Here is a 576,716-nt window from a genome sequence, read left to right as displayed (position 1 = left end):
TCATGACAATAAAGCCATACCATGTGCATAGATAACTCTATAAACTGTACCTTTTTTCTACTTATTCTAGTAAAGGAGCATTCATGCATGGGGTAAATGAAAGTGATCCAGAGTAGTTAAAATAAGTGAAAAAAGCAAAACCCTGTTTTGCCCTTCTGGCACAACTGCCTGAACTCTGTATGAAAGTATTGTTTTTCTTGAGCTTGAACTTCAAAAAGCATTCTTTTTTTTTTTTTTTAAGATTTTATTTATTTATTTGACAGAGATCACAAGTAGGGAGAGAGGCAGGCAGAGAGAGAGGAGGAAGCAGGCTCCCTGCTGAGCAGAGAGCCTGATGTGGGGCTCGATCCCAGGACCCTGGGATCATGACCTGAGCCAAAGGCAGAGGCTTTAACCCACTGAGCCACCCAGGCGCCCCTTCAAAAAGCGTTCTGTATAAGCACTAATAAACATCATTCTATAAGCTCGTGAATTTTAACCTTCAGGTGGTTACCATCTCAGGAAAAGGCTGAAGAAAGATCATTTAGAATAACCAAATGCTACATGTTTTTTTAAAATTTTATTTTTTTTCAGTATTCCAAGATTCATTGTTTATGAACCACACACAGTGCTCCATGCAATATGTGCCCTCCTTAATACCCACCACCAACCCCTCCCAACCCCCGACCCCTCTCCCTTCCCAAACCCTCAGTTTGTTTCTCAGAGCCACAGTCTCTCATGGTTCATCTCCCCCTCCGATTTCCCCAAATTCCCTTCTCCTCTCCTTCACCCAATGTCCTCCGTGTTATTCCTTATGCTCCACAAGTAAGTGAAACCATATCATAATTAACTCTCTCTGCTTGACTTATTTCACTCAGCATAACTTCCTCCAGTCCTATCCATGGAAAACAGTATAGAGATTCCTTAAGAAACTAAATGCTATATTTTATTTGAATAAGGTGATAAGGAATCTAGCTAAAGAGCTACCACCGAAATGAAAACATTATGAAGTTGAAAATCACCTTAAGCCCACTCCCACATATGTATAGTCTTGCTAGTCAGGAGTGCCAGAGAAAGGAAAGGAAACATCATAAACCTAGGAGAAGTTTCTACTTAAAAGATAGCAACCTAAAGATGCCAGTAAGTGTGATACTCCTTTTACGGTGGCCTGATAAACTGTATGATGTTCAGTGTCAACCCACAAAAGACAAAACTTCAAGCTGCAGGACAAAATGTATGTGTTTCTTGAAATCTTAGTGATTGCAATCCAGGAGACCCAGAGTCGAAGGAAATCCAAAGTGTGTTCTGGAGAGATGGGTTTTCTTTTATTTGGTGGTGTGGTGTGGGTCGAGGGGGAGGGGGTTAAGTTTATTTAAATAGGACAGGGGAAATTTCCATAAGTTGTTTTGAATGAAATGTGATTGGTGCTGTTATGTCAATAGTTACACTGGTCTATACACGATTGGTTTCTGGGGCTAGTGCTAAGCAGAGGGTCCATTTCTGTCAGTTCTAACATGTGGCAGATGCCTTGGCTTTCATCTGAGTTCAGCAACAATGCCAGCAATTTGAGAAAGAAGACATGCCTAAGACCCATTTGCTTTCTGGTCCCCTGAATCCATTTTAAAACGACTCTCTCAGCCATACTTATTCCATCTGAATCTTCTAACACACAAATTGCCTTTTAATTTCAGAAAAACAAAAACTTTTCCAATATAAGTATATCCTTATGGGGCCTACTTATGTTAAATAATTTTTGTTAATATTTATCTGAAATTAAAATGCAACTGGGTATCCTGTATATTTTATATTTATTCATTACATGGGACATCCCTATCCCCTCTTTCTTGGGATCCTTTATAAAATTTCAGAGAACAGCATAAAAAGGTATAAATGCACAGTGGCAAAAAGTATGTGTTGGCTGGATGGCTGATGGAGGCATCGGGAAAGGAAGAAAGTTAAACAAAATTCTGTTTGAAAGGAAATGGATGAGATAATATTGGCAAAGTCAGTTGTAGAGAGTTGTAGCCTAGCATGCTTGAGAAGGAGCTGTAATAAAGAAGGCAACCAGCCAGCCAGCCTGGCAATGCCCAGGGAAGGTCTGGACTAAGGGGTGTAGAGGGAATTAATAGAGAAAGTCTGAGGAGCTGATGTTCCATCACCCCCAACGCCGCTTGAAGAACGGCAGACAGCAAAACTTGTTCATCTGGCAATATAGCAAAAATCACCAGAAAGAGCTTTTTCCAAAGACACTGAAAGGACTGTGTGGCAGGTATAAGACAGCCATGAGGGAGAGGTTTCTTTGGAAACAGAGTTTTCAAATCTCCCCCTAAAGCAAGGCCTTTGAAGAATCACATCCTCTGAGATCCGACTCAACTTTTCTCCCTGGCACACAGTAAGAGCTCAGAAAAAGTTAGTTAGTCAGGAAAAGTTCCTCTTACGATGAGGAAGAGATTTCTTAATACTGGAAGAGTGACTCAGGCCAAGTGGAGAAAATACTCTATGAGTATTTCTAGGTAGGTGGTCACTCCATGGAGAAAAATGAAGGTGGCTCAGACCCAGCTTCTCCGGAAGGAAAAAAGCAAGTCAGGATTCAAGGTAGAGGTTATACTGAAGAAGGTGTATGCCTTTGGCTGGAATGATTTCAGTGGTTTAATCTCTTAAGAAATTAAGATTCTGGGGCAGGGAGGGGCGAAGGGAGAGAAGCAGGAGAGTCTAACATACATCGCTGCTGTTTTTATAGTTATCCACCACGGTACAGGATTATTGCCTCATAAAAGAGCAAGAGCCCTTTACCACTTAAGGGAAATTCAGAAGTGAGGGTTTTTTTAAGATTAAGAGCTTTTATCAAAAATATTCCCATTGGTTAACCGAATCCATCTAGCGCATTCATAATTAATCAACACTAAAGAAAAGCCCAGAGGAGCCAGTGGCCCTTTACAAGCTATTAACAAAAATGCATTGTAATTAAACTAAGTCTTTTCCTGCAGTTTTTTTTTGCATAAATATTTGAAAATGAGACTTTAGTAACTAAAAGTATATTTTTAAAAAAAGACACATAGAAAGAGGAGAAGGCAAAGAAAGGCTTTATGCACTGTTTGTATATCCCTTAGGTGAGATTTATAATCTTGTTACATAACAATCCCTTGCTCTCCAGCCTATGGGGGGCTTCACTGAAAGGAGCTGTTTTTTTCTCCTAAGAGACCAAAGGCAGGTTTCTGGAAAATGAGTGTGCAAAGGCTATGCAGACTTGTTGGCTCCTTAAGAAACTGTTCATTTGAAAATTACACAGAAAGTCATGGAAAGCCTATGGGGGCTAGAGACAGAACCTGGAGCCTGACAGACCCAGGCTGATGTCCTCATTAGGAAAAGACGCCCTGAGATAGCAAAGGAAAAGTGCACATCTGAGGTCTCTGACAAGAAAAATCATATTCATTTAAAAGGAACAATGGCAATTTTATTCTGAAACATGAAGAAATTGCTGAGTTCCAGAGGGGAGATATTCTAGGTGCTATCATGTCTCTTGGCCCTGAAGGTAGAAAATCATCCATGATTCTTCTTACAAAATGTTCTTGCTTTTTAAATTGAAGCAGCTTGGTTACTTCATGAGGTGATGGAACTTTCCCTCCAGAATAGACTGCAGATCAAAGAACTAATAATAAGAATAGTAACAGTTAATGTTATTAGAAAGCCCATTGATGAAACCAAGCAAGGAACAAACTTCTTTGCTAGTTTACAGAACCAGAGTTTTGGGGGGTTAACCCCTTAACCAGTGGGTTAAGGGTTCAACTCTTGATTTTGGCTCAGGTCATGACCACAGGGTTGTGAGTCTGAGCTCCACATCAGGCTCTATTCTGGGCCTTGAGCCTGCTTAAGATTCTCTTTCTCCATCTCCCCCTGCCCCTGCCCCCTCCCCCCCCCCGACAGTCTCTCTCTCTATCTCTCTCTCATAAAAAAGGAAGAGACAGAGGTATTAATAGTTTTTCTTTTTAATTTTTTTTAACGATTTTATTTATTTATTTGACACAGACTGATCACACGTAGGCAGAGAGGCAGGCAGAGAGAGAGGAGGAGGCAGGCTCCCTACTGAGCAGAGAGCCTGATGTGGGGCTTGATCCTAGGACCTTGGAATCATGACCTGAGCCAAAGGTAGAAACTTTAACCCACTGAGCCACCCAGGTGCCCCAGTTTTTCTTTTTTAATCTATTTTAAGTAAAAGGTGCTGCTGCAGCAAAGGTATGTTCTGATAAACTTGAAGTATTAGAATCTACATATCAGATTTCTTTTATTGATTATTCTATCTACTTGGGGACAGCTGATCCACTATGTTTGGGGAAAAATCTGAGCAGCAAGAATTAAGTGATAAACCATGTTTCCAAAGATTTGTATCTGGATTGCTAAAGCCATTGAAATTCAACCTTTGAAGCTAGAGTCCTGGTTTAGGAAAAGTTTCTTTGTTAAAACAGCAACAGGGCACCAACTAGCTTTCCACGTAAGGTGCTGTGCCAATTTAATTGTAAAAGTATTGCCAGTGCTTTAACCCTCCCTTAGAGACACCATCAGTTCCTCCCATCAAGAGGTGGAATGGATTTCCTCTGCCTTGTGTTGGCCAAGAGAATGCAGTTAAAATAAGGATGTGCCAGGTCCAAGCTGGATTTCATTGGTCTGATGTACTTCCACTTTCTCTTGGAACTCTGCCCCTGCCATGTGAGCAAACCCAGCCTAGCCAGATGGACTGAGAAATCATGTGGAAGAGGTTCCAGTTAGCTGAAGTCATTTTAAACCTGTCTGCATCCAGTTGATGCTGTAACATGAGAGAGAGCTCAGCCAAGCAGAACTGCTGATTCCCCACTGACCGCTGACCATGAATGTGTACCTGAGCCCAGTGCAGGCCAGAAGAACCATTCAGGTGGATCTTTAGATCCATAAGCAATGGTAAATGCTTTTGGTTTTAAGCTTACTGAAATTAGGTTGGTTTGTTACACCGCAGTAGCTCACTGACGTAGAGAACCAGCGGTACATTCAGACACAAAACTATTGGAATAAGATTTTTTCATTACCTTTATTTTTATGCAGTCAAACCCACTGAAAGTGTCCCAAGTTATAAATATATATATATATATATATATATATATATATATATATATATGTCAGTGCAAATTCATCCTTGGTAATCATGCAGATAAGACAGAGCCATTCTGTGACAAAGATGCATCTCTTCCAGGGAACCAATGTATCTACTATTACCCTGGTGGTTACCTATTAGAGGAGAAAAGAACAAGTTAAAAGTGCAAGGGTGAACTGCTTCAAAAATCACAGTCCTCTAAGGCATAACTCTGTGGCAAGGGACAGTGATTTTGCATAAGGAAAGTAAAGAAAAGGAGTTGTCTTAACCCTTTTTTTTTTTTTAAGATTTTATTTTTATTTATTTAACAGGCAGAGATCACAAGTAGGCAGAGAGGCAGGCAGAGAGAGAGGGAGAGAGGGAAGCAGGCTCCCTGCTGAGCAGAGAGCCTGATGCGGGGCTCCATCCCAGGACCCTTAGATCGTGACCGGAGCTGAAGGCAGAGGCTTAACCCACTGAGCTACCCAGGCACCCCTTATCTTTTTTATTTAAACAAAATTCCATGATCAAGTTCCTCATTTTTATCAACATGTCTCTATCTTAATCTGTATATAGGGAAGAAAGGCTATGTTTTCTGTGACTCCAGATTCCTTTTCTAGGGTCTTAAAAATAATTTATCTTCGGTTTCTGTGTGTTAGTTTGTGTATCCAATTTCTTCCTATAAGAAGTTACTTATCAGAAAGAGTAAAAAATGACAAAAACTCATTTACCGTAAGTTACCTCTTTTTTTACAGACTTATCTCTTAAGGGAAAGCAAAATAGGACACTAAGAAAATCAATCAAAAGGAGAGCGCAGACACAGGATTGTACAGTGGAAAATGGAAGTACTTAGGCTAACCCACTTGGATTCTAACCAGTCAGTCTGCATGACAGCGAGGGCTCTGAATGTCGCCTCCTGGTGGAGAAGATGTAGTACTTCTTGTCCTGTCCTGAGGCTGGTGACATCAGGGTTTAATCTCTGATAGTATTTCCTTGACCTGTCTCAATTCCCTGCCTTGAGATAAGAGGAATTATTTCTCTTCACATGAAAATATGACAATCCATGACATTCAACACTGGTAGAGTTTCTCTGGAAAACAAAAGTAAGGCTTCCACCTGCTTTCTAGAGGAAAGCCCATTACTTCTTGGAAATGACCGAATCGTGCTTACCAACATCACTCTCCCCAGAAGATCAAGAACACAGGTGTTTTGTTTCTCTCATTCTTTCCTTAAAGCAATGCTGGAGGGTATTTACACAATTTAAGACTTAACTACACTTGACTTTGAAGTAGCTATTTCTACAGAAATTCATCCTATTTACAAGTAGCAATGAAGTTTGCCTTTTTCCCTTAAAATGTCTCATCAGCTTATTGTACCTTTTTATTATGGTTTTGTTTCTATCTGGCTCCTTCCTGCCTTGTTTGCTCCTCACTTCCTCCACCCTTTCCTTCCTTCTTTCCCTCTTTCTCTCCCTCCTTTCCTTCCGTCCATGACCCCCCACCCCATCCTTCCTTCCTTCCCATACTTTCTCCCTTTTGCATTGAAAAAGCAGTGGAACAAAGATGTTTTCCATTTTCTAACACAGTTTCTGAGTAGGGACTCATAGAGCAGGTACCTAACAGTGAAGCAATGAGAAACTGTCATGGACATTGTATCAGTTTGACAGAAAATTATATATTAGTTTTCTATTGCTACTATAATAATTTATCACAATTTTGTGGCTTAAAGCAAAGAAGGTTTTTTAAATAGTTCTTTAGTTCATAATCCGAAATGGGTCTAAAATCAAGGTGCCAGCAAGGAATTTCTAGGGGAGAAGTGGTTTTCTCTCTCTCTCTTTTTTTAGAATGTAACTTTCTTCTTCTTCTTCTTTTTTTTTTTTTAATTTAAATTCAATTAGCCAACATATAACACATCCTTAGTTTTTGGTGTTTTCAGTGATTCACTAGTTATGTATTAATACCCAGTGGTCGCCTTTTCCAGTTTCTAGAGTCTAGAAGTTTCCTGGCTTCTTTGGCTCATGGCCCCTTCCGATATCTTCGAAGCCAGTGATAGAGTGTCTTTCCTCTTTGACTCTGCTTCTGTCTTCTTTGTCACTATGTTGATTTGTTTCTGATTCTCATCAACCTTTCTCCCTCTTGTATTGCATTGGGCCCACCTTGACAATCCAGGATAGTTTCTTCTTCAAAAGATCTTTAACTTAATCTTATCTGCACAATCTCTTCTGTGACATAAGATAACATTTGAAAATTCCAGGAATTAGGTTGTGGACCTCTTACAGGTCATTAGTTTGCTGATTTTAGAGGAGTAATCAGCATGATATATTTGAATAATTTTTTGAGCATGAACTATGTATTAGGCAAAATTTAAGTGCTTTTTCATCATTATTCAAGTCTTAGTATATCAGTGAGAAATAGATTACTTTCCCCTTTATATAAAATTAAATAAATTATTACCATAATCTATTTGGCAGAACTAACACTCTTATAAGACTGCCTCTTGGGGCGCCTGGGTGGCTCAGTGGTTTAAGCCTCTGCCTTCAGCTCAGGTCATGATCTCAGGGTCTTGGGATCGAGCCCCACATCGGGCTCTCTGCTCAGCAGGGAGCCTGCTTCCCCCTCTCTCTCTGCCTGCCTCTCTGCCTACTTGTGATCTCTCTCTATCAAATAAATAAATAAAAATCTTAAAAAAAAAAAGACTGCCTCTATACTTGTATAAATGTTTCAATTAAAAATTAATCATTCAGCTATGTCTATTTTAGGAAATTTCTTATTTTAGGAAACTTCAAAAAAATCTTATAAAATTTCAATATGATTTGAGGAGTCATTAATATAATAACACTTTTTGCTACTAGTGTTTTGACTGGGGTTGACCCACAACTTAATAGTAAATTGTCTTGACTATCAACCCAAGATGAATATCTGTGGCTTGTCATAACATTTACACAGAAGGGCATAAATCTGAACAATATTTTTGACTTCCTGTGTATAAATTGGTATATAATATCTTTTGGAATTTTAGCCTTTGGAAAATGTCAATTCTACAATTAATATGTCATCAATCTATTGCTCCTTAAGAACAAAATTATTATATCCATAAGCCATCTGAAGAAAAGATATTCCTTAAAAACATTCATTCAGAAATTATTACCTCTTGTTTAAGGGAAACATATCATGGATTTTAAATATCAACTTCTAAGACTTCCCGACCTTTGGGTTTCTTTTATATCCAAGGGACAGCGAGTGTGTTTTTTGTTTTTTGTTTTTTTTTTCCTAACCTGGTCAGAACTGAGGAAGTGAGATGATGAGAGAATTAAGTTAAAGAAACATAATGCTTAAAGAGCTTTGCTCATATTTAAATTCAAGAGTCTTCCTAGGAAGATTTAGGCACCCGAGCTGAAGGAATAGCCTGCCAATACTGTTCATTTTTAAATTCCATTTATATGGAAATGTTAACTCAAACTATCTTGCCCTCAATTTTTACATCCTGATATTATTTGAAAGGATCACCAGTACACATTTTGATGTAAAAGGCCTGAGGACGAGCAGGTTCTAAGAGATGGAGCCGGGAAGAGAGTTGACTCTAAGAAGTGTCATTGGCCTTGGTGTTTGAAGATGGTAATATCTGTCAATAGCGATGATGTTACCCAACAGCTTCAACTTACAGGATATGACAGCAAACCTGAGTCAGGAATCTATTACCAGATTGTACTCTGCTGCTAGATAACATTGTGGGAAATGCTTGTTTCCTTTACATCTCAGCAACTATATGCTTTCCCTTACAGGAAAAGTTCAGGTTTTTTTGTATCTCACATATAACCTGGCCTCAATATTCTTTATTCTGTTTGTTTACCGATCCATACTCTCAGGATAAGCGAAGCTCCTTATCTTCCACACATCAAGAACATAGATTTCAGCTTCCCAGATTAAGTGACCAGGGAGTTTACCCCTTGTCAGTTATGTCGTACAGGTGACTTACTTATTCCATCTTAACATGGTAAGTTTTTGAGAGGGAGAAGTCTAAAAGGTGACAAGAACAAGTCTTCTCTGAAGACTATTTAAAATACCAGGGTTGTATATTTCATAGTAAAGAGTACTTTAGTTTAGATAAAGATGTTTTCATGATAATTTTAGACCATAAAATACTAAAATGTGGTCTCACTAGAAAAATAAATAAGCAGCCTCTTTCATTTTTCCAACCTAGACGCACCACTAAGCTTGGTGCTCCAGCACTACTCTCCAGCCTCTTTCATTTACACAGTCTTCAACAAGCCTCTGAGAACCTACAATGAACCTGGCACTGTGCTGAACACAGAATAGACACATAGAGAAGGACTTATTCCCATCCTTTGAGAACGGTATCCAGAGCCCTAATATCCATCAGAATCTTAAGATGCAGAAATATACAAATGGCCTATAAAAAATATTAAGAAGGGGAAGGGCAGGTAAAAAGAGTCAAGAAGGAAAGGGAAGGACAAGGAAAATAATGCCCTGAGCTTCAGAGGTTGAAGATGTAATTGGTGAGATAAGGCATAAATTAAAGCAAACAAAGAAGTCACAGCAATATAGTACAAACAAAGTGAGGTAGAATGAAGTATAGTAAGGCTGATGGAAGTTTGGAATAGTGGACAAGTCAGTGAAGAGGCCAAGTGTCTCTGGTCCACCAGACATATTAGATGAATGACATACACCATTTAGAAGTCAGATTGTCAAATTGCACTGCTTGAAGCTTATCCACTGTTTTCTTTCTATTCCTCATGGTCAATATTGTATCCACTCAACAAATGATCAGCCCACTCTCTCTTATTTACAGAACATCCATTTTGTTCAACAACCCAACATCTTCCATATGACCATGTGCTTCTTTGGAAAGCTGGGATGATCTCCTTTTGCTTGTCAATACTCAGCTTAAGAATGAGAACATGAGCAAGTCTGGTCAGTAGAGACATTGACAAGAATTCTGGAGGCTTCTGGGGAAAATATCTGCTTCCCCCTTCAACTCTTTTAAAAGGAGACTGGTAGGGAAATACAAATCAAAAACACAATAAGATACCAGCTCACACCAGTCAGAGTGGCTAAAATTAACAAGACAGGCAATGACATATGATGATGAGGATGTGGAGAAAGGGGAACCCTCCTACACTGTTGGTGGGAATGCAAGCTGGTGCAGCCACTCTGGAAAACAGTATGGAGGTTCCTCAAAAAGCTGAAAATAGAGCTACTCTATGAGCCAGCAATCGCACTACTGGGTATTTACCCTAAAGATACAAATATAGTGATCCGAAGGGGCACGTGCCCCTGAATGTTTATAGCAGCAATGTCTACAATAGCCAAACTGTGGAAAGAACCTAGGTGTCCATCAAAAGATGAATGAATAAAGAATATGTGAGATACACACACACACACACACACACACACACACACACACATAGACAGAGAGAGAGAGAGACATATATAAACATACGTTCAATGGAATACTATGCAGCCATCAAAAATGAAATCTTGCCATTTGCAAAACGTGGATGGAACTGGAGGGTATAATGCTGAATAAAATAAGTCAACCAGAGAAACATAATTATCATATGATCTCTCTGAATTTGAGAGGCAGGGCGGGGGTTTGTGGAGGGTAGGGAAGGAGAAAATGAAAGAAGATGGGATCGGGAAGAAGACAAACCATAAGAGACCTTTAATCTCACAAAACAAACTGAGGGTTGCTGGGGGATGAGGGGGTAGGACTAGAGTGGCTAGGTTATGGACATTGGGGAGGGTATGTGGTATGGTGAGTGCTGTGAAATGTGTAAGCCTGATGATTCACAGACTTGTACCCCTGGGGTAAATAATACATTATATGTTAATAAAATTAAAAAAATAAAAAATAAAATAAATAAAAGGGAGGCTAGATAAAGTCATCCCTTTTCTTCTCATGGAATTTGTCAGGTCTCCATGGAACTACAGATGAAACCCACAAGGAGACCTGTCTTGAAAATAAAGTCAATCCAAAAAATATGCCAGAGGATAAGGATAGAAAGAACTTGAATCATTGTTGAAGTCATTGAACCACTAAATTCACCCACCTGGGAAGTGATGACTTTTGATAGACCTTCCAATGTGCAGGAATAGATTTTTTTTTCATAATATAAAATACTTTGAGTTGAGTTTTTTATTGCATGCATCCAAACACATCCAAATTAGTATATCCTCTAACTTGTCATTTGGCAATTTCATGCTTCATTAAGGTTGTTATATGGTGACACACGGGAAATGAAACACCTTGGAAATTAAGTTAATACATTTAACTATTTATTTGAGTGTAGATAGACTAGAAGGAGGACATTATAGACCAAAAATAATTTTAGAGATTATATATGACTGCAAATAGGCATAATACATCTCTCTCATGTGTTATTTTTTTAATTTATTTTCAGCATAACAGTATTCATTATTTTTGCACCACACCCAGTGCTCCATGCAATCCATGCCCTCTCTAGATGAAAGACACCACCTGGTTCCCCCAACCTCCCACCCCCCGCCACTTCAAACCCCTCAGATTGTTTTTCAGAGTCCATAGTCTCTCATTGTTCACCTCCCCTTCCAATTTCCCTCAACTCCCTTCTTCTGTGTTATTTTATAAATTGACAAAATATCTTCAATTAGAATCTTATCAGACAATGTAAATGTAGCATTTGGCATTTCCCTTACAAGTTACCTAAATCAGATACATACATTTGATTCTAAAACCTTGGAACATATAAATAAAGTTTTTATAATTTGTAAGGAAAAAGAAGACTGAGATTTGTTAAGTGCATAAATAATCTCACATTATATTTTTTAGAGGGGATATTTTGTAAGTTTAACCTTGAAAAAGAATCATGTTTCTGTGGCATAAGTGTTATTTTTAGTCTTTGAACATTTCAATGAAACAGTAAGCACATTATTCACTTGATGTTATGTAGATCAACTTTCTGATATTCAATATGCCTTTACAAATTGACTTAGTGTCAAATAGCCATACTATCAAGGATTGGGAGTTTGTCTGCATTTCCTAATTCCTTGAACAGTTCCATGTGCTAGATGACACTGCCTCTTAGCTTCTTAATTTCAATATGCATATTTATTCACATGGCTGTATGCATATCTTGGACAGAAACTAATTAATAAATGAATCCATTTATAATTTGTCAGCTGTTAATTTTCCATTGGCTTCACTTTTTTTTTTTTTCATTTGTATCTATTTGGAAAGAGCATGTTTGTCATTTTCCAAAGGAGGAAAGCAAAACCTAATCTATTAGATCACCATGTAATAAATTTGTGGATGAATGCAAAAACAAAGCAAAATAATAACTACCTAAAAGTGATTCAATTTGCTGGGGCTGTATTACAGCCTTTGTAGTCCCTATTGTTTCCAGAAATATAATGATAGTTTTGCCTTTTTATTTTTATAGAAAGACAATAAAACTGCTTTTCTATCCCAAAATGCCTGAGAAATGGCATATGCTATGACCCTTGGAGTTCCTATGTAAAATTTAAGCCCATAAATTGATTAATTTATGGGGAAAATAGAGAAAAAAACATGTCAGAGTCATGAGGAGAGTGACTTTTAATTGGGAATTTGCACTTACAGCATACAATTTTAGTTTCCCAAGGTTGATATGTTCTGAGTGGATAAAGGGAAATAGAGTAATTTAAAAAAATATATAGCTAGTTTTTTGTCAGTTTTCTGGCCATGTAGCACTGTCCAGTTAATAGAATTGTTGAAATTCACCAGATGAACTAAAGGACCTCTATAGTCTGATATAAGCATCACACAAATGAGTTGATCTGATGGCTTTTTATTCCCTCATCATTTCCAAAGTACACAATAATGCTAACATTTTATTCTTGCCTGCTGTTTGAGAAAGTTGTATTATATCCAATTCCAGCTAGGTTTTGGCAAAAATTATTTTAATAACTACCTTATAGTGTAGTATAGTGTATATTGTAGTGTATGTAATTTGACATCTTTGTAAATCTCAAATGAATTGCTTATTTAAGGGTAATAAAAAAGGAAAAGAAGCTAAATATATTTGTGGGAAATATAAAGAAGTTGATTTTTTTTGTTTTGATATTTAAACATTTCTTTTTTACATACATATTTTCATGTTTCAATATTTCTGAAATTAGGAAGTATCTTATAACTAATGTTGTGACATATTGTAATTGACAGCTCTTCCCTTAATGAAATATAAAATAATGGTGCCAATTACTAATAGCATCTCATTTTAGATAAAATGCAGTTACTTTACTATGATAAATGGCTGATATAATAAGGATATCTCTAAACTTAAATTGTATATATTTTTTTATTTAACTGTCCAATTCACTTGGACTTTGAGGCATGAATTTCTCTTTTTCTGTCTTTTTCTACAGTCCTGCTTTGAAGTTCATTCTCATTGGTCACCCAGCTTTCTCAACATTCTATTCAATAGATTTCAACTGTTACAACTTCCTGAAAGCTCTCCTTGGTTATTCCAGCCAAAAATGTCATCTGTGGTCTGTAAACTGTGACTTTTTTTTTTCTGAATTACAATGATAGCACTTTTCATATGAAAAGCACTATTTCATATTGAACGTATGTGTGGATTTTTATACCTTTTCAAGTAGAACGTATGGTTTTCCATTTCAGAGATAATGTCTGTGATATCCAGATTCTTCATCCTGTACTCAAGGCTTTGAATGTTCTGGTTCCCAAATAACTGCACTCTCACCTTTCACTAGTCCATTGAGATTTTTTGTGGTGCAGTTGTCACAGTGAACTAGTTGATGTTCTTTTAACACTCAACACCTCAGTATTTCCATGATTAGTTCACAATGCTTCCTCAGGCTGTAATAACTTTTCCCAATTCCCTTATCACAATCTTTTTTTTTTTTAAGAGCCTTCTCAAAGCTATAGATTAAAAATATCCTACAAAACTGTCAGAATTACTTATTTCTTCTGTGCACATAGTATTACACTACATTTAGCTTTCTATAACATTAGCCAGCCTTGTTTGAGATATTTTTTTCTTTCTTTCCTAGAGGATTATAAGCAATTTTAGGACCTAACACATATTTTTGTTACTTTCAAAAAATCTTAAGCATAAAAGGTATTGATAGTCTTTTTTTATGTAACCACTAATAAGAATCCCTACTCTTTATCATGTCTATAAAATCAAAGTGAAAACTTCCTCTGTGAAGTAAAGAAGTAATGTCTTATGCCTTGATGAGCAATATAAAGTATTTAAGTTGAGCATCAAAAATCAGTTGTCTCATTTTCTGCCAATTGAGATGTCACTGGAGTCCATTCTAAACAGAACCTTATATGAAAATTTAATTTAGTACTTATTCATCGGTCTGTTTTATGATTTCTTCAAATCATCCAAGATCTGAATCAAAGTGTCTTTTTTTCCAGTTAAAGAGAGGCCCAGAAAAACAAACCCCTGCATCTAAGAAAGTGACTCTCAGAGGGCATTACTGACTTTTTCTTCAACAGCAATTTCTCTCTTAATTCTTATTGTTAAGTTTACTCTCATATTTTATAGAATATGAGATCCATAAATACAAAAGTATTTATGGAAGTCATGATCACCTTCTAAACCCAAGCAAGAGCCATTATTGGTTAAGAGAGGGACATGTGACCAAACTCTTGTCAACTACAAGTAAAAAGTAGACTACTGGAGCTACTTACTTGGTTGAAATAAATGTTAATTTCATTTCTGGCATTGCCAATTGAGCTCCTTCTCCATCAGCCCTCCAACAGTTAGCAACTATTAACCCCAGACATAATACCAAAAGCAACTACCTGAAGCCACTGAAAAGTAAATAGATCAGAAAGAATCTGGAGAGGAGTGGACACAACGAAGAAGAAAATGACATTGTATGAGCTTCCAATTTTAGCCTTTTAACCTGCAGGCAAGCCACAGTTAGTGCTGCCTGGGGTGATTAAAAGTCTGATAGAAAATTTAGTCTTCCTGGCCCAAAGAACTAGAGGACAGGCCTCAGGGCAACCACAACTGTTAGAATGCAAGGAGGAAATCTAAGTTAGGATAAAGTGTGAAAAGAGGTTCACCTAAGTTCTAACTATGAACTCTGCTCAAATAATCCACACATGCATGGCTCATATTCAAAGAAGCTCAACATGGAGTGTCTGGTTGGCTCAATCAGTAGAACATGAGACCCTTGATCTCAGCATTGTAAACTCAAGCCCCATGTTGTGTGTAGAGATTACTTACAGATAGATTCTCAAAAAGTTCAGCTAAAACTAAAATAACTGAACTGAAACTTTAGTTGTTGCTGGAAAGACAGAGTTTGTAGTTGGCGTTCAACCAAAAATGAACAAAAAAACAACAGTAACAAAAACTCCAGCAACAAAAACATTTTCTGGCGTAATAAAACAAGATTACAGAGCCTTCACAACAAAAGTCACAAATTCATGCTATGATCCAAAAGTATAGAATATACAAAGAATTCATAAAATGTGTGCTTCCACAAAAGAAAGAAAACAATAAATAAGAACAATTCAATACATTTTGAATTAGCACAGAAAAATGTTAAAGAAGCTAGTCTAAAATAAAAAGATAAAGGAAAATATGTTTGCAAACAATAAAATAATAGTAAAACAAAGAAATTGAAAGCATAAAAAAGAACTAAGTAAAAATTTCAGAAATAAAATCATGTCTTAAGAAAAGACATTTCTTGTATCAAAAAGAAAAAAATCTAATATTAATGAAGAGTACTTCTTAAGAAAATAGAAAAGTAAATTCAGAGTAAGTGGAAGGTAGAAAAATGATAAAGCAGAAATTAATACAATGGCAAAAAATGTTAAAAGAGAATTATAAAAAAAGAAAAACCTTGTTTTTGTTGTAAGATTGACAAAATTGATTAACCTCTAGCTATACTAATTTTCAAAATGAAAAAAAAAATGGACATCACCAATACTGTTGTTGAAAGAGAGGTAATTACTACAGATCTTTTCTACAAAATGGATTTAAATACAATATTAGGTACAACATTGTACCAACAAATTCATTACCTATAAGTGAATTGAAAGGGTTTTGAAAACAAAAAATAAAGATAAAACAAAGAATGTGAATAGCTCTCTCTCTCTACCAAATAAAATGTTTTTTAAAAAAAAAAATCTTTCCACAAAGAGAACTCCAGGACCAGATGTTCCACTCTTTCTTTTTTTTTTTTTTCAAGTGCTAAATGAAGAAATCACAATAATCTTACACTAACACTTTCAGTAAATAAATTTAAAAGTCATATAAAAACATTTCTTTACTTCCATGTCTCTTTTCTTAGGCTTTGAACAGATTTAAGTGCCGTTTGGTGTTAAATCAGCCATCTTGCATGTAAGAGGGGAAATCTCAAAGTCTAGCAGAGGAAGCTGACCCTAAATCCTACATCATTAAATTACTGAATTATCCCATTCTGAAATTGCTTGTTTATTCTCCTCTTATTTGAAAGGCATTAATAAATCACAACTCTTCAAGGCAAATTGGTACTTTGAAGGAAAAAAAAAACCTCATTTTATTAAATATTATATAAGTTAAAAAAAAAAAACCTCAGTAAAAAATGTGCAGCTTAATGATTATTATGCAGTAATGGCTATTACTAGAATCACTCATGACATAAAAAATTTCAAGTTATTCCCTCATCTAACTATAATCTTCTGAATCACAAAGATTAACCAGTATTCTGACTTTTATAGTTACTACTTCCCTTCTTATTGGTTTATACGCACATGACATACCCCAGTCAGACACAATAGTCTTTTTTCTCATTTCTTTTTCATTTTTTAAGAGATTTTATTTATTTCTTTGAGAGAGAGAGAGAGAGAGAGAACAAGCAGGGGAGTGGCAGAGCGAGAGGGAGAAGCAGGCTCCCTGCTCAATACCCTGAGATCATGACCTGAGTTGAAGTTAGGCGCTTAACCCACTGAGATAGCCAGAATACCCTCTTTGTCATTTTTTTAAATGATTATTTTTGTTGTTGCTGCTGCTGTTTATGTACCTTTTCTTTTAAAACTGGGACTCCCTTTCAGTATATGCATCTAGATATAAATATTTTACTTCACACACAGTCTTAGAATAAGGACTATATAGATTTACCTATTTAACACATGCCCTTAAATAAGATGATTAGAGTTTCAGGTAGTAAGAGTACCAATATTGAGATTTTTCTTTTTTCAGATTTTCTTTTAATCTCTACTTTCTCACAAAATTTATTTGTTAATGAATCTGGATCTAAAGACTCTAAACCTGGATATTTGCATTCTCACAGTGTATTTCACCATGTTCTTCTGTTCTCAGCATTGCCTACAAACTGGAGCTCGAACTAGAGGCCAAGTCAGAATCAGAATCAAGCTCTTTTTTTTGGGTGGGGGGCAAGAATTTTCAAAAATCATGAGGCAATACTATCTTTTCACATCATAGCTTTTAATACTCCAAACTCCTTAGAACTTTCTAAGACTGAATGTGAAACTCCAAGTTTGTATTATACCAGATCCACTCATGGGCTATATATAGTTCATGGCTTAAGAAGTTGAGCACAGGTTATGGAAAAATGCATGTGAAATTGTAAAATAACCATCTGTGGCTTATATTCATACTTTTGAATGAATTTTGCATGACTGTAATGGAATTAGTAATAAACACAAGAAGTAGAACATTAAGTCATTCATGCTATAAGCATTTTTTTTTCCCCAGTTACTCCTCTACTTTATTAATGCATATATGAGAAAAATGAGTTAATATAAGATCCTTGTTGGGGCGCCTGGGCGGCTCAGTGGGTTAAGCCTTTGCCTTCAGCTCAGGTCATGATCTCAGGGTCCTGGGATCAACCCCCACATGAGGCTTTTTGCTCAGCATGGAGCCTGCTTCCCCATCTCTCTCTGCCTGCCTCTCTGCCTACCTGTGATCTCCCTCTCTCTATGTCACCTGTGATCTCCCTCTCTCTATGTCAAATAAATTTTAAAAAATCTTAAAAAAGAAAAAAAAAATATATATATATATATGAAATCCTCATTATTGACCTTCCTAGTAAAAAGTTTGGGGGATATTTGCATTACACAGTTAAATGAAAAAAGTATCAGGTAAGTTCACCAGTTTCTATTTTTATATTTCAAACACTGAATACTATAAGAGATATTAGCCTAAGTCAATTAAGTAATTTTGATTTACCAAGTAAAAAAATAACACAATTATAGAAAATCATATTATCAGTTGTGAAGCTATTTTTATGAAAAAGAATGTACTTAATATGGGAACAGTAGTATCAAGAACTCATTTCTTTTCTCACATTATATTTCCAGTTAAAATATTTAGCCAATTGAAAAAACATTTTCATAAATTATTATTTAAAAACCTAGTAGTCAGGCGCTTGGGTGGCTCAGTGGGTTAAAGCCTCTGTTTTCGGCTCAGGTCATGATCCCAGGGTCCTGGGATCGAGCCCCACATCAGGCTCTCTGCTCAGCGGGGAGCCTGCTTCCTCCTCTCTCTCTCTCTGCCTGCCTCTCTGCCTACTTGGGATCTCTGTCTGTCAAGTAAGTAAATAAAATATTTAAAAAAAAAAAAAAACTAGTAGTCTAGGGACGCCTGGGTGGCTCAGTAGGTTAAGCATCCAACTCTATTTTGACTCAGATCATGATCTCAGAGTCCTTAGATCAAGCCCAGAGTGGGGTTCCACACTCAATGCAGAGTCTGCTTAACCCCCTCTCCCTCCCAGGCTGGCATGTTCTATGTCTCAAATAAATAAATAAATAAATAAATCTTACAAGGAAACCTAGTAATCTAGTTGTGTTTTTTGTTTGTTTGTGTTGGTTTTGTGTTTTAATGTTGGGAAGAAATGGGACAGCTTTCATTTGAAATACATAGAAACAAGTTTAACATTTTGCTGAAGAACTGTCATGCTCACTGGTGATTTACAAGAACTCTTAACCAAAAGAATGGTGATTAATGGTTTTCCAAGGAGGAGCAAAGTTTAAATCAGTAAGTTCAGCTGTTAAGTAGAAATGCTGCTGATTGAAAACAATCTTGTATGTATGTTCATATACATGTGGCATAGGACAAAATATCTGGTAGTACAGTAGGTCCAGGAATTAGAACAAAAGCTTGTCTCTGGTAACCTAAAACAGTCATAAAATTTTCTTTTCTTTTCTTTTTCCTTTTCTTTTCCTTTTTCTTTTTTTTTTTTTTTAAGATTGTCTTTATTTGAGGGAGAGGGTGAGTGAGAGAAAGGGAGCCCAAGAGGTGGGGGGGGGGGCAGAGGGAGAAGGAGACTAACCACTGAGTAGGAAGCCCAATGAGGGCTCAATCCCAGGACCCTGGGATCATGACCTGGCCAAAGGCAGATGCTTAACTGACTGAGCCACCCTGGCACCTTAGTCATAAAATTTTCTGATGATAGCTGGATAGTGAAAAAGCAAGAAACCTCTACCACGAAGGATTCTGAAATACATTCTGGCATTTTCTGAAAAACTAGGAATAGCAACATGGGCTCCTGAGTTAAGATACTTGAATCAGGCATAGTTTGATATTTAGATTTTCTCAAATTATTTTAGCTTAATGAATTGACATTTGTTTAAAGTTATATGGAAAATTGAAAAATTCATGTAATACTACATAGTTCTTACAAGAAAAAATAAAAATTACTAAGTAACCAATTTTCTTTATGTTTAGAGTATAAATTGAGAAACAAATTTCTGGAATTTTCTGTGGCTCTATTCATTTGACATCAATTCTGGGGATTCATTAAAATTTCATAAAACTATAGTTCTTTAAATATGATGTTCTTCTTACTTCACTCTAGTTATATCTATTGTGGTTTGGCCACTCTGTTCATTTTCCCATGCGTACTGACCAACTATTCATTTTCTGGAATTCCTGCATTTATATTCACAAAGAAAGCCTTTACTTGGTTTTAGCAGTTATCAGCCATTGTAGAATGCCCTAGAAAGCTTTAGCTCAAAGCCACAACATAGATCATTGGGTTGAGTCAATTACCCATTGCTCGTCCAATTGGCTATTACCTTCATGGTGGAACTATGTAGCAGAGAGTATGGTGTTCTGGGAAAAGAGACCACCACTTGGCTGCTTTTCTCAGCAGAAGGCTATCTGAATGGTGGGCTCCCAGAGAGCACAGGTAAATTTTTCATCTTCATAGATAGGTTTTCATCCAGTTGGGAAAACCTAGGTTGCTTAAAATGGAGATTAATAACCAACATAAATACTAAAGCCATATATTTCAAAATATATTTTTACTAGAATTTGTATCCAAATGGTAACCTTTTTAAAAAGCACAGGAGATTTAAAAAATCCATCATCTATTAAAATTTATTGATATTTTATTAATTTTATAGCATGTAACAATAAAGACAACTACCATTTATATAACAAAGATTTTTATTCAAGTACTATTTCTGTATTTTAAAGAACCATCTCTTGGTTTTCACAGATGTGTTCTATTGTTTTTGTTTTTGCGGTTTTTTGTTTGTGTTTCTGTATCATTTATTTCTGCTCTGTATTTCTTCTGGCTTTAGGCTTCATTTGTTATTCTTTGTCCAGTTTCTTTTGGTTGGAGATACATAATTAAAGGCTGTTAGTAAATAGATATTTTACCTTATAGGTCTGAATAATATTACTTAAGGAGATTGTGTAAACAGAGGGTAAAATTGTGGGCTGACATCTCAGTACATTTAAAGGTTTGGAAAAGGACAATCATGAATTTTGAGGATTGGAAGAAGTGAATGTTAAATGAATGAATTTACAAATCCTTGAATAGTGTCTGACACATAGTAAACAATATATCAGCATTTGTTAAATAAAATAAATTCAACTAAAAAATTTTAAAAAGAACTAATAAATTATTATTCAATTAATAATTAATAAATTGATGGGTAAATGAATAATTATGGCTTTTTCATATTTATTATCTTATTCATCCCAGTAATCATTTATTTATTCACTGAATATCTTCAGAGTAACTATTATGTGCCAGGCACTTTGCAGTAGATATTACTATTGCTAATTTGTTTTTGTTGTGATTGCTGTTGTTATTGTTATTATCGTTTTTATCTCCATTTGCAAAGGAAATTAGGGATCAGAGAAATAAAACATGCAATTGGAAATTGTGAAATTTTATTCCACAAACTTTTAATCAAACTCCAGAATTTAAAACTGACTCTAGTGTAAAGGTAGGCTAATGTCTCTTTCTGCACCAGGACTTTCACATGCTCTTCTTTCTAAAGTAGCACAGTTCCCCCACATACTTGACTATCTTAATTAATTATTATTCATTATTGGGATTTCAACTCAGAAAACACTTCAGGAAAGTTGGTGCTACTCAAACTAATTCAGATTCCCATGTAGGACACTTTCATTGTATCCTGAAGAAACTCTTCTTTGAGTACTTATCATTGATGTTATTAATTCATTAAATTATTTTTATTTTTTTCCAGTTCTCCTAGTGTTATATAGGTTCTGTGAACACAAAGCCTATGTCTATCTTACTTACTGTTAAAATATAACCTTAGAACAGTACGTGGGAAATACTAAGTACTTGAGAAATGGGTATTCATTGGATGAATGAATGTGCCAAAAAGATCATAAATTTTAAAGTCAAATAAATGAATTCAAAAGTGATCTTAACTCCATAAGGGCCTCATTTTCCCCATCTATAAAATGGAAATAATGAAAACCACCCAATTATAAGAAAAAAATTTTTGGCTCTGAGTAGAACATTGTAGTTACCATTTTATAGAAACGAAGGACAAGAATTGTGCTCAAGCACATTAGAACTTTCAGAGGCCAAGACGTAACACCAGTGGGATTTCCTTCTTGCTCTAGACCCATTGATTTTACAGTCTGAATAGTTAAATACAAAGACTCAGGCAAAGACTGCTTGAGTAATACTTAGATTCATTTTATTGCTGTATGCTAAACCAAAAAAAGGTACATGACATTTTCAGTGGGGTTGTTTTGTTCATTAGAAAGAGAATCAAAAAGTCTTTGAACGCATTCTAGCCACAAGGAAAAATAACTTATTCCAGGTTATTATATCATTTTAAGTTCCTGCTATACTCAAAATATATCTTTTCTTTTTTTCAAAGGAGGAGAGAGTGTTTTGTTTTAGGATTTCTTTTTGTATTAGAGGAATATTATCCTGTCTCAAAACATAAGATTTTATAGTAGGTTAATCATTTAGAAGCTATAGTAGCTTCTCTTTATCCTTCTTACCTTGAGCTCACTATCCTTGCCTTTTTCAAAGTTATTTTGTCCTTGTATACTTAAAGCAATGGATTTTTCCTCATCGGTGTCTTTCAGTGGCCTACATCAAAGAATCTTTCTATTAGAAGAATAAATGAAACAAGATGGTATTGGGAGGGAGATAAACCATAAGTGACTCTTAATCTCACAAAACAAACTGAGGGTTGCTGGGGGGAGGGGGGCTGGGAGAAGAGGGGTGAGGTTATGGACATTGGGGAGGGTATGTGCTATGGTGAGTGCTGTGAAGTGTGTAAACCTGGTGATTCACAGACCTGTACCCCTGGGGATAAAAATATATGTTTATAAAAAATTTTAAAAAAGGAAATTATGCTGGCAACATATGGTTATTTTGGAGAATAAGTTAGGTAGTCTATATAGAGTTCCTTATGGATGGTAAATTCTGTATAAATATCAGCTTCTTCCACCCCCTTTTCAGAACTTTGAGAGGTGAACTTGGAGCTCAACACATTCCTAAATACCTTGACTGACACTGTGGGTAATCCCCTCAGAAAGCATTGAAGCTAATATAAAGAATTTCCTGTAATTTTGTTCATTAGATGTCTGGTAGAGATTATACCCTCATGCTTTGATCACCTAATTTTATCTTAATGCACACTAGTTTGTTAGATTTTTGTAGGAAGAATTGAATCTTAAAGTGAGAATTAGCTTTCAACTAGCTTACTAGTGAAATAAAAAAGATTAAGCTGGACTGGGTTGTGATGATCAACCAATTCTCTCATTTTATAGATGAAAAAAAGTAAAAGTCTTTGGGAGTTAGCATCTGTATTAAATATATTAATGATCAGTTTCTTCAAAATATATTCAATTTAAAAATGTGTTTTTATTTTTTTAACAATCAAGTGTCATTCCATAATTTTGTGATTATTCCCATAGAAAGTGACTATATAGTCTATTTAAAAATACATGCAAAAAATACTTGCAATATATAAAAAAGGAAACTTTTGAGAATGCTGTAGCTACAAAGTATGTTCAAGGGTGATTCAGATATTAGATCCTTAGGTAATTAGCAATGACATTAAATGAGCCATGTTTAATAACAAAGTTGAATGTTACTTTAAAAGCATTTTCTCTTTCATTTCCACACAGCAATTTTTGCCTCTGAAAAACATAAGTGAAGGAGGCTCATCAATTCAGTGGCATGGTTTGCTGATTGCTCTTCCTTTTCTTGAAGGATGGAATCAATACTAAAGTAATGATCCTAAATGTCACCATTTGCCTGTTTCATAATTTGGGATATCATTTTACTTCTCATATTTTTAGATAAATATTTGGAATAAATTACTAAAAAATGACAGACAGTTTGGAAGTTATGATCTATAATATTTTTGTTCAGATATTTTTACTTTAAAACACATTTTTGCATTCACATACTTGCTTTTTTTTTTTTTCACAGTTTGACTGGACCCCTTCCAATTCTAATATGTGACATAAAAGTACCACATGAAGTGATTTCACTTACTTTCAGGAAGGGAGTACCTAAATAACTATGCCTCGGGTAAGTGAAACCCAATTTTATAGGTTTGTAATTTTTATTTTTGCCTTGATGCTCTTGTGACATCTTTAATTTGTTCAGTGGAGAGAACATGGTGCCCTCTAAAGAAACTCTAGCCAGCTGGGTGTTGTAAGTAAGGCCATCTGCTCAAACAAGATGCACTTTTAAACTTCAGAATGTTGTTAACTGTCATTTATGTCTTTACTTACATAATATTGATGGGAACATGATATAAATCCTGACATTTTCCCCTTGCTAATTAGTGAACTAACTCCTTTTCATTCATAACACCATCCCAGCCACATGGAAAATGAAATGTGTCTTAGAACCAGTTGGGATTTTTTAATTACAAGTAATGAGAAAAACAACAAAAAAAGAAATTTACTAAATTCTAAATCAAGAAGTTCAGAGATGGAATGACTCTGGGGTTAGTTATATCATTGGCTTCACACATGACTAAGTCTTAAGGTTCTTTCTGTATTTTAAGCTCTCCATTCTTTCCATGATGGTGTCCTCATAGCCTAATTTATCCCATAGTTAGAAGAGGGCTCCCACAGTTGAAGATGTCACATACAGTTGGGACAAAATCCAAAAATGAGGGCTTCCTCTGCCAATGAGTCTTTCTAGGAACAAGGAGACCTTTCCCAGAAAACTCTAAATCCAGGTCTTTATATCTCACTGTAAGTGAGATAGTCACAATAAGTCAAATTAACTTAGACTAGCAGTCTACAATATGTAGTCTATGGACCCTTGGCTATTCCCCAAATTATTTCAGGATATTGACACAATAAAATAAGTATCAGAGTAGTACTATGGTATTATTTACCTTTCTGCTTTGTTTAGATTCCCAGTGATAATGCAAAGGCAATGGTGGGTCAAGCAGTTAGGTCCTTAGCACTGTTCCGGCAGTGGTACCAAACTGTACTAGCAGTCACTATATCATTCACCACCACAAGTTCATGAAAAGCTTAATTAAGTAAGTAAGTCACAAAGAGTGTACTTGAAAAAAAAATTAAAATTTTTAAAAAAAGAATGTACTTGATAAGGGAGTAAAAATCGTTAATTTATTAAATTTTGACTCTTGGGTATATGCCTTCTCATTATTTTGTGTGACAAAAGGAAAGGTATTCTAACACATGTCTGTTATACTCTACATTAGGATGGTTAATGTTTAGGAGAAGTTCTCATGCAATTGTTAGAGTTATGAGATGAATCATCCACTATTTTCATAGACCACCATTTTTCCTTGAATGAAATCTGATGGACAAATTACAGTTATTCATACTTGGGCGTTTGGCAGACGTCATCTCCAAAAAGAACAATGTGCGTCTGTGACCAAGGAAAACAACTGATGCTGTTTTTCACCAATAATAAAATATGAGCTTCTAAGCAAAAGTCAGAAATTGAGAGAACTTTATTCTGTCTCCATGAGCTGGACAGCCACCTAACGTTCCTGATGAAATTGATGATAATATTAATAAATGTTATATTCTTATATTGTAAAATTAAATGTGTCAAAACTTGAAGGGTCAGCCTACTCACTGAACCAAGATTTTCTAAATGACCAATGCATTTTCATATAAAACTATTCATGGGTGGCGTGCCTGGCTGGCTTGGTCAGTTAAGCATCTGCCTTTGGCTTGGGTCATGATCCCAGGGTCCTGGGATGCTGGGCTCTCTGCTCAGCTGGGAGTCTGCTGCTTCTTCTCCCTCTTTACCTTCCCCACCCCGGCTTATGCTCTCTCTGTCTCTCTCTCTCTCAAATAAATAAAGTCTTAAAGAAAACTATACATAGGTAAAGCACCTATTTGTGCAATATAGGTCAAAGATTTTAATTTAACCAAAACCAAAACACTTATCAATGTATTTTCAAATTTCACAACACCACTGTTATAAGATGACCACTTGTTACATTTTAGTGTTCCATCAGAGAAGAATATCCACAATTGTATGAAAAGCCCACTGAAATACTTTCCCCTCTTCAAACAACCTAACTGTATAAGCTCCAGGGGTTTTTGTTTGTTTGTTTTTCATTTTTTCAATTAAAATAGCATGATTCAACAAATCAAATACAAGGTAGATATGAGAATCTAGCTATTTTCTCTAAAGGAAGACATTATAGAGATTTGCAACACTATAAAACAATACTACTTTTTAAACTGTTTTTGCTTCAAAAGTATAGCATTTTTTCATAAAGTCTTATTTATGTTAATGAAGTAATAATGGAATTATTTTTGTTTTTAATAAATATTTAGTGAATATTTTTGACATTTCTTAGTCTTAATTTCTAACATGTTAAATTTAATAAATATAACCAAAACACTCTGCAGTTCTCAATTTCTGTGAGTGTAATGGAGTTCTGAGACAAACACTTGAGAACGTACGGTTTGGTCTAATCAGGACTTAACCCTTTGGGACTAGAGATAGAGTGGCTTCTCTGGAAACCATGAATGAGACGGGAGGAGTGCAGAACTGAACACTAGTCTCTGTTAGAAAGCTGGAAGATGACAGAATGGATGTTGAGAAGGCAAACAGCAATGTTTGCTCAGATCCTCTACAGTCTCTCTGCGTTTCTACTGCGGTGTCTTAAATTGTTAATGAAATCACTTGCTTTCAAACTGTGCTTTTCGGGCTTATTTCAAATGGAGGATGTTAACAAGTGAGAGAATCAGATAGTTTCAGCTCCCATGGCTCCAATTGGGACCACTATAAATGTATCTCTTTTACATATTGGGCTTTAAGATTTTATTTAGGAAATAATTCTGAGAAATAAAAATTTTCAGACGGCACTGACTTGGCATACCTATAGTGGAGGTGGAAACTTTTGATTCCTTACAAACTAGGTTTTAAACTCCTTGAAGATCAGATAACAGTATTATTCAGTATACAGTTTTGGGGTTTTTTTGCCAAACATCAGAACACAGTGATTTCTGCTGAATGACTACAAAATTGATTACGTTTAAATAAGTTTTTCAAGTGGCTGTTTTCCCCTGTTTTTGCAAGTCATACCCACACATTGAAAAATTGTATCATGGAGATAGCTATGTCCCAAAGATAGGAAAGAACGCCATCTGGCCTATAGGTGTTTGAGGGTCATGTGTTTTATAACTAGTGATTGTGAGTCTGGTAATTTTAGGAAAATATTTTGAGGATGTCTTATAACACTATGCAATTTGGGAAAACAACCTTCAAAGATATTTGCAAAAGCAGGAGGTGATTTATCTCCACAAATCTTTGAACTGGGCAGTTATCTGTATTCTGATTCTCTGGAGAAACTACTGAGATTTTCCAAAGATCAATAAGAAAAGGTCAATGTCACAATGACTTAAAATGTCTTCAGGATGTTCTTAGGGGAGATGATTACAGCACTAGTCTATAGGGCAGGGTGCATTCCAGGGCAAAAAGCTTATGCTAAGTAAAGTGGGCAGGAGTAGTGCATTAGTTCAGACAACAGCACCCTAATGATGTCAAATCATCCACTTCTGTGTTAAATTGTTTTGTTGACTTTGCTTGACAAGGTTTGATAGGACTTAGAGGTTTACTAAGACAGTAACTTTGAGTCTGTTCTCTATCCCCTGCCAGTACTCTTTTTCTGCCACTACAGATAGCATCTTACCAGGTAATAAAATAGTCAACTTTTTGCTATACACATGTTCACTATCACTGTATGCTGACTACTCATTTTCAAGAAGTGAATGACGTTTATTCGGTTTATCATCCATAATATGACTCCAAAGTCTGCACTCCTCACCATTAACAGAGACGTGAGTTAAGCTTGGAATGAGAAACATGCCCTGTGATAGTAAAAGGAAAAGATGACTCTGGTTTCTTTGGTTGGTTATTATACAATATAGACCCACTGAATGAATGAAGGTTCTTTTTCTCCCCTCATCTCGAAGGAATCATGAGGGCCATCCACTGAATGAGCATCTAGCCACTGGGATCCATTTCTGTGTTCCAAGGCATCCTTAATTCATACTAAGATTCAACCTGAGCTTTGTAAAAAAATAAATAAATAAATAATAATCAATATGCATATTAGTATCCAAAGATCACTGTGCACCAAGCCTTTCTTCACTGATTTATGTAAACACTTGTTTTCCTAGTGTACTCTTCAAAATGGCTGCAGATTACACATGTTGATGTCAGAATGGCATACTTTTGAATGCTTTGCTTTATCACTGTGTTACTGCTCTCTGTCACATTGATTTTTTTAAAATCACGTTTCAGCAATTTGGAGAATCATGACTTGCGTAGTGCTGAGTGGAGGGGATAAAGATATTCAGCAATCATGTAATTTCCATGAAATAACTACTATCACCACCACCACCACAAATAAGTTGAGACAACTTGAAGGATATTTCTTCCTAACCATTTTGTATCCAAATTTATGTGTTTATGGCAGCATGTGAGCAATTTCTAAAGATTTTACCCTTACCATTATGGGAATGATGACATGGAGTGCCAAAAATAAAACATGCAGGCAATTTGCAAAGTTTCAAAATAATATTGAATTAGAATTTGGTTCACCAATACCTTGAAGTAAGCAAGGACCTCAGGTCACAAGCATGAGACTGTTGTTAGAGCAGACTATGTTCATATCTCTATTCTCTTGCACCTTCCCTTTATGACCTTATGCAACAGACTTACTATTCCTTCCTCTCAGTTTCTTGACTGTCAAATGAAGATCATATTACTTACCTCTCAAGATGAGGTAAGGATTTAATGAGAACAAGAACATGAAGTATCTAGAATACAGTTGGTTTGGTTCATGCTATTTTATTTCTGAATTAAGAGTTTAAACTTATCAAAGACCTTTTCCCCTTCTGAATAGTTTATAAAATCTATTCTCCTTTGACACCATGCTCTACAATGCTTAGTCTCAAAGTCATGGGAGATGATAGATGTGAATTAACTAAATCCTTCTCCACTGCTGTTTTTCAAGAGTCAATTGTCATCATTATAATTAGATCAGCTACTATCTCATTTATCTGCTGCTCACTGGAGAAGATCTCATCTTATTCTGATCTCAAACCTGGGTCTTTATCATCGTCTTCTAAGAAATGTTTAAAAAAATCCAGACTCATCAAGAACTACTCACTTGGACCATGTGACATAGGGCCCAGATATCTGTATTGTCATTTTTTCCCCACCAATTATAATATAGCCAGGCCTTTTCCATCCCCGGGCTCTGTTTGGAAACTGCCATAGATCTTTGCTACTCCATGTTGTTCAAGGATGAATACGTCCAACACCAGCTGGGAGCTTATAAGAAATGCAGAATCTCTGGTCACCCCATCCCAGACCAACTCCATCAGAATCTGCTTTGAACAAGATCCCCCAAAATTTGTGTGTGTGGAGGTCTGCAGTGACTTCTCACCTTTCTCTCTACTACCCTTGCCCTGTATCCTTCTCTTGAGGCATTTCTTCTAAGAAGTACTTAGCCACTGACCTCAAGAAGTTGCTGAATTCTGACAGCAAGCTTCAGTTCTAGAAAGGTCTTTATTTTTTCTATATCTATCTACCCATTCATCTTTCCAGGTATTTATCTATCACCTGTCTATTTTGTATCCCCTGGTGTGGTACCCTCTTTCAAGTAGAAGGTCTTACTATTGTAGATTTGCCAACATGGGTTTTTACTCCTTCTTGGTTGCTCCTTTTAATATCTGCTATTCTGGAGGAAGAATTTATTGATGTTCCTTTTGGGGCTAATATTCTAGTATAACAGAACAGAGGTGGGCGAGAAGGATGTGTTTTGATAGCTTAGAGAACTGAGTCAGGCAGCAATAAAAATGATATTTCAAAACAGTTAAGCTGTCACCTTAAGAAACTCTAAATGGTGTGTCAAAGAAGAAAGCACTTTACAAAAGTAATTCAATATTGAATGCATATGTGCGTGATTTGATTTGTGGCAAGCAAAGAATAAAATGTTACGGAAAGATTGTTTGTCTATACTTTGTAATTATTGCTAGTACATTGGTATTGACAACATTGGAGTCCTCAGTGAGTGAAGGATTTGCCTATATCATTTGTCTAATTACTGCAGTTTTTCAAGACTTTCTGGAGTTCTCCTATAACTATATATAAGAGAGTTAAACCAACTCTAATATGAAAAAACGAAATTCTTTAAGCTCTGAGATGTTTCCAGTCTGATGAGACTGGAACTGTTTGTGTACACTACATTCTCCTGGCTGGTGCATGTTACTAATCTGGAGGTATTCATCTTTCCAAGTGTAGAGCAATATTTTTCCCCAGTGGTGAATTTCGTGTTGATGACAAAAAGGGTAGCTACTTCACCGCACAATAACCGAATCCATGGTATGTGTATGTCAGTGAAAGCCGTGGCTAGAGTACTGGGAGACAATTTCTTCTTTTGTTTTGTAAGAAGGGCTGCCTTCTGGAATCTTTCGTCATCACGGACCCAGCTAAGTACATATCTAAATTGAAATCGTCTCACATTTCCCATTTCGCACACCCCTTCTATAACCTCCTAAACTGTCCTTATTAAATTTGTCCTTGAAGGGAATGGCTTCCTGTAAACATAAACAACTGAGAAATTAAATGGAGGGGCAGGTTTCAGTTGATTATGCATGGCTAAATTGCATTTTATTCATCTGCAAATAGAATATGCATATGTTTTCATTCAAAATGATGGGAGAGACTTTAGATCTCTCAGATTAGCAAAGCACCTTAATGTAGTGTCTCCTATTTGGAAAAAGGAAAAAAACAAAAAACAACCTGCTTGTGTTTGACAGATGTCATGTTTTGAATTTGAATGAGAGGTAATTGGTTGTGGTGTCTGACTCTCTACAAGAAGAACTTGCCCTTCTCCATAAAGACTTGTCATGTCAACTTGTGATGCGTTATCTCAGACTGATAACCTTTAACACTCAAATTAACCTTGTCCCCCAGAAACTTATTCCTGCAGGCTTGTACCCTACCCCATTATTATTATTATTATTATTATTATTATTATTATTTTTCTAGCACAACACTGACATCAGATGGCAAGTAAACAGCCTCAAAGACTACTCTCATAAATTGTACTGGAACTTGAAGACATAGAGATAATCTTAAATTTCCATTTAGCCTCGAGTAGTGTCCATACATTTTTTTTTCCTTTTTTTTTTTTTTTTTTTTAGGGAAGGATATAGGAGATTTAAAAAAATAATCAATAAAGAGCAGTGTTTTCATTGAATCAGAGCACACACATACACATAGATGTGCACCCACTGACCCAGATGCCTCTGAGGTTATTTTTCCTTGTCATTAATTAATTTCAGAAATGGTTACTGTATTAAAAACTGCCTCCAAAGATATAGAGATTTGAAAATGTACATCTGATTGTCATCTACTTCCAGGTATTTGTCAAATAAACCAAGTATTCAGGAGGAGTGGGATGAATGCCATTTGTGTTTTCAACAGCTGGAAATTCAGTATCTGCACACTTTATAATTGCCTTTTGCATTGGGCTTAATGCACAGAATTTGCCAACATACAATAGCAGGGTGATCAGCTACCAAGGAGACCATTTTGGTTCTTTCTACCCCTCCAGATGCTGCGAGGAAAACTCAAATGGGAAGCACAGATAACTAACAAATAACAGATGTCAAACAGGTCTTTAGGATTCTAAGAAATAAAGTGTGTGGTAAAGAAAATATGTTCCCTTTCCTCACATTTTTCCTACATTTAAAAAAAAGGATAAGTCAAAATTATGTGTAAAGTGATCGTGTTCCTTATTATTTTTTTTTTCTATTTAGGAATTGATACAAAGACATGTAAATTAATAAAAGTATCAATTCCATTGCCCCAAAGGGATATTGAGTTAAAAAAAAAAATTAGCAAAGATTAAACTTCCAAATGCAACCTATCAAATTATAATGATTTAAACTCAGTCAGGCATGAATAACTTTTATCTTTCATTAATTGTTTCTATTTAGAAGAATCCTCTTTATTAAAATAATAGCTAATTTTTTGAGAGCTACCAATGGTAGTAATTAAAACAATTGTTTTAGAAAGGCACTATCCAACGACTGTGGACCAAGATAACAATGAAATAAAATTTAAAAGAACTTTAAACAATATCTAATAAACAAAACCTGGAAATTGAATTGGCTTTGCATGATTATCATGCTGAGATTATGATACTGCCCTTTTGCCCCCTGCTGGTTAAAGAGTTATCAAACAGTTGTTGATTCTAGTGTTACTCAGATTGATTCAAAATTCAGGAAAAGAGTCTGCCATCATGACTTGTCTGGTTCTTTGGGTAGCACAGAAAAGCTATGGTAGTAATTCTGAGTTTTGTCACCCAACGATGCTTGGAAGAAGCATCTTTCTTCTGATGGTGAATCCTGGTGATCTTGAACTCGGCAATGACCTTTTCTAAAGATGTTTCTCATGTTGGATCTCTTGCCAGGCAAGACAGGAAAAATTCCCATAAAGTCAGAATGAGGCACAGAGATTCCAGAATGTCTGAATAGTGTCTCTCATCCCCTCTCTACTCATCCTGCCACTCACTTCTCACACCAGTCTAACCTTGTAAAAAAGACAATGTTAGTGGTCTTTAAATGGATTAAGGTCTGCTTAGATACTTTCCAGGGGTAGCAATATGCTGTGATTTAAAAATTAATAACAATGAGTTCATTTCTTTATGGGTCTACTGCCATCTTAATGTCAGCAAAGCAAATATTTCTTACCTGCTTATTATAACTCAGGTATTGTTTTTTATAATATCTTTATCTGTAATTATATCAGACACTTATTTGAACTTATTTTTTAGCTCTATTTAAAGAAGGCTAGGAAGAAGGAGGAGGAGGAAGGGGGGGGGAGAAAAAGAGAGAAGACTTTACCTGTTCCTTTTAGTTTGGGAGTAACTAAATATCATTCATATTTGATTAATACAGAATATTTAAGTTTTTCCAAGTGTCTTGCCTCCTTTTTAGGAGTCATGTTTACATATCCAAAGCCTTCCCTAGGAAGGCAAGTAAAATTGGGATATAATATTGGGATATCTCAGTCTCTTTATTTTCTTATACGCAGAACATATAAGTCTTCATGTTTTATAATATCTTGATTATTTTTGCATGTATATATGTATCATCTTGTTTTAGTAGAGGATTTTGGGATAAATCTGTCCTATAATCCAATGTGGTCAACAACGGAGTAAATGGGAAACCAGAAAAAGAAAGCCATTTGAGTGCCCTCTCGTGGCATAAAGCCGCACTGCAGCAATTGAAATTGGGATGGTGACTAGTTTTCTAGCTAGAAGTATCATATAGGAAAGTAAAGAAAGCGGAGGCACAAGAAACATGGGGAAAAATGAAGATGAAGAATATTTATTTTAGGCGACTGTTGAAAAATAACAAAAAATTCTTTAAACATCTATAATGGACAACTTAAAGAATAAAAAAAAAAATCCTGGTTTATCATAAAAACTGTCATCCATATTATTTGTACTTGAAGATTCTGATGTCATATAACCCTTCAGCTATTTGTTCAAAAATTAGTTTACCCTTAGTTAACTTATGTCCATAAGAAATATTCCTGGGGAGTATCCTCTTTTGTAAATTAGTGGTAATAGATATTTCTACTAAAATGAAAGAATAATGAAGATCTTCCTACAGTGTGAATTGTAGAGTGTACTTTTTGAAATGTAATTTGCATTGAAAAACATAACTGCTAATGAAGAGGACAAGAATATGAATTTAAAAGAGAACTGAGTGTTTTATTTCCAATAAGATCATGCCATTGATGGGTACTACAGGAAAGGTAAGGTTGGCTGGTATCCAATCAATGGACAATGGAGAATGGAGAAAAGGAGAAACTAAAGTTTTGTTGACTGTCACTGTAGAAATATGTATAGTTTCAAACGCCACCTCAACTTGACTATCCAACTAAGTGAGGTGAATGTGGTGAAGCAAAGGAAAAAAAAAAAAAAAAAATATATATATATATATATATATATGTATATATGTATGAACTAAAGGTGAGAGAAAAGCTAAGTTAATATTTTTCTTTATTTTGAAATAATTCAAAATTAAGAGAAAAGTTGCATAAAGAGTATAGAGAAAATGCTTCTAGAATGGCTGAATAAGGACCTCTGAAAACTCATTGCATAAAAATAACACTGATCAAATCAACTTCAGAACTTTTGAAATTATCCAAATGTTTGCAACAATATGAGATGTTTTAATAAAGAAAACAGCAAAATATTATAAATAACGGCTTTGTGTTTTTTTTTTTTTTTTCCCTTTGTGGGGGAAAAAAAAAAAAAACCCTTTGTGGGTTTTTTTTTTTTTTTCTTTTTTACTTGTTTTATTCCCACCTGCTTTCCTTTGAAAACCAGAAGACCTATAGTGGTGGTAGCTGTGAAAAATAGTGGTCTAGGAGTGACCAAATGGGGGGACTAGAATGGACTCAAAGCTCCTAAAAACTCTTTTCCCAGAGAATTGTCACAATTTGGAAGCTTCCTGCAAAGATCCTATTCACAGAGCTTGCCTTTGTTTGAACTAAGAACTCATTCAGTGAATCCCTGTCAGGGAGCATTTGGAAAACAAAACAAAACAAAACAAAACAAAAAAACAAAACAAAACCAGCAACAATTGTCTAATGTTGGACAGCCTAATGCAATGATGCCAGTTGGGCCAACCAGAGACTGGGCAAAATACTTAAAAGGAAGAACAAGATGCTTATAGGGGATTTTGAATTTTGATTTTATACATTCAAGGAAATCTAGAAGGCCATGTACATGTGCAGTGTTATGCATATGCCCAAGTAATACTGAACAAGCTCTAATCACTTACCTCTGGCTGATCTTGAGGTATTGCACAAATAGGAAGCAAAGATTAGGGTAGAGTTGAAAAATGAAGAAGCTTTGAAAAGTTGTTCAAACACCTTCAGCACGTGGGTGCTTCAGCAAAGCGTAGAAAACATATTGGTTCAAGGCATTTATGGGATGTCTTTCCAGTCATCTGACCACTATGCAGAGCATGACTGCACATGATAAGACAGATGGACTTTGCAGAATTAGTCCAAGAAAGTGACTAAGCAAAAAAACAGTAAAAATAACCTTGGTTGGGAAGGAGAATCTGGTTTCTAGGGTACCACTTTATACTATTAAAACAGTCTGGCTTTCAACAAAAATTTTAAGACTCACAAAGAAATGGGAAGATAAGGTCCACACATGGGTTAAAAAAGTAGTCAGTGGAAACTGTACTGAGGAAGTCCAGATTTTGGAATTAAGAAACAAGGTCTTTAAATCAGTTATTATAAATATGTCCAAAAACCTAAATAAAAGAATACCTAAAGAATAGAAAATATGAGTATAATGTCCACCAAAGAATGACTATCAATGAACAAACATATAAAAAGTGCTAAATAGAAATTCTTGAGTTGAAAAGTAAAATAATAAAAATGAAAAATTTATTAGAGGGACTCAGTATCATATTGGAACTGACAGAAGTAAGAATCAGATGATGGATAAATTAAAATAGTCCAGAGGGAGACATAGAAAGAAAAAGAACAAAAGACAAATGAAGGGATCCTTAAAAACCTGTAGGATATGCCAAATTTTACCAAAATATGCATAATGGAAGTCTCCTAAGAGGAGGAGAGATTGAAAGGGGCAAAACAGAAATTTGACGACACAGTGATCTAAAACTTCCTGGATTTTATGAAAAACATTAATCTGCAATTCCTAGAAGTTCAGCAAATGTCAGTTAGGTTAAATTCAAATCCACACCTAGATATATCGTAGTCACATTGATGAAAAACAGAATTTTGAAAGAATCTAGACAAAGTAACTCATCACATATAAGGGATCTTAATATGATTAGTAGCTCATCTCATGAGAAACTATGGAGGCCAGGAGACAATGAAATGATGTATCGAAAAATGCTGAAAACAGGGGCACCTGGGTGGCTCAGTGGGATAAAGCCTCTGTCTTCGGCTCAGGTCATGATCCCAGAGTCCTGGGATGGAGCCCTGCATCAGGCTCTCTGCTCAGCAGGGAGCCTGCTTCCTCCTCTCTCTCTGCCTGCCTCTCTGCCTATTTGTGATCTCTGTCTGTCAAATAAATAAATAAAATCCTTTAAAAAAAAAAAGAAAGAAAGAAAGAAAATGCTGAAAACAAACAAATGAACAAAAACCCTCTCAACTATATCCACCAAAAGTATCCTTCAAAAATGAAGGAAAAATTAAGACATTTCAACAAAAACAAAAAACTGGAAATCTGTTTCTAGAAAACCTATCCTATAAAAAATATTTAAAAAGTCTTTCGGGATGAAATGAAAGGATACTAGATAGCAACTTTAACCCATATAAAGAAATAAATCACATTAATATAAATAAATATAAAAGTAAATATAGAAGAGCATATAAGGGTATGTTTATTATAGGGAAATCGTTAAGAAAATAACTCAAAATATAATAAGATAAAGTAATTTAAAAATAATTCTGGGTGCGCCTGGGTGGCTCAGTGGGTTAAGCCTCTGCCTTCAGCTCAGGTCATGATCCTAGGGTCCTGGGGTCGAGCCCCACATCAGGCTCTCAGCAGGGAACCTGCTTCCTCCTCTCTCTCTCTCAGCCTGCCTCTCAGCCTACTTGCAATCTCTGTCTGTCAAATAAATTAAAAAAATAAAATCTTAAAAAAAATAATTCTGGAAAATATTTCCTAAGCACAAAGAAGGACGTAATGAAGGACTAAAAGAATATAAAGTGACTTAGGACGCATAGATATGAAATAGCAATATGACAGGTGTAAATCCCATTTTATCAATATTGACATTAACTGTGAGTGGATTGAATATTTGGATGCTAAAGCAGAGATTAGAAGAACATACTGAGAAAGCAAGACCAAACTATAGTATGGGAAGTGAAAGAATCGTATCCCTCACTGTGTTGTTAGTTTTTGTTATGCCATCTGTTTCCCTTGATCACCAACAACTATTTATTCATTATTATTGGGTGTCATTGACGGTGGAGGTGGGCTCTGAGTCTTTCTTTTCACCTACACATCTGCTGTAGCCAATCTTCCCATAATGAGTAAAGTGATAACAAGAGTGCTAAAACATTTTTGACACAAGAATGAAGTTGGATTCTTACCTCACACCATTACTAAATTTAGCTCAAAAATGATCATAAAGCTGGACATGAGAGCTAAAACTACACCATTCTTGAAAAGTAACAGGAGTAAATCTTTCTGACCTTGGAGTATGGAATGGTTTCTTTTTTTTTTTTTTTTTAAGATTTTATTTATTTATTTGAGAGAGAGACAGTGAGAGAGAGCATGAGTGAGGAGAAGGTCAGAGAGCGAAGCAGACTCCCCATGGAGCTGGGAGCCTGATATGGGACTCGATCCCGGGACTCCGGGATCATGACCTGAGCCGAAGGCAGTCGTCCAACCAACTGAGCCACCCAGGCATCCCTGGAATGGTTTCTTATATATGATACAAAACTGCAGGTTACAGTGGCAAATTGTAATTCATCAAAATTAAAAGCATTGTGCTTCAAAAGATAATCAAGAAGGAAGATAACTCACAGAATTGAAAGAAAATATCTGCAAAAGATATAACTGATAAGAAATTTGTATCTAGCATTTAGAAAGAACCCTTACAACTCGGCAATAAAGAGACAACTCAAAAAATGAACATATTTAATTATTATTTATTTCTATACATATTGAAAATCATTAGCTCACACTGATTAATTCAAAATCAGTTACAAAGGATCATTCTAATTTTGCTTTTTTTCATACGTTTACATATACTTCTCTCAACTGATTTTAAATTGCCAACTCATTCCATGAATCACCTTTGTATGCAACCACTTTACCATTAGTCTATCATGCCCTCCACCCTTAACTGATGCCCTCCAGTCCTTGCTCACATTCTGATATCTTGCTAACAACCACCAGTAGCTCCCTAATCAGATACCTCCCTTTACCCTGCCTAGGCCCAATACCCTGTGTCCAAGATTCCACCTATGACTGCATCTCCCCAACAGAGACTTCCTCATGCTACTCTTCTTGTGCTAACCTGCCACTGGTACCCCTATTCAATGTTCTTCTTTTTTTAATTTAATTTTATTTTTTCAGTGTTCCAAGATTCATTTTTTATGCATCACACCTAGTGCTCCATACAATATGTGTCTTCCTTAACACCCATCACCAGGCTCTCCTAACTCCCCACCCCCCTTCCAAAGCCCTCAGTTTGTTTCTTAGAGTCCAAAGTCTCTCATGGTTCATCTGTCCTTCTGATTTCCCCCAACTCCCTTCTCCTTTCCTTCATCCAATGTCCTCCTTGTTATTCCTTATGCTCCACAAGAAAGTGAAACCATATGATAATTGACTCTCTCTACTTGACTTATTTCACTCAGTGTAATTTCCTCCAGTCCTGTCCATGTTGATACAAAAGTTGGGTATTCATCCTTTTTGATGGAGGCATAATAGTCTATTGTATATATGGACCATATCTTCTTTATCCATTCGTCTGCTGAAGGGTATCTTGGCTCATTCCACATTTTGGCCACTGTGGCCATTGCTGCTATGAATATTGGGGTACGGATGGCTTTTCTGTTCACTACATCTGTATCTTTGGAGTAGATACCCAGTAGTGCAATTGCAGGGTCATAGGGAAGCTCTATTTTTAATTTCTTAAGGAATCTCCCCACTGTTTTCCAAGGTGGCTGCACCAACTTTCATTCCTACCAACAGTATAAGAGGGTTCCCCTTTCTTCACATCCTCTCTAACACTAGTTGTTTACTCTCTTGTTAATTCTGGCCATTCTAACTAGTGTATCTCAATGTGGTTTCCATTTGAATCTCTCTGATGGTTTCTTATCACATTGAACTCAAACAACCCTGAGAGAATGATTGCTACCCCTCTGTGCACATGCTCTCCTCAAACTTCTTTGGTTGCTCACCCTACTCTGGGCCACAGCCACCCATGCTCTTGCCTTTCCATAGATGCTCTCTTTCTTCCACACAGACTCACTTGGCCACTGCCATTATTCCCATGTTGCACCGCAACTTTGTGAAGATGCCCTTTTTGTCATAATCACATCTTGATTACTGGAGCCCTGCACCTGTTCAGATGCTTATTTTTCATATTCCCATGCAATGGTTTTTGTACTGAAATATTAGAGAATAAATGATGAAGAAAGAGAGAAATCAATCAAGGGGAAAAAATAAAAGAAAAGACAGAGGACAAAGGAAAAAAAAATAAAGAAGAGTGAGGAGATCATTTGTAATTAATAGCCATTTATAATAGGACCTAACCAACCTGCCTTTCTTTTTTTACCTTGTGACAGGAAAGGACTCTATCTCTGCCTGTTGGGACTATGACTCTTCTAAACTGAGATTTTATTATCAACCTAAAAATAAAGAATTTTTTTTTATAAATTAAATAAGGATGTCTCAGCATATTGAGGGGAAACGTATCAATTAAAAATTAGACTATCTGCAGTATATGGAAAACTGAAAATCAGACAATCTGAAAATTACATTATCCTTGCTAAAAAAGAATATATTAACTACTTCAAAGAAAAGAATTTATGCTATCAGCTTTGAACTGTAAATTTGGTTACAGGTTGTTAATTTTTTTTTTGTTTGTTTCATGGTACAATTCCTAATTCTATAAACAGTGCACTTCCTCAGTCTTCTAAGTATCAGAGGGATGCAGATGTGTACATCCATGTTATGCACACATGACAAGTAGATATCAGCTAACACTCCCAAATCACATTTGGGAGTGGGTGAACAGGTACAAGAAGAAGATTCTGAATTATGTTCAACTGTTACCAAAAAAAAAGGAAGAAAAACTTTCAATTTTACCAATAAATTCATTCAGTGATATTTATTGTCCCGCTTCCCTCACTAGCATCTCTCAGTCCAGTGTTCTTGTGTCTTTGATCTTTTTATGAGTTAACCCAAGATAATTGGCACCTTTTTGTCCACATAAGAGAATTGCCAGAAGTAACTTTTAATTTCCTTTTGACCAAAGGAGAGTAAATTAATGAAACACAGGGTGAATTTCACATGGGAAGGTTATTTATGTGAAACACTAGAAAAAGATTTGGATACTTCACAGCTCAAATCAAAGTAAGCAACAAGACATTAAAATGCTGAATTGAATTAGGAAGTTGTTTATGAAAATAAATTTCAGTCTGTGATTTATTAAATCAGCCATTCTGCTACACTCCATGGAAAAACAAGCTCCATTTGTCAATTATTCTATATTTGCCAGATTTTGGAAAGCCACCAAAAGCTTTCCTGGACATAATAGATCTTTAATTCTGCTCATTTTAAAGTGTTCTTTTTCCAAGTAAGATAAAGTATTTTGGCATCTCTCATACTTTCCAATCTAGTCATACAAATTCATCATGTGGTCTTGGTCTTAGAATTTAATTTAAATAAAAATTAAAATAGATTAATTGTAGATGATAGGTAGATGGATGGATAGTGATAGATGATAGATTAGAAGATAGATAGATAGATAGATAGATAGAGGATGTCAATTGGATGTCCTAAGAACAAGCAGATTAAATGATATGAAAAGATCTGAGTAGCTGCCAATAAGGTGGTGACCCATCTCATTTTGCTTTAGAGCAGGTGCGGTTCCCAAACCTGGTTTCACCTACACTGTTAGTGATCTACATTGAAGATAAAATTAAGAAGTTGTTTCCATTTCTTAACTTCTCAGACATTCATAACTGTAATATTCTAGCAACTGAGATGCCATGTCAATTTTATTACAAGTTTCAACTAACAAGTTCAAAAATCTAAGATACAGTGGTAGAACTATAACTGTTTCCTGTCCTCATCATACACTTCTATATTTTCTTCCTTACTCTTTCACCCTGTTACTTATAAAGCATCATGTGTATAACGGAAAAGAAAGTTATATCCACCTACAGAGAATAAAAAATACTCCAAAAAGTTCTTAAAATGTATTCTGTCAGTTATTAAGCCTCTAGTCAAAACAGATTGACCCAGAATCTCAAGGCTGCTGGGAGAGTCTGAAGGAGATCCAGGAAGAGAAAGTGGTCCAAATGACTGCTAGCAGTGACAATAGCTAATGAAAATAGTGAATGAAAAGAGGTAATAAAAAGACATTTGCACAGTTCTGGGTACAACTGGAACTTTACGAATGTCTGAATTCCTTTAATTTGAAGATCTACCATGATGCCAAGTAGCTACAAGACTCTGAAGAAGATTAGAGATGTCTGGCACCTGCAAAATATTGGAGGTATTTGGGTTATGGGGAGTTTCCTTTATTTCTTTTGTTTGCTTTGATGATGATGCACAATATGTAAATGATACTGGGTGGTACAAAGAATTAAATTAAAGGTACGCAAACTATGGCCCATGGGCCAAATGTGGTCCACAAACCTGTTTTTATTGAGGCAGAGGCATGCTCATTTGTTTACATATTGTCTATGACAACTTCTGTGCCACTCAAGCAGAGCTCAGGTAGTTGTGACAAAAACTATGGGTATGGCCCACTAAACCTAAAATATTTACTCTCTGACTCTTTATAGAAAAACTCTCTGACTTAAATGAAGATTATCAACGTGTCAATATTATTAAAAACTCTCCTTTAGATATTTTTCTCCCCTAATAATGAGAGGGAATGATATTTTATATTTCTTACATTGTCTTCTTCTTGTGGTTAAATATTAATAATAAGGAATGTACATGTAATATACTGTGATTTTTAACAGGCTACACAGTTGTGATAATGTTCTTATGGCAGAGAAAATATCCCAAGTGAGGGACTGAAGCAATGTTGACTGAGTTGGAAGTTATCTTGGTCATGAGTACTTCTGTGAATTAGTTGCATGCCAGTGGCCCTTAGTAATCCAACCAACCAACCAACCAACAAAAACAACTCACACATTTTAAGAAATTGTGAGGGAATAAGCATTTGTGCACAGAGTAGACAGTAGGAAGCAAAAGGACCTTTGGTTTTTTTTGCAACTGCTATTTACCCCATTGCCTATAAGAGATACTTGCTGTATTGAAATTTATTTCTGACACCCTGGAGATTTGTATTCAATTTGATAGTTATTGGTTGCTATTGTTTTTTTATAGACTATTTTTAGAGCACTCACAGCTTCACAACAAAATGAAGCCAAAAGTACAGAGATTTCCCATATACCTTCTCCTCCCCAGACCCATGCACATCTTTCCTGAGCCTCAACATCCCACGCCAGAGTAATAATTTGTTACAATCAGTGAATCTACATGGACACATCATTATCACCTGACATCCATAGTTTACATTAGGTTTGACACTTGGAGTTGTACATTCTATGGGTTTGAACAAATGTATAATGACAAGTATCCACTAAGTGATGGCTCTTGTTTTCCCTTATTTTACCTGGCATACCACATAAAGCTTAGAATTTTAAGGCAGTTTAATCTAGCTGAGTTTTCACATTTTTCTTTTTTCTTTTTTCATTTTGTTTTCTTTCCTGAGGCAATTCAAGTAAGGCTGCTTCTTCTTCTTCTTCTTCTTCTTCTTCTTCTTCTTCTTTTTCCTTCTTTCAAAGATTTCATTTATTTATTTGACACACAGAGAGAGATATTGAAAGAGAGCAAGCACAAGCAGGGGGAGTGGCAGGCAGGCAGAGGGAGATGGAGAAGCAGGCTCCCCACCAAGCAAGGAGACCGATGTGGGGCTCAATCCTGGGACCCTAGGATCATGACCTGAGCCAAAGGCAGCCACTGAACTGACTGAGCCACCTAAGTGTCCCCAAGCAAGGCTTTTAATGAAGGGAACTGGAATTTGTTGGGTCCCTACAAGGCACCAGATATTTTGTGCATGTGAAAGTTAACTTTATGTTTCAACTTGAGTGGGTCATAGGGTGCCCAGATATTTGGCCAGACATTATCTGGGTGTATCTTGAGGTTGTCCCTGGATGAGATTAACTTTTGATTTGGTAGACTGAATGAAACAGATAATTATCCTCAATGGTCTGAGGTTCTTGAGAAGAGTATATTTCTTTGCTTTCTTATTCAGCTGCCAAATATTCCTCTGCATCCCTCTTATAAAGACACTTGTGATTAGTTTAAGGGGCTACATGGATAATCCAGGATTATCTCCCATCAAGATTCTTAACTTAATCACATATGTAAATTCTCTTTTGCTATGTAAGATAATACCCACAGGTTCCAGGGATTCAGGCATGGACATCGTTCATGAGGTCCATATTCAAGCACAGCCATCGAGGAGATGGAGAACAGTTGAGCAAAGCTCCCTTTTTGAGTACAAGCTCCTTGGCACTTACCTCTATAGTCACATCTACCAGCTCCGGGCCATCCTAAGAGGATGCTACAGAGCAGATGACCTCTATCCTCAAATATGCTGACCACACTGTCTAATTCCTTGATAATGGTCACCTTTCTCAGTATCTCCACATGGTTTTCCATCTGAGTTGGAAGACTAAATGTCATACTTTATATTCTGAGGGAACATCTTAACTCCCAGTCAGAATCAAGAATTCCCTGATAGTCATCTAAGAGAGACAACACAGAATGAATGATTGAGATGGATACTAGAGTGAGAAGATTCTCAGGAAGGAAGAAGGTAAACTAGTAGGTGGTAAAGTCAATCTTGGCCCAACTCACAATTTTAGTTGAGGCTGACAGTAGGATGAAAGACCCCCACATCTACTGAAGACAGCCAAGGGCTGGGCTCCAGAACACACAGGGGCATGCCTGCTTCAAAGGATATGCAGTGGAACTGATGTCACATGTTCAAGCCGGAAAGGATAATTGAGAAAACATGTGAGAAGTTATTGCACTGTGAGGCACATGCAATAAATAAATAAAATATGAAAATGTGAATGTGAATATGAAATATGAATATGAAAATGAAAAATAAAATGTGAAAAAAGAACAAGAAAGCTGAAGGAAAAGCACCAAGTCCAGTCAGTGGAGCTATTTCCCTAAGTGATTCTGTGACAATGATGAAGACAGCCCTATGAGGGAATAAGAAGCTAGCTTGGCAGCCTGTCCTGCTCAACATGCAGTAAATACATTCCATTTTCTTAAACAACACAGGCAATAGATACACAATGCACTGGTGGGGTTTGGTGGTTGGACCATGGTACAGGCTCTACAAATGAGGGTGATGCTTTGAGACTACACAGCAGATGCTGGTGAGTAAAATTTAATTATTCTTGTCAAACAGATGTGTTACCTAAATGGACAGAGTACTGAGAGAAAAAAAAGGTGACTGCTCTGTGCACGGAGGCTCCATTTTCCAAGCATTGAGCAGATAATCTAAAATAGCACTTCTCAAACTTTAAGACATATACAAATCATCAAGAGAGCTTACTAAATCCTGGATTCCTGGTTGGTCCCCAGAGCCTCAGATTCACTATATTTGGTGTAAGATGATCAGAAATATCGTTTGCCTAGAACTACAGGAATTTCCAGGATGCAGGACTCTTAGATCAAAAACTGAGATAGGTTTGATGAAGCCAGGACAAATTGTCACCCTATGACTGGGGCATACTAAACTGCATGGCTCCCCGGCTCCCAGGTGATTCTGCTGCTGGCACAAACGTCCTATGACTAGAAATGATTTAAAGTGAGGGAGGATCTAATGTGCGCACAGTAATTCAGAAAGAAAATAGAACTTCATTTAATGAGACATTTCCTCTCTAATTTAGAATTTGGAGTGAGTCTGTTGGAAGAAGTAAGACAAATTCTAACTGTGGAACATGGGCTTGAAGTCCAGTGAGGTCAATAATTTAAAGACGATAGAGAAATCACTGTTAGGATCTTTTTACTATCTGTGTGTTAACTTTGTCCCTGAAACATAAATGCTGGGTCGCTTACACTTTTTAGATTGATTTCAGAAATGAATGTAGGATAGACTCAGTTGAACTTTTTCACAAAAGAATGCTGAAACCACTTTTCTTTTATTTCTTAGACTGCATTTCCCCCTTTATGCTCACATTATTTTTCTTTTCCCACAAAGGAATTCTGAAGTATCACCCATGTTCAAAGTAAGACTGGAAATATCTAAGGCATTCCCTCTACGGAAAATTCAATGGGATTATCTAGAGACCATGGCTTCTTCTGATCTCCCTTCTCTAAACGTGTTCCCACCAGACGACCTTCAGGAAACACAGAGCAGATGATTACCAGGGGTTCCATGAGTGCTAATGCTTCTTTAATAGAGTGTGATATTCAAGCTAGGGGGAAAAAATGGACCACTCCTTTGTTTTTGCAAATATTGTAGGACACTTTGCACCAAGCACTGTCCTTAATGGTTTACGAAATACTAACTCATTTAATTAACCCTCATGATAACCCTGTCACCCCCGTTTATAGATAAAGAAACAGAGACATAGAAAGCAAGGTAAAATTCATGTAGCTGGTTGGTTGTGGGGACAAGATCCAAACCCAGACGGTCTGACCCCAGGGTTAGTGTAGTTTTAATAGGGTCATTGTACCCTTTGCGGGAATTCACTATGGCAATCCCATTATTCAGTTAGGTTGCAGGCAGCATGTTAAGAGTTGGAATTAAGTCTGCCAGTCTAGCACAAAGTAACTCATTTCTCAACCTGGTCCAGTAACACTTTCCTCTGTTTGCCTAAAGGTAGAACACCTTGAGTCCTTACTTCCTGTGCTTTTAGGTAAAACCTATTATCCACATGCTCAGTTTCAGAAAGTGGAGAAAGTGGGGACCAGCAGAATAAGAAATGGGTAAATATCCACATAGAAATGTGTTGGTATTCATTGGGACTTTCTTTAACTGCAGGTGATAAAGTCCCATTCATATAAGCTTGAGGAAAAAAAAAAACAAAACCGAAACAAAACAAAACAAATCACTAAATTACTGGCCCACACCTAAGAAAAGAATGCCAGAGGGATAAGGAGCTATAGGAATGTGTACCTCAAGGATTCACCAGCACTCTCTTTTATCTCTGCTTGAACTGTTCCCAATTATTTGGTTCTTTGTTTGTTTGTTTGTTTGTTTTTTCTCTTCCACTGCCAATAGGCCCTCTCCACAAAATGAAAAAAATATCATTACAGGGAAAGGCCTCATCTCCAAACCCCAGTGGAGAAAGGATATCAGTCTCAGGGAAGACCTCTGATTGGCTCTGCTTGAGCCATAGGATCACCAAATGGCTCAAACACTGTTGCCAGGATGCTGTGTGAATACAGTGTGAAGAGGAATGAGGGCTGGTTCCCTTCTGCCCCAAACCCACAATGAGTGGTCAGAGGCTAGAACCAGGGAACTTAGTATGAGTTTGCATGCTGGTCAGGAAGAAAAATAAGAAAAATAATCAAAATTATTGTCACAAGGAGCATTATATATATCACCCTGTGGGATGTGGGTGAGGAAGGAATATTTTTACCTTGTATATATGTGTGTCTGTGTATACACACACACCCATAGACACACACACACACACACACATACAGAGAGGGGAGGGGGATGGAAGGAATTGGAGAAGGGGAGAAAAGAAAAAAAAGAAGAGGGGGAAAAGAGATTCGGCAAAAGAAAATTTTGGAGGTTTAATTCCATCCACCCCCCAACACTCAGAATTTAAGATATTTTTAGGCTGATTAATCATACTTTTTTCATTAGATAATTTTAGAGGCAGAAAAACAGTGCTAAGGCAGGAAAAGTTAAATAATCTTTTTAGGAAGGAGAAAATTCAGATTCTGGTTCAGTAGGTCTTGGCTATGGCCAGAGAATCTGGATTTGTAATGAACTTCCAAGGAATGTTGTGCTCTGGTCTCCAGGCCATACTTTGGGTAGCCAAGCTTTAAATGGTTTCAGAAATTCAAGGGATTTTGCAACTAGTTTTGGAGCTCTCTCTCCAATGTCCCAAGCACGTTTGCATCATAATTAAACACTACATCAAAATGAACTTATTATTGACATCCAAAGTCATGTGAGGACATTCAAGTTTATTTTGAAGCAGCATTTGGTTGAGACTGAAGAAGTTTTTAGGAATTGAAAAGATGACCCTCAAATTAAGTAAGAAAGTCAGCTTACATTAACATCACATCAACACAGGAAAGTTCTTAGATTAACTTTGCAGGAAGAAACCATAAAAAAGCTAGAGAAATCAGTGCTGCAAATGAACAGAGATGCCTGAACCACCCATGTTCAGCCTCTTCTGGACATTAAAATCCCCTGGGCATCTTAGAAACATCAAAGCCTGGACCCCACTCCAGGCATACTGATGCAACTGCTCTCGAGTTTGGCCGGGGCATCCACCTCCCCGTGCATGTATTTTCTGTATTCTATGGTTTGACTTCTTGAGGCCTTGTTTACTCTGGAAAGACTGCCATTCCCGGGGCTAGTTAATTCCTTCTTAGTGGACACAATCTGGGCCACTATCTACCTGCGCTAATCACCCCAGGGCCAGGCATAAGGATGACCCCTATGTCCAGAACAGGCTGAAATTATTCAAATTATGCTCACCATGCCTCACTCATTGCTTCCCTTGGAAACTACCATAAAGTCTTTTCTTGCATTCTCCTTCTCCCTCTGCCTCCTGACCAACACTTCTGCTTCCTCACATGGCTCTCCATGACATGGCCTGACAGCTTTCCCTTGAATCTGTGAGTATAACAAACTTCATTTTCAATGGCAGACATCTCCTGGTCTGTTGGCCTTGCTGTAACTTATTACTAATAAAACCTATATTTTAAAATGGTGTCAGCATTTGTCACTTATAATCAGGTTTCAGCCAAGATTGAGAATCCTTGCTACGAAACAGAACAAGCCCAGCTTCAAAAGTTTTCTTCAAGTTACATTAACAAATTTTTCTTACAGAAGGTCAACTTTCAAAAAAACAAAAGCAGATGGAAAAAAACAAACAAACATGGTTGAACACCTTTTTCTTCCCTCCATTATAGGGTTGCTGGTAGGTGAGTAGATTTGGGGGACTATTTTCTGTTTCTTTGTTTGTTTGTTTGTTGTTTGACTGGGCATTTAGGATAGCAAAGGTGATTGTGAGTAGGAAAGAAGATGAAAATCAGTTTCCCAGAGCAAGAAAGCTGTAATGGCTTCTTCAATCAATTTTGAATAAAAAAAAGTTACCCTGAAAATATCAGATTGCTACAGGGACAGCAGAGAAAGTTTGAGGCAATAGGTCTCATTTTTTCAACCTGCCTTTGACTTTTTTCTACTCACCACCATTTGTGACAAGTACCCTTCTGATTCAGAGTGATAAAAGATGGAAATATAATTATTGGGATTTTATGTATGGAAATTATAAAATTTAAAGTGAGGTTCTGGCTTTAGTAAGAATATATATCATCTTATGAAATCTAATAAACTAGCAGAGAAGGGCTAATACTCTTACATATAATCTGGGAGCTCAGATTGTCCAAAATAACAATGACCACTAGAAGGTAAGCTCTTATTATGTTCTTGTCTTGTTTGTTTGTTTGTTTTTAAAGATTTACTTATTTTAGAGAGAGAGAACAGTGCAGGGGGAGGCGGAGAGGCAGAAAGAGTCTTAAGCAAACTCTCCACCGAGCGCAGCGCCCTATGCAGGCCTCGATCCCAGGACCCCGAGATCATGATCTGAACCAAAATCAAGAGTCTGACACTTAACCCACTAAACCACCCTGGTGCCCCAAGACAGGTGTTTTTGTTTTTATTCACTACAAGGCCTCTAGCACCTAGAATTCTACCTAGCAACTACCAGCTGCTTAAAAAATACCTTATTAAGTGTGGAGTAAATCATAAATAGGAAACATCTGTCAAGACAACAGACCATAGTATGAAGAAAATATAAACAGATAGAGAATAGGTTCTGGCAATCTGGATTACTAGCCCAGAGGCCTGATTGTGTGGTACAGCTGCCAGTAGGCACACATGGTTTTTGAGTAATTGAAATGGGTCTATTCTGAATTGAGAGGTGTTGGAGTGTAGAATATACACTGGATTTTGAAGATTTAGTACAAAAAGAGAGTGTAAAATATTTCATATGCTTTAAATATATTGATCTGTTCTGAATAATATTTTGAATTTATTGAGTTAAATAAAATATAACCTTAAAATTAATTCTACCTCTTCTTCTTGCTTTGTTCTAATGTAGGTATAGGAAAATGTAATATTCCATATGTGTCTCACCTTCAGGGCTCACATTTTATTTCTGTTGTGTCATGCTGATCTAGCCTTCTCTTTGCTTCCTCCAATAGAGGCAGAAATCTTTGACCAAATCACAAATTCCTTTCACCTCACAATTTTGAAATCATGTTATAATAAATTAGTTACATATGCATTTTCTCTACACATTTGTCTACATGTATATTTTCTACATGCATATGTTTATCTATATACATGCTTTCTGTCTCCACTATTTTGCAAGTCTCAGAAAGGCAAAGATATATTTGTGTACTACTGTTACCCCTAGTATCTAGAACACAGCCTGACCTCTGGTCAGCAGTCAATAAACCTTTCTGGAATGGCATGTGAATAGATACTCATCCTTACTCTTCACTCATCTACCAAGGAAATCTACTGGGACTTATCAAACCATCATTACACTACTCTAGGAAAGGTCTTGTGTCAGCCCAAATCCACACCTTCTCCATCCTGAATACATATCTTTTTGGTGAATAGAGACAGAGGAATACAAAACTTAAAAAAAGAAAGAAAGAAAGAAAGAAATCCACTGATCCCTTTTCTTCCTAGGTAGACTTGGAATAAAAGTTTTGGTTACAAAAGAAACAATAAAAAACAAAAACAACAACAAAAAAACCTTAATTAGTTTTTTTGAAATGCAAGTTCACCATAATTAAAAGTTGGAAACTGTTTCAAAATGTCATTTGTAATATAAGAAGTTATACAAATTTGATTATCAGCATTTCTCCAAATTAGACCAATTAGCTTTCTCTCTAATTAATGGTACATTTAACCTTAAAATCAGCACACTGATAATCAAGTTGGAACATAACAAAACATAACAGACATGTTTCCGAAATGCATGAGACTTGAAAGGTAATGTTTGTGTGTGGATAAAATTTAGCTATTAGCATGGAATGGTCTAGGTGCCTTCCTGCTTTACCATGTGCACAAACAGCAGAAATTCTTACACATGTTGAGGTCAGACCACGGTGGCATTTGATTTTCAGTTAAGGGACAGGATCCTTTGTGTCCTGCACTCCTGAATCAAGAGGCTATCTAGAGTTAAAATTAGAGTTTCATTATAACCAAACTTTAAAATTTTCCAAATTGGAAGGTACTTAAAATTTCAGTTGACTCTTAAGGATTTCAGTGCTAGGGACAAACCAGAGTAAGCTTTTGCAGACAGAGTCAAAATGGTTAATAAATTAGGAAGAAAAGACAGGGTCTGCAGCGCGGGATTTCTCCGCTGGCTTTGCTTCAGAGAAAACGGCAAATCAGCTGTGGAACTTTGTTCAGATCACAGTCAGAATTTCCAATTTCAGCTTCAAAGATATGGATGGACTCAAGAAGATAAGCTTCCAGCTTCCAGAATGAAATTATGAATTGTGGAAAATGCTGTAATCAGACCAAAGAAGAACTATTGCCTGAAATGTTTAAACAAACAACTGGGAGGTGACTGTAAATTATTTTAATATTTCCATCCCTACTTTGGGCTTTTTCTGGATCCTGACTTCCATATTAATAGCTCCTCTGTATCATGTGCTTTCAAGGTCCTGTCAGTTGACAGCTAGCTTAGGTTAATCTGTATTAAGATCTTATCTCACTAGTAACAGGAAAATATTTTAATTGATGCCTTCTAGAGACATGGCCGTAGCTGCCCTATGCTTGCACAGATACAGAGGGTTAGAACCACAGGTCTGACAATCCACAAAGTAAACATAGTACATCTCTCTGGAGCATGAACCTTACTTGAATATTGTATTTCCTCAACAGAAGTGTCTTCTCTGACCCAGGCACTGGTTTAGGTACTTCGGATGTCTCAAACACTAGAAAGTACCCTTTCCTATATGGGACTTATGTCTAATTAGGAGTGGAGAGATAACACTAAGAATACTAAACACATATATGTGAGGAAACACTTCCATATAAAAATTATTCAGTACAATGTAAATTTAGATTTATCAAAAAGAATCATTTGAAATGAGTTTATTTTATGCAAAGATCGCAGTCCATACTGCTGGTGGGTGGGGGGTATGTGTGAAGAGGTTTGTGACACAGACCCCCTTCTCTGCTTTTAGAAGTGCTTCATTGAGAATGTTCTAGAAGATTGAATCTCAGTTCAGAGGAATACAATATTGGTCGAAATTCCCAGCTGGGTCAGTGAGTTGGTGTCACTTTCTACAATTGTATCAAGTGGCTTTGAATCACTACTTAGCTATGCAGTAGACACCTGGCCTCTGGGAGTTGGTATTTGGAATCATGCCTTGGCTTCAAGGAGTTGTTTCCAAGAGAAATGGGCAAAGGGAAATAGACACAGGTCTAATAGGTTAATTTTTTTATAATAAAAAATTAGGAGCATTTATCCTTTTCCTAGAATCTGGGTTGTTTGGTTTTGTTTCCCTGTTGCCCCATTCCTCCACTCCCTTGCACTGAATGTGAGGACGTGTAAAATTTGTTCATTTACAACAGGCTCTTGTAAGGGCAAGAGGGACCCAGGACACCCACTTCATGTTAGTGTGATTAAAAAGGTCTTGAAAGAATTGCTGCTTTGACTGAGGACTTGGAAACCCCTGTGACTAAAACTTCCTTGGTATTTCTTACAAGAGCTGTCAGTACAGAGTCCTCAGATCTGTGTGGTTAGAACTGGTCCACCTTGGTTCATGAGGCATTATTTAATGTTTCTACTCAGATGGAAGCTGAAAACAGAAGCTGAAAGAATTTTGAGCAGAGGCAGATACACCATGAAGCCAGTGAAGCTTCAGCTGCAGGACCCTTGCTTATACTAATACTAGCCAGGTCCTGCAGAGGCCCTAGCACTGTGCTCCTTTGGTCACCAGTCTTTGTCTAATTTGAAAAAGTAAGCTATTAACTACCTTCCCTTAAACCTGCTAGATTTTTCCATTCCAACTCTGCTCTAGCATGCTTGCCCTGTGTTTGGTGACATTAGAATAGCAACCTGTGTTTTTATAGTTAGTCGACAAAGGGACATTCATTTGGGAATATATTTAGTTTGGGTTACTGGGATATATTTTTGTGGTGTGCAGCCACATATGTAGAGTGAAGCCATTGCCGGTGAACCCAGAGTAGGAATGGTTTCTGCATAAATTCCTGTCACTCAGTACTGATTCTCCTGGTTTCCCTTCGTAAAGATCAGAGCCATGAATTCTTTTGTGATATTAATATATCCTATGACACACACCACGGAAAGTATGTGGGTAGTGGAGGAGAAACAAAATTCTGAAATGCACAGAGCCAGAAGGCAGTCTGTAGACAATTCTTACACAACAAACGTATAAAAATTATAGGGGTAGGATTTGTTTCTCATTGGTATCTAGTCAAAATAGAACGTCCCTCCTATAAGAAATAGTCCCAACAGACACTGTAGTGTGTGCAATTATAAATGTACCATACTTTGTTTTTCCTTTTCAAACAGAAATACATAGCTAACATTTGTCAGAATCTCTGTGTTGGTAAGTCACAAACTTATGGAATACCAAAACAAACAAACAAACAAACAAAAAAAAAACATACAAACAAACAAAAAAAAACCAACAACAAAGCAAAACAAAACAAAAACCCCACAACATGCCTGTAAATAAAGTCACATTTTATACATCTTAAGAATTCTGAATTGTGTTTTAGAATCTCTGATGCATCTTGTCCTGATAGTCAGGTGGTTCCCAGTGGAACAGCATATCAGTTTGCCACTGATACAATAAAACTGGCTAAAGAAGCAAGTTTGAGAGTAACAGAACGCCTACCTACTTAAATAATAAGCAGTGTGAGTTGTGGAAGAGTGATATGAGTATACAACTATCCCAAGACAATAGAGCGACAACTTAGAGTAATTTAAATTGCTCTTGGGTATGTTTTCACTTCCACTTAATTATTGTATTTTTTCAGAATTACTGATTTTTTTAATCCAAATTCAATTATGTCAGGAAGAAAATGCCCTTGTGGAAGCCAAAAACATAACTTAGAAGAAAAAAGAATGAAAATTTTACATATCAAAAACCCTTACTTCATAAGTACTTAAAGTAAAACCTGGCAAAAAAATCATGAGGACAAGAAGTAGAATCATAGTAGTCTAGAAAATATAAATTATGAAAATGACAAGAAGAGATAAGGAAGATCAGGAGAATCAGGGAAACAAATAGCAGAAGATGAAATTGCTATAAAGTCAGTTTATATGGACATCAGCCATCCATTGACGTAATGAATCCATGGACTTAAATAAGCACCATGATTTTTTATCTTGGCCTGTCACGATGAGAAATGATGTCATTCAACCCTGTTTAAAGGACATTAGATGTTTTTCTAAAACTAGATCCCACTAATATTTACAGTGCATCACAGAATTTATTGTATTCAAATGAGATGTTTCTCAAACAAAAAATTAAGAAAACTGGGAGTAGCCGAACTTGTATGTGATCCTGGTTATCCAATGCAAGACTGGAGAGAGGTCGTATATAACATTTTATTTGTAAAGAACTCTTAACAAGATCAATGCTACTTAATAACTCAGATTTTCTTGCCGAATATGTTAAAATCCTTCAAGAATATGCCACAAAAATTAAGCACCTGTTTATTTGGTTCATGCAAGTAAATTAAAATGCACCAGGACAATGTCTTAAATGCAAGAAAGAACAGTATCTCTCTTCTAAGTAATTAGTTGCAGTTACTGTGTTTTTAAGTTAAAGTGATCTGTCCTTCAGAAATTACAAGCAAAGGTGCAATCTTTAAATAACGAAAACTTCATGAATGACTTCAAGTTAATTGCTGAATTGATTTATTTTTGCACAAGGACTGGGAAAATGTCAAAATGGACAAGATGCAACTTTGTATCCAAAAAAATTGATCAAAATAATTGGAGATCCTTTTGAAGTAGCAGATCAAATAAATATACAAGACATCAAATGTCACTGCATTGTGGTAGAGGCCACAGATGTTACAAACACAGATTATTGGTAATTATTGGATATTTCTGTTATAGCAGAAAGCCCTTTATGTGATTTTAACCTTTTCACCAACTTAAGACTGTATCTCTGCAATGTTACTCAACAAAATGAAACTAGTCCTGGACAATTACACTCTGTCATTGGACAACATTTTAAAGTCACAGGACCTAATCTTTGGGGAAAGATCTGTTCCCACAACATCCTATGTTATTTACTACTTCATCGTTTTGCAACCTTTAAGTGATGAATCTATCAGTCTGTCTTGTTGATGGAACATTTGTAAAAATCTTTGTCAGCTTTTAGGAGTTTTATTTTTTGTCTGTTTTAAGAGTCAAAATATGACAGGATGGCCTGTTGTAAAGTATAAATAGGCCTTATTGAAGATGTTGTAAAATATAGATAGGACTCTAAATATGGTTTGAATCCTTGAAAGCAGATTTTCAACACACCAACATGCTAACGTTCATTTAAGAGTGGATAAAGCTCAGGGGATGCCTTAAATGTCTGCCTTTGGCTCAAGTCATGATCCCAGAGTCCTGGGATCGATTCCCACATTGGCTTCTTACTTAGCAATGAGTCTGCTTCTCCCTCTTCCTCTGCTGCTCCCCCTGCTTGCATCTGCATGCTCTTTCTCTCTCAAAAATAACTAACTAAATAAATAAAATTGTTTAAAAATGTGAGAGAGAGAGAAAGAGAGAGAGAATGGTTAACACCTCCACAGATGGCCCAATTAGTGATGTGGAAACTGGACAAGGATACTGTAATAAGTTTATTTAATTATATCACTCACATTAGCTCTTTCATCTCATATTTGACTAATTTTATGTGAGTTTTTCCCAATGCTTTGATAATCAAGTTTAAAGAAGCCAAAAGAATGTATTCTTCATATGAGTCCAAACCAGGGCACTGTGATCTCTCACTTATTATATCAAAATATTCTAAAATTATTTTCCTCATGTAAATAATCATTGAGTGCGAGACATTCTTTTTTTATTTTTAGGTTTTTATTTATTTAGTAAAGTCAATGGATTCATCAAAATGAAGGAGCCATAAATGCTCTTAAATGCTCTGATGTCTGATGTCTGATGTCCATACAACCTGACTTTATAACAATTTTATCTTTCTTCTGCTTCTAATTCACAGATCACCCACTCCTTAATTTTATCCTCCCCTAGGCGCAACCATGGCTCCTGATGGCCACTTCTCCACAACAGGTCAGGAGAGGACATATGTTCCTTTAATAGGAAGTTTGTGATATTCTCGTCTGCATAAATAGTACTATCTTTAATCTCTATGGTCCGCTGAATCTCCGCCCCAATTATGAAATACTTGACTCTTCCTTTCTTCTTTCATCGTGCAACACTGAAGGGCTCCTGAGCTCCTCACCTCAAGGGCAAGTGGCTATTACCAGTGCAGGATGCAGAAAAAGTATGAACATGAAATTAAAAGGCAAGAAGAGGGAATTGAAAAACAAATCCTTGGTTATCTACACTTTCATTCATTTCAGATAGTCAACATACAAGTGTGTGTGCGTGTGTGCACATGTATGTGCACATGTGCACTGAGAAACTCTTAAGCTCAAAACAGTTATGAGAAAACCAAAAATAGTATTTTCAAGCCTTAGTACTAGGAACTAATGACTGGATTGTGAACAAGTGCCCTAGTGTGACTAGGGAAAGATGTTTGGTTCTTCCGGTTTTCTCTTTTCATCCACCTGCCCCTTCATTCCTCTAGAAACCACTATGGCCAATGAATCAGATCAACGTGACAGATTGTACTAAAGTCAACTTGGCTAATCCTGAAATGATACTTCCAACTGTTGCTTCTTTCTCTTCTATTCTGCTTTCAGATATTTGTCTCAACTGCTGTCCCAGCTGAATAACAGCAATCCTGGGGATCACTATGAAATTTTTGGCTAAAAACACAGGCAGTAATCACACAGATGCAACAGATTCCCATGGATTCCCACATGAGTTTCCTCTTTGCGGTTTCACTTTGGTCATGGCATATCCTGGTGGTTTGGCATTTGTTCCAATTTGTCTCATATCCAGAGCTTTGGGAGGAATGGCTAGTGGCTTTTTTCTCTGTTTCTGCTAATTCCCTTTCTGAACTTTCACTTACCTGCTCTTTCACAATTACAAAAGGTCTAATTCATATAATAAATCCCATAACACTGATAATGGTGTTAATATCCTTATTGAATTCTAACCAATACTATGATTGGTTCCAGGAGAATAGAATCTTAAAGATGGGAACCTGTAGTTGGTTTTCTCACCTGACTACAGATAAAGATATTTATTTCTTTATTGTGATAAATAGTAAACTGGTAGTCCATGGCGTGCAGTGTCAAATAATATGTGAATTATCAACATTAATCACTTATGATCAAGTGTCTTTAGAAGGCAAGTCTCTGTATGACAAATCAGCTGCTTCTATAGAGTATCTTAGAGGGGTTAAAGAGTATAAAAACATTGGGTTTGGTTGGTTGCTTTTAAATATGCTGGAGACCTAAAAAAAAAAGATAATGATGAGCTCAGGGCTTTAATTGCCCAGATAAAAGTCCAATGATAAATCATAAAGCTTCTGTGACTACCTTAAAAGAAACCCTTATTCCCTGGAACTCTAAGGTTAAAATTTTTAAAAACATTTTTTTTTTAAATCTCATAGTATGTCTTATGTTAAATTTAGGGCATTAAAGGTGTAGGGCCATTGAAGAAAATTAAATGGGGTCATACAGACAGTTTCTGATGAGATTGAAGACCTTAACCTCGATTTGGTAAAGCCTCTTTTCCAGTGGAAGCAGGCTTTTCTTCCCTATTGGATGAGATTGTATCCCCTTGTCTGAAAAACCTATAATCACCTCCAATGAGGTTAATTTCCTGGTCGAGAATCTTCTTCATTAGACCCACCCTTACTACCTGGTTTGCTTATAGCTTAATTGAGGCACAACCCAATTACCATACAATTCCCTCAAAGTATGTGTACTTTAATAACCTTTAGTATATTCACAGAGTTGTGCCACAATTACCACAATAGAATTTTAAATATTGTCATGACCCCAGAATGAAACCCCAGCTTCTTAGCTACCACCCCGCCCATTCCTCCATCCCTCTCTCCCTCTTTCCAAGCACTAGGAAGCCAATAGTCCACTGTCTATCTCTAAAGATTTACCTATTTTGGACATTTCATATAAATGGAACCATAGAACTACATGATCCTTTGTGACTGGATTCTTTCACTTAGTATATTGTTCCCAAAGCTCTTCCATGTTGTAGCATGCATCAGGTCTTCATTACTGTCTGTTGCTGAGTAATATTCCCTTGTGTGGATTTAGCACATTTTATTTATGCACTCATCAATTAACAGACATTTGGATTATTTCAATTTACTGGTTGTTATGAATAATGCTATATACATGTGTGTACCACTTTTTCTGTGAATGTGTATCTCCATTTCCTTTGGGTATGTACATAAGAGTGAAATTGTTAGATCATATGATATCCACAGGCTTAGGGAAATGAGAATGCTGAAGTTGGTTTATTGTGGGATCTACTCACTCATCCTTTAACTATGTTTTGTAAGAGTTTCCAGAGAACACTATCTTTACTATGGCTTTGAGAAAAACACTGGTGAGCCTCCTTGAAAGCTTCTGTAGTAGTTATTCTCTTCTTCTCGAGATTGAGAGAATAAGTTGCTACTACTGAACCAAGTTCTCTAAATTCAATGGAGATAATGTGTCTTGGAGTAGTACAGGCCAAGTGTTGGCATTCGGTTATCAGGGAAAAGGCAGGCATAGTTATTGTATTGAACATCAGAGAAAAATCAGTAATCAGAATGGCTTGACCTGCAGAGAATATTGACATTAGTTAATTGGTCATTGTGTCCTTAAGAATTAAATAGGAGGGCAGCTATTTAAAGTCTTATTTGATTTGTGTAAGTGGAAAAGCTCTAAGTCTGAGGAACAGAAGATTGATTTAAATCAACACAATAGGGAGTCACATGCCATCAAACAATTCTGTCCTGAATTACCTCATAGTTCCAGAGTCCCTTGAATAAAGGAGAAACTGAGTCACCCCACGGAAGGGCACCACTATACTTCTGAAATGTAATGCTACAAATACTTTTCCTAGCATCTCCCCAAAAGAACATCAGACATTTAGCAGTGCAACAGGGAAAGAGAAGAGAACTAGGATTTCAGTGATTAGTGGGCACTGGCTTTGATTCAACTAACATCTAGAGATCTAAAATGTCATTGTGGTCTGCTGATTAGAATGGAACTAATTGGAAGTAAGTTGGTTAGTGGAGTTTGGGTTTGGTTATATCAGTAAGCTAAAGGGGTTCCCAAACAAAGTCCATGGTTATTTTCTAGTTCTGGATTACATTGTTGAAGTAGATGTACTGAGCAACTGGTAGAATGCCTACATTGGTTTCTTGACCTGTAGAATGAGGGGTATTATAATTGGAAAATCCAGGTGGAAGCCCCTGGGACTGCTTCTACCTACCAAGACAGTAAACTGAAAGCTATACTGCTTTTCCAATATTAAGTCCCCCATCAAGAACTTGGAAGATTCAGGGATGATACATACTACCATATCTCTATTTAACTTTCCTAACTGACCTGCAGAGAAGACAGATCTTGAAGAATAAAATATATTAGTGTAAATTTTATCAGATTGTGATTCCAATGCAGCTGCTGTTCCCAATATGTGTTGTTGTTAATGGACCAAATGAACACATCCCCAGCACCGGATAGGAATCCATTGATTGGTTAAATGATTTTTCTTAACAATAAATCATCAGAACCAGTTGACATTCTCCTAGCAGGACTAGAAATATAATATTTACAATCCCACCTCAAGGTTCTATCAACTTTCCAGTCTTCTGTTATAGTCTAGTGTGCAGGGAACTTATTGCCTTTCTCTTCTACAGGACATCACTCTAGACCATCATGTTGGCCATGCTGATTGGAGCTAATGAAAAGGAAGTAACCATTTTACTGGACAATTTGGCATCCCTAATTGTCTAGATCTCCTCTTTAGTTTGGCAGTGGCTACATTCCTTCAGCTAAAACCTTAGCTCCTGTCAGGCAACCCTCTTTTAGCCTATTGGTTTGACTAGGTTCTATTAACTATTCCTACTTCGTTCTTGCTCTTCAGATTTCTGGTTATGGTGGTTTCTCATATTTGCTTGGCATGAGATATCTTACCCTTTCTAATTATTTCCTTTAACACTGCTATATATTAGAAACATTTTACATAGGTGAAATTCTTAAAATAAAAAATGGGCATCAATTAATCGGTAATCTAGGCTTTACCTTCCCATCCCCCCAAATCCTAAAGAAAATGTGTTATTTTCCCTTATAGGCAAGAATGTCCATTTAATTTTACTTTCCTCTGAGGGTGAGTATGCCCCTGTAACGTTATGAATAAAATATCTTAACTAAAGAACAAATTCCCTTTTGATTTTAATTATAAGCTCTGTTTCCTATATTATTTTATTACCATAATATTTTACATTTGCAAAATCTTCCCTTCTATTATGATTCCTTTACTATTCCTGTAGCAGAAAATCTAGCTCAAACTACATTCAGTAATGCAACCAACTTTTTGATACATCCATATGAAGTATTGGTAGATATATTCAGTATACCTAGAAGTATGCTAGATTCAAATTAATCTTGACCTAGGGGAGTTACTAATTTTGCCATGATCCTGGTATCAGAGTTTATGTAGTTAGTTCCTAGGTTGAATTAAATGTTTCTGAATACAATTTTTAAAACACATACTTCATTAATGTTTATCAGGGCTTATTACATTAGAGGATCACGGAAGGCTTGACTTTGGTCAAGTCTTTACTCTTAGGTTCACTTTTAGTCTCAACAGTCAAAAGTTTGAAGATTTGGATGCTTATTTCAATGCCATTCTGCCTACCTGGTCTGATTTTTGCATGAGTAATGATCCATGATAGCATATGTGATCACAAAATCTTAGTCAGAGAAAGCATTAGGAATGTGAACAAGGTATTTAATTTAGATTTGTTAGTAATATCTGACTCTTCCCATATAAATTTGTTAAATATTCTAGTTATGATCTGACCTAAAAAATCTTATTTTTTAAATATTTCAAGTATCTTGTTATATGTAACATATAATAGATATATATTATATATAACATATAATAGCATGTTATTATATATAATAGCATGTTATTATATATAATAACAGCATTATATATATCATAGATATAATTATATATATAATAGTAGCATGTTATTAGTTATATATAATAATAATAACATGCTACTATTATATATATAATTATATCTATAATATATATAATATATATGTTACATATAAAACATTTATATATGTATTATATATATAACATATAATAGCATGTTATATATATAATAACAGCATTATATATAATATAATATATATAATTATAGATATAATTATTATATATAATAGTAGCATGTTATTATATATAACATATAATATATTATATGTATAATATATTATAATATATTATATATAATATATATTATATAATTATATTAATTATATATATAATTATTATAATTATATTAATATATAATATAATATATTAATATATTGTATATTATATTATATACAATGTATATTATATATATAATAATAGCATGTTATTATTATATGTTATATATATAATATATATATTATATGTAACACCCTGCTCACTCATGCTCTTGCTCTATCAAATAAACATTTAAAAAATAATAATAAAGAAAAATAAAATTTCTAATAGTTTAAAACCTTGAAGGCCAAATATTTAAACAGTAAGCTTGACAAAATTATTGCTACCAACTGTCAACAATTCAGTAATTGAAAAATGAAAGCTATTATTTTTACATGTTCCTAAGTTAATAATTATAGGTATAATGTTCCTTCAGAAAAAAAGTATGTCACTCTGCAATGAACTTATTCAAAGTTTTCAAGCATTTCAGATTAGCTCCTTTCCTCTAAGATATGGAATTTAGCCACCCAAGTAGCAAGTGGTGACTAAGTAAACATAGTTATCTGCAATAAATCCTGAAAGTTGTAGGTCGAGTCCATTGTGTCAGCTTTCCTTCTCCTGAGGACACACATCACAAATGTGTGCACTGCTGGAAGTGCTGCTTTGAATAGAATCTGACCCCATATGTCTATGGCTATGAATGCAGATTTTGATAGCCCTTTACAGCTCATGCTGGGAAGATAATCTCTTCTCCACAAAGTCCAGCATCAAGACTTGCTGCCATGTCAGAAAAGCCTTTTTCTCTTTTCGTTATTTTCCTTGTCACTATTTAAATCTCTATAGTTACATCTTTTGGTGCTAAAAGTAGTCTGTTTGCAAGCAAAACAACAACCAAACAAACAAACAAAAAAGTTCACCATGACTTTGACTTTAATTTTTGTATGCATAATCAAGGTTTTCATCTTCATATTTACTTTCATTCATTAATAAATTTCTTGAACATGTATTATATGCCAAGCACCTCCTCATTTTCTCCAAGACAGATTTGCCTTCCCCCTTGTCACAGATAAAGGAACTGAGAGTAAAAAAATATACTAATATTCTTTATAGAGCACAGACTAGAATCCAAATTAGAATCCTGGGTTTCTATCCAGCTAAATGATCTGTGCCTTTAATTGGAGTATCTAATACATTTGCACTTAATATAATTATTGACATAGTTGAAGTCTACCAGACTGCTATTTGTTTTATGTTTATAGCCTTGGTTTTTCATTCATGAGGCTTCTGTTTATGGATTTTTTAAAGAAAAATGATTGTTCTAGGGACTTCAATATACACCTTATTTTACCCTAGTTTGCCTTACATCCTTTCTCATAATATCAGAATATCAGAATCTTAGAAGTGTGTAATTTTATCCTCCCATTTGTTGTTCTTAATGATTTTATAATGATAAAACCCCACAGTATATGTTTAACTGCTAGTTGTCCTTTCAAGATACTAAGAGAATTAAATCAGCTATATTCACCCACATAATTAACATTTTCAATTTTCTAATTCAATCCTGTAGATTGGAGTTCAAATTGGGTATAACTTTTATTCAGCTTGAAGTAGTTCATTTAGCATTTTTTTGTAGTAAAGGTATGCTATCATTTTTGAAAAATTTTTCTTTGGAACTGAACTCTGTGATAAAAACTTTTCCTTTCTCTTTCTACTTCTAAGTCCATTGTCTTTCAGTTTCCATAATCTCTAATGAGACATCAATAATTCTTCTTGTAGTTGTTTTATTGTTTGTTTTTCTTCATCCTTTCAGGCTATTTTTAAGATAGTCTATTTATTTGTTTATTTTAGAAGTTTAACTACAATGTTCCTATATGCAGTTTTACTTGTATTTATTCTGATTGGTAACTGAGATCTTTCAATAGCTATGGGTTAACTTTTTGCCAAATATAGAAAATTTTGACCATAATTTCTTTACATATTTTTTATCCTTTTACCTCTTTTTAAATTTTTTGACCCCCAATTGCATACATATTCACCCACTTAATATAGAATCACAGATCACTGATACTGTGATCATTTTTTTGGTTAGTCTTATATATCTCTTTCTGCTTCTGTTTGAAGCATTTATATTGATCTGTCTTCAAATTCTTATCTAGGATTCAATTTTCTGATTAGCTTGTCAGTGAATATCTTTTATTTCATTTATAATATTTTTCAATTCCAGTATTTCCACCTAGTTATTTTCACATCTCCAATTTCCATTTTGAAACCCTCATTTCTTCTCTTGTTATATGCATATTTTCCTGTTAGTTCTTTAGCATATTTCTGGTGGCTGTTTTAAATTTCTGGTCACATACTTCTAAACTATGTATCATATGTGGGTTTGTCTCTATCGAGGCTTTTAACTCTTGAATATCAGTGCATCTTTCTGCTTATTCATATGCTCAAGCTTTACTATATTTCAGATGTTGTATATAGAACAGTGGAGAGAAAATATATTTGGTTTGGTTTCATTTGTTTTTATTCTTTTCCCAGGGAATGCATATACATTGGGTAAGGTGAGGTGACAGTCATTCATATTTCTCCTAGATATGACTAGAAATAGTATCCTAGCTGCAAATTTCAGTACATGAATTTCATTTCTTTGCCACCGTTTTATTTAGATTAAGTTCTTCTCATTGATGCCACTGAGGGATGGAACACTTTGGTTATTTATTTATTTATTTTTGTTTTGTTGTTGTTGTTGTTGTTGTTTTAAGGACCTAAAATCTAAGCACTCTGGCTCTGAATTGTCTGCTTTCAGTTTTTTTTTTGAATTACTGTTTTGACAAAATCCTGCAGTGGTATGGAGCTGGGAAGAGAATTCCAAGACTAAGAGATTTATTTTTTATTTAGAGTTTTTCTAGAGCCAAATATATCCTGCTAGGGTATTCTATGATCAAAAACTTGGCCAGTTTTTCTGCATCCCTGTAAAATATCTTAGTTGAAGACAGGCTGGCTTCCCCCCTTAACTGTTTCCAGAAACAGAAGCTTTCATGACTCTCCATATATCTATCGAGAGTTTGTCTTTCTCTGGAATTCAGTCTCCCAAAGTGTCTTTGGATCTATCCTTCTTCTCTCATCCCATAAAAAATTAAAATATTTATTTTAATCCTTTATTGCTCTTGTTGATACCTTGGGATCTCAAGGTATTTCATGTCCCTCTACATCCCAATTTGAAAAAGAAAGGAAATAGTCTATTTTTCCAAGTTGAACAGACTAACTGTAAACTCAGTATTGTGATAATTATGTTTTTGTTTTCTTTTACATATAATTCTGCTTTTAAATGTGGAGTCACTCCTTTTAAATCCTGGATTACTTATTTTACTTTTCTAAATACTTTTGCATTTGAGTCTTCATTTGATACTATGTATATTTTTAAAAATTTGCTTTATCTATCAAAGGGGAACTAAAATTTCCATCTATAGTGTCATCTCTAAAACAAAAAAAATTCCAAAACACACACAGATGGATAAAAATCATTCCTAAAATTTCCAGAAACTCATTATATTTACTCATGTGCTGATGGAAATGATGACTGAACATACCAAATAAAAATAATTTTAAGGCAAGAGAAAGGGAAAAGTTTAATTAATTAAAATGAAACAAGATAATCATAAATAAAATAATGTAGTATAAACAGAATTAATTTCATAAAAATATCTAACCAATAGGGATATTTGCATGGCTCAGTCAGTTAAGTGTCTGACTTTTGGTTTTGGCTCAGGTTGTGATCTCAGGGTCCTGAGATAGAGCCTCATGTCAGGCTCCTCACTCAATGGGGAATCTGTTTGTCTCCCTCTCCCTCTGCTCCTCCCCATGCTTGTGCATGATCTCTCTCTCAATCTCTCTCTCTAATAAATAAAGAAATCTTTTAAAAAATATCTTACTCAATAAGGTAGATATACATGAAAATTTGTTGTATTTATTTTGATAATAACTCCTCCAGAATGCAGTTAAATGAGGGAAAAGTACAAATAAAGAGCTAACATATGTTGAAACGTATATGGATCATTGGGGTGCCTGGGTGGCTCAGTCAGTTAGGTGTCTGCCTTTGGTTTAGGTCATGATCCCAGGTTCCTGGCATTGAGCCCCATGTAGAGCTCTCTGCTCATGGGGAGCCTGCTTCTCCTTTTCCTTCTGCTTGTTGCTCCCCTTCTTGTACTCTCTCTCTCTGCCAAATAAATAAATAAATAAAATCTTAAAGAAAAAAAAAAACTTATATGGATCATTAAATTTTAGGGAAAGAACCTTAAGATACACAGAGGAGACATGAGGCTTGAATTTTTCACGAAGGTGGATGTGTTGGCCCACTCATTAGAGAAACAAATTCTGACCTGAACATCCTGGTTATGTATGTATACATATTTGTCCTGATTCAAAACCAGATTACCTATGAATGATAGTCATCACTTTGTTTGAAATCATCAAAAAAACGGGTAAATAAATGGAAGCCCAGGATGTAATATTTATAGATTGCTTTTTCAAGATGTATCATAATAGATGCTATTATTTGTCAATAGAGTAAAATATCAAACATTCACATATGCCTTACTAATAGTGAATCCAACAAATCCTTAGCTTTTATTAATTAGATTTTTATCCTAGAAGGGGTTGACTTTAGAAGAAATCCTTCAGAATAATTATGTCCAGGATATAGTCTATCACTTGTTTTAAGTCAAGATACATATGTTGATAAATAGCAAAAATACAGAAGGATATAGTAACCAGGTTATTCTAAGGACCTAAACTCAAGAATCTAACAAATTCAGATTGTATTATTTAAAAACTGTGCAATCTTGATCATGTTATTTTACCGATTTTTCAATTTCCTTATCTGTAAAGTGGAGATTGTAATAGTATCAATCTCATATAATTATTGTGAAGATCAAATAAGTTAATATAGTATATTAAAAACATCTGAAAGAGTGCTTAGAAGATAGTAAGTACTACATGTTGTTTATAATAATAATAATTATTATTATTATTTTGAAGTGTATCCAGATCCTGAAAATCTCAAAAGACATTATTTAGAAAAGTTTTATTGCTTGTATTTTCAGTAAGTTCTAAATTTCTTTCTTCCATGGAAAAAAGAACTGTCATAGTTAGTCTAGTCAGGAATCCAGAACAAATAAAATCTCTGATTAACTGTTAAGGTACTTTAAGTAAGAGTTGTGTAATATTTTAGGTTCTCCACATAGGCATCAAACTTCCAGATTTAATTTCACTCCAGGATCAGTGAATGAGAAAATTTCATAGACCATATTTCATTAGCAATTAAAGAAGCGAAGCAGTGACAAATATTCTTTGCTTTGAATTATTTATATCTTTCTAAGTGGATAAAAACTGCATCCTTCAGTGGTTATATGCAGGCAACTGCAAGATGCCCAGTGTTGAAGAAGCTAGAAGCTTTTCTCTGGAGACGAAGGATTATGTGACTAGGGCAAGCTGATTGACCCCATGTGTTCTGATGAATTTCTTTCACCACTGTTCTGATGAGGGCAAAAATAGAATTTTTACAATCTTTGCAATCATTTATCCCTCCCTCAAAATATTCTCTTCTGGAGCAATTTTTTTTTTTTTTTTTTGGTGTGTACAATCTGGTTTTCTATTCTTTTTCTTAAAATAAATGACTCTTCTGGAGCAATTTTAAGACACCTCCTTGTCTTCTATGTGGCTCTTTATGTAAGTCTACAATCAATTTTTCCCAAGTTACCAAAATCTAACTTGGTCTTGATAGTTAAAAATTATTCCAATATATCATTCCGACGTCTATGCTCCCAGGGCAGGTCTTGGCAAGTGGGAAGCAAATTTCTGACAAAATTAACAATTACTGTCATTCTTTTCCTTTAAAAGAAACTATGAGAAACCCACTACTGGTGACCTAGTCAATAAGCACGCTAGTTTAAAATAAGATGTATATTCTCTCATTATTTTTATTATATAGTGAGGAAACTACATGAAATATTGGGAACCTATAGACCTCAAATAGGGATAATTTATAGAAGAAAAATAGTATTAGTTTATGGTCCTTCACTTGGGATGTTAAGAAGCAAAGCATCTTTACAATCCATGCACCTTCCGCATTTGGGCTTAACAAGTGGATTGGTTAATAATAGAAGACTCTATATGGGGTGCCTGGGTAGCTCAGTGGGTTAAAGCCTCTGCCTTAGGCTCAGGTCATGATCGCAGTGTCCTGGGATCAAGCCCCATATCAGGCTCTCTGCTCAGCGAGAAGCCTGCTTCCTCCTCTCTCTGTCTGCCTCTCTGCCTACTTGTGATCTCTGTCTGTCAAATAAATAAATAAAATCTTTTAAAAAAATAATAGAAGACTATGCATTTGAAGTAAACAAATACAGTACAAATTGAGCCAGTCCCACAGAGATTACCTATTTGGATCGTTCATATTTGGAAAGGAAAAAAAGAAACCAATAAAACAATGTAAACCAAAAGCCTTTGTGAAATAAAACTTAAGAATGCAGTTTAATATAATGGCCATTGGCACACATTGTCTTTTTTTTTTTTTTTTTTTTTTTTTGGCTGATTAGCGTAAATTGCATACTGTCTGTCAATATGTGTTAGATATTTTCCAGAGAATTTTAATTCCATGTCTAATATTGTCTAGAGGTTCAGGAGGGATGAATGAATGATCAGTAAGTCATCTGTGGGAGAAGCAGGTCCTAGAATTTCTTGTTTTCTTGCTCCTGGAAGGTTACAGGTATATATATTGCTTTCATTTTGAAATTACCAGTGCCTGGGAGAACCAGTGATGAGGAAGAAAGCAGGTCTCAAAGTAGACACAGATACATATCATGTATGATGCCAGTTAGAGAAACAGTTACAAATTCAACAGACTAATATTTAACTTTTTTTGCTGTCCCTTTGCTAAATGCTTTAAGGTTTCCCTTATCTGAATGTCATAAGGTCTCACAGCCCTTGAGTGTCACAAATTTCCCTTTCCCTGTTGGCCACAGACTATTGGAAAGGGACTTAAATTTTTATTCCCGTATAAGAGGAAAACTGTATTTTTGATATGTTAAGGAACTAAAGAACGGGTAACGGTCTGCTTTCAAGTTGTGTTTCCTTTCTTCCCAAAGGCAGTTCTTAGTAAATAATCAAGTCATTTTAAAACTCTGAGTCAATATTTTCCACAACAGCTCAAAACATTTAGAACCCTTTACTGATGTATTCACATGTCAGTTTGAGACAGAAAAATTGTGCTTTGTATGTTTATTTGATTTTCAGCGTTTAATTACACAGGTAGGTTTTAAATTAAGTTTATTTTTTATGAGCTAAATATTGGTAACGTTTAAGTCTGCAAATATTTCTTATTTTGTACAATGGTAATTTTTGAGAGTGATTTTCTTGCGAAGTAAATTGAGTCAACAATCAGGACATTAGCATAGATAAAGTGTTCATGCTGGCTTCTGTTTGTGTCAAGGACTCTCCCACTGAAGGGGATACCAGTCCTGTTTGACAGTTCAATCTAGAAATAAATCAATTCTAAGTGCTCATATTTTGCTGGATCCCCTGAACAGAAAGAAATTTAATTTGGAGGAAACTCCTGCCTAAAAAACATCTCCCTCTTGACATTTGAGGTCAGCGGAACTGTCACTTTCCCTTCTCTCCATTCCCTTCTCTTCTGAATACTAAGAACTGAAATTATAATTAATTTTGTGTTTCTTTAAAGCCATGGAGAACCCTGAGAACTCCTAATATTTATTGGCAGTGGGTTACAGGCAGGAACTCACAAAAGGGCCTTTTGATCAACACACACCACAGCAGAGATGAGGGGACTGTCTCTACACCACACAGACAGGGGTCAGCTTCTTTTCAGGTAGCCCTGGACATGTACCTGGAATATGTACCTCTTTTCAGGTAATTATTATCAAAAAGAATTCTCATTTGCAGAGACCTCTATTTATCTGGTTTAGAGCATTCTAAACTAGAGGCTATGCACATCTGCTTCAGAAGCTCTGCTAGGGTATCTTCTGGTGAAAAAAATCTATACAGAAAATACAGGATTCCAGTAGAGTGGAAATGTGGCAAGAGAGTGGTCGGAAAAGATATGTTTAACTGTTAAGAAGAAAGTTAGAAGGCATAAAATACACCCTTCACTGCTTAGATATAAAATAATAGTACTTACATTGAATACGTCACAAAAAGCTCTGAGGTATATAATGGCTCGTGATATTGGTACAAGTGATCATGGCTGCCTGTTCTCTTTAACTTATTTCTGGGTTTGACATGCCATTTTGTAGAGGAATGTTTCCACAGAATGCAGCAGTGGTTGATTAATCAGAGCTCAGTCCAGAGGTAGACATTTTGGTGAGTGACCTTGGGCAAGTAATTCATCTCTCTGACCCTCTGTTCCCCTTTCCTGGGGCTGTTATCAGAGCAAATCAATCAGTATGTATAAATCCTTTAGGAAAGTATCTGGCATATAACAAATACTTAAAAATAACCCCTGATAGTGTACTAAACTGCGCCTATAAAATTGTCCTTCGCACTTCTGTAACTCATTTTTATGATTTTTCTCCTAGCTTCTTTTTCTCCTAGCTTCTAGAAACTTTTTCAATTTCTCCCCATAGTAAATAAACTTAATCTCTGATCTTGCTATGTATGGATTCCAACAATCTCAACTGCAGAGCTGTGGCAGACCTCTGCAAATGCTCCTTGTCCAGCCTTCCACCACATCCTTCCCTGGTCTCTATTTATTTCCAGCCTTAGCTTGCTTGAATGACCTTTTTCACGTCAATGTTCTGAAAAAATTTTTTGAATTAGCTTTATTTTATTTTCTCAGTGTTCCAAGATTCATTGTTTATGCACCACACCCAGTGCTCCGTGGAATATGTGCCCTCCTGAATACCCACCACCAGGCTCGTGTCTGCATATTAAACTCACTTTTGATGAGCATTTCTGTGTCACAGGCTAGGATATTTTAGCAAACAGGAACACCACATGAATTTCACTATTTGGAATTTTAAGCTTATTTACAGCATCATATATATAATATATGATAGATAATGAAGATGATAGTAGATAGATAGATAGATAGATAGATGATAAATTGATAGATATCTGTGCCAAGTTATTAATTCTATGGAATGAAAGGAGAACTCCTTTTTCAGGTTTAGACTCTATTTAGAAATTGTTGTGGATTTGGCTTTTTGGATCAAACCTGAACTAATTGATTTGTATGAACACAGCCGTTAGTAAATTTCACTTTCAATTAAGTTTAAATGATTTGCTTTCAAGAAATTTCTAGCCTCAAAGAACTTTTTTTTTTAAATTGGTTATTAAAGTCCTTCAAAACCCTATGCACTGCCTGTGAACAAAGTGTCCATGATTGCTCTAACAAGAAATACTTAATGAAGTGCGTTTTGGATTTTAGAATGAACTTCTGACATCCATGGAGTTTGATCCCTGACAGATGCACTTGTAGCAGGATTTGCCAACTCTGATTTAAAAACATCTCATCCTCAAAGAAGTAATCAGAGTTTAATCTTGTCTGTTTCCAGCTCTTCATATCAGAACTGATTTGCTTCCACAGGGGAGGAGACGCTGACCTTCCAGCTCTAATCCAATTGCATGTAACTGCTCTAAAGGAAAGGGAAGCGTTTTCCCCCTCTCGTGATTTGTTGTGTAATAAATACAGTCCTTATAATTTGTTGTATCTTATGTTCGATTTTATAACAATCTATAAAAGAACCTGCTTGCTATTGATTATTTTCTAAAATAGTCTATATCAATCAAACCTATAAACCATTGTGTTTCCAGTACTTAAATGAGAGAGATAAATTATATTTTTCTCTATACTCCTTTCTTTGCTTATTATGGCACATTTGGGACAGAAGAAGAGGAGGAAAGAAAGGGGGAAGAGAGAAGGACAGTCTCAAGATATACCAAATGTTTCTTTTTGTTCCACACCCTTATTATTTTTTATTGTCTTTACTGTTCATTCCTACTGACTACCTCACAGGAGAGGTTTGTGGGACACTTTGAAATGAGAACAAACAAACAAACAAACAGAAAAATGGTAAAAGGTAATCTTAAAATAGATTGCATAGATTTGTGAAAGCAAAATATTCTTAAATGCCTCACAAATAGGTCCATTATTATCAGAAAAGACCAGCCCAGAAATATAGCCTTAAAACTCTCTGGAGAATTTTATTCACTTTCGTACTTTGCACGTGGTAAGTTCTGATTTTTTTTTTAACAGGGTTGAGAATTATTGGTTATTTTTTATTGCACACTTTTTATGCTTTTAGCAAAGCTACTCAGTGTTTTTATGTTATTGCCTTATCTGAGATTTTGTAAAAGATCACAGACTCTTTGTGAACATCAAGATACTGTTTCTTGAAATCAGTGCTCAACTGAGAGAAAACAATAATGTTCCTACAGAATATTGCTTTGAAGCCCAGTATTCATATCTCAATAGATTTCTCAGCTGCAGTCAAGCGTGATGGAGATTTGGTGGTGTGAGAATATAGTTCTCTGTGGTCTATTTCACCCAAGTCCACATGCACGTGCATATGTGTATATGTGGGAAGAGAATGGATGTTGATTATTTTATTGATCTTGGTTGGTTTACATGGGCCTTTCATTTTGGTATTTTGTTCTGTTTTTATTGTATCATAGCAAATATTCACTGTTAACTACCCGCACGATTGCGCAATTAAATCAAAATACTAGGTATTAGTATATATGTGCCTGGAAAATGCTCTGACATATATGCCCACTTGATGGTAATCCTTCGAAAGTACGGACGTTATCTTAGTGCCACAATTTCTAGTAGCAAGCACAATGCCTGATGCATAGAAAATATTCCATATATATTTGTTAAATGTGCAAAAAAATGAGTTCAGTAGGGATATGAGTAAGAGTTTGCATACACCCTTTGGCTGAAGGAAATTCATACTATATTTTAAAATCTTGAACCAACTTCTAAAACTCAGGAGATTTTACATTAAAAATCAGTTTTCCAATTTATTTATTAAATCTGATTTCTGTTTATTTGTTTTATTTTTGATAGGAAGATCTGGCAACATATTGCCCTGTATCTGGAACCAGGGAATGGGTGCTCCCTTGGACGGGGATGGCACCTGCCATAGGTCACATTGGATTTTCAACCACTTGTATAATTGCATGAAAAGATACCTGACCACAGCATGATTAGCTAAGTACACAGAGCATTGTGGGCTAAACTATTTTTAGGTGATCCAATAATATGGACTAGATTTCAGATATTAGAGACAAAAGAGTAGACATGGAAATGCTTTGATAAAGTTAAGTTTGCCTCAAGCTGGCTCTTTATACTACCTAGGGCTGGAAGAGAATTATATGTGGAAACATTTCCAGACTTGAGAAATGCCATAAATAAATACATAGTATCTAGACAAATATTATTCAATAAACATTTGATTGGGGATGCATATTTGTTTAGAGATGTCACAGAAAAAAGGAATAACCCTTACCTTAATTCAGATTGGAGAGTCCATAACTGTCCATTTTAGGAATTGGGAAAATGGGAAATTAAAACTTATTTATTGAAGCAGCTATAAAAATTTAAAAATAGTAGAAGGCATTTTAAAAATAGTTTTTAAAATAAATTCATGGTTAAAAAATTCAGATATAGATACAAGGAGGCAGTTTGACGATCAAAAGGAGAGAATTGTGACAGATACTCAAAAAAATTATGTTAAACCATTGAGCCACAATTTGTTCTCATTGTTCATTAATAATTAATATGAGAGACATCTCTGCTTTCTTCTTGTAAGGGGAGAAATATTGTAGAAGTCCTAATAATGCGTTCTGAGAACAGTATTATAAGTTTTCAGTATAAATAAAAACAAAAAAAGTAAAAATAAATCGACATAATCAGCATTTAACGTTATTTAAAATCTAATGAGTTAGTGCTAATATACAGATCTATTCTCCACCCATAAAATGGGGGGGGGGGGTGCGTGGGAGTTGCCAAGTATAACATTGGTGTGAGTTCCTTAATGTCCACGTGGGATAAAATGACTGCCACATTTGTCTCTTTCTACCTGTTTGGTTTTCTACATTAACAAAAATGATGACACTTATTTTGATGGCACTCAAAGGCCTTTAAGTGCCAAGTATAAATGGTTTCATATTCTGTCCCTTTCCGTATATTTATGATCATGCTGAATGAAAAGGGTATGTGGTCAGATAACACTAGATGCAGTCTGACTTGGAGATATTACTAATATACAGGTCCAACCTTCTTCCAGAGAAAGTGTTGATCTTAGGTAATAGTAAATGTGTGTTTCAGTAAAACTAAAATCTGAGGGGAGGATGTGGGGAATGGGGAACCTTCTTACACTGTTGATAGGAATACAAGCTGGTACAGCCCTTCTGGAAAACAGTATAGACATTCCTCAAAAAGTTAAAAATATGGCTAATCCATGACCCAGCAATTACAAAATTAGGTTTTTACTGAAATGATACAAATGTATGTGTCCAAAGGGGTACCCACGCCCCAGTGTTTTTAGCAGCAATCTCTATAATAGCCAAACTATGGGAAGAGCCCAGATTTCTGTCAATAGATGAATGGATAAAGAAGATGTGTTATATATATATATATATATATATATATATATATATATATATATATATATACACACACACACAATGGACTATTATTCATCCTCAAAAAAACAAAAACAAAAACAAAAATCCTGAAATCTTAATGTATAATGTGTAATGATATGGATGAAACTCAGGGGTATTATGCTAAGCAAAAGAAGTCAATCAGAGAAAGGCCATTATATGACTTCACTTATACATGGAATTTAAGGAACAAGACAGAGGATCATAGGGGAAGAGAAGGAAAAAATAAAACAAGATGAAAACAGAGAGGGAGATGAACCATAAGAGACTCTTAGTCATAGGAAACACACTGAGGATTGCTGGAGGGGGTAGGGGTGGGGGCTGGGATAACTGGGTAACGGGCATTAAGGAGGGGACGTGATGTAATGAGCCACTGTTGAATCACTAAACTGTACCTCTGAAACTAATAATACACTATACGCTAATTAATTAAATTTAAATGAATAAATAAAATCTGAAGGGAAAAACAGAAGTGCATTGGTATCTTAGATGTATCCTTATGACAAATCACTCAGTGTACATTTCATTTAATGACATAATATGTTGGTAAAAGATTTGTATCTCTCTGTTGTGGTCTGAACACAGTTTCCCATGCTAAAGTCAAGTCCGTAAGCTTCAAAACCCATATCCCTGCACCATCATGCTGCTATCACACAGTATTACTATCATCATCACATCTTCATTCTCTCTTCTTTCCAGATCCTTCTCCTGTTTAATCTTTTAATCTTCTTTTTTTAATTTGCTTCCATCTGCAATTTCCTGTAATTCCAAAATAAGCCTAAGTAGACAATTTTATTCAAAAGAGACTTAGGAAATTACTTTGGATAAAGTTGCTTAAAAGAAAAAAAGTAAAACAAATTATTTAAGAAAATTATTCCATACTTTTCATTTTAGAGTATCTTAACTATAAGAGAAAACAAGTGAAAATCAATCAATCAACGTCTAATTTTATAGGAAATATTAGACAATTAAAACAGGAAATACTTATTAAGTTAAAATAATTAAAATCAATGTGATTTAGACCAGTGCATTATGTAATCTATTAATCTACTTTGAAGTAACCATTTTGTAACATATGGCTTTAGTAATATCCAGAGACGTTCCCTTTTACAAAACTAGCTGACAAAACTTGAAAAATGCACTTTTATTATTTACTAAAGGAAAGTCAATTTGTGTTCCCTGTACCAGAATTTGAGATTTGTACCACTTGGAGGATATCTTTACCACATCAGATAAAAGTGTTTAACAAAGATTTTACAAAGATTCCACTGACAGAGTGACGAAGTCTATTAGAAAATAACATATTAAGAGGCACCTGGGTGGCACAATTGGTTAAGTGTTCAGCTCAGGTCATGCCGTGATCTCAAGGCCATGACTTCCAGCCCCTCATCAGGCTCTGTGCTCAGCAGGAAGTCTGCTTGAGATTCTCTCCCTCTCCCTCTGCCCCACCAGCTCATGCTCTCTCTCTCAAATAAATAATTTAAATAAATAATATATAAATATATGACCTTTATATATTAGTTACCCAAGTTTAAACGTAGAAAAAGTTTAAAATCCAATTCTTGTCTAGACCAATAAACTGCTGTGTTGAAAAGCAGGCAATTCTTCAATGCTTTTCATGTTTTGATTCGTTTTTTAAACTGTGTCACATTATATGCTTCTTGGAAGACTGGAGAAGAGTAGGATGGTAACATGGTTACTTTTCACCAACTTTAAAATAAGCTCAGAGGGTACTCTGATAAAATGGATTCCTATGTGAGAGCATTTCATAAAAAGTGGTCTTAAATTTGCTGGAATTAGCTTCAGGTAATGTGTATGAAGCAAAACCAATTTGATTTATTCAGTTAAAAGCCTATCCAAATTGAAGGGAAGCATTAGCTAAAGAAAACATCTTAAAAACATATACAAAAACAAAACAAAACAAAAACATAAGCAGAAAAGGGGAAAATGAATTGATTTCTATAAATCAATAAACTATTTCTGACATATTTATAAACTTTTTGAACTATAGTATCATATTATCTTAATCTATATCAACATGTAAGAATAAGGTGAAGAAATAAAAAAACATACTACATTGTTCTCAAAATTATAGCTTTTTTTGCTTTTATAAATTAATGTAGAAAAAGAATCATTTTAATTTTCTAGTTTTGGTTAGGTGACTTTGATTTCTTTTTGTCATAACTACCCCCCCGCCTTAAAATAAACTTCAGAGATCTTTCTCCATACGTTAGAGAAAAATATCTCCAAGATAAAAATCTGAAGCTTGAATAGCAGATTTCCATCCCTCACTTTTTTAATATACAATTTGCTAAACATTTATCAAATTTCTCATGAGTGCTTATAAGAAAAAAAATGTCATTCAAGGCAAAGGGGATTGTTTATGTGTTTTCTTTCCACAGGTGAAAAGGTGTAAAAGATTAAAGAAATCACAACAAGGCACTTGTGATGAGACCCAGTGTTTGTATGGAAGTGATGAATCACTAAACTCTACACCTGAAACTAATATTACACTGTATTTAAATAAAAACTTGGAAAGAAAAAAGATAAAAGAAATCGAATGTAAATTCACTGATAATAAATGAAATTATTGCAAACATTAGCATTTATTAGGAACTGCTCTTTTAAAAGAATTATTGCTGGGTGCCTGGGTGGCCCAGTAGGTTAAGCCTCTGCCTTCAGCTCAGGTCATGATCTCAGGGTCCTGGGATCGAGCCCCGCATCGGGGCTCTCTGCTCAGAGGGGAGCCTGCTTCCTCCTCTCTCTCTGCCTGCCTCTCTGCCTACTTGTGATCTCTGTCTGCCAAATAAATAAATAAAATCTGTTTTAAAAAAAAGAATTGTTGCAGAGCTGTCAGCAAATATATTCGATGGGGTGCAAAAGGATAAATAAAAATAAAGAACAGGATCAAGGAAGAGGAAATAGGATAGATTTCTATTAGAAGAGAGGAAAATAATAAACAGTAAGCTAAGAAAGACAGAGGATTAAAAGTGAGAGAGAAGAGAGAGAAGAAAGAAACCCTACACCCTGCCCAAAATAAATGAGAATGAGTCACTGAGAAACAGAAATTAGGTCACTTTTGAATGTCTAAAATCTAGTATCTAAAATATCTAAAATATAAAACGAGGATGGCAGCGAATAAAAACAGAACAGCAATTACAGAAATACTAGGAGCAAAAGAGAAAAGTAAGCAATATATGATTTGGCCAAAATAAAAATCATGAGCGTGTGCAGCGCTGATAAAAGGTGAAGAAGAGTCTGGGTGTCCCGGACAACCACAGCAGGGGTGTGAACAAAACTCATGGCAGGTGTGGCAGAGTGTTGGCGGGAAAATACAAGTGAGAGAGTGAAGACAAGCACCAGGAAGTAGATTTGACAGGGCAGCCAAAGCAGAGTCAAATCCTGCCAGCAAACTGAGACTGGAAGTTTTATAAAACAACCACAACAAAGAGTATAAGGAAAGGAAAGCGGATGGGGAGAATATGCATGCCACAGAGATCTCCTGAGACTGGCACTGCTTCACGAATTTATAACCTGGGTCTTTTCAGAAAATGTTGGCCAATCTTTGCACTAGGAGATTTAAAAAAAAAAAAAAAAAAAAAAAGGTGTTATATGTAATCAAGAAATTAAAAAAAAACGGTGTTATATGTGATCAAAAAAAAAGTGAGGTTTTCACAATCTTAAGGTGGTTTATGAGTGGTCAGATCATGATTACATGTCTGTTTTTTAATTTTTTATTTCCTTGTTGGAGAACATTGCACCAGATCAGTTTCACCGTTTTAAAAGACAACAGAAAATGGTGACTGTATAGTATGCAGAGCAGAAAGCAACGTTTTTGCTTGTGAGCAAGACTGCTCAAAAATTTCCATTAGAGAAACACACAAGGCCATGGAACTTAACGTTTTTATAAATTCAGTAAATCCTAATTAAATTACCGCCCCTCCTTCCATAATTGCCTGGACATTAGTAAGGAGATTCTTTAATATTCCTTCCTTTAATTTTAATTTTTATTTTTTTAAAAATTTTTATTTATTTATTTGACAGAGATCACAAGTAGGCAGAAAGGCAGGCAGAGGTGGGGGGAGGGGGAAGCAGGCTCCCTGCTGAGCAGAGAGCCTGATGCAGGCTCAATCCCAGGACCCAGGATCATGACCTGAGCTGAAGGCAGAGGCTTTAACCCACTGAGCAACCCAAGTACCCCTAATTTTTAAATTTTAACTGCAGAAATCAATTACATGACCCATTCTACTGAAAAATCAGTGAACACTGCCATGATATACATGGCACTTAACCATTCTGAAATATACAAATCTATATATAAAATCCATTCTCCAATCGCCACATGGACAAGTGCATGATAAATCTCCCAAACCGAAGAACTGATTCTCTGTGATCACACATCGTTTCTTTTTATAGGGTTGGTTGTAACTGCTTTGCATAATCCACCACTTATAAATTCTCTCTGTTTGTCATGAATGGTCCAACTTTGAAAACCGGCCTAAGCCATTTGGATGAGGGCAGTGGTGTGCTTATGTTTTTACAAGCCCTGATCTGTAATGTTTCTGAGTTCAATGTTCCCACGTGACTGATTTCAAGCTACCGACAGTACGGCTAAACATGGACTTGAGAGATGTACACAATTGCTCTTATGTACCAATAGAAACCAGCCCAGCACAGAACTCATTAGTGCCTTAATACTTTTTAAGTGTTTATTTTTAAAAATCTGATCTTGCAAAACAAACAAACAAAAAACTCTGATCTTGCTCCCGGAAATAATGGCCTGGTCTTCCATTTTTGGAAAGACAGAGTGATTTCTACAGAGTCTATTTGCTCCACCATGACACAGGCTTGGGGCTAACTACAGTACCTGCAAAAGTCAGGTGAAAATGTATAGTAATAGTTTCCAAAAGAAATTACAGTTTTCTGAGATTCTTGATGGAGAGTTGACCTTTGAACATGAATAGCAACCCTACCTCTGGTCCTTCAGATCCTGACAAGTGTGATCACTGTACCTTGTTATTCAACTCTCACAAAGCTGCTCTTTGACCTAGATGAATATGTTAACCATAAATATAAGTTTGTGTGCCTTACAAATTTTAATATTAAATCAAGTACTTTATAATATTTAGGCTCAATTTCACATGTAACAGGAAAAATTTGAGAGTGACAAAAGTTGCAATGAGTCTGCTATGTTCTCTTAAAATATAAAAATAAATTACAGGCACTATATTACAAAACAATACATTACTGAAGTTTGGATGTGTAAATTAGCCTGTGTTGATATAACAAAAAAAATGAGAGTGACAAAGATACTGATATACACATCAGGTAACTTTTTGGAAATCAAAATCATAAGAGAAAAATGAATAAAGTCTTAACTCTAGATAGCTGAGAAGGCTGTTCTTTTAGTTTAGGGAACATGAGATCTCTTATGTAAAGACCACGTAATATGAAATTTCTATACTCAAATAAATCATAATATTAAAAACAAATAATTGGATAACACATATAATAGTAATTTCAAACTATTTAAATAAAATGTGAAATTTTAATCAATATTACATCATTATGCCTGTCATAAAATTCTGCATCCAATGGGACAAATTAAAGGTATAATTTATGTCCAGTGATGAAAAATATATTTGACAAAGGACTATTACAGTTGTGCGGAACAACAAAAGTACAAAGAAAACACTGCATATTGCTGATATCCAAACATCAGCTCTACCACTCTGGAGTACATAGCATAATCCAAGCATACTGGGAAATAGTACAAATAGGGCAACTTTCCACTGCAAAGATGACCAGTGTTCATTGTCATCCCATGTGTCGCAACTATGATGCTTTCAGGAGAAAGAAAACTGAAGGCATGTCAGGTCTAACTGATTCTTAGCACCAAGGACAAAACAAGTTGGGCTATCCACGGGGGGCACCTGATGAAGTACAGAACAATTAGACCAAGTGGTTTTATATACTAATTTGTAAATTCTTCCTATCATGCAAATATTTGCACTGATGTCAACAACTACAGAATTACCATTAATTAATCCTGATCCTAATGCTGATTTCAATGACATTGGTGGTCTCCATTCATCATCATGTTTCTCAAAAGCTATGTTCTCTCCAAAGAGTCATATTAGGAGATAAATTACAATTATAAAATGGGGTGATGCTCTAAAGATTGTTTTAAAAGCAAGCGCTTTAAACTAAAAAAAAAAAAACGAAGCTGAATGGATTGTGGAGCCATCTCATTAAATTCACAAGTGTCCTGAGCAGCACATTCTGGAAGAGTCAAAGAAACAATACCTCAAAGAAGTGACTCATTCTTTTTATCAGATTATGGATCTACACTGGGAAAATGAGCACTGATTTCAACAATGTTAAAATGATTGTTTTAGCTTTCATATTATGTGCTCAACTGGAAAGCATAAATGTTTGAAGCTTAGCATTTTAAATCTTTTCCCTATTATTGAAAGTTTACTGCATTCTTAATTAAAAGGAGCAAACATGAATTTGACGGTCAACCCGCCAGGCCTGTCAGTGGTTTCAGTTGACCAATTTAAAGGTTAACTTCATGCAAAAAGACCCTCAACAGAAACATCCAGAATAATGTTCAACCAAATGTCTGAATACCTCCTGGCTCAGTCAAGGCGACACACGAAATTAACCCTCACAGGTCTTATTCTCTTTGTGTATGGTTAGATTTAATTTGTTAAAATTTTGCTGAGAACTTTCATATGTATGTTCATTAGGAATTGGTCTGTTTTTGTCTGTTTTTGGTAAGAAGGTAACAATGACCTTACACAATAAGTTGGGAATCATTCTTTCCTCTTATGAGTAGAGTCAGTACTATTTATGATTTAGGTATTTGGTAGAATTCACTACTGAATTCATCTGTGTCCATGTTTTTCTTTGAAAATTTTCAACGGTGATTATAATTTCTTTAATTCCTCTAAGGTCATGCAAAGCATCTATATCTTACACGTGCTTTGTGTATTTCAAGGACTATGTCCATTTTAAAGAAGTTGTTGAATTTATCCGTATAAAGTCTGTATGGACCTGGGCCTTCCTACGGCAGAGGCTACGACACGATGAGACAGTACCTGCAAGACAGTATGAGGGCAAATGTCTGCAAGAGAAAATGTAGAAGGAACTGGAAAAGCATGGTGGCTTCTGCATCCTGCCTTTGAGAATCCAGAAGCTATGTAAAAAGTGAGCATCATGACAGAGCCATGTTCAGAGAGGCTCAAGTCACATGGAGAGTCCTTAGAAGAAGGGATGTCATGCAGATAAAGGGAATCCAAGGAGCCCAAGGCACTGGATAGGAGAGGGAATGGTGCAGCCTTGAACGTGGGTCCTCTAGCCCCGGACACTCCAACTGACACCATGAAAATGACAGAACTGTCAAGCTGAGCCCTTCTTGAATTTCCTTACCCATAAAACTACAGCACAATGAAGTCATTCTTTTGGAAAAGCTCATTAAGCAGCAATAAATAACTGAAGGCAGAGAGGGGAAGAGAGAGAGTAGTTTCTAGTCATCCACCTAGAAGCCAAGCACATCCAACCATCAAAACTGGAATGTAAAGGGGATGCTGGTAGAGAATTCAATGAGAAGCTGCTATCTCGCTGGATCCACATTAAGCAACTAGTGATGGGGCCAACACCACATCTGGTTGCCAGGGCTACCAGGCACCCGCCCCCCCCCAAAAAAGGAGCTGGACACAAAGTATAGGAGAAAAAGGACAAGCACTTTTGTCTTTGTCTACTGCCACGTCTAATCATGGTGCATCAGAAAGCAGTGACTTTTGCTTTATTTTTGCTTCTCAAATTTTTCACAAGCTCCTCTTTGAAAGATGAGACACCATGCAGATAAAGAGAAGTCAAGGAGCCCAAGGCACTGGTTAGGTGAGGGAATGACCTTGAATGTAGGTCACTTAAGTGAACCCTCCATGGAAGGAAGTACACAATGAAACATCATTCCCAGTGTAAACATGTTAATAATGGGATGATTCAGCACACATGGAATTTTTAGAATCCTCAAGTCCCATAAAAATTCTTGCTGGGATTGTATTTGGAAATATATTAAATTGAAAGATGTATTTGGGGATAATGCCTATTTTTGTTATTTTAAGTCTTCTGATCTATGGACACGGTAATATACTTCTTTTCTGTCCTGCTCCATATGCATAGTGACTCATCTGAGCGTTCAAGTACTTCTGTATTTCATTTTTTTTATTTAATTTAATTTTTTTGTGCGTGTGTTCCAAAAGTATTGTCTATACACCTTACCCAGTGTTCCATGCAATATGTGCCCTCCTCTATACCCACCACAAACTGCCCTTTTATTTTCAAGCCTGGCCTCTTGACCCTTTCCTCTGTACTCTGTTTCTGGAACTTTTCTCAGTACATCTTAGAAATTCTAAATTTATTTTCTATGCTTTTTCAATTGTTCAATAAGTCTGTTTTATTTTGTTGACAACTCAAAATTAATTCTTTTTTATCTTAAAACGTATTTGTTTCATTCATCCCTATCTTTTGTTCATCTTTTTCTTGTTCACTTACCACACACATTTTTCCTTCATTGAGTATCCAGATACACTTAAAGTCAATGTCAAACTGTTCCTAGAAAATCAATTTTAACGCAAGTAAATTCATGTTTTGATTCTTCATTCTGTTAGATGCCATTCTTATCGATAGATTTTTCTTTCTTTGGCTTTCAAGATCATTTGGAGGTCGAAGATTGTTTCCCTTTGCTTTGGACTCTTCCTGACTTCCTGTTTTGCCTCCAGCTGTATGGTATCACTGGGAGAAGGCAAATCAAGTCCATGGGGATGCTCTTTGTTCTCCCACTTACCTAAGCCAGCAGAATTCTCTAAACTGTGTGTCCAGACACAGGATGCCTCCTTTTTGTTTTTTAAGCCTCTTCTCAGAGGTAGATGAACAATTTCTAGAACCTAATATCAGGTAGTAATCTTGTGTAGGGTCTCTGTCCCGCATGGAATTCTTGTAGGAATCCCTACTGCAGAAGACTAAGGAACACTAACTGCTAACTTCATTCTCAACCACTCCTATCTGTCCCTGATCCTGGAGCACACCAAGCCTGTAGATGCATCCCAGCTCCTATTCCCACACATCTGCATGAAGATATCAAACCATGCCCTTCCTCTCATTACCCAGTGTTTTCACTGATCTGCTGCATTGTTTCTTGGGCTTCCATTTCGGTTTATAAGCATTTTGGTTCAGTTTTTTTTTTTTTTTTTTTTTTAACATTTTCACTAATTATCAAGCCAAGGGGAGATTTATTTATACCAATGTTTGTCAATAAGTAGAATGTGTGGTTTCCACTCTTTCTCTACTTAAAATGAATCTGTAGTCATGCTTCCCACTGTCTACTCAGTTTATATCTAATATGAATCCATTTGGTTGAACTGGTCTCTGACATAAGAATTTGTAGAACTACAATCTTCAGAATGCATTGTTGATACCACTTTTTCTATCCCATTCCCAACAACAAGCCTTAGTTTTCAGATTATGAACCTTCTCTTCTCTTACAGACATCCCTTCCCACTAACATCTAATCCTTATTTCTGGCACAGATGATTACTGGAACATGGTCTCTCTGTGTGTGAAGAAAGGTGCTGTGGTGTGAAGACAGGAGAAATATTCTGGTTCACTAGCAACATAGTAGCTCTATACTGATGGCAGCCTGTCCAAATTCCTTTATTTTTTTTTTAATTTTATTTAAGTTCAATTAGCCAATGTATAGTACATTGTTAGTTTCAGATGCAGCGTCCAATAATTCACTGGTTGCATATAACATCCAGTGCTCATCACATCATGTGCCCTTTTTAATGTCCGTCACCCAGTTGCCTCACGCCTCCATCCACTGTCCAATTTTCTTAACCCAAAGGACAGACTGGGAGAAGTGCAGAGTGGGTACGGGCCACTCTTGTGTTTTGCATTCACTTCTATCACTTTTACTTGAGTAATCCATTACGGTTAAAGTTATGTGAAATTCTTCCCAAATTCTGGCAATGGGTTAATTTATTACTCTAATTTATGGTGTTTCGCAAGCAAGGAAAACTCACTTATGAGGAAGTTAGGATAGAATATGCCAGTCATCCTTAGTCATTTAAAAATGAAACATCCCACAGGTCTAAAGTAGTAACACACAAGGCCTGATGCACAGAGCTTCATGGTGTAAACAAAGTTTTCTGAGGAGGGCATCTGCATAAAATACTATGGGAACAGTAAACCAATTGCCCTGAAGAAAAGAGAGGCTTCACTGAGCACTGCTGTATGCATTCTCATTTTTCTGCTTCTCTGAGAGTCATTGGTTCTTTTCTTACTTAATTGCATTTCTATTTACTTCAACTGGTTCTTCTGCTATTTTGTTACATATCCTTCTATGCAAGTACTGGAAAAAATTTACATCTATCCTACAAGAATCTCAGCTTTGTGTATTTTTCATGCTTTGGTCTTACATAGAAACTTGGTTTAACTGCTTGATCTTTCTCATTAATTTAATCAATATGTTTTATGTTACCTTAATGAAAGCCTGGGATGAATTTGGTAATGTCTATAAAATAGTCAATGGAGCTCTGTAAGTGTACATCTTGAGCTTATTTGTTCCGTTCCTCTCTCTGCCCTTCCAATTAAACTGGAAATTTTGTATTCTGCCTCAGAATTCAACTGCCTCCCCCCAGTACATTTTAAGAAATGTTATCTCCATTCCTGACACAGTGAAAAGCAAGCAATGCACCCAATTTCATAGAGAGCTGACATAACTTAAAGCCCTCCAAATGCTGTCTTTATTTTGGCATTGGTTTCCGACAGGGTCTGCAGGGGCTGAAACATGAAATGCAAGTCTGCTGTCTTTTACGTCGCTTAAGAAACTGCTTTCCAAGTTTTGAAACTCAATTTCTCCTATTGTCTTTGGCTCATGTGCAGTTTTGTTCATTCAAAGTTTGTACAGAAGAATGGAGCATTAGCATTCATGGCAATGATGGAATCATAGTGAGCTAACAGAGGTTGTAATTTAGCTGGCAAACAAACTGCAAGACAGGGATAGAAGAAAAGTACCAATCTTTTTGGTTGTATTCTTTCTTGGCTCTTGTAGTAATTTTAGAAAAATCTTAGTCCCTACAAACCCCTGCCTAGGGAAACATTTTACACATAGACATCTGGGTTGGCTTTTAGTAGTAAGAGCTTATTTTTGTTGTTGTTAATTGAAGTCATTAAAAAGAAATATTTTTCTTGAAATATTTTCCATACGCTCGAACTAGGTGAAAAGTAACGCAGTTGATGTGATATATATCCAGTGAATAAAAAATAGAAACCAATGGCATATAGGAGGAGAAGGCAAGTCACCACCCAGAAAGGAAGAATTAAAATGTAGGAATGTGTATAAAATACTGTGGTATCTTATCTTACCCATACAATGACATACCTTGTATGCTGATTGGAGAAATATAGTATTCATTAACCCCAAGTGAGTGAACACTGATCTTTCATTATTTCCGTCTTGCTTCCTATGTCATGTCCCAACTGTGCCAAGAATTAGCATCGAAGCACCTTTTGAGAAGCTCAAACTTACATATGCCTTAGTGACGTACCTTCCTCCCCATGAATGGTATTGAGGGACACCAGCTGTGGACAGACACAGATGCCTCCGTACTCCCTGTTCTCACTGCTTTTACTTCCCTTTCCCCACAGGACCTGCTCCCTGTCTGTCCTTGCTAGGACCATCAAGAGATCCTAAGCTACCCCTCTGTTCCAGGAAGTGGAGGGAAAAACGGGTCTGGGCAGGGAGCAGAGCGTCTCTCTTCTGCTCTCCTCAGGGCCCTATTTTCTGAGAGGTTGTCCTTTTCCTCAAGGCCCAGAAGCAGCCCCACTTACCCTGACTAAATATAGGCATCCTGCCCACCTTTCCTCAGCCCACTAAAAAGTTTTTATTTAAAGTAACCAAGAGGGGCATCTGGGTGGCTCAGTTGGTTAAGCAGCTGACTCTGGATTTTGGCTCAGGTCATGATTTCAGGGTCCTTGCTCATGATGGGGCTCCTTGCTCCGTGGTGAGTCTGCTTGAGGAGTCTCTCTGTCCTTCTTTCTCTACCCTCCCCCGACCCCTGCTCACTTCTCTCTCTCTCTCTTTTTAAAATAAATAAATCAATCTTTAAAAAAGAAAAAGAAAAAAGGAGTGTGAGTCAGGGAACACACAGAGAAGATGCCTAGAATCTTTTATTTCTGCTACAACATAAGTAAAATATAATCAGAATACCCACGATCAGTCATGATAACCTGTACTGCCTCAGTTTTTCCAAAGGCTTTGTGAAGAAAGAGAGAGGGGAAGAAAGAGAAAGAAAAAAAAAAGCAGACAAGAGGGCGAGATTCTTTTTTTGTCCTATTTATCTTTTTGTAGTAGTAGTGATAGTAGTTAATACCCTTATAAATCCTCAAGTGACCCGTTGTGCTTGCTTCAGGGTCTTGAATGTAGAAAAATCTATGAGACTGTCTGGTCCATAATAAGCTAAGCAAAGAAGGAACAGATAGGTCACTGGGTCTGATATTGGGAGCCTTCAGAAGTTCAAGTAAAGGAAGAAGAGAGAGACAGAGGGAGAGTAGACAATAAAGCAAAAGGATTTCTGGATTATGCAAGCAAAGGGCTGAATTGCCCAATGCTTCCAAACCCACCTCTGTCTCTCTGAGATGAGGGTTGCCAGATAAAACAGAGAATACTCATTAAATTTAAATTTTAGCTAAAGAGTATTTTTTTTCCCTTTAAATGTGTCTCGGATATTTTGGGGAGGGAGATAGTTACATCAAATAATCATGGGTTATTTATCCAAAATTCAACTTTAGTTAGACATCCTATTTTTATTTGCTATGACTGCCGCCCCTACTGGTTGCTGTCTTCTGTAGATCCAATCCAGAGAGCTTAGTGTTCTGAGGTGTTTTGATATCTCAGGTCCTGTCCTTCCAGTTATTGTACTGCTAAAAGTTTATAAGGATATAGAGTGGTGTAATATTACATATATACTATGGTCTTAGTGTTTTTTTTTTTTTTTCCCCTGCACATGTCTTCTTTCTACTTCTGTGTCCTTTCCTCCCTGTAAAATATATTATCTTGAGTTATAAAAAAGATATGGGAGATTAAAATAGTCAAATCTTGACTTCGGAAACCCTAATGAGCTGATGGGTGAAACAATTATTTTGAGAAGAATACAGACACATACGCAAAATTGCCTGACTGAAGCAGCTGGAGAACAGAATCACAGGGAAAGCAACATTTCTGTCCTGGCAGCCTTGGAAGGTATCTCAACACCCTCACACCATATCAGCAAACTGCAGATATGAATCTCAAGGCACAAATGGATGCAAAGGGATAACTTTGTGGTATAACTAAGTTTAATTTCATTTGAGGGGCGCCGGTCCACTGGGTTGGTTAATATTGTAAGCTCATCTAGTTCACAATAATTCATATGCATTTTAGGGCACTGGATTTAATTTATTTTATTTTTTTTTAAGATTTTGTTTATTTATTTGTCAGAGAGAGAGAGAGCAAGAGCGAGCACAGGCAGAGTGGCAGGCAGAGTCAGAGGGAGAAGCAAGCTCCCTGCGGAGGAAGGAGCCCGATTTGGGACTCGATCCCAGGACGCTGGGATCATGACCTGAGCCGAAGGCAGCTGCTTAACCAACTGAGCCACCCAGTCGTCCCTGGATTTAATTTATTTTATGAATAGTATGTAGTATATCAGCTATGTAACAGCAGAATGAATGGAAACTTGTCCTAATCATCAGTACCTATTGCTATTGGCATCTCAGGTCTCTACTGATCCCTGTTTGCCCATCTTCCCCCAGCACAAAACTCCCAGTCTCGGCATCTGTTTACATATTCTGAGAGTCCAGGTGCTTTTCTTTTCAATGCAATGCTGAAGCGCTGAGGGATCCTGAGGCTGCTTTGAACCCTTGACTCAGAACGTGCCTGGGCATTTTTGATCTGTTCCTCCAGAACCACACTGAATCAGGGCTCACTATGAAATTTGCTGTCTTCCCAGTTACCAACCCAAATGCAAGTCAGGGGTATTTTCTGTCCCTGGAATCTCAACCTTATCTGAGGGTTCTGCTGGGTTCTGTCTCTGGGGAGTAGACATGTACAACATGTTTTCTCAGGGATCTGCCATCCTTCAGCAATCTTAATTCCAGGATTGACTTTGAGCCCTGGGGAACATTTTGCAATGTCTGGAGATACTTTCAGTCATCAAAAGTGAACAAATGTACTAGTTTCTAGTGTGCCAATGCCCACAATATTCTTAAACATCCTATGATGCTCAGGATGGTTCCCACCTCCTTACCGCTATCTCAAAAAAAGAGTGACTCATCCCAAAATTTCAGTAGTGCTGAGGTTGAAATATACTGCTTTAAAACTGTGTGAAATGATCACACAAAGCTGATGAATTCTGTGACTCCTGTAATACACCACTCACTGCTGAAGTTTACAATTGTAAACCTCAGATGTGAGATATGATGCTACGGGCCAGATACGTGATACTGTTGCCAGTCAGAATCTAAAGGAAATAAATCCTTCTTCAAGGCACTTTACAATTGCTATTTTGGTTGCAATCAAAGTTCACAAATGCTCCACAGGCTACAACTGTTATTTTGTTATGTAAAGAAGGTTATTACTGAACTGAAAGTAAGAAAATATGACTGGTAGATAAAAGTTATTTTAATGGATGTGAGTAAGCTTATGTTTGTCTTTAATGTATGGTACTGATTAGGTAGTTTTCTACTAACATCTCAGTAATGATAGTATTAGAAACCTCTACCTCCTTACTTCAAACTAAAGTAATTGAAGTGTACAAAGCAGACAGAAGTACTCTGATGCTACGGTCCAGTGATAACCGGCCATCTCCCAGACCTTCCCCTAAATGTAATACAAATCCTTCAGCCCTCAATAAAGGAAAGTGCCAAAAAAGAAAAAGAAAACTTACCTTGAGGAAATCTTAATGAGAACTTCCTAATGATAAGATCTGTTACCAACATACATGTCCTCATAATAAAAATAAATTTTCTGTGCACAGTTGAAGATTTTATTACTTTGTTGAATAACATTTAAATATTTTAGACTTTGTCAAGTTCCCTTCATAGTCATTTATAATAATAAGAGCTGCTGTTCATATTTGGGAGAGTAATAAAAATGCATAGTTTCTATAAAATCGTTTTAAGTTTTTCATATATATAAATCATATATATAAATAAATGATAAATGTATACTTCTTTTAAAAATCCCTCTGGAGGATATATATATATATATATATATATATATATATATATATATTTTACTCCAAGAAATGTATCAATGCAATTTAGTAGACTCAATTGTAAGTTTGTGAGTTTTAGTTCTTTGGACAAAACACTTTTTTTCTCCACGCCTCAGTTTCCTGACTGGCTAAATAAAAGTAATGGCAACTGACTTTCTCTCACGGATATTTCAAAGAGCACTAAAATATTTCCAAAGGATTCAACACCACAAATTGCCATATATCCTGTTATTTAGTGACACAAGAGCCAAGATGCAAATTAGAATCAGCGGGAATTCGGAGCTACTCCACAAAAACTTCTGACCTTGAGGTGCAAAGAAGAGGTGCTGCTCATTCTGTGGCATTGCCAAGGGCAAGCCTGGATGGCAGTATGGAACTGGCAGTTCCATACAGCCTACCCTGCTGAGACATGCATTCTAAACAAATTCTTGTGTTTGATCTGTAGATTTGGCTTCCTGATAGAACCTCCAACATACACCATCCAACCACCAAAGGCAACTCCAAATGAGCATAAATTGAGTAAAAATTGGATGCAACTTCCTGTCATGCTTTTATTAGTTACTTCTCAAAACCAGATTGTCATGCCTAAATTTTCCCTACATAGAAGTTCTAGAACCTTCTACAGATCCTCCAGCAATACCATTATCTCATTGCCACCATTATCTCTTTTGTATCCCTTACTGAAGGGATACAAAAGAGTTGTGTGTTTGTTAGAGTATCTGTAAACTGGTTGGTTGGCCAAGCTATGTCGCGCCCCGTAAATAATACATGTTATCCCCCTGCAAGACAGTAGAATGACACATAGCATCCCGTTCATGCCTGTGTTGGAATCAAAGGGGAATTCTCCAGCTGTGGTCTAACCTTACACTCCTCATTGCCTTTGTCAATGAGAACTTAAGGCAGCTGGATCTTTGTCATTTCCCCACCCTTACCAACTCTATCCCAGCAAGGACAGAAGAGAGTCAAGTTCATTACAGAGTTTTCATAGCTGCCTCTCCTTTTGAGGGAGGATGATTTTGTCATTTTCTGAGGTCAAAGGAATTACAGAATTTCAGAGTGAGAGAACGAATCATTTTTGTTCTTTCTTGGCTGAAGGACAAAGCTTATGACTGTTGTTTAAAATTCTGTTGTAACCAATATATACAGCAATCTGTTTGCTACAAAAGTGCTCATTTTTCAGTTGATGGCCCATATGGTTACAGACCCCGATAAAAATAAGGGGCTAAATTGGGATTCAAATATTTTACCTTAATATTCATTAAGCTGCTCATTAGGTATTCCTATGGGTTGCCTAAAAATATAAACACCCTTACAGATAAAATTATTCCAATCCTGACGAATCCATTCACCGTACTGCATGTGGGAAAAATCTCCAAAACTGGGGAAATAAAAGGAGCTTTATAATAAAAATACTGTTTTCGAGGCCAGAATAGTCATATTAATTATGCAACCAGCACTACTTTGCTTAAATTACCTCAGCCTCTGCATTTGAAGAGCCTTATTAAATAGTTATGTCCCTGTATATTTAAAGAAAGAGAGTTTTATTCATTTGATTAAACTATTTTTATTGTGTAGGATTGCAGGATTATAATCCTAGGTATTAAATATCTCCTTCCACCTACCTTCTTCTTTTCTACCTCCCTAGCAAGGAAGAAAAAGAAGAAAATGAGTATTACTTTAGCTACACAATCTTACCAAGCAAAGTAAACACAAGAAATTTCTAGAGGTTCTTCTTAAAAAAAAGCAGAGAGAAGAATCAATATAAAATTGCCAACAGCTTCCTGACAAAAGTTCCTCATAAGCACTTCGGCCTCTGTGTATTTGTTTAAAGTCATTCTGAATACCATCCATATGCTTTACTTGCAGTATGAATTCGTTTTAGCTGACAAAGGGAAGGTCTCCACTCCTCCCCCGTTCTCATCAGACAAGCAAGTTATACCTTCCAGAGGAAGAAACTGAGGTTGCCGTTCACTCTCTTTCGCTATTTTGGCGGCTCTAAGAAATTAGTTCTCTTGCCTTGGAACAAGTTCTTTTCAAGAGAAAAGCCCCTTCAAGTCCCTATAAAGATGGTCACTCTAAAATGCATTACTTGTATTAAAAGCCAAGAATGTTAGAGACATATACAAAGCTTAGCTAACATTTGGCTTTTTATGAATCCCTTCTTTTCTGTGGGTGTTTTGAAGCTTATTTATTACAATGTCACCAATTCCTTTCAGGAGCTTCTTGAGATGGGAGTGTGAAACCCTTCCTGGCCTTTGGAGCAGGAAAGAGCTCATTAAAATGGGAGAGGAAGATGGCAGATCCTCCTTGGACCTTCCTTGATATGATCTGACAAAACAAACCATGGAATTACATTACAATGTGATGCCTCCTACAGAGAGGCCAACGATATGATCTTGACTACTCCATATTGGGACACATCAGCTTGAGGCTAATGAAACTCAAAGCAACGGGCCTATTTCTATTGAGCATTGGATAATCATAAGGTCATGTCAAAAATAATATTAATTAACCTCAGGGATAAATATTCAGGCGTTGTACAGGAGGTGCAAAAATGAACTCGGTGTATTTTTCTCTAGTGATTAAAATGTCCTGAGTCAATTCAACTCCCTCTTTTTGATAAGTTACTCAAGAGACAAAGGAGTAATTTCTTTTTTTTTTAAGAAAGAAAATCATAAATAAGTAGGAGGGAAATTTTAACTTAATGTTCTACTGGGGACTGACGGAGATTTAGACAACGCCAATATTATAGAATATTAAAAATAATACTTAATATTTAGGTATGAAATACATTAGATAATTGGTTTTTTTTTTCAGAAAAGTGTCTTTCAGGTTGTTTTGAAAGTTTAAAATGCTAATTTTATAATCAATTGATTTAGCTTTTCTGGAGTATATGGAATGCAAACTAATTCAGCATGGGAGGAAGGCTTAAAGCAGGAGTATCATGTCCATATACACTATGAAGTATTATGCCTCCATCAGAAAGGATGAATACCCAACTTTTGTAGCAACTGAAGGGGTGGGGGGTGGGAGGTTGGGGTACCAGGTGGTGAGTATTATAGAGGGCACGATTGCATGGAGTACTGGGTGTGGTGTAAAAATAATGAATACTGTTATGCTGAAAATAAATAAATTTAATTAAAAAAAAAAAAGAGGTAATGGGCCGACCCACTGGTTCGGAAGGAAAATTATATGACAGAAAATAAAGTTAGCAAATTTAGCTATTCTGGAATATTTTCTGCAAAAAAAGGTCCAAAGAACTTATAATGAACTTACGTCTTTTGGGTGAAATAACCCACTGCCATATCCTTTGTCCTGTTTTTAGTGTGAGCTGTGGGAGAGACAGGATTTAGTGGAAATGGCCAGTACCTAAAGCCTCAACTCATTTTTAAAAGGATTGGTACACTTCAGAAGTGTTAGGAGCTCACAGAGATGTCAAAGGATTAAAAAATTACATGATATGGAATACTGGGATAGTAACCGATTATGGTTTAAACCATTGAGACTATCCAAAGCTTCTTTTCTTTTTCAAGGGAAAAAAAGAAGATTCAGCACCTAATCTCTTTTACCATTTACACTTGGGTTGATAGGTAATGGCCTTCTATTTGTGTGAAAATATAAATTTAAGTTTTTAAAGTTCACATGACATGCAACTTTGTTTCCTGTACGTCTGGTATTTAAAAAGTTCATAGCTTTCTCTTCAGCCAACAGTTTAGAATATCTGTACTAAAAGCTCTCTTCAGAATATTCAATTATTAATTAATTACAATCTAGCTTTTCTCACAGGTTCATTTAAGAAATTAGATATTTAAGAGTCAGTCTAATGGCTGTATTAGCTATGTATTCAACTCCGTTAGTGAATTAGAGGAGACAAGTAGAAATCAAATTGTTCCTGAACCAGGTTTTCTCAACTGCTACAAAAATGCTTGTCCTTATTATAAAAATGTTTCATACATGCATTATTTATTTGAACAGCAGTCGTGTCTTTGTGAAAATCAGAATTGAAGACATTAGCCATTGTGTTATCAAAGGTCTCTCAGATAACCACCACCCTCCTTACTTTGGTTAGTTTTTTGGGGAAAAAACAGCTGTATCTTGGTAAATCAAATTCTGTGATAAAGTCCAATGTGTTCTCTTTTAACTTTGGCTTCCAAAAGAGTTACAAGCTAATTTAGTGTTAATCTGCTCATGCTCAGCACACATTTCCATCCATCTTTGTTCCTTTTAACGTGTCCTTTAGGGGCACCTGGGTGGCTCAGCTGGTTAAGCCTCTGCCTTTCATCAGGTCTTGGGATGGAGCCCAGAGCTCACATAGGGTTTCCTGCTTAGCAGAGAGTCTGTTCATCCCTCTCTCTCTGTCCTTCCCCCACTGGTAATCTCTCTTTCTCTCAAAAAGTAAATAAATTCTTTTTTTAAAAGATTTTATTTATTTATTTGACAGAAGGAGACACAGCTAGAGAGGGAATACAAGCAAGGAGAGAGAGAGAAGGAAAAGCAGACTTCCCGTAGTGCAGGGATCCCGATGCAGGGCTCCATCCCAGGACCCTGGGATCACGACCTGAGCCAAAGGCAGATGCTTAATGACTGAGCCACCTGGGTGCCCCTCAAATAAATAAATAAAATCTTAAAAAAAGAAAACAACAACAACAACAGAACACATGACCTGTTTTTTAAAACCATTTGTTTATTTTTGTTGTTGTTGTTGTTGTTTAAAGATTTTATTTATTTTATTTGACAGAGAGATCACAAGTAGGCAGAGAGGCAGGCAGAGAGAGAAGAGGAAGCAGGCTCCCTGCCAAGCAGAGAGCCTGACTCGGGGCTCGATCCGAGGACCCTGGGATCATGACCTGAGCCGAAGGCAGAGGCTTTAACCCACTGAGCCACCCAGGCGCCCCTTGAAAACCCTTTATTAAGAAATAGTTTAAATACAAGAAAATGTACTCACTTTTTAATTGTGCACTTTGATATTTTTGACAAATATATACAATCCTATGATCACAACTAAGACGTAGAACATCAAAATTTCCTCAAAAATTTGATTTGTGCACAAAAATTTGATTTGTGCACCTTTATTTTTCAATTGCCCTACCCCAGGGTCAAACAGTCTGTTTCCTGTCACTCAAATTTACTTTGCCCATTTTAGAATTTTCATGTATTTAGAAATAAACAGGTATTTCTTTGGATCAGGCTTCTTTTGCTTAGAAACATATTTGAATAATTTCAACCATACTCCAAGTGAAATGTCTCAGCAAGTAAAGAATCTTCAGTAGGTAAAGAGTCCATTTTTTGGAGGGGGGGCTGGATTTTATGATTTTTTTTTTCTTATCATTACTTTTCAGAACTCTGATATGCTAGACACTGGTGTGTGGTTTTGTCTTTATTCTGCCTAGGTCACTGATCTTTGTTTTTTGAGTGTATAGCTTTCTTTTTAAAGGAAACTTCTGGTTATTATTTATTTAAAGATTTGTTTTTTTGTTTTATTTTGTTTTGTTTTGTTTTGCTGGTTTTTGTTTTGTTTTGTTTTGTTTTTTGTTTTTTGTTTTCTTTTTTTACTTTATGCTGTGAGACTCCTATTTTCTGTGTGTTATTTATCATAGCTTACTTTACAAAAGCTCTATTAAAAATTTAAAAAAAAAAATTTCTCTCTCTCTGCTTGAATTTTGCTGGGTTTTATTGTTATAGTTAAAAGTTTTCCTGTCTTTTCATTGCACTCTCTAATCTGCTATTAATCCTATCCAGAAAAATATCTTCATTTCAGATATTATAACTTTCTCCTTTAGAAAATTCATTTGCTCTGTCCCTTACTACCCCAAACAATCTACCTTGCTGTACCTTGTGTTCATGTCTTTCTTTAAATTCTTGGCAAGTTGTTTGTTTTTACACAGTAGTTTCAGCCTCCCTGCATTTCTAGGGAAGTTTCAAGAGACTGATTTTTTCTCCTGGTTGTGAGTTATACTTTCCTTTTTTTAAAGTAGATCTGGCAATTTGTATTCAATTCTGAACATCATATATGTTAAGGTGATAAATGTCTCCATATTGTTTTCTTCCTTCAAAGAATATTGAATTTCATTTTATCTATTAAACTGCTTGAAGTTCATCTTGATTATTTTAAAATGTGTTTTTAAAATTTGTTAGGATGGAATTAAACTATACTGTAAAGCCAAGTGTTGCTACCACTATATTACATTTCTGGGATCTCTACTGAATAAAGTTGATCGTCAAGGTCATGCCACTGGGTCTGGTCAGAACTCACACAGCACTCAGTCCTAATGAAGTCTGGAATTTGTTCTGCCTACAGTTCGTGGTAGTTTATCTTGTCTCATGGAGCTTCCCTACATGTATGTGAATTAATATTCAGCAACAGACTCAAGGAGATCATGCAGATTTCTGGGGTGCCATTTCTGTGTAGCTCCCTCTACCATCTACCAGACATTCCTACTGTATCAACCCCCGACACACTGATTTCTATCTTGTTGTTTGTTTATTTCCAAAACATGCTTCCAGGCATAGAGTCGCCATGTTTGTAGGGCCCGTCTAGGCTGTTACTCTTTTCTCAGGGGCCAACGTTTGCTGCCCATTGATGAGTATCTGAAAAACAGTTGTTGCATACATTGTCCAATTTTCTAGTTGTTTTTCAGCAAGAGGGCAAGAGGGCAACTGGGCTACCAATTAGTCTGTCATGATAGAAGTGGAAGTCAGCAGTCTGTTTTATTATTAGAATTTCTTTAGTTAAGCTAACTAACCATTTAAGCCACATCATATAGTTTTGGGATACAACTATATAAAGTCTATATAAAATATTCTGAGGAAATGGAAAGACACATTTTTGACCCAGAGACCTAAAAGTGTTTAATTATCCCTTCACTTTCATCAACTTTTTGGTGACTACTTGTGTTTTAATTCCCTTAAGAGCCCAACAGACAGACAGAAAAGGAGATTCAGACTTGACAAAAAGACAATTTCTTATTTTTCAGATGAGGAAATATTAAAGGTGTATTCCATGGAACTTTTAGAGTCAGCTTCCCTTGGACCTCTTAAGCAGGAAATAGACATCAGATGCTTTAGACACTCATTTACCCCAAAACAGGAGGGGCTTTCCAGTGCTGTGATTCTTTAATTGCAAAATATTCAACCAATGTTAAACTTTCCTGTGGTTTTAGTACCACAGAAATGGTAAAATGTTATTATTGTCAAACTTAATAAGATAAGGCATCTTTTCAAAGAAAAGTCATGAACAATATTTTGATTATGTAAGTCTAAGATAATTGGAATTTGCTTTCGTAAAATAATTGGATCACCTATGCTTGCGTACTCACACCCTTTCTCATACCTCTAAATAAGTCAGATATGGCCTAAAGGCAACAGGACTAAGAAGAGGGAGAGTGGCCAGAGTCTGGAAGTAGGTACTTTTGCCGAAAAAACCCTAAGGGTCACTTCTACAAATAGAGTTTTAAGTGATATTGTTTAAAGAGTACCATCAATAGGTATACATTTTCTTTTTTTGATGGACTTATTTCTCACATTATTTCAGTTGTACATGATGTCCTAGACAAATAACATTACCCAATCTGGCAGAACAACTTGCTCAGGGTCAAGAAGGAGGTAGGTTTGGTGACATCTTCCATGGAATTCCCACAGGAAATTTCCTTTTCACAGATATTTTATACAACACTGAAGAGGCCTACTCAGACCTCTCTGTCAACTTGCTAAATCTCTTGATAAAAATCTGGTTGAACATATGGCATTGAGGTGTCTGTGATGTTTATACACTTGGCTTCTTTTTGTCATTCAGAAATCAGCTTAATTCTGACTGCTCCAAAGAGCTTTTTCAAACTGCCAAGGTAAAGTTCTCATTCTGTATAACATCTCTTCATTCTAACCCTTTCCCTGGAACTTACCATTATCCAATATTTTAGTTTGTTTGGTTACATCCTTCCTTCCTTATTTAGTTACGTATAGTCACCCGTCCTCGGGCCTGTCCTATACTCAAAAGAAATGTTCAACACTTGAAGGCAGCATCTTGTTTTGTTGTTCACTTTTGTATCTGTGACATTTATAACAGTCCCTGATAAGAATAAAGGACTCAATGACTATTTGCTCAATTGTGAAATGGATAAAACATGGCTATCAGGGAGGTAATCGTGACGGTGAGTTCATCTCATAGACAAGAACAAAGAGGACTAGAACATGGCAGTAATCATGGTTTTTCTTTTGTTTAATTGCTAGCACATGTTTTTCAGTATTCATTTTATGATTGGACATGAAAATCATAACTGAAAATTAGAGTTGTTCTCATGGGTTGTTATAATATTTAACTTTAAAATTAAAAAAATTAAATTAGAATGATTGGAGTAGGGAAGATTGAGTATGGGTCTTAGAAATAAGTCTATCTGGGGAATCAGGAAACAGTGTTTAGGTGATGTTTTCAAGAAATAAATTGTAAGTGCACAAAGCATGTGCTACTATGCCGTTCTTATACAAAGCAATGAGCAAATTGAAAACATCAAGGGAATTACGTGAGAGACATCAACATGCCCTGAGAGGCAGGCAAGGAGATCAAGATAGCAACAAAACAAAACAAGGTTTTGGAGGAAGACAAAAGAACTAGACAAGTCCTACTTCTCAAGAACTGGGACAACTAAGTACTTCCATTTGGCTGCAAGCCCATAGCAGCTGACTCCCCCAAAGTTGAGGGAGAGCTAATAAAGTTGAATTAGATTTTTTAAGAATAGGTTCTGGAATGAAATAAGGGTTTGCATGTTTACTTGCAAGATAATTTTGACCCACTACTTTAGTTTTCCAAACCTGAGTTTACTCATTGTTAAAATGGAATGACATCTACTTCTTTAGGCTGTTAGAAGAATTAAGTATCCTTAATTATCCTTAAAGGATTATTAATTGTTAATTATCCTCAAAGGACTCAGCCCACAACGAGTGGACTGGTGACTACTACACAAAATGTTACTCTAGTGATTATCAAGTCTCTTTCAGGCTACAGTCAGCCTCAAGGACTGAAGTAGGTTGGAGGCAGCCTATTTGTATCCTATTGGGTACCAGTGCGGAGATACCAGTGCATCCTTATTTAAGGACTCTAGGATGATTTTGGCTAAGACCTCCATGCTTCAGGGAGAAAAGGTCCAATGCAGAGTGGGAACTCATACATTAAGCTATTTAATTTTTTAATTATTGATCACTATAAAAGTTGCAAAGGGACATGACTGAAGATCAGAATGTAAACACTATCCATTAAAATAATTTGACATAGAACTGTATTTCTACAGGTTCATTTGAAGCCAAGAATTTTAGGCATTGGCAGACCTTGGAAAGAAATCTTTTACCTATTAAGAGACATCATATAGTGGATTTTGGGCTGTTTTGGTTTAGCACCAAGATTTCATTACTCTTGGATGTGGAATACAAATAATTATCATCTTTCAAACTATTGCATAGCATTATTTCTTCTTCAGTGACTACCGCGGAATAAAAGATAGCTCTATATAACGAAAAAAATAAATTTAAACCAAAACCAGAGATAATTGAATTCTGATCAAAAGTTACTTTTTAAACAATAAGGTAGTACTCAATATTTTCCTCAGGGAATTTACGGAAACACAATTCCATATGGTGATTCAAGAAAGAATTTCAAGTTTCTTGAGCATGTTCTGAGCATCACAATTTTTCACTTCAAGTAAGAAAGAGAAAGAATTACTCAGTTTTAAATAATTCTATAATTTAAAGGAGAAAAAGAATAGTAATTATCAAAATCATCTGAACATTACTTTAAAATGTCATAATAAATATATTTCTTGATAACATACTATCAACAGGGCATTTCCTACTTCGAAACAAAAAACCATAAGGAAATGATGTACTCATTAAAAGTGATAGAATAAGACTTTCCTTTTTTGTTTTGAATATGTTTCATGGCATGAATTAAGGATTCTAGATATCAGGGTTCGGGGCAAACTTTTGTGTGTGCAAAAGATAACATACTAATGCTGATTATCTACTTTCTCAGCTTTCAGATCATGTTATTATCATTAAATTGCAGTATGGGAGCTGTTCATTAGCAAATGACTGATTTTGTTATTGTAACGATTCAGACACAATCCAAGACATTTCTTAGAGGATGTGTCAAAGTTTTCTTTTAGAATGATTAAGAATGATTGGGACACCTGAAGTCCCCTGGCCTCGAAGCCCTGCACAGTGACCTATATTTGTGAAAGGGAAGCACAGTTAGAGACACTAGTGTCTTCTCCGTGAAGACATTTTCAGTATTTCTCCAAGTGGGTGTTTCAGCAGCTGCTGATGGAAACATGAAATTTCAGACACATTCAGCAGAGAGAAATGAGATATTTTGACTAAGATATATTATCCTGTCCTGCTTTGTAGCAAAAAGGCAGTAAAGTGTTTCTGCAGGGTCAAGTAACTGAGAAGTCATCAGCTAGTGGAAGGCAAGGCATTCATGCAGCAACATAATAGAGTGGACAGAATGTGAATTAGGCAGAAGTCAAGGATTACAAAGGGGAAAAAGAAAAGCAACAGTCCACAAAACAGAAGGCCTAGGGCTCTGTGCACATGGCTCATGTTACAAAGGAAGATTTTACTAACATAGATTCAGAACCAGTCAAAGTATACAGCTATAAAGGTGTCCTGCTGAAAGAAGGCGCTATCGCTTAATTTGCTCTCCTTAGGGAGGACCTGGTGATTTCTAAATGAATTTGCAAAATGAGAAGAATGTCCTTTGGGATGGCCTTCAGTACTTGCAAAAATAAATAAATAAATAAATAAATAAATAATTAGAATCTATGTTGCTTCAAGGAGAGATCCTCTCTGAGACAGATACAGCTTGTCAATACATAGCTACTGGTATAAAGCACAGATCACCAGGGCAACACCCAGAAACCTGACCTGTGGGAATGCTAGTGTTCACTACAACGCAAACTCCTTCATTGGCTGTGATTTTTGTTGCCCTTTTATTCTCCCTGGTTTCTCATTTACACAGTGAACATTTATGAGCATTTAATATATGCCAAGACCTATGCTGGGGATTCAGATTTGAAAGACACCTCTCCCTATAGGAAATTTCGAAGAGAATTGTAGAAAATGAAGCCATATTACTGTTCTCTTGTGGAAAGTGCATTGGTAAATTGTGACATAAGGTGTTAAAAAAAATAAAAAAGAAAGAGGAAAAAGGAATAATGCTACTCATGGCACAATTGTGATTCTACTGCTGATCCTGTTGCTTATGTTACTGCTCCGGTCTTAGATTATAATTTTATAGAAGGGAGCAAAATAAAGACAGGATCGTTTTTCTTTATTTTCTAAACCTTTAACACAATAAATGAGGTAGTCTGCTCTTTCTTGTGGAGAAACTCAAATCTTTGTTAAAGCCCCCTTTAAAAAGAATAGCATGTATATAGCTTTTAACTAGATTTTGGTAGCATGGATCTAATTCACAAGAATATTACGAAAGTGCACAGGGAATAAACTATAGTGTTCTTTTTAGCTTTTAAAAAGACATTGCCAAGGTGATTTACATAATTGAAATTCTGTATTTATAACTACAGATGTGCCACAAAATTCAGGCGAGCAGCCAGACTGTCAAAACTCTGCAGTTTCATGAAAAGGAAGGTTTGTCCAAATCTTCACTGGCTCCCACATAAATAAAGCTGTTTTGGGAAACAGAAAAATAGATGGGAGCTCTTTACATCTTAAAGCACCTGCAAAGAAACAAATGGCTATAAAAAGATAAATAAAAAGATGGTCAAATAGAATATGTGAAGACCAAAATAATTAAATAATTTACTGCTACAAGCCTTTAATATTTAGAAAGGTTGGAAGATTTTTGTGAGATATTTTGGATTGCTTTATTTAGAAATCAATTGAAGGTTTCATTAAGAAATATAAGCTCGTTAACCTGTAATAATTGGAGTTTTATTTGTGGTCTTGGCAACTTTAATGCCTACACATTATGGATAAGGTTCCACACATGCAATCTTTTTAGAAAGCATATTGAAGTTCTTTCATTCGCCAAGTACAAATTGATTGTGGTGTCTAAGTTTCTTTCTTTCTTTCTTCCTTTCTTTCTTTCTTTCTTTCTTTCTTTCTTTCTTTCTTTCTTTCTTTTCATAGTCCATTCAGTCTTCAATGCCATTTCTTAAAAAAATTAAGAAAGCTTTAAGATACAGAGTTCACTGAATTGACAGTAAAAACAATCTCTTCGAATTCTGACACACTTTTACTTTAATCTTAAATAAAAATAAGAGGAGTTTAACGTTCAGTTATATATTTTAACGATCATTTTCAATGTGCTAAGGGGTCAAATTTTTTAGTTCTTCTTTAGTATATTGAAAAGAAGAATGAAAAATAGACCAATCTTTGTAAAGTATTATTTTTCATTTGGGAAAAATAAGTCCCTATCATATGTGATATGGGTTAAGTTTTGTCTCTGATAAAAAGACATGTTGGTGTCCTAACCCCCAAATAACTCAGAATGTGACCTTACTTGGAAAAAGAGTTATTGCAGATGTAATTAGTTGATTTAAGATGAGGTTGTATTAGAGTAGGATGGAATTTTAATCTACTATGACTGGTGTCTATAGAAGAGAGAAGATGGCTTTATTAGAACAGAGAAACCTCTGTGAAGACACAGGACACGCAGACACCAGGATAAGATGGTCACATGATGATGGAGGCAGGGAATGGAGCTATGCTTCCACAAGTCAAGGAATGCGTGGAATTACCAGAAGCTGGGAAATGCAAAGAAGTTTCCTCTCCTAGGGACTTTGGGGAGAATACACACTGCCGATACCTTCATTTTGGTCTCCAGAGCTGTGTGACAATATATTTTCAATGTTTTAAGCCACCCAGTTTGAAGTCATTTTTTACAGTAACCTAGGAAACTAATACAGTGAACATGACAGGCTTTCAAATTTTATTAATATGGCCATTCAAGAAGATATTCCTTGGAGATCTGACATAACAGCCCAAGAACACACAGACAACAAGAGTTTTCTCCTCAGTCATCCTGAGCAATTATGTGGCTGGGATCCCCATTAATCAAATAAGTAACTGTTTATCTTTCTTTCTTTCTTTCTTTCTTTTTTCTTTTAGAGCTAACCATACACATCTTTTCCTATTTTTTCTTCTTTTATCTTTCTCCATATTTTTTTTCCTTATTTGCCAGTATCATTATCATCTTCATTGTCACAAGATTTGATTGAGCCTTATCTTTGTCAACACTGTGTTAATTGATAGTTCCAAAATCATATGGTTATCATGATCTTAAATAAGATGTATAACCAAATAGTCGGATGTTAATTTCCCATCCCTACCACCAAAGTATATGTAGGTGAATTCTTAAGCATGCAAATGAGGTAAGTATAATCATTTCACTTGCTCATATTACGTTACTCTCAAATCGACAAAATTTTTCATTTTGGTAGGAAAGAAAAAAAAATGCAATGCTATTTTCTTAAGCGTCTGCTACCAAAAGTTTAATATTGTACTTAATAAGCTGTTCCAATATGCCTAAACCGAAAGCCTTCATTAATCAGCTCTACGCTTGTTGACCTCTTTTGCCTGGTAAGGAGAATAAAGTTTCTCTGAGATAATTGGTGTAGTTCCAAGGGATAAAACAGCCTTACCTATTGAGGAATGCATTTGTTGCTATGCAACTAAATTGCTTTAACAAAGACACCCCCAAATGAAAGTTTTTGGAAAAGCATTTTATTTTGGGGTGCCTGAGTGGCTTAGCTGGTTGAGCATCTGACTCTTGATTTTGGCTCAGGTCGTGATCTCAGGGTCCTGAGATCAAGCTCTGCTTTGGGCTCCATGCTCAGCAGGGAGTCTGCTTAAGATTCTCTCCTTCTCCTTCTGTCCCTCCCCCCACTTGCATATGCTTGCTTTCTCTCCCTTTCTCTCTTTCTATGAAATAAATAAGTAAATCTTTTTAAAAAAAAAACAGTTTGTTTCTCACTCATATCACTTTTGCAGTAAGTTGTATAGATTGGCAGGAAACTGTGGTCATGCAGTCAATGAGGACTCAAGTTCTTCGCATATATTTTGTTTTCCACCTTCTAGTGCATTGTCCTCATGAGAATGTCCAAAGCTATATTCCTTACAACAGACAGAGGAAGAGATGTGGAGGAACATTGGTCCAATTTTCTAACATTCAGAACCAGAATTAAAACTCCTCTCTTATGCTCACATTTCCCTGCCAAAAATTTATTTATATGACTCCTATAACCCACATAACTAAATTAGCTTCAAGCAGTTCTAAGATATATAGTCTTTCCCTGGGCATATGTCTAGGGCATATATACTTGCTACAAAGGTTACCATCAAACTTCGCAAATTTTAGCCCTTATTATTTTTGTTGCATTTTATTAGATGAATCACTTCCTAAGAAGTGTTTCATGCAATGTTTACATTTTGAAAATCAAATTAAATTTATATTGATTCAGGATTTTGTTAGTTTTTTTTTTTTTTTTTTTTTTTAAAGATTTTATTTATTTATTTGACAGAGAGAAATCACAAGTAGTCGGAGAGGCAGGCAGAGAGAGAGAGACGGAAGCAGGCTCCCTGCTGAGCAGAGAGCCCGATGCGGGACTCGATCCCAGGACCCTGAGATCATGACCTGAGCCGAAGGCAGCGGCTTAACCCACTGAGCCACCCAGGCGCCCATTGTTAGTTGTTTTTTTATTTCTTTTTTTCCCCAAGTAATTTATGATATTCCTGAGTGCTCTGGTGTGTCACAAAAATAGGTTTGGAAATCATTGCTCTGAAAGAATTACAATTACAGTTATGATAGACACATTCTTTCACATTGAGGCAGGAAAAGCTAACAGCCATCATCCAGGCTCCTAAATCCCTCCACTGTATTTGCAGAGATCTCTTCATGAAGTATTTCTCTGAGGCATCAGGCTATATGAAACCATTTTTCAGGTAAGATGAAATCACCCAAACTTTGGTCATATTAACAGCACTGAGCTACGGCAAGAAACTTAATCATCGAAGAGATTCAATTGTGTTATTTACACTCTATTTACCAAGACAAGAATGAAGATTGTACTGTTTCGGAAAATAAAATTTAGTCTACCAGGAAGAACGAATAAACAAACAAACAACTATTTCAAGGTAACTCAACCTGAAACTTAAGTTTGTTAGCATTTCCCCTGTGGAAAATGTCCAAGCATATTCGCTTGCCCTTATTCCTTCAAGTATGAGCAGGTCAGACTTTCTCCATGGCTAGCATCTGCATTTCTTTGTTTGGGTACTTTGTCTGGTTTCTTAAACCCATTCTGTCTTTAGCCCATAGGGCATCATTCACAAATGAGTGTCCCAGCAGCCTTCCTCTGGAATAGTATAATTTCCTTGTGTTCTACATTTTCCTCAGAGTTCCCCCACAGAAATTAACCAACTTGCTTGACAACACACCGTTCCTCTTTCCCCTCTCTCTAGACCCTTTACTGAGTGGTTATATCCTGGGATGACTTCCCAAATGACTTACACGCTAATCCTTGATTCAGGGTGGGGTTCTTAGGAATACGATGCAAGACCAGCCCACTCTTGAGCATTCCAGTAAATTAATGTTTATCATTACATTCCATACAGAGATGGATCTTCCTCAGCCCTGTGTTGGCCAAGAATACCCACCATACACTATGACTTAACTGTTGAGATGGCAAAATCCTGAAGGACCATGGGTCTCACCCTGCATTCTCTCTGTAGAACAGGAGACTGAAGCAGAGAGAGAATGTGCTTCTCTTGGGTGTGGAAGCATGTGATGAAGGACACGGGATCCAGTAATTTAGATTTCTTTGTTTGAATCTTGGCTCTACCTCTGTAGTACCCCTTATTTTTGGCATGTCTGTTAGCATTAGATGAATGTGGAAGTAGGAAACGTAATCCAAGGATACAAAATAAGAATGCAAATGCTCCTGGACCTCAAGTAAAATAAAACTGGTTTAACAAAAGACTCACAATTATAGAGAAATATTTGCTCTAGAGAGAGTATAGATGTCATCAATAGTAGTGTTCAAACAGAAACCTAGAAACTAGAGCATTGCATTCTGAAGAGCACAGACTCATGAGTTAGACTACATGATCTGAATCCTGGCTTCGTATCTCATTGGCTAAGTGATCTGGGGTAATTTGCTTAAACTTTCTGTGCTTTTACACCCTCATCTGAAAAATGTGAACGATAAGACCCAGCTCAGAGTACTTTTGTGAGGATTAAAAATGATAACGCATAGGAAGTAATCAGGATGAACTAAGCCCAACAAACATTCATTTCCATTATTATTCTTGGCAATGTGGCAGTAGGGGAATAAATTTCAGGTCCCAAACTCTCCCTATCCTGCATCACACACCATCAGTAGTGATGGAAACTCACATTTAAATCCATATCTAAGGCATAATTACTACAACAAATTAAAAATCCCCTTCTGTCTATCAGCATGGTAACAAATTAGCTCTCCTCAAACATGGTTTTTTCTTCGTTAGTATGTGACACAATACAGCATTTTCCCCCCTTTCTGACACAGAGTAGAACAACTGTTTTATGTGCGTTTCCTCTGCTTAATAAACTGGGCACCTTAATCTTAAATTTATACTTAATTAGGAGAATCAAAATCACAAAACCTGACATGCAATAGTAATTCACAGCCACAGTTTAAATACACTGTGTAGATTTACAATATGCTCATGATAAAACATTTTTTCCTTAATAAAAAATGTCGATAAGCCGACAAGCAGCAGTGAATACAGAATGAATTGGTGTAGGTATATCTTTCATTCTTTAAGTGCTATCCCTGATTTCTGGATTCTCTATTGCTTAGTCAATGTTCTCAGTTCCCCACATTCCTATTAGTTTTGAAAATATCGGGTTTTTTTTTTTAAATTCAACTTAATGTTGTGAACATCCTTCCCAAGCAAAAGACTGCAATTGAGAATAGGGAAGTACAGAAGACTTCCACAAATTTATCTTCCATACTCTTTTAATTAGAACAGGCTCAGGAGAGAAATAAAAATAAAATTATTGACTCATCTGAAATTAAAAGATCCTCATTGTGTTGTCTTCGAGAAATGTAGCATGACTCTTGTTAAATAATGATTTTCCTATTTTAATTACATTAAATTCTATCTTCCTAAATTCCCGCTGCCATTCTAATTAAAGGGAAATTTCTTATTTTCTGTGCAGAAGGCCTGCTTTGGTGCAGTTCAACCGTTTCTACATTATCTTCCAGAGGTGTTTTGTACTTTAAGATCTGTGAAGTTCTTCTTTGCTGAAAGATGAATAAAACACTTAAAAATCTCTGCAGGTGGTATATAAGATAAGGCATATGTACTACTTACAGCACTTAATCCAATGGAAAAAAAGAAAACTTCAAATGTATACATTACTAAAAAGTGAACATGCAGTTTAGTGCAACCAAGTGTTGAAATGTTGAGAATTCCTTGTGAATTTTGAGAATTTTTTGTGAATATGCAAGATCTTAAACATTTTCTTGAAAATATACAGTGTGCTATGGGGATAAACACTATCAGTGGTCTGTCCAATAGCTTTTGCTCCTTTTTTCCTCACTTAGGTATAATAAATTTTGTTCAATTACTTATGGGCACCCAATTTTCAAACTTGGGGATGACATTCTGCAAATGGCAGGCTGGATATCCTGCATGGCTTCATTCAATAAATATAGTTTTAGCAATTAGCATTAACAAAATAGGTAAGTAGGAAATAGAATGAAAGGGTACAAACCAGGAAAAGAAATGGTCCTTGTTCTCAAGCAAAAGGAAGCTGAGTGAACACAACACACGAACAATCAGAATCAGAGGTGATCTATACAGAGAGATAATATAGATCGTGTATAGTACCCAGACACAAACCTGAGCACTCAACCAGGAACTCCTTCATTTATAATCAAGTATACTCAAAAAAATACTTTTTGAACACATGACATAATCAAATCATAAAATGGATGCTGATTATACAGAAACTATTAAATTTTGATTAACATAGCAGGGATACAATACACATGGAATTACCTTAATATGGTGTAGCATGTGATAAGTGAGAGTTAAAAAACAGAGGTGGGGCACCTGGGTGGCTCAGTGGGTGAAGCCTCTGCCTTCGGCTCAGGTCAGGATCTCAGGGTTCTGGGATCAAGTCCCTCATCGGGCTCTCGGCTGGGCAGGGAGCCTGCTTCCTCCTCTCTCTCTCTGCCTGCCTCTCTACCTACTTGTGATCTCTGTCTGTCAAATAAATAAATAAATAAATAATCTTTGGTAGGGGGAAACAGAGGTAAAAGTAATTTGTTTTGGGACCTTACATGGGAGAGGTTTTTAAACCTGGGAAATCCAGGAAAATTTCATGAGAAGCGTATAGTTTGAAAAATGATCAGCTAATGCTTAAATATAATTGACCTTTTTCAATAAATAATTACATATTTCCTACCCAATAAAAATTTAACCTAAGAATTAGCATTCCATAAAACAAAACAAAACAAAATAAAAAAGCACTAACCATGTCCCTGACGGGCTCAACTTCAAATAGAAGAACAGAGGAGAGTGATACATACTGAATAAGGATATGACATGCTTCACAACAAAATTGAGATGTAAGTGTGACAGAATGCACTAAACACCAAGACCAACACTGCCTCCTTAAGTCCACGTGTAAGTGAATAAAAGATGGAAAGTTTGGTAGTAGGGGAAAACAAAGAGGGTTTTTTTTGTTTTTGTTTTTTATGGGAGACAAGAAAATCATTAGAAATTATTATAAGAAAAGAAGATATATTTAGTGATAATTTATAAATTTTTAAAAATTTTTTAAAAGATTTTATTTATTTATTTGACAGGCAGAGATCACAAGTAGGCAGAGAGGCAGGCAGAGAGAGAGAGGGAGAAGCAGGCTCCCTGCTGAGCAGAGAGCCCGATGCGGGGCTCAATCCCAGGACCCTGAGATCATAACCTGAGCCAAAGGCAGAGGCTTTAACCCACTGAGCCACCCAGGCGCCCCGGGGGATAATTTTTTTGAAAAATATTTTATTTGTTTATTTATTTGACAGAGAGAGATCAAAAGTAAGCAGAGAGGCAGGTAGAGAGAGAGAGGGAAACAGGTCCCCACTGAGCAGAGAGCCCAATGCAGGGCTCAATCCCAGGACCCTGAGACCATGACCTGAGCCAAAGGCAGAGGGTTAACCCACTGAGCCCCCCAGGTGCTCCTTAAGGACGATTTTTAAGAAGTGTTAATATGTGTTATACAATATGTGACTCCATTCCCCCATCCCTCCAATGAAACTTCCAAAAAAAATCTACACTGCTTTTCAAAATTATTATTAGATTTGAATTTTCTCCAGATATCATGACATGTGATGTCACGATAGACTTTAGATATGTGGTGGGTGAAGTTGTAGACTTATGTGTACAGTCACAGTAAGACGACAATGTCCCAGAGAGATTTCAAATCACCACATCCAAACTTTTAGCTCTGCTTCCCATAGCTCATGCTCTTGCTGTGTTCCCCATCTCAGGGAAAGGCATCGGTGCTGAACAGATTACCCAAACTAGAAGCCTGAGCATTATTCTTGACATCTCCTTCCTCCGCACTTAAACAAATCTAAATTAGGAAAGCTGCTTCTGGATAGCTTAACTCAATTCTCCTCTGTCTGTCCCCATCCTGAGCTCATACCCCCCAACCACTTACTAAAACATGACTACATTCGCCTCCTGCCTTTACCACCTTCAACCCCATACAACTCTCCAAGCTGTTTCCACATTGTGAGCATAGTGACGTTACTAAAACACAAATTCAAGTGAGCACCACACATTTGATTACGTCAGATTCTGAGGAACTGATGAGGAGAATGAGGAAACGTCCAGGTAGAAGAAACTGGAGACTGGAGAGAAAATGGGAAACAGAAGGTTCTTAAAGAACATTGGTTCCATCTGCTTCATTCAACAGTGGAGGAGCCTGAGGGCCAATAGGTCAACAAAAGCAATTTGCCCAGCCGATAAACAGCCACAGGACAAAGGTGTTTCATTTCATATTCAGTTTTTCCCTCTCTGTATTCTATACCCCTTGATTTCTAGAACTGTGCTGTCACTCTTCTTACCTGAACCTTGAAAACAAAATTGCCACGTATTTCATTATTTTATTTTCAAATTAACAAAGGACATATAAATTTGGCTTGGGAAAAGTAAAAGCATAAGCTTGATTCAAATATTAAGTCCAGCAAATGCGCTTTTGGTACCCAGAGAGGGGAACCATGTTACACATTTTGAAAATAGTGTCAACACAAAACAATCTACTTAGTTTTGATTACATACGGATATGAACCAGCTGATGGACTTTAAGCATAATGTAACAGAAGTGGCTGCAATTGAGAATAGGTTATATTAATTCTGTACAAACAATGCTGACTCTGCCTTTCCTAGAGAATGAGTTTATAGATGCTAAGGTTGTGTTTTCTGCTACCCTTTGGGTATATTATTAGAAAAGTTACAGGCAATGAGGCAGTAAACCTTGTGAAACACTGAATTTACTTATGCCCACTGCTAACATCACCAGCATCCTTCTCTGGGAAGGTGGACCACAAAGTACATGCTCAGTCATGGTCAGAACATGAAATAGTCTTTTAGTCACCCACCTTATGATCAGAAAAAAAAGAGAAAAAAATCACATTTCATGATGTTGGAGAAGAAATGCTGCAGGTCCGTTTTCCCAGGCATAGAGAAATCCAGAAAAGGAGAAATCCAGAAAAGGTGCAAAGAGGAATGTGATTTCCCAAAAGGCAAAATGAGCTTTTTGTAAACTTTGTGTTCAAAACTCTTCTCTCAAAGGACTTGAGTCAATGTCTTATTTTATCCAAATTGGCTTTCACTTCTGCAACTATTATTAGAGTTGTTGAGTTTTGCTTGTAAGTGTTGTGGATCCTGTGGTTCCCACGTTTTGTCAAAAACAGAATCACCTGAAATATTTCTGCGGTCGAGATGTGCAATGAATTTAGCTGGCTGTTTGAACACTTCCATGAGTCTGCTAGCTTTTTGTTCTCTCTTCCTGCTGGTTCTTGTCACTCTTCTCTCCAATTCTGAACATAGTTAAGGAAAGAAAGACAAAATAAAAGTCTATTCTAAGCCAATAACACCAACCGTGACTAACTATGTATTGTATTTGTGACTTTGGACAATTTTGTCATTGCCAATTCGGGGACCCACAAATTGCTGCTGCAAAAAACAAATAAACAAACAAACAAAAAAAAACCTTCTATTTTATATGTTTATGGCCTAAATTCACACATTATATAAGTATATATAATACTTATCTTTTACTGAATGTTTAGATCTCTATTTCTTATTTATTGATTTATCTGAGAGAAAGTATGAGCAAGAGATAGAAAGCATGAGTGGACAGGAGGGGCAAAGGGAAAGAGGCAACAGACTCCCCATTTAGTGGGGAGCCCAACACGGGACTCAATCCCAGGACCTTGAGGTCAAGACCTGAACTGAAGTCAGATGTTAAACTGACTGAGCCACCCAGGCGCCCCATGGATCTCTCTCTCTCTTTCTTTCTCTCTTTTCCTTTCTTCTAATAGGAAAAGGTGAAGAAGACTAGTAAGTAAATATCAGCAATATCTTTAAAAAGATGCTGTGTCTTCCTAAATCCAACCTAGATCATTAGTATGAGTAGAATGGTTATGACTTGGGAACCAAACATGAATAAGACAAGCAAGAAGATCTGAAACTGTTCCCCAGGAAGTGGTTTCAAGAATGAGACAGAGAGAGGGGCACCTAGGTGGCTCAGTGGGTTAAGCTTCTGCTTTCAGCTCAGGTCATGATCTCAGCATCCTGGGATCGAGTCCAGTTTGGGCTCTCTGCTCAGTGGAAAGCCTGCCTCCCCCTCTCTCTCTGCCTGCCTCTCTGCCTACCTGTGATCTCTGTCCATCAAATAAATAAATACAATCTTTAAAAAAAAGAATGAGACATAGAGAGAAAAAGGAAAGAAAGATTGCACTGCCAAGAAGACTGACTTCATTGTTATTTTTTATTTTACTTTGAAATAATATAGGTATTTAATGCAAACAGTTTCTGACCACACATTTTGGTTCTTTTCTGAATCATATGCATCCTCTCAATTTCCCAGAAGAGATAGTCTTCATATCTTGTTCAGAATAGAATAAGCATTGGCAAATCAATGGATTGATGAATAAAACTGTAATTCGTGAAGAGACACAATGTAGTTGGGGGGTAATAGGCAGGGGAAACCTACTTTGTGATTTAGAACAAAAATATTGAAGTCTCTTCATGACTTCTTTTCCTCTCACATACCTTGGAAGAATATAGTCTATTTTAAAATTTGTTTTAAATGATGGTTAAGGATTGAGGTGGTACTACCTTGATTTTTTAAAAATTTTTATTTATTTTTTAAATTTCTTTTCAGTGATCCAGAATTCATTGTTTATGCACCACACCCTGTGCTCCATGCAATAATGTGCCCTCCAAAATACCTACTACCAGGCTCACCCAACCTCCCACCCCCAACTCCTCCAAAACCCTCAGTTTGTTTCTCAAAGTCCATAGTCTCTCATGGTTCATCTCCCCCCTCCAATATCCCCCAATTCCCTTCTCCTCTCCATCTCCCCATGTCTCCCATGTTATTCCTTATGCTCCACAAATAAGTGAAACCATATGATAATTGACTCTCTCTGCTTGACTTATTTCACTCAGCATCATCTCTTCCAGTCCCATCCATGTTGTACAAAAGTTGGGTATTCATCCTTTCTGATGGAGGCATAATACTCCATAGTATATATGGACCACATCTTCCTTACCTTGATTTTAGATCACTTAAGTAGGACTGAGCAGAAGGATAAAGCCACAAGCATCTCATTTCAATCTTTTGGCTCTCATCACTGACTTGGCTGTAGAAGATGATAAATAACTCCCCTGATTCTGTGGGCTTGAGCAAAGATGTAAGTAGCAATATCAAGGTGACTCCAGAAGAGAGGAGCAAACCCACAGTGTGTCCTCACTAGACTCCTTCCCCAACATCCTGGGGAGATTCCAGTCTCTCCTGCTGGCTGTGGTGCAGCAACATGTCATGGAGGATTTTCTGGGCTGTTGAGAAAGACTCTGTAAACCATATTCTGACATTCTCTACTTTTTCATGGTGTGCACCAGACAGGAACATATGGTTCCAAATGTCTGTGGCAGTTGTGTAGAGGACACAACAGAAAGAGTTGTTTATGTTGAGAGTATTAAAAGAAGGGGGAGGGATATACAGGATGCAATGAATTGGCCACTGGAGAGCAGAGCCCTTCAATACTTGAAATCGTCTATTATGGTCCTTAGAGAAGAAAAACCGAGAGAGTTAAAACATTGATAATATCTACTTCTGTGAGAGAAAAAATATTCCCATTGATTATTGTAGAACTATTCAATGACAAAAATCAATACTACTCTAAGATTTTCAGTTGCTTGTCTAAGTAATTTTATAGAATGCAGGTATTTTGTAGTAGTAATTTACAAAGGGCTTTCACTTTGAGGATTTTAAAGGATAAACAGAGAATCAGTTCATAAACTGATACGGTTTCCTGTATGAATTTGCAGCTCAATAATTTGCTGTGGTAAGAGGACATTTGTTTACCTTGCCCTGGGATAAATATCCATCGAACTGGGCTTTTATCTGTTCTTTTCTCATTATGTAGCAAGCTTTTAGAGATCATTTCATCTGCCCCAAATATAGGAGTTGCACAGAAGTAATGCATTTCTGTTTTCACTCATTTGGGATTTAGTGGCTTTTCATGACTGAGGTCACCCTACTCTCACCTTGCTATTATGCTACAGATGATTCAAGGCAATTAGTACACAGACTTGGGGATGCTTCCAAAATTGACTGGCCCTGGATAAACTCAGGACACTTGAATCAAGTGATGTCTTACAACATGCATGACTTCCTGAATAAGGAGATACATTACCTTCCTGAGGTAGGAAAGCACTCACCATAAACAGACTCTCAAATAATGTTCTTGTGACTGGTCTAAGTTGCAGTGACCAGAACACTAAAGATAAGATTAATAACCCAACTCTCAGAAATTATAATTATCTGAAAGTTATGGACCAACTTTAAAAAAAAAAATAGCAGGGTAGGTCAAACATCTAACTAGGTTGGAAAATAGCTAGAGAAATATACTTTCATGTTCCCACAGAAGCAAGCAGAAACAATAATTTAATTGTTATTAGTTAATTTGGGAAGTGATTCCAGGAAAGATCAGTATAGGGCTGGTGGTATGAGACAGGAGGGAGAAGATAAAATATGCATTACCTAGCATGTTATCACTGCAGGCACTTGGAATGGAATCCCTTTGGAAATCTTGGGGAGAAAATGTAGAAAACACCTCAGAGTTCTCCCAGTTGAGGGGGCCGCTTCCAAGGGCATTGGCTGGTATTGAGCACAGGCCAATCTTCCAAAGTCAAAAAGGAAAAAACTGCCCATCGGAAGATTCGCAGCTGTTTTCAGGAAGCCCCTCTACTCACATGTAGAGGTTACCACAGAGAATGTATGGGTGGGGTATTGAGAGCATCTGTTCCTGCAATGTACACTAAAAATTATAAAATAAGTGCTTCTGGATAAAGGTGAAGGATGGAACACAGTTCCTCCAGAAATCTCATTAAAACTGTATTACCAAGGCTGGGAGAAAATGTAGCCATTGAGGAGTGGAAACCTAACAGGACACCTCGAGAATGCTAAGTCAGAACTGCCAGAAAGGAAGTACCAGCCTGCTCTTCAGGACAGAGAAGTCCCATGGCTCCGAGTGAATAGCCTGGTGTCTCGCTGCCCGCAGGGACCTAGGGAAAATGCAGGGCTAATGGAAACAAGATTGTTGAAACCCTCTTCCAAGAAACAGTTCCATCCATACCACAGGATAGGTTCCGATCCCCACCACCCTCACGTAAAACTGAAGGCATATTCTCTGGAGAGGGTAAGACAGAGATTCTCTAGATAGATGGATGCCAGATTGTCTAGATGGATGGATGCCAGAAAGTAATGAAAATGGTCTGGTTTGGGGAATTAAGTAAACATAGATGCAAACAGAGGTTAAAGCAGCCAGCTCTTCCATCAGTGGCCATCCAGTTCATAGACAGCCAGACTCTTACTCTTAAGAGAGGGCACCAGAAGGAGAGGCACATTGGTACAGCCACTGTGGACAATGGTATGGAAGTTTCTCAAAAAATTACATATAGAATTACCATGTAACCCAGTAATTCCACTACTGGGTATTTACCCAAAGAATATGAAACACTAATCTGAAAAGATACATACACCCCTATGTTTATGGCAGCATTATTTACAATAGTCAAGTTATGCAAGTAACCCAAGTGTCCATTTGTAGATAAATGGATAAAGAAGTTAGAAGTAATGGAATATTACTCAGCCGCAGAAAGAATGGAATCTTTCCACTTGCAACAATATGATGGATCTACAGGGTATAATGCTGACTGAAATAGGTCAGTCAGAGAAAGACAAATACCATATTATTTCACTCATATGTGGAATTTAAGAAACAAAACAAAGAAAAAAGAGTGAAACAAAACAAAACAAAAAACCCAGACTCCTAAGTAATAGAAGACAAACAGATGTTTACCATAGAGAAGGTGGGTGGTGGGAATGAGTAAAATAGATGAAGGAGATTAAGAATATACTTATCATGATGCCCACTGAGTAATAAATAGAATTATTGAATCACCATATTGTACATCTGAAACTAATAGGACACTGTGCATTAATTATATTGAAATTTTTAAAATTTAATTTAATTTAAAGAAAAGTCTACCAGAAACAGCCTTCTCTTGGGAATGTAACCAATCCATGAGAAAACTCTTAAATATACTCCTAGATTCTTAAATATACTGACAGCTTCTGATGTCATGCTGTGTTTTTCTTTAGCAAAGTTTAGAATCCATAAGCCTTGCCTAGTTTTACTCAGAGGTTGCAACCAGCATTCTGTTCCCCTACCTAAAATATGAACAGACAATAAAGGGTCATAGGAACTTTGAGAAAGTTTCCACCATGGACTAAAAAACACAGAAAAAAAAGTATCTTGAAAGTAAGAGAGACTATTTAGGGGAGATAATTTTCCAAGAATACCCTCAAGGGGTTAAAAAAGATAGTGCACCTATGAAACAAAACTCTTTTTAAAAAAAATTCAGAGTAAAATATCACTTATAATATAAAAACATAATAGTATAAATAAAAAATCATAAAAGGATTAAAAATCAAGTTGAGAAAATGTCCCAGAAGGATGTACAAATTGACAAAGAGCTGCACTAATATAACAGGTACAATATCTGAATAAATTGAATTTTAGAAATAAAGATCTTACAAGTACTTCTACTAAAAGCTACTTGAGTATGTACTGAGGAAAATGAATAAAGAAGAGAAATAGAAACAGAGACAGAGAGATATAAAAAGGGATAAGAAGAAAAGGAGGAGGAGCAGGAATAGATGGTATTCAAAGTTAAACTAAAGCAAAAACACCAGAGATGAAATATAGAAAAAGGGAAAAGAATTTCCAAGATGAGGATGAAAGTGGTAGTCCAACCAGGAGGGACACTGACCTGCACATTGATGGCTACCAGTCCTGATGAAAGTAGTGTTAATTCAAAAAACGGACATGTAGAGGCCTGTCCCTACCATCTTTTTTGATATTCTGTCGTTCTTTTTATTTCACATAAAAGAGCTCCCTGACCACTATTCTACCAAAATGAGAGAATAAACCAAGGACCACATGTATGTAGTGAAGAACTTGGCCTTGCCTAAAGAGAGGCCTGGCCTTTGCCCTGGGCTTGGAGAGGGAGTCTATGTTATTATGACGAGCATGTCTCTAGTTAGGGAAGAAACTGTCCATATCTGATAATTTTAGGATCAAGGCTGGCCGTGGCAGAAAGACCAACCATCTGATTCAGGGTAAAGAGTTTGGCTTACATGGTATCCCTTGATCTGGGGAGTAATCAACCATGTGGATAATCAACGAATCCAACAATCATGCCTGTGTAATAAAGTCTCCACAAAAACTCCAGAGCTCAAGAGAGTTTTCTTGATTGGCAATATTCCATGCATATTGTCACATGATGATCCCAGGAGAAAAACACATCCTGACTCCATGGGGAGAGGACAGCAGAAGCGATGCGTTTGGAACCCTCCCAGACTCTGCCCTATGCGTCTCTTTTTTGTCTGATTTTAATCTATATCCTTTTCCTATAATACTCATAACCATGAGTAGAATAACTTTTAGTCAAGTTCTGTGAGTCTTTCTAACAAGTACTTGAGCTCAGGGGTGATTTGGGGAATCCCTCAAATCTACAGTTGGTGTCAGAAGTGAGGAATGTCTTGGGGACTATATCCTTAAACCTAACAATTTGGCTAAGTCCAAGCGCATGAACTCCAGAGAACAGAGAATGCATCCCAGGAAAGGAAAAACAGGCGTAACTTAGATTTCCTTCCGAGACAGGGAGGAAAACTGCCAAAATGACAGCCGCACTGAAGGCCAAGATAGCCCAGAACAAAGAGCAGGAAAATGGAGGTTTCCATGGGAGATGTCTTCAAGGGAATATAAAGAAGTAGAAGAAGATTTGTGAAGATTGGATAGGGAGGCTCTTGGGATCTCTGTAAAGGAGATAATACAAAGAAATCAAGACTATTAAAAAACAACAACAATAACAAGACAAATAGAAAAAACAAAGAGTAAGAGGAAAATGTAATCACAGCTCACTATAGTGCTCAACTGTGCAGAGTTGAATATAAACCCCAAATTGAATCTAAAATCTTAGTACAATAAGAAGAGGAGAAGGGGAAGCCAGTGGGATGATGGTATAAAAGAGTGAATATTTTATACACTATGACAGGATGATAGATCACACTTCAAACTGTTGAAGCCAGCGAGAACTAGGTGTGTATAATAGGTAGAAATATGGGATGAACAAATGTTGGACAAAACAACTGAACAAGTTGGAGAGGAGGAGCTTGAAAAGCTGTTGTATTGTTTTTACTTAGTGCTATCTAGCTTTTCAAAATATATATGTGTATTTATTTGATAAATAAAAATAATAGTCTAAAAATACATGACACTTGTAGGAGGATATTATGAGGAAAGAAATTAAGCCAAGATGTAGTAATAAGAAACTTGGTTTAATTTATATGATTTAAATATAAAGAAGCTTAGTGTGTTTTGTTGGCAGGAGACATGAACTGGAAATCTGTTTAGAAAGGGTGGGCTGAATAAAAGTTGGAATGTTATAATAGTTATGAGCCAATTCAACTTTTTAAAAGCAATCGCTAGCTCTCTAACCTAGGTTCTTAAGATTTCTGTGCAAGTATTCAATCATTTCAAAACTGAGATAATTTGAGTCTATAAGATTACTGAAAATAATGATTATTAAAACACAATGCAGGATGCCTGGGTGTCTCAGTCAGTTAAGCACCCGACTCTTGATTTTGGCTCAGGTCATGATCTCGGGGTCCCAAGATCCAGCCCCATATTGGGCTCCATGCTCACCAGGGAGTCTCCCCCTACTCACTCTTTCTGTCTCTCTCAAATAACTAAATAAATCTTTTTAAAAAAACATAATACAAAACCAAACTTCAAGCAAATTTTGCACACATGAGTTATATGCATAAGATATGACTTTTTTTAAGATATGACATTTTAAAAAAGATTTTATTTATTTATTAGACAGACAGAGATCACAGGTAGGCAGAGAGGCAGGCGGGGGTGGTGGGGGAAGCAGGGTCCACACTGAGCAGAGAGCCCGATGTGGGGGTCGATCCCAGGACCCTGAGATCATGACCTGAGCTGATGGCAGAGGCCTTACCCACTGAGCCACCCAGGCACCCCAAGATACAATATTTTTATACTTCCTTTCCTGAACTGAGATTTCTTGTCATGTCTTATAGACCTCTTGACCTCCCCAGCAGTCAAAACGAATCTATAAACATTAAATGAGCTTTAATTATGTATCAAGAATTGGGGAAGGTTCTGAATGTATCCAGAACCCCAACACTGTAGGCATAGATCCTGCACTTCTGGTGCTTATAATCTGTAAGAGGAGGGAAACATAAACAGATGAGTAATAGTTAAAATGTGTGACAAATGCTGAGAAGGAGAAATACAGGACACAAAAGAGTCATGGATGCATATACTTTTCATTGTGGACCCCAAAAAAGTAAAGAGATGTGAGGCATGAATAATCCCTCGTTAGGAAAAGTGTGATGAAAAGAGAGTTCCAGGTGGTGAGAGAAGTTTGGGAAAATGTCCTGTGACCTGAAGATGTGGATATGAGTGAGAACCAACAGAGGACCAGTGCAATAGTATCTAAGTGAGAAAGTTCTACATAATGTGCCTGGAAATGCAGAATGGGGAGGATCACCAGAAGCAAATACACGGAGAAGGTAATACACAGCCTGGGTGCTTAGGACTCTGTCTTACAAAGCACATAACTGACTAAGTAAATAATAACAAAGGAGTTTAGGTAAGAGAGAGGAAGCCAGAACCAAAGGTTTCCTATCAACTTTAGAATAAATTCTCAAATCTTTGAGAAGCTGGTAGGGATTCCAGAGGATCTGGGCTCTGCTTACATCCCCCATTTCATTGGTGCCACCCTCTCTCCAGCTCACATCTGTCCACCCACACCTTATTTCAAACATTTTTATGGTTAGGAGCTTCCCACAACCTTCTCTCTACCTGGATTGTTCTCCTCCTTCAGTGATGCAGCTACTCTTACAAGGCAAACTATAAAGTTTACTTCCTTAAAACTTTCTTAAGGTCCAAGGCAAGTTCCTCTTTTCAAGTCTATTATATCCTTTCACTTTCCTATATGGGAACTGCATTCTGTCTCTATGGATCAGTGTCCTTGTCTGTAAAATGAGGGTATTACTATCAGTTACCAGCTCAAAGTGTCATAGTGACTGAACTGTAAACCACTAAAACTAGTGCTGAGCATGTAATAAGGGCTTAGTAAATGTTAGTTATCATTTGAAAGAAGCCAGGCACAAAAGAACATATATTGTATTTACATGAAGTCTCAAAGACAAGGTAGAGGTGATTTGGGGGCAAGAATGGAAAGTGGCTGAGAGACGCCATAAATGTTTAGATAGTGATTTGTTTCTTATTTGGATTATTGATTACATGAGGATGTTTGCTTTGTGATAATTCATTCTGGAGCTCTGAACTTAAGATTTGTACCCGTTGTACAAAAGTCAGCTATCATCACCATCATCAATAACATTCACCACTGACATGATTTGTTGTTCTGTATTTATTTGCAGAACTGTTTACTTGACTAGAGGCTCCATGAAGGAAAGAACCAAACCTATTCACGGTGTCTCTAATACTTATATAGTACCTGAAACAGAACGTAACATAAGCCTTCCATGTCACTCTTCTATTCAAAGCCTTAAGTGACTTCCCATTTCACTAAGACTAAAATCAAAGCCCTCACAAAAGCCCACAATTTCTTGGCAGATCTAAATACCCACTATCTCTCTGAGTTAATCTTTATTGCTTCTGTCTCACTCAGGACTTAACAGACACATTGGAACTAGGTAGAGTTGGTAGTTGTGTGACACTGTGGAGGTATTAAATACTAGTGTCCCTTTGAAGTAGTTAATTTATGTAAATTTCACCACAACTTTAAAAAAAAAAAAGTGAGTACTCTAGAACTAGACTGGGCTCAAATTCTGGCTCGTCACTTCGTTGTATAATTTCTGACATATTGCTCCACATTTCTGTATCTCAAGTTCCTCACCAGTAACATTTGCAGGAGAGGAGTACTTACCTTCCAAAGTTACTCTCAGTATTAAGTATATTAATATGACAAACAGAGCCTAGAATATTGAATAAACACAAACTCAGTAGAAACAATAAATATTATTATTATTTTAATTTTTATTTATTTATTTGACAGAGATCATAAATAGGCAGAGAGGCAGGCAGAGAGAGAGAGAAAGGAGGAAGCAGGCTCCATGCTTGAGCAGAGAGCCTGATTCGGGGCTCGATCTCAGGACCCTGAGATCATGACCTGAGTGGCTTTAACCCACTGAGCCACCCAGGTGTCCCAGAAAAAATAAATATTATTTTAAGAAAAACTTATCTTCTTTATAACCAAAAGGGAACAGAGATGAGTTGTGAGCCCTCCCTTTTTTTTTTTTACTTTTTTAAATTTATTTTCAGCGTAACAGTATTCATTGTTTTTTGCACCACACCCAGTGCTCCATGAAATCTGTGCCCTCTCCAATACCCACCACCTGGTTCCCCCAACCTCCCACCACCCGCCCCTTCAAAACCCTCAGATTGTTTTTCAGAGTCCATAGTCTCTCATGGTTCACCTCCCCTTCCAATTTCCCTCAACTCCCTTCTCCTCTCTAACTCCCCTTGTCCTCCATGCTATTTGTTCTGCTCCACAAATAAGTGAAACCATATGATAACTGAATCTCTCTGCTTGACTTATTTCACTCAGCATAATCTCTTCCAGTCCCGTCCATGTTGCTACAAAAGTTGGGTATTCATCCTTTCTGATGGAGGCATAATACTCCATAGTGTATATGGACCACATCTTCCTTATTCATTCGTCCATTGAAGGGCATCTTGGTTCTTTCCACAGTTTGGCAACCGTGGCCATTGCTGCTATAAACGTTGGGGTACAGATGGCCCTTCTTTTCACTACATCTGTATCTTTGGGGTAAATACCCAGGTAGTGCAATTGCAGGGTCATAAGGAAGCTCTATTTTTCATTTCTTAAGGAATCTCCACACTTTTCTCCAAAGTTGTGAGCCCTTCTTTTTGAGAAATGGCTTTCAGAACTGGAAAGAGAAATGGAGAACATTAGTCCCCGTTGACTTTTAGGCATTAGTCTAACTACTCCCAGTTATGGTTGAGGTCTAAAGAAGTTCCGCAACTTGACCAAGAGCAAGTGAGCCACGGTTGGTGATCAAGCCAGGTTTGAGATGCAAGTCTTACGACATCTGAGTGCTCAGCCTGGATCTTTTCTTTACTCATGGAGGAACTCACTTATGTGTGGAGACAGCCAAACACCAGCTTGGTTTTAAGTCTCCACCTGACCGAATTTCTTTACACTCTTAGGTTGTTATAATAGGATATAAAGATAGGAATAAATAAGATATTTTTGTTTTCCTTTCAAAGATTTCACTGCAATTGTTTTCCACAGTGCTTTCACAGATGGACCAGTGTTACTATAAAAACTGTAGTAAAATTGTTAAACTGTGTGTAATGATAGCCACGGTGTTGAAGAATGAAATGGTCAAAGAAAGCCCTACTCCATCTCACATTTTACTGACATTTGAAGAAACATATGTGAGATTATACTCCAGTTTTGTTCAACACAGTGTACTAGATTAATGTCCTGGGGATAACACTAAGCAAAAACCGATCCATGTAGGAGATCTGAATAAAACCAAAAGAGGAATTTAGATTATTATTCAGTTCAATCTTACAAATGTGCACTTATGAATTGCAGGTTGTATGGCTTATGAGATATCATTCATTCATTCATTCATTCATTCAACAAACATTTATCAAGTTCCCCCTAAATGCTAGGCAAGTGAGTAAAAAGAGTAGTCTGCCATCATTGAGTTTATACTAAAGTAAGTAAATAATTAGTTAGTTGATCATGACCATGAGGGAAGTAAAACAGCCATTGTGAGGAGAAATTAATGGGAGCAGTTGATTAAGATGCAGATGGGAAGAATGGATAGAAAGAGGTCAATGTGGGGAGATGGACAGTGAAGAGTGTACTATAAGAGACCTGAGGGAGTACTGTGGTGATTTGGATAAGAGCAGTGGTTCTCAACCTGGGATGGCTTTGTACTTCAGAGGACATTTGGCAATGTCTGCAGATATTTTTTGTTTGTTACAATTTGGGAGCAAGGTACTACTGACATCTAGTGGATAGAGTCCAGGGAAGTTGGTAAACATCCTACATTGCTCAGGACAGCCTCCCCAAGGAATGATTTTCTCGCCCAAATATCACAAGTTTTGAGGCTGAGGAACCCCACACTAGTAGTCATGGATCTACAGAGAAAAAGAATAAAGGGATATTTTGAAGTTAAAACCAATACTGTTTGAAAACGGACTGAATATAGGAGGAAAAGTAAAGGAAAAATCAGGGATGGTATCCTGAGTTTCCAGTTTTAACAGCTGGATGGAAGGGGCTATGCATATGGAAATGAGAATATTGGGAAGGGGATTTGGGGAGGGGGCAATGCTGTGGCACAGAATCAAGAGTTTGACATGTTGTGTCAGAAATAGTCATTAGAATCAGCTGTGTGAATCTAGAGTTCAGAGGCAAAATCTGAGCATGAGATAAAATTTGGGAATTCTTGGCTTCAAGGCATTTAACATCGTAGACATATATGACATTGCCTAGGAAAAAACGAATAGACAAAGAAGTAGCCCTAAATGAGGATTTTATCCTGAATCAGTGATGCATTCCTACCACGCTCTAAAAGCCACTTGATCTTTTGCTCTCGGTGCCCTGGGTAACATTCTAAGTATACTCAAGTATACTCACCACTTTCTGAAACCCAGTTTTCATCTGGATTCCTTAGTTTATTTTAAGCTGTTTTTCTCTATATCTAGTTATTTTTTTTTGTATCTAATTATCTTCTAAAAATTAAGCAATTTTAAATGGATTAGTATCTAAGTATGTCATCAGCTCTCATAGGGAGCTCAATGCCGCATGCTCTTCTACTACTTTCTTATTAACCACACTAGCAGCTTGAGCTTGAGGTCTGGGGCCTGGGGGAAAGATGGTATGTATTCAATTGGACATTTTTATTTTTAAGAGGACACTATAAAAATGTGAATCAAAAGTGATTATCCCATAGTCATTTTGGGCAAAAAAATAACTAAATGCATATATACACAAAATACAGTCCTTCTAGAAAGCACAAAACAAATGAACAGCAGCTGCTGATCACTCATGAGTAACTCAACACCATGAGCCTGTGTACATGAGCAATGAAGGGAAGCATTCTAACAAGAAAATAAATTTCAGGTTTAAGCTTTATAGAATTTTACAAATGATACAGAAAAGTAAGTTAGGTGTGATGGTATCCTTAAAAACAAAAACTAAAACAAAACCTGCTTTAGGAAATGCAATCTTTCTAAGATCTCTACCAATCAAAAAGGAACTGTAATAAAAATAATAAAAGTAACAAAATTTCCTGAAATTGTATTGAATCAAGTACTATGACTACACAATTAATTAAATCAATATTAACTAATTTCCCATTGGACAATGTATTCTAACCTCTACTATATGAGACATATTTAAACTAGAAATACATGCATAGATTCATTTAACCAAAAGAGTAATTACCACAGATGAACTAATTATACTGAGTAACAAGATCCTTGGAAAAAACATTATATGTAGTAGTTAATGTCATCCTCCAATGGCCCCATTGTGTTATTATTATTCTTTGTTTTCCAGATGAGGATATCAAATCTTAGAGAGTGTGTTAGTCAGTGTGAAATAGGTCATCTTAAGTAACAAACAGACGTCAAAACACATTGATACTGTTACTCGTTTGTTGTTGCTCTGACAGCTATTCAGAGCAGCCCCTTTCCATAAAGTGACTCTGGGATCCAGGCTGATTTCATTTTGTCCTCTAGAAACTCTGACTTCCAGAGTTACTCTGTCAGGAGAAGACTATGCTGAAGGGCCATATGAGATCTCCCAGTGCCTTCCTTTTCAACCCAAAATAGCACATATCACTTCCCCTCATATTTTGTTAGCTACCAATTGTCACCTGATTACACCTAACTGAAAAGGTACAGACTTTAATGTGCCTGGGAAGAAAAAAAAATGGATATAGACAAGCACTGGCAAGCTCTATCCCCAGGAAATTACATAATTTAACCAAGGCTACAAATCTAGAATTAGGTAAAAACCAGGATTCAAACACTATTAGTTCAAAAGCTGACCTAATTCTAGACTTTAGCTTCTCAAGATCTAGGGATGCAGTCTTCACTATCTACTGACCCTGGATGTAGCAAGAAAACAACAACAACAAAGTCCTCTATCTTTATATTTATTTTCACACTAAGTAATCACAAATAAATACCCATTTTTCAGCTTTAAAGCATCAGTCCTTCATCAAGTCCTTCCTAAAGTCCTATAATGAGCTTAAATTTCTCCTTTTATTCATGCACAAAGTACCATTTTCTTTTCTTGTAACTCATCACATTTCCTCACTATCTTTGAGTTTCATCATAGTAGCAGTTGTATTCGGGCTGTTGTCTCCAAGGGCTTGGCACAATGCCTCCCACAAAGTAGGTGCTTAATATGCACTGAATGAACCAGTAAATGATTGAGTGAATGGAGTGTCTGACTCCTTTCTGAAGCACACATACCATTGTTTGACACTTTCCTGGCTTAGCAATGCTCCCACCCACACACACAAAAACTGGGTGAAATATACTCATCTTACAACTTCCATCCAATCTTCTTATTTTTCTTATTTCTTTTCACTTAACTAAGACTACTTTCTTTTAACATAAGAACTCTTCAAATTTCTGAAGATAACCAGCATATGTTCCTAATTCTTCTTGGTTTTATAAATCCATGCATAAGATGATATCCTAAATCTAGACCAATCCTTCTTCTTCTCTATGAATGTGTTCTGCTTTGGCAACTCTCATCCCATAGTATCCGGAAATAGGCCCACCACTTGAGGTATGAACTGACCACCTTCCAGTGGTGGGGTTATAATCTCCCTTGGAAGACAGGTGGTGCATTTTTGTCCAGAGAGGGTCTTCAGTAAAAAGTAGTTTCTGGCACCACATAGAAGGTACTCAGGTATTTGGTGAATGAATGAATGAATGAATGAATCTTAAGATACAATAGATTTGTTTTGTACTTCCTTTTTACTCTAGGCTGGTATGTCTGCAGACATGTTCTTCTAATAGATTGACTCAGTTTAGGTCAGTTTTCCAAAATCCATACTTAGGGGGAAAAAATAATCTATGAATATTAGTGCACAGCTAGCAACCATTTATATAGAACATTTCCCAGGAAGCTCTAAGGAAATTAAACCAAAATGATCTAAAGCTGATGATTTCCCCACGGAACTGTCCTTGTCCTTCTACTGAGAAATAGTCTCCAAACCTACATAGCTAAAATAGCCTGTCTTCCAGCGTTCAAACGTGACAGTCAACAGAAATCAAGAAAAAAAGTGGCGCTGGAAGCTGCCCCTTTCCCAGTTCTGCATCTGTAAATGGAAGCAATTTTACAAGAGAATATCTCGGGATCTGACTAGAAAAGAAGCTACTCTAATATTAGAGTACTGGAGGTTTCTCCTTCTCCTCTTCCTCTTCCTCCTAGTCAGAGTTAAAAACAGGAGCTCTGCTATTCTCCGAAGTGCTGGCGTCCAAGAAGGCGATTCTCCATCTAGTGATGAGGAGAGTAGTAGTTGGTCATCTCCACGACTCCCTAACAGGGACACAGGGACATAACCAATGAGGCCCCTTGTCACTCACAGTCCACAGCGGAGACTGCCTCCGTTCTGACCAGTAGATAAGATTTTCTCGGTCTCGAGTCTGCAACACTCCATCGACTTTCCAGCAGCGCAGCGCAAAGTTGAGGGAAAGGGGGAATGTGCGTGCCTGTGTGCGTGTGTGAGGGTCTGGATCAGTGGTGTTGGGGCGGGCAGTAAATCAAGGGTGGGGCCAGCGAAGGAGGGGTGGTTTGGAAAGCAAGGATAGAGAGAGGCGAGAGCGTGGCTCCGCTCCCACTTAACCTGCAGGCGCCCATCCTGCTCGCTCAGAGCCCCTGCACCAACTCACCCAGTACCCTTTCTCCTTCCTCCTCCGCCTTTCCCCTCCCCCCCCTTCTCTCACTGACCCCTCCACCTGCCCCCCACTTTCCATCTGACCAGAGGACGAATGAGCAAGACGTGCCCGCAAATTGGGGCAGCAACTTTCCTCAGCTGGTCTCTTGGCTCCGGGAGCCGGAGCGCGCTGATCCTCCGCGGTCTGCGGCCCATGGAGGAGGAGGAGGGCGAGCAGTGATGGGCTAGCGGCAGAAGCGAGGAGCCCGGAGCCAGCCCAGCGCTGCCAGCCAGCTCCTTGTTCCCACGCCCGCTCCCTCGATCTCTCTCCGCGGGGAGCGTGCAGGGTGCCGACGCCGAGCCTCCCGGGGAGGATGAGGCAGGGAGCCGGCCCGAGCGGGCTGCATCTCGCGGGCGAGCGGCCGCGGCTGGGTCTCGGCAGGAATTAAGAAGCTGGGAAGATGGAGCGCCGCGCACTCGTCGCCCAGCCCGGGCTCTGGACCAGAGACGCCAGCTGGGCACTCGTCTATTTCCTCTGCTACGTCCTCCCGCAGACCGCCCCGCAAGTACTCAGGATCGGTGAGTGAGCCCGGGGAGAGCGCTCCGGGCTGCCGGCTCGCGGGACCTGGCCGCTCCCCGCAGCCGGCGCGAAGGCGGCGGGTCCCGGGGAGGCAGCGCGCGCCGGCGCAAGGGCAGAGCCAGGGGGTGGCGAGGGCAGCGCGCACAGGAGGCTCCGAGAAAGGGAAGCCGCGTCACCGCTGCCCTCCTGGCGAGTGCCGGGCTTCCCCGAGAGGGATGGTTGGCGGGTTTTTCAATCCGGGCTCTAAGAACGCGGGCAGGAGTGCAGGGGGCCAAGCTCGCCCGCGCGGACACCCTACTCCAGGCGCGGGGTCGCGCGGCTGCAGCCAGTCGCTTTGGGCGCGGAAATGCGCTCTCTGGGCGTCTGGATGGACGTCGGAAGTCCAGATGCGCAGCCCAGGTCCCAGGCACCCCGGGTTCCTGGTACTCGCAGGCATGTCCAGATGTCAAGAGTAAAATTCGGGAACTACAGGGATTTCCTAGAACCTGGTAACCCCAGCCTCCAAGTTTTCATCCCCAAGTTGGGTTCTTCTACATGGAGCCTCCGAAATCTGGAAGGTTCCTCCAGAGTGGGGCAGAGGCCGGCTCTGACTCTGGCTGAGAGTTTAAGGAGTGGAGTGGATAGTCAGTCCGTACCAAGAGCAGGTACCTAAGTGTCCCACTTGATCCTTGATCTACCACGCCTGCCTGCCACTAAGAATGACCCAGTATCCATCAAGATAATTCCCTGGAAGGCTCTGGACTTCTTTTTCAGGTGGGAAAAAAAGGACTGGAAGCCTGGGTGTAGGAACTCTGGGGCAGCCTAAAGAGAGCAAAAAGCAGGGCAATAGAAGAGTTGGGGAAGGGGGTACTTTGCTAGTGTGTGGTCATAAACCTACACGCACAGCACCCACCACCATGGTTTAGTGGAGGCACTAGGCTGAATTTCTAGGCTGTTGGGGGAGGGGTGTGTTCAAAAAGCTCTTTGCCTTCTTTAATATTCTTCCTTCCATACTAAACCCAATTTCTATTCCCTTGGTCTCAGTTTCTCCTCTCCCTTCCCCAACCAACTATGCTTCTTAGGGACACAAAAAGAGAGAGACACAGGTGAGGCTCAGATACCCCATGGGTCTCCCAGCTTCTCTAGTCTCCCACTTGAGGTAGCAGGAGTGAGGTCCTGAGCTCTAAGGTCTTCTAATTCACACCCTTTCCTGGACGCCACAGAAAGTGCCCAGAGCATTGCAATCACTCACCAAGTGATTCCCCTGAGCAGCTGAAATTTTTCACTTTACTGATTCTGACCCGCAGTTAGCAAACCTCTTTCCAAAGATTCAGAAACTAGTTCTTGTCACTCAACATCACTATTAAAGAAAAAAAAAAAAGTTACTACTTTGAAATGCATTTTCTCTAGGCATGTGGGATCTAATTTTCAAGAAAAGAAAAGATACTGAATGCTAATTTTTACTGCAGATATGTTTTTCTAGATTATGGATAATGATAATGTGCATTTTTGGATAATTCAGACTGTCCATTAAAAGAGTTCCAAAGTATTCCTTTCACACACACACACACACACACACACACACACAAATACCACTCAAAACCAAAATATCCTTCACCTTAGATATGTTCTAACCTTAACATCTTGATTTTTTTTTCCTGGATGCAGTGAGCCCTCCATGATCCAATAACAAATTCCTTTGAACAATACTAAATAAGTGATGAACGTTTGTTACAATTTCCAACACTTTTTAACTTAATAGGTGTTTTGCTTATACCTTATATATTTTAAAAGAGACAAATCTAGATGTACTAGAACAGGTTATGTCAGTCAATAACCCTCTTTCCTGTATAACTTAAGATAGCATTTTCCTCCCCTGCATTCCCCAAATCTAAAGGGATTTCCAGAAGGAGCGGAAGAGGATGTTTTAAAACATACTTGTTCACAGATATGAGTATTTATCCAAGCAATTATACTCATCCATTTAAATGTGGTTTTCAAAGTGAAAACATCCCAACATGATTCACTGACCTTAAAATATATGGTACAAGATAATGAGATTTCTTTTTTCTAAATGGGAGCTGAAATGCATAAAGTAAAATTGCATGGCCTGATGCTGTTTATGTGCAATACAGATGGATGTCCTAACTCTTTCTGGCTCAGAGTGACCTGTGTTGGTATGAGCCCTACCCTGTATGTACCTCAGGATGATACTTACTTTTAAACGGACATTTCAGCACCATGGAAACCAGCCTTAACTCAGAGGAAACCTGCCTTTTTACAGGGAGTTTCTTATGTCAGCCAAGTCCAGTACTGAATACAAAATATCAAAGGAGTTAGGGAGTGTGTGAAGTCTGTGTGTCTATGAGTGTGTGCACATGTGTATGTGTGTGTGTAGGGAAGGAAAGAGAAAAATTGAAATGCATTCTTTTTCATCTCTCATCTTTTTTTTTCCCTTTCCCACAAACCATGAACTCTCCAGCCAACCAACCAGAAATAGGGGCTTTTGATTATTGACTCCCATGTTTTCCAGTAACTTAAAATATCTAAAGCATAGCATTAATCTTAGGCACTTTGCACTATGTTTATATGAAATGACACTTGAATGCTTGAATGAATTATTTAGCGGTCTACTTGCTTGTGAGCGTCTGCTTAAACTTGAGCTATTGAGGGACGTGAATGAAAGGTAAACAATTTAAGATAACTCCATGTGTGCTAGTATTGGAGAGGTCATTTAGTATGTACATTTGCCTGGTTCTCACACATATTGTGCATATCTGTTGAAAAGTTTAATCAACCTCACACAACAGTTTAGGGACATGAAGGGAGTCCCGTAGGATGGAGATGCTCTAAATGTTACCACTGCACTCCAGAGGTTTCCCAGCACCGTGCATAGAAGAGAAATATGGCTAGCTGCTGGGAATTCCCTAGGGAGTGCTGGGTCTTCCCTTCTTCTCTGTATACTCCAGAGTATTCTAAAAACCAGCTAATCTCCACTCTTCTAACACCACCACCCCACACACACATTTTAGCTTCAGAGTCACATGGCCAGCCAACCTATAACTAATAGTCACAGCAGGGTCTAGGTGACCTGAGTAGATAATAACACACCTCCATTAGTAGAAATAAGAAAAGAAATGGAAAAAAAAAAAAAAAGAAAGGAAAGGAGAAAAGAAAAAAGAAAAGAAGAAAAGAAAAGAAAAAGGGAAAAAGAAAAAGAGAAAAGAAAAATAACACCATGTGCATATGTAATTTCTGAGACAGATTTATCCTATTTCTAATAATAATCATAACAGAAAGATATATTTACATCCTACATTTTTACATATCATCTTAATATACACAGTCATAGAGGTGTTGGTAAAAGAATAGAGTTAAGAAGTAAGTGGTGGGCGCCAGACTTTCTGACACATGATTTGTTGTCACAAAGCAAGGGTTGGGTCCCCTTTCTAAGACTTACGAGATAGGTCAGCGAGAGTTATTCAGTTTCACCGAGCCTTCATTTTGCATCTGAAAAATCCAACTAAAACAACTGCAACCTCACAGTGACATTGGTAAAAGTACATGAAATAGAATATGAAAGTACTTGGAGCAGTATTTGGATACATTAGTTGCATTGTAATCGTTTTATTGTTTTGTTTTCACTTTTTTTATTATTTACATTTTATTCCTGAACAGAGACTCAGTAGTAAATGTGGGATATTTCTGTTACACATTTAATATTTCAGAGCCCAAATCTCTTCTGCTGTGAATTAGCTGTAATGATATCTACCTTTACTCTTTCACCGGGGGAGGATCAAATAAACAATTTTTAGGACTTGCAAACAAACCTTTAAAAAATGTATTACTACTATGCAATTAAATATAGCATATAAAGAGAAATATTGTGGAAATTTATATGGATGTTGTGGAAAGTTAAATGACAATATAGTTGTCCAAATGCTCTTATTTCCTTAAGAGAGATCCAAATGAATTTTATTTTAATTATCAAGTTGGTCATAACATCATCTTTTAATATTTGATGCCAAAGATCCCCAAAGTTCCAAAATATGTTGCCTACATATGTGTTTGTATTTTTGCTTCCATGTACAAAAACTCAGAACTTTATTCTTTAGAAACCATGTTCTTTCATCATTTTAATATTAATTCTTCACTCAACAGCTTTTTACTACATGCTTACTTCCCTACTATGAGACAGAAATAATTCTAGATGCAAGGCATACAACAATGGGGGTGCCTGGGTGGCTCAGTGGGTTAGGCCTCTGCCTTAGGCTCAGATCATGATCTCAGGGTCCTGGGATTGAGCCCTGCATCAGGCTCTCTGCTCCAAGGGGAGCCTGCTTCCCCCTCTCTCTCTGCCTGCCTCTCTGCCTACTTGTGATCTCTCTCTGTCAAATAAATAAATAAAAATCTTAAAAAAAAAAAAAAGACATACAACAATGAATGAAACAGGCAAACACATCTGACCCCTTAGGCTTATATTCTGGTGGTGTGCACTGTATATAATCACTGAAGTGTTTCATCAGGCCCAATACAGACATTTGATTTTTTTCATTCCAAATGTTATACTCAGAGAGTTTTCAGTTCATTTCTGCCATTGACTTATGACATCAGTGGCATAGTCTACATAGAATAAGTTCAAGTCCCCAAATGCACAGAAGACAGAGAGAGTGGGTTCATTCTGCCATACCTGGAGCAGAAACTCTTACCTTTGTTTGGGCAGATCTGTTCGGCCTCAGGTAGATTTTACTCAGACAGAGCAGGGTGGTGTTGGTGTTAATATCAACTTGAGAACGCCATTAGTCCTTGAAAAATCTGAGAGAAACTGTCTTTTAGCATGATGGAAAGAGAGTGCCTGGATAATGGGAACATATTTCTGCAAATGAGCAGCTCTTTTACTATATTACCTTCCCTGCATAATTCATCTTTTCTTTTATATTAATTTTACAAGCCCAATGTTCATACTACGTTAAACGTCAACTGAGGCTACATTTCCTATAGGAAATGGTTTCTAATTTCCAGTTTTCAGTGAAAACACCATGACTTGGTAGCTTTGCCTAAGTTCGAGTGCTGGTTAGTAGAAATGCCAGAACTTGAAACTAGTTTTCTGCTCTCAAGTTTCAAGCTACTTGCATTAAAGTATGTGATATTGTGTATGGATTTAGCAATGCAGTTACATAACTATTTAAGCTGAAATCAAATATAAGAGAGATGAAATGTTGCTCTTAGGGATTCAGGGATAACCACATAAATCAAAGTTAAAGTAATTTATATTTGAGTATATTTTAGGCAATTAGCAAAAAGGAGATACGGTATTATTATTTGATTCTCCGTAATTTCACTTTATGAGGGGATTAAGGAAGGCAATCCAGTTGGAGGGGAAAGCTTGCTCCTGAATGCCGAGCAAACACACCATTTTTAATGAAATCCTACACTTCATGGACCAGTTTTGAGGGAGAATTGATGGAGATAGTCTGGTAGTGGTAATTTTCCATAGCCTCTCTTCCATTGTTCCACTGATAATTAACTGTATAATCTAGGAAATGTCATCTATGTCCTAAAATTTTCCAGAAGTTATGGCTCCTAGAAGAAGGAGTAAAGAACTCCAGTTAGAAGAGCATTCTCTTTTCTACCTGACTTTTCCTAATTGGCTGACCTTGAAAAGATTGCTAACATGTGTTTTTTGGGGGAGTGTGTGTGTGTGTGTGTGTGTGTGTGTGTGTGTGTTGTTAGCTAGAGAAGAAGTAGTCACAAACTCATGGGTTTGTTGCAAAGATGAAATGTGGTATCATATGTCAAATGAGGGTCATGTGATAGAGTTGACCAGGGTACCTCCCTCTCTCTCTCCCTCCCTGTGAATGAACAGGGCAGTTTTGTGCTCTAGAATAATTTATTTGTGTGGCTAACTAAGTGTGGAGAAATGCTGTCACTTAGAGATTCATGAGGTGGGTTTGTGTATTAAAGGCTCTTTGTGATTCTGCACGAAGAAACCTGTTTCTTTTTCTAAATCCAGTATTTCCTACATTTCGTTATCAGAGGACTCTTACTTGAATCACAACGACTAATGTCTCACCAACTCTTACTCCTTAGAACATATCTCAGGAAACACTGGCTAATAAAATCACTGAAATTTAAAACTTCCACATATCAGAACTCACATGACCACACATCCTACTACTTCTTCAGTCTAACCAAAATTCGGTCCACTTTACCTCAGAACTTTTTAATAAAGCTTTAGGAGTACAGTTGATCTTTGAACAACACAGCGATTAGGGGCACCAACCCCTGTGAAGTTGAAATTCCTCATGTAACTTTTGACTCCCCCCAAAATTTCACTGCTACTTGCCTACTGTCCACTGGAAGCCTTATTAATAACACAAACTGTTGATGAGCTTAGATTTTATAGCTGTATGTATTATATACTGTATCCATATAATAAAGAAAGCTAGCAAAAAGAAGATGTTAAGAAAATCATAAGGAAGAGAAAGTACATTTAGGGTACTGTACTGTATTTATAAAAAAAAATAAATCTGCATGTAAGTGGACCCATGCAGTTTTCAAACCCCTGTTGTTCAAGGATCAATTGCACATTTAAATGTTTGGATACTTGTTGTTCTCTGTTATGTTAAAAACATTTTAAATACCACATTACCTATGCTGAAAGGTATATCATTTTTATTATTGTGAAATGTGATATGGGGATATTTTCCTAATTTTATTCTCTAGACTTGCTTTTTAACATGATTTTTTAAATTAACATATAATGTATTATTTGTTTCAAGGATACAGGCTTACATATTTCACAGCACTCCCCTCCCCTATTACATAGCACATACCCTCCCCAATGTCCATAACCCAATCATTCTCTCCCTACCCCCTCCACTCCCAGCAACCCTCAGCTCGTTTTATGAGATTAAGAGTCTCTTGTGGTTTGTCTCCCTCCGGATCCCATCTTGTTTCATTTATTCCTCTCTGCTCCCCACAACCCCTCTCCCTGCCTCTCAAATTCCTCATATCAGAGAGATCATGTGATAATTGTGTTTCTCTGGTTGACTGCTATAAACATTCAGGTGCATGTGCCCCTTCGGATCACTATATTTGTATCTTTAGGGTAAATACTGGTGCAGTTGCTGGCTCATAGGGTAGCTCTATTTTCAGCTTTTTGAGGAACCTCCATGCTGTTTCCCAGAGTGGCTGCACCAGCTCGCATTCCCACCAACAGTGTAGGAGGGTTCCCCTTTATCAACATCTGTCATTGTTAATTAATTTTAGCCACTCTGACTGGTGTGAGGTGGTATCTTATTGTAGTTTTGATTTGTATTTTCCTATTAGTCTCCCTTTTAAAAGAGTTGAAGGGGGGACAGATATTATCCCCAGAAAACTCCAGAATTCTTGTCAATGTCTCTACTGACCAGACTTGCTCATGTTCTCATTCTTAAGCTGAGTATTGACAAGCAAGAGGAGATCATCCCAGTTTTCCAAAGAAGCACATGGTCATATGGAAGATGTTGGGTTGTTGAACAAAAGGATGTTCTGTAAATAAGAGAGAGTGGGCTGATCATTTGTTGAGTGGATACAATATTGACCATGAGGAATAGAAAGAAAACAGGGGATAAGCTTCAAGCAGTGCACTTTGACGATCTGACTGCTAAACGGTGTATGTCATTCACCTAATATGTCTGGTGGACCAGAGACACTTGGCATCCTTACTGACTTGTCCACTATTCCAAACTTCCATCAGCCTTACTATACTTCATTCTACTTCACTTTGTTTGTACTATATTGCTGTGACTTCTTTGTTTGCTTTAATTTATGCCTTATCTCACCAATTACATCTTCAGCATCTTAAGCTCAGGGCATTATTTTCCTTGTCTTTCCCTTTTCCTTCCTATATTTCTTATAGGCCATTTGTTTATTTCTATATCTTAAGATTCTGGTGGATATTACGGCTCTGGATACCGTTCTCAAAGGATGGGAGTAAGTCCTTCCCTATGTGCCTATTCTGTGTTCAGCACAGTGCCAGGTTCGTTGTAGGTTCTCAGATGTTTGTTGAAGACTGTTTAAATGAAAGAAGCTGGAGAGTAGTGTTGGAGCATCAAGCTTAGTGGTGCGCCTAGGATGCAACAATGAAAGAGGCTGCTTATTTACTTTTCTAGTGAGCCCACATTTTAGGGGTTTTTTTGTTTGTTTTTTGTTTTATTTTTTATAAACATATATTTTTATCCCCAGGGGTACAGGTCTGTGAATCGCCAGGTTTACACACTTCACAGCACTCACCAAAGCACATACCCTCCCCAATGTCCATAACCCCACCCCCCTTCTCCCAACCCCCCTCCCCCCCAGCAACCCTCAGTTTGTTTTGTGAGATTAAGAGTCACTTATGGTTTGTCTCCCTCCCAATCCCATCTTCTTTCATTTATTCTTCTCCTACCCACTTAAGCCCCCATGTTGCATCACCACTTCCTCATATCAGGGAGATCATATGATAGTTTTCTTTCTCTGCTTGACTTATTTCGCTAAGCATGATATGCTCTAGTTCCATCCATGTTGTCGCAAATGGCAAGATTTCGTTTCTTTTGATGGCTGCATAGTATTTCATTGTGTATATATACCACATCTTCTTGATCCATTCATCTGTTGATGGACATCTAGGTTCTTTCCATAGTTTGGCTATTGTGGACATTGCTGCTATAAACATTAAGGTGCATGTGCCTCTTCGGATCACTACGTTTGTATCTTTAGGGTAAATACCCAGTAGTGCAATTGCTAGGGTCATAGGGAAGTTCTATTTTCAACATTTTGAGGAACCTCCATACTGTTTTCCAGAGTGGTTGCACCAGCTTGCATTCCCACCAACAGTGTAGGAGGGTTCCCCTTTCTCCACATCCTCGCCAGCATCTGTCATTTCCTGACTTGTTGATTTTAGCCATTCTGACTGGTGTGAGGTGATATTGCATTGTGGTTTTGATTTGTATTTCCCTGATGCCGAGTGATATGGAGCACTTTTTCATGTGTCTGTTGGCCATCTGGATGTCTTCTTTGCAGAAATGTCTGTTCATGTCCTCTGCCCATTTCTTGATTGGATTATTTGTTCTTTGGGTGTTGAGTTTGCTAAGTTCTTTATAGATTCTGGACACTAGTCCTTTATCTGATATGTCGTTTGCAAATATCTTCTCCCATTCTGTCAGTTGTCTTTTGATTATGTTAACTGTTTCCTTTGCTGTGCAAAAGCTTTTGATCTTGATGAAATCCCAATAGTTCATTTTTGCCCTTGCTTCCATTGCCTTTGGAGTTGTTCCTAGGCAGATATTGCTGCGGCTGAGGTCGAAGAGGTTGCTGCCTGTGTTCTCCTCAAGGATTTTGATGGATTCCTTTCTCTCCTTGAGGTCCTTCATCCATTTTGAGTCTATTTTTGTGTGTGGTGTAAGGAAATGGTCCAATTTCATTTTTCTGCACGTGGCTGTCCAATTTTCTCAACACCATTTATTAAAGAGGCTGTCTTTTTTCCATTGGACATTCTTTACTGCTTTGTCAAAGATTAGTTGACCATAGAGCTGAGGGTCTATTTCTGGGCTCTCTATTCTGTTCCATTGATCTATGTGTCTGTTTTTGTGCCAGTACCATACTGTCTTGATTATTACCTCATTGTAATAGAGCTTGAAGTCTGAAATTATGATGCCTCCAACTTTGTTTTTTTTTTTTTTTTTTTTTCAACATTCTTCTGGCTGTTCAGGGTCTTTTCTGGTTCCATATAAATTTTAAGATTATTTGTCCCATTTCTTTGAAAAAAAATTGATGGTTATTTTGATAGGGAATATGTTAAATGTGTAGATTTCTTTAGGTAGCGTAGACATTTTCACAATATTTGTTCTTCCAGTCCATGAGCATGGAATGTTTTTCCATTTCTTTGTGTCTTCCTCAATTTCTTTCATGAGTAATTTATAGTTTTCTGAGTACAGATTCTTTGCCTCTTTAGGTTTATTCCTAGGTATCTTAAGGTTTGGGGTGCAATTGTAAATGGGATTGACTCCTTAATTTCTTTCTTCTCTCTTGCTTTTAGTGTATAGAAATGAAACTGATTTCTATGCATTGATTTTATGTTCTGACACTACTGAATTCTTCTGTGAGTTCTAGCAGTTTTGGATTGGAGTCTTTTGGTTTTCCACATAAAGTATCATATCATCTGCAAAGAGTGAGAGTTTGTCGTCTTCTTTGCCTATTAGGATGCCTTTTATTTCTTTTTGTTGTCTGATTGCTGAGGCTAGGACTTCTAGTACTATGTTGAATAACAGTGGTGAGAGTGGAGATCCTGCCATGCTCCTGTCCTTACGGGAAAAGCTCTTAGTTTTTTTTTCCCATTGAGAATGATATTCCCTGTGGGTTTTCATAGATGGTTTTGATGATATTGAGGTATGTACCCTATATCCCTACACTCTGAAGAGTTTTGATCTAGAAAGGATGCTGTACTTTGTCAAATGTTTTTTCAGTATCTATTGAGAGTATCATATGGTTCTTGTTCTGTCTTTTATTAATGTATTGTATTACATTGATTGATTTGCAGGTGTTGAACCAACCTTGTAGCCCAGTAATAAATCCCACTTGCTCATGGTGTATAATCCTTCCAGTGTACTGTTGGATCCTCTCAGCTAGTATTTTGGTGAGAATTTTGCATCCATGTTCATCAAGGACATGATCATCAATTCTCCTTTTTGATAGGGTCTTTGCCTAGTTTTGGGTTTGGGGATCAAGGTAATGCTGACCTCATAAAATGAGTTTGGAAGTTTTCCTTCCATTTCTATTTTTTGGGAACAGTTTCAGGAGAACAGGTATTCTTCTTTAAATGTTTGATAGAATTCCCCTGGGAAGCCATCTGGCCCTGGGCTCTTGTTTGTTTGGAGATTTTTGATGACGACTTCCATCTCCTTACTGACTATGGGTCTTTTCAGGTTTCCTATTTCTTCCTGGTTCAGTTTTGGTAGTTTATGTGTTTGTAGGATTGCATCATTTCTTCTAGATTGTCAACTTTGCTGACATATAGTTGCTGATGATATGTTCTTATAATTGTTTGTATTTCTTTGGTGTTGGTTGTGATCTCTCCTCTTTCATTCATGATTTATTAATTTGGGTTCTTTCTCTTTGGTTTTTCATAAGTCTGGCTAGAGGTTTATTAATATTATTAATTCTTTCAAAGAACCAACTCCTAGCTTCTTTGATTTGTTCTACTATTCTTTTTGTTTCTATTTCTTTGATTTCTGCTCTGATCTTTATTATTTCTTTTCACCTGCTGGGTTTAGGCTTTCTTTGCTGTTCTTTCTCCAGATCTTTTAGGTGTAGGTTAGGTTGTGTACTTGAGACCTTTCTTGTTTTTTGAGGAAGTCTTGTATTCCTATTTACTTTCCTCTCAGGAACGCCTTTGTTGTGTCCCAAAGATTTTAAACAGCTGGATGTGTTTTCTTTGCATTTGTTTCCATGACTTTTTTTTAATTCTTCTTTAATTTCCTGGTTGACCCATTCATTCTTTAGTAGGATGATCTTAATCTCCTTGTATTTGAGTTCTTTCCAACTTTCCTCTTGTGATTGAGCTCTAGTTTCAGTGCATTGAGGTCTGAATATATGCAGAGAATGATCCCAATCTTTTGGTACCTGTTAAGACCTAATTTGTGACAGAGGATGTGATCTATTTTGGAAAATATTCCATGTCGACTACAGAAAAATGTGTATTTTGTTGCTTTAGGATAGAATGTTTTGAGTATATCTGTGATATCCATCTGGTCCAGTGGGTCATCTAAAGCCTTTATTTCCTTGTTGAGCTTTTGCTTAGATGATTGTTCCATTTCAGTGAGGGATATAATAAAGTCCCCTACTATTATTGTATTATTGCCAGTGTGTTTCTTTGAATTTGTTATTAATTGGTTTGTAGTTGGCTGCTCCCATGTTAGGGGCATAGATATTTAAAATTGTTAGATCTTCTTGTTGGACAGACCCTTTGAGTATGATATACTGTCCTTCCTCATCTTTTATTATAGTCTTTGGCTTTAAATCTAGTTTATCTAAGGATTGCCACCCCAGCTTTCTTTTGATGTCCATTAGCATGGTAAATTGTTTTCCAAGCCCTCACTTTAAATCTGAAGGTGTTTTTGGATCTAAAATGAGTTTATTATAGACTGCATATTGATGGGTCTTGTTTTTTTATCCATTCTGATACCCTGTGTCTTTTGATTGGGGCATTTAGCCCATTGACATTCAGGTAACTATTGAAAGATATGAATTGAGTACCATTGTATCCCCTGGAAGGTGACTGTTACTGTATATTGTCTCTGTTCTTTTCTGATCTGTTACTTTTAGGTTCTCTCTTTGCTTAAAGGAGCCCTTTCAATATTTCCGGTAGGGCCGGTTTTGGTGTTTGCAAATTCTTTTAATTTTTGCTTGTCCTGGAAGCTTTTGATCTCTCCTTCTATTCTCAATGAGAGCCTAACTGGATGTAGTATTCTTGTCTGCATATTTTTTTCTTGTTTAGTGCTCTGAATATATCATGCCAGTCCTTTCTGGCCTGCCAGGTCTCTGTGGCTAGGTCTGCTACCAATCTTTCTACCATTGTGTGTTACAGACTTCTTGTCCAGAGCTGCTTTCAGGATTTTCTTTTTGTTATTAAGACTTGTAAGTTTTACTATTAAATGATGGAGTGTAGACCTATTTTTATTAATTTTGAGGGGGTTCTCTGTGCCTCCTGGATTTTGATGCTTGTTCCCTTCACCAAGGTAGGACAATTATCTACTATAATTTGCTCCAATATACCTTCTGCCCCCCTCTCTCTTTCTTTGTCTTCTGGGATTCCAATTGTTCTAACATTGTTTTGTCTTATGGTATCACTTATCTCTTGAATTCCCCCGTGATCGTGATCCAGTAGTTGTTTGTCTTCTTTTGCTCAGCTTTTTTATTCTCTGTCATTTGGCCTTCTATATCACAAATTCTTTCTTCTGCCTCATTTATTCTAGCAGTATTATCCATTTTTTATTGCACTTCATCATTATTAATAGTCAAATTTTATTGCACCTCATTAATAGTTTTTTTTTTATTTCAATTTGGTTAGATTTTAGTTCTTTTATTTCTACAGAAAGGGATTTTATTTCTCCAGAAAGCTGGAGAAATAAAATCCCTTTCTGTAGAAATAAAGTCCAGCTAGCACCTTGATAATCATCATTCTGAACTCTAGTTCTGATATATTACCAATGTCCATATTGATTAGGTCCCTAGCTTCGGTACTGCCTCTTGGTGTTTTGTTTTGGTGAGTTTTTCTGCCTTGTCCTTTTATCCAGATAGAATAAATGAATGAGAGAACAAAATACTAAAAGGGTGGCAAAGACCCCAGAAAAGTATATGCTAACAAAATCAGAAGAAACCCAAAACTGGGGGAGAAGAAAGGGCTAAATAAAATAAATAAATAAATAATAAAAATACGTATTAGACTGGTGGCTAGAACAGAGCCATCTACTTAATTTTGAGTGTATTCTAGTGTCTTAGAAGAAACTACCTCTCAATATTTTAAGAAACAAACTTCTATATATTCAAACATAAGGGTAAGCATGATGGAGGGATGGAATATGACTGTAAAGATGAAAACTTGAAAAAATTCTAAAATAGGAATTGATGAGGTAGGAAGTTGGTTGGAAAAAAGAAAGAAAAAAAAAAAGAGGAGAAAATGTGATCACTAGAACTAAGGCATGCACTAATTTAGGGTATATTTTGATCTATTAGAAGAAATTTTATCCCAAATTTTAAAGAAAAAAAAAACTATATGTATACCAAAAATAAGGTTAAATACAATGAAGGGATAAAATATGACTTTAAGAATAAAACTTTAAAAAGATTTTTTTTTAAAGGTATTGATAAGGGGCGTCTGAGTGGCTCAGTGGGTTAAGCCTCTGCCTTCAGCTCAGGTCAATATCCTAGTGTCCTGGGATTGAGCCCTATATTAGGCTCCCTGATTGGCGGGAAGCCTGCTTCTTCCTCTCACACTCTCACTGCTTGTATTCCCTCTCTTGCTTTGTCTCTCTCTGTCAAAAAAAGAAATAAAATCTTTAAATAAATAAATAAATATACAAAAAGGTATTGATAAGATAAAGTAGTCTAAAGATGTTAAAACATAAAAATAGGAAAGAGGAAAAGTTAAAATAATAGATAAGGAAAAAAATTTTAAAATTTATCTTTGAAAGACTAAAGGATCATGGGAAAAAAGCCAAGAATTCTATGTGTTGCTTTCCCCTAGTTCTGGAGTTCTGCAGTTCTCATTGATCGGTGAACTCGGTCTTGGCTGAATGTTCTTGCTGATCTTCTGGGGGAGGGGCCTCTTGCAGTGATTCTTAAATGACTTTGTCTGAGGCAGAATTACACCACCCTTGCCAGGGGCCAGGTTAAGTAATTTTCTGGGTGTGCTCTTGGTAGCTTTTTTCCCCTAAATGTTTTCTGTAGAACTTTGGAGGATGGAAATGAGGGTGGTGGCCTCCAAATATCCAGCTGGAGTTTCTGAGAGCTCAGAGCCCCACTCCTCAGTGCACTCTCAGAGAAAGCAGTCAATCCCTCCCCTCTCTCTGCTCTCCCACCAGACTCTGTGCTCACCTGGCCTGTGACTGAGTGTTTCTATATCTGGCACACGGCCCCATTTGGAGTTTCCAAACCCAGAAGATTCCTACAGTGCACTCCTGCATCTCTCCTGCTGGAGGAAGGAGAGGGTCTCTCTGGATCTGCTACTTGTGGGGTCCCTGCTCAAAAAGCAGTAGCCTGACTGTGCCTCAGATCCCATTTTAAGGTAACCGTGTGCTGAGAGCCCACTGCTCAATTGTATCTCTGCTGCTGGCTTCCCCACTCTGATACCTGGGAGCTCTGCCACACTCAGACATCACTAGTCTTTCTGTGACCCTGCCAGTCCTGAGACCACATTGTCTCCGTGAGGGCTCCACCCCCAGCTTAGCCTCTGGAGTGATGTCCTTCAGTAGAACAGACTTCTAAAATTTCTGATTTTGTGTATCACTGCTCTCTGACTTACCAGGAGGTGGCCCCTCCCCCCACGGTCCATCTTCTCCTGGCTTCGGAAACATTTCTCCACATGTCCTACCTTCTGGAAAGTGGTCTATTTTCTAGAATTGCTAGAATTGCTAGAATTGCTGCTCTTCTTCTCTTCTATCTCCTGTTGAGTTTGTTGGGGTTCAGAATGGTTTGATAACTATCTAGCGGAACACCTGGGACCTGATGATATTTCTATCTCCTACTCCTCTGCCATCTTGCTTCTTCACATGATTTTAAATGGAAAAATCATATTATATTTATAATATATTTTCCAAGAATATAATCTGTAATAAGCTATAATAAGGCTATCTATATTTAAAGTTCAACCTCCTTATTTCTTTTTAAAGGAACATCTGATTTTTTCAAAGATCAATTTTCATGGAGAAATGAAAGCATTTAAAATAAAAAGAAATGTATACAAGCTACATAAATTTCATGTGTTTGTCTTGATTTGCTGCTGAGATCAAGCTGTCACATCAAATTGGAAAAACCTATAATCTTATTACATCAACATTATAGTATTAGTAATAATAAGCCAAATGTAAAAACTGGTTTATCCTGGAGGAGAAAACAAGAAAAGAAAAAACAATAAAGAGGTAAAAATATTTATTTTGTATTCATGTTGTTTGTGAACTACTAAAAAAATAAAAATAAAAATCTATAGATAACTTCTTCAAGTCACTTAAATGATACTTCATTCTTTTTGTTCATATCAAAAGTTTAATATTTTTTAAGCATGTAATTTTGTTTAATGCTGTGTTAACATGTTCATTAAATACAAGGTAAGATTAATTACAAAGTGAAATTAAGAAGCAAGGACATTGACTAATTGAAGAGTAAACTCTACTGACCACAAATCAATTTCACAGAAGCACCCTACAATTCTGAAAACACTTTCATTTTGCTCTCTAAATCCTTTCAGAATATTCCTTGGTGAATACATTTGAAAAATAATCCTATTTTATGTCTTCTGCTGAATTACTAGTTTAATGCTACCCTCACTTAGGAAAACAAAACACAAAATACAACAACACACAAAAGTCTATCAATGCTCTTTAAAATTTCTGCTGAAGGATGTTCCAAAAAGAGCTCAACAACACAGATTTTTATACAAGAACTGTATACATCTTTTTATTTCATATAAATCTATAATGATTCCTATTATCATCAGTTATCATTTTGGAGACTTGAAATTCATTACTACTTACTTTTTTCTTTTAAAAAGCACAAAAGGGGACGCCTGGGTGGCTCAGTTGGTTAGGCAGCTGCCTTCAGCTCAGGTCATGATCCTAGCGTCCTGGGATCGAGTCCCACATCGGGCTCCTTGCTCAGCAGGGAGCCTGCTTCTCCCTCTGCCTCTGCCTACCATTCTGTCTGCCTGTGCTTGCTCTCTCCCCCTCTCTCTCTGATAAATAAATAAAATCTTAAAAAAAATTAAAAAATAAAAAGCACAAAGGAATTTAACAAAATGCATTACTTATTACACTGAACAGGTCCAAGATTATAGACTATGCTGAGACTTATTTGATTGATTGAAACAAACCATAAATGTGTTACTGTACACATAATGTACATGTCCCAGCTTAGAAGCCCTAGAAACAGTGATATCTCCATAGCAATGAGCACACCTGTCCCCCAGGTACACCTGGAGAAATAGACAATTTGGGGACTTTAGAAGAAATACACAAGATGATCCTGGACCATCTTGTACTACCAGAAAATTAAGGGAGTGCTCCAAAATAATCTCATTGATGGAAATATGCTAAAGAGACACAGACACCAGGTATCAGGCTCCCAATGGCCAAAACTGCTTTAATTTGAACAGTAAAATTTTAAAAAAAGTAGTGCTGGATTATAACCCAAAGTATAAAATAAATACACATGAGTCCATACTGGTGTGGATAAATGATTAATACATACATAAATAAGTAAATACATAAATAAGTAAGAAAGCAAATGGGCAAGAAGAGACATAACTCCCAAGAAGAAAAGCTGGATGACCAAGGTCAGCATCACCAGTGATAAATCATGTTGACAGCATCTACCTTTTAAGTGATGGGATGCAAATGCACTTAATCTACCTGGTTTTTCCCCACTCTAATCGTGAGAAGAAATCAGACAAAAAACAGTAGAGGAGCATTCTACCAAATACCTGCCCAATACTTGTCAATGGCCAAGGTCATAAATAACAAAGAAAGTCTCAGAAACTGTCACAGCCTAAAGAAACCTATGGAGACCGAAAAATAACTATAATGGAGTATTCTGAGTGGGATCCTGAAATGGGAAAATAAAGGACTTTAGGTTAAAAGTAAGGGCATTTGAGTAAATATGGATATTACTTATAATAGTGTATCAATTTTGCTTCATTAATTTTAGCACATGCACCATACTTATATAAAGGTATTAACAGGGGAAATTGGAAGTGGAGTGGATGAGAATTCTGTAAAACCCTCACAAGTTTATGTAAATCTAAAACTGTTTTAAAAAATAAAGAAAAATCTATTACATGGGGCTTCTGGGTGGCTTAGTGGGTTAAGCCTCTGTTTTTGGCTCAGGTCACGAACTCAGAGTCCTGGGATGGAGCCCTGCAACTGGCTCTCTGCTCAGTAGGGAGCCTGCTCCCCCCCACCAGCCCCACTGCCTGCCTCTCTGCCTACCTGTGTTCTCTCTCTCTCTGTGTCGAATAAATAAAATCTTTAAAAGAAAGAAAGTCTATTACAAAAAAAAAAAAAAAACCCAAACTCAATCCATACCAAGGTTTCTTCTGCTACTGTTCCTACCTATTCTGCAGTACATAAAGATCTGTAACTAATTGTATTGGGGCAAACAGAAAAACTATTATCAATTCCATATAACATCTACATAAAGATTTTTCTAGAGTATCTTTAAAATAAAGACAATGGCATGTAATGTTGGAAAAATCATGAAAGAAATAAACTGTATGTAAAAATTGTTATTGATAAAATATAGTGAGTTTATAGAAAATCAGACATTAGCTGTTTCTATCTATTAGCATCTAGGTTTTCAACTTCTCTACGCCTTTTGTACTTAATTAAACATAATTTAATTTTGAATATTGATTCAAGCATTGTAACATACTCTGTTAGAGGCATTAAATGCTAATGTTTCTGAGTTAATACTCATAGCAAACTATTTGTGCGGATTACTTTTCCTAGCAAAATTGCCTAAATATGCCCTTAAAAAATCAATACTTAATTCCCAGAACCAATAAAATACTTCATAATTCAAATTGTAGAAAGGATGGTGAAAACCAAGATTTTTTTTTTTTTTTTTTTCTGTTATGATGACTCAATGGCAACTTTTAAGGGCTTTGGTTTTGTCTTGTTTTTGTTTTTGTTTCTGTTTGAATTAAAACTTCTAAAAACTTCTAAGATGTTGGATTACCTACTTCGGCAATCCATAAACAGAAGTTGAATTCTGGTGGCCTGCCTATGTTTATAATGTACAAGATGTTATTGTACTTCATCTTCTAAAAATGAATTAGTCAGATAGAGCCATCTTTTGAGTCTAAAGGCAATATTTGCCTTTTGAATTCTGGGTAGCGTGTGTTTCTTTTGTTCTCGGTATATACGTGAACCCTAAGGCTGTTTCTATACATGTTCAGTGAATTGGCAAGAGCTGTTATTAGCAATTGTGAATCATTTAGATGTTCAACAGAAGGGAATGGTTAAGAAAAGAAAAGAATAAACTCAAGAAAGAAAGATCTATTAAATAGAATTTTATAATGAAATTCCTGTGTTAAAACCAGAAAATGCTTAGGAAATTGTAAAGATCATAGTTCATAGTTTTCTGTACTTTGGATTGAGAATGTATATAATTCATTCTTGTTTATAGATCAGAACTACAAGAGGATAAATGTGGAAAAGGGAAGTCCATTTATTATGCTAAGATGATGATTTTTTTCTTTCACTTTGATTCCTATTAGTGTTCTTTGCCCAATTTAAAAATGATTGGTGAAAGTTACCACTCTGTAGTTTCTAGATTAATCTAGCTGTCATTTGCATGCAGTTTGGCGCAGTAAAAAGTGCACTGAAATGAGAATGTTTCTAGCCCCGGTGATTCTTAGCATGGCCATGCCACATAATCTTTTAGTAAATTTGTTGACCTTGTCTGTCAGAGGGGAGTTGGTGGTGAATAGGTGTCTGGGTGCACAGACTAACCTTTTCTAGATCCGCATTCCTTCTCCAGTGTTGGATCTGCATATCGCCCTTGGTTTGAACTGAGATGCTGCATGAAGACGTACAACCCCATGATGCTTAGCATTTACAGCCACAGCATCACCTGTGTACAAATGTAAATTTGCTTATTTCCCTGAAATTAAATTTAACTATGCCCACAAGCCCCCTTTTCCAATGGGACTACATCAAAGTCCTCACTTGTAATTTAAAATGTAAATTTTTAGGAATCTATTTTCTTCCTTCCCCCTACAGTGATCAAAGATTCCTCCCTTGAAGGGAGAGGCACTTGCTGTCATTCCTCCAGGACATCCACTGTGGCGTAGCTTGTCCTGTCTGATCCTGGGTATTTGCTTCCAACTCCATGGCATCTGTTGCTTACACCCAACTGGGGAGCCCCCACTTCGATTAGTTCGGGGCTGATGACCCTTTAAGACTGGTCTCTCAAGTAGGCTATTTTCCTAGATGTCATCAAGGAGGAATCCCCCACAACAGCAAGTTACCTTCCAGACTATTGTCACCTTGGACCCTTTCTTTCAAGCTCATAAAGCCTTTTCTTAGTTCTTCTTCATGCACCTTCAGGAAACACTAGGTACCGCGGTGCTGTCCTCTTCCATAGTATACCATGGTACATGCAAAAGTCCTCCTCAGATCAAAGGAGCTCTACTGGCCTCCCACTCCCAGACTGCAGGAAGGAGAAACAGAGAGCTGGCTTCTCACAGTGTCTCAGGTTTACCTGAACTCTGAGCTTCAGCTTGTAAACACAATGATGGTGTTAAAATGAAGCTTTTAAAATTAGGAGAAAATTTCTTTTAAAATTAAGAAGCAACTTTAAAAACAAATATATGTTTATAAAAAATAAAAAAAATTATAAAAAAAAAACAAAAAAAAAAAAACTTCTGAAATTTCAGTTTTCTGGCTTTTGCAGTGGAAAACCTAGGTTTTTAAGACCCATATCTCCCCCCCCATATATAATTATTATGTATTAGAGTATAATTATATAATTAGTGTATATATATTGTATATGTGTGTTATTAAATATACACGTCATAATATATAATGCTATTATAAAATAGATATGCTACTTAATATAGATATATTCATATATAAATATATATATTAAAAGTCAATTTGTTTTTGTTTTTCCCATTCATTCTACATAGGAAAAAAAAGGTCACATGTAAAGATATCACTGCATTTTTTTATTAAAGATTTTTATTTATTTATTTGATAGAGAGAGATCACAAGTAGGCAGAGAGGCAGGCAGAGAGAGAGGGGGAAGCAGGCTCCCCCTCTGAACAGAGAGCCCGATGTGGGGCTCGATCCCAGGACCCTGAGATCATGACCTGAGCTGAAGGCAGAGGCTTAAACCACTGAGCCACCCAGGCGCCCCGATATCACTGCATTTTTAATAACTAGGGAAGAGCAATGTGGATAAATACTCTGTCAGTGACTGTGGTTGTGGGAGGTGGGGGAAGGGTAGAAGGGAGGAAGAAGTGACACAGGACTGCCTAGATCATGACAATGTTATGTCTCCAAAACGTTCTCAGGCTACAATGTATTTTGAAATGGCCACTCTGTGGCTATTGGAAATACCTCTGTTGGTCACATTGAACAGCAAGGTACACACTCCATAATATAGGACCCAATTAACATGAAAGGGTTTATCATATTTTAGCTACACCTGTAGAGCATTTTATCAGAAAATTTATCAAAAATTTGGTAGTATTAAGCTACCAAATAAATATCTTAAGGGGAAATCATAGTTTAACAGAATATACCAAAAAATGTGCTGTAAATTATTGTGCATTATTAGTTTAATATATGCAGCATACTTTTCTAGAAATTATAACTAAGTGGTGAGGAGAGAGAAATGAAACCAAAAGTCCCTTTGAACAAGCTACAGAATGCATATCAATACAAAAAATAGAGACATAATTTTCATGTAGCTTATATACAAATAAAAAATATCAATAAATACATAAATATTTTAAATGTTGTTTAAGAGTAGGTAGGACATTCAAAGACCTTAACATCCAACTTTCTCATGGATAAATAAGAACACTGAGGGACTAGTAGCTGGGCCACAATTCCTTTTTTTAAAGATTTGTTTATTTATTTCAGAAAAAATGAGTGGCAGCAGGAGGGGCAGAGAGAGAGAGGGAATCTCAAGCCGTTTCTCTAAGGAACATGAACCCTGAATCAGGGCTGGATCTCATCCCACTGAGATTGTGACCTGAACTGAAATCAAGAGTTGGACGCTCAACTACCTGAGCCACCCAGAAGCCCCTGAGCCACAATTCTTAATTTACATCTCAGTGTTATTTCCTTACAAATTTTTTCTCATACAACTCATTTGAGGATTCTTAAAAATCCATATTTGAATGAATAAGAGGTTGTAATCAAGTAATAAAATCCATACCAGTGTCAGAATACAAAGATCACAGAATTAATCAGTGTGGTTACTTTCAATCTGGATGCTCTTTTTAGAGAAGGTTTGAGTATGTCTTTAAAAAGAGTAGACAGAATAAATGGAGATGAAGTACAGTCTAAGTGGTGATAATTATTGAAATATTAAAATCCAAGTAGAGTCTGACTTCTGGTGAAAATTCCAAAAAATGTGTTAAACTGCACATATTTTGAAATTGTTTTTGAGCTTCAGGTTATGTAGGCATTTTTGGTCAACTCGTCTTCCAGTTACTTGAGTGTGTAGAAATTTCTTCATCTGCAAGGACTCTTAGAAAAATAATTAAAATAGCAATTACAAATGAGTGGGCTATAGCCTAGCAATTTAGAATGATTAGTGTGTACTAACATTAGATTTTTTATTACCTTAATTTAATTACACTGAGTGTTAGCCTTCAGTTAGGCTAAATGCATTTACATGCAAGGGAAAACCCTCAGGAATAACAACACTCACTCACTTTTTACGAATGTCATAAAAAATCAGAATGGCAGTCCACAGTAGACAACTTCTGAGAGTCATCTTCCTACCTCTATATCAGATAGAGCAAAGTGAGGCAGATTGAATAATTAATGTGATGCTTATAAAAAAAACAAATCAGTAAACAATTCCTGGAGAGCACGCCAAATTAAGTTTGCTGCACTGTTCCTAAAGTCTATACTGCTGCTTGTTTCACATGAAGTCATCTTTCAGTCTGACGGCTGGGTTTTGAATGTCACATTTGACCTTCCCTTTTCCCTTCGGAGAATGAGGTTTTAATTTAGGTTTTCACACACTCTTCATCATTTGCTTATTCATTATTTTATTTATAGCTTGTCTGATTATAAAAATATCCCAAACAAATGCATATATTATTGCCTGATACAAATGCATTGATGAAAATGAACATGAAGGTAACATAAGAGAAAAGCAAAGGTGCTGTCCCAGAAAAGAGGCCAAAAGTGGGCCAGATTATTGTATCAGAACTTTCTAGCAGCTGAAGTCAGATGAGAAATAAGACAAATCACAAATTTCAGAGAGTCTAGTTGCCTAGATGAATTACAGGCATTTTAGATGAAAAAAAAAAATGAAAGAAAGAAATTTCATCATGTGATCTTGATGAAGAGAAATAATGTGATGTTGTAGACTGAAATAAATAAATAGGATGATGCATAACTATATGATGATGAAATAAATAGTATGATGCATATATTTGTTTCTGAAAGTGCCCAATATAACTCCACAAGACACCAAATAATAATTAAAGCAATTCTGCGGAACAGCCTAGTATGGAGCTCTGAAGTCATTTGGTTCAATCCCAAATCGCTAATTTCTAGGGGAGTGAAAGAACTGTATATCATTTCATAATTGTTCATCATCAATGCTCCTTGAATCTGAGCTTTACTGGGAGGTTAACTGAAGGAAGTTAAACAGGTACAGGATTGTAGTGAAGTGCACATTTCTGGTTCAAGGCAAATCAAAACCACCAGAGGATAAGGATGAGGTCCTCCTATGAAATTAAGAAACCCAAACAAGAGATCTCCTTGAATAAAAGACCACCTCATTTTTGTGTGGATGAAACACCAAGAAGCATAGTCAAAGGTTTGCTCAGAAAATCCCTCTGAGTTTATCACATCAAATACATGAATAGATGATACACATTTGTCTGCACTAGAGAGCAAGACTAGGCATATCAAATATTGACCATGGCCATCAAAAGGGAAAAGTAAGAATAAGGAGGAAAAAATAAATCTCTTCAAGATATCAGGTTTAAATAATGTGTCTTACAGGTAAACGCTAAGACAGATAAATTGAGAAGTGTGCATACATCAACCTCCTATAGCGTCATCTATAAGCCAATAATGGATTCAGTGTAGTCTGTCCACCATGATATTTGGGTTTCAGAGCTGTTGGTTTTAAATCCTTTTTTCTTACAGCAAACATAGAATAAAACTTACTGCCTCGTGGTCAGTACCTCATACTGTATATATGCCCACTGCTCAGAAAATAATTTGCTATTTGTTGTACTATCTTGTTTTCTTAGATTTTGTGTTTTATATTTGCTTAACTGCACCATTTGTTGGCTTTTTTTTTAAGATTTATTTATTTATTTTAGAGAGATAGAGTGAGCATGAGCACAAGTGTATGTTGGGGGTGTGTGGGCATGGACAGAAGGAGAGGGAGAGGGGAATTTTAAGCAGATTCCCTGCTAAGCATAGAGCCCAACGTGGGGCTAGATCCCAGGACCCTGAGATCATGATTGGAGCTGAAATCAAAAGTCAGATATTTATGCCAGTACCATGCTGTCTTGATGATGACAGCTTTGTAATAGAGCTTGAAGTCCGGAATTGTGATGCCTCCTACACTGTTGGTGGGAATGCAAGCTGGTGCAGCCACTCTGGAAAACAGCATGGAGGTTCCTCAAAATGTTGAAAATAGAACTGCCCTATGACCCAGCAATTGCACTATTGGGTATTTACCCTAAAGGTACAAATGTAGTGATCCAAAGGGACACATGCACCCGAATGTTTATAGCAGCAATGTCCACAATAGCCAAACTATGGAAAGAACCTAGATGTCCATCAACAGATGAATGGATCAAGAAGATGTGATATATATACACAATGGAATACTATGCAGCCATCAAAAGAAATGAAATCTTGCCATTTGCAACAACATAGATGGAACTAGAGCGTATCATGCTTAGCGAAATAAGTCAAGCAGAGAAAGACAACTATCATATGATCTCCCTGATATGAGGAAGTGGTGATGCAACATGGAGGCTTAAGTGGGTAGAAGAATAAATGAAACAAGATGGGATTGGGAGGGAGACAAACCATAAGTGACTCTTAATCTCACAAAACAAACTGAGGGTTGCGGGGGGGAGGGGGTTTGGGAGAAGGGGGTGGGATTATGGACATTGGGGAGGGTATGTGATTTGGTGTGTGCTGTGAAGTGTGTAAACCTGGTGATTCACAGACCTGTACCCCTGGGGATAAAAATATATGTTTATAAAAAATAAAAATTAAAAAAAAAATAAAAAAAAAAATAAAAGAGAAAGTCAAAAAAAAAAAAAAAAGTCAGATATTTAACCATCTGAGCCACCCACATGCCCTTTATTGTTTTTGTTTTTAGTTAGAATCTCATTTACATATAATGGTGAGTAATGAAGCTTACATCTTTCCACTCTGAACCTCCCAAAAACTCTACCATAATCCCAATCATCTTTTTCTAGAAAAGTCTATTTCATTAAATAGGATCATTGATTGTATAAGGGTGAAGGGGAGCAACTTTAAATTTGGTTTTTATGTCTATACCCTGAAAGCCAAAGATCTCTGGATTCCATATTTTAGAACAGTACAATTGTTTTCAGACTTAAACAAGCAAACAAAACCTGAAGCATTGTTTTAGTTTCAGGTTTTGATCTTTCTCTGTCGATTCTGAAGAACAATTTTAAGTTTTATAGAATTTCTTGCCTTTTTTCTGGGAGAAAGGAAGCATTCATTAAAGCTTCATGATATATTTTGTTTCCAAACCCACACTTCTATACTTTGAGCCAAAAAATAATTTGATAAAGATTCTTATCACATCTGTAAAATGACAAGGTGAACTGTAAATTGAGTTAATGATAGCTTACTTCTATTTCACGTATTTATCACTGCAAAAAAATTTACAATCATTATCTAGTTTCCTCTCTATCAAACATTAATATGAATGTAGTGCATAAGAAATTAGGCAGAAATAGAACTTTCCCATTACAGCTGCCTGAGAAAGGTTTGAAATTGACAGTTCTACTGAAAAGAAATAAGCAGGATAGAGAAAATAAACAAACAAAAACAAACTTCTTCAGGGCCTTTGAAAGAGGGAAAATGTCATATTGCAAATCAATTCATGACCGTCCAAATATGCATTCTATTTTATAAATCTATAGACAGCATAAGTCATAGTTAAAAGGAATTGTAAAATTCCTTGTGGAAAAACCCATTTACTCCCATGCATAAACACACCTAAACGGCACAGAATCACAAAAATCTCAGGAGCTGAGAAGTCAATTTAGGGAGTCAAAAAGTGATCACCTTCTGGTTAATACATATTTGAAAAAAGTATTTTATTTCAGCTGTCTGCTCTTATATACCTAACACTAATATTTAAGGTTTTTTGGTCAAAAAAAAAATAAATAAATAAAGCCTGCAATGCTTTCAACATATTATTCCCAAAAGCTGTGCAAGAAAGCGATTTGTTTAGGGAAATGCAAATGCAGGACCCAATAATGAAAATTAAATAAAGAAGGAATGAGGAATATAACAGCAGAGGTTATGGGGTTGTACCTAGGGTTTTTAAACAGAGACCTGTTCCTATTTATTTTTTTAAGGAATTATTCAAGTAATATAATTTTTAACATGTAGGCAATGAAGAAAATTGGTTAAAAAGGAGAGAAAATGAAAATGAGTGTATTTGGGTTGCTCCTAATACATATTGTAAATCCTTTCTCTAAGATTACTTTTCCTGAGATTCATAATATCCATTCAACATTGTTAAAGATATAATTTATTGTTTCCACAATATTATTGAGGAAATAAACAAATATGTAGGGACCTTATTTCGAAATTAAAACATACTAGTGGTTTTTTTGACTCACCTTAAAATTCAAATATTATTTCTTGGACACGGATCATGTGATAGCCATGTTTATATTCCAAATCTTTATTGTTACCCCAAAGTAGAAGGTAGTTATTCCCTATGTAACCATTTTGGTAATGTGAAAATTGAGGCCAGCTTTCAAACACAAAAATCAAGTCAATAGAGAACAGTATTGTGTTTAACTCAGCTAGGGAAAATATATTCTGTGAACTCACTGTCCAAGTTAATTGCCAGCATGGTCTATATTTGTATAAATGCCAACCCTTCTTTTGTTTGCTTTTATGTACAGAAAATAGCATCACCCAGCAATTTACAATTTTAGTGTGTCATCAAAAGAAAAGGTAAATCCACTTAAACTTTAAAATCCATCATATTCCTTTAGGGTAATATGCAGCCAGTACCTAAAGGAATACAAGAACTGTGTTGTGAGTAGTAGTTTTGAAATTAAAATTCTCAGTTTACTATATTTCTTTTTTTTTTTTTAATTTTTTATTTTTTATAAACATATATTTTTTATATACATATATTTTTATCCCCAGGTCTGTGAATCACCAGGTTTACACACTTCACAGCACTCACCAAATCACATACCCTCCCCAATGTCCATAATCCCACCCCCTTCTCCCCAACCCCCTCCCCCCGGCAACCCTCAGTTTGTTTTGTGAGATTAAGAGTCACTTATGGTTTGTCTCCCTCCCAATCCCATCTTGTTTCATTTATTCTTCTACCCACTTAAGCCTCCATGTTGCATCACCACTTCCTCATATCAGGGAGATCATATGATAGTTGTCTTTCTCTGCTTGACTTATTTCGCTAAGCATGATACGCTCTAGTTCCATCCATGTTGTTGCAAATGGCAAGATTTCATTTCTTTTGATGGCTGCATAGTATTCCATTGTGTATATATACCACATCTTCTTGATCCATTCATCTGTTGATGGACATCTAGGTTCTTTCCATAGTTTGGCTATTGTGGACATTGCTGCTATAAACATTCGGGTGCATGTGTCCCTTTGGATCACTACATTTGTATCTTTAGGGTAAATACCCAATAGTGCAATTGCTGGGTCATAGGGCAGTTCTATTTTCAACATTTTGAGGAACCTCCATGCTGTTTTCCAGAGTGGCTGCACCAGCTTGCATTCCCACCAACAGTGTAGGAGGGTTCCCCTTTCTCCGCATCCTCGCCAGCATCTGTCATTTCCTGACTTGTTGATTTTAGCCATTCTGACTGGTGTGAGGTGATATCTCATTGTGGTTTTGATTTGTATTTCCCTGATGCCGAGTGATATGGAGCACTTTTTCATGTGTCTGTTCGCCATCTGGATGTCTTCTTTGCAGAAATGTCTGTTCATGTCTTCTGCCCATTTCTTGATTGGATTATTTGTTCTTTGGGTGTTGAGTTTGCTAAGTTCTTTATAGATTCTGGACACTAGTCCTTTATCTGATATGTCGTTTGCAAATATCTTCTCCCATTCTGTCAGTTGTCTTTTGATTTTGTTAACTGTTTCCTTTGCTGTGCAAAAGCTTTTGATCTTGATGAAATCCCAGTAGTTCATTTTTTCCCTTGCTTCCCTTGCCTTTTGCGTTGTTCCTAGGAAGATGTTGCTGCGGCAGAGGTCGAAGAGGTTGCTGCCCGTGTTCTCCTCAAGGATTTTGATGGATTCCTTTCGTACATTGAGGTCCTTCATCCATTTTGAGTCTATTTTTGTGTGTGGTGTAAGGAAATGGTCCAATTTCATTTTTCTGCATGTGGCTGTCCAATTTTCCCAGCACCATTTATTGAAAAGGCTGTCTTTTTTCCATTGGACATTCTTTCCTGCTTTGTCGAAGATTAGTTGACCATAGAGTTGAGGGTCTATTTCTGGGCTCTCTATTCTGTTCCATTGATCTATGTGTCTGTTTTTGTGCCAGTACCATGCTGTCTTGATGATGACAGCTTTGTAATAGAGCTTGAAGTCCGGAATTGTGATGCCACCAACGTTGGCTTTCTTTTTCAATATCCCTTTGGCTATTCGAGGTCTTTTCTGGTTCCATATAAATTTTAGAATTATTTGTTCCATTTCTTTGAAAAAGATGGATGGTACTTTGATAGGAATTGCATTAAATGTGTAGATTGCTTTAGGTAGCATAGACATTTTCACAATATTTATTCTTCCAATCCAGGAGCATGGAACATTTTTCCATTTCTTTGTGTCTTCCTCAATTTCTTTCATGAGTACTTTATAGTTTTCTGAGTATAGATTCTGTGTCTCTTTGGTTAGGTTTATTCCTAGGTATCTTATGGTTTTGGATGCAATTGTAAATGGGATTGACTCCTTAATATCTCTTTCTTCTGTCTTGCTGTTGGTGTAGAGAAATGCAACTGATTTCTGTGCATTGATTTTATATCCTGACACTTTACTGAATTCCTGTATAAGTTCTAGCAGTTTTGGAGTGGAGTCTTTTGGGTTTTCCACATATAGTATCATATCATCTGCGAAGAGTGATAATTTGACTTCTTCTTTGCCGATTTGGATGCCTTTAATTTCCTTTTGTTGTCTGATTGCTGAGGCTAGGACCTCTAGTACGATGTTGAATAGCAGTGGTGATAATGGACATCCCTGCCGTGTTCCTGACCTTAGCAGAAAAGCTTTCAGTTTTTCTCCATTGAGAATGATATTTGCGGTGGGTTTTTCATAGATGGCTTTGATGATATTGAGGTATGTGCCCTCTATCCCTACACTTTGAAGAGTTTTGATCAGGAAGGGATGTTGTACTTTGTCAAATGCTTTTTCAGCATCTATTGAGAGTGTCAAAAGACACAGGGTATCAGAATGGATAAAAAAACAAAACCCATCTATATGTTGCCTCCAAGAAACACATTTTAAGCCCGAAGACACCTCCAGATTTAAAGTGAGGGGGTGGAAAAGAATTTACCATGCTAATGGACATCAGAAGAAAGCAGGAGTGGCAATCCTTATATCAGATCAATTAGATTTTAAGCCAAAGACTGTAATAAGAGATGAGGAAGGACACTATATCATACTCAAAGGGTCTGTCCAACAAGAAGATTTAACAATTTTAAATATCTATGCCCCCAACGTGGGAGCAGCCAACTATATAAACCAATTAATAACAAAATCAAAGAAACACATAAACAACAATACAATAATAGTAGGGGACTTTAATATTCCCCTCACTGAAATGGACAGGTCATCCAAGCAAAAGATCAGCAAGGAAATAAAGGCCTTAAATGACACACTGGACCAGATGGACATCACAGATATATTCAGAATATTTCATCCCAAAGCAACAGAATACACATTCTTCTCTAGTGCACATGGAACATTCTCCAGAATAGATCACATCCTCGGTCCTAAATCAGGACTCAACCGGTATCAAAAGATTGGGATCATTCCCTGCATATTTTCAGACCACAATGCTCTAAAGCTAGAACTCAACCACAAAAGGAAGTTTGGAAAGAACCCAAATACATGGAGACTAAACAGTATCCTTCTAAAGAATGAATGGGTCAACCGGGAAATTAAAGAAGAATTGAAAAAAATCATGGAAACAAATGATAATGAAAATACAACGGTTCAAAATCTGTGGGACACAACAAAGGCAGTCCTGAGAGGAAAATATATAGCGGTACAAGCCTTTCTCAAGAAACAAGAAAGGTCTCAGGTACACAACCTAACCCTACACCTAAAGGAGCTGGAGAAAGAACAAGAAAGAAACCCTAAGCCCAGCAGGAGAAGAGAAATCATAAAGATCAGAGCAGAAATCAATGAAATAGAAACCAAAAAAACAATAGAACAAATCAACGAAACTAGGAGCTGGTTCTTTGAAAGAATTAATAAAATTGATAAACCCCTGGCCCGACTTATCAAAAAGAAAAGAGAAAGGACCCAAATAAATAAAATCATGAATGAAAGAGGAGAGATCACAACTAACACCAAGGAAATACAAACTATTATAAGAACATACTATGAGCAACTCTACGGCAATAAATTTGACAATCTGGAAGAAATGGATGCATTCCTAGAAACATATAAACTACCACAACTGAACCATGAAGAAATAGAAAGCCTGAACAGACCCATAACCAGTAAGGAGATTGAAACAGTCATTAAAAATCTCCAAACAAACAAAAGCCCAGGGCCAGACGGCTTCCCGGGGGAATTCTACCAAACATTTAAAGAAGAACTAATTCCTATTCTCCTGAAACTGTTCCAAAAAATAGAAATGGAAGGAAAACTTCCAAACTCATTTTATGAGGCCAGCATCACCTTGATCCCAAAACCAGACAAGGATCCCACCAAAAAAGAGAGCTATAGACCGATATCCTTGATGAACACAGATGCGAAAATACTCAACAAAATACTAGCCAATTGGATTCAACAGTACATTAAAAAGATTATTCACCACGACCAAGTGGGATTTATTCCAGGGCTGCAAGGTTGGTTCAACATCCGCAAATCAGTCAATGTGATACAACACACCAATAAAAGTAAGAACAAGAACCATATGATACTCAGTTTACTATATTTCTTTTAGAACTTTCCCTAATTCTATTCTTCAGGCTCTCAGTGTACATTAATTTGCATAGCTATATTAAAGTGAGCCTATGTGCTGGGAAACAAAACCAAATTCAAAAGTCTTAATTAAAGGCTTAGGGAACCTGAGTGAAATTTTAGATATTAGAAGTCTAACCTATGCTGGCCTATTATTTTTTGATTTACTTGATTTATAAGACTCAATTTTTACTTGAAAACCCCTAGGGAATGATTACAGATTAAGATATTTTGAATCAGTGAAATGAAACCATTAAGAATAGCAGCAATCTGAATTAATAATGCCCTTAGTGGACCACACAATGAAGACTAACACTCCTCTTATTGTGAAGTATATTGGAAAAACTTTCCACCAGCATTTCCCATTTCTTGTATATATTTATTTAAGTCTGTCAGGTTTTCCCTCTAGAGCGGTGACACCAAACCAGGAATAATTTTTTTTCCTCCAGAGAACATTCAACAATGTCTGGAGACATTTTTGTTTGTTTCTACTTAGGAGTAAGGGAGCTGTTACTTGCTTCTATTGGGTAGAGATCAGGACTGTTGCTAAACGTCCTACCATGATCAGGACAGCTCCCCATAACAAAAACTAACCAGCCCAGGATATTAATAGTTCTCAGATCGACCAGTTCTAAAATAGAGATTATTTACACAAATCTCGTGTAGATTTAGTGTAGCTGCTTTGGAAATCTCCAAATAAATAAATAAGTCAATCATATATTCTCAAGACATAGACAATGAACCGTGATAATAATTTGCTGTCAGTCAGGAATGCAGCTTTCAGTAACTCTTCCCTTGCCCAGGATTTTCCTGAGATCATGTCCATCTGAAACACAAGCAGACACTTCAGTAAGTTACCAAATTGTGCATTTGAATGTCCCTGACTCAGGGACTCTCCAGTGAGGGCCACTGAGTATTTACATTAATGCTCACAGTAGACAGTCGGTCTTCACAGAACTCACCATGTAGACAAGACAAATGGGCCTGAGTTAAATGATCACACAAATACATACTTAATTGCAAACTGTAAAAAATATGAATGAGATGATCACTGTGTTATGAGCTCATTTAAAGGGAGAAAATGACAAGGTTCAAGAAGGTTCAAGAACTTTCTCTGATTAAAAAAGTCATTAAGTTTTGATCTGTAAGAGAAGTGTGAATCGACTCAGGAAAAAGAAAGGGATTTCAAGTAGGAGAACAGCATACGTGCAAGTTTAGAGGTGGAAAGGAGTGTATTTTTACCAAAATTTTATCTTTTTATTAATACTTTTTGTTTTGCTGTGTGTGCAATAATCTTTTTCTGATCATTTTTTCTAGGTAATGGGGAAAATAAATCATTTCTTAGCTTAAATTGCAATGCATAAACAGTTATGTAACCAATAGATATCTCTCCCAAGATAAAATTTAAATCTTATTTTTGATGACATACAGAAATGACATAGAATGTTCTAAATCCAGAGGAGCTGTGAACAAAGGAGCAGAATAGGGAATTTCTACCCCCTCTCCCCAAATTATTAAATAAAAATATTTCTCTTTGCCTAAATCTTTATTGACTCATCCTATTCTGCTTCTGGGAAAGTCCTCTCTCATCTCTGTAATATTTTTCTTCTACTTTTCACTTCCATCCTTGGCCAAAGAACATAGGAAATTAGAGAATGTCAGATTCAGGAAGGATTCCCATTTTGATACAAATTAAGTAAAGTGAGGCACAGAAGGATCCTCATTATTTGATAAATCTCGTCAAAATATATACTGCCGTGAAGCATGTTCGTCCTGCTGAAGGGTAACTGTTTTTAGCACACTAAACCTTTTCAAAACACTATATATAACCTGATATTTTGTAGGAGTTCAGAAGCCATTTAAGAATATGGTTTAAGAATGAGTCAAGTAAGAGTTTCTCAAATGTAATCTGCTCAGTGAAATTAGGTAGAAAGAAAACACCATGTTCTGATGAATAGTTGATTATCCTGAAAGTTTTTTTAGAGAATGCTGCCTTTGCTCAGTGAAGAATTAAGATGACGAGGGCCCAGAGTATCTATCCTACATTTCCAAGCCCAAGAATTTGTAGAGTATCCTGATCGTGTTGTCTACATGTGTATTTATGGAATACTTGGCGATATATGCTTCATTTACAGATTGTTGTAATACTTCTTGTGGAGAATCTGGATTATAGCCTCTACGTATGTACATATTAATCCACCAAGATCACTGGAACCACATTTCTCCAAAAGGAGACCCTTCCCTCCAAGACCATGATGGATATTCTGTGCTTGCTCCTCCAGATCCACTCTCCTTTGACCTTCAGGAGTTATATCAAAAGTTTCTCTTGCGTGCTCTGTGTTGCTTTGGGTCAATGGAAAACTCTATCAGACAGAAAGACAGGAACAGAATGTGGTTTAATTATTTGTCTCCTCCATTCCCTATCTGCTGATTCCTGTGAGTTGTCAGTGCCTGAGTTCCTCCTCCACAGGTCTTAGCTCATTTGTGGTATCTTTCCCGTAAAGTTCTAAGTGTCTTATGGTACCCCAGATCACCCCTTCCACCTCAAGGTATATAAGTTGATGGTGACTACAGATCTTGCAACACCGAGGAGTCACCTTACGATCTGTTACCTTCCTCTTACTCTGCCACAGGCTTTTAAAAAGCATCTTCATCAAACACTCTCTGTCACGTCTTGTGAGTGTGCCATCTGCTTTCTGCTAGGACACCAACCTAGACAGTTTAATGCAACTGGGCGGAAACATCTCTTGATAGCACAGTGGAACCATAAAGATAAAGTAAATGTGCCATTTAGTAATGCATTTCAGACATTTTCCATTTACACAAAATCATTCCACCTAGCTTTTCCTTAAAATGTCATTTTAATAATGTGATATATCTGTTGTTTTTTGACATTTATTTGCTTATTTTTCAGTTGGCTACCAGAACAGGTGCACTATAATGAATGTATTTGATAAATAAATACTGATACCCCTCCCCTGCATGATTCTATACTATGAAAGATGCCAGAAAAATGTAAGTCTTGCCTTACAAGGCTTTCAGCTCAAATAAAAGAGACATATATTGATGAATATGGAGTTATTAATTGAGCATTAATTGCTTAAGAAATTTAACTGTCATTATTGTTGCTAGTACTTCATTGTGCATAATTATTTGTGGCTTATAAAGGAATCTGTATTATTCCATCTTCTTAATGTCTTAGTCTGCTCAGGGCGTTATAATAAAACACCACAGACTGAATGGCTTAAGTAATAAACTTATTTTTCACAATTCTCGGAACTGGAAATTCTAAGATCAAGGTGCCAGCAGATTGTGTCTGGTGAGAACCTGTTTCATGGCTTGGAGATGGCTGCCTTCTTATCTCTTCACAGGAGAGAGAGAGCTGGCTCTGGTCTCTTCCTCTTCTTAGGAGAGCACTCATGGCATTATGAGGGCTCCATCCTCCTAACTTCATCTAGACATAATTTCTTCTCAAAGAGCACATCTTCAAATACCATCATATTGAGGATTAGGGTTTCAACATACGAGATTTAGAAGATAGAAACATTCAGTCCATAACACTTAGCAATTCTAAGAAGCAGCTACTATCAACATTGTGCCCATTTTAGGGATGAGACAATATTAAGATGAGAGAAAATAAATGATATTCTCAGGTTCCTATCATAACAAGCCAAGATCATTGACTTTTTGTGGCAGTTTTTATTCTACAATAGACTAAATTTCTCAAAAATGTTGCAAAATTCATATTATAAATGTAAATTCTAAGAAAGTTATTCATTAATAGGATTAAAGTCTCTGAATATCTGAAGTTCAGAAAAAACTATATATATATTTATATTTTTATATATACACATATATATGTGTGTGTATATACATATATATATCTGAATGATCTCGACTTAGCTCCATTAAATCAATTTGAGGCAACAAATTCATAGAAAACCCTTGCTATACTAAATAAAATCATGTTTAAAAGGTAAATGTACAGCAAGAAAGATATGATTCATTTGAAATGGATACTAAATTCCTGTCAGAGAGGTTCTATTCGTTATATACTGTAAGTGTTCTTTTTGTTTTGTATAACCTAAAGAGGCTCTTCACAGCTCAGAAATGGGAACTCCATTTTAGAAAGTGTTTCATTTTCACAAAAGCTAATTTAAGGGGAAAAGTTGTGAAGCCATTTGGGAATAAAATAACTTTGAATAAGAAAGTTTAATCCTAGCTTCTTGGAAGTTTCACTGATATGATGTATTAGGATAATAAATGTCATCCAAGGAATAGATGCTGTTTATTTAATCAGTTAAAAAGTTTTCAAGTTGTGAATCATTTTCTTATTTTAGTCCCCGAATCACTCATGTGTTCAAGAAACACATATTGTGCCCCTGTTCTGTGGCAGGCTCTGCTATAGGTTCTTAGATAGAGATGTTGGTTTACTTCAGCAAGAGAAAGTTCAGGAAGACATGGATCAACCCGTAGAACTATGTTAACAAAAGAAACCAACATATTTTAATACTTTTTTAAAGATTATTTTTTTATTTGACCGAGAGATACAGTGAGAGAGGGAACACAAGCAGGGAGAGTGGGAGAGGGAGAAGCAGGCTGCTTGTGGAACAGGAAGCCCAATGCAGGGCTTGATCCCAGACCCTGGGAGCATGACCTGAGCCAAAGGCAGATGCTTAATGACTGAGCTACCCAGCCACCCTTTAAAATTTTTTTAAAAAAATGTTTCATCTGGATCAATATGAAAAATCTGAAATTGATAAAAGAAATGAGTTCAGATCATTAAATCCTTTGTCTCACGTTCTGGTTCCATATTCAAAATAAGAAAAAATCTACACCCATGAGGTTATTATACTAGCATAATATACAGTAATTTAATAAAAAGTTTTCCTCATTATCAATTAGTTTCTTCTTTTTTGAAGATTTTTTTATTTAGTTTAGAGAGAGAGAGCACAAAAAGGGGGATGGCCAAGGGGAGAAGCAGATTCCTCACTGAGCTAGGAGCCTGATGTGGGGCTTGATCCTGGGACTCCTGGACATGAGCCAAAGGCAGACGCTTAACTGACTGAGCCACACAGGCATCCCTCAATTAACTTCTAAACTCAATAACTTATTGTGACTATAAGCACCTTAGTAAAATCTTGCAACATAGTGGTAAGACCTCTTTTTTTTTTTTTTTTTTAATTTATTTATTTGAGAGAGAGTGCTCATGAGCAGGGAGACAGAGGAAGAGAGAGAGAAAGAAAATTCCAAGTGAACTCCCCTCTGAGTGTAAAGCCCCATGTGGGGTTCAATCCCAAGACCCTGAAATTATGACCTGAGCTGAAACCGACTCAGATACTTAACCAACTGAGACACCCAGTTGACCCCGAGAACTTCTTTAAAATCATAGTGAAATAAGTCAAGCAGAGAAAGTCAACTATCAAATGGTTTCACTAACTTGTGGAGCATAAGGAATAACATGGAGGGCATTGGAAGATGGAGAGGAGAAGTGAGTTGGGAGGAATCAGAGAGGGAGACAAACCATGAGAGACTGTGGACTCTGAGAAACAAACTGAGGCTTTTGGAGGGCAGAAGGTGGGAGGTTGGGTGAGCCTGGTGGTGGGTATTAAGGAGGGCATGTATAGCATGGAACACTGGGTGTGGTACATAAACAATGAATTCTGAAAAATTGAAAAACAGTGAGCACTGGAAAGAAATAAATAAAATAAAATAAATATATTAAAAAAGAAAGATGAATGGTGAGTATGAAATTTTGTTAGAAATTATAGTCAATATATAAAATGACAGTTGTCTTTTTAATATAAATTTTTAGAAATTATCAATTGTATATTTAAGCTCTATGTCCTCTAAGGGGAAAAAAAAAAGTTAAAATAAAGCTCAATCCAAAGGTGAACAAAAAAATCATATCAGCAAATTCAATATTCAGGGCTTATGTCTTCCTCTTTTTATCCTTAGTGTTCACTTCCTGATCATTATTTTAGTTGGGTTGTATACTATCCAGATTTACTCTTAAAATATTAAATAGATAGGGATATTTTTAATATTTTTACCTGTAGATTTTAAGCATCTTCTGGTGATTTTTAGTTGCCTCCAGCCATGTTCTTCTCATGTGCTAAGTTTTGTTTTCATCTTCTCCTATCTCATTACCTCCATCCTTTCTGCTGTTACTTCTATGTTTTATTACCTGGTAATCAAATACTCACCCTCTCAATATTCCACCACTCACAGTATTTTGAATAGACAAAATCTGAATATTTATGCATAGTTAACCTCTTATAGCAGGTAAGGATTGATTTTGTATATAACCTTACAAAGTTTTATTATATATTTAGATTTACTCAAAAGAATTCTGGACTATATTTCAAAGCCAATACACAGTAAAAATTTAATTGACTAATATAATGAAAATATGGCAGGACCAAAGTAGCTTTATAGTCTCAATCAATGAAAAGTTAATTCCTGCTGCTTTCTACATTTTCTTATGCTTTGAGGGCTTTTCATTGGTCTATTTAAGTTACAGTGTCCAGACACTGAGCCAGGCCTTGGGGCTACCCTGGTACAAAAGTCGACATGATTCCTGACTCTAAGGACGGTGGTGGATAATGCTACATGGGAGTGAAAAGAAAAAAAAAACACATAAATATGAAGAGTTAATGTTATGAAGGAAACAAATTCATAGAAACTGGGCAAGTAAATTATTGAGGGGGAGATATTAATATAGATATTACGTGGCCAAAGAGTACAACTCAAGGTGGCACCCTATGGGAGGCCATGAGTCAGATGTGAAGGGAAGAAGAAAGAACCCTCTGGAAAGGGCTAGGCCCCAGGGCAAGGAAATGCTCTTGGCTTATTTGAACACCTGAAGGAAGGCCAGTGTGGCAGGAGAGAGGTCTGAGGTCAGCAAGGACCTACTTATGCTAACGTGAACCACTCCAACAAGTTTGTGTGTCTCTAGAGGTCCATGAAGACTTCCCAAGGGGCATCACTAGAAATAAAGGAATCTCTTTCAGATTTTCCACTTGTATTCTTTACTCTTTCCTAAACTAGATCCCACTGAGAATGCCCCTGTGCTCTTCAAGTTCTCCTTTCCCACCTCTCCCATACTTGTCCTTTTCCGACTTAGTGAAAGAAATATATCTGCCACCCATTTTGACTCTTGGAGCAGTGCCCCAGGGCACGAGTTAATGCCCTGAGAGAGAGCCCTGAAAGAGCAGAACCACCAAAACCAAAGGCAGCGAGATATTTATGACCATGTCCCCCCATCACCCCTTCTCACATCTACCCATCTATCATCTTCTGTCTATCCATCCATCCCATCCATCCAGTCATTATTCCATCTTTATCTAATTTAGATCCAGAACTCAGAAGTCATCTCTTAGTTAGGGAGACCGCATTGTGTCTGTGTTTTAAGTAAATCATACCTTTTTTTTTTTTAACAGAAATTATTTTTGGCTGATTGGTCTGACAAGTAAGACAAGTGTTAAAAATTAGTGGTAACATAGACATGTTCCGAAAAGTGAAAAAAAAAAATGTCTTAAGTTCCAATGATTTGATGAAAATAGATAACGCACAAATACAATAATAATAAACAATAAATTCCATGTTTTAAGACTGTTTTTACTTACATTCAAGATTTTTAAAACTGACTTAAAATATTTGAGAAGAGGACCTAGTTTTCTACATTATTTTAGGGACAAGTCAGGAAAAAGTGCTGAAAGATGATTGTCCTCAGAGCAAGGAGATGGGGTTTTATACTAATAACACAAAACCTATATGTGTTTACATGTGTGTATAAATGTATAAATACTACATTTTTAAGCTGACATTATATATGACACAGTTCTTCCCAGAAAAAGTAATGATATTTATTTTCCTCCAAACCACATACATTTGACATTTTTCTCATTATATTCAACACAATTAAGAAAGCAGTTAAAGAGTTTTAGAGAAGAGAATGTTACAATATAAGTGCTTGACACACAGTAGGATTACAGCAGATCGCTGTGCTATTAGACTGTGTTCTCTCCCATTCCTTCTTCTGACTCCTGAACAAAAATAAAACCACAGCATAGATCGCCATTATTTTTTAAAATGTCAGTGGTGCAAAAATCAGCATCTCATTTTCCTGAACAATGCCATAAAATGGCAACAGAAAATGTAAATAACAATATGCAAGCTTGACCAGTATATTAGATATGATTAATCATTCATTTTTTCTCAATTTCCACCACAGACCCAAACACCTCACTGAATTGGGATGGAAACATGCTTTAATGTTGGTCTGCTTTTGGGTGTGTTGGCTTCTGTGAAAAATGAACAGCAGAAGCACCCAGAAGAACACTCTTGGCTACCCTACATTAAAATCAAATCTTCATTGTTGAAGCATCTAAGTGTTTAGGTGTGTACACGAAAACATGCCAAATGATATAATGAAAACAAGATGTCTAAAATCTTAATTATGTTGAATATAATGAGAAAAATGTCAAATGTATGTGGTTTGGAGGAAAATAAATATCATTACTTTTTCTGGGAAGAACTGTGTCATATATAATGTCAGCTTAAAAATGTAGTATTTATACATTTATACACACATGTAAACACATATAGGTTTTGTGTTATTAGTAAGCCATTTTCTGTGAACATATAAGTGCTACCCTCCTTTTATTATGCCACTGACTGCTATTATGTCTATTTATTTACAAGGCTGCAAACCAGGAACACTGGGTTTACAAATATTAAACTCAGTGATATTTAAGACTTGAAATTTTAATCAACTTTGGCCTTCTTATTGAAAAGTGCAAACAGGGCTTTACAAGTGATTTAGTCCCAATAAGATGAATTACTATCCAAAGAAGTGTTTATTCCTTTGCCTCCACACAGTTGCAATTGCTATCCTACTGCTTTTGTTATTAACTAGTTCTTTCCTTTCAGATTCTTTCTGTTCCTCCCTCCCTCCTTCCCTCTCTCAGTATTTGTGGATAGACGCTTAGGGGGTGTTAGCCTCTATTTTTTGAATAAACATAAGGATACTAACAGACTCCTTATATGAGTTACCTGTTGCATTAAATTAGGTATTAAGTCTATATAGACATTGATGTATTTCTTTCTTTTTTTTTTTGTAAACATGGTTCTCTCGAGCTCTCAGTTGGAGTTGTTAATGGCAAAAATAATAAGCTAGCACTTTCTAAGTGTATATTCTGTGCCCAGGACTGTACTAGACTGCTTGTGTGTTTGCTTCACAAAGCTAACGTTGACTAGATTTGTAGTCCACGGGGGCCTTTTACAGAGGTGGCAGTAATATTTCATTTCATCAAAATTATTTTTCAGTCGGTTCTGGGGTCTACAAGTGTTGATTTGGGTACGTCATGATCTTTTTTTTTTTTTTTTTTGGTCATGGATTTTTAAGGGACAGACTGAGTTAAACTCACACAGGTCCAGCTTCCAAGCCTATGGTGGTGGCGTTCATTTTTACTGCTTTTGTGCACTTTACATGATGTTGACAGTCAACAGTACCCTAAGATAGCAGTACTGAGACATGAACTAGCCATCTTGTTCTCCAGAGAATCTGCTAACGTTCTGTAGGAGGAGTTAATGTTAACAACTAGACAGGCTGGTTGGTGGACATAAAAATGTACTGTTGCACAGTGCGTATGACATAGTGAGCATTCAAGAATTGTTGAGTGACTGGATGAATGAAGGCATGATTTCATTATATGAAGTTTAAATTTGGTCACTAAAGAGTTTGCACTTAAACATTTACAATGACTGTGAATCTTACTCACAAGCGAATGACTTATTCCAATATTTAAATAGACCCTGTTCCCTGTGCACTGGAGAAAAACGGACTCTTCCTAAATAGTTGCACATTATTATCCTACATTTCCAGCAGACAGGAAGATGTGCACATGTGTGCCATTAATTACCTCAACTCAAATTCTTACATGACAGTGTACCAAGGAAGAAGGAAAAGAAGGAATTTCTCTTCACATTTCTTGCGTTAGAAGCTTTCCAGAAGTACCAGCAGATATCCCCCTGTGTTTTGTTGGTCAACACTGGTCCTATAGCACTCCCTAGAAAAATTATTTCTCATGTGGGGATGAAGCCACCACGATTGGCTTAAACAGAGGTTTTCCAGTTGGGAACAATTTTGCATATGCTTTCCCAGGACATTTGGAAATGTGTAGAGACATTTTTGGATGTCATACAAATGGGGGATGGGAGCTACAGGTATCTAGTGAGCAGAGCCCAGAGATGCTGGTAAATGCCTGTCATACAAAAGACAACCCCACAGAATAAGGAATTATCCTGTCTAAAATGTCAATATCCAAGGTTGAGAAATCCTATTTTAAATCAAACAATATTCATCCCTTGAGCCTGGACACACTGAGTCAGAACAAAATTTGAGTTCTTTCAGCAAAAGGGAAAGGAGAAATGCCAATTAGGAGTGCAATCAATAGTGTCTCCCAGTACTCATGAGTACTGACTACATATTTTCACTTGAAAAATAGCCATCCCCTGTAAATTCTGTGTATGTGTAACTTAGAAAACATAAACAAAGAATAAATTAATGAGAAAAAGCACAATTTTTTCCCAATATTCAGATTACCAAAAGATTTAACTGTGTTCAGTGATGCTTTAGTTAGAAAGCAGGGCAATTACACCAATAAATGCCTCCTCTCCAATCATTTCAAGGTTTCATTCATTTAAATCGACTATTTTCTAATGACAGTTTGAATTCTATATATTTTGCTTTTCCTAAGTTGTCCTAAGGACACTTATATCTCTTTCCAAGTCTTTCAAAAAATAGTCGTGTATCATGCTTAAGCACAAAGAATGTACTTTAAGTTAAATATTATTAAGAGAGTATATGTGCTATGATGAGTGCTGTGAAGTGTGTAAACTTGGCGATTCACAAACCTGAACCCGTGGGGCTAATAATACATTATATGTTTATTTAAAAAATTTAAAAATTTTAAAAAACCTAAAAAAAAGAAAAAAATAAATATTATTAAGGTTTATTAAACATGGGGCTAGCTCTAACAAAACCATGAAGTAGTAGATATTTTGCCTACCCTACATACTCTGCCAAAACTCTTCCTTCGTTTAACTGCCATAGATATTATTATATGAATTTCTTTCATCAGTGTTTTATAGTTTTCTGAGTGTACATCTTTCATCTCTGTGGTTAGGTTTATTCCTAGGTAAATTATTATTAAATTAATATATTATAAATATATATTAAAGTTAAAATTGAATATACATAATTTTAAAAACTGAAACATATTATGCTTTTAATATATGGCAAGTGCTTTAGACTTTCACAAGAGCACAGCAAGGTAGATTTTCATTACTCCCATTCATAGATGTGCTCATAGAAACTCAGAGTGAAGGCAGTTTCCATAGTCATATCTCAAGTTGTGCAGAGCTAGGGCTTAACCCAGTCCTTTTCTCAAGTCAGAAGTCTTGCCAAACTGCCAGTGACACACAGGTGCTTTGGAATGGCATTCAAAGTGGAAAGAACAGGAAAAATTACTTTCATAACATCATCTCCATAAAGGCTGGCTAGCTTGCTGGCATAAAAATGTTTTATTAAACACATAACGTCTACAATTATAGACAATGAGAATGTTTTTTACTTGGCACTTGAGCCAGGGGCTGCATGGAATCATATTAAACATCCTAAACAAAAAAAATATCTTTTAAATTATCTTCCTGAATACTTACTGTTTTAGAATACTTACTATAGTTTCACTAGCATAGACTCTGGTGGCTAATACTCGATTTTGCCTAAAATAAAACTTTTGGTGGGGGGTACCTGGCTGCCTCCATTGTTGGGTGTCTGCCTTCAGCTTGGGTCATGATCCCAGCCCCACGTCGGGGTCCTTGCTTGGTGAGAAGCCTGCTTCTCCCTCTTCCACTCCCCCTGCTTGTGTTCCCTCTCTCACTGTGTCTCTCTCTGTAAAATAAATAAAATCTTTAAAAAAAAAAAAAACACAACTTTAGGGAGGGCTTCTTTACACATCTTTCTAAAGGACAGTATGCCATCAACATGTCTCCTTTTGTCTAATGGTTTTGCGGACAGACATCAACCATGGTATAACTTCACCCTCATAGTCCACAATGTAAAAATGTGTTGCAAATATTAAAATCCTGGATAAATCATTTCTATCAGTCTCTCCATATCTTGGGCTTCACAATAAATACTACGTATAGGAAAACATTGCATGCATAGTGCTATATAGCCATATACCTTTTACTCAGATTCACTAGTTACATTTTGCCACATTCAATGTATTGTTTATTCTCCGTGTGTATATCATGCCTCTTTAATCCCAAATATTATACTGTTATTTATTAAAGAGCAAAGATATTCACTTAATCATAATACATTTTAAAAATCAGATACTTTAATGTTGATATAATGTTATCCGATCTGCAGACCTTATTTGAATTTCCCTAATTATCCCAATAATAACATTTACAGTGATATTTCTTTAGTCTATGGTCTCAATGAGGACCTTCCTTGCAGAGGGCCACCACATCTCTTAGTCTTCCTAAATCTATAATGGTGCCTCAGCCTTTTGGATCATTCATCCCAGTTATAGTCTTAAACACTATAATCAGCTATTTTGGAGAATATTCTTCTACATGTTATATAATAAATTTTTTGAGTCGGTGTTTAGTAGCCAATAGTTGTTAATGCAATAGATTTCAAAATCCTATTACCTCATTTGAATCTTGACTTTACCACTTCCTAGCTTTGTCAATTTGAACGGGTTACTCAATCTCTCTAGGCTTTAGGTATTCCTCATACATAAAATAGCAATAATAATCATAGTAACTACCACGTAGGATTACTGGAAGGATTTAATAAGTGAGGATATGCCAACCATTTAAAACAATATTTAACTCTCGGAAAGTCCTACGTGTGTTTATTATTGTTGGTGGTACTATTATTGATGCCTCGTGTCACTTGATATAGAGCTTCTAAGTGATAACTGAAATAATGCAAAAGCCATCCATATTTGGGATAGAAGGTGTCTGGGTTCTGCCAATACAGATTTCTAATAATGCCTACTTCCAACCAATGAAATCACTCTTATAGAAAGAAAATTAGCTGGTTTCTTTATTTATGATTTCATAGTAGGCATCAGAAAAACAGTATTCTCTAGCTACATGTCATTGGAATAAATAGAGCTAGTAGTTATTATTTTTGCTACCTAAAATTACTACGCCCAGATTAAAAGCTTCGTGTGAAAATGGATATAATATATAATACAACATGCCTTGTAATGACTAGTTGCAAAGAGCCTACTATGTGCCTGAATTTACACATAGAAAAAAAATCTAATTCTCATTGAACTGAATATTTTGCAATATCCAATCTTTGTTTCCTTTATCTATTTAGAGATAAACTTTCTATAATTCCAATTCAATTTTCTGTATCATGCAGTACACAAGGTCAAGGATAAATCTATAAGGAAAGAATATTAGCCTTCACTTTCTTTTAGTTTAGAGAAATTTGCACATAGGTCATTTCTGTCCTCCTCAGACCTCCCCAAATGACCAAAGTCAACTGAAGATTATTTTCATCTCAGGGAGTATGAGTTTCTTGGAGTGGTAAGTTAGAGCAAGTGTAGATACTAAGGATGCCTGTACATTTCAGCAAGCCTAAAGGGATAAAAACAAGTTTATTACATGTCATCAAAATTCATCATAATTCTCAATAATCCTTCTCTAAATCTTCTTAAGCACTGAGTTTGAGAAGTCATCTTTTATTGAAAAGGTCTGTTGAAGGCCAACATGTTTCTTTGGGGTGTTTTGGACAGGTGTTCAGTCTGCTACTTTATAGTACTATTTCCTCCAAGTGCCTACAAATTAAATGACTTTTTAAAATGATTCATCGCTGCATCTTTTGGGAGATAACAGCTATGCTAGTAGGTCTGTGGTTCCCAATTATTTCAATAAAGATGTCAAAAAGATGGCTCCATATTGCTTTTCCTCAATACTTTGGAATCTCCCCACTTTCCAACAATATTCCTTAAAAGAATTTTTAACAGAATAATTATTTAACAAAATAAATATTTAACAGAATAATTCCTTAACAGAATTTTTTAGGAAGCAGTTTCTTGAACACCTTACCAATTGTTCAAGATTTTTAGGCTTAAAGAATTCAACTCCATCTAATTTCACAAAGTAACCATTAGTTTATTTTTTCTAATTATTATTGCTTAGCTTAGATTTCAACTAATTAGATGAGAGCTATTTTAGTTTGAATGTATTAGTTTGAATGTGTTAGAATGGGTTGACTTTGGTCACTACATAAACATTTGCCAGTGTCGTGAGTATAGTTTTATCATCTTATTTGCAGTCATGTTTGGTAACATAATCATACACATTAATGACAATAGAGATCTGTGAGAAAATTTTCTTATGTTTCTGTTGCAATAACCATTATAAAACCTCATAAAAAACTGATAATTGACTTAATATTTTATGGAGTAATAAAAATGAGATGAACCAGCCAATAAAATTATTTTTCATTTCAAAAATATCTAAATATCTTTAGAATGCTTAAAGATCACTACTAAATATTATATTTGCCATCTTAAGAAAAAAACCCTTTCAAATATCTGTGGCTTAGTTGACTAGAAAAGACAATTCCTTTTTAAGTTGGATTTTCTATCAAAAAAGTATGTGTTTCAAAATGGGTACAGAATGTGAAATAAACTCAGATGAAGGGTTTTTTTTTTCCAAATGAAATTTAATTTTATAAAAAAATTTAAGTGTTTTGAAAATATTTTTATTATGGAGGACATGTATTGCATGGAGCACTGGGTGTGGTGCATAAACAATGAATTCTGGAACACTGAAAAGAAATAAAATAAAATGAAAAAATATATTCTTATGTCTTCTGTGCTCCAAATTAAAAGTTTATGTAATTTGTGCATCTAGAAAGAAAATCCACCCCCCAAACCATTTTGTAGAGGCAAATCTTGAGAGGTTTTTAGCACTTCATTGAATAATTTATGAGCAGAGGCCACATCTGCATTAGTCAAATGAAATAAAGTGTCACTGTTAATGAAGAAATCTTATTCAGTGATGAAAGTTCTATATTATTTTTTGCTTAAATAAATGAGTAAATAATATCAGTTACTTGTTTATTTGTAATATACTAGAAAGGTATCATTTAATTTTCTATTATAATGATTCACATTGAATGGACATTATAAAATACAGATGCACCCTTTGCAACTTTGCTCAATCAGTGAGGCACCATTTGATTTAAAAAAAAAAAAAAAAAACCACATTTTAGAGACTTAAAAAATATATACCTTAGTTTCTAATTTGCCTCTCTTGTGGAAAGAGTAGGTAGAAAGTTCCTGAAGCTACCCTCTGCGGTTCAGCTTCTTTACCACAATATTGCAGATTTGGCCAGCCCTGAGAAAAACACCAGCAAAAAATATAGACAAGATAGATTGGGCCAATATGACACCAGAGGAGATGGAAACTGGTGATTGAAGATGAGGTGGGAAGGAGGAAAGAAATAGCTCACAGTAGAAAGTGGAAGATGGTGGAAAGGCAGGCTGGCATCTAGGAAATGTAGTTATTTGAAAATTAGGGAAATAATATGTGATTATTTTTATTCAGTTTCTATGCGAATAAAATTAGAAATGAGTACAATCTTCATAAATCTATGAAACAGTCTTTTTCCTTTGGAGGAGGGCGAATAAAATTAGAAATGAGTACAATCTTCATAAATCTATGAAACAGTCTTTTTTTCCTTTGGGGGAGGGCATGATTAATAAATGTTAATGCTCTCTCTCTCTCTCTCTCTCTCTATATATATATATATATATATATAAAACTCTTAGAGCAGTCTGGGGTATTATAAGTGCCTAATAAATGTTAACCATTATTATATTTTACAGGAACAAAGGTATCATTTGCTTGGATTTGTTTAATTTATAAATGAAGATTCTGTATCACCAATATATTTTCTTAAATGAACAGAAGTCAGTTTTCAACAAAAGAATAATAAAATCTACATATAATTGTATATTCATGTTAGTTATAACTATAACTTATTGGTTTTTAACATAGAATGGAATGTAAAGTAAGAATTTAAAAATTACCACCCTTAAATATTAAATTGCTCTTCTCTTTTGAACTTGTTTTTTTTTTCTAATAAATGATATGTTTTGGTTTTTTTTTATTTTTTTAAATGTTTTTAAAGTTCTTTTTACATTGGTTTTTTTTAATTTATTTTTTATTTTCAGCATAACAGTATTCATTATTTTTGCACCACACCCAGTGCTCCGTGCAATCCGAACCTGTGTTTTTTGAATTTAAATTCAATTAGCCAACATATAGTACATCATTAGTTCTGATGTAGTGTTCAATGATTCATTAGTTGTGTAGAAAAAACCCAGTGCTCATCACATTGCATGCCCTCCTAAATGCCCATCACCCGGCTATCCCATCCACCCACCAGCCTCCTTTTCTGTAACCCTCACTTTGTGTTTTGGATCTGGAGTCTCTCATGGGTTTTTTCCCTCTTTGATTTCTTCCCATTCAGTTTTCCCTCCCTTCCCCTGTGATCCTCTGTGCTATTTCTTATATTCTACATGTGAGTGAAACCATATAATTGTCTTTCTCTGATTGACTTATTAGCATAATTCCCTTCAGTTCAATCCACATTGATGTAATTTGTAGATATTCATCATTTCTGATGGCTGAGTAATATTCCATTGTATATATGGACCACATCTTCTTTATACATTCATCTGTTGAAAGACATCTTGGCTCCTTCCATAGTTGGGCTATTGTGGACATTACTACTATGAACATTGGGGTGCATATGCCTCTTCTTTTCACTGTATCTATGCCTTTGGGGTAAATATCCAGTAGTGCAAATGAACTAGGTCATGAACCCTGTGATTTTTAATTCAAGAGCAGGTAATGGACAAAGTGAAAGTCTTTGGCATGCCAAAGCAACTGTGGGAATGATCTTCTCCTTCAGCTCCTGTCTTTTACCATTTTAATTCTCATTTTCATACATGTAGATTTTTATTATTTTTCATAATACATAATAAGTTTTAAAAAATTTAAAAACTCATAACTGTTTAATTGATTTAAAATGTATGAGGTGAATTTAAATTCTCCTCAATCGATTTTCTTTGCAATATTATTTATATATTATATATTATATCTATATAATGTAATATATATTATATTTATATAATGCAATGTAATTATATATAAAAGCAATGACTATAAAATACATTGAATGAATCTGCCTTTCATTATGATTTATGACACATATCTGCTACCTCTTTAACATAAGCATCCAATTATCATGTAACAACTTGAATACTGTTGTAAATTCTAGAACATAGATTCTATTATAAAAATCTAGAAATTTTACTTCATATTTTCTCAGGGTGGCACACACCTCAGTTCTCAAGATTTATGTAGTTAACCAAAAAAGATAAAAACAGATACAAACAATGAAATTTTTATGGAACTCTGAAATTATTTTTGACTCCTATTCCTCCATTCAGGTGAATTATATTGAATTTTTTTTATGTAAAAATAGTCAAAAGTCCCAGAAGTTATCACATTTTATTGATGCAAACTTATAGCAGGTAGATTGCTGAAACATTCATGTTATGTCCTTTGCAGGAAACCCAAGATACTATTTATTTGTCTGACTTTGTTGTGTTTTTGTTTTTGCTTTCATTTTCATTCTTGACTCTTCTGTAAAGGGGAAATAAAGGATTTTCAGGCCTATACTACGTTACTTTTTATAAGTACACCAAATCTCATTCTTTGATCAATTTACGCTGCAGTAAACACCATACATGCTGACTGTCTCAAAATTGTTTCACATGGTTAGCAGTCCTAAGGAATTTTTCATCAGAAATAACAGCTACTCAGGGGTACCTGGGTGGCTCATTTGGTTAAGTGGCTTTGATTTTGGTTTAGGTCATGATCTCAGGGTTGTGAGATCAAGCCCAGTGTCAGGCTCCATGCGGCCATGGAGCCTGCTTTAGATTTTCTGTCTCCCTCTTCCTCTGCCCACACCTTTTTCCTTTAAAAAAAAAAAGTAACAGCTACTCAAATGGAGTATATATATCCATTTATAATATATATAGTTATAGTTATATATTATATGTAATTAAGTTATATATTAAATATGTTATATATTTTATATATGACACTATTATATAATCAATATAATTATATTATATATAAAATACATATATTATATATAAAAGAAGACTGTATATCTTCCAAATAATTTCAGAAGACTATTAAGCATGACAGTCAAAGATAAATTAATTGGTAAAAGTGTAATTTCATCTAAATATTGCGCTAACCCTTCTGTCTTTAATTTTAAGCATTTGCCTTTTCATTTTCCCTCTTAACTCACCTCTGTTTTCATCTTCACCCATTACCTATAACCATTTATAAACCTCTTAAGCCTATAACTTGGAGTCTATGTAAAATTGAAAACAAAAATGAAATAAAAGTAAACAAGGAATTGAATATCATTTAGTCAACAGAGAAAGTGACAAGTGACAATCTAGTTAAAATAAATAAATAACGTATATCATGAAAGGCAACTTAAAAAATGTTGAAATAAAACATTTTTATTACTTAAGTTATATTTTCCCTGAAACATTGTCACATGCATTGTACCCTAAAAATAATTTGTGTAGTTGCTTTGAACATTTAATAGGATTTGTACATGTATTCAGTATAAAATATATAGCTTCCTCAGTTATTGCTCATAGCCACCTGAGGATTATATTTCATTAGAACAAAGCCTGACATTGTAGTGCTCTGCAATAAATTGTAGCTTGCAAAGAACCTGAAATATATAGGATGAGCTAAAATTATTTTCCCTTTCTTACATCTTTCTAACAATATTCCATAGATGGATGAAAAATAATTTATTTTGTATCTAGTATATTTTTCAGTTGATATTCATCTAAATTGTTTTGTTTCTTAGAGGATCTGATTTTTTAATCCCTGTAAGAATGCATACACATCCCCACATAAGATATATTTCTTAAAAATTAGACTCGAAAGCCCTTTGCTTAAGCCATCATGCCATCTGTCTGTTCTATGGACCTTTGGGGACCCCGTTCTTTTCATCCTTAGTGAATCTGAGATAAGATGATGTAATTTAACTTAACCTGCTCTTTAATTCCCGGGTGGAAACTCTGGTATGTGGTAATGGATGATTTGGGGTTTGAGCTCCCAAATATTTTGTACCGATCAAGTAAGGAAAGAGACGAAAGTTAGTTGCACTCAGTAAGCAAATAATCGAGTTCTTTTTTTTTTTTTAAATATTTTATTTATTTATTTGACAGAGAGAGATCACAAGTAGGCAGAGAGGCAGGCAGAGAGAGAGGAGGAAGCAGGCTCCCTGCTGAGCAGAGAGCCCGATGCGGGACTCGATCCCAGGACTCTGAGATCATGACCTGAGCCGAAGGCAGCGGCTCAACCCACTGAGCCACCCAGGCGCCCCACAAATAATCGAGTTCTAAATGACCTGGGCCATTGGCGTTGATGCACGTTTAAAATGGGTTGGTTTAAAACATGGCACTATGATCTTCTGATTCTGAATTTCCAATAGGTCTCACACCTCCGAGGGTTGTAAGGCTTCTGTGATGACGGAGAGGACCTCCAACAGCCTGACAATTGCAGCAGCATTTGTCCATAGTGACCCTGGGAACTCCAGAGTTGCTCTATGTCAGTTAGCTGGGGTGTAGCCAAGTGAGTGCCACCAGCAGAAGGGTCTGGAGAAGCAGAGTCCTAACACAGAGGACCCAAGGGAGAAGTATTAGTCTGTTAGAACAGAACTCTGGACATCCCAGTCTTCTGGCTCAGGTCAACTTTTCCTGGTTCTGGGAACTCTGTAGAGAGCCTCTTATGCTCTACCACGTGCTTTGTGCTTGGAGGAGTTCAGAAAGGCCCTCACATGTCCCCACACAGAAAGCATAGGACTCTATCAGTGCATCGAATTGATGAGAGAATAGCACACATAAAATAATGCCAGTCCCACATAAGTGGATTGTAGTAGTTCTAAGAAGTACAGATTGGTGAGGTCTGAACAGTCAAAGAACAAGGGGATCAATCAATCAATTCTCTCCATAAACACGGAACTACTTCATAGTCTGTGCTGGATTGTGTTAAACTCGGAACAGAAAAATGAGCAAAGATTCTCAGTATCTGCTCTTGCCAGTATTGCAAACAGTATTCTTTCACCTACTGTGTGCTCAAAGTAGTTCTAATTTCGGTTAAAAATAAATAAATAAATAAAATAAAAAAGACAACCTTAGGTTTTTACCTGAGTCCTATTTCTTTTTTAATAAAATTAGTGTCCACAATGCTGTGAGCTGTCTTAGGTGGGGAATGTGTCCTAATAATCTTTGTGTCCCCAGCAACCAGTGGAATGCCTAATATGCATTAAGTAGTAAAAGAATATTTGCTAAGTAAATGAATCCATGTATTCTTGCACTGAGCACAGGATATGCATTTAATTAGGCATGTGATTTGGAGATAAGGGGAGACAGTTCTTCCTTAACATGCCGTGCCAATAGCTCTCCAGCTTCAGTCCAACTGAGCAAGCCTGTCTTAGCATTTCCCTCTACTCCAGACTGGGGCAGCTTTGGCACAGGAGCAAGCAGTATATACTATCCAGATGTCCTTAAATAGCCCCCTGGATTAGGCACAAATGTGACACATCTGTAATCAGCCTTTTGAAGTTGTCTCAAATTTTGTCCTGAGGTATTAAAAACTGGAGTAGGTTTACGGGCTCAAGCCTAGGGTATATAAACAGGATAACTAAATACCAGCAAAAAAAAAAAAAAAAAAGAAAAAAAAAAAAAAAAGAAAAGAAAAGAAAGAAAGAAAAGAAAAAGAAAGAAAGAAACAGTGTGCCTCTGCACCTTAATTGATACTATGCTTCCTCAAATCACTGTTGCGTGCTACTTACTATGTATCAGGATGGCAGAGCGAGAATGAAAATATGCATGGAAAACTTTGAGGATGGGATTTATTTAAAAAATAAATTAAGCCAGTTAGACAAACCTGCATTAAACATAGAAAGCTGCTGTAATAGCCAGTCTTAGAAAGGATTTTTGTGCAGAAAATGTTTCGGGAAATCCTAGGTATTAGAGAACTGTATACTAAATTGAAGCTAAACTTGAGTAGGTTAAAAAAAATCAGAAATATCCAAAACATGATTTACCCGACTGACTTAATCATGAATTTAGGTATTGTTAATGTCTAGGACTCTTCAGAATCATTTCAGGACATTTTGAGAAATATTCCATTTATTCAGCTGATTTTCAAATTTTAATTCTTATTTCGATTTGGTAAGTCATTTTAAAGAAGACAGCTGGAAATTGCCTTTGAGAGGGCCCAAACATGCTATCTTTTAGTCAGAATATGCAGAAACTATTCAATTGTATGAATGCTTCACTATGTGTGAAAATATTTTTCTTATTGTCAACCATTAATTCAAATATATAAATTCCTTCAATTACCTGCATCCCTATGAGTTTTGTCTGCTAATGTACATTTCACATACTTATTTCTCATAGAACCCCATAAGAAAAAGTATGTCATCATCTTAATCTGCTCTGGTGGCTATAATAAATTACCATAGTCTATGTGGCTTAAACAACAGACATTTATTTATCATAGTTTTAGAAGTTTCGGAAATCTGAGATGAGGGTCCTGGTCAATTTAGCTTCTGGTGAGAACCTGCTTCCTGGTGTAGCCAACTCCCTTCTTGCTGTGTGTTCACATGGCCTTTCCTTGGTGCATGCTCTTGGAGACGCCTGTCTTCCTTTTCTTATAAAGGCACTAGTACCCTCATGAGAATCCCATCCTCATCTAAAGCTCCCAAAGTCCCACCTCCAAGTGCCATCACAATGGGGGTTAAGTCCTCCATATGTGAATTTTGAGGGGACACAAACATTTGGTTTATTAACAATAATACATCAATCTACCAGCATGACTTCTGTATCCACTATAAAATCATACTATGTAAAAGGAGAATTAATTCCCTTTGCATCCAGAAACCCAATTATTTCAGAAAACTCACATGGCTTCATAACCCAGCAGGTATGCCATCCTCTAGGTATTAAACCAAACACACTAAATTTCGAGGCTAGGGGGAGGTCTTTCTCCAGGTGGAACCTTGCTCATTGGTTTCAGATAAATTGATTACCTTTTCACACTCTAAGATTAAGCCCATCCATCAGTATCCCTGGGAAATCTCTCTGGACATACTAAAGCTGACCTAAGCCCCTCGCCCTTCATATCTGAGTCTGCTGAGTTCTGAACCTGACACATCTTCATTCAGCCTTTCCTGGTATGTCTCCTCACCCACGATGTCAGGACAAGGACCTGTTAAATATTTAGTTCCTAGACGGTGTCTAAGATATGACAGTATTCAATGAAAGTTCACTGGATTAATCAGTTCCACCACAACTTCATGGAGCATACACCTCTGTTCTACTCTTGCATGCTAGCAGAATAGTATGTTGTACATAGCAGCAGCTTCTAAAATATCTGCTGATCAAATAGGTCATTAAATGTACGGCTAGGCCTTTGTCGGGGGGAGGGGGGAATCCTACTAAGATACTTAACCAGCTTCATCCGAGAACAGGCTACTTGAATACCTAGACATAGTTGAGTTAAGAGGAACAGGAGGCCAAGAATCAGAAGATTATAAATCTTAACCCCCGCTTGGTGTCCAGGGCAAGCTACTTAACCCATCAGAACATGTTTCTTCATCAATAAAATATAACTGCAAACATTTCTTCTCCTGGCTTTACACAATTTTCAACCCCATAAGATACATGACAGTTTTATTCAAACATATGTCAAAATGAATTTTACCAGTCTTCTTATATGTGCCTGTTCCAATAACATATCTTTTTTTTTTTTTTTTTAATGTTTCAGAGCAGTGACAATAGAGTGGGAATTATCATGCTCATGTTTCACAGCTTAAGAACTTAAAAGGCAGAGATTAAATATCTTGCCTATGGTTCAGGGCTCTCTGACGCAGTCTAGATTCACATCCAGCACTTTCAAGGTGTCCTATCAATTCAATCTAAGTTCTGAACTAGAGTTCTTTTTGCAACCTGGATTCATATTGCTTCTGTAGCTTTTTCGATTTGTTTTGGCTTTAACATGAATTCAAAACTTTCTAATTATTAAACTAAATCATTATTGAAATTGATTAACTAAAGAAGTGAGAAACCAGGATAACTAATTATGTGTAAAAGTGAACTTGACCTAAACAGAAAAATCCATGTTTGAAGGAAAGATCACTACCAATTTATTCGTTTTCTCCCAATACCCTTTGGTTATATAATTGAATTCTCCATCATGTTTTTTCAAGATTTTAAGATAATATTTCAATGTCAGATTCGTTCCATGTCAGTTTCATTTTCAGGCATGCTTTACTGTCAGGATCAATAGTTCTTTGTAATTCAAACTCGGAAGTTCACTCTGCCTCTTGGTACTGCCTGCCACCAGACTACCTAAGCTTAGTTTTGACAGACCCACTTCCCACTTTCTAAGTCATTAATAACACTTTGGAAATATCTTCACACTTGCCAGAAATCACTGAGACAAAGGCATGAAAAGGAGATTAGAAGTTCTTTGGTCAAGAATGTGTGTGTGTGTGTGCGCGCGCGCATGTGTGTGTGCATGCAAAAGATGTACAATCTGATTGATTTAAATCTATGTCTCATTTACCAAGAAGGAAATTTTATTTTCAAAGAAAGTTAAAGAGGTAAAAGTGTTTGCCTTTTGCCTCAGCTTTTGGGACTCACAGACTCAGAGACTGTGAGAGAAGCAGTCATAATAACCTAGCCATTAGAAGTGTTGAGGGGGGTAAGGTGTAAGTGTTGGGTGGGGTAAGGTGGGGATTTACTCAGGCGAACAGAACTCTCTGCTAAACCCACTCCTTTTCCAAGCCTTTCTCCAGCCCTGGAGGGTTGATTTGGTGGCAACAATACATCTCCAATCATGACACAAGGAGCGAACCTATACATTTGATTGTGTAATTCATTCATTCACTTATCCATTGATTATTTAGGTAGTAGAAGTAATAAGGTAATGAATACAGTATATTTCATGATTTCTAAAAATCTTGTAGAATATTAGCAAAATTCAGACAGCAGCCACCACTTCATGAATACGTGGTACATGCCAGAAACTTTGCTAAGCAATTTACATATGTAATTGATTGATTCATTCATTCAAAATACAGTTGGACCATGGGGTTGGGGCATCGACCCACATCATAGTTAAAAATCTGTATGTAATTTTCAACTCCTAAAATATTTAGCTTCTAACAGCTCCTGTTAACCAGAAGCCTTACTGATAACATAAATAACACACATTTCTATGTTATCTGTATTATATACTTTACTCATATGATAAAATATGCTAGAGGAAAGAGAATTTTATTAAGAAAATCATAAGAAACACTTTTATAATACTGTACTCTCTTTAGTAAAGAGAGTACCCTGCATATAAGTGGACTAACACAGTTCAAACCCATATTGTTTGAGGGTCAACTGTATATTTTCTGAGTGCTTACTATGTGCCAGGTCCTACTCTATGTACTAGAGATTTAACAGTCAATGAGACAGACCAAAACAACAACAACAACAACAAAAAAAAAAAAAAAAAAAAACATAAAACCTCCATCTTCAAGAAGCTTAGTTTCCTATTTGGTATACACATATAAGTATATAAGTAATTTTACTTTACTTTACAATAAGTAAAGTAATTACAATTAGATTGTAATGAATGCTAAAGAGAAAAAAAGCTAAACCAGAGATGAGAGATAGAAAGTATTGCGGTATAGAACTGAAATTTTACATAAGATACCAGGGAACATCTCACCGGGAGATTGAACTTTTAATTGCATTTCAAATGTCAAAACTACATCAAAGGCTATAATGCATAAGGGGAACATTTTACACATAATTTTCCTCCTTGATACAATTTCCTTTAGAAAAATTTCCTTCCGGCCTTTGTCAATATGCATGCATGTTTCATATTAGACTTAGCAGAGTTTTCATCCCTATTACAGCCCTATGACAAAAGAGGATTTTGTGAAACTGTTTGCAAAAAGGGAAGGAGCCAGCCATGTGGACAGTTGGGGGACAAGCACTCGAGGGGAAGAGAGCATGCCTGGGTTATCACAGGGCAGAGAAGGCATCAATGTGGTGGGACCAGAGGTAAGAGCCTCATGCTGAGTAGGATGGAAAGCCTGTGGAGTGTTTCAACTTTTCATTGGTAGGTGTTGCCTTTGAATTTTACATATGAGAAAAACTGAGGATAAGGGCAGGCAAACCGCTTTTCCTAGATCACTCACATGCCAGGTGATGCAGCTGAGATTTTAAGACCTTATCTGTCTGATTCCAAAACTTATGATATTAATAATCATTCTGTCTTGTATATATTAAAGGAAGGTGAATACAGATACTTGAATGCATTCGTACAAATGCTCAAGACAAAGTAAAATCATATGCTATGCGTGTGTTCATTGTATCTGGAAGGGTGTGACAAGGCTTCCTGAAAGACTTGTTGTTCACTGTGGATGGCTGTCATTTCCAGAAACAAAGATAGGTTAAGGACATTCAAGGCAGTCAAGAAAAAATTATTTTCTTTGATTTTATAACTATCAAAAATCATTATGCACAAATGGTTTTAACATTCTACTAGTTATTGGTTTGTTTGGTTTTTTAAATGCCTTCTACAGATGAAAGAAGACTTGTTCTTCCTTCATCTGATCCACAGTTTCCTTAGATTAGACCTGTCGAGAAGTACACTCCACACTTGTAAACCTACCCATGGATATTCACTCCTGGTGAATATTACCATCATTCACTGAGTTGACCAAACCCTAAATCTGAAGATCATAGCTAAGTTCTTTTTCTTGCCTTCAGTTCAAGCAGTCTCTAGCTCCAACCCTTACCAATTTTCTTACTCAAATATCACTTGAACCTGTCCCCTTTCTGTGTCTCCTGCCACCAACACCTTTAGATCCTCACTCAGTCACATAAATTAAGCAGAAAAAAAGCCTTTTAAGTGAATTTTCACTTTGTCTTTTCCATTCAGCCATCTATTCAATATCAGGTACTTACTTCTTCCAGGCATCATGACAGATGTCGGAAATAGAAAGCCAGATCACTTCCCTCAAGGGACTTATCACCTGGTGGGGAAGGGAAAACAATTGGACAAAAGGTAATGGTGTTAGAGCATCTTTATATACAAGACAGAATGGGTCCAGAGGGCATCCATCAGTATTTGACAAAGAGATCTTAATCAGGCCATCCTTCTAATTAAAATCCTTCCACTGTACCTCACCACCTTTAAGATAAAGTGCAGAGCACTTAGCAGTGCACTGAACAAGGCTCTTCCTCATGAAGCCTCAGTGGAATTCTTCATTCCCTCCTCCCCCTACTCCTCATGTGGAAACTACCAATAAGCATACAAATGATCACCAACCTTCAGGTTTCCTCTGTCTCTGAGTGCATGCTTTCTATCTCACCGACCTACCCTCTATTTCCCAGGCTCCCAACACACACAAACTCTTCCTTCACCTCTTTCCAAGGTCTACTAACAACTATCATCTTTCAAGATTCAACCCAAATGACTCACCAACAAAAACCTGTTTCTGATTCACCGACACCTCTTTGAGCTTTAGGAAGGACAGAGGAGAAATTTTATGGTAGTACTGATCACACTGGATTGTAGTTATAGTGACTGTAATGCACCTTGGGAAAAGGAGCTGTGTCTTTCCCTTCTGTACATTCTATATCTAATGCCATGCCCAACACATAGTGTTAACCAAACAATGACAGTGAGAACAGTAATGACCATAGCCATAGTAGCTAGCATTTAATCAGAGCCATTAGCTTGAGGTGAATTCTGGTGAAATATATATGTTGTCTTTTCTCTTTTAATACTATATAAATACATATCACACTTTACAGACGTGGGAACTGAGGCACAGGGAGATTAGGCAGCTGGTCCAAGTTTCTGTTGCTTATGAGTGGTTGAGTTGAAGATTAAACCCAAGCAGTCTCACTTCAGAGCATATCTCATTAACCACCATACTTTTGTGCCTTGGAAAAATAATTTTTTTCCAGATTATGATTATTGCACAATATTTATCATTATTTTATAGGTGAAGAAACTGAGAAAATAAAATTTTTTTTTCTAAAGTTTCCCAGATAAAAAAATGGAAAGACATAATGCAAATTATTGAATATGACTTCAGAGTTTGTGGTAAATTAATACATTAAAAAAAGAAAAAAAAACCCTTTCTAAGTTCCAATTTCTTTGTTTGGAAAAGAAAATGAAATGGCTAGACCAGATAATCTTTAAATTTCCATCCAAGTCTAAAAATTATATTATTTTTACTTTTCAAATCACCTCTGATTCTTTTTTGCTTGCTTTAGAACTGCTTGGACGACAAAACAGATGAAAATCTTCTGTTTTAGTTCATGTACAACTGTGATGCGCATAGAGATACTGAAAAGATTATGTTTTAAAGGAAAAAACAAAATGAAGAGCTTCGCCACTTATCAAGGCTTTTGAAGGGCATAGGAGACTGTGGCTCAAATTCATAGATTCTACCTCAGTAGTATTTCCCAGTCTTGGCTCAATCCTGAGCCATCAGATACTGGGCTGGACTGGGCTGGACTGGGCTGGGTACGGCTGGGCCAGCCCTCCAGGCAGCCAGGAGCCCCACACCTGCCAATATACTCTCACTCAGCAACAGCACTCATCTGCCACTCTTGTTTTAATCACATCAATCACTTCCCCAATTCTGTTTTGTATCAAATCCAAGCTCCTAATTGTAGGTTTCAAACCTCTCTACCAATTATTCCTGCCTTCACATAAATAGAAATATCTCTTCTCACTGCATGCTTGTGGCACTGCTGTAGTGAACATAGAAGTCACGTGACCTCCTTTGCTTACTCCTAGCTTTTCAAACCATATTGCTTCTGCTTTCGAAACTACTCAAAATTCACTTCCTCTGGCTAACTTTTCCAAACCAATACTACCTGTTGGGTAGTTCTAGTCTTTCTAGTATCTAGAGAAAAGTTACTAGTAGAGGAAATACATTTGAGACTGAGTTAATCACGCTGTCTAATGGAAAATCACATAGATAGAAGCAGAAGACATTGAGTCAAAGTTCTGCAAATTATGTTAGCCTCAGTTTTACTTATCTATAAAATGGGAATACTAATACAAATCCCACTGCCTTATTAAAATTAAACACACGTTTCTTTATTAAGCGTATGCATATCAAGTACCCACTGTGCATTGACACTGCTCTAGGGACAAGATAGTTATTCAGTAAATGATACTAACAATATCTTCATGTGTAGGTGATAAAAAATTTATCTGCATACCTTCCGCCATTTATCTATGGATGTTTTGATATTAATCAGTTTTCAATGCTTAGTACAGTAACTCTTTTCTAAAAGTAGAAGAAGAATAACCATCAACTGAAAAAATTACTTCATTTATCTGATATATCCCAATTCTAAGAAAAAAAAAAAATGTGAAACCTTACCTTCCCTGTGCCGAACTTCTCACCCACACTCAAGCATCTGAAGGGTCTGATTTGGTAAAGATCAAACAGGTGTTCTAACGTTTGGACAAGCTCAATGTTCAAAAATGCTGCCAAAATCTACTGTTTTATAATAAGAACAGATGGTCACAGATGAGCATTGCTTCAGCTATTGATGATGTGGAAAACAAATCTTTATCACAGAAAGGGGAGGGGATGGAATTTTTAGACATAACCATTTTGTAGATGTGGAATGCATTGTGCACACCATGCAGACCATCAGTGTGATTATAATAGAATGAAGTCCAAATTTTAAAAGATGTTGATAAAGCACTTGGCTGCCTTCCTACACAGAGTAAAGACCCATTCCCTCCTCCATGCTGGACTCATAAAATGAAAATATTTTATGTATGATATTTTTCTGGGATTTTGGATGATACTGAGTGGTTTGATTCATACTAGAGATATTTCCATTTTTATAATTTAAGTGCTAAGCAATTTTTTTGTTTTTTTCTAAAAGGGATGATCGAAGAGAATGAAAGTAAAATCATCGTTATCAAAATGATCTAAAAATGATTAGTTTCATTCTGACAGAAGTTATTAATGCATCACAGTCCACCGAGGCATGAACTTTTAGCTAGTTTTAGAATTAAATGTCAAGAAGGATGTTATATTAGAAACTTTGTGTGGATCAGCTTAAGATATTATAGTCACCTGATAGTAATGAATAGTTTCCTGATACAGATAGGCACTTTACAGATGATGGTGGTATATGTGTTACAGATAGGAAGAAAGGAACAGATCAACTGAGCCCTTTTGTGTTATTTTTTTCTGACAATTATATATATAAGCTCTCTTTATCTCCAACTTTTTCCTGCCAACTTGTGTAGCAAAGACACCTTCCTATAGTTTTATATTTTTATGCATGTGTTTGTGGTATTTTTTTAAAAGATTATTTATTTATTTGACAGAGATCACAAGTAGGCTGAGAGGCAGGCAGAGAGAGAGAGGAGGAAGCAGGCTCCCTGCTGAGCAGAGAGCCCGATGCGGGACTTGATCCCAGGACCCTGAGATCATGACCTGAGCTGAAGGCAGAGGCTTAACCTACTGAGCCACCCAGGCATCCCATGTTTGTAGTATTTATATTATATTGGGTGCCTGCCAATTACAATATTGGCTATGGATTTCTACAGAACCTAATAAATAAGACCAGATTGGCAAAATCAAGGCTACTTCCTGTTAGAACATCTTAACTCTGAAGAATTTCAGAAATATTTCATCTTGTACTTAAGTTTTACTAGTATCACACAATACGCATTATCTTTTTTCTCTGGAGGAAACACAGATCTACAGCTGTACTTATAATTTCGCAGACATTAAGAAATGTGGGCCTGATTTCCATTGGTTGGGGTAGTAATTATTGGCTGGCTTCTTGATTCTTTGAGACTGAGTATTGATGAAGTGAATGCACAATGAGCTGCGGGCAGGAAATTCGAAAACTTAAAATCTCAGCAGAAAGTAAAACTTAAGAGCAAGAAAGGGAGTTCATGGTGAAAATCCTTTAAGGAAGGGAGTTAAAGATTGATTTACATTAGATATTATATTAGGTAACTTTCAAATGCACCAAAAAGTATTGTCATTTTTAAAAGAGAAATCTGTACCATTTAATTTTGTAATGGTTCGTAATCAATCAAAAGCCTATGGGGGTACATGGGGCACTGAGGAAAATTAGAATATTTTATGAGTTTTGGAGTCTAATTGGAGCTAAGGAATACCTGAAAATATTTATGATATTAGAAATTATAACTCAGACAAGACATATCACATGGTTAATTGTCAAATGAAAGGCAAATATTAAATTTAAAAGTAAATATAATTATTCTGGTCCAAAAGGCTTACAGATTTTCATAGATGGGATAAAGCTTGTGTTGGTATTTAAAAACAAAAGCAACAAATAAACTTTAAAAAGGACGTAGTTATTCAGAATATATACTATTAAATTTTATAATGATGACTTACATGTATTATGGACTTATAGTGAAATTTTATCTTCCTTCTTTGGTGATAATTCTATGTAACTACATTTAGAAGTTTTCTAAAATACAGGTCATGAAAATGTAAAGTAAATAGATCTCTAACTCTCTTATCTGCTCTTTGACAAAACAATTTCAAGTAGATGGCACAAGCCATGGAAATTAGAGGTTTCAACAATGAGGGATGACCTTCCTTATTCAGCCATAATTTCGATCATGTATGTTCCATAATTTTTGCTAACTTATTACGAGATTTATAGAGTGGTACAATGTCATTAGATAACCCATTGTGAAATGCTTATTATATAGAAGGATATTTACTGGAATAGGAGAAAAAGAAAGAGGAAAATAAGGGGGAGGAAGAGGAAAGGGAAAAATTGAGGGGGAAAAAAGAAAAAAGGCAAGATTTCAGAAATCAGGAAAATTCTACAGAAAGATGCAGATTTTGCTTATAATTCTGGATTTATCCTAATTGGAGTGTGTCACAGTGGAGTAAGCAATCAAAAAAGGTTTCTTCTGTCCTCCAAGAGAACCTTTAAAGTGAATAAAATGTGAAGATCTTTTCTATCTTTTTAAAGTTCAAAATGCATATGAACACATTCTTAAAAGTGTTTCAAATAAAGAAAATCAGTCTCAATGTATCATAACATTTCCTTTGTTTATTACCTTGTGCACACTTCTTTATTCAGTCCAATCGTCCTCTGAAGTTTAGTTTGTATTCTGTAGTCAACAAATTCTAATATATTTTTAAAGAGCTGGTCTACTCTTGATTCAAATGACATTTTAGAAGTCTGTTTGTTTCATTTGAAGAGGTCCTTAAAGAGTTCTGTCCTTGAGAAGTCAATTTCCTCAGAGCTGCTTTGAGAAGGAGAAGCAGAAATTTGAACAGATTTGGGACATTTCTGTGAAGAATTTAGGAGAGAGTTACAAAAAAAAAAAAAAAATAGCATGGGACAATTTGAGTTGCCATTTATAAAGAGGGAAACCTCTCTATAATGGAAGGTCAGAACAATAACCTGTTCTTCAAAGGATATTGGAGAATAAACTCCTGTAATCTAAAACACCAGCACAGCAGTAACCCGTTGGTGGATGTCTTTGGTGAGTACTATGTCCAGCCTCTGAATCCCGCTTCTTTGTGCTTATAGGTATATGTGAAAAGACTCCAGGCTGTTCAATGCTGCTCATCAGTTGTCAATCACTGAATAGTTCTGTTTGGGATTTTAGGGATTCTTTCAGGATTTCTTAGTGTGGGACAACAGTTACCTAGAAATACACAACTAGACTGTAAATGAACCTTAAGAAGGGAAGTACTATAAAATGGGAACAATGTGAGAGGCTCTAATCTTTTGCAAAGCCCCACTTCTACCTCTGAGGAGTTGGTTTATACCACAGCTCACCTGGCACTCCTAGTTGTCTCTCTAGTCCCATTTCCTCTTCTTCCCTGCAGACAGAATCCTGATTTTGTTCAGGAAAGTGCTACACCTAGCCCTAAGGATATGCTTATTTCTCCAGTCTTCCCTGGACTGACCATATTACACAGAATGGGACATTTTCTGGAAATTGTTTTCACTCCTGCTTCCTTCCTCCTGCCATTACCATAGTGTGTGATGGCAGGAAATGCTCTAGTGATCTCATAACATGAGATAATTAGCGGTAATGGAAAATGCGAACACACTGAGGCAACAAGAAGAGAATGATAAGAACTTGGGTTCAGGCTGGCTTGATTGAGCAGGTCAGCCCATGCAAGTAATCCCTTAACTCTGAAATGGTTATGTGAAAAGAATGACCCCAAATATGTTAAGTCACTGTTGGTTATGTATTTGGTTGCTGGAAGTCTGGCATAGTCCTAACTGCTACCCTTGGAATAGCAAAAATTGCTGTTAATTTGATGATCTAATATCTTGGTCTACCAATATCTAAGTTCCCCAGCTAACTACTTGATGAAGTTGAAGATTTGGATGAAATCCCTTAGGAAATCTCATTTGTTTCAGATAATTAAAAATGCGGTTGAATATGGGTCATAGTGATGTGAGTGACTTGGATTTTTGAGTTAGAACTTCTGAATGTCCAAACTTCCCAAGAAGTTTGGTTGAAGTGTTAGTAAGACTTGGTGAAGAATTAGTAAAATTCACTTCTTGAGACTTCTTGAGAAGCAAACTGAAACATGCTTGAAGTTTTGGGGAAGCAACAATATGAATGGATAGTGGAAGCAATGGCCCCATGGTCTGAGAATTCATAATCTTCTGTCTCTTTCAATATCATGAAAGAGTTAATGTAACCTCAAAGTTGTCCAATTTAGAATCAAAGTACTTTTGACAATTTAGCCAGAAAATCTTGCTCAATATTTATAAAACTACCATATAACTAACATAAGTTCACATGCTTATGGTGAAAAAAATAAATGAGAAGAAAGATTAAAGGAATTTTAATGAGCTCTGCCTTAGTCATCCCCCAAAATAAGTCTAATAAAGTATTTCTCTTCAACTTTCTTTTGATGTATTTCCTCCCTGTAACTGCTGCAGGTACACCTATTCTCAGATACACACACTTATCCTAGAAATGGGCTTTGTTATTATCTCATAACTCACAGATCTTTCTCTTTGTTTCTGAGTATCCACGCATATACAGGGAATTATGTTTATGCACACACACCCATATTTGACTGTCAGCCTTGCCTAGACTTCTGTTAACCTGGTGGTAAAGGTGAATGTGTTAAGCCAGGGAGATGGGTTAAGAGGATTGTTTTTAAGTAGGAAAAAGGAAGTAATTAGAGATATTTTAAGTCTTTTAAATTTACCCTGAAGTTGTTGTGCACAAAAAGGATATATTTTTAGTACTAAGCGATAGTTCCCTACAGTGGCCTGTACGTAGTAGACATTTAATAGAAAAAAATATATATATCTGCCCCACTCCTGTCCCTTTGCAATCAGTACATTGCTGGTTGGATTCTACTGTCAGCCTCTGCAATGAACATACCGGGGTATTAGCCTGATTCCATGTCTTCAGAACTGTGCCAGTGTTGGTTTCCATGGCAAATATCCACAAACACACAGAACAAAGTCAACGTGAAGAAGAGGTGAAGGGGTTGAGCCAAAAGAAACACCTTTTTTTTTTAAATTTTTCTCTCTCAAACTAGATTTTATGAATTATGACCCTTTGGAACTTGCAAGCATCTCCTATTTGAGTTCACATTCTGTTCAATTAATCTCATGTTATAATTGGAATTTTTAAAAATTGTACACAGCATACGTTTGACTCATGCCATTAGGGAAGAAATTGCATTGTTTACTGAGCATTTTTGCAGGTCATTCTGAAACTGTGGCAATAACACATTCTACATCTATAGGAAGAGTGTTTGACAAAATGAACGTTTTAACATGAAATAGGCCATGAGGGATTCATACATTGATCTTCCACTGACGTTTTCTCTGAATTAGTTAAGACTGCTAGACTAACAATGATTCTAATGGGAAAGATAAGACCAAATAGTGGGGAGGCAGCAATTCAAACGTTTAATTCAGGTTTTCCTACTTATATCACTTATAAATTTAGACAATTATTGGTGTTCAAACTGATGATAATTTTGAATGCTGGTGATGGATTATAGAAATTCATTTACTTCCTAAGTATTAGTGCTTAATAAGAGATAGCACATAGTCCCCCCAAAAAGAAAGGTTACTGACAATGATAGAGTATTTACAGAAGGCCACCAACAGTACAGTAGTTCATGAATTCACTCATGTCAAGATAGAATGTTGGCCATATTGATCCTTCACATTACCTTTTCATTAATATCTTCAAATGTTAGAATCTGCCCTTGTTTAAAAGCATGCATGTTTGAAAACTCATTCATCTGTCTGTTCTTCCAACTTGCATTAGAAATAATGTGTTTTATTCACAGCAGCTTATAGAACAGTGAAATGGATAGAAAATTGAACCATATTATAAAGAAAAATTCCTATTTAATACTAGACAATTGCTTCTCTGTCCAAATTGAAGCAGTATGTGGAAATCAATACGATGTTTGTCTGTCTCATTTCTTATCAGTAGATTGCATAAAGCGTTCCCCGTTTTAGGAAGAATCAGGCCTGAAGGAAGCCTGTTGAAGCCCGTAGGAGCTGTTTTGATTGGCTGTGGCTTAGGTATTTTCTTTGTAATTATTCTGTGGTTTCCCGGGTATTCACTGCAGAGTATAGCTATCCCAAGTTGAGGGCCTTTGAAATATGTCTGTTCTAATTTTCTTGTAATGAGGACAGTGGTAGGATGGAAGAAGTATGCTTTGGGAAGAAATACACAAATATTATAAGTTGTTTAAATTGTTGTGAACCAACCTTTCTCTTTCCATTCACTATCCCACAGAATTATACCCTGATTTTTTTTTTTTTCCTAACCTGATATCTATTTATACTAATACCTTCCTGGGGGTCTTGTGTGTAACTAAACAATATCCAGTATTAGATGGCCAAAGGAGCTTTTTTGTGTTATTTTTCTTCCTTCCAATTGAAGAAAAATGTGCACCACTTGCTTTTGTGGAAAGCCTGGGACCTTGGAGGCTGGTATGAAGAACCCGTTTGTTAGTTACGACTTTCTTTTCCTGAAACAACCATTAGTCAACGCATCACTGAGTCAACCTAATGAAATAGAACCACTGCAAGTTTATCTACTTGAGAATTCTTTATTTACTAAAGGTCAAGTGTGAAGCTATTATTTTTATTTGACTTACCAGGCTTCTATTTCACTTATTAAGGGTTCTCATAATGTTTCATGGAACCTCAGGGGTTTATGAGGTAAATAAAAATGGTTACTGAACTTAGCTAACTGGAACCACTTCCAGAATATACTAACACATAGTTCTACATTCCTCAATATTTGAAAACTACTTGTGATCTCACTCTCTGTCAAGTAAATAAATAAAATCTTTAAAAAATGATATTAAAAACAGAATGTATATAAACTGCAGTAGAGAATATTTCATGGAGAGGCCTAATTTTAATTAAGCCTTAAAGGATGAGTAAGAATATCATGAATGGAAGAATGGAAAGAAATTTTCCAGGTTCAGTCAGTGACTCATGCCCCTTTATCTAGTATCCATAACTGGCTAGAAAATACACATGTAAGATAATTCTCTGTCTTCAAGAAAACTCGTTTTTGTTCCATGAACATGACCTCTTTCCCTTCACATCTTCTTTATACACATGCTTCCTGTTTTACCTGTTTTTAGTTATCACTGTATATCGAATCACTCCCCTACTCAGTAGCTTGAAAAAATCATTATCTTTCCTGACTCTGTGGGTTTGCTGAGATCAGTTGGGTGGTTCCTCTTCACATAGTACTGTTGGGACTGTAGTCATCTGACAGCTCAAATGGGCTGGAATTTCCAAGATGGCAGTCAAAGCAAATCACAGGCCAAAAGCTAAGACCAAAGGCAAGGAATTTGTGGCACCTTCAACCCATGACACAGCCTAAGGTACTTTTTTGTAACTTCTCCAAGGAGCCAAACCTTAAATTAGAGTTATCATGACAGCACAGAACTGGGAAGGAAATATCAAAAACAGCCCTCTTTTCTTTCATCATCTTTCTCAATCATGATACAATTCTATCACTGAAGCATTCCCTCAGTGATGATGGAGCAGTGGAATGAGCAAAGAAGGAAATAGCTCATGAAAGTTTTGTTGTTGGTGGATGTTTGGAAATATATTACAGATGGGCCACACTTTTTTAAAAGTCAAAAAGTGTACCTTGAAATAATATGCTAGACATCAGAAAACCATGGAATTGAGTGTCAAAGACAAGAATGAAACCAAGAAAGTGAAACTTGTGCCAGGTTTGCGTAACAGTTAATCTAGCTTTCTGAGTATCTGTCTCAAAATATCTTCCAATGATAGTTACACATAATTCCATCTTTCTCCAAATAGTAAAACCACCTAAATGTCCTATCTTTTCCTAGACTACCTAAAAATCCCTGTTAAAGCTTGTTTCTTATTTCATTATATATCATCACTTTTGTTTAACTTATCTCTAGTCTAATCTTTAGAGGCTTTCCCTCAAACATTCTTATCCCAACAATTTGTTCTCTTTTTTCTATACATCCCATGAGACCAAGGACTAAATTTAATTTTTAAACCCTCCCCTCCACCCATGACCTAGCAAGGTGTGTGTGTGTGACTTATCATGGGGGCTTAGTAAGTGAATGAAACAACAAAATGAATGGACAGTGGTCCAAAGAATATGGAAATGCTTTTTTTTTTCCTAAATTAAAAATTACATAGTTTTTTGAATACCATATTGGGTTACACTTGTCTACAAAAGCTAATAAATATATGTAGTTCTTTATGCTAAGAGATGATTTCTACTTGTAAAAGAGGATTGATTTCCCACTCTAACCAAGGGGTTCATGGGTGCAGTAAAAAAGAATAGGACAGGAAATCTTGTGATCTTGATTTATATTCCAGTTTTTCCTCCCATGAACCAGGCAACCTTTTTACTGGTCTTTTACCCTGGCTGGACATTGATTTCCTAGTCTATAAAGTGAGGGACCTAGAAATTGTTAAGCAAGATTTTCGCATGTAAACATTTCCAGCAGAGTTTCAGAGAAATGTGTTAGATGAATCTAAGCCTCACATGGAAAAAGATACTCATCTGCTCTGTGGTCCACAGCAAGCCATTTGGCCTCTCTGATTCTTAATTCTTTTTTTTTTAATTTTTTATTTTTTATAAACATATATTTTTATCCCCAGGGGTACAGGTCTGCTTAATTCTTTTTTTGAATCCTAAGGAGCTCCAGAGGCTGGATCCCACTATCTTTTAACAACCTCTCCTTGTGATTGAAACCTTAGGAAAATAGATCACCATTTTTAATCTGATTAATGTATTTCTCTTAATAAGGACAAATAAACATATACCCAATAGCATTTTAGTACCAGTTGGAAGGTACGTAGCACTCAGAGCAAATATATGGAGTGTTAACTAGAGGCAGAATAAGACAAAGCCATCATAAAAGGCTCAATGTTAGCCAAAGGTACAGATAGCTTAGAGTACTCAAAATCATTTAAATTCATTTCCATTCTACAAACACTTACTGATAGTTACATATATAAGAATCCATGCCAGATTATAAAATCAAAACAGTCTTACACTTTTCTACAAAATTCAAGTCTTAGAATTGTTGTCCACCTGGTGCTTCTCAAAACAGATCACGCTGCTCTCATTCAGTAGTCTCACTGCGGGGCACTACCAGTCCCAAAGTTCTCAAGCCTATCATTTACCTATCCTGGACTTCCATCTGCTCATTTATAAGAATGAAGGTCTCTTCCAGCTGAAGTGCTTTAACAGTTACAGTGAGTAACATTTGGTGTGCTGTGTCACAAGCTCATGCATAAGTCTGAGCCCACCCGCTGCCCTGGATCTACTATCAAGACATCTCCGAGCCCAAAGTGCCTGCAGCATTGTCCTGATTGCCACAAATCAGCCTTAAATTAGGCATTTATCATATTTGAAAAGACACCATCTGCAGATCTCCACCATTGTGCAAAGTTGTGATGAACAATATGCTACTTTGCAATCTGCACATTTAAAAACAAATGGGAAAATTCAACAGCAACGAGAAATGAACTTGGGCTTTGGAATTGCATTTCTTAGATGCAGTTATTGCTGGGCCAGTCCCCAGAACATCACCTTCCACTTAGGAGAATGTAAAGCTAAGCAAATTCAAACTGAAAAACATCTTTTAACTTTCTATGTGAATAGGAAGGAAGGAGCGGATAAAGGTAATAAGATTCTCTGATCATAGGAAATTGGAATTTGCTATCTTGCTAGACCATTATTCTTAATGCACAGCTGAAGTTGGCTACATTTCCTTGGCAGAGAAATAAAATCATTCTGATTCAAAGTAACATAAAATGATTTGGTAAAGATTTTTTTTTTCTAATAATGGTTGCATGTGTGCGTGTTTAATTTGCTGACAAATAAAAGGTGAATATCTCCTTCTTGTCCATGTTTATGGAATGTAGATGGTACATTCAATAATATAGAATCAAAGTTTATAATTGTATTTAACACCTCCATATTTGATTACAGTAGAGGAGAAAGAGTGCCATTTTAAAATACAGTGAAGCAAGAGTAATTTTGTTTCCTGATTAGGGTTATTATAAAAATGGTATTTTGGAAATCTCTAGCCCCACAGTAACACAAGGGTCCCTGAGGGCTTCAGGAAATCATTATTGTAACAACTGCCCATGCAAATTCTTTTCACCACAAAATATTAAGAGGTTAAATGCTAATAGGCCTTTGAGACTGTTTGAAGTTTCCTTCATATCCTGTTTGATTTCAAACATTTATTTAAAAAAGAAAATTCAAACCAATAGGTCTGTAGGAAGAAGTTATTACATTGTATCTAAGGGAACTGAGTTAAAGACAATCACAGAATTGTTTGACCTTATTATCCTGTTTCTTTTGAATAAAATAACTCTCTAATGAGCTACTGTTTATCCTAAAATGTCTCCAGATGGAAGCTTGTGGCTGCTAATTGTTCTACTAGTTAAACTTAAGGGGGAAAACATCAGGACTAGCAGAAGAATCATGAATCAACATTATAATCATCAGTTTTTAAAAAGATGAATCAACTCAGGAACCAATTCTACATACACCTAATTAAAAGAAAAATAGAAAAAAAAAGAATAGAAAATATTGTCATAAAGTTGCCGGATATGCCTAGATCCATCCAAACAAACACCCAGCTATCTGAAAATTTTCTATGATGTGACATGTGTAACCACACGGCCAAGGCCAGCGAGTGCTTTCCCAATGGCTTGTACTAGCTCTGCTTCCTCCTTAGCAGCTTGCTTTACTCCTAAGCTTCTCCTAGATACAATCATTTTAGTGATCTTTCTGTGTTGATGACTCCCAGGGAGACATCACTTTATCTGAGTTCCCCAGGAACTCTAGACCACCAATTCCTACTATGTTTTGAGAACTTTAGTTTTTTTGTCAAATGTTTTAAATCCATGTCCACATCTGAGCTCTCTGTTATCCACTCCAAGTTGTTCCTTCTGTGTTTCTAATTCTGTTCGTGGCAGTAATAAATGTTCAGCCTCAGATCAAGAACGTCACGCAGCTTCATCCCTGACACTTCCCTTTCCTGTTCTTCCTTCAAGCATTTAGTGGCTCAAGTCTGCTGCTTCACCTTTGAAGTCTCCTAATTCCATTCTTTTCTCTTATAGCTTCCATTTCACTTCGACTTCTTGTTTCGACTCCCTTCCAGGTGACATTCTCCTACCAAATGTTTCTGTGGAACCCTATTCTCACGTCCATCATGGTGCCATCCTCACTGCAGCATAACATCCTTGACCTTCCTGTCCCTACCTCCCTGTATACAAGAGATGCCCAGTAAGTACTTGAGCACACTTTCCCAGTCATTTCCTTATTGGTTCCTGCTGAGGCTACAGCTGACCTCCTGCCTCCTGTCCCATTCCCACAGTCCAAACAAACATGGATATTAAACACTCGTCAGACTACTTTTTGCATTCTTGTATAGTTCTATTCCCTAATTTACACTTTCTTACCTCTCTGCTATCACCTGTTCCAAGGATAAATATCCTTATTTCTGCATGCCTTTTTTTTTTTTTAATGGAAGTGCTTTCTATGCTTAAGATTATTGTTCAAATTTTTTCTCCCAAAAGCCTTCCCAGGGCATGTTCTAGACAGAATCTCACAGCATCCAACCTACATTCAAAAGCATTTTTTCTACTTCTTTTATTACATCTTTAATTATTATTTTGTCCAAGATGTCTTGCCAGGCTTGATTGTCTTATTTGAATGTGGAAAGTAAAGAAGGTGACTTGCTTAGCTCTAGGTCTACCATATACCATATACCCAAAGTACTCTGGGTTCTGTTATACTACTCTTAAAATTTGATGCTTCTCACCTAACTTAGACAGAACCACAGAAAAACAAGCTTTCAGTTGGACTGAGTTTTGTTTATTTCAATAACCATGTTATGGATAATATCTTGACAAGCAAAACAACACTAACCACAAGAATACTAATAGGAGGCATATCTGCCAGCACATATCTCTAATAAAATTCATTGTGAAGCTGTGAAGAGATCAAATCCAGAATCTGCAATACAGCATGAGATATCATTTTGTGAACTGGGTGTCATTTAGTACTAATAATCCAAATCTTCGTGATTTATATATTTTATCCAATAAAAGTTAGTTAGGGAATTGCTTGATACTTCTGCTTTCTTGTTATGAATAATAGTAATATAATCCTTCTCATTTTATCTAGTGCCTATTATCCAAGATTTTGAGAATTAACAAGAATATGCTTTGAAATATTTTCTTGTTAATCCTCAAAAGCCCCCTCTGTAATAGATTTGCAAAAATGATTAATTAAGGATTAAAATTCTTTCACAAAGAGGAACACATCTCTACACTATTCTGCAACTAGTGTCAGTGAAACTTTAAAGTTAAAAAACATAAAGAGGTTATATACAGTATTTTATTTCTGCAGGCTTCAGAGGAGAAAGACAACACCGCTTTTATTGTAAATGCATAAATAAATATTGATCTTTGTCATGACATACAGAGATACAGATTTCTAAAAGATACACTTTAGGGATAGTTTAGCAATTTTTATTCTAAATATAACGGAAAATAAATCTTTTACAATGCACCTTCTGGGAAGTTCTCAAACGAAACTATTTTTAGAGCCTATTTATTTACATTCCTTTGAACTAAGCATTCTTAATTTGCAGTTTATTAAATAGTTGTAATTTACCATGTAGTGCATATCCTTGGTTCAGTGGTTCCTCTAGGAAGCATGGTTGATGCACCATAATTATTTTCCAAAAAACTACAGGAATGATCAAACCTTAGTTACTAAATTCATGCATGTGATAAAAGTAAAGAATTTTCCAAAATGTTATAGATTTTAAAAAAAAAAAAAAAGCATGCTTACATGAGTTTCTAACTCTGATTCCAGAATGAACTCCAAAGAAGGCATTGGCTGTAACTGCAAGGAAGCACAGCTACATCATTTAATAACACTGGGAAAACATTGGTGTAGCTCCGACAGATAACCCTTCCAGGGAAATGCAAGCATCACAAGATGAGAACACCAGCAGTTATAGAAAAGGCAGCATAAAATCATGCATGTTGAATATAATTTACAAAAAAAAAAAAAAAGAGAATAAAGTGATGAAAAATGCACACTGGTAGGGGGTAGATTTCGGTATCATCAAAGCATCTGTGGAATTAAGATAATTACAGCATTCAGAACTTGGGACAATAAGATATAAATATATTGCTATGTTTTTTTTTTTTGCGGGGGGGGGAATAATTTATTTGATATAAAGAAAAAGGGAAAGTAAAGAGAAATTATTACCAGCTACTGATTACTTAGTCCTACCAGGTATCACATTAAACAGTTCCAATAAGCTATTTCATAGAACTGTTCAGTAGTTACATGGGGTAAGTATTATTAGCAACATTTTTATATATAACAATGTTCAACTGTCCGGACAAAATATCTATGCACATAGTATGTACCTAGTAATTAACAGCTGTCAGTATGTGTGTGTGTGTGTGTGTGTGTGTCCCCATAAATATGGAATCACATATGTAAAATCACACATGTATATCCTGTATAAAATATATATATATATATATACCAGTGTATACACACACACACCTATATTACGATTGATTTTATGTGTCAAATCCTCCTTAAGCCTCAGACTGAATTATACCACTGACTTTCCTGGATCTCCAGATTGCAAGAAGCAGACTGTAGGACCACTTCAAGGGTGACCATGTGCCAATTGACAAAGGTGCCCTTAAGGGAGGTTCTCATCATTTCATGGATAGTGGCAGCTCAGGTGGGAACCTACCCTTGAGTGGCTGTCCAGGACACCCCTGCTCTCTAAATGACTGAGAGGCCAGATAGACATTCCAGGTTTCCCAACAGTGACTATCAAAAATCCTCCTGAGGATAGCCATCATAGGTCATGACAGGGAACCTTGAATATGAGTTGTCTCCACTGTCCTCAGGAGTCAGCATATGAACTTTGGAGTCAGGCATCTTCAGAATCCCAGTGGATATTCCTGAGATTTTATTTACCCATCTCCAAAATGGAAGTAATAATTGCTGTCTCAAAAGATTGTAAGTGGATTCGATTATGATAAATATATGAAGGGCCCAGGGTGGTATTTGGATCATAATGGGCTCTAAGTGTATAGTGGCTTAAAAAAAAATGAAGGAAGAGAAAGAAAAAAGGGTAAGGAAGAGGAGGAACAGGGAAGACTAGGAGATGTGGAAAAGGGTGGGGGGGACAGGAAAGAAGAGGGATGGCTGGGAGCCATTGTTTCTAGAAGCTTCCCTAAGTGGAAGCACCCAATGAGATCTGATGGAAACCATTATGGTGGCTGTGAGCCATTGGAGGTGCCACTGGAGCTGAATGCAAAGGGTACTTGGGATCTACCAATGTGGTTGACAATTAATAGAAATGGCACCACTGAGCACAGCAGAAATTTAAACCAAAGCCATGCTGGAACCAAATCCAGCTCCCCCCTCTCTCCTAGGGTGAGAATCTCTTGACATCTGGGAAACGTGTAGTGATTATTGATTTCAATGCATCACTGACTGAGGAAAGAGAGTAAAAATTTCGACCAGGAAACCTGGTGGAAATGATGGCCCAGAAACTCAAAGTGTTTTCTTGAGCCAATTACAGAAGCACTTAACAGTAATCTGATCCTCAGATGTCCAGGGAAAATAGGCTATAATTAGCAAGGAGTATTGATGAAGCAGGGCTGAGGTAAAAATAAATTTATTCTTTGCAAGCTTAATGATTTTGAAGGAAACAATAAGAGAAAATTGACAAAATAAACTATGTTTACACACACTTTTCTTTTAAAAACTGGAACTATTCTATGTGAACTCTGATATATACCCAGAAAAGCAGCAGAATCAATAGCATCCCTGTTCTTAACAAACAATAGTTTGGAAAAAATGAGAACTTTGAAATAGCAGACTTCCGCTATGTAATCATGAATCACAAATCTGTTGTGTTTACAAAGTATGGAAGCTGGACAACCTATGGATGATCAGATGCCAAGTTCTCTCCATCTTACCACCCCACCTTACCACCAGTCGCTCCACCCCAGTGTGGCTCCTCTCCCCATAAAAGGAACTATTGCATTTACCTGCCAATTGCTTGCTATACTCCATTTCTATACACTTTCCTCAAACACACCTTCAACACATCATCCCCCTGGTCAGTTGGAAATGTTCCATTTTTTATAGGATAAAATCTAAATCTTCGTTTAGACATTCAAGGCTCTTGAAAACTGGTCCTAAAATTTCTTATGGGCAATGCTGAACTAGAACAACAGTTCAACAGTAGGTTTCACCATAAAATGGGGCTTCCTGATCAACTAAGCTAGAAGATGCTGAATAACATGACTGTCAAATACCTACTGTTTATTAGGGATTTCATTTGTGCCAGACACTAGGAGCACCATGTGGTTTATACTACTTGATCCTCACAACTCTGCGTAGTTAATTAGTAGATCAGAAAGCAAACCAAGGCTTAGAAAGGTAAGGAAGCTATCTAGTAAGTATCAGAACAGGGATGTGAACCGTGGTCTCTCAGACTTTGGGCCCTGAACTCTAAGACAGAGGCATGTGTTAGCTAGCCCTTCCCTGTGGTGTCTTAGGGAAATTTAGCATATTAAAACCCTGAGAAGTCTCCTGATCCCCTGACATGCACAACTCTATGCGGTTTTGTTTAAACCAGTGAAACTTACTTTACTATTGGAAACGATTTCATGAAATGCCTCTTATCCCCCATAAAAGTGGATCCCAATACCCTTTTTTAGGAGATGTTGAACTAGTGACTGTTAATGCCCTTTCTCACTCAAACATTCCTTTTTACCAGGACTTGCCTTCCAATTCTTTATGCAATGACTTTTATTTTATTTTATTTAGTTTAAAGTTTATATGTCTGTAAATGTGGTTTAGGACCAACCTCCCTCCTTATCTCTAGAACTCCTTGCATCTACTCTAATATGAATCTTACTGGTAACCCCCTGAAATCCTACCTACCTCCTCTCTGAAGCCTTTATCCAACTTCCCAAAAATATGTTGGGTTTAGTTGTCCTCATTTTTTTTGTCGCACTGGGCTAAGGGGATCCTAAGTATACACATATGCCAAACAGATGCTGTACAGATGTGTTAAGAGATGTGTTAAGATTTGGCTTTTTCTAGTAATCACATCCCCTCATCTATTCGTATATTCAGATCTTGAATAAACAACAAGAGCCACTTTCAAAATTCTGAGTCATGGTCCTTCTTTTTCTCCATACATCATGCATTGCCTTGGACCACTAGCATATCACCATAAACATATGTGCATATAAGAAATGAGCTAATACAGATACAGGGAGATTTGTAGAGCACTTCACATTTTATAAGTGTTCCAAACACGTTAGATTTATTTTTGTTATTATGGCAAATTGGTTATCTACCATGTTCTAGGAGTTGCACAAGATCATGATACAAACTAAACATGGCGTAATTCCTGCCATCAGAAAGCTCTCTGGTAAGGTCTGCTTCCGAAAAAGAAAAGGTACAAGCAAGATGGATGAAGGATGTCAGTTCTAGTCCAGTAAAGCAAAAGAAGGCTCATAGAAAAGGTGGCAATCCAGCTAAGAGTTGAAGGTTGGGCTGGAGGCAGATCATTGCTGGCATTGAGAGAGCATTTGCAGGAGACCTGGATATGTCCCATGGTTTGGGAAACTGCAAGGCAGTCCATGTGACTGAAGCCCGATCTGTGATGGGTAGGTTGTGAACTGCAAAACTAGGTGGGTCAGATATTGAAAACCTTAAGTCTCCAAGGCACTCAAACCTAACCCCATTCATAATGGGATGAGAGGAAGTGGGTCAATGATGCATTTAAAGCATAGAGAAATAGGATCAAGGTTATATTATAAATGCAATTCTGGCTATGTTCTAGAGATTGGTAGAAGGCAAGACGGAATTTAGGGAAGAGATAAGTGAAATAGGAACAGGCTGAATTGGAATGTGGCAGTCTGTTAAATACGAAATTACATATTGAGAAGAAGCACAGATCTGAGTGGCTAAATAGAAATTTACTGTTTTAAAAATGTAAATAATGAAACAGTATATTTTAAAAGAAAATCATACATTAACTATGTCTTATTTAGTGTAAAAAGTGTGCTATTGTTCATCTAAATTGGTTAAGATTATAAAAAGTAATTATAATGCTGGCAAAGGAAAGATGAAAGCAAGTATAATTTGGCAATTGTTATCATGAATTGAAGGCTTGCTTTTGCCCTTGAGCCTAATAATTTCATTTTGAGGCATCTCTATTGGGAAATAATGTAAAATGTAACAATACTTATCAGAATTAAAAATTTGGAAATATGTATTTCCAACAAAGAGGGAATGGATAAGCATTCAATTATGATAAATCAATGTAATCTAATATTCTGAGGACATTTAAAATTATAATCACTATGTGTTTTAAATAAAGTTGCCAGATAAAACACAGGATGTTCAGCTGCATTTGAATTACAGATTAAAAAAATGAATAATTTGTTTAGCATAAGTGAGTCCTAATATCGCATGAAACATACTTAACCTTAAACATTATTGTCTATCTGAGACTTAAATGGATCTGAGTGTTTCATATTTTTATTCACTGAATCTGGCAACATTCACTTTAAAGAATCTGCAAAAAAGTATAGTTTACACCATTTAGAAGTGTAAGATAAAAAATATATTAAGTGCACTCATTTTTGGTGGTTGGGGGTGAAGATATGCCTTGATAAAAGATAGTACGGAAATACTTTGAAATGAGATTAGTGGTCGGGTTTAATTACAGATTTGTTTTTAGATTTAATATGCTTTTTATCTTTATATTTTTCTCCAACAAGCATGAATTAATGTTTAAAAGCAGAAGGAAATGTGTATGTTTTTTATAGGTCCAACACTTTTAACATTGGCAGCAGCCACTGTTTATGAGCAATGTAAGTTAGGATACTCACTGATTTCCAAATTAACATCAGACACAAAGCTCTTTCAAGTAACCCTTAGCTCCATGGCCTAAAACCAGGACTATGAATAGAACACAGCTTAAGTATCACCAACTAACAAATTCTTTTGCATCCACCCTGTCTCAGTACTCCTCCACCACCATGCCACCAATCAATCACAAGTGCCTTCCCATTATTCTAGAACAAACCATTTGCTTTCCTCCACACCACTTAACAGGGCTTCCCTATGCATTTGTTGAAAAACAGAGTCAATGAATAAAAAACAGAAATAAGATCAGAAGTATTAGATGGTATTTCTTATTAGGCTTAACCTTGTATATATGCAGGTCCCAGTTCCATAACTTTAATGGCTTCCCAGGATTGCTTTTGCAAATACCACAGTAGAAATATATGCTCCATAAAAATAGATATAAAGAAAAATAAAGATCAGTAAAAAAATATGTTTGTAGAGAAACTTTATAGGGCTCAGGAGTCCTCAAAGATCTTTGAAAACAACAAAACTGAAAGAAAAGATTCCAAAGCATCTTACAGCTTCCAGATTTCTTCCCCCACTGGACTTTAGCATTTTCCCTCTAAAAGCGATTTTTGTGGGATCTTACCAGTCACACAGAGGATGACAGCTCTAACCCAGACTGCCTTGTTTAACGCAGATTTACTTTTCATTCCACTAGACAGTTGACCCTTGAACAACTTGGGTTTGAACTGCACAGGTCCCCTTACACATGGACTTTTTCCATAAATACAGGAAAGCACTGTCAATGTATTTTCTCTTCCTTATGAGTTTCTTACCATTTTCTTTTTGCTAGCTTGCTTTAAGAATACAGTACAGAATCCATATGATGTACAAAATATGTGTTAAATGACTATGTTATCCAGAAGGTTTCTGGCCCACAGTAGGCTATTAGTAGTCAAGCTTGAGAAAATCAAAGTTATATGTGGGTTTTTGATGGTTGGGGTCAGCTCCCCTCACCCTCCATTGTTCAAGGGTCAACAGTATTTTCAGTTTTTGTATCTGTTTTCCTTTGAAATAAGAGTTACACAAGCAGCAAACAACCCAAGCACCGTCTTTTCAGATCGGACTTTGAGAGAGGAGCTGTTGAAAAGCAGACGGAAGGTGGAGGATCTCTCGGGCATTTCTTTCCCTACACCCGCTTGTCTTAAAGCATCTCAGCCTCTGGACTTTTTTGAAGTTTTGATAATTGAATAATGCCCCTATAGGAGCACTTCTAAAAGGATATATCAGGTGCATCATAGGAGTTTCTGGCCCTTTCTCCTCTCTCGGGTGCCCTCTGGTCTCCTGCAGGCTCCATCTCATTTTCCCTCTCTTTTATTTTTCTTCAATTTGTCCTATTTTCTTAAGCTTAGCTTATGTCTCGCTTCTTCATCTTGAGCATTGCCTCTTGTCCTTTTATTGTGAGAAACAGCTTTAGAGCCTTTGTCCCCAAGACTCCTTTATTCTAACTCACTAAGGCAGCTCCACACTAAGAAGCAGAAAAGTGGTCCTCAAAGCTTCTATATTCCAACAGATTTAAAAGTCACTCCTGGCACTGGAAACAAGAGACTGGGGGTATTTAATGAAGAGTTATTGAACATGTGCTGAGAATGCCATTATCCCTTTTGTTCTCACGTGCTTTGTTTGCACTTATTAATCATATAAAAACAAAATACAAATCTGTTGACCATTCACTGGGTTCAAACAGTTGCAGGAGGCCCACGCATTGAATGAATTCGACACTTGAAAGAATGGCAGTAAACACAGAACTTAAAAGGACATGTAGATATTCAAGTGTACTCTGCTTGAAGAACTTTCTGTTTTTCTCCACTCTAGATACCCCTTGACTTTTTGCAACAGGAAACAGCAGACCTGATTTTGAAGACTGAGCTCAAATTTGTTTTCTTTTTTAAGGCCAATACTTCGAAATGCCATTTCAGTCACATGTGACCGACTCTCATTTTAATATTCTTTTTAATGATTTGCCATAATTTTTCACATCTTCATTCCTTTGTACATATTCTGTTCACCTAAAGTGTCTTGCCTGGGTGATGCTGTCAGTTAAGTGTTGGACTATTGGTTTCAGATCCAGAGCTCAGAGTCCTGAGATCGAGTCCCTCCTGGGGCTCTGCATTCAGTATGGAGTCTGCGCAAGACTCTATCTCCCTCTGTCAACTTTTCTAAAATAAATAAATAAAATCTTTAAAGTGTCTTCCCTACTGATTTTATTTCCACTCCCAAACTTTAGACTCATAAGTCGCTATGACTTCCCTACCCCCAGCATAGCCAAGCACCTGGGCTGTGATTTTCCTTGTTAGTAATAAAACAGAACATTCATTGTGAAAATTTCAAACAGTCCTTAAGGATAAATTTTGTATCCTCCTAATTCCCAATCCCATACCTCAGAGATAAAAGCAGGTAAGTTTCACGAACTTCCTTTCAACAAAATTTCTGTGCAACTAAAATCAATTCGAAGTGTAAAAAACTCTTCTGACCCTTAAGACAAACATGGAATGTGCTTCCTTACCAGCACACCTTGATTTCCCTTGCACTAAAGGACTGTAGTGTAAGTCACTTCGTGCAAATAGCATGCTTTGTGTCTTATGTAAACAGTCACCTACTAATGCACATTTTGGCTATTTCCAGGTTTTGCCATCCATCAGAAAAAATAGTGAATAACTTTATACACATATATTTGCATATTGGGGGAGGGGAAATGCCCACACTATAAATTTGTAAATGTGGAAGATCTGGGTCAAAGGTTATATGTATATTTGATTTGAAAATTGTTGCCAAGGGCACCTGAGTGATTCCCTCATTAAGCATCTGCCTTGGGTCATGATCCCATGGTCCTGGGATAAAGTCTCTGCATCATGCTCCCCACTCAGCTCCCCTGCTCTTGTGCTCTCCCTTGCTCCTTGTCTTTCTCTCTCTGTCTCCCTCTCAAATAAATAAATAAATAAAATATTTTTAAAAATTGGTGCCAAAATATTTTTTCAAAATTAGTTTGCAATTGTCAGTGAATATCATAGCACATATTTCCTATGTCATTAATTAAGAACAGTCCATTGTTAATGGCTGAATAACATCATCTCACACATATGCCCAGTAATTTGTGCAACAAAAGTCTTATGTGATTTTTGAGGTTCTCAACATTTGCAAAGTATCCTTGCTGAAATATGCTTCTCTTCACTGTGTTCACTGTCATAGAACCAACAGGACTGATTATCACCTCTCAATTGGAACCAGAATATTACATATTTACTTTGGAAAATAGCATGAAAGTGTTCTCATGAGAAAGGTCAAATTTAATGAATTTATAAATATTTTTAGGACACATAGAATAGTAGATGAAGAGAGGCCCAGAGAATTGTTATTGTTATTGTTATGTGTGTGGGAAGGTAGAGGAGAGAAAACTAAACTAAACCATTATATTTGAAATGAATTACAGTATATAAAAGTTTTTAATACTTTTTGGAAATTGTATCACTATAATAGCCTTCCTAAAGTATCATTCTACTCCTTAAGGTAGGCAAGAGTTTGGAGAATTCTTCATAAGAAATTGACTGGCACAAGGAAAATAAAATAGTATGTACAAGAACTCAATGGAATAATTGACACCTTGTCCCCTCATCACCCTACATTAGGGTTTATGAATAGTGGTTGCACCACTGACACTGGTGGAAATTAATTCTCTGTGGGGGAACTGTCTTGTGGGCTATAGGATGTGTACCAGCATCTCTGGTCTCTACCCACCAGACACCAGGAGAACAACCTACCCAACCACAATAATCAAAAATGTCTTCAAATACAGCCAGATGTCCCCTGTGGACACATCCCCTTGAGCAGAGAAACACTCCCCAACAGTAACATCCGTCAAGCCCCAGTTAGGCTCACAGAGTTTAAGGATAATAATGCACAACAAAAGATCACTTACAGAAAATTCTGCATTAAAGACAAAGAGCAAAATAAGCAAAGAAGGGTGAAAGCCAGAGAAAACAAAAGCAATATAAGGAGCAGAAGAAAAGTTCAAGCTATACTATGATTAATACCTTCAGGGAGATTGGGTTAGACAGAACATCCGTGAGATAAATATAAGCTCTTATTTAAAAGTACAAGAATAACACATCTTGGTTATTACAATTATGATGCTTAAAATAAAATTTAATAAAAGGACTAAAAGGTGGAGTTGAGAGTTCTTTCAGAAAGTCACACAGAAGAGAAAATAAGTGGAAAATGAAGTAAAAAAGGCAAAATTGGGGGATCTATTTAGAAAGTCAAAATTCAGAGAAAGTATAGGAAAAATAAGTGGAAAATGAAGTAAAAAAGGCAAAATTGGGGGATCTATTTAGAAAGTCAAAATTCAGAGAAAGTAGAGGAAGTTATCAAAAAATAACATGGGAAAAGTTCTGCATGAAATGCTTGGGAATCAGAATAATATCTAGCTTTTGTAGCAAAGGAAAATAGGAGAAATAATGAAATCCTATCCCTTAAAATTTTGACAGAAAATAATATTTAACTAGACATTTCTAATAAGCCTAGCTATCAATCAAGCATGATGGCAAAATGAAGACATTATCACAAATACATGTATCAAAATTATACCTTAAATGCACCCTGTCTTAGAAAACTTCCACTGAATAAACTTCACCCAAATGAGGGGAGATCAAATAACAGAAAATGGCAAAAAGAATACTCAAAATCATGTGTTTGTTTTTGAATATTGATTTATTTATTTGAAAGTGTGAGCAAGAGAGAAAGACAGAGGAGAAGGAGCAGGGGAGGGCCAGTGAGAAAAGCAAGACTCCGTGCTGAGCAGGGATTCCAACATGGGGCCAGATCTCAGGACTCCAGGATTATTACCTGAGACAACGCTTAATCAACTGAGCCATCCATGTACCGCTTCAAAAATACTGAGATATACTGAAAAATCCTAATACTGAAAACTTAGGGAGCCACTTGTTCACACTGGAAGTGGGATGAGAGGACACAGGCATAACACAGCCAAGGGAAAACAATGGAGCCAGTCAGACTATTTCATGTGCTTGACCTTGGTGAGAAAGCTTGTGCAAGTTTGTGAGACAGATGGGAAAGAAAACGTGATCGCTATCTGCACAAAGCTAAACAAATGAATAAAACATGATTACCTGCAGGAAAAAAAAACCAACAGCAACACAAAGAGCTGTGGGAGAAATGAAATTGTTCATTACATGTCTTAGCTGTGAGCAGTATTTAAATAAGCATGGTAGTGGAAACACTGACTCCTGATTTTTTTTTTTTTTAATTCTGACAAGCAACATTAGAAGAATGGCAGGACAGACGCCTGGGTGGCTCAGTTGGTTGAGCAGCTGCCTTCGGCTCAGGTCATGATCCCAGCGTCCTGGGATCGAGTCCCACATCGGGCTCCTTGCTCAGCGGGGAGCCTGCTTCTCCCTCTGCCTCTGCCTGCCATTCTGTCTGCCTGTGCTCGCTCTCTCCCCCTCTCTCTCTGATAAATAAATAAAGAATGGCAGGACATAAGAAAAAATATGCCCATTGTTTCTAAGTGAGTTATAGCCTCCTCTCTAATAGCAATATCAAAGAAGGAATCAAGATACTAATATAAAAGCCATATTTAAGAATGTGCATAACTGCCAAATGAAATAGCTAGGTGCTAAAAGCAGGTGATATATGAGTCTGAATCTAGGATTCTGGAGAGTATATGGGAAATTCCTCTTTTGCAAAATAAACTTTTGGTATTTCTTTAGTTAACTCATAAAACACAAATTGATATTACACAATTCTGGGCAACAACACACAAAAAGTCCGGTTGCTAGTGAAGCTTGATGTGTGGCTTTGGACCTCCAAACCCAGACTTATTGAATTAGAATTGCTAGCAATTGAGTCCAAGAATCAGCATTTTTTATAAAGGCTCCTCCACTGATGCTTCTGTAGATAAATGTGTGGGAAAATCATGTATGATATTTGGGTGTTAAAGTCTCAGTATATAGGGACACCTGGGTGGCTCAGTCGGTTAACCATTTGCCTCTTGATTTCAGCTCAGGTCAGGATCTCAGGGTCATGAGATTGAGCCCTGTGTAGAACTCTGTGTATAGCACTGTGCCTGCTCCATGCAGAGCATGGAGCCTGCTTAAAAGCCTCTCTCTCCCTCTCCTCTTCTTCCTCTGCCCCTCCCCCACTCCCACTTGCTTGTGTTCTCTCTCTCAAAAACAAACAAACAAAAAATAAAGTCTCAGCATATGAGTCACAAAAACAACATCAAAAGAATGTTATGGTTCAAAATGTGTGGAATATTTCAATACATGGATTCATATATATATTCAAATCTATATCTATATCATCTATATCTGGATCTATCTATCTATCTATATAGCTCATCACCCCTGGAATACTGCTAGCAGATCAAATGTTAAGGTCTATGTTGCCATAAAAAATTCACCTGCTGGGTACTTAGTCTTAACCTATGCTTAGCATAGCACATAAATCTTCAATTCCAGACCCTGGATAATTCTATCATAAGTATGAACACTCTGCCTGGGTGCATATAAAGACTGATCTGTCTTTACAAATAGGGGATCACTAAAAGCATAAGACCCACATTCCATGAATGTTTGCCTTTTGCCTTCTCTCTAATAGTAAGCTCTTTTTTCTTACAATTAACAAAGGAATATAAGCATCTGTATGAAGCAGATGATGTGAAGTCCAGCTGATGTGGTAAATGAGGAAAGTTGTGGAAGGATGAGCCACACCACACAGCTGTGGGGAACTAGGGTAATCCTTATATACCATGAATTTTGATCTTCAGATTCACTTAGGTCATGGGGAGCTAATTAACTCTATTTTACGGTTTAATGGTAAACAATAGATTAGATAATAAATTAAACACTGCTAGAATGTTTTTTTCTTTAATTCCTGTAAAAAGACTGGAATTAAAAGGAAAAAAAAATAAAATGAAGGGTACACCATCATCTAAAACCAGGATTTGGGAGGGAAAAAAATCCTGAAGAAAATATTTTCATATCAAAAATCAATAATTATAATGTATTACCCAGACAACAAAACCAAAGACAATAAAAATGTAAACTAAAAAAAAAAAAAAAACAATAATGTAAACTGCAGAACAATGTCTCTCAAAGACTTCAGTGCAAAAATCCTCAATACAACCTTAGAGTGAATTGAACAAAGTGTAAAAAGAAGAATACAACATCACCAAATGAGATTTGTTCCAGTTATGCACAGTTGGTTCAATATTCACAAAGAAATTGATGTAACCCACCATATCAACAGGTCAAATAAGAAAAAACATATAATCAAATCAATTAATGCAGAAAAAGCATTTGATAAAATCTACTACTCATTCATAATAAAAATGACTCTCATTAAGTCAGAAAAAGAGAGGAGTCAACTTACCTTGATAAAGAACAAGTATAGAAAACATACGCTGACATCTTAATGACGAAAAACTGAATGTTTTCCCTTTAAGACTGGGAACAGGGAAGACCATCAACTTCTCTCTATGATTGTTCAGCATATGACTGAGAGTATGCCAGTGCCACACAGTCAAGAAGAGAAACAAGAAGACTCTAGATTGGAAAGGAAATAATAAAACTCTTGTCACTGTAGAAAATTCCAAAAAGGAATCTACACCTAAAGGTGAAAAAAAAAAAAAAAAAAAGACTTCCTGTGACTAATAAGTGAGCAAAGCCACAGGTGCAAACACCCACAAATATCTACCCCATTTCAATATAGTACTAACAATGGACATACAGGACTCAAATTAAAAATAATACCATTTATAATTGCTTCAAAGAAATAAAATACTTAAGTATACACTCTGGAAAAACATATACAGAATCTATGCAAGTGATGACAAGAAAGCTGAGGACACCTAGTAAAGACTGGTCTCATGTGTCCATGTCAATGTCCTGGTTGTGATAGTACACTGCAGATTTGCAAAATGTTAACATTGTAGGGAATTGCACAAAATGTACGAGAGATCTTTACATTATTTCTTGCCACTGAATGTGTAACTCTAATTAGTTCAATGAATTTTTTCAATTAAAAAAAAAAGAAAACAAAAACAACACAAATTTTTCCATTAAAAATCAGTGAGTTTGAAGTTATGGATAAAAGATAAAGGATAAATATAAATTTTAATACAAGTGTCTTGTAACTTATCAGATAGTTGAAGGCGTCATTTTACATACTTCTCATCCAAAACATAACAATTTCAAGCACAACAGAATACACACATATAAATGAAAGGTAATCGTGAAAACATCTACTATGAAAACTTAACTAGTTTACATTACACAGGTGGTGGTCATGTAGCCTGGCAGAACATTTGTAAAACACTGTATATGATTCCAGATATCACCCCTCTGAGCTGAAGTCTCCTCTTCAATAAAATAAAGACTTGTTTCCAGCGCAGCATTGTTCAACTCAGGGTAAAGCACAAAATTAAATGACATATTTTAAATTTTCTAGCAGCTGTCTTGAAAGAAGTTAATAGAAACAAGTGAGAAAAATTTTATTATATATTTATTAACCTATTATATCCAAAATATTATTATTTTCAACGTGTAATGTTAAAAATCATTATTTTTCCATTTCTTCCTATTAAGACTTCAAAACGCTTATCTTCCACTTACACCACACTCAGTTCAGACTAGCTGTATTTCAAGTGCTCAACAGCCACATGAGGCTTGTGGTTACCATACCGGATAGTCCCACTTTAAAACTTTAAAATTCTAAAAGATATATATATATAGATAGATAGATAGATAGATATCTTATTCATATATATATATATGAATCTACATTGTAATAGTTACCTACTCCCCTCCTCTAGATCACACTCATGTCCCATCTACGAGCTTTACATTTAAAGCAATCAAAACCATCAAAGTTTTGTCAAAGAGTCACTTCAATACCAGCATCAGTGCTGAACATAATATCTTTGACATATTTGTTGACATAAATTGTCCTTTGTGGTTTGTAGAGTGCACAGGTGGAAAGGTAGTAGATCAAAGGCGGGAGCAGGGCTGGTAACAAGGGCATAGTTGTTTCCTACGAGCCAGATACTTTGTCGTCTTGGTGTTGCGTCCATGCAGGTGGACATTCTCTTCTCTCATCTTGAGCCAAAAGACAGCAAGAGAGGGATTCAATTGTGTGGCTACTTCCCCAGGTTGGCAATGACAGCAGCGGCCTGTTTCTGTGCTCGAGGCTCTCTAGTGGCAGCTGGCAGGTTTCCAGCAATCAAGGAACTGGAGTACAGAGCCTTTTATCTTCCCTGGGGTCTCTGTGCTGACTGGAAGGACCATTTAGACACCAACACATCTCATGTGTATGCTATTGGTCTCTTAACAAACCCTGGGCCGCAGCAAATATTAGAAGTCCTTGATTCTTATTGATTGCCAGCATGTCTTCATGAGACATCATGTGACTTTCCTTTATGCACCTCACCTTCTTCCTTTGTGAATGAAGAGCAATACACGATCATCACTGCTATCTATTGATTACCTGCTGTTGCCGGGATGAGCGACCAGGCTTTGTAAATGGTATCTCATTTATTTCTCACAACAACCCCATGGGTTAGGTATCATTATTTTTTTTAAATATTTTATTTATTTATTTGTCAGAGAGAGAGAACGAGAGCAAACACAGGCAGGCAGAGAGGCGGGCTGAGGCAGAGGGAGAAGCAGGCTCCCCACCGAGCAAGGAACCCGACGTGGGACTCGATCCCAGGATGCTGGGATTATGACCTGAGCTGAAGGCAGCCGCTTAACCAACTGAGCCACCCAGGCCTCGGTATCATTATTTTTCATAATGTAAAATAGTACCAAGATATCCAGAAATGACAATAACGGTCTGAGCTCTTCTAGTCAGAGAAGAGCAGAAGCAGAATTCAAATTCTGATCTCTGATGAGAAATTTCAAAACATTATGAAAAAGCACAGTAAGGACTGATGAGACAATAAGATGTTGTCATCACAGAGTCAGGATCTCCAGTGATGCTCCCTTAATGCTTATGAGTAAAAACCATCCTCTGCCTCAATGTCAGTTAGCCAAGAGCATCACTGTTGGACTTGAAGGATGTTTTCCTTTCCACCTTCACAATGTGAGGGAATAGGATTACCTTCTACACTCAGCACCTCCTTGGAAGACTTCTATCTTTTTACTATAACCCCCTGAGGGGAGAAGAGGGCAGTGGGACTCTGTGGGATACGGTCCTTGATCCTTTTAGGATTTAGTACATCTCACTCTCCTGAGCCAGTTTGGAATTGCCAAAGCTGTGGCTTGGGCCCCTTGATCCCGTGGGAAGGGATACAAAGAGCTTGTGGGTTTGTTCCTTGATGACATGGGTTCTGATATTATCAGAATGGAATAAAGGGCTTTTCTATACTGTCAAATATCCTTTAAGGAAAATGGGATTTGGCACCAACCAAGGGCCAGCCTCTACTTCTGGGCAGACCTGCAGGTAGGATTTGCCATGATGTGGTGTTTCATGAGGCTGGCTGCTTCTCTCATGTAGCCCCATGATTTCTTAAACAAGATCCTTGGAAGAATTTCATGTTGCAAACTTCCCTAACAGCTCAGAACTGAACAGTCTAGGCATTACCCAGAGACCTGAGTATTTTTCTAGCAGAAATAAGAAATATGTGGGACCCCATGGGAGTAGCCCCTGGGAAGTCACTTCCTTCAGGAAGCAGAGCTCACATGGACAACTACTAGGTGTTACTATTAAGAGGCACCCAGAAGACACCATGAGCCCCTGGCTGCCCCAGGAGATGGTTCTGCAAACAAGATGTGGCAGAAGGGGACCATGGACAAAGCACCATGAACAGAGGATCCCATTCTTGTAGAAAGTTGCCTTTTCTGGGTCAAGAGGGGGTCATTCTCCATTCTCTGCCTCCTGGGGAAAATAGGGATGATCATTCAGTTGTCTTTCTTTTCTTGGAGAATTGGGGAATTGGTGTCTTCACAGGACACCAGACCATAATGGACATTAAGCAATTTGGGTTTGTGGTTAGTCTTGACACAGTGACTCAAATCCTAGGTCTATAAGCAACCAGGTTGATCCAACAAAAGAAATATGTTGCAATATATAATTGTAGGATTATTATTTTTTGATTTATAATTGAAATAGACTATTAATTTTTACTATTTTTTACTATGAAAATTAGTCCTTTTAAGTTTTCAATACAAAATATGCCCTTCTAATATCACAGAAATAATTTATTGTCGGAATAGAGGTCTTCTGGAAATAGCCAATATCTAATAATGAAAGGTCTGATAAACACCTGCTAAAGCATTAAGTTGTTATTATTTGTGTTTTATCTCACTGTTTTTATTGTTATTTCCCAGATAGATAAACTTAGACAAATGCCAAGCTTGTCACATTTATGTATTGTTGTAAGAGAAATTTCTTGGTGATTTGGCAGGCATCTGCAGAACTGACTCCTGAATTATCGCCAAATTGCTGTGGATCACTGGTTTCAGAGGTAGTGTAGAATAATGAGAAAGAATAGAGTTTTGAAGTCAGGCGCATTGTGGGAGTCCCAGCTCTGCTGTTTACCACCTTGCTCATTTCTCTCACCCTACGTCAAGCCGCCATCTTTTTTTGCCTGAGTACTACAGTAACATTCGAATTGATCTCTCTGTTTCCACGTTACTACTCAGCCTTTATAGTCCGTTATCTCATAAATAGTGTTACCTTTCTGAAACGGACACAAGATTATGTACATCTAACCACCAGGTCCTCTGATGACTTCCAATTATACTTGGAATGACAAAATAGTCCTTCCCATAGGTCACATCATCTTTCGTCCACTGAGCTCTCAGCTCATCTTGTAACAGTCATCTCCTTGTTCATCCATCCCATCAAACACACTAAATTTTTTTTCCAACCACAGCCCTTAAACTTTATTTTGTTCTGCCCAGAACACTCCCCTCGAGGTTCCATAGCTGCCTTGGCCTCATCCTTTAAGGCCTACATTCTTCTGAGATTTCTGTAAGCTCCTCTTTTCATTCAGGAACTCTCCATTAAATTCCCTCTACCCTATTTTCATCTTTGCATGTATCATTATGTGAAAACACCTTGTCCCTTGATTACTGTCTAAATTTCTTCACTTGAAAGTAAGCTCCAGAGGGGCAAGCATTGCGTCTGGATCTTCTACTTCCCCAACACCATGCTTACACGGTGTCTGGCACTTGGGATGGGACATGTAAATATTTCAGAATAGAATGATTTTCAGGATGAATGATTTTCAAGCCACCAAAAATGCATCAGTATGATCAGCCTTTATTATGTGTGTCTTTTTAATTTATTTTACAAGCATTCACTGTGTGTCTACAGCATACCTGGGTCACTGCAAACATTTGAGAGGTCGCCTAACTGTCATGTAGTCCTACCAAATGCCACTTCTCCCTGTTGCCATTTCCCTGGACCCTCAAAGTTCTCAACATAATTGGCTACCCCATTCTCTTGGACTCTCTGACACTGCATGCTAATAAGTGTCCTCCTAAATCAGTATCTGCACTTTTTAGTCTCCTTTGCTGGCTCATTTTCTTCCATACATTCTCTTGGATGTAGACCAGGTGCGAGGATGAGGATCTCCTCTCTAGCTGTGTAGTCTCTCTGAAGGACGTTCCCAGGCTCATTGTATTAAAGACCAGTCATTGCGGCTGACTTTTACTCTGCAACCCAGACGTGACCTCTCCCAAGAAATCCAGACTTATATAGCCAATGGCCAACTAGACATCTCTACTTATTGTTCACATCTGAATCAGAAACTTAACATTTCCAAGATTGATCTCTTGCTTTTCTTGCTAATGTGTTTCCCCACCCCTATTCTTCCACGTTTCACTAAATATATCCCAAACCACCCAGTTGTTCAAGTTAAAACTTTAGGAATTTGTATTCATTCTTTTTGTCTAGAATCCCTCATATCTAATCCATCAAAAATTCCTATTGATTTTTTTTTAAGATTTTATTTATTTATTTGACAGACAGAGAGGCAGGCAGAGGCAGAGGAGGAAGCAGACTCCTCTCTGAGCAGAGAACCCGAAGCAGGGCTTGATCCCAGGACCCTGAGATCATGACCTGAGCCAAAGGCAAAGGCTTTTAACCCACTGAGCCATCCAGGCATCCCATTCCTATTGAATCTGTGTGCAAAAATTATTCCTAGTCTCTCCACTTTTCTTTACCTGCAATACCATTCTCGTCTCTTACTGGTCTCAGTATTTCAAGTTTTTCCAATATCTGCTCCCCCAGATGATCTATTCTTAACCCCTAACCATGATCTTTTAAGTACACAGATTAGAGCATCTCATTTCACTTCTGAAAACCCTCCTTTGTTTTCCCATTACAGATGGGGGGGGAAAAATATACTTTATAAAGGCATCCTGGCCCCTGCCTACTTTTTTGACTACATGTCTCTATTACCTACATAATTTACTTGGCCTGAAACACTGGGCTTCTTCTCAGGTAAAACTTATCGTTACCTTTGGTCTAGTTACTTCCTCTCCTGGAATGCTCTTCCTCCTGCTCCTACCATCATTTACAGCTCAGCTTAAATACCACTCCTTTGTAAAGGTTTTTCTTAGCAGCCCATCTGAAGTTATAAGCAGACTGCCTGGGACATCTTTGTATGTTAACAGTCTCAATAGTGCTTATCAGTAACTGATCTCATTTTCTTTTATTTCACTACTTTATTTTGTGTCTCTTTCACTCTATAGGAAAATAATTTGATGAAAGCTGGAACTTATCTTTCTCATCACTACCTCTCCAGCCTTAAAAACAATAAGTGGTACATCAGAGGATTTCAGTTCATATTTGTTTAGTTGGTAACATAAGATGACGGTCTATGACCTTAGGCCCAGAACACAAGTCCAAGTCTTAAAAAGGCTCACTGTGCCTTAAGTAGTTCATTCTCTGGTTTATTAAGGAGACTATGGTTTTGAGTTAATGATCTATTTTTTTTAACATTCAAAAATCAATTTTAAAAGTAAATTCTCGGGGTGCCTGGGTGGCTCAGTGGGTTAAAGCCTCTGCCTTTGGCTCGGGTCATGATCCCAGGGATCGAGCCCCATATCAAGCTCTCTGCTCAGCAGGAAGCCTGCTTCCTCCTCTCTCTCTCTCTGCCTTTCTTTCTCTCTGCCTACTTGTGATCTCTGTCTGTCAAATAAATAAATAAATATAATCTTAAAAAAAAAAAAGTAAATTCTCTAGGAAGCCTTCCTCTGAGATGCAAATATCTTTGGGTAACGAATTATTATTTATTTTATTTTATTTATTTACTTAAGAGAGAGTGGAAGACAGAGAAAGAAAGAGAGCACAGGAAGGGGGAGGATCCGAAGGAGAATCAGACTCCCCTGAGAGGGGAGCCCAAAGCCCGGTGGTACTCCATCTTAGGACCCCAAGATCACAGCCTGAGTCTAAGGTAGATGCTTAACCAACAGAGCCACACATATGCCCTGGGTAAAGCATTATTAAACCATAAATACCTTCATGTGCATTTCTACATCATTTAAGTGAGACAGTTTCTCAGCAAGATTTTAAAGGATTGGCCTCCTAGATTTTTTTTTTTCATAATTTCTAGTTTTTATTTTAATTCTAGTTAATTAACATATAGTGCAATATTAATTTCAGGTGGAGAATTAAATGATTCATCGTTTACATATAACACTAGGACTCATCCCAAATGCCCTCCTTAAACCCATCACTCATTTAGCCCATCGCCCTGCCCATCTCCCCTCCAGAAACCCTCATTTGTTCTCTACAGTTAAGAGTCTGTTTTATGGCTTGCCTCTCTTTTTTAATGCCATATATTCATCTCTTTCTTTTTTTCTTTTTTTTCCATCTGTTTCACTTTTTAAATTCCACATATGACAGAAGGAGGTTGTTTAATTTTGATCAAAGAAGAGGGAAGTGAAAGATCAGGAGTGTGGGCATTGTTAAGAGAGGTTAACCAGAGAGACATCACTCCTGGAGTCCTTGTATCATTATGTACAGGATTCTGAGTGCAATTTAGCAATAGAAAACATTTTTGCTTTCAATATTTTTATATATGACCTCACCTGACAACCATTCCTTCCTCTTTGACAATAACCTACAGAATATTATGGGATCTTCACATATGCCTCCATTCTCCAGAATAGAGAATACTTCCTATTTCTCTCTCCACTCCGAGAACCCCAAATTTCCTGTTATCCCTAAACATGGCTGGGATGCTGTCTCTTCTGGGCCTCTGTCCTTGTTCCCTTTGGCTGGAAATCTATTCTGCCAAGTGTCCTAGGGCTCACTTCCTTACCTCCACTAGGTTTTTGTTCAGAAATCACTTTCACAATGAGACTAGCTCTCAACACTCTATATAAGATTATAACCCCAGCCTCAATCCCCCGCCCCCACAGGCACCCATTGCTACTACATACAGCACTGCCTATTCCTTTCACTGCTTCTTTAATTTTTGCCTCCTATTAACATTATTTGATACGTTTTAGTTTTTATTTATTTGTTGTCTTGCTTCTCCCATTAGAAAATAAGTTTCAGAAATGTTGCTTTACTTTATTATATCTATTGTTTCAGTGCCTAGAAGAAGTCAGAGTGTATAGTAGATACTCAATACATATTTATTCAATGAACACTCCCTGAATACTTACTATCAGCTCTCTAACAGATGGGGAGAATCAGACATTTCCATGAATCATACAGAGTTGACTAAGGGACAAGCATTATGGGGTTATTTTTTTTTCTCCCAAACCCGAGTTGGACAGACGAAATAATAAAAACGCAAATAAAAACTAGTAAGTAGTTCTACTACTATAATAGTTCCCAAGTGGGCGGATTTTTCTCCCCAGGGATAGGTAGTGATATCTGAAGAAATTTGTAGTTGTCACAGTAGGAGTGGGTAGAGGCCAACGGTGTTGTTGAGTACCCTACAACACATAGAATAGCCCATATAGCAAAACTAAGACTAAGCAAACCCAAAGATGCCAGTCATGTGGAGTTTGAGAAATCCTGTACCACTAGGTATATGTTAAGGCTTTTTTTGTTCTAAATATTGGGCTTTTACTTGAAAGAAAGATATTATGGCACAAATTTTATAGTCATTTCCTTTGAACTGTTAGGGTTTTTAAAGATAATATAAACTATTTTGCCAGTGGAAGGATGAGGAAAAGTGGTTTACTTAAACGGTTCAATGAGGCTAGAATTCCTTTTATATTAAAAAAAATCATTTTACTACTTTTAAAATAGCACAAAATAGTACTTTAAGAGTGAGAAGAGATGTTGATTTTATGCAAATCGTGAGGCTTTAAGATATATGATCAGCATGAATTATATTACCAAGAGTTTTTTATCTAGACACTCTACATAGTTTATTGATAAATATGCCATATTTATCAGAGAAGCTTTATAAATTAAGAAGCACTAAGATAAATATATATTCCTACTGCAATCTCAAATCTACAGTTGAAATACAGTAATTTGACACAAGTGCTAAGACTTAAAAAATAGTTCTCAAGCTGACTTAAGAAAATATTCTCTTCTATCATAAAGAAATGACATAACACTTTATATAAAGCATTCACCAGCTAAGAAACATTTTGACAAATGTAAAAGTAAAGTTTCCTAAATTACTTCCATATTTATGTGAATGTTCCTTTATTCACTTTAACTTCCAGACCACGTTTATTAAGTGCCTACTATGTGCCATGTAAAGTAAATATGGGCTATGCTCTCTAGTACACAATCTACAATCCAGTAACAGAAATAAGATGAAACCACAGAGAATTAAAATACAAAATGGAAGTGATAAAGGGTAAAAGAGGTATAGCAAGGGGTAGCAGGAGGATAGAAGTCTGCATAGGGCATGTGGTTTTTAATCCAAGCTTTGGGGAATGAATCAAAGGAGAGGGCCTTCCTAGTAGGAGTTAACAGTGACCAAAGCCTTAGTGGATGGAGGTGCCCAAAGCATGGGGATGGTTCTGTACCTGACTATTTGCTTTTGTTTTGATAAATGCTTTTGTTTTCATAAATGAAAGTTGTTTTGTGGGAGATAATGGGTTATTTAAATAAAATAGGGTCGGATTCTTGAAGACTTTAAATGTCAAAGCTATTGGCATGCAGATGCAGACAGAAGTACTTACATGATAAGAGGCATTAAGGGAAATCCTTGAAGAAGAAATGTAAAGATGAGATGTTGTGAGTGGAGGCTACAGTCAGTAAGAATGGTTGGAAACCCAACAAAAGAGTTCGCAAAAGAGGTAACCAAGGTCTGAACTGGGATATTGATAATGAGAACAGATATATGAAGTTTTGTGGAAGAAGAAATAGTTGGATTTAACAACACTTCCACGAAGGTCGGGGGTTAAGGAGAGAGGTCAAAGATGGCTAGGATATGCCACATGTAAGCAAGGATGAGGGATGATGGTACCTTTAAGAGAAACCAAGGACACTAGGAATCGGGGCAGATTTGGGGAAACAGAAAATATGTTTGATTTTTTTAACATGTTGAATTTAAAGACAGGACATTTCACCCAAATGAAGATGTCAAGATTGCAATAGAGGCCTGCTGTTCAGAAGAGGGTCCAGTCAGCATAAAGATGCTGTTTAGAAACGTGCCGGTTGCTAAGATTGCTGAAGCCACAGGGTGGGTTAGTAAGCCTGACCTGCATTAGGTGCTGTATTAATGGTTTCCTTAGTTAAGTTCATAGCTCAGTAAGTTACTTATTAGATCCTTGCTTTGCAAAAGAGAAAATGTTTCCCAGGGACATTGATTAATGTGCTTGGTCACAAATGCATAATCACACAGCTGGTAAGAGGCAGAACCAGGATTTAAGCTAAGGTCAGCCTGACTCCTATGTTTCCCCTGGGTTATATGGTTAAAGGAGGAGCAAAGGCAAAGAACAGGCTGAGGTGTGATCCCAGAAGATGCCAATATATAGAAAGAAGATGCTGTTCACATTTATTAATTTGTTTCCCTTCTGTATTATCGCATCTGTAACCAAGCTGCATGACACAAGGAGTATCACTGTCATGTCTCAGAAAATCATTTGTCGTGGGCCATTATGATAGGCATAGATTCATTTTTTTATTGATCTTAAAATAAGCTATGGGTTTGTACAAACTGGAAGTTATAAAAAGCAGGAAGTTTCTTATTGGCATCTTCTGAATTAGCTTGAATTGGGAGGATAAGTCAAACTTTGCTTCCACTCTATTAAAATAACAAATGTCATTTTGGGATACTCCCTGGCTTTGAGACAAATATTGTTACTTGATAGTTACTGTGTAACATTTACCACTTCCCTTCTAATTCCACTTTGGAATGAGCGGAGGATATGACTGATGAGTTTATACAAAATGAGAACAGTGATTCCAATTCTTTTTTTTTTTTTTTTTTTTTTTTTTTTTTTTTTTTTTTTTTTTAAAGATTTTATTTATTTATTTGACAGACAGAGATCACAAGCAGGCAGAGAGGCAGGCAGAGAGAGAGGGGAGGAAGCAGGCTCTCTGCGGAGCAGAGAGCCCGATGCGGGGCTCGATCCCAGGACCCTGGGATCATGGCCTGAGCCGAAGGCAGAGGCTTTAACCCACTGAGCCACCCAGGCGCCCCAGTGATTCCAATTCTTAATGAGCAGGATTTATGTGCCCAGTACATTGTAAGATTGAAGCATCCTCAGAGCCCAGATAGAGAACAAGAACACGGGATATTGTAAGCACAAAGTAGGGACTCAAAAATTACTTTCATCAATAACCTTCTGGTGCCTGAGATCAATTATTCACTCCTGGTTTTTGTGTGTTGTTGTGGTGGTTGTCATTGTTATGCTTGTTATTGTTGCTTTGAACAGGCGTAGGCAGGAGAGAGGATGCCAGAGATTGGGTCCAGGATGTGTATGTGATTAGAACATTAAACCTATGGCAGCATTATCTTTAAACTTGAACACCTTAAAAGGAGTTAACATACATAGCCATATATATATATATATATATATATATATATATATATATATATTTAAAAACCTACAAGCTGTTTAATTTTTATCCCTAAAGAAAAATTTTACATCTGTTGAATTATGTTTATGTCTGTAGGAATTAACAAGCCTTACTCAAGATCCACATACATATTCAACTCTAAGACAAATGGAAGATTATTTTTATGGGGAAAGAGCTTATTTAAATATTTGATATAGTTTTTGAACATTTTCTATTGGCAAAAGTTAATGAAATGAGGAAAATATTTAGATCCTTCTAAAGGTCAGTTATTGAAAGAAAACCAAAAATGAAATTGCATGAAAATAAAAAGCTTCTGCAGAGCAAAATAAACCAGCAACAAAATGAAGAGGTAACCTACCAAATTGGAGAAGATATTTGCAAGTGACATATCCAAGAAGGGATTAATATAAAAATATATATAAAGAACTTAAACAACTCAGCACACACACACATACACACACCACAAATAATCTGATTTTTAAATGGCACAGGACCTGAATATACATCTTTCCAAATAGCCAACAGACACATGAAGAATTCTCAACATCACTAATCATTAGGAAAATGCAGATCAAAAGACAATAAGATATCACTTTGCACCAATCAGAATGGCTAGTATCAAAAAGGCAAGGAATAACAAGTGTTGCCAAGGATATGGAGAAGATGGAGCCCTGTGGAGAGTTGGTTGGAATGCGAACTGACGCAGCCACTCTGAAAAACAGTATGAAGATTCCTCAAAAAATTGGAAGTGGAAACACCATATGATCCAGTAATATCACAACTGTTATTTACCCAAAGAAAACAAAGCACTAATTCAGAAAATATATCCATGCCATGTTTATCACAGCATTGTTTACAATAGCCAAGATATGGAAGCACTCCAAGTGTCTATCGCTAGATGAATGGATAAAGTAGATACACACACACACACACCACGCATGCACAATGGAACACTACTCAGTTATAAAAAAGATTGAGATCGTGCCTTTGAGACAACATGGATGGACCTAGAAGAAATTATGCTAAGTGAAATAAGTCAAACAAAGAAAGACAAACACCATATGATTTCACTCATATGTGAAACAAAAAAAAATCAAACAAAAAATAATCAGACCCATAAATACAGAGAACTGGTGGTTGCCAGAAGAAAGGGATTCGGGGAATGGGTAAAAGGAATGAGGGAGAGTAGGAAGAACAGGCTTCCAGCTATGGAATGAATAAGTCATGGGGATAAAGGCCCAGCATAAAGAATATAGTAAATGGTATTATAATAGCCTTGCATGGTTACAGACAGTAGTTACACTTGCAGTGAGCATAGCATAACATATAGAGGTGTTGAATCACTACACTGTACAACCTGAAACTAATATAATATTGTGTGTCAACTATAATAAAAAAAGGAACTAAAAAGAGCAGGCATAAGCTTCATGGGCATACACTCTTTTATGATTTATACATATTTCTACATACTAAAAATGTTTCTGCTGGAGCCAGCTGTTGTTTCAGTTCACTCAAGTACACCACTTAATAAAGAGCATCTGCAAAGGACAGGGCAATCTGCTGTTTGGTTTGGTCCAGTATTTCTCCCTTCCAGGCACTAGAGGGCACTAGAAGGTGTGGAGACCAGAGGAACAAGTCCCTTCACATTTTCCATCTTTATTATAGATCTATCATAATGAACACCTGCAGAACACTCGGGTAGCTTTCTCAACATGTGCTTGAAATGCACAAGCTTTTAAGAGCCCTCCTTGTTACTGACCTTGAATTTAACGCACACTATCTCGTTAGAAGTAGGTTGAGAAATTGAAATCAGTGAGATAAGTAAGGAGAAGGGAGCAAAAGCCACATAGACACATAGTCTTTGGTCAAGGAAAAACATTGCCCCAAACAAACAGCTTATTTTTAATGGCCTTACTCCTTCCTTCCGTTCCTCCACACCTATCCTCTTCACAATGACACATAGAGCAATGCTGAACACTCTAAGGAAGAATGGGCACATGAAACCAAGAATTTTGATATGACAAATGAGGCAACAGTACAGTGACTTTAGAACAGAGGATTTTGTATTTAGGAGCTTTACCCATATTGATAGATGCTTGACTGATTTTATCTCATCATCAACCTTGGAAGCTATTAGCAAAGGAGACTGCCATTTACCATCTGTGATGTCCTGGCAATAACTTAATATTGTTCTGAATGTTTAATTCAAATTGATTTAATTCTGCAAACATTTATTAATCTCATAAATGCTTGGTCCCATTCTAGAGTTCGGAGATACCAAGATGAATAATACGAAGTTGGTTTGTTTTTGTTTATGTTTTTGGTTTTTGGTTTTACTTCAAAGGACTTAAAGCCTTATAAAAATGGTAAAAACAGGTATATTAGAGAGTATAATATGAACATGATGCAAGAAAATTTACAAACCAAGTGCTCATTCATTCATTCACTTATTCAGTAAATGTGCATACACTAGTTAAAGCAATAGATTTGGGTCTTGTTCTATCCTCATAGAATTGTTGGTCATTTGGGGAAAAGACAACAGACTAATAAGATAAATAATCCTTTGCTATACAAGGAGGTTCTAAAATTCTGTTCTAAAAGGGTCGGGGGAGAAAATTTTTCTAGGTTCTGACAATATAAGAGCACATTGTAATGAGAAGGGAAAGAACATTTTAGGTATATTAAAGAGCTAACGTGAAGATCCTGAAAGAGGAAAGAGCTCAGTGTATTAAAGGAACCCAGAGAAGATCAGCAGGCTGGAGGATAATAAATGGTATGCAAAGAACCAGGTTATATGGATCCTTGCAGATGACAGCAGGGGCTGAAAAACAGAGCACATCTAGCCACAGGGAACTAAAAGCCTTACTAAAGAAGATTCTCATTTGAGAAAGATGAATATGATTTTGATAAGCATGAGAGTGGAAACCAGAACTTCTGAATAAATGCAACTCTATGAGCTTTGTGTCTGTTTTGGACCCTAACAAGTGGAGGATAGAGCTCTGGCAGTTGGGTAGTAGGCTGGGAGCACAGGTTGGAGCCCATTATAGAGAATGTGGAAAAATTAATTGCTCATTAGGATAATGATGGGATCACAGACAGTATTATTGCTGAGGAGTGATACTGTGTAGTTTTGGTTCAGGAAGTCTAATTTGGCAGCAGCATGTGTTATATAGTGAGAGCGATGGAAAAAGAATTTAGAGTGAGTCCCTAAAATCTACAATAGTAGATTGTAGTAGGATAGTTAGTGAACAGGGAATTAGGGTCTTAGGGTGGTAGCAGTGGAATGAGAAACAGGGACAGAGATGATCACTGCCAAGGAAAATACTGGAATCTAATTGGTTGTGAGAATCAAGATAGAAGGAAAAGACAAAGAAAACTCAAATTTAATCTTGAGTAACTGAGAGAATATTAATGTTCCTACTGGTTAGTTATGGGTAAGTGGTATTCTAGTTAATTCTATGTGTGAGAGAATGTGAGAAGAGAAAAAAGAGAGAGAGAGAGAGAATTAAAAATTGAATAAAGAAAACCAAGTAATTGGGAAGGATCATGTCAATACTATAGGGATGGTCATACAGCTCCTGAAGCCATTATCCACTGTCCAGATTGCACTGATAGAAACATGGAAGTTCAGCCAAAGAGCAAATATAGAGGATAAGGGTGCCTGGGTGGCTCAGTGGGTTAAGCCGCTGCCTTCGGCTCAGGTCATGATCTCAGGGTCCTGGGATCGAGTCCCGCATCGGGCTCTCTGCTCAGCAGGGAGCCTGCTTCCTCCTCTCTCTCTGCCTGCCTCTTTGCCTACTTGTGATCTCTCTCTGTCAAATAAATAAATAAAACCTTTAAAAATATATATATAGAGAGAGAGAGGATAAGATGCTATGTTGTTTCTGAAGTAGTTTGATTGGAGCTAATAATAGAAAGACAAGAAGCCATTACAATGTAGACAGAAAGCTTCAGAAAGACCAAGCCCAGAAATAAGAAAAATTTGAGTATTTTGTATAGAAGCAATAGTTGAAATAGAGAGATCATATGTAGAAGAGGGAGAAGATGACATGAGAGATGAAGAAAAGGAAAAAGGGAGAAATCATGGGAAGAGTAACAAAAAGGACAATGAGAGTTAAGAGCAGAGTAGAAGGCTAAGAATTACACCTTTTGAAATTCCTAAGATTATGAAGAATTTTTAAACAGGGAGTTATTTAAAAAGAGACAGAAGGAGAAAATAGAAAGTAAAATAAAGTAAATAAAAAATAGAAAAATAGAAAGTATGATAAAAAAAAAGTATTAAAGAGAAAGTAGGACCTCGATTACACAAAGTCACACCTTTATGCCACATTTTTATTCAAAAATTTTTCAAAAAGTATTTAAATATATGTAATTTAAATATAGATATATGTATATAGAAAAAAATGGATGATAAAAAATTTCATTCTGAAGGAAACAAGAAAATACAAGGAAATAGTTACAACTGCAATCCAGAAACTATAAATACCCTCAAATCAGAACCAAAATGAAGGAGAATGGCAAGAAGAAAAGCATACTTCTTCAGTCTTTAGGCAGGACACGGATTTCTCTGTAAATAAAATGTGTGCCACATTCTTACAAAGTCCTGCTCTGGTTTCAAGTAAAGCAAGAATATATAAGATAGGTCGCAGAAAAGTGCGCCTGGGTGGCTCAGTTAGTTAAGCATCTGCCTTTGGCCCAGGTCATGTTCCTGGGGGTCCTGAGATCTGGGATGAACCCAGCACTGCTCAGGGGCAAGTCCGCTTTTCCCTCTGTCCCTCCTCCAACACCCCAGCTCATGCTCATTCCCTCTCTCTCTCTCTCCCAAATAAATAAATAAATAAAACCTCTCTTTAAAAAAAAAAAAAAAGTTGCCAAAAAACAAAATGGGGAACGTCCTCAGTGAACCTTGGCCCCACTCTGAGAAAGAGGACAAATGTGCAAAGGAAGTCACTTCAGCTAAGAGGGAGGAGGGGACCCAGGGACAAAGAAAATTGAAGGAAGAAAAGGAAAGCAGTGAGTGGGTCTTAAAAATTATAAACCAAGAGCCTATGAATCAAGGAACTTTATTCTAAGCCACACCTTTTTGAAAGAAAAAGAGAGATGCTGCCCTGAGACAAGGCATGGAACAGTGCTAGAGAGAAGGTTTTCAGGCTACACCTGGGAGCAAGACTGCAGTGTGCTCACTCACTTCCTGTCTTGCTGCCCCTTCCCACACAATTCCTCAACAAACTACTAATCCTGTGGAAAAAAGGAAAAATAATCTGAAAGGACCCAACATGGAACATAGGTCCACACAATGCAGAGAAATAAAAAGAGAAAGATAAAAATCAGCAAAAGACAACGAAGAACAAATACATCAAGAAAAAAAAAATCAAAAGTGATTTTAGACAACTCTTTATTTTCTCCAGTAAATTGCAGACAGGATGATTTCCTGAGGAAAGGGGCAAGGATGATGTAAAGAGGAGACAAAACATGCCAATCAGAGATTGTAAAAAGGAGGTCGGGGTGAGTTAATATAACTAACAAAGGAATGAAAGAGTAGCATGAATGTTTTATAGAAAAAAAAAGCCACATTAGAGTAACCAAGCAGAATTAACAGAAATGAGAACCATAGAAACATGGTGGACAGGCTTAAGAAACCTCACAAAACAAAAAGGAAAAGAAAGGGGACTTTTTAAATGATCACAAAAAAAGATGATAGATACAGAAGACAGAAAAAGATATTCAACATATGTTTTGCTTCATTAGTATTCCTCGAAAAGAGATCACAACAAGTACAGGAGGGAAAAATCCTGAGACTATAAAGGGAAATGTTTTCCTGAAATAAAGCAACAATCATTCTAGGCAAGCATCCTAAGTCCCTGGAAAAAAAAAAAAATTAGAAGAGTACAATCAACTTTAAAATATCCTAGTAAAGTTACTTTATCTTTTTTTTTAACTTAATCTTTTTGTGTGTGTATTTAAGATTTTATTCATTTATTTGAGAGAGAGAGAGACAGGGAGCGTGAGGAAGCCAGCATGAGTGGGGGAGGAGAGGGGGACAGAGGGTGAGGGAGAAGCAGGCCCATGGCTAAGCAAGAAGCCTGATGCAGGGCTTGATCCCAAGACCCTGGCTTCATGACCTGAGCCAAAGATAGACACAACTGACTGAGCCACCCAGGCACCCCATCTCTTTTTAAGACTTTATTTTAAAGTGATCTCTAGGGGTGCCTGAGGGGCTCAGTCAGTTAACTGTCTGCCTTTGGCTCAGGTCATGATCCTAGTGTCCTGGTATTGAGCCCCTCAGCAGGCTTTCTGGTCACTGGGGAGTCTGTTTCTCCTTCTGCCTGCTGCAACCCCTGCTTGCGCTCTCTCTCTCTCTCCCACTCCTATTCTATCTCAAACAAATAAATAAAATCTTTTAAAAAATAAGAAAATAAAGTGATCTCTACATCCAACATGGGACTCAAACTTCTAACCCCCAGATCAAGTCTTATGCTTTACCAACTAAACCAGCCAATCACCCTGCAGTTATTTAATCTTAAAGATAAAGAGAATCTTTACATGAGCATAAGGAAGGAATAACATGAGTGTCCTTTGACTTCTCAGTCCTAACACTCTATGTCTGAAGAAGTGGATAATTTTGAAAGTAAGAGAAAAACTAGTATTGCCTTCTTTGTTCATCAGCAATAGATATGCATTCTGGACCACCCAACAACTCAGCCTCTCCCTAGAAAAATTTGCTTGATATGTTGGGTCACCCAATAATGGGTCCATGGTCAAAGGAGCGAGACTGATACAAAGCAAAGGTCAAGCAAACCTTTATTTCACGCCAAGCATTGAGAATCAAACTGACTGGCCAGGGATGTCCCTTGCAAAGAGGCGACCCCTTCCTGCCTCCCAGACTAACTTTTATAGAGCAGAGGCCATGTGGTTGGGTCTGGCCATGCACAGGTGGCCAATGAGATTGTAACACACAGAGAAAGCTGCATAGTCATGCTAGGTCCCACATGGGTGGCCAATTGAATTACAATTCACCCCATGGTAGCTATTTGAATTAGCCTATTACCTTGGTCAGAACTGGTGCCCAAAAGGCAGGTCCTACACTCCTTGGTAGTAGGGAGACAGTATGCACGCTCTACTGATTGGATGTCTCCACCTGACCCGACTCATCCCTTGTATTTGGGCTTTGTTACCTGGGATTGGTTTTCTGGACTTGCTTTTAAGTAAGTTCCCCTGGAGGGGGACAGGGTCAATTTAAGTTTTACTGCATAAACAAAATGGCTGTACAACCGAGGTAAATCCGCTCTGGCTAAATAGGCCCTTACAGATTAAAAACAGTCAAGCCAAGAATAGGTAAATCAAACTAAAGACCTAGGGAATTGAAAAATTGTAATAAAAAGACTAGTTATCAGCATCAAATATTTAATATTAGCACAAAGATCAATCAACCTGTAATTAAAAAAAAAAAGTAATTTGAGGGAATACTATGCAAATGTTACAAACTTCACTAATGTGAAAGTAATGATGTAATTCACCAACACAGGCAGGCGGCAAAATAAAGAAGTGGGAATGTGAAAGTACATTCATGGCTCCTTCTGTGCAATAACAAGGGACACCGTGTTAATGATTCCTCTGGATAGCATCACGAGATATGGTCTGAAGTTGAAATCTGTAGTTAAAAATCCATAATGACCCCAATATTCATGTTTCTCATTACATTTTCCTTAAATCTAGGGGGATTTTCAGGAATTCGCTTGTTTTGAAAATAGTTTCTTTAGTTTCCCTTCAGCATCTTTCCCTTAAAAGCATTGAAATTTAAACTTAATAGATGTTTAAAGAAGAAGAGTATGTGCCAAATCACCATTCTAGAGTAGGAAGTTCCTCCTCACTGCATGCAGACCCCAGCTGAGGGGTTAATGTTGACCATCAGGTTCCAGCACTACTGGGTGTGAGCTGATTTCAGGTGATTGGTAGCATTGACTAAATAGTTCGAGAACTGTAAGAATACATTACATTCCAAAGTAAAACAAATTAGAGTTCTAGATCTTTCAAGTTTAAAAAAATCCATATTTATAGGAAATAAAGTGAAATGAAACAGAAGAAAGAAACAGAATGACAGAAATGTCTATTAGAGCAAACATCAAATTAAGGCCAATAAACTACTGAGTGTTTACTCCTGAGATGCTGTGCATCTCAAAATGGCATAATGACAACTCCCATTGTCACTCCGCTGTCAGAAAGTGACAGTTGCCTGTATCGGCTCTACTCCCAATGCACGGACTATCATGGAACGAAAACTTGGATGTGACATAACCAACTTCCTGCCCTACAATCAGGAGTCTGTGGGGACTGAAGCAGTCAAAAGGAAGAATCATCACTCCAGAAGGAGTGAGAATATAAATTTAAATCAGTAGGAAAGCAGAGCTCTGTTAATGAAGGAAGAAGAGCCGGTTCCAAATTATCTCCCTTAGTTGGTCACCTTCCCCAACCCCGACAAATGAATTAATTTGTAGGTCTATTCCTGCTAAATTAAAATCCATCTATCTTCTCTTGGGATTTTCTTCTTCTACAGAAATAGAGGCTTCTCTTTCCCAGCTGTCCTCTGAAGCTTTCAGCAGGAACCAGAATTCTAAAATAAGAAATCCTTTAAAACATCGGGTCCATATCTTACACATAAGAAAAATATCTAATGTTTTTCACACACACACAAAAATCTTACTTTCAACAGATTTCAAAATATTAGCACAATTATATTTACATAAGCCTCAAACCTTAGGACCCTATGGATATGTTGTTTCGTATTTTTCAAAACACTCATTTGGTCTTCACTACAGATACTAATAGATCTAGATTTTGAAAATAATCAAAGAAAAAAAAGTAACTAAGTCCTTCAAAGGTCAAATTACAGTGGAAACAGAACTAGATTGGACTCAGGGGTCCTGATTCAGATTCTGAGTGTGTGTAACTTGTTTGAGCAGCAAACATCATTACCTTGGATGTCTAGAGAGCTTTAGTGTTCCCTCTCATGAACCAACCCAACAAATCCTTTAAATGTGACACTTTGACAACATGAAGGTACTCAGAAGAAACTGTTCAATGATTCATTCTTATATTCTCTGGGTATTTATTGTGCCCTATTACATATATGACACTCATAAATCTAGAGAGCTCAAGAACTGGGGATACAGATGAAAAGAAGGAAATAAATAAACAATTAGAATGTAAGGTCAGAAACACATAAATAGAAATAAATAATTAGAATGTAAGGTCAGAAACACTCTTAAATCTCCTTTGATATACCATCTCCGTACATTATTGTTCTAAAATCAATCATTTAAATGAGATACAGGATCTCCAGAGAAAGGGTCACCCAAGAAGTGAATTTAAGAAGGTCTTATATTGTGAGTAAAATTTCATAAGAGTGAGAAATCATTAAGCATTCCTGTTGTATTCAATACCACAATATTAAGATTCTTACCAGGTATTAAGCTACATAGCAAAGATAAAAAAAATTTTAATATAAGAATGATATAAAAAGCTAACTTTGGGGTGCCTAGGTGGCTCATTTGGTTAAGTGTCTGACTCTCGATTTCAGCTCAGGTCATGTACTCCAGGTGGTGAGACTGAGCCCCAAGTCAGGATCCATGCTCAGTGGGGAGCCTGCCAAAGATTCTCTCCCTCCCTTTCCCCTTACCCCTCCCCACTGCTCATGCTCACTCTCTAAGTTATTAAATAAAATAAGATAAGAAAATAAAAAGTTAATATTGACTTGTCCATCACATACTTTTGAGATATTACTACCCAATCTTTGCCCTCCTCCTCTTGATTATAATGTTCGGAGCTAATCAACATTTACCATTGGGAATGATTCTCCTAACATGATCAAAACTATACATATTTAAAATCTAAGTACTGCTTTGCTAAATATCAAATACGAGATCTTTTTTTTGAAATTAACAGTTTTGCATAGACTCCCTGAAAATGTGCACCAAAACTTCTGAAAACTTCTAATAAGCTATCAGAATTTGACATATACTCACTTGTAGCTAACAGAAAAATCTTCCTTCTCTTTATTTCACTATTTCTCACTTCAGTCTATGCTCCTAAGAAGATGGAACATAAGTATCCTTTGCAACACATACTTCATTTTCTCGTTTTTAACACACTTTCAAATCACTGAGAAAATAAACAGAAATAGAAAGGTAAACTGTATTACATTTCTGGTTATGTCCTCTCTGGGCCATCAACCAAAACCAAAAGATACATAATCTCTTGAATATTCACTTTGGAAAGCAGATCATGGTTGGGATACTCCAAAAGAGTGGGTTTATCAAGATTATTTGTCATTGGCTTTGTAATGCATTACATGTTTTTGGCAGATCAGACTGTTACTTTTGCTAAGGCAAAGCACACAGAAAAAAAGGATTGACTGGAGGTTTAGGACATTATATGGTAATTCACCCAGAAATAATAAAAAATTGATCATATGAGACAGAGTCAACCATTACTAGGAAGCAGTGAGTCTGAGAATCAGTGAAAGGTATTTATATGGGATTGAGTGTTGCTCATTTTGTAGCAGGAGTCAAAGTGGGTATTTGAGATTCGGCAGCCGATCCAAGAAAGTATCAACTTTATTTCTAAGAAAATCTTCAGAAAGAAAAGGGTCGTAAAACAAACAAACAAACAACAACAACAAACAAGTAATGTTAGGATAAACAGAAGTTTGTTCAGACTATAGATAGAGATCAGTGTATAACGTGTCCATCTTGTTGTGGTAATGATGGCATACTCCAATGCAGAGAATGGCATGGAGGAAGACCTGATTTCTCAGAGGTGAGATTCATCCAATAATGGCTTATTTTGGCTTCACTTGTGAATGATTTCTATCCCTTTGTCATGGATCCTTGTCATGTGTGGACCTATTAACCCTATCATGGCCAAGATGGAATCATTGTTCTATTTCAAAGAAGGTAGGGCAAAAGAATGAACAGGCACTTGCATTTATTATCTCTATCGGAAGAATAACAACTTCGCTCCTGAGAAGTTTTTGAAATACTGTCCTCAAATCAGAAGCAGTGTGCCATCTTCAGATGGAAATTAAAATAATTATGAAGCATTCAAAAATCCCTGCCACAGAATCTAAAATCATAGCATTTATCACAAACAGAAAGAAGGAATGCACAAGCTTATATAATTTTGATGTACGCTGTGAAATTTGGAAGTATTCCATTGGTTAACAGTTTATTTCTGCTGAATTTGGGAAGGACACGTTAATTTTAAATTGACAGTGGAAAGTTACTATCGGTATCATCACTGAGTTAAATATAACTCCTTGTCCCATTTGCGCTAGGATATGTACTAAACAATTTCAAAAAAAGTAATATGTACTTGATATGACTTTCTTATTTGCTTATATAATAAAAGAAATGAGAAGCCAAATACTGTATATGTTTTCACTACATAGCTAAACAATGCCAAACCACCCAGATGTAAAGTTAAGTTCCGTCAACCAATATAATCAGCCACTTGCTAAGTCATATCTCTTCCCATTTATTTGCCAAGCCAAATCTCCCATCTATGTTTTTCCAGCTGGTGTGTGTATTTTATAAAATTGTGGCTATCAAGGTGGCTGTGTTTGGGAGCTGTTTTCTGTAATGCCTTATTTTTAGACTCAGCCTTAAGCTTTCTTGTTCTACATTGAGAGTCATCTTGGTATTTCAGCAAAAGAATACTAGGAAATGTCATTAAGTGTTCAAATACAGTGTAAAGCATATTATTTTGAGCCAAAACAATCCCTGAATTTATTTTGGATGTAATCGTTGTTTCACCACTGTTACTCCCTTGTCAAACCTGATCCGTCCTCTTCATGACTGTTTTGAAATGATGGTTTCTATAGGCTAGGTAGAGATTCCTCAAGCCAATTGCAAGCATCTCCTTAGAAAGTGAAACTCAGGAATTCCAGTTGGTTAAATAGCTATGATTGTCCCTTATCCACCTGCTGTTTCAAAGAGTCTCAATGACAATGTAATAGGACAAAAAAAAGTCATACACAAAAGAAAAGGGTATTTATAGACTTGAAACTCACCCTCCCTTCTGATGTCTTTCTGGAAGGTGAAATGGCAAGGGGTGATTTCTTTGAGAAGTATCTAACTGTCAAAAGTATTAATATTCCTTTTATAAGATTTTATTTATTTATTTGACAGACAGAGATCACAAGTAGGCAGAGAGGCAGGCAGAGAGAGGGGGAAGGAAGCAGGCTCCCTACTAATAAGCAGAGAGCCCCATGCAGGGCTCGATCCCAGCACCCTGGGATCACGACCCGAGCCGAAGGCAGAGGTTTTAACCCACTGAGACACCCAGGTGCCCAAAAGTATTAATATTCTTGAACACTTTGAGGCTTCACCTCCCCTTTCCTAAAAGTCATGTTTGCATTGCTGGTGAGGTATATCTTCTGATCTCTTTTTTTTTTTTCTTTTCTTTTCTTAAATGGTGAGTTACATATTGGATAGAGATGAAAGCATATTCCCCCAAATCACAGAATCATCTAATCTCAAGGCTGAAAGGGCCATCGACTCCTGAAGTCTAATGTTACATTCTTATTCTCCAGTTCCATTCCACAGCATCTGGAAGTCTAGCTGGTACTTGAAGGAAAGCAAGGCCCCCACTTAAGGGTTTCTTGATAATGTCAAAATCTGCCTTCTCTAAGGTTCTACCAATTCATCTTAATTTGAGCCTTTGGGACTACATAGAATAGTCTAACTTCTCTTCCACGTGAAGACTTTTCTTGTAAGTGAGGCCCAATATAACCTGCCTTGCCACTAGTAAGATTCGTTTTCTTCATACCAATATTCCCAGTTTCACTAACTATTCCTCATAAGATGTGGTATATAGAGTTCTATCCTAGTACCCTTCCCTACAAAGTTACTCTCAATTCTTCTTGAAATGAAAGGCACAGAGTATAAACTTATTCCAGATAAAGTTCCCATGTAATAGACTGGGATCTTTGCATTGGTTTCCAGAACATCTCAGTGGTAAGTCATACTAAATTTATGCCCCACCCAAATCTGCAAGGCATACAATGTTGCCAGCAAGCCTCATCTTTTCCCTTCTCTAATTGTCTTCTTTCTTTTTTAACCCAAGAATAACATCTTACAATTATCATTCAGATTCAGACTACTCATACCGTCTACCAAAAATTTTTGGATACAGATTCTTTTATCTCATCTTATTTGCAAGCTTTACAATTATTTTTGGTTAACTTCATGGACAATCTTGAATCACAGACACTACTATGTATTTACCAAAAGAAAACAAAAACACTAATTCAAGAAGATATATATATATATAAATATATATATATATAGGCTTATATATATATATAAGCAATATATAATATATATAAATATATATTTCTATATAATTTTAATAATTTTAATAAATTTTAATAATTTACTAATTTTAATAAATTTGATCATTTTAATTTTATATAATTAAATATATATAAGCAATATACTATATATTTATATATAAATATATAAAAATAGGGATATATAAATATATATAATATATAATAGAATATATATATATAATATATATATAAATATATAAATATAGGGATATATATATCCCTATTTTTATTGCAGCATTGTTTACAACAGTCAAGATATGGAAGCTGCCCAAATGCCCATCAATAGATGAGTGGATAAAGAAGATGTGGTGTGTATATGTACATATAAATACACACATTTATATGTACATATAAATACACACATATGTACACACACATGTGTGTGTATATATATGATGGAATATTACTCAGCCATAAAAAGGATGTGGCCTTGCCATTTGCGCCAACATGGTTGGATTTAGAAGTTATTAGCTAAGTGAAAGAGGCAAGACAAAGACAAATACCCTGTGATTTCACTTATATGTGGACTCTAAAAAAAAATAGGTTAAGGAAACAAAAAGCAGAATCAGATCTGTAAATATAAAGAACAAACTGATCATTGCCAGAGGGGAGAGGGGCTAAGGGGTGGGCAAAATGGATGAAGGGGAGTGGGAGGTAGAGGCTTGCAGTTAAGGAATGAATAAATCATGGGAATAAAAGGCCCAGCATGGGGAAAGAGTCAATGATGGTATAATAGCATTGCATGGTGGTAGGTGACAGATAGACTTATGGTGAGCTTAGTATAATGTATGGACTTGCTGAATCACTAGACTGTATAACTGAAATTGATGTAGCATCATGTGTCAACCATATTAAAATTTTTACAGTGGCTTTACCACTCCTAAATACAATAAACAAAAGCACAACCAGAAAATTCTCTGTAGTACGATATTGATTTATTAATTTGTGTTCTCCATGTACAGTGGCTTCACATTAATTTGTGTTCTCATGTACAGTGGCCTCGGTTGTTTAAGGATTTGCCTAAACTCATTTTTATCATCTTATTCACATCATAGGGAAAAAGTATGCCATGTTCCTTTATATAATTTAAATTCTGTCAAGTCTTTGTGATCTTTGTGCTTCATACTTCTGACAAGAAGATAAGCCTCATTTTCATGTTTTTTTTTTAATCAGGCAAACCATGTCAGAACTTCGTAAAAATTATCTCATCTTAATATATCATGGGACACTTCCTTAATAATCAATTCTTAGAATCTTTGCTGTCCTCAAGCTCAAATTCAGCGTTCTGTTTTGTAAAATCCACACTGTGCTGTTGAAACGAGGGAGCGATTTGCCTTTCCCCAGCCTTCTGATACCTCTCACATTTGCTGTGTTTCTCGAGAATTCTGTAGTTCTGAAGGTCTTCCAGTACCCTGGGATTTCACTACAATAAGCCAGCAGCCAGAACTCCTTGAGAGCTGCTCAGGGGTGTATGTGTGTGTTGGGGTCCAGAATCCACTTAGAACTTTAGAACCTATCTTGGATTTGAGTTCCCACTTAAAAATAACCATTTTCCGTTGATTCTGTTTTCAACACAAACAAAAGAGAAGCTAAATGGCTGTGAGGGATCTTTTTCCTTTGTGATATCTATGTTCATTGCACCACCACCAAGTTCTTCTGAGAGCCATGCTGCTATCCAGTTTTTGAAACCCAAAACTATATCTGGGTTATCCAACCCAGTTTTTGCATCCCCCAGTTGTTAGAACTTTGACTTTCTGACACCCTTCCATGAACCTCTACATTCTAATTCGCCCTTAGATCCTAGGACTTCTCTTTCCCATGCATAGGATGAGCTCTCAGTGTCTGAGTTCGTTGACTAGATCTTTGCAAACATGCTTTTTACTTCATGAAGTTCTCCCTTTTCTTCTTCATTTGGGAACATAGAAATTTCACTTTTTATCTTGTTGAACCATCTTCCTTTCCAGAATCCATAGCATGTAATCAAACACATTCTTCTGAAAATTCTGAATTTGCTTTCCTAAGCAGAATAGTGAAAGGTAGATATTAGTTTCCCCAGAATTATGAGGTTCTTTAGGGTAAAGTACAGAATATTGGTTTTTTCCCTATACTCAAGGCATCAGAGTCTATGTCTCTGTCTCTGTCTATGTCTATGGATACTGTATTTTTTTTTCTTCCAGTTACCACTGATGTGGATCAGTTGTACTGTGTACACATACTCTTTGCTGCTTTGCTATTCTAAATCTTATTCCCATGGTGAGTTTGCCTTTAGGTTTAGCTTAATGATAAGGTAATTTCCTTTTTGTTCATTCTTGACAGATTCTGAAATATTTAGATTTAAACATATGAGGGGAGCCTGGGTGGCTCTGTGTGTCAAAGCCTCTACCTTCAGCTCAGGTCATGATCCCAGGGTTCTGGGATCAAGCCTCACATCTGGCACTTTGCTCAGCAGGGAGCCTGCTTCCTCCTCTCTCTCTGCCTGCTTCTCTGCCTGCTTGAGAGCTCTGTCTGTCAAATAAATAAATAAAATCTTTAAAAAATAGATTTAAATATATGTCCAGGAGTAAGGCTGACTCAGAAAAAAGATAAAGTACAAGTCAGGAAATGACAGATGCTGGCGAGGATGCGGAGAAAGGGGAACCCTCCTACACTGTTGGTGGGAAAGCAAGCTGGTGCAACCACTCTGGAAAACAGCATGAAGGTTTCTCAAAATGTTGAAAATAGAACTGCCCTATGACCCAGCAATTGCACTACTGGGTATTTACCCTAAAGGTACAAACGTAGTGATCCGAAGGGGCATGTGTACCCGAATGTTTATAGCAGCAATGTCCACAATAGCCAAACTATGGAAAGAACCTAGATGTCCATCAACAGATGAATGGATAAAGAAGATGTGGTATATATACACAATGGAATACTATGCAGCCATCAAAAGAAATGAAATCTTGCCATTTGCGACAACGTGGATGGAACTAGAGCGTATCATGCTTAGCGAAATAAGTCAAGCAGAGAAAGACAACTATCATATGATCTCCCTGATATGAGGAAGTGGTGATGCAACATGGGGGCTTATGTGGGTAGAAGAATAAATGAAACAAGATGGGATTGGGAGGGAGACAAACCATAAGTGACTCTTAATCTCACAAAACAAACTGAGGGTTGCTGGGGGGAGGGGGTTTGGGAGAAGGGGGTGGGATTATGGACATTGGGGAGGGTATGTGCTATGGTGAGTGCTGTGAAGTATGTAAACCTGGCGATTCACAGACTGTACCCCTGGGGATAAAAATATATGTTTATAAAAAATAAAAAATTTAAAAAAAAATTAAAAAAAAAAAGATAGAGTACAAAGGGAAAGTTGTCCATTTTCCCAGGTCTCCCCATGCTGTCTCTTACGCCCCCTCAGTGGAAGACTAGCTATCCTGTTTTCCAGTTTCTCAGTTCTCTCATAGTTCTGTTTCCTGTGACTCTAACAAAATATATTTATTTATTTATTGATAATGAGGTAGGTGTAAATATCCAATAGTTACTCTCCCTTAGAAATACCTATGTTAGCAAGCATCAGGTGTTATGAAACATTGCTGACTAGTGGGAGACAAGCTCAACCTTGTCAAGACAGGTTCAACCTCAATCACTCATGTTTTCCTTCACCCTGCAACTAAGTACTGAGCTCTTTCTATGTGCCAGGCCTGGGCCAGGCACAGGTATATGAGGTTATCCCCTAACCTTCTAGAGATTTCCTTGTAGGAAGGAAGGAAGATACGAGGAAATATGAGATGTACATATCAGGGATTTTTAAAGTCAGAAGGGTAATTTTGAGTTACAGTTCCAAGTTAGCCAGCCAAACAATTAGAAAGAGAGCATCCCATGTATAAAAACATGTAGGAAGAGTATGAAATAACATTTTAGGTTTGGAAGATTGCAGGTTTTAGGGTGTGCTGACAGCAAAGGGTCCCCTTTTGCCAAAGTGAGTAGAGACCAAATGGGTGCTAGATCATGAGGAAACTTACATCTAAGGTAAATTTATCTTTAAAATTATGAGCAAATTTGAGAGTAAAATTTTCTGAGGTCCTTAAAAGAAAAATATATTAAGTTTATTTTCTTTTCTATGCTCCCATCTGTCACACTCTCCCAATGATCATCCTGCCCTAGGTGAATTCCAAAAGAAGATAACTAAACTTCATGTCTTCTCTATGACCAATACAACTACTACTTTTTGAAGCATAGGAAAAAGGTATGCGCACATGACTAGGGGGTTAGCATAACATTTGTCTTATTGCTCATATTATAAGATTTAGTGAGTGTCTACTAACATCTGTGTAAAGATCTCTATATGGATGCAGACATGGATATATATTCATTATTTAGCTATTTACATATCCTTATCAGAGTTCCATGTTTATAAACCATGCAACCATGGTAATTCAAAGAAAATCTTATTTTTAATCCAAATCTAGCAGAGACTTTATGATTTAATATATCTTACTATAATTATCATCGTAATCATTCCACTGTACATAGGGACTTTTCATAAAGCAGATTAAATTGGCCAGGAAAAAAATAGAAGCTGTACTGCATAGAAACAACCTGAAATTAACATCTGCAAATAAACCAGGGGACACATGTCTGTCTGCATGTGTCACAATCATTCCTAGAGATGGATCATCTGACTTCGTACTTTTACCCAGGCATCTTTTCCCTGCCTGGCCCCGAAAGCATGTTATTTATTGTGACTGGTTCTTTCATTGTATTAAAAAACAAAGAAATATCACAATTCTCTCTTAAGTTTCCCAGTGCTTCAGTTCAATTTCCTGCTGGTTGGCTTCTGCTTCCTGCTTTTATTTGTAAGAAATTATACTCTACAAAGGGCAGTGCATTAAAAGCCTGACATGATTTTGCATGGCAACAGAACAGTGGGCAGCAGCTTGCCAGGGCTGTGAAGGGTGAGACATGCAAGTGTTTTCAATGAGACCAGTCTCTCCTACAGATTTCTTTCACCACACATGCCAGTAGCCATCAAGTGTGGCAAGAACAAATACTCACGTGCTTTGGAGAAAACCATCTGCAGTTAAGGAACAGGTTACTGAGTCAGAATTATGTAACCAAATGGGACCCAAGCCACCAGATAATTGCTAGCTCTGGATGGAGCTTTTTAGAGATGAGGGTAAGACCAGTGAAGAAGTGAACAGAAAGGGGGGAAAAAATCGATCTTCCATGTCAGGCTATTCGTAAGTCATATTTAAATATTTAAGTAAATGTGACTTAATTTCTAAGGAAAAGGAATATTATCTATATTGAGGGTCCAGGACCAAGCATATTTATATAGTATAAAATATAGTTTCAAAGCTCCTGAGAAGACCTGAATCCAAAATTTCTCTCTGGCTGTTTTTATACTCCAAAATATTCTCATCAAGTGATCAGTTGTTTGGAGATATGTATTATCCTCATCCAGTTTTCTGATTATGGGATTCAGAGACTCTAGAGAACTCTCAAAACATAATTGTGTTCTCAACAAGGTTTTGATGAATGAGATGCTTGGATTTGATGGATTGTCTTAGAGCAGGAGGACAGCATGTGGAAATAAAGAGAAAAGGTCAAAGATGAAGCGGAAAGACCTGGTGTTTCAGGATTTTACCCTGCAGCCAGCCTCCCTGGGGTCACTCCTCTGGAAAGACTCTCACCTGGCCTGGAGAAAGGATTCACCCGCAAGTGTACCAAGCAAGTTCAGCACAGGCAGAAACTTCTAGGGGCTGCAACTTAACAGATAAAAATACAAAAATACAGCAACAGAGTAAGGTAAAAGTGAGGCAAGGAAAGAAGGAAATACTGTTAGGGGAGGATCTAAAACAAAAGAATCCTAAAAATAGCATGCTACCATGTGCGGCATATTACCTAGAACATAGTGATAAGAAAGAGCATAGGGGCGCCTGGATGGCTCAGTGGGCTGAAGCCTCTGCCTTTGGCTCAGGTCATGATCTCAGGGTCCTAGGATCAAGCCCTGCATTGGGCTCTCTGCTCTGCAGGGAGCCTGCTTCCCCCTCTCTTTCTCTGCCTGCCTCTCTGCCTACTTGTGATCTCTGTCTGTCAAATAAATAAATAAAATCTTAAAAAAAAAAAAAAAAGAAAGAAAGAAAGAGCATAGAAACATCATGCCCATAGGAAGATTGAGTATGAAAATCAGAAAAGCCAAACCTGCAGCCAAGACCAGAAGAACAGAAATGAAGACAAGTGTAAGAATAATAATACAGAAAAACCTACTATTTATGAATCCTAACTTGCGCCAGAAAAGTGCTAAGCAATTTGCATACATTACCTCATTAAACATTCACAAAAACTGTAAAGCAGAGGTTTTATTCCTATTTTATGTATTAGGAAACTGAGAAGTAGACAAGTTATAGGGTAGACTATACTAGGAAAACCATCATTCAAACCTGGGTCTGTCCCAGTCTAAGCTCATGTTCCTAAACACTCCTAAGGTCCAGTAGAAGGCAAGAAGCCAAGTAAGCACAGGAATCAACCAAGGAATGAAGAGTGAAGTGGGGGTGGGGCGAAAGCAGGCCTCCTTGCACATTTTCCCCAATTGTTATTTTCATTGACCATTGCTAGTGATAACAGATTATGCTGTATGAGGATGTTCTTTCATGATCTCAGTGACTATCACATATATAGCCTTTAGAATATCTTTGTTTCTGCTAAATCGTTTCCAAAAATATAAATTTCCCTCAAAATGTCTGCTTATATTTTGGTAGAAATTAATACAGTTGCCTCTTAACAAGATAACAAAAATTATCCAATCATTGTTCTAAGAACTATTAAAACTGCAAAAATCCTCAAAATTTACAGTAACAGTCTCAGGTACTGCTAATGCTTTTTTCTTCCCATTCATTTTTAAATTTAATAAACATATATCAAGAATCTACAACATGGGGAGCCTGGGTGGCTCAATCAGTTGAGCATCTAACTCTTGGTTTCAGCTCCGGTCATGATCTTGGGTTCCTGGCATGGAGCCCTGGGCTCTGTGCTCAGAGGGGAGTCTGCTTGTCTCCTTCTCCCTCAGCCCCTCCCTTCCACTCATGCTCACTCTCTCTAATAAATGAATAAAACTTTAAAAATGGAATTGACAATGTGACAGATCTGTAGTAAATCTTGTGTAGTGGGAGAGACCTATATTAATATGTAGGTAAAACTACAAGTAAAATTATACATGCAATTAATTTATGTATTGACTGTATTTATACATCTAATATTAAGGCTGCCATAAATACAATGGGGAAGTTCATGGGCTTTTAGAGGACACAGTGGAGATTCTCCATAGCCATGGCAATTAAGGAAGGGCTTCTAGCTGAAATTGTTTGTGACATGAGACCTAAAAGTTAATTGGAAAGGTTGTTGAGAGGAAAGTACAAAGTATATTTCTGCAAGGGGGCATATCATTTGCAAGCGCCCTTTGGTGGTTGGTAGCATGAAGCAATAAGGAAGTGGAAGAAGAGGCCGAGGGCTGGATCAGTGGGAGGTGAAGCTGGGGAACCCCAGGACCCTGAGCAGGCAGTACTGGACAGGTTGGCCAAACATTCCTGCCATTCCCCCTTTGCATATGTTAAGCACAAAACATATGCCTGTATGTTTCATAATCACTTCAATATCCAATATATTTACTTTATGTGATAAATTGTGGTAATAATGTATATAGTACACACCTTATAGGAGAGTTTCACCATAAACATTTACGAATTAAAAAAAAAAAAAAAACAGCTAACTGCCCATAGAGACCGATCTGTGGGAGCTTGCTTTTCTCCTTGTGTTACAACATATCCCCTCCCAACCAAATGCATATGATTCTGTGACTTATCTTCATCTTAATATCATAAATATCTTTGCACCACTGTTGCATTATTACATTTTTTTTGGAATCTCTATGATCCTTGGACACATCATATGATAGCATCAATAATCTTGTTTTAATAAGCATTTACAAACTTTTATTATCTAAATTTTATGAGCTGAAATTACTTCTATGGCATTAAGTTTTCTGAATTTCCTTTTACTCATTCAATGTAAATTTATACTTGCAGTTGTTGTGTAAAAGATTGCAGCACTTTTTAGAACTCTATAAAAACTAAATTATAAGAAGGACACCTTGGTAGCTCAGTGGGTTGAGTGTCTGCCTTCAGCTCAGGTCATGGTCTCAGGGTCTTAGGATGGAACCCTACATTGGGCTCGCTACTCATGGGGAGGCTGCTTCTCGTTCGGTGTCTGTCCCACCATCAATAACTAACTAAATAAATAAATGAATAAAAAAGAGCCTTATTAGGTTAAGTACAGGCTGTCATCACAGAGACTCTAAGCTTCATGCAACAGGCACTGTATCTGGTTGTTCATCACTCCATTCCTGGTCAACTCATAATATGTATGACACATAGTACTTCACTTTTTGTGTGTAAACAGAGAAGAAATTAAAAGAAGAGGTAGAATGTGTCTAAGTTTTCTTTAAATTCAGCCTCATGTCGGATTCACTTTGATTTGCTTGCTTTTGCTTTCTTTATGTAAACATGTCTGTGTTCATATGCGTAGGGATCTGTCTAATGCAACAGTCATGGTTTATTTCTCATGGGAAAGACTAAAGAAAGTAAGCACACACATGCACACACACATGCACATGCAGTGATAATTAATTCATAATGGTATTAATTCACACATTTTCATGGTTGGAATGATTCTGTTTACATTTTCCAAACCAGTGTTTTCCAGTCATTGCCAACAAAATACCCTATTTGGAACATGTAGTATAAAATTTTACAAATTGACTCATATTTCTTATACCTTTTGAAAATATGGGTTTCTATTTTTGAATCAATTCTTAAACAATGAATATTTTGACAAAAAGCAACACACTTTTTCTTTCTTCCAGCACTTCTCTTGCTTAGTTGGAAACTGGAGAACCAATTACCAGTGTGGCTCTCCTAAGCACATTCTTACATGTTTTTCTTCTCTGTGAAAATGTTTCCAGTCTTTCTGATTATAAATGTTACAGAGTATGATGTGTGAATCAATCCTATCTGTGCAGACACAGCAGAATGAAAGGTATAATGATGTAGGAGTGAACTGTCAATGAATAATTCATATCTGACAGTGTGAGGTATTGAGTTCTATCAGGCAACATTCCATGGCAGAAAGGTCCTCAAAGGGCTTCTTAAATTCATCTGCATCAGCTCATTGTGTTTCTGCTTCGGTGGCAGAATCGATCATTTAGAATGAATGAAATGACATTCAGTGGCACTGCTTACTAACACAGATAGAAAAATATGTAGGTATTTGTCACAATCAAACATTCATTCAACAAATGTTGATTGAGTTCCTACTTGGTTCCTGCAGGGTTCTCAATGCTGGAGGTTTGGGGGGAAAAAAAAAAAACTGTAACACAGCCACTGATTGCACAAAACTTAGCACTATTGGTAAAGATATATAAGATAATCATATCTCACTATGGTCCATGTTGTAAAGAGACCACAGGTTGGCCAAGATACATTGCCTACACTACAAGCAGGATTTGAAGAAGGTAATATATGGAGAATACACCACCAAACTGATCCAGAAATAGGTTCTTCTTGAAATTAGTGAATAGAATGGCCAGGCTTATCTTTTAACAGAATTTCAGCAAGTTCATCGGAACACATGGTAAAATATAAATCTTCCTTAACTTACAATGAGGTTGTGTTCTGATAAATCCACTATAAATTGAAAATCTCATAAATTAAAAATGTATTTAATATATATAACCTGCTGAACACCATAGCTTAAATTTAGCCTACCTTCAGTGTGCTCAGAACCATTACATGAGCCTACAGTTGGGCAAAATCATCTAACAAAAATATTATTTTATAATAAAGTGTTAAATATCTCATGTATTATTGAATATCATACAAAGAGTGAAAAGTAGAAAGGTTGCCTTGGTACCGAATGCTTGCTACGTGTCTCAGATGTTACCCCCGTGATTAAGTCCATTTCCATTTACAGAATAGGGCTAATAATGAAAACCTATCTCACTAGGTGGTATAATAAAGAAATAAATTATATAAGATACTTTGCTCTATCCCTGCCCTTTATAAAGTGTTGAACATGTCAGGGTTTATAGGAAAGTATATATTTATAATGTTAAATTTAATTCAGCTGTATTTAAATCCACTTAAAACATAGGCTGATATGTACCCAAATCACCTCCTAAAATTTTCAGACATAAATGGCTTTGAGTTTGTGACAGTCTGTTATATTGGTGACCTTTGGTGAACCACGAGTCCTGGTAGGGATGCCCAGTGTAATGACTTTGAACCAACTCCTTGGTTCTAAGAGAAGGTGGCAGAAGAGACACTGCGTCCATTCCAGAGACTAGTGTCTTCTGCTCTTGCTCTCTTGAAAGACCCACACCACCATGTGAGAAATCCTGTTGTCTTATGGGCACAGTGTAGATCAAGAGAAGTCCTGAGACTATATTATAGAAAGAGACAGGCTTGGTCATTCTGGTGTCCCATGATTCAAGCCCCCAACAGACCCCCCAGCTGAACACAGCCATATAAGTAACTGCTGACAAAGAACAGTAGAAGAACCGTCCAGCGGAGTCCAGCCCAAAGTAGAAACAGTGGACGAATGAAATAGTTTTTATTTTAAAACACTAAGTCTTGGGTTATTTCAGCTATAGGTAACTGGAATAGGGCTATTCCCTTTTCCTCAATCCCTTCCCCCACCACACACACTTTTTAGACTTCTTCCCATATGTTTCCATTTTACTGATAACCCGTTGGTAAATCTGTAAAAGCTCCTGTAAGTTGAGCTAAAATATCATTCTTGAGTCATTTGCAGGATTTAGAACACATGTTAATTATAAAATAATAGGATTCAAGGAAACTTGAGTGTCCAACTTGGCTGTAGTTGCTGAGCATTTATCAAATAAAGACTTACGAGTCTGTAAGATCAGTTTCACGAACATTGTCACCTAAATCTTCTTATGCTTCTGTAACGCTATAACCCACTGTTGACTCATCATGATTTGGGCATTGTAAAATATTATGATACATATTTGTATTCATAAAATGCCCATTGTCCATTAATCTCTATTTCTGTTAGGGTTGGATTCTCTTTAAAGAGGCAAAAAATAATTTTCACCTAGAGGTTGAGTCCAAAATGCTGTCTGCTTTAAAATGTGTGGTGTGTTCTGAATTAAAATAGCAACTTCAAGCCTCAAATGTAAGAATTTCAGAAGTGAAATTTTAGAGCATCTCTTCAACTTAATTCTTACTGCATTTCTTTATTAAGCATGCTTTTCTGATTATACCAAACCACCTAAGTTACCCTAAAGTATTGCCAAATTTTTATTGAAGCTGAGTTTAACAATTGAAAGTTTTATCAAAGGGGATAATTCATTAGCCCCGTGATCTCACTGAATCACTTTAGCTCAGCAGCATGATCTTGGCAAAGACTGCTTAATTTGCCCTTGAAATGAAGGTATCAGTTCCCATGAGAATATCTCTACTTTCAAATCTGTTAGTACCATGTAGAAGACTTCAGAAATTATTACTCGGGTTTATAATATAAGCAATTAAGGAGTACCTGGGTGGCTCAGTTGGTAAAGCATCCAACTCTTGATTTCTGCTTGGGTCATGATCTCAGGGTGCTGAGACTGACCCCCAAAACAGGCTCAGTGCTGGGCATGGAGCCTGCTGGGGGTTCTCTCTCTCCCTTTCCCTCTGTACTTCACTCACTCTCCACTCACATTCTCTCTCACTCTCTGTCTCTAAAAATAATAATAATGGTAATATAAGCAATTGATTCTTCTATTGGTATTTTGAAAATAATATGTGTTGGAATTTAAGGAGTAATAGTTATTTATAATTGAGAAGTAATCATTATTCAAGTCCCTTTATCAGTATTCAGGGTAATATTTAGGGTTCTCCAGAGAATGAATATATAATAAATACATATATATACATGTATATATATACACACATATAATGATATTTTATATAATTACTGGAAATAGTTATATGATGATATGTTACATATAATATGTATTATGCATATATATATATATATATATATACATATATATATATAATTTTAAAGAATTAGCTCAGCAATTATAGAATCCAAAATCTTCAGAGTGAACCAGCAAGTTGATGCTTGATGGTCAAGGCCAAAGACCATCAAGGAAGAGACTCAGGGGAGAGAAAATGTTTCAGTTCAAGTATGAAACACTTCTGCTACAGAATTCCCTCTTGCCTGGGGGAGGTCAGCCTTTGCTCGATTCATATTTTCAACTGATTTATCAGTGGATTTGGTAAAGACTCACCCACATTAAGGATAGCAATCTGCTTTACTCAAAGTCTACTGATTAAACATTAATCTCTTTCAAAACTCTCTCATAGAAGCATCAGTATAATATTTGGCCACATTTCTGGGTACAATGGACCAACTGGGTAGACACACAAAATTAACTACCACACTTACCTTGAGATCTGAGCCAACTAAGAGATGGTCTCGGGTATCACACAGATGGAGATGAACAGTAGCAGTGCTTGAGTAGTTGGTGGGAATGCAAGCTGGTGCAGCCACTCTGGAAAACAGCATGGAGGTTCCTCAAAATGTTGAAAATAGAACTGCCCTATGACCCAGCAATTGCACTATTGGGTATTTACCCTAAAGATACAAATGTAGTGATCCAAAGGGGCACGTGCACCCGAATGTTTATAGCAGCAATGTCCACAATAGCCAAACTATGGAAAGAACCTAGATGTCCATCAACAGATGAATGGATCAAGAAGATGTGGTATATATACACAATGGAATACTATGCAGCCATCAAAAGAAATGAAATCTTGCCATTTGCAACAACATGGATGGAACTAGAGCGTATCATGCTTAGCGAAATAAGTCAAGCAGAGAAAGACAACTATCATATGATCTCCCTGATATGAGGAAGTGGTGATACAACATGGAGGCTTAAGTGGGTAGAAGAAGAATAAATGAAACAAGATGGGATTGGGAGGGAGACAAACCATAAGTGACTCTTAATCTCACAAAACAAACTGAGGGTTGCCGGGGGGAGGGGGTTTGGGAGAAGGGGTTGGGATTATGGACATTGGGGAGGGCATGTGATTTGGTGAGTGCTGTGAAGTGTGTAAACCTGGTGATTCACAGACCTGTACCCCTGGGGATAAAAATATATGTTTATAAAAAATTTAAAAAAAAAATAAAAAAATTTAAAAATAAAAAAAAAAATAAAATAAAAAAAAAAGAAGTCATGACTTAGAGAAATGGCGAGATGGGCTTGCAACTCAAACCTCCCACATTAGTGATAGATGACCTCTAACCAGGTATCCATCCATAAGGAAGGAAAAGAGTATGCAGAGTGTGAGAGGAAAGTTCAAATCATGTGTATCATGCTTTTCTCTGTCTTACTACCTGATATCACTACCATTCCTTGAAGAGAAATGACTGTGAAGACAAAGAGGAGGCTGTAAGTTATGGGTTGAAATGATTCTGAAGGATTGTAAATTAGTACTACAGAAGATCATACAGGTTTGAGTGAAGAGGGACAGGACTATTCCTTCAAATGGCATTCAAATAAGATGTTTCAGAACAATTCTGGCTTCAAATCTAAACACACATCATCCCAAATATGGTTGCATGTGCATTACAAACTAAAAAATTATGTGAAGGGTTGTTTTTGGAGGTAATTTAGAAAATCTAAAAATATTCTTCAAGTTTTCTTCTTTAGGCTAACACTCCTTTTCTCTAAGAACAATGTAGGATTTGGGTCATCTTTACAGCTTTCATATTTCCCTTTTATGTGATCTCTCAATATGATTCACAGAAATTTAAAGGTCCACTAGCAAAATAGCCCATCATAATTACACTTAGCTACGTTATCCTTTCTCAGCAGAAAGTCAGGAAAATATCATTTATCATAATTTTGCATAATATTAACATATTCATATGTTATCCAAAGATATGCCATCTAAAAAGTTATGCAAATGCTCAGAATATTTTTTCTCAAAACCTACAGATAGAAATTTCATAAACATTTTTGATTGTTTCTTGTTCATCTAAGATATGTCTTGGGCTGTGTGAAGCAAAAATATTTTTGCTTTCTTAACAGGACTGACTGACTTATATCTAAGGATACTCTCAATACATAATGCACTATTGTTTTAAAAGTTGGAAATAGACACTGAAGTCTTCCTTCCATGATTGTTAAAGCTTTTGCTTTTGCAGCACAAACTTAAACATTTCCCAAAAGATTTACAACTTTTTCACAGGGATCCAAGGAACACATAAAATCATTTTTTCTTCTTCTTCTTTTTTTTTTTTTTAATTTCTCTTTCCTTTTTTTAACCTTAACTCCAGACTTTCTTTTTTAAGATCGTATTTGTTTATTTGAGAGAGAGAGAGAGAGCATATATGGTGGGAGGAGCAGCAAAGGGAGAGGGAGAAGCAGACTCCCCACTGAGCCGGGAGCCTGACATGGGACTCGATCCCAGGACCCTGAGATCATGACCTGAGCTGAAGGCAGACGTTTAACTGACGGAGCGACCCAGGTGCCCTCATTTTTTCTTCTTTGGTGACTGTCCATTTAGGAATTGAAACTGAATTCACAGTTGACTCTTGAACAACATCAGGGTGGGGTGTGGAGCACTGAAACTCCTGCATAGTAAAAAATCTGTGTATAATTTCTGAGTCCTCACAAATTTAATTACTAATAGCCTACGTAGATCAAAGCATTACCAATAACCTAAACAGTCCATTAACACATTATTTTTCATATTCTATGTATTATATACTATATTCTACAACAAATTAAGCTAAAAGAAAAAAGGTTAAGAAAAATCCAAGAGAAATTATTTACTGTGCTGTACTGTAAAAAATAGCCAACACAGTGCAAACCTGTGTTGTTCAAGGGTTAACTGTGTTTCTGTAATGAGTACAGCGCCTGTATTCATTTAAATTCATTTAAATATTAAGTCTCTCTAACTCTAATCTTGAATCATTTATTTTAGTAACTCATCCTTCCCACTAAATTTATTAAATATTTGCTCTGTGGTTGGAGATACTAAGTTTCTGTTGACTTCAAAACATATCCAGTTTCAAACCACTTCTCACCACTCTACCCAGACCACCATCACCCCTTCCCTGACCAACTGTACCCTCCTCCCTGGTCAGTGCTTCTCACCTTGTCCCCATGTGATCTATTCTCGGCAGATAAGTCAGTGGGATCCTGGTAAGCAGACTGGTTGTTACTTGCCTTCTCAAAACCTTTCATAGACTACAAATAAAAGTTGAATAGGTCCTACGGTCTTGGTCATTTTCCTCTAAGCACATGTGCAATAACCCCTCCACATTCACTTTGCTCCATCTGCACTGGCTTTTTTGCAATCCTTTCAGCATGTTCCTGCCTCAGGGTCTTGGGTCACCTGCAAAGCTCTCCCCTTGCTTTACTGAGTTCTCTGTGCAAGTGAGATCTCATCAGAGATGTATTTTCTGAATAATGGAAAAGCAACCCCTGGCTGACTTTCCATGTGCTAATCATGCTTTGGGGGCTTATCACCATTTGATATTTTATATATTCAGCTTTTCGGGGTTTGACTGCCCCAGCGAAGTGGAAGCTTCATTAATGAAGAAAGTGTGCTTGTCTATTTGTACACTATGGTAACTCTTGAATGTAAACAGTGCCTGAGGAGGGCACCTGGGTGGCTCAGTCGGTTAAGCCTCTGACTCTTGATTTTGGCTCCCATCATGATCTCAGGGTCGTGAGATTGAGCCCAGTGTTGGGCTTGGTGCTGGATGCGCATAGAGCCTGCTTAAGATCTTTCTTTTTTTTTTTTTTCCCTCCACGCTCCCCCTTGTTTGCACACATGAACACTCTCTTTAAAAAAAAAGAAACAGGGGCGCCTGGGTGGCTCAGTGGTTTGGGTTGCTGCCTTCGGCTCGGGTCATGATCTCAGGGTCCTGGGATCGAGCCCCGCATCGGGCTCCCTGCTCTGCAGGAAGCCTGCTTCCCTCTCTCTCTCTCTCTCTCTGCCTGCCTCTCTGCCTACTTGTGATCTCTGTCTGTCAAATAAATAAATAAAATCTTTAAAAAATAAAAATAAAAAAAAAGAAACAAAAAATCAGAAAACAAACAAAAAAAAACCACTTTCTGATGTGTGAAAGACACTCAAAAACATGTTTTGAGTGAATGAATGAAAGTGAAAGATGTCTTAGAAGCTCCATTCCAGTTTGGAATGAGAGTGAAGAATTGTGAAATGCTACAGTACAGTACACATGCTCGTGGTGCAGGAGAGAACTGCAGGTAGAAATATATTCTGCTTGGGAGAGCTGGAAAAGACTTTAGAAAGAAAAAATGATTTTACAGATGAGCAAAAGTTTATTAAACAGCGAGTGGCATGCATGTTAGAAGGACCCACAGAGGTCCTTGTACAAGGAGCTAAAAGTCGCCTAACACAATTAGACACCTTGAATCATGCAGCATGGCTGGCATACGGTTAGGTCAGCCTTGCTTGGAAGAATACCCCTTATTGGTTCCCTAACATTTCCTACCTACTTCATCTCTTCCAGGTAATATTATGCATGCACATCTATTTATACACATATTTATATACATATATGTATGCATGGGTAGATATATATTTTAATATGTTATATATATGTACATACATATATCTTACAAATATTGAGTAAATATTGTCCCATCGTGTTTACATATTTTATTTCGTTTTGGCCTCACAAAAACCCCTGTGAATTAGTTGTAGCCAACTCTATTTTACAAATGAGGAAGCTGGCAGTGATGTTAAGACAATTTGCCCAGAATCACACAGTAGTGATGGATCCAGGTTTTGGCTGCAAGTGAAGTTCTCTTCCTTTATGTCAAGTCACCTTCCCATCCTGTCCTTTCCTCAGTACTATGGAACAAGTGTACTTTCCTGATAGAGTTAAAGATATGTGATCATTGCATCATGTAGAATTAGGGTAAGCTTCGTGTGATGGAAAACCCAAATAGCAAGTTTAATCAAGAAAGAGACTTATTTCTTTCATGTAGAGGAGGTCAGGATATAGGATGCCTTGTTGCCCCAAGATTTGGAGAATTTCAGTTTCTTCTATCGTTCTGTTTCATCATGTATAGTTCCATCCTGACGGTGATCCCCTAGGCCAAAATAACTGCTGGAACTCCATATGTCCCATCCAAATACCAGCCCATGAGAAAAAGGAGATTCCCTCCTTCTGCATATATTTCCTGGAAGATGGGTAGACAACATTTGCATACTTTCCATTGGCCAGAACTTGTCACATGGTCAGAGATGAGGGACGGAGTGACTTCCATTCTGGACAGACATATGTCCACCTTGGAAAAAAATACAAATACTACTTTCAAAACAACAACAACAAAAAATGGTGATGATAGATATGACAGGATAACATTCTCTCTAATAGTCATAAAATGATAAGGACACTTCTCTTTAAACAGAATATTCAGGGGTCTGGAAAGTATGGCCCATGGGCCAAATCCAGTCTACTGCCAGTTTTTGTAAATGAAGTTTTACTGAAACACCGTCATGCCCATTTGTGTATATAGTGTCCATGGCTGCCTCAGCTGAGATGAGTAGTTGGAATGGAGATGATGTGGCACACAAACCCTACAATATTTACTATGTGACCATTTACGGAAAAGGTTTCCTGATTCCTGTTCGAGGTCAATAGGTTCACGTTTCTAAAATAGAGTTGAATTATTTTAAAGATTTTATTTATTGGGGTGTCTGGGTGGCTCAGTAAGTTAAAGCCTCTGCCTTTGGCTCAGGTCATGATCCCAAGGTCCTGGGATTGAGCCCTATGTCAGGCTCTCTGCAAGGCAGGGAGCCTGCTTCCTCCTTTCTCTCTGTCTTCCTCTCTGCCTACTTGTGATCTCTTTCTGTCAAATAAATAAATAATCTTTAAAAAAAAAAGATTTTATTTATTGACAAGAAAAAAATGGAGAGAGAGAGAGCAAGCTAAAGAGAGAAAGAGCATGAGCAGGGAGGAGGGGCAGAGGGAGAGGGAGAAGCAGACTCCCCACTGAGCCGGGCAACCAACACAGGGCTGGAGCCCAACACAGGGCTCAATCCCAGGACCCAGGCATAGTGACCTGAGCTGAAAGCAGACATGCTTCACCAACTGAGTCACCCAGGTGCCCCAATTAGACTCAAGATTTTTTAATTACTAACACTGTTAGTATAAAAAGAAAGCCCCCACCAAAAAGAGCCCCAACACCTGTATGCTTTTTAGTTTATAAGTTATATACATGCAAGGCGGTAATAAAATAGGATATATCTCAGTTTCGACCTACCTCTGCACTAACTAGCTATGAGAACTGGGGCAAATCATTAATCCCTTACTGTCCTTGTTTGTAAAATGGAGATTATAATTATACACAGACACACACACGTGCATGTGCATGCGCACACACACCTTATAAGGTTGTGAGGGTTAGGCTGGCACATTTGAAGCCCTTAGAAAAGTGCCTGGTATGTTTCCAATATAATGCAGTGACCAGTACAGCAAAAAAAAAAACCAAAACATGATTTGAATGCATTCATGGTTTCCAAAGGTATAGGATGTTTATTAGAGTCTCCCAGGTAAATGGCTAAACTGGTGGTTGCAAAAGCTATGTTCAAATCCTGGCACATTCACTTAGTAGGTGGATAAACTTTGAGACTTCTCAGGACCTCAGTTTGTTATCTGTAAAATCAGGATAAGAATCCTGATTGCCTGGGTGTAAACCTACGTCTGTAATCCCTTAAATTCATGCTCTGCAGATAACAAACATTTAATGATCTTACCTATTAATTTCCCCCCACTCTAAAATGTTTACAGCTGTGGGGCTGCTTGAGTACCTTCCCGGACTGAGCCTCCAACTCTTGGTTTCAGCTCAGGTCATGATCTCAGGGTCATGAGATCAAATCTGGCAGGGGCAGCATGTTCAGCGCAGATTCTACTGCAGATTCTCTGTCCCTCTCCCTCTGGCTCCTCCCCCTGCTCGGCCGCTCGCTCTCTCTCTCTCTCTCTCTCAAATAAATAAATATCTTTTTAAAAACTGTTTACAGCTTTAGGGGCACCTGAGTGGCTCAGTGGGTTAAAGCCTCTGCCCTCGGCTCAGGTCATGATCCCAGCATTCTAGGATTGAGTCCCCCCATCGGGCTCTCTGCTCAGCAGGGAGCTTGCTTCCTCCTCTCTCTGTGCCTGCCTCTTTGCCTACTTGTGATCTCTGTCGAATAAATAAATAAAATCTTTTAAAAAATGGTTACAGCAGGGCGCCTGCGTGGCTCAGTGGGTTAAGCCGCTGCCTTCGGCTCAGGTCATGATCTCAGAGTCCTGGGATCGAGTCCCACATCGGACTCTCTGCTCAGCGGAGAGCCTGCTTCCCTCTCTCTCTCTCTCTGCCTGCCTCTCCATCTACTTGTGATTTCTCTCTGTCAAATAAATAAACAAAATCTTAAAAAAAAAAAAATGGTTACAGCATTAATTGGTTTGGGGGGGGGGGACATACAGCCCACAGAGTGCATGATTTTCTGACAAGTGAAGGAGGTACACGAATACAACAACACTCACTGAAGTCTTGCTGTGATTTTCCCACGGGCATCCTTCAGCCCCACGGCATCTGTGTCAGATCCTCTCTCCCCTCCATCCCATCACTGGCTCTGCTAGCCTATCTTCTCTATTTTTCCCATAAAGGGGATTCTAATTAGAATTTCTCAAAGGAAACTTTTGCTTAGGCTCCCACTCCGTTCTTCATTATCGTTACAAGAAGTAGAACATCACCTGCTACCGATAGATCCAGAAAGATCCATACTGAGAAAGAACCATTGGATGGGCGATGATGGATGCCACGATAAAAACAATGCAGAGGGGCACCTGGGTGGCTCAGAGGGTTAAGCCTCTGCCTTGGGCTTGGGTCATGATCCCAAGGTCCTGGGATCGAGCCCCACGTCGGACTCTCTGCTCAAAGGGGAGCCTGCTTCCTCCTCTCTCTCTGCCTGCTTCTCTGCCTACTTGTGATCTCTGTCTGTCAAATAAATAAATAAAATCTTTAAAAAAATAAAAAACAACGCAGAGTGAAATGACAGAGGGGAAGATCTTTTTGGATGCGCAGTGAGAACGAGAGACAAAAAATTGGAAGCAGTGAGTTTAGGCAACTTTTTCCAAGAACTAGCTGAATAATAAATGCTGCGGCCCACAGGGCACTCCACATCTGTGTGCCACTGATTTTTACACACCCCATGTTCTTGTCTGTATCTGGGATGGTGTGCTGAAAGCTCCACATCAGCATCTTTCATTTGATAAGCACTCTGCATGGCAAGTTGCATCTGGTTTCGACTTTAAAGAAAACTCAAGAAAAAGACAACTTTCTTTAGTCACATCATGTTTCAGTCTCGTGTATCTAATATTTTTTTAAAAATGACTGGTCTCTCTTTCAAGCTCATCCCAGCCTCACTGTGTAAGCTACTATTTGGGAAAAATCAACAGCTGACAACTTGCTAAGGTAAAGGTCCAGTGGGTAGGAGGGGGTTGAAGGGTTATCCTCGTTATTGGTCTCAGGGTCTCCTACAGAAACGGGATCTCTTGACCTTGCTTGCTAGCTTCAAAAGCTTTAATTCTTCTCCTGGCTTTTATTTCAAGTACTGTCAGCTGCTCCCTTCGAATCTCAATCCTCAAAGATACTGCCAGATTTTCTCGGGAGGAGGACAAATCATGTTAACCTTTCAGACATTAGTTTTATATTCTCCATTTAAACCTACAGAATGTGTGGCTCGTAATCCACTAGCACCCATGCTGACAACTGTACGTTGTTCCAGAGTTGAATGCAGTTTGATTGGCCATAAGCTCAACAGTGAACTCCAAATGTCATCCCATAAACCAAACACGAGAAGAAAAAGAAAACTCTCATACACACAAAGCATGTGCACAGCCCTAGAATTTGTCTTTTCTGATTTTTAATTTGGCTCTGTTTTTGAAGTAAACAAATACCTACCATAAATACGGTGACCCTGATGGGAGTATTTTCCTCCCCTGGAGCTCCAGCCACAAGTGCATCTAAATAGCCAGTCTTTATGCATAACCTGCCTTGTGTGAGAGCTTCAGGCTCATTCAAAATGGAAGTGGTGATGAGATGGGAAGAAGGGGTGAATTTTAACCGAATAAATAATCACCATCCGTGCCTACTTGGAAAATAGCTTTCTTGTTGAATAATATTTCAATATGTAATATCTTGAAATGAAACTGCCATTACTAATTTAAGTGTAGCTTGCTCTGTAAATCCTGCAAATATGGACATACATGATGCCTAAATTACTCTCAAGGGTCGCCTTTTCCTGCGTAAATTACTTTAAGGGGAAACCCATTTGGGTGATGTTGGGGCCAGTCAAGAAGAAGGATAATGACCACAGGAGAGCAGGAAGGCTTTGCGCTTAGTGACCTCCCCCTAAGGCCAAGCTCAGAGAACGTTCCCGGGTATATTTCATGTTCATAGGTCAGTTTTCTGAGTGACTGGTGAAGACCCAGAATTAAGACGGCGTCAGATTCATCCTGACTGTGACCTGTGCCACATAAGAGGCTCCTCGACTAATCTACTGTGCACTGTATCTGAATTTCAATCAGGAGGAACAAATCTCTCAGAATCCTTGTATATGCCAGTGGTGTTATGCTGACCTTTGAATTACAAATAGATACTGAGAAAGAAATCCCTGAAGCAGGCAATATCCATTAAATAACAATTATGAAAAGCTGTTTGCCTTTTGGAATGGCTTTTCCCATAATGAGGATATGACCAAGTTGGGAAGCTGAGGCGTGGTGGGACGCATGTTGTTTCTAACTCTGAATTATTCGTTTCTCAAATGGAGAGAAATCCTCAAAGCTGAGCTGGGGAGAGAAAGTCCAGGAGGCCCAGGGGTCTTTCCTAAGGCCAGGGTTTATACAGAAAGGGCCACGGAGACTGTGCTAAGAATCGAAAAGAATTAAACTAAAAACCCAGCTTCTTTTCTCCATGAGAATTCAAGTCCTTTGAGTACAATTCAGTGTGGTTTGGGTTGTGTCTGAATCACCTAAGGAAATCTAGTTTCAGAAAAGGTTTAGTCCTGGAAAATGTTGATTGTTTCTCAATTTTTATTACTTACTGCAGATATGTTAAAAAAATACTGTGTGCATTGTTTTTCCTGCAGATATATACATATATAAAGAATTCTTAGGTTGAGCTGGATGGAATGGCTGGAATTTGGACATGTTTCACCCTGAATACCATCCGTTTTATAGAGAGAGCTGTTTGTTTTTTGGTTTTGTTTTTTCTAATAGTTTCCATCCTTAGGATGCATTATACACATATAAGTGTCTAAGACTTCAGTCTTTGGAGTTAGATGGTCCTGAGTTGACTCTCATTTTGGTTCATGATAAGTTGTATAGCAAATTATTCAACATTTACTCTGTTTTGCATCTGCTAAGTAGGTATAATAATGTCTAGCTCATAGAGATTAGGAAGAAGATAAAATGAGACCGTACATTTAATGCTTACCTAAACATTGGGCATACAGTAAGTCCTCTGTAAATGGTTCTATATTTATTATTCAGCTGTTGCTGGAGCAACCAACAACTCTTAAATTTTAAGGAGTTACAAAAGAAATGTTTTATGCATTATTTAATTTCACGATGGATACAGGTCTGCTGTCCTTTTGTCAGGTTCAGTCGGCTTGGCTCCCCTGGGCTGTAGATGACTTCTCTAGGAAGTGCTGTTGGCATGGTGGAGAGCAGAAACTCAAGACAGTGGCACGAATCCCAGATGTTTGTTAACCCATTTGTTTAGAAACAGTACAGGAATATCTTAGAGATACTGCAGATTCCGTTTCAGACCACTGCAATAAAGTGAATATTGCAATAAAGTGAGTCAAATGAACGTTTTGGTTTCCCAGGGCATATAAAAGTTATACTACTGGCAGATCTCATTTTATTGCACTTTACTGCAATTCACAGATTGTGGGTTTTGTTTTGTTTTGTTTTGTTTTTACAAATTGAAGGCTTGTGGCATCCCTGCAAGGACCAAGTCTATAGGTACCATTTTCCGATAGCATGTGCTCACTTTATGTCTCTGTGTCACATTTTGGTAATTCTACAAATATTTCAAACTTTATTATTATTATTATTATTTGTTATGATGATCTCTGATCAGTGATTATGACTGACTGAAAGCACAGATAATGACTAACATTTTTTAGCAATAAAGTACTTTATTGCAATATTCGCTTTATCTGGAACTGAACCCATAATATCTCCAAAGTATACCTGCCTGTTGTCACCCCCATCTATTTTCCATCAATCAAAAAAGACAGATGGCCAAACCCAAAGTCACAAAAGAGGAAAGTGGGCTCTGCCTCTTAGGAGGCAATGAGTAGTTGGGAACAATGTATACCCATTCAGCTTATTATTTTTAGGTGATAACCATGAAGTCATAAAATTTCAATTTCTTTTCAATTTTGCTGAGAATTATGAGTTAAGAGACATTGTGCTTTAATCAATTTTAATATCTATTATTTCCATTCTATAAGTACTGGCCAGCAATAATTGTTGGGTATTGTTAATTGTTCTCATACCAATGATAATCATCTAACATGGTCTATGATATAGTGATACATTATTTTTTATACACCCAATTTTTTACATGTGTTTTTTTTTTAAAGATTTTATTTATTCATTTGACAGAGAGAGATCACAAGTAAGCAGAAAGAGAGGTGGGGGGGAGCAGGCTCCCCGCTGAGCAGAGAGCCTGATGCGGGACCAATCCCAGGACTCTGGGATCATGACCTGAGCCGAAGGCAGTGGTTAACCCACTGAGCCACCCAGGTGCCCTACATGTGTTATTTTTATCATAGTTTTTATGAGGAGAGGGGAAGAATCATGGGTTACATTTCTTTAGTCAGTGGGACTCTTACTGTAGATGTAAAAGGATACTGCAGGCAGAACTCTGAGTCATATTATACACAGTGCTAGGGTGCTACCACTAGCCCACCCCTGTTATCCCACCCCTGTTGCTGGTATCCTGCCACCTTACTAATCATAACTTCCTTAAATAATAAGAACAGCTCACACCAACTGAGTGCTTAATTTATTCCTAGTTCTTCTAAAAGAACATTACAAAATACCTACTATAAATATCTTCATTTTACAGATGAGAAAGTTGAGGTTTGGAGAGGTTAAGTGGCCAAAAAAATACATATGGGAAAGGAATGAATAAGAACTGAAACCCAGACGAGCCTTCAGGATACTCATGCACTATACTATCTCCTGTGAAAGTGTGGGATAAGCATGACAATGAAAATGCATCAATCACTTATTATAGTGTAGAAATGTGTTCTGTGCATTAATGCATTTAACACTCAAAGCATGCTTATAAAATGAATACCATCATCCATCCCCATTATACAGATCCGGAAAGTTAAAGTAACTAAGCTAATATGGCACAGCTGGTTAAGTAATGGAGACTCACTGTGAAACAAGACATTCTGGTGTTAGGGTTGACTCTCTTAGGCACCATGTGCTATTGCCTTGTCAAAAAAAAAAAGCTTTATTATCCACAAAATGCCCACACTCGTCCTATATCCTGTAGCCCAACTAATCATCCCACAGGATACCCAGTATTCCAGACCTGTCTTACATGCAAAGATTTCAGACACGAGCTCCTGTCCAACCTATTTCTTCCTTTACCTCCCAAGTTATTCCCCCTCCTGTCGCCATAACAACACACAACCCACAATACACAGTTGGAATCGTTATCGAGAGAGGCAGAAGGGAGAAGAAGCTTTTGATGTGTCTCTTCAGGGGTCCTCTCTGACATCTTTATCTCCTCTCGGTGAACTTTGGGTATCCTGTGATCTGCAGCTCTGCCAATTAGGTTGTAAATGGTGCAGCTGCCTCTGTGCACTCCTGGCTCACGGGACTCTGGTAGGATATCTTGTATCCATATGTGGGCTTTCCCAACACCCAGCATCCCCAAATCAGAACAAGAGGAGCATCTCAGTTACATAAAACATTACATAGAGTAAATAAGAGAAAAAAGAAAAGAAAAGAAAACATGGATTGCATGTGCCTGTCTCTCCTTTGTCACAAAGGGGCCACAAACTACTGCAAGCGAATGAGGGAAAGAGAATGCTTCCAGCCTCCTTCTCCTTAGTTAAAAAAGTGAGGAAACCAGAGATCAGTCTGCTGCCCAGAATGGGAAAAATAAAATACCACTTAGCAAATGCATTTTGGCCTTAAGAGTTCTTGTTCCTTAATCTCATGGATCAAACTAAGATTTTCCCCTATTGAGCACCCTCCTATATATTAATATGTGGGACTAGAAAATTTTCCCATGACTAAGGGATTCATGTTCACTCCTTTGTTTTCTATTAATAAGTGTATCGAAAAAGTATACCACAGACACCAGGTAGAAACTTGTCAGCATCTTTCCTGTGACATTACCCATTTATGTATCAAGTCTCAGGCTCTAACGTGATCTCAAGGTTTACTATGTGATGGATAGGGAAGCCACTTCCCTGGGTCTCCGCTTCTTCATTTAGAATCAGTACTAACAGGATTCTGGTTCTCATTACAATATTGTGTGAGGAGAACAAATCCAATAATATTAAACGAATATCTAAATATAAACCTTATGCTCCAGGAAGGAATTATTAGCTTGCAATAGATGGGTTATATTAATATACAGACTACATTGACTGTTCCATTCTTTAGACACAGATGTTTTGGACCAACCCATCATTGGGTAACGCCGCACACCCTTATTTATCATAAAGTCCATAATACTCAGCAATACCGGATACAGACATTAAATTTTAGGACCCCAAAATATGTATAGAACCTAGTTCCTTGACAAAACACACAAGTGTTTTATCATCCACTGTGATGACGACTGGATTTTTCCAAAATTTCGCAGACTCTACACTCTTGTGCTCCTCAGCCGATAGGACCCACCTTTTCAGGCAGCGATTTCCCTTAAATTCTGATGATGCAAAGATATGAGTAAACCGATGCATCAGTAAAAATGCAGAATGCTGCTTTTATGGCAAGAATTAATTCTCGGGGCTCTACTTCACACTGTTTAGTAGTCCCTCAGTCTAAGTTATTCTTAGGCAAATTCTTCTCCTGCTTCAGGTGGTGATACCAGCAATCCATGGTGCTTATTTTTTTTTAAGATTTTATTTATCTGAGAAAGAGAGAGAATTAGCAAGGGGAGGGGCAAATGGAGGTGGAGAAGCAGACTCCTCACTGAGCAGGGAACCGCATGTGGGACTTGATCCCAGGATCCTGGGATCATGACCTGAGCCAAAGGCAGATGCTTAATTGACTGAGCCACCCAGGGGCCCCTGCATGGTGCTTACTGTCACCAAACCTTGGGAACATGCCTTTCAATCATTGCAAATGTTTATATACACATGTCAGGCATGTAATAAGAGAAAATACTGTATGCTTCTGAAATAGGTGTCTGGAGAGACTACAGACCACCCTGTCCTAATAAACCAAGTGCTAGATTCACTCTGTGAACACATATGCATGGAAAATGTGGTGATGTATCCTCCACCCAGAATATCTGGCCTCTCCCTGTGTATAACTCTTTTTCTTAGAGTTTTTAAAATCCTATCCATTATTTCTATGTACTCATTCACAAAGTATGAACTGCATGAAGAGGTCACACACATCAATGAAAATATTGCTGCAGGCTTCCCACCTTTGGAAATGTTCACATGCTGATCTGAGCAGACCCCTCAGTGCGATCCAAGGGGACTGAGGGCATCGCTTCCAAGCAGCCCTGGCCGGCATGCTTCAGAAACAGAGGAGCATAGTCACTCATCTGTGTGGCTCCTAGCAGCTTCACAAATGAGCTGGCACCGAATGCTAGATGCTGATTATTTTATTTGTGAGACTCCAAAAGTAATTAAAGTGTTCACAGAGGAGGAGAATACGAGCATGTCACCCTGATCTAGTCACAATTGTCTTCACACCATGAGGTCTTTAAGACAGATGTTGGAACATGCTGTTGTCATGACTGGAAGCAAATCATTACCAATGAAACTTAAAAAATAAAATTGGAGATCAAGGTGGTTGTTTTTGTTTTATAAATAAATTACAGAAGATACAAGGACATTCTTCCATTCCTGTCATTCATGGACTGCTTTGACTTCTTACAGAAGAGGGTGGAAGACAGAGTTCAAGGTCTTTGGCTGGGAATTTGATGAGCATCATTTTAGTTTCCTATAACAGTGCCATGTCTCTTTCCCTTATTTATTCATTGATCTGTCAAATAAAGAACCCTACTATGTGCCACATGTTATCCCAGAAACTGGGGTTATATTCCAGAGAGCCTGTTTTCTGTTGGAAGACATAGGAAATAATATATATATATATATATATATATATATATATATATATGTATGTAATTGAAATGGTAGATATTGTTGCCCATGGAGGTAAGTGACAGGTAGAAAATAAAGTAGATGGGAATGTAAAGAATAACTGAGGGTTGATGATCCATTTTAAATGGAACTGTTTCAGAAGGCATCTCTGGAGGAGGACCTTTCAACAGAGACCTGAGGTAGGAAGAGAGTAAGAGAGTGAGACATGCAGGGCTACAAAAAAAAAAAAAAAAAAAAAAAAAAAAACAACAACAACAACAACAACAAAAAAAAAACAAAAAAAGTTTCCAGGTAGAGAGGAATGCCTGGAATTGTGAACATGCTCGAGATTTAGGAATCCTCATTGGACACACTCAGAATAGAAAGGAGGAGCTGGTAGGCAGAAGGAAATGTTTTCTTTGGCCTCATTTGGTATTTGCTAGGCTGTATTTAAAATCTACTTATAGTTCAAGTAAAGAGAATAAAGCAATTCACCAACGAGCACTGTCTGTGTACATCTGCAATTGCACAATTTAATGGAAATGTGCTCTCTAAAAGTAAACAGACATGGTGTAAATATCAATATGCCTATTAACTAGTTATTATAGACAGTGCACACATGAGTGAAAATATGAATTTTGGTTTCCTGACCTTGTCTAATGCCTTGAAAGCTACGGATAATTCAACCAATTTCATATTACTTTCCTCTTGTCCAGCTTCCCCTCCTTGAAACTAAGGCTTGATTTAGTTTCCAAAGAATCTAATTTCACCAAGATTGCTGTGGAATGCCTCTAATGATGCCCTTCACTCTCAGTTCCACTCAGTGCCCGCAGCAGTGTGCACCACCAAATTATTGTGAAGCTGAATGAAATAGAGCCATTCATCGGAGCTAAGTAAAAATAAACAGTTGAAATTGCCTGTCAGTCTCAGGGGGGAAATGAAGGGCCGGTTAAAGATATCTTCCCTTTTAATAAGAAATTTCATTACTTCGGGGGCGTGTTGTGCTCCCATTCCCAGAGTCAGCCAGCTGCCATATCACCTTTGCTGTTGTCTGAGCCTGTAACTCCCGCCGTGTGGGGTGTCCTCCTAAGCAGGAATGGTAATGGGTGTTTAATGAGCATTTCAAGCCGGTGGGGCTGGAACCAAGGAGCATGGCAGAATTTTGAGTCTGTTATTGCTACTTCTCGATTTTTGACTTGCTCGGTAAGCTCTTCTGATATCATATGGATACTGTGTTAAATTCCTGAGATTACTGACTTCATGTGTTTCTCTCTTTTGGATTCAATAAGTGGAAGAGGGCTGCACAAATTTAAAATGAGTCAGATGCTTGTATTCCCAAAGATCTAGCAAAACAAGATCAATTGACTTTGAAGAAGGAAAATGGGAACTGTGTTAGCTAATCACATCTGACTACACTAGCCCCTACCTATCACAAAATTGCTGGTTTTAAATATTCAAATAAAATTACAATTCATTTCATCATGTTTCTTTCCACTTTCCCTTATGCTTTTATAAAGTGCATCGAAAGGGAAATACTTAACGAAAGAAAATACATTTGCTAAGTTAAGAATCAGTAAGAAAAATGGGGGTTGAGGAAAAAGGTGGTCTGAGAGGAGGAAAAGAAGCTAATTATTTAAATGGAAACACAAATGAGAATACAGTCTTCTTCAGTTGACCCTGTGAAATTCAAGGGGTGCATCTGTCTCCTTGAAGTTGAAGGATCCTTCACTTTCTTCGTGTGTTTCAAGGAAATTGTTTTCCCACATTTTTGTTCTAATTCATCCAACATTTTACGGGGTCAGGAGAATGAGGGGTTGAGGAAAATTACAAATCTCACCTTGAACAACAGGGGGCATTGCAGATGCTGGCTAACTCTGAAAGCCGAACATTGGAAAGATGCATTTTCAAAAGGAATTATGGATAAGCAGCTTGTATTACAAGCACACAATTCCCTTTAGTGCTTCTGGAAGAAGCCAAAGCATGAATGAGGAACACTGGTATTGAATGATACCAGAAGTTCAAAAAGAAATTGGCCATGCTTTATGTGACTTCTATTCATCTGCTAATATAAAAACAACCCATCTTCTCTTCATAGGTTCTTCCTTTGAATGTCCCAGTCATTACTCTAATACACATAACATATCAGAATGGTGGTAGAAAAATCTCCTGTAAGGGTGGCCCATGGTGGCAAGTTCCATTCTTGATGCTACCACTCGAAATGTATTCAGAAATTGTATATTGTACTTGTGAGCCAGAGACGTGCCCACTCACATTTCAGCTTTTGCCAGCTTTTGATTCATTTCTAGCTATTCACTGTGGGAACAGATCATTGGAACTCGCCAATGAGTTCTGCTCTTCTATCTGAGAGCCAAAAGCGTAAGTGTTGGAGAGTGAAATTAATCCATCTCTGGCTTTCTGTGGGGGTCTCACAAATTGTTACCAGGCACCTCAGCTCTGACTTAAAAATAAAACTTCCCTTCTTTATTCTGGAAATTTCTGTGACAACAGGAATCCATTCTCTTCTGCCTTTTCATTCTCATTTCTCATTCCTAGTAGGACAAAGTGAAATCCAGTGGGAAAGAGACCATTCTGAATGCACAATGAACCTTTCCTTTCTTCATCCTAAGACTTTAACATATTCCTTTTGCAAAGTCACAAGTTCTTGTGAGCTGCAACAAGCCCTTCAGTGAGAAGATCCCAGGTGTGCCCAGTGCTTATCACTGTGGAAACTGGCTGGGCCCTCAGATGGAGGCAGCCCATTTGAACAGACCAGGCTGTCAAGAATCGATAACTCAACCTAGACATTCACTGTGGTGATTAAGTTCCAGATTCATCTTGAGAAGTAAAAATGACTGTTAATGTTCTCACCTATTCCAAATCCATGAGAGAAAAATGGTGGATGGGCCTGGTCCTGGAAAACACTGAAGATCTTCTGTAATAACAGACTACTTGCTTTGTTGGGTAATAAGTGTATATCAACAAATTGGTTCTTGAATTCTCTGCTTTGTTGCTATGGTTTGTTGTAATTATAGATTTTAAAATATGTTTTTAAGAAGACAATTTTTAAAGAGAACATCTCCACTTGAAAGTCAATCTATTGCCTTGGTATTTATTCTTTAGATTTTGATAATTAAAGGTACTGAGTGTATCAGTTAAGGTTATGCTTGGCTGTTGTAACAAATCCCAGCTCCCAGATGTTCAAAGCAGATGATCTTGACCCCAACTTCTCCTCCAAATAGTGATTTCAAGATCCAGGTTCCTTTTGTTGTGTATCTCTTACCATTGCCATCATTGTCTGCCTCAAGCTTATAGATCATGAGTGGAAAGATCTTAGTTGTTATGGATGGAAATGGTATATACCACTTCTGAACACACTACGTTTCCTAAAACTCAATTATATGGACACACTTATTTAGAGAAGCAGGGAAATATAGCTAGCTCTATGCCCTGAGAGAAAAGGAAATGAAATTAGTTAATATATAGCCAGTGTCTGACACACGAAATCTATTAATAATTCCATTTTTACATATATTATGTGCTTTTTAATTTCCTTAAAAAAGGTACATTCTCTATCAAGCTTCTAAGTACCAAGATATGTATGAAACTATATTTTATGGATAGAAAGATAAAAATACCTAACTCAGTTGTGAAAGAAAAAAGAGAGAGAAGAAAAAGGGGAAGAAGAAGAAAGGGAAGGAGGAAGGAAAGAGAGAGGTAGAGGAAGGAAGAATTAATTAGTCCCTGACCACTTTCTTCAGAGAGTACTCAAATTTTGAGCTCAATTTAGTTTAATCAAAACTGAGGTTAAAAATATGTCACCAAAAAAAAAAAAAAAAAAAAGTTACCATCGGGGAACCTGAGTGATGCAGTTGGTTAAGCATCTGACTCTTGTTTTCAACTCAGGTCATGATCTCAGGGTCATGGGATTAACCCCCACATTGGGCTCTGCACTCAATACAGAAAGAAGGATCTATTGCCTGAGCAAGAAAGAGACACTAGCAACCCAACTCTACAGAAACAACTCAAGAGGAACAATGCCACATTTAAACTTGAGGGTCCCCACCCGACCATACTCCCATGCCTTCCCAGTTCATCCCAACCAAAAGTACAGCTACTTAGAAGGATGGGGGAATCAGATCAAAGTTGTGCTGTCATTGGAAGTTTGTACACATGGTTATTACATATCTCTCCTACCCCACAGTTGCCACAGAGACATGACACTGGACTGGTAGGCTGTCATAATACTTCATACATCACTGGATCTCCATTACCAGGTCATTACCAGGTCATGAGCAAGATTTCTAAAAGAATTCTCAGTTCACATCTTGAACTGTGGAGTGAGGAGTAAGATGTCAGGCTGACTGAGGAAAAACTGTTGCTCTGCTATGTCCAAACCCTGCCAACAGGTCCTGAAAGCCAGAAGGCCTACAGGAATTGTGCTGTGCATCTTAATCAAGTAGCATTGAAAAGGGAAAGACAGAACCTCTCAATGAGAAAAAGGCAAGGAATACCTGAAATATGGTTTGGGGTATTAAAATACATTTGTTTTCACTGGTCACATCCAACAGTAACTGCAATTTTTTTTGTAATATCTTTAAAACATTCAGATTAAGGATAGACATAATTATGCATGTTGGTCATTGTTGACTTTTATTTCATTGAACAAATATCACGCTAAATCCCATACAGGCAGGAAGTATGTGGGTTCTGTTCATTGCTACATGTCCCAAGTGCCTTAAACAGCACTCAGCCCAAGGTAGATACTCACATATAAATTAATGTTTCACTTCTATAATAACTTACTGAAGTTATGGGATCCCATTTCGGGATGGTTCCCAAAATAGTTTAAAAGACGTGTGAGTAGTGATTTCTGACATGGGTGTTACCATGGGATTGATTGGTGTGGATTGATACTTGAATGGTATGGAATAGTTACATCTTTAGTCAAGACTGATACTTAAATGATAAGGAATAGTGTAGGGTTGATACTTAGGATCAATATTTAGGATTATTCTTTGGATTGATACTTGAATGATATGGAATAGCTACATCAATAGTTAACAGGATAGGAGAGGGTGGAAAGAAATGTTTCAGAATTATTAGTGAGAAAAAGTGCCACAACCATTAACATAAACCTAATCTGAGATTTACTGTAATATCAGAGGAATGATTCCAGGTTTGTCTACTCTCTGTACTCTTTTTATTAAGGAAAAAAAAAAGCTCTCCGATTTAATTGGATAATTGGTTTGTTATTGGCTGACTGATTAGTTGTTTTTTAAGTGACCTGGGCTAGGAATCCTGGGTGGCTCAGTCAATTAAGCATCTGCTTTCTGCTCAGGTCATGATCCTGGGATCCTGGGATCAAGTTCCACATTGGGCTCCTTGCTTGGCTGGGAACCTGCTGCTCCCCCGGCTTGTGCTCTCTGTTTCTCTCTCTCTGATAAATATAAAAATAAAATATTTTTTAAAAAATTTAAATGACCTGGGCCATCCAATCACATCAAAAATGCCTATGTAAATTAAAATATCAATGTTAATTAAAAGTTCAACTAATATACGTATCACAGATTCATTTTATTTTATCTTTTTATTTATTTATTTATTTATCAGAGAGAGATCACAAGTAGGGCAGAGAGGCAGGCAGAGAGAGAGGAGGAAGCAGGCTCCTTGCTGAGCAGAGAGCCTTATGCAGGGCTTGATCCCAGGACCCTGAGATCATGACCTGAGCCAAAGGTAGAGGCTTAACCCACTGAGCTACCCAGGCGCTCCTTAGATTCATTTTATGTAAAATTTATGATGTGACAAAATTATGATTTTATAAGCTATGTCATTCACAGTATTTTGGGATGCCTTACAAAAAATGCATACAATAAATTTAGGTCTTTTTTAACAGCTTCCGGAGTATGATTTTATTATTTATTTTAAATTACTATAAAGGTTTGTAGGGGAGTTGTGTGTTCCTCTCACATTTTCCATGATCCACTTTGCTTCTTAGATAACAATGCAAGTCCTAATTATAATAGTGTTCATACAGCGAAATGCTGATTTACAATGAAGTGTTTTTGCAAAATCGCCACATTTATATTGTAGTAAAATCAGTGATTACCTATATCAGTGATCACAAATTTCGTTTGCAAACTCTGATATCTTGATTGTACCTCAAGCATGATGACAAGAAGGAACGCTCAACAGAAGTGTTGTCATGGCCAATGAGCAATGTCGCTACGGGTATCAGAATGAGGAGAGCTCGCACACTATGTATTTGCCATCTCCGAACTACATCAACAAACATTTGTAAAGTAAAAACATACGTTGCTGACTGCTCTTTTGACCTAAATTAATGCCACTTTCTAAAGGATCTGGTTCTGATTCCACTCCCTCTAGCAGGGCAGTTTATCCACTAGACGGACACTGCTAATTTCTTTTTAGATCTCAACATGTAAAAAGCAGGTGGATTATACTCTGTGGTCTGCTCAGACTAGCTTTAACATCAGAAGGGGATTCATTGGCTCATGTACGGGCAGTTCATGGGAGGTCCAACTTCAGGGTCAGTTTGATCTGTGGTTCAATGACGTTGTGAGGGCTTCTGTCGCTTTCCACCAGCGAGCTTCATGCAGACCAGTTCCCTCATGGTGGTCGGGTGGCTGCAGTGGTTTCAGGATTCTTAGCCATATGCCACACCATGGGGGATTGGGAAAGTGAGGGCCTGCTCTAGCATGGTAGCAAGAAGGTGGGGATTTGTCCCTGTGGTTCTCTTGGGTCCCAAAACTGCTCCTGAATGAAATGTTCTCGCTGGGGGATGGTGTTATGCTAACTGGCCTTTGCATCCAGGCTCCATTCCAATAGCTCTGAGTACACGGAGCTTCTCATAAAGTTCACGGACTACACATCCTCATGAAATCTAGGAAATTGTGGGGGAGGAGGAAATAAGGAGGAAACAAAGTTTGGGTAGGCAACTGAAGGTGTCTACTCCATGACCTGACAGCCTGTCATTGAGAAGTACAATCAGTTAGGATCACAGGCTCCGGAGCAAGAATCCCTGCATCTGAACACCACCTCTTCCTCTTACTAGCAGCGTAATTTTGGCCAAGCTAAACTCCCCAGCTCAGCACCTCAGTTTTCTAATCTGCAAAATGGGGATACTAATAACTGATAAACCTGGTAGAATAAAGTGAAATTATAAATGTGGAAAACTTAGAATAATACCTGGTATTTAGTAAATACCATACAATTCTTAGATGTTATTATTTTTTATAGTTTTGCTATGTAATTAACTTCTCTCAGACGCCTTTATCTTTAGACATACAAAATGGGATTTGCAAGCTAGGATCAGAGCATTGGAAAGTTCCCAAACTATGAGCTGTTCATATTCTTAGAACTTAGTAGTAGCAATTGATAATGTAAAATGGGATTTTTTTTCTTTAGAGAGAGTCAGAATTAAGTGGCAAATAACTTGCCGTACGATCACACAGTGCTCTCAACACATTCCTCTCAATAACCTGATGCCACCATTGGGTGACTTCATAATTAGAGCCAGATTCTATATCCATTCCATTCAAAGAATATTGTTCCTACTGAGGAAACTTTTGTGTTCCGTTTTTATTTTTGAATCACAGTTGAAAATGTACCATACTTGGTTGTCTAATTAAAGAACTATCCTTCACATGAAGGATAGTTTCTTTCTTTTCTTTTTTTTTTTTTTTCTCATGAAGCACTTTGGTGCATTTTCTGGTGTGATGTGGAAACTGGACATGCTGTTGGAAAAGGATAAATAACAAGCCCTTAGAATCTCCTTTTCTCGGATTAAAATATAGCTTAAAAACTTTCTTACAGGATTTGGCTGATATTTTAGAAAGTTTTCTTTGACTATGCATGATATAGGTTAAGGAGGGAATGGGTGTAGGGGGGAGTTGTTACTGGATAAAGAGGTACATTCCAAAAGGAAGCTGAGTTGCCAACCTTTGGAGAGACTGAAATGATGGGCAACATGGTCTCTGATGCCAACACAACCATCTGTCCTTCTTCTAGCCATTTGCCTTTCTGTATCAGAGCCAGATACATACTGAAGTGGCTACCCAGAAGAAGGGTCATCAGGATCCCTCTTACCAGTTTATATCCCCCATTGCCTTCAGGGGTGATAGAGCAGCCCAGTCTCAGAAAAATCTCTCAACGGAACACAGAGCATTCTCTTGCAATTTGTTGACACTTTTCTTCATTCTATTCTGAGGACAGGAGCCAGAAAATGGAAAGCCTATGGTTCCGAGATGTTCATTTGCTTCTGAGGTGCATATAATTGCTGATTAGTTTGGCACTTAGATGTATGCCTTAACATTTAGCTTGTGAAAGATGAATACATTAGCCCCACAGGAACCATAACTATGGCATTTTCTGACTTGTCAAAATGCCCTTTATGCATTTCATAAAATCACTTTTTTAAATAAATAAAGATGGAGTTATGGGTCAAATCTCACCTAGAAGACTAGAGCTGAAGGATAAAGTTATGATTTCCTTACAAGGTGGGGCCTTAGATTCCTCTAGCATTATCTTATGACTGACTGCAACACTGCCTATAAAGGGATGGTTACCATTCATCTGGCCTAGATGGCAAACATCCACATCTCATTTGGGCTTTAGGGTCTGAATTAAACTAGAGTATCATGGGGTGAAATTGTATCATATGTCTGATGTCTTTGTTAATAAATTAATAAGCAGCCTTCATATCCATAAGATTACACTGAACACTAAAATAATACAGACCTCCTAAAGGAACATGCAACTCCTTGTGAGTCACATAAAAACATTAAAGGAAGATCAGGGACAAAATTTTAAGTTTTAACTGAGAAAACAAGTTCATATATACTTTTGGGGGGTTATATTGGTCCAGATCGATTTCTTGGAAGCACAGGGTTTCAAACAAGTCTCAGGTGATGGACAGGAAAAAGGGTAGTCTTTCAGTCTCTATTTTTATGATTGGTATAGATATGTACTGTTGAAATTGCATTTCAGACAGTGGGAATAGCCTGAACCAAACCACAAAGGTGATCTTAGAAGCTCCTGTGGAGTGCAGAGAGTATGATGCCCAGTAAATCATGTTGGAGGGTGAGTGGCGGATGATGAAAGCTGGACAAAAAGATTTTCACTTGCTGAGCAGGGAACTCATGAAAGCAATTTTTTTTTTGAAACATAAGTCATTCCCGTATGTGTGTGAATGTGAGTGCATGCACACATGTGTGTATGAAAGAGAAAGCGGGAAATCAGGGTGAGGAAGTGTCAAGTCAATTATCGGAAGGCAGAAGTAGCAAGCTTATCGAAGGCAGGTAGTAATAAAGTCTGAAGTTAAGATGACGACAGAGACATAATGACTAGAGGTCATAAAGATATTTTCTAAGACAGGAATGGCTGAACTTGACAGCATTGAAACACAAAAAGGAGAGGCTCCACAGCTTTTGGATTCGGAGACCATTGTTATTTATGTTGGGTGATCTAGTTCCTTCCAAGTGGCCAGCAGTTGAAGGGAATTGTTTCTGGTCATTATTCGTGTGACTGGGAAAAAAATGTCAGCTTCTGAGTGGATCTACTCATTGTTCCATCAAAGAGAAAGGAATACTAAGATATAAGTGAGGAACCCTTGCACCTTTGGATTTCCATGCCCAGACTTGCTTGATTACAGTTTGTGTTCTCTCACAAAGACGGATTCAGTTGGACTTGAAGGAAAGCTTACCTCTAGGGAAGAAAAGATAAGTGAAATAAATCCTCAGTGAAATAAAGTTGGTAGAAGTCTGGGGTATAAACATTGCTGGGTTATTATTTGTGGAAGAACATTAGTTTCCTTTAACAAATAATTTCCAAATTCAGAATTATTTCTGAAAAAGCATTTGCATCTTTTTCTACATATGCATGGTTAACCTTTGAATAATATGGGATATACAGGCGTCAACTCCCCTGTGCCATCAAAAACCCACATATACTTTTTAACTCCCCACTGAATTTAACAATAGCCTACTGTTGACTGGAAGCCTTACTGATACATAGTCAACACATATCTTGTATGTTATATATATTATATGCTGTTTTCTTAAAATAAACTAGGCTAGAGAAAATGCAATTAATTATAATGAGAAAACACACTGACAGTACGTACTGCATCTGTTGGAAAAACTTGTATATAAGTAGACCCCTGCAATTTGAACCCATGTTGTTGGAGGGTCTACTGTATAGTTGTAAATATCTGTAGAAGTGTATATATCAAAATCAATTCCAAACACATCCAAGAGTTGCAAAACACATCCCTATATCTTCATGCAGTCTTATAAAAAGTAGTTAATCATAATTTTATTGAAAATACAGCCAATTAGTACACATCAGTAGTGAAGCAAATAGAATCCAGCACTAGAATCCAGGTACCACCAACTATGAGTTTGTTCCATTTAAGGCTTCAGCAAATTAGTGAAGTCTGAATTCAATTTGGCTGCCTACTTCAAGCCCCTGATCAATACAGACTAAAAAGAATTGACGGAGTTTTCCACTCTTCAAACCAGATCACCTAAATTTAAAGAGAGAAGTACCGCTTGGAGGAGCAAGTAACAGTAGCACCTGGCTTGAGGTGTGGTGTGGAGGAAATGGTACACTGAAAAACATAAGAGTCACTACCCCCGGGTTCCCGAGTCCATCTCTGTCATAAATCAGCTATGTGATCGTGAATGAGGACTTCACATCTCTCTGCCTCAGTTTCCTCACTTGTAAAATGGGAGAGTTAAAAATGATCATCTCCATGGGTAGAAATCTGATAGCATTTTTAGTGAGATCATGATTCTCCTGCAAACCAGTAGTTAGCCTAAGAGTCATGACATAAAACACCAAAGCAAGTACTGCCCTTTGTCTGGGCACAGTGTCCTGACCCTTCAGCAAACATTAAACACATGCTCTGGTTCCTCCCTGCTCCCTCTGTGCATGGACCTTGCTTTCCCCAGGGCTACCATCATGACTTCCCTTTTAGACTCCAAACTCTGCCCTCCTCTGTCCATGTATGCACATGTCTTATATTTTCCCCCATTACATTGGTATCCTTTTATCTCCCAATACACTATAAGGTCTTTGCAGTTGAGACCATGCCTTGTATTTTCTTGTATTCTCTACACTATCTGATGTAGCATCAAACATACAGCAGGTGTTGGGCCAAACCCTGTGAGCAGGTGGGTCTGGTTAAATAACGGACAATTTTCACTCAAAGAACTTTTGGTCTAATAGACCAACAGAAATCCCAACAAGAAATCATCAAATATGATATATGAAAAAGTAATGCCTGGGTAATTATGAGAACATATATTTCTTTTTTAAAGTTTCAAGACCTTAGTATGTACTCTTGAAACAGCCCATTCTATCATATATAAGAGAATACAGTAGCACTGACTTTCAATGTTGGCATGAGAAAGGTCCCTTCTTTTTAAAATCCTTTAAGCTGGAGTGAGGAACAAAGATAAACGGGCAGGGGGCATATGCAAGCACACACATGTGGGAAAAACATTGTCTTCCTTTCTATTTGTAAAATCACTTTCTACTGTTCTCCTAGATAAACTCTGACACCTAAGAAAGGAAACAACTGCTACAATTGAATTACTGCATGTCTAAAGGGAAAAGCAGAAGAGTCAGTGCCTTTGGCTATGTGGACTTTAAGAAAGCCAGATTCCGTATTTCCTTACACTTGATAACTTAAAAGGGATTTGGGATTTGCTTTCACATACCTGCATAAAAAGGAATCGTCTAAGTTCTCATGTCATGGCAAAAGAATGACTTACAGTTGGCAGGGACCTATGAGATGCTCCAGCACAATGACCTTGAAAGACCCTCGATCCGCACCCAAGAAGCAGACACCAAGCCTCCACTGGATGCAAGTTGCAAGAGGTTTATTGGTTACACAGGCACCTGCGGACGCATCAGCCTTTGTGGGCTGAGCGCCCCGGGCTAGGTTGGGGAGCAGATTATATAGGGCAGGGTTGGGGTGGCGGGAAGCGAGCTTACAGAAGCAGAAGCTTGGTTACAGGAATCTGATTGGTAAATTTAAATCAAGCATTGTCAGGCACTGGGTTTAAGGCAAGGACACAACGGTTTGTTCTGGTGGGCCTTGGCTCAGCACTCTGGAAAGTCCCAGGTACACTCTATTCCTCATTTGTCTTTTCTCTTGACAGACCGGGTGATCATAGACAATAGACATCCTGGTATGTGTTGCCATCCGGCTATGGGGACAATCAAGCCTTCAGCAAGGGGAGAGGGGGTCTGTGGGGACATCAGGTTACTTAAACAAGCCTTTAGCAAGGGGAGAGGGGTCTTTCAACCTCATCTGTGGAAGAAGTTATGAGGACCTTCTTAGGTTTATATACATTTTATCATTTCCTACTTAACAAAATTCTTCCATGGTTTATTGTAGAGAAACTATTTAAAATGACCTGCTCATTAATGCCATAAAAGGGACTTCTATCCAAATATTATCATATTAACTGTCATATTAACTGTGTAAAAAAAAAATAAAAAAGAATGGGAACACTGAAACTTAAGCTCTAGACTCACACACACCTGTGTTCTAATCCCAGGAAGACCCTTACTAGGAGCCTGGACCACTGACCTGAAGTCTTTATACATTTGTTCACTTTCCCTATTAAATGAGAGATGTTCTAGTTTCTACCTTAAATGATACCACACATACAACCCAAAACAGTGCCATACACGTTGTCAGTGCCCATTTCAGTTTCAATCTTAAGACAGTTATGGTTTATTTTTCCATTCTTACTATTAAAAAAATGTAAGATAGATTCTTAAATCTGGTAGTTTGATAGCACATTCATGTACAATACAGGACAGGAAAAAAAGTGAATATATCTATGGAATACAATAAATGTGGGGAAAATGTTGATAACTTTTATTGAACATGATGACATTTTCCCCAAGATTATTCTCAGAATAACGTAATTCCAGGCCACATTCTTAACACCCATATTTTCAAAGATAACGTTCTCTGAAGATAATCACTTATTGTCAGAAATGGATAAGTGGAACTGACCGGTCCTTTTCAGCCCTTCCCCAGCCCTCTTCTGTCTCCCATCAAACATACAGCATCCAACTAAACCAACCATCAAACAAAGCAAACCACTCGTATAATGACTTTAGACCGAATGGTGACATTTTCAGCTAATAAATGTTTAACGCAAATAAATATGCATATTCTCTAGAATGTGTAAAATCGTTCCAAGCACCAAAGAGGCTTTGCGATGCCAACCGACGTGTATTAGGGCATTGGAATTGAGAGGAAAAGGGGCCTTAGAAATATTTCTGTGAATTGCTCATTGAAGTCACTCTAAAGTTTCTTTCAGCAATGCAAGTGATGGATGAGGAATTTTAAGATTTATTGAGATTACTGAGGTGCCTGGGTGGTTCAGTCACCTAAGTGTCTGACTCTTGTTTTCATTCAGGTCATGATCTCGGGGTCCTGATATCTAGCCCCCCACTGAACCTAGAGCCTCCTCAAGATTCTCTCTCTCTCCCTCTGCCTTCCCTGCTACGTGTGCATGCATGCTCTCTAAAAAATGAAGTACTAAAATAAAATAATATTTTTAACCCTGTTTTTTTTTAATTTTTTATTTTTTATAAACATATATTTTTATCCCCAGGGGTATAGGTCTGTGAATCACCAGGTTTACACACTTCACAGCACTCACCAAAGCACATACCCTCCCCAATGTCCATAATCCCACCCCCTTCTTCCAAACCCCCTCCCCCTAGCAACCCTCAGTTTGTTTTGTGAATAAAATAAGATTTATTGTGATTACTGCCCTGCTTTACTTTCAAATTAGTGTGATACAACATTAAGATTGGGTCACTTGGAAACCTCATCTATCTACTCAAGTTGCAGAATTTAAGGAAAGAAATGAAAACTAAATATATAAATTGCTTTATAGTTCTAAGCTATATAGTTATAAGAAAAAGAACTAGCATATTTAAAGTTAAACTATTTGGTATCACTTATATTCAGAGAATGGAAGATAACCTTGAAACACATAATAGAGTTCAATTTTATCAATGCTGCTGTTAACTTTTTCTATACAGACATCCAGAAAACCTGAATGAAGAATTAAGTCATTTCTTTCTGAACTTATAATCACTTTTAGCAATCGTATTCTTGGATTTTCTAAGAAGAGACCCAATAAAGCTTATTATCAAGTGAGATCAATGCATGACAAAGAGCCAAATATATATATAAAAGGCAGTGAATAAAAAGAATATGTAGTAGTGTAGTAAATTTCTAACAGTCTGTCTTCAGAACTCATTATGGTGCATAGACGTCATTTACTCTCTCTAATTTGTTTTAAAAATACTTTGGGAATTCATTTGGCCTTTAACAGACCTGAAAACAGGCTTTGAGTCACACTGAAGAAAGATCGGGATTTCACAAAGATTACAAGAGTTTAGATATACTCAGAGAAGGACGGTTGAACATAGAAAGAATGAACTTCTTCCAATGGGAGAAAACCTCATGCTTTGTTTTGACTAAAAGCAGGGAATTGTTAAAAAGACAAACTCAGGTAGAGTGTTGGCCTTCACTTAAAATTCTGTAACTTCTACATGGAACCGTTCTTTTCAATCAGATTAAAAAAAAAAAAAAAAGATCAATGATGAATTTAACCTACCAACATTGCAAATTCAACCATCTACTTTATTATATTGACAAATGTTAACTAACTGTACATATATCATAGATTAACTAAAAAAAGTTCTGAGACCACATGAAGACATTTGCCCAGGCAGAAATTTATCAGTGAGTGAAAAGCAAAGGTGTGACCATGGAACCCTCCACCTCCTTGTGTATGGAGCTCCAATGTCACTCTATCTCTATACTCCAGGAAGAGATTCAACAGGTGACAGAAAACAAGAATGTAATCAACAGGTGACAGAAGGCAAATAGCACTGCTCCTGGCAGTCTGTCAAATCAGAAATTCATTTATATGTGTGACAAGTCCTCCACCTCAGAACTCTTGGCGGGAATGATTTGATTGGCACCAATTATTCTACGGCCATGGATGCCTTCTATGTGGCTTCCCCGGGGCCTCCTCCCTTGGACAGAGACAAAGTCTACCAGTTGCATTTCTCCCACAAGCTTAGGAAAACAATGGCTGCCTTTCCCCACACAGCACAGAGAGTTCAAATACCTCTGAGACATACTCCACTTTGCTTTGTAGGTAAGAGCACAGTCTTGCTGGCAGTTTAATGGTAGGCTACCTGACTTCCTGATGATTGGAAACATTCACTTTCTACCCTGGCTACTGAAAAACTTTCCTTTTGTACTCGTACATAAGAAACTAACTAAATCCTGTTTTAGCACTGGCTTACATGTAGTCTTATTAGCTGTATGTAATAAAACAGACCAAACAGCTAACATGTATTCATTTCAGGAATCAAGTGAATTGCTGAGTGTCTGAAACTATAAAATAGCTTAAATAATATTTTATAGGTTATATAACAGAGTATGTATTATCTTATATCATCTATTTTCATCCTCTCAAGGATGAAAATTGATGATTACAAGGATTAAAGTTGATCTGTATCTATTATCATTAAATTGATTGGAGAGACTTTTCAAAAGTCTTTTCGAAAGCTTACTTGGTCTCCATGTATGAAACACACAGGGGCCTGCAGTGATCCAAGAACCACACGAGGCCTTGGGAATATAACAAAGACTAGAAAATGGCATTCACCCTCAAGTTTTCCTAGATTCTTTAACCCACTGAATCACATACTTCTAAATTTTTGAAATTCATAAATGTGTGAGCGTGTGTTTGCATAAAATTCCTTAATAAGTAGGATTACAATTATAAAATGCACACAAAGTTTAGAGTAGGAAAAAGAAGGAAGTATCCTTTATTTTAAGAGACAAATCTAAAATTGGAAATATATATATACGAACAAGTTACCTCCATCGTAAGTGTGACGCAGTGTACAAATTCGGCTATTCCCAATCAACAAGAAATAGATTAATTAAAGGAAGAATGATTCTGGAGACCCTAGACAGAATTATCAGCTTACTTCCAAACATACTTCCAAGTATAAGGAAATTTAGGCAAATATTCGAAGGCATTTTATCCAACTTCCCAAAAAGTAGGTCCCTCCCATCGGTTAATTCATGAATCCACAAAGGACTTGGTGCATTTTGGTTCCACTTACATTTTTTTCCCCACTTACTTTTAACAGTGATGACAAGGTTTCAGAGCCTGACAATTTCAAAATGACTTCTTCAGATAGTATTTCAAGTTTGTGAAAACACTGACTTTAAAAAATTAGGGGCACTTGGGTGGCTCAGTTGGTTAAGCAGCTCCCTTCTGCTCAGATCATGATCCCAGAGTCCTGAGATTGAGTCCCCCATTGGGCTCTCAGTTCAGCAGAAAGCTTGCTTCTCCCTCTCTCTCTGCCTAGTTGTACTCTCTCTCTATCTCTCTGTCAAATAAATAAGTAAAATCTTTAAAAAATAATAAAAAAATAAAAAATTAGATAATGATTCTCAAATGTAATAGCGTCTACAGATCTGAATTTTATTGTGACATGCTGTTGAGTCAGATTTTTTAAATTGATCTTTAAATATACAAGAGTTCCTTTAATTTAATAATTATGATTTCTATGCACTAAAATCTGATATTTACAGGTTGTTTTTAAAGAAATCATTTTCATACATAACATTGGAGTCTTATGAAACCTGTGGAATGTTAAACCTAAAGCAGGTATAATTATATCTGTTTTATCAAAGAAAACCCTATGTTTCTAAAAATTAAATGATTAATCATCATCAAAACAATGTTTTATGGTTTTCACACTATAAAAAATCCTATTTCTCATCAGTTCTTTCTTACTACGTCATATGTAAAAGTATATTTCATTAACTGTCATAATTTGGACAAAGCCATGCTAAAATGGACTATGTGTTTTTCATAAGGACAAAATTTATGAAGACTGACAAAGTCTGTAAGATGTTTCAATTTCCTAAAACGCATCAGTCTAACAGAGAAATGATCACATGTGAATTATATATATATCATGAAAGCAAATCGTCTGAGGATAGCTACAGGCAAAATTTCCTAAGCTTCCATTTTTTGTAAAACTACTGCTTTCAAATAAGTACAACTCTTTTTTTTTTTTTTTTTTTTTTTTAATTGAGCTCATTCGCTGGTGTTCCCTTAACTCTTTCTAGTTGATCTGATTTATCCATCTGGTGAACATCTACATTATTAAAATATTTTCCTTCCAGTATGAGAAAGTGAAGCAAGTTTGTCTGTTTGTTTTCCTCTGTCATCTTCCATTTTTAGTAGAGGGGGAGAACAAGTGTGGGAAGAGGAAGAGGACCCAGGGGAAAAGTGGAAGAATGAGAAAGGAGAAAGAGACAAAGAAGAGTGATCCCCCCTGGAGACAGCAGCACTAGTGTGTCTGGCTCCAAGCTGTGAGCTGTGGAAACTCATCCACCACCATTCACGTGGTCACTACTGTGACTGGTTGCCCCTGAGGTGGTCCAAGGCAATGGCCCTAAATGGTAATAAAATTGTAACCCATATTACACACACACACACACACACACACACACACTGTGCCTATCAGGGATATCCACAAGCAACAGCCTAGTGTTCCTGTCATCTGGTCGAATTTTATCCATCCCCTACGTTGCACTGCATGCTTGATCCAAGTAAAGTGAGGTGGTATATGCGTACACAAAGGAGAATTGCCCCCAAATCCGCGTTTGTGTGTTGCTTTTCTGGACCGTTTACGTAGACCAGGTTTCATTTACAATCTGAGTGTGAGGGAGAAATGGCTGTGCTAACATGTCACGGAGGTACATTAATTGACATAAGACAATAAGAAACAGTGACATTAAATAGTGCAATCACACCTAAGGGCTCCTGAGACAAAAGGGGAAATTACTCCATCCATATCTTGAGGAAACGTATTAAGAATAAAAAAGTACATATTCCCCAGTAAAACAAGGACTCTATGCTATAAATTCAAATTTAGTAACTGCTGCTAATGATGTTGTTTACATTTGTACTGTCACTTTGATATCAAGACACATCACGGAAAGGAACAGATCTGTTTGTAATGTGTGATACAACCTTAGCAGCAACTCTCCATGGTGCTCTTGGAGGTCCACACATCCAAGTGTGCACTGAGCCACATAAAGGGGATATTTCAGAGAAGCCAGATTTAATCAGCCTTAATGGACGTTTTGGTTATAGTTAAATCATAATCATCACCACCAGCTGCTCAAATTGTGTCCATCCAGCATACATTTATGGAATGCCTACTGTGTACTTCAGACAAAACTTGCTTTTAGTAATGCTCTAGAATCACATGTTGAGAGGAGTGTTCCTTTTAGGAAATTACTTCATAATGATATGGAATGACAAACCAGTACCCTTAAAGAGTAAATGGACCTTTAGGAAGTAATTTTGTCATCTTGTCCAGAAGAAATTTCAAATAATGGTGGCCATGGGCACTTACCTGACACCGACTTCACAACTCTACCATATTTCATATACTCATGACAACCCTAGGGATCATTTCTTTCTTTCACAGATGGAACAAAGGGAAGTGCCTCATATTTTAATCATCTCAAAAGTTGTGGCTACCCAAGCCAAATATATGAATATAAATATGTTTTTATATATACATTTATAATACATGCATGTGTTTTAGAATTTATGATAAATATATATATATGTTGTTATATATATAAAACACATATATAAATATATATATTTATATATATATAAAACACATATAAAAGTTGGTTCACAATTTATAAATTGAGTCAAATTATACAATTTATATGTAAATTATTTTATTAAAACCTCTTTTTCTTATCAACAGTGTTATGACAGTTTCAACTTATAAGGATCACATATTTAAATCAGAATTAAAGTGACAGTTATAGTCAACTGAAAAAAATTCCATAGAAGATCATAAAATACCCAATATATATGGTTTTTCAATGTATTATCTAGTCTATTAATATATGTATGAACATACGTATAGTATTATGAATATATAGTTCCCTGGGGAGAGCTCATATTCAGAAATCATTTAAGAGGTTTTCTATTTTCAACTTGTTCATTCTTATTTATAATCATCCTCATCCTCTTCTGTACTGTGCTTTATCAGGCCTCCAACCCTTCATTAGTCAATACTTCTCTAGGGCTTTCAACTGCTTTACTGGACTACTACAAAGCCATCACTAATCAATTACCTGGAGAATGAATTTCTCTTCTTTGCCAAGCTGAGAATTCATTAAAATTCTTGTCTTTTTTTTTCATAAATTTTAAAATCATGCATGGACTCTTTCAAGCTCATTAAGTTCCCCAGACTATGCTGCAGGAACTGTTTCTTCTCCCTCTCCCTTGCCTTCCGCCCTTTTTCTCTCTTGTGTGTGTACAGCTGCATCTGAGGGGTTGATGCTGGAACCTAATAGGAGTCCCTGAACTATACCACAGTAACAACTCCATTTATATAAAGTGGTGGGTTTCTGTTTGGTTTGGTCTGGGTTGGGTTGGGTTTTTTGTTTGTTTATTTGTCTTTTGTTTTCTTAAAGCATTCTTTCTCGAGTCATTGATATGAAGAAAGACTCCCTTTCCTTTTTATTTTTTCTTTTTCAGTCTGTTAGCAGATAGAGGCAGGGAAAATTCTAGGCAGAGGGGCCTTTGACACCAGTGTCCCACAGAATCTTCTGGCTTTCCATCACACTTATAATAAATTCCAATTCATTGTCATGTCCCTGAAGGTCCCACAGGCTCTGTGCATTGAAGGAAGCTCACACCAAGCATCTCCTCCAAATCCAGCCACAGTGACCTACTTTCTACTCCTGGATTGGCCCAATTCTTGGCCCTTCAAATCTTTACACTAACTGTTCCCATCACTTCTTAGATCCAGGGTCACCTCCTCAGAGAGGATTTCCCAGACCATCCATTGTAAACTTGACTCCCATACTCCTCAGGCATTATCCTATAACCCCATTCACTGTCTTCTTACCATAACCTGTACTGCTTTTAAACTGATTATTTAGAATGCATATCCATCCCCCAGTTAGAATGCAAATCCCCAAAGCCATATGTGTCCTTCAACTGCAGCATCCTAGAATCTGGAATATTATCTATAAAAGTGGCACAGAATAAATAGGAGTTGAGTGAATAAATTGGCTAATAAGATGAATGTTCTCAAATGGACATTCATCATGATTTATGTCTTAAATCACTTAAATCACTTCCTAGGCCCTCCCACTAATAAGATCTACCTCAGATATGGCAAAAAGAGACTTGCATGAGCATGTCACCCAGCTCATATGCTTTTCCCATCAATCTCCATCTTCATCTACCCAAATCTTCATCTTCCCAATCTTCATCTACCCAAAGACTGGATTTTCAAGGACCAATTTAGCCTGTGTCCAAGACCAAGTTTTACCGAACTATGAGATTTTATGACAACCTCTCAAAGTTCATTGGCATATAAATAAATACTAATTTCCTCACTGCCTCCCTTGTTCCTCTGTATATTTCTGCATGCTGTTCTTCACTTAACACCCAGAAAAAGCCTTTTATTCATGACTCTCCAGTCCATGTTTTTCCTCTTTTCAAATAATAAGAATAAACACACACACACACACACACACACACACACACCCAAAAACAAAAACAAAAAACAAACAAACAAACAAACCAAATATGGATTTAAAGAGAGACTATTCAAAAAGATTGTAGCAATAATAGAAGGGAGCTACTGAAATGGGAAGAAATCTCAGGCTGTAAAGTCTGCAAACAAATACAGAGCTCAAGCTAAAAGGGGATTGTCTTTTATGGAAAGGAGTGAACAAGACTAGAAAGAAACAGGTGTGGATGAGCCCCTGGTTTGACTGGACAAGTTGAGCCCAGAGGTCATTAGGGAGGAGATATTCTAAATCCCAATGTTTAACCTTAGGGGTAAGTCAAGGTCAGCATCCTGGCAAGAAGAGTGACACTTAACTAAAATTTGATCAAGTTAAATTAACAGGCATTTTGTTTTCATTGGTCAGTGGGATAAACAGTTCAGCTGATCATTTGAGACAAAGAATGGGAAATGGAGAGGAGGGTCAGTGCCTGGCTTTACCCTGAGTAAACAAGGACATCTTCCCCAGGTCTTATCTACGTCATGAGGGAAGGGTAGTTCTTCGCAGTAAGCTGTAAAAGTGGGTGGATTTGTTTTTAACCATCACTGATTCCCAGGATCACAGGGCTCAGATAAAGTTTATCTGGTTACTCCCTGTGGGTTTCTAATTCAAAGTAAAACTTAGTATCTTCTGTGATCTACAAGGCCCTATGTGATCTGACTTCCACCAGTTCTGAGTTATGTCCAACGCATCTCACCTATGCCCATTGGCCTCATAAGTAAGTTTCCATGCTAGGCATGCTCCTGCTCCAAGCCTTCTGGACTTGTTCGACCTCTGGCTGAATATCTTGGAGAATAATGACACGTCTTTCCCTCTCATTGCCTTCACGTGTCTACCCAAATGTCATCTTTTTACAAAGCCTCTCTTGACCACCTTACATAACAAAATAACTCTTCTCATAATAAACCATCCTTCAAACTCCTGATCCTGTTACATTTTACCCCAAGGCTCTTATCAAAATTGTATCAGCTTTGGCTGTTTTTGTGTTGGTCTCTCTTCACTGAAATATAAGCTCAAGAGGGCAGGTACTCTACTCCTTCTACTCACTGCTATATCATTACTATCTACAATTATTTGTTAATGACTGAATGTGCGAGCAAAGGATTAAATGAACGAATGAACAAACAAATGGATAAAAATAATTATATTGTCTCGGACTGGGAAATTTTGTTGAAAAAATCATTAGTGTTTAAGAAATGATTTCTCTTGGGAGCCTAGGGGAAAGGAGGACCAAAATGAGGGACCCTAAAATGAAGAGGGTCATAAAACTCTGCATTCAATTCCTAGCATTAGAAACCACTAAAGAAATGTATAACTTATTACAATTTAAATGAAACCAGTGGTAAAATTGATACAAGTTCCTGGTGCTCTATCCATCAGTCTATAATATCACATTGGCATGGACCCAGTCTTCAGAGAGAGATATGGCACCTATAGGCTATAGATGGAAATGTTAAGGGAATCTCTAAATATATTGAAAACCAGAAAGGGAGAATAGTAATTAATTATGTTGTTAGAATAAATACATGATTTGTGTTCCAAATATAAACAGACTGGATTAATCAAATGTCATACTGACATTTCTAATAATGATTGAACTGTGCAAATTCCATTAGTGAGCTATACCTGCCAATAGAAAAGTTACAGAGGATCAATTAAACAAACAAGAAATTATCTCTCCCCCACCCCCAACAGTCTATGTATCTTCCTGTTTGCAGTGGTGCCTGGATCCTTTGAAAATTAAATAGACATTTGCATAAGATTAATAACTCCTCCCCTTCTTCCTTATACCCCCAAATCACTCTGTCGCTTAATACCCTAGAGTTATCTAATATCTTTGAAAAAGAGAGGCTTTTAATGAAAACAGCAAATCAAAAATGGCTTAATATGTCAGAAAAGATCACAGCATTCTAACACAAAGACCTCTGTATTAATAAACACACCTGCAATGTTTCCAAGATTAATGAGAAATATCTTGGCAGAACTCCTTTCAGCAGTGAATTTGTCTGGTTTATACTTATAGATCATCTTAAAATCGCCTGCTTGAGCATAGACAATGATACCATAAATATGTATTTGAAAAGAAATTTAAATTTGAGGGAGGCAATATCCATTCATTAAAGTGGAGGAAACAAATGCATTACAATGAATCTCAGGTAAATGAAAAGAGCTGAATATAGAGCTATGAAAGAGTCTCTTATATTTGTGAGTTTGAGGATATTATTATTCGAAGCTAGGCTATACTTCAGTTGTTTTCTTCAGAGGTACCCTTATCTGAGGGTTTAATGGGAGTCAGTTCAATTCCCATAAACTAATACTCTTACAGCTGAGGAACCTCAAGTTAAAATTGCTGGATCAAATGTGGGATTTTGCTATAGCATGGGAAGGCTGAGCTGGCAAGGCCATCAAGCAAGCTCCTAGATTTTATCAGCCATGGGTAGTCATTTTTGTTCTGCTCAGGCCCTTCTGGTCTTACAGGGAACTAAATTAAGTACAGAGATGCTCCAGAAACCTTTTCTGGGAAGATTCCTTTTAATAAGCACAACAATATCAAAATTCCACCAGTATTCTTCAAAGAGCTGGAGCAAATAATCCAAAAATTTATATGGAATCAGAAGAGACTCCAAATCGCTAAGAAAATGTTGAAAAACAAAAATAAAACTGGGGGCATCACATTACCTGATTTTGAGCTTTATTACAAAGCTGTGATCACCAAGACAGCATGGTACTGGAATAAAAACAGACACATAGACCAGTGGAAGAGAGTAGAGAGCCCAGATATGGACCCTCAACTCTATGGTCAATTAATCTTCGACAGAACAGGAAAAAATATACAGTGGAAAAAAGACAGTCTCTTCAATAAATGGTGCTGGGAAAACTGGAGAGCTATATGTAGAAGAATGAAACTCGACCATTCTCTTACACCGTACACAAAGATAAACTCAAAATGGATAAAAGACCTCAACGTGAGACAGGAATCCATCAGAGTCCTAGAGGAGAACATAGGCAGTAATCACTTCGATATCCGCCACAGCAACTTCTTTCAAGATATGTCTCCAAAGGCAAAGGAAACAAAAGTGAAAATAAACTTTTGGGACCTCATCAAAATCAAAAGCTTCTGCACAGCAAAGGAAACAGTCAAAAAAACAAAGAGGCAACCCATGGAATGGGAGAAGATATTTGCAAATGACAGTACAGACAAAAGGTTGATATCCAGGATCTATAATGAACTCCTCAAACTCAACACACACGAAACAGGCAAACATATCAAAAAATGGACAGAAGATACGAACAGACACTTCTCCAATGAAGACATACAAATGGCTATCAGACACATGAAAAAATGTTCATCATCACTAGCCCTCAGGGAGATTCAAATTAAAACCACATTGAGATATCACCATACACCAGTTAGAATGGCCAAAATTAACAAAACAGGAGACAACATGTGTTGGAGAGGATGTGGAGAAAGGGGAACCCTCTTACACTGTTGGTGGGAATGCAAGTTGGTGCAGCCTCTTTGGAGAACAGGGTGGAGATTCCTCAAGAAATTAAAAATAGAACTTCCCTATGACCCTGCAATTGCACTCCTGGGTATTTACCCCAAAGATACAGATGTCGTGAAAAGAAGGGCCATCTGTACCCCAATGTTTATAGCAGCAATGGTCACGGTCGCCAAACTATGAAAAGAACCAAGATGCCCTTCAATGGACGAATGGATAAGAAAGATGTGGTCCATATATACTATGGAGTATTATGCCACCATCAGAAAGGATGAATACCCAACTTTTGTAGCAACATGGACGGGACTGGAAGAGATTATGCTGAGTGAAATAAGTCAAGCAGAGAGAGTCAATTATATGGTTTCACTTATTTGTGAAGCATAACAAATATTATGGAGGACAAGGGATGTTAGAGAGGAGAAGGGAGTTGGGGTAAATTGGAAGGGGAGGTGAATCATGAGAGACTATGGACTCTGAAAAACAATCTGAGGGATTTGAAGTGGCGGGGAGGTGGGCGGTTGGGGTAGCAGGTGGTGGGTATTATAGAGGGCACGGATTGCATGGAGCACTGGGTGTGGTGAAAAAATAATGAATACTGTTTTTCTGAAAATAAATAAATAAATTTAATTAAAAAAAATAAGCACAACAATAAAGGAATGCAGACACTGAGAAGGACATTGTTACAATGCCATTTATATGAAGTTCAAGAACAGGCAAAACTTAACTATGGTGATGTAATTCAGAGCAGAGGTAAAATAAGTTTGAAGGTAACCGCAGCACATGTGCGCGCACGCACACACACATGGACGCACACGCACACAATGTCCACATCTTCACCTCTAGAACCTGTGAATGTGAACTTCTTTGGAAAAAGAGTCTTTACATATGTAATTAAAGCTCTTGAGATGAGATTCATCCTGGATTATCCAACAGGGCTCTACATCCAATGACGAGGGTCAAAGACACACAGAGGAAAGACAGAGGAGAAGACGGTCATGGGAGATGGAGGTAGAGAATGGACTGAGGCAGCCACAAACCAAGAAATGCCCGCAGCCACCGGAAACTGGAAGAGGCAAGGGAGGATCCTCCCCTAGAGCGTTCGGAAGGAGTACACTCCTGTTGATGTCTTAATTTCGGCCTTCTGACCTCTAAAACCATAAAAGAATACATTCCTGTTACTTGAAACCCCCAAGTTTGAGGTCATTTGTTACAGAAGCCATCAAGTCCATTACACATTACACAGTAAACAAAAGCAGGGGGTCACTTCTGGGATGGGGAGGTATAAACTGGAAAGGTGTGCGAACAGGCAGACACTAAGGAGTGTAGAAATATTCTAGTCTTGACCGGGAGGTGGCTGCACGAGATATAGAGAGCCAAAACTTAAGGAGACTACTTTATATACTTTGCTAGGTGTAGGATACCCCTTGATACTCAAGTTAAACAACATAAAAGGAGGTGATTTTTAAAAACTGAAAATAAATGCTCTAAGTTTATTCTTTGCTTTTTAATAGATTAAAATACTCATAATAGTGAGTCATTAACAACATTTCAAACAATTAAGATGCTATCAAAAATAATACATTGGGAATGTGCATATTAAACAATGGACAGTCTATATTTAATCTTTAGGTCCATGAATCTTACATTAAAATCAGGTAAAAACAACTACAGATATTAAAATGAGGGCACATTTAAATATAAAATGAAAAAACAAGAGATTTTCTACGTCTAGCATGTTTCATTAAACAGAAGTATCTCAGGGCATCTGCGTTTCTCAGGGGTGAAGCAACTAACTCTTGGTTTCAGCTCAGGTCATGATTTCAGGGTCATGAGATAGAGCCCTATGTCAGGCTACATGCTGAATATGGAGCCTGCTTGAGATTCTCTCTCCTTCTCCTGCTGCTCTTCCCTTCTCACTCTTTTTTTCTTTCTCAAATAAATAAATAAATAAATAAAATTCTCATAGCCCATGAATTTCTGAATAAAATAGGCTGCTATTTAATTATTTAATGGGAGTTAAAAATATCCTAAGTAAAAGATTGAATACTACTAAAAAACACACTGCCCATGCCTCTGTGGAGGAAGATTAGACATCTCATTCATTATTAGTAGAAAAAAAATTAGTACAGCCTTTAGGGAGGGCAATTTGTCAATATCTGTCAGAAATATAAAAATGCATTACTCCTTGATGTAGGAATTGCATTTTTAAGAAATATACCTCACATATATTCACACATGCAAAAAGAAGTTTGTACAGGTTATTGATTTCAATATTGTTGTAACAGCCAAAGTTTAGAAAACCTAAATATCCATAAGCATGAAACTGTTTGAATATATAACATTCCATCATGCAATGAAATGATTGAAGAAGCTCCTTTTATACTGGCATAGCAGGATTTACTATTAAGCTAAAAAAGGTAGAATACAAAACAATCCCTGTAATATACTTTTTTTTAATATAGATTTCATGTATTTACTTGACAGAGAGATAGTGAGAGAGAGAGAGACAGAGAGTACAAGAAGGGGGAGTGACATGCAGAGGGAGAGGAGGAAGCAGACCCCTCACTGAGCAGGGACCCTGATGAAGGGCCCCATCCCAGGACCCTGGTATCATGACCTGAGCCAAAGGCAGATGCATAACCAGCTGAGCCGCCCACACACCCCAAAAGACTACTTTTTTAAAAGGATGCTCAGAGACCCAGTTGTTTGCTTGTAGGGCTTGACTGGTAGAGTAATGTACAGAAGAAACATTTTGCAAAATATTCTGGTATCTTCTGAATTTGAACATTATGTATTCAAAGTAAATAAAGTAAAAAAAAAAATTATGAGCCATATAGCCTATAAGTAACCTTCTTTTAAGTAACAAATTAGTGAAGTGAGCAGAAAATTCTTCATTGGACCTAAGTATACATAGGAATCCAGTATAAGATAAATGCGTCACCATATGTAAAAGACAGACTAGTCAATAAAAGTGGTTGGAAAATGTAAACCAAGACCCCTATTTTACTAATCTCATCAAGGGCATTACACATGGATTGGAAAAAATTAATGATAAAAAATAAAGCCATAAAAGTACTATAATAAAATAGGTATCAAGAAGACTAAGAATATATGGTAGCCAAAAATCGAGGAAAAATGATAGGTAAATTGATATACACATATGAGGCAAAAATAAAATTTAAAAGCAAACAACAAAAACTACAAAATACAAAAGAAAAAATATTAATGTTTACCCAACAAACATTTATCAAGCAGCTACTAAGTGCTAGAAAATGGGAAATTGAGGTCAATGAAACTGAAACAGCTTTTGCCCTCATGGAGATCTTATAAATAATATGAATATAAATTATACTGAAAGAATTATTTGCAAAGGACACAAATTTATAGAAAGGTCAATAATATATTTAAAATACTCATCTTCACTCAAATCAAAGAATAACTATAAAAGCTATATAAAATCATATTATTAGAAATTGATAAATTCATCATTAAGAATGGAGAAAATGGAGTCCTTCATACATTGTGTGGGAGACTGTATAAAAATATGTATCCTTTTTACAGGAAAATCTGACAATGCAAAAAGTAAAATGTGTATGGCTTTTACTGGAGCACTTCCGCATCCAGAATCTTACATTAAGGAGAAAAACAATCAAGTGCAGAAGAATTTGTATGAGTGAGGATGTTCACTCCAGCATTGTTTATAAGAGTGAAAAAACTAAATTAATCCTCAATGTGTACCACTAAACAGCTGATAAAATGAAATAGGGGGAAATGCAAGGGAATTTTCTGGAGCCATCATAACGGAAACAAGTTAGTTACAGTTGTTAACTAAGAAAGCTACCTATGCCATCATGAGAAAAAAAAAAATAGTATTTCAAATCTATGACTTTACCTGTAAGGAAATCTTTCACCATTTTTGAGAAACAACCCAGTCCAATCTTCAATACAAATGGGTTACCCAGGCTGCTGCTCTCTCTTAGCCTAGGACAGGCATGCAATGATCCAGTTAGAGTAACTTGTCTATAGTCAAGGACATCACAGAGGGTGACGCTCCATCTCAGACGGCTGACCACCTCCTGACCTTTGGAGAAGAGAGAATCCTGTATAGCAAGGCCAGAGTTTTTATCAACATCGGAATTAGTAACGTTGATGGAGAGTAACTGACATATTCAGTCAAATTCACTATAAACTCTGTCCATGACTCAGCAATTCTGTTCCTGATCTACACCCCAAAGAAGTTTTCTCACAAACCCATAAAGGAACATCTAAGACAGTATTTGCTGCATTACTGTACAAGGATCAATAAACTGATAGTAACCAAATGCCCATTCCTATGGAATGGGTAGATGACATCACATGGCCCGAAAGGCAGCTAGAAACAACAGATTAACTACACACATATAAGAGCAAAGGTAGTGCTGAACAAAAAAAAAAAAAAGAAGAAGAAGAAACAAAAGGATATCTGCAAAACAAAACACTATCCTCCATGCAAGTTAAAAGTACAAGCAAACAGAGCCACTATAGACATTTTCCAGATATTAACAAGATGCGTATTAATCCTATCGCATGGTCACCTGTCTGGGGTAGGAAGACAGTCATGAGAATGGGGAGTAGGAATACAATGGCACACACATATATATAACTTATAAAGAGGGATATTGTATGGACTAAGGATAATAATATGCCATGGAAGAGGTATACAATTATACGCTATCTGAACAGAGAAGGAAGGTAGGGAAGGAAAGAAGGAAGGAAGGAAGAGGGGGAGGAGGAGGGAGGAAGGGGGGAGGGGAGGAAGGAAGAGAGGGAGGAAGGGAAAGAGAGAGAGAAAGAAAAAGGAAGGAAGGGAGGGAGGGAGGAAGGAATATACAGAGGGAGGGAGGAAAAGAGAAAGGAAGGGAAAAGGGAAAATGTTACAAAGCAGCACATATAGTATCAATCTATTCGTGTGCAATGATGTGTATATACTGTATACATGTATGTGTTTCCAGATGTGCGTGCACATGTGTACATATAAAGAGAGATCTGAAAGAATGCTCACCAAAAATGTTCATCAGTGTCACCCCTGGAGTGAGATCTTGTATTTTTCTTTTTTAAAATATTTCTTCTGTATTGCTTGGCTATTCCATGAGGGTGTGTTATACCTCTAATCTGAAGTGATAGGTAGCATAATTTCAGGTATAGGAAGAAATAATACATGCAGACACAGCAGATCCCCTCTCCTGGTTTTACTTGCATATAAACGTGGTCTCTAATCATTTCCCTCACTCTCCAGTGTGTCAAACATGAGGCAGAGGTGAGAGAAGCAATAGTGATTTCATTTACAAAATATTGAAATGCACTATTAAGATGGATAGAAAAATCTATAAGCTGTTTCTTCTATAATTAAAAACAATATCTAACCATCAGAAGTAAGTTTCTGAGCTTGAAACCAAGCAACAGAAGGAGCCTGAGCCCACAAGGGCCATGCACAGAAATTCCCCTGAGCCATTCACTCTCCTGACTGCTTTGATTGAATTGCTTCTGTTTCTACTGCTGCAGTCAGGGTACTCTAGAAAAGCGGCTAATATTTCAGACATGTGTACCCTAGCAAAGTGAAATGAAGACTTTGGTAACCTTTGAAGCATTTGGCTGTGTGAACATTTAAGGCAATATCACCCACTTTCTTTACAGAATGCTTGTTTTCCTAACTTGTCTAATGCCCTGAATTTTTCTATTTTGCTATGTTTGTGAGTATGCCAATAACATTATTACAAAATAATGGCTAAGCAAGCATATATAATATGGATAAATTTAGCTTAAGCCCAAAACATGTAAATCTTAAATGAAGGTCCCTCATGATTGTATGTACATGGTTGGAGATAGTAGTGTTGCTAAATATGGTATTCCCTACAAGTAAGTTTCAGAGATTCCAGCTACCATTTACTAATTTCAGAGTAAACAGATACCAGCTAGCACCTAACAAACTGCCTACATATTCTATTTCATTGATCCCTCCTAATTAAAGGTAATATCTACTTATAAGATAGGTATAATTAGTCCAGTTTTACAGATGAGTAAATCTGAGGTCATTGAAGTTAGGGAGTTTGAGTAAGACCATAAAGGAAACGGATACCAGAGCTGATACACAATTCAGCTATTTTACAGTATAGAAAATCCAAGCATGAGCTTTTCTTTTTCTTGGCACTTACACTGTGCAGGTCATAGCCATATAAACTACAAATCCTCACAAATTAGAGTGCTTACACCCATAAGCTAGATCCCTCCAGCAAAAATTATTCTACTTTTTATGAGGTCACATCTCTAAAAAGATTATCATAGCAAGTTAGAATTTTAAGAGCAGGCATGTAGTCCCTAAGTTGTTTGAGAGAAAAGATTTTGAGTAGAAAATATTCACTTGGGCTTGCCTTATATATTTCTGAAAGTCAAGTCTTCCCTTGTGTAGTTTCTTGCATGCCTCTTGAAACAGCCTAAAGTTCACTTTTTATGGGTAGTAAAAGGAAACATACATACACATGTACAAATAGCATGAAAGAGGAAAATATAGAATGAGTGTCTAATTATAATAGAAATAAATAATATCACTGATAATCATAAGCCCTTAACACATAGAATGCCCTGACACTCCCCTTTCCAATCTCCCCAATAATACTAAATCATAACAAAGGAGAAAACAATTTTCTATCACATGCATTTCATGTGACATCTTTTTTTGAGCATAAATAAAGTGTAAAAATGGCTATTGCTGTGGGGATTGAAAACAAATATGTCACATTTGTAACGATAATTTTCAATGAATTCGGAAAATAGAACATTTCCGTTTCTTTTTAGGAACTTATCCTAAACTCAGGTTGCCCTGTGCTCAATCAGTTGCCCTGTGATACTACCAGGTGCTCAGGCCAAACAAATTTTTTTCTTGGGGATATTATCTCATAATTCAATATGGAATATTGCAAGGAATATCTTAAAATATTTTCCCAAATAATTTTGAATAATTCTAATTCCCTTTCCCCTCAAAAGCCCTCTTTCTTAATAAGAAATAAAGGTGTTAGAGGAGCAAATCACAAAGCACAGGGTCAATAATTCCTCAGAAATGGTCAATCCAGCAAGTATTTCACTGAAGTTGAGGGTCTAAGTCAAGATTTCTACCTGGGAAGCCATCTCTGTTTCAAGACAACACATTCACTTACCAGCAATGAACCTGAAAACCAGGAGTTCAATTTTCATCATGTTTTAGTTGAGAAACAAAACAAGCCAAAACAACAGTCAACAGATTGCATTGTTGATAGGACATGTATAGGGTAAAACCCTACTAAAACATCTTTGATTATTGGATGGATTTGTTCTATCCTAGGTCAAGTAATTTCCTCTGAAGCTTAAGTACACAGAGAAAAGTCCTGATAAGAGTCAGCATATGAAGCAGACATTAGTCTTGTCCATCAAATATCTTTCAAAAAGGGATCTCAGTATACACACAAAACAATAAACTGCTATTATGAAGCAATGAAGCATTGTTGCAAATAATCCTCAGAAATCGATTTTGACATTTTAATTTTGTAAAAATTGTCGAAATGAGAAAATAAAGAATTGTCCTAACCCTGTGTCTCAGTCTAGCAGGGTAATAGCACCACCTTGGTTTTCTGTCATCTTACTGGGGTTAACAGCATATATACTTTGGAGTGGAAGAGTGGAACACTACCATAGACCACTAGGAACCCACAAAATTATGTGCTTTAAGATCTGCCCTTTTCCTTAGTTAGGACAAAGAATTGTCATTAAATTGGGAAGTCAGGAGGTAAGAGAATTTATATACTAGATTCCATGTTAAATATTTTTCTCATAGTCTCATTTAATCCTCATAATGGCCCCATGATTTAGATGTTTATTCCTCTTTCACACACAAGGACCCTGAAATTCACATAGCTTGTTTTCCACTGACTCAGTTTCTTTGCTCCACATCATGAAAGGCTTTACCCTCTACCTAGCTTTCCAAGTCCAAAGAGAAGTCACCTTTGACTTCTCCATCACCTATCACCGGTTAGTCTTAAAGTTCTATGGAATCATTCTTGAGTCTGTTTACTTCTTTTTATCCACTCTGCCACCAGCATAAATGCAATAGCCTCTAGTCTGACTATGCAATCTGAATTAACTTCCCAAATTGAGGATCAGAGTGTATCATTCCCTACTTAAAGTCCTTCAGTAGGCTACCATGGGCTGTAGAGTAAGGTACAAACTCCTTAATATGGTTTACAATGTCACTCAAGATGTTCCCTGCTTGCCACTTCAACTATGTATAACTCTAAACATATTTCACGTTGCTTTCTGTGTTCCAAGCATAATGTAGACTTTTTTTCAATCTCTCAAGTGCTCTTTCTTGACCTAGGCCTTCTCACAAGCGATTTTTTTTATGCCCAGAGCCCTCTCCAGTGACCTGCTTTCTCTTTGTCCATGTGTCCTTCTAGTCCTGGGTGAAATAGTACATCCTTGGGATGACTTCTTGGCATTTATAGAACACTGTTTCTGAAAAGGTGGTCCCTTAACTAACAGCCTCAGCACACCTAGGAACTTGTTAATGACAAATTCTAGGCCCTACCCACGACCTACTAAATCAGAATCTCTGGAGCTGGGGCTCCACAATGTGTCGTTTAATGCTCCAGGTTGGAGTGCCTGGGTCGCTCAGTGTCTGCCTTCAGCTTGCAGGGTCCTGGGATTGAGCCCCACATTTGGCTCTCTGCTCAGCAGGGAGCCTGCTTCTCCCTCTCCTTCTCCCCCAGCTTGTGTTTCCTCTCTTGCATTGTCTCTCTTTGTCAAATAAATAAATAAAATTTTAAAACAACAACAACAACAAATACTCCAGATGATTCTGATGCTGCTGGAAGTTTGAGACCACTGCCCTGTAGGTGAACCCTGATGCATGAGAATTACCTGGAGAACTTGTAAAAGTACTGATGCTTCAAGCTGTCCTCCAAATTTTTTGACATTCCTGGTCTAGAATGGGGCTTGAGAAATGGACTATTTTTTTTTTTTTTTTTTGGCTTTTGTTTTTAAGGTTCTCAAAACAATTCTAAAGTATAGTCAGGGATGATGTCTTCTTCCTTAGGCTAATTTGGGTTCAATCTTATTGTTCCCTGTCTTGATACTTGACCCCTTATTTTCTTCTTTCATTGTCTGGCATCCTTATTAAGAGGGTAGGAATTGAATCTGATCAGTTCAAGAAAAATTCCAGCATAAAATCCCAGATTCTTTATTAGTCATTCAACTAAAATGTCTTGAAAAATTGAATGGTGAATGGATGTTCACCTAAGATCCTTGGCCAATGATTAATGGTTAAAGTGCCCTCAATCACCCCCATAAAGAAAAAGTCTATGTCATTGAAAAAGCTGAATTTGCTTATTTAGATCGTCTATGACAACGTCTTTTAAACTTCAGGTTCATCTAGTACTATCAACAGGAATTTAAAAGGTTAAAAATAGACTGTCACTATTTAGAAAATATCATCTACCTGTTCCACACTAGGGAATAAAAGTGGTTTCTATTTCTCCAGTTTTTTTTTTTTTTTTCCCTGTCTTAAGAGGAGTGATACCTAGCTATGCAGGTTTAAATTTCAATCCCATAAATAAAATTTGAAAAATATCCTTTCTTTTAGATATTATTCTCTAGTAAGCTCTTCATTTCATGTCTTAACTTTATAGCAAATCAAACTATATGCCAAGCACTTCAGTGTGTTATTAATACAAATTATGTTAATACCCATTTTTTTTTTAAGATTTTATTTATTTATTTGTCAGAGAGAGAGAGAGAGGAGCGAGAGTGAGCACAAGCAGACAGAGTGGCAGGCAGAGGCAGAGGGAGAAGAAGGCTCCCTGCTGAGCAAAGAGCCCGATGTGGGACTGGATCCCAGGATGCTGGGATCATGACCTGAGCCGAAGGCAGCCGCTTAACCAGCTGAGCCACCCAGGCGTCCCTATGTTAATACCCATTTTATGCAGTCCAAATATTTGACCACACTATGCTGAACTTTAAGGTGCAGTTTCTTTTTTTTTTTTTTTTTTTTTTTGTAGTTAGTACAACTAGTATTTATTTATTTTTTAATTTTTTTATTTTTTATAAACATATATTTTTATCCCCAGGGGTACAGGTCTGTGAATCACCAGGTTTACACACTTCACAGCACTCACCAAATCACATGCCCTCCCCAATGTCCATAATCCCAACCCCTTCTCCCAAACCCCCTCCCCCCGGCAACCCTCAGTTTGTTTTGTGAGATTAAGAGTCACTTATGGTTTGTCTCCCTCCCAATCCCATCTTGTTTCATTTATTCTTCTTCTACCCACTTAAGCCTCCATGTTGCATCACCACTTCCTCATATCAGGGAGATCATATGATAGTTCTCTTTCTCTGCTTGACTTATTTCGCTAAGCATGATACACTCTAGTTCCATCCATGTTGTTGCAAATGGCAAGATTTCATTTCTTTTGATGGCTGCATAGTATTCCATTGTGTATATATACCACATCTTCTTGATCCATTCATCTGTTGATGGACATCTAGGTTCTTTCCATAGTTTGGCTATTGTGGACATTGCTGCTATAAACATTCGGGTGCATGTGCCCCTTTGGATCACTACATTTGTATCTTTAGGGTAAATACCCAATAGTGCAATTGCTGGGTCATAGGGCAGTTCTATTTTCAACATTTTGAGGAACCTCCATGCCGTTTTCCAGAGTGGCTGCACCAGCTTGCATTCCCACCAACAGTGTAGGAGGGTTCCCCTTTCTCCGCATCCTCGCCAGCATCTGTCATTTCCTGACTTGTTGATTTTAGCCATTCTGACTGGTGTGAGGTGATATCTCATTGTGGTTTTGATTTGTATTTCCCTGATGCCGAGTGATATGGAGCACTTTTTCATGTGTCTGTTCGCCATCTGGATGTCTTCTTTGCAGAAATGTCTGTTCATGTCCTCTGCCCATTTCTTGATTGGATTATTTGTTCTTTGGGTGTTGAGTTTGCTAAGTTCTTTATAGATTCTGGACACTAGTCCTTTATCTGATATGTCGTTTGCAAATATCTTCTCCCATTCTGTCAGTTGTCTTTTGATTTTGTTAACTGTTTCCTTTGCTGTGCAAAAGCTTTTGATCTTGATGAAATCCCAATAGTTCATTTTTTCCCTTGCTTCCCTTGCCTTTTGCGTTGTTCCTAGGAAGATGTTGCTGCGGCTGAGGTCGAAGAGGTTGCTGCCTGTGTTCTCCTCAAGGATTTTGATGGATTCCTTTCGTACATTGAGGTCCTTCATCCATTTTGAGTCTATTTTTGTGTGTGGTGTAAGGAAATGGTCCAATTTCATTTTTCTGCATGTGGCTGTCCAATTTTCCCAGCACCATTTATTGAAAAGGCTGTCTTTTTTCCATTGGACATTCTTTCCTGCTTTGTCGAAGATTAGTTGACCATAGAGTTGAGGGTCTATTTCTGGGCTCTCTATTCTGTTCCATTGATCTATGTGTCTGTTTTTGTGCCAGTACCATGCTGTCTTGATGATGACAGCTTTGTAATAGAGCTTGAAGTCCGGAATTGTGATGCCACCAACGTTGGCTTTCTTTTTCAATATCCCTTTGGCTATTCGAGGTCTTTTCTGGTTCCATATAAATTTTAGCATTATTTGTTCCATTTCTTTGAAAAAGATGGATGGTACTTTGATAGGAATTGCATTAAATGTGTAGATTGCTTTAGGTAGCATAGACATTTTCACAATATTTATTCTTCCAATCCAGGAGCATGGAACATTTTTCCATTTCTTTGTGTCTTCCTCAATTTCTTTCATGAGTACTTTATAGTTTTCTGAGTATAGATTCTGTGTCTCTTTGGTTAGGTTTATTCCTAGGTATCTTATGGTTTTGGATGCAATTGTAAATGGGATTGACTCCTTAATATCTCTTTCTTCTGTCTTGCTGTTGGTGTAGAGAAATGCAACTGATTTCTGTGCATTGATTTTATATCCTGACACTTTACTGAATTCCTGTATAAGTTCTAGCAGTTTTGGAGTGGAGTCTTTTGGGTTTTCCACATATAGTATCATATCATCTGCGAAGAGTGATAATTTGACTTCTTCTTTGCCGATTTGGATGCCTTTAATTTCCTTTTGTTGTCTGATTGCTGAGGCTAGGACCTCTAGTACGATGTTGAATAGCAGTGGTGATAATGGACATCCCTGCCGTGTTCCTGACCTTAGCGGAAAAGCTTTCAGTTTTTCTCCATTGAGAATGATATTTGCGGTGGGTTTTTCATAGATGGCTTTGATGATATTGAGGTATGTGCCCTCTATCCCTACACTTTGAAGAGTTTTGATCAGGAAGGGATGTTGTACTTTGTCAAATGCTTTTTCAGCATCTATTGAGAGTATCATATGGTTCTTGTTCTTTCTTTTATTGATGTGTTGTATCACATTGACTGATTTGCGGATGTTGAACCAACCTTGCAGCCCTGGAATAAATCCCACTTGGTCGTGGTGAATAATCTTTTTAATGTACTGTTGAATCCTATTGGCTAGTATTTTGTTGAGTATTTTCGCATCTGTGTTCATCAAGGATATCGGTCTATAGCTCTCTTTTTTGGTGGGATCCTTGTCTGGTTTTGGGATCAAGGTGATGCTGGCTTCATAAAATGAGTTTGGAAGTTTTCCTTCCATTTCTATTTTTTGGAACAGTTTCAGGAGAATAGGAATTAGTTCTTCTTTAAATGTTTGGTAGAATTCCCCCGGGAAGCCGTCTGGCCCTGGGCTTTTGTTTGTTTGGAGATTTTTAATGACTGTTTCAATCTCCTTACTGGTTATGGGTCTGTTCAGGCTTTCTATTTCTTCCTGGTTCAGTTGTGGTAGTTTATATGTTTCTAGGAATGCATCCATTTCTTCTAGATTGTCAAATTTATTGCCATAGAGTTGCTCATAGTATGTTCTTATAATAGTTTGTATTTCTTTGGTGTTAGTTGTGATCTCTCCTCTTTCATTCATGATTTTATTTATTTGGGTCCTTTCTCTTTTCTTTTTGATAAGTCGGGCCAGGGGTTTATCAATTTTATTAATTCTTTCAAAGAACCAGCTCCTAGTTTCGTTGATTTGTTCTATTGTTTTTTTGGTTTCTATTTCATTGATTTCTGCTCTGATCTTTATGATTTCTCTTCTCCTGCTGGGCTTAGGGTTTCTTTCTTGTTCTTTCTCCAGCTCCAGCCAACTATATAAACCAATTAATAACAAAATCAAAGAAACACATCAACAATAATACAATAATAGTAGGGGACTTTAACACTCCCCTCACTGAAATAGACAGGTCATCCAAGCAAAAGATCAGCAAGGAAATAAAGGCCTTAAACGACACACTGGACCAGATGGACATCACAGATATATTCAGAGCATTTCATCCCAAAGCAACAGAATACACATTCTTCTCTAGTGCACATGGAACATTCTCCAGAATAGATCACATCCTCGGTCCTAAATCAGGACTCAACCGGTATCAAAAGATTGGGATCATTCCCTGCATATTTTCAGACCACAATGCTCTAAAGCTAGAACTCAACCACAAAAGGAAGTTTGGAAAGAACCCAAATACATGGAGACTAAACAGTATCCTTCTAAAGAATGAATGGGTCAACCGGGAAATTAAAGAAGAATTGAAAAAAAATCATGGAAACAAATGATAATGAAAATACAACGGTTCAAAATCTGTGGGACACAACAAAGGCAGTCCTGAGAGGAAAATATATAGCGGTACAAGCCTTTCTCAAGAAACAAGAAAGGTCTCAGGTACACAACCTAACCCTACACCTAAGGTGCAGTTTCTTATAAAGATAAAGAGAAACATTAAATCATACACAAAATAAGTGTAAAACTATTCTAAGCAGGCTTCATTTCTTTAAATTTAAGAAAAGGATGTGTGTTCTTCCAGGGAGAGAAGTAGAGTTGGGATGTTAAGAACAGGCTTAAAGGAAAAGTTATAAAATGCAAATTTCCTATTGAAGAAAAGGAAAGGTAAAAATGACTTTAGAGTAGAGAGCAACTGATCACCATGGTAACAGGAGTAAACTTGGGACATATTTGGGAGTAAAATAGCACACAGCAGGACAGAGCTCACTGCAGAGCAGAGAGGCTGGAGACCTCATCTGTTTTGTTTTGTTTTGTTTTGTTTTGTTTTGTTTTCCCTTTCTATGTGTGTTCTGATTTGGAAGGAGGAAAGTTCAAAGGATGAGGGCTCAGGACTAATAGAGAAATACCACCCAAAGGTGAGTTTTTATGCTGGGATTCTTCTTGAACCAATCAAATTCAGTTCCTACCCTCCTAACAAGGATGATAGACAATTAAAAAAATAATAATAATAAGAGGGTCAAGTATCAAGACAGGGAACAATAGGATGGGACCCAAATTAGCCTAAGGAAGGAGATCTCATCCCTGATTATATACCACCCAATGGTGAAAGTTTCCCTGGACCTTGCCAGGAGTAAGAATGCAGTCCCCTGTAAGCATATTGGCTGCTGTTCCTGTCACCTCAGCTTACTGATTGATTTGGTTAATGGCTGGAGAGAGAAGACAGGGAAATGTGCCTCTCAGATGAGCTGCAGTAGATTTTTGGTCCTGCAGTACCAGGATTCCAAACTCCTCAGTTCCTCGATAGTTTAAGGGGATATGTTATCAAAGCAACTACAAGTTTCAGCGGACTGTTCAGCAGGAAGGCAAAGAATGAGCTAACCCCAGAGCAGCATGCCAAGGACAGAACCTACTATATAATTCACAGGACCAGTGACAATGTGGACCCACTGCCCAAAAATTATTAAGATATTTAAGATCGTAATAGAAGAACATGAAACGAAGCCTGAGTTCCTTCTCAGGGTAGGATCCTGTGAATACGCAGGTCTCTTGTCCATCAAGGCAGCCCTGGTCAAGAGTTCCAGCTTTGAAAAATTGGAGGTCAAGAAATAGTACATGATTCTCCACAGCCAATACTGACACCCAAAAGATGTCTGGTTTCCATACTTTCTGCTCCAATTGTGATATCCTGTATCTATATCTAGATTTTATAATAAGTCTGCATCTAGAATTTATAAGCTCTATTTTACTTACAGAGTTTATGTTGTTAAGATGTTGAATAATATGTTAAAATTGTATTAATATATTTAGAAGAAGAGAAGCAGTCCACTTGTTTTGTAAGCCAAGAGGACAAAAATGCTTTTCGTTGATAAACCAAGAAACCAGCGGGTATAAATATATTATAATTCCCAGCAGAAGACAAACAGAGTTGGAGGGAGAGCAAGAAAGAAAAATGGATGTCCTGCTGGTAGAGCTTATATTCAGAAATATGTAAATCCACTAAGTAGCAGAAAATGTGGCATTCTTACTTTTGTATGTCTAATCTAGCATAGAGGCATACAGTCTGGCTATATATAACCTCACAATACAAGTTGGATTGAATGAATGAATAATTTTTCAGATGGAAAAGAAGATGGACAAGACTTGAGGAAGCATATTGCTTTGCTTTTATTACAAGTAGAAGGAAGGCAGTCCAGGGGCATTAGTATGTGATAGAATTCCCCCCCAGGAGCATGCATACCCCCGATTATGTTGCAAATGTGCTGAGATAATCACCCCCTCTGCCCTTACCCTTTTGTCCCTGTGTGTGCTGTACGCACTTTTTTTTTTTTTTTAATCACTTTCTAGATGGGTGATGGTGTTTAGAGGTTGGAAAGCAACAGTTATAACTTATAGAGATACACAGGAACCCCAGTGGCATTACCTAGTTCCTGGCTGTGTTTGATGAAGCAGTGTGTGCTCTATGGAGAGTGTGATAAAGACAGTGAAAGGAAACACTTCATGACTCTACCTTGGCAAAAGGACAGGTAGCTAAAAATCGAAAAGAATTGCCAGTGCAGGGGTGCCTGGGTGGCTCAGTGGGTTAAAGCCTCTGCCTTTGGCTCAGGTCATGATCTCAGGGTCCTGGGATCGAGCCCTGCGTGGAGCTCTGCATCCGGTTCCCTCTCAGCAGGGAGTCTGCTTCCCCCTCCTCTCTCTGCCTGCCTCTCTGCCTACTTGTGATCTCTGTCTGTCAAATAAATAAATAAAACCTTTAAAAAAAAAAATTGCCAGCGCAGTTCCAGTAGACAAAAAGGGAAACCTGGGAATACCTAATGCTAATTACCTAACATAGGTGAAGAAAAGCCAGCCCTGTCACATGAATATCTTTCAGTGCTCCTTTTGAAATATTTCTAGGATACACCGGCATGGGTTAAAATGAGTTGAAACCTAGAAGAAACAGGGCCTCTGTGTCCTGGACATTTAACTTTTGCCTGTTCCCTTGCATGCAGAATATTCAAAAGTGGAAGAGATACTGATGCAGAGAGGACAGTAGCCCTGTTCCTTCCTGCTCTGTCTAAATATAACTAATGCAATGAGTTTGGAAGTTTTCCTTCCATTTATATTTTTTGGAACAGTTTCAGGAGAATAGGAATTAGTTCTTCTTTAAATGTTTGGTAGAATTCCCCCGGGAAGCCGTCTGGCCCTGGGCTTTTGTTTGTTTGGAGATTTTTAATGACTGTTTCAATCTCCTTACTGGTTATGGGTCTGTTCAGGCTTTCTATTTCTTCCTGGTTCAGTTGTGGTAGTTTATATGTTTCTAGGAATGCATCCATTTCTTCCATATTGTCAAATTTATTGCCGTAGAGTTGCTCATAGTATGTTCTTATAATAGTTTGTATTTCTTTGGTGTTAGTTGTGATCTCTCCTCTTTCATTCATGATTTTATTTATTTGGGTCCTTTCTCTTTTCTTTTTGATAAGTTGGGCCAGGGGTTTATCAATTTTATTAATTCTTTCAAAGAACCAACTCCTACTTTCGTTGATTTGTTCTATTGTTTTTTTGGTTTCTATTTCATTGATTTCTGCTCTGATCTTTATGATTTCTCTTCTCCTGCTGGGCTTAGGGTTTCTTTCTTGTTCTTTCTCCAGCTCCTTTAGGTGTAGGGTTGGGTTGTGTAACTGAGACCTCTCTTGTTTCTTGAGAAAGGCTTGTACCGCTATATATTTTCCTCTCAGGACTGCCTTTGTTGTGTCCCACAGATTTTGAACCGTTGTATTTTCATTATCATTTGTTTCCATGATTTTTTTCAATTCTTCTTTAATTTCCCGGTTGACCCATTCATTCTTTAGAAGGATGCTGTTTGGTTCTTTTCAAACTTCCTTTTGTGGTTGAGTTCTAGCTTTAGAGCATTGTGGTCTGAAAATATGCAGGGAATGATCCCAATCTTTTGATACCGGTTGAGTCCTGATTTAGGACCGAGGATGTGATCTATTCTGGAGAATGTTCCATGTGCACTAGAGAAGAATGTGTATTCTGTTGCTTTGGGATGAAATGTTCTGAATATATCTGTGATGTCCATCTGGTCCAGTGTGTCGTTTAAGGCCTTTATTTCCTTGCTGATCTTTTGCTTGGATGATCTGTCCATTTCAGTGAGGGGAGTGTTAAAGTCCCCTACTATTATTGTATTATTGTTGATGTGTTTCTTTGATTTTGTTATTAATTGGTTTATATAGTTGGCTACTCCCACGTTGGGGGCATAGATATTTAAAATTGTTAAATCTTCTTGTTGGACACACCCTTTGAGTATGATATAGTGTCTTCCTCATCTCTTATTACAGTCTTTGGCTTAAAATCTAATTGATCTGATATAAGGATTGCCACTCCTGCTTTCTTCTGATGTCCATTAGCATGGTAAATTCTTTTCCACCCCCTCACTTTAAATCTGGAGGTGTCTTCGGGCTTAAAATGAGTTTCTTGGAGGCAACATATAGATGGGTTTTGTTTTTTTATCCATTCTGATACCCTGTGTCTTTTGACAGGGGCATTTAGCCCTTTAACATTCAGGGTAACTATTGAGAGATATGAATTTAGGGCCATTGTATTGCCTGTAAGGTGACTGTTACTGTATATGGTCTCTGTTCCTTTCTGATCTACCACTTGTAGGTTCTCTCTTTGCTTAGAGGACTCCTTTCAAGATAAATATAACTAATGCAAAAAGACGTTTTTTGAAAAAGTTTATAAAGAATTCGTTGCCCAAACTTCTTAATGAGAAATTTAACTAAATATTCACATCCGTCTATATTTATGTGTACTTTTCTTTTTTTTTTTTTAAGATTTTATTTATTTATTTGAGAGAGAGACAGTGAGAGAGAACATGAGCGAGGAGAAGGTCAGAGGGAGAAGCAGACTCCCCATGGAGCTGGGAGCCTGATGTGGGACTCGATCCCGGGACTCCAGGATCATGACCTGAGCCGAAGGCAGTCGTCCAACCAGCTGAGCCACCCAGGCGCCCTATGTGTACTTTTCTTTCTCTACTGTCATCAGCCTCCCCTTCTTCAACATCATTGCCCTTGTCCTTGTTAATAATATTTGTTAGTTGCCTCTGTACTCCTAAATGAAGAAATATAGGTTTCAACAAAAGAACAAGGAATATAATCATTGGCCTCCAAGAAATTTAAATCTAGGATACAACTTTTGACAAAGAAGAATATATGAAATATAGAGTGGCAAAATTCATGTAAACTGACAAATAATCCCAGACCATAATATTTATACCTGTGTAATTAACAGTGTAGATAGACCTCTACAATAGTAAGGCAAATGACCCACCTGGTGGGTGAGCTTCTTAATTTGTTTATAGCTCTTCACACACTTTTAGTACTTTAATCTTTGAAGAATCTTTTCCTTGGGTTTCAAAGATGAAAACTTACAGCCTAGTTTTACCCAGTGCTCTTTTTTAATGGGAAAAATTTTGTGCCTGCAGTCAGTTTTTACTAAAAAAAAGGGGGGGAATGACAAATAGTTCATTGTGTTCCTCTCCAAAAAGATATGAAACATAAAGCTTTGCCCTTGGTTACATGACAGACCACACCTTTGTAGCTTGAAACATTTTACCATTGATTTTTGACTCTGTTAAAACAGTATGTAAAAAGTTACGTACACCAGCTTATTAGGAATTTATTAGTAAGCTCCAAGATGGTGCCCGCAAAGATTCGTTTCCAAGAGTGTTAATGCTATTCTGGACTAATAGTATACTGCTCAAAACTAGTTTTAACTAAAGTCTTTCTTTTTTCATAATTTAAATGAAAAAGGGAAGCAAACACTTTTAAAATATGGCTTAAGACATTTTTCAGTAATGAACAAAATTGTATTAGATTGATTTCTTACCTTATGGACCAAGACCTACATTTTAATAAAAAAAAAACAAACTTCCAGAGTGTTTAAATGTTCCTATTTAGAAGGATTCTTTGGAGTGAAAGAAATATGCCTGTAAAAAGAAACAGGTCTTACAAAATGAATTATTTTTTTTTTTAAGCCACAAGATGCACTGACCTTTTGAGAATAAGTGAATTTCAACTAACAAACTATGAGGCTGATATTATGATTCCAGGGGTGTTATTCGAAATAATTAACCACTGGGAGCTATGGCATCAACTAGGGAGAATGGATCTGTGTCCCAGAGCTAAAGCAGGAGGCTCCATACTAAGCAAGTGTTAATGTTCAACTTGCTAGAATTCAAGAAATATCAGTGACCCCAGAGTTCCCCAGGAATGCTAGAGTAGCATGGGAGGGGTGGGAGGGAGCTCCCAGGGGCTCAAGGCAACAGCCGTTCACCAACTAGTATGGAAGTATTTTGATGTATTAACTACTGTAGAGCCAAAAGCTGCTTACTGATTGATGTCATATGGTATGATTCTCATCAAGGAGATGTTGTTTACTACTCAATGAAGTCTTACCTATTCTGGCTTGGATTTGTATAGCCCAGCAGATCAGCATTCTCACAGCAGTGTGACTCCAGGTTGTACGCATACCTTTCCCAGTGAGTCAGGTACCAACCATGACTAGAGTTCATTTGTTATAGAAGGAAAAATCAGGGGCGCCTGGGCGGCTCAGTGGGTTAAGCCTCTGCCTTCGGCTCATATCATGATCTCAGGGTCCTGGGATCGAGCCCCACATCAGGCTCTCTGCTCGGCAGGGAGCCTGCTTCCCTTCCTCTCTCTCTGCCTGCCTCTCTGCCTACTTGTGATCAAAGCTCAGTAATGACGCTTCACTGGACAGTATGCCCTCTGCTTTAACCAAGATCTCAGATGGTCCTAAATTCAAGAGTATGGGGACAACACACCTGGCTAATCTTGCAACAAAAGTCAACCACCAACAAATGAAATAATAGTAAATATAATCAGCCCCTTAATAGACTCATTTTCCTCCCACAAATCTTGTGTTTTATATCTTCCATTCTATGAGATATGAGAGTCCTTATATTTATGTAGAATAAGAATAGGTCTCTACCAGATATTTGTATGAAATTCTCTGGGAGAAAACTGAATGAGTGGCTGTTTTGAGAGAATGAAATAGTATGAGTTTTGGGTTTTTTAAACACTACAGGGGCTATGCTAATTCAAGTAAAAGAAAATGTTGGCATTGTTTTTAATTTAAACACTTTGCTGAAATAAATCTCAAATGATTAAAAACAGCATGATCATATGCTTATTTTTATAGTTACACATGAAAACATGTTAATAAAATATCAGAACAAATTATAATATGAAACCATTTTTAATTAAATTTTTCTAATGCGTCCATATTCATTAAATCTTTTTTACCCTTTGGTGTCAGTAATTCCCTCCTGGCCCATCCCACTTACTAATTTAGAAGGCTTATTAAAAAGAAAATAACTGTTTTCTGTTTTATGCTGGATTACAATGATATTAATTGCTCAGTTTTTCATCAACCGCTATGAGGACTTGGGTCTGTAAGTATTTTGCCTTCACGAATTTCTCATGAGAGCATTTTGAAACAATTGTGCCAAAAACTGTGTGCATGAGCCATGAAAAAATATCAAAATAAGACATTTTTGTTAGTTGTCCTTAAATGAAGCAAGTTGGGACAAGAAGGCAACAAAGGTACTAAATAGTACTAACCTGCATGCACAATAGCTATAAAAAAATTAGATTTGAGTCAAGTTGTTTAAAGAAATCATTTTGTGGGCTATGAGAGTATGTGACTGAGTGATAGGTATGTCTCCCTGCGGGCCAGCTGCCCCTGTGGTCAGTATGATGACTTGTGCACGTTTCATGTAAGTTGTAAATACATGTTAGTAATCATTTGTTCCAATCCCACAAGTACTAGAAGGGTTATTATTAGAGGCATCAGCACCCTGGAGCTCTTTCGTTTCATCACGCTGATGTCGGAAACGCTATGCAAGAGATCAGAACCTGACTCCGACCCGAACACCATTAAAGAAGCAGATTTGGGCATTAATTCACACTCAGAACATTTAGTAAGTCCCCTAGATGAAGCTTAGCACTGTGGGTAACACAGCACGTTTCCAATTCAGGACAAAGACTTATATACTTGAACCATAAATTTTAAAAGATGAGTTACCAAGCCATTCAAGAGAATCACAAAGTAGTGTCTGTATCAAGTTAAAGAAGAAAGAAACACACATGTTGTGATGAGCACTGGGTGTTATGGACAACTAATGAGTCATTAAACACTATACCAAAAACTAATGATGTACTACACAGTGACCAACTGAACATAACAAAAAGTAAATTAAAAAAAAAAAGAAAAACTATATATTTTCTGGTAGAACTCTGCATCAAAAAGATTAGGGAAGAACTATAGAACTTATGGGAATTTATCTGGATCTTGAAAGATATGTAGGATGAACCACTATAAAAACAAAACTATACTCAGATCTTAGCCATCTGCCTATACAACCAAATTAATTCAAATACTCATTAAGTGCCGTATTAGTTTCCTGGGGCTGCTGTAACAGTCACAAACTGGGAAGCTTAGAATGACAGAAATTGATATTCTCACAGTTCTGGAGTCTTGAAATCTGAAATCCAGATGTCAGCAGGTTTGCTTCCTTCTCAAGTCTGGGAAGGAGAATCTACCCCAGGACTCTCTCCTAGCTTCTGGTGACCTCAGTCATTCTTTGGCTTGCTGGTGGCATTCTCCTTGGGTCTTCACATCATCTTTCCCCACTGAATGCCTGTCTCTGTGTCCAAATTTCTCCTTTTTGTAACGACACCAGTCATAGTGCATTGGAACCCACCCTAATGATCTCCTTCCAACTTGATTAACTCTGTAAAGACCCTATTTCCCAATAAGGTCACATTTTCTGGTCCTGGGGGTTAGGACTTCAACCTTTTTTTGTGAATGACGTAATTCTACCCTTAAGAAACATTTACTAGTGGCCAGTTACTTTGTGAGACATTTACAAATGATTAAAACAGAGATTCTGCCCTGTTGTGTTTAATAATCTGGCAGACATAATAATCACAGAGATAGGGACGCCTGGGTGGTTCAGTTGGTTGGACGACTGCCTTCGGCTTAGGTCATCGTCCCGGAGTCCTGGGATCGAGTCCCGCATCGAGCTCCCAGCTCCACGGGGAGTCTGCTTCTCTCTCTGACCTTCTCCTTGCTCGTGTTCTCTCTCACTGTCTCTCTCTCAAATAAATAAATAAAATCTTTAAAAATAATAATAGTAATAACCACAGAGATAAATAGCTCTGGAAGAGCAATGATAATTGATTGACTGGAGCTCTATGTCTGAGGCTGTTCGAAGAGTGATCCCCAGCTTGGCCCAAGCCATACATCTTTCACTTCCTTCTTGGGTTTCCCTGATCTGCAACTTGGAATTCAGGAAGCATCCACCCTGCACTCATTCCCATGCAACCCAACAGTGGAGGGGCATCCACTACCATTCTTCACTGATGGAGACAGAAACCAATAAATCATGTTTCCCCTTTTTGTCTCCTGGGGGTACAGTTCTGAGACACTGTTCATAAGGCTTTCAGAGGATCCCAGAGTCAAATGTCATTTAACCATTGTGCTGGCCAACTCAATCATGCATCCTACTATCTTTTCCTCCTTCCTTATTTTATTCTCTTTTCGTATACTTACTGCTCCCCAAAATCACAATCCCAACTAAACTACCTGCACTGAAGCCTTGGCCTCAAGTCTCATTTTGAAGGCAATCCTTGTAATCTAAGGCATTTGGTATCAGATTTTATTATTCCAGTTCCAAAGATGGCAACAACTGACTTCCAAATGACTTTCTCAAAGCCATGCACCTTTAGACATACCCAGAACTGGTACCTACATCTCTAAGCTTCATGAAGATCTTCCCCATCAGAAGTCATTCAATCTAGAAGTCTCATCTACCACCTAAGCACGTCAAAGTACATTTCATGAATGAAAGCATTTTCTATCCTTTCCATACCATCACCTTGGGCACAGAGGGATGGTAGCTGGTCCCAGGTACCAGCACCACAGAACAATTTTCTCTAAAAGAAGCTTAAGAGTAATTTTACCTGAAGTGGAACTGAAGAAGCAAGCCATAGAAGTAAAATGCAAATGTTCTGTCTCTTAGGGTCCTTCCACTATACAAAACAAAAAACAAAACAAAACAAAACAAAAAAACACAAGAATTTCAACAGAAGAGAAATTAACTAGAACCAAAAAGAAAAAGAAGAATAGAGACATCTGACTCAAGGCAAGCCTGCTTGAATTGCTTCTGCCACCACCCAATTAAAAGTTGAAGCATGGGAGCCTTTTGAGACCTCTCAAATTGTTCTCTGATTATTGCTGGAGAATTTGCCACTTTAGAGAAATAAATATACAAATGAGGTGCTTCCTCCCATGATGTCCAGAGCCTGTATTTTAAAAGATTATAATTTATAAAAGATTTTTTATTCAGAATTCGCCTGAATGGACATTTTTTCTGTGAAGGTCACCTCAAGTTCCATAATGCAGGGAGCCTATATTCTCCTAGTGGCACTAGAAGCTACATACGAATGAACCAATTGCCATCTAGATTAATTAGAGTGGAAGATGTCTCAAAAGAATTCCATTATCACTGTATATTCCATTACGATGCTGTAGTATATAGATAAAAATCCTGTTTTACCACAATTGACATCCAGAACAAGACTGAGAATTACAGGATATTTTTTTTAAAAAACATACTATTTCATTCTTTTATTTGACCTTTTCCCCAAATCTTATGATTCATTAATTGTCAGTGGTTTTTGGATAATGCAGTTTGTAATATTTTAATTTTCTTCCTGCCTTTTCTGCTTGCGGAATTGTAGGCCTACTCTGTATAAGGTGGATGAGTGTCACATAGCTGCAGTGAGCAAAAGATATTGTCCAGCTACGTTGGAGATTTCTATAAAGAGGCAGACCCAAGAAAGTGCTATGAGAAGGTTAACCCTGCCCCGTGTCCTCCTGTTAAACCAGTCTGTGCCTTTAAACGAGTTAAAACCTCAGAATCCTCAGTCTTTGGGAAACAATGCAGTGATATAGGTTTTCACACATTTGGGGAGCTTGTTGCATGAAGAGAGACAGATGGAAGTGACTTCCAAGAAAATACTATGTGCTATAACCTCAAGAAGATTTAGAATGGGCGCCTGGGTGGCTCAGTGGGTTAAGCCTCTGCCTTTGGCTCAAGAAGATTTAGAAGAGGGGAAAAAGCCATTTTCAAAGAGCCTATTTTCAAAACGCATGCTTCCCTTGGGGATAAGATAAACTTCATTTTATCGTTTTCTCTTATAGAGACAAATTTTCATAGTCCCTATGTTGAATGAAGCATATAGTACCGTGCTCATAGACAGCTGTCCTCGTGTGCAAAAAAGAATATTTGGAGGTGGGTAGCTATTACTGTAGCAAAGCTAGGGGTAGCTATTACTGTAGCAATGCTAGTTGGTGGTCTTCAGGGCTTGATGAACTGCTAGTTTTGACCTTGTCAGTAAATTAAAATCTAAACCTTAGTGTTTGTAACAGCTTTCTTTGCATGCCTCTCAACCAGATCTTGTGCAATTTCTGGTTTTAAGAGATGAAGTCCAAGCTCTGTGTCGTGACTTCTCAGTGTCAGACTGTTTGGGATAGGATCATCCCCGTGGTCGTGGAGATTGTATGTGCATTACCGGAAGAACTCAACCAACCCATAACACCTCCAGACACTATAAAAATATCCCCCAGGGGACAAAATCACCCCAATTGAGAATCATCATTTTATGTCAATAATATCCCTCTTAGAAGGGTTTTAAGGCCTGTGTCTGGGTATATGATACACCATGAGCATATAGAGTTCCCTGAAGAACCATATTTTCAGACAATATTTAGAGCTGACAAGAACAGCGGCAAAGGAATATTGAGGGGTAGCTAAGCTCTTGCTCCTGGCTCCCACATGTATACAAGCCCAGTGGTTTTTACTCACAATACCTCTGACACCGAATCTGCCGGGGTGGGGGGGGCAAAGTTCCACCCATCTATTTATTCTCCAACTCTCTGAATACCAACTGGGTCTCCAATTCTCTGCTGACACGAACTACCCAGAGTTCGCACAGGTCCTCCAGGTTAAGGGCTCGGTCTCCCAAGACTGCCCCCACTTGAAGTAATTATCACTAATTAGAGCCTCTTACCTCTGACCTATTGGCTATAAATGGGACGTTTGCACAACCTCCTCACAGGTTCGATAATTTGCTAGAATAGCTTATAGAACTGAATAAAGTGCTTTACTTACTATTACCAGTTTATTATGAAGGATACACCTTACCAACAACCAAATGGAAGAAATACATAGGACCAGCCTCTTTTTTTTTTTCTTTGCTTTTCTTTTTTTTTTTTTTTTTTTTTTAAGGGAGCACAAGCAGGGGGAGCAGCAGAGGGAGAGGGAGAAGCAGGCTCCCCTCTGAGCAGGGAGTCTGATGTGGGGCTCCATCCCAGGGCCCTGGGATCATGACCTGAGCTGAAGGCAGATGCCTAACGACTGAGCCACGCAGATGCCTCCCTAGGACCAGATTTGTGGAAAGGTCCACAAGCTTCCAGGACCTTCTCAGGTGCACCATCTTCCCAGCATCCTGATGTGTTCATCAACCCAGAAGCTCTCCACATCACTTTATTTAGGGGTTTTAATGAAAGTCCCATTACCTAGGCATGACTGACTCTATCAATCTTCATCCTTCTCCTCCCAGGTTTCAGGGTGGGGCTGAAATTTCTGACCCTCTAATCCTAAAACTGGTTTTTCTGGCCGTGGTCCTGAAGCTATCTAAGAGACCCGGGGCACCACTCATTTCATTAGCATACAAAAAGGCATTCCTATCACTACAGAGATTCACTGAGAAAGTCTTGTAACCAGAACCGGGATTGAGACCAAATACAACAAAAATAGCCCTAGGACCTCTATCACTAGAGAAATTGTAAGGGATTCAGGAGGTCTGTGCTAGGAACTAGGGAGGAAAACCAAATATCTATCTATTTCTTATTAAATCACAACACCACAAGTAATCCCAATTTGCTCTATTCGCCAGCAAGATTCTTACCCTGCAGTCCCTCTCTGGCTTAGTTCCCATTCAAGGAATAATTTCCTGTCCCCAGGCAGATGGTGGTCCAGGACATAACCAGAGAGCATCTTTTTTTTTTTTTTTTTTTTCCTTCTGAAGGGCCTTTCAGTGACAACTGGGAAAAGTGATCTTAAATAGCCAATTTAGGGCTGGAAAGAGAGGAATTTCATAGAATTTAAAGTTGAATAATAGAAAGCCTAAGAACTATGAAAGCTTAAATAAATCTGTGGCCAAAAATAAGAAAAGAAAGATTGGAAGAGAATTGCACAATGGATAAGTGAGATTGCCCTGGTACCTGAAAGCGTAATACCTACTCCCAAAAGCAAGCCAAGAAAGATATATGTTAGACTTTATTATAAAATAAAGGTAGAAGGGAAAATGCTACAGCTCTAGTACAGTACATGTAAGGTGCTCAAATAACTTAAAAATAAATAAAGGTCTTGACTTCTTGGCACTACTTCAGCATATTCCTCTCTTCTTCTGAGAGCGTGTGACTTTGGGTCTTCAGAAGGGAAACACAAGTGCGGAGGTCACCTTCTTCTAAAAGAAATATATTTCAGTACTACTTTCCCCATTTGAAAATAATGTTTTATTTCAACCTATTAGCTTTCTATCTTAAAGCCAGGAATCAAGTATAAAACGTCTCAAAGAGCTTGGAACACATTTTATAAATAGTCTGGGATCTGAAGACAGAAATTCTTAGATCTTCTGAATCCATAATTTTAATATCTCTTATTAAAATGCTATTGAAGGTGAATGCAATGAAATTTATGTAAGTGTAGAATGCGTTTAATTTTTGTGGCCAAACTATCAAAAAGTGAGTTTATACTGTCTTTAATTTTGACACCTTCCGTGAAGGCAGGTATTTTCCTGGTTTGAGCTACTGGGTAGGAAATCCAGAAATCCATAACCATAAGACCCTTATGATAAGGTCACTGGCTGATGAGGAAATAAGCTATCAGCCTTGTTTGGGCTGGTGGTTTCAATATTGATGTCTCTTAGGAAATGTGGGCATCAAATTTTGGATGTAGAAGTCATTTCTATAAAAGTTAATTACCTCTTTTTGGTGGTGTTCCCTTTGAATGACATTCAGGGGAAATAGGACGGTCTGAGCTGATACAAAATACTAGATGACTTTGCAAGAGGAAAATTATTTTCTTTACGGCTGTGGGTAACTAACACTGTTAACTAATATTAATTAACTGCCTGGAGAGAGGCCCCGCAGCTGCATGAAATTAGTATGTACTCGCCTACCGAGTCCCTGGGCTCCTGCGATACTGGTCAGGAAAAGGAGGAAATAAAGCCTTCTGAACTCCACTGGAGACATAATATGCTCTCTGATCACTTTAAGCTAGAAAGTAGTACTTAATCTTAGACAGCATTTTCATCCTGATTCTGCCAATCTGCGGAAAGATAGGAAGCCAGTATATCTCTTGGTCCCAATTCCCAGGTACCCTCCACGGTTCTCTCAAGCATTTCTGGCCGAGCTTCTGGCTGCTCCACATTTCTCTCCTTTCTTTCTCCCTCCCAGTTGTGCTCTTGAATGGGCACACATCTGCTTAAGAGAGCAGAAGAATTTGAAAGTAATTGGTGTCTTTCTTGGAACACTAACTCGTGTATTCATTTAACCAACACTCTCTTTGGCACCTTCAAAGAATTCAGGAAATACGTAAGGTCTGGAACATCCGTCTCCAAATTGGCAGCTTCCTCAGTGAGGGACTATTCCAAACTGAAAACGAGCAACTGCCAGAAATTAAATTTAAATCAAATTGTGCATTCCTTAGTTATAAGAATATAAGTTTTATGTATTCAACTGTATTCACAGCAGACATTGATTCTAAGGCCATGTTTTCACTGTCATGGGAGGCTTGAGCTCAGTATGGCCCCTGTTCTGGTCTCCTTATCTTTCCTTGGTTTAGGGTTTTGGAATCCCAGTTATGTAAAGATTACCCCTTTCAGCAGTACCAGAATGTCCACCATCACACTCAATTTATCCTGCTGGTTCTGACACTTCTAGGACAAGACAAAAGACATGACAAAAATACAAAGACAGGCCATGAGTAAGTTCTAATACAAAACCCACACCTGCCCTGGACCCCTGCAAATAAATTGACCGTTCCTAGACAGAGCTAAATACCCTGAAGGCTTTATGTTCAGATGCAATTCAAGCCCCGTAGCAGATAGAAACCTAAGGGACCTGCAAGAAGACTTGGGCCTTATGTTTTCCTTGTTAATCAGAATCTTAGAAGTTCAGATCATCTCAGCTATCCGCATGACACATCAGGTATTCACACGTCAGATAGGACACTGAATATGTTGGCAGGGTTTTATCCATCTTGACATGAAATCAAGTGATAGAAGGAAAATTGGGGCTGGCTGGTTCTGTGAGGAAAGGAAGACTATGCAGTCTACAAGTGAGTTTGTGAGGCTCCAAATGTGAATGCAGGTGGTTGAAAGGAGTGGTTGAAAGTAAGTAAAAGCAGATTTACTTATTGTCTTCCTACCTCTTACATAATTAAAGAAATGTGTATATATATATATGCCCCTAAAAAGTCATTCATCTTTTTTCCCAGCATAGTGGGAGTTCTAGTAGAATTAGAATAACAATTATTACTTAACCGGCTTTAATGATTATTGAAACCAGGATGGATAACCCCTAAGTGACCTACTTACCTTCAAAAGTAATTCCTGGCAATTTGCAGAATGAAACAGTGGACCCATTGTTTCCTTGATGGTAAATTCAAAATTGAAAAATGGAAGGAAAGGTTTTTAAAATTAACTTTAGTACATGTCTGACTTTTTCTTTTAAATTAGCCTTTCAGGTAATCCTAGAATGTTATGCGCAGGGACACCTTACAATGTTGATGGCCTCCTTTAATCCACTGAGCCACCCAGGAAAAAAAAAAAAAAAACACACAAAATGATGATGGCCTCTTGGAAAGATATGAAGATTTAGATTTAGATTAATTTAGATCTATCATTTTCCAAAACAAAATATCTGTTTAACTGGAGAAACCATGTCCTCTTGACTAGGACAGACCATTACCTGGAGAAACCTCAGAACAACTGAAAAAAAAAAAAAAATCTTCATATTTCAAAAATCTCCATGTGGCCAAATGTTGAACTGCATAGTTTTACTTTATTTCATACAAATGACACTCTTTGAAAAGCCTTTCTAACTGTAAAGACATGAATGGAATCCCACTTGAAAGGCTTAATTGAAGGTGCCACACATTGAATCCTCTTGGGAAATGAATACTTACGTTATTATATAAATTTTGTTCTGTTTTTTGATTTCAGCATTGTTTTTTTCACTGAAAGTTATGCAATACAATCATATTTGATATGTTTTCTCAACATATTAATTAAATCTTTAACAAGGCTAAACGGCAGGTCTTGTTTTAATACCTGGAAGAAATGAACAGTATTTCACTACATCTACTTTCATCTTTCTGGAAGCCAGCTGCACTGGGGGAGGTTGGGATGGCAAAAAATGCTGAAAGTTCTTGCAGGTCTGAGATCATAGGTTCTGGGTTGGAAGTCCACATCAGAGCATGAATTAAGTGCAAACATAATGGATAAGAAGCTAGTAAAAAGGGCCAAATGAGTGTGGTCAGCAAGGGGTTTTGGGTCTAAAGGAAATGGATCAGCCTGACAAAGAGCTTATGGAGAAAGAACAATTTTTTGACAAGCTGAGCAGGTTTCAGGGCTCACTGTGGAATTGCTCATCACCTTACTCAAGGGGCCGTAGAGTCCCCCAAGACATGGCATTGTCCTTATCACCAAATATCTTACGGAAGCTATAGGGGAAGAGTGAATGTTGCTAAATTAAAACAGTAAGTCCATGGGACGCCTGGGTGGCTCAGTTGGTTAAGCAGCTGCCTTCGGCTCAGGTCATGATCCCAGCGTCCTGGGATCGAGTCCCACATCTGGCTCCTTGCTCGGCAGGGAGCCTGCTTCTCCCTCTGACTCTGCCTTCCACTCTGTCAGCCTATGCTCACTCTCACTCACTCTCTCTCTGACAAATAAATAAATAAAATCTTAAAAAAAAAAAAAAAACACAGTAAGTCCATGAAATTGTGGAGTCTCCTCCTTTGCAATTTCCAAACATAATCACTTGAAATCTGGGATGCTTCTCTATCTGAATTACGAAAATCCCTTTCAAAAGAAATTTGAATCTTGAGGTTGTATGAAGTGTGACTCACTGACAGATGTACAGTTTTCTATCTGTGCTCATATCCACAACTTTAAATGCAGAGAATGACTCAATCTGTAGCCACTAGTTTTTGAGAAGCCTCTGCAAGATGGCGCATAAACAAGGCCTACTGGAATTACTCCCAATGACTTTCAAATTCAGTAACTATTTTATTTTGGGAAGCTGTTAGAGAGAATTAAAATCTCTGAAGCACCTCCGTACACCATGGTGCCACCCCATGGAGTAATGATTGCTCCTAAAGGCTGATTTGATTATGTGCCACCATTAATGCTGAAATGGGAAAGTTCCAAGACACTGTCAGACTCCAAATAACTCCTCTCTATCCCCCAAGTTCACTTGTATTTAAGTTGCTGAAAATACCCACTGTGTCTTACTTAAAGGCCTGATGATCTCATGTCTTAAACTTTAGGGAGCATGTCTAAGTTGCATTAAGCTTTTCAAAGAATGGCCACCTTATAATATACTCACCTGCCACCTTGCTCCAGCAGTGAGGGCTTTCAGGGCGCATAATCTGACAACCAGACCAGGGACATGAACATGGTGGAGGTGGAAAGAAGATGCACTTGAGCAACACCAGACCTTAGGTAATACTGTCCGTGCCATAGAATAGGCAGGAAACCCATTAGGGAGAAAGAAAGGAAGGTTTGACATCAGAAAACTTGGATTCAAATCACAGGAACCTGGCCTTGGACCAATCAATCTCTTTAGGTCCCAGACTCCATACCTCTAAACAGACAAATCTGTCTCATGCAGAGTCATAAGAATCTCAATAAACACATAATAAATGTTACTGTAGATGCCCAATAAATGGTAGCACTCTTTGTTACCATAATTATGAAAAGACTTGAACAATTGCAAAAACTTTTGCTTTGGGGCTATTCAGAACTAAAAAATTCTACAGAGAAAATATGCTTGTTAACATGGTCCAGGGCAAACCAATCTTAGCATCTTGTTACTGCTTGCCTTCTGGGGGGGGAGGGCAGATAGGGATATACAAAAGAGGGACTAGAAAGCACCACATAGTGAATGAACCAAAGACAATCCAGATAACGCTAATGAGATTATTCTTTCTCAGACTTTAAGAATGTATCCTTCTTGGGGCACCTGGGTGGCTCAGTTGGTTAAGTGTCTGACTCTCGGTCCTGAGATAAAGCCCTGCATGTGGCTTTGTGCTAGGTTTGGAACCTGCTTAAGAGTCTCTCCATCTCTCTGCCCCTCCCCCCAACACCCTCACTCTTGCATGAACATGTGTGCACACACTCCCTCTCTAAAAAAAAAAAAAAAGAAGAAGAAGAAGAATGCATTGTACTTACAATTAAGCTAAATACTCTATAACTCTCAACTTGTTGAAGTCCCCCAAGTCTGTTTCTTTTCACTTCCTTTGCTTTGATTCCTGATTCTGGTTTCCCTCTGCTCCCTCCTCATGTTGATCATACCTGTGTGTCTGTGGGTCAGCTGTGGGTAGTATAATGCATGATTCCAGGGAAGCAAGAAGCAAACTGAAAAAATTGATGTGCCAGGCACTATATTGGCTAGATGTTTTACATGCATTTGTTCAACTAATCTTAATAATCTTGAAAACATAGCATTATCCTTTTACACACACACACACACACACACACACACACACACTGTTTTTAACTTAAAAAGATATCTGAAGGTCTCATGGAAAGTTGCTTCTGAAATCAGAATCTGAATCTGGCCTCATTCACTACCTTCCCAGTACTGGTGTGAAACAACCATTCTAGCTGACTTCCCTAAATTAGAACCATATGTTTATTTTGTTCTTCTTTCCTGGTGTTTCCCTGAGTTTTATGTGAACCCAGTGATAGCAGATTAGAGGCACCACTTTTGTTAATAACCCTGTTAGATCTGAGATGGGCTTGAAAGATCCAAAGAGAACCCTGGACTAGGAGAGTCTCCAGTGTCCCCCTAAATCCCTGCTAATGACCGTAACAGAGGCTCTGCCTTTGGGGTGGCCTATTCATATTTTTGTGTGATGTTTGAGTACCATATAAGCAAATATTGGCTTCCTTGATTGGAAGTAAACCATTCTAATGATGTTTGTGAGGATCCTTTTCCAAAGCCATCATGTTGATCTGTCTGTCATGATTTGGTTCTATTTCATTATAATCTATCTGGCAGAGACTGCCTTTTATTCACCCAACTTTTTCCTTTCCTGCTTTGGCGTGAAACTAGACTAATGTTCCCCAGCCTTTGTGGCACTTAGGTAGGGCCTCAGGATTAAATTCTGGCCAAGGGGAATGTGGTCAAAGCAACTGGAAGCTGGAAGTCCCTAACCTGGAACATGTCCCCTTTTTTCCCAACATAATGACCCTACAGTACTCTGACAAGAGAAAAAATAAGTAAATTTTTATGGTCTCAAACCACTAAGATCTGGAAATGTTTGTCACAGCCTACACTGTGATGTACTATCTAGTTCATGAATTTAAAGCCATGATTCTCAATTGCGTCTTTTTTGTTTTTGTTGTTATTGTTGTTGTTTTTGCTTTTTTCCACCTTAGAGATATATACGGTGATGTCTGGAGACATTTTTAATAGTGACAACTCATGGAAGGGTGATATTGACATTAATGGGTAGAGATCAGGAATGCTGCTAAGTATCCAAAAACCCAGGACTACCCCCTCAACAAAGAACTAGCCAGCCTAAATGTCACCAGAGCTAACTAAGGTTAAGAAACCCTGGTCAAAGTTAAACCCTCTGAAAGAATGATTACCTGGTAGATACTTGATACATTTTTGTTGATTGACTCCTTTGAGTAAGAACTTAAGAAGAAAAAAAAAAAAATGCTATTTTCATGCTAACAATCTTTTAAACAAGAACCTGTTAGAAAAAAACAATCAGTGTCATAGAGGTAGTGACTGTTTATGTTTCAAATTTTCTATATTTAAGAAATTATTTTCATCAAATTGACATATTTAGAAAAACAAACATTTTATTCACAGAAGTAGGGCAGTTTGGTTGACTGATACACTTTCATCCTAGGTTTCACCACCCTAATATTAGCACTGTATTGTAAGAGTTAATGCGGTTTACTGAAATAGTTAACCTGAGAAATTAAAAGACAGCTTCTACCCTGACTTTTCAGTTATTCCTTCTCTGCAGAAATTTACCAGTCAAAGCTATTTCCTCAGTGAGAATTGGACTGAGAATCTTCTCTTGATCTGAGAACTGTCCCCGGATGGTGTATATTTGAGTCACCGGGTTGGATTTCAAGTGGCGAACTGAAGAATGCAAATATGATCAAATCTTTTCATTTATTTCAAATATCTCATCTCCATAATCAGATTCTCCTTAAACGTTTTGTGAGATTTCTACTTAAAGAACTCAAAAATGTCTCTGAAATCTTTGAGAGGTTTTTATAGATCAGACGGCCATAAATAACCATAGCCTCAATCAAACAGACGGTGAAGATTTGTTTTGCACTTCTCCTCTAGGCCAGCTCTTGGTAAAGTGCTCTCCTGACCTTTCTACTCAATTCATGGCAGGGATTTTGAACATATACTACTTTTTTCTTTTTTTTAAGATTCATTATTTATTTGAGAGACAGAGAGAGTGAGTGAAAGGAGGAGCAGAGGGAGAAAATCTTCAAGCAGACTCCTCACTGTGCACAGACCCTGACAGAGGGCTTGATCTCACAACCTTGAGATCATGACCTGAGCTGAAATCAAGAGTCAGACCTTAACCGACTGAGTCATCCTGTTCTCAGCATCCCTCCCCTTTGGCTCACCCTCTTCCTTTGCTTTCTCTCCTCTAGTTCTCCTTCCACACAGAAGCCATCTGTGGACACTCCACACTTTATAGTCTTGTGCTTTTCTGCCCAGGCAGCCTGCCAATCTTCCATCTTTCCACATAGGGAGGTGCCACAAGTGAAGCTTCTACTCTCAGCCTCGTTGCTCTGTAGAGCAGTGTTCTTGCCATGACCTCTGTGGCTCCTCCACATTCCAGGACAAATAATTAAACTCTGTGCTTCCAAACCCTACCCTCCAACTAGAACACGAGAATGATAGGGGTACTTATCTCCTATAAGTGAATGTCTGTTAGCCAACTATTAAGAATCATGCCTGGCACATGTTATATAGTCTTCCATGTTGGCATGGAGGCTGACATTCTTGTTACTCGAATCCTCCTTTCCTCTTCTCAATCAGGAAAATCAAACTTTCTTGCTACTGATCCCCTTAAAGCTGGGCTGCTGTATGACAGTTATCCCTTAAACAGGTGAATCCATACTAACAATGCACTAGCAGAAAAAGTCTTAGAGAGAACTTTAAGGAACAGTTCCTTTCTCCTCTAACTTAAAAAGTAAGGTGATCTAAAATTAAAATGAGCAGAAAACATCTATTTTTACCAACCACTATAGTGTGACAGAAATAGGGAATTTATGTATTCAAATATATATCCTCATACTTTAATTATAGGAAGTAACATCTGGGGGCTCCTACTTGTATCAGCCAGGGTTCAAAGGAAGAAACGTAATTAATATAGATGATAGAGGAGAGAGAGAGAGGAAGTTGGGAGGAAAACTCTCGGGCAGGAATTGGCACTGCATAGAAGAATTTCTGCTTCTTAAGGGAAACCTCGGTTGTCTCTTAAATCATTTCAACTGATTGTGTCGGGCTCCACCCAGGTTATATATAATCTCCTTTACTTAAATCAATGATTGTAGATGTCTACATGTCTACAAAATACCTTCACAGCACACCTAAATTAGTATTTAATTGAATAACTGAGTCCTACAATGTAGCCAAGTTGACTTATAAAACGATCACACTACTCTGGGTCAGACATGTGCTTTTGTATTTATTAGAGAAACCTCACAGCATTGGAATTATTCCCATTTCAGAAATGGAAAAACCTGTGATTCTATGATCTGAGATTCTGTAACTAGACCAAATAGTAGGAACCAAGATCTGAAACCTTGCTTGCTTGGTTCTAAGGTTTGTTTTATGTACATTTTCTGTAGGAAGTTGAGCTTCTTCTTCTACAACTGTGTCTCCTAGATAGGACCTCAGTCTTCCAGTGAGTGTGATGCTGATTCCTGATCATCTCTGTGTAGGTATATTACAAAACCACACATCAGTTAGCTTAGACATTTTCATTTTTCTATACTATCCACTTCTCTGTTTCAATTGATTAGTATGGAGTAACCCCCTGTGAACAAAGTCCATTTCTAAGAGCTTTAATCTCTCTGTATAACTGGTTGGCATCTTACTCTGCAGGAGACATGGTGTATCCAGAATATTTTACTATGTAGACAAATTTGCACATAGAGATATCACCATATCAAGGCCAGGTTCTGAACACCTAAGATTTGTCCGTGTCCTACAGTTGTGGGAATAAGTCAGCTTACCTTGCAAAGTGTGCTTGACTTTGAAGGGTTTTTCCTCGTTGAGAATAAGGATCTGAACCCTACGTTTTGGTTCATTTAGACTTTTAGATGTCCAAATCCAGGTGGATTTTGCTTACCGTACATATGATACTATTTATGTATCTGTGCACAAGTGAAGAGATTATCTAATTAACCAATCAGTACACCTAATTGCCCTAATTCTTCATACCATTCACTTAAAAACTTTGCTATATCTGTATACAAAATTAAAGATTTTATTCTGTTTAGTAAAATAAAGGAATTACTTTCAAAGGTACTTGTTTAAGAAACAGCCTGTCGACATATGTTTTTATATTCTAGAACAGAGTGAGTGATTTGTTTTCTATTTTTTATTCCCACTTCGCTTTCTTGCCCTGAAGCTGTTTGGGACTTGGTAAAATACTCTGTGGTTTTGTAGGGACAAAGTTATGGTAATTGACAGTAATGAAAATTTCCTCTATACCAGAGGGCTTCGCTAAGCTGGCCCACTGTCCATGGAGGGGCCAATGTTGATACCAGCGTAGTTTTCATGTCAAGAGCATGCTGTTTGCCTCTAAGACATTTTGTGCATGGAGAGTTAAGATGTCTTTTTGACAGGGAGCTGAGCTAGCCAAGAATACAATTGATTTTCCTAGGAGGAAAAATATCTTCCCATTAATTACCTCTTACCTATTTGTGTAATGCAGATGAAGAATTTTTTTTTAATCAAAGTGTATTTTATTATTAATGGAGAAACAAATATTCATTTCTTACATTGCACTAGACAATTTATACTATGAAATTGTTATTAGCTCACACTCTGGGGCAATATTTTTTTCCAATAAGAATGGATGAAAGAAAATAGCTTGCAAATGCATAAAACGCACACACACACACACACACCCCCCACAGAGAGAGCTCTTGCCTCTGGCATGTTACCCTCTAACAAGAACATAGTACTTTCTGTACACTGTATTTCAAGCTCTCCAAATAGGAACTAGAGCTGACTTGCCTGGCCATCCTGCGGAGTCCTCTGCTCCCACCTTCTCCAATCTTTAAAAAATTTCTTTTCCATTACCGTTCAACAATAGATGCATTAGACACTTGAACCCTTTTTGTGAATTTGCTTTGTATAATACCTCTAAGCTCTTTTTTGTAGGTATTTGATCTCCTTCAAGAAATGGTAAGCTTCTTGAAGACAAGGAAGAAACTTTCTCTTTAATAAATGTTCACATGTTCACATGCTCTTTGTGCTCACAGTGTATAGCCAAAGAGTTAAGTACAATTTCCTGATTATCTACATCAACAAAATAAAGCTCTTTATTCTTATAAAGAATTAAGATGGCATGGGAAGGGGAATGACCAAATAGGAAAAGCTAGTGGAAAGGATATGATTCCAGGTCAAGTGTTCAGACATATGCTGATGCAAGCAAAGTAACAACCTTCTGTAGCCCCAATCCCATCTCATGGAAGTTACTACAGATCTAAATCTAAATTGTGATCTTACTAAAGATCACAATTTACTGAAAATTAGAAGTCAAAAGAGATCAAGAGGATTATAAAACCAACTCTCCCTACAAGAAACATACTACTACAATGAGATTATCTAAAATTTCTTAGGGAAGAACTGAACATTTCTGGACCAGGATCCTTGGTAACTGAAATCCAATTATGACATCAATGCATGGGAAGAAAGTTAAGAAAATTCTTTCTGAAAACAAAGCCAGAAAGGGGGTTTTAAAAATTATTGAGAATTGGTGTTTGAATAGAAAGAAATATGCTAATAGAACTGAATTTGGGTTGGAACAAAGTCCATGTAACAAGATGCTATGACTGAGAAAAATCATTATCTTCTTGAACTCTAAGAGACCCTGGAGTCACGATAGATTTCTCAAAAGAACCTTAGTTATAATGGTTAGTATTTCTTGACAATTCTATAAGGACTTACCATTCTAATTCCAATTTTCTATAACCAAGACAACCTATGCCAGCCATCTTTGAAAGCAAATAAAATGTTTTTCATCAATTCTGTAAGCATGTTACCAGAAAATAGAGATGTAGCTGGTTCTTTCAGTGAAAACTTGGAATGTAATGAAAACAATCATAATGCATATGCTCATTAAAGGTCACTACATTAACTGGTCAGATTATGTGCCACCTATGTAAAAATCAGGAGGCATAGTACCCAGCAGGTGATACCCAAAGATTCCTTCTCATTGTAGTAAAAACCTTCTTGGACAACACGGATTGACAGGGTAGGTTAAACTGAGGCATTAGCAGAACTTCTTGTGGCTGGAAGGAATAAGTCATCTGGGGCACAGAGCTGAAAGTTCTCTGGAGACCCAGGATCATCACTAATAACAAATGCTTATTCCCTATTCCAGCTGACAGAGATAAAGTTTTGATAAACCTTTAGCGTCAAGAGCAGCCTTGAGGGGCGAGGTGGCCTCTAAAGGCAAGTTGACAGAGGTGAGCTGGAAGACAGGTCCTGTTTTACCTTCTTGCTTCGGATTCCTGAATGAAAGAGACGTGGGATAAAGGCTGGGGATGGGCAAAAGGCTGAGTTTAGAGTGGGGTAGTAAGAGGAAGCTTTCTTACCAAACTGATCTTATTTTGAATCTGTTTCACTGACACAGTATTCCTTTTCCTTCGGAGAATCTATAAGACCTTGACTCTCCAGGAGACTCCAATTTTTGCTTCTCTCATTCTTCTGTTCTCTCACTGGGGACTCTGGTCAGAAAAGCAAGCAAAGTTGGAACCATATTGCCCAGGGTCTTATGCTTAGGAAAAAATTTGTCTCAGCAAGCAATAGCTTAGGACAAGCTTGGCGGCCCATTTTGTCTATACACTCCTATTGGTTCCCCCGACGTGAGCCTCAGTTCTTCCTAAGTCCTGATAAAATAGCTACTTCCTTCATTCCCAGCTGTTGCCTCCTGAGGTCACTATTGATGTGGAGCTTGTGCTCCAGAATGATGCTGTCACCCTGTGGTTGGCTTACCTTTTCTTTAGAGTGCACCAAAGGTTGGAGCTTGCCGATGGCAAAGAGATTTAAGAGGAACAAAGAGAAGGGAGGAAGGAGAGAGGGAAGGGAGGAAAGAGAGGTAAAGGTAGGAAGAAGGAAGGAAGGAAAAACGGTAGATTGAGGGAGGGAGAAAGGAACCAAAAAATACTCCGGATGATTAGTTTATCCCTTATACTAAGAATGGCCATACGTATTTTAATTGTACCAGAAAGTCTCTATCTTCTCCCCAGTCAATTCCTCTACCTGATTCCTCACTATTCATGAAATATCATCATTAAAAAATAATTTGGTAATTCCGACCACCACAACCACTCCTACCAATATCCTTCTACTACCTCTACGATTGATATCCATGAAAAGCAAAAATAAATGTAGATAAATAGTAAAAGTGATAAAGACATCACAATTCAAGCACAGGCTTTATATAGTAACTAAAAATTTATACTTTTCATAAATAGATCCCCTTTTTAACTTTATTACAAGATAAGGCTTTATTACACACATAGGGAATTGAGACTCAGGGAATTTGAATAATTTAATGAAGTTTACACAAATAATAAATTGCACAGTTGTAATGTATAAGCAGGTTTTCTGACTTTAAAATATGTTTCCTTTCCACATGTATCATTTATGTATTTATTTGTTTAGCTTGCTGCCTTTTTTAAAAAATACAAACTCTTTTTGGTCAGATGCTGCATACTAATTCATGCTAAGATATCTGAACATCTGAGAGATTTCAATCACTGACTCCTTTCCAGCTCTGTATGATCAGCTGCATAAATTTTGAGTAGAACAACTGACCATATTGTTCAATATTCACCATGACATGCAATTTACTAATGGGAACGTTAAGGCTAACTTTTTTCCCTAGGTATACAGCATGAAGGGCAGAAACAAATCATCTTTAGTAATGATGAAGTTTTCTCACAAGTACCACTCACCTTCAAAATGTGCTTAGGAATTATTAATATACTCTCAACATTCTGATTTTCCTGGCTTTCTGAAGCTAAGATATCGCAGACAGTGCCTGCCTGGCTTTGATCACAGGCAATCAAAGAGGACTTTGTGTAGCTTCCAGGGAGATACTGTTGCAGAAAAATCGCAGCTCTCCACCATGCAGAAGAAACTGTTACAGAACACCCCTGCATTCCCAACTCCAGATCAAATTAGGATCAGAAAGCTGTCCTTGGCCCCCCGGAGACTGGTTTTTAACTTCCTTATCTGCATTTTTCTTCCCTGCCCATTCCAGGTAGCTGCCACAAGAAATATGAAAAGAGTATTGACTTGTTGACTGCTCTTTGCTGTCTCTCACTTTCATGTTTACAGCAAAGGAAGGAGTAATCACTTCTGTTGGTAGCTTCACCACTTCCTGTTCCTATGTCCGCATGTTTCTTTGGAAGCTCACAACATGTGACCTTACTCAATTTTTGAAATTTGGATTTTATACCACATGGATTCTTTCAGTATTGATTACAAGTGCTGATACCTCTCAGCCTAGCAGAGTTTGGGTCCTTAAATCATTACATGTAAAATTTGCAAAGTTGCCGACGTCATTGTGTCACTAACCAAATTTATGGATATGAAAGGAATCATCCATTTGGGTTATTCCTATAGTTTGGGAATGCTGGATCTTATGTTTTCTTAAGTTGCAGAAAGTTTCCAAATGTTAAAATCTGAAAGGGAGGGTGCAGATTGGCAAAGATGCTGAGAAGGGGGCTATCCTGAGGAAAAAGAGTGGCAGGACCCAGTGGTGTGAACCTGTCCATGAGACTCTCCCTCCTCTGATATTTCACCAAGGACTGTGGCTTTCAACTCTTTAAAATTTAAATTTGAACAAGCTTAGACAAATAACCCTTCCCTTGATCTGCATAGTATAACTCAACTATTCAAACAAGACTTTTCTCCATGCAGGCAAGAAACAACAGGTTAAAAAAAAAAAAGTAAATGGATACAACTAATAAACATATAGCCTGCTTCCACAATACTATTTGGAATTCAGGGAGGAGGTATTGTTGGGAAAGTGGGGCTGTCTGTCTATTTCATTTTGCTTTTTGAGAGGAGAGAAGATTAAGCATGCTTACATTCTAATGGCAAAGAGTCCAGCATGCAGAGTTAAAAAGATTAGCAAAAAGTCAAAGAATATTTCCTCTGAGAGCTATTGAAACTGTCTACAATCACAGTTCATACTTTCCAACTCTTTACCCAATTAACACTACATTTCTTTTTTTGAAGATTTTACTTATTTGTTTGACAGAGAGAGGGCGGGGAAGCAGGCTCCCTCCCTGCTGAGCAGAGAGCCTGCTGCCAGCTCCATCCCAAAACCCTGGGATCCTGACCCAGGGTCAGTGGCTTTAACCCACTGAGCCACCCAGGTGCCCTTACATTTCTTCCTTCCCTTCTTCTCAGGGTCTACCTCGCTAACATTGACCCATACCAGGAATTCAGATGGCAATTGGAAATTTCCTTGCTGAACATAAAAAAAGAACACAGCAAGAACTGGAGTGGTTAATACAGTGTATAGGAGCTGGATACATCCAATTAAAAGAGAGAGCTTTGCTCATTGGCTAGGGCTGTGCTGAAATAGCACGGCCAACATTGTTTTCTGGACTTTCTATTCCTTTATCTTCCTGGACTTTCTATTCCTTTATCTTCCCATGGCTGTACAGCCATCTCTTGAGAATATAGTCTTCCATAGTACTAAGACATACAGGCAGGGGAAAGTCAAGTCTTGCCACACTGGGAACTCTTTTGTCTATAAAGGAACTGTGATTCTCTACTTTTATTTGTTATCTGTTTGGCTTATAATTTAACTTTCAAAGAGCAACTTTATTTCTTCTATTTCTAAGTCGGTAGGTGATACTTTATGGTATCCCACTAGGCTGACAAGAAGAGTCATTATAAAATAGTTTGTTGAGGGTGCAACAATGCAAATTCACTGTAAGTAAACCTATGAAAATCTGGTTTTCTACCTAAACAGGGTGTAAAAAATGGATGAATGCAAATGATACTTTTTTATCTTTGATTATTTTTTTTGGCAGTGTCTTGATGTAGAAGAAAGGATTTGTGTGTGGGGGTGGTAGGTGTGCACATGTATGTGTGTCTATGTGTGTGTGTGCATGTGTGTGAAAACCACCAGAAATCACTTTGAACATCAAAAGAATGACACTTTACATTGCTTCTCCAGTTGCTCCTCCTCAGTTGGTAATTCTCTAGTTTTAATTTGTGTGTCATCTTCTCTAATGTCAAGTCTCTAACCTCTGTTCCTCAATGATTCACTAAAATCAATAGTGACCTATTTCATATCAGCCAAGTAGTTTGTCTCACTTGAACTTTTTCTCATAATCACTTTATAATTAAAATCACTGGGTAAAATTCTCACTCTTCTGAACAAACATTTATGATTTTCTGGATTACCAAAAACCCTATCTATAAGTGTGTGTGTGTGTGTGTGTGTGTGTGTGTGTGTGTGTGTGTAGATAGAGAGCAAAAACAGTAAAAAAAGAGAAAATGAGAGACACCATCAATGGAAGGTCACCCCTCTTGATTATTGGTTTATACTCTATTCCACAGTTATTTGTTCAAGCCTTGATTAAATCACTTATCAGGTCATACCAAAATGTCACTATTTGCATTTGGTCTTGCCCCTTACACTGTTCTATCCAACTTTTTATCCCAAGGGCTTGGCACAGAGGTGGAAATACAGAGTGTGCTTGAAAAACATTTAATAGAGGATTTAACCTCAAATTAAGGCCCACATGTGCTCCCTGATCCATATTCTGGGGTAGATAGATCTTAAAATTGATATTGCTGATGTTAAAATGAGTATGCAGAAGTGCATCATAGTTCCAAAACTCCTTGTTATGTGCATCTTTTCTCTTTATCCAAATTTTTAGAAAAGTAAAGATGAAAAAATTTTGCTTCGACAGGCTATTCACCATACAAAGTTTCATTTTTCATCCCATAATTATTGAGGACACGCAAAATACCAGACTAAGGACTAAATGTTAGCAATAAAAGTCAGGAAGTGTTTAAAAGAAGAAAGAGTTGGTTGGTAAATAACCAGGAAGTATAACGAAAGAATTTGTTAGAGAGTAAGAACCCCCAGGTTTTAACCCTGAACTCACCATTTCTACCTGTGGAACTTAAGTGTAATCAGTTGTCTATTGATAAAAGTCTGTAGTTATCTATTTTCTTCCCAAAATTAGCAGCTTAAGACTGCACAAATTTATTATCTTATGGTTTCTGTGAGTCAGGAATCACTGGGTCTCTTGGCTCAGGGTCTTTCACAAGATTCCAGTCACATCCAGGACTGTGACCTCATCTGTAATTCCAGCTCTGCAAGAATCTGCTCCCAAGTTCCTTCATGCATTTGTTGATAGGATTCCATTCTTGAAGGGCTGTTGGCCTGAGGACCTCAGTTGCTGGTGACTGGAAGCCACCCTCTGTTCCTTGCCATCAGGGCCTCTCCAACACACACTCTGGCTTCATCAAAGAGTACTGTCCAAAAAAGGCAATAAAGAGACTCTACTAGTAAGATCAAATCACAATCTTTTATAACCAAATCATGAAAGTAACATCTCATCACTTTTTCCATATGACTTATTGTGTCCAGTCCGTACTCAAGAGGAGTGAATTACACAAGACCGTCAATACCAGGAGGTAAGGGTCGTTGCCAGCCATCTTGGGGTCTGCCTGTTATAGCAAGTGATGAAATTTTTCTAAGCCTACTTCCCTCTTTTTTAAAATGGTGATCAGAACATCTCCTACCTCATGAGACTGATGTGTAAATCAAATAGCACCTTGAGCCTAGAGCATAAAGTGAGTCCTCAGTAAATGTTAGTTATCATTAGGTCATCACAGCACAGTGGGAACTGCCTGTGTTCAGATTATTCAAAGGATTACAGGAGCATGTGGGAAGAAATTAACACCATGTCAAAAAGTAGAAACAAACTTTTCAGAACAAGTGAAGTGCACACTGAGGCTTGGATTAAGGACAGTGGTAGCCAGATGAGGGATAGGAAGTATGAGAATGGGATTCCAGAGAGAAAGAAAGCCTGAAGGCAGGGGAGGGCAGGGGAGCTAGTCTGGGCACTCCCTCCTGAAAGGCCAGACAGAGAAAGGAATAGTGATGTCAGAAGTAGGCAGACATGTGTGCATATGCACCATTAAGCTCCAACCCATAGTCCTTGCCTATGACCTTTAATAAATACAGAACATTCAGAAACATCCAAAGAGAGAGAAAGAAGAAGGAGAGTAGGAAGAAAAGTTAGAATTGCCATGTCTCAATCAAAAGAACCAGAGTTCCTGGGAATTTCTCCTTTGGAAGTGGGATGCCATTCTGCTCCTGGCTCCTTTCAAGCAGTACTGTCGAGTACCAGAGCAAGCCAGACCACCAGGAAGAGCATCCTTGGCTGAACCATTCTTAAGAATTTAATGATACTGTTAAATTTCCCAGTGCAAAACACTCACGAAGTTTGAAATCTACTTCACAGCTCTCATATTAGAGGGAATTATGTTAACTTAGATTTTATTTATTTATTTTTATTTTGAATCACTAATATATCTAGATTTCTTCAAAATAAAACATTTCAAAATACACACTGAGAAACCTGGGTCCTTTACCCATGTCCTTCCACTCTCTCCCAAAGGTTAATGGGAAACCTCTTTGGTTTTCCTACAACTTATTTTTTTATTTTTCTCTCATTTTATTTTGAAAACTTTTAGACCACCAAAAAGCTTGCAATAATCCTGTAAAGAACATCTAAATATCCTTCATCAAGATACACCACTTGACAACATTTTGCTGCATTTGCTTTATCTTTTTCTTTCTGTGCATATACATATGCATATATTCTTTTGACAGTTAGCTACAGAAATTAAAATACTTTATCCCTAAGTCCTCCTAAAGAAATATGCAGAAACAACTAAAACACCTTAGCAAAGAAGAGCAGCTGGGTGGGATGTATGTAGCCCACCCCACTATTAAACCATATAGTAAAACCTCTATAAGTATAGCTGGTGGTACTAGAACATGACTAGACAGATATACCTGTGAAACAGAATAGAATACCTAGAAAAAGACTGAAGTAGATAGGATTAGAAGCACGAAATGCGAAATTCTCCAAACAATGAAGAAATGTACATTTTAATAGTGTCTTGAAAACTACATAGCTATTTGGAAAATGTAAACTTGGATTCGCTCCACACATAAAAGTTGACTCTGAATGGATATTTGATAACTATATGTAAAAAATGAAAATCAACAATACTGAAAGAAAGCATGAGTGAATTTCATTATAACCTGAAAAAAAAAAAATCCTGGTACCTATAAAATAAATAAGTAAATAAATAAATAATCCAGGTACAATTTCAAAAATTGATAAATGTCCTTTTATTGAAAATTTGAAAATATCACATGGCCAAAAGTGAAATTTTGCTACGGAAATTCATCCAAAAATGTCTTGTATTCCATTTGTTTATGGAACCAAGCAGTAGGGCTTATGATTCTGTGACAATGAAAGTTCCGTGTTTTCAGGCAGAGCAGGGCTCTCCTCTAGGAAACTGGTATTAAACCTGTGTTGCAGACTCACCAGTATGTAGTATTGTCCCAGTCCCAGGGAACAATGTTATGCTTGGAGAATCTACACACTGTACCTCCAAGTATTTAACATCCTTCTAAATGTGTCTGTCAGGTTCCTGTTTTTCCTCTGTCTTCCTACTTAATTTTGCATTTAATGCACTTCTAATAAAAACATGGGACTCTCTGCTAAAGATATTCAGTGTGAATATAGAAGCATCAGAAGACAGAAACTCCTTTTTTAAATTCCTTTTTAACAACTGAAATAAATTAAACTCAATCATGTTTGCATGAGTGATTCTATTTTCATTTAAGGGAAACTTGCATTCAAAGATTTTTCAGAATTGGGTAAACTCCTTGTCAGAGTTTTAAAAAATCATTTATTTTTATTTGAGGGCATATAGTAAGATTCCCTCTTTGACAGAATACCATGAAATTAATTTTGGCTTATAGTTGTAAATGAGGCCATTGTACCACCCCCATGATTAAATATTCACCAACATCACCCAGAGCTTTCAAAAGGACTCTGTTTCCTTCCCACAGCAAAGGCTTGCAAAGTGATAACAGTCCATTTCCTGGTGATGGGCAAAGGCAAGAAAATATATGAGGATCCAAGAATTTGTCAAATGAAACAATAGAAATCAATTTTCTACCATTCTACCTGTGGAAACATGTAAAATGAGATTTTCCACTAAAAAATAACTGTTGGATAAATGAAAATATGACAGTTTAATAAAATGGTCATGTCCCAACAGATCACTCAACCAGCAAGCACTGAAAACTTCTGGCAGAAAATTAATATATCAAAATGGCTTGTGTATCTTCAAGAAATATGTGTCTTTTAGGAAGCCTATAGCCTGCTTAAATTTAAATCACTTTTTTTCCTCCATATGACTTTAAAATGATTCTAGAATTCCAAGGATAAAATTAGGAAAGGCTTTTTTTGTCACAGTCTTCAGTGTTGCCCCCTAACATTATCCACTTTTTACTCACAGTCTGCACCATTTTATTTTTTAAAGATTTACTTATTTATTTATTAAAGAGAAAGAGAATAAGCAGTGGGGAGGGGCAGAGGGAAAGAAAGAGGGAGAAACAGACTCCCCGCTAAGCAGGCAGCCCAATGCGGTGCTCGATCCCAGGATCCAGAAATCATGACCTGAGTCAAAGGCAGACATTGAACCAACTGAGCCACCCAGGTGCCCATCTTCATCATTTTAAAATATTTCTTTGCTGTTTAAGAGGGACAAATAAAATGGATCAGAACCCCAAGAAAACATAGATGAACCTGCCAAGCACAGAACATCATTAAGAGATCTTGTCAATACAACAAAATCTAGTCTCTATTTTCAAACCATGACCCCAAGATAGCCATTTCATACCTCGAGGACTCGGTCTCCTAAATTATGAAAAGCAACCCTTGAAAAGGATAAGAAGTTTTTTAAGGATAATAAAAACAACAACAAAAAATTATTTTAGAGGAATGTTGAACATTCCCTGCAAGAAAGCCCTGCCCAAGTGGCCATGGAAGGGATTGGGGTTGACGAGCAGTCTGAGGACCAGATTATTTGTGGCCTTCATAGTGCAGAAAGGCTTTCCAAGAGAAACAAGACAAGATATTTAAGCAGCTGGTTTCTAGGTCTTTAGCTTCCCCAGTAATCTTTCCTAAAATCCGTTTGCCTGAGAAGGTAGCCTTCCAAGTGTCTGGGTGGTGAATGGACCTTCTCTGCCTTCACAAAGGAAAGGTCAATCTCCCACCCACCCATCCTCTCATCTCTCTGCAGTGCCCAAGGCAGTAAGGACTCTTGAGTTTTGCTAATCAAGGTCCTGAGATGAGGTAAATCCTGTCCCAGATCAGACACTTTTTTTTTTTTTTTTTTGACAGACAGAGATCACAAGCAGACAGAGAGGCAGGCAGAGAGAGAGGGAAGCAGGCTCCCGGCTGAGCAGAGAGCCCGATGTGGGGCTCGATCCCAGGACCCTGGAATCATGACCTGAGCCGGAGGCAGAGGCTTTAACACACTGAGCCACCCAGGTGCTCCAGATCAGACACTTTTAAGTATTTTGCTACCAAAACATTAGAGGGGAGTGAACTAGCTAGTAGTACAGTACTCCCCCTCCACCCATGGTTTCACTTCCCACTGATCCAGTTACCTACCGCCAACCCAGGTCCAGAAGCAGATGATCCTTTTTCTGGCTTGTTATCAGCGGGTCATTATTAGCCTAATGCTAGGTCACAAAGCTACATCACTCATCTCACTTCATCTCATCAAGTAGGCATTTCATCACCTCACAACATCATAAGAAGAAGAGTGAGTACAGTACAGTAAGATATTTTGAGAGAAATACCACATTCATGTAAATTTCATTCCAGTATACGTTAGAATTATTCTTATTAGTTATTGTTCATCTCTTATAGTGTCTCATTTATAAATTACCCTTTATCACAGGATGTATATCTAGGAAAAAGCCATGTGTATAGAGTTTGGTACTATCTCAAGTTTCAGGCATCCATGGAGGGTTTTGGACGTGTCTCTCATGGATAAAGGGGGACCACTCTACCCTTTGATAATGGCTTACTGTTTCATTTTGCCATGTGATGCTGAAGGTGTTCAAAGGATTGAATGACATGACTTTAATGAAAGTCTCTCCATTGCCACTCCTTGTTTATATGAACAAGATTACTGTTCCTTGTTTACCTGAACAAGATTTCTGAGCTACCTCATAGCGGTAGTTTGTGAAGATTAAGTTAACCAAGGTTAAGACCGGAGGGCACCAGAAATAGCAAATGGCATATAGTAAGTACTACAGGAAGGACTGTTGCTATTATGACTGTTATATTAACTAAATAGATGAGTTATATATAATTATAAATATTCTATTTATTAAAGATATGAATATACAAATTATTAAAATATATTAATAATAATTATATTAACTAAATTAGTATGTGCTATAAATATGTGATATGTACGTGTATGTACAGTGTGTACATGTGTTTGTTGCAGAAAATAGGAGTTTATCCATTAAACATTTCTAAACTATAAAAATGTATTATTTTAAAGTAAAATTATGTGGAGAAAGATGAAAGATAAAGATGATGAATAGACGGAAAGATGAAAGATGTGTGAATATAGAACTATTTACAACTTTCTACATTTTTAAACAGTTGTTGAATCATCCTGGTGTTACATTCTACTCCACACTCTAAATAGATTGAAATAATTATTTTAAAACACTAATATTTTGAGTACTCTGGAAATTATACTTTTCAAGTATTTAAACACATTATGAACATTTAAAAATACTGTGCAAAGTTATTTTTGTGGGGAGGGAGGGTGTATGAGAAAGATATGTATGAAGGTTTTTGTTATAAGGAATATAAAGAGATTACAAGGAATTGACTCACCTAATTATGAAGGTTGAGAGATCTCACTATCTTTTGTTTGCAAGCTGAAGATCTAGGAATGCATATGGTCTAATTTAGTCTGAATTCATAGTGTTGGGAACCACATGAGCCCATGGTTTGGATTCCAGTTCAGATCTGAATGCCTCAGAACCAGGAACACCTAGGATAGGTAAAACCCAAAGTCCTAGCTCAAGCAATCAGGGAAGAAGGGAAAGGAATGAATTTCTCTGTCCTCCCCCTTTTGTTCTATCCAGGCCCTCAGTGGATTTGATGATAGGAAGGACAACTACTTAACTCGATGTACAGATTCAAATGTTCATCTCATCTGGAAATGCCCTCACTGGCACATTCCAAATCATGCTTCCCTGGGCACCCCATGGCCCACTCAAGTTGACACATAAAATTAATCATCAAATATATGTGATAAAATATAAATAAGTAAATATATTTGAAGACCTCTAGCTTACACTATATTAAAAAATGCATGATCTTCTCCATCCTTCTTAACCCCAACGCCCTACCAGAGTAACTGGCCAAAAATATAGCTCTGCCTTCTTTTTTTCTGAAACTTCTCCAATTTCCTACTCTCTTATGAGAAAGTCAATCACTTTTTTTTCTTTTAAAGATTTTATTTATTTATTTGACAGAGAAAGAGAGAGAGAGAGAGAGATCACAAGTAGGCAGAGAGATAGGCAGAGAGAGAGGAAGGGAAGCAGCCTCCCTGCCCAGCAGAACCTGATGCAGGGCTTGGCCTGAGCCGAGAGCTCAATGCGGCCAGAGAGCCCAGTGTGGGCAGAGAGCCCAATGCATGGCTCCATCCAGGACCCTGGGATCATGACCTGAGTCAAAGGCAGAGGCTTTAACCCACTGAGCCACCAGGTGCCCCGAGAAAGTCAAACTCTTAAACAGAGTTCACAATCCCATCAAGGCCTGCCCCACATCTCTTCCGTGCCTTCTCTTCTACCATTTCTCCATCCACATGGAACCACTGGCCATGGGAATGACCCTAAACACATCCTCTCTTCTTACTGTGGCATACATTTAGCATTAGGATCCCTCCCCTAGAATGCCAGAGTCCTCATTCCCACCCATTCAAGTCCATGTTGAAATGTCATATTTCCAGAAGGGTCTTCCTGGATTACCTTATCTAAAATGGCACCCTTCTATCTGTCACTCGCGATCACTCATCTTGCTTTATCGTCAATCACAGCACTTTATGCTGCCTGTCATATTAAATATCTTTCTCTAAAATGCCTTTTCCCTCCACTATGCTAAAATTTCCATGAAGGCGACAACTTGATCTTACTTTTTCCCTCTCAAAAACCCATTGCCTCAGTGGGCACATTGTAGATATCCAATAAAGATTTTGAATAAATACATAAGCAAGAAAGTATTACGCACAGTTTAATTTTCTAACAAATGTGTATTGACTTGAATACATTACAAAAGGCTGTGTTGTTATTTATAGGAGCAAGGTCTAGTCTCCTTATCTGCAGATATGTCAGCAAATAATCATGACTTTGTTTCCAAAAGGCAGCAAAGTTGTGAATAAGAACTTTAGATGACCAGATTCCCTTTAAATTCTTTGACATTATGATAATTTAAGACAGATATATGCATTAAAAGAATCACTTTGTACAATCCATGAATTTATATTTTTTCAAATACAGCTTCCCTGCAGAAACCATGTGGAGACGTCAAATCTAAAAGAAAAAGAAAAATCATTGATTTTTTTTTCCAAATTCATCATTAATTGCTTCCACATGACTTATTTTTAGAAATTTCTTAGGCAGAAAGTGTCACTTTTTGCTTTTTACCAGTGCCAGTTTCATTTCTTTGCAAGGCAAAAAGACTTGGAAAAGAAGTTAACCATTCCCAATTGGTTACAGAAAGATTGCTTTGCTGACTGTCCTCTCAAGGCAAGATAGAGTTAAAACCTAGACACGTGTTTGTTTATTCTGAACTCCACAATTCAGAGTTTTCTCAAAAGTGGCAAGATAGTATGCTATAATCAGTAAAGATGACTTTATAAGAGAAATGTAGAAACAGACACATGCATGTGCACACAAACACACACAGAGGGTAAGGGACTAGGAATGCAAGAGTCATTGTTGACAAAATTACCAATGTGGGAAGTCGACGAAATCAGTTCATCCAAGTCTGTCTGTGCCCAGCACAACCAGCTTCTGTGTTCTGTCCTGTTTTCTGATTTGCCTCTTATATTTTTTAACATCTTAATTTTATTTTCTTTTTTATTTTTTTTCTTCTTCTCATGTTCCAAGATTCATTGTTTATGCACCACACCCAGTTCTCCATGCAATATGTTCCCTCCTTCATAGCCTTTAGACTGTTTTCCTGAGCCATCTCTGTGATTGCCCTGAGCCATTTCTAACTAATCTGCTCAGGAAGTTTCCGTGGGATTGGCTTCCCATGATCAAATAAACAGAGTTTTTCAAGGAGCAGTACAGTGTACGGAAAAATCAATATCATATAAATAAAGTTATCCTAGCAGGAGACAAACAAGTAGAGATGCTCTTGTCATATGTGGCACTCACAATACTTCCCAGAGCTGTGTTTTGGATGATTACTTCTGACAGAAGTATTTGTCCAGAATACCTACTTTATTCATTGCATGAATGCTAATGCCATTTGATGTCCAGAGTTGGGTCCAAAACTTTACTGTGACCTCCATACCTGTCATTCCATGGAAACTGCTGATTTCTATTAAAAGCTTGGATTGCACAGATGGGCTAGTAAAGTCTTATTTAATGTGCTAGCATAAGACTTTCAGTGAGTATATGAGAGGAAGAGTGAAAAACCAGTGAAGGATTAGTTATTTCCAAGGTTTGGGTATGGCTGTGGGACAAGGAGGCTCTAAGTGATGTGGTAAAAACAGTTTTCTCTTTCACTTCTCCTTCTGGAATGTGCCCCTTTTATTTTGTCATTCTTGGCTTGGGTCCCCACTTCTCAGGCCTCCTCTGTCGTTTCATTCTGCCTGAGTATTTCCTTTCCAATATTTTGGCTGAATGTTCAGCTTTGTTAGCAGAAATGCAAAGTGAGCGCTTTGAAGCATTACCCAATAAAATCCAATTTTAAACAGTTAGAGCTACAACTTCCTCCATCCTCTGGGAAATGAGCCTTCAGTTTCTTTGTGCTTTGGGCAGAAATGCCGGAGCCAGAATTATCACTCAGGCCAGAGTCTTGCCAAGACCGTCAGATAAGCCACCTGGCGAGGTCTGGCAGGCCACATTTAAAAGGAGACTTCTTGGAAAGATGAAACTGCCTTTTGAAATTGTTAAGCATCAGTGACTTTTATATAGTATTGGCTAAATCATAAGTGGAGAGTACATCTGAAGGTCTGAACATATGTATTCTTTGAAAGAACTCACATTTCCTTAAGTGGATGATAAAAAAACTTTTAAAGAGCAATGCAAACAACGTTAAAGTCTTAAGAAAACTTTTTTTCATAAAAATGTCTATTTAATAAATATTTAGCCTAATTTTTAAAACTTATCTTTAAGGCTAAAAATACCAGATGTCACATACTACCTGATTTTTATAACTTTTTCCAAGGAGATAGATACTACTATACCTACTTCACAAATAAAGACATAAAGATCTTCAAGGAAATATCTATAGTCAGTAACTTTGAATTTAAACTTTGGATAAAATTATCCCTGAACATTGTGGGTGTGTTTCTATTATGTAAGTGAATCAGGAATGGGGTGGCTGTTTTCTTGCTCCATTTTTATCCTTTTTATTTGATTTCCTGGCCATAGATAAAGTAGGACTATGTTTTAAAAAAAAAATAGAACATGATCTGTAAATTTCTGAATAGGCAGTTTACAAATATTCTGTGTGCAATCTTCCCAATGAGTTCTAATTGCTTTCTAGATCCGTGGACTTAATTTCATTTCTGGGCCATAATAAAGGCGAAAGGCACAAGCTTGATCTATTTTCACATTTAACTGAGCCTTTCTGAAATATTATAAACAATTACAACCTTTCTTTTACTCCTTTCCCTCACCACTTTTTCTGTGGAACTAGGGATCGATCTCTTGAAAGATGTTCCCAATTTTTAATTATCCACAAACCCACTCTCAACAAAAGTATGATATTCTGGTTACTTAATTATATCCACTTATCTTCTTTTCTCCCAGAAAGGTGAGTGATGAATGCAAGTTGTCTTAAGTCACTAGAAGATTTGAGGTAGGATCAGGAAAGAAAATATTTTTAGTTATAAAATAATGGAAGATGGGGAAGCATAATTTGTCAAAGAGATGAAATCAGGGCCACCATGAGCCCATATAGCACCTTTGTAAGAATTAGAAACAGAGCCCTCTCTGAGGGGCACAGCAGAACTTGGCCCCTTCCTTCCCCCTTGACCCATTGGAGAACTTATCCTGGGAGAAATGGTAGTGAACTTCACTCCAAATGAACAAATTTCAAAGTAAACAATGATTAGAATATGTATATGTGGTTTCAATAAGTATTTACCAATGCTTGTTAAAGGACAGATAGTTTTCTAGGCTCTGGGGAGATGAATACAGCAAAAGTGAATAAAGCAAATAAAACAAAGTTTTTTCCTTCATGAAATGCGTACCTTCTTAACAGATTGAAAATGAATGAATGAATATGTAATATGGTAGTTGTGATCCATGCAATAGAGAACAAGGAAGAATAGGGTAGAAAAAGAGAAAAGAGTCTAGGGATGGATATGCTATTTATTACGAAATTGTCATGTAAGTCTCTTCGAGAAAGTAACATTGAGTTAGTGACAAGGCAATTCAAGGAGTGTCCAGGTTGGGGGTCTCTGCAGGCCAGGTAGAGGAAACACACTGTGAGGACACTGAGTTGGGATCTCTGTATATGTGGGAAAACAGCAAGGAGGCTATGATGCAGGAACAAAATGTCAGAGTTGGTAGGAAACAAGACAGAGAGGTCATTGGAGCCAAGTTGAAAAGGCAGTAGTGCTTAGAGCTTTGGGTTAAGTTCTGAGTGAGAGGGAAAGCCATTGGACAATTTTGAAAAGAGGAACTCTGTGATATAATATGGCCATTGAAAGGATCATAGTGGGAATGGACTGACGGGGCATGAGGGCAGCAGGAATGGAAAATTGGAGAACACATGGTGATCCTGGGAAGAATGTCAGTAGGTTAGAGGAAGAAGCACTGGCGGAGATCTTGGAAGGACAACATTGTTTCTCTCAAGGGAAGCCTCTTCAGATTAGGCCACTGATGCGCTGGAGCTGGTTTGTACCAGATCCCAAAAGGCAAGTCTTAAATTTTCAGGAGTGTTACAAGCCTGTTGTTAAACACAGCCATTATGAAAAAACTAAATTATACACACTTACAATTAAAGATATTACATTAAAAACAAAGATAATAAATATTAAAAATGCATCAATTCCTAATTATGTCACTCATTTACTGCTATCTATATCTTTAGGGTTTTTTTTTCTTTTTACATCCTTCTTATCCATATAGTAAAAAATACTATAAATGGCGCACTGCTTGCCCATTTCTTCCCAGCTCTATGTGGAGCGACATCATGTTGCTAGATTAAAATTACCCATTGTGATAAAGAAAATGTAGGAATTTATATGCAAAGGAATATTAGCCTTAGAAAAGAAGGAAATTCCGCCATTTGCAACAATATGGATGAACCTGGAAAGCATCATGCTATGTGAAATAAGCCGGCCATAGAAGAACAAATACTATATTATTCCACTTACAGAAAAAAATCTAAATAGTTATACCCATAACTATAAAAGCAGAGACTAAATACTGATTATCAGAGGCTGAGGGGAGAGAGGGAAACAAAGTTATTAGTCAAGGGGTACAAAATTTCAGCTATATAAGAGTAATACATCCTAGAGATCTACCGCACAGCATAGAGCTATAGTTAACAATATTGCAGTGTATACTTACAAACTTCTAAAAGGATAGAACTTCTGTGAAGCATGCTTATTACACAAAATAATAATAATAATAATAACTAAGAAGGAAGGAAGAAAAACTTTGCAGGTGATAGAAGTGTGTATGGCATAGATTCTGGTGATGATTTCATGGGTGTATATTTATCTCCAAACTCATCAAGTTATGTACATTAAAATTATAGTTTTTTAATGTCTGTAAAGTGAACTTAAAAATTGTACATGATAGATGTATTTGCTCCATGTAAACACTAAATATCAGAGACTAATCTGTGGTTTTACTGATTGTTTAGACTCAAAGTGATGGAGAAATGTTAATAATTAAGATTTAACTTAAAAATGTGCCATGTCAAGTACTGAAGTTAAATGAAATTTCAGTTTGAGAAATATAATTTGTTCAAGAGTGGGAAATACTTCAATAGTAAATCACAAATATAATATTTGGGGGTAAAGATTAGTGGATTGTGTGCAACTCCATCTGTAAAGTCATAGTTAAGTTTCAATTTTAGGTTGGCCACAGATATAAGAGTTTGGCAAAAAATGTTCTGTAAGAATCAATTGTTTTGTTTTTTTTTTTTTTATCATTTTTTTGCTACACATTCTTAGGCCAGTAAAATGTTTTTGTTCACCAAGAAATTAGCCATAGATATTACATTCTTTTCACTAAGAAATTAATCATAGATATTACCTATTAAATTGTTATCATTTTGATATTCTATGACATTTTGTCACTCAGGACTATCACATATTTAAAGGGATATATTAATTCCATGATAAATCAGACTGCATTTTGTTGTGATCCAGAACTGAGTGAAGTAAATATACTAGCTCCTGTTTCCACTTGCCCCCTTTTATACTAGCATAGCCACAAAGAATTTCCCAGTGGATGGAAGAAATTCTCGCCCAATCCACTAAGAAATTTCTCTTTTTAAAAATATATTCTTAAAATTCATGGGATAAAGTCAATGGTATAGCCTTCTCATGATGGATATACCATTAGATATTGGACATTCGACAAATTAAAGCCTCTCTATCTTGAAATTAAACACAGTTAATCCACTAACCAAGTCATAGACAGATTATTAATACTCATGATTGCACCCACTTAAGTCGCCCACTTAAGACACATCACTTGAAGAGAAACAGCAATTAATGATCCATTATTGTGAACCACAAATCATGGTTGCCCACTTCAGTGGTTGGGGAAAAAAAACAGTAGCCGCAACAATGGAAAGCAGATAATCAACACTGTATCCATTTTATCCACAACACTAAAAATAGCGTTGCCTTCAGCCCTTATTTTTGATAGGGCTTCCTGGGTTTTGTACCTTTTCCCAGCATCTCTGGAAACCTGGAGTCCTGTGTCAGGAGGAGAGAACTTTGCAGGACATTAGACTTTTGGATTTAAACCTGAGACAGTCCCTGGTAATCATCTCTGGTACACTAGGATGGTTGGTCACCCTACTCTAAGTAGAGATCCAAAAGGAAGTTGAAAAGAAAGGGGGAGAGAGACTAGATGCCCTGGTTGTAAAGTCATGACAGTAAATGAGATCACCCAAGATTTGTGAACAGGAAAGAAAAACGGTAAAAGAAAAATATATCTATATGGAGCAAGCTGAGGAATAGAAGCTAATTTAATAAACTAGAAGTTAGATAAAAAAGGAACCAGGGAGCAGATAAGCAATATTTTAGCTAAGTTCCATCCTGTGAATGGCAGCTCAAAGTTGATTCTGTGAGATATATCTTCGGTTGGTGTAATTATCTGCTTGAAATCTTAGATGCAGTTTCTAAGAAATGTTCATTTTGAAAGCTCACTTACACTGAAAAACATAAGAATATTGATACAAATACTTTTGTTTAAAAAATCCATGTATCATTACTGACATTTTTGGGAGGTGATGTTGAGATTACATTCCCTCTTCTTGCTCTGTTCCAGGTGTGTATTTTAAAACTCTATACACACACACACACAAAAATTCCTTCAGAGAGGTGGTAGAAAAATACAATAATTATCATAAGTGGCTCAATTCAGCAGTGGAATGTGGAAAAATAAATTTAAACACCAATTATGTACTTTGTAAAGTTAAACAGCTCCTTCATATATAGACTAGCTAACTGGGGATTTAGGCAATGTTTACAAATTACTGGGTGTACTACCATAACTCTTATAAATTCTGCTTTCTTGGAAACAGAGACCATAGTTAAAGTCCCATAATAAAGCCACTGGAGAAATGTAGAAACTATCATAGAGGCTCTATATAATAATTTCAAAGCCATGCATCTTGGCATTTACCTTTTTCTCTCATTTCAGGAGATGATTAAAATGGGTTATTAAAATGGGTTATTAAAATGTCTTAATTTTTTTTTCAGAGACATCCACAAGCATTTAAAAAAAACCAAAGCTGCTCTTCAGAATTCTTAGACACTTACAGTTGTTTTTTAAACTCATAATGAAAAGCCAATCTAAAATAAATAGAATCACCCCTTATACACTGGTAACGCTTCCAGAAATCTCATGTCTCTCTACCACAATTATAGGCATGAAAAATGCCTGCAAATGATGAAAACCAAGGAAGATCAGGTACTGCATCTCACAGGTGAGATTCTCAGGCCTTTGTTGTCTTCTAATTACCTAACTCACAGTCCTCACATAGCCTGCAGACCTTACCTAAGTTTTTTATTGTAAATTGCCCTATATACATTGCTAGAGTGTAAGCTCATAAGGCAGGACCTGGTGGTGTTTCCTTCGCTGATTATCCCAAGAGATGCCTGTAGGGTTCAATAATTATTGTATAAATGATAGCAGATAAAACAAACGAACAAGCAGTTCAGCATGAATGGTGGTCTTATTTGTTTCCTTCCTGCCTGAACTTCCTGCACAGTGGGTTTTGCAGGAACTAGAAGAGCAGGTATCCTACTTTCTAAAAAACGCTTCTAAAGGGAGCCGCTGCTGCCAAGGTCGTTGCCAGTGACCTCTCTGTACCTAGAAACTCTTTGCAAGGTGTCCTTGGGGAGATGTTGTCAGAGTCTATGAGTTCCCTTCTGGCCTTTTATTCACACCCTCCACTCTACCCAAGGAACATAAGCAGGACATTGGAGTCACCTCCTACCTTCCTTCTTCTGCCTTCTCTGCTTTCCACACATGTAATATACAAGAATTTGAGAATTTCTCAGCCTCCATCACCCACAAGACTACCCTTTTCTCTTAGCACTAAAAAATATGTATATCTAGACTTGGAGGCCCAAGAATCTTGAAGGGACTTAAAACTCTGGCTTCAAAGGATGCTATTTCCAACATATTATGTCAAAGAAAGTTTTGGGGGAAGGTAAACTTAGGAATGCCTGGGTGCCAAATCATAGTCAGTCATCTCATTTCTTTGGATGGAACTCTGAGTTACAATTAGTCGAAACCAGATGACAATTTCAAGCTGTGTTTAAGCTGGATTCTGCTTAGATGGTAATCTCTTCTTTCATAGCATTTTTTGTCATAAATTCATATACTTCTTCCTTGTCCATGCTGCATAAAATTGCAAACCCCCTCTTACCTCAATACTCCTTACTTTTCTGTCTTGCTTTCTTAAAATCATCTGATATATTTTACATCGGATATGTGTTTTATGCATTTATCTTGTTTATTAACCCCCCTTATTCCACCAGAGTATTGGCTCCATGAAGCTAAGCACCATCTGCTTTGTTATCTCAGGACCTAGAACAGCACCTGACACATGGCGATTGTTCAGTGATTATGTACTGGCTGAAGGAATAAAAAAATTTAACTGATAATTGCATTCTCCATGTATAAGCTATTATGATACTTCATCGTCACTGTGATGTAATGATTTACAGCATTGAACTACAATTGACAAGGTTAACTCTCACTTCCTCACTTCCACAGCACTTGCCCATGGATATTGTCCAGCAATTCACATCATCTCTTGGCCCTTCCCTCATCTCCAAACTAATAATCCATTATATTCTTACTTTCTTCCTCCTTCATATCAAATTTTCATTCCCCAGTTCACTAAACCCTGATAATCTTGACCTTCTATTACATATTTCTGTAGTTTTCCAAACCTATATCACTGAATCTATCCTGAATCCCTAAGTAGTAATCATCATGGGAGAAAATATGGCTGTGTGGATGCTCTTACAATATTGTGTCTTTGGACAACAGCCGAGACCTCAGTGCTGCTTAGCAGATTTGTTACTGATGCTCTCTATCCTGTTCTATCCTGTTCTGTACTCTTCTACATGGACAATTACAGATATTTCCCTGGCCCCTTCACTTTTTCTTAAGGAAAGTTGTAATCCCATATTTTGAAGAGAAAAAGGAAACTATCAGATGTAGATTTCCTTAACTGTCATCTACCCTCACTTACAAACTTTTCTCTCCCTACACCCATGGTTGACATTCCTACATTGGGTAGCCTAGTTGTCTTCTCAGATACTGGTCAAATAACCCATATCATGGACTGGGTTCAAGGAACTAGAGCAAAGAGAGTAGTTTCTACTACACACACCCCTGTATAGAGAGAATTCTAATGTAATTGTCAACATATAATACCATTATGACATGTTTTTTAAACCTTTTTTTAAATTTAAATTCAACTCATATACATACAATGTATTACTGGTTTCAGAGGTATAGCCTGTGATTCATCAGTCTTATATAAAACCCAGTGCTCATTATGTCACATGCCCTCCTTAATATGGCATGTTTTATAATTAGAGAACATTCTAACATTCTCTATATCTGAAACATCATCTTTAAAAAACCAATATGTTAAACAATAATCTCCAAATTTGTCATTTTAATTTAGCAAATTAATACTAAGACCTGAAACTATATTCTTATTCTTTGCTCCACTTCTAAGATTTGATCCCAATGTAATAATTATAGAAATAGATAGATTCATGTAATATGTACACATATATAAATTATATCAGAAAACTGTTACCAACGTAAATATTTCCCCATATTAGGATTAATTAAATTATAATAAATTTATACAATAAGGTTTTAATACAACCATTAAGTGGTATCTATTTATTTATTTATTTGTCAGAGAGAAAGAGCACACAACCAGGCAGAGGTGGAGAGAGAAGCAGGCTTCCTGCTGAGCAAGGAGTCCGAGGTGGGATTTGATCCCAGGAGCCTGGGATCATTACCTGAGCCAAAGGCAGTGACTTAACTGACTGAGCTACCCAGGCATCTCATATTAAAAGATTTTTTAATGACACGAAAATGATTGTAATGTAATGCTTTTTTGAAAACTAAATTATACATAACTATATAGAGAGAGAATTTAACAATGCTTTAAGTATGTATATATTCAAGAGAAATATTCCAAAATATTAAGTAAGGTTATCTCTTGGTGGTAGGTTTATAGGGGATTTTCATTTTATTCTGAACATACAATATTATTTCAATAATAATAGCAAGTGGTATATTTTAAAAATGTATTATGAGGCATACATATTTTGACTATATATATGTATGTATATATATATGGAAAGTCAAAATATGTGTGTGTGTATATATATACACACACACACACATGCATACATATATGAGTAGCTATTAAGAGCACTTTGGTTTGTTGATACCATGTAAATTGTATATCAGTTAAATTATGAGAAAAAAAAATCAGGGAACTTTAAAGAAACCGTAAAAATGGATTAAGTAAACTGAGAAAGATTTCAATATTCTAAAGTGGAGACTGCTTATTTTCATGAAATGCAATTTTTAAATGTTCACTTTCCTCTGTTCACATAAAGACTGATAAATCTCATTCAGTCCTGCCTGCATTGGTTTGATGATCAAAACAGGCATTCCCTCTTCCTCATGACAGGAGGGACTTTTTAAGCAGACCTAGCACAAAAGCTTTTCCTCTTCATCTCCCATTTTTGACATAAGTGAATAATAACCATCCTTCCACTCCAAACCAGATCTCATTCAAATGGGTATTAAAATCACTTTTGGAAATGTATTAGTGCTCCAGTTCTAAGATACCTCTGGGAAAGTGCTATAGTGTAAAGCCTGAAAAATCAGAAATCCACCCTTGTTTTGCATGTGGGAGGCAGACGAGACAATCATTTATTGTGGAGAAAAAAAGGTATGCTCTACTGGGCTGTTACAAAAGCTGTAATTTTATTTTGAAGTTCGCAAGTTTTGTTCTCCTGGTTTATGGTTTTTATGCTAAAATTATGGCTTTGTAATGGGTTGTGAAGCATACTTTATGCACTATCATAATTATAAGCTATTACAGTTCATTCTTTGTATCAGGATGGTTTTATGGACATTTAAATGAAGTTTCTGACAATGAAGCTCCAGCTCTAATAGTACTACATTATGGCTACACCTGGTGGTATGCAGTCTCTTGGTTTTTCTATTATAAACCACTGTGGGGAGGAGGGTGCGATTTAAAATCTCAGCTGCTTGCCTCATACTGTGCTCCAGTAGGACATGCAGATTTATCAATCCATTTGTATTTAAATAACTTATATGCTTTTTTTCCTCACCAAACTACGAAACCATCAAAGAGAAAAATCACCCCGGTAATTTCAAGTTCTTTTTGTGAAGAAGACACTTGAAAGTTTGAAAACATGAAATACGGTGTGTGACTCATCCTTTTCACTTGACGTGGAACAGCAGCCTTGACATCTTGCTGCTTACTTTCACTAATATGTTTATATATTAGAAATGATCTGTTAGCATGTGCTAGGGCCATTTTTCACAGTGTTTATGATATTTGTTATGCTTTTGGTTTCTTATTTCTTATTTAAAGGCTGCTGAAGATAGACACCTTATTCACAATCTTCTACAATTGAACATTCGATGAGAACACATTTTTCCAGCTGAAGTGTTGGCTGAGTAGACTCTTGGATAAGATGTAATTAATAATTTTAAATAGCCTATGTGGCAGAAGAGTCTTACTTTGGGTGATAAAGTAGCCAAGGTTTCAACAGCTTTGTAAAGGAATTCCACTAAGTTGACTCAGAATTGCATAGTGATATGAAAATAAAATTAAATACTGAACACCAAATTTCCACTTCAAATGACCTTCAAGAAAAAAAAACTAAGAAAAACCAATTGAGAAAAAAATGCACTAAGAAGACATTATGTGTTCCCACAAAGCAAAAATGTGAGAAGCAGCACTTACTGGGGGCTCCTGTAGCCCCTTAATTCAGGCCTATTATGCATAGGAATTAGAGCCCATATGGTCTTCTATCAAACTGTTCCACACCACTGGGAAAGTATTTCTTTCATCAATGCGAGCTAAGTATTTTTAAATCATTACTGAGAAAATGCAGCCTCCTAAAAAAACATAATGTATTCTTTAAAAAGAAGTCAACAGTATCACAAAAACATCTCATCCATATTTGGTTGTGGAATCTGTTTGGCTTCCCCTCTAAAGGACTCCCAGTTCTTGCATATTTTAACACATACATAAAGCTGTAAATAGGGGGGCTGCTGTCTCTTCACTCAATGCTTTAGAATTCACTAATGAAGAGGAGAATGAGGAACTCCAAAGATACAAACAGCCCTCAGTGGATGAAGAAATGAATCCTACCACATTGATAATTGTCCAGTAAGACTCAAATCTCAGACACCTGACCTAAGTCTCTCTTATAACTCAGGAAGGATCAGTGAGGTAAGATTCTTTTCGCAGGGAATTATTGCATTGTATTTATCCACATCATAAAAATGAGTCAGTTGCAAAATTTCGGACATCAAAACAATCATTTTGACTGATTTTGTGCTAAAGGAAATATCTGGTTAATGGCCTGGCCATAAACATCGATTTGGTGGCTGAAGTTATATTCATATTAAAGTTCTGTTTTGCTGTATACATAGCGCAAGTGAACCTCAAGAAAATTACTTCTGTATATCTCTAAAGGAACACTCAGCTCTTTAAACCAATTAGCCATAATATTTCTGGGCAGTTATTCTTGTTGATTATGTAGGTTCATGTGTGAAAAGTGAAGGATAAGACCTGTGAATCAAATTATGTGATTCTAACCTCTCCTTGAGTTTACACATCACAGAAACTGTCAGGCTAATGCCGAGAAAGGAAGGGCAATTTCTTTGCATAGGCTTGCTTGGGTAAGCTTTAAAAAGCATATGCAGAGAACAAACAATACTAGTCAGAAAAACAGAAAATGCTAAAAATATCAGGAGTAAAATCATTCCACTCTCTGCCACCAGAAATATTTATAAAGGCTAGTCAGTCCATTGTTCCCTATGCGTTAACTGTGAATATGCCTCCAGAATTATATAATGTTAGGAAAACTTGAACTCCCAAATAGTGTTTCCCCACTTCTCTTCTAAGAACCAACTGGGGAACTTATTAAAACATATAACAGAAAGCAAATTACAGGGTTGCTCACTTGGAGATTCTGGGAATATGTTTATCTGTTGTCATGTTTTAATAATCTCCCCTCTCCCTATGCCTCATGAGTCTCACCATCTGAGAAGTTTGAGCGAAGTTATTCTAAAACTACCGATGAAGAAAATGAAGACTAATAGCTTCCCAAGTCTGTAAAACACAATGAAAATTTAGAAGATCAAATTTTTCTTTCAAGTAAGTAGCTAGTGGTACTAAATAGTTAAGATTCTATACTAGACGCCTCTATACAAGGATAAAATTCCATGAGTTAATATTTCAACTTCTTTTTTATAAAAAAGATTTTATTTATTTATTTGACAGAGGTAGAGAGAGAGCACAAGTAGGCAGAGCACCAGGCCGAGGGAGAGGGAAAAGCAGGCTCTCTGCTGAGCAGGGAGCCCAACATGACGCTGGATCGCAGGACCCTGGGATCACGACCTGAGCTGAAGGCAGACGCTTAACCGACTGAGCAAGCCAGGCACCCCAGTATTTCAGCTTCTTTGCTGAAGAATGTTTTAGCATGTTCAAAATTCAAATTAATTAAAACAAGGAAAGCAATTTAGTTTTTTCACTTGAAGGAGAAAATAACGGAATTATGCATTTTAGCAAGTCTTACGTATTAAGAGATCTTATTGCCAAGTAATCGATATTACTTGAAGAAAATGTAAAATTGAGACAGTTATAAAGAATAAGAGGAAAAATCATCTATAATCATTTTCCCTAAAATTTAACTTTTAACATTTCATTAGACATGTTCGTAGAAACTTTGCAGTCATAGAATCTTAATTATACTTAGATCGCTTCTCAACAAATCTCATGTCAACTTCTTTTTTTCTTCTTGTATGACTAGAACATAGGAAAGGGCATATTGGCAACTAGCAGAATAAATTGATGGGAAATAAAGAGGGAATTAATGTTATTTTGGTGGTTTAGCTCTTCTTCACATCATTTTCATACAATGTATGTAAGAACATGTATTTTTCATTCTTTAAATCTTTGTCTCAACCACCAACTAATCTTAGTTCATCTTTACATGGCTGAAAGGCATATAAGATGATTACTCTCCCTTTTTAAATTTATTTTCCTGATAATACCCTCCTACAAGGCTATTTGTAATGAAGCAGCCACAAATTTGCCCCAGTCATCTCGGCCTTGATCAGTCTTACTTCTAATATGAGCAATCATTATCATCAGTGAGGACCCCAGAGAAGTCAGCAAACCCCTGAATACAAAGGCATTAGGTGTAGGCATAAGGCATAGGCATACCAGAGCTCTTCTGAGGTCAGAGGTTTATTTTAATAAAACCAAATTATCAATGGGCCTCCTGAGAAACTTGAAATATTACTTGAAATATAAGCATTTTTCAACTTTTCAATGAAGAAAGATAATTATCTTTTCTAATTTTGTTATGAAAACCCTCTATTTAAAATTTTATTGACACATAATATAAAATATGTAATATATAAAATACAAAAAACAAAAAAATTAACAAATAATGCAAATATGCTTGTATATATTTTAAGTATAAAATATGATTATTTTACATCCCTCATCTCATATAGTAAACGTTGTATGTGTCTATATTGTGAGAATACTAAAGATTTACTCTCAGCAACTTCCAAATATAAAATATCATGTTAGTAACTATGGTCACCATGCTGTACATTCGATCTTTGGAACTTACTCTTCTTGTAAATGAAAATATAAACTTTTGAAATATATCATTCCATTTTTGCTTCCCTTAGGCTCTAGAACTCACCATTCTATTCTCTGTTTCTATTAAATAAGGATTTTTTTTCTTTTTTTTTGTTTGTTTGTGTCTGTGTTGTTTAAATATTTCACATATAAGTGGAATATTTGTCTTTCTCTGTCTTACATCACTTAGCATGTCCTCCAGATTCATCCCTGTTGTCACAAATGGCAAAAAAGAAAAATTTTATCCATTCATTTGCCAAAGGCATTTAGTTTATTTCCATACCTTGGCTCTTGTGAATAATGCTGCAATGAATGTGGGTGTGCAGATATCTCTTTGAGATGCTGATTTTAATTCCTTCAGATAGATATATATCCAGGACTGGGAATTCTAGATCATATGGTACCCTCTTCTGTGCCCCCCACCGTGTCATGTAGTTTTGAGTTCCTCTGTTGCATTCCTCATAATAGGGCAGAGTAGTCAGGAAGAATGAATAGACCTGTAGAGGGACATTTAAGGGAGATGGAGGAGGCACCCAACAGTGATTTAAACATTTCATAATTTTGCTAGTCCTGAGTAAGCCGTGTTTCTTATTCCAATCAGAAGTTTTATAGTTGTTAAACCTGGAACACTTTGCTTCTGAAGCAGTTTTTTGTTTCTTTGTGTATTTGCTTGCTTGTGTATTTGTCACTCAGGAAACACTCAGGTCATCTCCCTTTATTTTTTTCATATGTATTTTCCTGTTACTCTTGCTGATTCTTTTTCTGTCATGAATAGATTTCTTTTCAGTCGCTTGCATCTCTTGCCTTGCATCAACTCAGCTTTCTATTACTCTCTTGGTGGAAGGAAGATCTAACGATCTTCCTTACAGTTTTAGACTCTGTGTGCGGGCTGCTGTGAACATTTTAAGAGAAAATGGCAGATCTCGGGTAGCCTTTCTCTATATAATAGTCCCCCTATACCTTAAATTTTATCAAATTTACCTTAAATGTCTGTAAATTTATGTAAATCCTATAAAAGTGTACAACATATTAAGAAAGATGAAATCCTTATAATATCATTAGAATATGAATTCTAACAACAGTTTTGGGATGCTTATGTATTTTTTAGGAAGTGATAATCTCTCGTGGAGGTGCTTCTGAGCCAAATAAGAATCTTCCAACAGTGAGGGTAGAGAGGGCAACTGTCTGGAGATCCATCTGGCAGGCTGTTACTAAATTCTCATCTTTTAGAGATGTCCTTGAAGCTTCATGAGCCCACTAGCCATTTCAGAGACTACCTGGGCATGGTAGTTCATTTTAGTAGGATAAGCTCTGTTGGGGAGGAAAAATTTTCCTATACTCTTCAAATATTCTTCTGGTTAGTCTAAGAATGAAATTGATATGAGACAGATTAATAGGAGGGAAGTAAATTTAATTTTGTACATATGGGCACCCCACATACATGAGAGGTTCAAAGACAGGTAAAATGAGATATGTATGATATCGTGAACTAAGAAACGGGATAAGGCCCTGGGGCTTCAAAAGGTGGAAAGGTAATTAACAGGGCAATAAGAATGACATTTGTAATTAAATGTTTGCCTTGCCATATGGATGGGTCACTCAGATAAGATTTATCCCTGGTAATAACTCTTTTAGGGAAAGACCTGCAATTTAAATTCTTCTAGGAAGCAAAAGGAAGGGCAAAATTTCTCTTGAGCCCACAATGTCTCATTGCTTTCAGCTCAAAATAGCCCATATGCCAAAATGACATATTTTAGGGAAACTCATTCTGAGCTCTTTTAGCTCCAAACATCATCATACTTTACATGGCTTACATGTCCTGGTTGCTTTATCAACTTCAAATGAGCAAGAAGAATTCAATGCATGAGGATAAAGAATTGTACCCCCAAAACATGTAAACTAGCACAGACACTAGGGATAGGAGGGTTTTCCTGAATCAGAGATAACCTGATATGCCATAACTGACATTAGTTTGAAAATGAGAAAATATACCCATAAAATCTAAATGGCCCAAAGTAAAAGAAGCTGTATTTTACACAGGAAGGAAAACAATAAATTAAAACAGTTATCTGAAAAATATGTATACACTGTTTCAAAAAACAGAAACCATATTTACATTTAATGACATAACAATTATCATTAATGTAGTTTCGGGACTAGGGAACTATAATAAGGGCTTTATTTATTAGCTATTTGAATAATTTTCTTTTCTACTTCTTTTAAAATGTAGAAACATGATCAGAAGAAATATAATTAGAAATCAAAGTGCCCAAATTTTAATGAAGTCTTCAGCAGCTCTGGTTTCTTTCTTACTTAAAAATATTATAAAACTGAAGGAGAAGAGAATTCATAGATGACTTTCTGATATAATTAGCTTTTAACCAGTATTTCTGAAATCTGCTATGGTATATTATAACATACTACGTAAGCGAATCAAGATAATCTTTTCCTATAAAAAGGGGGAGAGGGACAAATTGCTTAGAAGTCTTGAAATGTGAATTATGCCAATTGGTCCTTTGGGAAGTACTTATTTTCGTTCAAACTGATCTCTTTGGGAAATAATGAATCTCATTGCTTAATAAGCATAATGGTAATTTTATATAGTACAGAAGCTGTTGTCAAAAGGATATGGACATTGGGGAGGGTATGTGCTATGGTGAGTGCTGTGAAGTGTGTAAACCTGGCAATCCACAGACCTGTATCCCTGGGGATAAAAATATATTATATGTTTATAAAAAAATAAAAAATTTTAAAAATTTTTAAAAAAACTAAAAAAAAAAAAGGATATGGACAGGCTGCAGAGCTTTTAAAGCTAAGATATTTTTAAGATTTTATTTATCTACTTGACAGAGGAGATATAGCAAGAGAGGGAACCCAAGCAGGGGGAGTGGGAGAGGGAGAAGCAGGTTCCCTGCTGAGCAGGAAGCGTGATGGAGGGCTCGATCCCAGGACCCTGGGATCCCAGGATCCCAGGACCTGAGCGGAAGGCAGACACTTAACAGCTGAGCCACCCAGGTGCTCCAAAGCTAAGGTTTCCGACAGGTCTTCATTCCTGAAGACCATGCCCACTGGAGAAAAAAAGTCTCTGTGAAACCACATTCTTGTCCTTCCTCTTAAGACATAGTTGAATAGTTGAAATCTATACATTTTAAGTTCTCCTGAAAGAATACTGTTCTAATTTTACAAAAATTATACTCTGACAAAGAAATGTAAAAACTGATGAAGATGGAGATGAAAAAACTCTGCTCTCTGAGGCTGAAAACAGTAACTTTACTGATGGGAAATTCTGGAAGTTTCAGGATCTTGCTTTGTCAATGGACTCAAAATAGACTCGGGGGTGATTTCTAAAGTCTTGAGTGAATAACGCTGAAAACATTTTAAAATACACTGTGATCAGAAAAAAAAAAACATTCCATTTGGATAAAGTAAGAGCTTTTATGTACCTTTCTACTATAAATACTAGCCCAAAGCTATGAATTTTGTATCTACTTTATACTCTTCAAATCAAATCTATTTTGACTTGTACAGAAGTTGGAGAAAAGTGCAAAGGCAATAGAAATGTCACTGTGAGTTTTGTCCATTATAATTTTTACAGAAATAGTCTTTGCAATCTTTCTTTCCCCACTTCTCCCTGCAGAAATTTGAAGGGTGTCTTTGGGGGATGAGAACCAGAATAAGGAGTACTAGAAATTCAGAGCACTTGATGCCCAGGAACAGAAGCATTTCTGATCATACACAAGCACTATATTACTGATTCTCAAAACGGTCTATGACAGGAATACCGGGGTGACAAAGTCAGTTAAGTGATCAGCTCAGGTCCTGATCTCAGGACTGTGAGGTCAGCCCTGTGCTGAGCTCTGCAGTAAGTGCAGAGTCTGCTTAAGTTATTCTCTCCCTCTGCCCCTCCCCACTTCCCTCTACTGGCCCACACACTCTCTCTAAAATAAATAAATAAACCTTTAAAAAAAAAATCAGACCCTGACAACTTACCCACTTTAGGTCTCTGTGGTCAATAATCAATACAATTGCTATTGTCAAGTGTTATGGACACCTGCCACTTTCAAAGCTCTGTCCTATGCATTGTAAAGGTATCATTTAAATATATTTGTTTGCAAATATAGGTCCATCATATCCATTTGACCCACCATTTAGTTAGAAACCTGACCATGAAGCCAGGTCTTAAGTTACCCAACTCTCCCCATCATATTTACTAACAATGCTACCCCTGGCCATCACCTTTTATTTTTTTTTTTAAGATTTTATTTATTTATTTGACAGAGATGAAAAGCAGGCAGAGGGGGAGGCAGAAGGATGGGGAGAAGCAGGTTTCCCACTGACTGGAGATCAATCCCACGGCCCCGGGATCATGATCTGAGCTGAAGGCAGAGGCTTAAACCACTAAGCCACCCCGGTACCCCCTGCCATCACCTTTTATTTTTTTTAAAGATTTTATTTATTTATTTGACAGAGAGAGAGAGAGATCTCAAAAGTAGGCAGAGAGGCAGGCAGAGAAAGAAAGGGGGAAGCAGGCTCCCTGCTGGGCAGAGAGCCAGATTCAGGGCTTGATCCCAGGACCCTGAGACTTAAGGCAGAGACCTAACCCAATGAGCCACACAGGCACCCCTGCCATTACCTTCTTAACAATGACACTAACAATATGCCTGGTTCTTGCCTTTCTGTTAATTATCAGAGCCATGTTTCTGTGTGTTTCTTTTATTATTCACTGAACTCACTTGTACAGTTTTAGTTACTTCACTTAAGTCTGTGCTTTTGGGGGTGTCAATGGATGAGTAATAAATGAAAGCAAGGGTTCCCAAACTCGACTATTCACTAGCTATGTGGTAGTGGGAAAACTGTTTAACATCTCTAAGCCTCAGTTTGCTCTTCTAGACAATGGGTATGATAGCATCTATCTCATAAGGTAACTGATTGGATGGCTTATAATATAATAACTTATATAAAGCATTTAGCATGGTGCTTGGCACTTGGAGAATACTCAATTTTTATCTAAAATATGTATTTTTAGTACCTAAGCTACTCTCCAGTAGAAAGGCAGTACATTGGGAAATGATATTAACTTTTCTACTTCACTACTGAAGTAGCCACAAAACACTCCAGATGGTTGAAGCTACAACCATCATCAACACATTGGAGGAAGGCTACTCGGTGATGTGACTGTGACCACAACTCTGAGTATAGACCCAGGCCTGGTCAGGATTAGGAGACAAGTGAGCTGAGTCCTGCAAGTACAACAAAAGATCCTGACTTTATTCACGATTTAGATATTTTGTCCAATAGAAGTCCAATGCGCTATCCATTGCGCAATATAGAGGTTTTTTGCATTTAGATATTTTTAAAATACTGAATTAAAGTAGTATTTATCTCAATTACTGATTTTTCTGGTGCCCTCTTAAATTGCATCTCCGAGATGACTGCCTCTCTTACCTCACCTCGGTCCCAATTCTAGCTCCTGAGTCTTCTGTTCCCTCTCTCTCTTTGCATTTAGAATGGTGTGATCCCCCTTTTCCCTCAAGCTGGCTCCCATCAGTGGATTATGGTACCCCCCCAGGGACATTGTTTACTCTTCAGATTCATCTTCCTATGCTATGAAATTGAGTGCAATTTTAGCTAAGTTTAGGGGCTCGGTATGAGGCAATAGTATCCTGACCCTTGCATACATTCTGAACCTTACTGAGTAATTTGGCAATGAGAAAGGACTCCCACCCAAGTCTCCAGGATCTTGGAGTCGGTGAGAAGGGGGGTCAGTGATCATTTACTCCCCCAAACACTGAAGAGTTCATCCAATAGCAAGTTACAAGTTACTGTCCCATGTCCTGTGAAAAGCTGGACTCTGAATGCTAGTGAAAGTAATAAAATATCTAAATTCCATTCTCAGAGAAGGTTGGGCATTTAGAAGAAAACTAACACTATATTTACAGAATGCTTTCAATCTCTCAGCATTGTCATAATTTTGATAGTCATCATTTTATGTTACCAGCCCCATTGGATGAGCTAAAAAACTGAGGAACAGAGAGATTTCTTTTTAAAGAATTTCTGTGGAAATTCCAATCAAAGCTATAAAATGCATTTTCAGCAAGATTAACTTTTACATCTGAGTTTTTTTAGTCTCTTTCTCAGCCTCTGCAATTATTTTGCCTGAGATGCTGTCCAATTTCAAACTTAGAAAGAATAAAAGGTATCACGAGGCTTTTACCTGGCATAGGTTACACTACCTAGTCCAGCCTGCAGACACCCACCTACTCTTGGTCAAGCCAAAGACGTTCATACTGGGCAGGTTGTAGGGTGAGCTACTGTCCTGGTTTCAGCGTCAAAGGTCAGGCAACCCAGGCAAACCAGGGTGGATGGTCACCCTTGTCTCTAACCAGAAATACCTCCATATTGCAAATGCGCACAGATTTCTCTTTTCTTGTTGTTCTTCCTTGTTAGTTTATTTTTAGTGATTTATACTAAACAGAGCGGTTTAATTTCAGCATTGGTATTATTACACTCAGCTAATACTTTGAAATTAAATGAAAAATGATGGGCTTTTGAAATACCAAAGACAACCACGGGGAGAAGTGTAAAAAGTAACTTGTACCTCACTTGTCAGAAAACAATCAATAAATGAATGAAGCAAAAACTTAAACACTCTAAATATACATCGTGAAATTCTAATTATAAAACTACCTGCTTAAAACAGATTAGATCATGTTCACGTTCCAGGCAAATCTCTGAGCTGTCTCCCCCTTGCCTGTCCTGCTAGCTAAAACTCATTCTCAGTTATTCATTCACTGCACATCCATTGACCACCTCTTCCATGTAATACACTGTATAGATGTGGAGACTGTAGCAATAAATAAGACAGTTCAGATTTATGGCTCAGAAAGGGGGACAAATAGAAATAAATTCATGTACTACAGATGAAAAGATGCCATAACCAAAGTCTGAATAGCTGGAGACAACAAAAAGGCACAGGAAAAGTTGATTTCCAGGAACCTCTGTCCCAAACAGGCCAATATTCTCTGAATTTCAAAGTCTTTTCTAGTATTCTGCCTATGATATAATCTCTCTGTTTCTGCACATCTTAAAATACCACACATCCTTCACAGCAAAATGGAAAAGTTCAGGAAGCATATCTTAACCCCCAATCAAGATTTACTATTCATTATTTGAAATTTCAGAGTTAGAATTTATTTTTGTATAGCATATTTGTTAATGTTTTTATGTTTGGTTATATATATATATATATATATATATATATAATGTCTATATAATATATACACACATGTTATTTTATTTTTCTAGTTTAGAGAGAGAGCATGGGCACAGTGGGGAGGGGCAGAGGAGGAGTTAGAGCGAGAGCCCTCAAGAAGACTCCCTGGTGAGCACAGAGGCAGGCTCCACCTCTATTTCACCACCCCGACATCCTGACTAAAAGCCAGCATCTAAATGACTGAGCCATCCAGGCATGCTGGTTTTATACACCCACACACACACACACACATATATACATATATGTGTATATATATATATGAGAGTTACCTCACATTATATACAAAATAAATTGTAAGCATATTAGAACACTAAAAGTGTAAAAATCAACAGAAAAAATTATTAAGCAATATTTCTTAGAACGGAGAGAATTTTTGAAGCACTACAGCCATGAAACAAAGATCATGAAGACAAAATATCAGTTACAACGATGTCTGAATTTAACAAAAAATGCCCATGAAATCAATTTAAGCTGAAAGGGGAATTTTTTATGCATATATTGGGATGGAAGGGCAAGGATGTGTCTGGATCACAGAAATAGCTAGAAGATGAACCGCACCCCATTAAAATTTTTTTCTATCTCTGCTCTTCCCCGTGTGTCTTCCTCATTTTCCTCATGGCACATGGCTTCTCCCGTTTCTCTAATCAACATGATGCATGGCAGTATGCCAACAGCTTCAGAACTTTTGAGTCTTTATGGCTTGGATACCTGAAAAGAGATGGACTCAACTTTCTCTTGGGCCTGAGACAAAAGTCCAGCAAAAGAAACATTACCTATGTTGAAACACTCAGCTATCACCATAGCGTAACATGGCTGTTCCTGCCTCATGACAAGAATGGTATAGAAGTGTGAGTAGGAAGCATTTTCCCAAAAGAAGAGAGAGACAGTAACTATTTTCACCATAAAAATATAAAACTTTCATAATCAGAAAAAGAAGTTAAATAAAATTAAAGGCATAGCAAACAGGAAAAAGTATCAGAAAGAATTATGGGAAGGTAATTTCCTCCCCTAATGCATAAATGCATAAGATAAATATGGATACCTCATTCAAACTGTTCAAGGACCAGGATTTAAGAATGGGCAAAGGAACAAATAATGAAATACAATAGGGCATTTTGAGAAACTGTTCAGCTTCATTAATGATCAATGAAATGCGAATGTAAATAGCCATCAATTGCAAAAGTTTTGTCTAGGGAATTGATTTCTTTTTATTTACAATGCCTAGAAATTCAGAGATATGTGTTCTTTCATGTACTCATGGTAGACATGTAAATCGATGCAATATTTCTTGAGGATTATTAGGTAATACACATCAAAATCTTTAAAAATTAACATATTATTAAACCCTGAATTTCATATAAAGGAATAGAGGAAATAAAGAGGAATGTATTTTTTTCCACAAGGATATATTTACTGAAGAATTATCTTTGATAGCAAAGAATTGGAAATAAAGATATTTAACAATAGAATTACATAAACAAATTCTTGTTTTGAGGTGGAATATTACACATCACTAAAATTATTTTAATAAGTACTAAATAACATAGAGAATGCCAATAAGAGAAAAAGCACAAAAATGCAACATTTGATATGCAATATGATTCTACTATAGATCCACATACTACAAAAAATCATTGGTAGGAAATACAACTAAATTTTGATATTGTTAACTCTGGCGGAATTTTCAATTGTTTTTTTTTTTCTCCTTTTCTGTACATTCTAAACTTTTAATAATGCAATTAAGCTGCTTTCTTTTTAATTAGAAAAAACATATTTAAAGAAAATTCAAATTTTGAATTTTAAATATTACTAGCTTTCAAGCCCATGAGGAAATAATGCATTATTTTAAGAATATCTATAAAATAACAAAAATGCAGAAACAGCTTTTAAAATAGGTGAAGTACAGCTAAAACTATGTGGAGATACAAATATGCAAACCGAAATGCTTTAATAAAAAAAAAATGTATAGGTACTTTTAAAAGTTTTAACAATTGAAATGACAGAAAGTACAATTTAGATACAAGGGGAGATTCAGGAAAGTCATACCAATGCTTATTTTCTAATTTTTCAAAAAAAGCAAACAAACTGATTTGTTGGTATTTACCATAAGGGAGGGGTTGCTGCTTCCTCACACTAGCTATTTTTCATGTTTTTCCCTGGCATAATAGTATGAAAATCAATATACTTGACATTCAGGCTCATATTTTAAAAATTTGTGAGCTCAAAAGAGCACTGATATAATTATTTCATGGTTTATGCCTTTAATTCAATTACAGCCAATGCAACAAACAAAACAGAGATGGTGGCTGTTTAGAGATAATTCCATTATGAGAAAACACAACAAATAAACATAAAATTAAGTATTTAATTATAGCTTTAGAAGGCTAGTAGATGTAGATACACCTAGAAAAATATGGTCAATTATAATTATATCTGTCAATTATTCCTCTGTGAGGGTGGGAAATAAAATAAAATCAGTAATAATAAAAAATACATATTATAATGGATAAAACTCAACTATCAAAAAAAAAAACCCTCTGAAATATCTAGAAAAGCATACTAATGTGACTTGTTTCTCAAAACTATAAAATAAAACTAATACATATAGGTATCTTGATATAAATGCTTATGTTCTTAGAAAGATAGGGGTTTTTTTACATTTCAAAAAAATGTGTATACATTTAATGATATTCCCAAAATAATTTCAATAAATAAATAGGCAAAATTTGTCAAGAAAATCTTATGTAAGAGCAGAAATTTAGGAAGATGTGTCTATTTACGCAGCAAGTGTTAAAACTAGTATTCACACAATATAATGTTAGCCTATACATAGGCAGAAAGGTCAACAGAACAGAATAGTCAGGAACTTAAATTATGTACTAATTCAGAATGTGAGGAAGGTGTTATAACATATCAGTAGGTAATTATACACATCAGAAGGTAATTATATATAGTATAATTATATTATAGCATACACCAGAATTAATTTCAAAAGGACTAAATAACTAATTATAAAGAGTAAATATCTTTTTTTGAAATCCTAAGAGTATTAGGTATGTGAATATTTATCAGTTTGGTGGATAGAAGAGACACTTCTAATCATAAACATTCCAACAGTCCCACTGGGTTAGATTCTGTTACTGTAACAAATGACTTCCTTCAAAACAGAGACTTTAAATTGACCTGGGGATAAAAATATATGTATATAAAAAATATATGTTTATAAAAAATAAAAAATAAAAAAAAATAAATAACCAAAGGGATTTTCTTGCTCTAATGGCCATAGTGAATTTGTTGCAGGATCTGCTCCTCCAGCCCTCCTTCTGAATCCCCAGCTGAGGTTGCAGCTGCTACCTGTATTGTCCCAGTCACTGAGACAGAGGGAAATGGAAAAAAGCTCTGAAGGTTCTCTTGGTGGCAGTTTAACCCTCTGTCCAGGAAGTGACATAGGGAACTTTTGCTTACAAGTCACTGAACAGAACTAGTTACCCAGCCTCATCCAACCCCAAGTTAAGTACAGTCCCTTCACATATTCAGAGGGAAAGAACCGGAAATATTAGTAACTCCTACAAATGTTTCATGTTTCAAGGAGAAAAAAAATCAATATATTTGACATTATAAAAATTTAAACATTTCTCTGCCTAAAAATCTAATCAGCATTAAAAGCTGAATAATAAACTCAGAAATATTTGCAATAAAAATGTCAAAGGCTCTAAATCCTTATGAGTAAGAGAGTAAATTACATCAATAACAAAAACAATTCTAACTCAAAATATTAAAAAAAAGACACAGGACAGGAACAAGTAATTTAAAATTACAGACATACAAACAGGTAGCAAATAAGTTTTAAAAATTAAATTCGTCCATTTTCAAAGGCATGCATATTAAAGCAATAGTAAGTACTTTCTGCTACGAACTAAAGTCACACAGGTTCTTGGGAGGTTGCAGTTCAGCTGGACATTTCTACACAGTGGATAGAAAGTACCTATACAAGTTAGCTTTCCCTTGTGCATGGCAGTTTATTTTTTTTTAAGATTTTATTTATTTATTTGATAGGGAGACAGAGAGAGGGGAGACAAGCAGGCAGAATGGGAGAGGGAGAAGCAGGCTTCCTGCAGAGCAGGGAGCCTGATGCAGGGCTGGATCCCAGGACCCTAGGGTCATGACATGAGCCAAAAACAAAACACTTAAGCCCTGAGCCATCCCGGCACCCCAGCACCAAAGTTTAGTAGTATTTAACAAAAGCTTAAACAGTTTATAACTTAGGACCTACTAAATACATTTCAAGGTATTTTTGTTTCTTATGGCAAATGTCAGTCGATAACAGTGAAGAATCAGTACCAACTTACATGAATAAATAAATAAATAAATAATGATGTTGATTAAGGAAGCTATGCTATATCCAATGAAATATTACACAACCACTAAAAATCAAGCTTGTTTTCAGGGGGAGATACCTATGGTATAATGATTTTGTGAAAATGCCAGAGGATAATAAGACAGTATCATCTTAATTATTTCCAAAAAATTCGGGTATATATGGGAATAAATTGGAGGGGAAAATCACCAACGTATTAGTAATAATTGTTTCACACCAGCACAATTATATTTTGTTGTGTTTCCCTTTCTTTCAACTTTTGCCAAATTTGTATGTTCCTAATGAAAGGGTCCATGGACAAAAGGACAAGACTGATACAAAGTGAAGGTCAAGCAAAGCTTTATTTCATGCCAAGCATCGAGAATCAAACTGACCGCCCAGGGCCATCTCTTGCAAAGAGGCGACCCCTTTCATCCTCACAGACTAACTTTTGTAGAGTAAAGGCCATGTGGTTGAGCCTGACTACACACACAGGTGGCCAATTGAATTACAATTCACCCTACAGTATTCATTTGAACTAGCCTATCACTCTGGTCAGAATTGGCACCCAAAAGGCAGGGCCCACATTTTTGGGTGCTTAGGGAGGTGCTTTCCTGATTGGATGTCTCCACCTGGCTTGGCTTATCCTTGGCAGGTAGGGAGGTAATATGTGTGCTTTCACTGATTGGACGTTTCCACCTGGTCGGACACGTCCTTGTATCTGGGCTCCGTTATCTCTGTCCAGCTTGACATGTCCTGGTATCTGTGCTCCGTTATTGGGGCTATTTGGCCATATTTCACCAGTTCTGTTTCTAAGCGCTTTCCTCTTGGGGGAAAGGGGCAGGTTCAATCTAAGTTTACTGCATAAACAACAAAATGGCTCACTCTGGCTAAGTAGGCCCTTACACTTAAAACAAAATTATTTAGAACAGAAAACAATGTTTGCTCACATAGCAGAGAGGGGTATCCATTATGGGAGTTCGCAGATACAGAATATTTAAAATATATATGTCAATGACATATATGTAAATGAGAAGCAAAGTGAATTTCCAGAGTTTAGTACTTTTAAAATAAGTGGTGCACACTTCCCAAAGTTCCAATTGGTGGCATTCAATACACAGATCCTTCTATGACATAACATTTAACTGTGCTTTATTTTTCATCAACTTGTACCTTCTCTGGACACACGTAATAGTCAAATTTATCTCTCTTTATCTGGGACCTAAATGTTTCACAAAGATTTTCTCTTAGAAGTAAGTTCCATTGAACTTACTCGTTATTTATGTCAGTGAAAACTGTTCATTTTATAGTGTTGGACCTTAAAATGTGACTGTGAGCAAATCTGGGAGGATATGCTCAACTCAGATACCTTCTGAACTAGCATACTTGAACAGTAGTAAATACAGAATCTCAGTTTGAGACTCTTTAAATGATGAGGGTCATAGTAAACATCTGAGTGCTTAAATTAGACTCTAACTCTTTTCGGTGTTCTAAAACACTATTGTCGCCTAGTTCACCATTTTGCACAATTTTTAAGTCAGTAACAAAAAAAGGTATAAATGTATCAAATAAATATGCAGAGGTTAAAAAAAACTGATAGAGAATAAAAAGAAAGAGAAACAATGTAACAAAGGACTTTACATTTAAAAAATTTACATTAAAAATAATAATAGGGGCACCTGGGTGGCTCAGTGGGTTAAGCCTCTGCCTTCGGCTCAGGTCATGATCCCAGGGTCCTGGGATGGAGCCCCGCATCGGGCTCTCTGCTCTGCAGGGAGCCTGCTTCCTCCTCTCTCTCTGCCTGCCTCTGTGCCTACTTGTGATCTCTGTCAGATAAATAAAGAAAAAATCTTAAAAAAAAATAATAATAAAATAAATAAATATTTGCATTAAACGTCAAGGACTTACATTCTGTCAACAACATATGTTTGAGATGATTGATTAGGGGCACCTGGGTGCCTCAGTCAGTTAAGCATCTGCCTTGGGCTCAGGTCTTGATCCCAGGGTCTGAGATTAAGCCCCGTCTGGGGCTCTCTGTCCATCAGGGAGCCTGCTTCTCCATCTCTCTCTGTACTCTGCTCCTCCTTCTTGTGCATTCTCTCTCTCTCTCTCTCTCACTCTCTCAAATAAATAAATAGCATATTAAAAAAAAGAAAAGATGACTTTTTCTCGGGCACTTGGGTGGCTCAGTTGGTTGAATATCTGCCTCTTGATTTCAGTTCAGGTCATGGTCTCAGGGTCCTGGGACCAACCTGGGGGCGGGCTCTGTGTTCAGCAGGGAATCTGCTTGAGTTTCTCTCCATCTGCCCTTCCTTGCTCATACGTGTGTGCATGCCCTCTCTCACTCTCTCGAATAAGTAAATAAATCTTTAAAAATAAAAAAAAATTAAAAATTACTTTTTCATAAAATACAGATCACCTTTATGCTTAGATTATTTTTAAAATGGAAAAAGGCAGTACAAATTGACATTATAAATCTAATACTAATTTTTCAAAAAGCAGTGTCACAATCAGAGAGTTTAAATTTCCGATTAAGAGCTCCATGTCTAATTTTTCGTTAAAATGAGCACCAAAACAATATTTAAGACTGCAATTATTTTTGTCAGTCCCAAAGAGAACAGGTCACTGGGTCAAACCTTTCACACTGTGTGTTTCTCAGGATAGAAATTCCACTGCATACGCTCGTTACAAGGAAAACATCCTATCATCAAATGAATGAGAAACCATGGCCTGCCTGGAGTCAAATTGCTTCTTTATTGTAGGTTTTCTGAGACACTTTTATATGTTATTGTGCAGTATAGATTTCCAAAAAGAAATGATCCTAAGCAATGTTTCCTAAATGTACTTGACCACTGCACTTCCTTTTGTGTGTGGCATCTCATGGGTAACTTCTGTGCACACACAGATTGGTAAATACTACTCTGTCAGAGCTGTGAACTCACTTCCATTTGTTCTGGCTTCAGACAACAGCTCTCATCTTTAGCAGCAATATTTCCTTTTCAGCAAGGAGAAATAGCAGAAATGGCGGGGGAAGAAAACTAGACAGTTGTGATAAAGTGTATTACATGACTTCAAGAACTACAAGTTGTGAATTTGACATATTCCATTCATTTAATGAGTAGAAAATGAAATTTGAGCCTTTTCCTATGAATATGTGTCATTTAAATGAGGTGTTACAAGCTTAAAATCTAACTGTTCTCAACAGATGTGAGAGCAATCACAGAATTTCATAAAAGTATGAATCCTTTAAGCAATATTCCTGGTTTCTGCCTGAAATCTGCAGTTGAATAGGAGATGAGCCATTCCTCTAAGGTGTTAAGGTGCTGGCAGCCTGAGGAAAGTGAGCCTTTAAGAAAGAGTCAGTTTGGAAAGTGCTTGGGGATCATGCACCACGATTGTCAGGAGAAAGGAAGCAATCACTGCTGAAAAGGCTGAAAGAGGAAATCAGGCAGTCTCTATGTACCTCAACAACCACCCTCCCTCTCTCCAGCACTCTCATAAGCCTCTCTGACATGGCATACTACTATTCCAAGTATGCCAACATACGATACTAAGTATGACAACATATTACTTCATTAGATGAGGTGTTAAGGCAGAAAGAAGAGACTCAACTCAATTGAATAGTCATTGTTCGGGGACAATGGACTCTGCCCAAATCAAGACATTTAGTCCCAGCAGAAGGCAAGGATCCATAACCATCATCCCTACCCTCAAAGGCTGGTTAGACTCCCAGCTTGTGTTTTTACACCAAAATGAATTCCCCAAATATGCACTGGATTATATGTTATCAAAAGAGAAGGAAGAGTTCACCTCTCGCTGGAAGAAACAGAAAAGACTCCACACTGGAGGGGACAAAGAGTGGGCTTCTTGTTCTGTATGAGATAGCGGACTTCTTTTAGGAATAGATTCCTTTTCTATAATCTCTCACCACTCTACGGGAAGCTCTGCTGATGGCATGCACCAAGTGCTCCCATCTTTGTGTCCTCCACTGTTGCCACCGTAATCATAGATATCAATAGATGGCAAATAGCATTTGATGAATTGAATTAAATTGAATATTGAATATCACTAGAATAGATTACCTTTGGCTTTGGATATATATGTTTTTTCCTTTTTTAATGTGCAACTCAAATTTATTAAAAGAAATTACTGGCAGCATGTGTTAAACTGCCCGTCACCCATAGCCCTTCCCTTAACTGGCCTTTCCCATAACTGTTACCATCTGAAGTGTCTCGGGAATTCCTTACTCTAAAACATACTGTCATTCCTACTGAATTCATGCAGCTCTCTGAAACATCACAGAGAATTGGGATGTGGTTCTTGTATCAGGGGTGACATCAAACCCCATTCCCTTTCTTCAAAGAATGCCAATATCTGAAGACACTTTTAGAAGTTTTGGGCAACAGCTAGACCACTGAGGCTACAGCTTTGTCCTTAATCAAGACTACATGAAAGGTAAAAATTCAGCTACTCCTTGTTCATTCATTCTCCATTAGGTCAAAGAACACCTACTTCCCATCCAAGTTCATGTAGCATGAAATCTTTACCAAGATTATATCAGTCTCCAAAAGTAAAACAAGAAGAGGTGAGCTGAATGGGAAGGAGAGTTTTATCTAAGGGAATCTTAGAATATAAATGTGTAGCCTTGAAATTAAAGGTGCAGTAAATATAGGCTTATAGTAAATTGCTTATGATGTAATAAACTAGAATTATGGATGTGGCAATAAAGAGAGGCAATATAATACTGTATATTTAAGGAGCAGCCATCAGCAAAGGAATAGATCAAATTGCCATCTTGTTTTCTGTTGATAGCTTCTGGAAAGGTTATTATTCCCCAGGAATGCAAAACAGGAGTCAACACTATTGAGCTTTCCATTTCTTGATTTCCAGCTAATAGTTTTACCCTTCTTTCCTGGATGACTTCGCAGTTTGTCACAATGAGTACAGAACAGCTAGTTAAGGGAGGAAGAGAGGTTTATTAGAATATGTGTAATAACAAAGCTTGACCCTGTCATATAAAGACTAAGACAGGAAAATGTAATTAACAAAGAAATCCAGTGTGTTGTGTAATAGAGTTACTTGCTTTATTTGCCAAATCAAGGCAGAGAGCTAAAGGTTGTTAATTGAAATATTAAATAAAGTAACATTTTACAAAGGAGAATTACGGCAATTAAGAGCATCCACTACTGAAATTTTCTTAAGACAGTTGTGATACTGTATTTTTCCTGCAGTAACAAATGGCAAAACAGTGTGTGGCTTAAAAACAATAGATTCCTATTCTTTCACAGCTCTGGAGCCCAGAAGTCCAAAATCAAGTTTTTAACAAGGTCCAACTTCCTTTGAGGGCACCAGGGAAGACTAACCTCCTCAAGCCCCTGGTGGATCCAGACACTCCTTGGTGTCTGACTCTATCATTCCCATCTCTGTTCTCCATCTAGTCTTTCCTGGGTGATGTCAACCCAGGCTTAGGGCTTTAAATACCACCTAGCCATAACCTTTAGTGATGACTCCCAAATCTCTAGCTCTAGACCAGACCTCTCCCATAAAATCCAAGCCAGTACAGGTGACCTCCTAGTTGACATCTACGTTCAGAGTTGTAATGAACAGCACACAGTACTTATGCTCTAAATCAAGAACCCACTCTTTTTCTTCAGAAATTTCAGACTAAAAGCCTGATGTCATTCTTGATTCTCTTCTTCATGCTTACAGTTGAACCGCAAGTCCTGCCAGATCGACCTTCAATTTTTATTTAGAATTTGGCCAGTTTTTGCCATACCTCCACACTGCTAATCTACACCAAACCTTCATCATCAGTTATGTCAGTCATCACAGTGCCTCTGGTTATAGTCATCTGATATTTATGGTGGCTTTGGTAACAGATCTCCGCTTTTTCTCTTGCTTCTCTCCTCACTTCAGGCCATTTGTAATACAGAAATTGGGTGAGATTTAAGAACCCAGTGCCATGTGTGTCTCCTTTGTTCTCACATGACTACCAACTCACAATATTTCTGGTGTGGACATTTCTGGTCACCAAATGGGTAGGAGTTTTCCCATACCAAGCAATTCTCTTTGATATCAGCTACGTATCCTACAATTAATCTCAATTCTGAAACTGCCTAATTGGAGACAGTATTAATGACGTCACAGGATAAGGACTCAGTCCCATGAAACTGTTCTGCCCCTTTAGATACCAATTGCTAGTGGGTCCCCAGGTTACCCACAACTGCTGCCTAATTCAGTTGCAAGTCAAAGGTTTCTATGACTTCCCCTTCCTTGGATTTGATAATTTGCTAGTGCAGCTCACAGAACTCAGGGAAACACTTATATTTGTCAGTTTATTAAAGAATACAGATGAACAACCAGATGAAGAGATATGTAGGGTGAGTCTTAAAAATGGTACCAAACACAGGAGCTTCTGGTCTCATGGAGCTGGGATATGTCACCCTCCTGGTATGTGGATGTTTTCACCAACTTGGAAGCTCTCCGAACCCCATCCTTCTGGTCATTTATAGATGCTTCATTACATAAGCATGATCGGTGTACCCATTGGCCATTGGCTATTGGTTTTACCTCTAGCCTCTCTCCCCATCTTGGAGGTCAGAGGATGCAACTGGGAGTTCCCAACCCTCTAATCATATGGTTCTCTGATCTGGGCAACCAGCACCTTAGGTGGGAATCCCAAATCACCTCATCAACATGACAAAAGACAACTTTGTTGCTCTTGTCACTTAGGAAATTCTAAGGGCTTTAAGATCTCTGCATCAAAAGAGAGAATGGAGACCAATAAATATTTTTTATTATAGATTACAGTGTCACATAGGGTGATCCTCTTGAAATATGTCTCTACTCCACTCAAAACCCTCCAGTGACTTCCTATCTCACTCAGAAAAAAATCCAGGGTCTTACTATGGCCTATAAGGCCCTCTGTGATATCTCTAATCCACCCCTATAACTGCCCTAAGCTCATCTTCCACCAGCCCAAGCCAGACTCACCCACCTTCATTCTCATAGCTTCTCAAAATTAACACCGTCCGTTCACACCTTAGAATACCGGGTTCCCTCTGACTGGGATGCTCGTCTCTCCGTATCTTCAGGACAGTTTCCTCATTGTCTGCAGGTGCTTACTTCAAAGTTATGCTCTCCATGAGATCCTTCCTGGCCTCCAACCCTAACATGTCAACGCCCTTCTTCCTTGATCAGCCCCCCTTCTACCATATAAACTCTAAAAGTCAAATTTCTGTCTATTTTGTTTACTGTTGTATCCCCAGCACCAGGTAGAGTGTCTGGCTTGTAGGAGGCTGGCATTTTATAAATAAATAGTTAAATGAGTGAATGAATTAGTAAATGATAATAGGAGTTCTCAGTAGAGTCATAGACATGACACACACAATCAGTTGAAGTAGAAAAAAGAAATTAACCTAAATATATATAAGGATATAAGGCTATTACCTTTCTGAATGGTATTATTGTAAATGTATTATTAGAATACAGTCACCATTACAAGGTAAGTCAAGTCAGGACAGTGTGTTCCTTTTACAGAAATGAGAGTCAATGTTCTATTTTCATGTTTGTTTGTTTGTTTGTTTTTTTCTGTCTCATTATGGATTCCCTGGTACACCGGACCTTTGTTTTTCTTAAATTCCTTTTCGGAGAAGGGGGCAAATCTCATGCTTCCCATTCATCATCCAGCACAAGCTGTACCTAGAGGGAGCAGGGGTGGACATAGTAGGCAAGAGCAGAACTGCTTTTCTTTTCATTATGTGCCTGAAACAAGGGCCTCCATTTCTACCAGGTTATAGTCACACTGAGTTTGATGGGGATACCTCCCCGCTTTACAGAAAGCTAGTGACTTCCCAGTTCTCTTTTGTCAGGGTTAAACACAGATTTTGTCAGGAAAAACATATGTATACTCCAGAGTCATACCGAATAAATGCTAAGTGAACGGAGTTAAAATGTCTTTGGATGAACGTGATGACATGAAAGCACATGAGGAAGCAGGTTATAAAATACCCTTGGAACCTGAAAAAACTCAGTTAATCAATCAATCAATCAATCAATCAATGGGACCTAGAGCCAAGCTGGGTCCTTTTCAAATGCAGATGACTTCTGGACTACATCCCTTGACATTATGATTGTGTACAGATGGGATGGGGTCAAGGAAATGTTTGGAATCCATTACTTTGGGTTTACCTTAGGTATCTTTTCAAACAGCCCAACAGTCAGTCTTAGCCTTAACTTTGCTTCTGTCTAAGCCCTGACTCCCTTTTACCTATATTGATCATGTTTTGGACCCAACAGTAGGTGGGTTTGTGATTCTGACCAAATTCTCCTGGAAGTCTCGAAGGAATTATGTGACACAAAATCACCAGTTCTCACTTGCACTCCCTGTGCCTACCACTATCCCTTATTAAAGGCAACCTGTTATTTGTGCAGGAGGTAGCCATCTCTTGTTTCCATCTATTTCTACATGATCACAAAACAAAACTGCCTGTCTTAGCCTGACCTTGTTGGTACAGGATCTACCCAACAAAGAGAGAAGCACACCTGTGGTGATGGAACTCTGCTATCTAATTCTGTATTGAGATTTCAAGTGAGTTTTTTCTCCGCTTACCTTAAACCACTCTACGATAAATTTAGAATCCTGTTGGAAGAGAATTTTACATACATAGATATGATTTCCATTAAAATTGTCCATTTTAAATTTCAAAGCCTATGGGGGAAGAAGAAGGAGGAGGAGAAAAAGGAGCAGGAGGAGGAGAAGAATATCTTAGCTCTGGCTGCTGTAACAATCTCACAGACCTGGTGTTAAATAGACACTTAAACAGCAGACACTTATTTTTCACAGTTCTGGAGGCTGGAAAGTCTAAGTCAAGGCATTAGCACAGCTGGTGTCTGGTGAAGGCCTCCTTCCCAGCTTGTAAACAGCTGTCTTCTCTCCTCTTCTTTTACATGGAAGGTGAAAGAGAGAGATTCATTGACCTTAGCAGAAAAGGGAAAGGGGGACAGGGCAAAGGGAGGGGAACATCAGACAAGAAAGAGGAACAAAAGAAGGAACCAGGTAGGAATTCCTTCTTTTGAAACCATGGGACCCACATGTAAAAATGACTGAGTCCAGAAGTTGACTACATGGAGACCCAAAGACTTGATGCCTCATTGACAATGAATCATGGAACACTACATCTAAAACTAATGATGTACTGTATGGTGACTAACATAACATTAAAAAAAAAAAAAAGGAAAAAGAAAAAAAAGAAATGTCTAATTGACAAGCCCACACTCACAAGTTAAATAAAAATCATGCACATGTCTCTCTACTCCTATGAAAGACTCTGCAATTCAGTGTTGTCTAATCTGAAGTTATGAGGAGGAGGAGAGAGGAAGTGACTAACGCTTATAAGCCTGCTCCCTTAGGAGGGACTGGAATGGCTCCCATCAATAACTGTCCTGTCTCTATCAGATTTCACGTCCCTGGAACTTCCTCCGTTCTCAGTATGCCTCACTTCACTGCAGGTCTTTGGTATTCAGCAGCAAGCCTTCCTGAGGGAAAAAGGAGAGTGTGGTGGGACGTTGAGCTAATGACAACATTTATAATGCTTGTTGGATGCCAGAAAGAAAGAAAATTGCCCCAACATGACAAAACAGAGTTCACCTACACATGACATACACATAATAAAACACATACATATAATAAAAACACTTCTCATTCTCTTAAACTCAGGAACATTCAGCTTTATGTAAAAAATAACTATGTACCAAAGAGTAATTTTGAGGTAAGCAGGCAGTTCTATAACAACTGTTAATTCTTCTTTATCCATGTGTACTAATACTAACTTAATTCTGGGAGATGATTGAGGTTTCAGGGCACCATCCATGCATTAGAACATTTCCTTTACAGAGAAATCCTCTAAAATAAGCAAGCAAGTATTATATACCCACACTTAGAGATGAAAGACATCAGAAATAATTTGATAAAGTGAAAATACATATATATATAAATCAATTATATATAGTTCTCTATATGATAATCATGTGACCTAATTCCCTATAATAAACATTGTGTTATATTTAATGTATTTATTAAATAATGATATATAGTATAATATAAAATGTATTTTAAAATCTATGTATAGATTGGAGGGTCAAGCACCTCAATTTGTCACAAACAAGGCTTGGGGACTTTGAATAAGGTAGGCAACGCATGTGTGTCTCAGTTCACTTCTTCATGCATAAAAAAAGAAATACTACCTCCTATATGGAATGTAATAGGGCTTAAATGAAATATCACCGAAGAACTATTTCATAGTAACTTTCTTCCAAATATTTAAAATTCCTTCTTGAAGAGGAACTAGGTGGACCCAGGTCCAAATTTCAGAACTTCTGATTCCCATTCTGGGGTGTATTTCTTCCTACCGTCTGCTTATGCGGATGATTGGTGCTTACATTTGAGCCGAGGACTGATTGACTCCTACATAGCTACAGGCTGAGCATCGTAAGAGACTTTGATCTCCAGAAAGATGGTGATTCTGAACAAGATACATTCTCTTCCTAAGGGTTCTCACCTTGTGCTTGAGAAGATAAACAGATTTTTTTTTAATGGTAATCTTTATTGTGAAGGGCCTAACACCAAGGACTTTCTGAACTTAAGTCTGGGCTATTCTAATTGTGGATCAGCTTGATGTCTCTCTTCTTCTTTTATCTGAGCTTATCACCTCACTGTGGAGCACACACTTAAAAGTCCTCAGAAAAACAGAGAGTACCTCCCAAAGGACTTTGCTTACCACTGAGAAAAAATCAAAACAAGAAAACAAAGTCACCGAAGAGCAAAATTTTTCCTAACATGGATTTCAGAATGAGTGTCCAGTAGGAATCTGTAGATAAAGGTTAGCATGGCCTCATACCATAGTCACACAATGTTCAACTCTGGTCTCTCAGAGAACAGGGAAATGATTTCTGCATGAATATCATCAGCCCAAAAGCCAGAGACATTTCCAAAAGAAGCCAAAGTAGTTCCTTACAAATCTTCTCAGCTTTTGCAACCTGACATTGTAACTGATTATTCAACAGAGAAAGTCAGTTGAGCAGGAAATTGCAAAATAATAATAATTAATTTTATAATTAATAAAAATTATAGATGTATATTTGTTTACTAGTCTTTCAAAATAGGATCAAAGTCCTTTCTTTGATTTATAGTTTGCTAATTAGAGTTCTTTTCCTAAGAATACACATAAATCATACAGGTGCCTGTGACCTATATTTGGAATTTTCAGTTTTAGGTTTTTGTTTTTGTTTGTTTTTTGTTTTTTGAGCATAGAGAGAACTTGAAGCACTTGCAAATCAATTTGGCATAGCCGAGTTTGGGAAAAAAACCTACATCTGACCTTTGGTAAGGAGTCCCTCAAGGATGAGGGCTAGTTACAAGAATTCAGCATTTCACCGGTTCCAGTTAATGTTTTATTCAGGGGAGATGAGGAGTGTTGGTCAATCAAGGAATAAGATAAGTGCAGGTCAGTTAAGAGAGCCTCTACTGTGTGTCCTGTATCTATTGATAATCCCGGGACAACTCTTTTTAAGAACATTAAGAATGCACAGTTAATGATACTCCAATTACCTCTATTAACATCACCATGGCAAGCAAAGTCGGAGCTGAATTCTCCAATGAGGCTTTAAGCACTGGTGTTTTGTACTGCTGCTCCTTTGGAGATGCCCCAGTTTGAGGTATCAAAATTTTAGTGCATGTTCTCTCTTAGGGGAACAACGCGTCTTTGGAGACAGGATGCAGGATTGCTTTGAGGCGAGACCACAACAGTTTCTCAAAACAAAATGAACAAAAGTTCTTTGTATCTGCCTGTGTACTTTGGGAGGGACTGGAATATGACCCCAGAAATCTGAGCCAGAGAAAAAGGAGAAATGTTTTTTATTTTGAAAAACTTAGGTGTATGTATGTCTCATTTTGACCCCACTCAGCTCTCTGACTGATTTTTCTAGAGTCAAAAAGGTCTGCTTTTGAATCGAAAGAGCTTCATTCTGAGGAAGGATTGTCCTGCCAGATACAGCTCGAATTTATGTTTCAGTCAACCAGAGCTTGATTCATGTCCAAACTGTAGAAAATGACCCTCCACCACATTGTCTGTTATACTGGGCGTGGTACTAAATATTTGGATACATTGGCCATCCGAGAGGTGACAAACAGTCCAGCTTTGGATTTGAAACGTTAGACATACGTATGAAGACCTGTTTATGGGCGGGAGACATGTGCCGACAAATTTTGACAGTGGATTTGGAATCTGTTCTGACCATCACTAGGTTTACTTGGTGTGGCGGGGTTGGGGGCCGGGGGGCTTCTGTGTGATCACTGATATGCTTCTTTTAAAAACTACACAGGAATGATGTGACTAATGCTTCTCATGCATCTCTTTTGCTTCCACAGGAGGGATTTTTGAAACTGTGGAAAACGAACCTGTTAATGTTGAAGAATTAGCATTCAAGTTCGCAGTTACCAGCATCAACAGAAATCGAACCCTGATGCCTAACACCACATTAACCTATGACATCCAGAGAATTAACCTTTTTGATAGTTTTGAAGCCTCGCGGAGAGGTAACTATTTTCACATTCTTAAAAGCTTCTTTGGGTGATGTGTCTGCTCTACAAGTCACCTTTTCTGCTACCTGCCCTTTTTCATAGTGGACGTCTTTGTGTAAATGGGTTGTAGGAAATCTCGGTCCTCGATGTCACTGTCCAGTGCAATCTGAACTATCCTAATGGATGTTGGCCTAGCTATGCTTTCTGGGCCATTCTGATTAGCTCACCCTTCAGTGCCCTCTACTCTATGATTAACTGGTTCAGCTGTGAACAGAAAATGTCAAGCTTGATCTGTTTTTCCTTCCTGAGCCTGAGATACCACCATGAAATTGTACAGTGCAGTCAAATAAAACTTGGTAGAAGGTCATATCCACCGAACATGTGGAAAAGCCCACAGCACACATAATTCACATCCTAAATTTTAACAGGTTATAAACTACTAGGTTTACCTAGCGTTCTTCTCAACTTTGTTCATTTAAACTGGTTTCCACAATATCATAGAAATGTAAAAATTAAACCAATGAGACAATCTCTGCATTTTTTTTTTCCTGGTTCTCTTTTTCTTCCAAGTAGAAGACAAGATCCTACAAAATAATCTAATTTGTATATAGGCCAGGCTTCGAGGTCTCTGTCATGGAAAGAGCCACTGGGATTGTGGGGTTTGTTTAGACATCCCCCAAATACTTCCAAGACAACTCTGGAGCATAGTCACATTCAGTACACTTGAAACTTGGCCTCTAACCAGGGAGGTGTTGAGACTCCATGCAGGTGTTGGTGTGGAAACCAAGGCTGCCCCATACCCCCAAGTACAGGGGGCTCTTTCCTTCATAGAGGAATGTTCGCCCCAAATAAATGGAATGCAATGAACACCGTGTTTATGTCGATTGCCAAGTAACTAATACTGGTGTTTCCACATAGAATTACCTCAGGATCATAAGATGTGTGCACTTTACATACTCTTCTGCAGGATTGTTAGTTTTCTTTATAAGCAAAAGGTAAAACTTGTTTCGTAGGAGCGCAGATTAAAAGCATATGTATAATGATTCTTTTTTTTTAATTTTTTTTTAATCTATGGTGCAACCTGAGTGTAAGCACATTTTCTTTTTAAAGCTGGGGGAAGTTGCAGATACTACATAAGTCAGAGGTGCCTACGAACAATTAATAAAAATTTCTATTTATACGGTACTTTGAAGTTATGGTCACATGAATTATTTCTGTGGGTGAGATCTTGCTTTTTCTCTGCCTCTCTCTGTCTCTTGTCTCTGTTTCTGTCTTTGTCTATCTCTGTCACTCTGTATTTCTGTTTCTCTGTCTGTCTCTGTCCTGACTGTCACGCATGCAAACATTGCTGCGCAAATACCTTAGAAAGGCAAACACATTTAACAACAACACTTCAACCCACATAAAATTGAAAGCTTTTTTATAGTCTCAAGTATCTGCCATACTTGTAAATTAAACACCCCAAAGCTTCTTAAAATGGGTAATTTGCTGGCAAGCAGAATTCAAAAAATTGATTTTCTGTCAAGTCATATTAGCATCCCTGAACTAAATATTAGCAGGAATCTTAATCCATTGCCCATGTTAGACAGAATAGCAGTTCATGTGCTCTCACGCTCTCATTTTATCTTACCAGTGAAAACATATCCAGAAAATAAGCTTCTGAAGACAATGGCAATTTATGCTTACAGCTCTTAATGCAGAAAATTATATGTCTTCATACGTCAGGTAGCAATTCAGTAAAAAGAGCACAGTATCAGAAAGTTTTCCTCGTGAATGACTGTCAACATTTACAGTTACATAGATATTTGCAATACAGCTTTCAAAATTTCATTTATTATTTTTTCTCATAATTTTAACAAATTATATATATATAATTCTTCTACTTATAAATTTTATTATTTAATTCAAATATTTAATCATCTCTTGGCAGTCCCAAATTCCTTTAAATTAATATTAAAATATAAACTTGAAATGCTTTTAAACTTACACATAATGCCAGCATAAATTTATATCAACATGAAATTAGTAGACACTATTTTACATGGTTATAGAGGATAATCAGTCCTATCATTCTGGAAGGGAATTTGCTTAATATGTATCAAGTAACTTAAAAATATCATACCATTTAATTATAGCTAAAAATCTACTCTAAGAAAGCATATATGTGTGTGTATATATATGTATGTATATATACACATTATAGCACTTTTAATATTATAGCACTTTTCTTAGTTCTTATATTTTTCTTTCATGTATGTGTGTGTACAGATACACATACATATACAATATAAGAACTAAGAAAATATACACATACATATACAATATAAGAACTAAGAAAATATAAGAACTAAGAAAAGTGCTATAATATTAAAAATGCTATAATATTAATTATAAATAACAAAAATTAAGAGCAGCTTAAATGTTCAATAGCATCAGAAATAGTTAAATAATGACATGTCCATAGGATGGACTATTCTACAGATGAGAAAAATATACTTCTGAAGACTTTGAGGAGACTTGGGGGAAAGGTGTGCTTTTAGTATTATATTCAGTGTTAAACGAAAAAAGCAATGTATCAAACTGTATCTGTATAATGACTTAATTTTTTATAAATTGGAATACCAAAGTACAAATAAGTATTTTCCCAAAGGTGATGGAATTACATCTTTTTTTTCCTTTCTTACACTTTAAAATATTTTGAATTCTTTCAATGAATGTATAAAATCTTATAATGAGAAAAATAAATACATTTTATGAACTCATTTTTAAGTACATATTGACTTGATTTTGTTAGACTACATGTTGGCTAATGTTGAGGTAGGGAGAGGCCTGACCTTAGCTGGTCCCCTGGGCTCTGGTACAGACCCTGTGGCCCTGACTCATTTCACTCTATGGTATTAGTGGGTTGGACCAAGTGGCTTCTAAGAGCCCTTTAAACTATGCTCTGCTATTTTTCTATAATTAATTAATTAGAAATCAATATCACTTGATATTCTTTAGCAGTTTTTCGATAGCCTGGAAGTCATTTCTGAGTTTTGGGAAGATGGAAACTAAAGTACTTTGCAGCCATCCAGAGAATCTTTTGAATTCTCAGACCACCTTAATACCCTCATTGACAACCAGCCATAAGACAGAAGTTCACTCACATGAAATTCACTTGGGAAATGTCTTGTAGAGCAGCTCTGAGCACCCCTGGGTTACGCCATGCCAAGCAAGGGATATAGACCCCATCTGATTGAAAGTAATGGTGTGACACTAGCCACTCATTTTTGATTGCCCAGAATTGGCCCTGAGATGTGTTGTTAATCAGGTCCACATTACTATCTTGGGGATATTGGAAGTTGGATTAAGCATATTTTCTCAACGTACAGATGGAGAGTGGAGAAAAATTTCTAATAATGAAGATAAAAAGAGGGATCATGAAGGAAAGATGAAATTCACAGCTCTCTCTCTCTCTCTACCCCTTCCCCCGCCCTCCCTCTGCACCCCTCCTTGTCTGTGGCGACTAGCCTGTGACCAGCTGGCTCTTGGTGTGGCTGCCCTCTTTGGCCCGTCCCACAGCTCCTCTGTCAGTGCCGTGCAGTCGATTTGCAATGCTCTCGAAGTTCCACACATACAAACTCGCTGGAAACACCCCTCCGTGGACAACAAAGACTTGTTTTACATCAACCTGTACCCAGATTATGCAGCGATCAGTAGGGCAGTCCTGGATCTGGTCCTCTACTATAACTGGAAAACAGTGACGGTGGTGTACGAAGACAGCACAGGTATGGCACTTGCGCAAGACCTCACCTGACCATGTCGGGTCTGAACAAAGGGAATCCAGGTGTTCTAGAAACATTAACTCATCAGATGGAATGCATGAAAATGAAGCTAACGGGGTATTCTAATTTAGGAATTTCATGTGTCACCATGTCCGATTCCTTTGGATCTTTCTATCGTCATACTTGGGGGATTTGTTTTTGTTTTATTTTGAACTTTTAATTATATTACACATAGGACTGAGATGAGAGATAGAATTTTATTATTTTATTTTTTGTGACTGTATTTTTTATTATGTTCAGTTAGCCAGCATGTAGTTCATCATTAGTTTTTGATGCAGTGTTTGACAAATATCACCATACTGATATATGTAGTAATCTAATCAGAATATTAGGGTCACCTGGGTGGCTCAGTGGTTTAAGCCTCTGCCTTCAGCTCAGGTCATGATCTCAGGGTCCTGGGATCGAGCCCCACATCGGGCTCTCTGCTCAGCAGGGAGCCTGCTTCCCGCTCTCTCTCTGCCTGCCTCTCTGCCTACTTGTGATCTCTCTCTGTCTATCAAATAAATAAATAAAAATCTTAAAAAAAAATAATATTAAAGATGTGATCACACTTCTCCAACTATATTAAGACTGTGACAATGACTCCATTCCTAAAATAATGCAAAGTTGGAAAATGACCATGAAGTATGCTTCCAACTTGCTAAGGAACTATGTAAATGTTATATATTAGACAAGTTTCTAAAGTAGGTTAACCAAGAGGAATCTAGTTAGAGGTTATATTGATAAAACTGACCTTTTCATAGGAAGAGGACTAAGAACCCCCAGAAAACAACCTCAAATAAAGCTTTCCTTGTTCCACTGCTTATTTTAGGATGCAGAACAGAACCCTGATGATTAGAGCCCCCATCTCTCTAGGCACTTTCTCCCATTCGCCTGCATTTCAAGTTTCTTTTCCTGGCATTTTCCTTTCTACCTTCTAGTCATATTTTGAAGTTTGTTGGAGCTGAGGCTACCTTTTATACAGTTAAATTGCCATGCTGGTGACTCTCCTTTGTCAAGATCTTCTAATTTGAAGCTATTCACCAACTTGCCCTTTTCATCTCCATTAACTCTGGCACTCCATTAACCCATTAACCTTCCTTACATATCCCCAACTTCAGCTGACTCTTACTGAGTACGGTTGATATAAAATGTTACATCAGTTTCAGGTAATTCAACAAGTTTATATCCTATGCTATTCTCCCCACAATACAGCTACCATCTCTCACCATACAATGCTTTTACAATGCCCTTGACCATATTTCTTATGTTGTGCCTCTTATTCCTGTGAGTTATTCATTCCATAATGGGAAGCCTGTACCTCACTCTCCCCTTCACCCATTTTGCCCATCTCCCCACCCATCTCCCCTCTGGCAACCTTCAGTCTGTTCTCTGTATTTATGGGTTTGTCTGCTCTTTTGGTTTGCTCCTTTGTTCATTTGTTTTGTTTCTTTAGATTCTACATATAAGTTAAATCATATAGTCTCTGTCTGACTTATTTCCCTTAGCATAAGACCTGTTAGGTCCATTCAAGTTGTCACAAATCTCATTCTCTTTATAGCTGTGTAATATCACAGTATTTATACCATACCTTCCTAATCCAGTCATCTGTCAGTGGACACTTGGGTTGTTTTCATATTTTAGCTATTATAAATACTGCTGCAATAAACATAAGGGTACATGTATCTTTTTGATTTAGTACTTTCATTTTCTTTGGATAAATACTCAGTAGTTGTACTACTGGATCATATGGAATTCTATTTTTAATTTTCTCAGGAATTTCCATGCTGTTTTCTATAGTAGCTGCACCGATTTACATCCCTACCAATAGTGCATGAGGGGTCCTTCTTTTCCACAATTTAACCAACACTTACTGTTTTTTGTCTTTTTGATACTAGTCATTCTGACAGGTATAAGGTGATATTTCATTGTGGTTTAGACTTTCATTTCCCTGGTAAAGAGTGATGTTGAGGATCTTTTCATGTGTCGACCATCTGTATGTCTTCTTTGGAAAAGGGTCAATTTAAGTCTTGTGCCATTTTTAATTGGATTAAAATTTGGTACTGAGTTGTATAAATTCTTTATATATTTTGGATATTAACCCTTTATCAAATATTTTGCTTGCAAATGTCTTCTCCCATTCAGTAAGTTTCCTTTGGTCCTGGTAATGGTTACTTTGCTGGGCAGACGTTTTTTGTTTTTTTTTTTTTTGGTGTAGTCCCAGTAGTTTATTTTCGCTTTTGTGTCTTTTACCTGATGAGATGTATCATGAATATGTCCAACTCTTCTTTTCTGAAGCTGGCCTCTTACTATGCATGATCCTCCACACAACCCCTAAGACAGTGAGCTCCCTCATTCTGCATGATCACAGTCAAATATTATTTCTTCCTTCAAGTCCTCTGAGACCACCAGTTCTCAGTTCAATAGCACTTTAAAAATATAAGCATTATATTATATGTTTCAATTATCTGTTTGCACATCTAAAAGACTAAGAATTCCTAAACATTGGACTTTTATCCTATTCATTTTTATAATCTGCCACCTAGCACAATTTTGGCATATAGGAAAGTACTTAGTAATAACACTTAAGAATAAAACTTTTTACTTTTTTGCATATATTTCCTCCAAGAACTAAAATTAGCTCATTTCTTGATCTACACATTAGGGAATAAGGTTAAGAAAATTATCAGTGAAAATTAATAAAGCAAAGCACTTACAATATTTTTTAATAGTATTTCATTTTCCACTGTCCTTTTCACCAAGCAATAGTACGTTTTACTTCTTGGAGTATGAATAGTAAGCCTTCTCTATTTTTCACTAAACTTTGGTTCCATTTTTAAACTGTCAGATAAAAGTGACTGTTTTGGCTGGAAATACGCATTTATATATTTTCTTATACCTCATCTCATTTTAGAAAGAAGTGAAGGTAGGTGATTGGATATATAACTTATAAATGTTACATTCAAAACAGTCTTACAGAGAAGAATAAGCCACAGGCAGTCATATTCTTAAAGCTTCACTTGCTGCTGGGAAGAAGAAACATACTATCAAGTGAATTGCACAGCATATTTAAAAGGTCTTGGGATGGGGTGCCTGGGTGGCTCAGTGGGTTAAAGCCTCTTCCTTTGGCTCAGGTCATGATCTCAGGGTCCTGGGATCAAGCCCCACATCGGGCTCTCTGCTCAGCAGGGAGCCTGCTTCCTCCTCTCTCTCTGGCTGCCTCTCTGCCTACTTGTGATCTCTCTCTGTCAAATAAATAAATAAAATCTTTAAAAAAATAAATAAATAAAAAATAAAGGGTCTTGGGATGGAATATTGTGATGTGTAGGGGTGGAAAAGTTTTCTCTTCCTCCCTTCTGGATCTTTGGCTGCTCAAGCAATTAAACTGACACGAGACAGATTAACAGGAGTAAAGCAAACAAAGTTTAATAAGATGTATACCACCTGTAAGGATGGAAAGACCCAAGAAAACTTAAGTCACTCTCTGAAATAGCCAAAGCCATCACTTCAAATATCATCTTCTGCTAAAGACAGAAGATGTTGGGGGAGGGGAGTCAGTTAAGGGAGGTTATCAGGAAAAGCACAGTGAACAAGGATCAGGTTGTTATGCATATTTAAATCACTGCCTTCTCCTTGGAGAAGAATTTCTAGAGATTGAGTCATGCCCCTCTTCCTGGTAGAGAGAGGACACACCCTTACAAATGAGGGTTTCCCTTACACGTGTAAACATCTCTTATAAAAGGGCAACATCCACTCAGATTTCAGGGCTTCATCTGTGTCTGCTGTTGCTTAAATACAAACATCTTGGGGCACCTGGGTGGCTCAGTGGGTTAAGGCCTCTGCCTTCCACTAGGGTCATGATCCCAGCATCCTGGGATGGAGCCCTGCATGGGGCTCTCTGCTCGGCGGGGAGCCTGCTTCCTCCTCTCTCTCTCTGCCCACCTCTCTGCCTACTTGTGATCTCTGTCTGTCAAATGAATAAATACAATCTTAGAAAAAGAAATAAAATAAACATCTTATATTAATCCCCAAAGAGACCCATTTTGGACTGGCAAATTCTGCTCCCCTTCAGTTATAAATGTAAGTGTAATTATATCTTCCATGTCGCTTACCTTTGTAAATAGAGAACTGCACAAGTTAATAAAGTCTCACTGTTTCTTATTATGTAGTACACTCGATAGTACAAGTTTTTCTCACTACTTCTACAACTCCAGCAAAGTAGGGCCATCCAAAGGGAAAGCAAATTAATGAATGTTATCAAAACTTTTAGATTTAATTTAAGAACTCAACTAATCTGTTACAGATTTCAAATTGAATTTAGGCAAAATATAATTTGTAAAAGGATAACGCAAAAATTGATGTCTTAACCAACCTTCTGATTTCAGGTGAGCACTCATTAAGTGATGGGAATTTTGCACAGGAGGACACTCAAATTACCATTTCTATCATTTTTTTTTACAGGAAACTGAAATCTGCTTTCATCCCTATTAAGTTCACCTGAGCCCTGTTGCTCAATACATACTTGCTAAAGTTGAAAATCCCAAATGAGTCTGTATGTTATGCATTAAGTTAGAAATGATTCATGTTAAAATGATTTTGCCCACAAGAAATTAAAAATGTAAATGAATAATCAATTGAGCTATTAAATTGGAAGCCAGAGAGTAAACAGGTCAACTGAGATCAATAAAAGTAGACATCTTTTGCCTTTGAGTGGGTTTAATACTGCTTGACTCAGGGTTTTGGTTGCAGTAATTATCAAGCCATAAAAAGGAGAAAACTTAGTAAACCTGAAGGAAAAGAAAGGACTTAGGTGTGCTCAGCACCCACCCTCACACCAGAATTAAGTACCCATTAAAGAACACTTTATTGGGATTTGTTTAGGAGTTTGTTAAATAGTCTGAAGCCAGCACAGATGTCTGGGGGACCAAATGGCCCATGACTCCCATTGAAGTCAAGGGGAGTACTGTGCTTGTCTCTAAGGACAAAATTCAATTCACTAAATACTAGCAAGCAGAATTCTGTCCTCTGCAAGTGAGAATGTAGAAAGACCCTGGAGAACTGTTGGGGGAGTGAAGTTCTGTTTCGCTTCATCTCTCTCTCTCTCTCTCTCTCTGCTGCCTGGATGTTCTTCCCATTAGTCACCTACTTCTCTCTGATTCCCACATTCAGAGGTGACCTAAGGCAATGAGAAATGGCTGCTCATTGGTCATCCCTTCTGCTTCATTAGACCCGTGGTAGAATCCTGGCTTCTATCCCTCATACACATCAGAAAGAACTGAGAAGCTGAGCAACAAATACAGTGTGGAGGATATTCAGCAGTCTCTGCTTTTTCAAGGCCAATCTCAGTGAATTGTAGCCACAACTAGTGGACTAGCAAACTTTATTCTCTAAAGGGCCAGATAGTATATAGCTCAAACTTTATGGATCATAGGGTCACGATGACTTCACTCGGCCAACTTAGCAAGAAAACAGCTATAGGGAACATGCAAATGAACAAGTATGGTGTGTTCTGATAAACCTTTTTTTATTACAAACAAGGAGGCCTGTGCAATAGGATCAGTATGAGAGGGGAAGAGTAGTGGGAAAGTAGGTCGGAGAAATGCACCGTATCAAAAATGGTGGATTTTACAGACCACAGGGAGAGCTTCTGCTTTCATGAAATAGGAAAACCATTGGACAGTTAAAGCAGAAGAGTGACATGATCAGGTTTACATAATAAAAAGATCATTCTGGCTCTTGTATGAATAATACAGGCAGGCAAGGGTAAAAATGGGTAGCTTCCAGAAAAAAATCAAGACAACTGAGGAAGGTAAATAAAAGAGGAGGAAGGAACTGTCAGTTTCTAGAAATATTTCAAATGTTGAGCTAGCATAATGCCCTGAAGAAGTGGAGGCTGGCTGAGAGAGAAACAGAGGAGTCAAGTGTGAGTCTAAACTTTCTAGCTGAGCCCGTGGAAAGAGTTAACCTCATTTGAGGTAGAGAAGGTTATAGATGGAACTACTTTGGAGGAATAAGGATGATAGCAGGAGTTTGTTTAGTCATAAATATGTAAGTTTGAATTTGGAATATCTACTATATTCAAATGAAGGTGATGAATAGGCAGCTAATATACAAGTCTGGAGTTCAAAATGTGATGTGAGGTGGAGAGACAGATTTGAGAGTCCTCAGCATATAGATGAGACTAAATAAGGCCATCAAGGAAATGCGTTCCAGCCAGATGCCTCTAGCCCTGCGTTCACAACACATAGTCTTCAAGAGATTTTTTTTTTTTTTTCATCCATGGTTGCCCTAAGTCATTTTTCCCAACATAGCAGAGCCATGAGATTCCTAAAACACAGCCTACAATAAAGAACTATTAACTATCATTTGAAATATTTTCTCGAAGATTTAGGAAGAGGATTAATTTGAAATAAGGTTAACATACATAAAAGTGTTAGTGACTGGAAAAACAATAATTTCAAGGAGAAAACACAAGAGAAATGACAACCACAAACATCACAATAACTAAATTCTTGAGTTCTGATTATGTGGTATACACTCTTTGAAATAATTTATACAATTAACTCAGTTAATGTGGTCAACAGCTCTTGTGGCTGTATGGCTGAATTTAATAGTGACTTGGATTTATTATGTTTATTACCTTTCCCTCCATCTTCCCATAGAAAACAGAAAGAATATATTGTCCAGAACCAAGAATTTTAACAGAAGCCTAAAATTCTGATTTGAAGAAAATTAACATTTTGCTATAAGTGTTGTCCAAGCCAAAATGAAAGATATTCAGTAAGCAATCAGTGCCAAATAAAACAATAAGTCAATCTTTTCCCTTTCAGCAATCACAGCTCACCCACTGTGTTATGATGACCATTCTTGCTAGCCAGAACTCTTCTGATACCCTCCCATAATTCCACCTGAAACAGCTGAGGGAATAGAAGTCCTTTCACTCCGAACCAACAAGATAATAAATTATAGCTCTTTTTTTCCCTCTATCCTCATCTTTTCTACCCTTCTTATCCACCCACTCCAGTCCTCTGCCCAGAACCCTATTCAGATGTTCAAAATTCAATTTGGATATTGCACAGAGGTATATTATTTTTAGCTACCATTGATATCAGCAAGAGTTCAAGACTGAAATACTCTGGTTGAGCTAACTGCAACAGAGTTCATCTCAAATATTTTGACTAGATTCTTCTTTGAGGTTCTTTGATCAAGGGACACAATTTTTCTTTTGGGAAGTCTCTGCCTTTTTTTTTTTTTTTTTTTGGATGCACTTTTGAAAAATCATATGTATGAAGATCTGCACTTAAAAGTGCTATATTTCCCCCAGGTAATTCACTTACTTACCGGACTCCATTTCTCAGTTCTGATTTTTCCTTACCTCTGGAGGATACATAGATCCCCTTAAGAATCCTATTAGATTTGGGTATATTAATATACCAACAAGTTTGTGAAATGCCATTTTACATGTTTCTAAGTACAAATGAAGAGGAAATTCCCATTTAAAATGTAGGATCTTCTCTGTGGGTCCCAATGGTTTATTGCATTCCTTTTTATGGCATCAACCCCACTGAAGTGGTTTAATGAACAGGGAATAGGATTAAGACTCAAGAAAACCTAGGTACTTTCCTTTTAAACTAATTCTTATTAAATATAACTAAGCTGTCCAGAAATGAACTGGGCTGCAGCATGAGGTGGAGAATTTCTCAAAAAGAGAGGTGTTCAGCAGCTGCTGTGCGGGGAGGGAGGGGGCGCTGGGGGGAATCATGCATCAAGCAGGGGTCTGACCTTAAGTTCCCTTCCAGTTCCTGGCATCTGTGACTTATTTTTAGGGCCTACCTAAACAATTAACCTCACTGTGTCTCACTTTTCTTAATGTAAAATAGTACTGATACCTTTTCACCTCGAAGGTATATTCTGAGGTTTATGAAGATATTTAGAAGGCACGTAGCATCCTTCCTAAAAGGGGTGATGTCATTAGCAGCGTTTATTATTATTTAAGAAGAAGACATGGGAAATTTTAAACCCTCACTGGAAATAGCAGCTTTTTTTTTTCTCCTCCATATGCTCCACCTGTTCCCAGAGTCACTCCCTGTGCATGCAAATCAGCATTTTTCTGTGTCATGTCTGAGTGCACAAGAGTGGATAGGCGGCCAAAAGTAGTGTTTAGAATTGGCCATTTGAACATTTTTGAAACTTATCTCCGTATGCAGAGCCCAGCTCAAACTCATGTGAAATAAATAGGCTCCTTGCTCTGAAGTGCTTTTAAAACCAAAGATGTGGTTTCCAATTACATTCCAGGGGGTGGGAGTGGAGGAAAGAGGCTCTTATGGTGTTATTTTCTATCTCCATGTTTACTCTTTTTATTTAGCAAGATGTGAACTCAGAAAAAAGATGCCAGAAAGGTACAATGAACACCTATATGCCTTTCATCTACATTCAGCCTGTAATCCATTGGCCACATTTGTTATAGTGCTCTGTGATTCTCTCCATATAAAAGAATTACTACAACAATAAATAATAATAGTAATAATTAATAGAGTTGTTGAACCATTTGAAAGTAAGTGACAGACATCATGATCTTTTCACCCCTAAATGCATTAGTACGCCTTGCCTAAGAACTAGAGCCCTCTTGGTTATAGACGCACTGCAATTACCAAATACAAGAAACTTAACACTAATACAATACAATTATATACAAATAGGATAATAGTTCTTAAAGAATGCTCTGCATAGATGACAGAGTCTAGGGGAGCAGGTGTTTGCTGGCCAGAAGGACTCATTGCAGGTTGTGCTAAACAACTGTGGCTTTCCCAAGGACCAGAGGGCACCATGGTTTCCCTTCCAGCACATGGCTTTTGCCCAGGCACAGCCAGAGCCCGCTGTGCTGCTCTTGACCAATGGTGTTGTGGGCCCTTTGGCTTTTTTTACCCAGATGAAAGGAACTCGGAGCCAAGCTACCAACTCCCCGCCCTCATAGAAGTCACCTGTGCCCAGGTACACCTCATGCCCTCTCCCCACAGGAAAAGGCTGATGGAGTTTGTTGGATCTGCACTGATCTCTCTCTCTCTGATCTCTCTCTAGGTAGAAAGATGATAAAGAGATGATATACACACACCATATTATAGTTTCTCTAACTGACACAATAATTGCCCTTACAGGTTTTATTTTTAGTTTTTTGGTTTTTGTTTTTATTTAACCCAGGATCACTCATTGAATTTAGTTGTCATCTCATTTTACTCTCCTTTGGTTCAGCCTTCCTTTGCCTTTTGTGACCTCAACATCACCAGCAATCTGTGTTTCTAAGGCTAGACGGTGAGGTAAAAAGATTGAGTGCTGGACTCACAGGCAACAATTTTAAACTCTTGGTTCCTACTATCTTTACGACCCTGACAAGTTGCTTAACCACTCTGAGACTCAGTTTCCTTGTTGTAAATAATGAAGTCAGTAAAGCTTACTTCACAGAATTGTTGGAGGATTAACAACTATGAAAGTCCAGATCAGTTTTATTCCAGAATGTCCCTCAGTTGGGTTTGGTTGTCTCCTCAACTGCATTTTATTTTTCAAGTCCCTCCACCATGGTGGGCTAGAAAGACTACAACCATCACCAGATTTGCATGGTCCTGTCTGTCCTCTGCAGCTGGAATCCCATCCTGGGAGCAGTGGGTCACTCAAGGCTAGCTTCCAAACACAGGAGGACCATTAGCCAAGTTAGGAGTGGTGCCTAAATCAATTTCCTTTCCCTTTGCTTAGCAAATAAATTTTAACTTCACAATGAACTGCAAGTAATTGATGGATTGCTGCAAAGTGCAAATAAACGGGAAGCTTTCTCTAATTTTTTTCTTCTGGTGGAGGTGGAGGGGACTTTTAAATTATAAATTCTACAATGTTTGCTAATGAAGGCAGAAAGGCTTTTTTTTTTTTTTTTAAGCAAACAATTGCTTTGGGAAGAGAAATGCAAACCCCACTGCCCCACCCTCATTCTTCTCCCCACCACTTCATCTGTAATCTTCAAATCTGCTGAGCTCTTCCTTCCCGAGGCCAATTCACCTGCAAGCAAACTGAGAAAATGAGGAACTTAGTAGTGAATATTTCCAAAAGATAAATTTAGACCAATTAGAAACTGGTCTTTTGTACTGAGTTGTTCTCCTTTCTCCTCTATTGGTATTAAAAATAGCTCTCTTTGGGGAAACAGTGGTAAAACTGCATGGTCACCTTTTTTGAGGAGGAGAGAGCAAAATGTCTATTCATGACCTCATTTGCCAACTAAAGGTTGAATGCCTTATGCTAGTGCAGAGTTTTCTTTCTCTCTTTTATTGACCCAGATACTTACTCAGATAGCTACTTAGTCCATCATTCAGTCAGTTAGTTGACCTGAAATCCCCAAGTCAAGAAGGATTACTGATTTGGTAAAAAGAATCGGAGACTGGGAGTCAGAAGGTAGACCTGGCTTCAAGGTGTGGGCTTAATGACCTGAATAAGACCTTAGCATCTTGAGCAGGTTACTCCATCAGCCTCTATCAGCCTCAGCTCATGATTTATAAAAATCGAGTAGTAATTGATACTCATCGATGTCACAATAATTGATGGGATAAAATCCTTTTATGGGCTTTTTTTTTTTTTTTTTTTTGCTTTTGCTTTTTATACCACTTTATTCCAGTCTGAGGATCTCAATATAAAACTAAACACTTACTAATTCTGAATTACTGTAAATTTACAAGTTCTGCTAGCGGTTCAACACTTAAATAAATTAAGTCATCTTGGACACATGGTATATTTTGTGTAATGAAAATACCTGAAACAATTAGGACAATGTGCTGAGCTGATCAAAATGAAATGAACGTTGGAAAACAAGGCTGCAAGATTATTACTAAAATATTGCAATACTTATGTTACAAATAACCAGAACATTGTTTATTATGGTTCTGGAAGAACTGAAACCCCATACCTTTCTTTTTTTTTTTTTTTAAGATTTTATTTATTTACTTGACAAACAGAGATCAAAAGTAGGCAGATTGGCAGGCAGAGAGAGAGAGGGAGAAGAGCAGAGACCCCGATGCGGGGCTTGATCCCAGGACCCTGGGATCATGACCTGAGCCAAAGGCAGAGGCTGAAGCCCTTTCTTAAAGCAAGATGGGTTCATGTCCCACACTCTGGGTTTAGCATGGGGTTTGGCATATAATGAGCATCTGGGAAATGTTTTCCCATAAAAATGAATGAACGAAGCAAGAAAATATATTCGGCTTTAAAATACCATTAATATGGGTAAGTCACCATGATCAGAAGATGCACTTCATATGAACATTCCATTCAGCAAAGAACGAAAGAGCAGTTTGTTGCAGCACATGAATGCACTTTTCAGTGGTCTTCCCATTTTATTTAAAGGCCACATTGATCTCTTTTGTGATTATGCTCCAGTATTTAAAAAAAGGGGGGTGGGGGTGGGGGAGGAGAAACTATGCAATTTCAAAGCAGGAGGGCAAAAAAAAAAAAAAAATGCAAATGAGACTGAAGTAGCCAGCAGTAAAGAAGAAAGGGGAATGAGTGGATCCCTATTTCTATTTTTTCCCCATCTCAACAAATAATCCAAAATTCTCTCTGTTTCCTCAGCACCAGCAATCTGTGTTTGTAAGGCTGGACTGTGAGGTAGAAAGATCGAGTGCTGGACTTACAGGCAACAATTTGAACTCACGGCTCCTACTAACTGTCTTTGTGACCCTGATAAGTTACTTAACCGCTCTGAGGCTCAGTTTCCTTACTGTAAATAACGAAGTTAGTAACGCTTACTTCACAGGATGATTGGAGGATTAACAGCTAGGCAACCCCATGTGCTTGGTTTTCTTCCATTTTTAGTACTTATCAGTGGCTCAGGACTAGCAGTTCCAGAAGTGAAGAGGGTAAGTGGCTCATTACTGGTACCTGAGAGCCTTCAACCATGCTGACTGGCTTGAAAAAAAAAAGCAAGAATCCATGAATGCTACATTCTAACATTTTAATTCTCATGTAATTTTTTTTTAAAATAATGAGCGATAAATCGTGTTATGGTCCTAGAGACCCTAACCATTGCCACCCCCCGCCCCGTTGCAATCGCTCGTATCCATTAGACTCTGAAGAGCAGCTCAATTACAAAGTTATCGCAACCTACCCAAGAGGTTAGAGGAATCTTTTAATATCTGACCCACAAAAATATGGTTTGGGTGGAGGGGGTGGATAACTAGTTAAATAAAGTAAGAAAATGAAAGACATGTATCAAGTCCGGAAGTAGCTGACATCCATGTCCATGACGATTCATACCCAAGTTTGCGTCTGAATATGATAAAACTTAACATTCCTTATTGATTACCTGAAGTTGACAAATCTTAAAGACACAGAACTGTGTCATAATTTTTTTTAAAAAGGTTCAATTTTCCAATGTGATGAGAGTCCTCAAGTGAGAGCCGAAATCATGCACTGTAGCAATCACAAGTTAATTTGGGGAAGTAAAACAGAGGCTTTGTACAGCTGTTTGCCTTCTCCCAGTAAAGTATGTCTGTTAACGAATGGTAGCTCAGTAGATTCACATTTGTGGTAAATCAAATATTCTGTTATGTTAGTTGGCTGTGTACACTTTCCAACAATTATCGATGGTCGATTTTAAAGGAATTTGTTTCTGCTTTTATTATCAGAATCTCTAAAAACTCTATAATCTATCTTTTTTTAATCAAGAAAGGATTTTCCACTTTAATGTTCAATCATATTAGAAAGAAGATGTGAAGAGCCATTTCTAAATAGTTTATATGGTAGGAACTGAAAAATTATATAAAAAGCCCAGCTAAAAGTGGGTACGAGAAGAATAAATGAAACAAGATGGGATTGGGAGGGAGACAAACCATAAGTGACTCTTAATCTCACAAAACAAACTGAGGGTTGCCGGGGGGAGGGGGTTTGGGAGAAGGGGGTGGGATTATGGACATTGGGGAGGGTATGTGTTTTGGTGAGTGCTGTGAAGTGTGTAAACCTGGTGATTCACAGACCTGTACCCCTGGGGATAAAAATATATGTTTATAAAAAAAAAAAAAAACCCAGCTAATTAGCGGGGAAACAGTGTGCTATACATTAATACTCCTATTCTATTGTCTGCTTATATTTTGTTTTTTGTTTTTTGTTTTTGTTTTGTTTTGTTTTGTTTTAAGCAAGCATTATCCATTTCATTTAACACCTTTAGAAACTTCAGGCAACTTTTGTTTACAAAAGTTTCACAGTTACAGACTTGGTTTATTAAAGATTTGTGGTGTTGGCCGAAAGCTGGAGAGGATAAGTGCATTTAACTAAATTCAACATTCACTTAAGAAAATTGTGTTCCCAAACCACACAAGCCCACAAAAGGAAAATACAATATAATCTACCACAGAAAGGGAAATGACAAATGAGAAGTCAATAGTGTAACCTTTAGGAAGGTGGCCACTTGATACATTTTGGGAATGATATGAGTTTGACTGCAAATGGCAATAAACAAATCCTCTTCAGACAGAACGGTCTTTTGCATGATGGAATGTCATTTTCCAGGTCTCATTCGTCTGCAAGAGCTCATCAAAGCTCCCTCCAGATATAACATTAAAATCAAAATCCGCCAGCTGCCCTCTGGGAATAAAGATGCCAAGCCTTTGCTCAAGGAGATGAAGAAGGGCAAGGAGTTCTATGTGATATTTGATTGTTCACATGGAACAGCTGCAGAAATCCTTAAGCAGGTAAGAGGGGTAGGGAGGGGTGAAGTGGGGGGGGGGGGTTTGTTCATATCTCTTTTTCAAAAATGCCATCTGGCTTCACTCAGAGCAGCCTGATGAAACTGCAGCAGTCAGGTTTAGGATGAGGATTACAGCTTTCAGAACACTTTTAAAGGATTCAGGGAGTTCATAGGGCTCAGGGAATTCAAAGAAGCCACCCGTTGGATAGAGTTGTAGATGTGGGGTCCTATGTATTGGGAGGTGTGTAGATCCTGTCAGCAGAGAAGGATGACATTTCAAGGCTATTAAACATCTTTTCTTTTACATCTCTTGAAAGAACTGAGCAGATTTCATTTTATAACACCTGACTTGTCCTAAATACATCTTCCTCATGGCAAGACCTCTTTTGTCAAACATGTAGAATTTTGAGCATAGTGAAAAGGGGACACAGGGACAACAATGAAAAGATGCTTCTCTCTTCTGACTTGTCACAGACAATGAGCTGCCATGCATAATCTTGATGAATACTGTGGGTAGAAACACTTGATAAATTGTGAAATCGTATGTAAATGAAAGATGTTAGGAATGTTAGGAATAATGAAAACAACAGGGTAATCATTCCTGAGCACTTCAGGAGATATACTACTGGTCTAAGGAAGATAAAGCATAGACTAGGGGTCCTCAACCCAGAGTGATTTTGTACCTTCGGGGACTTTTGGCAATGTCTAGGCACATTTTTGGTTGTCATATTGGGGACAATGGCACTCTCCTGGCAACTAGTATTTAGAGGCCAGGGATGCTACTAAATATTCTATAATGCACAGGACATCCCCCACAACTAAGAACTGTTACCCTAAAATGCCAGTAGTGCTGGGGTTGAAAAACTCTGGCATAGACAAAGACAATGGAAAAGGCTAGCGAGATGCTTAAAATAGATGCATTAATAAAAGATCAAGGGATGAATTTGAAGAAACATGGGGAAAAATACCCAGGTCATATTTACATGGCCTTAATGGGTGTCTCTTTGTATTTAATTTAAGCAGTTATTGTGGCATAAGGCAATGTTCTTATCTGAAATGACAAACCATTATTGTACTCCCCAGTTTAAAAGGTTTGGGATGTGCTATGTGGTTGACTGGAAATGGGCACTAATTTCACAAGTAGACCAACACCCTGCACAAATGTAGAGCTGCGGATTACCAAATCACTTGGGAGAGCTCTTAGAGTGGCCATTGCGCATGACTCTCCAGTACTGTATCTCATATTTGAAGGGCATCTCCCCGAAGCCATTGAATTCAGTGTTGAGTCTTTAATTTCACTGAAAGTAGACAATCAGGAAAGTTGACTAGAGGTTCCCATTATCTCCTGGATGATTACACTAAAAATCTATTTCAAGTCATAGAACATATTTTAAGTTGCAGTTGAAAACAATCTTAGAGTGACACCGGGGTGGCTCAGTTGCTTAAGTGTCCGACTCTTGATGTCACCTTGGGTCTGGATCTCAGGGTCGTGAATCCAAGCCCCCATTGAGCTCCAAGCAGGGCATGGAGTCTACTTAAAAACAAACAAACAAACAAACAAAAAAACCTGAGACATCATCAAGGCTAATCTTCTCACTTGAGAGGATCAAGAAAGTGGAACTCAGCCTCCTCTCTCCCATCCTGCACCATATCCACTATGAAATGTTGCTTTTCCAGTTAGGAGGAAAGTATGTGTTACCAACTTTTAGGTACAGTTGCATTAACAAATCTTCGGATATTATAATTAAAATGATTTCTCATTAAAGAAAGCAAGCATGTTGCACTGATGTCCACAGCTCACTTTAAAGGTATAATAAATAGAATCAGCCCACTTTATCTTAAGGCTTCATTTGAGAATTTCAATACAGTTCATTAAAGTGTGTAAAGGGGTGTGAATCAGAACTGAAAAAAACACCCAGATTTTATGTGTAGCCCTCAAAATGCTAAGCAGCATCTCTTCCCAGGAGTCTGTTATAACAGAGACTGGGGACTTCCATTACATTTAAGACAAGCTCTTGCCGATGAGTCTTTTCCTGTTGAGATACCCATTTGGCTCACATAACTGGCAACCTCTCCCCTAAAGCACAGGCTTAGAATGGGCAAGCCTGGGAAAGAGCTGCTAGAGTTTTTCCTCTATTTCAATAAATATGGATGTAATGTTCTTTTGACGCAACTGGCTCTTTCCTGGTAGCATAGAGATTACATCATTCAAAGACCAATTTTTTTTTTTTAAAGATTTTATTTATTTGTCAGAGAGAGCGAGCGAGAGCAAGCACAGGCAGACAGAGTGGAAGGCAGAGTCAGACGGAGAAGCAGGCTCCCTGTGGAGCAAGGAGCCCGATGTGGGACTCGATCCCAGGACTCTGGGATCATGACCTGAGCCGAAGGCAGCTGCTTAACCAACTGAGCCACCCAGGTGTCCCCAAAGACCAATTTTTTAAAAGATTTTATTTATTTATTTGACAGAGACAGAGATCACAAGTAGGCAGAGAGGCAGGCAATGGGGAGGAGGAGGGGGGAAGCAGGCTCCCTGCTGAGCAGAGAGCCTGATGTGGTTTCTCAATCCAAGGACCTGGGATCATGACCTGAGCCAAAGGCAGAGGCTTTAACCCACTGAGCCTCCCAGGCGCCCCAAAGACCAATTTTTTGAACAACAAACCAAAAAACTCTTCTTAGTAAAGCATACCCAAGAAGTGTCTGCTGGGGTAAGGGAGTGAGGAATTAGTTCAGCTTTGTTCTAGCCATTGTCATGCACCCTTTTGCCTCTGTCCTTGCCATGTCATATTTTATCTTGTGTTTACTCTTCCTCATTAGGTTCATGGTAAGATTGTTGTGAGGCATTGCAGGAAACTAGTAAAGAGCATGTTCATCCAACTTTTGTTGTAGACTGCTGAGCTACAGATGGGGGTGGGGGGCTCCTGGTTGGTTTAACCAGATTTAATCTGGACCTCCAAGAAGCTGTGTGGTTGGAAAGATATTGAAGACCTCAGGACTTTGTATTAAGGTCAAAATGAGGCCTAAGTGCTCCGTGTGGTCCAGCTTGACTTGACCCATTACCTTTGGGCAACAACCTGTAGAAATGAAGAGACGTCCCCTCTGTCTGCCAAGCGTGTCCTTAGGGAAGCTGGAGAGTACAGGAGTTCAAGATCCTAATTCTGGCCACCAGTCAACCAATCTCTTCCTACCTCTTCTACTGAAGTGCAAATGATGGTGCCTGGCATCCTCTATACTGTCTTATGCAGCCTCAAATAACCCCAGGGTAAATTTGGTATTCTCAGTTCAGAGTTGAAAAAACTAAAGCTCAGATATGTTAAGTGCTCCAACCAGGTGACTCTCTGATTGGCCAGGCTGCCTCATGGTCTGGAGACCACCTATTATCAGAGCCTGTGTGCCCACTTTACCGTGAAGGACCCCCATTCAGAATGGATAAGCCCTTCCATTTCAAAATAAGCTTCCAGAAATGTCTGGAGAAAACACAACCACCTGCTGCTGGTCTCCTTTAGAGGATATTAATATTAATAGTTCCTGCTTTTATGGTGACTAAAATCATTGCTGATAAAATTTTCTCTGCCAGGTCAACTTGGCTTTCTTCTCAAGTACATTTCCCATTATTTCCGTGCATTTCTCTGCACCTTCATCATATTTACTACTTTTTAATGATTCTTCAGGAAAAAAAAAGAAATCAAATGCACTTTAAAGAAGATACCTGACATTTATCTAAAAGTAAAAATTGGGGAAAAGTCTATAGTTATTCTTGGGCATGCTAATCACTCCAGCAAAGTAATTATTTCTATTCATATTGAACAAGTGCTATATGATGAGAATCTGAGGAGTTATTTCCCAAAAATTAGTTAGAAATTCAAATGTCAAGACTTGATTAGGTTACAGAGGAACAGAGACTTCATATGAATGAACTGTCTTCATGAATTTCTGTAGTCTGAGAGTGGCTCCAGCAGCCAGCAGCACACGCAGGGGACCCATCCCATTACTTGGTGTCCTCTCCTCTCCCTGTGCAGCTGCCACCTCCCAGCTGGTGTCCTGCTGCTTCACAAGGATACTCCTCTCTCCAAGCCTGTCTCCAGTGTGGACACTCCTAGTTGTCTACAACTCTTTGCTTTCACTTCCTCCAAGTCCCACTCTCTTCCCACTGACTCTTCAGTGCCACCTTATCTGCCTCCTTGTTGGCTTATAAGTGTGATTCTACCAAGAGAGTGCTGATGGGAGGGAATTTAAAGGTAAGGAACTAGATAAGAAGACTGTACTAGCATGCCTAAAATGTGCCCAGTGCCATGCTGGGTGTTAAGAAACTATCTCCTTGGATCTACACAGTAATTTTTGGTATAATTAGTTTGATCCCTCTTTTGCACGCAAAAATCAAAGCTCAGGGGCACCTGGGTGGCTCAGTGGGTTAAAGCCTCTGCCTTCAGCTCATCATGATCCCGGGGTCCTGGGATCGAGCCCCGCATTGGGCTCTCTGCTCAGCGGGGAGCCTGCTTCCTCCTCTCTCTCTGCCTACTTGTGATCTTGGTCTGTCAAATATATAAATAAAATCTTAAACAAAATTTGAAGCTCAGAGATAGTAATAATTTCATCTACCATGTGATAAGTATGTTCTTAATGCAAACATCCCAGCATTGACTCATTTGTTGTCCATATTCCCTAGAACACTATGACCTCCAAGGGGATAGAAACCTCCTTTGTCTTGTTCTTCCAAATCCCAAGCATGTACCTTACTTGAAACATAGCATTCAATACTGCTCTGTTGAATGTGTAAAGGAAAAGGGTGAATGAATGATCCAAGAAATATTCTTGAAGCTCTTGATAAAAGCAATCTCCAAAATCACCTCCCTTCCATCGGACGTAGTGTACTATACTCTCAACTCTGCCAAGGCATTTGAATAAGTTGTTCTTCTATGCCTCAGTTTCCTCAAAGGAAGGTTTTATTCAATCCCCGAAATCCTATATTAAGAACTGTAATGCATTTCAGCCTACGATTCCACTTCCTGAAAATAAATTTACCTCTTCAGAGAAATGCATAGTCACTTTCAAATCCTGTAATAGGATTGAGAAGGCAAGTCACAATTTCAAGCAGGGTAGCCGGAATCCTAATGCTTCCCTGACAGAAAGGGAGGGAACACTGTGATACTCCATCCAGCAGGGAAGCTGTGTCCCTGGGCCAAGTCCCTGAGCTGGAGAGCGGCCATACCAAGCATGAACATACTGTTTCTGACTCAGGAAACCTGCTCTCTTGTTTACATGAACAAGTGTGTCAGAAGAGAGACTTCTTTCCCCTCACAACACTTATAGCAATGAATATGAAGCTATAATTGAGCTATTAGTCTCCATAAAACATTTTAGTACCAAAATATTTTGTGGGATTATATCACATTTTCTCCTGTCAACATTTGTGTGCTCTTATTTTTATTTTTTTTTTCCTTTCTGTCAATTAGCATAACAAGGCCAGGGAGAAAATTCTTTTTTTTTTCTGTTTTTTTTTTGTTTAAATCCTGGCTTCCCTCTACTAGGACATGCAAGGGCAATGCTGATTAATCAAATAATTTTATGCATTGATTCTTTCCTCATAGAAGTTGAACCTATTGCCCAGGACTGGGACAAAGAGAGGTGGTTAGAAGGGGTTCATTTTGTGTTTCCACAGGACAGAAGCACTATCAGTCTTCACCTCTCAACACAGAAAACAGACAGTCAAACAGTATAACTGTGGTGTGCCAAGAGGTTATAAACCTGTGTTGGGAACCCATACCCACTAAGTCAGATATGTAACCCCATCTCTAATCATACACACACAGAGTAGGCCAAAGACCTTAAGAACTACCTCTGATGGAACTCCCTGGGTGCCAGGCACCATTGCTAAGAAGATAAAATGCATCATTCACTTAATTCTTATGAGAAAATTCTGTACACAAGAAACTGACCGAGCTCAGCGAGCTTTTGTTACTTGCCCAAGGTCACAGAGCCAGCAATGGCTAGGCTGGGAGGCTGGGATTCGAAGCTTACCTCAGGATTTAAAAGGGAGGGGGGAAAAAATCCCAATCTGCTGCTGTTTATGTACACTAAGATGCCAAGTGATTCTCTTCACAGTTAGACCATGGAACACATTCTAAATCTTTTTTTTTTTTTAATTCATTTATTTAACAGAGAGAGAGATCACAAGTAGGCAGAGAGGCAGGCCGAGAGAGAGGGGGGGAAGCAGGCTCCCTGCTGAGAAGAGAGGACCCTGAGATCATGACCGGAGCCAAAGGCGCCCCCCACTGAGCCACCCAGGCGCCCCCCATGGAACACATTTTAACTAGACTCTGTACTCCTTTAATGCAGTGTTTCATTCTATTCTCCAACATCCCATCATTTGTCTAGTTTACATAAGTCCTTAAGAAATGTTGATTATATTGAAACCAAGGAAAGACTGTAGTAGAGACATAGTAGAAAAATTCACTCTTTCATTTAACACATATTTGTTGAGCACTGATTGAAGGTGAGAAAGATACAACAGTAAAAACAACAACATAAAATAAATCCCTGCCCCGTTGATCAAAAAAAAAAAAAAAAAAAAGAGCTTGAAAATTAAAGTCATAGAATGTGGCTACCCAATGCCCACAGACTGGTCAAATACAGGGAAACTCATTTCTAAAGCAGGAAGGGACTGGGACGAGAGTCTTAGACTGAAGGTTGGTAGATCCAGTTGCAAATTCTGCTCTTGCCCTAATAGAATAAAATAGTCACCATTCATTGGGCACTCACTATGTGCCAGAATATGCTATGCATTCCACTAGGATCTCTTCTTATCCTTCAAAATATCCCATGTTATAGATGAGATCAATGAATTTCCAGGTCATCCACCTAATTAATAGCAAGGCTGGAATTTCAAGCCAGGGCTTAACGTGGCAATGATTTGAGTTTCTTCGATCTTTTTTTTTTTTTTTTTTTTTTTTTCAGTAAATAGCTCCTCTTTTTTTTTTTTTTATAATTTTTTTATTTTTTATAAACATATATTTGTATCCCCAGGGGTACAGGTCTGTGAATCACCAGGTTTACACACTTCACAGCACTCACCAAATCACATGCCCTCCCCAATGTCCATAATCCCAACCCCTTCTCCCAAACCCCCTCCCCTCGGCAACCCTCAGTTTGTTTTGTGAGATTAAGAGTCACTTATGGTTTGTCTCCCTCCCAATCCCATCTTGTTTCATTTATTCTTCTTCTACCCACTTAAGCCTCCATGTTGCATCACCACTTCCTCATATCAGGGAGATCATATGATAGTTGTCTTTCTCTGCTTGACTTATTTCGCTAAGCATGATACGCTCTAGTTCCATCCATGTTGTTGCAAATGGCAAGATTTCATTTCTTTTGATGGCTGCATAGTATTCCATTGTGTATATATACCACATCTTCTTGATCCATTCATCTGTTGATGGACATCTAGGTTCTTTCCATAGTTTGGCTATTGTGGACATTGCTGCTATAAACATTCGGGTGCATGTGCTCCTTTGGATCACTACATTTGTATCTTTAGGGTAAATACCCAATAGTGCAATTGCTGGGTCATAGGGCAGTTCTATTTTCAACATTTTGAGGAACCTCCATGCTGTTTTCCAGAGTGGCTGCACCAGCTTGCATTCCCACCAACAGTGTAGGAGGGTTCCCCTTTCTCCGCATCCTCGCCAGCATCTGTCATTTCCTGACTTGTTGATTTTAGCCATTCTGACTGGTGTGAGGTGATATCTCATTGTGAGTTTCTTCGATCTTTTAAACATGCTGCTTTGAGCAAGACCATTGATTCTTCTTCAACACAGTGACTTCATCTGCAAAATAGGATTGTTGGATTCTAATCTTGCTAAGGTTCTCTTTTGCTCTGAGCCTCCATGCATATAAGTGATTAGGAATCCTCTTCCCAGTGTCCAAACATAAAGAATTTTCACATTGCCTTGTACTTAGTAGGCTTTCGGGAGACAAACCATAAGTGACTCTTAATCTCACAAAACAAACTGAGGGTTGCTGGGGGGAGGGGGTGTGGGAGAAGGGGGCGGGATTATGGACATTGGGGAGGGTATGTGCTTTGGTGAGTGCTGTGAAGTGTGTAAACCTGGCGATTCACAGACCGGTACCCCTGGGGATACAAATATATGTTTATAAAAAATAAAAAAATTAAATTAAAAAAAAAGAGGATATGAAGGATGCAAAATAAACTTCAAGTCTCTCAAAAAAAAAAAAAAAAAAAGAAATGAGGGAATAATTAAGCAGTTTTTGTTTTTTTTTTTTAAGTCCCTGAAGTCCTTTGGTAGCCTTTGAGACAACTGATGGGAAGTTCATTACTTTGGCTAAATCCTGACGATGTAATAATGATGACTCTCAATTTATTCTAACTGATGATAATTTGTAGTACCGTATATAATTATTTTGGCAACACATTCTCAACCCAATTGTTTCTCTCAGGCTGATATTAAAATGCATTTACATTTCCTAAGCATAGAGTAAGTTTTGGTTATAAGGAGTGGTTCATAGATATGAGAATGTTACTTAATATGCACAAGAATCAATTGACCTCTGTGAATAACTAATAATGTAGTGAAGGAATTTGCAATGTGTCTATACTCTTAGTGCACAGGATGCCCAATTGCATACTTGGAAAAACTTCCAAACAGTAGATTTGGAAAAGAGTGTAGATTTGTTTCTATCTGAATTGAGAGGTAATAAAAATCACACGTATGCCTCAGAAATACTCTAATGCTTAATTCCAGCTACATCAGAATTTGGTTGTAATAGGTGATAAGAGAAATTATCCTTGCAAAAGAAGTGGGGGTAATTTAGAAGGAATCAGGTTATAAACATCTGATATCAAAGCATGTCTTAAACCTTTAGCAGGATTAGTGAACCTCGGCATTATTCAAAATTTGGGGGATGTTTATTCACCTCCATGTGCCTTTTCCAGGAGAAAAGATCCATAGCTTTTATCAGATTCTCTAAAGAAGCCTAAGACTGAAGTAGGTTAAAAATCACTTTGCTATGTTAACCACATCAGCTTCTTCAACCCTTCATAAATGTAAGATTTTATGAAAAGAATCTTCCCACCCTACTTTCCCCATGACTGTTAGACAAATCCTTCTGCTTAAGGGTGACCACGTAGGACATAAATTTCACTCTTTATTCAACTAGCATATATTAGATGTTTTGTATGTGTTAAAGACTACACCAAGGTAGGGGGAATAAAATATAATGAAAAACTCTAGTGTATTGGCCAACTCTGCATTGGCCTCCTTACTCATCAGGGAGCCTGCTTCTCCCTTTCCCTCTGCTTGTGCTCTCTCTCTGTCAAATAAATAAAATCTAAGTGTATAAAATATAATGAAAAACGCCAGTCTATTTAATAGAGGACTTTGCGATTCATTATTTGCTACATCTGTAAAATGGGAAAGTCATAGTACATATCTCACATTGTTCTGAGAGAAGTCAATATGACAATGCCTATAAGGCATTAAGCCCACCGCTGATGCATGAAATATTCCACATGTGAGACATCACCATCAGCAATATCATTAGTGATATGTGCCTAGGCAAAACTACAAGACTGATACAGTGCTTCCCACTGTTAACCCTGTCACTGCATTACTTCTTAAACTTTGTGACCATGGTCCGCAAACCTCCTCTCAAGCCTGACTTTCCAAGCCTCCCTATTATACCTTGCTCGATGTCATTAAATCTCCACACCAAATTTAACACACTACATTTTCTCCTCTACCTTTCTCCATCCAGTTCTCCAGAACTACTTTCTCCTTCTGCCCCTGTTTTGGTGACCAGAGACACCAGCCAATTGTTCAATCCAGAAACCTAGGAGTTCACTTGACTCTACCTTATCCTTCCTATTTGTGTGTTACCAAATGGTGTAGCTTCTGCCTTCTGAATATGGTTCATTTTCCACCTTCTTTCCTCCATCTCCGTCATCATCTTTCTCCTACGCTGCAACAATTGATCGCTCTGTTGCAAGCCCCCTTTTCTCCCCATCCAGCATCCATGTAGCCTCAAAAACTGTGCGTTCCAAATAAAAAATGTGACCTCATTCTTCTCATCTGAAATTCTTGGGCCTTCAACCACCACGCTCGCATTGTCTTAAGGCACAACATTGTACAGCTAGGTCCAACTCTGGACAGAAGGCTCCCTCAAAACTACATGGACAGCTTATCAAGTTCTCTTAGTTTGGGGGTTCATTTCTTATGATAAAGCTCCAACTCCTGTGGTTCTAACTCTGGTCTCACCAAATAACCACATGCTTTTATTTGGGTTCTCACTGAACAGGAGAACTTTGCACAAATTATGGACTTTCCAGGACACCTGGGTGGCTCAGTCAGTTAAGCCTCTGCCTTCAGTTCAGGTCAAGATCCCAGGGTGCTGGGATTGAGCCCTGCATTGGCCTCCTTACTCATCAGGGAGCCTGCTTCTCCCTTTCCCTCTGCCTGCCACTCCCCCTGCTTGTGCTCTCTCTCTGTCAAATAAATAAAATCTTAGAAAAAAAAATATTGACTTTCCTGCCACATATACCTCCTATAATCAATTAATAAGTTAACATAGCACAAAGAACCCAGGATTGAAATCCAACCTGGGTTCAACTGCTATAACAATGCCCTGTCTTTCAAATCTATAAATTGAAGAAAGCACCTTCTCTCCAGTAGTATGAATAAACAAAACAACCCAAAACCAAAACCAAAACCTATGACAGCAGTGGGCATTTTCTAACACTCAGAAAACAGTCACTATGATAATTTTTGTTATTGCTTAAAAATATAAGCTTGGTTAATATAAATAGATGGTTCTCAGCTCTGCCTGCATGTGAGTATTACCTGGGGAGGTCTGAACACATACCAATGCCTAGAACATATCCCAGACCAAATAAATGAGAATATTTACTGATAGGGTACAGGCATTGGTGTTTTTTAAAAATACACTGAAAAACACTCATATAAATAGTTTCAAAGCCTGATAGTTATTAAATAAATTGACTAAAAGTCTGAAAAGCTGAAGAACGGAACCCAGACTCACGATGACTTCACTCCTCTATAGATATCTCATGAGACCAGCAAGATCACTATTTAATGGCTGCATGCCCATCTCTCCCTCAAATAGTTATCTTCAGGGTAATTGGAGATATAGATTTTGTTACCACCATTAGGAAAGTAGCTTGTTACAAAAAGACTAAAATGTATTCAACATCTTTATTTTGTTAATTTTCCAGGTTTGTTCAGTACTTTGTGTAGATTGATTGAACACTTTGCTGTTCAAACTTTTCTTCCATTGTGCTCTTCTTTTTTTTTTTTAAGATTTTTATTTATTTGACAGAGAGAGATCACAAGTAGGCAGAGAGACAGGCAGAGAGAGAGGAGGAAGCAGGCTCCCCGCTGAACAGATAGCCCGATATGGGACTCGATCCCAGGACCCCAGGATCATGACCTGAGCCGAAGGCAGAGGCTTTAACCCACTGAGCCACTCAGGCACACTGTGTTCTTCTTTTTTAAATATCATTTTCCCACCAGTGTTTCCTGGATGTTGCAGAAGGTTTATTCTTTCCGTTCATGTAATCCTCCAAAATCCTTACTCTCTCCTTTTGCTGGGTTGCCTGTTTCATTCTGCCAGGGAAAATCTTTTCTCCTGCTCTATTGTCAGCAGTCCATATCCCTTAAATATCATAATCTCTTCTGTTGTGCACCTGGGTGGTACAATCTGGTTCTTCTAGTGGGATGATGTCCCAGAGTGAAACTAAACCTCATTGGTTTTCATTCCATTTATTAATATCTATGAACATCAGTTTCCCTTCTCCTCCTGGCCAAACTTCCTAGAGGGAGAAGCTTAAAAAAAATTAAAACTTAAAGATACTCTCAAATAGTATGGCCATTTCATCCATCAGCACTTTGTGGAAAATCCTTTGCTTTTCTTTCATTTCTCTTGGAGGCAGGAGGAAACTGGCTTGGGTTTGTCCATGGCAAAGCACTACCTTCCAGAGGAAGGAAAAGCCCTAGACTCTCTTTGTGGGCGGCTTGTATTTGTACATATGCACATCATTAGCATGTATATATGAATGGAGGGACACAGAAAAATTTAGAATGTTTTCAACTTCAACCACTTTTCTCCTTGACATGTGCACTTACTATTACTATACCAAAGTGGTGCTGTCTCAGGTGCTGAGATCGCAAAAGATGAGCAGATGTGGTGCATTGCTTTCCTATTGCTGCTGTAAGAAATTTTCACAAATGTGGTGACTTTAAACAATACAAAAGTATTCTTTTACAGTTGTCACAAGTCTGAAGTCAAGGTGTGGCCAGGACTGCATTGCTTTTGAAGGCTTTAGGGGAGAAATCAATTCCTTGCCTTTTCCAGCTGCTAAAGGCTATCCTCATTCCTTGGCTTGTGGCCCCACCTCAATGGCCTTCCCACTCCCATCTATTTTCCTATCACCTTCTCTGCCTTTTGACCCCCTGCTTCCAGCTTATAAGGATCCCTGTGATTATATTGGCCCCACTTGGATAAGCCAGAGTAACCCTCTCCAAAATTAAAATCTTTAACTTTATCACTTCTGCAAAGTTCTTTTTTCACATATAAAGTAACATTTTAATAGGTTGTAGGAATTAGGATATGGACACTTCTATGGGACCATTATTTAGCCCACTCCATAAAGAGTTCTATATACCTAATGCTATTTCCTATGCATTCCATTGTTACCTTTGTAGATATAGGTTATGATCATTTATTTTGACATGATTTTTTTTTTTTACAATGATAAAGACTGACCTCAAGGCCTACTTATACTTAGCTTGTTCTACTAAAAGTGTGTTGTCAAAGAAGCATCCTTCTCAAAAGGATAGTGTAGATGCAGCCTACAATACCCCAGTTGGCAGGTGAGAAAGAACTAAAACCTAACTCTCAGACCTTCTTCTTAAAATCACTGCTTTGAAACCTGATACCATTCAACTGATTTCCTAAAGATTATTCTTATGTAGAAATAACTTATTTCTATCTTGAGGTAAAACCATTATTTTAGCTACATAGCATGTCATACATTTGGAAGTTGTTCAGTTGAAATTATTGACTAAAAACCATGTCTAATGGCTGAGAATTTATCCTGATATTGAGAAGGCTATAAAAGGAGCAATACTCTTTAGGTAGGCCAATATAAACTTCTAAGACATCTATTTTTCAATGGAAAGAAGCAGTAATAAAAACCTTTATAAATATTACAAGAATACTCAAAATTTGCTCAGGAGCACTCCAGTTTCCATTTTAAGTTTCTGCTATTACGATAGCAGCAGATGCCAATTATTTGTGACATACGGCTTGCCCTTAGTAATGGATGCTGAGAATTTGTAGAGGATTTTTTTGTTACTGCCTCTATAGCACTGCATTGCCTTCTGAAAAATGATCATGTTGAAATATGGTACAGGCTACTTGAGATACCAGGACATGTTATTAGAAGACTTTTACCCAAAGACTTTCTAGGTATCTTATAGGCCAACTGTGTCACCAACCACAGAAGTTACAACCCACAAACTATGTTGGTCATCTTCATCTGAACTTGAATGAGGGCTCTTGAGACAAACTAAAACATGATCTTTGTGCTGCTCAGGTATTATATGATAACCCATATAAATCCAAGAGATAGTCTTTACTGAGAACAACAGGACTACACCAAGGAAAGTCAATGGTGCTGTTAACAAGGTCATGAGTGTTCTGCTATAAAAGCTCCAGAGAGCAGATGGGCTGAGGTGGGGCCACCCTTGTTAATGAGTAATAACTATGTATCATGGTATAATAATAAGAGTGGGACCGTTAGAATTATCCTTTGGAGAGTCAACTGCCAAGGAGTTTTATTTTATCTTCTGATGATTCATTTTAACTACAAAAGGAAGAAAATTGTAATTATTTTCAAGCCACTGAAACAACAGAATAGTCATGTAGCACTTCCATAATAGTATAATCCAGAGAAACTCTTCCAATAGGTATGAGTCACCCTTCATCTTGCTGGTCTAAGGAATATGTTTTCTAGATAACATGGAATAACATACATAGGCAAAGTATTAAGACTTTTAGTCTTTTGGTATTTTTCTCTGTGTTAATCGGGGTTCTCCAGAGAAAAAGAAACAATAGGAGATAGATGTGAAAAGATGTATTATGAATAGGTTCACCTGACCTGGAGGCTGAGAAGGTCCGCAATCTGTCTCCACAAACTGGAGACCCGGTAAAGCTGTGGTGTAATTCCTGTTGGAGTCTGGAGGCCTGAGAACCAGAAGAGCCAATGGCGAAAATCCTAGTCCAAGAGCAGGAGAAAAGCAAAGTTCCAGCTCAGTCAGGCAGTAAGAAAAATGATGCATTCCTCCTTCCTCTGCCTTTTTGCTCTATTCAGGGTCTCAGTGGACTGGATGATACCCAATACTTTGCGGGGCTTGGGGGGCTCATCTGCTTTATCTCATCTGGAAGCACACTCAGACACACCCAGAAATAGTGTTTAATCTAGGAAGCCATTGGCCTGGTTAAGTTGACACATGAAATTAACCATCATAGTCTCTTTTAAATTTTTATAACCAATTCTGCAGGGACATAGAGTATGATTAACTCTGAATATTATTTTGTTGGGAGCCTTTTCTGTTTCTTAACTCAGCTACATGAGACCTGAATAGTCCATCCCTCTTCATGTGAAAAAGATCTTTTGGCTTCTCCCAACCACGATAATTTATTATGTGCTATTTATTTATTACACAAGGAATTAACTCAGCCTAAAAGTACATTTGAAACAAAATCTTTTTTTTTTTTTTTTTAAAGAGAAAAGTTGGAAAGAAAGGGGAAATTAGATGAGAAAGACAAAGCTAAATGGTACTGGCACACATAAAATATATACCTTGTATTTCTACTTGTTGCTAAAGGAGAAACCACAATTTTCACCCTCAACTCCCCAGCATTCAAAACAAAGTCATTTAAAAAAAAAAAAAAAAGTACTTACACGCCATGCAATATTCATGCAACTGGAAATTATATTTATTCAGAACAGAAACAGTTTGCTATGGCCCTCATAACTTTGTTAGTCACCTATCAGGGTGAAATCTCTGGAGGGTGACCTATGTCAGTATCTTTCCTCCCTCCATGACCAAAACCAGCACATGGCCCCACCCAAGAGGGCCCACACAAGAGGGCAGGAAATGCAATCCTACCCATTGTTTTTCCAGCCGGGAACTTGGCAGTGGCACAAATTATGTCCAAACTATGGGTCTTCTGAAATCAAGAAGAGTAGTAGATATTCAGTCTATCCCTCTTATAAATATATAATATTATTGAAAGGGCTGAATTTTTTACTATCAATCTAAGTCAATGATATGATATCAAGTTATTTACTAAGAATAATTCTGTTAAGAAAAAAACATTATTAAAAGAATATATTAGGGCGCCTGGGTGGCTCAGTGGGTTAAGCCGCTGCCTTCGGCTCAGGTCATGATCTCAGGGTCCTGGGATCGAGTCCCGCATCGGGATCTCTGCTCAGCAGGGAGCCTGCTTCCCTTCCTCTCTCTCTACCTGCCTCTCCGTCTACTTGTGATTTCTCTCTGTCAAATAAATAAATAAAATCTTTAAAAAAAAAAAAAAAGAATATATTAGCAGAAGCAATGAAGGATAATATGTCATCAATATCAATACTATTGAACAGCCACATTTATTAGACATTAGTGTGTGTGATGTGTTGTGTTGTATGTTGTTAAAAATGATTTAAAGGTAGCCAGAACTAGTTTCTGCAATACTGCCTTGGTAAAGTATACATTGCCTAGATCAGCACCGCCTGCCTAGTCTGGCAGACAAGCACACTATCAAAATTCAAAGAGGGTAGTTTTTCTAAGGAAAAAGTGAATTTTGCAGACTAGAAAACTCCCCATATCATGATTATACTTTTTTATTTGAAAAACTGACATTTATCTTGATGTGACATTTTCTTAATCCCTTAATGACTTTTAGTTGAAATGCCAATGTGTAGAGAGAAAATCGTCATGTGAATGCAATACTTTTATTTATAAAGTATGCTACTATTAAATGACAGAGCTGCTGGTCCAGACCAGTCCGCAGATTCTCACATGGACAGTTGTTTAAAAAGCACACTTTTCGTGCTTCTGGCTTTATTCTTACCCAGAAGCTTCATTCACCTGTGTCCTAGAGAGTCCACAAAGGTGGCAGATGAATGATTCACAACTATACCTATTTCTTAATTCCCATTTCTAGGATGTTCAGGGGAAGAATCAGGAGGCACTGACCCATGCACTAGGTAGGGAAAGTCAAGAACAGAGATTTTTCTAGTGTGCTAAATGAAAAACATACTCAGACGACCCAAGGGTTCTTTCTGCATTAAAAGTAGACCTGCTAGGTGAATATTCACTGCCTCTTCATAACTTTTTTCTAGCATTAAATAAGAGGTATATCAAATGAATACTTGTCTTCAGGAACTAAAAAATAACAAGAAGCATTAGTTGAATGGTTGCTTAAAAAGGGAGGGGGGAATGCCTATGCCTTCAACTGGTAACTAAATGTCTCCATTATCAGATTTTAAAAGAAAAGTCAGCCCATGTGCAAAGCTAAAAATTCGGGTGCCTTTTTGTTTCTTTTTCAGTTTCAGAAACAATATTTTGAATCTCAGTGTCCAGCTCTGTATTTTGACATAAAACTTGCCCCATCCTCTCTGAAGAGGTAGTCTTGGCTGCAATTACGCTATCTAACGACCAAAGTGAAAAATTGGATTCCTGACTGACCCCGGCAGGTTAGCTCTTTATGCTCCAGTGATATAAGAGACCAGCTAACAAGACCTCACCATGCGTGGCTTTAAACGTTATTGATGGCCTAAAGCAATTCTACCCTTTTTAAAATTCTTTTGTGCGCCTGGTCTTGTTATCACCATAGGAGTGACTTACACACGGTGGGCTCATGATTCAGAGAGTTTCTTGTCATTTGTCTTACCTTCATGACATTACAATTTCACTAAATATTCCTCTGGTCTCTACATTAGCAAACAGGGCAAAAGAAGTACAGGATTCCTGTGTTCCGTGCTGTCAACAGATACGCTCTTCATTCTTTATCCCTTCTCATGTAAAACATTCAAGTTTACATTTCTTAGACGCTTTCTAGGGCCTCTGATAACAGGGGTTGCCTTTTCTGAGATCTTTTCAACCCCTCTTCTGTTGAAGTTTTGATCTGAACGGACATGTTTTCCATCGAGCAGCGGTTTTTCAACCACTGCTGTGGCAAATAGAAACCCAGGCTCTGCCCTGGAGAATTCCAGTTTGGGATGTCTCTGTGATGGAATCAAAGAATATCTCATTGTAAAACCTCCAGAGGGGATTCTCATTTGCATTCAGAGTTTAAAAGAGTTGGGAGGAGAACGCCTTGGAAATTGGATTTCTGAGTCTTCTCCATACATTTCTATACAAATACCAAGAAACCGCACCCAAATGGTCCTTGGCTGACATCCCCCCTCGTAAGGAAGGTGATACTCTTGATTTAGAAGACATAGAAACCTTCCCTTATTTCCAAATCATTTGCAACTGTTTCTTTTCCAGGAACCTAAAAGTAGGATCCCATTCTAATAAACTTACTCCACCTAGAACCGTTGTCCTTTCTCTTCACCGCTTTTCCCCATTCCCTACCAGGTACAAGCAACACACAGAATGTCTCGTCCAGAACTGTCAAGGTCCCAAGTAGGTAACTGAGGATTAACATTAAGAGGCAGTGTGACATTTGTACAAAATAGTCCTCATCCTTCCATCTAGAAACAAATCCTCTTTTCCCCTCCTCATACTGTGGGATAAGATGGGAAAGCAGTAGAAAAGCTTCAGAGATATGCATATGTATAAGCCCTCATTTAAATATATCTACATACCAGTATTGCAGTTCAACATTTAATGAGTTCTCTCTGAGGCAGTATGATAAGTATTAAAGCTAAGGAGATCAATAAAATATCTAAGCATGGAGTTACTAAGACACTTAGGCAATCAGGACAGCAAAACACTGTTATTAAGGTCAGATCCAAATATTAAATTTGTTGCACATAAACTATTTTTAATTTTTTTAAATTTAAATTAGACCTACCACTTCAGCGAAGAGCGAACGAACATAGTCTAATGAAAGAACATTGGATGGAGGTTAATGGCCTGAGTCCTCATCTGCCCACATCAGCTCCCTATCAGCCATGGGTCTGTCTCGGGTTTCTGATCTGCTGAATCTGTGGATTTCCAAAGCCCCTTCCTGCTCTGTGTCCCCAAGATATTGCAATTGTCCCGCTAATGATCTATTTCTTATTGTAATTCTATTTCTGATTCTTTCCCCCTATTTCTTTTTTGCAGATTCTGTTCATGGGCATGATGACTGAGTACTATCACTACTTTTTCACAACCCTGGTAAGCACTTCAGGTAGAAATGTATCGCATGCAGTATAGGAAATGTCTCCAGTTATTTCAGTAGTCAGCCCCACCGGTGTCAGAGGCAGGATATTGTCATGGAGATTCATCTTACTTTCTTAAAAATCCTGTAAGTCCAGAAAAGCTGAACAGCAGGTTCTTTTTTCCCTTTCTTTTCTTTTCTTTTTTTTTTTTTACTAGCATCAGTGCATGTGCATCTGAAAAGGGATTTAAATGATACTTTCATTAAATAAAAGCTGTCAAAGTACAAACGAGTCATAAAGAAGAATCATCTACATTTTCTATATACATTAGAAGGCACACTAGTGTATCTCAGCTGTTTTGATCTTATATGATTTTCCTGCCTGTGTCCAATAGATAGCTAGGTTAGTCCGGGTCACCGACCAGGTGTTTTGAAGATCATCAAGAAAAGGAGCATGGGAGGTGCTCTGCACAGCGAACATTTTTCACCACTAAAAAAAAAAAAAAAAAAAAAAAGAAGAAGAAGAAGAAGAATCATGGTTCTGAACCTAAGAAATTCAAAAGAGACTATAACACCCTAAATTTTGAGATTTTCATATCAAGGAAGAATGATTTAGGGTATTTAACATATCAAAATGATGTAATAGCTTTCATTCAATTTTAAAAATCAGACACACACAGACTTCACTTTCTCATAGGAGAAAAAAACACATAACCAACCTTTTTTTTTTTTCCTTAAAGATATTATTTATTTACCTGACACACAGAGAGAGATCACAAGTAGGCAGAGAGGCAGGCAGAGAGAGAAGGGGAAGCAGGCTCCCTGCAGAGAACCCAGTGCAGGGCTGGATCCCAGGACCCTGAGAGCATGACCTGAGCCAAACCAGAGGCTTAACCCACTGAGCCACCCAGGTGCCCCTAAATTCCTTTAGAATTTTTTAAAATGTATTGTCTGACAGAGAGAGACATGGCGAGAGAGGGATCACAAGCAGGCTTCCCGTTGAGCAGGGAGCCTGACACATGGCTCCATCCAAGTACCCTGGGATCATGACCTGAACTAAAGGCAGATGCTTAACTACTGAGCCACCCAGGCGCCCCTCCTAACCAGTCTTCTTTGCTAATCTGTAGTGGTGTGTTGACTGCAATCTACCTAGGTTCTGGGAAATTTCCTGAGAGTTTATTTTACGAAATTAAACTGGCAAGGTAAGCTGGTGAGTAAGGGAAATAAAATAATTTGGAACAAGAACCAGGCAGCTGTCCTTGAATACATACTACTGATGGAAGCAGTGTATGTATCGCTCAAGTATCTCTGGGACCAGGAGACCAATGTTCCAGGGCAGGTGCCAAAAGCATCACTGTTCCAGAGCTTGGGGTAATGGAGTGGGATGCAGGGCAGAAAAATCTTAAACTAAACTTTCCATGATCGTCCCTCCCTCACTGATATCCTAACAGTTGAAGAAACCCCTAAGAACTTAAAAGCATCTTACTTAGGTCACAAGGACAGCCCTTCCCCCAACCCCATGAAGGTTCTGCTCAAGACAGCATGGACACCTGCCTCAGAACTTTCTATCATCCTACTGTACACACTCCTAAGAGCTGGTTTTGTTGAGATTTGAGACAATAAAATCTTAAAAGCCTGGTCTTCACGGAGACCCTTCGGAACAAACAACTTGCCCTCACAGTCTTGCTTTTTTCATCCTTCACTGACAAGCAGATGTTACAAACCAGATCCTGGACTTGCCATATTCTATACTGCATAGGAAGCTCAATTTGTGCGCCAACCTAATTTTGTACCTGTGTATTGTATTTATTTGAGCGCACCTCATTAAGTACTGTGGAGCCTGTGAGGGGTTCCATCTGCATCCCGGAATTTTCTGCCTTCTTGTAGTTGAAGCAACTTTCCTTCCTCATTGAGCATGCTAAAGGCATTCCCTTTAGGGTCTTATTCTTTAAATTTGCTTCCTTAAACATTTTCCTTGGGTTTTGTCTGCATTGTGCCATGCGTTTTATATTCTCACCATTCTAGCCCATGAGTATTGACAAAACTTAAAGAAGAAAGAAAGTTACGTAGTATAAGGGTGGAAAACAGAACAATTTAGAAGGCAGAACGCTTTTCTGATATTGAGCCAGGAGCACAGATCTTCCCTATTAAAGCTTTACAGTCTAATCCAATGTTATCTTAGGAAAGAAGCAGGGTAAAGAATTATTCAAAAGAACAAATCTGTGCATATCTTCTACAAATACAGATCATGAGGTGTTTCTGAAGCTACTTTTCCTTAGGAAGCACAGCCGCCCCTGATCCTGTAGTATCTTGCCTTGCACTTTCACAAAACAGTTACACTGTTACTAAACTTTTATGGAAGATTTTCTCCTTTTATTCCCATTAAATGTTATTTTGAAAGTTTGGTTTATTTTAAATGTGAGATATTTTTAATGACATATGTTAGAGTGAAACCTTTCTTCACCAGAAGAAACTTGAAATTTTTATATCATTTTATATAGGAATCAGCGAAGGCAAGTTGTTTAAGCATCTTAAGCTTAAGCCTTTGACTCAGGTCAGTATCCCACGGTCCTGAGTCCCTCTCTACTCAGCGGGGAGTCGGCTTCTCTCTCTCTCCCTCTGTCCCTAACCTCTCATCCCCCTTCCCCTGCTCATGCTCTCACTTTCAAATAAATAAATAAATAAATAAAATCTTTGACAAAATAAATATAAATGAACATAAGCCTCTGGATTATACTCAGCCTCATCTGTAATGGAAAATGCAAGTGGGTTAAACTTTTCTCCCTGAAACTTTGCCTGAAGGGGAATTAGTTCTATGGTCACGATACTCATGTTCACACAACTCTAAGCTCCGGTTTATTCCTTGAAGAGAGCACTTCACTTTTTTTTTTTTTAATTTTTTTTGTTAACATATAATATATTATTAGCCCCAGGAGTACAGGTCTGTGAATCACCAGGTGTACACAGTTCACAGCACTCACCATAGCACATACCCTCCCCAATGTCTATAACCCCACCCCACTTCTCTCAACTCCCCTCCCCCCAGCAACCCTCAGTTTGTTTTGTGAGATTAAGAGTCTCTGATGCTTTCTCTCCCTCCTAATCCCATCTTGTTTCATTTATTCTTTTCCGGCCCCCCCCAAGCCACCCACGTTGCATCTCCACTTCCTCATATCATGGAGATCATATGATAGTTGTCTTTCTCTGATTGACTTATTTTGCTAAGCATAATACCCTCTAGTTCCATCCACGTCGTCGCAAATGGCAAGATTTCATTTCTTTTGATGGCTGCTTAGTATTCCATTGTATATATACACCACATCTTCTTTATCCATTCATCTGTTGATGGACATCAGGTTCTTTCCATAGTTTGGCTATTGTGGACATTGATGCTACAAACATTTGGGTGCACGTGCCCTTTCGGATCACTACATTTATATCTTTAGGGTAAATACCCAGTAGTGCAACTGCTGGGTCATAGGGTAGTTCTATTTTCAACATTTTGAGGAACCTCCATGCTGTTTTCCAGAGTGGTTGCAGTAGCTTGCATTCCCACCAACAGGGTAGGAAGGAGAACCCTTCACTTCTTATTGAGAGCTTCTGCCCAGTGAATGTTCTTCATGCCCTCATTGTATGGGGCATGGGTCAATGAGCCAGGGAATGGTATTTTTTTCCTCCTGGAAGTGATCTTCCTGTCACATGCAGGGGCAAGTTCCAAATTTCGTCTCCTTTACAAGATCTGAGGCAGCAAGAAGTGATGGAGAAGAGGCTGACAAGTGGGTCATCCGTGGACCATTCACATCACCACTGAGAACTTCAGTCTTCATCTATAAAATAAATCCCTTACAACTTACCACTCCCTTACAACGCCCCCAAACACTATATTTTTAAAACAGAACTATAACTTCTCAGAATACTGTAACCTATTCCCAAGGACATACGAATAATCAACAGCCAAATTCCTCTTCTTGATTCATCCGAATTCTAATAGTATTGCAAAAAATAGAGGACAAATGAAAATGCTCGCTGCCTTAGAGTTTCCCAAGCAGTGTGCAAGGGAAGAACAGCAGGAAATATTCTTTGATGAAGCAGTGTGAGGACAGCTGCCATTTTAATGTTAATTTACCTGTTGCTTCTGCAATCACTATTCTGTTTTACACAAAGAACATTGAAAATGTTAACGCTACTTTTATCATTTTTAATACTGCACAGGACTTATTTGCTTTAGATCTGGAACTCTATAGGTACAGTGGTGTAAACATGACTGGGTTTCGGCTGCTTAATATTGACAACCCTCACGTGTCGTCCATCATTGAGAAGTGGTCCATGGAGAGACTACAGGCCCCCCCCAGGCCAGAGACTGGCCTCTTGGATGGCATGATGACAGTAAGTAGACTTAAAATAAAATCATTTGTGATGACTTTTTAATTCCTTAGGGTTTAGGATAAGAATTGCATATGCCTTCTATAGAGTGAGTAAGTATTATAACCCGTGCCTTGACTTGAATGAGAGAAGAAGGAGTAAAGTTCTTAGGTGATTTGAAAGCCTATGCAGGGCTACTACCAAAAACTTCTGTTTTCAGCTTTCTGACTGTATGTGCCTCTGACCTAAATTAATTAATTAATTCATTAATTCATTAAAAAAAGTTAACAGGAGTTAGCCATCACTGTCAGCCAAATGGAGACAAAGCAGAAACCAAAACAAGGGTAAGTGGAGAGAGTTTTAGGCCTGGAAGTGTGGCCCTGGGAAGGGGGGTAGGGAAAGACGTGGAGCTTACACAGGTGATCCAGAACCATTCTGCCTCCCTCATTTCTTATGCATCTCAATGAGTGGGGCACACATGGACAAACGCCAGGTTCGCATACGTCAGTGCGTTCACATTCTTCCTGCCTGGGTCTGCACAGGGAAACATTGCAGACATTGACAGTGATTCACACCGGCCATATGTCACTCTCGAAGCAGATGCCAGGTCCACCTCCTGACAAGGGAGAGGTACTCTGCTGAACAGATAAATTTCAAACTGCCTCATCAGAGAGCTTCTCGCTAGCATCATTTGTCTTTCGTTGTCAAAGGCACCTCCCCTGGCTTTATTTCTCTAATGAAGTTCCCTGCGTGATGAAGAAAAGAGCAGGAAATTTTTTTTAAAAAAAGCTTTCTATGTAGGAATCATGTAATCTAAAGAGAAAGATACTGGGAATATGGGCAGGTAATAGCATTTGAAATTGGCATAGTATTTCATTCTTGTTCCCATCATCGGGAGAAGCACTCTTGCTTTTAAGATACAATTTACCGATAACTGAAAGGTATCATCTTGTGGAGAAATGAACTTGGCATTTCTTTTCTTTTTCTACCATTTTTTTTTATGAGAAGCAAATGAATAGAAAAAAAATAAATAAATGCATGAATGAAGTAGTTCTGGATGATTCCATGCTCAAGCTCCCTGTTTTTCAAACTTGAAATAAATCTTAAAGTGTGCAAAGTGATTTGAGAGATAATGATGGAAAGCATTTTGATACAAATGAGCCTTGGTTGATTTGAAATATTGCTTTGAATAGGAATAAATAAAGAATATCCAGGGAAATAGCAGACCCTCTGAAAGGGAAGGGGGCAAGCTAGAGAGAGAAAGGGAAAAAAAAAAAAAAAACCAGAGACAGAAAGTTATGCTGGAATACTGGTTTTTCTCTTCTTCCTCTTGAATTTGTAATTCCAGTGAATGCAAATATGGCTCAAGCCCTCTGCCCACCCATCTTGCATCCCAGTGAGATTTCTGTCACAGGCTGAGATCTCTAGTAATTGTTACCTGCCCTTGGTATATACCACTAAAAAAGTTAAGAGTTTGGAGCTGTGTTAACACAGATTATCAATTCATGTCAAACATTAAATATTCATCCTAAGCGTGGCTTAACTTACCAAAAAAAAGCATCTGCTGCATTCAGTTATACGGAGCTGACAGGATAGTTTATACATATTCACTGAGATGAAGAGAATCATTGAAAAAGAATAGGGTCCTACAAGTCACACCAACTCAGGCCAGGCATGGGGTGCTGCTACTCCCCCAGAACTGTTGTTGATGTCCTGGGCAAATGGCAGTTCTATGGGCAGGAAGCATGGTAGAGCCAAGTCCCAATGATGGAAGGGTTCTTATTTGGCCTAAAGTTTACTACCGTCTTCTTACCTAAGAAAAGGATTTCTAGGCTTTGTTGTTGTTCTTGTTTTTATTATAAACTAAAGAAAAAGGAAATGGAGATTTATCAGAACAGAAGAGAAGATCTCACCAGGGCACTAAAAGTGGGGAGAGTAGATATATCAGTTTATGTCTATACTAGTCAAAAAAAGTGGTAGAACACAACCCCCACTAGAATGCAGATCAGTTCCCCTCCAGTTCTACGGAGATAGAATTGGTATACTTCAATGTGTAAGCTTAAGGGATGCAGACTGACTTACATATATTGTGAAAAGATCATTGCAATTAGTTTAGTTAGCATCTGTCATCTCATACAGATACAATAAAAAGAAAATAAATAGTTTTGAAATTGATCCCACGAAGTTTAATATTGACCTTTATTTCCTCAGAAAGGCTGTTTTGAAGTTAGCAGTTTCATTTTGGCTTCTAGTAAAGGGGGCCAATTTGGGGATGTGAAAACTGAGTCACAGCGAGTTTAAAGGGTAGGTTTAAAGGTATCCAGAGGACTCATGTGTGAGTCAAGAGAGCACATGCCGTGTCCCCAAGCTGGGGCTCAAATCTAACAAATATTTTTTCTCAGGTTGCCTCTGTACTCAAACCATTTTCTTCCCTACCTTCCTGATGATAAGCCGCGTGGTTTCAATTCCAGTGGGTCTGTATTTCTCAGATCCCATGGTTCACTCTTTCTGGTGTCTCTCACTGCCTAAAACCCTCCCCTATTCACATTTGCTTGAATGCATTTCAGCAGAGAGGATTGTTTTTCTCTCTGCCATGACTTGTTTTCCTTCACTCTGTAGCCCTGTGGCCTTATATGCTATATTTCAATTTGTTTGCTAAGTGCCTTCCTCTACAAGAATATAAACTCCATGAGGACAGAGGCTTTATCTTTTCATGATATGCTTTATCTCCAGCACTGGAAAAGGCCCAGTGCAAAGCAGGCTTTTAATAAATATGTATCTAATAAGGGAACTAATGCTAAATAAATAGGAATTAAGCTTCTGCTAAGACCAAGATATTACATGAAAAATATTCATATAACCCTGAAATAAATCTGTAAAAGTCCAAAGAGATTTCCTATAAATAAAAAATAGGCATGTGTAGTTTAGACAGAGATTATTCTAAAGTAATGAGTATCTTAAAAATTAGCCTAGACAAACGACTATTGATGTTTAAGTAATGCCATTACTAGAATAGAGTTGTATTCTCTGAAATCATATGCATTATACCACTATACTCCAAGGCAAATTTTCCTGTTGCCCTTTATAGTTATATTTTGCATGTGCTACATACATATATAGATGCCTGTATGAATATATAATATAGAAATATAAAAAATATATGTTTAAAAATACCCATGTGTTTTGTCTTTCACCTACTTATCTAATTTCCTCTTTCATATTTTAACTATTAGAAATTTCTTGGAACATTGTACACTAAAAATACCTTCAAATAATATTATACATGTCAAAACACATCCAAATTTGAAAATCACGCCCCCGTTGGAGTTTTGACTCCAGACTTAAATGTCATAGGTATAATTAAAGAAAAAAAAAATTGACTTTAAAAACTGGGTTAACTTATTTCGCTAAGCATGATACGCTCTAGTTCCATCCATGTTGATTATGGACATTGGGGAGGGTATGTGATTTGGTGAGTGCTGTGAAGTGTGTAAACCTGGTGATTCACAGACCTGGGGATAAAAATATATGTATATAAAAAATATATGTTTATAAAAAATAAAAAATAAAAAAAAAAAAAAAAAAAACTGGGTTAAAATCGTGTTAATTAAGAAACCCAGTACTGAGTCAATAGAGTTAAAAAATAGTGAAACTCATTATTTAAAACATCTTGAGATTAAAAAAAAGAAAATGTTTTATCAACTGAAGTGTTCATTAACGCCATAGAAGTTTGGAGTAATTTTACAAAATCTACTTTTCTTTTCACTACGCTTACATTTCTCTTAGCACTTGGGCTGATTCAGTCTGTTAGCTTTTGGCAAGATGGGGATAATGGGTAGCCCATTTTTAGGTGGATTCCTCTCTGAATGAGAACAAAAATTGTGTATGATTCAATAGTTCAGAGGAATCATAGAAAAAGCACAACATTGATCTGTCCTTGGCCTTCCCGTTTCTTCAGATGCATTCACAGAATCAAGTTTAGTCAGTAACCTTATGTTACATCTGAGCATTTCCTATAATCATGATCTAAGAGGTCTTAGGTGGACCTTTGAGTGTGCACCTAAGTGTCCACTGCTGCTCCAGTAATGAAAGACAATGGACTGAATGACTAAATTACTGAATAAATAAATGACATGACTAGGTTATGGAGCCTCTCTGAAATTTCTTTTCTCTGAGCTCCTTGCTTATCTGTAAATCTGTGTAATAATACTTTACAGTGTTACTTTACAAATCAAATTATATAATATATACAAAAGCTCCAGGACATAAAATTGAATTTACTTGATGGTACCTGCTGCTATGCCAGTTTGTAGTCAATAAAGGAACAAAAGACATTCTGAAATGCAGAGGCAGAATACTTACTTGTTTACAAGAGACGCATTTCTTGACTTGTGCGTGTACTCCAAGATCGTCCCTTCCCGGGGATCTGTGTGACCTTGTGTGACCAGTGGAATCACCCAGGGGTGTCTTCCAACTTCACATATGGCCCTCTTTTCCCAATTTTTCACTGTCTCTTTCAAAAGCTGAAAAACTTTTATTGAAGTAAAAATAGGTAAACCTCTGTGCCACGTTTCACTGGATCTACTGGAGTTGCTGCCCTAATTACTGAATTTCTAGATTGTGAGTACTTGATCATATAGTTGTTCCCTTCCCCTGACCATTTCCAACACCCAGTTTACTTGTGGGTTGCTCTTGCCAGCATCCAGGATATTCACTGCCTCTCCCACCACTTTGACTCCTCAGCAGCATTGACCCCAACAAGGGAAACTAGCTAATTCATACTGAGACAAATTCCTGCTAGCTCTATGCTGTGGGTAAGATATTTGGATTTTAAAAGAGGAATCCATGAAAGAATACATTTAGGAAATGATGGGGAAGGGTGTTCTTTGGGAGAGCTTCTCTTTTAGAAAACTACCTTGCCCATCCATATCAGGTTACTGAATATTTCTGTCTCCAGAGAAGATGGGAAACCTATACTTTTTGCCCATTTGCTCCACAAAGACTAAGTTTTTCCCTCAATACTCCAATGTCCTCCAGTTTTTTCTGACAATTTTATATACCAGGAAGGCAGCAAAATGTAAGGAGCCTATAGAGCCATATCCTGTTAGTCCTCATTCCTAAGGGGTCACATCTTACTGGATTGTGCTGGGTCCTCAAGACCATATTCAGGTTTGATGATTTGGTAGAAAGACCCACAGAAATCAGAAGAGCTGTTAAACTCGTAGTTGACAGTTTATTACAATAAAAGGATATCGATTAAAATCAGCAAAGGAAAAAGTTGCAAAGGGCAAAGTCCAGGAGAAATTATGTGGGAACTACATAATTTTCCCACATAATAATTATGTGAGAGCTACAGGACAGTGGTCCTGTCCCAGGAAATTTGTATTGACTGTACTTTAATCTCTACAGCAATAATGTGGGACCACATGTACGAAGCATTGCCAACCAAGGAAACTCTCCCAAGCCTTTGATGTCAGTCAGTCACATAAGCATAGAACAGCCCTGTTACTAACATTAGTTATTCAGTCTTTAGCCATTCCAGAGGGCAAACTGATACAGCCCAGGGCCCTAAGTGAACAAAAATAAGCATTCACCATAAATCATATTGTTAAACTATCTAACATTGTCCATTACCCCATAGAAATACTATGATCCAGCAGAATAGTCCAAGGTTTCAGACATTATCTCCCAGAAACCAGTTAAAAACCAGTCCCTTCTTTAGAATACATAGAGTGTGACTACTCCAGTCCTGCTGAGTTAACTGTTTACTGCCCACTGTTGTGATAACTGAACATGGTGTGAGACTGCTTTTCATATGCTTGCTTCATGATCCATGCTGTTATGAAGAGATTTTCTTAGGAACACTGAGTAATGGGGTTTCATTCAGGATTCTGGTATAAATAAAATGTGAGCATAAACACTTTCAGAAAAATAAAATCTGAAACACAGGCCAATTTCTTTTATATTTACCTAAAAGAGCTTGAAAGTTGCTGCTCTATAAGCTGGCCTCCAGCACAGAACTAAAAAGGGAAAGAAATTCAGGGGTGGTTTATTAGTGTTATAAAATAGGTAAAGACATGTCTCCTCCATCTAAGAAAACATTACATGTCAAAGGGAAGTATGGTTTTACAATAAATGGTTTTCTTCTTTGAATGTGAAAAGCACTCATCAGGTCCATGGTTTTGAGCCATGTTATTAGCCAGCCCAGTGTGGAAGCAGCCTTGACAAAGAAAGTCAAAATCCTTCCTGAGCCCAGCTTATGGAAAAGTCAGATCAAAACTTCACTCCTCGGCCTTCCCAACAAATCCTTCAATTAGTCTATTAGTGAACATACATACAAAATTGTTAAAAAAAAAAAAAAAAAAGTATATTCCACTGCTAAAATGGTCCAGGTCCCAATAGCATAGCAATTAAGAGCGTGAGTTCCAAAATCTAAGTTTACATCTTGAGTTGAAATTCTCACTTGCCTGGTAAGTTAGACAAGTTATCAAAGTTATTTCCTAAAGTTCCTTCCCCAAGTCTCCATTTTACTGTTGGTAAAATGGGGACAACAATACCTATTTAAAGGTATGATTTCAATAATTTAAGGCAACAAGATGTGTAGAATGGTTAATATGCCTGGTGCGTAGTAAGTTGTCCATGAACATTCACCATAATTGAGTATTACTGTCATTATTAAATCATCAGACAAATATTTGCTTTAGAAGCAGCTCGGCTTCATGGTTGAGAAAATAAACCCTAGCACCAAATTCCCGAGTTCGAATTTTGATCTTCCCACAGCCAGTTTGGGGACGCAGTTAACCTGGTCATATCTTTATCCATAAAGAGTAAAGGTTATGGTGAAGATTCAGTGTTTAAAAAGTATTTAGAGCAGTACCCTACATTTAATAAGAACTTGATAAAAGTCACCTATAATTATTAATTGAGTTTCAGAAAGTCTCATTCTGCCAATGGATTGCTCTCCTTCAACACACAAAGTTAGCATAGCAGAGTAGTGAAGAACATGGGTACTAGAATCAGATAGTCATGGGTTCAATCCCTGGCCAGGCAGGTGACTGGCAGAGTGGTCTTGGACTAATCACCTAATTTTCCTGAGCCTCTGTTTTCTTATCTATGAAATTGATTATACACCAGTTTTGAACTGAAAAAAGCAAAACATTTTTAAGCTTTAACAATCACCACCAGCACCACGACTGATAGATCTAACTTCTTTGTGTCAATCATATAAGTGAGACAATTTATTTTAGAAGTACATCTTAAAACCTTGGGGTTATACAGTTTTCATAAAAATGTATTTTATTGTGAGGCATGCAATAATATCAATTCCTTCAGCAAACATTTATTAAACAACTTTAAATATCATTTATGTGCTAGCTAACTGTGATAACCACTAAAGCATGAAGTTGAACATTTCTGCATTCACACAGCCCACATTGTTACTGAGAAACCCATACCACTATAAATGTATATGGAAAATGCAATGGTAGAGATTGCACAGGGTATAGATTTAAAGTGGGGATAATCTCTGGAGTCACATATGGTTAAAGTGTGAGATGTAGTAGCTCTTACCCTCTCTTTCCACTTCCACTAAAACATGCTCTCAATAAGTGCATAGTAAATGTTGAGCAAATCAAGATTTCTGGGGGGGAAAAAAAAAAGATCTTTGATCTATGACCTGGATTCTAGGTTTAACTCTACCAATTGTCGACTAATGTAGGACCTTACACAAGTCAATATCCTGTCTGGGGGTCAGTTTTTCTACCTAAGTAGTTTTACCATCTGTTCTGATTTGGGGAGCTTGTTGAGAATTTCAAATGAAGTTCAGTGAAAACCTTTAACTAAAATGTTGAAGGTATTATGCAATTTTATCCTTAAAGAAAACCATAGGGCAATTTTTAAAAATAAAATGCAAACAATCTTGTGTGAAATTTTTCAAATAAGAGAAACTTCATGAGGAAGGGAAGAATGAGATGCTCAACCCCCCCAAACAAGGACTACTTACACTCTTTATCAAAAAGCAAGTGCTGACAAAGGCAGGCATATTCCAAGCAAGTTACACAGGTCTGTTTTTCAAAAGGTCTTCCACAACTTGCTATTGGATTTGATTCCACAACTCAAACCTTCTTGACTCTAGTAAATGGAAGTGACCAACACATCTATACCTATTTGGAAATTACCTATTAGTTTTGCTTGAAGCTATTATTTTCTACCAAATAGAAACAAGTAAATAAATATATAAATAGATATAAGTCCTGAGACACAAAATCTGATATTGAAATGTTGAGGTTTAGTATCTTCTAACTCAATGTGGTTGATTTTAACACTGTGCTTAACATAGAAGGTGCTCCAAAAAATGTTTGTTTCCCAAATCAAGTCTTTTGTGGCTGATGTGAGGGGTTTGGGTCTTTTTAAGAACTCAAAACAAAGCAGAGCTATCACTTCAATTTACTGTGAAGTATGAGGTATTATTTTAGAGAAAAAACAGTTATCAGAGAGTGAAAACTGTTCAGCTGGAGAATAAATAGCTATTGAGATCAGACAAGTAGGAGATAAGGAAGCAGGTAGAATGATTATGCAGGTAAAGGAAGGGAAACAAAGGTGAAATTGAAGATGTGGTGTGTGTTTTCCTCCATAGACTGAAGCAGCTCTGATGTATGATGCGGTGTACATGGTGGCTATTGCCTCCCATCGGGCTTCCCAGCTGACTGTCAGCTCCTTGCAGTGTCATCGACACAAACCATGGCGTCTTGGACCCAGATTTATGAACTTAATCAAAGAGGCAAGTGCTACTCGTTCATGGCTCAATTCTTTCCTAGCCATAGTGATCTGACTTGTTCATTTACTGTGATCTTCCTACATGGCTCTGTCGGGCATGATATCTATAAACAAGGAGAATCCATCATCATCCAATCTGCTAGGATTTCACTGATAAAAGTCTGTTGACCAGGAATTTTCTAGTATGATGTTGAGAAGTTCAAAGAAGCTACTGGATCATAACATTCACCTTCCTTCATCTCAGCTCTGGTCTCAGTTGCTGCTGGCTCTCCTCCACATATGTTCATAAGTTCATAGGTGCTTATTCCATGCCCCAAATCAAAGAGTGCATTGGCCCATCACTGGAGGGTACCAGGGATAGTTCTCACACTATCAGCCCATAATTCCAGTGGTTTCTTAAATATCATATTATATAGGACTGAATAGAAGAACCTCTTTGTTCTAATAATATAATAATTATTTTGCCATTTGCCAGCAAACCAGAAAAGTCCAATCTATTCAAAACTTATCAAGTGTACTAAAAGGTTTTCAAGAGTATGGGGTATTTGGCAAAGGTGAGTTTTTCATTATTACTCTGGGATCCTGGACTATCCCCTACATTTCCTTCTCTCTGATACAATTTGACTTCTCTTCATCAGATCCTGCTCTAAGGCCCTGAGATTCCTCATATACATGTATCTTTGATTTATCTTTGACATCAACATACACCTCAGGGTGTGTCTGGGCTTGACAAAATGAAATAAGGCTTAACTGAGTACATACCCTACTCTGCACTGCTGTTCTAATGTTTTATCTATAAGATGCAGAAATTTACCTCTCAGGTAAAGAGCATCTTTATTGCCCTCTGCGTTGGAGAAGGTTGAGTTGAGACAGAGCCATTAAGAGAAAAGAATGGAAGGGTCATAGTGCAAGAGAAGAATGCCCAAGCAAGAATAAGAAGTCCTATTTTGGGCTTCATTTCTGCTGGTCTCTTAAGCACCTACAAACCCTTTCATGGTTTGTTTAATCTGCTTTCCCATTGACAGGTGACTCTGATCCATAAAGGTGAAAACAAGAGACACAATATGCATGAGGTTTAACACTAACTCGGGCTCCAGAACAAAGCTGGATCTAGGGTATGGCAAGTGGCAAAGACTACCCTGGGTACCTGATTTAATGAGGCACTCACTCTCATGTTTGAGTTTATAGGAGACTTTGAGGGAGTGCTTCCTTAAGTTTTATGCCCCTGAGAACTTCTCTGATCTCACCGTAGTCCTGTGATGGTTCCTTGGGTTTAATCCCAGCTCCACTAACATTTATGACCAATATAATCTACACAAGTTACTTAAATTCTTGTATCTTGGTTTTCTCTTTCGTGAAACAGAAATAACACCTTCTATCTCATAGCATTATTGTGAGGATAAAAATAAGATGTGAAGAACAATACAGAAACATAGTAAGAATCTGAGATATTAGCTATTCTCTTACAATTGGAATAGACTGCTAATAATAGCCTCATTCAGTTTACTGAGTGTGATGCCAGGAATTTAAACCTGGCAACGATAACAACAACAACAAAGAAATCACAAATAGGCATGAAATGAAATACCCTTTGTGACAGCTACACAAATCTGACATACTGTGCCTAATGGAAAGACATTGCCCAGTCTCTGCTCTCCCTGCAGCAATCATGGCTAGGTCCTGATCACCTTGATCTTTAACAAGAAAACAGCTGGTTTCCTTTCATCTCCTGCCAGCCCAAGAAGAGGCAGGAGGCCACATGAAAGCTTAGGATCAAACGCTTGGAGCACCCCAAGGACCTTTTTGCTTATACTTAGGTTGCATAAGAGGGTAAAATTATCAAGCCACAGTTAGAGATGTTTAAAGAAATAATGAACTCCAAGATGAGGGACCACATTGAAAGCAAAAAAACATTTTACGATCTTTTAGTCCAAAGAGCAAATTCCCCATTCTCAGTCTCCACAGTTGGGGGCTGAAAGGAGAGGCAGGTCATGGATTAAAAATTTTATTGCTCTTCTTCTTTGCCTCCTGAGTTATGGTGCTATATGCCACTCTTGGCAGGGTATAGGTACCTGCAGATATGGGACGGGCGTGATCAGGAACAGTGTCCCAGTCTTTTGAAAGATCGAAAGAGTGAATTCTGAGACAGGCCAAAACATGCAAAAGTCCGAGAATGTAGATGTCTCTTTCAAGGAGTACATAATTCAACAAAACTTTGCAGACATCAGGTTTTATTAAGAAACATGAAATCAGGCGTGTGGTGCTAAAACTTCCCCGGGTCCTTTCTTTTAGTGACTCTCACTTTCTAAAGGATTTCTAATCTCTAAACAGAAATCATGTAAAGGAGCAAGTCAGCAGATTGAATTTATGGGGTGAAGATCAAATTCGTCACAGGAGGTAAATTTTCCGAGCTCAGAGATTGTTGTGTGTGCACTAATCCCTGATAACTTCACACATCATTTAGAATCAGTAAGCCTTTCAGACAAGTCTTTCAAGCTAACCATCCTTCAGAGTTTCAGGCTGACTAAAGAGGAAGAATTAAAGAACATTTTAAACCTGGTAGAGTGTGTTATAGTGTCATGTCTCTGGGCATTTGCTAAACAAATGTATTAGGAGATTATAAATTCCCACCCAATAAGCAGTACCAGGGCTCCATTATACAAGTAACATTAACGTGGCACTACAGCGTACTATTTTCTCCCAAACTGGAAGTTGTGGTTTTACTATGTATTAATATAAAATCTACATAGTGAAGGAATGGCAGGCTTCCCTTGAAGCCATCCTATGTCTGAGATAAAACCTATGCTTATCAGCAGGATCTGCAGGCTCCCCAGTGATCTGGTTCCTTATCTCCTATGCCATCCGTCTGATCTCCTGCCCCAACCCCAGCACTTGCTAAACCTACTGGGGCTCCCTGAACTTGCCGTTATGTTCCTACCAGATTCTCTTGCCTCTGGCTGGAAGGCCTTCATGTCTCAACTCAAAAGCTAGCTTTATGTGCTTACCTTGACTCATAAATTTTGGTTCCTTACCTCCATTATATTTGTTGTTAGACCATCATATTTATTTACATGTCCATCTCCAACCTGTGCTTTTCCAGTCTTATTTCCCGTTTTTTAGGAAGACTTAGCATGGAATGAACACCCAACAAGTAGAGGCCAAACAAGTGAATAAACTAATAAATTAATGAATGAACAGGCAAAGGAACTGAAGAGCACATGCAACATATAAGCTAGTACTTTAGGACATACTCAGAACATGAATATCATATCCAGAAACAATTTGAAGAATCAGCCGGACTTGCCTACCAGGACCATAGGTTCTGGTGGGACAGTGAGGCAGGGATCTGAGGACTAGGACAGCTTATTTAACTCTGGCACAGGGAGCACAGACCCTGAGATTTAATTGCAATTTTCTATCTCAGTGAAGTTAGTCATGGAGAATCTTTGTTCTCAATTTCCTCTTCTAAAAATTGCAGATAAAAAAACCCATTGTATATGTTCGTGGCTATTACATGTATGTATAGACTAACAAAATGTGTCGCATGTGGTGGTTGCTCAGTAAAGGGTAGCAACCATAAACCGAGTGTCCTGCCAAAAAATGTCTATCAGATAAGGTCATTGTCAGGAAGAAATGAGGCAACGCATATAAAACATTATCTATATTGCCTAGTGTAAGTATATTGCCTAGTGCCCATGTACAGCATGCTTGATATTGTTCTTATTGGCATCAACATTATTGTTATTGGAGCCCAAGATGAAGTAGGATTATTTGTAAAAGGAGGACAGGAGCTAGCAGTGGAACATCAGGAGTTCTATGGAAATAAACATAGCATAAGAGGCCAACTGCAATGGTGCCAGGGGATGAAGGACTTTCCGTCATGGAGCATATGCATGATTCTTCAGGAGGGACCCAAAACATCATGTAATCAGCAACTAGGTAGAGCTGTCAGAAGACCTGGCAAACCACCTCTCAGGTTAGTCTGAGAAATAGTAGCTATGTGGGGGCTTAGGAAACTAAAGTCCTTGTGTCTATCGCCAGAGTTACTCTGGACCCAGAGTAAGTTCCAGCTGGCCGTGGGGCAGTGAGAGTAGCTACAGCAAGAGCAGGCACAGTGAGGCATCTGGGAAGAGAGTCTGTAATCACGGATGCTGGGAAGGACAGCCAACAGTGGCTACATGAAGTGAATCATATATTTTAGGTTATATCAGTGGTTATTAACTATTTTCTGGGTTATGGATCCTATGTTAAAACTGTCTTAATTGGGGCGCCTGGGTGGCTCAGTGGGTTAAAGCCTCTGCCTTCGGCTCAGGTCATGATCCCAGGGTCCTGGGATCTAGCCCCGCATCGGGCTCTCTGCTCAGCAGGGAACCTACTCCCCCACCCCCCGCCCCCGCCTGCCTCTCTGCCTACCTGTGATCTCTGTCTGTCAAATAAATAAATAAATCTTAAAAAAAAAAAAAAAACTGTCTTAATTGTTCCCACAAAAGGCATACAAATCCAGCTGTAATCTCAGGGTTCTTAGAAGTACCCTGGTTTGCCTAAAACCCATGTTAAGGGTGTCTGAATTGGGTATTGAAAATAGAATTTGGTTGAAAGAGTGTTCCAGTATGGTGAATAGCAAAAGTGTAAATGAAGCATAAAGACTTCTGCTGGGGTCAGAAAAGTCGTCCCATGTGGATGTGAAAAATGAGGTTAAGTAGATATGGAGAGACAATTGGTAAAATTTATCTGCTGAGCTGAGAAATTCAAATTTGATTGATAATAGATTGGTAGTCACTGTTCTTGAAGCACAAAAATATGGTATTTCAGAGAGTTTATCTTGATAGCCTTCTGTAGGTTTGATCAAAGCAGATAAACCCACAAAGATTAATGAGGGATTATAGATATCTTGGTTTTGAAGTGACCGCCATTCATAAAGAACTAAAGGGGGAAATAAATTGCTCAAGAGAAACATACAAGTATTTCTTGACTCCTTCCACAGATCTAAATTCATGCAGCTATTGTAAAAATTCACTTGGATGCCCTGCATCAACAAATTCCTAAATGGGAGAATCTGTTGTTTTATCCATTAAATCTATTATTGCTACATAAGCCCAATGTCAATAATGACAAGGTTAATTAGGATATCAAACAAACATAACTAGTGGAACAACAAAACCAATTTTTTTCCTACTGTCCTCTTAATATTATTCAGTGTAAATTGGTAGATTTTTCGGGATTTTTGTGTTTTATTAAGGTAATAACAGTTCTAGAGTTCCTTTAGGTGAAACCTGAACTTAGTAATTAGAAGTTCTATTCTAATATGAATCAGAAGTCCAACTTGATTTAACTTCAAATTTCTTTTCCCTTTGAGCTCCAGTCTGCTGGAAGACTAGAGAAGTGAAGGAATGTGATTTATGGTTGGTTTCTCCTCTTTCTTCTTTCTTTCATTCTTTCCTTCCTTCCACCCGCCCTCACCAAACCATTAGTTATTGTACCTCCTACCAGGCTCAAGAAGAATGAGGACAGTTTTTCTTGGTGGACCTGCTCTGTGCTCTCTGGGATCAAAAAATATTCCCCAGGTGGGTCTGGGGAATATTTAAACCTAAGTCTTTTTTTTTTTTTTTTTTTTTTAATTTTCTTTGACTCTTCATGATTTTCTATTGGGCAGTCTTTCCTGATGTTTATTTGAACCAATCAATGGATCTCTTTTAGATGGGGGTGTATCATATTTCCTCAGCCCCATGACATCCAGTGGTACATAACTTGCTTTTTTTCTGCTGAAATCTCCTCACCCTTGTAGAGAGTCCTTGACTATACTCCCCCTGAGGTACTCTGGATTCGAATCTCGCACCCACTCATTCCTTCCTTGGGTGTCGTTGGAGTGCCTCTGATCATGATGCAGCACACCCTAGTTGGCCCTCCCTTCAGTTGGTCAGCTCTTGTGTAGTCCTCTTTTGTCACCTAGGAGCCACTCCACAGTGCATTGTCTACCTTGACTTCCTCATGTTTGAACCAGCTATTGGTCTTCTCCTTCTCCAACTACAGCCAACTTGTTTCAGACTTCTCTGAATGGCCCCCTGAAATCCTACTTACCAGGGTTCAAAAATGGCATCCTGAAGGCAGAAGAGTGTGGACTCAAAGAGGTAACAGTACTCTCCAGAGAAATCTCTCCAGCGACTACTTCTACCACGCATGTGATCCCTTTTATAAATTTCATGCACAAGTCCAAAAATTCTAGGACAATCTCTGTAGGCACTTCCTTTGTACCTATGTACAGGAAACTGTGGAGTGTTTATCTACCCACTCTAGTATCCTGATATCTATTATATTGGTAACTAGGTTGAAACATTACAGTAAAATAAAACTTGCCAATCAAACCAGACTTCTACAGGTTGTCTAAACTTCTCCATCCACCTCAAAACACTCATCTAATTCAGTAAGTCCTATTAGCTTTCTATTCTAAATGTTTTGCAACCTTCCTTATCTACTGCCCTCATTATTTCTCACCTGGATCCACCCTTTTATAACTTTTGTCCACATATAAACTGGGCATATAAATTCCACATATAAAATCCCCATATAGAGTGTTGTACATAAATGTGTAGTAGGTTTCCACCTTCTACAAACATAAACTTACTTGTAGTTTCCTTCATTCACCATGCTTTTCTCACACAGTGAGACAGATGGTCTTTCCAGACTAAAACCTGCCTTATGACACTCCTTTTTCATATGTTTTTCAGGCTGGAAAGCACTCCCTCCTATTGTTTACTTGGGCTATTATTCAGAACTCATTTTCTCTAGTGATCCTCTCCCAAAACTTTTTTTGGGGGTGTTCTTCCACTGAACTCCATAGCTATTTTACATCTCTATGTTAGCCTTAAATTGCTTCATCCAGACACTGTGAGACCTTTCCCGTGAACAAGGACAAAGTCAATTTATCTTTGTGTCCTCAGAGCTATGCCTATACGTGGTAGGCATTTACAAGATGCTTCTTGAACAGAACCCAGGAAGTTAAGATCCACCAAACTCTTAACAAATTGTGCTGAGCTAATGCTTACTTTTTAAACTATATAAATCGTTCCTAATTGATCTGGCCCAAAATAGATTTACTATATAGGAGTGAAAATTATTTCCAAATGCCTATGTATATGGGGATAGCACTGAAAATATGGACAGCTTTCTGCCACTGGTTCACTATGAAATTGTAATTTACTTGTTCTATTTTGATGAAATGAAGATTATTAATTTGAATATATAAATGAGATCATTGAATTTAAGCTTTTAAAAATCAAAGCATAGAAGATAAATTCTCCACTGAGGCTCCTATATATTTGTCTTAATATTTACTTGGACTTTTACTTAATAGGTCAGTATTGAGTGTTTGTTTTTGCTTTTGTTTTTATTTATTTATTTTTTTAGCATGGGATCCAGGTGAAAAATTAGAGGGTTGAAAAAAAAAATTAAAGCCCCTGGAGAAGCAAAGCTCTGACATGTTTTCATCCTGTTGTGGCTCCACTGGGTAACACTTCCCACTATTGCATGCCATTTGATTTTGATTGCCAGGACAAGCTGTCCCTTGGATTAATTAGACAACATTGGATCTGGCAACAAACTCACTCAAATCTCTACTGTTTGGGAAATTGAGGATTTGTAGTTCTCATTCTGCACCTATTGAAAACCACCTGCATTCCAACTCAGTCTTCAGCACCACGACCTAGCGTTGCACTGTGTAAATCAAAGTCATTTACATTGATAGCCCCTCACATTGAAGATATTTAGACCTGAAGAAAGAGTGGAGTTTTCAGGTCCTTTCCTCCATTCCCATACAACTCTGGACAGAGAAATGAGATCAGTTCCTAAATGTTCATAGTTCATAGTTTTACCAGTTATATACACTGTCTTATATGTAACTAAGGTGCTAAGACACCTATCTCTGAAACTGGGAATCAGTGGCTAGGTGAATAATCACCTGTCAGAAATGAGAAAAGGGAGTGTTGGAATAGGATGGGAGGTTTTGCCAAACTCTTTTTAGTTTGTATGATTCTAAATAACATTAGTATTTATCAGATAGCTTTCAGAGACTCAGGTCAATTACCCTCCTCCCATTCAGCTACTAATGTCCTGCTTCTGCACCACATTGATTGAAGAATTTGCTTTCAGTACCACAGTCTACACACATGTGTAAGTGTGCATATGGGCACATTAATATGCAGGTGTTTAATTTACTTAAATGAATGTCATATATACATATGATGATGTGTGGGTGCAGTTATGTTCTGCGTGTGTGTGTGTCTATATATTTCATTCAGCAATTTGCTTTTCTAATCAATCTTAATTAAGTTTTGAGTAGATATCTGGGTTGATATATATGTATTCTTTTTCCAGTTTGTTCCTTTTCATTGACATCTATTCCTCCATCATTCATTCAGTCAACAAACTCCTACCGAATACCTAGTATGTGGCAGACACTATTCTAGACATCAAGAATGCAATGGTAGGGGAATAAGACATATAATATTTCAAAGGATGACAAAGAATATCAGAAAAGCAAAGTTCAGAAGAGTATAGGGTGTGCAGGTGTCCTTGAAGAAAAATCTCCATTGCTATATTATACAAGGTAGTTAGAAAGCATCTCGTGGCTAATAGAAAATGAGTAAAGCCTTGAAAAAAAAGAGGGAATGAAGGAACAAGATATGCAAATATTAAGAAAGTAATGAATCCAAATAGAGGAACAATTCATTTCCTGAAAATACAGTTGACCCTTAACAACATGAACTTGAATATCGCAAGTCCATTTATATGAGAATTTTTTCAATAAATACAGTACTGTAAATGTATTTTCTTTTCTTTATGATTTTCTTACTAAATTTTCCTTTCTTTTCCTTGCTTTATTATAAGGATAAACTGTATAAACATAAGGCTTCTGGTCAATAATAGGCTATTTGTAACTAAGTTTTCAGGGAGTCAAAAATTATAGGCAGATTTTTGACTATGTCAGGGGTCAGTGACTCTAATTCCTGCCTTGTTCAAGGGTCAGCTATACTTTGGTGCATTTATCAATACCCTTATGAATAGATATTTTCATACCTGTTTTTTCTTCTATTCTTGGCATATAGAAACAATGGTACAATGAACATCTGATAGTTTCTTATAACCAATGCAAAATTTGCCCTAGAGCAGCACTGTCCAGTAGGAATATCATGAGTCACATAGTTGTTAGATTTTCTATTAGCTACATTAAAAAATTAAAAGACACAAGTGAGATTAGTTTTAATAAGATATTTAATACAATATATCAAAAATATTATCACTTCAATATATAATCAATATAAAAATTATTATTTAACTTTTTCTTATAATAAGTTTTTTAAATCCTTTCTATTTTAAACGTATAGCACTCAGTTTGGATTTCCCACATTTCAAATGTTCAATAAATATTGGTGGCTAAATAAATAAAAGTTTTCTTAATACATTATCTCATCCAACCAAGCTAACTAAGGAAAGATATGGAGTCAATATATATGGGATCCCTATTTTTATCTTGATAGACATGGAATGTATTGATTAGCTATAATAATAAGTACCTACCCAGCAAAGACAATAATTAGTGGGACCAGAATAACTTTTTTTAAATTTTTTTATTTTTTATACTTTTTTCAATTTAAAATCAGTTAATTAACATATAATGTATTTTTGTTTCAGAGGTAAAGTTCAGTGATTCACCAGTCTTATATAACACCCAGTGCTCATTATATCAAGTGCCCTCCTTAACAATCAGAGTAATTTGAGTAATTTAAGACCAAAAGACTTGATTTCCAGGTTTTATTGATCACATTATCTAACTAACTAGACAAGTGGCCTATTCCCACCCATTACACACCCACTGGGTCTCAGATTTGTGTTCCTGCCCATTTGGTTGATTTGCAAGTACAGAGCCAATCCATTCCATTTCAGAAAATGAGCTACCACATGAACCAGTGCCAAAAGAAACTAGTTTATGGAAGAAAAAAAAAAAAAAGAAAAGAAAATCCAGGTGCATATTCTAAGATAAATTCTTAGGAAATAAAACTTATTTACCCAAAGTGCATGGAATAGATATAGTTAAAGTCAGCAGATTTAGAGTTGGAAATCAAATATTGGCAAGAAAAGCCATTATATTTTTAAATTATGCAGTGATCCATGCAAGCTATTATTGCAAGATAATGGGTTATAAACAACACACATAATAGTTAAAATAATTATATATTGAACAGATAAGAATATGATAAATGCATCATTTCAGTTCCTGAAATAGCTGACATCCAAGGAAGTTATGTGGTCTAAAGGTTATGTTTATCATTTCTTCCTTTGCTTAATGTTTATTTTTACCACCATTATTATGTATACTTCAGATTTGTTTTTAAATAGCTTTTCTGAGAACTGACTTAAAATTGTGGGTGACTAGGTAGAGCTCACATTGCTTAGATGGAGGGTGAATTTCAGAGATTTGTCATTGTATTGCATTCTGGGGACCTGAATAAGACAGTAATTGTACAGTAAATGTACAAATATTTTCAGTATTTACCAAATGCAAGTGGTAGAATTCAAAGAGAAGTAAAACATTTCCTGCCATCAATGGTGACCATCAATACTGCATTTATACAATAGACACAGAGTGAGCCTCCTTTAATTAAAAACAAGTGAAATAACAGTGCAATGAATTGCCCTCATTAACTCTTCTATTCAGGAGATAAATTATAGACGAATTTTTGAAATCTATAAAGTTCTATCTCTGTTCTCTTTTCTCAACACTATTCTCCAAACCCCCAAGTTACCTTTCTGTCTTGATCTTACTGTTAGTAATTCCATGAGAAAGTGTTAGCCAAATGAAAGTGCCTTAAATGAATGACTAGAATTAAGGAGTCAAATACTTAAAGACGTAATTCTTTTCCCACACAATCACAGGCCAATAGGGAACATCTAAGCCTGGAAAACCTTCAAAATTTAAAAAAAAAAAAATCTCTTTAGAGTTGGGTTGAGGTATAAGATCTGATTTGAGGGAGTGAAAATAAACTAAATCTCTCTGCCCGTCCAGTCTTACCGCCATAGACACCATAGCCTTAAGAAAGTCGAACAATCTCACTTCTTCAATATGCATGTTGTACAGTTTTGTAGAAGAAGAGGGAAGGGATCAGGAGAATGGGGTAAGGCACAGATGTTTGTTGTGCCTCAATGTACTCCTGTAGCCTTTCCTCGGTATCACGGCCAGTGGGAAGAAGGTCCTAATTCCCAGGTCTTGTTGCCCTCCCTCTACCTTTCTCCCAGTATTTAAGTGAGCAAATTTTGGAATTGTTCCTTTATTCGATCATACCTTCTACAAATATTTTCAGTATTTACCAAATGCAAGTGGTAGAATTCAAAGAGAAGTAAAACATTTCCTGCCATCAAGAAATTAATTATCAATGGAAAAGATAGCTAACATAGTTAATATATAATTATTATGCATAAATATGCAATAAATATATAATTGACATTATACAAATAATTAAGATAATAGTTTACATAGGTAAAATGATGCAAGACCTAATGAAGTACCAGAGAGTTAACAAGGAGCCCCCTACATGAATACAGAATCAATGCTTGTATTTTTCCTTCTTAAAATATTTATTTCCCATAACTCTGATTTTTTTCAGTTTGAGCAGTAAGTTTTGGAATAACCCCTCTTCTGGCTGTAAAACTCCTGCAATGTGACTTAATAGCCATTTCAATATGCAGCATTTATTTTTACAATACTGCATTGCTAGTGGAATCCATTCTTCAGGCACTCAGGGCAAAAAAGAGAGACTCCTTGCCAAAGGTTCATATTGAAAATGTGCTTGGTGACTCATTTAGCATATTTGATTATTCTTCATCATCTCTAGACTAGAAATAGTGAGCTCACCAATGCATAAAATAATTGATGGTGCTAAACATTGATGTTAATCAATAAAATTATGACCAGAGTATATGAATCAATTAACAAAACTAGAGAGAGAATTGTCAAACACTGCCTTTCTAGTAAAAACTCTATTTAAAATACAAATGAAAGAAGAGGTGACAATTTCTCATTGTGTTCAGGCCTTCCAAATGTTGACACCTACAACTCAGCAGTCAGCCTAAAGCAGCCATAGTTTAAAGCTAAAAACAATAAAATTTAAATTCAGATTTTTTTTAACACAGATAATCAAAAGTCAAGAGTACAAAAAAAAAAAAAAAAGTCAAGAGTACTACTTTCCTTTGTTATATTTCTGTGTTTGGATTAGCAAATGAATTACTTTCCATGAGATGGGGGCAGACCAGTCCATTCAAAGAAGGAAAGCTTATTACTGTGTATGACTACATATATACAATAACTTTCCATTAACCCTTTCTCATAATGTATTAAGGTAGTATGCTTCTAATACATGTATGTGTGCACACACTCACACTCATATATACTTGAGTCTAAATTCAAGAAAAAGATCAGTATCATCTTGGTACTATTACTTCTGAGCTGTGCAGTTAAGCAAGTCACGTCAACGATCTAAGTGACCTTGAGATTCTATGAGTCTGCGTCCTTGTAGTAAGTACTCCAAAAAGTGGAAGAAAGGTTGATCAACTATTTTTCCACATGACCTCATAACACCCCTACAAGTCTCACCTCCACTTTACCTAATAAAACTGAGGCTTAGCAGGTTTGGATAACTTGCCCAAAGTTACAAGCTAGATTTCAGCCCAGCTACAATCTTACACTGTTGAGTCAACCATCTCCACCTATGTATTCCACTGCCTTTCTAAGATTCCAGACTTTTAAGATGACTAGGTAAATCTCTCATCTCTATCTAGTGGTATGCAATTAACATGCCCCAAAATACTTGACAATGCTTCTTTATGTATGTGCTTTTATTTATTTAATAAATATGTCTAATAACCTTGGAGTTATTCAGCAAGATTCCTCAGAGTCCTCTGGGACATAACATGCTTCCTACCCCATGACAGCCTGAAGTCACAGATACTAGGGACTCATAGTTTTCCTCTTCCCCTTTGAATGAAATGATCAGGGCTTTTACTGGATCTGGCTCTCTGTGGCTAGTGGATATTCACACTACTTTGATGCAAAATATGACTGTGTCCACTATAGTTCCTATTCCTTGCCTTTGCATTTATGATATACTAAAGAACTGAAACATCTACACTGCAAATATAGTAACACAGAACTTTTCTGAAGTTCAGTTTTCAGCAACTTCACTTATCTGGCAGAATTAATTTGTACTCTTTAGATGACATTGTAGAAGGGTAGCTTGTTAAAGTTTCATGGTATTATAGCAAATTTCCCAATTTCTTCATATTTCGATTGGGAAAATAAAGATCAGGGAGTAGGAGTAACAGTCTCTGAGCATCACATAAAGATGGGAGAGAACCTTCTGGGTGCTCAGGTACTGAGTGTGTGTTCTTTGGATACCATTCTGATACACTTGGTCATTTCCTCTAACAAGTGCGTCTTCAGAGTCAGAAAATATGGTCTGAATCCGTGCCTTGCTCTTATTAGCTCTGCGTATGTCATACCCTCATCTCATAAAATGAAGCTAATCGTTTCTACTTCACACAAGCGTGAGAAGGAAAGAAAATAGCATTTGTCAAAATGTCTGGTGTATCCTACATGGGATTCAGAAAATGTTTTCCAAAGCGAGATATTTTGTAGCACATCTGTCTGCTGATTGGAATGATCAGTCAGAGAGGAACAAATCGATAATGCAAGAGAGGGAAACTGTAGAAGCAACATCTTTGCACAGGTGAGAGAGTCTGGTGCACACATGGAGTATGAGCATGGATAGTGCATCCTAGTAAGGTGAGGGAAATGGGACAATACAGGCAGACATGCTGGTAATTAGGTGGGTAGATGCAGTTGTGGGAACTTGTTGCTTCCACTTTCTCAGTAAGCTAGAAAGCAAGATCTTCAGGTGAGAATTTGGATGATTAGTCAGGATTCCTTACAGCAAGGGGAAAAAATGGGTGTTAGCCACATCATCTAGATATGAAAATTCTTCCAATGTAGAACTGTTTAATGAAGGAACAAATACTCACACATACTATTTACCAGGGTTATTCTGAAATATTTATTCTGCAGTAAGTATTAAGCAAGATACACCCTGTGCTGGGAACTGTGACAAGAACTGTGCCCATCAGACAGGTGACATGTGGTCCCTGACTTCAAAGAAAGTAGATTCATACATGAAGGTAAACATGAAGACAAATATGTGTCTTCCTCTGGACTGACTTGTAAGCCAGAAGTATCTTTAAGATAAAGTAGGGGTCACCAAGGCAACAGTGCTGTTCATCTAAGTTGCTTTAAAAGTCTTCTCAGAGGGCGGCTGGGTGGCTCAGTGGGTTAAAGCCTCTGCCTTCAGTGTGGGTCATGGTCTCAGGGTCCTGGGATCGAGCCATACCTCAGGCTCTCTGCTCAGCAGTGAGCCTGCTTTTTCCTCTGCCTGCCTCTCTGCCTAGTTGTGATCTCTCTCTGTCAAATAAATAAATAAAATCCTTAAAAAAAAAAGTCTTCTCAGAGAAGATGAAGGTTGGCCTAAACTTTAAAAAGTGAGTTAGAGTGGAGGAGGCAGCATAGTGGGGAAAGGTATTCCATATTTGGAGACTAGTTGGTGGCCGAGGATAAATTACTGTAGGAGATAACATGGTAGGTGGTGAGCAGAGACCAGTTCACGGGGAACATTCTACACTGTGTTAATGATTAGGAGCAATCCTGTAAGCCAAACTGCGATGTGTACCAAACATCACTTGAAGAAACCACTAAAAGCAAATAAAACAAGCAATTATTTCCTACATTTAAACTCCAGAAACTTAGGTGATCCTTACTCTGGTTTGAGGACAAGTGCGTTGCAGATAACAAGATGAAGTGAAATGATTTTGCCCATCCTCTATCCTCGGTGTATTGTATAATTCATCACTAACCAAGGATGTGAGAAGTATATTCATGCTGTTTTACAATTATTCCTAAATCACCTTCATCTGGGTTCGGAATATGGAAGATGCTAAGAGAGAAATTAGCCAGAATAAGTATGGCCTCTTGCCCTCAAGATGTCAGATCTAAGTGAAGATCTAACAGAGCAATACAGAGAAGCAATAAACTCATGCTGAGGAATAGGAAGCAGTAGGAAGAAAAGAAGAAAGGCCTGGATCAAGCCTTTCTTTTCCCCTTATTTTCAGAACAGCAGGGATGTGGGGGATCTGAGGGGAAAATGTGGGGTTGCAGAGGAGGAGGGCAAACCTCTTCTCCATCTTTCCACCGTTCCTTCTTGGTCCTATGTGGGCCAACCAGCAAGTTCAGCCCACGGCCAGAGCTTTAGATGTCTACCTTATTGAAATTCCAAAGTAGTCATTTGAACGTCAAACTAATTATAGGTTGGAAATAATATTTGAATGGTGACTCCCTTTGCATGCAGCCTATGAAGGAATATTCAGAGAAAAGGATGAAAATGTTCATTGTTGGCTTTTATTTAAATCAACGATCCTAAGATTTGCCTTGGAAGATCAGGTTTTGACACTGATGACTTGCCCTAACCTTTGGGTTATAAATGTTAGAGATTTTTTTACTCATTCCTTTTTTTTTTAATTGATTCCTTGATTAAAAAAAAGACTTTAAAATTTATGTGGCATGATAAATAATAGGCAGTGTCTTTTAAGGAGGACATATTCCTTTCTCCTTCTAAATATCCTACAATCTTTTAAAGTAAATATTCTGAACCAATGGCAAACAGGCTAGTAACAACATTATCTAATTACCCAAGTAATGTAGACTTACTCAAAAAATCTAGTCAAGATTTACGACACACACAAAAATATCTAATCAGAGAATGGCAGTAGTTGTGGTTAAAATTATTCTGAGAAGGGAATTGAAAAATAAACATTTTTCTGAATCAGTATAGGTGATGAGTGTGTGTGGTCACTGTCAAATATATATATTTTTTAATATTTTCAGTGTACCAAGTGATTCATCGTTTATGCACCACACCCACTGCTCCATGTAATACGTGCCCTCCTTAATACCCACCATCAGGCTCACCATCCCCCCACGCCCCTCCCTTCCAAAAGCCCTGTATGTTTCTCAGAGTCCAAGTCCCTCATGGTTTGTCTCCCCTCCGATTTCCCCCAATCACTTCTCCTTTCCTTCTGCTAATGTCCTCCATGTTATTCCTTCTGTTCCGCAAGTAAGTGAAACCATATGATCATTGACTTTCTCTGTTACTGTCAAATATTTTCAAAGACAATTCCAACAACTGCAAGGGTCTTGGTTTTAAAGAAATAATGAAGATTTGTAAATGTGAAAAACTATTGATCCAATTTTGAACCTCAGCTAAGTTTGCTCCATTCAATGAGCAAACACACTTTCTTTTCATCTTACTATTATTAGAAATGGAACCAGAGCATCTTTACACAAAGAATACATCTAGCCAGGAATTGCAATTACCCTCACAGCCCTCACATTTTATCAACAAGATTTGCCAGCAAAACATTTTGGAAATAAGGACAATAAATAAAATTCTCTCTGTGAAAGGTTACTTAAGCATTAGATAATTATTCTTCATATATTTAGCTTGATAGAATTCATATTTCAGGTGCTAGTGCATAATATCTTCACTTAGATAGGGTCAAATTTATCTACAAAATTATACAAGTACTTTTGTTCGTTCTTTTTCTTTTTTTTACATAAAATTAATTATAGCTTATGAAAAGCTCAAGTCCAACAATTTTTACTTTGACTATTGATAAAATTATTGGGTACTGGTGAAATAAAGATATTTTCATCATTTTTAGATTGGGATGAAAAATTGAGGAATTGATAAAAGGAAGGAGAAGCAAAAGAAGGTAGAAAAATAAAATAACAAAACCAAACAAAAATAAGAAAATATTTGGAATGAGATCACTAAGTTAAGTTTGGCTTCCCCACTAACAAATGAGCTTAACTTGACCTCTCTGAGACTCAGTTTCTTATCAATAAAGAAAGGAAATAAAACCATGGACCTTAGAGGGTTTTAATCACGATTAAATGAGATGACACGTTATATAATATGCAGTCAATGTTCTGGTTCCTATCTTTCTGCCTTCTATGACCTTAGGGAAATTTTCCATGTTGTCTTGAAGATATTATCATTATTAACATGTGAGCCAAATAAATAGTAACATAGGTGCCAGCTGGAAATAAAGTTTTGGTAAATTATATATTTATGTATCATAATGTATAGTACAGGTGAGGAGCCAGGAATGCTTAACCTAAGATACAGACTCTTGTGCAAGTTTATTTATTGAGAGAGTGCTCTCAGGAGAAGCCAATGGTGGAATGAGGGAAGTTCAGTAGGACAGAGAAAGGAATTAAGAGACATCTAGCCCCAGCTTTATCACACCAGTGAAGTTCGGAATGTGTTTTTCACCCCAGCATGCATACACCCCTTGGGAAGCTAACACATCCTAATATTACTCATTCAATGACTATTGGGTACCACACCCCTGGGAGTTTTGTGCATAGCCCCTAGGCACCTCCAGACTGGCAGGCTCCTGTAGGTCAACGGCATCGGACACTTCCTGTAGCAAGTACATCAGACTGATAAAGGGGAATTGAGTGTGGCACTGACTAAAATGGCCACTGGTAGGAGAAAGAAGACTGATTTCAATCACATCAGTTTTATTCTAAATCATGCACTCCAGCATAGAGTGCTCCCAACTTAAACAAGACCAGTATGACATTTCATTTTTCAAGACCAAATGTGAGAATAATTACTCACTTTAAAGAAAGGTTTACTATAGGATTCTTTGAATAAGAAGTATTCTTAGAATATTTCACATTGAATTTGATTTACCTATATTTAATTTGCCTACTAATTTTAGGAAATGGTCTCCCCAAATCTCCAGAACTGTGGTCTTGTGAACCCATCAAATGCACAGAATGAATGTTGGAGCTATATTGTGGGATATTGTATTTTACTGACTCAGAAATTAGGATACATTATGTTACATATATCAAATCATCAAGTTGTATACCTTAAGTATATACAATTCTTAATTGTCATTATAGTTCAAAAAGCTTTCAAATTGAACAAAATATATTGAAATGCATGCCTGGAAAATATTTCTTAGTTGAGTTATGTATGCAACTTTCAGAAAGAAAGAAATTAAGATACCTTGACTAATATCGTGAATCTACTTATGGGGAAGAAGAACCATTCGATATTGGAGTTGTCCTAGAATTAGAGTGATCAACCCTTGGTTTGCCATGGACCAAGGTTATCCGCAGGATATGAGAGTTCAGTTTTAAAACCCAGATAATCCCAATCCAGGGCAAACCAAGACCTACTGGCCAGCCTACTTTGTTGTAGCAAGAAGGTTCCTTTTACCTGTGAACTGAGAAATTAGTGTATTTGGTTCTTTAGTTTTAGGTTATGTAAATACATAATTTGCCCATCCACATTTTAAATTGAGAATGAAACAAATAGTAGTAGGTTTTATGTCCTCTTCATTGCCCTCCACCATTGCCCAATGCTTCGAAAGTTGTGTTTTTTGTTTTTGTTTTTTGTTTTTTTTTTCAAAAGTTGTTTTTATATGAAGTTCCTAGTTACATGACAGGATTTCTGTCAGGTATCACACTTGATTGTTCTGAGGCAGAAACTGAAAATTTATAGGTCATCCCTGGTTTCTCTCATTAGGTACTAAGCAAAGCTATATCTTGATTCAGAAGTAATTTTTTTTTAAATTTATTCCTACTAATTTCTATTTTGAGCCATTGGGATGCTAGAATTTTATCCTCTATCAACTTTAAAGCTGGCTATCTATTTTTTTTTTTAATTCCAGAAGCCACATCATTGACTGAATCAATTTATAATTGGATTTCCTCAGTGTACACGAAGCTCATAGTCACATGGTGCCAAGAGCAAATACTCAGAATTTTAAATGATGTGCTAACTTTCATACCATTTAAGTAACTTATGCTAAGACCAAAGAAGGATGTGAACACATCCTGGTTTTCTGTTAACTTTAGTGCCTTCTCCAGAATATCCGTACCTTCTATCCCCCACCCAGGGCTTGGATCACACAGTAAGGTTCTTGCTTCACAGATTTTTCTCATCCAAGCAACTGCCAGCAACCCTATGACTTCAGAATAAAGCACAAATAAAATTTAAATTCAGAAGAGACTAGACTATTCCCAAAAGAATGAGAACAAGTGATAATCTCTGTGGAGCAAACCTGACAAAGTACTTGCCCTCAAAGTCTAGAGCATGTCCTCTATTTCAAGGGAGTTGAAAGAAGGGCCATCATGGAAGCAAGCCATCGCTTTCAACAAATTGCTTGACTGAGTTCCAATTCTGTGCCTTGTAACACTTCCACGTGTGATGCCCTCGTCCCATTAAAACTGCTGGTAAACCTTACATGAGATCACTTAGCTATTTGCTGTAAGAAAATTCCACTCAGAACAGAAGTAACTGCTACCTTTCAGTTAATACCCAACCCTTGAAACGCAAAGAAGTAAGGTTTGCTTTTACCCACTGGTCTACTTAATACTGTTAGGTCCCCTATCTACATCCACACCAGCATGTTTGCAGGTGGACATACCCTACATTAACGGGTGAGTAACTTCCTCACATCAAATGCTTTACACATGCTTTATACACACCTCTTCACAGACAACATGGCATCTCCGTGGACAGAGACTGAATTCAATCTCTGCACTTAATGGAAATCTCTAAGAAGTAAATAGAACCATGACCCTCTCCAGACAACCTTTTGATGCTTAGATATGAAGAATATTTTAGCTCTTATCCTCATAACATTCCTGCAAGGTAGGTTTTTGTTTTCCCATTTGATAAATGAGGAAAGTGGAACTCAGTTGGTTTGATCACCTTGTCCAATGGGTAAAGTGCAGAGAGGATTTGATTCTAGGGCTCTGGGATGCCAGAGTCCATGCTGCTTTGTTTACATACCAAAACTGCCTCCACTGAAGAAATTTCTGTTCAGTATGTTTAACTGACAGTCTCACAACAGGTACAATAAGAACATTTATTATAAGTTATTTGAAGTACTAATACATTGTTCTCAATGAATCAATATTTAAATAGGAAATACAAGGTAGCAATTAATCCAATGCAGAGTAATGCATACATTCATAGGGCAAATTACAGAACATTATGGGAAACTTAATAAAAACACCTAACCTGGTCTCTAAGATTTAGGGCTTCTTGGAGGAAAGAACATCAAAGATGAATCTTTTTTTTTAATATTTATTTATTTTTTTTTATTTTATTTTTTTTAGAGATGAATTTTGAAGGTCAATTAGAGATTATCAAGATGGTTCTAAGATAGTAGGCTACCCCAAGTCTTCCAGAGAGAGTAAATGTAATAAACTGGAACTAAGGGGTTAATGAATACATGAGAATCAAGCCAAAAGCTGTCTTTCAATAAAGAAGAATTGCAATTCAAATGATCTCGAAGCAATAGAGAAGAAACAGATTTTGAATAAATATATTCTAAAATAAGTAAGCCGTTGCAAATTCTCCAACACCGGACTATCCAAAAGCAGCCCCCAGAGACTCCTCTAAAGGCACTTTGCCCTGAAGCATGTTAAGGATGCAGGGGAAAATATGTGAATCTGATGCCACACTCCAAGCCTCTGCTTATCTGTAATGTTTTTAATACTAAGAAAAATATGGATGACATGTAAGATGATCTTTTATTCCCTAGGCTCAGTGAAATTACATTAAATGGAAATAAGCAGCCTGCCTTAGTAATTGGAGTGTGACCCCTTTGCAAGCAGCATCTGGCAATAGGCCTGTCCAGGAGTGCTTGTAAGGCCATTGCCCCAGGGTAACTGCACAATGGGTGGTGGGTGAGTAGAAGCTGTGCAGAGGTGAGAGCAGCAGTACCTGGTGCAAAATTTTAAGTACCTGGTACATCTTTTTATTATCTCTTTGATTGTGTAATGTCTTTTATGCAAAATCAGATTCAGTATCTGTTGCTCAAACTTGCCCGGGGGTACAATCTGGCAAGAACTTAAAGAGTACCTATAGCTGGTATCACAAATGTCAGATGACGAAGAAACAGACGTTCAGCAGCTGTATTATTGTAGGAGGAGGCTTCACACTGCACAGAACCAAGTTCACTTACTGCATTCTCACGGCTAAGGGACAGCAACACCTCCATCACTGCTATGTCGCTGTGTTCCTGTCTCCGAAAGGTGTTTTATGTATTTTTAATGCAGCAGTAATAAGATTATTAAAAATTAAACCAGCGGTGTACTTTTATTGATATACTTTCTGTGTAGTTTGCTAATTAGAGATCTGGAAAACCCATCTTTTATAATTGGTTTTTCTTATTTTAAAACATTTTATTCAGTGATGGCTGATAGTAAATTTTGCTCCATACCAAGAGAGAGAATGGAAGCTGATCTAAATGAGAACAAACCCAGCCTATTCTAATTAACATGATTCAACTGAACTGTAATGGTATCAAAACAATTGACTCTTACCATTCCAACTTAATTATTCTACAATAGGCAGAGTAATGTATGCTGCTTCCACCCTAAACCAATTTTAAAGGCGACATCTTTGAAGTATGGCTCGAGTGATTTTTTTCTCACCCACAATTTGTGAATATTGTTTTAAAACACCATTAAGTCAAATAACCATAGTCTAATTAAACCTTTGGTGGTTTTAAGGCAGTTTCATGAAATGCCACTGGATTTATTTGACTCTTTTCTTCACTTGACTGAAAGTTCTTGAGAGGCTGAGTGAATCTAAGCCCTTGAATTTTGGTCCCGAGGAAATAAATGCTGCAAAGTATTTGGGTTGAAAAAGTATTGCTTAATGTGATGTTTGAAAACAAAACTGAAGGACTTACTCAGCAGTTCTGCCAGAATATCATGATACTGCTTTAGGCAAGTCCTACTCGCATCTCTCTGCTCTGGTGGGTATCGCTGCAAAAGGGTGAATTAAGACTTTGTAGGAAGATGAGCACTTGGGATTTATAGCAATATGAACCTGTCAGAGAATAATAGAAGACCTCAGAGCTAAAATACAAGATAATTTTGTAAAGCTAAGTTTATTTGCTTGATGAACAAGAGAGTTATGTATCTCTCAAAAAAAAAAAAAAAAAAAAAAAAAAAGAGTTCAACGAGTTCAACAAGTATCCTGGAGCTGAGTAAGGATAACCAAGGAAGGATAGAAACAAAGGAAAGGACTTATTCCTTATTAGGATTCCTAAGCATGACAGTCTAATGGATTCATTAGAGAACTGGTTGGGACATTCCTCCTTAGATTGGCCATTTATCTTGTTTAACTTCCAAAAGTGTGGTTTTAGTTTTTAGAGAGGGCCAGAGTGGGTTCCTAACACTGCTGGACTCTGCACTCAGGCAGCAGATACTGGTGTAAGCACATGCAGGCAGTTGGGGCAAATTTCCAAACCAAATAGGGGAAGAAATAGAACAGTGGACTCTCAATGTTCCATTGAACATCTTCATGTATAGAAGCAGACATGGAAACCCCAGGAGATGAAGTGATTTTCCCAGAACCACAAAAGTCTTACTACTTGCAGGGAGCCAAAGTTAAAGGGGATTGAGATTGAGAAAAATTGGACTATCCTATTGTGATCAAGAGGGGATCCCAAAGTCTCTGACGGAACGTTTAACAGAGAAGGGCTCTTGTTATCTCAAAATAATTTCTGATTAAAGTATGTCATGCTTGTGTCTTCTAAAGATGAAATAAAATAATTTTGAATGGAAGATTTTAGCCAGAAATTCAATTTATTGCATGTACAAGGTATATTCTATGCATGTAGCACTGTTAGGTGAAAGAGGAGTGGAGCAGTGAAAGTCAAAGATGAATACAAACCTGCTCCTGACCTTATGGAGTCCATAATCTGGAGGGAAATACACTGATCATAATACAAGACTGGTATGATGCGGGCTATAATAGAAAATAAATATAATACCATTAAATTCCAGAAGAAAAGCTATACAGTCAAACAGAAGGGATTGGGAATGACTTCAGAGAGAAAACAGTATTTGAACTGATCTTGATTTTTTTTTTCTTTTTACTCATTCAATAGTATTTAGTGAGCACTAGATGAAGATACTATTCTTAGTAATTAGGATACATCAGTGAACAGAATAGATAACCACTCCTGCCCTTGGGAAGCTAACCTTTATTCAATGAGCAGTAAGTATATCTAAGAACATATCAGGAAAGAGAATTGCAGGTAAAGGGAGTAGCAAGAACAAATTAATGAGTTTTTTTTTTAATATAATTTTTTATTTTTTATAAACATATATTTTTATCCCCAGGGGTACAGGTCTGTGAATCACCAGGTTTACACACTTCACAGCACTCACCAAAACACATACCCTCCCCAATGTCCATAATACCACCCCTTTCTCCCAAACCCCCTCCCCCCAGCAACCCTCAGTTTGTTTTGTGAGATTAAGAGTCACTTATGGTTTGTCTCCCTCCCAATCCCATCTTCTTTCATTTATTCTTCTCGTACCCACTTAAGCCCCCATGTTGCATCACCACTTCCTCATATCAGGGAGATCATATGATAGTTGTCTTTCTCCGCTTGACTTATTTCGCTAAGCATGATACGCTCTAGTTCCACCCATGTTGTCGCAAATGGCAAGATTTCATTTCTTTTGATGGCTGCATAGTATTCCATTGTGTATATATACCACATCTTTTTGATCCATTCATCTGTTGATGGACATCTAGGTTCTTTCCATAGTTTGGCTAAATTAATGAGTTTTGAATATGCGTGCAACCTGGGAAGGAATGCATATGATTAAAAGACAAAGTTCATGTAGAGCCATTGGGAGGAAACATGGTATAGAGAAGGAAAAATAATTTCCTTCTACCCCTCTTAAATTCTTGAGAGAGATGACCCTGTTTAAAAAAAAAAAAAAAAAAAAAAAAAAAACTAACAGTAGAAAAACAAACAGAAGTTTAATAATGTGTATACTTCCTGTATATATGGGACATGCCCAGGACACGTAGGTAACTCTGAAGGGGTGAAGAAACCAGGTTTTCCAGCAAAACACAGTAAGCAAGGCTATGGTTATTAATGCAGATTTAAATCCATGTCTTCTCCCTTGATAAGTTTCTCCAGATTTGGTCATTCTCCTCTTCCTGTGACAGAGAAGGAGACCTCCTTACAAATTTGGAGATTCCCTTATAAATGTAAATTGTTCCACAATAGAATAATTGGTTTGGTTTTCAGACTTTCATTGCATCTGCTGTTTTCTACAAAAAAAAAAAATAATAATCAGCCTAAAATAATGCTTATGACATATTTTGGGCTGACAAATCCTGCTCCCCTTCAATGACAAGATGAGGTGGAAAGGGCGATAGGGAATAATCGCAAATAGTACATTTAGAAAGGTGGATTTTTATTCTCTAGATAATTCAAAATACTGTTTCAAGGAAATGCTCTAATGAGGAACCTGAAATACCATGGTACATACACTATAACTGCTGTGATTGTTGCTCTGCAGGAGCACTGGAAAATACCTGAAGATCAGTGTAAATCCTTCCAGGACTGACAGCAAGAAGGGGTCCCTGGACTCTGAGCATGGCCCTGAAATTTCCAGGCCTCATTCAGATTCACACTGCTGTGTAAACTTTGGACTGCTATGGTCGTGCCAAGGAATCTCATCTATCACCAGGACAGTGTTCCACGGAGGAAATGCTAGGAAGTAGAAGGAGGAGGCGGAGGAGGAGGAGGGGTAAGAGAGAAGAAGAATGAGAAAGGAGAAGAAGAAGGGAAGGCAAGAAGAAGAAGGAGGAGGAGGAGGAAGAGAAGGAGGAGGAGGAAGAGGAAGAAGAAGAAGAAGAAGAAGAAGAAGAAGAAAGAGGAGGAAAGGAAGAAGAGGAAGCAGAAGGAGAAGAAGCAGGGAGGGGGTGGTGAGGAAGAAGAAGGAGGAGGAGAAGGAGGGGAGGCAGGGGAAGGAGAAGAAGACACCCAGAACAAAACAAAATTCCTAAAAACTTGGTTTGGGACCATGCAAGGGATTGACGCATATATCCCAAAAGAGGAACGGTGAGGTTAGTGCGACCCCAAGGATAATTATAGCAACCAGAATCTTTGGGGGCAAATCTATTTTTTCAGGGCAAGGACAGGTTTTGAAGAGACTCAGAAGATCTTTTTCCCACAAGACACCAAAAAGCTTTCTCTCAGACAAGTCTGTATTATTTCTAAAAATTTTCTAGAATATAAGAGTATAGGATCCAATCACTATATGCCTAGCTACATGGTGATGGTGTTTTACTAGACCAATACTACACTGAGAGTCGTAAGAGCATGTAGTTTTTCAAACCCTATTTGTCTTCTGTGACTTCAATCTCCATCTTCTCCTAAAGACCGTACTGACCATACCACTCAAGGCTCACTTTTCCTAATTATGGGAAACTGTTATCAGTGCCACTCATTTACTTTTTGGTTTTTTAGGAATTACTTATTTATTTAAGAGAAAGAGAGAGAGGGCAGGGGGAGGGGCAGAGGGCGAGGGAGATGCGACTCCTTGCTGAGTGAGGAGACCCATATAGGACTCTATCTCAGGACCTGGGATCATGACCCACGCTAAAATCAAGAGTCAGACACTCAACTGACTGAGTACTCCAGGAACCCCTATTTACTTTTTAATTATATATTCCCTACAAAAAGAGAGAAAGACTTTAATCATCCAAATTTGAGCTCATTTGGAACTGGAATCAGACTCCATGCTTGATGGCTTACTGGTATTGCTTGGTGAGATTATTCAGCAAACATGGGGAATATTATAGGGTCCACGGAAAAGCTTTGAGCCCTATTTCAATAGTTCTCAAATTATAGTTTGAAGACCATCTTCATCAAAACCAAGTGGAGTGTTTGTTAAAAAAAAAAAAAAAAAAAATGCAGATTTCCTCATTCCCACCTCTTTGAAGACCATCTTCATCAAAACCAGTGGAGTGTTTGTTAAAAAAAAAAAAAATGCAGATTCCCTCATTTCCCACCTCAAATGTGTCCTGATGATTCTTCACTCTTTAAAATTTGAAAGCCACTCCATTAATATAATTGATGATGTAGAAAGGTAGCTGTTTTGTTTTGTTTTTTTTCTGACAAGCAGCATAGAGTGTTAAGATACAAAATTCAACAGAGTAAATTTGAGGATTTAATAGGTTTTGTTAAACAATTCATGAATCGGGCAACATCCCATGTAGCAAGTAGAGGGTTGCTCCATGGAGTTGTACAAAATGAATGGTTTTTATAGGAAGGAGGATGGGGCAAGAAAGTTATAAGGAAAAGAAAGGATTGTTTCAGGCAAGATCATTTTCCATTTGGGGGATATCCTTCCCACTGTGGGAAGGACAGGGATCATGTTACAAACTCATTTACACCCATCAGAAAATTCATGACTGACAGTTTAAGGTTTACATTCTTAGAGGAGGTTGAAACTTTAATTAGTTTAGATACTAAGCCCCGGTTTGGTAACTTGTCGTGGTCCAAGTAACGGCATTTTGGGCCTGTGGTTTTCTTTTTAACAAAAGAACAGCTCTGAAATGGATTAAGATTTATTGCAAAATGGTCTGCAAGTAATCATGTATCTGTGAGGAGAGTTAAGGAATTTTTAACTAGGTCAAGGTAATAAAAGAACTGAATTTTTATTGAGCTTCCATCTGACAGTACTCTGTTAGATGCTTTGAAGCATTATCTCTTTTAATCTCTACAACAACTAGGTAAAGACTGTATTGATTTTTGCAAATGGAGTTTGAAGAACTTAAGGAACTTGCCCAGAGTCACCCAGCTAATCAAATTTAGAGCCAAGATTCAAACCTATGTCATTTGATTCCAAAGTCAAGCTCTTCCTAATATACATATTAAAACTTGGTAACAATTAAAATTAACTAGCATTATGTCTGAAACGATCTTTTTTACAGTGTTGGGATAAACTAAAATTTGTATATGAATAATACGTGAAGACCAATGAAGAGCTTATTAGCAGTATGTTTTTGTTGCTTTTTAAATACAATTTATGATTTTTTTTCGTTAAACTCATGAAAGCACATAAATTTACAATTTTATTAAATCCTTCTCTTTTACTTGGAAACTGCATTTTCCATACAGCTTTCTGAACTACAAATTGGTTCTGTCACATTGCCATGTGATGTGTCTTATAAAAGTCAAGGCATCCATGACATCTCAGAATAACAGAAAAGGAGGTTTTTTACCTTAATGAACAATGAGGAAGACAATGTACTGATAAGAAGGAAATCCAGGAAGAAGGCTCAAAGGGAGGAGACTGATTGTGACCAAAGATAAAGGCCTTTAAACATGGTCCTCAGTCTTACAGTTAAATTTTAAGTCAGCAAAAGTTATCAACATTTGTGGTATAAAATCAATGAACAGTCACATACAAGTAAATCCAAAATGGAAACCCTAGAAAGTAGAACCATCCTGCTCTATGTAATGTACTAATTGACAGGTAAGGTGGGTTCTGAAGGGCAGCAAAGGGAAGTGATGACAGGAAAATTAGAGGCATTTCAACCAAACTAGCATTAATACCAAGAGTTCAACATTTTCTAGATGTTCCTCTTGCTCTGCACCCTGATGGCCATTGGAATGCTGTGTGTACCTCGCAGTTATCCCATGATTCCTAATAAAAAGGCTGATGACTTCTTTTAGCTTAGTCAAGATACCAGAACTCTCTAGCCATGAGATATTGATCTTCAGGACATGCTGCTCTGTGCTCGATGAAGAAACTAAGAAGAAAGATACTAGAGGCCAGGTCAGAGGTTTTATTTTTCTAACCAAACCGGGAAGATCCAAGTTGGGTCAATTTGGGCAACTCAGGCTTAGAAAGTGCCACTGAATTAGTGGGAAGCTAAGATTTTGGTGCTGATTTTAAATTTCATTTATCTTTCCTTTTTAATTTTTTGTGTCTTGGCTTGAGAATGTCTATTCCTCATGACCTATGCAAAGTCAAGTATGAGCTTTAAATTGGGAGAAACTGGCCCACACCTCCTCATTTTCTTTTTCATGACCTTATTCATAGGAATGCAGTGGTGAAGGAGAGAGTACATGAGGTAGAATAGGTTCTGGATACTTCCAGTGCATTTTAGTAACTGTAGGGCCTCGTCTCTTCTGTAAAGTGGAGACACTTCTTCTTACCTTATCTGGCTACTGTAAAGATCAAAGGAGCTAATATACCTATACCACTTCCTATTTGTCAAAATTAAACTTTATAAAAGTTATCAACATGGTTTTCATACAAATACAAAGAAAGGCTGGTGCCAAAAATACACTTACATTGGGGTGTCTGGGTGGCTCAGTTAGTTGTGTCCAATTCTTGATTTCAGCTCAGGTCATAGTCTCTGGTTCCTGGGATAGAGCCCTGCATCAGGCTCCCTACTCCCCACAGACTTTGGAGCTTAAAGTGATGTCACTTAGATGATTTGGACTTTTACAAGAGCACTGAATTGGGACCTCTAGAACTCTTTTTGTAGGTCCAGAGTAGACCTCATGAAAGCAGGGTGGTCCAGATGTAGAAGACCTAAGTAAGAATAAATGAATGGTGATGAGAAAGTTGTGTGATTATCTATCTGGGTTTGAGTATTGCTAATATGGTTTTAAATGTTCTATTAAGGGAGTGAAGATGTCCTTTTGTTACCTGCAAACCTCAACATATTAACCTACACACGACACGTACCTTACATGGTATTTTCTTCTCCCTGACGACTCAGATTTCAGTAACAGCTTACTAAATTTTATGGCAGTGTGGTCATTTGCATAAGACAACAAATATCTGTCTTCTGTTTTACCAGGATAGAGTTTGACAAATTGGTTGTATAAATGAGGTCATACCAGGATTGTTATATCTGAGAATAAATCTCATTTAATCAGATATAACAAACCCACCATAAAAGAACATATGTTCTCTTATCTGTAGACCCAAGAGACAGAAACTGCTTCAGGAAGCTGGTGTTATTGGTTCTGTGATTTATGGAATCTCACACTTATAGGTGGTAAGGAAGGTCATTGCCTGACAGGTCAGGAAATCTATCAGTTTTTGGGTACTTCAAAGAAAAATTCACCAAAATATACATAGGCATCATAGGAATGCTGTGCAGATGAATTTCTTGCATTTAGTTTCTTACCCTTGTGTGGTAGGGAGAATAGCACCCTCCCAGCCCCCAAATCTCCATGTTCTAATCCCCATAGCTTAAAATATGCAAAAGGAACTTTGTAGATATAATCAAATTAAGGATCATAAATTGGGGAGATTATACTGAATTATCTGGGGGCCTGATGTGTTTGCAAGAATCTTTATAAGAGGACCCCAGGGGAAGTCTGTTATCACAGAACCACTATGTGCACTATGCAACCCTATAGAGCCACATATAGCCTTTGAACATCTTTTTCAATGTGGCAAAAAGAAGCATATTCAATACCATGACCCAAAAGACAATTTCTCTGTAACATATAAAAATAATAAGATATATAGAGATATACATCTATATATGTACACACACATATATAGTGACCAGTACATCAGTATTACCTCTTACTGAGAAGACATTTAGATACTCAAAGATTATCCATTAACTTAATTTATCATTAGCTCGAGGTCTTAAACTCAGTAATGAACTTGGAAATTATGTTTAAACAGATACATCACAAAGCACAATTACTGTTGAAACAAAAATTTTGTCAGAATTCTAATTCAATGTGATTCCATACATAATTTTATATCTCCTTCATTTTAAACATTATGTAGCAATTCTAGCAATTCAGTAAACCAGTATAAGAAGTTTAAGAAGTTCATGGAGTGCCTGGGGTGACTCAGTTGGTTGTGTCTGCCTTCAGCTCAGGTCATAATCCCCAGGATTCTGGGATGGAGCCCCAAGTCGAGCTCCGTGTTAAAGAGTCTGCTTCTCCCTCTGCCCATCTCCATCACTCTCTCTCTCAAATAAGTAAATAAAATATTTTTTAAAAGAAATTTAAGAAATTTGACTACTTACCCTCTTCATCAAGAAACAAAAAACAGATTGGTAAAAAAAAGAAGACTGAAACTGTAACTCAATATGGGTAAAATTAAGGGAAAGACATGTATAAATTATTTCAGTTAATTTTTTTAAAAATCCTTAAATGTGGTCAAAGATGCACTTGGGTTTTTACATAAAAAATGCTTCTGAGCTAGAAATTTTTGAAAGTTTTTTTTTTAAGGGTAGCACATAAGATATAATAAAACTTTAGTTTCTCTATATAATAGGAATCCTGGGTATGTTAATAAAAGTAATCAAAGATACAGTCTCTGAAGGTTGCAGCCTTAATTCCACATTCTTAGCCATGAGTTGAAAGTAAACATAGAACACAACAAATCTTGGACATGGAATTCAAGGAGTATTTCTCCTTTCCAGCGAACCTGAGATGTATTCTTGCTCAGACAAAACAAAAAGGCTAACAGACCAGATTTTCAATCATTTGTCACACTACTGACAGAGAATTAGATTACTTTATTTACATGACAGACCACCATGTACTCAGAACAAAATGCCAGATTCCAATTCAGTGTTGCAACCAATAGAGTGTGACTTAGTGGCCACGTGCAAATGAGATTCCCCATGTACACAGCGTGTTCTTCTGCCTGTGTTCTTGAGATTAGACTAACATGCATATAACCACTAGTCCCTAGACTTGGTCATGGCAAAAACTAAGATTTTTTTTTTTTTTTAAATCAAGATCTTCTGAGACACAAAATGTCCCCTTAACTATGCAGTAGAGATGGCCCAGTGGTCAGAGACCAGACACAGATACACTGGTCTCTACACCCAGTATAAAAATAGAAAGAGCCCAAATTATGAGTTAGGCAAGGTACTTACAGACTGAGATACTTGGGCAAAAGTCAGTATCAAAATATAGTGTGAAAAGATAAGAGCAAGAGAAATAAAGAATCAGCAAAGGTAAAATCCATTACTGTTTGGGATCTGCTCCAGGACTAGGATAAAGAGGACAAAATGACCCATAAATTTGCCTTTGGCAGGTAAGTTTATTTCATCATCTTGGTAGAACCATCTCTAAAACAAAGTATAACTTTAAAATAGTTACAAATGTGACTAACAGAAATATAAAGTGAGCCATTGTTGAAGACAAATTTAACTTTGAGGGAATGAAGCTCATTCTGGGGAGATACAGAGGAAAAGTAATTGTGGAGACTACCTGGAAAATCAAAACTGGTTAACATGCCAGGGCAATAAAATTATAATTTGAGGGTTATATTTTCTATTAGACAGAGATCGCTTACATCATAGATTAACATTTTACAAAGTCTGGGAATTAAGATATATTTCTCTAAAGAATTAAGTCATCTTTGGATGAGCCTCTTAGACAAGGGCCACAATGACAAAGGGCATGCAGTCTTTAATTTTTTTTCCTTTATTTTCAAATTTTGGTAAGTTTCAATAACACATAGGATAGTCATGGAAAAATTTCTTTCTCTCATCTTAATCTAATTCAAAAGGAAGCTAACCTTTGGGTTTGCCATGACCTTTCTATTTACAATATTCTTACAAAAAAAGCAAAATTCCTTAATACATCAATGAAAATGCTAGAAACCACTGTCCTTACAAGATTATATCTACTAGAGAAGCACATTCTCTCCTGCTCTCAAAAAGGAAGATTCTTTCAATAAGAAAGAATTTATTCCCCATGGTAAATAGGAATGGCTATGTCAGGGAATATTCTAAGAAAGGAGGCTTTTTGTGCTTTTATATATTTAAGTCCCCTTTAAGAAAAAAAAAATGAATAAAAGCAATCATTTTTACAAAATGAAGTTAAAAGCTAACTATTACAAGAGCCTAGAGTTAGGTACTAGCCACTTACTTCCTCAAAACTAAAATATATATAATTCATTTGGATAGTAAAGATTATCTTGAGAAAGAGCATACAAGTAAGACATTAATGAAAACTTCTCTTTTTCTTCATTCAGCTCTTGATTTCTGTTTCTTGGCCATCAAATAATGTGCCTGATAAGAGAAAAGAAAAAAAAGTCACACTATTTGATCTACTTGCTATTAGACAATTATTGTCAAGAGGTCTTATGCAGGGTAGAAATTAAAGCTATTTCCTAAAATAGGGACAATAGATTAAGTATTGTTTTCAGTTAAGTATACTATAATTGTCCCCTGCGCAAATGCTTCTACATAAGGCAAACAAATTGTAATTATGACTAATATAATTATATGTCATTATCTAAATTGTATCTGCTTCAGCCTTGCCCCAGAAAATCGTTTCCTTATGGATCTTATTCCTCATATCCAGGAGTTAGGCATTGCCTATTCACTCTAATCAATAATACATTGATGATTAATAAATGCTAATCAACAATTACTTTGAAAAACTAAACAAAGAACATGGACAGAAGTGCTCCTATAGGGATGGAGGGAGGAAGACAAGGCAATTGTGTCAGCAAGAGAAGCTTGACTTTGAAGGTCGAAAGATATTTCAGTTCAGTAAAGAACCAGGCAGGGAGTCTTTGTAGATATTTGAGGCAGGGAAGGAAGCATTGTTAAAGCACGAAAAGGAACTTTTTTGCCACTTGGATGAGCAAGGAGGAGAAGCGAGAAGTGGGAATTACACTGCACCAGTGACTGGAACACGAAATTCAAGCTCCAAAGCAACGCAACAGAATCCAAACAAAGGGACACAATAGACACACGTAGTGGAAATGAAATTGGATTTCTGAACTGGATTTTAAGACCCTGCTATGAGCTATATGCTACATCAAGAGATAAATGCTACCAATTTTGCCCATTTTCAGAGAGCTCCCTAAACTCTGGACAATGTATCGAATTGACTCACAGCATGACCCCCAAGAAGGAAAAGTTTTCTGTCTGAAAATCCTGTAGAACTTTAATGAAGAAAACTACCTCTTTCCACACAGATCAGAGGGAGGGCTAAAACTACACATTTTGAGAGGCACGAAGAATGGGCCTGAAACACTGATTTAGTCCAAACCCCTAACACTGCACAGATTTCCACCTAACTGAAGTCTTAGATGAATTGTCTCCTATCCTGTTAGATGCTACAACACGAATGCAGCAGTTTATTTAGTGACTCTCATCTACCCCACCAACCTATGAAACCAGCCTTTTACTTGCAAAATAAGAAGTGGCCAGACTATAAAAAGTAGGATTGGAATATGGTGGAGAGGAAAAGGAGATTGCAATGCCAGGAAGTGTACCTAAATAAACACAGGAGAGGACACACCTTACTTGGCTCAAATATCGATTTTTTTTGGTCCCAGTGTAGAGAATGTGACTACCTGTATTTCACTAAATGTAACAACAGGTGTTACTGTCAACTGTAAAAATATACCATCTTGTTTTTAAAGCTAGTGCTAGCATTTGGCATTATGACTTCCCTTGGCAATAAATTCTGGAGGCAAATTTCAAGGATCTGAGGTATTTCTTTTGTGTCACCGAACATCTAGTTTGGCCATACAGATGGCTCAGATGAGAGCTAAAGTATTCTTGTGTCCATGTGTCATTTCCTGACATGAATTTAACTTCCAGCATTATCAAGTGATAAAATCTCCTTCCGAAATGATTCCTATTCCATCTGCATGATAGCCAGAAAATATATCTGGGTTAATTGTGTTGGATCCTGATAATTGAGTTGATCCCATTCTCTACTCTGTCTGCAAGAACTTTAATGGCAAGGCTTTCTTCTTGAAACCAGCTACCCTGCTAGGGAAGTATTTCCATTGATAGTTAATGGTGTGCAAGTTGGTGGGACAGGGAGATGGAGGAATTGTGCTGTCCCTATGTTCATATGTTTTATTTTGTTCTGTGAGAACTATTTACCAGCCAATCCTCCGCTTGCAATCTTGATCTTTGAGTCATCTTCTCCTAGTTCTGCTAAAATGATCTCCCTAGAGAGCACATCTGCTCAAGATACTCCTAGGCTTAAAACATTCTGACCATTCCCACATGTCTATTGAGCAAAGTCCAAGCAAAAAGCAGCACAATCCATAACACCCTTAAGAACAAGTGCCCACCTACCTCCTTCCTAGGCTCATTTCTCATCATTCCATACCTTGCATTATAGATCCATGGCAGACATACTTATTTCGTGCTTTTTACTCAGCTGTAGAACTTTGCTTGGCCAATTTCTTCTTCTTTTTTTTTTCAATCTTTTTTTAAAAGATTATTTATTTATTTATTTGAAAAAGAATGACCACATGAGAGAGAGAAAGAGAGAGAGAAGGAGTAGAAGGAAGGGGCAGAGAGAGAAGCAGATTCAACGCTCAGCAAGCCCAATGCAGGGCTTGATCCTGCAACTCTGGGATCATAACCTGAGCCAAACACAGCCATGTAACTGACTGAGCCACCTAGGTGCCCTGCTTGGTCAATTTCTCATCCTTTGAGAGCTTGGGCCTTCCTTCTTGTAGGAGTTGTTGCTAAATCTTTCTTTCTGGGCAGTTGGGGTAAGTACTTCTTCCCTAACTTCTTTCTTCAATTACTATGTGCAAATCTCTTCCTCACACCCATAGGGCTTTGTTGAAATACATTAATGTTCTTGTTCCTGCTAAACTGAAAAGTACTAGGTGCTATATTCTGAGATAGTTTCTGGCACAGAGACGATAAGAAGCAGCAGTGCCAACAGTGCTAAATCCTTGTCCAAGGGCAGGAGAAGACCAATGTCTCAGCTCAATCAATGAGACAGAGAGAGCACAATTCCCCTTCCTCTGCCTCTTTGTTCTAGTCAGGCCCTCAATGTATTAGATAATGACCATTCGCATTGGGGAGATCTGCTTTATTCAGTCTACTGATTCAAATGGAAACACCCTCACAGACATATCCAGAGACCATGTTTAACTAGATAACTAAACATCCCATGACCCAGTCAAGCTGACTCATAAGCTTAACCATCACAACCTCAAATGTAAAGTCAAGATTTCAACTAATCTGTAGGCAGCATGAGTCCACTATGTACTTTATGTGCTGGGAGAAATTGCACAAGTATGAAAATTTCATTTTGGGACAATGAATCTGATGTTGGTTTGTAATATGAAATGCAAAAGAGATCCAAAAAGACACTACATGTGAGTCCTGACATGTGAGGTAATAAAAGCCAAACTCCAGAGTTTGTGGAGAATGTGGGAAGGAAAACAAGAGATAGTTGTCAAAATAATCCTTAAATTTTCAGTGCTTTCAGTGAGTTAAGAATTGTGTGAAGTGCCATTTAAATCTCACAGAAACCTTGCATGGATCAGACACTGAAATCTGAGACAATCCAGATTCAGGTTAAGTCACTTCCATGAAGTCATACTTCAGAGATTCAAACCCAGCTCTGTGATAAACTCATACTTCCTCTGTGTTGCTCTACCTCTTGGCCAAATAGATAAATCAGTCAGCAGGTGCACATGGTATAGACACGTTAGATATAGTTCATCTTTCAGGATTTTCTTCACATTTTACAAATGTCCAGTGATTTTGGTAAAGCCAGGAAAGAAAAAAACAGTTAGGACTGAGTTCCCTCTTGTCCTCATTTGTAAATCAACTTGAATTAGACCAGATTACCAAAAATCACCTAGAGACTGAAGCTCAAGAAACTCTGGGGTCACTCTTTTTGAAATGAAACTACTAAAGATGTCCAGTGTGAGTTCTGTGAAGGGGAGACCGCTGTGACTTTTAGTTCTTAACATGATGTGGATATACATGTGCCAGGCAGAATAATGGCTCCTCTAAATGGTATCCATGTCCTAATCCCTAGAACATTTAAATGTTATTTTTTTTTTTGCCAAAAAAAAAAAAAAAGGACACTGCATATATAACTCAACTGAGGATTTTTGAGTTGGAGTAAGTATCCTGGTTTATCTACATGAGCCCTAAGTGCCATCACATGTATCCTTATAGGAGACAAGTAGACAGATGGCAGAATAGGAGAAGGCAATGGGACCACAGAGGCAGAGACTGGAGAGATACCACCACAGGACAAGGATTGCTGGCAGCCACCAGGAACATGAAGAGTCAAGGAACAGAGTCTCCTGTGAGGAGACATGACCCTTTTACACTTTAATTTTATCCAGTGTTACTGATTTTGGACATCTGCTCCTGGCCTCCAGAAATATGAGAGAACAAATTTCTGTTGTTTTAAGTCACCCTTTGTGATAATTTGCTACAGCAGCTACAGGAAACTAATACAGTGGTCAAATGACATTGGAAGGCCTAAATCTGAATACCCTAAAAATTCAATAATGCATCACCAGATTATATCCTTTTCACAGAGAAAAAAAAAAAATGGGGAAGGGGATACTTCCCTTGTCAGTACCTTAAAAGGGATTTGACTTGACCTTGGAAAACAGAATATTATGGCTTCCCAGACTTTGTTTACTTCATGTGTAGAGTATTTTACAGTCATTCCTTCCATACTGCCCATTTAAATTGTCACTATCACAGATTTGACTGATGTTAGATGTTAGAACTGACAAAATAAATGAGTGCTAATAAAACAGGGAAGTGTTCTGCCATTGAGCTACTGAAAGCAATGCGATGCTTTCTAACACCACAGTGAAACCAAATAATTGGATACCATGATGAATTCGAGGTATTACAATTTTGATGGTGTTAGGATTATGATAAGTGTGAAACAGTAATGCCATGTTCCTTTTGTCCATAGGCCCGGTGGGATGGTCTGACTGGGCGTATCACCTTCAATAAAACTGATGGCTTGAGGAAGGATTTTGATCTGGACATTATTAGTCTCAAAGAAGAAGGAACTGAAAAGGTAACCTTCTCAATAATAAATTTCAGAATAAAATAAAGAGCACTGTTTAAGCATTTTAATTGTACCCACAAATAGCAGAGCGATAAGATGATTCTCTTAGCATGTTCATTTATGGCCAGTTTTTAGCTCTCTCTCCCTACTCTGCTGATAGATGCTGACATGCTAGTTTCTGAAATTGTATGTTATTAATAGCAATGCTAACATTCATCTAGTGCTTAGTTTATACAGCAGGCATGATTACAGTATTAAATACATATGGCCCTGTGGGTAAGCTGTCATTAGCCCCATCTCTCAAAGGTTTTAGGAAATTGAGTTTAGATGTGGAAAACAAGGAGTTCGTCAGTGATTTATCTATGGAATGGTTTCCAAGTTCTACTCAGCAATGAATTTTAATTGCACTTGAGATTGACAGAAGGACAGACTGAAGTAGGAGAGAAAGGGCTTACTAGAGCCTTGATTTTAGGAAGAAATAGGCCAAAAATCATTTTTATGCTGCATTCTGATTTTAGGATTATTTTAGTTGTAATTCTCAATCTCTCAAAGTTCCAAGTTCCATAGAAGCTCATGCAGAGTAATGCAAATGTGAACTATTTAGTTAAATAATAATAATAATAATGGTCAAAGAACTTGGCTCCTTGGTATATTTTATTATACTAATTTTATTATTTATAATTATGTACTGGAATTAATTTAGAAATAAATTTCTAATTTGAAAATCAAAATTCTGTAATCCAACATTTTTTTTTCACTGTAGTGGACAAGAAGGTACATTTCCTATAGAAGAGTACCTTTGGCAACCAGTTACTTACTTAATTGAAATGTTTGGGTTGATTTTAAAAATGAGATAAGATTTCCATTTATGTTCTGTTTCTTTTGGTTACTAAAACATATTTTTTTAAGGTCCTGGCTATGCCCCATTCCTAAATAGCCTAATTAAAACAAACAAAGATTAATTAGGCTGAATGTAATAGTTGGTGACCACTGGTGTGGAAACGTTTGAGGAAAATTATTAGTTTGCAGCTCGGAGGGTACACATTATGTGCACAGGTTCCCATTTCGAAAATGCCCTCTCTTCCTGGCTCTGTCTCTCTGCCTCTCTCTGTGTCTCTGTCACTGCCTCTCTCTCTCTCTCTCTTTCTCTGGCTCTTCCCGGCCCTCTGTCTGTCTGTCTGTATGTCTCACCCTCCCTCTCTGTCTTTCCATCCTCTCTGCCTCTTTCCCTGGGGTCTCTTCACTTGAATTTGCTGGTTTGTTAGTTTAACACGTCTGACAGAGTACGAGGCACCCACCTCGCCTCCATCAGGGCTGTGGACACAAAAGAAAAGAAAAGAATATTTTTAGGGACTGAAAGCTTCTAATGGATGTTTAAATAAAAAAATGTCTGCTCTTCTGTGCATGCCTCTCTCCCCCCTCCACTCTGTTAATGTATAGAAGTGAATGGGGAAGAAAAGCTGTTAAGAAAACATCGCTCTGGCTCCGACGTGTGATGAAAGAGATGGAGCCATCATTGTGCCTTCACAGCTATTTATACACGGCAATATTATGCACACTCCATTGGTGTTTTCCCATCAAAGGCAAAATCAAATTAGATGAAAGTGTTTTCTCAATTTGTTTCTTATCTCTTCATTGTTTGCAATAACTTTTCTTTCTTCAGGTGACTTGGGCTCCATTCCTGGAAGGAATGACTGGGCCTTAAGGCAATGGGGAAGCCAGCCCGTCTCTCTCAGGAACCACGGGAGGAGATGCCCAATCTTTTCCTGTCAGCCTCTCATGGGGTTCACAGAGAAAATTGTTTATAAAAAAAAAAAGTCCCATTTTTTCACTTCTACTCAAGTTCCTATTGCCTGGATGCCCATAATCAAAGAACATGTCATCAAGTGTAGTGTGCTTTCTTCTTGCTTAGCAACAGTGTATGCATGAGTGTGTGGATTGATTCTGCTTATGGAAATAACCTGAACAGGCCTTCTTAAAGAATGATGAAGACCCTTTCACTCTGCAGCAAAGCTGTACATATTAAAATGATCTTTAGATGATTTTTTTTTTTTTTTGATGTGGGAAAGGAAAAGTGAACATCGGGCTATGCTACTAAGTAGAAGTAACTTCTGTGGGACCCAAGTACTTAGTTCATCTCTTTACTGTGTTCAGGTTTTATATGCAAGATAAATTAACGTGCAAGATTCCAAACAGTGGGTGGGGAATGTACCACGCTGAGCGCTCACACACCTTGATACCTTCTGGGTTCCATGCTCCGTTTTAATTAAGTGCTATTTTTATTTTTCCCTCTGAAAACCAAGGCTGCTGGCGAAGTGTCTAAACACTTATATAAAGTGTGGAAGAAGGTTTGTACTCGGACAAAAACTGCAGGAGCTCTGGGAGTGGGGTGGGGAATGTCAGAGGAGAAGCCTGCATCTTTCTGGTTTTACCCGATGGGTAGATCTCTAATTGCAGTTTAGAGGCAATCGTCTGTATAGAGAATGGGGTGATTGAGTATGTTGTCTCTCAATAACATGACTCATGAATTGAAAACACGCTTGAGATGGATTAAATAGTGATGGATTAAATATTTCCCCACAGATTATTTTTGTTTCTCCCAGGCAGGATCAGTCCTAGTTAGCACTGAAAGCAGGTTATTGCAACAGAAGCAGACACTTGTCGATTTATATTCCTTTCCAAACCATTAAATATTTTCCCTAAGAGGCATGAAAACAATAGATTTGATCCATCAGACTGTTCAGATAGGCTAAGACTGAGAAGGCTAGGATAAGACATCTCCCTCAAAGTCACCACCATAAAACAGGTGCCATTTTCAGAAATTCCCTTCTCTCAGGAGATATCTTTGTTTTGCGTAGGATCTTTGTCAGTGCATATCGTCTGGCAATTTGTTTCAGAGCCAGTTTCCAGAGGACAAAAACATTAGAGACTCTGGAAGGGAAATGAGATTATCTTGTAAATTCTAACACTCCCTATTTCATAGTTTATTGTACAGTATCATGTTGTCAATGAATGCAACAGATTTATTGTATAGGCAAATGTTAGACATTAAAAACATTTGGATCAAGAAAATGTCCGAGTGATATGCAAACATTGTCTTTAGTTTCTCTCTCTCTCCCTAAACCTAATTGCTAAAATATCTAATGACTGACGGGTGCAACTTGAATGACTTCAGGTTGTTCAACTTGAATGGTTTTGTCAGGTTTGCTTTTATCTTGCAAATTATCATTTAAGCCGTGGAAAGTGTAAACAGTTTCTCCTTGTGGTCCAAAACTTGACTTTCTTTTGGTAGTACTCAGTAGATGAGTTCAAAAATGTCCTTTTAATTTTAAAAAATGTAAGTTTAATATCCATGTTTTAATCTTCAATGAATCAGACTACCAAAGGCATAGAGAAGGCAATCTCGTTTCCTCATTGCTAATAAATAGATGAACCTAACTGGCCCCCAGAAAGAAGCTTATTCCACTAATCCAGCTTGAGACTCCAGGCACTTTATGCAATGTTGAATTAATTCAAACCAAATATCCTAGGGAATGGAATCCAAGCTCTGAAATTACTTGCAGGGGAGGGGAATGTCCTCTATTTGTCACTAAACTGCAATCATCACTTCCCACCCACACTTCCCAGGGATACAACATCATGCCTTTGTACCCCTTCCTTCTTGCTGACCTAACATTGCCCACGTCGTAAGTTGCATATACTGTGGTGTGCTGTTTTGTTTTATGACTGCTCATCAACAATTTACAGTAACCCGAGCTCTGGCACGTAAGATCGATTGTCCTTTTCCAACAAGACGCACATTCAAATTCCAAAAGCTCTTTGAATGCTGACCTTATTGAGTACACCTGCATTTTTTTCCCAAAAGAAGATGTAGCAATCTTTCCAAAGTCTGTCACTAAAATATGTGTTCATAAGTCTCATGGTACAAGAAACTGACAAGTCTTTTATTTTCTTTCCTAAACACTTGATATTTCACTCAGCAATTTTGGATTTTGACTTTATCTGGATCACTCTGTAGGTCTCTAAATGGATGCTAGTCACTCTCTGAACACCCTTTTGTCGTGTCACTTTTTAAAAAAAAGTTTACTTAACGTCATTTGGGCACTCATTTTCAGAAGATTCTCTTACTTGTCCTAGATAATAAATGGCTGCTCCCGCATGCCCGTTTACAAAGTGAAAGAAGGCAAGACCAGACAATTTAGCTCTTGAGTGTTCCTCCCCGCAAATAATTGATCCACCCTCTGCTACTCCTCACTGGCAAATTACGGCTCTCTGCTTTTGCTCTATGGTTTGAAAATTGAGGTTCTGCTTCCTGGAGACACTCCTCCAAGGTCAGAGAACAAGACTGAAATGCTAAATGCCCAGGCATCTGGTTAACTGTATCCCTCCCTCCAATGCACAGGACTCGTGAGATCTTGTTTCTTTTGAAAGAGACATTCATTTGCTGATGTGTCCATTTAATTAACAGGTAAAGTCAGTTGACTACTTATCTTCAAAATACACACATACACATGTACACACACGACGTCTGTTTTGCTGGTTAAACAATTCAAAACAGAAGGCTGTGGTCATTCAAACTACATATGTATACTGTCCACTTCCCAGGAATAACCTTGGAATAACCTTGAGACTCTTCACATTTAAAGAGACCTCTGTTACACAGATAGTAGGAAAAAATATTCTCCCTTTCTCATTACACGGAAGGAAGTTCACACTGAATGGGACTCAGGGACTCAGTTGATTGGAAATGCTGCAGCAATGATACCTGAACTCCTCACTCTGGGTCGGGATGGTAAAAGAAATAAAAGCCAGACATTATGCTGTGGGACGCATTTGTGCACCATTTCAAGTTTGTATGTTAAAAGAGAATGATATTATGAGGCCATTCAATGCTACCATTTTCAAATATTAGTATAGTTCCTTCAAACACACTTGACATCAATAGAAATTAATTAAGAGAACACAATCCATCACTTAACAAATAGGTTACAAACACAGTTATTTTCTCCACTTTTCAATACTTAATTAAGTTGGGTTCCATTCTCCCCAGTGCCTAAGTCGAGTTTTAATTAGAAGTATAGCCACAGCCCAATTTATACACATCATTCATCAAGTTAGTAGTCAATTGCTCACAACGTAAAGTGTAGCTTTGGATGAAAACCAACAGACTCCAGGTGTGTCTAGCTGAGTTATGTTTCCTAAAAACAAAGGTCTTTGCCTCAAAAAAGTGGGAGAGGAAGTACACATTGAGAAGAAAGAGCAGAAAAAGTTGTCCCCCTTTCCTGAGTTTAAAAATCAACCAAAGAAATCTGAAGATTCTTCAGCTCACAGATGTTGTGTGCATTGGCTGTGTTCTATGACAGATATCACCCTTGACAGTGGAAAGACTAAATGGTGCTGTCCTATATCCCAAGCCTGCATCTAGGAACCTCATTACAGACAGACTCAAAATACTTCCAAATGCAAACACTAGCTCCAAGCCCCCGTTAATCTAGACCTGTCTCCCTATCTCCTTGGCCAACTAACTCTTACTAAGCATAGAAAGAAAACAGTGCCATTGAAATAGTTCACACTGATGTGTGGATGTGTGATAGTTCTTGAAACTTCCTCAAAAAATTTACGTGTCTGAAAAGAGCATTTGTCAAGCTAAATGAATTTCCAGCTGCTATATTTAGGCAATAAATCAAAGTAAAGAGGTAGAAAAGGAAAGAAGAGGCATAACATTCCCACTGGTGATATTTTCTTTAATCATCAGAAAAGCCCTCCTTCCTTCACTTTGCTGATGAGGAATTGAGGCACAGCAGGGTTAATGAACTTACCCAAGGTCACACGGCTGGGACATTGCAAAGCTAAGAGCTGAACAAAAGTCTGTCTGTAATGCTTATATTCTGCTCAGACAGGCAATGTCCTCCCATTGGGAGACTATATTCAGGGATGAAACATGGGTCTACCCCAGCCTATCCCAGAGTGTGTCCAAGTGTTAGTGTTCCTCAATTGCCCCTGTACTTCATGGCTCCTCTACTTAATTTGTCTCTAAATTAAAATAAATAAATAAATAATTTCACTCACAATCCAAATTTTTCCCAGCAGGGCAAGTTTGAAGAAGTCACTGGGGCAGCTATTTGAATTCCCTTTATTATCAACGTTTGTGTAGCTCTTAACAATTACCAACACTTTTATGTGTACCTTCTTATTTGGTCTTCTCAATATCCAGATGACGTACTTTACAGTTAGAGAACCAGAGCTCAGAAAGGTTACCAGCTTGCCCAAGGTCACGCAGACATTAGCTTTGCCTGCCTTTGAAACACATCTGCATTCTGTCTGTCTCACCAGACTGGCGATAAATGCCTACAGAAAGCTTCAGATAAACAGCTTGGTTCCCTGAGGCTTTTCTCCTAGGTTTCTCCAAAAGCTAAACAAATCAATGTACTTCTTTAGAGCCTACAAACCCAGGAGTGACTTGGCCACTGGAGAAAACTGTGGGTCATTAATTTTTAAAGGAACATTGGGTTTCACTGACTAGTAATCACCATGGGTGGTTCTGTGATAGATCAATGAGCAATAAGAATGAAACCCTTGCTGAAGGAGTTCATAGTGCAGAGCACAGACATAACAAGTAAACAGAAGAGTAATAGGCACCCCTGCCCAGCACTGACTCCTCAATGAAGACAGGGTCAGTCTACTGTTCCTCCACACTTTTTTCTTCCATTTATGTTTTTCCCTTTTAGATGCCCCATCTCTCCATCATCCAGCTAGCTCCTTTCATCTCATTCCTTATAAATTTTATGGACACCAATGGTACCACTTTGGCAATGTGAGGTTTGTATCACTAGAACATAAGCTCTGCCAGTGAAGAAAGCTTTGTCTGTTTGTCCATTGCTACGTCCTCCAATGCCCAGAAAACGACATGGCATAGAGTAGGTGCTCAACACATACATATTGGAAGAAAAATATGATACTCATTTAAGAATTCTTTATTTAAAAAAGAACAGTGAGCTTAATATATTAATAAACAAAAAGACCTCTCCCCACTCTATCCAAAATGGCACTAATTTTTCCTGTTCCCTGTGCACACTCATTCCTTTGTTGTTCATTTTCCCACAGTGAGTGGCTTCAGTGTCTTCTCCCCAGGCTCTAAGCTTTTATGTCCATTCCTGGTGTAGAAGGGGCCTCTCTTTAATGTAAATGGGGTCACTGACAGCCAGCAGCCTCTGATGTATTATGTTCTGTGTAGATTGGGATTTGGAACTCCAACAGTGGGCTTAACATGACCGATGGCAATAAAGACAGGTCCAACAATATCACGGATTCACTGGCCAACCGGACACTCATCGTCACCACCATTTTGGTAAGTAGACTGAGTGGAATTCAGGGTCTTCTCCATACTCCTGCCCTAGACTTTGAAGAATTTTTCAGCTATCTTTTTCATGCCAACAACTTTGTCTGCAAATGTCTATTTTTAATTTTTAATTAAGACACTAAAAACTTATGTTTGTATGCACCTATAATTGCACTGAATTAGAAGCTTCCTGCAATGTTCTGCATATCTCCTACCTTCAATCCTTTCTCAACTCTGCCCTGTTCCACTTTCTGGCCCCACTCAGCTAGTCTCCCTTGCTGCCTGGCTGCTGGTTGGTTTTGTCCGAATAGACACTCTGGCAAGAGATCAAGGAAGTAGGGAAAGAGAATTAAGAACATTTTACTCTTGCCACTCCAGTGGTTTTCTCAGAACCTCTGTACTTCATAACCACAGTTTTTATTCTGTCAGTGATCCTGCTTCCAGACCTCTGCTGTCTTGGATTCCAGGAGCACTATTTCCTCCTGCCTGCCTTAGCCCTAAGTGCTACAAGCTTCCTTATTATGTTGGTTCCTGGGTGTTTATACCCCGACCATTGCTCCCACCTCCATTCCTATTGGCTCCCTTTGCCTTGTTCATACCTCTGTAAATAACCCCTTTACTAAAAAGTTTTTCAAAACCCAAGTGAGGGGACTTTCTGCTACTAATTAGAACCCTGACCATACCCCCATCCTGTCATTGTATATCCACAGGTTGTTCATTTTTTCTCTTTTCCAGCCCTAACCCAAAGAATAAAAGTCAAGAGTGGCCACCTCTAAAATCTTTCAGACATTCCTGCTTTATTTGATTCAGTCTCTAATGATAGACCAATTTATTTATGAAACCGTTAACTTCTGAGAATTGTTCATCCATAATAAAAATAGTTTTGTTTTTCTGGTGACTACTTTCCCAGCAACCAACTCTTGGAAATGTAGAATTTTCTATTTCTAACAGTTTGTTTGAGGATAAGCCTAAATGGGTCTTAAATGTCTGGGGGAAAAATGTATGAGAAGTTAAAGGACATACCAGTAATTTAGTAATTATCATATGTTATAAAATAAAGTTTCATTTAGCCAAATGAAAATAAGGTTAAAGGTGGTAGTAAGGAAATGCTAATTATTCATGGAATAGGGGATTTATTATGTAAGCATATAAGCAAAGAATTACCAAATATAAGATTTGAAGTATTTGAGTTCAAATAAGAAGACAGAACTGATAATATAAGAAGACATAGAAATAGTCTTTGTACAAGATACGCTAAAGAAAACTAATGAAAATACGTAGATAAAAGTGAATAGTGAAACTGAAATGAAATTTAACTGAGAGATGAGGAAATGAGAATATTTAGTAGGTAGGAAGTTTGAAGAGTAAGAGGCCGTAGTTGCTGATTTAAATTTCCTTTTTGTTCATAGACAAAGCTCTCATGTAAAAGCCAGGAAGGAGGGGGAACATGCAAGGAAGTCTGGGTGCGGGGATAGATGAAGGACAGACACCCAGACATCTGGTCCTTCATTGCTGGACCTCAACTGTGTCCTCTACTGTGTCCCTATCATACTAGTCACTCACAGCCCTGTCCTCAGCAGTGGAGGAAAACAGTCTCATTCACACACCGAAAAGGGAGAGATACTCATATGGGAAATGTTCTGTATTGGTAGAGGGTATAAGGGAAATGAGTTTAGGGAAGGCAGGAAGGTGAGTGCAACTTACTTACTCTGAAATCTTAATAATCATTTTCAAATATTTTATACTTTCTGACTGTTGATGGAGGAAATTCTGCCCTTATAACAGGGCTTTCCTATTTGATTTGTTTCATGTAGGAAGAACCCTATGTGATGTACAGGAAATCTGATAAGCCTTTATATGGAAATGACAGATTTGAAGGTTATTGCCTGGACCTGTTAAAGGAATTGTCCAACATCTTGGGTTTCATTTATGACGTCAAACTCGTCCCTGATGGTAAATATGGAGCTCAGAATGACAAAGGAGAGTGGAATGGAATGGTCAAAGAACTTATAGATCATGTAAGCAGAAATGCATCCTTTATATGTGTGTTTTAAGTGTCTTACAAAATGCATAGCAAGAGCTAAAAGAGAAAAAACGATTGAGTCGGGGTCAGAAGAAATGTCACGGGTTTATCAGGGGAGTTTTTTTTGGTTTATTTTTTTTTTGAACCCTAATAACGGTTTAAAACAACAAGGAAATGGGAGTTTGCTTACGTAGAAGGGCAAGTAAGGACACAAATTGAGGACAAAAATTTATTGGTCCGTTTTTCATGCTGAAGAATAAACCAGAGTGATTCTTAAATTATAATGAATTCTACAGTTTGCAGCTTAAAGTCTCATCTTGTCATCTGATTTTATGACCAAGAGGCTCCTTCCTTGCTTGGCTCACTGCCCTTTTTAAAGATAACCCCCAGCAGCTTTTCCCTCCATTTAGTTCCAGAATGTATATATATGTCTGTCTGTTTGTATTTCATACCTTTTGGTTTCTTTTTGCTAATAAATGCTATTTCACAAGAACAACTGTGTAAATCAACTGTTTTTATGCTAGAGCTAATCATTACAGAAGCTTCTTGCATGAGAAACGTTTGGAATTGAGAAATATAGATCAGGAGGACCCAGGAAAATCCAGACATTTGCTGAGAAGTGAGATGACTAAGACAATGATGTTGAACTTTCTTTTGCAGAAGGCTGATCTGGCAGTGGCTCCTCTTACCATTACCTACGTTCGGGAGAAAGTCATTGACTTCTCCAAACCTTTCATGACCCTCGGTATCAGCATTCTCTACAGGAAGCCCAATGGTACCAATCCGGGAGTCTTCTCCTTCCTCAATCCCCTGTCTCCTGACATTTGGATGTATGTGCTCTTAGCCTGCCTGGGAGTCAGTTGTGTACTCTTTGTAATTGCAAGGTAAGTTGGAGAACTACTGAATTTACAAAAACAGATTTAGGTCAGTCTCATATTATCATGCATGCTCTAGACTAGGTAAACATAGGTTAAGAACTTTAAATGTTATTTTAGTTTTGCCTAGTGCTCTATTCTGTCAAGTTCTTCCTCAAAGGCCATGCTGCGAATGAATATCTTCTGACTTTTTTTAAATAAAGATACTTTTAAAAGACAATAAGAAGATAATTTTTATATTAATTTAATCATCACAGTATTTCAGGCAGCATAAAATGTTTATTTACCTATTTTTCCTGAATTATATTACAACAAAGCAACAGCTCAGCTAATAAATCTAAAATGTTTCAACAGGAAGAGAAAAATGGTGTCCAGATACTTGACCCTTGGAATATTCCATTACACAAAACAGAAGAAAGGTTAGCTAGGAATTATTGTAGCAAATAAGAAACACTGGGTGAAACAAGATTGCATAAGCCTCAGGAACAAAGAAAAATACTTTGAAAATTTGATAAAATTTATTTTTAAAAACTTTAAAGAGTGAAAGAGCATTCTAGAAATAACCATGAAAAAGAAAAATTACTAACAGGTAGAGTCTAGAGGCATGAAATATTTATGCTACCACTGATGATTCAGCTTAGCTTTTATTTTCTGAGATAACTCTATATTTAACCATTCCACTTTACACAATTCTTCAAAGGATCTTTATACCTTTCAGTAGATTATATTTTCTAAATACCTTTGATGCTGAATCTGAAACACAGCTATTTCATCTTTCTTGGCTTAAACATTTGATATCCCTAGATAGACCATGTAAAAAAATAATTGCTTTTGTATGTTCCCCACTTGTTTTCAATCTTTTTCATCTTTCAACAAAACTCAGCAAACTTTTTTCCCTGATCAATTTTTGTTTTCCCTCCAGGAATTTCTATGAGAAATATATCTTTGTGCCAGCTCTCTGTCATTGTCCACTCTCTGGTTTTGATTAATGCTAGGTAACTCTTTCCCTGGTATAATTATAAAGCTAGCTTGGGAAAATAACCCAGACTAGAAAGTCTTAAAGATGCATGAGACACACAGATACAGTCAAACTAAATGAATATGTGTGCTCACATGTGGTTATTTATACATTCAATATGAAATAGAGGTTTTATCCATAATTCATCCCTTATAAAGTGTATCATTACCAGATCCCAGGTCATTTTCCAAATTTTGGCCAAGTATTAGGCTACTTTAAATAATGACCAAAGCTCTCTTTCCCTAAGTTTCCCCACAGAAGATAATATATTAATGTGTATGTGCAGTGATACTGTGTTTTGATACTTTAATGTTCTAAATCAGTAGTTCTCAACTAGGAGATATTTTATCATTCAGGTAACATTTGTCCTTGCTCTAAAAACATTTTTTTTACTGACATAAAGTGGGCAGAGTTCATGGATGTCACTGAACACCCTATAGTATGCAGACAACTCTCAACAAAAAAGAGTAACCTCAAAATGTCAATAGCACTAAGACTGAGAGACCATGCTTTAAAAAATTAAAGAAGATGCTGCTTTGGGTATCAAATTTTAAAAGATAAGTTGCTCACCTCTGGAGGTGCATTTCTTATTACTTCTTAGTAAGTGAAATTAATATTGCCCTAGAATGGCTATATAATAAATGGCCATTTGATGAACATTTGAATGAGGAATGAGAAATTTTGCATTGACTCATTGTTCCATTCTTCTGTTCAGGGGCCCACATTTGTTGGGTGGCATTGGAGACAGCAGAGCAACCAAGCAGCAGAGGGACATGGGTTTCCATCTCCCCCAATCTGCTGCTCTGTCTAAGCAGAGATGCTGATGAGTAGAAAAAACAAGACAATGCTGATGACCAAAAATGTTATTTATCATACTGACTTGATCATAGCCAAAGGGAGACAGAACATGTAAACAGCATTCTGAAGTTCTTTCAAGAATACAGGCTGAAAGTACCCCTTTACACCTGACCCCAGCTGTGCCTTTAAATTGCCTTATTTTTATCATCAGAATATGTCAGAATAATGTGACATTCAGTCATTTTCCCCTCCTCATTTTGACTCTTTCTCTATCAGCAATCAGTGACGCAGAGCCCTATATTTTCTGACTTTATTCTATCTCTATTAGGAAAGCAGCCCCCCCATCAATATTATCTACTCAATATTCCTACTCACCAACAGCACCATTTATAAACCAGATCTTTGTTTAGCTTATTCTCCCTGCCTCTCATGGCCTTTCTTCTCATTCTGGGTCTTAGAAAGATGGGATTGTTGCAAACACCGTTGTGGTGGAATGTGGGGGAGAAAAAAGCTCCCTGCAGTGCACAGGTGTACCATCATGGGATCCAACTACATTCATCTCTACACTCTTGAATCCATTCCTACTTCCACTGCATAAAACCCTTAAATATATATTGGAGATGATTCCCAAAGACAAAACCCTTGTTGAGTAGATGTGCCAATTTGCTTTTACTTCCCACCACCATAGTTTGAGACAGTGAACTTGGTCACTCTGCACCAAGAAGCGAAGAAGTGAGACAGCTTTCTGCTACCACCATTGTGGTTTGTCTTCAGAGTTAGTGAAATAGAAATGAAAAAATGTAATCTCATAATCATTGTTAGCTCTGGGAAGGTTTTTGAATTTGTGTTTTGAAGTATATCCTTTTATATCCTTTTAAAGGGGAAAAAAATAAAGCCCATCACTGCATTGAGGCTGATGGTCTCACTAGATAGATGTTTAAAAATCATTTGCTAAACTGAATTGAATTCATAAAGTTAGACAAACTAAAGAAAACTATATAAACATTTAAGTTACTATGACTTGTTTAGTTATGATGCTAAAAATGTGCATGTCAGGGTTTTTGTTTTGTGGTTAACATTTTTTTTATTACTTTTTGAAAAACACTTAACCCCAAGGAATTATGTCTATCATGAACACACAATTTAAATAAACCAAATATCCAGATATCACATCTGCTTACATTTTATGATTTATGTTTATCTTGTTAAAAATGAACATTTTTAAGTTGTCATTTAGTAAAAAAAAAAAAATTAAGAAAACTTTTGACTGTAATTCTAAAGTTATAATACAAACCCAACAGTTACATCACAAGCTCTATCCTTTAAACGATGAACCATTCTCCCTCTCCTTGATGCAGCCCAATATCCATTCCCAGCCATAAAAGAATCCCTTAATTAGAGATTTCCAGTCTCAGGATTGTTTTATATCTCCCATTCAAGTAAAAGCTTGGTATATATAAACATAAACCCAAAATGAACCTTTACATTTCAACATAATGTTACTCTCTTATATGCAAATTTTGACACCAATGCTAAACACATTTGTCCCTTTCTCTGTCATTTTACTAAAGATCAATATCAATTGGGAATAACAGCTTCAGAATATCATTGGGGCAGGTCATCATATACTAATTTTCCCCCAGCTTTCCTGATGCTGACACTGCTGACTCACTGGCTAACTTTAAGCAGGCATTAGGCATTTCAAGCTAAAATTTCTACATCCAGGCTACAGGTAGACCTATTTTTATCATGAAAACCCAGTGTCTTTCAGCACGGCGTTCTACTGACACTTAATATCCCTCCATTCAATGCAAATCACTCAGAATCCTGGAAAGAAAGAACTTAAAATATCTTTGCAGAGCAGGCAGAATCATACTGCTGTTTAGACAGTTTTCCTTTCTGCCTTAGAAAATTAGATTAATTGTTCACTTAGAACTGCAAAGTATGAAACACTGACACAAGACCAAAAGCAGCATTTCAAAGAGGAAGTGGTGAGCTTGCTGGTGGTAGCACAGATGAGGAAGAAGTACCTGAATATCAGGGGGGTTAGTGGTTGCCCCATTTTATGGTCTGTTGAGAAAGACTCCTTCTGAGTGCATCAGATTCCTAATTTATTGCAATTAATATTTTAAAATTATTGTACAAGTGACAATGATATTGTTTAAGTAATGGCATCTTTACTGTGCTTACTCTTTCAATTAGTGGGTTCATTAATACTGGTATTCATTTCTTCAGCTCAGCAAACTACTATGGTTAGAAGAGTGTATAAATTCAAAACTTAATTATATTGTTGAAACAGTAATTAAAATGTATTGGCACGGCATTGTCAATTACAGCTATATTCATAAGCTTCACAGGAACCAGCACTGTGTGCCCTGCAGCTGCGGAGGAGGCACAGTCATGAGTTGGATACCATTACTGTGGGGTAAACCATGAGGCTATTATCCCTGTACCCATAAGACTTGATGAGGAGACATTGTACACTTTCCAGAAGGTGTGCAGGGCGGCTAGAGAAGGGTTTTTCTTTGAAAAGAACTGTTTGCCCAGTTCCTTGTGCATGATTCACAGTGTGTCCTGCTTTTCACTATAGATAATGTATTCACCTTAATCCCGGTTCTCCACATTGTGTCAGCAACCTGCTATTGTTTACTGCTGAAACCTTATGGCTGGAGAGCGTTCCGTATGTTCCCATCGGTTTTATGGGGTTTTAACATTACTCTAATGCTCCTGCTTACATTAAAATAACCCAATGGCAAATGGCAAAGCTTCCAGGGCTAAGAACTATGGCATTTTAAATCATTTCCAGATCCTTTGCAGAGCATCTGCTTATGTCTCTTTGGGGAAATAAGTGCCCCTTGGCAAGATAGCCCTACAAAATAACCACAGAACAGGCAACTCCTTGGGCTACAGAAGTCAGACAGATGTTTGGAAAACAGAGAAAGAACCAAAAGTCCATCCAGTTCCCCAGATTTTTCTTTTCACCCATCCCAGAGATATCTGGATTCCCTCTTATTTAATAATAAGGAAACTGAGGCCAGGGAGGTTAAGTGACTTATTCAAGATCAACTTCCTAATTCACTAGAGCTGCTGATCAAGTGACTGTAGCCCATCATTCTATAAATAAAAACAAATCAAAAGGGAAGTTTGAGTGTGACATTTCCTAGTGAGACATGCTATGGAGTAAACACTGAGAAATCACTTCTCCCATCCCTGGGCCAGGATACTATTAAGTTTAAACTTCCAGCCTTCAGTGTGCCTGGATGGCTCAGTTGATAGAGCATGTGACTCTTGATCTCAGGGTCTTGAGTTCAAGCCCATGCTGGGTGTAGAACCTACTTAAAATATATACATATACTTCATCACTTCCTTTAAAAATTATCATTTTTCTTTCCATATATGAAGTATCCTAAAAACAAATTGAATATACCCCAAATCTAGTCCTTCTTTCTGTTCACTTTTTTTGCCCTTGCAGCTCCTTTGGTGCATTATGCAATCACTAAACCACATCCTTCTTTTGAGCATCTGTCCACAGATGCCCCCTGAAGGCAAGTCACCCCTCTTCTTAGTGTCCCCCAGCAGCTAGCAACATAATGTCTTGACACTATAGTTGGGTAAATCCTTGGGATGAGTGAACCTCTCTTTACAGTCAAACTGGATGAATAAAAACTCAGAAGAATTCATTAGACATAGGTCAGAGAAATACAATTCCAGCCGACCAAAGCACGTTGCCTAGAAATAAGAAGTTTGGTAAAGATAATGTCCCACATCTCCTTTGAACCTTGCTCACCAAAGTTGTAAGTTGATGGATATGGCCTTTAATGTAATGGTTTGATGCTTTCACCATTAATTGTTGGGTTTTCTGCATTGTTCAGCAGGTTTTGCTTGGTGCGTCATGTATTTATCTGATGTTTACAGACTGTTTCTGTTAACTACTACAGGTTTACACCTTACGAATGGTATAACCCCCACCCATGCAACCCTGACTCAGACGTGGTGGAAAACAATTTTACTTTACTAAACAGTTTCTGGTTTGGAGTTGGAGCTCTCATGCAGCAAGGTACATCGGTTGCCTATCTTTGTCACATGCATCCCACAGTCTGCTGACAGGCTTTGTTGCTGGTAAACTCCACCATAAAGCTAGAGGGTAGGCTGAAAAACCACCTCAGGAATTAAAAAATACAACCTAACTTCCGAGTCAGTTCCGAAGAGAACAAAGATAAAATTATGACCTGAATTTAAGTTCTTGGCTGTATTTCTAGAATAAGACTTCTATCCAGCAATCAAATTTTCCTAGAAGTAAGTAATGGTTAAAGTACCTTAGAAATTATTTACAAAGTTGCATAGATGGAAGTATGAGACTTTTCCTTTCCAACCATAAGTCCATGAGTCAGGGGCTCGAAAGGAATGGAATTTGAATCATTTGAAAATTAAATTGGTTTATGAGGCACCTGGGTGGCTCAGTGGGTTAAAGCCTCTGCCTTCGGCTCAGGTCATGGTCCCAGGGTCCTGGGATGGAGCCCCACATCGGGCTCTCTGCTCAGCAGGGAGCCTGCTTCCTCCTCTCTCTCTGCCTGCTTCTCTGACTACTTATGATCTCTGTCTGTCAAATAAGTAAATAAATAAAATCTTTAAAAAAAAAAAAAAAGAAAATTAAGTTGGTTTACATTTTCCAGTAGCTGACAGTACCTAAAATGGTCACCTAATTACTACTCCAACAAACCCTACTGGGATTCATCCTCACTTGTAACTTTTTGCAATCTCCCTCAATTGGTAATCATAGCAACTGTAAACTGTAAAGGTTGTGGAAATAAAATTTGAACCATAGAAATGTAATATATTTTATATATTTTCTATGATATGGGGGATTTTGATTTTGTTGGGGAGGGAGGAGGGAGTCATTTTAACCTTTGGAAGAAATCCAGCCCTTTTGTGGATTCAGCTTTGAATCTAGGGGTATGGTCTAGAAAAGACATCCCAAGATTAAATGCATTAATTTAAGAAAATTATAAGTTACAGATGCTTTTTTAGAATAATCTGCTCATTTGACAATACACTGAAATAAATTTGCAGAGGAATATTCAACGAGGATATATATTAAATATGTCTGTTACTAGGGGGTGAACCTCGGGCTTCTCATGAGGGAGTTTTTATCGTACTACTTGAAATGTTTATATTCTGTGGTTATAAACAAGAGGGAGAAAGGAAAACACCAAATATTTGAGAAAAGTGGGTAAATTCTCTCATTAGGCAGTTCAGTGGTTTATGCGCGCACTGCTAAATATTTACAGACATAGCACCGAATTTACTAGAAAACACTTGCATAGGTTTAGAGGGTAACACAGAACTGTAAATCCTGCAGGAAAACCCACTAGTAACCATAGAGTGTTTCACCAGTGCATTTAATTCTTAGGGCATTTATCTCAGGAGCAATTACTATGAAAGAACCTGGAGACCAACTTCTCCTAATACACACACACCTTCCCTATAGCTTGCTTCTGTGTACCATTAGAACAGAAAAATGTAGGTGTGGATTCCACACAGCAGTCTGTGCGTGCCCTTGATGCAGGAAATCCATGCAGGTAATGAGCCTGACTGCCTGGGTGCCTGTGAGTGCACCCAGCTCCCCCAATTCTCTTTCATATTCTCTTTGGAGTTTACCAACATCCACAGCAGACCGTGGGATGCAGTGTCTGCTAGTTACCACTACCTTGGGTACATGACAGTCAGCCCCAACCAGACTCTGCTTGTTTTTCAAGAAGTTTAAAAATACTTGTCAGCGGACATAAATATTGTCATATACAAATTGGTGGTATTGATGACTGTTTAGTGCATCTGTCCTTAGTGTGTGGCATTGGACCAGGTAGCTAATGTCTCTATCAACTGTTGTGCTCTCTCTTGCTAGCAGAAGTTTGTCACTGTACTCAATCGGAAACCATTTTGTTTTATTTCTTTTTTAATGTGATGATCAGACTTTCTCTTTTCTACAGAGCGTGAGCAAAGTCTGGATCAGGATTGGCTGTCATGTCTGCCATAAAAGGCACTAAAGAGACTTCAGCAAGTATTGTCTCTCATCCCAAATATTTTCTAATGATGTTTCATTTGACTTTTATTGCTTACATAACTTCATCCTCTCCAGTTTCCAACTTAGACAAATCATCTCTATTTGAGGAAAGCCATTTCTAAGTATTTCAATTAACGCTGAAAATCATGAAAGTCACAAAACTGTGTGAAAATAAAAAACACAGTGTAATGTCAAGAAATCTAATTTGTACCGTAGACCAAGGGTTTAAAATGTAATCTGAGTAGATTTCTACTAGTTATTCTTTTTTAGTTTTCTTGAAAACTAAAACTTCATTCACAAGTATATTTATTGTGAAGTATAATAAACATATTTTTTCTGATTAAAATTATATTATTTGTACATTTATATTATTTCTGATTACTCAGTGGTCCAGTTTTACTGCCACATAATATATAATTATGCAAGTAATAAATTACTACCTTATCTTTTCATGAATGCAACCAAATAACAAAAGGATAAACTTGCAGCACAAAATCTATACCTATAAGCTAAGAAAATATACCTATTAACTGTACTACTTACTTCCCATGGCTATTTTATGAAATAAATGGTATTTTAATGATAACAACTAAAGATCTAAATAATATCACACTGCCAAAAGGCTGCTAGATCAATTAAGTACAAAGATATGAAATAACCTTGGGCATTAAGCATACGCAGCCACCCACAGGCACATAAATCCCATTAAACCACAAGATTAAAACAACAGCAACAAACTATCCCACTAAATCCTTGGAGGCAATTTAATGGAAACTATTATAAATCTGTGTAATATTACACACCCAGAATCATACAAACAAACAAAAGAAGGAAATACAAATTGCAATGAAACTACTTACCTCATTAAAAGAGAATAAAGCTCCCAGATACGTAAGAGCATTAGGAAAATGTATCTGTTAATTCAAAACCCAGAAACTCTGCCAACCTTGATCTGCTTATCATGAGCCTTGAGCTGGCTTTGATTTCATGAGCATTATGTGTGTCTGTTTATAGATTAAATTTTAGTATAAACTCATTTATCTGTGTCCCCCATTCCATCTTCAGCCATTAACTCCAAAACTCCAAAACATCCAATCAGAATAGTGAAAGAATCTTTGAAAACAGATACTTCACCTGCTGAACTTTACCTTTTAGATTTTTATATTTTCCACTTTTTAACTGATGATATAAACTCACCATGTCTCTAAGTTCATGGAGGAAATGCTAAGTATAGAACCCATGGTGAATTTCAGGCAAGGATAGTGGTCCAAAATCCACCCATGAATGAGGACGATTGGAGTGAACCCTGCATCCCCCCTTCTGCCCCTTTCTAATTCTACTACTAGATGGGGTTCAGGTTGACCAACAGTTTTGAGCTGGAGAGTTTTCACAAATGTTGACCATTTGTGTTGGTAAACTTGGCCCATATACCCTTTCTTTTAAGAGAGAAAGGTCCTCTCGGTAAACGTGTTACATGCCTCCCTATGTTATCTTTTACAAATAATAAACATCGGATGACATCTAAACATGTAAGTTTACCAGGAAAGGCCCCTTTCCACCTAAGAAATAGCCAGTCTTTGAAGTATAATAAAAAAACAAGCACTCTGGGGCACCTGAGTTGCTCAGTTGGTTAAGCATCTGCCCTCAGCTCAGGTCATGTCCCAGAGTCCCAGGATCAAGCCCCAGTAAGGGGCTCCCTGCTCAGCAGGAGTCTGCTTCTCCTTTAGCCCGTTAACCCACTCTTGTGCCTCTCACTCTCTCTTTCTCAAATAAATAAGTAAAATCTTTAAAAAAACATTTTAGTAAGTAAAAATAGAAATTAGCACTTTAAACAACAACAGTATGCTTTTCAGTGAATATATTCTTCTCAGTCCCACAAGAATATACATTAAAAAAATAATTTTGACTTTAAAAGTAACATAAAACAATGGAAATTGATTTATCTACTGTCAAGTGTAGCTTTACCCTATTTCATTTGATTATAAAGTCCTAAAGTTTTGTTAAAGTATAGGGACAAATGGCATAATATGTTAATTTTTTATAAACGTTTCTCACATTCTTTCATCTTTAAATAAAAAATTCTTCAATCAAAAATAAGTTAGTGTTTCAAAGCTTTCATAGTTGTACAAAGACTGATAACATTTTATTTCACACAATAAGATGCATGTCAGGTAGTTTAGTAAAAGCCCCAAGGTCTTAGAATTGACTTTTTAACAAAAACAAGCAAATAAACCCAAATCTAAGCAATTAAACTAACTCCATAAATGTTAGACATGGAATAGCTCAGGGTTAAAAAAAATCTAATACCATCAAATGTTGATAAATTATATTTTAAGCATTAGTTGCAATTAGTGATAAAAGATCATTTAGATGTTGCTCTATTTTTAAAAAACACTTCTATTTCACCTACACACAAAAGAGTCCTTAATGGCTTTATAATTTTATGACATAAAAATACATTATTTCCCTAGACTAGTGTCAAATCATGAGTCTTTCGTCTTCTCTTAACTCTGTTTAACACTCTTACTCTGGTGATACCATCACAGGATCAGAGCTGATGCCCAAAGCTCTATCGACCAGAATAGTTGGAGGGATATGGTGGTTTTTCACCTTAATCATCATTTCATCCTACACTGCCAATCTGGCTGCCTTCCTGACAGTAGAGAGAATGGAATCCCCCATAGATTCAGCCGATGATCTGGCAAAGCAAACCAAGATAGAATATGGGGCGGTAAGAGATGGATCAACAATGACCTTCTTCAAGGTAAGAAACTGACAATGTATTCTCAAAGGTTTTCTCACACAGAGGGGAGGGGAATGTGGAATAAAAGCGTCTCTCCAAAAAAAAAAAAAAGAAAAAGAAAAAGAAAGAAAGAAAAAAAAGATGTGGGCGATTTTGTTTTGTTTTGTTTTGTTTTGTTAATTAAACTTACAACAGCACACTCCCATTATAAGGAACCCATGCGCCCTCAGCAGTCACCATAAAGCAATTTCTCTGCCCCCTCTAGCCCCAATTTCGTACACTGAGATCCACAGATCAGTATGTTCTTCCTTTATACAAAAAAAAAAAAAAAAGCTGTCTTCTGAACATAGTCCAACCACCCATTAACGAATAACTCATTCATGAAACCCGTAAAATAAAGATTCCTTAATCTGAATTTCTGATAATCAGATACAGAATACTTGAATATCATTGTTTTGTTCTTTATGGTCTGTATTTAATGAGATAGAGGCAGATAATAAATCAATGTGTTGATACTGGAATTTATTTGGAGATTTAGAACAACAATAACAAAAAAATCCCCCGGGGATGCCAGTCAAATATTGTGTCTGCCCCCAGAGTGGTCTGAAGCTTTCCAGTAGCCAGGAGTGCCTTCCGAAGCACCAAAGAAGAATTAACTTAAAGTCAATATAGTTTTATTGTCAAGTGTATTTCATTGTTCAAGTCTTTTTAATTACTTACTTAGAGTAGTGCAACTGATTTCTGCTTTGCTTATGGAATAAGCCTTAGTACTTTTATTATGAAATGCCAGATATCATAGCTCCCCGGGGTCGGGGCTAGGGAGATGGATTCCAAAAGATCCAGGGAATTGTAGAGATAGCAAAAACACCTTAGAGATCAAGAATGTCAACCCTTCACTTTACTAATGAAGAAAACAAAATCTTCAGAAACTAAATTATCTTTCAAAGTCACAAAATTGATGCTAGACAGGGATGGATTAGAACCCTCTTTTAACTGTTCATGTGAAGAAAAAAAGAAAAACAGTTGTGCAACCAAAATAAACTCTAAAAAAAAACACCTGTGTCAAGGTTGCATACCTAGCTAGCCAAAAACGAAGTTGTCACCTCAAGATTGAGTAGACAAAAACTGAGGAAGAATATTAATTTAGAACCAAAAAACCTAAGGGTGGGAAAAATGGGAATACTTCTTTGTACACCAGTATTGGTTCACAAAAATAGGTACTACCTATGCAGTAAATTTTATTAATCAATTAATAATGATTAATAAATAAAAATTACTTTGCTTTAAGTACTTTGTTTAAAATTACTCTGTTTTAAAGTCCAGAGGGTTATTAAAAACTGAGTAACATGAAAAGTTAGGATTTGCTTTTCCCCTATATTAGAAAAAGATGATTTTTAAACATGCTTTTCGCTTTAAGAAATACATCATTGATTTAGTAACTGTATAAAGTGTGGTGATTGTTCCCTAGACAAGTGTTGTTTTAAGGACAAGTGACATTAAATATATGGTATCCAAGTTTATGAAAGCCTGGATTTTTGTAAAATCAATAGTGTGAAGAGACAGAAGTTACCTCAAGCTAGTAATCTATCATGATACTTGTCAGAAACCAGAAAAGTTACCTGCAAGTCGTAAAGGACCAACGGACACTGCCAAAGTAGAACTGGGTATGTCTGAAAAAATATCTGAAATGATTTACCTCTTTTACCAGCATCAAAAAGTTTTAAAGTATAAGGAAGGAGGTAAGTAGAGGCAGAGAAGAATCTGCTACCTTCTGGATGTATACTACAAATACAGAAGAGGGAGAGGCTGCCTGTTGCAAAGGTGATAGACCCGACTTTACTACTGTGCGAACAAGCTGTGTATTCACAAAGCACCGCTTAGCCTCGTTTTGCTCTGTTTCTGCTCCCATCTCTTGTATATCTAGGGTACCAGTCCCTGTTTTTTCCAGCAGGACCCATTGCAATATGTTGGATAGTGTATTTCCCTACAACAGTCATGTGCCACTCTCACAACTTCTGCTCCCTGGGCCTCTTCAAAGAGGGCCCCAGCTTGCTCCTTAGCCCTGAAAATGAGGCATGAATTAAAGTGGTTTCTCAGGTCACCAGGCAAATGATGAGTCAATAAGCATCTCAGAGAGAAAGAACGTGATGGTTGTACTAACAGCAATGAGAATACCAGCCTGCGGAGGACCCTGGCTCATGGCCACACACTCCGTTTGTAAATACTCTACGTATATTATCCCATCTGATCTTTACAAAGACCCGTTGAGGCAAAGACTAATATTACCCCCTTATCTGGAAGAAAATGAGGCACAGCTCAGTAAATATGGTTACCCGTACTTACAAAGCTGTCAGGACAAGAGCCAGGGTTCAGCCAAACTTCAGAGTGCTACAAGGGAAGCTCCTTGAGGGTAGAGAATTGCTCTGTTTTGTTTGCCATTACATCCCTGGAACCGAAAACAATGCCTGGCACATAGTAGGCACTCAGAGAACGTGTTTCAAAAGACGAACAAATGCAGTAATGAACTCTAAGACAGACGGAATTCATCAGAGGAGGGAAGGACAAAGGGGGAAAGGTACCAAGTGTCTTTGCCCATTCTGACTCCTGTCCTGAAATTCTACAGACCCGGGAGCTTATATAAAACAGACCTGTGTTTCTCACATTTCAGGGGGCTGGAAGTCTGACATCAGAGTGTCAGCATGGTCAAGTGAGGTCCCTGTTACAGGTCACAGACTCTTCATTATACCCTCACATGACAGAAGGGGCAAGGCATCTCTCTAGAGCCTCTTTTATAAGGCACTAATCCCACTCATAAAGGCTCCATCCTTATGACTTAAACACTTCCCAAAGTCCTCACTTCCTAATATCAGCATCTTTGTGGGTTAAAGATTATCATATGAATGTGAGGGGGGACACATTCCAACCGCAGCAGGGGGGATGATAGAGACCCACACAGGAAGAGACACTGTTTCCATGTTCCTCCAATGGACAAGTTAGCTTGCAGCCGGCAACCCTACTTATCAGGAAGGAATTTATTTGCAAAAAAGAGAACAAGGACTAAATCCGATTTTGTTTTCCCCTTGAGGGAGGCAAGCTGTCAGAAAGCTTCAGAGGGATACACAGGGTTTTTAAGCTGGATTATTCCACAAGGGAAAGAAACATTCCAGGCTTTTGGCTCTCGGGTTAGTTCCACCTTGAGTCACTGAGTGACGAGTTAATGGTCAAAAAACTCAGTCCTGAGCCAGGTCTTCATTAATGTTTCACCTCTGCTGTGCTGTCAGGTTTCCCTCCCTCTCTCTCCTAATCAAAGACAATATCCTCTTGGGCTGTTGAATGAATAAGGAAAACCACCCTTGCCCAGTCTATCCTAGCACATTCTGACCCACTGTTGGGTCATCAGCTATTTGCACAGCTGGGTCTAATCTCCACTCAATCACAAGGAAACTTCTAATAAGAAGCATTTCCTTATTACACACAGTGTAACTTGAAGTGCTTTTGTTCCCGGGGGGAGGGATACATATATACATCTCCATCCCTTTGGCAACATCCAAATGGTAAAAATCTGTCTCTTTGCTTTCAAGTTGATTCTAAATTGTTTTTACAGCTATGGGATAGGAAATAGCAAAAAAGAAAGAACTATAGAAATTACCCAAATCCGTGAAGACACAAAATACACCAATCCTTCCTATCTGGTTTTTGTTTTTGTTTTTGTTTTTTAATTTATTTTTTATTTATTTTCGGCATAACTATTTATCATTTTTTCATCATACCCAGCGCTCCATGCAATCGTGCCCTCTATAATACCCACCACCTGGTACCCCGACCTCCCACCCCCCCCCCGCCCCTTCAAACCCCTCAGATTGTTTTTCAGAATCCACAGTCTCTCATGGTTCACCTCCCCTTCCAATTTCCCGCAACTCCCTTCTCCACTCTAACTCCCCATGTCTTCCATGCTATTTGTTATGCTCCACAAATAAGTGAAACTGTATGATTATTGACTCTCTCTGCTTGACTGATTTCACTCAGCATAATCTCTTCTAGTCCCATCCATGTTGCTACAAAAGTTGGGTTTTCATCCTTTCTGATGGAGGCATAATACTCCATAGTGTATATGGACCACATCTTCCTTATACATTCGTCCGTTGAAGGGCATCTTGGTTCTTTCCACAGTTTGGCGACCGTGGCCATTGCGGCTATAAACATTGGGGTACAGATGGCCCTTCTGGTCTTTGAGTCATAAGCATTTAGAGAAGTTCCTCTTTGAAAAGTGTGGCCAGAAGTTGCTCACTAAACTTTTAATCAAAATCCATTGGCTTTATTCCCTAGACTTTTCTGCTTTTGTAGACAACACAACCCCAGATTTCAGGTTTATTTTATTTTCAACATAAAAAACAACAACAAAATTTAATTTTTTAAAGTAGCTCAGGTGAAATTGCACTACCATGTGAATTCAGGTAAGGCCGAAGGAATAAATTGACATCTATTAAGCAAGTGCTGGTCAAGGTGCTATGTGTCTGAGACAGGAGAGGCTGAAGCAGTTTTCCTTCCCTGAGTCATTTGTACATAGAACAACTACATTGGTCATCAGGGACTGTATTTACACAAGAGAACTAGGATTAAATCATAAATTCAATTCCACATGCATTCACTAGGCTTTAGATGGACAGCTAGAATTTGATATTGTCCATATAAAAAGGAACAACTCTTGGTTTTGTGGCCAAGGTCACTTGGTTAATGATGCTTTTTAAGCATCAAATTTTCTCAAAGTCATCAGCACTTTGAGTCTTAAAGTCTTAAGCACTGTGGATGATATAATACCCTTTTGGTCAAAGGGTCTCAGTTACCACTAGGCCAATTACCAAGACAAGGTTAAAGAGAGGCAGGGTATTTTTTATCAACCATCCAGGGACTGTTGAAGATGTGTGAGGAAATTCTCCAAATATCAGGGGATCTTTTATTTCTCCTTGTCAGGCTGTCAATTAGTAAACAGAATTTTTTATAAGTCAATGTTTTAATAATTTTTTATAAGGCAATAATTTTTTATAAGTCAATGTTTTAATAATCCAGAACAATAATTCAAGACACTTCACTTACAAGAAATTTTCAACAAACTCCCTTTTATTTTCCACTAAGAATAGTACTAATTAATATTATGATATTAACTATATTGGTTTCTCAGGTGTCTACAGAAGAATTGTTTAGTTCTTTCTATTTTTCCAAAAGCAGGAACAGTAAAGGTTTTCCATGACCTCCCGAAGCCCTCAGACCACCACCAGCATTGTCGGAAGTACAAAGGCCAGTCAGTTCATAGCCAAGCTGTGGATACAACTTGGGTGTAACTTCCCCAAGGTTGACATAACCTATTTCCTCTTTTATACTTAAATAAGTTGACAGCAAGGGCATTCAGCTGCAGTTTCCCCTTTCATAATGGAGCACGAAAACACTAGTTTTTCCATCTCTCATAGAAAGTTAGGAAAGTGTGAAAATTCTCTTTTATCTCCTTGATGTAATTGTTAATTACCTTTCAGAATAAATGGAAGAGTCTAAACTCTAGTTTTAGGACGACAATTTGGCAAGTCACATTTTTTTTTTCCAGTTGAAGAAAGCATTATCATAAAAAGTCTAAGAACATTTTGAGACCTGAATAAGGAGGATTTTCCAATGCCCCTTGCAAACCAGCATTCAAACTGGATAATGGTGCTGGTCCATTGTTCAGAGATTGAGGATACCGCCCATCACCTCAGGAAATACACCTAACACCAGTTGCTGGGATATGATTTAAAAGTTATGGTGAAGTGCTTCAGAGTGCCTGCTCTAGAGCCAGACAGCATAGCTTCAAATTCTGACTTTACCACTTATTAGCTACCTAGACCTTGGCAAGTTCTTTAAGCTCCACACCTTGATTTCCTTTTCTGTTTTTTGAGGATAATAGCTAACTCGTAAGATTATTTTAAAGAATAAATGACTAAATAGGTCATGTGTTTACAGTACCACTTGGCCAATTGTAAACAATCAGGAAGTCAGATATTATAATTTCAACTACTGTCATCACCATTAGCATTCAATACTCACCCCTAGCTATTACTCCTACCTTTTCAGTCTTAGTGAATTTAAACAAACAGACAGACAGACGGACAGACAAAAAACTCTATGTTAGTCTTTGATCGACTCTCTTACTGTCAGTGATCTCTGGAAGGTGTGCCTTCTGCTAATGGGCAGAGGAGTCCAGAGGGAGTGCCTGTGCCCAAGATCTCAAAGACCTTCAGAGACGAGGCCAGACAAAAACCTTAGTTTTTGGAAGCTTTCTTAGGTACATACGTGGTGTTGGCAGAGGAACCATTTCCAGATGGTAGATAGCCATCCAGATGGTAAGGCTGTCCTTAGAATTCAGCTGAGAAGCAAAGTAAGGTAGTTCAGAAGGATTCATTTCAGTTTATATATTTTCTAGGATCCCCAGTCATAGCTCTAGTCATTGCACATGAGGTTGGCATTGTAAGAGGTAGGAGGGGGAAGGTATAAAATTGTGTGCAGCGCTAAAGCCCTGAAGAGCAGTAAAGAGAAAAGATGCACACAGACCTGTTAAACACAAGGCAACAGGTGGTTTAGGAGCCTGTCTTGTACAGACAAGAAGTGGTGTGAACAGAAGTCCTTGTGAGCCAGAAGGGTAGAAAATACTCATGTAAGAAATGTTTCTCAGTAGAAGCTTGCCTTGTAACACATCACTGTCCTCTCAGACCCAAACGAGAGGATTACACAGATTATATGATTCAGTCTAAAAAGACTTGGATAAAATAGGTTTAAAAAAATCGTAACAGGCTTGTCATTTCTTGCTTTCATGGTCTAGGGACTTTGGACTGGCTATGGGAATAAGGGACTCTCTAACCTTTATAATCTCCTTCCAGGGAGTAGTTAGGAGCTGTTATCAACCCCAAAGACATTTCAAGAAAGTTATTGAACACCACACCAGTGGAACTGAGGCAATGAGCCATTATGGGGAGACAGGTTTCAGACAGAATGTCGTACAAGGAAGCACAAAATGAAAGACATTTCTCAGACTTCTCTGCATAAGAAGATATTAGCTTGTGTTTGAAAGATTCAACTAATTTTACAACCATTACCCAAAATGTTAAGTCCCCATTTGTTAAAAATGTATCTGTTTGGGAAAAAAAAAAATCCATGAGGTCAATTAAAGTTAGCCTTTTTCAAATCCTGGTATATTGCCTATAATGGACAAATCTTTAACTCTAGACAGGAGAAAAGCATGAAAAATGTTTTAGCAAAGGTGTTTAAATCTCACTGAGGGAATTTTTTAAAGGGAGCACATGAATTTTTAAAACCTTGAAGATTCTGCAAATGTCATAACTTTCTATCAATTCAAGATAAGAGCACAATCAACTGCAATGATCATATTACATACATTTGAAAGACAGAGGCCCTCACTGTAAGTATAAATATTTTCTTCTGAGATCTTCTTTCAAAGGGATTTTTGTAAATTAAGTCATATTTTTAAAATTCCATGAGAATATATTACTTAATGAAACAATATGTTTAAATTATGAGTTAAAATTATTATTTTAAAGGCAAATTACCTCTGATGTGTCTGCTTCAAAAGCTTGGATTTCTACCTAGATGATTTCCAGGTCTCTAACTGATTTTTTTTTTATATATATATTTTTATCCCCAGGGGTACAGGTCTGTGAATCACCAGGTTTACACACTTCACAGCACTCACCAAAGCATATACCCTCCCCAATGTCCATAATCCCACCCCCTTCTCCCAAACCCCCTCCCCCCAGCAACCCTCAGTTTGTTTTGTGAGATTAAGAGTCACTTATGGTTTGTCTCTCTAACTGATTTTTAATATTTATCTTAAATCAGGATTTATCTAAAGAAAAAGTAATTAGAAGATTTTAAAATGTAACTATTTGGCATTTTATTTGTTCTATATGGCTATATTCACCATATTCATAATAGCATTTTTGATAAGACAACAAAGATAAAATATTAATAATTTATTCCCAGTGTATATGTATGCATGTGGGGTTATGGATATATATATAAATAATCATATATAAACATGGATCTATATGTAAAGTCTTCAGACATATTGGTCTTACATAGAATTGCACAATTGCTCATTCTAAGTAATAAGATTATATACCTCCAATGTAGAAGCCCTATAACCCAATTGAAGAAATAATGTGATAAATCATGCTTTTCTCAGTACAAACGAGAAATTAAAAGGATATGTCTATAAAATAGAGGTTCTATTGGTCTTAAGACTCTCTTATGCTACAGAATCTACACCTGTTTTACATGTTATAACAGAAACCCTGCAACGGCAAACAACAGAATTATATAAAATATAAAATGCCATTAAAGGAAAAAAATAGAAACAATATCCACACTTCCTTCTAAGTTCCAACTGTCACACTTTTGAAAATACAATCTAATTTTTTATATATGTTATCTGCCTAACTTTATGCCATATATTAGATGTTGACTACAAGAGGTGCAACAGTTCTGATTATCATAGAAAAATAGCACCACCACTTACTAAAGTTGTCTCTTTAGAGAATTTAGCTGTTAAAACGTTAGCCAAACCATGAGTTTGTTGCTTGGTGTATTGAAACAAATAGCTGATTCCTTGTTGGTTAAGAACACAGAGCCTGAAGCCAGATTTCTGGAATCAAATCCGAGCTTTATCATTTCCTCATGTGGCATTCTGATTTCTCACATATAAAAGAGGCATAAAAATGGCATCTTTCTCGGGGCGCCTGGGTGGCTCAGTGGGTTAAGCCGCTGCCTTCGGCTCAGGTCATGATCTCGGGGTCCCGGGATCGAGTCCCGCATCGGGCTCTCTGCTCAGCAGGGAGCCTGCTTCCTCCTCTCTCTCTGCCTGCCTCTCTGCCTACTTGTGATCTCTCTCTGTTAAATAAATAAATAAAATCTTTAAAAAAAAAAAATGGCATCTTTCTCAAATGATCACGCTGAAGATTAAATGAATTAATATACACAAAGTGCTTAGAACAGTGCTTGGCAAATAGTAAACACTGCAGATTCTGGTGATTATTACTATTTTCAGTAAGTACTTTTTAACTGAACACAGACACATTGTAAATCATTTTCCAGTGAGTATTTAACTTGCATGAACTATAGGGGGGAAAAGAGAAATAAATGATGATCATCAAATAGAGATACAGTAATACTCCCTTATAACGGATTTTAGATGAAAATATGCTTAATCTTTGCCAACAGTGTTTCATCAGCAACAGAACAGCCACATAATCAGGTTTAACCAGGCAAAATGAAATTATCTAAAACTGATGCTCTTACAGTATTTGGAAAAAAAACAAAACAAAAAACAATTTCAGATTTAATAAATAAGACTTCAGTTTTAAGTACTTTTGCTAAGAAACTCAGAGTACTTTACAAATATTCTAATTAACCTCTGACATATTCATTGAAACAAGAGGCATTCACTGTTTCTATTTTTAAAATATATATTCTTAAAACTATGTAGCAAGCTGAGACTCCAGAAGATTTAGAAGCACAAAAATATCTGTCATTCAAATAGTTTCATTTAAGAATTACTAAGATTTGTGTCTTAAAAATGGAAAATCTGTTAAAAAGAAATAAACCTAACTACTACAAAAATAGTACTTTTTGACCTAACAAAAATAAACATTGCAGAACAGGGCGTGACAACGGACAGAACTCAGAAGTAAAGAGGGAAGAGACCCTGATTCTGTTCTGGCTCTTTCACTAACCAAATGTGACCTTCCGCATGTCTCCAAAGTTAGGACTTGCATAAGTGAAATGAAGGAGCTGGTCCAGAGAATAGAATGTAAGGGTTAAAGAATCCTTAAGGGAAACTCTTCCAACCATGAAGTTCTTTTTGTAGGCTTCAAAGGTGGAAAACGGACTGTGTCCTAAGGTGCTGAGTCACCCAGAGGTATTTCTAATAGTTAAAAAGTTATTCTGTAGCCACATTTTGGGAGTCTTTCTGAATATCTACGCTCCTCTGCTTCTCAAATAGTCTGTAATTCCAAATGTGGAATACAATGGTATCCCACAAAAGCAAAATTTCTAAATAATGAAAGGGAATTTTAGCTGAAAACCGAAGGGTGCTAGTCTATGATCCATTTTGTTTACCATTATTAAGCCGCATCAAAAATGGCAAGGGGGCGGGGGGTGGGGGGGCCCTGGGTGGCTCAGTGGATTAAGCCGCTGCCTTCAGCTCAGGTCATGATCTCAGAGTCCTGGAATCGAGCCCCGCATCTGCCTCAGCATCCTTGCTAAGCAGAAAACCTGCCTCCCCCTCTCTCTTTGCCTGACTCTCTGCCTACTTGTGATCTCTCTCTCTCTCTGTCCAATAAATATAAATAAATAAAATCTTAAAAAAAAAAAAAAAAAGAATGGCAAGGGGTTGGGGGTCAAAGAAATTTAGACTGTTTCCTGTATCTTCAACTTGACCAAGTCCTCTACCAAGTGGTAGTTTTCTTACTGGGAGCCAGTTCTGCCCTCATCACTGCAAAGGAGTCCATACCAGCTAGTCTTCCCCTCTGGCACCACAGGGAGTTCAGGTCAGGAACAACCTTCTACCCTGAGAAGAAAGAAGTAGATATGGTTGAATTAAATCCATGACCTCCAGCTCCACAGAACATCACTATGCCTGTTGTGTTGTGAAGATCATGCCAACTCGGGAGAAATGGTGTTACCAAGCTGTAATGGGACAAGAAAAGAAATTGAGAGTAGAAGTTGAGAATTTTTGTTCATAGATATTGTGGTACATGATGATGGATTCCTTGAGTGTAGATGACTTTGAGGGCTGTTGAGTTCTTTTTGTGAGCCACATGTTATACAAGCCACATGCTAGCTACATATCGTAAGACCATAGATAGGTCTTTCATGTACTGAGAAATTAGACAACCCCCCACATCAGATAATTTGAGAACATATCTGATGGGGCTCAATGACATGCTTGTAGGTTTTGAGTTGAATCTTTTCATCTCCTTCCATGTCCTTTAAGACCTGGACTCCCCACACTAGTCCATTTACCATGAATGAACTCATAATTTACTTTGTTTTGTCCTCAACGTCCTTAAACTAAAAGTCCAGTATTCTAACTATTTATAACATTCATTTTTAATAAAAGTTAAGTATGATTAAAAATGGATGTTTCATGGGATTTTTTAATGTGGAGGCTGACTCTAAGTTTGTGTTAACATGATACAAAGTAGCAAACTGCTTCAGGGAATAATATAAATCCGTGAATTTAAGTTAGAGTGTTACAGGCAGAGAAAATAAGATTAAAATCAACCTCAGAGGAAATTTGGCAATAAGGACATTAAGGACATCCGCTTCCCCCAGATCATCATGGTCCAGTGGAAAGAGCATTGAATTAGATGTTGAGAGTCCTGGGGTCCTGTATTAGCTCCGCTACTGACTAGTTCTGTGACTTTGATGAAGTCTCCAAAACTTCTATAGCAAAATTTCCTCCCCTCCCGGAAACAGCGGCTTGAATGAGTAAATTTCTAAAGTCTGTGACAACTTTAAAATTTCTTACTTCTAAAAAATCTATTTCACTTAACATAGTTTCCTGAAGGAGGAAAATTTTTCCCAGCTGTGCATTTACTACCAAAAGACAGACTGACATCCCTGTACTCCTTCAAGTAGTTCTTTATTACAAATTTAACATTATCTATCTGTTAGAGGTTGAAATCACACACCAAATGAGACATTGACCCTGATCCAAAAAAACATGCTTTTGTTATGGACACATGAGCTCTAATTTGCAGATATCTCTAGGGTTGAGGAGTAATTCACAGGGGCCTAATCATGACAGAATGGGTTCCATAAAATACCAGTATCTATAAGGTACTGTTTATTGAATTGTTGTTTGTCTCACAAGACCTTTCTCAGGGGGATCTTCAAATGCCTAACAATCCAAAATAAAGCCATCTGTCCTCCCTTTACTCATAAAGTCTACAGCATTAACCCAGGTCCTAAATAGAGTTAGGAATTAACTGAGCCCCCAGGAACACTTGAGAATGAATAACCACGCCAAAGTTGATTCCACAGGTATTCCATTGATTGCTTATGGCCCCAAATCATGTTTTAAGCTTCTCTGCACTCTTAAGATGGTAGACCCGATGCCTGCCAAAGAAGCTGTCTCATGTGTGGGGGCAGGAATTAGTTCGGAATTATCAGTAATTTCCATAATGTCTTTCATTTTCAAAATAAATGGAGGAGAGTGTTGATGCAAATGAAGACAAATTCAGGAAAAAAAATGGAAAAATATGGAAATTACAGAGTGAAATGTAAAATGCCTAATCATAAATCATTACTCAAAAGAATAGAAAATCCATACCCAAGCAATATGAAAACTAAGGCAGCATACTTTAACAAAGAAAGTATGATAATGAGATAATGAAATGTATATATGCAGATATCATAAGCATATTTATGGTTTATTATTGAATCTATCAAAAAGCTGAAGAATAAGGGGAAAGACAACATCATAGAACACTTTGAAATGAAATATTCAGCTCTCATTTTCTAAAATATAGTTGCAATTGAAATTTAGTATATATATTAAAAAGCATATAAGTACAGTATGAAGAATTTTCTGATCTGAATTTCAGCTTGAAAAGAACATTTGTATTCTAAGTTTTCCAGAGAAGATATGAATGAATGGAAGTTCTTTCATAAACAAAGCAGTAATAGCATGTGATTTATCTCGGGGCTGCCCCCAGCAAAGGCATGCTGCATCAGGTCCAGAGATGTACATACCAGAAGATAGTAAAACAGTGCCTGCTGAAGTTGAGGGGATAAAGGGGAATGGAGTCCATGAAGAGAGTCCTGGAGTGAGCTAGTCATTCCTTGGCCCAGTATGCCTTGAGGAATTTGTTCTTAGTGACCACAGTCCATTAGGTAAATGCTGTCATCAATACCAGTGTTCTTTCTTCCCTAACAGAAAGCAACATAAGGACTTTGAGCCAATATCTTATACTGTTAATCGGCAAGATCTCCTCCCTTTCCTCCATAGCTGCCTCAGAACTTCCAGTGTTTTCCTGTAGTAATTGGGCTCTTCTTAACTACCAAACTGAAGTCCAGGGATCCACCATACTGGTTCTCTACCTGAAAAGAGAGACTCTCTATACTCCTTGGACCACTGGGATCTTGAGTAGCTTTAGGACGCATTTTCTCAGCACTCCTCTGCTGGTGGGTGTTCTTTCTTTCCCTGCAGAAATCAAGGATATCCACCTATGAGAAGATGTGGGCTTTTATGAGCAGCAGGCAACAGACAGCCCTGGTTAAAAATAGTGATGAAGGAATCCAGCGAGTACTCACCACTGACTATGCCCTGCTGATGGAGTCCACCAGCATTGAGTATGTGACGCAGAGAAACTGCAACCTCACTCAGATTGGGGGCCTCATTGACTCTAAAGGTTACGGAGTGGGAACACCTATCGGTAAGAGAGGCAAAGCATGAGCCAAGACTAGATACGCAATGTCGGTTATGAAGGATAGAAGGGAGTAAACTCAGAGATATCTACTCCACACTCCGAGAAGTTCTACAATACATATGGTGGACTAATCAATAAGGGAAACATCCATACAGGTAGAGGCATGTTTTGAATTGACAATTCCCAAATATTTAACTTAATGAACTTTCAACCCACTGTTTCTTTAAAGCTCTACCATTACATACCTGGTTAAGTGTACCAACTTTATTATTTTACTCTCAAAAAAATATCTTTAAAAGAATATCTTCCTGACTAATCCTCTTAACATTATTGTCTTCAGTACCTATATATGCCTATCTAGTTATTCTTTCTTAAATTATATAGGAATATATCAAAATTAATTGTGCATATAGATGCTGAAAGTTGAAAGGTTAGAATTCTATATCTATAAAAGAAGAAAGATGAAGATTGAGTTATTCTTTGGCAATATGTTAGATACAATCAAGGATAACTATCTAAAACCTCCAAATATTGCTATTTCTGTATTTTGTGCTATTGTTTTCCTAGGGATATCATTGCCTTGCAGGCATATAACAAGGTTTTCTTGCATTCTTAACACATAGAACTGTGTTCTATATTTAAGGAACAATTATGAGCTCTCTCTCTATAGAAAAACTGTATCATATAAGATTTGGGTTTGGTGGTAATCTGCTTCTCTCAAGTGAATGATTAGTAATTTTGTGGTAAAATTTCCAAAGAAGAGAAATCAGGGGCCACCTTAGACCACTGGATAGTCTAATAAGCTGATATCTTGGTTAAAATCAAGTCATATTATTAAGGATCCAAGATAGATTAGTTTTGCTTATTTATGTTATTATTTTTGTTGTTTGAAGCAGATTGTCCAGTTCAACCCTCAACATTAAACAGAGATCACAAACACAAATGCTTATAGAGGCTAAGGAGACACCATAACTGAATAAACTTGTTTGCTTGAGAATATTCCCATAGGGAATGGTAACAACTATGGAAACTTAGAGACTATGTGGTCATTCAAAGGGGGAAGTTGTCTTTCAGGCTAGTGAATTTCATATGTGGGAATTTAAATACAAGTTATTAAATGTTTTATTTTTCATTTAAAAAAATCAGATTTTAGGTGGACTGTCCAAAATGTTAGAACATTTAGTCCCAAATTCATTAAAAAAAAAAGACGGCATATCTTATATTCAAATTTTGATCAATATTAATTTAATTAACCAGATAAAGACCAACTTTCTTTACCTTTTATTATGAATACACAACCAATTTGATTCCTTGCTGTCTAGCTGTTGTTAGAAATATATACTTTGGAGAAATAAACTTTATTATTATTATTATTATCATTATCAAGAATGAATTCTAAAGAAATCTGAAAAATGATTGAGTTGGGAAACCTATAACTACTTTTTGTCCCTTTATTTTCAATAACTTCCCTGATGAAAATACCAATATTGCTAGTTAAGTGTATGTGTGTGTATATATATATATTTTTTTTCCCCCCAATTGGTAAACTCTCCTTTGATTAAGTGAACATGTTCTGCAGGAGTCTCAGTGGGATTGTTAGACACTAATTAAAAGAATGTTATGAGTCTTTTTGTAAAACAATCTACTATCTCCTTAACCAACCTCGGACACCTCATTTTCCATAATAGGCATGAGGAGCGTTAGACAGATGCTTTTTTTATATATATATACAACAATTTCTGATTTTAGTTAAATGGACCAAAAGTCAGACAAAAGTACTAGGAGTGGGTTGCTTTTACCTGAATCTTCAAAATCAAGACCCTAAGATTGATTTTGTTATATTCTACATCTTCTCAGAGGAGCAACTGTGGTTCCCTAATAGAACTATGTTTAGATTAAATTATAGAGTTGAAAACTGCATTTTCCTTATTTTATCTTCCACCTCATAAGCCCACCTTGATCACCTTCAACACTACTCCTTGTTCACCAAATTTCCTATCTGGTAACGAGGAGAGAAAATAGCATCGTGTATCATTCCTTCTGAGAATATTTGTACTTTACTACGATACTTTTAATGAACATTTCTTCTAATGAATGAATACAACACTGAAGTTAAAGTTTGGGAGTAGGGAGAATGGAAAGGAAGCAAGAGGCTTCTTTCTGCAACAGTCCTAAATTAATGCAGCAATTTGAAAATGACTTTGTCCTCATGTAAACGAAGCTCAACGAGTATCACAGCATTGTATATTATATGATATAGAGATTTGAGTGTTTCCATGCAGTTTCCAGCCTCATCCATACTCTGACACACAAGTTCCAAAGTTGAAAAGCTCTTCCCCCTCCCTAGATGAAAAGAAATACACTCCAGGAATTTTTCATACTGGTTATAAACCTGTCAGGCTTTTAAACCAAAAACAATGAAGGAATAATTGGAACAGATGGCAGACCTCAGAGAGAATACATCCATTGGGAATACAGCTGTTGGATAAATTTGTGAGATGTTTCTTCTATGATGAATTGACTCTTTAAGAAAGCTCAGTTGCTATTCAGGAAGATCTGTGTGTATACATATATATTTTTTCAAGTCACTTATAATAAATCACTTCTGAAGTCACTCAGTCCACTTAAACAACAACAACAAGACTGAAGCTAACATATATTTAGATACAAAAAAATTCTCCACACAATTCTGGTCTTGCCCTCCCTGACTCCCCGAAGGAGCTAAACTCTTTCCCATGGTCAAAGATTAGCAAAGTCGGCTCAGTCACAACACAAAATTGAAAACTTTGCTTCTCTGAGACTCTCAGGACAGTAGCTCTGGAAATGTGCCTCCTAAGGGATTTAAAAATAAAACTTCAGGAGAATGAGAGCAGTTACAGCTTAAACAGGTTACCAAGAGGCTGGAAATTACCTTCCTTAGAGAACAACTTTAAATGGAGATCCGATCCCCATCTGTCTGAAATGTTTTAGGTATTGTGCAGCCTGAAGGCAGAAGGAGAGCGTCAGTCAACATTTATTGAGTGCCCACTGTGTATACTGCTATGATTACAGCAGCAACCGCCACCATAAGAATCATTCTTAATGCTCTTCAAAGCATTTTCTTGTACATTAAAGCAAAGCTCTCCTGGTTCACTTAATTGCTCACATGCTATGGGTATGTTAATGATGCTAATTTTGACACTAACCATTATTCTGGGGGTGTTTAAGCAAGCAGCCAATATCTTTTAATTTGGCATACAAGAGTCATTTTCTCACCAAAAAAAAAAATCTATTCTTCTAATTGACAAGCCACAATCTAACCCCAAAATATTTTGCCCTTCTTTTAAATTTGATTTTGAGTACTAACAATCACTTTAGGAAGTTTTGGGAAGGAAGAAAGAAAAATGACACATGCCACAATGTTAACCTTCTGTTTTTCTGACATAAAGCATACCACAGAACATAAGGTTTGTGTATGTGGAGACTGAAGGCAGGAAGAGGGGCAGGCTGTGGGGTAAAGCAAGCAGCTTTCAGGGAAATAACACTAAGTGAGAAGTAAGAGAAAATGAGTTAAGTCCTTGCCAGTAACTAGTACTTTTACTCATACTTTCACATTCTAAATTTCTTCAAAGCTAAAATACATGGACGGGTCTATATGATTTTTAAGATTTCTTTTGGTTCTAAGATGACCATTTTTTCTATTTTGTTTGATTTTTGCATTTTTTTATTTCTACCAAGAAGAACTATTTAAAGTTTTCAATGGAAAGAGTGAGGGTATACTACCTTTCTACTGAGTAGAATAAATACCAACAAAAATTCTTAGCATCTAATGAGAAATTGAGTAAATGCATCTTACCATCTTTTAAAATCTTCTTTTGCATTAACTGGCATCAGAAGCCAGTACTGGGCCAGCTATGGCTACAGTACTATCTAACCCTAACATAATTAGAAGTTCAGTGACATTACTAGATGATTGAGCCTAAAAGATATCAGTGAAGTCTTTGCAAATTTTCCAAACCTTGTGGAATTTTTAAAACCTTGGAAGTATTTCAATCCTAATCTTAATAGTATGTTACTAAGTATATTAGTCAGTATGGACTAATTACTATAACCAACATCTGCTATGTTCAAGTGGCTTACACCGTAAATGTTTGTTTGTTGACCTTGCCATGGTCCAATGCGCATTGAAAGAGAGACTGCTTCATGCAGCTATCCTGGTACCCATACTCCTTCCAGTTGGTGGTTCCACTATCCCTAGTGACTTGAAGTCTTTTCCTTCCTACTGCATATTTGGGGAAATGGAGAGAGAAAGGAGAGGATGATGTTGGGAGAATGTGAGGTAGAACTGGAACTGGGAAATGTCTAGCTGCTGTCTAGGAAGAAGATAAGATGGCACTGGTGACTGTCTAGCCAGGCTGTCACAATGTTAGACAATTGAGAAAAAACAGAATCTAAACAGTGAAATCCACCAGTGTGGGAAAAGATTTATGGGAAGTTCACCAGAAGCAGGGGGCTGTCACAGAATTCCCAGCTCATCTTTTCCTTGTTTAAAAGGAACCGACAGTCTGAGCAAGAGTTAATCTCAGCACGTCAACTATCCATTCTCCAATTGCTTAGAACTTCAGAATACAGAATTCAACCTCTATGCCCTTTGCTAGTCAGTGTGTGGATTGGGGTTTCCCAAAAGCCATAAAGTTGTTACCTTTAAGACAATAATCCCTCTTGATGTCGTCAACCTTTTGGTGACCAATATCCAAATGAACTTCCTTACAGGCTCTCCTTACCGGGATAAAATCACTATTGCTATTCTTCAGTTACAAGAAGAGGGCAAGCTGCATATGATGAAAGAGAAGTGGTGGCGGGGGAATGGCTGCCCCGAGGAGGACAACAAAGAGGCCAGTGCTCTGGGAGTAGAAAATATTGGAGGCATCTTCATTGTTCTGGCTGCTGGACTGGTCCTTTCTGTATTTGTAGCCATTGGGGAATTCATATACAAATCCCGGAAGAACAATGATATTGAACAGGTGAGTCATCACTTTCTAAGACTGGATAGTTTTAGTTTGCATTATATGTCTTAAATTTGGGGGTTTAAAGATGCCTGCCCTTTTTGGTAACAGTCTATTGAATTAGATGCCCAGAAGAGCCATTTCTGAGTTAGAGCAAAGAGCTATTGAATCCCTGCCAGGTGCTCCTGGCATTGTAGCCCCATCATTTATTAATGAGAAGAAGGAAGCGCCTTATATACTAAATCCAATTAGCACTATTTGGAATGGCAGTGCAGAAATTCCAAACTCAGTTAATTTCTTGGACAGTTATTTGCTCTTAAGATAGAAAACCTAGATAAAGCAAGCATGAAATAAATCCGAAATTGGAAAAGTTATAAAAAGATCTTTGAGATAAATGTTACCATCCTTTCTTTAAGTCTAGATGCTGAGCACATGTACTAATGCAAAGCAATTTACATAAAGATATAAATGAGGTATTTTGTAACTGAGCATTCACCTCTCTCGAAATATGATTCTTAAAAGGATAATTCACCAATTTGGGGAGGCCCAGGAATATGTTAAATTATACAGAATGACAATAAAACATATTAGAGACTTTATTTTTCCAAATCGTATTTAGGATTATAGTTGATTTCAGTAGTTAATCATTTTTGCCTGTCACTGCTATTTTTGATAGAAATCATACCAAGAACTTACACGATCCTGAATAAGATGATTGTATTAAAAAGAATTCCTTCATAAGCATTCTAGAATAAGCAAAGTACAAAGCTCATGCCAGTTGTGGTGCATTAGGCCACCCATTCAATTTAATATTCCTGTTAAAATTTTGAGGTTATAAACAATTATTAACAGGGCTAGTTTAATGCTCAGTTGTCACTGTCCTGAAATTAATAAATTTTAATAGTGGGGTTCCACATTTTCACTTTGTACTGGACCCCACATATTATGTAGCCAGTTCTGATTAATAATCCCATACCGTTAAGTGGAAACTCTCCTTACAGTCCCAACACTGAGAGGGATTGATTATAACCTGGTTTTACCATGAAAATTTTCCCACAATTACAAGTCAGTTGTGAGAACATTAAGCACCCCTTTCTTGTTAGAGAAAACTATCTTTGCTTAAAGGGGAAAATGGACTGTTCTGCTTTGTTTTAACTTTCAATTTACTCTTGAGGTGTCTTGTTTTATGCAACTAATTTGAAAAATAAAAGCCTGTATATGTTATGCTTTGATGTGCTTCTCATAATTGCCAGCTTCATTTTATTTAAATTTTCATTTAAACATTCATTTTTGCTTCTGATTTATTCATTTTTTTCTATATTTTTCTCATTTCTTTTGCATGCAAGGCTTTTTGTTTCTTTTATGGACTGCAGTGTAAGCAAACCCATCCAACCAACTCTACTTCTGGAACCACATTATCTACGGATTTAGAATGTGGCAAATTAATTCGAGAGGAGAGAGGGATTCGGACACAGTCCTCAGTTCATACTGTGTAATCAGTTAAAGGAAAAAAAGTATGCCCAGTAGAGATTGTTTCTGCTAATTGGTGTTGTTGATGATATCTGTATCTACTAAGCATAAATAGCCACAATTCCCTATCCCTTTAAGATAGCAAAACTCATGGACTCTAGACGTTGAAGTCAATGCAATGAGAACAGATGTGCGATCTGTGTTGAAATTGAGGTGTATTAGGGGTAAATAAACTCCCAAGATATGTGTATTTTCCAGAATCTGCTATACCATCAAGACAATGGCTATCTTAGTTCTATATTCATGCATTAAAAATAAGAAGTCTTTCCTCATGAAAAAGTAGATCCAGACTTCCAACAGTGCAAAGCATAAAAACAAAATGCAAATATTGTGGAATTGTTTTCATCTTTGTGGACTTTTTTCTCCTCTTTCCTTCTCCCTGTCCCTTATGTTCTGTAGATTCACATGTTCAAACTGCCCAAGCCCTATCTTTTTGTAGTAACTCCATAACAATGTTGATGTTCAACTCAAATTGATTCCACTATTTACACTGTATTATTTACATAAAGACTCAAAGATGTCTTGGATTTTAAAAATTGAAAAACGTGATCCAGAAAATGAAAAATAAACTTGAAACCTCTGGCGTCACAGAAGAGCCTTAGCTAAATTGAACATCACTCAGGAAGGCACAACACAGTCAAGTAGAAATTCATTATCATTATCCTGTAACATTTACTTGACCATCCTCTGTAGGTTCAGATCATAGTATGCTCGGAGTCTCTAAAGAACTGTGATTTTTTTTTTCATGTTGCAGATCATTTCTTGCAAGCTCCAAAGAAGATCCTAAACTAGGAACTCATGCATAACATCTTCTATTTTCCACTTACTCACTCTCACTTTGCATTGACAAACATCTTTTCCCAAGACGTTATTTATTCCCTTCTTACTCACCCAGAATACAGTGGTTGTCCTCATAGCAATCTTTTCTGAGCATTACCACTTTCACACTCACTTCTCTGGACCCTTAGTCATTATCAATTCATTCCGAGTGTATTGGGGAGAAGGGCAAGGAGGAGAAAATAAATAGAGGAAAGAATTTCCACACACATTACAGATCTCTGGAGATTTATTTTACACCTGCATTCAAAATGTTGTAAATAATTCCCACTCTGCCTCAGCTTGGTGACATAGAAAACCAACTGCATACTTAATTTGTTCCTATGAAGGATATCGGCTGTCCCTCTGAGCTTCTTTTCCTCTTCGCCGTGAGTAGGGGAGTTGAAGATGCCTTTCATCTCCCCTCAATATGGACTAAGCTAGTCTTTGTTCTCTTAAATGGGATTACCTTTTGACGTATGAATTTTAGCCCCCAAAACGTATTTCTCAGAAGTAAAGATAAGCCATCTGTGCAATCATGTAGCATTTTGCCTTCTCTTTGCTTAGCTTTAAGTGGGTTTCAAATTTTGAACCACAGATCTCCCCAGTCAACATTATATTTCCCCAGTTAAGCATGTTTAGGAAAGTTGACTCCTGCCCTGATTGTTTCTCAGTCTTGCTTTCTTCTTTAAATAAATGTACTTTTAAGATAATATCTATAAATTACACCAACATTTATTTACTATTATTGAAGCAAAAGGACCAGAATTTGTCTTAGGTCAGAATTTGCATCTTCATAATCAATAGAGTCAGGTGTTGGAATAAATATTTTATCATTCATAACTCATTGATTGTGTACATAGAAATCACAAATTATATAAGCTTATATTTCAAGGGCTATTTAATAAATCAAAGATGCTACCAAAAAATTATAAGAATGATTGATAAAGTTTAGATGATCAAGATTAGTAATAACAAAATTCACTTTTCTACAGACTATCTTTTAAAATTGTAACTCAGAGGTTTGGATAAAATTAATATTTGTGTGCCACTTTAAGCTGTATTCTACCTATTCCTGGTATTTATATGTTATTTTAAAGTTTTCAGAATTTCTTGAGATATTTGAAAAGATACAGCATTACAGTTAATCCTTTCAACAATTTTATTTTAGCTTTACTAACAGAGAAATAGATATTAGTCAGCAGCCTGGAGTCTTAGATTTTAGAATCAGAAGAAGATTTTCAAAGTCAATCAAACTTAGGTGCAGGTTTTAGCATAGCCACATGCTGAATGATCATAGAAAAGTGATTGAATTTCTTGGAGTTTGGTTTCTTAATATGTAACACCAGGACATAATTTCTACATCATAAGGTTATATTTGAAGGAGTGTCCTTCACAATGGGTCCCACTGGAAACTGTTACCCAAATAAGGTTTTCCTGCTCGAGGAAACTATGGAGCATTATCCTAAACATTCCTTTACCACATGATATCTCAGGGTATTTAATATGCTATTATGCTTTGGGAATTATCTTTTTGTGTGTGTGCATTGGGAATTTTCAACAAGATTGGAAAGTATTCAGTACTCCCCATACTTATTAGATAACAGAATGTATTTTTCCCCAAAAGCATCTTGACAGACCATTGCTCTACAGATCATACTCTAGGGAACACTGGTATGATGGTGTGCATCTCATCCAGTGATAATGTACACAACATGTTAGCCATGCCCGTCACATAACTGCCATTTAATAAACAAGAGTTTTGGTTTGGGGGGTAATTTTTAATTTCTCTGAGCTTCAATTTCCTCAGTTGTAAATTGAAGGTAATCTGTTGACCTATATTTACTAGGAGAATTAAAAGAAATAATATCATGGCATAGAAAATGAGATCATTTATAAGAAACCTGTTAAAAGATACTGGTTAGCAGATGTTAGTTCCTTATAGAGAAATTAAGTATTATTCTCTGGTCAGGTGGGCAGAAAGTACAGTTTACCATGAAACTTAATACAAAGTCAGTTTGGAAAGGAAGTTTTCCAGTTTAGAGGTTCAAACTATACATAAAACCATATTTCCTTACACAAGCATTAAAAATCAAGGCAATTTCATTGCACGCAAGAGAAGGACCCAAATCAACAATACATGAGGATCTAGTAGAAGTTTTGAACCTCGACTCTAGAAATTCTATTTTGATTATTCTGGAATGGAGGCAGGACAATAGCTTTTTTTTTTTTTTTTAAGATAACCAGTTGATTCTATCATGTAGTAGAGATCTAAAGCATTATATGCATATAACTGGCACTCAGTAAGTCACTGATGTTTACTGATTGATTTTAGAGGTATGACCAGTAATTCGAAGAAAGATATACAGCACATATTTGGCATTCAATGTTCAATAGACCCTCTCTAAAGAGAATTCAAAAAGAAACTGCACATCTTTGAGATAAAAATTTCATTATATTCAATTGATAACCTTCATATTTAGTTATAGGAGCTAAGCCTACACCAAATGATCAAATCAGATGTTTAAATGGTCTCTGCACCCTTTTATCCCCAAAGACCTCCATACATTTCAGAAATATAGCTTCCCTACACTCTCTTCTTTCTCCTTCTATACATGCCCTAGATAACGAGTTCTTAATATCAAGTGAATAACCACTGAGACCACAGTGACCCCACCAAGGGCCATTGCATTTTAGTGAAATTTAGGGAAAAAAGGTGGGGGGGCTTGAGCATGAAAAAAAATTTCCAAAGTCTGTTTTCACGTCATTAGTTCTCAGACTTTGGTGTACCTAAGGATCCCCCAGGGAAATTACTTAAAATACTGATTATAAGTTTTATCCCCATAGATTCCTTCTCAGGGATTATAATCTAGGAACAGGTATTTTTTAACAAAATCTGGAAGTGAATGCTTAAAACTACTTTGCACATTAGTTTTCATAAAAATTAGCTTAAATATAGCAGTTTTCTCCAAAATTAGGTTATGTACATGAGGTTTTATTAAAACTATCTTCAGTACAAGAGGTTTGTAAAATAGCTTTTCTTACATGAGTTTTTTCCCCAACACTTTTAAATACAAGTGTTTAAAAATGTTGGTAAGCATGAGTTTTCTTTAAAGCTAGATGCTTAGCTTAAAGAAGAGACAATCCGTGGAAGGCATGAGCAAGGTCTTCAAAGAGCCAAAATGCACTTGCATAGAATGAGGAGTGTTTCTTGGTCCAGAGCTACAACTAAAACAAGTGAATGGATGTAAAAGATGTTCCATATAAAATACAGCAAAATAGTTCTAATAATTTTAAAAAATGGAGGTAAATAGGATACAGCAATTTGACTTCAAATTAAATGGTAAGAGTGAGATTTTATTAACACTGGCAGTTTTTCTGTAGATTATACCTGAAGGAAGACTGTTTCAAGTTAGCAAGAGAACAGAGAGATATGAAAGATTGAACAAGTACATCAAGAACTATGGAGCCCAGAATGTTGTCTAATCTGGTTCCTGACAAGCCTGTTTTATAAGCCAATGCAATAATAATAAGAAAAAAAAATAAAAGCTGATTTTGTCTTAGACTAAAATTATAACCTGAATTATTTTAGGGTTTTTTCAGCAAAATTGGAACTACCTAAGGAACACATGGTGGGTAGAGATAATGTTCTTAGGAAATTCAGCTGGATCATATAGTTAAACCTTTCCCAAAATTATTTCCAAATACCTTACTGCATTTGACTAGCACTATATAATGTTCTATGTAAGCCATCTATGGCAAAGCAATGATTCCAAATTAGTTTCCAAGCCCATAACCCTTTACACTATAAGGTCTATTTCCCAGTAAGCACTTTAAAAGCAGCCTGGCCTTGAAAGCAAAAGGAAAGCAAAGCATTCTTACTTCTTGCACTATTTTCTGCACATCTGAATGTGCCAAATGGCATTATTAATTAACTCTTATAGATAATGAAAAATTTCTGCTTGATGCTGCAGTTTTAACTTGCCTTTAGGAACCATCTCATTATGCTTCCCACAGTTATGGAATTTTATATGCACAGATGCACAAGCATATTAAAATCATTTTTGTTTTCAAAATCCTCTCCATAGAGACTGATATCATGGAAAATGGGATTCTCCTTTAAATTTTCAAAGAAATTTTATTTGCACAAATAAGAATATTTTTGTGATAGAAAACCAAATGTTCTGTGTAGTTTCACATGCTACAGGATCTGAGATTTGTAATTGGCAAACCAAATAGGGCTAATTGGCCAAATTGCACAATACAACCATGTCTCCATATCACAACATACACGTCCAGATACACATAAAAATAATGAGTAAGACCTGAGTGATGTAAAGAAGTTACTGTATTTGTTCCATTTATCCACTAAGTTTAAGGTAGTTAGGTCAGAATTTTCTTCCTATCCAATTTTTTAACTGAAGTGCTTAGAATTCAAACATTCAGATATTTCAACTAAAAAGAAAAAAAAAATGGTGCCCCGATCATTTAGTCTTTACCAACCATAAGAACTAAGAAATTACTGTCCACAGATAACCCACCCTATCTTCACATTTATCTTAAATCCTAAGTGTCACTTGGCACATTATCATCTGATAATGTGTCTCCAAGTGTCCTCAGCTTCATTTCTTCCATAGTCTGATCACTTTATTTAGAAAATGATTTGGAGAACTCTCAATAGGTTCTTTCTGTAATTGTGGAAAGAGGCTTTCCTTTGCCTGGAAACCCAAACATTCATCAATTCATGGAGAGGCCAGGAAGCAATTAATAACCATTTAGAAAAATGCGGCACCTGGGTGGCTCAGTGGGTTAAGCCTCTGCCTTCGGCTCAGGTCATGATCTCAGGGTCCTAAGATCAAGCCCTCCTTCGGGCTCTCTGCTCAGTGGGGAGCCTGCTTCCTCCTCTCTCTGCCTGCTTCTCTGCCTACTTGTGATCTCTATCAAATAAATAAATAAAATCTTAAAAAAAAAAGAAAGAAAGAACTTTTCCAGGGTACAATGGTAGTGTCTTCTAAATCAAACAAATTCTAAAAGGTATAAATGGCTCAATGGAAATGTGACCTGGGACTCACAAGCCAAGAATTCAGGCGTCTGTGCTGTTACTTAATGGGTATGTGACTTTGGGCAAGTCAGTGTTCTTCCCTCACTCTCAGTCTCCCCATCTGTGCAATTAGGAGGTGACATTTAAAGTTCTCTTCCAGCCACAATATTTTTTAAGTTTGTTAAAAAGTGGGAAAGAAATAAAAATATAGAAGCAGGACCAAAACAATAATAATAAAGGTTTGGCCAAATATAAATGTAAAAAATATTGTGCAATTACCTTGGACATATTAAATTCTTACTGCCATAAGCAGAATTACCTATCCCTGCCCATGATGCAGGATAGAATGGTCCACTTTGGATATAGAGAAAACCAACATCATAGCATCAGAGAATGAAACAGTTCTCATGCACTCATAAGCAAAGCATGACAAACACAAGGAAGACTACAGAAGTAAAATCATTCTAGACTTTGATGAGCCCACAGGATCGGTAAAAATAGTAACAAAATAAAACAACAAATGTGCCAAACAAAGACCTATAGTTAGAAGTTATTTGAAGCTATGGAACTGATTACATTCTCAATCACAATTCAAGAAAGGGGATATCAGTGGGACTGGAGTGCATGGAGGCAAACTATTCTGTAAATGGAACTTAAATTCTACTAACAAAAGGAAACAAAGAAAAAGGTTGGGGTGCTCTTACTGTCTATTGCTTTTACCCCTACCCTCCACCACCTTTAAGAATCAAGGTTTTTTATATGTATTGCTTCCAAGCCAGACATGAATCAAACTTTTAGCTTTTGAGTTTTAAGTAGGCTTTATAGATCTGTAGCATAGGCAAAATCTTGAAAACCATGGTTTTTCTAAAGAACCAGATGTTTCATTGAGTAAGTTAGTTGTTATAATTAATATAGTTTATCTTTAATTAACAGGATCCAAAACCCAAAGACCCAAAGTTGGAGAAATGCACAAAATATTTTCCTCCCTCATGTTCCAATTCTGACCAATTTTTGACCCCTAGGAAAGAAGGGAAGAATGGGAGGGAAGTCATTAAAACTTGATGGTACCAGAAGTCCTGAGAGAAGGCTTCATGACCATCCCTGAGCCAAGTCCCAACCTGAGGACAGGAAATAGAAACTTCAGAAAGGCTCAGGAAGGATCCTAAACAGAAAATACTATTTTGGGGTTCAGAGGGTGTAACCCAGGAGATGGCAAAACTTGAAAGAAATTTTACATCCAACTGTCTCCAGAATGGTGGAATAACAAGGTCTAAACCATGAACACCGAACAGCTTCATACTCCTGCTCTGTCCTAGAGTGTCTCAGTGAAAACTCCATGATGCTTCCCAATGAAGAGCTTTGTGGAAGAGCCAAGAGAACCACTGGACTGAAAGAGTTGAGTTTGGAGTAGAAAAGATTCAATGTGACATGAAGACCATAGTGAGGCCACAAGCATCTCAGAGAACACAGCAGAGAGAGAGTATAGCATCCTAGACCCCCTAGGATGCCACACCCCAGTGGAAGCCAAAGGATAGAGCATGGCCATAGACTAGCTTCTCACTATTACAATGCCCAGGCTCTCTATTAAACTCTCCTCTACCCAGATACACCTGGGAAAGAAGAGGAATAGGGAGATGGGGAGAGACTCATTTTAACTGAGTTATTAGAAAAGAAACTTAGTTTTAAATGAAGAGTGAGTTACCTTGAGTTGATAATATCCACTAGATACCCAGGGATATCTCTTAAAAAAAAAAAAAATACCCAGGGATCTCTAAACTAAGGTGGGATTTGTTAATTTTTTTTAATAGCATCAGATAATTTTCTTGCACACCTCGGTTTATAGCTTGAGAAAAAATGTATATCCTCTACATAAGGGCATAAGCTGGTATTGCAAGGACTTCATGGTAGCTCACACATGCACTATGGACAACTAAAACCCTCCATCAGGCTCAATTTACCTCATGGCTAAGACCATTCTCTATATGAGAAGGGGCATGCAAAAAATTCTTAAAGTTTATTTGTATGGTTCCAACTCTGCCTCTGAGTTGCTGAAAGGACCAGGCCCTCTTGTCCATATGGCAATGGAAAGCCTGTCCTCACTGTCCTCATTGACATATGGCCTTGAACGTGGATGCCGGGTCAGGTACATATTGGTACATAGACCTATATTCAGAGGAAATTTGTAGGCTCTGAGCTTACAAGAGGGGTTGAGGCAGGTTCAGGTAATGTAGGGAAGCCAGAAAGAACACAGAAAGCCAAAGAAGACTATCAGATTGGCCTCTGATGATGACTTCAGACAGGAGAAAGGCACTGTGGGTCCTTTGGGTTGGCATGCAAACCCACATTTCTGCCATTCTTAAGCAAGGAGAGTTGCTCACTTCTGGATATGTCCGGCCCACCTGAGGATTATCCTTAGAGCAAAACTCTTTCTGCTCTCTGCTCATAACACTTGAGTGGACCACTTTGCAGCCACCTCTCTATACCTATCGGCCACTTTCATGTCCACTCTAGGGCAATGGAAAGTTTCAGCTGCCCTTGAGCAACATTCAGAGACCATGGGAGGCAGAGGACAATCTCCAACCAGCCTGATGATTGGCTTTGATGCCATTTCTGCACTCTAGTGACTGCTTCCTCTTCGTCTGAGACAGAGAGTGGGCACAAACTCTGGAATTTAATGTCCAATCTGCATTTTCAGATTCCCCAATCTACTAAGCTGTCCCACATTTACTTGCCTTATCTTAGCCCATGGGAGTTTAACCCAAGAGTGGCAAGTGAGGGCTCATTCTCTGGTATTCTTCAGGTTCTAGGCCCTCCCAATCCCTAGCTGGAAGATTCTCCTTGAAAACGGACATAGAACCGTCCTAGCTTTATACCCCATCCCCAGTCCCACTGGCTGGACCCTGAAGGCTCTAAGGCAAACTTTTACAATTCAAAGTGCCTTCTTTTTCTTTCTTTCAGACACCTGGCTGTTGTAATTAATAGCTTCAAAGACTGCAGTGGCTTCAATAGATCCACAAAAATCTATTTAAGAACTCAAAGCTGCAAATTTTACTTTTTTTCCTTTCTGTCATCCCTACCCTGAGGATAATGCATATAAAAGCTCTTGCTATGACTTTAAAAGTGGAAAAAGGGTTTAGAGTCAGAAGATTTGGAAAAATCACATGGATTAATATCAAAATGAAGTACTGCTCCAGTGTTAACCTCACCTTTCAAAGTTTTCCATGAAATTATACCTAATGTTAGAGGAGAATGAACTGATACCTAACAGTTTGGGTGTAGAGCCCTGAGCAACCACTCCAAGTGAAAACTTTAAGAATTCTAAAAAAATAATAATACATATTTATATATGTAATTTTTATATATTTTATATATTTATTTATATATTTTATATATTTTTATATATATATACATATATATATATATATATATATATATATATATCCACTCCACTATACACACTTGTATTTATTTTAATGGAAGAAAAACTTTCCTAAATACAATCTTTAATAAAGATGGACCCCAGAAAGATGATCCTCATGTACCTGGTGTTACTGTGTAACTGTGTCCTCCCCAGGTGTATGTTTATGGTTCAAAGGAGCTCAGATTGGAAAACAGGGAATTCTGGAGTATGCATTCATGCAAAGAATTAGCTTACATCTAGGATCTGAGAGAGCAAAGATGTTGGCATCAAGCCTCAAGTGTGGGGACAAAAAGATAAGATAGAGGACTTGAGATGGAAAAGGATATAGAGATGGTGACAACATAAGATTAAAAGGAACTAGGAAAATGAGTTAGTGGGATTGACAAACTGTAGCCAAAAGGAACATAGGGCTAAAGGGAGTGGAAAATGGAATATGAAAGGTGCAGGAAAATGGGCTGGACGATGAGAAGTGGATTCTGGGTCACAGGTGACAATAAGGAGACCACACCTTGAAGTTCTAGTTCAGTGTCTAGATTTCCTCTATCCCAAAATTTGGGGCACAGTTGAGGAGATGAGACTCAACTCTCTCATTAGCTTTCAGGCACAATTAGTCATAAACACTATTCTGAATAGAATTCATTCATACATTCAAATGTATTCAAATGTATGAATAGAATTCTTCCATCCTTATTCCTTAAAAAGTTTCCTGACATTTTGAACACTCTAGGTTGTTCCCACATTGAACCTCAGAGTTTAAAAATATTAAGGATATGAATGCTTAGAACTTCTTCTTATAAAGAAAAAAAAAAATCAGAGCATCTGGGTGGCTCAGTTGGTTAAGCCACTGCCTTCCACTCGGGTCATGATCCCAGAGTCATGGGTGGAGTCCTGCATTGGGCTCCCAGCTCTGTGAGGAGTCTGCTTCTCCTCCTGACCTTCCCCTCTCTCATGCTCTCTCTCACTCTCTCTCTCTCTCAAATAAATAAATATAAATCTTAAAAAAAAAATCACTGAGACATTCTTTCCACAGAACTGTGATAGTAATTTGATAAGACCAAGAAAATAAGAGCAATGATAATCTCATTATTTCTCAGTAACCTGTTCCTTGATTTCTATATTGCACTAAAATTTGGTCTATTTTACTAAAAATTGTCTTTACAAAAAGACTTCAGATTACAGCTTGCTTTCAAGTTAAAGCAGATCTATGTAAAATGAAAGATTTTATATCTGTAAGATGACACAAATATTATCTATATCTTTCTTCAGCACTTAATGTGAAAATTTATTAGACAATGTCACAGACCACTTCGTTTGTCTTTAAATAAAAAGCCCAATAAAGTAGTAAGAGAAACCTATTTAAAATGTAAGGTGTAAAGGAATGCATTCCAAGCAGTTCTTCTAAATGTACCAATGAATAAAAGCACAGAATGCAAAAACGTTAAATACACAATAACAAATCAATCTGATATTCACAACCTGATGCCAAGTTTACAACGAGCAAAGCCATTCCCAGTCAGCCTAGCCTTGATCCTTTCAATATTGTAAACTCAAATCAAATTTAAAACGCAGCTTTTCCTATAACTTAAAAGAAATCCCTCTTCACCCCCAGACTACTTTTTTTTTAAGGCAGTTATTTTAGGTACAAAGAACTGGATTAGCTCCTCCCATTCCTTCTGGGGGAATATTTGTAATACAAGGATAAAGGTGTCAGGAAAGAAGAATAATGTATATTACGGTTCACACCAGTACCAAGAAATTAAATATTGGGGATTGGTCCAAAGGAGGTGCCATGCTGTCAGCAATTACTTTTAAAAATCTAGCCAAAGAGGAAGGTTAATAAAAAGGAAGCAAAAGAAGGCAGGAGAAGAAAAGGATGGTGGGCGGGGGCGGGGGCGGGGGCGGTCATTCAGGACACACCGCATGCGCAAAACAAGTGGAAAAGAGGAATGGCTCTCTGCAAAACAAGCAAATCCTTTTCCCTGTAAAAACCAGAAGAGCTGTGGGGCTGCCGGAAGCTTCGCTAGTGGTTTCTAGCGGACTACTTGTATCTCAGCTTCCTTCCGTCTACAAAAGAAGTCACAGGCGCACGCACTCACACTTGCGCATACATAGACACACCTGACTGTCTTTGGACGATGTCCAGAACAGCATAAAAGGCACTAATATAGTTTATTACTATAAACCCATTTATTTATAAGTGAATTTTCCTATCAGACTTGTCATCATAGGGATTCATTGTCAATGGGTTCAGAAGCAGAGATAATTTTTTTTTTTAATGGCAAGGGACTGCAGTTAATTTTCATTTCCTTATTATGCTTGAACACCTATCCTTCACAGGCAAGACACAAGCTGTCATAAAGCCTATTACTACATAAATACTAAAATGGGTTATGAGCTGGGTAAAACAAGTAAATAAGCATTGAAAATGCTATGTATTAAACATGTAGAAAACCTACTTTAAAACACTGGTATAAACAAAGAATTGGTGCATAAAAAGTCATACAATGGCTAAAATTGAAGGAGCATCAACCTTTCACTGTTCTTCCTTGCCCTCCAAAAAACAAACAAACAAACAAAACAAAATACATATAGCAAGTTCCATAGACTTAAAATTTTCAGTGATGTATACAATGTTATTTTAAAAAAAGAGATGTGCCAGGCATTGTCCTGTGTGTTTTACAGGTACCTGCCCAACCTTTCACAAACTACTCAATGAAAAGACTTCTACTATTGTTTCCATTTTATAGATAAGGAAACTGAGTCAAAGAGAAACTAAATATCTTGCTCAGTGTAACCCAGCTACTGAGTACTGTAGCTAAAATTTAAATTCCAGCATTCTGATACTGGGCCAACTCACAACTATAATTCATGGTCATATATGTGGATCCATTGAAAATATGAACTCCACCCACCAGAGAAAAATAAAAGGACCCTGGATGCATGCTACTGGGGGGTTTCTAGTCTGCAACCCACTAGAGGGTACTGCTGAGGTATCTATCCTACCTCTAATTTCCCTACCAAGCATGGCAACTAGGTGGTCATCAATATGTCTGACACTTTCTAATGAAGTAAGTTTACAAATTTAAACTTCCATGCTTCAACTCAATTTTCTATGGCCCTGTGAACACAAGAGAGTTCATGAAAACCATGTCCAGAAATAGAAGCTTTGGAAAGCTACTTAAATTTTTATCCTAATTCAGAAAAAAAATAAAATATTTAATTCTGAGATTATAAAAGGCAAATTGAAGAATAAATAGGAGACCCTCTCGTGCCACTCTGTGCTGAGATGACCTTCAACAGTTTCATTTCCTGTGGATACAAGAGTGTGGTTTGCTTGAGCTCATGGCTGGTAGGGACCTTAAAGGTCATCTTGCCTTATGACTACAGCAAAAACTTGGAAGCAGAAAGGTCAGCTCCAATATCTTGCCATTTTCTTTTTTGACAGTTGGAGACAAAGTGAGAATCAAAAAGAAATCATTGTTTGTGACCAAAGAGAAAGAAACCAAACCACTCATAAAACTATATTTATATTCACTTTCATGCTGGCAGCAAGAAATAAATACTTGGAGTTGATCAAAAGAATAGACCTTTGTTGTATTTTAAGGCCATACAAAATTTGAAGGAAGACTGTGTTTTTTAAGAGAAACATAATTGGAATGATTGTCAAGATAAGATCTGTGACTGTTCTACTACCCAAAATAAGAGAGAGAGAGAGGGTTTCTAGCCCCCTCCTGGTTATGTCTCTTATGGGAGCCACATTTGGAGACTTGCTTTGGTAGTTTTAGGGCAAAATAAAGAGAAATGTCCAAAATGAAATGTTTTGAGAGTTGAAATAAAACACAAGGATTGCAATTTCTTAACATATATTTATAGGAAAAGAACCTACAAAAAATTCTCTATAGTGATTTAATAAAAAAAAAAAATTAAGGTGTTGGAGATTTTAAGTGAAAGCAATTGAGTCTGGGAAGTCAGATGGACTGAGTTCAAATGTGAGCTTTTTCTCTTGCAAGCCACATTTCCTGGACAAATTACTTAATTTCTCCAATAGTAAATTTCCCTATCTACATAATGAGCATAATAATTCCTACCATATACGATTGCTGTGAGATTTGTGTGTAACAGTGTGAGGTATAAAATCCTTGGCACTTCTTCCTTCTCTCTCTCTCTTCCTTCAGTTTTAATGATCTTCCTGAAATTAGAAATGTCCTGTGCAAAAAAATAAAATAAAATAAAAAATACAAACAAAAAAACTTACATTAAAATAAATATCTGAGCAAAAATTGCAAAACCCCAATGCAACACCATCCACCACAAAGGCACTATAAAACATTCAATTCATCTTAGTAACATAAATTTCACATCACATTATGCTACAAAAAAATTAATATGTGACATACCTACTGTAATATTTTTTGAAAGTATAATTCATAGAAAATATTTTGAAGTTTTTCTTTGTGTGACATGATACCCCCTCTCAGTTGATGAAGCCACAACTTACCATTTGAAAAGAAATTAATATGCATAACATGAATTTTCACTACTATAAGAAAATGGAAATGAAATTCAAATCCTATAAACATTCATGTGGAAAAGAGACAAAGTCGGGGCACCTGGGTGGCTCAGTGGGTTAAAGCCTCTGCTTTCGGCTCAGGTCATGATCTCAGGGTCCTGGGATCGAGCCCCGCATTGGGCTCTCTGCTCAGTGGGGAGCCTGCTTCCTCCTCTCTCTCTGCCTGCCTCTCTGCCTACTTGTGATCTCTATCTGTCAAATGAATAAATAAAATCTCTACAAAAAAAAAAAAAAAAAAAGACAAAGTCATACAAAAACGAGTATTCTTTTTGGAGGTATGTGTCTGATAGACCAGTAATTTACATCTAAGATCTAAATTTGTCTGTCTGGTTCTCAAATCAAGTAGAAAAATTAAAAATACTGCTTATTTAGCCACACCTGGGTGGCTCAGTCAGTTAGGCATCCTAACTCTTGGTTTCCACTCAGGTCATAATCTCAGGGTTGTGAGATCAAGCCCCACCTATGGCTCCACACCCCAGCATGGAGGTTGCTGGAGATATTTCTCTCTCTCTCTCTCTCTCTGCTCTTCTTCCTGTGTGTGCGCTCTCTCTCTCTTAAATAAATAAATAAATACATACATACATACATATATATTTTAAAAAGTACTGTTTATTTAAGCTACTTCAATTTTTCTATGGAACAAAAATGGAGTGTAGATTTTCAAAAATACATGTCGCCTCTTGATATGCCAGGACTGCAGGAGACATTTCCTGCATTGCACACATGAATCACCAATGTCTTCCTATCAGGCCCTCACAACCTCAAGAAATCAGCTGGTGGAATGTCATTGTTTGTGTTTAACATATCCATTTTTTGAGTTAATCACAAATGAGTCACACAGTTGCCCTTCCACACACTTTACCAACGGCTTTGGGGTTTGAAGGGTGTTTTAAGGGTGATCTCATAAAAAACAATACTACTTTATGGACATCTCTATAAGCAAGAATTTGTCACTCGAAGATCTTATCTTGGCTGGAAGAAATGACAGTAAATTATATTTTATTATAGCATTTTTATACTGTGCATGTGAATCCATACAGTGTAATTGTAATAGATGTGTACATATATATGCCATCTGCATATGTGTGATATTTCATAATCATTGCTCCATTTTCTCCTTGTATAATGCCATCATCTTTGCTGTGCAGTTCAGTACCATATTATTTTCATTTCAACCACAGCTGCATCATTGCTGCTGCCAGATCTCTGTTTTTTTGGAGAAAATATACAATTTAAAATTGTTTTTTTTTCTTTTTTTTTATCAGAAAGGAAAGTCATCAAGAATTAGATTTTATTTTAGGAACAAAGTAAGGTTTCATGGGAGAAAAAAACAAAGCCTTGGTGTAGAGAAGGTTTGTTCATTTTCTATAGCATTACTGAAGTGTCCGTATGCCTTGATAAACCTATCAATGTTTGGATCATCTCAATGGGGGAAATGACTTAACTTAACTCTATTTTGGTGTCTCAGCAAAGGTAAGTTGTCTATTTTGAGAACCTAACTGGGTAGTCTTATACTACTGCATCAGTGAATGAAACCCCAAAGTCTACCCAGCTAGCCTGCTGCCTCAGTTTCCCCAAATAGAAAAGGCAAATGGCCAGTGGGTGGAGGAGGAGGTGTGGGAACTGGCCGGGAACTTACTCTGTGGCAGGTTGCCTTAGACCAATATCTTGTATTCATAAAAACCTAGGTGAGAGACAGATCAGCGGAGGAGGGAGCTAGTTTGGTTACACTGATGCTCTATTATTTCGTGTTCTCTAGTGTCTCTCTTTCAATGCCATCATGGAAGAACTGGGAATCTCACTCAAAAATCAGAAAAAGCTAAAGAAAAAGTCAAGAACTAAGGGGAAATCTCCCTTCACAAGTATCCTTACTTGCCATCAGAGACGAACTCAGAGGAAAGAGACTGTGGCATAATCCAAGAACACATCTACAGGCAGCTTTCAGGAAAAAAAAAAAAAAAAAAAAAGATACGCTCACTACAGGTTTTGGGAGGAAGGATTCCCGACAAGGGTGTGATGCGTTTCCATGTATCTATATATATAACTATGGTTATATATAGAGATATAAGAAATACAAAAGTTTAAGAAGCTCACAGAGACAGAAAGTACTTGGGAAGCGACACTGGTTCTTTTGAAATGAATTTGTATGCTCACTTATTTTGCCTTTTCTCTCTTCTGGATAAATTTCTGTGTGTTCTTTCTAAATATTAATAAAACAACAGGGTTTTGTTTTGTTTTGTTTTGTTTTTCCAGAAAAGGTTTGAGTGTTGGTTTGTTCCCCTTTACTCGGCTCGCATTCACAATGTTTGGTTGCCAAGTGTCATCTGTTGTCAGTTTGCTATTTTGATGACTCTCTCCACCTGTTCAGACAGAATCACTTCTGACTAAGTTTAAAAATATATATATTTTTCGTTCATACAAAATACCTAGCTATTATAGTAAAGTGAAACTATTCATCTTGGTGCTTTAAAATCTAACTTCATAAGTACTTTAAAATGGCACTTGGAACATCAGTGAGTATAAGATAAAAGGATTCTGCAAAAAGGGATATTCGTTCAAAAAACAGAAGTATCCACCACATTCTGGGCACTGTGCTAGGTTCTGCCTAGAGATGGTCCCTGCCCTCACATAGTTTAGCTAAGCAAAAAAGAAACACATGATATTCCTCAAAGAGGGATTAGCACTTCCTCTGTGGAAGCCAGAAGCTGAAGGACCATGCAGGAGAAATAGTCAACCAAGGAAGTCTTCATGAAGGAAAGCATAGCTCAACTAGCATGACAGGTCAATCAGGTGAAGGGTGAAGGGAGGGACACAAGGTGGAGAAGCAAGCGTTCCAGGCTGAGGAAGCAGCACATCTGAAGCCCCTGAGGGAAGAACAAATAGGGCTAAAAAGGAGCTGGGTGTGGCAAAATGCAAGGGGATGCAATGGGCCTGAGAGGTGACAATCACCCTGGGTGGAAGTAAAGAAAGAATGGAAGGCCAAGGAGACTGAAGAGACTGGGTCACTGGAAGGCTCTTTCGGGAACCCGGGGAAAGGACATGGCAAGGTGGCCAGAGCAGCGACAGGCAGAGAGCACTGGATGATGGAGGTAACTCGGAGGCACAACTCATTGGCCAGAGATTTAGATGGTGGTCATGAGGGAAGAATGGGGCCAAGAAAAAGTCCAGGATTGGGGTAGGGGGAGAGGCAGGCTTCACCGGAGAGTCAGGGTATCATTCATCATATTGGGAACCAATGAAGAGCAGGCATTGGATCAACATTTCATATGATTAAGTCCCATTAGTTTCTGTAGGATGATTCTATAACTACAAGAAACTTTTGGTTGGGTGATGGACACTGGGGAGGGTATGTGCTATGGTGAGTGCTGTGAAGTGTGTAAGCCTGATGATTCACAGACCCATACCCCTGGGGCTAATAGTACATTATATGTTAATAAAAAATAAAAAGTTTTTTAAAAAGAATTTTTAAATAAGAATCTTTTAATCTAGTCCCTATAAAGTTCAAGTAGAAAAATGTTTCTAGACATAAAAAGAAAAAAATCACCTTTAAAAGAGCAATAACAGATACTGGACAGATATTTTCCTGTGATTATGATCAATGCTCAGATTTGGGATCAATCAGAATTAGAAGAAAATGTATTTCATTCAAAAATTCATTAAGATGTTTACATAAATACCACGAAGATGCTTACATTGGAAACAATATGCTTACAGAGAGAAACAGATAAAAAACAAACAAACAGAAATAAGGTGAATCAAGCAGCTACAGATGGACTAGGCTGGTAACATATTAGAGAGGAAACATATGATGTACTCAGTTCACTAAAAACTATACCAAAGGCATTCTATTCTCCATTTTCTAATGTGACAGTATGATACTTTTCTCTCATTTCAGAAAATATTACCATATCTCTTCACAGACTGTTACAGTAATTTGTGGGGAAAGAAGTATTTCAACTTCTAATACCTAAAACATATTGTGTGTCAATCTGGCTTACAGGTACTTTAAGGCCCATGAACAACTTTCCTTTTCACTTAGTCATAACTAAAATGCAAACATGCATTTTCATTCAAGGCATATGATACTTGCTATGAGTAAATGGGTTAAAAAATATTTTGAAGGAGACAACACAACAGAGTAAGATTTTTATGGCAACTACTTGATATGCTTGATCATCTTTCTTTCTCCACCTCAATATTTTCATTCCAAAAGCGTGTTTGGTGTGAATGTATGTACATATGTTTCTGTGTGTCTCTATATTTTAGGGCAAAGAACAGAGTAAGGTAGTGAGCTCAGAGAAGAAAAAAAGAAGAAATTGTGGAATATCTGGAACTTGGTCCAGAAAAATCCCTGAGGAGAAAAATCATTAATCTTGGAGATTTTCATCCCTTTCACCAAAGAACAGTGATTAATACACACTTATGTGGAAATCAATGGCAAAGTTAATTAAAAACTGGATCTTACATTTCTTCCTTCAGCAATTTCTTGATGCTAATAGAATAAGATTTCCCAGGTGAAATACTCAGCCAGAGAGAAGGAGTTCAGCTTTGACTGAAGGACAATGTTCATGGCCAAGATTTATTTTCCTTTTCAAGCTTCCAGTCTGGGCCCTTCTTGACTTCAGTACAGAGAAAGGGGAGAAGTGATTCCTTGCTTGCATTGACCTCATGGGGTTGTAGAAACATCTAGGAGCTCAGAGTTTTCAATTCTTGGGCCAGAAGAAGCTGGAGAGAGAGAAATTAGTTGGAAGTGAGTCAAGGAAACAAGACAAAGATCAAATAGATCAAACTTTTTGTTTTCTGTCTCAGCAGTCCCTGCTTTAATTTAACCCTTTGCCTAACTTAAAAGACTAAAATGCTCTTTTTTTTTATGTCAAGTTTTTATTTTAATTCGTATTGGTTAACATATATATTAAAATTGGTTTCAGGTGTAGAATTTAGTGATTCATTGCTTACGTATAACACCTCGTGCTCATCACAAGTGTCCTCCTTAATACCCAACACCCACCAAGCCCAGTACCCTCCCCCCCTCCTTCAACGAACCCCCAGTTTGTTCCCTATAGTTAAGGGTGTCTTATACTTTGCTTCCCTCTCTCAACCAAGAAGCTCCTGGGATTGTTGTTTCAAAAGAGGAATAACATAAGAGTGACTACTCCAGGAAAGGTATTTCTAGGAGCTACCCATGCTGTGGTGGTTTTTTGTTAAAGAAACATGAAGTCTACCAGTCCCCAAAGATAAGGTCCACCAGATTCAATGTCAGAGGGGCCAATGTGTTTGGTAACAAAGTGAAGCATTGTCTAAAAGAGACTCAAGTTACAATCTACTTGCTCAAGGAATGTATTAGTTGACTCCTTCAGCTTGGAGCAAGGAGAAGGGAACCAGTATTCACTGATCAAGAATGTCCGTAGAAGAGTCATGAGTGTGCAGGACTAGGACAAATAAGCCATTCCACCTAAAGTAATGAAGTTCTTGGAGAAGAAGCCTGTTAGGGTGAAGGAGGTAATAATAAGTGAGGCTGGTCCTTGAAAGGCACAAGCACGTCTCAGTTTTGTTCATGTCTTGTCCTGTATATAAAAGGTAATTTTTTCCAGCTACATTTCTTAAAAAAATGCCTGTGTGGAGGAAAAATGCAGGACAAAACAGGAACAGTAAATCCACCAGAATAGAGACATATATGTTATATTTACTAGTAACTCAAAGTCCCATAGGCCTTGGGAGAGAAATGACCAACGTTAAACCATACTGACAACTTGACACTTAGAAATCCAGAAACATGTGGGCTGGCTTTGCAGGTAAGCGTCCTCCTACTGTGTCACAAGGACAACAGAGAAGTTGTTTTTGCATCACAAGATAACAAACTGGAGAAGTTACTTCATTATTGCACAGGCTAGTCAGTTACCTGAGACTCCAAAAAGGATTTGTGGGCAGGTATTATCTGGTTTGCTTATTTAATTCATATGCTTTTTCCTTCCTTTTCCCCATCATTTTCCATTCACTTTTCTTCATTCATAGGATGTCCTGATGTCCTAATTTGCCCTCAATAATTCTGCATGACGCCTGAAATTGTGAAGTCTTATAGGTTAAGTAGCACCCCTGTCCTCACAAAAGCACTTCAATGTAGACAATAAGTCATAGGATATTTTGTTCATTGGTCCTCAGACTTCATCTTCTTGGCAGCCACAGAATTCTACTAACAAAGTTAAAATTTCTACTGATGGCAAAAGACAAGACTGATCCAAATGGAAGACAAAGGACCACTATCCACCGTCAAAGCAATCCAAGATGATCTGGAAGGTGTCTGATGGACTTTGACATTTCATTTGGACATTATGAGAAAGATTAGATACATAGATAGATGTACATATAGATAAATGATAGAAGACAGATAGATGATAGATACATAGATGATGATGATAGATAGATATTACATATACATATAGATAAATGATAGAAGAGAGATGATAGATAGGTAGATAATAGGTAGATCCCACTCTCTTAGTCTGATACGAATTCTGTTCCTGGTATATATCAAAGTCAGGCTATCAGATGTTAATAATTGTAATAACAGCTATCATTTAATGAGGATGCATGAATCCAGTTGCATTATATGTACTTCACAATATTTGCTCATGCAATAGTGACAGCAACCCTAAAGTAAACATTTTTTTACAGAGTTAAAAACCAAGGTTCAGGGGGCTTAAACAGGTTGCCCAGGTCACTTAACTATAAAGTGGCAAACGATGCAACATAACTCCAGCCACATCATCACAACCACACTCTGTTCCTTCCTAACTCTGAGTACTATTGGCCAAACTCAGGCTTCCCCCAAAACACACCTTATCATACAGTGTTCCCTCAGCAGCCTTATGAAGCTGGCACTCTGTATTACTGTTTCTATTTCAGAAAAGGAATTGCAGGAAAAAAGAGTAAGTAGCTCCCCAAGCTCAGACTGCCTATTGGTTGAAGAACCAAGATTCTAATTTCAAAAGAACCAAGATTCTAATTTCAATCTGTCAGAATCCAGACTCTCTTAATCACAGTACTAAATGGAGTTATGTATTTAATGTTTTTTTTTATTTATATTAAAACATATATTTGTTTTGTATTGAAACAAACTTGACCTAACTTTTAAAGACGTATCATAGGGACAATTAGTTATCTCCCATTAGCATTTAATAGAATAGATAGATAGATATTAATGTTTTCAAAAAGCAATATCTAAGGATATCAATGTCTTGCCAAGGTACTTAAATAGTAAAATGTCATTTCTAGCCCTGGATAGTTAATAAAATGAACTCGCCACCAAATGTGCAGACTAGTTGTATTACAGATTTGAAATAACTCTTTCAACATTTCTTGTTCCTAAGGCAAGTCATTCAAATCATAATTAAAACATATGAATGGCATAATGTGTTAGTTCCTGTAAACACTTAAGCCTTATCATGTTCCAGGAATCTCATAGGAGACAAGTAGATCATGAACTCCCAGTTGATTATAAACGTCTACAAGGTGACTCAAACTATTTCTTTTAAATATCAATAATGCAGGTGCCTGGGTGGCTCAGTTGGTTAAGCCACTGCCTTCGGCTCAGGTCATGATCTCAGGGTGCTGGGATCGAGTCCCACATCGGGCTCTCTGCTCAGCAGGGAGCCTGCTTCCCTCTCTCTCTCTGCCTGCCTCTCTGCCTACTTGTGATCTCTCTCTGTAAAATAAATAAATAAAATTTTAAAAATATATATATATCAATAATGCTACCGAAGTGTTTACCCTCTTATACATAGTGGGTAATAAACAAAGACTTGTTGAGTAATGAATGACAACCTTTTGAGGATAAGCCATGTAGATGCCTGTCACAAATTTTATAGAAGATATAGTCCTTGCCTTGGAGAATATTTCACACGAATAGGTCAGATTTCAAATACGTAGTCCTTGTCTTTAAGAATATTAGAAATGAATAGGTCACATTTCAAAGGTGAAATTTTGTTGACTCACTTGATTTTCAGGGACTGTAACTATGAATGCCATTGAGTTTTCTAGGATTTACATTCTCATCTACTCACAAAAAACATATACTTGCAAATTCTTCAGTAAGAGACCAAGAAATATAACGATTTCAGGAAACATGTGCCACACATACAAGATAAAGATTTTCAAGTAACCAACATCACAGAGAATTTTAAATGCGTTGATAATGTGTCTTCAGTACTTGTAGATCTGTCATTAGATGACTTCCAGGATATCTCTGAAGAGGCAGACTGCTTTTCCTTGCCTTCATGATGAATTCTGTACCTAGAGCAGCAAATTAAAATGAGACCATTTTTAATAAAGCCATGCCAAGATTTAAAAGTAATTTTGTGGCATTAAGCATAACAAACCAAACTATAATGATGAAAGAAACATTTTCATTAAAGCTTTAAAAAATTACACTCAGAACTCCAATGTAGGGATGGAATCGAGTCTACATTGTCTCAAGGGAGCCAAGATAACAAATGACAGCTAGAATTTTAAGCTCATCATAACAAATATATAATTAGTTTTGACCTTTTCACAACATCCCAACAAATATAATGATTCATAAGCATGCATATTGCAAATGAAATTAATTGCAAGGGTATCTTTCAGTGAAATGTTTAATGATCTCATCATAGATTTCCTGGATGATTTCCTTCTAACTTCCTTCAGAAAATGATGCTGTTAGAAAAGCCACACACCAAGTTAATTTCGTTGAACCAGAACCAACCAACAACTACAACTTGTGCCTGGCTCATGTTTTCTCATTTATATGGAAGCTTTTTCTTTCCTCCTCTCTCCCTACTTCCATCTCTCCCTGACCAAACTTGACCTAAAGACTCTGGTCAAATGCCACAGATAGATGAAACGTTCCCTCATTTCTTCCCAACTCTCTCCTGTGACTTATCTACACTTGAGAAATTTGACCTTAATGCTATTTGGTCCATGATGGTAACTGGTGTAGCACTTTATTTCAAGCCCAAATCACCCTCTTCGCCACCACTCCCAGGAACGGCTCACACAATACAGGATATTTTATATATTAAACATGCAAGTGACTCCGATCAAAGCTGTTAAATTTCCCACTAAAATATAAAACTTACTCATCTTTTCCATTCCTAAGCTTTCCTGGAAAACCTTGGATTCATCTTTTCCCTCTTTACTTCCCTCCTTAGGTTTTCTAGATCTTATTTTGTCCCCAAATATATAACAAAGTATTGCGAATTCCCAGAACCTCACAAAACACATCAGATCTTTCAAGCAACTGTCTGTGTTGAGGAGATTCTTCCTCAAGGTGGAAATGTTTGCATTGGCCTCTTGACGATCCTCAGAAGTCATTTGTGAAAATAAAAGACACAAGTATAACGCAGACCCTCAAAGTATGCAGCATGTTAGCCAAGGTGACTACACACCCACAAAATGAATTTACTCAAAAATTTAAGACTAACAGATGAAAGGAAAGAAAGGAGGGGAGGAAGGGTGGGTCCCTGAGTTCAGTTAAAGAGCAACTATGTTCCCATGTATAAGGTGTTGAACAGGGACCTGAAGATGGATGGTTTTACTCCTCCACTGAGGAAGGCAGAGAGGGGCTTATGCCATAATCTAAAGGAGACAGGTCATAAGTGAGTTGGACACTCTTGAGAGCAATGATAAAATGCTCCCACCAATCCCCAAAGGACCCAAATGCTAGCTCTCTGGAAACATTACAGGAGTTCTGATTTGTTTGAGATGTTTTAGAGATTGTGCTTCTTTAAAGCAGAAAGATGGACTAGAAGATCTACCAGACATCAAGCTATTTTTATTGCTTTATATGACATTAAATGATATTTAAAATGTATCAAATGTGATTGCTCCTTTTACACCTGAATTAGCACGTGAAATTAGCTGAAATTAGCTGAAAATAAAGAAGCATCAAGTAGTCCACCTTGTAACCAAAGCCACAAAACCTGCAGGCAGCTATCCTTTTCAGGTCCTATTATTAGTATCACTCTAATCAAGCTCTTGCTGCCACTCTCTCCTCCCCAACTTATGAAAGCAGAGGTCTAGGGATGCCTGGATGTCTCAGTCTGTTAGAGCATCTGCCTTTGGATCAAGTCATGATCCCAGTTCCATGTCGAGCTCCCTGCTCAGCGGGGAGCCTTCTTCCTCTGCTTGCTGTTCCCCTGCTTTTGCTTTATCTGTCTCTCTCTTTGATAAATAAATAAATAAATAAATAAATAAGATCCTTGAAAGAAAGAAAGAAAGAGGAAGAGAGAGAGGAAGGAAGGAAGGGAGGTAGGGAAGGAAGGAGTCTAGAAAAGACCAAGTGTGCAAGATATTTCAGATTATCCAGCTTGGAAAGTGGTACCTTTTCCCTGTGAGGGAGAGATGTGGTCCACACTGCTACCACCAATCACATGAAGGGGCTCCAAGCAAACCCATCTGAGTGGATGGGAAGGCTTCAAGCAAGAAAGACAGGCATTTCACTCCCCTGCCAGATACATCTGCAGGTGACTAGCTAACATGATCCATGCTCATCTAAGAAGATAAAGTAAAAGATTAAAGAGGGACCCATCTTTGAACTTGTTACTCTAGCATGGAGATAAACCAGATCAGTTTTGTAATGTGCACAAGATGAAGAACTCAGAGAAAGACTAGAGCTAATCATGAGTACATTCTCTCAAACTATCATTTTTATAACATTATTCTCCACTTCAGGTCTTTCAAAGCACACTTTATAGCTTTAACTACAACGTTAACAGAATCCACAGTGGCATTTTCTACCTCACATTTGTTCCAGGGGCTAGAGCATGGCCCTAAGATAGTGGGGCTTGCCTCTCTTGAACGACACTCTAAAATTTTCATTACAAATCACCTTGCTTTTGTCATTAAAAATTACTTATGTAGCTACAAATTATGAAAAGTCTGTGATTTTGTTAAGTCAAAGATAGATAATTTTGGTTTTAGGTTTTGGTTGTTGTTGTTTTGTTTTGTTTTGTTTTGTTTTTTTTCCTGACAGTGTAGTCAGGATATTGGAGAGTTTTAGTGAGAACAGAGAGAAAGGAAGAATTAATTTTTAATTAAAATATTATTAAAACTCTCTTTCCCTATAGTTAAGATTCAGTGTTAACCTTGCAAGCAACTACCTAAAAGAGCTCCAAGAATATCAGCTCAGCTTACATTGGTGCTTCTCTGAGCATCATCAGAGGAATTGGTTGGGGGATGCTTCAGAAGCTGATGAGGGCACCACAGAAGGGCTGTAGGTCCTCAGATGGAATTTTTATCTTTATTTCTCCCAACAGGATTCTTTTTTTATGGTTGACTAGACCCCTCCAATTTTCTTTCATGGCCCCAAGATGAATATTAAAGCTGAGTTTTATTCTTTGACATATTCCTGGCTTAGTTTTGGGTAAATCATAAAATTTTCTTACCTGAGGATAATGGCAAGAACCCCTTGGCACAACCCTCTGGAGCAAAGAAGACAGTTTCATGAGGGCCTAGTTCCCAAATAGTGAGTAGAGATAAGAATAGCAATGATGGAGACCTGTTATGACCACGTATGAGCAAGTAAGGGAAAGAAAGAGTTACCAGAACCTGCAGACTTCCTTTAAAGAAGGCCATCCAAAAAGAGTTGTGGCTTTGAAAGGAGAGATGTATTTACTACAGACCTGAGGTTCAGGTGGGCTAAAGACAAGGGGACCATGAATTTCACTTTTTTTTTCAAGACTGATCTTCTGGCCTGGCGTCATATTGGCTCAAGTCAGCAGGAACCCATATTTGACCTACTGGCCAAGACATCTAGTGATTTGGAATCAAAATGTCACTCTCCTAGACTAAAGAACAAATTGACAATTGGATATGGAGATACAGACAATACTCAGCACACTATTTTTCTTCTATATTGGGATTTATGTGGATCAGTAAGTACTAAGTAACATTCAAAACTAAAGTATTATCATTAGACATTTCAAAGTGAAACCCAATACATCTCCTGAAATCTACATTAACTCATGTGGAAATCAAGTTACTTCTTAGAGAGAAAAGGAGTGGAATAAAATCAATATAAGGAATTTTTGAAATAGAAGGAAACAACTATTTTCAAGGTTGGGATTTGGAGTTAAGTAGACCTGGGGTGAGTCTCTGCTCAGCTGCTTACTTTGTGTGTGAACTTGAGTAAGTTGCTTCACTTCTCCCTAGACTTCAGTTTCTTCATATCAACAGTGAGACCATTAACAGTGCGCACATCATGCCTGACACTAAGTATTATATTATTATTATTTATTGTTAATTTTAAAGCCTGAAGTTAAGATGAAGAAAATAAAACTCTACTCGAGAATCTCCATCTGGTCTCAAAACAAAATCATAGAGAAACTCAATAGGCATAAGGATCAATGTGCCGCTCACAGTTAAACTGTAGTATTCGGTAGCCAAATGACCTGCATTTTAGAATCAGAAAGTGGTGTTTCTGCAGGCTCATGTAGGGACTCCTCATGATCACTGTCATCTATAAATTGCAACATTCATTGCTGGGGCACATCAAAGCCAAATGGGCTGGAAACCAGCTCCAAAGAACAGGAATGTTTTGTGGGGCATCTGGCTTGGTCAAGTCAGTAGAGCATGTGAATTTAAAAGATTTTATTTATTTATTTGATAGTCAGAGTGAGAGAGAAGCAGGCTCCCTGCTGAGCAGAGAGATGGATGCAGGGCTGGATCCCAGGACCCTGAGACCATGACCCGAGCTGAAGGCAGAGGCTTAACCCATTGAAGCACCCAGGTGTCCCTAGAGAATGTGACTCTTGAGTCTGAGCCCCACATTGGGTATAGAGCTTACTTAGAACAGGAAGGTTTGGGATGCCTGGGTGGCTCAGTTGGTTAAGCAGCTGCCTTCGGCTCAGGTCATGATCCCAGCGTCCTGGGATCGAGTCCCACATCGGGCTCCTTGCTCAGCGGGGAGCCTGGTTCTCCCTATGCCTCTGCCTGCCATTCTGTCTGCCTGTGCTCGCTCTCTCCCCACCCCCCTCTCTGATAAATAAATAAAATCTTTAAAAAAAAAAAAAAAAGAACAGGAAGGTTTTATCATAAGCCTGTAGTATCCCCCAAACTCGAAAATATACCAGTCTGTGGGACATGACAGACTTTTCAACAAGAGTCATAGTCAAGGTCCCAACATGAAACAGATGGTGCACTCAATAAACTAATAAAAGAACTTTTATTATTAAAGGGGCTATTTATAGAGGTGAGGGCAAGAATGAAGAAAGCTGATAAGGACTGGCATTATCATCCTTAAACCAGAAGGATCAGTGAGAATGAATTATGTTACCAGGACCCAACCAGAGCAGGTTTGGCCACAGGACAAAAAGCACCAATAGGAGTTGTAGCTGTAGGTAAAAGGTAAAAGAACACAGCCTCTGTTAATGATCATAGGCCACTATGAATAGAGGAGTGGGGGTACTATGGACTATTATGCAATGGAACCTCCCATTGGATAGACCCAACTGGAAATCACATGGCCAGGAAGCCAGAGTGTATGGTACAGTCTCCTTCCCGCACATAGAGCACGCTAGAGTAGTATATAGAACAGTTCTACAGGGATGATGGAAAGTAGCCATCATGCACAAACTCTGTGAAATCAATTAAAACATATACTAGATCCAGAATTATCCATAATAAAAGATGAAGGCCATATTTAGACCCAGAAAATTATTTTCCATTCCTGACAGACACAAAGAAATGAAAGATGCCATCATGTGTTAATACAGATGGTTGAAGCCCATGGCCAAACAACAGAAAGGGCTTCATAATCTTCTGCCTCATTAGCAGTTATTTCAGAATATTCTGTGCCTAGCTTCAATGCCCATTCCAGAGCCCCAGCTTACTCTAGACCTCACCAACTGGTCCAAGTCTCTTTTATTCCCTACTAAAGCACTTGAGAGATATACGACTTGATGTTCAGCCCAAACCTCTCTAGCCACTTGGCTCAATCACTAGGACCACTCACTGCTTACATCATGCAATGGACAGGATGGTGATCACAGTCAATAGTATTATAAGGCATACTTGAAAGTTCCCAAGAGAGTAAATCTTAAAAGTTCTCAGCATAGGGGTGCCTGGGTGACTCAGTTGCTTAAGCATCTGCCTTCAGCTCAGGTCATGATTCCAGAATTCCTCAGATCAAGCCTCACATCGGGCTCCCTGCTCAGCAGGGAGTGTGCTTCTCTCCCTCCTTCCCACTTGCGCTCTCTTTCACTATCTCTGTCTCTCTCAAATAAATAAATAAAATATTTTTAATAAAGTTCTCAGCACAAGAGAAAAAAGGTATAACTTTATATGACAACAGATGGCAATTTGACTTACTGTGGTGATCATTTCACAGTGTATACAAATATCAAATCATGATATTGTACACCTGAAGCTGATATAATGTTAATTATATCCCAATTAAAAAAATATGTAGAGACAGTGTATCTGGATTCCGCTCTTAGCTTCAAAACCTACTCCAACATGTCTAATATCTTGGATATGTCATATATTAAACTGATGTTTAGAATATTTTTCAGGAAAATGGAGAAAATTATTTCTGTCTTATATCCAGGAAATTTAAGATCAAATAAGAGATTATATATGGAATTATAAAGTATTACAAAAGTATAAAATGTGATTATTAGTCTATGCCTTTCTTGGTCATTTATAATTCTTGACTGAGTTTTATATATATTAGATTGTATAGGCAACACTCATAAAGTACAATAAAAAATAACCTTATTTAAAAAAAATAATATCCACAGATTCTGCAGGATTTCGGTGAATAGCCTCTTCCCTGCAGTGTTCATCGATGTGGTGAGTACTGGAGTCTAGTCTTTTTTCCCAATTTAGTAGACCTGCTGTCTGAATGCAGTTCTGGAAAAGCATCTCATGCTATACCTACTTCAGTTTACATGTTAGGAGAGGTTCTCTCTGGATGCAGTTTTGAAGTGACTGTTTCTTCCTGCTTCACTGTATTTTCCAAAATTTCTGATATTCTGGAATGAAAAAAAAATAACTTTTTTTAACTGAGCCTTAGTGTTTTTAAAAGTTTCTAAATGGCAAAAACCGTTTGTGTAAGTGCCTAAAAAGAAAAACCTGTTTGTATGGCAAGGGAGATGAAGGATAAAATGAAAGATTAGGATGAACTAAAGCTTCTTTTTTCCCAGCCTTGCATCCAGCAGCAATAACACTTGCTTTATCTTTGAAGTTGATAATATATTGTGGACAAGCTAGGTTTATCTCAGAAACGCACCGGGTTTTCAAATATAAAATAAATCAATACAACTTTCCACATTAGTAGACTAGTGAAAAAAAGATATGCTATTATCTCAAGTAATGCAAGATAAAAGCATTGAGTAAGATTTTATTTCTATTATGGTATTTTTAGGAGTCCCTTATATGAGATAAACAGAAGGAAACTGTATGTTTAATAAAGATGAAATATCAAAACTAAAGGCATCAAACATTATGCTTAATGAGAACCTTATTTAAGAATAAGAACAAAACAAGTATATTTACTAATACAATTACTATTTAATCTAGGACTAGAGAGCCAAAATTATATAAAGTATTATGAAGAAAGATAAAATGTTATTTGTAATATAAATAGAAAAAATCAGCATTCTCAACAGACAAACTATTAAAAGTAATTAGACTGAGTTCTTCATGACTGCCAAGTACATGCCCAAACTACAAAAATCAACTCATTGTCCTCTACCAGCAATGACTACTTAGAACATGTAATAAAATGGGATCTTATTCATAATAACAACAAAAACCATAAAGTATCTTGAAACTAAGTTAATTAAAAATTCATAAGAACACAATAGGTAAAATTTCAAAATGTTAATAAAGGACGTAGAAGGTGGGTCGAATAGATGGAGAGACAGTCCAGGTTCCTGAATGGGAAGACTCGGTATTATAAAGATGTTAATCATCCTCAAATTAATCTACATAGAGCATCCCAATCAAAATTAAATTTCTTTGACGAATTGAATAAACATACATCAATATTTACATTGAAGAATAAAAACCAACATATAGCCAAATCAACTTTTTAAAAAGAAGAAACCTAATGTAATGATATTGACATATTCAGTCACAGTAAGAAAAAGCAAAATGATACTGGCACAAAAACAGACAAATGAGGGGCACCTGGGTGGTTCACTCAGTTAAGCATCTCACTCTCAATCTCAGCTCAGGTCTTGATCTCAAGGTTGTGAGTTCAAGCCCCACATTTGGCTCCATGCTGGGTGTAGAGCCTACTTAAAAAAAAAAAAAAATGACTAATAGAGAGAATAGAGTTCACAGAGAAATGCCCATATATGTGGGAAGTTAGGATATGATAAGGCTGAAACTATAAATTAATGGTTAAGGATTTTTCAATAAATGATGTAGCAAAATTAATTCATCACATGGAGAAAATGAAAGGGAATCCCTGACCAACAACATTGCAAGGGTGAACTTTAAATGTGACCATTATGACCTTGGGAGCAAGAAAGACTCCTTAATTAACAATTTTTGAAAGAATAAACAGATAAGTATTCTTCAAGTCATGAAAAGGATAGAAACCACAGTGGAAAAATGAGCAAGGAATACAGCCAGGCAATTTACAGATGTGGGAACCCAAGGGTTAACAAGAAGGTGATGAGCTGTCCAAAATTATTAGCCATTGGAAACATGAAAATTAAAACTACAATGATATATTTCTATATACACACTAGTCTATAAAAAAGAAACCTGAAGCAAGAAGTATACATGGAGATGTGGGAATAGAAGCATCCTTACAAACTCTTGGTAAGGGCAGACAGGTGTTGCCAATCAAGAGTCACAATGAGCACATAAATATCCTAAGACCAAGCAATTTCATCCCCGGGTTTATGAACTAAAGATATTTTCACACAGGTCCACAGAGTATCAAAAAGGGAGTGTTAACTGCAACACTTGGTGGTAGGAAACCAGAGGCAATGCAGCTGTCAATCCCTGAGAAAGGATATATATGTTCAGGGAACTGCTGCCTTATCACTAAGGCTTTCCCTCCTCTTCCAGGAGGAAAGAAACACATTTCTTAGCATCCTCTTGAGATTAGGTGTAAACCCATGGCTGAATTCCAGAGAAAGGAATGTTTGGCTGGATTTTGGTGGATAACTTGCAGACCTGGCTATCAGAACTTCCCTAGTGCAAATCTTCTTCCTCTTTCCTCCTTCCACCAGGCTTGAGTGGAGGTGATCCCTGGAGTAGAATGGGACCCACGTGTTCAAGGTTGTGGAATCACAAGATGGAGTGTGTGGCTCCCTGAATTCACCTAAGTGGGAGCACCCACTTCAGACTGTTAATTGAGTTTCAACTTCATTAATTAACCTGATGCTCTTGTAAGGCTCTGAAATGTGAAGAACTTAACCAGTTGCATGTGTAGTGTTCCCTTAACTAATATGATAGATAAAATTTGGTAGATACACACCACTGAGTATGCAATAAGCCAAAGGTGTATATCTCCCCAGAGTTCAAGAGTTGAGACCTAATCCCCAATGTGATGATATTTGGAAGTGGGGCTTTGGGGAGGTGATGAGGTCATTAGAGCAGACTGGTCTTCATGGAACTAACTACATTATAAAAAATATCCCAGAGAGCTTTCTCCTTCTTTCCACCATCGAGAACACAGCAAGATGGCTGCCTATGAACCAGGAACCTTACACATTAAGCGTGACGTAATGTTGGCTGAAGAGGGAAAAGAAAGCAAAAAAAAAAAAGAGAGAGAGAGAGAGAGAAAGTGCATGAAATAAAAGGGAATAAGTAAATGTGTGACTGAATAAGTAAATGCCTAAGTGTAGAGTTTATGCATAGACCAATAGTCACAGAGTGACACAAAGTAAGGACTGTGATCAGTACTCAGTTCCCATAAGAATAAAAAGAATTGAAGAAAAATCTAACCAATGTTGGTAATGACCATCCTATTTCCTCATTCCAATTTTCCATCATTATGCAGCTGCATCTTTAAAAAAAGAATTTGATGCATGTGCCATTGCCCCATGTATTAGTTGGATCCAGCTGCCACAACAAAATACCATAGACTGAATGTCTGAAACAATAGATATTTACTTCTCACAGTTCTGGAGATTGGAAGTCAAGACCTAATATGTGCTACCTATAAGAGACTCACTTCAGTTTTAAGGATGGATGCTGAATTACAGTTGTCGCAGAATAGATGAAAATGAGTAATATCTTCTTGATGTTAAAAGCGAGTGATGATGCTGACATCATTTGTGGTATCTCTTCTTATAAGAGCACCACTTCTATCCATCTTCATTACCTTGTCTTAATGTAAAAGCTTCATAAAGTCTTCATCTCCAAACTCTATCACATTGAAGGTCCATAAAGTCTTCATCTCCAAATTCTATCGCATTGAATTCAACATAAGAATTCAGGTCATAGCTTCTTGCAATCAATTATTCTCTAATGCTGCTCAACCCAACAAAAGTTAGGTCAACTTCCAGGATTTTGTATAAGGTCCCAGCAGGAAGACCACTCAGAAGAAAAGAAAGAACAAGAATCAGTAGAAAAGAACTGGCTTTTGCTGCCTGAACAAACTCCCCTGAAACTAAGCACAAAGGAAAAATGCTAATTAGTCCATATTTGCATCCCAAAATGGACTGAAGTGCCAGTTCCAAGTTGCTGAAAAGGTGCATGGCAGTTCTTTCCCAAGGAGTCTACCGTTCTTCGCATCGTGGAGAGGGATGAGAATGTGGGGCAGTGCTGAACTGATGTATGCTGTTTTCTGAATCAATCCTGCACACCTTACTGTGGAAAAAAAAAAAATCCAGAGGCCACAGCACATACATACACCTAGTTTCAGGCAGTACTAAATTACCTGAAAGTGTCTCAATTAAAGAGAATTACCACCCCCTTTAAGCCGCAATCATAGACATTATGTATCATCGGGCTAAATCGTTTCCCTGGGAGATGTCCTGATTAAGCGGATTTCCCAATTAAGCCTGTCCCAGTTGAGTGGAGCATACCATTCTGATTAGATTCCTAATTTATATGGGAGGCTTTATACTTTATATAAAGGGAAAAGGGGAGTTGAGGAAAATTGTCAGCCTCTGAAATTTCTCCCTGTGCATTTACCCATTCAACAGCAAACCCTCCCCTTTCTCTGATGAATGGAGTCACTTACTAACCAAAGTCGTGCTAAATCTCTTAAATAAAGTATAAATTGTCCCTTTGAAGCCACAACTGCCCTTCAAAAACTCTCAGAAACATCACAGTCATCCCCTTGTGAGGCAGGTCCCTTAATGGGGCAGCAGCAGATTGAGGAACACAGAGGAAAAGAACAGCCACAGTGTCCAGAATGGGCCACACATAGTATTGTGTAGTTTAAAAAAAAAAAAAATCGTTAGCAGGGTACCTTGTCACAAATGCAAGTGAATAAATGAATGAATGTGTACATGAGTGAATGAATGAATCAATGAATGAACAGCATGCCTATCAGGGCAGGATGAAAAGTTACAACATATCACTGTTGCTCTTGCCAACATCACAAAGCCACAAAATGAGGGGAAATGCTGGTCTCAATGCTGCACTGAAAATCTGAAATATATTTGGTTTCATTGTTAGACCATCACTTGAACACACTGCCAAACAAAATGATGAACCCATAAATGCTCCATTGGAATAGCATTGTATAAGACTTTCTGCAGAGGTTCAAATATGGTCTCATGAGGAGACAATGACAGGATGAGTTTGAACGTGTCACCTAATCTCTTCAAACCACTGTATCCTTACCTGTAAAATACTATTTTAGGTATTAGTTAGTATTATTGGGCTTAAATTAGTTCCCTGTAAGAAGTTTGGACCAAATAATTTCGGCAGTCATGACGAACCTTAAATCCGGTAGGGTTTAAGGATCCACAAGAAGGATTCATAGAACTTAGGAAAGCTGTCATACCCATATTTATGGTATATTATAGCAAAGGGATGAAGGGTAAAATCAACATTGGGAAAAGCTGTATAGAAAATGATCCAGACGGCACTAGGCACAAGCTTCTAGGTTTCTTCTTCCAGTGGGGTCACGTGGATAGCACTTAATTCCAGCAATAACATTTGGCGATTGATGCAAAGCATTGCCAACGAGGGAAGCTCTTGGTGTGCAGTATTTGGGGAATTTGGGGGGGGGGGGTTGTTTCTTTTTCTTTGAAGATTGGTCATGTAAGCATAGCTAATCATCTACATGACTGACCATAACTCTTCAGAGTGCAAGCTGATACTACAGCCCAAGGCCCCCACCATCAGTCACGTTTCTAACATTAACCATCCAGCATAACCCAAGGCTAAGATAAGCAACAACATGGGTTATTCCAAACACTTGATAAACTTGAGTTTATCTCTCAAGACCTAAATGAAAGCCAAAACTTTCTTTTGAACATGAGGGGTTTGGACAACCTATACTTTCTGCGTTAATCCTTTACTATGCAGTGTCTCTCCGCATTGTCTCTGAATAGCTAGACTTCAAGCATGGTGGCTGAAGCTCTCCAACTATCCCAAAGAGAAACCACAGAAGCCACATGGCATGGTCTAACCTAGGCTTGGAAGCCATAGAGCATAACCCTGTTGTTCCATTCTCTTCACTAAGTCAATCACGAAGGCCTACTCATGTTCACACAGTTGGGACATAGACTCCACCTGATGAAGGAAGTAATATCAAAGCATTTACAGGCAGATTTTAAAACCACTCAGCCACAAAGTCACAGGGAACGTTCTTCCTGGCTCCCCTGACTACTAATAAGAATTTTTCTTTTTTGTCTCTGCCTAAGGAAAAAGCACTTTCAAGTCAAAAGAAATAAACACAGAAAATACTCCTTTCAAGGCAAAAATGCAGACCATGATCAAATGCAGAAATTTCTCTTGGCATGATGAGCTTTATTTGAGTGATGGAGTGCTGCTGCCTGGTGTGGGCAGGGCAGCCCAGAAACCCAGGTGCTCCCCAGGAGGGCATGAAGCCACCTTGGTCCCTTTCACCAAATTTGCCTGAAGGAACTTCTTCTGTTCATAAAACCTGCTGACTGGACTCCCTTCTTTCCCTTTTCATAGATTTCTTGTTTGTTTGTTTGTTTGTTTGCTTGCTTGTTTTTTACCCTACTTCAAACCCTATGTATAGAATTTTGTAAAATAGCCTCCTTAAAAGCCATCAGTCCTTAAAAAAAAAAAAAAAGAAAAAACAGTAGCTGTATAACAAACGCAAGAGATATCTTTGCAAGAAAATACTTGCTTTTACATGGATTATAGGGAAAGAGAGACATGAGACCTTTCCTTTATGGCCTCTGACATTTATGACCTGGTTATTTCCCCCATGAAAAACTGATTTTTAACTTATTCTATTTCACATTTTGCATTTAGCTCACTATCTTAATTTCAGACCCTTAGAAATTTAATTTTCTTTTCGGGAATGACCCCAAACCTTTCAGAAGGTTTCTTGGCCTCATAGAGAAAACATGGAATTACCAATCCAGTCAGACTCTTGCCTAGTTCCAATATGGGTCCCCACTCCCCTCCACAGAGGAATTTCTGAAGGTGGTCTCTGACTCAAAAGATAAAAGTTGAACTGTTCAGGGATGCCTGGGTGGCTCAGTGGGTTAAAGCCTCTGCCTTTGGCTCAGGTCATGATCCCAGGGTCCTGGGATCGAGCCCCACATTGGGCTCTCTACTCAGCAGGGAGCCTGCTTCCTCCTCTCTCTCTGCCTGCTGCTCTGCCTACTTGAAATCTCTGTCTGTCAAATAAATAAATAAAATCTTAAAAAAAAAAAAAGTTGAACTGTTCAGAGAACTATCCTGCCTATTTACATCCATCTCCTGACTGGAGATTAGTAGCAAAACATGCCAAGAAAAAACAGTCTCCAGAAATCTTTATCCAACACACAAAGCCAGCAAATAGTGAAGAGGATTCCTAATGATTCCCTTGCAGATGTCTGTTTTGCAATGCAATTCTCAATGCAGCCATCTAACAAGGGAAATCACAGCAATCTTGGCCTGAAATCTTGCTGCCCACCGGAGCTCATTCTGGAGAAGGCATCAGCAATGGCCATCACAAGTTAGAAACTCTTTCTGAGTAGCCATGTTGTGCTCCTCTGGATGTTGGACAAACTTTTGTTTTAAAAGTGAACATGTGCAGAGCATGTAAAGGAGGAAGGAAAAGCCCGAAGGAGTTTTTTTTATATTGAATTATTTTTCTAGGCTTCCAAAGATAGTAGACTTATTTGCAGTGCTGAGAATATCGTAGATGGTTAAAACACAAAATGATTTTGAAGTTTAATTTAAATTTCACCCTTCTGGCTATTTGTATTTGTATTTTCACTTCACTTGAACAATGAAGTAGCTTGGACAGTTTGGGGCATGTGGTTAAGCCTTTTAATTTCCTGCCCCTCATGCACTACTGCTCACACGGCAGGGTGACTGCCCTTAGCACAGCAGGCGAATTTTTAAATTGTTCATTGATATCTTTGGCCTAACATTGCAACAATATTTTGTGTAGGGGTCTCACTGCTATATCCATCCGAACCAGATCTTGATGACATTTGGGTCCATCAATAGTGTAGCAACTGCTCTTACATTCTGTCAACTGTCCCATAACAACCTATGGACAGCAATTCTTCAAAGACATCTTAAACAGAATGAAAAGAGCACTGAAGAAATTCTAAATCCTTTTACACTAACGAATCAATTCTCCACTGATACTAGGGCTCAGCATTGTGGGAAGATATTTTCCAAAAGATAAGGAAGTAATTTTAAGTGTTCAGAGACTTCTTTTCCTTGTCCGTAGACTGGGGATCCTTTATCGTGAGTAGCTTCTTTTGAAGTAGATCTTTGTAACCAGAATGTAATGGCACCATTAATTCACTAGTGCATGAATCAGCCTGAGAGTGGTTCAACTTTTTTTCACCATCTGATTGTGTGTTCTTTCATACTCTGGTTTGTCTCCAGACCGGCTGTTTTGTTTTGTTTCATTTTCTGATTAGCAGAGTATAGACCCAGTGTGATGGATGATTCAGGGCTGAGAGAAAGAAGACTTGTTTCCCAAAAGGAAACAAACGCAGACATTCTGCCTGTTGCCGTTTATCATTAATTTGGGTCAAAAGCATGTGACATATGAAGACACAACAAAGGACACACTATCTCTTTTTTTTTTTCCAATGGCTCTCCACTTCAACATGTCATTTTGGAGAAGAATTTATATGGAAGAAACAAATATTCCGAGTGGGGAAGACAGAGAGGGGAAATGTACACCGATAATAGAGGTTGATAAAAAAAAAATGTACTCAAATAATAGAGGTAGAGAAAAGGGGGGAGGAGCCTGAGAATAGGGAGTTGTTGGTGTTAAACCAAGCTCTGGAGGTAGGATAAACTAGGTGGAAGATGGACTTTTAAAGTCTCATCTTGGGGGTGCCTGGATGGCTCAGGTGGTTAAGCATATGCCTTTGGCTTAGGTCATGATCCCGGCATCCTGGGATCGCCATCGTCCAGCAGCTCCTGGCTAGGCAGTTAGTCTGCTTCTCCCTCTCCCTCTGGGAGAGCCCCCTGTTTATGCTCTTTCTCTCTCTCTCTGTATCTCTCTGTCTTAAATAAATAAATAAAATCCTTAAAAACTGTTTAAAAAATAAATAAATCTAAAAACAAAGTAAAATAAAATCTTGAAGCACCTGGGTAGTGCAGTCAGTTAAGGGTCTAACTCTTGGTTTCAGCTCAGGTCATGATCTCAGGCTCATGAGATCAAACCTCAGCATTGGGCTCTGCACTCAACAGAGGCTGGTGGAATTACTCCCCCCCTTTCCCATTGCATCTCCTGCCCTCTTTCTCACAATCCTAGGGTCCTGGGATCAAGCCAGATGCCAGGCTCCCTGCTCAGCAGGAAGTCTGCTTCTCCCTCTCCTTCTCCTGCCCCCCCTGCTTGTGCTTACTTGCGTACTCTCAATCTCTGTCATATAGATAAATAAAATCTATAAAGAAAAAATAAAAATAAAGTCACTGGCAGATTTTAGGATAGGATAGGAGATTAGACAAGATCATGGGTGAAACATTATACAGGCCTGGCCCTCCAAGTAGAATAATGTCATGCCGGCCTACTTCATTTTATCTTCCAGATATCATCCAGAAATAAACTACAAAATTTGAGGATTGCCAGGTCCCATATCAGCAAACTATAAAGCACTCCTTGTTTTTGTACAGTCCATGTACAAAGAATGGTTTATAACTGGTGGAAAATACCCAAAAAATATTTAATGAAACATACCACTATATGAAATTCAAAGTTTAGTGTCCATAAATAAAGTTGAATGAGAGCACAGTTACACAAGCTCCTTCACAAATTGTTGATAGCTGCTTCTATGAGAAAAGAGCAGAGCTGAGTAGTTACAACAGACAATGCACAGTATGACCCACAAAACCTAAATAATATTTACAACGTCACCCTTTACAGGAGAAATCTGTCCCACCCTGCCCTAAATGGTCGAGTCCTTGAATGCCCATGTATAATTCACAAAAAGTTGCTGGCATAAAATAAAGATAACCCTCACTATATATGTTTAGATCCAACAGCAAATACATCACAGTGTTTATCCCACAGACCTGCTTCTTTTTACTTTGTGTATAATCAGACAAAATAGGCTGAAGGATCACTCGTCACTGAAATCATAAATGGGATCGTTCATATAGTAGAAGGTGATTTTTTTCCATCTTCTCACCAAGAGAACAAAGAAATTGGGACTTAATCAGTGAGTATTTAGGATTCATGAAAAGAACTTCCTGACAGTTGGGAAGAACGTGGGATAAAAGAAGCTTGGGCATCATTTTCTCTCTGTTATTAAAACTTCCTACTCCCTAGCTCAGGACATCAAATAGGGTCTTGTCACCTGGAAGAATCAAATCCATGTAGCTCCTCACACACTGTCTTCTAGGTAGTATTGGATGTGTAGGATGGGGATGAGGAAGGCTCCCACTAGCTTGCCCCTGGCTCCGACTACAGGGGCAGCCCCGGAAAGAGACTGAAATTTATACTCATTCCTACAGCCTCCTCCTTAACTAGCCCCTGGGCCTAAAGATACATCAGCTGCCTCCAGCGAAAGGGTGCAGAAGCCAGTCTACTTCAGTCCGATCTGAACATTGCCACTCACCATCCAGCCCATGGGAGTCTGATTAATGCCCCTCAAAGAGGTCAGAACTGGTGACTGTCACATTATATGACAAAAGGGACTTTGCAGATGGGATTAAGGGAACAGACCTTGAGAAGGTGGAGATCCTGGATTATCTGGGTGGGCCCTCAATGTAAACACAAGTGTTTTCATAACAGGAGGGTAGGAGGAGATTTGACTACAATGGAAGAAGGCCATGTGTCTGCTGAAGCAAGTGCTATGCCATTGGCTCCGAAGCCCAAAGAAGGGAGCACGGAGCCACAGAATGCAATGAATGTAGCTCTAGAGTCTGACAAAACAAGAGAAGGGCTTCTCCCTTAGAGGTTCCAGAGGCAAAGTGGCGCCTTGATTTTAGCCCAGTGAAACTGATTTCGAACTTCTCATCTGCACGACTGTAAGACAATAAATGTGTACTATCTTAAACTATCAAGGTTGTGGTAGTTTGTTAAAGGAACCATAGGAAACCAATATACATCTTCTTTATGCTTTTTTTTTTTAAACCTGTAAAAATGTGGTAATGATAGGATCTGCCCCAGTGAGGCTGAGAGTGGTTACATAAATTTTTACACACAGATGCATCAAGAGGAAGGAGAGAATGGGAAGCACAAAGTTTAAGAGGGACCAGAAAGTCAGTAATTGGGATAAATAATATTCAAGTGCACCATATGTTTAAAAAAATCACAATTAATATAAAAAAAAATCTTAGTGGGGACACCTGGGTGGCTCAGTCAGTTAAGCATCCAACTCTCGGTTTCAGCTCAGGTCACAGTCTCAGGGGCGTGGGATCTGGCCCAAGCTGGGCTCCACACTAGGCATGTAGCCTGCTTGGGATTTTCTCTGTCTCTCTCTCTCTGCGCCTCCCCCCTTGCCCCCTACATGCTCTCATGCTTGCCCTCTCCTTCTCTCAAAAAATCCTCAGTGAACTATCACAATATTTTTAAAAATTTTATTCATTTGTTTGAGAGACAGACAGAGCACAAGGGTGGGGGAGGGGCAGAGAAATAGGGGGAGCAGACTCAATGCTGAGCAGGGAGCCTGACATGGGGCTTTATCCCAGGACCCTGGGATCATGACCTGAACTGAAGTCCGATGCTAAACCAATGAGCCACCAAGGTGCTTAAGATATCACAATTTTAAATAAAGGCAAGATCAGTATTTTTTTTTGCTTTGCCTCAGGCTCCAACGTGGCTTAGGATGGCACTTTTAGCGATCCTATCATCATTTAAAATTTTGGTCATTTTGTTCATCGCGGACTTTTTGTACTAATCGTAGCATTAATTCACCCTAGCCCACACAAAGTACTTAGAACAGTGCCCAGCACCTATCCCTTCTCCTCTATTTCTCTTCACTGTGACATCAATCCTAGGGGCTAGATCCTTAAACTAATTAGAAGCTTTTCAACTGAGGCAACAGGAACAAGAGAAGATGACTCAAATCCCCAGCTCCTTCCCTATCTTCTGATATTATTCGGTGTGGCAAGTAATCATGACAAGAGATAACACTTATGGAATAGTCAGTGCAATGTGAAATGCTTTATGCGATTCTAACACTCTAAGAGGCCAGTACTATTATTATCCCCATTGCACAAACAATGAGACTGAGACCTAAAGAGATGAAATAATTCACAGCTAGACAATGAAACACTAAAGGTGATTTTTCTCTGTATCTACACCCTGTCCCCATGTGCTCATCACCTCACATTTATAAGAATGCTTATTTGGTCTTTCCCTTACTCATCACCTTTGCCTTCTTTCATCAACTCCTTTAGGACCCTCCTAAGACATTCATTTTTTCACCAACTCTTAATTTATACTAAATCAAAGAACACTGTTCAACTCAGTAACTTCTTCTCATTAACTCAAGCCACCACTTCCCTTTATCAGACTCTAGGAAGTCTTGGGGTTCTTCAGAAGCATTTCTCTCAGCTCATCCCCATCTTACACCTGCTGTACAGGGTCTGATCAATGTTTCCTTGGTTTACTGTTCCATTTTCTCCCATGTTCAACAGCACTATCTCAAGCCTTACCACAAACACAGGCACTTTAGTTCCCACTCAATGAAAAATAATAAGAAATTCTTGACATTCAGTCAAACTACCGGTGGTAGTTCTACATTGTAAATCCTTGGCCTCAGTATCAGAAACTTTGTCGTTTTGAAAGTACAAGTCACTTCAAACATGGCGCCTCCAAGACTCTTCCTCACAACCTTTCTCAGTTCCATTTCGTACGCACACTTCCTGCCCCATTGTAATAGTTGGCCTCAGCCATGGTTCAAAGACCTCTTTTCAAAGTTGGAATAACACTTTCTAGAACTTCAACTGCATTATGTATTGTGTATGATATTAGTCAGAGTTCTACAGAGAAACACAATGAATAGGATATACAGAGACATATAAAAGGAGATTTAATATAGGAATTGGCTCATGCAATTAGGGAGACTGAAATATGCTACTATATGCCATCTGAAAGCTGCAGAACCAGAAAAGCCAGTGTTACAATTCAGGCTGAGTACAAAGGCCTGAGAACAACAGGGCTCCTCGTATAAGTCCCAATGTGCAAAGGAACCAGGAGCTCTAATGTCCAAGAGCAGAAGAAATGGATGTCCCAGCACAGAAGAGAAAAAAGAGTTTGTCCTTCCTCCACCTTTTCGTTGTATTTGGGCCCCCAGTGGATTAAATTGCTCTGCCACGTTGGTGAAGGTCTATCTTCTTTACACAATCTACCAATTCAAATGCTAATCTCCTTTGGAAACAAGCGCACAGAAACAATGTTTTACCAGCTATCCGGACATACCTTATCCCACTGAAGTCACATAAACCATCACAAATACCTAATTCTTTCTACCATAAGAAGAACAGCCTTCTGTGTAGCTGGCCACCATGCAATAACCTATAGAAGAATGACCAGACTTGGGTCCTTGAAGCTTTCCTTGGTCCAGAGAACCTGGTCATATCAGAAAGTCCACTCCTATTGCCCCAGAGCCCCAAATGAGGGCTTTTCATATATTGTCTTTTCCTAATGTCTTAATGGAAAGTTCTGTATGAATTTTCATCTCCTATATAGGAAATGAGCTGAATTTCAGTCTCCATACTGAAAAAAAATACATAGTTAAAAAAAAATTTCTGTACTTCATCTTAATTTTTTTTTTTTTTGAGCTCCTACTCTGTTGGGAATGGCAAAAATGTAATCTCAGGGTATCTCTTACCTGTGAATGGTCACGTAGAGGTGGTTGGCCTACTTAGTACTGAAGTGTTGGGATGGACAGAAGGGGAGAGTAAGTCTCCCTGTCTTCAGTATTAAGTCTATCCAGGAGCTTCCAAGATGGCTTCATTCTTAGCCACATGACCTCACTTGGGCTCAGTTATCTCAATGCTGGCTCCCTGCCACATCTGTAGGCACGAGACCCACTCCATTGGTCTATGTGGCTAGCTGGGAATTAGGGATCTCTACTGGATTATTATTTACCCCTAGCTTCTTACCTTTTCCAGAATGGGAGAAGGAAAACCTGTTTTTCTTATCTATTGTGTGAGCAGATGCAGAGAAGGGTGAGACCCTTCCCTTGGTCACAATGTTCCCCAGTCCTTTATCATGGTATGGCAAATTGCAAACACAGCTTCAATTCTGCCCCGCTCTCCAGAGGCAGCTCCTTTGCAAAGTGCATGGCTCCTCCCATCAAGAGAGGAGTCTCTTTCTCCATTGCTTGAATCTGGGATGTCCTTTGACTTCCTCTGGCCAACAGAATATGGCAGAAGTGATGTTGTGCCAGCTCTGATGGAGGCTTAAGGAGGAATTGCACATGTCTTTCCTCCCTCTTGGTACCTCACTGTCAGGCTAGCCTACTAGATAATGGAAGGCAAAGAGCCAAGTCTCTCCAAACCTCAGGTCTCAGGTACACAACCTAACCCTACACCTAAAGGAGCTGGAGAAAGAACAAGAAAGAAACCCTAAGCCCAGCAGGAGAAGAGAAATCATAAAGATCAGAGCAGAAATCAATGAAATAGAAACCAAAAAAACAATAGAACAAATCAACGAAACTAGGAGCTGGTTCTTTGAAAGAATTAATAAAATTGATAAACCCCTGGCCCGACTTATCAAAAAGAAAAGAGAAAGGACCCAAATAAATAAAATCATGAATGAAAGAGGAGAGATCACAACTAACACCAAAGAAATACAAACTATTATAAGAACATACTATGAGCAACTCTACGGCAATAAATTTGACAATCTGGAAGAAATGGATGCATTCCTAGAAACATATAAACTACCACAACTGAACCAGGAAGAAATAGAAAGCCTGAACAGACCCATAACCAGTAAGGAGATTGAAACAGTCATTAAAAATCTCCAAACAAACAAAAGCCCAGGGCCAGACGGCTTCCCGGGGGAATTCTACCAAACATTTAAAGAAGAACTAATTCCTATTCTCCTGAAACTGTTCCAAAAAATAGAAATGGAAGGAAAACTTCCAAACTCATTTTATGAGGCCAGCATCACCTTGATCCCAAAACCAGACAAGGATCCCACCAAAAAAGAGAGCTATAGACCGATATCCTTGATGAACACAGATGCGAAAATACTCAACAAAATACTAGCCAATAGGATTCAACAGTACATTAAAAAGATTATTCACCACGACCAAGTGGGATTTATTCCAGGGCTGCAAGGTTGGTTCAACATCCGCAAATCAGTCAATGTGATACAACACATCAATAAAAGAAAGAACAAGAACCATATGATACTCTCAATAGATGCTGAAAAAGCATTTGACAAAGTACAGCATCCCTTCCTGATCAAAACTCTTCAAAGTGTAGGGATAGAGGGCACATACCTCAATATCATCAAAGCCATCTATGAAAAACCCACCGCAAATATCATTCTCAATGGAGAAAAACTGAAAGCTTTTCCGCTAAGGTCAGGAACACGGCAGGGATGTCCATTATCACCACTGCTATTCAACATCGTACTAGAGGTCCTAGCCTCAGCAATCAGACAACAAAAGGAAATTAAAGGCATCCAAATCGGCAAAGAAGAAGTCAAATTATCACTCTTCGCAGATGATATGATACTATATGTGGAAAACCCAAAAGACTCCACTCCAAAACTGCTAGAACTTATACAGGAATTCAGTAAAGTGTCAGGATATAAAATCAATGCACAGAAATCAGTTGCATTTCTCTACACCAACAGCAAGACAGAAGAAAGAGATATTAAGGAGTCAATCCCATTTACAATTGCATCCAAAACCATAAGATACCTAGGAATAAACCTAACCAAAGAGACACAGAATCTATACTCAGAAAACTATAAAGTACTCATGAAAGAAATTGAGGAAGACACAAAGAAATGGAAAAATGTTCCATGCTCCTGGATTGGAAGAATAAATATTGTGAAAATGTCTATGCTACCTAAAGCAATCTACACATTTAATGCAATTCCTATCAAAGTACCATCCATCTTTTTCAAAGAAATGGAACAAATAATGCTAAAATTTATATGGAACCAGAAAAGACCTCGAATAGCCAAAGGGATATTGAAAAAGAAAGCCAACGTTGGTGGCATCACAATTCCGGACTTCAAGCTCTATTACAAAGCTGTCATCATCAAGACAGCATGGTACTGGCACAAAAACAGACACATAGATCAATGGAACAGAATAGAGAGCCCAGAAATAGACCCTCAAATCTATGGTCAACTAATCTTCGACAAAGCAGGAAAGAATGTCCAATGGAAAAAAGACAGCCTTTTCAATAAATGGTGCTGGGAAAATTGGACAGCCACATGCAGAAAAATGAAATTGGACCATTTCCTTACACCACACACAAAAATAGACTCAAAATGGATGAAGGATCTCAATGTACGAAAGGAATCCATCAAAATCCTTGAGAACACGGGCAGCAACCTCTTCGACCTCTGCCGCAGCAACATCTTCCTAGGAACAACGCAAAAGGCAAGGGAAGCAAGGGAAAAAATGAACTACTGGGATTTCATCAAGATCAAAAGCTTTTGCACAGCAAAGGAAACAGTTAACAAAATCAAAAGACAACTGACAGAGTGGGAGAAGATATTTGCAAACGACATATCAGATAAAGGACTAGTGTCCAGAATCTATAAAGAACTTAGCAAACTCAACACCCAAAGAACAAATAATCCAATCAAGAAATGGGCAGAAGACATGAACAGACATTTCTGCAAAGAAGACATCCAGATGGCGAACAGACACATGAAAAAGTGCTCCATATCACTCGGCATCAGGGAAATACAAATCAAAACCACAATGAGATATCACCTCACACCAGTCAGAATGGCTAAAATCAACAAATCAGGAAATGACAGATGCTGGCGAGGATGCGGAGAAAGGGGAACCCTCCTACACTGTTGGTGGGAATGCAAGCTGGTGCAGCCACTCTGGAAAACAGCATGGAGGTTCCTCAAAATGTTGAAAATAGAACTGCCCTATGACCCAGCAATTGCACTATTGGGTATTTACCCTAAAGATACAAATGTAGTGATCCAAAGGGGCACATGCACCCGAATGTTTATAGCAGCAATGTCCACAATAGCCAAACTATGGAAAGAACCTAGATGTCCATCAACAGATGAATGGATCAAGAAGATGTGGTATATATACACAATGGAATACTATGCAGCCATCAAAAGAAATGAAATCTTGCCATTTGCAACAACATGGATGGAACTAGAGCGTATCATGCTTCGCGAAATAAGTCAAGCAGAGAAAGACAACTATCATATGATCTCCCTGATATGAGGAAGTGGTGATACAACATGGAGGCTTAAGTGGGTAGAAGAAGAATAAATGAAACAAGATGGGATTGGGAGGGAGACAAACCATAAGTGACTCTTAATCTCACGAAACAAACTGAGGGTTGCCGGGGGGAGGGGGTTTGGGAGAAGGGGGTGGGATTATGGACATTGGGGAGGGTATGTGATTTGGTGAGTGCTGTGAAGTGTGTAAACCTGGTGATTCACAGACCTGTACCCCTGGGGATAAAAATATATGTTTATAAAAAATAAAAAAATAAAAAAAAATAAAAAAAAAAAAACCTCAGTCTTCCAGAGCCATCATTGTGAGCCGACTATAAAACCACAAGCACGCCCATCCACAGTCAGCCAAACCTGGCTAACCTGGCCCAAATCAGCAGAACTGGGGCACAACAAATGCTTTTTGCGTTACTCACTAAATTTTGGAGTAGTTTGTCATGCAGCAAAAGCTAACCGACTGTGTTTCTCACAACATTTTGCTTCAAATCCTCCAAATTTCTCAAAGGCATTAAACTTTTGAAACATTGAGGGCTCCTTCTATCCCCTCAGGCAATAAGCAATCTGATTGGAACACAGGGAGTGGCAGATAGAAGATGAAATACCTGGAGAAAAACAATCAAACAAAGAAAAGCTGTTATTGTGAATGAAAGACTTTGCTAAATATATGCTGGTTGACCAGGATTTAGGTCCACAGATTTTGACAGCCTGTCAATCTCCACCTCATCACTGTAGCCGAAACCAGATACAATTTTTAAAATTCCTACTCTTGCATGTGCCCAGTCATGTAACTTGGTCACAGTCATGGCCCCAGACATCAGTAGTTTTGATCTTGAGTTACCATTTAGTGAATTTTGGAAAGTTGTTTCTCCCCAGATACCTCCAAGGAACTCTCACTTCAGCTGACCTAGTCCAATGGGTACATGTTGGTTAATATTCCCAGGCACTGAGACTGGCTTCCCAAATTATCCTTATATATCGCTGATTTCAACCTATAACTGTGCTCTCCAAACACATGCATACACGCAAGCATACGTGAGCACACACACACACACACACATCCATAATACACATACACACACACATGTACACATGCACGTATACACCATACACATTTATACACACACATACACATAATACACATACACACATATACATAATACATATATACACATGCATATAAACATACACACATGCACACACACATATACACAGGCACACATACAAACACAAACACAGACACAGACATACACACATACACACATACACATGCACACTCAGTATCACCCAGGCTCTGCATTTTAGAGTCCTTGGTGCTGGGATGTGGCAGGTTCTACCATCTCTACATGTTGAGCCCAAAACCAAACCTTCCCCCCTTCATTTTCTCCAAGCTTAGACCCATTTTCTCCAAGCTAAGATCCAAGCTTAGACTCTCTCCTAATTCTCCAGAAGAACAGAATAAGACTCAGAGGCAGCTGCTGGAATCCCCAGGGCATTCCCTCCCTAATAGGAAATGGCTCAATCTCAGGCCTTCCATTCAGTCGTGAAATACACCTCACTTTCCATACCATAATTCAATTTTGTGACCCTCTCAAAAAATGCGCAGCTTGTCCTACTATCTATATTCCCATGTGGGAGGTAATAACAAAGTAAGTTATTTGTTCTTTAGGAGAAAACTATTAAAAATCTTCCTTACCACATACACAAAATAAAAATAATTTACATGAGCAAACAGCAGAACCTGGATGGAGACAAGGAGGAATATCAAGGTTTTCCCCAAGAATCCTAGATGGTCACTAGTCTCTTATTGGTAGAATTAAGCAGTCCAACCAAGGATGGTGCCGCAAAAGGGCTTTCCATTCCAAGGGATTGCAGGTTTCTATTTCCAGAAACTAAAAGCACTAGAAATCTCCACCCTAAAAAGGCAATTCTCTGCCTAAATTTTTTTATTAACTTATTTTATTTAAATCAGTTAACATAGAGTGTATTATTAGTTTCACGTGTAAATATCAGTTACTCCTCTGTTGCATAGAACACACAGTGCTAGTCCATCAGGTGCCCTCCTTAATGCCCATCACATAGTTACCCCAGTCCTCCTAGCTCTCACCCCTCCAGCAACCCTCAGTTTGTTTCCTATTATTAAGAGTCTCTTATGGTTGTCCCCCACTCTCTGATTTCATGTTATTTTACTTTTCCCTCCCTTCCCCTAAGATCATCTATTTCATCTCTTAAATTCCACATCTGGGTGAAACCATATAATAATTGTCTTTCTCTGATTGACTTATTTTGCTCAGCATAATACCCTCCAGTTCCATCCACAGCATTGTAAATGGTAAGATTTCATACCTTTTGATGGCTGAGTACTATTCGTGTGTGTGTGTGTGTGTGTGTGCACGTGTGTGTGTGTGTGTGTGCGTGTGTACAATTTAAAGTGACATTCCTTCCTCCTTGGGCATTCCACTGTGGCATTTACTTTTTCTTAATCTTTGAATAGAAGATTCAGTTATTTCTTCCTAATGGCTGATAGGTTATTCTGCCTTAAAACTATATGTTATGTTATCCTCTGGTCTCATAATTCTGGCCACATGTAGACTATTGTCAGCACAGATTTTTCCATTGAAGAAGACAGGTATTGCAACTTTACCAATTAAAGAGAAAGGTAGCACTCAGTTTCGTCACTTCTCAGTTGCAAAGCTCACTGAGGAGCAGAAAATCAGAAGTGATTGCTGAGAAGTCCCCAAGACCCCAGGTGGGACACCCCAGGTCTCAGGAGCGACACCACTGTGGTCCTTTACCCACTAAAAACGTTGTCTTCTTCCTTTGAAAGTGAAAGAGACAAAGAACATAGCAAATCTTCAGGGAGATTTATCGTCTTTTACTTAAGAAAGTAACATCCCACAATTTTACTTAAGAAAGTAACACCCCACAATTTTCCCTACTCCCAACCCTCAGTAAGTGATGGTGAACTTTTGCTCCTGCTACAACAAATTATTACTTGAAAAAGTCGTTTTCAAATTTCGACAGTTTCTACAAAGAAAGAGGGCACATTTCCACATTAGATGCCTGATCTCCCAGAACACTATGCCCATTTAGTAGAAAAGCAACCCAGCTGGTGTTCTAAAGAACAGAATCTTTGGTGGTTCCAGTTGCTGTATTACAAAGCATAAAATATATAAATAATAAGGGACCTAGATAAGTAGACATTATAAATGACTAATGAAGAAAGCCTACAGGCAAGAGATGTCAACAGCTTGGAATATGCCAGAGTCTCTCCCTTTCGGCATTGTTGGAAGACTATTAAGAACATTATGTCTAATTTTACTTTCACCATTTTCTTTGCAAAACTAGCTGCATTGTATAACACACCCATTATTGTTCTACTTTAAGGACATTAAGTCGAGAGCATCTCCAGTTTTACCCATCACCTAGGGAGTTGCTTTCCTGTGATATTTTTGAATACGGTAGTGTATGTTTTATCTAGTACAGCATCTTCCTTACAAAACGCATCTAAAAATATGACTCTGGGTTAAACAAATAATAACAGTGATCAGGAAAAAAATGAATTTGTATTAGGCAAGAGAGAAAAAGATAATCTCAAGCTGAGTTCTCAAAAGAAATGCAGAGTTAATGAGGCAGCTATGAGGCAGATATGTGCAAGAGGATGATTGCAAATGACAAGTGTAACAGAAAATATTTCTGTGCCAACAGATTTTCTTAGGGAAAGAAAACTATAGGAAAATAAGAAAAGTTTAACACCAAGAGTTGCATATTTTCATGAACTTTGAAGAATAAAATTTATTTTTATAGGAGAAATATTGATGGTTTCATGAAAATTTTAAAAGGACAGTGTGGAAAAAAATAAAATACCAAGTTAATGTATTTTCTGGACACATGAAGTATGTCAAATAACTTTTGCCTATTCTCTCCCCAAAAGGCACAGTGTTTCTCACACACAGGGCAGCACAGAGAAAACTCAGTAGAAGCCCATGGTTGCTGGAAGGAATATGAAGTTTACCCTGAAAATATGACATTGACAGTCTTGTATTGTTCATCCCCAAACCGGCCTTCACCACATCCATGTTCAAGCCTTGTTTGCTTGAACATCTTTGTTTTTACGTCAGCATCTTTGCTGGTTTATCTCCTCATATGTGAAAATCTATTATGGGTCAACATTCCATTCACTGGAACAGCATCTTCCACTCCTCTCCAGAAGGAAATATGGGATTGGTGGCTTTGCAAATAACCCTTTCTGACTTGGAGATCTCAGGTGCATTTTAATTGGGTCAAATGTGATCAGTTATCACCAATACCACAGGAACATAGACTAGCAAACTTATGAGCTATTATTCTTGTAACCTCTCCCCATTAACCACACTGAGGCCTACCCTGCCGAATAGTATCACAGAATATGATGCCATTGATCCGTTACTTAGATGTGAGAAGGCTCAGGTCTAACTCCATTTGTCTTACGCTATCTAGAGCTGGTTAATTTTACTCCTTCTATCCAATTTAACTATACCACGGATATTTGCGTTTTTGATCATAAGTGATGGAGAAATATTGGGAAAACTAAAATGGGATACCAGTTCATCCATCCCCGCTTTCATGCCACAGACACTTATTATTGAGCATATACCGGGTGCCTGGAATTGTGTTTGGAGCTGGAGATATAGAGATGGGGAAAAGGCCTTGTCCTGGGCACCCCACAGTCAGTTGGAAGAAATGTCTTGTGATGGTGATGATGATGATGATGATGATTAATGTGATAATAATGTCTTAGGTGCTTTTGGAGATGGGGATTTCTCAGAGCCTCCAGAAGGCAGCAGACATAGCTACAAAGACAGAGGGACCACAATATCTCTGTCTGTCCAAACTTCCCTGCTCTGCTCTCCACGGTCCTGTTTGAAGGATGTCCACTTTCCCTACACCCGGGCAGGGATGGGGAATGCAATGGCTCAGAGCTACCCAAGCACCCCTACCAGATGCTTGCTTTCTGCTGCCCCCTGCAGGGTTTGCAATGAATAGACTCATTGATTCCCAAGGCCATTGTCTTAGAAATCACAGGGCCAAACCCTTCTAAAAGGCAATTGCTGGACTCATCCATCCACCACAGGGGAGAAGCCGAGACTGTAACCCCAAGCCAGGATCTGCAGGGGCCCCAAGTGGATCACTGAACCAGCCATGAGTGCGTCTTTAGCTCTTTGCCTACGGTCTGAGCAAGGGTTGTTGACAAGTGACCACCACCATTTCATGTGTCCTACAGGAAAACATTTTTCTGAACCCCATTAGGGCCCACAGATCTTTGTTCATCTCTTCTGAAAAATAACAGCAGTGGTTTAAAAAAGAAAAAAAGAAAAGAGCACTATGCTGGTATTTCCTACTTTCTGTACTGAACAAAACCAATTACTTCTTTGTCTCTTTCCTACTTGAAAGGATAAGGAATATAAGCAGAGTGTACATGCTGGCATGTTGGAGGACACAGCCTTCAGGGTGGATCAGGCCTTGACAAGGGGTGAGTCCCCAGTTTGAGAAGTCTTTCCCTCAGGCATCACTACTGCATTCCAGTCTTGAGAAATGCTGCACACAAAGCCACGTTTGCAGCTCAGCCATAGACTATGGCTCGTTCTCTTTCTCCTGGCAGTGCCAGCTCAGGAAACACAGAGCTCACAGTGTTTCCTCCTAACTGTGCCCCCCTCGGTCCCTGTCAACTCATTAGCATAATCATTTGCAGGAACGTGTGCTTTCTTTAGACCACATATTACTATTTTTAAAATCGTTTTCTATTTTACTTTTTTTCACTACCTTTTTTCCCCTATCTCCCCCAGTCAATGCCTCAGCTTCTCCCAACATTTCTTAAACATCTTAATTTAATTTTATTTTTTTTTCAGTGTTCCAAGATTCATTGCTTATGTACCACACAACATTGAATTGTTCCAGGGCTTCTGACAAGTCTGCCTGGACCACCTCTCACTATCAGATTCAGTGCTTGTTTCCTCCTGATCTTTCAAACTAGGCAAACGAGGTTTCAAGGTCACAAGCAGCAGCAATGGACTGCATGCTTCCAGGCACCTTATGAAGATGTGGTTTTAATACTTCTTGTACCTTTGTAAACTGACCCTCCCAGATGGCAGCGGTATAGGAGAAGCAATGGAGCTTTATTAAGTTAATATGTAAATCACAATAGCTCTTAGTTCCCACTTGCTTAATGAAGGGACCCAAGAGAATCCCAAAAACTTCCTCGATGTTTTTCAGGGAGGCCAGGATTGCCTGCCATGCCTGCAAGGGACAAATCTGCTATGGGTTTTCATTTCAGCTACACCTGCCATACACGGTCTATACTAGAGGAGGTGTCTTAAGGAGTTATCACTCCATGGCTTACAGAATCTCTGAGAGAAGAGAGGTTAAAGACATTCCCATTGCAACACTAGGTACTGCACCCTTCACCTGGTGGCCACCCAGAGGTTCTAGTCTGCCTAGGATACTAGGGTGATGTCTCAGTTGCCTCTTCTGTGGGAGCCATGAAGTTGTTCTGCTGATGCTCACATTCACAGCAAGTCTTCAAGCTTCCGGCTTAAACTGCTCCCTTATAAGTGTTAAGAACTGGCTTTGACAAGCTCTGGCGAAGGGGTGGGACATGTATGCCACCACTCCCTTACATACACCTACTCTTCCTTCTCTCCTCTCCAAATGTCTTTACCCTATAATGGGGTTAGTGGTGTCTTCCCCAGAAGTTATGTCCAGGTCCTTACCTCCAGCACACATAAAAATTAACTTAATTAGACAGGATCTTCTGAAGGTATTTGCAGGGGAAGTAGAAGAGATGGCCATGTGAAAACATAGGCAGAGATTTGAGTGGTACTTCCACCATCAGCTGGAAGAGGCAAGGAAGTGTTCACCTCCAGAGCTTCAAAGGGTACATGGCCCTGCTGACACCTTGAATTAGGACTTCCGGATTCCAGAACTGTGAGAGAAAAAAATTTCTGTGGTATTGAGCCTCCAAGTTGGTGGTGATTTGTGGCCACCCTAGGAAATTAATACAGCCCCATCCCATTCCTGAGTTCTCAACCTGTTTTTCCCCTTCATTTTTCATTCAGGCAAACAGAACTGGCATGGGGGGGGGCAGGCATGTGTTACCTCTAGTCACAAACTTCTGAGAGTTATCTGAACACAATCCCAGGATCGAGCTGGGTTTGTTTTTATTTTTGTTTTTGTTTTTTTACATGACCATTTTGTTGACATTCCTCAAAGTTAAAGACTACTTCTTAGGAGTCTGCTCCCCAAATTATAGATACTACTTAAACCATCTCTGATTTTACTAAAATTAATAGGTTTTTACTTTATCACTCATTTTGTAACTCAACTCACTCCATCCTATCAACACACAAAACAAACCATCTGTAAGATGATAAGAGGAAGGTCCATCTTTCTAGTTTATGTTTGAATTCCCAAAGCAAGGATCATTGGGTCTTTCCCAGAGTTCTAGAATTCCTAATTTACTTAGCATGTTCCCTGACACCGATCCTTTGTTCTCAGGCTCTTCTCTGAAGCAATAATATATTTAAATTCCTTCCAACCTTAAACACCCAACAGCAACAACAAAAGTGTCTCTCTCCACCATGTTCTGAGTTATCACTTCCCCGCCCCATTCTGAAGAGATAAACTTTCTAAAAGAAAAATAATCTGGGGCTATGGTTAAAAGCATAGATGTTGGCTTTAGATAGACCTGAGTAGAATTCCAGCTCCATAATTTAATACGCTGCTGTCCCCAGCTCTTGCTGCTTCTTCAAGTGTAAGAGAACCACAGAGTTACAGCATAAGACATACAATACAGCATAAGACTACAATGAGAGGAGACAGGCTGGGGTACTGAGTGGGCAGACAGACCTTTAGGGGACAGCTGGGGACTAAAAGTGAGTCTGTGTATTGTGGTGTTCATTCTATAATATATACAAATGTCAGCTCTTTATGTTGTACAGCTGAAACTAATATAATGTGGTATATCAGTCATAATGTAATTAAAAAAAATAGATACAGAAATGCAGAAATGAGTCTCTGTGAAGCCCAAGAAAGGGAAAAGGAGAGAAGGATGTGGAGTCCAAGGAAATCTTGAACGACCCCTGGCTATCTGGCTGGGCCTGTCAGTAATGTTGCTGGGACATCAGGAGTTGACAGAGGTTGACTGGGCAGCCACTGCTACCAGCCCTACAGGTAGTTCCTGTGCTTGTCACAGATCACAGCACCAGCACCTGAAAACCTATTGGCAGTGCCAGAGACCCAGCAGGGCCCAGGGACAGTCTTCCTGTATCCAGGGAGCAGAGCACATGATGTTCAAGGGCAAGAGAGATGGATCCATGTAGGGTTATCCAGAGTCTATTTGGAAGAGAACCCAAAGTGGCACACTTGACAAAAACAGGAAGACTGCTGCAGAAAGCAGTTCATACCCCAAGGCCTCCTGGGAGAATGAATGGGTTTGCAAACAAGGATTCCCTGAGAATTCTCAAGGGCCATATACAGCCTATAGACATCACATTTGTGTAATTGTGTGCTCTGTATGAGATGAGTCTTCTTTTGGGACAGAAGGTCACCCTGGACCAGATCACGAGAGGGTCCTGTGAGTTTCACGGATGAATATCAGGCAATACTGGAGCATACCACTTGCCTCCTGTAATGTCCAGAGAGATCCCTAATTGTTTATGATGCATATAATACACATTTTTATATGAATTAAACTTATAAATATAACAGTATATTAGAAAGATGTGTATTTTAGCTATATTGTTGATATGTCTAGGTAGCATAAAAAAAGGTGGGGAGATGGCGCTGGCAATATGTTATGAAACAAATCACCCGGGAGAGATGGTGAATGATAGCATAGATTGTGGTTTTAGCTGAGGATAGTAAACCTTGCTTCCTGACTTCACAGGAGTGTTATGAGGATTAAAATCAAAATGAGATCAGAAACAGGAAAACACAATCAAGATCTCACAAATTGAAAGTAACACTACCATTATTATTTTTATTTCAAAGTAATTTATGAGGGAACTACACACTTGGGCTGCAAATTCTGTGACCTGGACTTCAGGTACACAGCAAGTTTCTGATTAAAATATTAATAACTCCTTATTACTTGGAGGAGATTTTGCAAGAGCAAACCAATAAATGGCAAGAGCATTTAGATTCTGATGATTCCCAGACTTCCCCATTCCAGTGAGGGAATGGAAATTCCCTCAAAATACTGTCCATTCACACACACACACATACACACACACACACACACACACACCTTATAGGTGTCCCGAATTCTTTTCTTTAACTATAGACTACAGATCCCTAAACCCTAAACCCTAAAAAAAAACCTTCGTAAATTTTAGTATCTTTAAAACAAGAAAAGAGAAAACTTTTTGTCTTCTAATCCCTTCTGAATGGATTTTTGAAAGTATTTTTTACCTGTTTCTCAACTCAGCACAAATCCCATTTTACCTTTTGGTTCAATTTGTTTTTAAAAACTCACAGCAAACAAAAAGAAATCATGATTGATGAAGAAAAACACTATAATGTGGCTGTGGTACGTTGGCCCATCAGAAATGACCACACTTCACCTGAAAGTAAGATTACAAAATCACAACCAGAAAATGACTTTTGTAATCAGTCTCTAAAACTAATGCCCAAGATGTAGCACCTTTTCCTAAAGCTCCTGGAAATCTTCCTACTTGCTGTGAATCTGATTTGCAGACCTTCCACCAAGAGTTAAATTTGTGTTTTGTTTAGTGTTTTTTTAGATTTATAAAGAGCTAACCAGAAAGTTTTTAATATGACGTGGATGTCTAAAGAAATACCGTGAAAACAAGGACCACAACAGAAAAGAGAACAGAAAAAAAGGATTTTCTAGATTCTACATCTATTTAAGGTCTGTCTCTTCCAAGCATCTCCCTCCAAAGTTTGGTATACCTACTCTGAGCTCAACATTTCCCAGATACTCAGAGGCATATGGAAATGGAATAAACCAGATTTCTGCACGTCAGGAAATTTGAGATCTATTTGAAGGAGTAAGACTAGCCTAGAAACAATTAGTTCGCGTACTGGAAAACATACCAGTATGCATAGTTAAGTGCTAAAGTTGATGAATTTTAAGTGCCTTAAAATATAATCAAAAGGAAGTTCCATGGGAACCCTAGAAAAATCTGAAAAAGCCTCAAGATGAAGTGAGTAACTTAAAATGAGTCTTGAAATATGTAAACGTGGTTAATACTTAGGAAACAAACATAGAATTTTTTGACCAATGGGACCACCATGAAGAAAGGCAAAGAGTAATTCTCAAATTTTATTATGCCCAAGTATTACTTTGGGAGCTTTTACAGAAATAGTAGATAATTAGATAGACAGTGGGTAGAGAGTAGGTAGAGTGAAGATTGATCAATTGATAGATAATAAAGGAAGAAAAGAAGGACAGGACTGAGGGAGGCAGGAAGGATATATAGGCTAATGCATGGATAGATTGCCCTGAGACCCATTGTTAGAGATTCTAACTCAGAAAATCTTCAAGTGAGTTCCAGAAATCTGAATTTCTAATAAATTATCCCTCACACACTCAAATGAAGAGATGGTCCTCAAGCCACACTTTGAAAAATATTGGCCTAAAACCAAGATGGTAATTCCCACTATCTTTTACAACAGGGAATGCAAAGATATGCTATGAGTTGAGATAGGCTTGCCCCAAGATAATTTTATTAATATATGTCTTTACATTTTTGAAGCACTGTCATAATCGTAATTTTATTTCAGAGAGTAAAGCAGTTAACTATTTCCATTTCCAATATTTAGGATAGTAACGTGTGAAGTGTTTTGTGTCTTAACCAAGATCACAACTAGTTAGTGTCTCCTGCTAACTAGACAAAGACAACCTAGGTATCCTGATAACTAGATTAACACCCATTCCACTAGATGTAACTGCAATAATATCCTTACCCTAAATGGAAATCATTATTTTGGCATCAATAAACTAAAGAAATATGTAGCTAGATAGGTGATCTTATATTTAAATGCAGAATGTTCAACTCTCTTTCTGAAAACTCGTGCCATATGTCTTCTTCTGTGTAGAAATGGTCTCTCTCCTCATGGAGACTACATTAAACAAATATATACAATTCTACAAAATGGGGAAATACAGGGTATTGCAGGGAATAAACAAAAGGAGTTCTGAAAAGTTCTACCAGGCAAATCCCCCTTTAAGTTAAAATGTGAAAGGTGACCAGCAGTTGATTTGGGAACATCTATGCTTGAGCAAAACAACATAGTACATTCAGGAAACTGAAAAAAAGACTTGATGGCTATTGCAAATAAACAGAGAAGAGAAGAGCATTTGATGAAGGTAGATGTTGTGGAGAGGCAGGACTACTGAGCATCCAAAACCGCTGAGTGTCACAGAAGGTATTCATCCCAGACTCCACGGGAAGTGAGTCTAGTTAGGTAGAGGGTTCTCATGAACTAGGGAAAGAACTTATTCCTTTTTCTAAGAGTAATGAGAAGCTGTTGAGTTCTTTAATCAGGAAATGATGTGATCAGAATGGCGTTTTTGAAAAAAAAGATCTACTTCAGCATGGTCTCCTTTACAAAGGAGGAAGGCAGGAAAAAATGCTACCAGGAGTCTAGTTATGTTACCAGGAGGCCATTGTAGTAATCTAGGACAGCACCAATGGTAGTGTGGAGCAAAAAGGCAGAGATTTCTAGAAAGAAAGGCAGCAACCAATTGGTGTTTGGATGTGGAATGAATGACAGAGTATGCCGACACCCAACTGGCTGATAAGGAAGGATGTTGGTTGCCATTCCCTAAGACAGGAGTAACAGGAAAGTGAGCAGGTTTTGAAGGAGGAGAGGAAGAAGGAAGATAATTAATCAAGCTTGCATTGGGTTGAATTTCATTTGTCTAGAAACCTAAATGGAAATGTTGGTGTGCCTGGGTGGCTCGTCAGTAAAGCATTCAATTCTTGATCTCAGCTCAGGTCTTGATCTCAAGATCATGAGTTCAAGCCCAACATTGAGCTCAACACTAGACATGGAGCCTACTTTAAAAAATAAAATAAAATAAGATGTCAAGTAGAGAATCGGATATTCTCAGTGGAACTCCAGAAAGAGGTCTGGACTTGAGGTGAGATTTCAGGAGCCATAAGCAGGAGAGTGAATGAGACTTCAGAGAAAAGCATGTGGAATAAGGTGATAAGAAAGCCTAGACAAGAATCCTGGGAAATCCAGTAGTTTAGGGTTTTGTAGAGATCAGTGACAGCAGAGGATGAGGAGAAGCCATAAGAAAAGAGAAAATCAAGATCAATATGGTGGCATGGATCCTAACAGCAACATAGCCACAATAATGACAGTTTTTTAAAATCATCCTTAAAACATCTAAATTTCTGTATTTTTGGTAAGATAGAATCTGCTATGTCATGGGAGAAAGAATACCCACTCATTGATGGTGGTTACAGGATCTCATCTTGCAGTATAATAGTTATATGCTGATCTCTTCATTGTTTAACTGCAAGTAAGATGTACAAAGTTTGTAGTAAGACAATGACTACAAATAAAACTCTGATTACATCTACAAACATCTACAGATGTTACTTGCAAATAACTCTCCATCACTCTGAAGCTGACTCTCTTGGGTTTGATCATCATAGACACCGTTTGTTTTAACACTTGTCAATTTTGTCAGTTTCATTCAAGAAAGTAAATTGTGTCACCATATGATTCCAATGAGATTATGCTCCTCCTTGGAATTGGTTCTGGCTAAAATTTAATCAAAAGAGAATGTGAAATTGAATTAAATTTTTAAAAATTATCTCTTTTTTTGTTTTTTTGTTTTTTCATGTGAAACTGCAGCAGAAATTTGTCTTCTTGCCAATGGAATCACCTCCTATGGGATGAAAGAATAACTTGGCTATAATGTCTGTCACTCCATTTGCCACCAGGGTTGATTTGCCTGAGCAGTATGACTGCTCCTTCCCCCCCCCCCCCCGCCCCGTGTGTATTTTAACAGTGGCTTAAAAGGACCATGTTTCCAGAAAGAGGATAGTTCTTCTAAGAAGAGTAAATGAGGAACAAAACCTCAAGACAACTTCTATGTTTTGCACTTATTAACAGAGGCGGCTTTGCCCCAAGATAAGATATCATGGGACTATTCTCCTTCTCTTCTGTCACAGTCATGGGTTTGAATTCAAAATCTCAAATTGCTAGTATTTCTGTATGTTTACCCAGTTTAGTCAAGAGTGTTCTGTTCCATATGGCCCTAGAACTTTGTGAGGTGATACAGTTCTTAGTTTTAAATGTCTTCTTGCCCTTGGCTCTTCAATTCAGCAGACAGTTAATCAGCATCCTTTGGGTACAAAGCACAGGGCAGACTTTTGTGGTTGATATGAAAATATATAAGCTGGAAGAGAGGGTTGAGGCCCCCCTGGACTCTGGAATCAAGCCATGGGCATCTTTGAATCTTCCAAAACTCCAGAATAATAATAAAAACCATTGTTAGGACATGAAGAACCTCAGGCATGACCCCAAATCCACAGAAGGCTGAAAGTCACTCTAAAAAGGATACAATGGGAGTAGAACAGAGAGAAGTCACTGATGCTTAAAATATACCAACACATTAACTAAAAATAAAATGGCTCACATATATTGAATGTTTGCTAGGTCTTAGCAGCTACACCAACTACTTTCTATGAATAATCTCATTTTAATTCTTATAAACAATCTTCTGAGTATGTATTATTATTTTTATTTTTTAAATATTTTTTAAGATGGGGCCCCTGGGTGGCTCAGTCATTAAGTGTCTGCCTTCAGTTTGTGTCACAATCCCGGGGTCCTGAGATTGAGCCCCGCATCGGGCTCCCTGCTCAGTGGGGAGCCTGCTTCTTCCTCTCCCTCTGCTTGCCACTTACCTTGTTTGTGCTCCCCCCCTCTCTGAAATAAATAAAATCTTTTAAAAAATGTATTTTTTAAGATGATATTTATTTGAGAGAGAGAGAGAGCACAAGCTGGGTAGCAGGAAAGGGAGAGGGATAAGCAGGCTAAGGTGAGCAAAGAGCCTGATGGGGAGTTTAATTAATCCCAAGGCCCTGAGATCACAACCTGAGGTGAAGGCAGACACTTAAACAACTGAGCCACCCAGGCACTCCAATATTATTATTTTAACCTATTCTATAAATGAGAAATTAAGGTTTAGAGAAATTAAATAAATGATGCAAAGTCACTAAGTTGGTGCATGACAGAGCCTGAAAATGAACCCAGATCCTGGGGTCCACATAGAATCTCTACGTGGAAGAACTGTTTTCCTGGTCTACCTTTCTCTAACTAGCAACCTCACTTTCAGCCACACCCTGATCACAGGGACCATTAATCTACAGATACAGTACACACAGTGCCTAAAGTCCATGAAATTTTAGGGGCCCACAAAAATTTTTAAATTTTATCTCTTTTAAATCAGAAAAAATATGACTATAATAATAATACATATATAATAATGAATCTATTCTGGATTGTGTTCCTCTTTATACCAACATAATCAAAAAATATATTTTTTTCCAATGGAAGAAGTGATTTTTTAGGTCAAAAGTGTCCCAGATCCAGGAAAGTCAAAGCATGGTGGACACCATCTCTTTGACAATAACAACTGTGTGGTCTGCCTTTCTAAACCCTTTCAGGCCACAAATTACACTTGGGTTAATGTTGCCTCTTCAATTTAATAAAATAATACCAATCAATACTTAACTTTCTACCATATGCAAAGGCATGGTTTTCAGAGCTTTATATTCATTCTTCACAGAACCTTATGAAGATGCTATTATTAGCTCTATTTTAGAAAGAACATTTGATGTTTCTTTTGAATCACATCCCACCCACATAAAAATACTAAGGCTCCCTTTGAGATGTGTCCTCAACTCTAGATCCTCCCAGAATAGCTGCACTAGTGCATTCATGCAATAATTCACTATACCTTCAACTAGTTTATCTTTCTTAAGGATAGAAACTGTTTAATAGAGTTAATAAGAATTCTCCCTAGAGAATTAATTTAAACACTATTTTATATATAATTTTTTATTTTTTATAAACATATATTTTTATCCCCAGGGGTACAGGTCTGTGAATCACCAGGTTTACACACTTCACAGCACTCACCAAAGCATATACCCTCCCCAATGTCCATAATCCCACCCCCTTCTCCCAAACCCCCTCCCCCCAGCAACCCTCAGTTTGTTTTGTGAGATTAAGAGTCACTTATGGTTTGTCTCCCTCCCAATCCCATCTTGTTTCATTTTAAAAGAGACAACAAGCCCAAAATGGAGTCACTTGTGCTAAGCCCTCTTCACCAAATTTAATACCTAACCTAGTTGCAATGTCAGCCTCTCCCAGGAATGCAATCTTAACCAATCAGCCTGGAATTACCTAGTCAACACTAGTGAGGTAACCTGTCTGACAGACTCCAGCTGTCCCCCAGTGGAGGGTGACCTTGCCCAAAAAAAGCAGGTATTTGCTAGAGTAACTCCCTTGTCCTGCCTCCTTCTGTCCTAGCCTTTCATTCCGTACAGCCGTTTGGAGCTTCTTTCTACGTCCTAGGTGAGATGCTACCAATTCATGAATCATTGAATAAAACCAATTAGATCTCTACATTTACTCAGCTAAATCTTCATGTTTTAACACTGCAATTATTTGTTCAACTTTTTAGATGTAACTAATAGATTCAATAATGCAAATATAAAACACTATTTCGGTCTTTTGCAAGATGTGAAAACCACCCAGTTTTCGTCAGGAAAGCAGACCCTCTGTCACTGCTGGAATTCAGGGTTAAATCAGTTTGATCATTTAACTGTTTTTCCTTTTCAAGCACAAACCAACCGCACACTCCGCCTGATAGCATTAAGATAACTGAAGATGACTAGCCATATGTTGACAAAGGGAGAGATTCATCATTATGATTTAAAAAAAAGCAGCCTGCTGGGAGTTGAGAGAAGGGGGGTGGGGTTATGGACATTGGGGAGAGTATGTGCTATGGTGACCTGGTGATTCACAGACCTGTACCCCTGGGGATAAAAATATATTATATGTTCATAAAAAATAATAAATAAATAAATAGATAGATAGATAGATAGATAGAAATTTTTTAAAAGAGAAGGAAAAAAAAAAGCAGCCATACTGATTGTTAAAACTCTGACCACTCTCCCCCATCACAATAGCAGTTCAGTGCTATTAAAATATTCTTTCACGGAAATGAGCACATCACCACAAACCCTATTTTCTTTTTTAAACTCTTTAGTTTGCTGTGAAAACCTGGAAGCTCTTCTTTGGGTAAATCAGGGAGCTCACTAAGTGGGTCCTTCATTAGTATTGTTAATATCAAGAATTTCATCCTGATTACCATTTGCACTGGCTTTTACAATCAGTTTTATTTTGTCTCTAGCTAAAAACTACTTGACTAAATGATAGTGGACCCTTTTTCTATACCAATACTTATTTTAAATGTTTCAGTATTATTTGTCGGAAACTTATACCTTCCCAACTGACTAATTATCATATTTAACAAAGCCTTTTTCTGTGAGAGTGGAAGAGCAAGCCAATTGCCATCATTTGCATGCACACTTAAACTAGCACAGGGAATGTGACCTTCATTTAGGCATTGAGTAGTGTTCTAAGCTTTAGCCATCCTGCCTGCTAATCCTCACAGCTACAACCCAGTCCTGTGTTGGGCAACTGAATTGTTTTTGTAAACAAAAAGCAAATTGTCTATTAACTTGTCTTCACATTTTCTAGTAACAGAGAACCAACAAAAGAAAAGGTCACTGAATGACAGAGACAGGGTTCCCGCTAAATGTCAGGAGTGGGAAGGGGGATGGGTTCTAGTAGATAAGGAAACCAACTAAAGCCTTCTTTCTTTTCTTTGTGCTTTATTTAGGAAATAAAGTCTTATAATGACACAATTAAAACTCTCCACTGAAAGGAAAGTGAGGTCCTCTTGGATACATTTTTAGCTTAAAAAAAGGAAAGAAAGAAAGAAAAGAAAAGATAGTAAATCTACACTGCTAATATTACCATCAGAAAAAAAAAGAAAAGACATCTAGATAATAATGCATAAACTTATACCTATTATCTCTAGTCCAGATGGAGTATTTTTAATTTTCTAAGAAGTCCCTAAAAGAAGCAGAAAGAGATGTGAAATGTCTTATAATTGAAATAAATCCTTTTACATGCTTCTGAGGCAGATGGTAAGCTACTCTCAAGAAATGAACCTTGAGGGAGAGGGGGGTGGTCACAGTGAGAAGATCCTGGTCCACTGAATTCAGAAAGCAGGCGTCCTGTGGCAGCTGCTATTAAATAAATATTCTGAATCTATAACAATTCTATCTCTGGTGACAATTTGCATGATACACTTAATGAAAGTACAGTTATAGAATCTCTAATTTATATAGTTAGAGGGAAAATAATAATTCATGGTTGTTCCCTGTCCAAAGGTTTACACTCTCTTATTCCAGAAAGGAAAATTTTATGTCATCAGCAAATATATAATGAGAAGCCACTTAAAATTCTGGTTTCATTAATCATCAAATGCATTTGATTTTCTATTCCTGTTCTTTGCAGACTCCAGTGCCTGCACATATATCAAGTGTGTGTGTATATATATGTGTAGATAGTACATATTTTATATATATATATAAATATATATATATTATATATATATATATTTATTTATTTATTTATTTATTTATCATGGCTCGTGGGCTCAACAGAGGAGAGCCTTGTCCTAATGAGTCCAATGTCAGGATTCTGGCTCTGCTCCCTGGCCAGGAATGGCACCTGTGATATTGTGACTTATTAAAAAAAATAAATATTTGGTCTTTGTTCTTTTGCTATGGAACTCCTAACACCCTTAGAATTTCCTAAGCAATGAGAGCAATAAAGGTGTTGTGTGTTTTGTTAACAAGGTGACTTTTGGAAAGCCCCTAGATGACCTGAAAGTGGAGCTTATTGCCAGGAAAATCGACCATGTGATTAGCGAGTTAGAAATTTCCTTCCTCTTCCACCACCATCTGTGAGGATGGAAGAGGCTCCAGAGGTGGAGTTCAATGGCCAATGATTTAATCAATCATATCTATTCATGAAACCTCCATAAAAACCTCAAAAAGGATGGGGGTAAGAGGACTTCCAGGTCGCTGAACACATGAAGATAGGGAGAGAGGGCGTGGAAGCGCTGAGCTTTCTCATACTTTGCCCCATGCCTTTCTTCCGCCTCATTGTTCCTGAGCTAGTATATCCTTTTATAATAAGCTGGTGATCTAGTAAGGAAAATATTTCTCTGAGTTCTATGAGACACTATAGAAAATTAAATTCCAAGGGGCAGGAGGACATCCACTCTGTATCCAGTTGGTCAGAGGCACAGGTGACAACCTGGACTTGTGACTGACACCTGAAGTGGAGGACAGGTTGTGGGACTGAGCCCTTACCCTGCAGAATCTAAGGTTATCTCTGACTACACAGTTTCAGAGCTGAGTTGAATTATAGGACACCCAACTGGTGCCTGAGAATTGTTTCTTGTTGGTGTGGGGAACTGCCTTCACCCCTGCCTCCACACACGCCGGAATTTGTCCCAGAAACACTTTTTTTTTTTAACATCCTCATTTCTAGTTCTCCAAGTTCTAAAGGCACAGAATGAATTCTAAGAAGAAGCAGGCAGGAAACTGCCGGTAAGACAGTACAAACCATCCAGATGACTGAGAGCAAAAGACGGTATCACGAGACCCACTGAAGTTTCAGTTAAAAGGTCTATTTGGGCAGGTAAGGGAAGTTCTCAACTATGATTTGCTAACTGTGAGTAGAGTGTGACTTAAATAAGTAAACAATGGCTTTGATAATTAAAAACCAACCAGAGGGAAATGTTGTGGGCATGGGTCTTAAAGCAGGATGACCTTCCTTGAGGTTGTCTCTCTCTAGTGTTTAGAACACTATTTGGTTAGATTTTCAGATTAGAAAGTTCTCAGCTCAGGAGAGTCAAAGAAGACCAAACAGAAAAGGGGAAAGGCCCCGGCTGGACTGTCTCTGGGCTTTAAGCAAGGAGATCAGAGAGAGATGGTCTTTGCCTGTGTGCGGTATGGTCACATTTACTAGGGAAAAGGGTGAGGGGCATTTGGAGTAAGAAATCTTAGTCAGGAACAAAGTACATCCCTTAGAATAAATTTCTCTTGGGGACACCTGAGTGGCTCAGTTGGTTGAGCAGCTACCTTCGGCTCAGGTCATGACCCCGGCGTCCTGGGATCGAGTCCCACATCGGGCTCCTTGCTCGGCAGGAAGCCTGCTTCTCCCTCTGCCTCTGCCTGCCATTCTGTCTGCCTGTGCTCGCTCTCTCTCCCTCTCTCTCTCTCTGACAAATAAATAAAATCTTAAAATTATAAATAAATAAATAAATTTCTCTTGAAATAGCTAGAGGACAGGGGACAAGGGAAAGCTGGCCATGTCTGGGAAGGTACTACTAACAATATGCTGGTGAACCTGGGAGAGATAACTCTGGAGATCGCAGGAGACTGCATTACCTTCAGTAAGGTTTTCAAAGGCAAGGAGCTATAAATGCCTGGGAGTTGAGCATGGACGGCCAAGGCAGGTAGCTAAGAAAAGTTCCCAAAGTCCCACCAAATCAAGAATGGCTTGCAGGGGACAGGAAGCCAAGGAGGCAGTCTGTGCTCAAAGCCCCAATTGTGACTAAAGAGGACATCACTATCCCCAGCAACACTCTACACAAAAGTCTATTAATGAAACTGGCCCTCTGGTTCTTGCAGAGTCAGTGCTAATTTATGGGAACTGAAGAAATTTTGGAAAGGATCTTAGTAGCTAAGGAGAATAGCGGAATATCACTTAGGAACTTGCTGCATCCAGGATGGCCTCAAGTCATTGGCAAACTTCTGAGAGGCAGAGCTATTTTAACTTCCCCGTTGTCCTGTACAAGAAATGAAGCACATCAATTACAAAGGCCCTTGTACCGTCTGAGGGGACTCAAGGCCAAGAGATTTGCCATCACGTTCATTCTGCTGGGGTCTACCAATTAAGGAGGTCATTAGCAGACTATTAACACCACTCAGGAGTTCTCACCACTTGTCACACGAGTACTTCCCTCCACAAGCCGTACTGAGTCCGTGCCAGAGCAAGAGGTTAAATAAAACTGGCTGAGGCCACACCGATTGGTACAAACCCATGAACACGGCAGCGCGTTGTCCCGCCAACCTCAGCAGTCAGCCAGTTGCATGGGGCGGAGAAAGGAACAACAGAGTGAGTGTCTGAAAAGATTCTGATGCTACAGAACGTGAAAGAGGAAGACGCAGCACTGAGAATCCGACTCCAGTTCCGACGTGAGAAGACCGAGCCATAAAATTCAGAGAATTGTTCTTCCGTAATGAAAGAGAAATCCAAATAATTGAATAAGGCAAGTGAAGAAAGCAATCAAATGTGATGCTGCAGGATAGACATCAAGACCATTAATAGCAATTAATGCCTTTTGTTCGTACTGTTATATACACGGTATTGTAATTTCGATAGGGTAAAATGATCTATTTTTCACTTCATTAATCAGAAAACATGATCATTGTGATCAAAAAGTGGCCTCATTTTACGTCCCAAGCAAGATTTAACTGCAAGCGCTTACAATGAGGCCCCATTTTCTCAAGACTCTATCGCAGTTAAAAGACATCCTACAGCCCATTAATCCGTAGACTGTGGATTATTATAATAAACACTTAAAACCACTTATCAAAATAAAAGAGCCAAAACACACTTGCCATGCAGTGGGCCTGATTTTTTAATCAGAGTCTCTCACTTGCTAATTGGAAGTACTCAGGACTCCACATGATTTGTCTTATCATTGGTGAGAATTAAAAAGGGTTTATACTGGAGATACTTTAGTACTTCTCCTGACTAGGTCACCCTCATCACATGAGATTTGAAGCGTCTATTACATTCCCCTTCTTATATGTCAGTGGGCCAAAGGGGTCTCTGGAGGCAGTGATGGGGGCTCTTGAGGCCAATGACCTACCAAGTAGCTACTTCAGAGGAAGTAGCCACTTCCTCTGAAGTAGGAAGGTCTTGAGGCCTCAGGTCTTGAGGAAGGTCTTGAAGGCCTCAGGTCTTGAGGCCAATGATCTACCAAGTAGCTACTTCAGAGGAAGGCCGTTGTACCCAGAACCATGTGCTGAAGGGAGAGAAAACCAATGTATTCCAGAAGATTAGTAGAGCCATTTGATTTTATTTATTTTACATCTACCGAAACCCTGCCTGGAAAGCAGGCTGGCTTATGTTGTCTGTGTACACACACGTACACACACACACATATCTCTACATATACAGGTGTATTAAAACAATATCAGACATATGAGATAGATTGTCAGCAGATGTGTCTGCTTTGTTTTCTTTAGACTTCTGTTGGAATGATAATGAGGTTGGAGAAACACCATGATGCCCAGAGTACCAGAGATTTCTCTCTACACAGGCTCTCCCAGTGAGTCTCAATAAAGCATCAGTGATCAACAATGAATAGACCGAGAATTGGCCAAGAAAGGAGGAAATGGTGAGGTACCCCCAAGGGGTCACAGGAGCATAGGAGACCAGTAAGCAACTCATTGAGTAAAATATTCATTTCCTCCAAGAACAAAGGGATACAAGTGTGAATATCAATAGTGTCAGATGATCAAATGAGTGTAAACCAGGTTACTGAAGAGTGTACCCACCCCCTCGAACACAGCACCTTCTCCTGCCTTGGGGTGCCACTACTCTGACTGACCTATGCGGCCCACTTCTTGGTAAGCACAGGGACAAACCTACTAAAGGTAATCCTTTCCTTTCAGTAATCATTATGTTTGAAACTCCGAAGAATGTCAGCCTCAAATCCCCCAGAACCCACCATCTGCCCAGTCTTTTGAATGAGGGCAAAGGTAACCCACTCCATGGGCTAAGATAATTACTTCATAAAGCTTAGTTAATTAGGACAGCGGTCTCATTATCAAGCAAGTGTTCTTCATTTGCCCAAATGAACAGACTCCAAAGATTTATCTCAGACACCAGGCCAGGGCAGGAAACCCCAAATTTTGCTCATCAACATGTCCATTTTTAGAAATGCTGATGAATGAAAGATAAATTCCTGAGTTTTACCCTAGACACCACATGAACTCATAGAGCCGACGGAACACAGTAAATTAAAACAGATGAACAAATGAAACTCAAAGGGAAAAGAAATGCTAGACTTTAGCAACATTTTGTTCTCCTCTTTGAGCATGAGATACATACAAATTCTTTCTTGTCGACTAATCCAAGGCTGCTACATTCTCCATCACCTCCCCTGCACCTGCCCATTTATGGACACCTCCTGCTCACACTTCTGCATCGAGCACTGCACTTAACAACAGGGACAAGCAAAAGGAGAAGCCGCTACTGTCACTACAGAATGAAAACGGGCGTTGGAGAATGCCAGGAGAACACTGCCCATCCAGCTGTGAGAAATACATCACCTTCTGTTCTCTTGTCTCCATCCCCTGATGACTCTTGTCTGTAACTGATCTTTTATCTTAGGTCCGGCAACAGGGATTTTGCCATGAATCCACATCTTTTATGTCGTAAGAGACTCAGCAAAGGAAATGTGTGCATCCGTCTCCAATCCAGTGCAGTCAAGACTCACGTAGGTCCACTCTTCCTTCCCCCAAAGAATTGGCTTTCTCTTCATGCTTCTCGGTCAGAGACGGGTTCCTCTACTTTTACCATTTATAATCTCTTTGCTCTGCAAATCCACCTCTATTGTCTCACACTCCCCACCACTTTGTAACCAGACTTCTCTAGATATGGATTCTCTCTGTTCCCATAACACATTGTCTCTATCAAGAAGTATATTATCAGTGTACTTGATGTGTCTTTTTTCTACTTCTCTCCTCCTAGTGAAGCTGTAAGCATCATAAAGATGGGGATTCTGACGTGATAAAGTCCTTGGACTGGAGGTGGCACTTAATATGTTTATACTCAGTGAATAAATAAATTTTCTAATATAGAAGGTGGGAATCTGATTGTTCTGTCTTCCTTCATTTAGACGTCTCCCCTTCTCCAGCGACCAGCCATCAGTGATCTGATTGCACAACTGCGCTTACTCCCTCCATCAATATCAAGTTCTCTGAATTCATCCATTTCTTCATTCATAAAACTATGGAAAGTCAGGACTAAGTGTGTCCTTAAAGACTGTTTCAACCAACATGTACCTTTCCTTGTTAAACTCTTCCTTTTTCAAAGTAAAGGAAAGAAAAGGTGCATGATTGCTTTCTTCTTAAAGAAAGTAGCAAACTTTGGACCTTCGGAAACATCTAAGAATGGAAGTGAAACTGGAGAAATATAGATTGTTCACGCAGATCTGCTCTGAAGCTAGGATTCAAACTCAGCTTCATCAGTGTAACCTTGTGTTAAATTGTATAACCTCAGTTTTCCAACTGCCAAAATGGAGATAAGAATATGTTCAACCTGATAGGGCTGTTATAATAAACACTATGACAGCACCAATGTCAGTTCTTATTACTGTTATTAGTGAGCTGATTCTATGCTGTTCAGATCACTAAGAGGGGACTCACCCACAGAGACACAAAGTGGTATAAAAAAGAGTGTAACCTTACACCGCACTGTAAAGGAACAAGGAACACCCATTCCCCACCCATTCCCTATTCTCCACTGGCTAAGGAAAAACCTTCCAAACTTCCTTTGTAGGACACAACTTGTATCATAAACTTCAGGAAACCCTGGCTTTTCACCTCATGGATACATTAAACATAGCTACAACCTCCGCTGCTGAAGTTCGAGCTGTATCCCTGGGTCTCCCAATCTATTCCTCTTCCCCAGCCCATAATGACAGCATATAATAACGCTAACAATTATTGTGTGCGCATAATGCACTTCACAATTTTTCACTTATTTAACCCTCCAAACCACCCCTTAGAAAAGCACAATTATTGTATCATCAGATCATTCATCTGTTTTTCAAAATGAGAAACTAAACCGAAGGGAGGTTTAATAACTTGTCGAAAATCACACTATACACAATCTCAAGTAAAAAGATGTAAAATACAAAAACAGAGAGAAAGATGCACGAAAAAATATATATATTTTTAAACTGACCAATTACAAGCCAGTTGGAAAAATTACTGTTTTGCCAGAATTTGTACAGACCCTTCCCAGAAATTCTGGAAAAGACTGTTGAGATCCATAAGATGGAAAATTTTGATTTTCAATATGAGCAAATTTAGATACAATTGTAACAAAGGGAGAAGGGAAACAAAGAAAAAGAAGAAGGACAGAGTAGTAGTGAGAGTGAAGGAGAGAGCATGCAAGGCAGGGAAGTGACCATGAATTGAGTCCTTGCGGTGGGCCAAGAATCCATCAGGAACACTGGACACGTGTGACTTACTAGCACTCTAAACTCCAGTCCCTTTCTCTCTCTCTCTCTCTCTCTCTCTCTTTCCACTGTCTGGAGAGATCTCAGCCTTTCTCAATCCCTACCTTTAGGCATCTGGGTTTTGCTTTGTCTCAAATTTAACGCCAGTCTCTTTGTGTTCCCTCACTCAATGAAAAATACACCAAATTTTCAGTTACTCGAGTCAGAAGCACTTGAGGCTTTCCCGTCCCTTGACATGCCCTCCCCACTCCTTTGACCTCAACATTCAGCCCCTTTCAGACCCTCCCTGTCTCCTGAGTCCTGTCCCTTGCCTCCTGGCCCCCTCTCCTCTGGTCTGCATGCCCCTTTCTGTGCCAGGATCTGCACAGCAGCCCTTCCACTCCGGTGGGCTCTGGGACACATGTCACTTCCCTGTTTCACTGCTGCAGCCAGAGGCCACCTTCTGACCACATGCATCACGGCCACCACCATTGCCAACAACTCCGCGCCCCTGCCCCAGTCCTCTGGGTCAGACAGTGTTTCCCTACCCTTCCTCATCCGTGACTCAATGTGCTCCAACATCCAGAGCCTTCCTTCCATTCCTCAGACACACCATGCTGATTCCCACCTCTGGCTTCTGCACACGCTCATTCATTTGCACCCACACTGTCTCCCTCTCGACCCCCCTGCCTTTCCAACAGTCAGTCTAAGTACCCTTCAGCATTTACCTTAAGTCTGACTTCTTAGGGAGGTCCTGCCTGACCTTCCAGCCTGGATCAAGCTGTGCTATTAACTGTTTGTTGTATTTCTATAGCATGTTCTTTTCCTCCTGAGCATAAACCTCAGTCTGATTACATGTACCATTCTTGGCATGTTTGGTTGGAAGTCATGCTTGTTCAGAGCATGCACTGAGAGCGCCAGGACCATGTCTCATGCTCACCCGTGTCACTGAGTTCCCACAGCTCAGGACCTGCCATACAGGCAGCATTCATTGCCTGAACAAATTATTTCATCTAAAATTCATAGAAAACCTCATTGTTGTGCCTGAGGACACACCACAAATGTATCCACAAACATTGGGGTCAGCTTTAGACACCAGCTGGCTCAAATCCCAACCGTCATGGTTTTCTAACTCCCCACTTCACCACCTCCCTCCAGACAACAGTTGACTTTCATTTCTAAAGAGCCATAGAAAAGTAATTGGTTTGCAAAAACCACATTTGTCCCCCTGGCAGCTGAAGATTCAGTTGGCTACTGGATCCTTGTAAATGAGATTTTGTTATTAAAGAAATGAACCAATTAGATAAGATTAATGTTGGGTAGATTTTAATGAAGGGGGAAAAATATGTATATATATATATATATATATATATATATATATATATATATATATAAAATCTCACGCCATCTGGTACAAATCTAGAGGAAACTCACCCTATTAATGACATGTGTAAACATGAAAAATGAAGACACAAACGTAGCATAAAAATGGTCTTCTTTTTTGATGTGTGTAAGAATTTTTAGGAAGTATGTCTTATTTGAGAAAATCTGAATAGGAAAAGTAAGAGCAGTGTTTCTTTCCCAATGTGCAGTTCATGCTTGGATTAAATGAGAGGACAAAAGAAAAACCTCCAAACCGACGGAGGTTTCAAACGGCTAAATTTCCACCAAACTATTTGAACGTTTATAAACAGAACCGGAATATATGATATTCAGAAAGCACAAAAGTTGGCCAGCGAGGGCTCAACCACAAAACAAACAGTGTCACGGAAAATGGTGCTTCCACCAAAAGTAGGAACAGGCATTGCTCTGGGTGCACTAAGACAAAGAATGCTATTCACACAAAAATCCAAGATTTCCTGGGTCTCAGAGCGCGATGCAGTTTCATAGACTGCTGCCACCAAGTGGCCACTGCAGATACTACAGCTACTTGAAATGTTTTAATTCCAAGTTTCTGCCAGGAAAAACCAAATGTAAAAATCCTCAGATCCAGAGATCGTACCCCAGGATTTTTTAATCACTCTATCAAGACATCATTCTAACAAATTATCTTTTTTCTCCTAAAAGTGGATCGGGAAATAAAATAAAGCTAATAGTTAAGTTGAACAAGCGTGTCTCATCAAATTAACTCTTTGTTCCTCTCTACCCCTTAAAATCTATTGAATGAGACTAGTTCTTTCCCTGCTCCAGGATGAGAACTCAGCCTGCCTAAAACTCTTTTGGTTACATGATACATTGTTGCAATTTAATAATTAGAATAGTTGGCCCCCAGAATTTCTATCCATCATTAAAGGTAAGAGAACCTCAGCTTGGGCCAGGTTGGGCTGGCTAGCAGACTACTGGGAAAGGAGAAAAGGTGTTCTCTCATTCTTCCCCCATTCTTCTCACTTTAGTTTCCAACCCTTCCAAGGTCGAGGTTCCAAGAGGAAAAAGAAAGCAAAAAAAAAAAAAAAAAATTCTAACTTGGTTCGTAGCTCCTCTTCTGTGTGTTCTGATGGATTCTTTTTTTTTTTTTTTTTAATTTCTTTTTAGTGTTCCAAAATTCATTGTTTATGCAGCACACCCAGAGCTTCACACAATATGTGCCCTCCGTAATACCCACCACCAGGCTCACCTAACCCCCCACCCCCCTCCGTTCCAAAACCCTCAGTTTGTTTCTCAGAGTCCACAGTCTCTCATGGTTTGTCTCCCCCGTTCTGGTGGATTCTTGAGAGACTGCCTCCAGGGATCTCTCATCTGTATTTGCTCAGCCTGAATGTTTCTTACTGAATTATGTTCCCTGGAAATTCATATGTTGAAATCATAATCCCTCATATGATATTTGGAGATGGGACCTTTGGAGGCAGTTAGGATTAGATGAGTTCACGGCAGGGAGCCCTTGCGCTAGGATTATGACCCTTACCAGAAAAGACACCTGAGAGCTGAGAACAGGCCACATGAGCACATAGCAGGAAGACGTCGTCTACAAACCAGAAAGAGAATCCTCGTCAGAACCTGACCATACTGGCACCCTGATCCTAGACTTCCAGCCTCCAGAACT

The 576,716-nt window shown here is 37.6% G+C and overlaps 1 protein-coding gene across 5 annotated transcripts; it reads left to right on the top strand.

Annotated features, from left to right (window-relative positions):
* The first annotated feature begins 124,883 nt into the window (after window positions 1-124,883).
* GRIK1 (glutamate ionotropic receptor kainate type subunit 1) lies at window positions 124,884-519,527 on the top strand. Of its 5 annotated transcripts, none has more exons than XM_059164563.1 (17): window positions 124,884-125,856; window positions 376,609-376,776; window positions 380,271-380,528; window positions 394,104-394,285; window positions 412,647-412,700; window positions 416,896-417,069; window positions 425,681-425,824; window positions 462,505-462,612; window positions 464,907-464,951; window positions 469,838-469,951; window positions 471,757-471,960; window positions 472,626-472,849; window positions 478,595-478,713; window positions 483,264-483,481; window positions 496,713-496,938; window positions 501,685-501,935; window positions 503,264-504,907. In XM_059164563.1, the coding sequence occupies exons 1-17, from the start codon at window positions 125,739-125,741 to the stop codon at window positions 503,411-503,413; spliced, it is 2,757 nt and encodes a 918-aa protein (XP_059020546.1). In that variant the 5' UTR covers window positions 124,884-125,738; the 3' UTR covers window positions 503,414-504,907. The 5 variants fall into 5 exon arrangements, with proteins under 5 accessions (XP_059020546.1, XP_059020545.1, XP_059020548.1 ...); XM_059164562.1 differs by lacking the exon at window positions 503,264-504,907 and adding an exon at window positions 519,055-519,527 and having other exon boundaries at window positions 124,885-125,856; XM_059164565.1 differs by lacking the exon at window positions 464,907-464,951 and having other exon boundaries at window positions 124,885-125,856; window positions 503,264-504,906.
* Window positions 519,528-576,716: the final 57,189 nt, after the last annotated feature.

The sequence above is a fragment of the Mustela lutreola genome, chromosome 2, assembly GCF_030435805.1.
Source record: "Mustela lutreola isolate mMusLut2 chromosome 2, mMusLut2.pri, whole genome shotgun sequence".
In the NCBI taxonomy this organism is placed as follows: domain Eukaryota; kingdom Metazoa; phylum Chordata; class Mammalia; order Carnivora; family Mustelidae; genus Mustela; species Mustela lutreola.
Note: the sequence above shows the minus strand (reverse complement) of the source record. Positions and strands in the feature narration are given on the sequence as shown.

What these genes read in the sequence shown, in the direction of transcription:
- GRIK1 (XM_059164562.1), top strand. Translation starts at nt 125,739, where the DNA reads ATGGAGCGCCGCGCACTCGTCGCCCAGCCCGGGCTCTGGACCAGAGAC. An exon ending in CTGCAGAAATCCTTAAGCAG is followed by an intron (nt 394,286 to 412,646) that starts GTAAGAGGGGTA and finishes TCTTTTTTGCAG; the next exon opens with ATTCTGTTCATGGGCATGAT. An exon ending in TCAAAGAACTTATAGATCAT is followed by an intron (nt 471,961 to 472,625) that starts GTAAGCAGAAAT and finishes TTTCTTTTGCAG; the next exon opens with AAGGCTGATCTGGCAGTGGC.